The following is a 573,770-nucleotide window of genomic DNA, read 5'->3' on the forward strand; positions in this document are numbered from 1 at the left end:
CTAAGCCCTTTCTTACAAGGCTGTTGTGTGGAGCTGAGATAACATAACCACACTGCCCGCACACATGAGTTGCTCATTCAATTACATTTGTCTGTCATTATAAGTTGATGGCTCTCAAACTTCCGTATGCGTAAGAAATACCTGAGAATGCAAACTGCTAGACCCCAGTCTCAGCGATTCTGATTTGCAGGTACTAGGGTGGGGCCCAGGAAGAGCTAGTTCACAATTTTGCCCAGGTGATTGTGATGCAGGTGGAGTGAGGGTCCCGCTCCAAGAAATAGTCTAAGGAAAGTACACTTAGGGCCACTGATGGCAGAAAGCTTTTATTCCTGAGTCAAAAGCCAGGTTCTAAAACTACAGCCTGCTCCCCGGGCCAGCCAATGCCGGGGCACAGAAGGAAGCTTGTGACCGAGGGGGCTTAGCGCTCACGGCTTGGGCTTAGGACCCATGGTCTCGTCCCAGCCCTTCCGACACGTCCGGATGATCCACTCGTGCTCGTCATCATCTGCAAGAGAGGAAGAGGGAGAGGCGGTCATGCCCTGCGCCGGGAGCCCCCACGCGGGGTCTTGGGGCTGGGGTGCATGTTGGAGGTGGACCTTGCTGACGGAGCCAGGCACAACATGGATGGGCCGCTCTGAGCTGGGCCCGTGCCCACTGTGACATCCACCAACGTCACCCCCGGGACAGCCGGTCGAGGCCTTCGTTTCTTTTCTGGGCTTTCCATTCTGGACGCTTCAGAGAACCTGTGGTTTCCCAGGGGGCTGACACCCTCCGTTTGCCCAGGTCCTTTCGGTGGGGAGAGGAGAGGAGGATCTGGGGGTCCTGTAGGCCCACATGCATTTATCTCCCTTAACTTAATCCTCATGACCACCCGATGGCGGCAAGCCCACCTTTCTGTGGACGGACTAACAGGCTCAGAGGATGAGTCGCTAGTCCACAGCCACAGTGTTGGTACGTGGGAGAGCCCAGAACTTGAGCCCCGGGGCTGTCTGAGTACAAGGCCTGTGCTGTTTTTAAACCTCAGAGAGAGAGAGTTGAGTGGGACACATCCCTTAGTCCACAGCACACTCTCTGTGCCAGGCCCCTCTGAGGGCTGACTCTATTTTCATTTTTCCCCTTTATCCTCCAAAGCCACACCCAGCCTCTCCCCCCACCACGACAGAGACCCATTCCAATGGCGGGATATATACCCCTAAAAATGCACGTAGCTCTGTAAAATGTGTACTGTTGTTTTGTGTGCGAATGTGGTTTCAATTTACATAGATGGCATTGTGCTGTGAATTTCATTGTGCCTCACTTTTTTCACTCAACACTACATTTTCAAGATCTATTCTTGTTGCGACGCGGACATCTAGTTCTTTGCTCCTGACTGCTGCCTAATATTCCATGGTGGGCTTCCGTCATGTTGTACTACCCATCCTCCCAGGGGTGGGCACGCAGGTTGCCTCCACCTCTGGTGACCGGGAATGACGCTGGGACAAACGTTCTTGGGTCCATCCCTTCGTGGATACGTGGGAGAATTTCTCTGGGATTATATTCCAGGAGGAGGGTTACGGAGCCGTGCACAGACTTCATTCCCCAAGACTCCCAGCGAAGCCCATGTTTTTTTCCCCAGCGCCGCAATGCCTGCCTGCGGTCCTTCCCTCGTTCCTGCCTTCCCTCTTCCTGGGGATAAAGAGCCCCGGCCCAAACCCCTGCCCTCGAGCAGCTGTCCTCAGGGCGCAGCACCAGAGTCTCTTGATTCCTACCCTCACCCCCTGCCTAGCTCAGTGTCTCCCTCCCGAGAGGTGGGAGTATGGAATTACTCATCCTCCTTGGGTGCCAAATGGCAGAAGCTAGACATAAAAGACACTCCTTGAGAGCTGAAACGCAGAGGGCCTGAGATATCCTACCCTCCGAACCAGAGGCGCCTGCCAGGAGCCCTTTCCTCTTCTGTGACAGCACCACTCCCCGGCCCAGGGAGACAAGGCTATTGTCAGCCTACTGTGTGCTCTGTAATTTACAAACGTCGATCTGAGTTTTTTGTGAGAGCCCAGTAGGGTACGAAAGATTACCTCCACTTTACAGAGGACGAGCCTTACCTCGTGTCCACGGCCAGCGGAATTTAAGCCAAGGCTCATCAGACCCCAAAGCCTGACTTTTCACCCCAGGGCAGGCCCGACGGTGCCAGAAGGCGAGGCTGCCCCACAGAGCCGGCCTCCTCCGTAACCGCCCCCATTAGTTCTTTGTCTGTGACCTCAGGAGAAAGGCTCTCTGCCTGCACGCTCTGGCCTTTGAGGACTGCCCTCAGCAGCCGGTGGGCCTCAGTTTCCCCGAGGAGGCTGCGGGGGAATCCGCACCTGGCTGTCAACCCCGGGGGGTGGGGGGGGATGGTGGGCGGGGAGAGCGGCGGCACACAAGGAGTTAAGTGCTGGTGAAGCCCACTTTTGCCACACCGAGAGCAGCCTGGTTGATAATTACAGTTCTGAAGTCTCCGGGCTATTCGAATCAGTGCAGCTGCAACCTCTTCAGTGGTAACCCTGAAACCAGACCAACTGGGTTTATTGTGCTGAACCAGTCCTCAGGCCCCTCCCTGATGGTTACAAATTGACAGCAATGGACTTAACAGCCCTCTTCACTACCCCTTTCACTCTCTACCTGGCCGCTCAGTCACCAGTTTGAATGACAGATGCCTCCCCTCCCAGCAGCTGCTCCCCAACCCTCCCCTCCACCTCCCCTGTGCCGCGAGGCGGCTCCCCTGTCCCTGCCACGCCAGGGTGAGACTGCCCAAGCACATTTCATCAATATTTAAAATGGAATTAAACCTGCAGCTTTGATTAATGCCTCCCAGATCCCGGCAGTTGTGATTACTATTTTGCAAATTGCGATTGTTGGAATATGTTAATATGATTGTCTGAGAACATCTTCACCTTCTAGGATAATTTTCCCCCTTTTTCGGCAGGACGAGAGGGGGAGAGGAGGGGAAAAAAAGATGGGGAAAAAAACACCCCGCAAACTCTTTAATCAATTGTAAATTATTACCCTCGGCACAATTGCCGGTGGTTCAGAGGAAGGGGAGGGAGATTTCTGGTTTGGTGCATTTATCTTGAAAACTTTTGGCCCCCACTGGCCCAGTAATTCCACCCTGGGATGTTATGGGAATAATCTGTTTGTCTCGGTACTATTTAGAATCAAGAAAACTGAAATAACCTATGCTTCTAAAAACAAGAGGATGATTACTTTGTTGTATATTCATTCATTTAACAAATAATTTCTAAACACTGACTATGTGCCAGGTATACTGCTAAGTTTGGGGGGCGGGTGGGAGACACCATGTGCCACATGAGAATTTAGCAGCCACTGAAAAAATATGGTTAGGAAGTCTGTATAGCAACATAGGAGGAATGTTTCTGATATTATAATAAGCAAAAAAAAAAGATGGAAGGAGGTAAGAAACAAAATTCCATAGACAGTATAATCTGTGTAAAAATTGTGCACAGAAGAAAAATTAAAAATAATAAATTGAACGTGAATCATGGTCAGCTCTGAGCAGTGGGGCTACAGAGGTTCTTCTGTTTTTGTTATTTCCCAAATCTTTCATTAATGTGTATCTGCAATAGAAAATAAAAATAATCATTGGCTTTTTTCCTACCCTCTAATTTATTGCCTTGGTAATTTCATGCATTTTAGTAAATGAAGCAAAATGTTTCTAGGTTCCTAGAAACACCACTAGGGTTCTTGAATTTCTAAAAAGTAAAAAAATATAGGTAAAAATGCATAAAAGTTGGAGAATAGACAGATCTCCTGCGCAGAAGAATTCCAAACAATTTATGTGGGTAGTCTGCCGTCAAGGAGATGGGGCATAACTCCCTATTCCTTAGATGTGGGCTGCATAGGGATTTCCTCGTAAAAAAGACAGTATAGGAAGGGGGTAAAGAACCAAAAAAAGAGTAACTTTTCAATGGAGAAACCTGACAAACACACCTCATCCAAGTGATCAAGGTCAACATCAGCAGTGATAAGCCCTGTGGATAGTGTATAGCCTTGATATGATGAAAATGGCCCTTACCTCTGTGGTCTTCCTCCCCCAAACCCACAACCCCAGTCAAATCATGTGAAAACCATCAGACAAATTCCAATCAAAGGACATTTTACAAAACACTTGCCCAGTACTCCTCAAAAGTGTCATCGAAAACAAGGAAAGTCTGAGAAACTCTCACAGCCAAGAGGATCCTAAGGTGAAGTGACAACTAAATGTAATGTGGTGTCATGGGTGGGATCCTGGAACAGAAAAGAGACATTAAGGAAAGATGGAGGAAATCTGAATGAAGTATGGGCTTTAGTTATTTTTATTTAGTTAATAAAAATGTATTGATATTAGTTCATTAATTGTGACAGATGCATGGTACAATATAAGATGTTAATAATAGGGACACTGGATGTGGGGTATAGTGGGAACTCTCTGTACTATCTTTTCAATAATTCTGTATATCTGAAATTGTACTAAAATAAAATGTTTATTTTTAAAAATGCCTGAAAATCCAGTGTGCTCTGTAAAAGGTGAGATTATCATGTTCTCCAAGAGGAGTGGAAACCTTTTCACATACCCAACCATCCAAAATAAAGTCCTTCACGCCCTTTCCTCTGTCCTGGGCCCTGCACTTCACAATTTATGATTCTACACAAATATGGAGAACAAACTAGTGGTTACCAGTGGGGAGAGGGAAGGGAGGAGGGGGCCATACAGGGATGGGGGGGGGAAAGGGGTTATTATGGGATTATATGAAATCATATGTATGAAACTTGAAAATTGTAAAGCACTATAGAACTTAAAGAATCTTTCATTCAATAAAAAAATTTATGAGCCTACACTTACTTGCAGATTTCCTTACATAGTTTTCTCTCCCACTGGGCTGTAAACTTAATGCAGAGACTATGTCTGCCTGTTGACCACTGGACCCAGCGTGCCGTAGGCAACCAACAACTGCTTTGCCAGTTGAAGTCTGGAATAAGTCTGTTGCCTTCTGATTTGTCTTTGATTGCTATCAACAAACATTCCTGACACCTATTTCTTGGCATTCATGTCTCATCTCAAATGTCACTTCTCAGTGATCCCTGATATCCGGTGTTCATTTTATCTCCTTCAGGGCGTATGCCTCTTGCTGCAATTTTCTTGTTTATTTACATGTTGTCTGTCTCCCCATCCACACTACAAGCTCCAATGAAACCAGGGCCTTGTCTGCTTCTTCACTGTGGCATCATCAGACCAGTGTCTGGCACACAGGAGTGCTTAGCCCACATCTGTTGAATGAATGAATGAACGATTAAGTCAACAAGCTCAATCCTGTGGCCAGCCCTGTGCCTGGTCCTGGGGGACAGAGGGGACTGAGACCCAGAGGGTTGACCCAGGCACTCTGTGGCTTAATCTATCTGCTCTTGGGGCACAGAGATTTCTTTATTCTGGTTCTCAAGCTTTGGAAGTGACCTCGCTGCTCCCTGCATCCCCTCCCCTGCTGCCCCCAATGAATCTCACCAGTCACTAGGAGAGCTGGGCTTCTTACAGAGAAGAAAAGGAACTTGCAGCAAGAGAGACCCCGAGTCTGACCACAGGCCACCCAACTGAGAAGCTTTCCCTGTGAAGGCTCCCCACTCCTTCGCCTGGACCTTAAGAACTTTCCAGCCTGCCTCCCTCCCCCGCTGTGAAATGCAGCTACCCTGACGTAACACAGTCGCCCACAGGCACGTGTTCAGTGTCCCTGTGCCTTTGTACAAGCTGCTCCAGGGAGCGGGGGACACCCTTCCTTTCAGGACCTGGTTCAGGTGCAGGGCCTCTCAGAGCTCAAGGGAGGCCCAGGGCACTTCCCATTTCTGGACCTTAGTGAATATAAAAGTGAAGAAAGACCTAAACATGAGTATAACAACTGCAATATATTTTAAACATGTACGTTTGACACATTAATTCTTTCAACACAAACAACCCAATGTAACATGGATGAGTTTTTCTAGGATTTCTGTCAAAGAAGTAGAAATACACAGCACATTAAAGATGGTGTGGTCAGGAAGCAGGGCTGCCTGCATGATCATGGTTTCCTTTCAGGCCTATCACAGCCCCAGCTTCAGGCACCTGATGAATGTGTGTCCCCCTGGCCGTCCTCTGCCACCATGGGCCCTGCCTGGATGTCACCTTCCCTGACCCAGGCTGCGGTCATGGTCATGGTCACCATGATCAATTCACTCTTCAGAGCCCGGCGCAGATCCAGCACTTGAAAAGTATTTAATAAGTATATTAAATATACTTATTTAATATGGATGAATGAATAAAGAAATGTAACTTTGGGGACATAAAAGTAATAAGTTTGCTCTGTGGGATTTAGAAAAAGGGGGAAGAATTTCTTCCCCACCCTCAGCCAACGGAGCTGAGAGGGCAAAGCAGACATGCCAAGGGCGGGGCCAAGGCCAAGGGCGGCGCCAAGGCCACCGGCCGCTGTTTCCTTTCCTGTCTCGAGGCCAAGGACCGAGCAGCCCCACCACATGGGGAGGATGGGTTGTCTGGGCTCACACCTGGGCGCGAGCCACGCTCCGGAAGCTCAAAGCCCTGGCTGGCCTGGGGCCCCACGGTGAGGGTGGGAGGGGCAGGCCCGCACAGGCCACCAAGCAGGGCCCAGGTCACGGAGAGTGTCATTCGTGCAGCCTGCAGGTCGGTGCAGTGCTGGCGGAAGAAGAGTCCTGAAAGTCGGACGGCACATGCAACACTGTTGGCTCCCCTGATGGCTGGCAGGGAGGCGGTGTGGCGCAGTTGTTAAGGGCGCGAGCTTTGGAGCTCGGCCGCCACTAGCTCAGAGACCTTGGGCAGATGGCCTCGCACCTCTCTGGGTGTCATTTCCTCATCTGCGGAGGTGCCTGCCTGGAAGGTTTCCTGGGAGGATCAACTGAGGTCATTCCCGAAAAGTGCTTAGCACAGTGCCTGGGGCGCAGGAAATGCCCAAAACCAAAGAAAGCCAGAAGCTGTCTTTGCAAGATGGGACTTAAGGGCCCCTGCGACTGCACAGCATAGGCTGGAGGGAGTTCAGGGTCCTTTGTGAGCCCTGCCGCCATCTTGCTGGGTGATCTTGGACAAGTCACTGCCCCTCTCTGAGCCGGCTCCTTGTCTGTCTAGTGGGTTTAACCAGACCTCCGGCAGAGGGCAGACTGGGGACTGGCAGGGCTGAACGGCCCTAGGTGGGTACCCAGGAAGTGTGAGCTCGGATCATCATTTCGATGGGCCTTTAATTCCCAAACTGGGTACCTTCAAGGGGGTGTTCTTAAGGAACTCAGCAGCCCTGGAACTTCTGGTTCCCTGTGGGGGCGGAGGGAGGCGCTGGGGAGGTGGAGGTCTTTACACAAGGATCAAGAGCCGCAGCTCAACTAGTGCTTTTATTCAGAGTGAGGGGCAGCTTGGGGCAGGCGAGCACAGAGAGGGCAAACGGGCTGATTCAGGTCATCAGGCACCCGCAGGCCAGATGTCGCTAGCTCATGGCACGCCTTTGGGCCAAGCACACCTGCAGCGCCCACCTGGTGTGCGGGAGCCTCGGGTGGGGACAGGGAAAGGGAGGAGACCAGGTGAGTCAAGGTGTCCAGCCTCGAGAGAAGGGATGAGGGTCACACTGGCTGAGCACCCGGGAAGCACAGGGCTCTGTGGAAAGGGGGCACGTCCGTCCTCTTCTCAGTGAGTAAAAGGCGTTGGCCCCAGTCAGGACGAGGAAACCAAGGCTTGGGGTGCGAACCGTCTCCCCACCTCATTCCACCAGCGGGGAGGGGAGGGGCACAGAGTGCTGGTGTGAAGGTCACACTTGATGAGGCTGTGTGTGCATGGGCACAAGTGGGCGTGTTTCCGTCGAAGTGTGGGAATCTACCCAAGTGTGAGCGTGAATGTGTGCAAGCGTGCATCGGTGTGCCGTGAGTGTGTAAGTGGTGAAGAGAGAGTGCGCCCGTATGGGGACCCTCAGCCTGCGTGTGACACGCGGTGTGTGAGCGTCTGAGTCTGTGCGTGTGTGACCAGATGTCAAGGGAGGAGGCGTGCAGCTTGCAGTGACAGCCCGGCGCGCACCCAGAACGCCAGGCCACGCCAGGCTCCAGGGCAGGAGCTCTGCCGTGAGGGCTGCCCTCTCTTCCTGGGGTCGAGGCCAGCGCGCTCTCAGACGGCTCCTGTGTGAACCGTGGCTGGGGCGAGAGGTGCATGGCAAACCTGGCACCCCAGGCTGTGGGCAGGTGCAGTCCCCAAAGCCCGGCCACACCCTCTGTGCAAATGCAGGGGTGAGAGCGGCACCCAATGCCGGGCCATCCCTGTCCCAACTCCTGCAAAGAGGCTTTGAACTTTGCTGGCAGAGGTGTGGCCAGAGGCCAAGGCCACAGCGTCGCCAATATTGACTGACAGGTGGCTGCCCAGGCAGAGCCCACCATCGGGCAGGAAGGGAGGCCCGGGGCTGCTCTTGCTTTCCCTGTAAAGGAGCATCTTCTGGGCTGGGTGGGTGGAGGTCTCCAGGGGGTAGGGGTGGGTGTGGTGAGGCCAGGCTGCTTCACCCACGGGGAACTAGAGGGGCAGGGCCCAGCACCCACAAGCTCGTCAAGGCCTATTCAACTGTAAGAGACATGGGAAAAAATGACTGACTCTGAAACACAGAAAGAGAAACTGCAACACTGAAATTAATAAATGTTATAATTAATGCATAAAGCCTGAATTAATTATTAAATTTAGAAATCAAAACAATGTTATTACACTTGAAATCAATTCGTAGGCTTGGTTTCCTCATTTGTCAAGAATTCTCCAGTGTGTACATGGCTCTCAAGAAATCACAGCCAATTGTTAAAGTCTTGCAGTCACACCATCTACCAAGCAAAGTCTGAAAAATCCTTTCGAAGTTTTAACAGCAAAAAATTACATTTAATATGGGAGCGTGGCTACATTCTGTTTTAATATGTTGAAACCATTGGGTTGAGACCTTCGAGGTCAGACCTAGGGCTGGATCGGGCTGTGACCGGGGGAGGGTGAGTCTGGGCAACGAACATGGTGAGCTGGGATCAGGTCCATGTGCCGGGCACATGCATGTACTTTCCATGCCTGATCTCATGCAATTCTCATACCACCTTTGTTACGTGCACAGTTGGTGTCTCAGGTGGCATTGCAGATGCTCCAGTTGGTGGGTAAAGGGAAAAGTGCCCACGGTCATAATGACCTTTGGGAATCTCTTAGGAAAGCCCCAGACTGGAGAAGGACGTCTCACTAAGTGTCGTACTATTGGGATTCTGACACTATTGGGACAGAGAGTTATTCCTGCTGTTGAGGTCCAGATGCATAGCTGGCCTGTGTTTATGGGCCCTACTGGTAAAAAAAAAAAAATACACATCCTTAAATACTAGCATCAGCCTGTGTGTGGCAAGGTGCTCACACAACAGGAGGTGCACAGGGACGCAGACCAACTGATTCACATCTCCCACACTCACTCCAGAGCAGGTGTGTGCTAAGTAGGGGAGGGTGCAAAGTCACCAACACCATCTATATTGCTATTCTTCTTGTTTCCCTGATTCCCACTTTTATTTTTCAAGCAGTCATAATTGCATTTGTGTTCACTAAAGATGTCTGTGATGCCTGGCCGCTGTACACAGGCAGCGCTGAGAAGCCAAGTGCTGAGGCCAAGGTCACTCGGTCGGCCCTTGCTCTGACCCTCTGCTCCCTTCTGCCTCTGCTCTCCAGCTGCGTGTGGACAATGGACTGACAGGGACGGGCCTGGCACTTGGGCCTGTCCTCCAGGTGGCAGATGCTGGGGGCAGAATTAAGGCTGGGACAGTGGGGATGGCCAGGAGGGATGTTAGGATGTTAAGGACCTACGGAACTCAGACTAGAACTCACTTAATCCTCACAGCAATCTTGCAAAGTCAGTGTTATTATTTTTTAAAGATTTTTTTAAAAAATTAATTAATTTTTGGCTGGGTTGGGTCTCCGCTGCTACACGTGGGTCTTCCTTAGTTGTGTCGAGTGGGGGCCTCTTGTTGCGGTGGCCTCTCTTGTTGAGGAGCACGGGCTCTAGGCGCGCGGGCTTCAGCAGTCACGGCACATGGACTCTGGAGCGCAGGCTCAGCAGTTGTGGCGCTTGGGCTCAGTTGCTCCGCGGCATGTGGGGTCCTCCCAGACCAGGGCTCAGACCCATGTCCCCTGCACTGGCAGACGGACTCCCAACCACTGCACCACCAGGGAAGCCTCAAAGTCAGTGTTATTATCCCGTTTCACAGGGGAGGGCTCTGAGGCTCAGAGAGATGGAGTTATATGTCCCAGCTCACTCAGCTAATAAGGGGGTACAGGCTCATACCCAAGTCTATCTCCAGAGCTGCAGCCCTCAGCCATTACAGACTTCCCTGAAAAATCTTTCTGCAACTACCACGTCTTTACTGTCTGAAGGATTGAAGCTAAGCTCCCTAACCTGGCATTCAAGCCTCTCTCCAGCCCACACTGTGTCCCTCTGCTTTGAATGCCCAGCTCAGACACACTCCTACACACCCATCAAAGCCTACTCTGTCCATCACTGCCTAAGGGAGGCCTTCCTTGACTACTCCTCTGTCTCCCAACACAGTAGTGGGTCTCAGGTGCTCCATCTTGAGTACCCAGGCCCCTGCATCTCTGTGCCTCTGCTCATGTTTTCCTTCCTTTCCAGGCAGCAAAATCCACCTCTCAAACTTTAAAGCCTAGCCAAACACCACCTTTTCCAGAACATCAACTTGACTTGGGACACACTTACCGTTTTCTCTGTGCTCCCCCAGCACACTGTGCTTCTGACTCCTGGCACCAGCAAAGCAGGGCACTCCCGGTTTTTTGGAGAAAGAATCTCATATCTGGGACTTCCCTGGTGGAGCAGTGGTTAAGAATCCGCCTGCCAATGCAGGGGACACGGGTTCGATCCCTGGTCCGGGAAGATCCCACGTGCCGCAGAACGACTAAGCCTATGCGCCACAACTACTGAGCCTGTACTCTGGAGCTCGTGACCCACGACTACTGAACCCACGTGCCCAGAGCCCATGCTCCGTAACAAGAGAAGCCACCGCAATGAGAAGCCCGCACACTGCAATGAAGAGTAGCCCCTGCTCACTGGAACTAGAGAAAGCCCGTGCGCAGCAACGAAGACCCAACCCAGTCACAAATAAATAAATAAAATAAATTTATTTTTAAAAAAAGAATCTCAAATCTGATATTCCACATTAAACATTAATATAAACATCATGGAGAATATAGACTTATGTTGGACTTCCTTCCATGTACTTTTTTTATGGTTTCTGTTATGTTACTTTCTGACCTATATTTTGAGGGGCAGGTTCTCTGCAGGTTCTCTGCAGCCTTTTGAACACTTAGGCTCTAGGCTTCCGTCCAGAGAGTGCCCATCCCGGGTCCTGTGACTGTTTATGCATCTCTCCCCACCCCCGACCCTGCACTGGTTTGGGGAGGTGGCAGGCACTGAGGTGGCCCCCAGGTGAGACCCTGGTATCCGCAGGGGATCAGTGAGGGCCCGCGTCTGGAGGGATCCTAGAGGGTCTGAGGCTCCAGATGAATAAGAAATGCTGAGGATGATGGGAACACATCCAGAACAGTGCCAAAGGCGGGCTAGAGAGATCAGGGGACTGCAGGCCTCCAGCCCAGTTTTGAAATTGGCATTAAAAGCAGGTGGGAGGAGGCCAGAGGGCAGCTTGCCAAGGTCACTCTGGCTCCTCCCTTTGGGGCACGGAGTTAAGGAGGCCCCTGCATCTCGACCAGCACTAGTCCCTGGGATATAAAATAATCCCAACTGTTATCTGTGACAGGCCTTAAGCTCCTCATGGGCTGGGCACTGCTCTCACTGCATCCCCTGCATCATCTCAATAACACTCACCACAATCCTGGAAGGAAGGTCGTAGTTCCACCCCCACTTGTCAGATGAGGAAACCGAAGCTCAGAGAAGTTAAGAGACTAGCTTGAGATCACACAGCCGGCCAATGGCAGAGCCAGGGTCTGAGGGCAGATCTGGCAGAGTCCCTGGGGCCGGCCTGTAACCCTGCCTGCCTCTCCTGGACCTGAGGTTGAGCAGGGCTCTCAGCCAGCTGCCCTGGGTTCCAGCGTGTGGGCTGAGGAAGTGAGATGAGGCTCCTGCCCCCTGGGCTCTGGCCTCGCATCCACTTCTATTAAAGGAGACGAAACAAACCACGGGGTGCTGGCTCGGGTGGACTCCAGCCACGGAAGGGGAAGCTGTATCCTTTGGATGCTTCCAGGAGGCTGCTGTGGGGGGTGGGGGATGTATTGCTGTCAGAGTCCTGTGGGCACAATGGCTGGAAAGGGAATTTCCAGGGCCTTTGGAATTGGAACTGGGAAAAGAGTCAGGCAGGGGGCGGTTCCCGCAGGTCAGGGAGGGGCGCAAGGCAGGGCAGGCTGTCATTCCTAGAGCAAAAGGGCCTTGACGGGCCGATCCCACCCTCTGTAGGGGAGGGGGGTGGCTTCTGGTGTATGTCTCTGGGGAGAAGAAGGTCCACAGCTTTGCCAGACCCTCAGAGAAGTTCCTATCAGTTCACAGTGTGGCCTCTGGTGTCAGACACGCCTGGGTTCAAGTCCCGATTCCTCCCTTTAGTAACTGCTCCTGTCAGTAAGTTCTCTGAGGCTCAGTTTCCCCATCTGCCAAATAGGGATAATGATGCATTCCTCAGGGGGCTGGGATGTGGCGAGTCCCTGGCACAGTAAAGGCATTTGATACTATAATTCCCTTCATACCCCTTTTGCTTAAAGCAGATGCCGGGATCTGTGATCCGTGTGGGCATTTTCTTTGGCAGTTACAAGTGTGATATTATCCCTCCACAAAGCCTTCATTATGGTGCTGCTAACAGTACCGCAGATATGGCAGGCATGGCCCTGCGTGCCAGCCTCCAGGTGATTATAACATTTGGGTAAATTGCCTTTTGTCTTGAGGAGAGATGACAGCGGGAGGGGGCGGGGCAGGAGACTTGCTCGGCCATTTTGCAGAAACCACGGGGGAAGCAGGGTGGGGGGCAGCCTGGGTTTGCCGAAGGAGCCCTGGCTGGCGGTGGGAAGGTGGGTCCTGCCCCGGCCCTAACACAGACAGGCTGTGTGGGGTCCGGCACGTCATCCTCCCTCTCTGGGTCCCAGCTTTCTCACCTGTCAGGTGGAGGCAGAGGCTTCAAGATGAGAAGAGTCTTGGTTTGTTGGTGGCATTGAAAGACTCGCGTTCCTTGGCCAGTTTTTGAGCAATAAAGTGGGCAGAGAACTATCTAGGGAAAAAGAACCACTACTGCCATCTTACACTCCTTGGATATTTTTATGTCTCTGGGCCACAAGGAAGGCCCTTGGTTCTTTCTTTCTTTCACTAATAAACTCCAGCTTCTCATTCAGAACCAGCTCAAATGTCATCTTTACCTCTGAGTCAGCTAGACCTGGATTCAAATTCCAGCCCTGCCACCTATTACCCGGGTAACTTTGGGCAAAGCATTTCACCTCACCTCAGTTTCATCATCTATAAAATGGAAATAATAAAGACAACTATTTCCTAGATAAAAGAAAATAAATTATGTAAAGTGCTCAAACCAGCGCCTGGAACATAGAAAGCACTCAGTAAATGGTGGTTATTATTATTACCCTGCTTTTTCACCTGAAATAAACTATGGCTACCTTTGTATATCAATAGGTCCATTCCTTCACTGCCATTTTAATGGCTGCATTGTATTTTATTGTAAGCCTATATCATATATTATCTTTTACTTGGCCGCACCACGCAGCTCGCAGGACCTTAGTTCCCCGACCAGGGATCGAACCCGGGCCCACGGCAGTGAAAGCACTGAGTCCTAACCACTGGACCGCCAGAGAATTCCCGAGGCTATATCATATATTATTGAATGAGTTCCCTCCTGCTGGACATTTGGGATGTTTTTAGTTTTCAACTGTTTAAATAATACCAGAAAAACTTTAGAAGGCCAAGTGGTCTTTCACTTCTAGCTGCTCACTCTGCAGCTTTGTAAAGTTGGGTGGGGAGCAGATAAACACCAATGTCTGGGAGCTCCATGCCCAGGCCTCTGTGGACAGACAGTCTTGGAGTTGGCTGGGCAAAGTGGAAAGAGGCAAATCTCTGGAGGCAGATGAGCCCAAGTGTGGATCCCAGTTCCTGCCAAATTTTCTGGGGAAATTCTTTAACTTCACCGAACCTCAGTTTCCTCATTTGTCAAACAGGGATCATGCGAATACACCCCTCCCCTGTAGTTGAGTGCCCGGTGCAGGGTCAAGGCTCAGTCAGTGCCACCTGTCACCCCACCCACCCCCCTATCATCTTCATCCTCTCCTGGTGGAGCCAGCTGTCACCTCCAAAAGACTCCGGATCACCCAGGCCAGGTCACTCTTTGGACCCCGATTCACACCCCTGCTTCTTCCCATCGTCCTTTTACCCGAGCATACATTCAAACGAGGGTCGTGATCTTGATTTTAAATTCTGTCTGAAACCTACAGGTTCAAACGCAAAGGGGCCCTCTCTGCAAATAATCACTGGTATGCGATATTTTTAAGAAGCCCAAGCCATTGTTTCTGATTGAAGGAAAGTTGGTGCTATTTTGAAGAGGAGCACGATTAAGCGGTGGCGTTCTCTCTAACCGTTGGGAATTATACGCTGTTTGAAAGATTTGTGAGCTCTAGGACATTTGCCAGATGTGCTTGATTCGACATTTCAGACAACAAAGGGGATAATGTTGGCGGGAATCTTGACAGCATTTCTGATGATCAGGATATTCTTTGAGGATGGTACTGAGACCTTTCGGGGAGGAATTTCAGCTTTTACATAAACTAATTTGGGATGCTCACTCTCTGTCTTCCACAAAGCAAATTTAGTTCATTGTTAGTTGTATATGTTAAAATGGTTACGAGCGTTTTTTCCTTTGAATATTAATAATGTGCCTTTCATCTGAGACACGCGCATGGGGTGTCATTAATTGCAGGGAGGGAGGAAGGCTTAGTGGTGCAGTTATTTTGCAAATGATTCCTGATAGTAACGTTGAGGCAAGCAACAGCTACTCGAAGAGATGTACACACTGCCAGCACGGCTCAGGCGCATCCCTCCTGAGAGGAACGAAAGGGGAGAGTAGGAGGGCTAAGGGTTAGAGTTAATCTCCCAATTTCCCAGTATGTTAAAGGTAACTATCCCAAATGTCTTCCAATGCTTCCCTACTGGCCCACAGTCTGTAAAGGACCCTTTATAAAAAAGGTAGCATCTCATTTGGGGGCTGTGGTGTTCCTGTCTCAAGACTCTCAGATGGACATTTTCATTCATTTAGAGCATCACTGAGCTCCCCCGCTGGTACCAGGAACTGCGCTTGGTGCAGGAGCACCTGTGAATGAGACACAGCCCTGTCTGGGAGCGGAGATGCCGAGTAAAGAATAAGCTAGGACAGGGACTTCCCTGGTGGTGCAGTGGTTAAGAATCCGCCTGCTGATGCAGGGGACACGGGTTCGGGCCCTGGTCCGGGAAGATCCCACATGCTGCGGAGCAACTAAGCCAGTGCGCCACAGCTACTGAGCCTGAGCTCTAGAGCCCGCGAGCCACAAGTACTGAGCCCGTGTGCCACAACTACTGAGCCAGCACTCTAGAGCCCACGAGCCATGACTACTGAGCCCATGTGCCACAGCTACTGAAGCCCGCGCGCCTAGAGCCCGTGCTCTGCAACAACAGGAGCCACCGCGATGAGAAGCCCGCGCACCGCGACGCAGAGTCGTAGCCAAAAATAAATAAATGAATTAAAATATATATACAAAAAGAAAGAATAAGCTAGGACACAAAGTTGGCAAGAAGAAGGAAAAGAAGAGGGTTTGGGCAGAGTTGGGTTCCACTCGACTCTGTTGCCAGCTGTGTGACTGGGAGCAAGTTATTAACCTATTTGAGTCCAGATCTTCTCATTGCAAACTCTGGCTCCTGAAAATTCCCCACTTGGGATGCTGGGAAGAGCAGAGATCAGCAGGTAAGGCACTTAGCGAGGGTCTGGTAAGGAGCCTCCCCAGCTTCGTGACCCTGAGCTGTGGATGGGCAGGTGAAGCTGCATACCATTCTTCCTGGCTTGCAGGTGAACCATGGCCTTCTGTTGTGTGCTGAGCATGGAGAGATGAGGACTGTGATGGGGGGGAGAGAGGGGGAGGGGCATTCTCAGCAGCGGGGGAACATACGATGTGAGGATAGAGCCATGTCGATCGATGGAGGGCAGCTAGTCTGCTTGGGCTGGACCATGGGGTGGGAAGAGACAGGGGGGTGAAAGGTAGACTGGCACTCTGAACCCCGTAATCAAGTCTCCAGACCCCGGAGTTTCAGCAGGATTTCATTTCCCCAGCAAAACCCTGAGGAGGCAGAGAGACCTAGCACGTCCAATCACATGTCCCCTCAGAGCCTTCCCCTCTCTCAAACACCTAGAGAAATCTTAACAAACCCCAGGGCTTACTCTCCTCTCTCTCCCCCAGCCTGAGTCAGTAATCAGTACAGTGATAACAGCCTCAACTACCGATCACCGGACACGTGCCTTGAGCTGTGTGCTGTGCTATGTACTTTGCTTACTTAACTCCATCTTTTCTAACCACAATTCCTCCAGATTAAGTACTACTATAATGCTCATTTTACAGATGAGGAAACAGGCTCCAAGAGGAGACAAGAAGTAAGCTACCCATGGCCACCTAGCTGGCCAGTGGTGGATCCGGGACCAGAGGACAGCCGGATGTGTGTATTCTAGGTCCTGGGCATTTCTCCGCCACACCACGCTGTCTCTCTGACCTCTTCCCGCTCTCAAGCCTCCTGCGGGAGGGAGCTCCTAACTCAGTCTCTGTTTTCTTTTGTGTCTGCTGTATTAATTGCAATATTGCCTACACGGAGTTGCTGTCTTTTATGGTTTTATGGTCCCAACAGAGGCAGCATCAGAGTGGAGTGGAAAGACCACAGGACTTGTAGGAAGATGGGAGTGGGTTAGAATTCCAGCTTCACCATCACCAGTCTGTCATTCCTCACTCCCTGACCTGGATTCCTCATCTCAGGACACACCCATTCCCAGCTCACAGGATGCATGTAGAGTCCCAGGAGATGCAGGGGTCATAAGCTCAAAGGCTTTAAGGGGGGTACCTTAAAGAAATGACAGATGCTGGGAATTCCCTGGCGGTCCAGTGGTTAGGACTCGGTGCTTTCACTGCCTGGGCCGGGGTTCAATCTCTGGTTGGGGAACTAAGATCCTGCAAGGTGCGGCATGGCGTGATCCCCCACCCCTGACCGGGACAAACAATGACAGGTGCTAATGGGGGTCAGACAGCAGGGAGTGGTGGAAACCTGGGCAGTGCTTGCCCCCTGTTGGTGCCCAAACCCATGCCGTTTCAAACAAGGGGCCAGCCAAACAAAAATTCTGGCTCGAGAGCCACTGGTTTGAGATCTCTAATGCTTAAGCTTTACAAACTTGGAGGTGCAGAGAAATACAAACTTGGAGGTGCAGAGAAATATAATGGCTTATATTTATTATTGAAAATAAGTTGTCTATTATGTGCCGGGGACTGAATTTTGTATAATTTGTTGAAGAATCTGAGGGACTTGCAGGCAGGTCCTCTGCCCACCTGCCTGCTTTTCTTTCACAAACGTTGAATCACCTCCAACTTGTGGGACCCGTGTGAGGTGCAGAACACCCAGGGCTGAATCAGACACAGACACACGGTCCCCGCCCTCAAGAAGCTCTCAGTCTAGTGGGGAAGACAGGCAAATAGAGATTCTTCTACTGTCATGGGCTAAGTGCTGTGAGGCTTGTGGGAGCACAGCGGAGGGACATCTCACACAGACAGGATGGAGGGAGGCCGGGGGGCGGGGAGGGAGGGGTTGGTCAGGGAAGGCTGCCTAGAACAATGGTCCTGACCCTTAAGAAGGCTGTGAAATCAATTTAGTGCATAGCAACCATCATTTTAAAAAACGGAATAGAAAATATGGACTTCTCTGGGTGTCCAGTGGTTGAGTCTCCACGGTTCCAATGCAGGGGGTGCGGGTTCGATCCCTGGTTAGGGAACTAAGATCCCACATGCTGCACGTAATACAAAAAAAAACAACAACAAAAAACTGAATAGAAACTATCATAGCACATCTCATGTAAGAATACATACGTGAGTGTGAGTCTGTGTGTGTTCTGGGTCATGATGTAAATCATTCCTGATACGAGCCAAGGTCCAACGGTTTGAGAGCCACAGTTTGAGAGGATTCTTGCCCGCCCTGCTCCCCAAAGCCTAGCGCACTGCAGGCACTCAAAGGCTTCTGGATGAGCGGACGGATGGATTTCAACTCTCGCAATGATCCGGCAGTACGTACTGTCCTTTCCAGTTAAGAAAGGCACACTTGGAAACCCAAGTCTAGCAAACCTGGATCTGTCAAGCGTGCTCACAGCCTAGCAATTTGTAGCTTAGCCGTCCAGGGCTTTCTCTCTGCCCAGGGGGAAAGGAAGCCAGCCCAAGGTGGGTGAGGGGCCGAGGCAGTTCCGAGCGAAAGGCGACCCTTCTGCTGGTGCCCCAGCCTGTGACCTCCTATAAAGCAGCATCCCCGGCTCTGACCCACCCAGGTGGCACGTGCCTCATAATAGCAGTGGCTTAGGCCACTGTGTTTACTCTGGGATGGCCTCAGTCACCCGCCTCAGGCCCACGCGGCCAGCAGTCCTCAGCCTCCAGGATGCCGACAGGAAGCACCGTTTACGGGGCAGATTGGGATGCAGGGGAGAAAGGGCCCCGGGGGAAAACAGAAGATGGACAGAAGGCCACATCAGTCCCTGGAGGGTGAGATGAGTCAAGGGTAATGACGAGGTGGCTACTAACAGAGACCCCTTTTTAGTGGTTTTCAGGACACTCCGAACTGGATCTGCCCTATAGTATCAGGACCAAAATACCCTTCCTCCTCCATCATAGGCTCTCAAGGTTAGAAGTGGCCTAGAAATCATCCAGGTCAACCGTCTCATTTTGCAGATGGAGAGAAAGGGGCCCAGAGAGGGAAGGCACTGGCCCAGCGTCAGCCAGCAGGCAGCCTGGAACCTGGGGACCGTGGCCCTTCAGATGCCCCTCTCTTGCCATCTTGCTGGAAGGATCTCCCATTTCCTATCCTTTGGCCTCTTTTCTAACGTAACAAGAGAAATCTTTCTAATGGACAAATCAGTTACTATTCCACTCGCCTAAAACCCTCCCTTACTCCCCCACAGCCCTCAGGTGAAAAGGCACCTGTGATCTTTCCTCCGGCCCTCTTGGGCCTCCTCTCCTGCTTTTTCCCCTGACGTATTGGTGTCTCACGCTCCTGAGCGACCTGTAGCCTCTTAGATGTGCAGCGCTCTCCCCCATCTCTAATCCTTTGCACATCCTGTTCCCTCTGCCTTTAACACTCTTCCCAACCCTGATGCACTTGCCTGCCCTGATTTAGGTTTCACATTAGATCTTGCTTTGCCCAGAAAACCTCCCTGGCCTGCTGGCCTCCAGGCTTTGGGATCCGCACGAGGTTCTTTTGCAGCAACTCTGAACTGTCACGATCCATTTCACTGTCACTTCCTCTTGCTGCCTGAGAGCCTCTGGGATGCCACTGTCACCTTCATGCCTAACACAGAGCCCGACCCATAGCAACTGGTCAATAAATATTTGTCGCCCAAACAATAATCAGTGTCTGCCCTTCTAAGAATGGCCTTCCCTTCCCCGATGCGGTTTTTTAAAAGACTTAATTTTTTAGAGCAGTTTTAGGTTCACAATAAAATTGAGAGGCAGGTACAGAGATTGCCCATATATTCCCTGCCCCACACATGCACGGTCTCCCCCATTATGAACATCGCCCACCAGATGGTACATTTGTTACCATTAATGAACCTACATGGACACGTCATAATCACCCAAAGTCCTTAGTCGACATTAGGGTTCACTCTTCGTGTTGTATATTCTATGGGTTTGGACAGATGTATAATAACACGTATCCATCATCATAGTAACATCTATAGTATTTTCACTGCCCTAAAATCCTCTGTGCATCCCCAAGATGCATTTTAAAGTTTATCATCAAGCATGGCTTTTGCCCACAGGATTCTGGGAACCACAATTTCTGATTCCCCAGTCACACCATGCATATTCATGCCTCTGTGTCTTTGCCCATGCTGTTCCCTGTGCCTGGAATGCCCTTACCCAACGATCCTGTTTATGAAACCCCTACTCATCCTTTAAGACCCATCACTTAGGGGATTCCCTGGTGGTCCAGTGGTTAGGACTCTGCACTTCCACTGCAGGGGGCACGGGTTTGATCCCTAGTCGGGGAACTAAGATCCCACATGCCATGTGGCGCGGCCAAAAAAAAGACCTATCATTTCTGGGACCTTTTTCCTGACTGACACCCTCCACCCCAGACAGGTGATCAATTCCCCCTCCCCACCCCCACCCCCATTCTCCAGGGCTTCCCCCCACCAGGGCCCACATCACATGATATTGTGATTATATTTTTCTGTATCTGTCTTCTCCACTAGTCTGTGGACCTGCACAGGACCAGCATGTCCTCTCAGTGAGGCAAGACTGGAATACAATTCAAATGTAGAAAACTGAAAATGCATCAGTTGTATTGTACAACAACTGAAGAAAGATTATGCTAACACAGAATTCCCCAAAACACTAGTGCCATAAAAATTCTCCCTGCTGCCCCATCTCCCAACTAATTTTATGGTCAAATAATTTTAGGAAACGCTGTAACTATATCTCTCTGGTAGAGATTCACAGTCCACACTCATTCCTTAATTTATTTTTTTCATATACAGCTAATGAGCGCCTAATACGTGCCTGGGTCTGTGCTTGCTGCTGGAGCTGCAGCAGTGTGCCTGCTTTGAAGAAAAAGTTTTGCTTCCTTTCTCCTGTAACTTTGAACTTTACTGGTTCAGAGGCCTTAGTTCTCAAGGAGAAATGGTCCCACCAAGTGATACCACAATGGTTCGATTGAACTGGAAGTGGAAACAGCCACCTAGCCATTTTCGCACCTTATGCCACTGAAACCACAGGCAAAGGAGGGGAATACATTTCTGGCTGGAGTGAGGGATCTCGACTGCCAGGTGGAAATTGGGCTGCTGTTACTGGGGAAGGGAGACGCTGTATGGAACCCAAGGGGGTTCTCTAGGGCACTTCTTAGTACTTCCACTGCCAATAGTAAAAATGAATGCAAAACTAAACCAACCAACGAAACAACCAAAAAAGGCAGGACCAGTAAGGATTCAGACCCCTCAAGAATGAAGGTTTGGGTCGCCCTACCTGTTAAAAAACCAGACCAACTGAAATGTGAGCAGAAAGCAAATGGAACATGGAATTTATAATAGAAAAAGGAATTCATAAGTATTAACTACAGCCTCACGACCAGTTATAGAAAGAGGACTGTATCAATGATACAGTGTTTCTTCCTTGCTTGTATGTTTATGTATAACGGTATCTATATCATTTATCTATCTACATATTTGCTTTTATTAACTAATTTTTTTTCTCTTCTTTCCTCTTTTCCCCTTAATATTTTATAGGAAGATTCTTGGCAGTGGCGTGTAGGTTGTAGATTAGGCAGGACTGTCAAGGGATAACATCACTCAAAGATGGAGGCGACGTCTACTGGGTTTAAGGTCTCCCCTCTCCGAGGAGGTGGTGAGAGCATCTTTGTATTAGTAGGAAGGACAGTTGCGACTTGTAATACAAAAGAGCACAAATGCGTTATCTCTGCAGCAGAGAAGACTGTGTTTGGATGCCGAGCAGCAAAAAGCAGTTGATGGGGCCAGTTATGAAGCTACTGACGCTCAACTCCAAACCCACCTTTCTGCACTCTGCTTGGCGATGCTGGGACTGGGACCACGTGGAGGACACTTCTCCTTTGCCAGCTGGCCTCCAGTCAGGTGCTTCAAGGCAGACAGAGGGGGAGGGGACACGCTCCTTCCTGTTTTGCTTGCTGTCCTGGTCGGTGTCTCAGCAGTGGCCTTTCACTTCCAGTTTCCAGCCTTCCCCACACTCCTAGAATCGGCGTCATTGTGCTCTCTCTCCAGAGGCCCTCCTGGGCAGTGCCCCCTCCTCACAAGTCTGGGATGCAGCTCCTGGTTGGGGGGGCCTCTATCAATCTACATTCTAATAACCCAATCTCTTGCTTCCCCCCCGCCCCAGTTTTGAGGGGGTAGTTGCTTCCCGCAGTTACTTTCTCTGTCACCTCAATGTCTTCCTTTTGATTTTTCAGCTCTCCAATACTTACTTAACCAATTTCCTGATATTAAATCCTTTGTTTTTCTGACTGGACACTGGACAGGTACAGGTGGAGACAAGACAGACAGAGTCCCTGCTCTCAGGGACCTTACCATTTAGTGGGAGAGGCAGACAGTAAGCAATTCATTACACAAGTGAGTATTTAATTACAGTTGAAATAAGTGCTAGGAAGGAAAACTACAAAGTATACCAGCACCTAAAAGGTCCTGAGAAGCCCTTCAGTAAGTAAAACTGTTTAGTATTACTAACTCAGTATCTCCTTAGTTGATTTGATCAAGAAACTTCATGGGAGCCTATTTATATCCAGCAGAACTAGTGTTCTATATAGTACATTCTGTTAATGGAAGATGAGAAGTCAGAGAAAAGTGCCAAGGACTTGGAATACAAGCATTTGCCATGTCCCCCCAGCAGCACCCAGTGGGCGAGGGGTATCTCAGCTCCAGGATTCAGCCACGACATCAGCTGATGATTCCCTTTGCGCTTATTCCAGCACCACGACGCAACTTTCTGATCATCATTGAATTACTGAGTAAATTTCCCTACAGGGAGTGGAAACCCTCAGCAGCCAACCCAGGCCTTCTGGTCTACCTGGCAGTTTCTTTCTCATTACACAGTAGGGTTTCTTGACCTGGGTCTTTAGGGGAACCATCAACCCCTTAAGACTATATGCAAAATGCATATGTGTGTGTGTGTGTGTGTGTGTGTGTGTGTGTACACATATATATTTGTGTGTGGGCATTTTCCTACGAAGAGGGTCCATAGTTTTGGTTATTCCTAGTGGGACTATGGCTGTAGAAGAGAGAAGGGTTAGGAATCACGGTGTTAAAGGAAAATGTTCTTGTTCTTATTTGTACATTGACCTCTTGCAAGTTTGGTCACTGTAAGTCAGTCCTTCTCAGTCTGATCAGCTTGTGTTCACTCACCAAACTGAGGTTCTGGATCTTCCAAGGTACTCCCCAGGCTGAGGGGCCAGCAGTCATCTTGGACCACATGGCATCACTCACTTTCCAGGCCTTTACCTGTGCTGGTTCCTCTGGCTGGGTCAACTCCGCGTCATTGCTTGGGTCTCGGGTTAGCCATTTCCTTCTTGAATCCTTCTCGGAATTTCCAGTTCTGGATTAGACAGCACTTCTTTGTGCTCCCACAGCACCACTCCCACCTCTCTGGGACCCCATTCCCATCTCCACTACCCCCCACCACCATTTAGGGCCATGTTTTTCCCTTTCATTATGCTTATTCCATGATGCAATTAACCGTTCATAGTACTTGTCTGCTATTTGCCAAACGTAAGCTCCACGAGGAAGGGGTTTGTGGCTAGCTTTGGTGCCCAGACCAAGCAGAGCGTCTAGCATACAGCAGGCACTTACTAGCTGCAGGGAAGCATGCAAAGATAAGTACTTGAATCCTTTCCATGCTACACTTATGTGCTGTCACAGTTAGACCATTAATGTCCTCTGCCCTACTCTGTGACCATGTATAGACTTGTCAGCCATGAGAATTCCGAAGAGTGAAACATTCAGACAATCAATTTTTGTCAACTTTTGGACAATCAATGATTGGCAAAAGCTTCTTTCTCGCTAAATGCATGCATGTGTGCACACGTGTGCACAGACCTACATGTGATCAGACGAGACTGGACACGTTCAGGGTGGTATGGCCATAGACCAAACCTACGTGTGATGAGAGAAGAGAAAACATGTGCCACATACCTGCATTTCTCAGAAAGCGATTCTTATAGTCCTTGACAATCCTCGTGGTTGGGTTATAGAAGCCATCTCCGCAGTCATAACAGCCTGGAGGGATTTTTCTGGGCGGGTCCATATTGGTGAGTTGAGAGATACCTTGAAAGGATATCATGGATCATTAACTCACCACCAAGGCCAAACCCAGTCCCAACCTAAAGTCCACTTTTGGCTGGTTGCTCATGTGACAATCCGGCCCCATTTCTAGACCACACACTCCCTATCAGGGTACACAGCAAAAGTACCACAAACAGGGCCCCAGAGGAACTTCCTGAAAATGGCTCCATGAGTAGGTTCTGGGAAACTAAGTTGCTTGCATTCCTTGGCTCGTGGCCATGCATCCCTCTGACCTTCACTTCCATCATCACATCTCCTCTCCCTCTGCTTTTATCATCACCTCGTCTTCTCTCACTCTGACCCTCTTGCCTCCCTCTTATAATGACCCCTGTGATTACACTGGGCCCACCTAGATAATCCAGGATAATTTCCCCACTTCAAGGTCCTTGACTTAATCACATCTGCAAAGTCCCTTTTGCCATGTAAAGTAAACACATTCATAGGTTCAATGATTAGACATGGACAGCCCCCTATCTTCTTCCCTTGACCCCATCCTCTATTTCTAGGGACACCATGAAAAGGGCACAGGTTCTGGAATCAGAGAGACCCTGAGGATGTGTCAGAGTCGGCCACATAGCTAGAAAGGCATGTCTGGGAGAGGAATGGCATTCAAGGTGTGAGCAAAGGCCACAAGATATGAGCCTTCATGCCTCGCTCAGGAAGCCTTGTGGAACAGGGTGTGTGTAAGGAAAACAGCAGGAAAGAAACGGGTCACGGGGGCAAGGATCAGGTGATGAAGAACCCTGACCCAAGCTACAAAAACAGCTGCCAGGCATTGTGCTAAGTACTTGACTCCTACTATTTCGCTTACTCCTCAGAGCAACCCTGTGGTCCCATTTTACAGATAAGAAAACTGAGGCTCAGAGAGGTCAAATAACTTGCCCAAGGTTAGATACTGAGCTCTGTAGCCTATACGTTAAGCTGCTGATATCAGGGGAGGCGAGGGTCTGGGCACCGCCTCCCAGAACCGGGGACGTTGGAACCACCAGGAGTCGGTGTACCTTTAAGGTCATAACCCCTGTGTGTTGTCTCTCTTGGACGCTGAGGCCTGAGGAAAGGAGATAAGGTTGGAATAAGTAACTTCTCGGTTTCCTTCTACGAGTGGGTCTGTAATTCCCTGTCCTCCGGACTGAGGGCTGGATGCCTGCCGAGCGCAGCACACACTCACAGCTCAGGGTCCCGCACACAGCGGGGCTCTGAGGTTGGCTGGCGATGATAAGCAGGTACGCTATCGGCTGGTGGTTACTGAGGGCACACTCCGCGCCAAGCGCTTTACAGCCAGTTCTCTCCCCGAAGCCTCCTGCCAAAGCCCATCTCATGGATGCCTTGCCCCGGCCCTAACAATGCCTGCTGCCGAGGCGGAGAGGGGGCTTTTGGAGAGGTGAGCAGAGTGCCGAGGGACCTGGGAAGGAAGTGCGTACTTGGGATAAGGCTGCTGAGCCAGGAGCCGCTGGAGGAGAAGGCGTGGCCGCGGGAAGGCTGTGCGCTGCCTCACGCAGCTTTGGCAAAACCTAAGCCTTGTGAGAGCTGAGGGCCTGAGGCCAGGAGCTCTTTGCCTGCAGGCCTCAGCTGGGGTGAAGAGCTCATGACAAAGTCATCGCTAAGCCAGGGGGAGCCATTTACAAGGTTCTCCCGTGGCATCCAGACTGGCAGCTATGTGAAGGCAGAGACTGTGTCCTCGAAGCTCTCGGTCCCCCAGGGCCCAGCCAATGTCTGCCACAGAGCAGGTGCTCAGGGAACGTCTGTGAACAGCATTGCTGTAACTACCCAGAGTGCACCCATCACCTCCTACTGTGACGTCAATATCATTGTCCCTGTTTGATAATAACTCTTTACTGAGCACCTCCTACGTGCCAGGCAATGTGCTAAGCACTGGGGACACACAGAGCCTTTGCTCTCGAGGAGCTCACAGTCAGCTCCTCGTGAGAGACACTCATGACAGAGCTGGGGGAGTGGATCGTGGCTGCTGTGATTTCTCACGGGGAGCGCTTGCCTAGTCTGGGAATTCAGGGAAGGGTCCCAGGAAAGGGGCATTAAGCTAAGACCTGAAGGGTGGGAAGGAGTTATTTGGGTGAAGTGAGAGGGTTAGAGCATTCCAGGCAGAGGGAAAGGCAAGAGCATGGTCTCTTGGAGGAGCAGAGAGAACATCCGAGAAGGGTAGGGAGCGAGGGATGAGGCTGGGGACCTCGCAAGAGCCAGAGCACGCTGGTCATTCTAAGAGTGTGGAACCTCATCTTCAGGGTAGCGGGGCGGCACTGGAGGGCTGGTGGCAATCAGATTCACGGTTTTCAAAGATGAAAGTGACCACAGAGTGGAGAATGGCCCAGAGGGGGTCAAGCGTGGATCTTAGGAGATCAGGTAAAGAAGGGCAGAGGATGGAGGTCTGGAATAGGGCAGCGGCAGAGAGGATGAAGAAACTCAACTTGGCACATAGCGGTACTTGGTAAATATTTGTTTAATGAGCAAATGGATATACTTCAGAGGCAGAATCCGTAGGACTAGGTGATGGATTGCACATGGAGGTATGAGGAGGCGGGATTAGGCTTATCTCGGCTGGGGGTGGGGGGGAGTGACAGTCTCTGGGGGAGCAATCCTTGGGGGAGAGGGGGCTGGTAAGGAAGGTAATGAACTCAGTGCAGATTGAGGGACAACCAAATGTAGGTGTTGGGGAAGCTGGATGCAGGAATCTGAGACTCAGGGATTTTGATTTCAATTTGATTTCAATTAAATGAAGGCTTAAAAGTGAAATCACCTTGTAGGGAGAAGGCACAGAATGATGACAGAAGAGGGTCTAAGCCAGAGAGCCGTGGGGAACCCCAAAATTAATAATCAAGGGGAGGGGAAGCTGCAAAGGAGACGGGATAGAAAGAAAGTGGGAGAGTGAGGTGTCAGGAAAGCAAAGGGAGAGAAGGAGTCTCACCTGGTCAGCTCTCCGATCCAGGTCACAAAGCCAGGCTTTGCACTGACTGACTCCGACCCTGAGCGCCTTCTGGAGGTTTCTGTCCTCAGGGAGGTTGAGCTGCCCAGGCTCATCCAGCTACTGAGTGGGAATGCTAGGACTCCAACCCTGACCTTCCAGCTCTCTGCTCTGTCAACTACACCACATTATCTCATGGTAGGATTTTTTTTTTTTTTTACAGTTTGCAACATCATTTTCCCACATTTGGATATGTCATCTGGGCTGTGCCGAAATCTAGCCTTTTGAGGTTCAGCTGACCTCACCCGAGTCTCAGAAACACAGGATGAGCCCCTTAAGCTGCTAGAATCCAGACTCTAGCCCCGCTGTCGCCCTCTGTGACGGAACTCGATTTTTGCAGGGATATAGCATGAGGCAGGGGACCTCAGAGAGGAAGACATGGGCTCCCATGGGAGCTCTGCCACTGGAAACATGTTTGGACTACGTGGACTCAGCTTCCTCCTCTGTGACATGGAAGGACTAGGAAGGCAGACATGGCAGGGCCATCTGGAGATTCTACGAGACAGGGATTATAGAGGGCCTCACCCGGCACCCGATACACAGAGCACACGCTCCACTGGTGCTGGCCCACGTTGGTGCTACAGCTGATCTGATGAATGACAGCAGCTGAGATGTACTGTGCACCTACTGCGCGTGCAAGACACTGCTGTAAACACTTTACACGAGTGATCTTATTTATGAGACACGTGGGGTAAATGATGCTATTGTCCCATTTTGCAGGGGAAAAACTGAGGCACAGAAAGGTGGAGGCACGGCCCTTGGTCCCCGGCTGGTACAGGCGAGCTGAGATTTGAGGACTGGCCTCTCTGATTCTAGAACCTGGCGCTTCTGCATTCTGTGACCCTGCTCCGTACTCCTCCCCTTTGGGTGGGTTACTTCAGTGGCGCCACAGCCCAGTTATTTAGAACCGTTTTTCACCTTCCTCTCTGTTTGGGTGTGAAGGGAAAGAAGGGTGCCTGGGTACCTGCAGGCTTCAAGCCGTAGCAGATCTCAGTGTAAAACCTCCGATCGTAGGTGTCGCAGTAATGCCAGTGCTCAGCGTCATACTGCAGCCCGTCGGAGAAGGTGTATGTGCCCTGGAAGGTAAGGAGCACACGCACAGGTCTGAGGAGCCCACAGCCCACTTGCCAAGAAGGACGAAAGTCAAGGGAAGGGGTGGCTTTTCCATTGCCGTGGAAAAGAAGTGATAAGTATCACAGCTATCACAGCTGCGGTGATTAGGAGGAGTGGTTAGGAAGTCCTGGCACCCAAAGTATGCAACTCAAAATATGCAATGCTGTATATTTAAGAGGGTTGATTCAATGAAAGTCGGTGAGATAGTACATGAAAAGCATTTGACATAGGGCTGGCATATGGTAAACAGTCAATAAACGTTACTATTATTCTTTTATTCTTATCACGGCTTGAAAGTTCAGAGCCCTCAGTCATGGCTCTTTGTCCAAACATGTACATTCAGCTTTTGCTGCCTTAGTGCTAAAGGAAGCCTCAGGATGTAGACATCGCATTGGCCTGGGCATCAGGAAACATGGGTGGAAATTCCAATACTATTAATTCACTGGGTGACCTTGGGTAAGTCACATCCCCTTCCTGGGGCTTAGATTCTCCAAGCTGTAAAGCGAGGAGTGTTTCTTAACCTTTTTTTAGGTCATGAGCCAGCCCCTGTACACACCCATAATCCCACGAAAGTTACAGATCCTTTCTCTGGAGAAATTATAGTCACATGTACACAGAAGCTTTTGTATATAAATTGGGAGATTTCATTGACTCCCTGAATTCTACTTGTAGCCCACAAATCCCAGGCTAAGAACTGACTTAGATGATTTATCATGATAGTAATGGTGGAGTTAACATTTATTGAGTGCCTACTGTGTGCCAGGTACTGAGCAGAGTGCTCACATATATTGCCTCATTTATTCTCATAACCACCCTAGGAGATGCCTAGTACTCTCATGGCCGGTGGAATCATGGTCCCCCAAAGATGTCCACGTCTAATCATTGAACCTATGAATGTGTTAACTTTACATGGCAAAAGGGACTTTGAAGATGTGATTAAGTCAAGGATCTTGAAGTGGGGAGATTATCCTGGATTATCCAGGTGGGCCCAGTGTAATCACAGGGGTCCTTATAAGAGGGAGGCAAGAGGGTCAGAGTGAGAGAAGACGAGGTGATGATAAAAGCAGAGGGAGAGGAGATGTGATGATGGAAGTGAAGGTCAGAGGGATGCATGGCCACGAGCCAAGGAATGCAGGCAACTTCTAGAAGCTGGAAAAGGCAAGGAAGTGGATCCTCCCACAGAGCCTCCAGAAAGAATGCAGCATTGCTGACCTATTGTAGACTTCTGCTGTCCAGAACCATAAGATAATAAGTTTCTGTTGTTCGAAGGCACTGAGTTTATAGTAATTTGTTACAGCAGCAATATGATACTAATACAACCATTGTTCCAGTTTATAGACAAGAAACATGAGTCTCAGAAAGGGGAGGTCATGGGACCAAGGTCACACAGTTGGTGGCGTAATAGGATTCAAATTCATCATGGCCTGTCCAGGAGCCCTTCTGGATCCAGAGGGAGAGGATTCCAGAGCCCTGAAGATCAAGAGGAGGGAGAAAAGGGCAGCAGAGGGGGAGGGCAGGGTGCGTGTCAGGGGGGCTCTTCCTGTCCGAGGCTTTCCCCTCTGCAGACTCCCTCCCCAGCTGATTACCTTTACAACCAATCCTTTCTCCCAAATGGCATCATATCGGCTCCCACCGGGGAAGTACAAGGTTCCTTGGCCATGAAACATGCCGTCCTTCATTTCCCCAACATACTTTGTTTCGGTAGGGAGGATGTATTCGGCTTCACCCTCCATCCTGTAAGGACAAAGGGAAGTCACTGAGCCCTCATGGCAGCTGGAGGATCAGAGCTGGCGGGTGCAGGAGAGCCAGCAGGAACCTCAGGGTCCTTGGACGTTACTGTCCCAGCAATATTCTGTTCAGAAACAAAATGTTTGTTTCCCTCAAAGCTCAAAAGTAAGAGGGGCTGTGTGTCGAAGGGGATGCAGGGTTTGGTCTATTTGTTCTCCCTCTCTCTCAGGTAGGCACTGTCCTGGAGTTTACACTGCCCCTGGAAGCCCCCCTTGGGAGGCCCAGGGAGGGGAACAATGCGTCCAAAGCCACACAGTAAGCACTGTGAAGCAGAGATGGGGGCCAGGTTTCCTGGTAGCTGATGCTGGGTCTTCCCCCTCCCCCACAACCAGCCTACCCCTGCCCATTGCGCCGTAAGTAGGAAACTGGGAAAAGTGTGAAATTTAGATAGGAAACAGGAATTTGAATCCTACTTCACCATGCTCTAGATGTATCATCTTGGAGACTTTCCTAAATCTCTCTGTTTTCCCTCCTTCCTTTGTTCCCTCCTTTTTTCCAAGAAATATTTACAGAACACCTGCTATATTCCAGGTGCCTTGCTGAGTCTAGTCTGTTGGATACAATACTACAGACACAACAGTGACCAAGGTAGATGCAGTCCTTGTCCTCGGGGAGCTCACAGTTCAGTGGGGGACACAGTTTAGCAGTTATATAATGCGTGGTCAGTGCCATGTAGAAGACAGGCCCCCACCTGAGCACGGGGCAGGGAACCAGCTGGACCACTTACTTCACGTGTGAAATGGCTGAGATTAATGCCCAAGATTAACCCAGATACTGGTAACAGTTTTCCTAGTAAAGGGCCTGACATATAGTGAGTGCTTAAGAAATATGCTTTCATTCATTCCTTCATTCCTTCTCCATTCTTCCCCACTAGCTGGAATTTACCTTTCCTAACTCTGAACTTCTTTGTGGTTTTGTTTGTACCTCCATTGGATGCCTTGCACTTTCTGCATTGCATCGTAATTGTATACCTCATCTCCCCTATTTAATCAAAGCTTCTTGAGAGGAAGACCTTGGTATCCTCAGCTCCTAGAATTATGTTTTTTTAAATAGGTGCTCGTGAACATCTACTAAGTAAGGAACGAAGGAAACAGAAGGGCCAGCGGACTTCCTGAGTGGATGACAGAAGTTGCCGCTGTGACAGAGGCCCCAAGCAGGAGAGCGCTGTGGTTAAGTCACAGCTTCTGAGCCGGGCAGGCCTGGAGTCCAGACCTGGCTCCACCTCTCCATGCCCGTGTGACCTTGTGTGACCTCCACCTTTCTAAGCCTGAGTTCCTCATCTGTAAAATAGGGATAATGATGACACCCCTGCCAAGTTGTTGCGTTAATGGCTATGAAGCTATAATAGAATGCCTGACGTATAGAAGACCTTAAAAACCATTTTGCTTTTACTTTGCTGCAAGACACAGAAGGAAAGAGAACTCCTCTTCTTCTTTTTTATTTCTTAAAATTTTTTTTTTGGCTGCATTGGGTCTTAGTTGTGGCACGTGGGATCTTCGTTGAGGCATGCGAGATCTTTCGTTACTAGCGTGCGGGCTTCTCTCTAGTTGCGGTGTGCGGGCTCCAGGGCGCGTGGGCTCTGTAGTTGTAGCACCCGGTTCCAGAGTGCGTGGGCTCTGTAGTTTGTACCGCACAGGCTCTCTAGTTGAGGCGTGCAGCTCAGTAGTTGTGGCACGCGGGCTTAGTTGCCCCGCGGCACGTGGGATCTTAGTTCCCTGACCAGGAATTGAACCCACGTCCCCTGCGTTGTAAGGCGATTCTTTACCACTGGGCCACCAGGGAAGTCCCTCCTCTTCTTCTTTCCTCTACCTCTTTGCTTGAGATCACATCTGTCATTTCTAAACATAGTCTCCATCTAAGCCCTTCTCTGAGATTTGGCATCTCCCCTCTTATTATTTTTTTTTACTGCAACTTGGACACTATTATTCAGACCACCTACAGACATCTCCAGCCCACCCCAAATAGAACTCATCCTCTCCTCCCCCAAAGCAGCCGAATCTTCCAAGTTCAAAGCCTGGAGGTGGGCTCTGGGCTGGGATTGGAAGCAGTCTCTGAGTGGGACCAGGAGCCAACCAGCTGCCGACTCCTGGCAATGAAATCGCCCAACTTCTAAATTTTTCTCTTTCCTGCAGCCCCACTGCCTCTGCCTTGGCCCGGAGACCTGGTGCCTCTTACCGAGACAGTGGCAATGGGCTCTGACCTGATCTCCCCACCTCCACTCTGCTTCCTTCCGTCCCTCTTTCCATCCTTCCCTTCCTCCTCTCCCTCTCCTTCCCTTCCGTTTTTTCTTTTATTCATTCAAGGTGAAAAGCCTTCATTTTTTGTATGTATTTTTTTGGCCATACCATGCAGCAAGTGGGATCTTAGTTGCCCCACCAGGGATCGAACCCACGCCCCCTGCATGGGAGTGCGGAGTCTTAACCACTGGACCACCAGGGAAGTCCTGAAATGCCTTCATTTTAAATTCAAAGTAAATTAGAAAGAACAAAGAGAGCTACTTTATAATGAAGACATCAATCCTTAACAAGGATATGATGACCATATCTCAAATATTATTCATTCATTCATTCTCTTATTCATTCATGTGGCTAACATTAACTGAGTGTGTGCTAGACAGATGTACTATGAGGAGGGATACAGAGATGAAATAAATTAGATTTCCTAATGCCCAGCACTACCAAGGGTCTAACAGTGGCTCTTCCCACCCACAGAATTGTGCATGGTGTTCAAATCTCTCTAAGTAAGAGCACAGCCCCCCTGTCTAGCTTGGGCTCCCACTCTCCTCCAGGCACATTCTACACTCCACCCAAACTGAACTGCCTGCTCTTTCCCTTATAAGCCCTCTGAGCTATTGCTCATGCTGTTCCCTTTGCCTGGAAGCATTCTTCACCTTGCATCTCCACCCACCTAGATCCTACTCAACCTTCAGGGCCCATTTCAAATATTGTCTCCTCCATGAAGTCTTCCAGGACTGCTCCAACTAGATGCATCCTCTACAGGGGCTCAGCAGCAGGGGTCTATAGTAGAAAGCACATGGGCTCTGAAGTCAGATCTGGTTTTCATCTCTGCTCTGTCAAATGCCAACTAGGTGACTTTGAGCACATTATATAATTACCTTGTGCCTCACTTTTCCCATCCGTATAATGGGGATGATTATATCTATCTCATAGGGTTGCTACGAGGAGGGAAATATTCAAGCAAAGCCACTATCTGAAATTATCTTCTCATTTATCTGTTTGTTGGCAGTATACCAACTAGACGATACGCTTCACAAGAGCAAGAATCTTGACATTTTTAATATTCTTATCCCTATATCTAAGACTGGCATTTAGCAAACACACATATATACGGGTATACATGGAATGGATGTATCTCAGCTCTGCTGTTTATTAGATATGCGTCCTTGAGCAAGTTACTTCACTTCTCTGGATCTCATTTTCCTGAACTGTAAAATGGGAATAAACGTTCCTATCTGAAAGGGTTGTCCTGAAGTTTAAAAGGCATAAAGTTTGTGAACGTGTCTGGTACAAAGTCCTTTGCAGAGGCAAAAAGACCGCCGGCTTTTCCCAGTCACGGATGTTCAAGACATAGTGAATCAAACGAGGTCCTTACCTCCCATCTACAAATTCCCCAATATATTGGCTCCCCGTGTACTCCATGGCGCCTGCCTCTAGCTTCCAGCCGTTGGGAGCCCAGAGTCTCGGTGTTTCCCGCCTCACTATGACAACCAGAAGGGATAGGCGGAACCGAGTGAAGCCCCACCCCCAGGGTCCGCGGAACTTCCTGGCTCTGCGCATGCTCTGTGGCTCGCTGTTGGGCAGAGCAGTGCGCCTGCGTGCCGCCGCTGCGCATGCGCAGACGCTACGTGGCCCACGGCAGTCGGAAGGGGAGTTCAAGGAGACGTGGGCGACGCGGCAGCGGGCACCTCCTCGGGGTCGGGGCTACCGCCGTCATGCCCGGGATAGTGGAGCTGCCCACTCTGGAGGACCTGAAAGTGCAGGAGGTGAGGCTCGTCCGGAGGATAGGCAAGCGGGGCACAGGGCTACAGCTTCCCGGGCCTGGGCCCAGCCCTGCTTGCACTCCGCGGACCCTGGGCCCCGGATCCCCCATCCCCACCCCATGCCCCCAACACTTACACAGGTTGACCCTCGGAGGCCTCCTGGTCAGCTCGGGGAGACCCATCCCTAAGTAGCTCGAGAACTCTCCTCCCCTTCCCCGCAGCAACCTTCGTCTCCTTTACGTGAATAATAGTACTTTTTATTAAGCACCAACCAGGGTCACTTTATTTACTTCATGTCACTTAATACTCAAACTTCCTTGCGAAGTGAGTGTACAACCCCGGGTGCTCCAGTCGAGAGAGAGAGAGAGAGAGAGAGAGAGAGAGAGAGAGAGAGTCACCTTAAAGTAGCATCGTCGGTGCAGAGTGCATTGGAGTGGAGCTAGGAAGCCGCAGAAAAAGGAGATGATATTGGAGAGTGAATTTGCTAACAGCCTGGGAAAGTGTTTGGTAATAGGACATTTAAAGCATTCATTTATTCAAAAACTCTCATTTGAATAATTACCCATACACTGGAAAATAAGAGAGATAGTCCCTGTCCTCATAGAGTTTATAATCTAATAGGGAGACAGAAACATAAAGAGGCAATTACAGTACAGTGTAGTTAGTGCTATGAGAAGTGAAGACCGATAATACTAATTACAGCAGACATGATCAGGCCTTTTCTAGATGTCAGGCAGGTTGCTAATTACAGACATTAATTCATAGGGTCCTTCCAGCAACACTGTAAGGAAGGGTATAATCGATCTCTCCATGTTACAGATAAGGAAACAGGTCCTGAGAGAAGTGATTTGCCCAAGGTCACATGGTAAAGCTGGCATGTGAACCTAGGTCTGATTTTAAAACCCATGCTTTTAAACTACCATATTATGGGGCAAAAGCTCAAAAGAGCGAGAAGGCTTAGCAGAACCTTTTGTATTTTGTGTTTTGCTTTTTGACATGACTCTTTTGTTGGTGGAGAGCAACAGTTGCTGAGCCGGGAGAGGTACCTTGGGCTGAGGCAGGGCTGGAAGCGACTTTCACAAGGCCAGACTGAGCAGTTTGGACTTCATCCTGTAAGTGAGGTGGTGGGGAGAGGTGGAAGATTTTAAGGCAAAAAAAGTGCCAGGACAGGACTGGATAATGAGGCTACACTGGAGGAGAGGGAGGGGACGATGAAAAATTACATGCCAAAAATTATATCCCAGGCCCTGTGTTAAGTGTTTTACCTGCATTATTTCACTTCATCTTATATGCCTGTGAGAATGGCAACTATTATTATATTATTTTAATTATTATAATAAAGTGACATGTACCAAAAGTTGGGGGTGGGGACGTGTGGGTACTGCCAACAGACAGTTTGTTTCTTGCCCGACTGTGAAGCTGGGTTAAGACTTTGAGCTGCTGTGTTTTTCACTGGCGCTTTAATTTGGTTCAGCAGTCATCTGAGGTTCTGCTTCTTGCACGTGTTCTATTTCTGGAATAAACTTGCCTTTAGAGTTCACACAGTTGAATTGAGGAACAGATAATTACATAAATAGCTAAAATACAAAACCAAGTATGATTAAATGCTACAGAAGAGGGGCAGACATGGTTTAAGAAGAGAGGGTAGGATTTGAAGTTGTATCTAAATTCTAGGCCTAACTCTTCGGTTACCTCGATGAGTCACTTTTCCCATTTGCAGACACAGTTATTTTATTTGTAAGTTCTCTGAGGCTATGAAGGGAACAGAGAAAGCACTTCTTGGGTATAATGTAAGACTTGGCTAAATGTCATTTGAAGAATGGCATTTACAGGCAGAGATGGAGAGAAGAACCTTCTAAACAAAGCAGGATCTGAGCAAAGGTAAGCAGGTGAGGCCAAAAATGGGTTCCAGGGAAGTGAGTTCAGTGTCCTAGAGGACAGCCAGCACCTTTTTAAAGTCTGGTGGGTGAGAAGGCCGGAAGGATAGTTGGGATCCGAAGGGTTTGAATACTTAAGTAGAAACTTAGGCCTTATTCTGCTGTTAAGCCTGAATCCTTCAAGGGTTTTGTTGCTAATTTGTTTTAATAACAGTAAAATAAGAATTGTCTTTTAGGACAGCAGCTCTGTGAAGAATGGTTGGAAGAGAGGAATAAGAAAAGCAGGAAACCAATAACTGAGGAAGATATTATTGACCCCCAGCATGATTGGTGACTGTGCTTACAGAGAGGAAAGAATGCATTTATCTAGAATTGATCCGACTTAGCAATGACTTAGATATCAGAGGCAGCAAAGGTTGAGGAATCGGTGTCAGATTTGCAACTTGACAGAACTGGGGAAGCCAGAAGGAGTGGGTTTGAGAAGCAAGTTAAACCCATTTTGGACCTCATTGACCTTCGAGTTATATGACACATGCCTATGGAAAAATAATCAGAAGCTTTGGGCAGGAAAATCCCTGTACACATTAACGATTTTGAGTAAAAATAATGGCCAATATTTATGATGTGCTTCTATGTGCTAGGCACTGTTCTTCATATCTTTAATGTGTGTTAACCCTGACAACAGTTCTATCAACTAAGTACTATCATCCCCCATTTTACATAAATTAAGCAAAATACAAAACCTAGTATAAATTAAGTACTACAAAAAAAAAAGGTGCAGATCTGGTTTAAGGAAGAGAGAACAGGACTAGAAGACTACTCGTAGATTGTGGGACTTTTTCTGCCTCTGTTTCCGCACCTGCAGACCATCTAAACCTGCTGTGCAGTGAGGCTGTTATGGGGACAGATGAGGAAGGGCATTGAAATTCTGTGTTCTTTGAGACAAAGGGAGCTGAATGAATCTGAGAGGGTATTCACAGTAAGCAGCTGTGAAAGGCTGTGGCTTCTGTTGGAACTTGTCAGTATTAGTGAAGAAGCAGGTGAGGGGTGGTGGTGACATCTGAAGTTCTTTGCCTCCTCAGTGATGCAATGGGGAGAGGCCTGATTGGAGGTCACACTTTCTGGTGCTAGTTCTGCACTTGGCACTGACTTGCGGCGCCATCTCGAGCACATTGCTCCTTTTCCTTAGGAAATAAATTCAGTGAGTGGTTCTCAGCCTTGATTTCCCTGTGACAGGGCGCGTGTTTTATGTGCTCAACAACATGGGCATAACCTAGACTGGGATAAGACCTCTACACTTGTGGGGAAGTAAAGCAAAGAAAGCCATAGGCTTTTGGAGGCGTGATAGCTGTGAAGGCATCGGAGTAATTAAATCAGCCATTTAAAGATGTTTTAAGACATTTGACAAGGAAATAAATGCAGCTAACTTAATTTTTTAAATATATTAAGCTTTAAAAAAAGTTTGCGTCTTGATTTTTCAGTCTCCCAGCTCTTTACAGGTAATATAGCAAGCAAACGTGTACCACTCAATTAACGTAAGTAAACTATTATCAAAAACTGGAATACAAAATTTTACAGATTTTTAAATGAGCATATTAGAATTGTCATGGCAAATTTCACTTACATCCTAAATTTACCTTTGCTTTGATAATTAGAACAGTTGTAATATTAGTAGTCATAGTCATAACTTTATTCTTCTCTTCCTATAGTGTGTAGATGAATTATCTCTTCATCTTTCCTTGCCTTTTATCTTATTACAAATATTAATAATTTAACCTAAGCTGTGTGAAATTCCTGAAAAATGAAATTATAAAATTTTTATTGTTATAAAAATAATAATTATAAAATTATTCTCATGTAAAAGTTCTTAATACATATTTGCAGATCAAATCCAGGGGTATCTTAAGGCATAATGCACTAGGACAAACTAGATTTTATTCTAGGTACAATGGGTCAGTTTTAGAAAATCTGTTAATACTCTACATTTATAGATTAATGAAAAAGAAACCTGAAAATTTCAGTCTTTCCTGGTGGAGGAAACAACAGTGCAACAAAGCCATTTATGGTTAGAAAGAAACTTCCCTAATGAGGAACGTCCAACAAGTATATCCCAGACACCAACAGCCAATATCATACCAAACTACTTTAAAGTTTAGAACAAGGCAAGGACGCCTACTGCCATTGCTGTTTGTCTGTATCATCCTGGGAAGTTTTGGTCAGAGCATTAACATAGGGAAAGAGAAGAAGAAGGAAAAAAAGATATAAGTATCAGAGAGGAAGGGAGGCAGTTTTTATTTGTAAATGGAAGCTTCTCTCTTAATCCTCTTGAGTTTCCTATTAGAACTGACAAGAGTTCAGTAGACTATGGCTACAGAGAAGATACAGTGTAAAAACAAGCAGTAACCAACTTGAAAATCTAAGGGAAAAATGTCCCATTTAGATAGTATCCAAAATGTGAGAATACTGAGGAATAAACAAGAAATATGCAAGTTTCCTGTATGAAGGAAACTGTAATTTTGACCAAAGAAAGTGAGAATGAGCTAAATAAATGGAGAGACATACTGTGTTCTGGATGAGAAGGCATCATTCATGTATTCTTAACTCTCTTGTAACTGTTACCTCCCCTGCTGCTGGCACAGAGTGAGTGCTCAACAGCTGCTTGTGCTGGGGCGCCGTTTTGGGTGCTTGGTGGACCATGGTAAACACCACCTTAATTAGTTTAACTTAGGGAGAACGGACATCTTTACAGTAGTCGACCTCTGTTAAAAACAAAATGCTGGGGCTTCCCTGGTGGCGCAGTGGTTGAGAGTCCTCCTGCCGATGCAGGGGACACGGGTTCATGCCCCGGTCCGGGAAGATCCCACATGCCGCAGAGCGGCTGGGCCCGTGAGCCATGGCCGCTGAGCCTGTGCGTCCGGAGCCGCAACGGGAGAGGCCACAACAGTGAGAGGCCTGCGTACCGAAAAAACAAACAAAAAACCCCAAAATGCCTACCCTCTTGGAGCTTACGTTCCAGTGGTCACAGATAGAGTGACCACTGGTGCTAGCTTATCTAAGATGATTAGGGAAAGACTGAGATAAAATGTGAGCAGAGACCCGATAGTGTAACAGTGCCCTTTCCTTCCTAATTTGTTGTATAACTAGACTTAGTACAATTCCAATGGGAGTTATTGGAGCAAGGGTGTTCATCTGTAAGAACAGCCAGAACGGTTTCGAAAGGGATGAATAGTGAGGAGGATGGTCTTCCCAGACAACGAACAGTAATTCAAACATGTGCTATCAGCACAGGAAGAGGTGGTGCAGAAAGGAGGCTACAGGACCCCTGCTGCAGCAGCTGCTAGACAGGCTCTGGACTGTACCGTGAGCTGGCTGTGGCTACACTGTGCTTCTCAAGAAAATGTGCTGGGGTGCAAGTGAGTGAGACTGACACTGTCGTAGGGATGGCTGCCTTGGATACACTCTATAATTTTAAAAAGTTCACAGATTTGGTTCTTTATTATTAATAATAACTTGCTAAGCTAGATGCTCTTACTCATCCCTTCCAGTCTCTAATCTTCTGTGAGTCTGTCATCTTCTGGGAATCTTATATATCCTCCACTGTTACTTTTATTCCTGGAGAGGAGACTTGTCAGTGCTCCTCAGGGTTGGTTCCTCCCCATACATCCCAGAAGCCTCCATCTTCCTTCAGAGCTCCACTTTCTCTCTCATAAAGATCTAAGGATTCCATTCGGGCTGCCATTTCCTTATGTCTAAAATGGGGATGGGGATGGTAATATCAGCCTGATGAGATTATTACGAAGGTGTGGAAAATCATACATGTGAAAACTCTGTGATCTCTGAAGCACCGTAGATCATAAGGGATTATTACAGAGTCCCCTGTCTTTAGTGTTCTTGACAAAGTCAGAACAGGGCTACCTTCATGTTCCCTCTATCTTGACCAGCATGAGGTGAGGTTAAAGAAGTGGTGTCCTGGTACAAATCTGGTCCTTCTCTGTTCCTCTCCCCAGGTGAAAGTCAGTTCTTCTGTGCTGAAAGCTGCGGCCCATCACTACGGAGCTCAGTGCGATAAGCCCAACAAGGAGTTCATGCTCTGCCGGTGGGAAGAGAAGGACCCGAGGCGGTGTTTAGAGGAAAGCAAGCTTGTCAACCAGTGTGCCCTGGACTTCTTTAGGTAAGATCTTTTCACGTCAGTGCCCACTGGTTGCAACATCAAGGTATGTGTATCTCCGTGAACATCCAGCTAATTAAATGGAAGGATAAGTTTACTAATTTTAGTAGGGAATGGAAGGCTTTGCAGTCACGTAGACCAACGTAGAGCACACAATGAAGGAGAGTTCTTTCTGTTCTTTATTACTTGGCACTTTTTTTTTTTTTTTTAAAGTATAGTTGATATACAGTGTTGTGTTGGGACTTCCCTGGTGGTCCAGGGGTTAAGACTCCATGCTTCCAATGCAGGGGGCATGAGTTCCATCCCTGGTCGGGAAGCTAAGATCCCACATGCCATGTGGCCTAAATAAATAAATGAAATTACAATGTGTTAATTTCTGCTGTACAGCAAAGTGATTCAGTTATACACATATATATTCTTTTTCATATTCTTTTCCATTATGGTTTATCACATGATATTAAATATAGTTCCCTGTGCTATACAGTAGGACCTTGTTGTTTGTACATCCTATATATAATAGTTTGCATCTGCTAATCCCAAACTCCCAATCTTTCCCTCCCCCATCCCGCTTGGCAACTATAAGTTGGTTCTCCATATCTGTGAGTCTGTTTCTATTTTGTAGATAAGCTCATTTGTGTCATATTTTAGATTCTACATATAAGTGATATCATATGATATTTGTCTTTCTCTTCCTGACTTACTCAGTATGATAATCTCTAGGTCCATCCATGTAGCTGCAAATGGCATTAGTTTATTCTTTTTTATGGCTGAGTACTATTCCAGTGTGCGTGCGTGCGTGTGTGTGTGTGTGTAGACCACATCTTCTTTATTGATTCCTCTGTCAATGGACATTTAGGTCACTTCCATGTCTTGGCTATTGTAAATAGTGGCAAGTTCTTTAATCTCCATGAACCCCAACTTCCAAATTGTAGAGTAATACCTATCATAAGATTGTTGTGAGAAATTTGAAAAGGCACATAAAAACAGCTTAGCACAGGGCTTGCTTATAGGCATTTACTAGATTGTTATCATTATCATTACTACAGAACACACAGTTATGATGGAAAGGAAAGGTGTTCAGAGTCAAGTGTTGAGGTAGGCCACTGTACTTGATATATAAGTAAAAAAAATCCAAATTATAATTGTGGAAAAATGTTTTAACCATATTAGTCAGAACTCTATTAAAAAGGACAGAAACTCAACTCAGAGGGAATTGGCTCATGTCACTGTAAAGTCCAGAAATAGGACTGGCAGGACTGGATTCAAGGGCTTAAATAATTTCACACCTACTTGGTATCTTTTGGCTTCACCTCTTATCCCCCACCCCCAGTTTCTTAGTCCTGCTTTCTCCGTCAAATTCATTTTCAAAGAGATCCTCTCCTTGCTTTAGCAGCAATGGCCACCAGCCAGTCCAAGCTGCTGTGCTCCTTGCTTAGCAGACCCAGACAAAGAGTGCCACCCAGTAGCATGAGCAGTGGTCCCTGGACTGAGTCTCATTGGCCTGGCTGGTCAACTTCATGTGCATATCTTTGAATCAGTTGTGTTTCAGGAGATAAAATGCTGTGAGTGGTCAGGTCTAAAGTGGGGAGTAGACTTAGATTCATCTAAATCACATTGCCGAGCGATAGGGAGGGGTTGTTCCCCAAAGGAAAATTCGAAGGATGTTCCAGAAGAATAGAGAATGACTGCTGGCTAGGCAAAACCTTACAATGACGCTAGAGGAAACAAAAATTGCTTCACACAATAGCTACTTTCCTTCTTTCTCGCTTCTGCTGTCTTTGTCCACGTGCAGAGATATTTTTGTGCTTAAAGTCATGGTGTGTGTACATTTGAAAATTCATTTTTTCACTTGAAACTATTGGAAACATTCTTTCAAGTTGATCTGTCTTCATGATCATCATTTTTCATGGCTGTGTAATATTCCATCAGTAGATAAACCAGGCATAATTTTGTTATTAAACATCATTATTGATTGTTTTGGATAAATCTGCAGTGATTACGTTTGTGTAGAGATCATTTTCATTTTATAATTAATTCCTTGGCATAAATTTCCCAGCAGTGAGATTATTCTTTAAAAGGTTTTGAACATGATTTATGGCTCTTGAATTACAGTTGGAAGTTGGGCCAGTTTATGCTGTCCTCAGCCTGTATCCTGGTATCCGTCTCCAGCATTGCATATTATTTAAATATTTGATAGGTACAAAGTGGTGTTTTACTCTTGCTTGAATTTGCATTGATTTGATTGCTAATAAGGTGGAATGTGTGTTCCCTTAAAATTTTTTTATTTTCTAAGAGAACTTTGGCAAAGTATTTTTCCTTTGACTCAGAGGGAGCATGTTTAAGTGGGAAATGTTTGGATTTCACAAGCTCCTGAGGTGCTGAACTAGCTTGCTGTAAGCACTAGTAGGTAATTGTCTATTAGTGTGAGTGCCAGGGTAACAGAGCCCAGGACATAGACCTAAGTACCAGAGTGATGGTTTGCAGCCTTTCTTCCGCTGCAGCATATTGGAGGAGTCCAAAACTCCAACTGGACACGGTTGCTCACCACCATCGCGATTCTTAAGTCGAAGCTAGGGGGGTGCAGTTTTGTGTACCGTAGAAATGCAGGTCGTTGAGGCTAGAGGTAACCCAGAAAAGCTCCCGAGGCTTTGACATTCCTTCTTCCTTCCTCTTAACACATCCCATCACCCCCAAGGCTATACTCAAAATAGCTGCAAAGAGGGCTTCCCTGGTGGCGCGGTGGTTGAGAGTCCGCCTGCCGATGCAGGGGACGCGGGTTCGTGCCCCGGTCCGGGAAGATCCCACATGCCGTGGAGCGGCTGGGCCCGTGAGCCATGGCCGCTGAGCCTGCGCGTCCGTCCGGAGCCTGTGCTCCGCAACGGGAGAGGTCACAACAGTGAGAGGCCCGCGTACCGCAAAAAAAAATACCTGCAAAGGTATAAGAAACTGGTGCCCCTTGGTTGCCTCCCAGGAGGGGAACCGAGCAGGAATGGAAAGCCAAGTTTTCTTTATGTATTTCCTTCGGCCACCTCCGAGGTTCTTCCCGAGATGTGTTAAATACGATTCCTGTGTTGAGTGTAGCTAGATTCTTGGAGTGTGACAAGCAAATACTTCATTATTATTCCACCGGGGGAAGGAGGTGCTCCACGCTTCTTCCACTGCCTCAAATATGGCTTTTACATAAAATAACAGTATTTTATTCTCGTTTGACTTTGCATTTATTTGATTACTAGCAAAGCTGAATGGTGAGAGAAGGGGAATTTCGCGAAATAATGGAGGCTTATCCCTTTTATACACAAAAGTTAGTTTTTCTTCAGCCATTTCTGGTTACCACAAAATGAATTATATGCTATGTTGCTTCTTAACAGAGAGCAAATATAATTTAACTTTCTTCCTAATGACAAGGATTAATCTCTGTTTTTGTTCAGTGCCTGAGTAGAATGAAGTCTTTTGAGCTTTGGAGGCGTGCGGGGCAGGTTGCCTCTACACTGATCGACCCAGGATCAGAAGATCCTTGTTAGTTTGTGAATTTGCTTTTTATAGTCTGTCTCCTCCTTTGTCAAGGTCTGTCACCTCTGACTTCTGTCAGCATGCCCATCTCTGAGTGCGCCTCCTTCTCTTCTAAATTTGCGAAGTGGGTAATCTTTAGATTGGATCTAAGAAGAATAAATAGGTCCCAAGTGAGGAGTTCTAAGTGAAATATATATGCTTAGACCACAGTCTTTTGACATTTCTATTCATTTGTTTTTGCTACACAAAGAAATTAGGTCTTATTCCTTAGAAATCTTTTTTTACATATTGTTTCTCAGCCTGAGGCTCTCCAAGTGGTCTTGTAAGTGAGGTAAGCGTATTCCCGTACCTTTCAAAAAGCAAGGCTGTGTGTATGAGGTCTGCACCAAATTTTTCCCCACTTTTTTGTTTTTCATCGTTTTGCAAAGAGCTGCCCCTGATCAAGCCCTCTTTTCCAGGCAGATAAAGCAGCACTGTTCGGAGCCTTTTACAGAATACTGGACCTGCATCGATTACTCCGGCTTGCAGTTATTTCGTCGGTGTCGCAAACAGCAGGCGAAGTTTGACGAGTGTGTGTTGGACAAACTGGGCTGGGTGCGACCCGACCTGGGGGAGCTGTCAAAGGTAACACAGTTTCCTGCTGCTCTCTCCCTCCCTCCCTCCCTCCCTCCCTCCCTCTCTCTCTCTCTCTCTCTCTCTCACACACTCGCTAAGGGTGGGGAAAGGCAGGGGGTGGTCCGGAATGGGTCTTCTGTGAGTACAGATCTGATGTGACAAATCCAGACTGACCAGTCAGCTTCATTAGGGAGTGGTTATACACAGTCCAGAGGGAGTTTATTTAATAGAAGTGTTCCTTTAAATAGCTCGCCCAGCATGTGCAGATTGGTTTTTGATTAATTAGCTAACTCAAGAACAGAAGGGAGTAGATTAGGATAAACAAAATGTTAGGGGCACCGTCAGTTGAAAACATTGAGTTTATTGTGGGGAAATAGGTTTGAGGTGATGCCACATTTTTCAGGAACATACCTGAGATTAAAAAAAAAAAAAAAGTAATGCCTATAGTTTAAAAAGCTTGTTTTTCTGTTCTTTCTCCCATATTTCCTGTCTCAGTTGTGACACCACCATCTGTTGAACCCTCAGAGGGAGAAACCTGAATGTCTTTTTTCTTCACTTAGCACTCTTTCTTCCTTTATCCAGTCCTCAATCCCTGTAGCATCTCCTGGAATATTGGTTTGAATCCTCTCACTGTCCCCCACTTCCTGGACAGGAGTTCTTAACTGGGCTACATGCATTTCTGGGAGGGGAGGATGGATCACTATAGGCGTGATCTGTGTGGAAAATAAGTCAAATATCACTTTCCTTTAAAAAAAAAAAACAACTTTTCAAGGGGACTCCTATTTGCTTGCAAAACAAAGCATCCCCTCCATATCCTGACATGCTACAGCCCTTTGTGATCTGACCCATCCCTGGCTTCTTAAGCACTGTCACCCTCCATGCCCTCTGGGAAGCATAGTAGCAAGGCATGGAGGGAAGAACTCTGGTTTGAATGGAGACTGAGAGTGGATTTGAATGGTAGTTTCCTGACTTAATTGCTGTGGGTCCTTGAGCAAATTTCTTAACATTTCCTATCCTACCCCATTTATAAGATGGGACCAGTCTTAATCCCTGTTTTTCTGTGAGGATTAAGCTACGGAGCCTGTGTGAATCCCCAGCATAGCACCCGGCACATAGGTCCACAGTTAATGTTCGTTCCCTCCCTTTGTGTGTGGCATCTGTGGATAGTTGGTTCTTAAGCTTTCTGCCATAAGTAGAGGAATGGTTAAGCAATTTTTTTGTGTGTGTATCTGGCATATCTTTACTTCGGATATCTTCTTTGCTGCACCAAACAAATTATTTTATTTATTTTTATTTAAAATAAATTTTTATTGGGCTTCCCTGGTGGCGCAGTGGTTGAGAGTCCGCCTGCCAATGCAGGGGACACAGGTTCGTGCCCCAGTCTGGGAGATCCCGCGTGCCGAGGAGCGGCTGGGCCCGTGAGCCATGGCCGCTGAGCCTGTGCTCTGCAACGGGAGAGGCCACAACAGTGAGAGGCCCACGTACCGCAAAAAAAAAAAAAAAATTATTGAAATATAGTTGATTTACAATGTTGTGTTACTTTCAGGTGTACAGTAAAGTGATTCAGAGATATATATATGTGTATATATATACACATATATATATTTTTTACATTCACTTCATTATAGGTTATTACAAGATACTGAGTATAGTTCCTTGTGCTATACAGTAGGTCCTTGTTGGTTATTTATTTTATATATATAGTAGTGTGTATATTTTAATTCCAAATGAACAGATTATTTTCAATAGTTGATAATTCGAAGTTGGAAAGTGGTGGAACTTTTACATAGAATCGAGAAAACTACCGTTTCTCATTTCTGTCTCACGAAAGGAGAATTTACAAATCATGTTGTTAAGAAAGCATTTTTATTCCTGAATCTTTGTAATAACATTTTTAAAAACCTGTAAAAGGAAAACGTACTGTTATCTGAACTCTCTTCAAAAGTGTATTTCTTTAAGAGGATTCTCAGCTTTAGTTATACTTAAGTTCAGTATTCGGTCTCTTTCTAAGAACGGTCATAATTGGCTGGACAAAGCCTCCATTTTAGCGTCATTCACTTGTGCATTCTGGTTCCACTGGCTTGCCCTTCCCTCCTGTTTGCCCCCAGTGAATTCATACTCACTCGTCCAGTCTCAGCTCAGGTGTCAGGTCTGTCTTTGAAGTTTCTGGCTCTCCTAGGCAGGATTGCTCTCTCTCACCCATAATTCCATTGTGCTAATAATATTAATATTGAAAATAACTAACGGAGCACCTGTTCCATACATCAGGTGCTTCATGTATATTACTCTAATAACCCTAGGAGCTACTACTAGCTCCGTTTTACAGATAGGAAATTGAAGGTTAAGTCAGGTGCCCAAGGTGATTTACTTAGTAATTAGTTTGACCACATGCTTCTGCTCCTTTTCTATTTTGAGTGTGGTGCAGAAGAGGAAGTTGCTTTATTGTCCTTTCCCAGTAATTTGTCCTTTAAAGGGGTCCTTTTATTTTTTCTAGATTTATTGCATAGACATCTTGAATTCCTTAAAGGAGCTTCAGATGCCAGCTGGAGGCATTTGGAATACTCTGTCAAGCAGTAAGGAACCATTAGTGATCTCTAATTATAGCAGAGAGATGAGAAAACTGTTTTAAAAGCAAATAAAAAACTATTCTGGACTTGTAGTCAGAAGACTGGGGTTCCAGCTCCAACTCTTGACATTTGCTGTGTCTTGATCTTAGACAAGCCAGCCATCTCTGCTCCTCTTCCATGAACTCGAGATAATTATGCCTCAGAGGGTGGTTATAATAAGAATTATGTGACTGTGTCCATGAAAGCTCTGTTCACAATAGATGGTGTTCGAATTTGTACATCTGGGAAGATTGATCTGGTCACAGTATGTGGAGTGGCTTAGGAGGCCACCAGATAACAAGACTACTGATAACCACGGCCTTCTGTCTTTCTGCCTCTCTGGGCCTGTTTCCTCATCTTTAAAATGAGAACAATTTCTGCTGGGTTTCTGATGGAGACTTCTGTGGGTTTCAGTGGGTGTCAAACGCCGTCCTCCTCTCTCCCCGGGACCCCAGTTGGCTCCCTCTCTCGCCTGGCCCATTGGCTCAGCACCCCCGTCTAGCTTCTGCTCCTTCCGGCCTGGCCTGCAGACGTGAGTAAGTTACTTCCCTGCTCCAGTGGCACCTGTTGCCCTTGGGTTAAAATTCAAGCATCTTTGTGTGTCGTTCATCACCTGGCTTCCATATCTCAGTGTCGAGCATTCTGTGAGAGCACGGGCTTCGGAGCAGGCAGATCTCACTTCAGGTCCATCCACCGTTAGCTGGGGGGTCCCAGTGAACCTGCAGGTTGACCTTCGAGGAGTGTGAGAGTGAACTGGAGTAACGCGCTTGGCGTCACGTCTAACAACAGGACGTGCTTGGTGAGGGGCCGCCTCTCGCTGCGCTCTGCGCGCGGCCCGTGCTTCGGCTGCCCCAAGGCCGCGCCCCTGTCTCGGTGTGCACTGTGGGCTTCCTGGAAGGTCTTTTCCTCTCCAATCTTCCTGGTTGGCTCCTGCTCACCCCTCAAGAGGAAAGTAAACGTTGCCCCCTCAGAGCCAGGCCGAGGACGCGTGGCCGTGCGGAGGAGGCCTTGCTGTCCTAGCGCTCATTCGTCTCTCGGTCACCGTGACCGCTTAGGAAGGCCTGGGTGCTTTTCCGGGCTGACTCCTTCACTGAGGACAGTGTGAATCGTGCTCTCTTCCATACCCCTAACTTCTTCCATGTGGAATGACACAAAGTAGGCCTTCTTCGATGTTTATTCAGGGTAAGTGTGATTTGCTAGGGCTCTATGGATGGGGAGTGACTGAGGCAGCCAGGGTGGAGAGGAGACCGCGGGAGGTGGGTTCATGCTCACAGCTTCTCCACCTGCCCCTCAGCTCTGCTTCTCCTCTTTTACCCGCTGCAGGTCACCAAAGTGAAAACAGATCGGCCTTTACCAGAGAATCCCTATGACTCAAGAGCAAGGCCAGAGCCCAGCCCTGAGACGGAAGGAGATCTGAAGCCCGCCAGACATGGCAGCCGCCTCTTTTTCTGGACCATGTGAAGATGGGTCCATGGCCCACACCCAGTCATGCACCCAGGCAGCGGTGATGAAAACTCTCCTGTAGTTTCGTCAGCCGATAGAGGGCTCTTTCCAGAATCACAGACATTAACAAAAACATTAATTTATGTGACTTGGCAGTTATTCTATACCGTTTCCTGCCCATTAAAAATTTTAAAGGAAACAGTTGTATTTTATTATGTTTTATATAACCTTTTGGCCTTTAAAGATGACTTCCCCTTGCTTTTTGTGCTTGTGGTCCTGCCTGTTCCTTTCTCTTTGCTTCAAGTAGGCATTTGCCAGTGTGGCAGGGGCGCCGTGCGGGGTCACAGGCAAGTGGCTGTGAAGGGAAGGCTTTGTCGCCTGCGGCGGCGCCTCGGGGCCCGCGTGGGCTCACACATTTTGAAGCCTCAACTTTCTTTCTTCCCATCCAACCTCTCCGACAAACAGAGTTCCCTGAAGGTCACACAGGGAAGCATCCAGGGTAGGAGAAGTACAGAAACACGAGCCTCGTGACTCAGGCCGTGGGCGGGGCTCCTGGCGTGGTCTTCTGCAGTCTCGCTCAAAGTTCCTTAAAGAACCAAACTTCCACCACTTCCCCTTGATAGCCTATCCTCAAGCATTATAACCCAGATGTTTTTCCTGATAGACAAGGGAGTTGGAGGCTGAGCTCCCAGCTCCAAAGCCAGGAAGTCGGGAGGTCTGAGTGTCAGTTCCAGCCTTGGGTGTGTTTCTTAACCTCTTGTGAGAGGTTGAATTTGAGGACAAACTAAAGGGAACGTGCTTATCTACCTCCTGGGCAGGTTAAAGCCACAAGTATTTATAAAGCTCTTTGGTTCAAAGCACTGTTATGTCTTTCTTTTCCCTTTCATTCAATTCCTTTTTCACTACTAGGCTATTTCCTCTCCATCTGACTGGGGGTCACTTTACACCTTCTGGTCGTGGCCTTATATTGCATATGACCCTGCGTAAGTCTCAGCTCCCTGGGCCTTGCTTTCCCATTTGCAGAGCCCTGGAAAGCAGAGTTGTATGGAGTCTTTATAAAGGCCTTTCCAACTCCTAGGTACTCGAAGTGGGGAGATTGCAGTGAGGCATTAGTCTGTTGCCCAAAGTGTTAGGACAGAACACAAAGCATTGGAAGATGCGCCTTGCCCCCCACCCAGTTCTGACCCCTCATTTGGGAGCATTTTGGCTAAACCTTACTCGTCTGCAAAAGCTTGCCAGCCACCGTTGCCTTATTCTCCAATTTCAGAAGAAAAAGAATAGATTCTTAAATTTTTAAAACAGCTAAGGCAACACCCGTTAACCCCTTGCGGGCCCAGTCATTGGAAGTCATCCCTGGTGGGGAAAGTACAAGCAGGCCTGCAGATTTGTCCTTATGATAACCTCAGACTATGTGTTGCTTCCTAGGTTCTTTCTGCAAAGGAAGCTGGGACTTGCATCAGTAATAACAAATATTCATTGAGCCCTGTGCCTTGTGCCCAGTGCTTTACATGTGTCAACTCCTTCAATGCTCAGAGCCCTTTGAAAGAGTTTCTGATAAGTCGTTTCACAGGTGGAGGAGCTAACGCCTAGGGAGAGGTTAAGAAGCCCCATTCCTCCTTCCTATATGAAATAGTGGATGTGGGATACAAATGAAAATCGTCTGGTTCCAATGGCCGCATCCTTGTCCTTCAAAGTCATCAGTGGTTCTCAGCCTTGTCTGCACGTTGGAATTACTGGGAGGCCCTGAAATACTGATGTTGGGATCCTACCCCGGAGAGATTCTGATGTAATTTGTCTGCACTATGGCCAGGCCGTGGAGGTTTTGAAAGCTCCCCAGGTTGCTCTAAGGTGGAAACCAAGGTCTAGGGCCCCTGATTGATTGAAGCAGGTCCAAGAGGTTAAGTGCTAGTAGGTACGTGGCTGAGATTTAAACCCAGATATGCCTGATTCCAAAGCCCTTAGTCTTCCTCTGTTCTGATGCATACACATCACCTGAGGTCTTATTAAATGATTCTAAGTCGATAGGTCTGGAGTGACATCTGAGATTTCTAGTAAGTTGGTGGTGCTGATGTTGCTGGTCCATGGACCACACTTTGGGTAATGAGGGAATAAACCACCGTATCTGAGCGCAGGATCTATGATTAATCTATCTGGCTGCAGTGTCTAGCGCCAGGCCCTCCCTGGAAGTTACTTCACTTCTTTAGAATCAGAGCAACAAGTCTTGAACTGTTAATGGCTTCAAATTCGACTCTAGGATGTTTTAACTTTTGCCCAAGTTGGACAGAAGTTCTTGCCTTGCCTCCTCCTTGCTCTGAATTCCTTGAACGAAGAAATTCACTTTGGCTTTCCTGTGTTCTTGATGGAATCACACCACATCATAGCCTTCTAGGACTGAAGAGTCTTAAGTAAAGACAGAATTCCTAAAATCTCTCACCCCAGACGGGTTCACAATTTCAGTAGGTAAAAAGGTCACAGCACAATTTGAAAGCAGTCGGTGCGAAGAATCTCTGAGCAGGGCGTCAAATAATAGAAAGTCTTCCTGCTGGTTTGGCTTAAGAATAATGAGGCTGACTCCTCACATTCCCAAAGGAAAGTTATCTGCCCCCTTTCCTCTGCCAAGCCTGTTCCTGTCTTCCCTATCGGAGGGAATGGCGTCTCCATCCTTCCAGTGTCAAAACATGAGATGCTCCCGTGACTCCTGCGCACTGCTCTCCGTGTTCCAGTCCCACAGCAAGTCCTGTTGAGTTCCTTCTATAACCTTTCACGTCTGTTACTTCCTCTTTTATCTCAACTGTCACTGTCCTAGCCTGGTTTTGTTCCCCTTGCTTGGGTTATTACCACCACTGCCTAACTGGTCTCCCACCGCCATCTCGCCATCCAGACCACGCCCCAACTTGCTGCCGTGCCTCTGCCACTCGAAAACCTTCAGTGGCTCCTGAATGGCTATTAACTAAAGCCCAGATCCTTACCGGCATCCTGACACGCTGTAATCTGCCCTTAGCCTGGCCCATTTCCTGTACCACTATCTGACTCCTTGTCACAGACCCTACAGTCGCCCAAATGCCATCCCTCAAGAGAGTTTTCCAACTTCCAACTCTTCACTAATGCCGCCACCATCCACTTGCTGGGAAACAATCCTGCCCCCATCTCTGCCTCTTGAAAGTCGACCCATCTCTCAAGGCAAACACTAATGCTGTCTTCCCCAGGAAACGTCCCTTCCTACAGCCACAAGTGCTCTTTCCTGCCCCTTTGTTCCCATGACACAGTATGGCATGAGGGTTAAGCACAAGGACTCTGGAGTTGGGCTGTCTGGATCTGAATCCAGGCTCTGTTGTTTCATAGCTGTGTGACCCCAGGCAAGTTACTTAACCTTTCTGTACTTTCTTTTCCTCATCTGTAAAATGGGGGGAACAATGATAGTACCTACATTCTGGGACGGCTCTGAGGATTTAATGAGGTTTACACATGAAATGCTTTGTACAGTGTTGGCAAATGGTAGCAATTGTCACAGCACTCTATTTGAGTAATGCCTGTCATGGCACTGGGTGTTATCTTGTTTCCCCTGGTCTTAGTACTGTAAGATCTGGCCTTCTGTCTTATTTATATGTCTATATTCTAGTGCCCAATACATGAAAGACATCAGAAAATGATTAAACTATACCCCACGTTTATCTTTCTGAAGAACTTCCAACCCCCCTCCTTGCTATAGAGCAACAAACCAACACATTAATTATGTAGAGATAGGAGTAAATCTTTTTTTTTTTTTTTTTTTTGCGGTACGCGGGCCTCTCACTGTTGTGGCCTCTCCCGTTGCGGAGCACAGGCTCCGGACGCGCAGGCTCAGTGGCCGTGGCTCATGGGCCCAGCCGGTCTGCGGCATGTGGGATCTTCCCGGACCGGGGCACGAACCCATGTCCCCTGCATCGGCAGGTGGACTCTCCACCACTGCGCCACCAGGGAAGCCCAGGAGTAAATCTTTGAGATTAAATTGCCCCCTTTGTAGGCATCAGGTCCTAGCTGAAATGCTCTTTGGTATAATCAAAGATGTACTCTCACGCTCTGAACTGGATCAGGGCATACTTCGGCTTTAAATATACCAGTTGCTTCTACCACATAGGAAGTCTCTGTTCGGGGTTGTGACATCTCTTTGTGTCTTGAGCATTTGTCACATGTGTCACGGGTAATTTTACTAAGATACTAAAATTCATAAATGTATTTGCTTAACAAAAATAAATTAGAACAGAGTCAAGAGATGAGGGAGAGGGGACCCCAGACTTCATCTGAGGAGTAGATCTGGGTGGTAGATCTGAGAAACACATGTGGGTTGTCTGGTTCCAAGGCCACACGCTTATTCTTCAGGGTCATTGAATCTTACCCTTGGATGTACATTGGAATCACCTGGAGACCTTTAAATACTGACGTCCAGATCCCACCCCCAGATCTTCCGGTCTCACTGGTGTGCGGTGTGGCACGGGCATACAGATTTTGTAATCATAATATGGCACCTGCTCACTTATGCCCAACCATACTTTCTTCGATGGGAGGGAAGGGGTATTTGCAGCTAGAACCCTGGAAATACATTCATTAATTCTTTAATTCATTCGGCAAATGTCTGACGTCTTGCTTCGTGCTACTTACCATGCTAGGCAGGAATGATGAGCAAGACGGACGGGCCCTGCTGTCATGGGGCTTCCCTTCCAGGGGGGAGGCAATAAACAGGTAAACAGTGTGAAGGGTCAGTGTGACAACGGATAGCTGGAGGGTGAGGGTATACTTAGAAAGAGAGGCCATGGAGGGTCTCTCAGAGGCAGTGGCATTTGAGCTTCCCCCTCAGGGAACAACCAGTTAGAGGGCTGATGGAAGCGTGTCCCAGCCTCAGGGGACCACAGGAGCAAACCCCTGAGGCAGGACAGGGCTCTGTGCGCTTCAGGAACAGTCTGCCCGCAGTGTGGTTTTGTGGGTACCAGCGCAATGCAGTTGCGGCTTCCTACCTCAACCTTTAACATGCCGGGGACAGTCCCTGTCCTCGGTGTCTCCACAGTCTGCTGCAGAAAGTCCACACTCCTCAGCGTGACAGCCGGTCATTCCAGAGTCTGACTCAGAGCTCTCCAGCTTCATCTCCCGCCATCATCCCTGCCACACACTGGATCTGCGCCTTCTCAGACATCTTGCGCCTTTCCTCCTGCTGTGTGCTCTGCCCCAGGGTCCTCCTCCACCTCTCCTCGGTGCACCTTTCCCTCAAGACACAGCTCAAACGTGCCTCCTTGGGGAAGCGTCCCTCAGGTCCCTCCAGAGTGACTCACATCTCCCTCTGTGTCGGGCGCATCTCCTGCACTTCAGCTGCTGTGCTCTTTGGGAGCGAGAAGTCCATCTTGTTTAACACCGCAGCTACCCCTTCAGGCAAATCTCCTGGCAGATTGTCAGTGCCTGATTGCTGAATGAATGGTGCACAGCCATTGGCCTCTCCGAAAGGGAGTAGCCTAGTTAATCCTTAACCGTGTACCCCTCTATGTAGAGTAAACAGGAGGGCATTCTGTATTCCAAGAGAGGCTCAGGGTTCTGCCGCAATGATTAGCGCCACTGGAGAAAGAAGGGAATGCTCTGTTTTTTTGTTTTTATTTTTCAAAAAGAGCCCAGCAATCCCTGTCACAGTGGCAGTAAAAAGTGCCGTCTGTGAACTGAAGGGAGGAAGATCCATAAAAGGTCAGATTAGGCTATGGTAATAAGAATGATAATTGCGTGCCGGTATGCCTTTAATTTGAGGGTTGAAAGCAAATTAAGCAGGATGCCCTTTCTGGAAGCCGTGTTTTAATCAATTCTGCTGCTCTGGTGGAAGAGTTGAAGCTCAAAAGAAAATGATGATAATGTTTCTTTCACTTGCCACCTGAAACTAGGGTATTACGTGAGGTGACAGTAGTTTGAGGTACAGGCTTTATGTGTGTTTTATTGTCTGTGGAACATGCAGTACCTTTATGTTGCTGGGTTCCAAGAAGCTGAGGTTCCCAGTGGTGACCTCAAACCAAAGAACTTTCAAGAAAATCCCTTGGCCTCTTTTCTTCCCTATCAGTGTGATGGGCAGCAAGCTAGTTGGACGAGGTGCCTGCGGTGCCGCTCCCGTGCTATCTCTGACCTTGCTGTGTGATCTTGGCAAAACACTTGCCCCTCTGAGCCAGTTTCTTTAGCTATAAAATGAAGTAACAGACTAAGATGGTATGTGGGCTCTTTTCCATACCAAGAATTACATAAAACGCAGTTTCTCCACTAGCCAATTTGTTGGGGGAGATGATGGCGTTTTGGTGATTTTCTTCAGGTAGATCTAATCCCCTGGGCCGTTCATTCTGGACATATCATTAAAATGAGAAGGGCATTTCAGGCCTTGGTTTTAAATAGATCACCCACTCTGCCTTTCGAAGGACACAATACAGAAGAGATTCCGGGGTTTTGTCATCCACTTCGAAATTGTTTCATGTAGCTTTCTTGTTCATTGAGGCTGAGTTTGTTCAGAGGATTATTAAGAAGGCTTTGATCTTGGGACTTCCCTGGTGGCGCAGTGGTTAAGAATCTGCCTGCCAATGCAGGGGGCACGGCTTCGATCCCTGGTCTGGGAAGATCCCACGTGCTGCGGAGCACCTAAGCCCGTGAGCCACAACTACTGAAGCCCAAGTGTGTAGAGCCCGTGCTCCGCAACAAGAGAAGCCACTGCAATGAGAAGCCAGTGCACCGCAACGAAGAGTAGCCCCCGTTCACCACAACTAGAGAAAGGCTGCGCGCAGCAACGAAGACCCAACGCAGCCATAAACAAATAAATTTATTAAAAAAAAAAAAAAAAGAAGGCTTTGGTCTTAAAAGTTAAAGGAGGAAACCTTTGGAGATCATCTTCTACTTGAACTGCCTTCTGATTGGGCCAAGCCCAGTCTGAAGCCCTCTGCCGTCGTGGGTTCAGGCTGGCTGACAGGGAGGCTGGCTGCGTGGAGGGCCTGGGGGCACAGCTCACCTGTGGAAATAGACAGCAGCACTTGGAGTACGAGAGGGGACCTGAGCATCGGATGCCAAAGGGCAGGACTGGGATCAACAGGGAGCACGGAGTCAAAGAGTGGTTGGGAGACAGACACCCTAATAGAAACCTCTGCAAAATCCGTGAACAGGCAGTTTGCAGAAGAAAACATCAGAATGGCCAATCAACTGTGAAAAGATGTTTAACCTCCCTAGTAGGCAGAACAATGCACATTAAAGCCACAGTGAGATGCCATTTTATTAGCAAAAGTGTAAAAGGTTGATGATGTCAAGAATTGACCCAGGGCTTCCCTGGTGGCGCAGTGGTTAAGAATCCGCCTGCCACTGCAGGGGACATGGGTTTGATCCCTGGTCCGGGAAGATCCCACATGCTGCGGAGCACCTAAGCCTGTGTGCCGCAACTACTGAGCCTGCGCTCTAGAGCCGGTGAGCCACAACTACTGAAGCCCACATGCCTAGAGCCCGTGCTCGGCAACAAGAGAAGCCACCGCAATGAGAAGCCGGCACACCACAACGAAGAGTAGCCCCCGCTCGCCGCAACTAGAGAAAGCCCACACCCAGCAACAGAGACCCAACTCCACCATAAATAAATAAATTAAATTAAATTAAATAAGAATTAAAAAAAAAAAGAAGAATTGATCCAGATGTGGGGAGATGGGTACTGTCCTACTGATCCCGTAGGAGTATAAACTGGTACGTTGATATATTATGCTTGGAGGATCAAAATATAAAGTGTGTGTACTATTCCACACCTGTAAACATTCATACTACAGAAGTGTTGATTCAAGTATTGTAAGATGTATACAAGGATGTTCACTATGGCATTGCTTGTAGAAATGGACAGAGAGAGAGGAACGGCCTACATCAGTAGTAGCAGAGCAGTTGAATGAGATGCGGTAGACCCCCACATTGCAGTCCTGGCAGCCAGTAAAAAGATGAAGAGGCTCTCCATTGGCCCAGGAAGATTGCTCTTTTATCTCTGACAGAAGCAGAATTACAACCTGGGCCTGATGGGCTCCAGAACCCGGAGTCTTTGCTCTCCTCCACTCTGAGCTGTCAGCTTGGTGAATCGGACGATGGGAAATGGAGGTCTGACTAGGGACAGGAGAGAAAATGCAGAGGGAAGTGACTTGCCCAAGGCCACACTGCTCTATGCTTACCTGACAAACAGGATCCCAAAGGCTGCTCTAGAGTCTGGTGACTAACGAGATGGTTCACTCCTAGTGGGACAGAGAGGCACACGTCACTTCTCTGAGAACTGCGGATGACAACAGTGCTTCTCTTCTGGGGTGGTTTCGTTGGTTGGGTGACAAGATGACTGTGCTTCCCCTGGCGCCATGTCGGTGCGCAGTGAACGTGACCCTCTCAAGTTGACAGATGCACCCGGCCGTGGGCTGTGGGGCAAGCTGGACAGGCAGTGGAGCTGAGGTTTCCTAGAACAGGAGGAGGAGGGCTGAGGGAACACAGCGCCCACTGAAACCAGCCCCCTGCGCCGCGTTCCCTGTGAGTCAGCTTTGGGCTAATGGGCGGACGATGACGCTAATGAAAAAGCCATGTTCCTGGACAGAAGCGCCCACCCAGCTCCCAGGCCTGCAGACAGCTTGAACCAGTTGTGTGGCTTTCATCTCCTGCGGAGGAGTCCAGCCTGCTGGTGAACGGGGGACGCCAGGTCTGGGCTCCAACTCAGTGTCAGGTCCAGTGCCGGGAATGGAGCTGGGATGCTGGGCCACCTCCCAGAGCATCAGAATCGGGAGGAGCTTAGAGACCAATTTCCCTTTACCTTACAGATGGGGAAACTGAGGCCTGCAGAAGGGAAGAGCTCAGGGCAAAGTTAGGATGGAGCCTAGACTTCTGATGTCCCCGCCCTGGACTACCTGTGGGGTGGCAACTGGATGCTAAAGAGTTGTGCAGAGCCGGAGGTGTGGACGGCAGAGAGGAAGGGCTCGTAGGCAGGGGCAGCAACGTGAGCGAACACAGGAAGAGATGGGGAGGCCCATGGTGGCAACAGTAGGAACAGGAGCTAACGTCTACTGGGTGTCTGTCTACTCTGCCAGGCACTGTGCCCAATGCTTGACATCTGTTGGCCTATTTATTCCTCATTTGATGCCACAAAATAGGGATTCTTGTTATTGCTATTTACTTTATTTGTTTATTCCTATTTTCCTTTATTTCAGAAGAAACTGGAGCTCAGAAAGGCCACGATGTTGTCCCAGGTCACACAGCCCATCATTGGCAGAACTGGGATTTAAACGTAATTTTGTCTGACTCCAAAACTGTAGGTCTTCACACATGGTACCCAGATAAGGCACACGGAAATGCTTGGCACTCAGTAGGCTTGAAGAATGTGAGTTGACCGTGTCCGGGATTCAGAGCCAAAGTCACATTTTCAAATGCCTACCAAGTACCGAGCACTTCCTGCAGTACTGTCTCGGTACAGTGTATTCGCTGCTACTGCAGCTCCCACTACCATTGTTACCACCTCGTCTGATCTGTGTGCTAGTTCTGCTGGGTGAGCATCGGATCCCCAAGTTTTAGATGGGGAGCTGAGGCCCAGAGAAGTTAGGTGACTGGCCCCAAGAAACACAGCCGGCTGGTGACAGAGTGAGGCATAAGACTCCCAGAGATAAGCATAAAGGATGGCCCGGCCAGGTCTCAGGAGGTGGGGAGGGATGGGGCAGGACCAGGCACAGGGCAGCAGCCCCTTCCTGGCTTCCTGACAGCGCTATTGTTTGAAGCCGGTTCTTGGACATCCAGGAAATGGGCGACATCACTCCCAACAAAGGAGAGGAAGCTGCTTGAATGTTTCAGCTCCACCTCGTGCGCTGGCCCTGGGGCTGGAGGTGGGAGCCTGGCCAAGGCTGCCTGACCCCTCAGCTCAGCCAGGACGCCCAGCCCCCACCCTCGTGTCGGGCAGGCTCCCTCCGCTCTCTGCTAATCCAAATCCAAACCCTTCAAGCCCCGACCAGCAGACCCGCCTGCCTTAGGCGGCATCCCCAGAGCTCCACCAATGCCCCTGAGTCCTGCTGGACGGGACATCTTCCACCACACCCCCTGCGGGATAGGAGTCTGTGCCTTTAATTCTGGGTCCAGGCCTGGCTCTGCCTCACAGGGCCTCAGTTTCCCCATCGTATGGAGGCAGAACTGGTCAGGTAGGGTGTGGTTCACCTCAAAGGGCTCTTTCATCCCTGATGCTCTGGAATTCTGAGTCTAAGCATCTTTCCTGCCTGGATGAGGAGGAAGGGGTGCTGTGGGCAGCACCAGGGGCCCCAGAAAGAGGAGGAAGAGGAGTTCTAGGGAGCAGAGCTGTCACTGAGAGAGGGACGAGGCAGTCGAGAGGATGGGCTTTCTACTGGGCTCTGGAATCAGATGGGCCTGGGTTCAAATGCCAGTTCTGCTACTTCCTGGCTGTGTGACCTTGAGTAAGTCACTCCACCTCTCTGAGCCTCTGTCGCCTCACCCGTGAAATGCACGCAATAAGACCTACTTTGCAGAGTGGTTGTGGGAATAAAACGGGGTCATGGGCGTAAAAGGGGCATGGGGCAAGCGCTTGGTGCCTTTTCCCTCACTTCAGTGACTTCTCTGGCAGGAATGGGAGTGAAATGGAGCAACAGACACTGCAGCCTCCTAATTAAGAAACTCGAGGCCCTGGTGGAGCTGGGAGGACAAAGACGCTGTTCTGTTGCCTGACTTCCTGGAGTGTGTGTGAAGCCAGGCCCCTCGGTTGGTCAGGGAGGTCTGTGCCTGGCATTTGGCAAACTCACTGGTCAGTGTTGCCCAGGGTTGCAAGGTCCCTTGAGCTCGTCTTGCTATAGAATGGAAACCACAGGCTGTATGAGTGGGACGTGCCCTTGGGGTCATCTAGTTCATCTTACAATCTAGAGCACCTGTTAAATGAGGCCCAGAGATGACAAGAGACTCCCTCTCTTCTGAGGTCACAGGGCCAGTCAGCACTGGAACCCAGGCCTCCTGCCTTAGGGTTCTGTCCACTGAGCAGGGTTCTGGGATCAGAGAGGCCTCGCTTTACTCCCCGGCACCAGCCCAGGAGATGAGAGCCGGGCTCTTGTCAGGAAGTAGAGGTAAGGCAGGATCACCTGTTTGTGCTGGCAGAGAAAGGATGGTCCCGGGCCCCATCCCTCCCAGAGAGCCTTTCTGCTGGGAATCCCCAGCATTCCTGACCTGCCCCATCCAGCTGAGCCTGGTGACTTTGACCCTCCGCTCTACCACTCTGACCTCAGGCTCCTCTTCTGTGAAACAGACATTAAAAACCCTCCTCAGGGGCTGCTGTGAACCAACAGATAGGAAGTACCTTGAAAGGCGAGGGGTTGTTTTAGACCTTTAATTTTGATAACAGCATTAGTTGAGCACCTAACATGTGCCATATTATTGCCCCAAACCCCACAGAGACCCTGTAAGGGAGGCATCTCACGGATGAAGAGACAGAGGTGTAGAGAAAGGAAGGATCACATAAGGGACCAGTGGCTTATTTGAGACCAGAATTCCAGTCCCTGCTTCCAGTTCAGGGGAGCTCTTTCTCAAATACTCTCTGTCCCGTCCTGGCAGCCCTGCCACCCTGGGGGTGGGGGAGGGGGGGACAGGAGAAGAGAGGAAGGCAGGTTAGGAGCCCCCTCCCCAGCCTCCCATCGTAGGGAACAAATCTCCAGGAAGCCCAGCGGGTGGCCAGGTCCCAGCACTGATTGCAGAAGATGGCACGAGGGCCGTCGGTTGCCATGGCGACTTCCTGAATTGCAGGGCTTGTTCCCGCTGAGGCTTTGGGAAGTCGAGACATACCTGGGAAGCCCCTGACCCCGCTGGGCCTCTCTGAGGGGGAGGACACATGGGCATGTGGCATGTCTGCTCACATAGAATCCATACATGCACGTGAGCCATGGCAGCAGGCGTGTAGCCGTAGCACACGCACGGGCCTAGGATGCCGAGATCCATGTGTGGCCGACTGCAAACCTTCCTGGCAGTGAGTGGAGCCTCTAGTGATGAGAACGAGCAGAGGAACAGAGAAATCTGGGAAGGATCTCTTGGCAGAGGGAACGACAGGGAGGCTCTAGAGAGCACGCCAGTGAGCGGCTGGAGGAGGGTGAGGTTGGCAGGGCCAGGTCACGTGGGGCTTTGCATGCCTGCTAGGGAGCTTGGACCTTCACCTGGAGGTACTGGGGAGCCAGAGAGGGCTCGGCAGCCAGAAAGTAGCACGGTTGGGCCTGAGATCCCTCCAGCAGCCCATGGAGGATGAGTCAAGGGGGAAGAATAAAGCCAGGGAGAGCAATGTGGAGGCCGATCCTCCTTACTGACTCTATTTTTTTTAAATTAGCATTTATACTTTCTAACACATACCATTTACTTATTTACAACGTCTGTTCTTTACTGTCCGTCTTCCCACTAGGGTGTCAGCTCCCAAGAGCAGAGGGGTTTATCCGCTTTGTTCACTGATGTATATCGAGCACCAAGAAAAGCGCCTGGTACATAGATGCTCAGTAAACACTGGCTGAATGAATGAATGAATGAATGGGGATCTGGACAGGAGGAGTGGCAGACGGATGGAGAGAAGTATAAGAACTCAGAGATGTAAAAGCTAAAAGGGTTGGCTGGGTTAAGGTTGAGTTGGTCAGTTGGTAGCCGTATACCTGAGGCCCCTTCTGAGTTGGTGGGTGTGGCCCATGCAAGTGCTGTTCTAGCTCAGGAACGAGACCGTGGCATGATTCCACATGGGATGCAGGATGCTGGGGCCACAAAAAACTGGAGCACCAGATGGGGAAACTGAGGTAGATCCCACATGCTATGCACTGGCCCGAGAGCCCTGGGAGAGTTAGGGTCACAGTAACTGAACGTCTGGGGTCTGCCCCTGACTCCTCTGGGGCTGGGACCTGCAGCCTCTTCCAGACCACTGCTTCGCAACAGAAATACAACACAGGCCACACGTGTGGGCCACGTATGTCACTTTAAATGTTCTAATAACACGTTCCCAAAGGAAAAGGTGAAGTTGTTTCAATATTTCCACAATATTATCATTTCAACAAGTTTTCAATATAAAAAATATTCATGAGATATTTGATGTTCTTTTCTGGTATAAAGTCTTTGAAAACCGGTGTGTGTTCCGCACTGACAGCGCACCGCAGTTTGGACTAGCCACTTGTCAAGAGCTCAGTAGCCATACGTGGCCAGTGGCTACTGCCTTGGACAGCACAGCTCTAGGTCCTGGAGCCCACCCACTGGAAGTGAGGTTCTGGGTGGGGCTGAGTCTGTAGAGGCACCTCAGGGGACACCAGCTGCTTGGGGCTAGGGCGGGGAGGAGGGAACCACAGAGGTCAATGCCCAGCCTTTTTCTTTTTTTTTTGCGGTACGCGGGCCTCTCACTGTTGTGGCCTCTCCCGTTGAGGAGCACAGGCTCCGGACGCGCAGGCTCAGCAGCCATGGCTCATGGGCCTAGCCGCTCCGCGGCATGTGGGATCTTCCCGGACTGGGGCACGAACCCGTGTCCCCTGCATCGGCAGGCGGACTCTCAACCACTGCGCCACCAGGGAAGCCCTTCCCAGCCTTTATTCTGTTGCTTTCTTTGGGTTCAGCCCTTCTCACTCACTGGCTCACGTGACAGAATTTTATTGAGCACTTACTATATGTGAGGCACTGGGCTAGGTGCCAGGCTAGAATGAGTGAGGCGGGCATGGAGTAGTAAGCTAGGAACACTCCGAGCCCTTTCCCCTGGGCCCGTGTTGCATGGGTCACCTGGATGCAAGTCATAGATGCAAGTCAAGACCCGGGGGGAGGAGGTGGAGGTACAGGTGGTGCCTACAGAGGGACTTCCCCAAGGAAACCCAGGCCTCTGGGCTCTACACCTCCCTGGAGATGTGCTTCCTCTCCCTCCTCCTTGATCCCTCTCCCCCAACCACCTGAGCTCTGATGCCCTGGACCTCGGAACCAGTATTTCCTGATGAACCTGCATTCAGGCCGTCTTCTTTCCTTCTGGGTCATACTTTGTCCAGCAAGCTGGCCAAAGTGATAGTGACTGGTGACCACTGCTGACCTGCTGGCTCCAGAGGCTGGGCTGGGGCCAGCCTGGATGTCCCCAGCCTGAAGGTCCATCTCGTACCCAGGCAGCAGCAGGGATGGACAAGCATTGCTCTTAGTGGGTTCAAGGCTGGACTCCTCCTTTACCAGCTGGTGACCTTGGGGAAGAGACTTTGACCCTCAAGTGTCTTTGGGTTCTGCCTCCATACACGAACAGAGTAGCCTGTCCTCCAGGATGAGACCACACAATGACCCTGAAAACACATGGTCCCAAATAATGGTCACCAGGGCTTTGAGAGGGACGGTTTTTCAAGAAAGACCAACGCGTTTGAGTTTCGCTTAGACACCCTGACTGGGTTGCCTCCAGCAGCTGGGGGCCTGGCAGGGGTTCCACAAGTGAAAGCTCTGAAATGAGTCCGGCATGGGGACTCCGGGGATGAGTCTGGTCCAAGGGGTCTTCTCCTCTGCGCGCTCCTTCACCCTGTCATTTACTGAGCACCAAGTGCCAGGTGGATGCCGAGGAGGTTAAATAGCTCTTCTTTAGAGATGAGGAAACCGAGGCACAGGAAGGCTTGGCGCGTTGCCCGAGGTCTCCCAGCCAGGAAGCCGCAGGGCTGGACTTTAAACCTTGGCCTCCTCATTCAAAGCCACTGCCTCTGGCCACTGCCCAGCACACCGAGGTGCCCATTGGCCGTCCCCGGGAGCCGCTCACGGCAGCTGCCTCACGGAGAGCCCAGGTCCCCACGGACTGGGGTCAGCCCTGCAGCAAGACACACAGGAGCAGGGAGGCTGCAGGGAGGGTGCGGCCGGATCCGCAGGTTGAAGACTGTTCCTCCGGGCTTCCTGACTTCGTGCCTTCCCCGCTGCCCCTTCCCCGGCCGCCTCCCTTCCTGGCCTGGCGCGGGGGTGACCAGTGGGTGGGGTGGTATCCGGGTGCCGGGTCTAGAGCTGTGAAGAGGGTGTCTATGCAGACTGATGGCCTGTCAGTTGGCTGCCGGCACATCCTCAGATTCTTTGTGTGCAGGAGAGGAGGGGGTGGGGGTGGAGTGGCGAGTGGCGGGTGGGACATCTCTGCGGCCTGCTGTCTCTTTTCCATTTCCTGTCCCGGGTCTCTGTTTCTCCATCAATGCAATGCGTCTGTCCAGCTCCGACATGCCGTTACCTATGTAAAGCTGAGCTGATTAGCGCTTTGGACCTGAAATTCTGGAGGCCTTGGGGTTCTCCCGGTGGAGGGAGCAGCAGAGGCTGAGTCTCAGAACTGCCTGAGGGAGGCATTGGGGGCTGAGCAGGTGAACCCCCAGTTCCACAGGGGCTTCCAGGAAGGCAGAAGCTGCCTTCTCCCCGGTCTGGGCACCCTGGCCCACTGTGCAGGGGAAGTGGAGCTGATGGAGGGGTGGCCAGGGAGGAGGGGACAGACAGAAGTTGTCATCTGTCCTGAAAGAAAGAGACCCCACCCTGTGCTTGGGCCACCCCCACACACTATCCTGCCAGGTCACCCGGCCCCAAAGGGCCCATCCACAGACAGACAGACACACACACACACAAGTGTCACACAGCTCTACACACACAGCCTCCCCTCAGCCACACAGCCACACTCAGTCCCTGTCACTTAGCCATCGCTGGGCAGACACACTCAGCTCCACGGTCTCACAGGGAGCCAAGCAACCACGTACACGACCACAGCCCGTCGCACTCATGCAGGTGTGTCTGTGGATGGACCTGTACACACACGCTCATACACACACACACAGACCCAACCGCACAGGCGCGAAGTCACACGCTGACTTGCAGGATCCCGCGTGTCCTGGGGCCCGCAAACCCAGGCGCGTGCAAGTTCATGCAGGCACGCAGGCCCCGCTGTGGGTGAGCCCGGGGCGGTGGCCAGCTCTTTGGAGAAGCGCTTTGAATCCTCAGAGACACAGTGTCACAGGAGCCCACTCTGGGTGGGGCCTGGGGCGATAAGGAGCCTTCTGTGGGCCCCTGATCCCCTCTTTAAAAAAAGGAGCTCAGCGGCCCCTCCCTCGGCACTCCCCAACACCTCCAGCCTCAGCATCCAAAGCACTAGGCATCCTTTCTCTCAACTGACGCCCCATCTTGTTGTGCGGGGTACAGTTACCGGCTCCCCAGGGGAGCAAGCAGAGGCTGGGAGGACAGGATTCGAACCCGGGGCGATGGGCTCCCCAAACCCACGCTCTCCCTCGCCGCCCACTCCCCAATCTGCCGGGCCGGGGACTCCGCAGTGGGCTCCGTGCCCTCAAACTCCAGCACCCTAGGGCCTCCGGGCACAAAGCCACGTGGTGCCGCTCGAGGGGGCGCGCGTGGGAGTGCGTGCGGGGGCCCGCGCCTCCGGCCAAGATGTTCCCTCTCCGCGTGATTGACAGGCTCGAGTGCCGAGAAACAAAATTGTTTATGCGCTAATGAATAAGGCCCTGATTGCAAGATCCTGTTTGGAAAATTATAGTGCGGCGGCGGCGGCGGCGGCGGCCACGGCGGCCCAATTACAGCCCGCGCTGCATATTCATTTCGTGTCTCCTTTGCATCGAGATGAACGGGCGGCCCCGCGCCCTGCAAAGGCGGCGCCAAATTTAGTCCCAGGTTCCGCACTCCTCCGCGCCATTGTCTGCCCCGACCACCTGCCTCCTGCCGGCCTGATTGCCGGCCACGCGCACCCGCCCCGGAGGCACGAGGAGGGAGGCCCAGAAAGTTCGCCCTGCCCCCTCCTCCTTGCACCCCTCTCTCTGTCCTCTCCCTGCCTTCCTCTGTCTCCCCGTCTCTCAGTCTCTCCTCTTCTCTCTTCCCATCTCTATTTCTCTCTCCCTGAGTCTCTGCCTCTCTTCTCTCTTCCTTCGCCGTGCGCCCGACACACTTTCTTGGACTCTGTCTAAGCCTCTAACTCCGTGTGCGCGAATCCCATGGACTTTTTTCAGCCCTGTCACTCTTCCCCCTTCAGCTGCAGAAATTCCCAGGGTTCCTGGGTCCTTGGGAACAATGGGGGCAGTTAGGGGGACCTGTCTGCTCTGTGGAGGCCCTGGAGGTATGAAGTGGAGCCCACTCGGCCTTGGCTTTGAGGATGGGCTGGCTTGGTCAGTCTCCAAAACCGGCCTGCTTGGGAGGAAGGTTCGCCTCTGTGCTGTGTGCTTCCCCCAGAGTATCACCTGCACACGATCTGCAGTCCAGGCACCTAGCCCAGCCAGGCTCTGCTGTCACACCTCAGTGCCTTTGCACATGCTGTTCTCTTGCTGACACACTGTCTTGTCCTCCAAGACCCATCCCAAGTATGGTCCTAAGAAGTCTTCCTTCTCCCCGCCACCCTAGGCAACGGGACAGCTTCCTCCCCTGGGTACCCTCGTTTCCAGGCATGTCCCTCTGTTATAGCAGTGGGCAGGGGTACTCATATGTCATTCTCCAGGTGCCTGACTTGTGAGGCCTGGGGACTGGGGCTGAGTCTTCCTGGTACCCTAGTGCCCAGTTCAGGGCCGACCAAACTAACATACCTCCTCTGTAATATGGACATATAGTCACTCATCCTTGTAGGGTGTTAGCGGGCAGGAGTGGATGTGAGGCTAGGAGGGAGGGCCTGGGGAGCTCTGGGCCCACATGGGCCCCACAGGCCAGGATCCGCTGTGTCTCAAAGCCCTGGGCCTCAAGCCAGCAACAGGCAAGTTTACCCTTCTCACTGACTAGGGTCATTGCCCTTGTTGACAAGTGCCTGAGGCCCAGGTGTGGCCAGTGAGTCTCATGATGATGGTGATGGTGGTGGGGGCTTTTCAGAGGGTGAGGACTGCACAGGGCGAGGCTGTGCTCCTTGCTGTCCTTTCCTGGGGCCCCTGGAGTGACAAACACGCTCTTTTCTGGGGTGGGAATTGGGGGACCCAGATGTGAGCAAAAATGGACAACCGCACACAAACTGGCCTGGACAAACAACCCCCTCAGAGACACACAAAGTAACACACACACACACACACACACACACACACACCCCACACGCACACACACACACACGCACACACACACACACCCCACACGCACACACACACGCACACGCACACACACACACACACACACACACACACACACACACACACCCCCCACACGCGCACACACACTCCCTGAAAAACCCACACCATCTGACACACGGAGATAGGCTGGTCCCAGGGGCCGTGTATGGGGTAGCACCGCCCTCTGGTGGCCATTCTGATAATCTCTCTGTCAGGCCCAGATCGGCTTCCTAGAGCCACAGCTGAGCCATAATCGGGGGCACCCAGACCCAAGGTACTGGGACTCCCAGGGAGGAAAAAGCACTTAAGTGTCCCTGAGGATGAGGGTTTTTTTCAGGTCTGGTTCCCCACCCCTATCCAGGAGCAGAACTTGCTAACATAGGGCCTGTCCAGTGATGGCGAGAGGGAGCGAGTTCCCCATTGTGGGAGGTATACAAGCTGAGCTGGAGCCACCTGCAGATTGGTGGACTTATGGTGGCCCTATGGTGGCCCTAGTGGCAGAGTGGACAACTTTGGAAGTCATCACCAGCTTGGGATGACATGTCCAGCCTTTTCCCACCCTCACCCAGTCTGAACACCCTCCCATTCAGTTATTCAGTAGCCATTAAACTTTGAGAGCTTCTCAGCACCCGGAGCAGCAATGTGAGATCACGGGTGGTGGGACATGAAGTCACAGGGGGTGGCAAGGCCACCTCTTGGGGACCTTCAAGGCCAGTCTTAGGAGCATGGACTTTATTTGGGGGGTATCAGGGATCTGGGGACAGGCTCAGACAAGGAAGCGACACGATCAGATGGGCATGTGAGAGCCAGCTAACGAGAGAGCCAGCTGGGAGGTGGGAGAGCCAGCTGGGAGGTGCAGCGGTGGCCTGGGCCAGGGCAGGGGCGGCAGTGGGGTGGTGAGAAGGATGCGATTCCAGAGCTGTTAAGGAGACTGAATCAATGGGTTTTGGTGAGGGATTGGCCATGGTGGGAGAGAGCCGGAGGAGGTGAGCGTGATGGTGGAGTCACCTTGGTGGTTATCAGTGCTGGGCGGTGGGTTAGGGGAGAGGTGATGAGAACGATTGGGATCTGGGGAGCCCGAGAGCCCAGGTGACATTTGGGGAAGGTATCCAGGAGGCAGTTGGAATCAGGTCTGGTGACATCCTAGGAATTGGAAGGTTATTGACAGCTGGTTTAAAGTAACAAATAGATGAGGTCACGCAGACGGGGCCTTCACCCTACCTCCGTTCGTTAGTCAAAAAGAAGGATGGTAAGTTGTACAACATAACACTTACATGTATTATAAAATTGTCATCATCACCAGATGGATGGGTTCATAGAAACACATTTTCCTCCTGGTCTTCCTTTTATGGCGCTGCTGGTCTGACGGCACCCTGAGGCCATCTGCCTACCTGCCTGCCTGCTAAGTGATCCAGCTCCAAGTCCAGGCAAGAGCTGGGAGGTCGGAGGCTCAGGGAACATCAGGGACAGAGGGGAGCAAGAGGCCCACAAGATCTGAGAGGGAACAGTCTGGGAGGTGGGGGAAAAAGCAGGAGAGTCTCTCTTCATCAGGGCCAAGGAGAGAGAATTCAAGAGAGTGTGATCAGAGAAGGCAAGGGGGTGAGGACTGAGGACGTGCCCCGGACATGGCAGCAGGGCCGTCACGTGGGCACAGGTGCAAACGCTCACTCAGCAACAAAGAGCTGGTCGCCCCTCCAGGGGTCCCTGCCCAAGGGAGCCAGCCTGGGATGGGGAAACTCGAGGGCCCTTTCACCTTGAAGCTCCTCCACACTGAGAAGTAGGGCGTGGATGGTACCCCAGGGCAGGGGTTGAGGGGAGCTGGCCTGGGAGGGAGAAAAGTAGACCAATACATCTATGGACCCATTGCAGGGTGTAGCTGAGTGGCTGAACGCCTGGCGGCAGTCCCTCCTCTGACCACGAGGGGGCAGCATGAGAACAGGTCACGCCTTGGCCCAGCATTCTGCGTCTAAGGACAGCATTTCCAGATCCTGCGGGGTGATCTTGGGCTCCCTGGGTCTCAGTTTCTTTCCCTGCAAAGTGGGGCGGTTGGGCATTACCAGAATGTGAGCGGGACACAGAGTGCTGGCCTGACCGAGCCACGAGAGTGTGCAAGGTCGGCATAGCAAAGACCCACGAGCGTGGGCCTCCCTGCAGGCCACTGTCTTGGTGCCTAGCTGAGCCTCAAGGAACTGCATCTCAGGGGCCACGGCCAGTCAGGCCTGAGCCAGCGGGATGGCACGCACCCACCCAGCTCATGTGCCCACGAGCCGCTCTCACCCAAACCTCAGCCTTCTGCATCTGCTGCTGCTGGAACCAGACCTGCGGGGCTGGGGCCACAGCGGGAGCCCCAAAGAGAGGAGAGAGGCAGGTGCTGGGGTAGGCTCAGGTAGGAGGGGTGTGAGCTAGAGACTATTCAGACCAGAAGTACCTCCTTATCCCTATTCTGATACATCACCCGCCCGTGCGCAGCCTCCCACCTGTCCCTGCACACCTGCGGGGGCAGCCTTGAGTACCTCGAGGGAGCTGAAGCCAACAGTTTATCTGGGCCCTCCAGGATCTGGGGTCCCTGGAGTCTGGGGGCAACGCTGGCCTTGCTGGTGATGGTGGTGCTGGAGTTGTGTCTTTGGGCATCTGTTCCATCCATGGTGGGTCACTGCCTGGTCCTCCAGGTGCGGTGGGTGCCGGTCCTCACTGCTGTGCCGTGGGCTCCGCACACACAGAACAGACCATGTGTACCGACGTGGGGGCAGGGAGGCATGAGCACAGCCCCTCAGGTGGAAGCAAGTGTAAATCGCTTGGCCACACGCGTGCGTGTGCAGACACACACACAGGCCTAGATCAGTGAACATGAAAGTGTGGACATTGGTAGGTCTGTAAAAACCTGGGGGAGGGAGCTTCACCTTTTTCTTGGGCTGGAAGACATGGCGATGGAGGATGTCTTGGACGCCATCTTGGGTGATGTAGACAAATACCTTCAGGTCCAGAGTCATGGCACACGTAGAAGATTCTGGAGGAGGCGGAGGAGGTACAAAGCTTGACCTACACCTGGCAGCCACCAGGCCTGGTGGGAGCTGGGCCTGAGCTCGTCAGGTACCCAAGGGCTGAGGCTGAGCTGGGGCCTCCAGACCTGTGGATGGGGTCATGCAGCATTAGGGCCGAGCCCTCATCCCTTGGCAACTCTGGCCTCTGCAGAGAGATGGGGGATATGAGAAGGGCCAGGCCATGCCCTGGGGTAAGCTTGTGAGGTCCCAGGCTCCCATGCAGGAAATGAACAGCCCCAGCCCCAGTGCAGTGAGGGCAGGAGCCATTAGGGGGTGCCTGAGTTCACCATGGAGTGGGGCCTCCTCGGGACACTAGGGCAGCTGTGACCTGCAGGGAAGCCATCCAGTCCTGCCCTAAACATAGTCCTTGACCAGAGCCAGCCCTGGCCTTGGCCTTGGCCCCCAGAGGTACAAGGAGTCCAGCCAGATCCTGGCCACAGAGAGTTCTAGGAGGGAAGAAACCCAGGCAAAAGACCAGAAGCTTCCCCAGTTCCAAGAAGGGGGCCAAGCTAGCTGTGGCCAGCGTGCTTGGAATGTCCCTTCTCTGGGAACCCACTTTGGGGTGGCGCTTTGCAGCCCATTTCTCATTTGATCCCATCAAACCTCAGGTGAGTACTGGCACTCCCATTTGGGAATTTTAAAAATTGAGATAGAATTCGCCTACTCACCATTTTAAAGTACACAGTTCAGTGCTTTTTAGTGTATCCACAGAGTTGTGCAACTACCACCGCTGTCTAGTTTCAGAACATTTTCATCACCCCGTGAGAAACCCGCTGTCCATAAGTCACTCCCCTTCCCCCAGCCCTTGGCAGTCACTCATCTAACTGTCTTCCGTGGATTTGCCTTTCCAGGACATTTCAGTCCAAGGGGACCATATGACATGTGGTCTTCTGTGTCTGGCTTCTTTCAGTTTTCAAGGTTCTGTGCTTCTGTTTATAAAAGAGGAAACTGTGGCCCGGACAGACAGAGTGACCACCCAAAGTCTCTTGGCAACCAGGAGTCAGGCCCCTATACAGTGTTGCCCTTTTAAGGGCCTCAGCCTGGGGTTTGTGGTGCCAGGAGCTGTGGATAACGGAAGAGCCCACACCCCATCTAAAGGGTGGCATAACTCAGCTGTGACTGTTTCTGCTACCGTGTGTGAGGGAGAATATGGGGTCAGCATTGCCTGACACTAACATTAGCAAACAATGATAAAAACAGTAATAGCTAACAGTTTGAATGCTTCTTTTGTGTCTATGGCTGTTCTTTTATTTATTTATTTATTTTTCACTGCGTTGGGTCTTCGTTGCTGCGCGTGGGCTTTCTCGAGTTGCGGCGAGCGGGGGCTACTCTGTTGTGGTGCACGGGCTTCTCATTGCGGTGGCTTCTCTTTGCTGCGGAGCACGGGCTCTAGACGCACGGGCTTCAGTACGTGTGGCACGTGGGCTCAGTAGTTGTGGCTCAAAGGCTCTAGAGCGCAGGCTCAGTAGTTGTGACGCACGGGCGTCACACGGGCGTGGGATCTTCCTGGACCGGGGCTCAAACCCGTGTCCCCTGCATTGGTAGGCGGATTCTTAACCACTGCGCTGCCAGGGAAGTCCTGCTGTTCTTTTTTTTTTTTTTTTTGCCACACCACATGGCTTGTGGGATCTTAGTTCCCCCACCAGGGCTCTAACTTGGGCCCCAGCAGTGAAAGCGCCAAGTCTTAGGAACCAGGGAATTCCTAGGGTGGTTCTAAAGAAGTGATTTGTAAGCATTTTCTCATGTAGTCTTCATGACAATCCTGAGGCAAGCACTATTATTATCCCCATTATAAAGATGAAGAAACCACAGCACAGAGAGGTTAAGTAATTCAGCCAAGGACACACAGCAAGTTAGTGGCAGAGCTGAGATTGGATTCCACATAGTCTGACTTCACAGATCCTGCTCTTATCACCTGTACAGGTGAACTATCTCTTACAAATTTTCAGAGGAAAGCAGTAAATACAGATTTTAATGTGAAATCTCAACACTTTTAATGTTTCTAAATGTCGCTAACTAGTCACAGCTGTTTTTCAATACTGTACAGGCTGGAAAGTTTGGTTTAACGCAAAGGGAGGGGTGGACACACACCTTTGGCTACTTCCCCAACAGCAGTGCCACCCTGTCCACCTCCTTCCTCCCGACAGTTCTGGCCGAGGCAGGGAGAGCCTGTCACCGGGCATCCTGGGTCCAGCCAAGGGCCACGCTACGGCGGGCCACCCTGCACCTGGCAGCATGACTCCCGGCCAGGCCCTGCCCCTCTCTGAGTCCCCATTTCCCCTCTGCACCCTGGAGAGAGAATGTTCTGTCTCACAGGATTAAGTGTGATAACTCGGCATAGAGTAGCGACTCAGTAACTGTTAGCGGCCTCATAATGAGCTGGAGATGCTGCAGGCCAGCGTTTGGGCTGGAGAGGCTCATCAGGGACAATGATAGCGTTAACTGAGCACTTAGACAATTCCAGACACGGTGCAAAGCACTTTCCACGCATTGCCTCATTCAACCTTAAATCGCCCTGCTGGTTACAAGCCTAGGGTGTTTTGTTTTATTGTGTTTTTTTTTAATCGGAGTATAATTGCTTTACAATGTGTTAGTTTCTGCTGTACAATGAAGTGAATCAGCTGGACGTATACATATATCCCCTCCCTCAAGCCTAGGGTTTTAACCAAGCAGACGTCCTTGAATCTGCCACTTCGTAGCTGTAGGACCTTGGGGCGTTACTCAACTTCTGAATGTCTTTATTTCCTTCCCTGTAAGATGCGGAGAATAACACCCACCCTTAAGGCTGCGGTGAGGATTCAATTAATTAAAACCTAAAACACATAGTAACTTGGAACATATTCAGCGAGCACTTACTGCAAGTTAGCTTCTCTCCTGATCACTATTAATTCCCATTTTTCCGATGGGGAAACTGAGGACAAAGAAAACTAAGGGACTTGTCTAGGGCAGTGGTTCTCAACCAAGGGTCCTTTTACCCTTGAGGGACATTTATCAATATTTGGAGACATTTGTGGTTGTCACGTCTCAGAGGGTGCTACAGGGATGCTGCTAAATGCCGTCCCCGCAACACAGAATTACCCCCGCCGCGAAGGTCAAGAGCGCTGAGGTTGAGAAGCCTTAGCCTGACTAACTCCACTAAGAAGTGACACAATCAGGGTCTGAGCCCAAGCCGGCTGGGGAGGGGGTGGGGGTGGTGCAAGGTAGCCATGACTACCGCGCTCTGCTGCCCCTCAGGGTGTCCCATCTGTGAGTCCTGAGCAACAAGTTGGCTCCAAAAGAAGAAGGTCACGCAGCCCAGTGTCAGGAGCAGAGGCAGGACTGGGTCCCAGGTTTGAGGCCTCCCAGCCCCAGCCTTCCCCCGACAGCCCCTGCCCCTTGCACCAGGAAGCAAGGCTCACGTGATGCATGGGTGGACCCCACTCTCAGCAAACCCCAGCCACTCCAACCTGATCATTTGAAGGGCGATGCTTTGCACAACAAGAGTGGTATCTTGCCTGCAGACCCACCCGTACAACGCCTCTGTAGGGCCTCTGGGGGTGGCTCTGAAGAGGCTGGGATTGCTGCTGGCCGAATAGCAGCCCTGGAGTCCCTGGCTGAGCAGCTGCCAGGGAGAAGATGACTTCGCTCCTCAGGGAGTCTGGGCGAGATGCCCCAGGGAACTGGCACGAAACCTCCATCCTGGGCTGGCTGGCAGGGGGTGGGGGACTGCAGACAGACCCCTGCAGGACCTGGTGGGCTCATCTGCCTGGCACTGAGCCTCTCTGTGCAGCCCCAGAAACGAGGAGCTCCCGGGAGACAGACCAGAAAACAAGGCAGAGGGACTAGGGTCATGCAGAAGGATGGCCAGGCTTTGCGGAGCACAGAGCCAAGGATGACCCATGTTTTGCTGAGGAGAGGCCACTGGAGCTGGGCTTTGAGGGGCAAGAAGTGGCCCGGAAGCAGGAAAGCCAATTAGAAGAGAGAAAAGGCCAAGGCGAGAGTCAGGAGAGGGGAGAGCCGGTCTGGGGACTGTTGGGAGCCCTTCGGAGGCCAGGCAGCTGGGGAGGCCAGAGCCACAGAAGGCCCTCGGTTCCAGGGAGCAGGTGTGGGCTTATCTGAAAGGAGGCGGGGGACCCAGGGCAGGGGTGGGAAGAGGGGAACTGAGTTCAAGTTCATAGGACTTCATAACCCAACTGCACTACTAGGAGTTCACAGGGTATCAGGCACATGGTAGCCACGCAGGAAACGGTCTTATCCAGGAGGGCGTGGCCTCTGTTCTTCCCCAGGCCAGGTCTCCACAGCGGAGGGGTAGGGGTGGGTGTCCACCCTCTACCCAACACCAGAGATGCCACCAGGGCCAGGACTACGGGAGTGGAACATTTCGGAGAAAGTAGTGATTTTTCAATCCTTTAGCTCAGGCAGTCTCTGTTTTTGGTGGAACAGGTGACAAAAAATGAAAGAGGAAGAATGAGAGAGAAACAGAGTCTGAGGCAGAAAAACGACAGATACACACAGAGAGACACAGAGCAAGAGAGAGAGAAGTAGATAGGACCATTGCAAAACATGCAGAGACAGAGAGACGTACACATGGATGCAGAGGGATGTGGGAGGGGGCAGGGCATGGGGACGCAGCAAAAGAGGGGGCAGGGAGATGGAAACGGGGATGGAAAGGGAACCCCAGCAGAGTGAGGCAGAGGAGAATTGCCTGCTGTTGCATCACTACCCCAGCTGAGATGTGAACCGTGCCCAGGATGCGCAGGTCAAGACCGTGCCAGGGCCTTTGCCTGTGAGTGTGTTGGGGGGGGGGGTGGAGGCTGCCCTCTCCTCTCTGTAGAGCTGAGCCAGCTCCTCCCTCTTTATACGTCTCTTCCCCATCAGGGCTCTCTGTGCTCCAGGATGGCCCCGCTGAGATTTGAAGATGGAGATAGCCATTGAGTTCCCCAAATCTCCTCCATCGTGCATTTACTGAGCACCTACTGTTTGCCGGCCACTGTGCCAGCATCGCCTCCCCAAGCCCTCTGAACCACTTTACCGGGAACCTGAGGCTCAGAGAGGTTAGGCTGCTGGCTCAAGGTCACACAGGAAGTATGCCCTGAGATAAAATTCAGATCTACCTGCGATGATCCAAGGATTTTTTTCCCACTGCCCCCTTCATCCTCCAACTCTGTGGTTTTAAAACGCCTGTGCCTCAGAATGTGCTTCAGTTTGTCTCAGTATTTTTAGAAATTTTCTTCCTCCCCCTTCTCCCAGGTTTGGTTGGAAAAGGAAGGGAGCATGGAGGGGGCAGAGATGGGTTCAGAGGGGGTCTCCTCTGCCTCCCAAGTTTCATCTGGATCCTTCCGTGGAAGCCTGGCAGTTCCCCAGGCACCCCTCCCTCCCTCCCCGCAGTCCCCTGGCCTCTTAAGAAGCTGGAGGAACAATTGCTAATCAGCTCCCGAGAGAGCCTGGGGGATAAACGGAGGAGCGCCTGGATTGCTGGCAGCTGGCCGCCTCCCCGCACGGCAGCCCTGGCGCTGGCGCCTCGCTCCCCTTCTCAATTCCAGCTTTGCCTCCTTCTGACTGGTTTTCTCAGGTCTCTTCAGGGTTCTTCCTTGACATGATGAAGCCACAGGGATTGACAGATGTCCCCTGCCTGACATACCCCCTTGCTTCACTCACCTCCTCCCCGGTGAGGCCCTCATAATGCTCATTACGTTTTCATCTCTGAGCCTTTGCACACTCTCCTCCTTCTGCATGGACAGCCCTCCTCTGGCTGGCAAACTCCTACCCACCTTCTAAGATCCAGCTTACACGTCACCTCCTCTAGGAAGCCCTCCTGGGCCTTTCCCGCTCCTCCGAGACAAACTCCCTCCTCTGGGCTCCCATAGCAGCCCACACTGCAATATTCATGGCACAGTCCTTCTCTCCAGTGCCCAAGGCAGGACCTGGCCATGTGGGCAGTCGGTACGGCAGCGTGATGTGTGGGAAGAGCACTGGAAGTGGAGTCCAGTGGGTCTAGTCATGGCTCTGACTCGTAATGGGGCAAATACTAACTTGAGCTGTTTCTCTGACCTGCCTTTTTTTTTTTTATTTGCGGTACGTGGGCGTCTCACTGTTGTGGCCTCTCCCATTGCGGAGCACAGGCTCCGGACACGCAGGCTCAGCGGCCATGGCTCACGGGCCCAGCCGCTCCGCGGCATGTGGGATCTTCCCAGACCGGGGCACAAACCTGCGTCCCCTGCGTTGGCAGGCGGACTCTCAACCACTGCGCCACCGGGAAGCCCTGAGCTGCCTGTATACCTCCCAGTCCTCCTCCTCCAGGTCTCAGCTTCTCTGTTGCTTCCTTGTTCAGACTCCTCTGACCCCTCCCCTCATCTACCCTCCTCATCCCACTAGGAGTGACTCATCCGGTGTCCCTGGGCTCCTCTAGGGCAGTGGCCCTGACTGCGTGGGCACCAGTGCCTCCCCATACGTGGTGCACGATGCATTCATGCATTCATCATGGAATGAATGAATGAATGGATGAGTGACTAGAACCTCAGCCTTCTCATCTGTAAACTGGGGATTGTAGTGATTCTGCCCTCCCATTGGCTAAAATCAAAGTTTGCTTTTCACCAGCTCTCAGTACTCACCTCTCCTGTGACTGTAAGTGTTGACTGAAGGAAACCCAGCTCCCCCGAGGTTGTTCTAACGGGATTCCTGCAGGCCCAACACCCGGAGGCTGTCTTGGAGGAGCAGCCTGAGTGCTGGTGGGGCGGGGCTGGGGATGCAGAGGGGCCAGAAGATTGGTAGAGTCAGGCTGGAGGTATAGACCCAAGAGCCAGACTGGCAGCTCTCCCCTTCACAGCTCCAAACTCCAGACGGAGCCCCAAGTCATAGCTGCCGATGGAGAAAGAGAAGGGTGGACGAGGGCCACGCGAGATCAGCAGAAAGGTTGGACTGTGGCCTGTACACGCTGGTAGAGCAGCTAGTGCCCCCCCCCCCACCCAGGGCATCACAGTGCGGCCCCTCTGTCTCCCGTGTTCTCTCTCCCCCATTAGCCTGTGAGCTCCAGAGCACGGGGTGGGGGGTGGGGCCCAGAGAGTCTGCTCAGCTTGCGACCCCGGCTTCAAGCCCAGCATGCAGTAGGGAGTCAGCACAGCTTACTGAATGAAAGCACGGAAACAAAAGCTGAGAATGACGGACACCTGGAAAGCTGAGTGCCGGTGATGGGCCAGCATCCTTGGGTGGGACGGATGGGTCGGGTGGTAGAGACTGAGCCCTGCTCCTACGTGGGCCCCGGGGTGGCCCCTGGCCCAGGGCTGCTGCCGCCAAGAGGAACTGCATCCTCCCTGCCAAATCTGACCTGGCCCTGATAATACGAGTAGCACATGAAGTGGGAGTCAGGAACCAAGAGTATCCCCGACGGTCAGTATAATACAAATATTAATATGCCACTAAGTCACATGTGCAGGACGCTTTGTGTTTTATTGACATTTCCTCATTTGGTAAGAACTAGTCAAGGTAGGCACGGTTGTTCCCACTTAACAGATGAAGGAACTGAGGCTCTGGGGATAACAGCTGTGATGGTGTAGCCCAGGCCTGTGGTGGCACAGACTTGGCCCCAATCCGGGGGCCCCAATCCTCTTGCCAGGCCTGGGGCTTCCCTTCTCCCTGCTTCTGTGGCAGCTGTGGCCCGGGGCTCAGTCTGGGGTATCGGGTTTTTCTGGGTGGGGCTCTTTCTGCTGAGTTATTCCTGTGGACTCCAGCCAGAGGAGGGCTTGGGGCGGGCCAGGTGGCAGGAGTGGTGGCAGATGTGGCCAGTGGCATCAGACCAACTGAATTTGAACTCAGGCTCCGCTGCTAACTGCGTGAGCCCAGGCAGGTTGTGCAACCCAGGCCGGCTGCAGGCCCCCCATCTGTCTGCTGGGGATGAGAACGGGGTCTCTGCCCTTTACCCAGGCAGCTCCCTCCTCCAGGAACACCCTTCCCACCTTGCCCACCTGGGTGTGAGCTTAGATGCCAGTCCTGCGGGCAGCTTTTCCTGGCCGTCATTTCAGACTGACCCCTCCCTCCCTCCCCGGTGTCCTGGAAATCCGTACTTCCTGTCCTCAGCTCTGTGGGGTTTGCAGTATACCAGGCACCGCGCTGGGCTCGGAGGGTGTGACACAGGGCCCTGTTCCCAGGAGCCTGCTCACACACCTCGGGGAGAGGCTGACATTAAAATGCAAGGTCAAGGGCTTCCCTGGTGATGCGGTTGGGAGTCCGCCTGCCAATGCAGGGGATAGGGGTTCGAGCCCTGTTCCGGGAAGATCTCACATGCCACCGAGCAGCTGGGCCTGTCCGCCACGGCTACTAAGCCTGCACTCTAGAGCCCGCGAGCCGCAGCTGCTGAGCCTGCGCGCCGCAACTGCTGGGGCCTGTGCGCCTAGAGCCCACGATCCGCGACAGGAGAGGCCACCGCGGTGAGAGGCCTACGCGCCTCGGCGAAGAGCGACCCCCGCGCGCAGCGGCGGAGACCCAGTGCAGCCAAAACTAAATAAATAAAATGCGTAAGTTTAAAAAAAGGGGGGAGGAAAAAACTGCAATGTCAAGTGTGACTAGGACGACGAGAGGGCCAGGGTGGGAGCCACTCTGGTGCTCAGGGGCGGCTGCCCCGAGGAGGGGGCTTCTGTGAAGAGGCCTGGAGACAAGTGGATTTGGCCTGAGGAGGAAACTAGGTGTGTCAAGCCCTTGAGGTGAGAGAAAGAGCTCGGCACGTGGGAGGGGCTGCGGCCTTCACGGGGGCTGGAGCAGAGTGAGGACTGAGGACGACGAGGCGGGGGGTGGGGCCAGATGGCCTAGGGTGCGTGGCCACCCTGAGGTGCTCCTGCGGACGTGGGGGTGGCCACGTGAGCTCGGGGTCCTCAACAGTCCTTGCTCAGAAGCCACCTGAGGACTGGAAGCAGGCGGCAGCCCCAGGGCAGGGGCAGCCCCAGGGCAGGGGCAGCTGGGCGTGGACGTGGGTCTGGGGTGCAGCCTTGCCAGCCACCGAGGCCACCGCCATCCAGGTCTGATGGGTCCTGGATGAGACCCCCAGACCTGGCCATCGAGGGCCTCAGCTCAGAGGAAGCCCAGTTCACGCCCTGATCTTGGGAGGGAGGGGCAGTGTTGGCCAGGGTCCTTCTGAAAATGAACCTGAAGCCCGGGATAGCAGGTGGGGCAGAGCTGGTGGGATAGCAGGTGGGGCAGAGCTGGTGGGATAGCAGGTGGGGCAGAGCTGGTGGGATAGCAGGTGGGGCAGAGCTGGCATCTGCAGAGCAGGCTGCAGGGAGATGGCACTAGGCGGAGCCTGGAACGGCTGCCCCGGCCCTGCCCACTCTTTATTTTTGGAGGGTGAGGTGGGTAAGGTCCCTGCTGCCGTGTCACACGGGCCTGCACGGAGGTCCCAGCTGCTCCCGTGACTGGCTCTGAGACACTTGTCAAGTAAGTAGCTTAGCTTTCCTATGGGCAAAACGGGGATGGTCTCAGTGCCCACCTCCCAGGGCTCAAGGGAAGATTCAGTGACGTAGAGCAAGTCAGTCACGTAGTTCGCGCAGCACCTGGCATGTGAGAGGTGCTCACAAACGTCACTTGTCGCTGTGACTCAGACACGGGTCTGCTCTCAGGAGCTCACAGCCTCTCCAGGGGAGGCTGCCCCGCCAGGAATGAGGCTGAGATCAGGGCAGAAGAGGAGATGAGGGTGCACCCTTCTGACTTAGTGGATGCAGACAAAGAGGACGTGCAGGCAGGGTGGGCTTTCTGGAGGTGGCAGACTTGAAGCTCAGCCTTGAAGGACTGATGGGATTTCCACAGGCAGACACTGCTGGACGCATCCCATGAGACCTGAACTGTGATCTCTGGGGGCCGGTGTGGGCGAGAGGATTTGTTTGAGTCCCCAGCCAAGCCCCTCTCCCCTCTGCCCCTCCTGAGCCAACCCCTCCCCAACAGGAAGAAGAGAGAAGGCTTGCCAGGCACAGGGGGCCGCGCGGGGCGGTGCTTGGGGGGCACAGTGCGCCGTGTCCGTGGACATCAAGACAGGGGCGGGTGGTGCAGAGCTGACTGGGAGGCGCCCCAGGTCGCCCCTGTCTGTAGGAGTCAGTGGGGAGGGGCTTCTCCCCTCTGCCCTCAGCCTTCCCCCAGCCCTGGCCCCCCCTCCCCTCCCTCCTGGCTCTTTCAGATCCTCCCTGGCCTGGAGCTGAAGAGGGCTCCGGCAAGTCTCTATTCTTGGGCCTTAACTCTGCTTCTGGGGTCTCACAATCTAATAACAGTGAGTGAAAGCACATAGGTTACTCACTCAGTGAATGGTTATCTTGGTTGTGGCCTCTTGGTAAGAATGCTACCTGGATTATCTGGGTTAATCCTCAACAATTTTCTCAGTCCCATTTTACAGGCAGAAAACTGAGGCTAGAAGATGCGTCTGTCCCCCGCCCCTCGGCGTCCCTTTGGAGGCCGGCAGCCAGTGTTGAAGTCCCCCCACCTCCTCCAGACTCCTCAGCCACACCTGCCTTCCCCTCTCCTCCCATCCTGTCTCCCACGGGCTTTCCCAGCCCACCAGCGCACCCCCCCGCGGCCCCTGGGGTCCCCTCTCTCACCCCCACCACCAAAGGGCTCCACTGGGGGAAGAAACACAGACCAGGAAAAGTTGAAGGCAGGGACAATACTTGGCGACCCCGACGTGCAGGCCTAACGTTGTCGTGACGTAAGTGGAGATTTAGTCTGGGAGACTTCTCGGCTGGCCCTCGTGACAGCCCACACTTAACCCGTCCCAGACCGACTTGCTGTCGTCCCCCAAGCCCGATCCCGTTTCTGGCCCATCTTAGTGAATGACGCCTCCATCCCTGAGTCGGGCAGCCTGGGGACAGCCTGGGAATCACCCCAATTTGCTTTCTCACTCACCTCCCCAGTTTCCTTACAGACATCTCTAGGTCCGCCCCCTTCTCTCTGTCCCCACGGTTCCAAACTATGCCAACACTCGGAACAGTGCCTGGTATGTAGTAGGTGTTCAGTGAAAATTCCCTGAATGAATGAACAGGTTGGGGTCTTGCCAGCTGCCCGCAGACTCTCTCCCTCGAATCCATTCTCCACTCAGCAGCCAAAGTGACGCGTGGGCCACGTCAGCCCAACCCCATCCTGCTCTGGTTCCAAACCCTCAGTGTCCTCCACCCGCCACTGAGTGCAGGATGGTGTTCACTCCCGCCTCCTGGCTCACAAGACCCTGAACAGCTGGCCACGTCCACCTCCCCAGCGCCCTCTCCCCACACTGTGCTGTATATGGAGATGTTCCAGCCGTCACATGGTGTGCGTAGGCAGCCGACAGCGCCAGGCTGTTCCATGCTTTTATCCTGGCACATGCCGAGCCCTCTGGCCGGAAGTCGTCCCAGACTCCACCCTATCTGCCTGGTGAACTACCTGCTTCAGAAGCCGGACCCAGCAATCCCACTACTGGACACATACCCTGAGAAAACCATAATTCAAACAGAGTCATGTACCACAATGTTCATTGCAGCTCTATTTACAATAGCCAGGTCATGGAAGCAACCTAAGTGTCCATCATCGGATGAATGGATAAAGAAGATGTGGCACATATATACAATGGAATATTACTTAGCCATAAAAAGAAATGAAATTGAGTTATTTGTAGTGAGGTGGATGGACCTAGAGTCTGTCACACAGAGTGAAGTAAGTCAGAAAGAGAAAGACAAATACTGTATGCTAACACATATATATGGAATCTAAAAAAAAAAAAATGGTCATGAAGAACCTAGGGGCAAGATGGGAATAAAGACGCAGACCTACTAGAGAATGGACTTGAGGACACGGGGAAGGGGACGGGTAAGCTGGGACAAAGTGAGAGAGTGGTAGTGTATATATGGACATATATACACTACCAAATGTAAAATAGATAGCTAGCGGGAAGCAGTCGCATAGCACAGGGAGATCAGCTCGGTGCTTTGTGACCACCTAGAGGGGTGGGATAGGGAGGGAGACGCAAGAGGGAAGAGATGTGGGGATACATGTATATGTAAAACTGATCCACTTTGTTATAAAGCAGAAACTAACACATCCTTGTAAAGCAATTACACTACAATAAAAACGTTAAATAAATAAAGTTCATCCTGGCGAAAAGGCTCAACGTGACCACCTTGCATGCCTCCCTTGTACAGCGCTTCAAACTCTGCTGTTACATGTGGATGCGCCTGGCCCCTCAACGCACGGGCTGCGTCCCCAGGACCTTGTTTTCTTCATCTGTGTGTGGAAGGAAGGAGTGAAGGAAGTTTCTCAGTGTCAGTGAAACCTGAGGCACAAAGGCAGCCAAGTCCAGGTACCTGAGCAGGCATCCTGTACATTGACCTTGACCACGAGAAGGTCACTCTTCCAGCTATTCGCTGATACATGATAAATGACCCTAAAGCAAAATTGCTTAAAATAATGGCCATTTATTGTTTTTCCTGGTCTGAGGGTTGACCGGGCTCTGCAAAGAAGATCTTCTGCCCCGTGCAGTGTAGCTGAGGTCACTCGGTGGCTGCATTCAGCTGGGAGCGCAGCTGGCGCTGGGGCTTCTCATCCTTGGCGGCCTCTCCACGTGGCCTCTCATCTCTCAACAGGGCATCTTGACAGCATGGCTCTGGCTTCCATCGAGGACCACTCCAGGGTGACCAGTCCTAGCGTGTAAGACCCTCTTAGGGGTCACATCACCCTTTCTAACATTTCATTGGCCAGAGCAGGTCATATGTCCATTACTTGGGCTGCTTCATCGGGGTCATCGATGTAACTGTCCACCACGGTCACGCTTCCTTTTGTAGAAATGGCCCTGAGTACAACTGAGAACAATCTCTACCTGTCAGTTCAAGGCAAGCTGAGTTGGTCGAAGACAGTCTGAAGTGGCTTCTGATCCTCTTGCTTTGAATCTAAGGCTTGGCCAGAGTTGGGGCCTGTCCCATTCACCTAGGCTTGGTTTGCAGGTGAGGCTGTCAGGGAGACACCCAGGCCCAACCTCCGTGTGGAGCATCTCCCTTACCCTTGGGAGCCTGGGTCTTTGAGAACAGCCCCCTCCCATGGGATACCTGTCACTAAAGCCAGTAGAAAATGGAATGATACTCTTTGTTCACTACCAGGATGGAGAACAGAAGGGGGTTCCCCTCAATGGAGGGCTTTGCTGCTTGGAGAGGGCAGGTGAGAAGAATCTTCCCCCTGCTTCTCCACTCCCCATCTGCCCCTTCCTCATTTCACTTTCTCTTTCCCCATTTCTGATTCAGGGACTTAGGCTAAATGACCTTTAAGATCCCTTCCAGCATCCCATGTTTATTCTTCCATCATCACCATCCTTTTGGCATCAGGTTATTCTTTATTTATTGAGTGCCTAGCATGTACCTGGGCACTTTATCTGCCCTCACTTGAAGCCCCTGGAGGCCACTGAGCTACCTGAGTTTCACACACTGTCCTTTAAAGTGTGGTTCTGGGACCAGGGGCTCATCATCCTGGTCCCTATCTGAGGTGGTTCTCATGAGACAGTTCACTAAACATTTCCAGCTGTCCTCCCTTATCACATGGGAGGGCCGCCTGTCTTCTCTGACTCTGATGTTATGCTTACTCTGGTCAATGTGTACGAGCAGAACTGTCACGCATCACTTTCAAGTGAAGCTTTAAAAGCCAGTGTGTTAAGTCACCATGTCCCCTTTCTTCCCACCCATCGTGGTCATAGAAGCACATGGTAGAATGGAGCTTCTGACAGACTATGACCTTGAGTGACTACTATGTCCAGAGCCCCTGCCCTGGATATGTGGTGAGTGAGAAATAGACTTTTCTGTTAAGTCACTGAGATTTGGGGAATGTTTGTTACTGCAGCATAACATAGCCTATGCTGACTGATACCTACACTCAGGTTCAACACAAGAGACCACAGGGCTGCTGCAATCACTTGTCTAGCTCTCATAACCAGCCTTTTTGGAAAACGGCAAAACATCTTTCAAGCTCTTTCAACATCCATTTGATAAATTCCATGGAAGTCAATATGGGTCTTGGTGGTTAATTGGTTATGGAGGGGTGGGGGAAATGGAGGAGCCAGGCTCCAAAAACAGAAGGAAATCCCCTCCCTTAATTCACCCCTAAACCAGCCAGGAGAAGGATTTCTTCTCACATTAGGCCATTTGGGAACATCAGGGATTTATTTTTCCCCTTCCTCTCTCCCACACTCCTTCCTTCCTCCCTCCCACACTCCTTCCTTCTTCCCTCCCTCCATCACTCCCTTCCTTCTTCCCTTCCTTCCTTCCTTCCTTCTTTCCTTCCTTCCCTCCTTCCCTCCCTCCCTCCATTCTTTCTTATTTACTTTCTTTCTTTCTTTTCTTTCACTTTTTTAAAACATTCCTTTCCAAAGTTGGGTTAAGGTGGAATTCTTGGTAGTGTGTTTTTTTTTTTTTCCTAGTAGAACTCCAGTGATACACTTCAACAGGCCCCGCTTCCTGACTGGGGTGAGGCATCTGGATTGCATACAGATGATTGCTTTATAAAATATTTTAAAACCCTGACGGCTCTCCAAAAGAGAAGCCTGTTGTTAGAAGAGTGCAATGGCTTTCAATTTCTCTTGACCTTTAAGGAAAAGTAATTTGAAATGTGGTGTTTATTTTCTGCCTGCACCGAGCACTTGAAGAATGCAAGATGGCATCATGGTGTCAGTTATGTTATTTCCAGCTTAGAGCTGCACAAACCTGGCCGTTATTCTATTACCTGCAGATAGAATCTCCTCTTCTCCAGGGGGCTGACATGAGAGTCCAGCAAGGGAAGCAGGAAGTCCATTCTCTAGGTTTCACGCTGATGGCACAGATGCATGGTGCATGGAGCCGGGACCCCAAGACTCAGCATTTCCACACCATCTTCTTCACCAATTTATTAAAATGTCATACTTTTTATGAGCATCCTGGCCTACCTCCTCACTTGGCATGGGGCAAATGGAAGCCCAGAGGGCACAAGGCCAGGCCAGGGCCTCTCAGTGGGTTAGGACCTACCAGGAGGTGACAGCATGATAGAATGGCGGAATGCAAAGAACTCGGGCTTAGCGCTGGATGCGCTGAACTTTGGACTTCAGCTCTGTCACTTACTCACTATGTGACTGTTGTCTCAGCTTCAGTTCCCTCACCTCTAAAATGGGAACCGTAATGATCATCAACACTCATAGACCACTACGTGCAGGAACTCTATTTCAACTCAGTTTTTACAACTGCACTCTGAGATAGGTCCTATTTTCACCCCACTTTTTTTTTTTTTTTTTTTTTTTTTGCGGTATGCGGGCCTCTCACTGTTGTGGCCTCTCCCGTTGCGGAGCACAGTCTTCGGACGCGCAGGCTCAGCGGCCATGGCTCACGGGCCCAGCCGCTCCACGGCATGTGGGATCTTCCCGGACCGGGGCACGAACCCGTGTCCCCTGCATCGGCAGGCGGACTCTCAACACCTGCGCCACCAGGGAAGCCCCTATTTTCACCCCACTTTTCAGATGAGGAAACTAGAGGCCAGAGGAATTATAAGACTTGCCTGAGGTCACAAAGAAGAACACAAACTCCAACCCAGCCATGTGGGGAAGATTGTACTTTTCTCCCTGGAGAGTTGCTTGGGAGAATTAAAATGCTAGAATAGCAACAGGGCTTGACATACAGGTGTGCTCAGTGAAGAATGGCTATTATTGTCATTCAAAAAGATACCACCTATTTGAGAAACAGTTGACCCAGAACTGCACATGAAGCCTTTTGCTCACTCATTAAGAATGATCACTCCAGGGACTTCAGTGCTCCCAGGAGCTCTATCACACCTTGTCTAAGGAGAGGAGATTTTGGATCTGAGCCTTAAGAATAAACAGCTCACTTAGCAGGCGGGGCCAGTGAGAGGATGCACCAGGCAGAGCGAGCAACATTGGCAAAAGCCTACGAGGTGCAAAAGTGTGTGTGGTTGAAGTAGAGCGGGGTGGGAGCTGCTGGGTGTTATTCAGATGCTTGTTGCCGGGGGACCTCCCCTGCCCCTCCTCCTCCTTCAGCCTCTTCAAAAACCGGACCTCACGCGCCACCTGGTGGCGTCCTCTGATGCTAACAGGGCAGAACCTACCAACGGGAGTAAAAGCTGCCCACAACCCTGTCCCCTGTCCCTTCCTGTCCCTTTCCCCGGAAATGGACTTGCTATAAAAGTGACAGAACAACAATCAAGAAACATTTTTAATTTAAAAATTACATTTTTCCAGTTATCAAAACAATGCATGGTCATTGTAGAAAATTGGGAAAATACAGAAAAGTTTAAAGGAAAATAGTCTCTCTCAATTCCATCACCCAGAGTAACCACTATTAATATACTGGCATATTTGAACCCAGAGATTTTCTCTGCATGTAATTTTCATGTAATCCACATATGCTGAGAATTAGTGTGTACATATATTTAGGTATAAATACCTATACATATATATGGACTCAGTTATGTTTAAACATACGTGGCTTATTTCTGTGAACAAAGGGCTTGGTGTGAGGGGTAGTGTGGGTGTTGGGAGCTGGGTGCTAGTGTCAGATCACCCTGAGTCTGAATCCTGTCTTTGCCTTTACAAACTGTGCGACTCCAGCAAGTGACCTCTCTTCTCTGAGCGGCGATTTCCTTCACCATCTGTAAAGTGTGGCGAATAACGGGATTTATCCCAGGGCCGCTGAGAAGCTTAAATGACACAACGTATGCAAAATGCTTAGTACAGTGCCTGGGACAGAGAGGTTTCTGACTGATATTAGGTTACCACGGAAAGCTTAGTCTGCCTTTCTGATCGTAGCAGAAACCTCTAGAAATGGGATGAATTTCTGGGTCCAAAGGTAGGAAGAGCCTCCAGGTCGATACAGTTTGCCAAAACCAAGAGGGAAAATTTCAACCAAGATCGCATGTCTCCAGCACCACAGCTGTTCTCATTTGTCTCTATCTTCTTCCAGGTCCTGTTTATGCAGAACAGTCTTTAAGCGTTGTGATTACGATGCTTGCACCAGTTCGCTAATGTTATATCACCAGGATACTGTTTATCCTAAGCGGCTAAAGCTGTCATTGACATTTGCTATAATTTGCATATGTATTTTCTTATTATTGAATATCTGAGTTTAATTTTTAATTCGTTCATTCATTCATTCATTCGCTTGCTCATTTATTCATTCGTTTGTTTATTCATCATTAGCAAATTCATTCATTCAAGAAATGGTTATTGAATGCCTACTGTCTACCAGGCACTGACTGGGTGTTGGGATATGGTCAACTAGAACAGGACACTCCTTACTTTTGGCACTTGGACTCTGGTGAGACAGACCGTTATAAGTAAACAAACAAGTAAAACTCTGACTATAAGCTGTGGTGAGTGTGTGAAGGAAAAGGAGAGACCTACTTCTTTATACATTTGTGTATTTTGGGAGGTGGTCCTGGTCCCTGATTCTCACCTGCTCTTTGCTCCGCAACAGCCGTAACTAAGCTCCCCTGTGAGGAGTCCCATGTGGGGTTGGATTTTCCACCAGCACACGTTAGAATTTCCTAAGAAGTCAGAGGTCAGCACAGCATTCGAAGACCTGACAGGGAGCTCCAATGGGCCTCGCCTCCTGCTCACCCTTCCTCTAAGGCTTGTGTTTCCACCGGTCTAGTCTGCTAGAAAAGCCTATGATTATCCCCCCTTTTTTACAGGACTAATAAATTTTATTTTTTTCTTCCAGTTTTACTGAGATATAATTTACATAAGCCGTGTATAAGTTTAAGGTGTGTACAACGTAATGATCCGATTTACATACACCACAAAGTGTTGATCACAGTAAGTTTACTGAACGTCCATCACCCTATATAGGTACAAAATTAAAGAAATAGAAAAAAATTTTTTTCTTGTGATGAGAACTCAGGATTTACCCTCTTAACAACTTTCATATATAACATACAGCGGTGTTAATTATATGTGTCACGTTCAACGTTACATCCGTAGTACTTATTTATCTTATAACTGGAAGTTTGTTATCTTTTGACTGCCTTCATCCAATTTCCCCTCCGCCAAACCCTTTACCTTTCCCCTCGTCCCACCTCTGGTAACCACGAATCTGTCCTCTTTTTCTATGAATTTGTTTGTTTGTTTTTGAAATATAATTGAATTACAACACTATGTTAGTTCCTGGTACACAACTTAGTGGTTTGATATTTCTATACATTTCAAGCTGATCACCATAATTTATCCCCTTCTTAAATTTACTTGTACTGTACCTTTTCCTCACCTCCCTCTCAGTACAGGGCTTCCTTCAGCCCTGGGAGCCTTTGAACCAATCAGCAAAGGTGCTCCTTTCTGGTGGACAAAGCCTCAATGCGTGAGGCTAGGCAGGCAGAGTACAAGTTGGATTTCAGCCCCTTTCAGGCCCCATGGGTCAACTGCATGACTGTACACGCTGCCGTGCCCACAGCCTCTGGAATGACCACCCCACCTACTTTCTTTCTTTCTTTTTTTAAAAATAAATTTATTTATTTATTTTTGGCTGCGTCGGGTTTTTGTTGCTGCACGCAGGCTTTCTCTAGTTGTGGCGAGTGGGGGCTACTCTTCGTTGCGGTGCGCGGGCTTCTCATTGCGGTGGCTTCTCTTGTTGCGGAGCACTGGCTCTAGGCGCACGGGCTTCAGTAGCTGTGGAGCACAGGCTCCACAGTTGTGGCTCGCAGGCTCTAAAGAGCAGGCTCAGTAGCTGTGGCGCATGGGCTTAGTTGCTCCGCGGCATGTGGGATCTTCCCGGACCAGGGCTCAAACCCATGTCCCCTGCATTGGCAGGCAGATTCTTAACCACTGAGCCATCAGGGAAGTTCCCCCACCTACTTTCTATCTAGCTGATTCTTACTCCATCTTGAAGACTCAGTTTATATTCTATCTCTTATATGAAGTTTTATCTAGCTTTATAATTTACAGTAAATCCTCCATTCGTGGAACTCCTAATTTTTCTTCTTACTCTTTGCCTCATTTGACACTTAACTGCATACTGCCTTGTGATTCCTCTCGTTTTCCTCTCTTGTATCATTATTTCATCTGCAGAGTGTGGCAAAGTTCACCACTGTGGGCTGTCACAGCTACTGTCCTCAGTGTGGGGTGCTCTATCCTCCCACCCCCATTCCCCGAAAGAACAAATATGGTTCCCTAAGGTGATAAGGGAAAGCCCTCTCCTTGGGTTGGCTTTAAAAATACATGGCAACCCAAAAGAATGGAGAGCGGGGACTCAAATAGGTATTTGTGTGCTCATGTTCATAGCAGCATCATTCGCAATAGCCAACAGGTGGAAACAACCCAAATGTCCATTGTCAGATGAACTGATACAATGTGGTCCATTCACACCATGGAACGCTATTCTGCCCTACAAAGGAATGAAATTCTGATAATGCTACAACATGGATGAACCATGAAGGCATTAGGCTCAGTGAGTAAGCTAGACACAAAGGGACAAATATTGTATGATTCCACTTCTATGAGGTAATAATCCAATTCATATAGACAGAAAGGAGAACGGGTAGTTCACGGGCTGGGGGAGGGCGGACGGGAGTTAACAGTTTAATGGGTACAGTTTCAGTTTGAGAAGATGGAAAAGTTCAGGAGACGAATGGTGGTGATGGTTGCACAACAATGCGAATGTATTAACGCCATTGAAGGCTATATCTAAAAATGGTTAAAATGATACATTTTATGTTATGTGTATCTTACCATAATTTTTAAAATGACAATATGAAAAGGGTTGGTTAATGTCCTCAACCGCGAATCTGCAGGCTTCTCCACGGCCTCCCTATGCCATTGGGAGCTCCCTGAGAACAGGGAAACGTGTCTCCCCTCTCAGTCTGGGGCTCTCCCAGGACCAGAAAGGGATTTCCTCAAACGGGGAGCTAATCCTTGAGAGTTTGGACTTGTCATGTCCATCATCAGACTGAGATGCTTTCTGATGGTGGAGCTGCCTAGAACGGGTGAGGCTGTGCCTCCTCCAACAGACCGGGAGTTATCCCAGTGAGTGTGTACGGGGTGGAGAAAGTGGGCTTCGTGTTTGAAATTGTTGCCTCTCCGGCCCAGCCCCTGGGCTCACGAGCCCCGCAAGCGCCTAACGGCTTTCTGCCCTCAAGCTCCAACCTCTCCCCTCCAAGTTCCGCGGGCTCAGAACGCCAGCGGGTTGTCCGGCTGGGCGGGCAGAGGCCGCTTCCGCCCTCTTCCAAGATGGCCGCCTCCTCTGCGACAGGCCCGGTCACGTGAGCACCCTCGCCTATGAGGTAGCCGGGGCTGGGTCGGCGATTGTCCCTTCCCGCGCCCCGTCCCGAGTCGGCGACTGCCCTTGTCAACCGGAGCCTGAGAAATCATGGCAACTGGCTCGGGCTGGGAGCGAGTGGCAGCTGCGGCAGCGGCGGCAGTTTGGTCGCGGGCCGGGGCGGCGGAGCGGCGGCGGCGGCGGCGGCAGCAGCACTGGCGCTGGCACCGGCCCTGAGCACCATGCTGCGAGGCAGACCCGAGAGAGAGCTGGCGGCCTGGTGGGAGGCGGAGGCCGTGGCCGCGGCCAAAGCGCATGCGGCGAAGGAACAGGTCCGCGTGGACCCGGGCGCAGCCGGGGAGCCGGAGCGCAAGGCGGGGGAGGAGCAGCCCAAGGAGCCGACCCCGGCGCAGCCCCGCGCGGCCGAGGAGGGCGACGCCCGCGCCCCACCGCGGCCGCCGTCCACGCTGCCCATGTACCAGGCGAAGCCGGTGTCGGCGCAGGGCCTCTACCCGCACGGGAAGTCCAGGAGCAAGAACCGTAGCTGCAAGCGGAGCTCGGACCGGTCCGAGGAGTACTGCTCTCCGCGGCCTGTCACCGTGGACAGCTCCAAGGCCAGGACCTCCCTGGACGCCCTGAAGATAAGCATTCGCCAGCTCAAGTGGAAGGAGGTGAGGCCCGGCCCGGCCGCGTGGGCACAGGGGGGTGGACTGGACGACCTCAGAGGAGACGGACGGCCCAGGCCAGGTCTGAGGGCCGAGCTCCTGCTGTGCGCCACGCTTGTCAGCCGCAAACTGCTCATCCTTCAAAGCCTAGCCCCCAAGTCACTTCCTCAAGACGGCTCTAGACCCCTCCAGGTCAAGTTAGCCACTCCCTCCTCTAGCGCCCCTGCAGCTCCGCTCCAGCTCCATGGTGTCCAGCCATCAGCGCTGGCCTTCCCACATGGTAGATATTTGTTTATATGTCTGCTCCCTCCACCAGTTTTTGAGTCCCCGGAGGCCTGGATCCTCTCTCTGTCTTTCACTTCTTCCTTAAGTTATATTTGTTTAGCATTTACTGGGTGACCCTTGGGGCGGTTGAACCGTTTGTACTTTGGAGGCAGGCAGACTAGGGTCTCAGCACCCTGCCACTTAGCTCTGTGACCTTGAGCAAGTTGCTTCACCTCTTCAGCCTATTTTCTCCTCTGTAAAGTGAGGCTAATAAAACCTATCTCATAGTTTTCTTAGTATTAGAAGACTCGCCGCTTATTGTAGTATAGCCCAAGTGTGCAATAAATGGTAACTAACCTTACCACTACTCCTTTCTCTCTTCCACCATCACTATCACCATCACATCACCATTAGCATCATTGTCATCAGTGTAGGCACTGTGTTTTATGTTTCAAGGCTTGGCTTATAGCAGGTGTCAGGAAGTGGTGGGTGAAAGGGTGAATGAAGGAGTGGGTTATTTGTCCCTGAACTCATTTTAGACCCGGTGGGGGCTGGGATGAAGCACCAGTGACATCCAGAGATATCTGTTGCAGTTGGCGGAGTGGATAAAGCCATTTGACTTTATTTGCAGCACCTAAGGTTATTTAATGTGCTTTTGGGAGTGTCAGGATTGTGGTTTGGGGTAGTCGAATCTGGAGGCTTGGACCCAGATGGTCTGCTGATGGTATAGGATCTGTAGCAGGCAACATGAGGACGCAGGTCCTTAGCCCTGGGTCTTAGTTATAGTAGAAGTTCAGGAATGGTTTAATGAAGTTGGAACATGCAGAGAGGTGGCCACAGAAAGGATTGATGAGGTCAGAGGGTTGATATCGCAACAGAAGGGGTCGTGTGGTTTGGAGGGCAGTCAAGAATCAGGCAGGGCAGACTTCCAAGTAGGGAGGTGTTAGCCATTGCGAAGTCTGATTCCAGGGGTCAGGGCCCCCCAGCCTTGGGGCTTGGGGTTCAGGGGAGGACTTTGATGCCTATGAAACCTGGAGAAAGTGAGGGAGGCTCCCAGTACTAGGTGTCTGGGTTTCGGGACAGGGTCCCAGGTCCAGACCAGAGATATGAGCACCAGAACAATATAAACCTGGAGAGCCTGTCAGTACTATAGTCTTAATGAAGGGAGGATCCAGGAACTGAGACCAGGCCACAGAATTAAAGAAGGCTGATTGGCCCAAGCCTGTGCTTAGCTTAGCCCTGGGGAGGAGAGAGACGCAAAACTGGCCAGATCTCAAGTGATGGAGCCACACAGACTCAGGAATCAGCAATCACACGTGCTGGGCCAACTTCATTCACTCATTCCGTAAGTGTCCATAGTGTCCACTGTGGATACTGGGCCCTGCGAATCAAAGATGCTTAAGATGTAACCCTTGCCTTCAAGGACCTCCAGGTTCAGTAGGAGGTAAGACACAAGTAAAGAAATCATTGCAGTAGTTACAGGGCCTTTGCTACTGCTTCTTGAAATGCTCTTTTCCCAGCTGTTGGCATGGCTTACTCTGTTACTTCAGATCGCTGATCAAATGTCACTTCCTTGAAGAGGCCTTCCCCCAATATCCCTCCACTTGTCTTTATTTTTTTTTTCATAGCACTGAACTCTAGTGACATTATATTTTGTATTGTTTATTGTCTGTTTCCCTCAGTAGAATGTAAGCTCCATGAGGGCAGGGGCCTTTATTTTATTTACTGCCATATCCTCAGGTGCTCGGCACATAGAGGTGTTGATTGGATGAACACCTTATGGAATGAGCGTTTCTCTCTCTTTGTAAAGGCATACATGCTATAGGAGATAGAGGGGGGCCATGTCAGGGCCAGGTGCTGGAGGAGAGAGCCCTGAGCTGAGTTCTGAGTGCTGAGAATGAGTTGGCATTATTTAGGGGTCGTCGACTTTGGCTCCCTGGCCGAGGGAGTGGGATGGACCAAGCAGAGGTGCATTTGGGGCTTCACAGGTAGTTCAGTAGGGCTGAGTCATAGAGTGGGGGGCAGAATGGTGAGAGAGGGGGCAGGAGGGGTGAGCAGGGGTCAGATCATGTGCTACACTGTGGAATGTGGATTTTTTTGGAAGCCTACATGAGCCACTACAGAATCTTAAGCATCTTCTGTTTATCTGCTGTGCTACTTTGGCAAGTGAGTTAAATTCTTTAGGCCTCAGTTTGCCTGTCTGTCAAATGGGGTTGGTCGGTGGTTCCCAGTCTCCTTACCGCTGTAGCCACATAATGGTAATGTGAGTCTGTGTGTGGCCCTTGCACAGGTGAACCCGGTGGGGTGAGCAGTTTACAGGGCGCTACCTGTAACTGCCTCCTCCAGCCCCAGTCCTGCATGTTCTGCTCAGAAAGCATGTTGGCATGTAAGTGGAGATGCTCATTCTAGTATATTTTAAAACATAATTCACTCACAACAAGACTTGACTATTAGACATGTAATTATTTACATAGTCAGGCTTCCCTATTCGTCTGTGAGGTCCCGAGGACAGGAGTGTTGTCTGACTTGTGTCCCTGATGCCCAGCAGATGGCGGGTGATCCATAAATGAATGAATAAATGACTTGCAACAGAGCTCACATCTCATCTTGACACCATAGAATGTGGAGTTTGAAAAGTGCCAGACTGGGTAAACTTTGAAGTTCCTTCCAGCTTTAAACAATGGTCATGGTATTCTTAGTACCTACCACAAAATTGGCTGCATGACAATTAACATATATGTAAACTGGGTACTAACAAAATGTAAGCACAGCCTCCCCAGGCCTCAGTTTCCCCATCTGTTACAGGGGTGCTGTTGGAAAAGGTCACCTCTAGCGCTCAGCACTGATATTCTAGGAGCAGGAAGTCTGCTGGGGGCTGGGTTGCAAGGAACTGAGCTGCAGTGTCCCTTGTATGTCATGCTGTGCTGTCACTGCAGGATTTGGGAGTCCCTAGCTGGCTGGCTTTGGCAGGGGTTGGGCAGCAGCCCAGGCAAGAAATAAGGTTACGAGCACCAACCAGCTCTGAAAGCTCTGTGTCTCCTTTTGCGAGTGAGTGGTGAGGGGCTCCACCATCGGGCTATTCAGCAGGACAGCGCTGAGCCAGCGTGGGACGTTTGCTCAGCTGCAGGGCACAATCTCACTTCTTTCTGCACTTTTCTCTTTTCTGCACACACTTAATGACAGTAACGATAACAGTGATACTGAACAGCAACTGTGATGAAGCCTTCCGCAGCTCTTCCCCCGTGCCAGGCACTCTTCTAAGTGCTTTACATTATAGCCAAGGAGTTGATTCTCCCAACAACCAATAAAGTAAATGCCCTTTTGTCTCCATTTTACGCAGGAGGAAATCGAAGTACACAGAAGTTAACGTATTCAAGGTCCGACAGCTGGTAAGGGGCAGAGCTAGCATTTGAAACAGGTTTCCACTTGAAACCAGCCTCCCATTCTGTGCCCTTCCCACTGCTCCCCGCTGGCTGATACTGGCGGACCCTGGGTCAGGGGTGGCATAGACATGACAAGTCCCTCCTTGCCCTCCAGGGATAGACATGCATACAGAAGATTGCAGTCCAGCCTGGGAGTTGAGTGGGTAGATGGCATTCCATACAGAATAGGAGCAAAGGCAGGGAGACCCGGTTTTATATGCAGGATGGGGTGATGGTGGCTTAGAGAGTGTGTGGAGAGCAGAGAGAGATGAAGAAGGAGCCAGGTTGGAGGACGTCGAAGGCCATGCTGAGAGGTTGGCACTTCTGGCTGAATATAATCTCAGATTCTTGCCATATATAGACCGAGCTTCCCTTGCCCACTCTGTCAGTCTCAAGGGCCCCACACCAACTCTCTGAAATGATTCAGTTGTCAGTTGTAACTCCAGTCAGGTCTAATGCAATGGTGCCCACCATGCTAAATTTGTTTCTCAAAGGACAGTTCACAAATGTTAGCTCTGTAAACTTGTAGGTAAGACGAAAGTTTATTCTAGAAGAGCAAAATCATGTTTACAGAGTCACCGTGAAGTTGCAACGTGAAGAGGGATGGTTCCTGGCTCATAGTAGATGTTCAATAAATATTTACGGAATTGTATGGTCCTCTTCCAATCGTGTGAGCCTCTCTCCCCCTCTCCTGTATATTCTTTTTGCAGTTCTGACACCCTCATTAGAGAAAACCTTAGGGAAAAGACACCATGGAGGATAGATGCCACTGTTGTTGTGAGCTGCCCTCCTTGGAGATGTCGGTTGTGTATTTGTGCGCAGTGGTACCATGGACACCAGCTGACGTGAACGAGGGCACTGAGAGATTTGATAGAGGGACCTTTGTTGATAACAGTTGGCATAAGCCCCATCCCAAGATCTATTACAGTGTGAACTCTTTGTCTGAGAGTGTCCAAATCAAGTGCTGTTTTCTGAAATGTATCCAGCCTTTCTTCAGAACGTATATATATACCTATGCTATCATCCTATTTATAACTTGTACTATGTTAGTTACTGTTTATGAAATACCGTATTATGTGCTAGGCATCGTTCTACGTGCTTTATACTCATTAAAACTTGTGTAAAATGTTTATTATGGATTATTTTATTTAATCCTCGCAGCAACCCTCTGAAGTGGATCCCCTTATCATTTCCAATTTACAGATGAGGAAACTGAGATTGAGAGGAGGTTAGTTCAGGGGTGAGCCCAAGTTCACACAGGTAACAAGGGGCCGAGCCATCCAGGGCCTGTGCTTGTAGCCAGTATGCAATCCTATACTGTCTTCTTTGCTAATCCTTTGCTAAAATCCACCCTGCAAGGAGTTACTCTATTTTCATTATTCCCAGATAACAATTGAAGAAACTGAATTGGGCACAGCAAGTAAGTGGGAGGGTCAGGGTTCAAACAGTCTGTCTTGTTCCCAAGCCCACTTTTCAGTATGTTTTATCATCCTCCACTTCTTAGCCCTCCAATTCCTCATCTGACTCATAACTCTGAAATGGCAGGGGTGTCACTTAGAACCAGGAGGGTGACATTGCAAACAGGACTTAAAGTAAAACACATTGAAACATATCCTGCCTGGCAGAGGGAGCATTTGGTGTCTGCACCTTGCAAATCCTATCTCATCGCTGCCCACGAGGGAGAAGAGATTCTGGTGCATTTGACTTGCCGAGTGGCCTTGCTCCTCTGCAGGATGTGAGCCTGCTGCATGAACTGCTGTGTCTCAGACTCTTTGGGGAAGAAGGCAGATTAGAAAATGAAGAATTGTGTAGTTTAACATTCCTCCCTTTCTTATTTTAATGATAGTCATCGCGAGATTTACTTTCCATTTTTTGAAAACAGCATTACCTTTAGGGACGGTTTATAGCCTACTCCATCAAATGTTCGCCTTCAATAGACACGTTATTTTAACGCCTAGTCCACTAGAATTTTTCCTTTGCAAGTTAAGCTTGTCACACCATAAAAGTCACAATTCACTGCCACTCTTATACAATATATATAATAGCTTCAAGAATCCACACTAATGCCTTAGAGTCCTTTAAAAGACAGTAAATTCCAGGAGCTCATATTCGAGTTCTATAACTACTACAAATAAAAATATGGGTTTTTAAGGTGTTAAAATTGTTAGAGCAGTTTTCTGTGTTATACAAACATGCCCTCTGCTGTAAATAGCCTCGATTTTCTTAGCGTTCTCGATTTTGGTTTTGTATCGGCAGAAGTTGAGTGCAAAAATTCAGTCATACATTTTCTTTTTCTTTTAAATCTGTTCCTTGAAAAGAACATATTGTAAAGGTAATTGGCTACTCTTTTAAGTGGCTTCTCTAGAGTGAAAGTATTGTGTTCCGGAGCTAGCGTGGACTTTGAATTCAGACAGATGAGTTAAAAATCCTTGCCACTGATTACTTGTGTGACCAAGCCAGTTGGGTACCGCATACAGAACCACTCTGAGCGTCGACTTTTCGTCTGTATCGGTGGGCTAGTGATGCCTCTTGCAGAATTCTTGTGAGATTAAATGAGGGGATGTATGTAAATTGCCTTAACCCAGTGCTTTGCACATGGTCTGTATTCAGTTAAGGTTACTTTTCCTTCTGTTGCATAACCATAGACATTGGTTATTTGATCTATATATTTTTTTAAACTAGAAAACAACTAGTATAGAATTTCATCTGCATATATAGGTTACTGGTTAAATAGACATGACCGGCTCATTTGAATCATTTAACCAATACTTTGAGGCCTGCTTTGTGCCGGGCTATATTTGGGTTCTTGGGATACAGCAGATAACAAAAGCACCCAGAGACCTCTGCAGGATAATGGAGAGTTACAGTTACATTTTTTGCATGAATGTCAACGTGATGTAGTTTAGGTTTAAAATTTTTTAAATAACACTGATTTAAAGTTCTTTTCTTTTAAAATCAATTACACTTTTAAGGTTTCACGAGTTTAACTGAATTATTTTAAATTTATTTTATTTTTAAATTTATTTTTGGCTGCATCGGGCCTTCATTGCTGTGCGCAGGCTTTATCTAGTTGTGGCCAGCAGGGGCTACTCTTCGTGGCGGTGCGCGGGCTTCTTATTGCCGTGGCTTCTCGTTGCGGAGCATGGGCTGTAGGCACGCGAGCTTTAGTAGTTGTGGCACGTGGGCTCAGTAGTTGTGGCTCTCGGGCTGTAGAGCGCAGGCTCAGTAGTTGTGGTGCATGGGCTTAGTCGCTCCCTAGCATGTGGGATCTTCCTGGACCAGGGATCGAACCTGTGTCCCCTGCATTGGCAGGTGGATTCTTAACCACTGTGCCACCAGGGAAGCCCCTTAATTGAATTTTTTAAAGCCTCTATTCTGGGCCTGGTGCCTGTCTCATCATACTCTGGTATATTAACTATATATGTCACCATGGGAAACTTATTTTAGCTCTTCAGGTGACATCAGTACTTAACTTTTGTGTTCATAAAACAAATAAGGAGGTTGTTGATGTGAATGTATCCGTTAGCTATATAGACGAGAAGCAGATTCCCTGGGCTGACTCCTTACTTTCATCCGTAAGCAGCCCTCCCCACTGACCCTGCAAAGTCCACGCCAGGCATGGGTTTGAATCTTGGCTCTGTGACCCTGGACAAGTTCCTTTACCTCTCTGAGCCAAAGGTGCCTCATCTCTAAGAATGAGCATAAAAACATGGTAGGCTTGTGAGGATTAATTCTGAAAACGTTTGAAGTGCCCGGTGCTTTAAAGTAAGAATACCTGTTGGTTTGGCTTTCCCTCCGATGAATTTCTATGACATCTTAATTCAGTTTTATAATAGAAAATTGATTGGTGTGAACAGGCAAATAACCTTGCTGTTGCTTTAATCAGTTTGGAGCCCCTGCTTCCCACATGGCTGCTCCTCCGCAGCGCAGTCACTCCCTGAGATCCCGCCACGAAGGCTGTGGTTTTGTCAGAGAGAACGATGGTCTTGTTTCTCTCTTCCAGATGGACTAACATCTCTCCTTCCGCATCACCTCACATCGGGCCCTGCCTTAACAGCTGCCTCGGCTGCCATTTGTGTACATGTTTGTTTCTCTGGGTGTTTTGAAACCGTTTTCTAGTAATTTTTTTGTTTGTTTGTTTTTTGCGGTACGCGGGCTTCTCACTGCTGTGGCCTCTCCCGCTGCGGAGCACAGGCTCCGGACTTGCAGGCTCAGCGGCCATGGCTCACGGGCCCAGCCGCTCCGCGGCATGTGGGATCTTCCCGGACCGGGGCACGAACCCGTGTCCCCTGCATCGGCAGGCGGACTCTCAACCACTGCGCCACCAGGGAAGCCCTTATTTAGTAGTTTTTATAAGTGCTCCCTAAGTCCTGGCAGGCATTGCTGACAGCTCCTTCTGTTCCCCCATCTGCTTCTATGTCACCTGAGAAAAACCTTCGCATCCTTATTGGAGCTGGAAGAATAGGGCGGTTTGTCTCGCGTGCTGTCATCCCTAAGTATAGTGTTACTTTTCAAAGAAGCCCTTCAGTCTCTCTGCCTAGAACTCTTACAAAGGCCAGTTTTCATATTTTGTTCGTTATGGTCACAGGGGGATTTTATTTGTGTCAGAACTGTGGTTATTGGAATTTTAAAAAGCAACAATGTAAAAATTTCTGGACATCTTAGATTATTTGCAAATACCTTTTGTTCAAATTCCAAAAACAATATGTGCTTATGAAAATTTATACAATTCCCAAATATGTAAAATAAAACCCCAAAGTCCCGCTGACCCCCATTTCCTGCCCTTCCCCTCTCCCATTCTCATTCTTCTCTTAGGGTAACCCCAAGATTGCAGTTTGGCATCTATCTTTCCAGATTTTTTTTTTTTTTTCTTATTCCTCTATGTATCAGGACCACTAAATTGTGCTGGAGTATCAGACAACCACAAACTATCAGTGGCTTGCTACAACAAAAGTTTCTTTCTTGCTCCCACCTAGGGGGTAGATGAGATTTGGCATGGGGGTGGGGCGAGAAAGGGCTCCCGCCATCTTGGTTATTCAGAGACCCAGGCTTCCAGCTCAGCACCTGCTTCAGTGAGTCACGGAGAGGAAGGGAACGTGAAACATTCTGCGCTGGCTTTTAAGCCTTCTACCCCGAGGTGATTCTGCTCACAGTTCATTTGTCGAAGCAAGATACATAGCATGGTGAGCTTCAGGGGGGGCTGGGGCATGCAGTCCTACCGTGAGAGTGTAAAGAGGAGAATCAAAACATCCCACTAATGACCACCAACTACACATCATATATAGAGATGCAAGAGATACATATATAGTATAGAAATAGAAATAGAAACAATTTTCATTTTATTTTAAATGCTGACACTGTACAATATATATGGTATTTGGCAAGTTTTTCTTTAGCAATACCTCATGGACATCTTTCTCTGTTAGTACATACGGATTCATTTCATTTTAATAACAACCAAAGAGTCCATTCGATGGATATACCACCATAAAACGTGTTGACAGATGTGTTTCCATATTTTTTGTTTGCTGTTACAAAGAATGGTGCAGTAAACATCACTGTGTACAAATGCTTCTGTAGGATAAATTCCTAGGAATTGTTGGGTCAGAGGATACGTGTACTTTGTATTTTGATAGTTACTGTCAAGTTTGCGCCAGCAGTGTTTGAAAGCGCTCATCCGTGCATATCCTTTCCAATGCTGTGTACTGTTAATCTTCTAAATCTTTGCCAAACTGATAGGTAAAAATATGTGCTTTTAATTTACATTTTTGTAATTGTCATCAGGGTTTGGCTTTTTTTTTTTTGCGGTACGCGGGCCTCTCACTGTCGTGGCCTCTCCCGTTGCGGAGCACAGGCTCCGGACGCGCAGGCTCAGCGGCCATGGCTCACGGGCCCAGCCGCTCCGCGGCACGTGGGATCCTCCCGGACCGGGGCACGAACCCGTGTCCCCTGCATTGGCAGGCGGACTCTCAACACCTGCGCCACCAGGGAAGCCCCTACGGGTTTGGCTTTTTGTATACGATTTTTAGTCATTTGTACTGTTTCATCTGTGAGATGCCTTTTTGTTCATTTATCTTTTGGGCTGTTTACGTTTGCATTCTGTTTGTTTGTGTTTCTCTTATTGGTTTGTAAATATTATGGGTAGTTACTTTTTGTCTCATTTGTGTTGTAAATCTTTTCCCCCCGTTGATATTTAAACATCTAATAATCATTTGCCTTGCATAATCTACATTATAATAATTTAAAACATTTTTTTTCTTGCTACTTACTAAAAGCAATCTTTATTTATTATTGACTTAGCTTAAGAGGGTAGAAGAAACATGCAATTCTGACTTCAGGTAATATTAAACTCCTGGAGAATTAAGAGGCAGTGTGGAGGGCCTTAGAGTCTTACATTTCCAGGAACTAGATATTTTATGTGGAACTGTCACATATATTTATCTAAGTTGACTTTTACGTTGTGCAGTAAGCATGGTAGACCTTGTTATTTCTGTTTTACAGATGTCAGTGTGGTGTGGAGTTAGATGGGGGTATGAATCCCCACCACTATTTGTTCTGTCACACGGGGCATCGTGATACTTGTTTTGTACGCTTGCTGTCCCATTTTAATAACATATGTAACCTGTATTCCAAAGTCAGAATGCACTAAGTATGTGGTCTGTTTCAACTTTCCCACCATTCAAAGGTGTTAAGTGACACACAGCTCAGAACTCGAGGGTGGTGTCCTGGCTCTCAGGCCAGGTCTTGTTACAGCGGATCATACTGTTTTCTCTAAGTAGAGTATGATTTCCTGACCCTTAGAAATAAGACCACTGGAAATTAGTGTTTACTGAAGGCATTCAGTGCAGGACTGGGCTTTGAGCCTGGCCGTTAGTTTTATTTAAAACCACATTTATCACTTATGTAAATAATCCCTGGGGACTTCCCTGGTGGCGCAGTGGTTAAGAATCCGCCTGCCAATGCAGGGGACACAGGTTCGATCCCTGGTCCGGGAAGATCCCACATGCCATGGAGCAACTAAGTCCATGCGCCACAACTACTGAGCCTGCGCTCTAAAGCCCGTGAGCCACAACTACTGAGCCCGTGTGCCACAACTACTGAGCCCACATGCCACAACTACTGAGCCCGTGCGCCTAGAGCCCGTGCTCCACAACAAGAGAAGCCACCGCAATGAGAAGCCGGCGCATCGCATAGAAGAGTAGTCCCCGTTCACCGCAACCACAGAAACCCCGCGTGCAGCAACGAAGACCCAACGCAGCCATAAATAAATAAATAAATAAACACACCTATTAAAAAAATAATAATCCTTGTACATTGTTTAAAATTTTATAAAAAAATAGAAAAACCCATTTTTAATCCCACCACTGAGATGCAATGACTGTTTTTTTAAAGGTTTTAATATTTAATTAAAAACCCAATTAAACAATGAAACGTTATTATTAGTAACTAAAAACAATTCAAACTCCTAAATATTTATAGTGCTTGTTTTGCAGTGGTGGGATTCTCTCTTTTTTTTTTAATCAGTGTATTTTATTTTTAAGTTGAAGTATAATTGATTTACAATATTAATTTCAGGTGTACATCATAATGATTCAGTATTGCAATGACTTTTTATTTTGAAGGATTTCATTTCAGTATTTCTTCTAGGCATACATTTTTATATTTTACAAAGCTGATATAATTTTGTTATATTAATATTAATGCCCACATTATAATTTAAACATTTTTCACACTATACAAATTTTTCATAAATGTCATTTTAATTACTGCAATATATCTCAGTGAAATATTTTTCATTATTTATTTTCATATTATTAAATGTTTAGATTGATTCATCTATGAAAAAAATTTTTGGTTTACTTTTTTCCCTATATTTCACATTGATTTAAGACAACTTTCCAGAAATGAAATAATTAGGTTCAAGGGCATATACATTTTAGGGCTTTGGAATGTATTGCCAAATTGCTTTCCAAAAAAGTTGTAGCAGTTAATATGCAACAGTGTATGAGGGTTCCTGTAAGTGCTTGCTTTTGAAGGATATAATGACAAATATTGGGGAAGAGAGTGAAATAAATGAATCTTCTCTCTGTCTTTACCAAATCTAATTCTAATAATCAGTGCCTAGCTCAGAGCAGGGCATTTTGACATGGCTATTTTGGTGTAGTCATTACATCTACATTACATTTGATAGCCATATCAAAACGTAAGCCACTTTTGAATTTTCAAATAATGTATTCAGGGGACATGTTTGAGTTGCTCCCCATCGTCGACCCTCTCCCTGCATCTGATTCCTTACCCCATCCGTGTTCTTCTATAGATGAGCTAAGACTTAAGCATTTTATGTACAGTTGAGCAAAGAAACTGCTGGAAGTCTCAATAGGTTATTTCTTAGGTTTTTGTCAGAAATACCTCGTATGAAAAAAGGATACATTAAGAGCTGTGTTCAAATGTCATATGCCATCATTAGCCAATAGGGAAGTGAATATCAGCACCACACTGAAATACCACTTTGTACCCACTAGGATGTCTATAATAAAAAAGACAGATAATCTAAGTGTTGGTGAGAATGTGGAGAAATTGGAACCTTCATACTGGTGGGAAAGTAAAATGGTGCAGCCATTTGGAAAACAGTTTGGCAGTTTCTCAAAATGCTAAACACGGAATTACCCCATGCCAGCAATTCACTCCTAGTTATACACCCAAGAGAACTGAAAACATAGGTCTACACAAAAACTTGTACAGTAATGTTTATAGCATCATTATTCACAATAGACAAAAAGTGGGAACAACCAAAGGCGTATCAGCTGAAGGACAAATAAAATGTGGAATATCCATACAGTGGAATAGTATTTGGCCATAAAAAGGAATGAAATACTGGTACATGCGACAACATGGATGAGCCTTAGAAGCGTGTTGTGGGAAAGAAGCCAGGCACAAAAGACCATATGTTATGTGATTCCATTTATATGAACTGTTGAGAATAGGAAAATCTATAAAGACACAAAGTATATTAGTGGCTGCCTAGAGCTGGGGGTGAGGGAGGCTTTTGATGGGAGAAGTGGGGAGTGACTGTTAGTTAGGATTTCTTTTTGGGGTGATAGAAATGTCCTTAAATCAATTGTGTTGATGGTTGCCCAACTCTGTGACTGTACTAAAGAATGTTGAATTGTACAATTTAAATGGGTGAATTGTATGGTCTGTGAATTATACTTCAATAAATCTGTTGAAAAAATGCCATATGCTTATCCAGTTCTCATCATTGAACAGTACTTATCTCCTGGGTAGTGACTGCAAATATGTTTCAGGAACTTAAATCAATCAAGGGCCCCTGTTAATTCTGCATGTTAATTCTGTGTTGCCAGATTGCCTGTCAGTGGTACCTGGGCTCCTTGGACACCTGTGTCTAACAGAATCTTTCCCTGGTGGCATAAAGTCGTGGCAGCTGTAACAGCACTCCAAACTTTCGTCATAAAGAGGGAGTTCTTTTTTTGGTGGGGGTGGAAATTCAAACATTTGCCTGAAGAATAAAGTTAGGGCTTATTATGGAGGCTCCATATGAAGCCCTGCAGTGATGCAGTGCAGCATATGGCAGTTGAAAGTATGGGCTTTGGAGCCACACAGATACGGTTTTGAAACAACACATTGTATAACACTGGGAAAATTTTACTCTGAGCCTCAGTTTCTTTATCTGTAGAATAGGCATAATACAGTCATACCTCATGGAGTTGTTTGTTGCCAGAATAAAAAGGTATAATCATGTAAAGTACTTAGCCTATAAATATCTGGTACGGTTGAATATTTCTAAATTAACATTTGGCCCTAAGCTTCTCTAGACTCACTTCACATATTCCATGCCTTGAACTTTACTGCCAACATCGCACTGCATGTGGTTATCTTGAACCTTCGTGCTGTGCCATTCCTCTTTACCTTTGTTCATATTTTTCCTTCTCCTTACTTAGAATGTCCCCTTCCTTTCTTTGGCTAACTTACACATTCTTCAAGGATCTCAATTTGATTAGTTTTTCCAAAGAAGCAACTTTTGGCTTATTGATCCATCTCCATTGTATCTTTGTTTTCTGTTTCATGGCTTTCTGCTCTTCTTTTCTTCAACTTTTTGAGGTTTATTCTGTTCTTTTTCTGACATTAGGTTGGACGCTTAGCCTATCATCTTTTCTAATAAAAGCATTCAAGACTACAAACTTGTCTCTAGATACTGCTTTAGCTGCACCCACAAGTTTTACTATGTAGCATTAAAAAAGTCACCTTTTAGTTCTACGTATTTTAAATTTTCATGAAAATTTTTTCTTTGACCCATGGGTTATTTGAACTGTGGCTTTTTAGAGTTTCTAAACATATGAGGTTATTTCTACTTATTATTAATTTCTAACTTAACTGCAGTGTGGTTAAAGGATGTTCTTCCTTTTTTAATTCTTTCCTCCCTTCCTCATGCCCTCCATCTTCATTTCGTTTTCCTTTTTTTTTTTGCTTTGTAGCCTAATACATGGTCATGTTCTATGTGTGCTTGAAAAAAGTGTGTATTCTCTAGTTACTGAATGCAATATTTTACATATGTACATTAGATTAACTTGTGGATTGCACTCCACAGATTTTGTAGTCCTAATATTTTTGTCTGATCTATTCATTACTTGAAGAGGTATATTTACATTTCCCTGTATGATTATGGATTTCATATCATTTTACATTGAGTTTTTTCTTTTTCCATTTCACCCTGTACTAGTCTGGAAGTTATACATTTTGTTTTTATTCTTCTACTGGTTATCTTAGAAAATGTAATATGTATATAATTTTGCAAAGTCTAAAGATAGTATCTTCACTCTCCTCTTAACAAGACAAGGATCTTAGGATGCTTTCATTGTGGTTGCATCCCTCCTGACTTATGTGCTTTTCTTGTCCAATATTTTACTTCTATCTTACTTTATCCTTTTTTTTTTAACTTCACAACTTAGACCTTATTTTTATTTTACATAGTCTCGGTGTATTTTAGGTTTACCCACATGTTTACCGTTTTCTTTGTTCATTATTCTATTTTACGACTCAGACCTTCCTTCTGAGATCATTTTCTTTCTCCTGGAGTAATCTTTTAGAAGTTCCTTTAGCAAGGGACTATTTGTAATAGGCTATCAGTTTTTATTTGTCCAAAATTACCTTCATTTTTCCCTCACTCTTGAGAGATAGTGTTGCTGCACGTACATTGCTAAGTTGGTAGTTTTATGATCTCAGCCCTTTGAAGATATGCCACTGTTGGCTCACTTCCATTTTTGCTGTTGAGAAGTCAGCTCTCAGTCTGCTTTTTTCTTTTGCTCGTGAAGTGTCTTCTTCTTTCTGGCCGCCTCTAAAATCCTTTCTTTGTCTTCGATGTCTTCAGTGTCATTATGACTCCCTAGGTGAGGATTTCTTTTTATTTATTCTGCTTGGGATTTGTTGAGATTCTTGTCTCTGAGGTTTTTTATCTTTTACTAATTCTGGAAAATTCTCATCTATTTTCTCTTTCAGTATTATCGGTCACCCAGTCTTTCTCTTCTCTCTTCCTGGAGTAATGAGTTAGGTGTTTGTTGGACCTTTTTTTGATAGTGAGCTCGTGTTCCCTGCAACTTTAATCTCTGATAATTCTTTGAGGTTTGGGCTTAAAGGGAGGATTTTCATCTTTTGCAGATGCTTCAGAGGGCTCTACTACCCCAGAACACTTAAAACTAAAGTTTAGGTCTTAGGCTTTTGAGGTTATTGGCGTAGCTGAATTCTGACTCCAGGCTTGCGTCAAGAAGGTGTTATGACGGTGCTCTGAGGGAGGAGACTCCTCTCCTTCTCTTTCTCCTTCCTGAGCCACGGCCAAGACAAGGCAGATTTTCTTCTAGTTCACCCTCTGAGGGTATGGCTTTGCAGATGGTCTGGCTGGATATGGGAGTTTCCAATGTGATGCTTGCCTTGCCGGCAGACATTCAGGGGCCAGACCACATGCAGAGGTTAGACCATTGCCTATGTACACGGAAAAAGATAATTACACTTACCTTTTAAAAAGTTCACCCCAGCTGCCCTACAGAGAATAGATTAGAGTTCCAGCAGGGAGGCAGAGGCAAGTTTGGATGCTATTGTAGACCCCAGGGGAGAGACGGTGCTGCCTGGGACAGCAAGGTGCTGGGTGGGGAAGGTTATTGATTGAGATGGTCTGTCTCTTCTCCTAAACTATAAGGTATTCAGAGTGGCAAGGAGCTTGTCTTATTCATCTTTGAGTCCTTCATGCCTGGCACAGAGAAGGCATTCAGCAAATGTTAATTGAATTGAACTGTGTAATCAGTAATGGTTCTAGCGCTGTTTTTTTGTGACCGTTTTCTTTAAAGGGAAATGACATAAAGGCATTCCAGGCAGTGAACTCATCCTATTTCTGGCATTGCGAAGCTCAAGCCAGAAATAGAGAGCCAGCTGTTTGTCAGCCCCTGCAAGCCTTAGGTTTCGGCCAGGTTTACTTCCATGATAGCATAGCTTTCTTTAGCCTCTACACTTGTTCCTTTCTTACGGAATCTCAGATTCTATTTGAAACTACCTACGTAAAGCCTTACCATCTTACTGGGCTTTCTCTCTAGGCAGGTTGCAAAGATGTCCGTCTAATGCTATGTTATAACTGTGAAACCTTCTGACTCCTAAGACATTCTTATTGGGAAAAAGTGTTCTGTGTCTAAGGAACAAACGGAGAGGCAAATGGTCCCTGCTGGGTGACAGTTTAATAAGCTTCAGCTGGCCGCTTAGGACTGTTCTAAGAGCGTATGCATTACTGTTCCATTAGAATGTGTAGAAGTATTTCTAGAAAGTACAGTGAAGTAAAGCATACATATATGATTTTAAATTCTGAGGCCTTGAAGATCTTCATTTAAACAAATATATGTTGGGGCTTCCCTGGTGGCGCAGTGGTTGGGAGTCCGCCTGCCGATGCAGGGGACACGGGTTCGTGCCCCGGTCCGGGAGGATCCCACATGCTGCGGAGCGGCTGGGCCCGTGAGCCGTGGCCGCTGGGCCTGCGCGTCCGGAGCCTGTGCTCTACAACGGGAGAGGCCACAACAGTGAGAGGCCCGCATACCGCAAAAAACAACAACAACCAAACAAACAAAACAAACATATGTTGAATGTTTCCTGAGCCCCAAGCCCCATGCAAGGCACTGGCAATAAAGACACAATCAGACACCGTCCCTGTGCTTGAACCAGGATCACTCCTGGCCCATACTGTCCTTTTGTGTGAGTTAGAAAAAGGTGTCCCCTCCTTAAGGAAAAAGATATTAAATTAGTCAATATATTATTTCCATTTCAATGACAAATTTGTTACAGCAAATGGATTATTAAGGACAAATGAATATTAGCTATTACATACTATTTACATGGTATCCTAATGAAGTACTTACTGACTTAGAATTCAGAAATATTCTGCCACAGTAGACAAACATCAGATGATTGAACTACAATATGAAACTTCAGATTTAACTAGTGCACTAATACCAATGAAGGATTTTTTTAAAAGTTGGAAGTAGGGAATTGCCTGGTGGTCCAGTGATTAGGACTCCATGCTTCCACTGCAGGAGGCCTGGGTTCCATCCCTGGTCGGGGAACTAAGATCCTGCATGTGGTGCAGTGTGGCCAAAAAAAAAAATTAAACAGCTGAAAGTAGTCACCAGTTATACTTCAGATGGAAAAGTAGATCTTATTTAGAAATACAGTCTATTTTAGATTTTATTAGATCAGCAAAGTCTTTTGATAATCTGGTTTGTCAAAGGGGAACAATATATATTGTCCTGTTGAAATGAGACACTTGACTACCACAGGCCAGAAAATTCTCATCATAAATATAAAATGGCCCAAACAAAATCATCTGATGATGTTTATTTACCAAGCCCGGATATTTCTGAATTCCTGGTTTAAATCAACAAGTACTTTCATTACAATAATATGTAAATATTATAACTAATATTTGTTATCATGAATAATACATTTGTTGTAGAGTAAAATATATAAAAATAAAATATGAAAAATATTCCAGGTATTAAAGATGCCTGCATGTGCACGGCATCACTGCATCCTTGTGCATGACTTAAAAGCCACACGTGGTGGCCTTGGGAGGCCCAGTCTTGGGGGCGCAGAGATAGCTGATGATTCCAACGCGCAATGCCAAGAGTTAGTTCTATTAGAAGTGTGCACGAAGTGTGCTGGGGGCCAGAGGGAAGCAGGCCAACCGGGAGGTATGGCAAATGCCGGTGCGTGTGAGAGGCACTCAGGTGAGTAAGGTGCATGGTCTTTTGGACATATTTCGGCTGTTGGAAGCCTGTAAGCCTTCTTTCTGGGTTCCTGCTGCATCCTGGAGAAGTGAGATAGCTGAGCCCCAGATTGGTGAGGTGTTTCTATTTTTAGATGGACTGTGTTGCTCTCTCCTCCTGCCGACGTCTTCTGTCTTCAGGTCTCTGCTCTCACAGCATGAATCAGCTCTATTTTATGGCTTGTTAACTTTTCTTTCCTACCAGATTTCAGATTCAGCTCAAGGGCCATATCTGTCTTGTTTATTATTGGCCCCTCACACTCCAGTGCACGATGCCTGGAATACTGTATAATAAGCTTCTGACAGATATTGGCTGAGATGATTTTTTCATTCATTCCTTGAACATTTCCTGAACGCTTATTTTGTGCCATGGACTCCGCTGCGCCCTGGGCGAGCAAAGAAATGACACCCCGTGGGTCTCTCACTCTGGCCACTGTGGCCCAGTGAAGGAAGGGCAGTGTTAAAGGGGGCGTGGGCGCAGCCGGCTCCGATTCAGAGCTGGTGGGGGCCTCTGAGCCAAGTGTGGAAGGCAGAGGGGGTTGAGCAAGGTTTCGGGGTGTGGCATCAGGACAAGTATTCAGACAGGGCCAGCAGGCACGGCAGCATGGTGGTGAGCTACAACACTGGGGACTGCAAACATTCCCTCTGGCTGGAATACAGGATTTGAAGAGAGGAGAGCGAGGGATGCTGTGACCTGAGAGCCCAGTCGTAAAGGTCCTAACTGCATACTGAGAGCTGGGGAGCCACGGGAGGGATTTAAACAGGTGTGTGTGTGTGTGTGTGTGTGTGCGCGCACGTGCACGTGTGTGCGCAGAGAGACGGAGGCAAGAGAGAGGCAGAGAGACGGAGGCCCAGGGGGAAGCCGAAGGCTGTCTTTACCAAAGCAGTGGGGAGAGATCTGTGGGCTACTCACATCTTCAGAGCCTGGGTACCACGCTATTTAATAAAGGCCTCATTGCTTGATGGGCCATTAAGTAACCAATGATATATTTCAACCTCATTGAGGAGGAAGACGCAGAGTAGAATCAAATTCAGACCACGTTGAGATAAAAGAATAAAGAGGCAACTCACATGCCCGACTCTCCTCCTAAGGACAAAGGGAAGGGGACGAGCATCATCCAGGGTCCGCCCCAGGGCCAGGCACTGGTTAGAAGCTTCCGCATTGGTTTTCTTGCTTAGTGCCTGTGGCAGCCCCACGTAGAGACGGTGCCGTGCCTTTTGTAGGGGAGGACCTGGAGTGCTGGGGATGTCGGCCACTCGTAGGTGGCACTGGAATCTCAGCCCTGGTCTGACCTCACCATGCCCGCTCCTCCCATTGCACCTGCCTCCCCGGGCAGGCTTCTCTCCACCAGACAAGCCGTGATTCACTTTTGTGCAAAGGATGAATGGTGTGGAGGTCGGCAGTCTGGGCCCGTGTAGACCTGCACTGCCCGAAGTCGGGAGCTCGTCTGTTTGCCCCCGGCCCTGGCAGACATGGCCGGGGGAGGCTGGCGGGTTCTTGCTGCCCCGAGCAGGGTGTCGCTGGCCTTTGCACCACCCTCCACTGCTCTCCCTTTTGTCTGTCCTTCCCTCTCCTCTGCTTGTCTGGCCCTCCTGGAAGATAGATTTGAATCCACCCCGAGACCTTTGCTGATTAGTAATGAGCAAGTTGACGGAAACTTCCTTGTGATCCCTCCTCAGGGTGTCACATTTAAATGGATGATGGCATCCTGTGCAAGAGACGAAGGGCTGAGGTGCCTCTGGAGGGATGATGGGCCGCGGGGTCGATGTTCTCGCGTTCATAATCCCCACTCACACCCCGGCAGAGCCTTTAAGGCCCTTGTTCTCTCCCTCTGCTACCCCGTGACCTCGCCCTGGCCAGGCCTTCTCCCCGCATCCCACGCCCAGTACTACTCCATCCCAACAGCCCCAGTCAGTTGGATGCCACCACCCTTTGCTCTCACTGGTCTCTCGGCCTGGAATAGCTTTTGTCCCCCCCACTCCCTGCTGGCTGGACATGGAGCCCCACTTCAATGTCCAGTCAATTCCGAGCTCCACTCTGAGACCTCACCCTCCCCGCAGAAGCAGCTGCTGCTTCTTCTGTGTCCTCAGAGCCCTTGGTGTGTCCCTCTGTACAGATTGATTTTCATGGGGGGGAACGATTTGTTTATGGATGCTGAACCCTGAGCAGTTTGAGGACAGAGATAGTGGTGTGTGTGTATGTGGTGTGTGTGTGTGTGTGTGTGTGTGTGTGTGTTTCTCTAGAGCCCAGCCTGGAAGAGCATGAGTGTGCCAGCCTTGGCCTCAGCTGCAGAGGGGCAGAGAGACAGAGTACGTGAGTCCATTCCTATGTCTGTCTTGTTTCTGTCCTTCTGTCTCTTGGCAGGAAAATCTGCTTTTATCTGGAGGTCATGCTGCCAGGCCTTCTGTGGGGTTGTCCTGTAGGGGGCTCTTGCCTCTACCCACCCTTCCCATCGCCAGCCTCCCCTGTCTTCTGTCCCAACACCAGTGAACACTTGGCATGTACCCTTTGCTTTGCAGTGTCTCTGGCTTTGACTCAAATACTCGGGGGGTCTCCCCACTGCACAGACAGGGACTGTCCTAGTCATCTCTGGATCCCCAGCCCCTAGATCAGCGCCTGACACTTGTAGCTGCTCAGTGATGGCTGTGGACACGCCGTGCTCTCAAAGCCCAAAGCACTTGGCTTGTTCTTGGCCTTGGTTTTCTTTATTCACCGTGTGTTTTTGTTAGACTAGGCTAAACTGTTGTGACAAGCAGACTCAAATACGTAGGGGCTCGACAGAATGGCAGCCTATTTCTCGCCCTTGTAACACCTGGGTGGTTATTCAGTTTGGTGGGGTGACATTTGGAGACTCAGGATTCTCCAGCCTGTGGCCCTGCCACCCCGTGGGGTCTCTGCATCAACAGCCAGGTCCCAGGAGAGGAAAGAGCGAGGGGGAGCACACATGTCGCTTCTGCTCACATCCCAGTGGGTGGAACTGGGGCACGTGTCACACTTAACTGTCAGAGGAAACCAGAGCTGGACAGTCGTGGTAAAAGCAGATTTTCTTGGAGAACTATTGCAATTAGGGAAAAGAGTCTTCAGTATGCAACTGGGCTCCATTCCAAATACAGTCGGGACAAGTGGGGACTGGTAGCCAAGGAATTTGATTAGATATTGAGGGAGATCCGATATCAGGGGTGGGGCATTCTTGCTAAACTCCCTTTAGCAGGATTCTTGCTAAAACTGCGATACAGTGATGAACACGGAAGCCCAAAGGTGGAGGCCTAGTTGGGAAGAGGGTTCAGAGGAGCCTGATGGAAGTTCGGTCAAGGAGAGAGTCTTTGTCGCTGCCAGGGAGCTAGCGTTGTGTCCAGGAAGGAGAGGAACTGGATTTTGGTGAACTTCCCGCAGTCTCTGCCACAGTGCCGTGTAGAAAAAGGATGTGGAGTTTGTCAAAACTCCTGGTTCAAATCCAGGTCCGCTCTTTGCTAGCTGTGAGGGTCTGGATGAGTCACTTAACCCGTCCAAACTTTGAGCCTCAGTCTCCTCAGCTGAGTAATGGGGGAGAGTAACCCCACCTTAGAGGATGATGGAGAGAGAATGTAAGAAAGCCCCAGTGGTACATAAAATGTGTCCAATCCATCGTGACTAGTATAACTCTGGTCGTTATTACCATGTATCTCAGTTTTATTGATTGACTAAAAATTTAATCATATGCACATGGCAAAAAATCTGCATAGTATGAAAGTATAAACAGAAAAATATGTCTTTCACTCATCCCACCTTCATTTCCCTTCCTCAGAAACAACCACCATTAGCAGTTTCTTGGTATGTTTCCAGAGATTTGCAAACACAAGCATATGTGTACAAACAGCCTTTTTTATTTACCTGATGCTTTCATATGATACACTCTGTTCTACACCTTGTATTTAACAAAATAACTTAGCTATTGCTTCGTATCAGTATATATTGATTTACTGCATCTTTTTTTTTTTTTTTTTGGCTGCATAACATTCTGTAGTAGGAGTGACCCATCATTTACTTAAGTTCGTGCCACACTGACACTCAGTTAGCTGTTTAGGGGGCTGTTGCCACCATATCCTGGTATATATCAATATGTCTTTGATATATACATATCCTGGTATATGTCAATATGTCTTTGTGCCCTTGTGTGAGAACAGCTGTAGGGTGAAAGTCTAGGATTCGTACGTTGCATTTAATTCTCTTCAAAAATAGGATTTAAAATTTGGAAGGTTTTTCACTTGGGTAACTATTGTGGAAAGAAAGATTAGGAATTAGAGACCTCGCTTGTCATGAGAAGGTGAGATAAAATACATTGTTTCTTTATTTTTAAAAGCTTTACTAATACAGACCCCTGGTCCCTCTTCCCGTGGCGCCTTGGATTCCAGATTTTGCAGCAGGAATATTTGGCCGATTTATAAACCGGTGCAAATCGGCTCTTAGCTTCAGAACGTATTTTCCCACAGAAACGAATTGTCAACCAGCTTTCTGAGCCCCACACTTGTTAGAGAAGTTAGATTCGCCACAGTAGAAACAAAGTCCACTTTGTTTTGTGTGTTTGTTTTTGTGGCTGAGAAGCAAACACTGTGGAGTGCTTTCTGTGTTTGATACTTTCTCATAGATGGCCTTATTTAATGCTTACAGAGCTTTGGGGTGAAAAATATTATCTCTGTTTTCCAGACAAAGAAAGGGATAGGTTCACAGATGTTAGGTAACTCGCCCAAGGTCACGCAGAACCAAGATGTGAGCTCAAGTCTTGATGACTGTACCACTCTGTGGACCTCTCCTTCCTAATTAGGAAATTCAGAACTTTCCTGAATGGCAAAGAAGTTTGAACTGTTGCATAAACATCTGCTGATTAGCAGTGCCTCTTAAAGATGCTGTGGCCTTGCTGAGCTTAGTAGAGAAAGAGGGTCTGTTATGGCCCCAAGTTCGGTATCTGACATGCTTAGAACTTACCTCATTAATCAGGCAACTCTCAGGTGATGGTCCAGTGTCCACTGTCGGCTCTGCTGGTTTCCACCTTTGAATTGTTTCTACCCTCAGTTCTAAGGCAAGATTGCTCTCTGCATGACCCTGGACTCTGGCTCTGTGATTTGTGTCCTTCCCTGGTGTCCTCCCCACACCCTTTATCCAGCTTGTCTTCTTACTGTGTTTTCTGTCTCTTAGCAAAGGAAAGTTATTTAAAGCACTTTCTAAACTGCATGGCATTATTATTTATTTATTTTAAATTTCTATTGAAGTATAGTTGATTTACAATATTGTGTTTGTAGTGTACAGCAAAGTGATTCAGTTATATATATACTTTTCCATATTCTTTTCCATTATGGTTTATTACAGGATATTGAATATAGTTCCCTGTGCTATACAGTAGGACCTTGTTGTTTATCTATATTTAGTATTTTGTACCTGCTAATCCCAAACTTCTAATTTATCCCTCTCCCACCCCCTTTCCCCTTTGGTAACCATAAGTTTGTTTTCTATGTCTGTGAGTCTGTTTCTGATTTGTGAATAAGTTCATTTGTATCGTATTTTAGATTCCACGTACAAGTGACATCCTGTGATACCTGTCTTCCTCTGTCTGACTGACTTCACTTAGCATGATAATCTCTAGATCCATCCATGTTGCTGCAAATGGCATTTGCATGGCATTATTATTACTAATGACCCACAACCCCCATCGTCACCACTTTGCTCCCCTCGTTCTCCAGCCTTCGAGCTGGTGTCACCTCACCCTGAAGTCTGCTCTTGTTTTTGGAACCTTGGTTCAGTTCTCCCAGCTCTCAGGAAATCTATTGCCTATAAACAAAATTAGCACCTCAAAGCTCCCTCCCACCCCCACTTTTTAGAACATGCAGAGAACCACATTAGAATTCAATCTGCATATAGTGGGGCGCCCCGTTTTTCCAACATAGCTTAGAATTAGTGCCTTGTGCCTGTGAATCTCTATTTTATTAATTTAGTATATCTTTATTACCTGTTGTTTCCATATTAGTACAGTCCTTTTCTTGTTGGGCTATAAATCCACCCTTGTTTTATTATTTATTAACAAACACTTAAGGGGCTGATCGAGTCAGACCACCACCTCCATTATCTTACACATTCCTCAGAATAACTCCACAGAGAGGGTGTTATTAGCCCCCTATGCAGTTGGGTAAAATGAAGTTCAGAGAGGTTCATTAACTTGTCCGTGTTTCATCTAGTAAGTGGTAGGCCTGGGATTTGAACCCAAGTGTTTGGATTCTAAATCCATAACCTCTCCCGGATGAAAGCCAAGGCTTGTAGTTTCTTATTATCTTGTTGCTTCAGTTACTCTATTCAACTCCTTAATTAATGATGACTCCAAATTAGCAGAATGTTACTGAGGCTTCTGGTGTGGGAATGGGTCTTGTTTTGACCGCAGTCACAAAATCTATACTGAGAAGACATTACTTAAATCCAGAATGAGAGACGGTGAAAATCCACAGAAAATCCGGAAGAGAGAGGGACCAGTTTTATGTGACTGGCTAACCGATTGACCTCTAGAGGGTTTTTATTTATTTTTTGTCCATTCCTTTGCTTCTTGAAAGGCTAAATTACTTCAAGGAGCTCCACCCAGTTCTTAAAAATGTCCAGGAGGGACTCCCCTGGTGGCGGAGTGGTTAAGAATCCACCTGCCAATTCAGGGGACACAGGTTCGAGCCCTGGTCCGGGAAGATCCCCCATGCCGCGGAGCAACTAAGCCTGTGTGCCACAACTACTGAGCCTGCGCTCTATAGCCCGAGAGAGACAACTACTGAGCCTGTGTGCTGCAACTACTGAAGCCCGCGTGCCTAGAGCCTGTGCTCCGCAACAAGAGAAGCCACCGCAATGAGATGCCCGCGCACCGCAACGAAGAGTAGCCCCCGCTCGCTGCAACTAGAGGAAGCCTGCGCACAGCAACAAAGACCCAACGCAGCCATAAATAAATAAAGAAAAGAAAAGAAAATGTCCAGGAGACTGCAGTTAAGTAAACTCCCAGCGTGTAGGGTTTTAGGTTTTCCAAAGTCTGATATCCCAAACTTGTCTGGTCATAAGAAGCACTGGGGCATTTGTTAAACTTTGATTTCCTGGTAGGGGTAGGACCTAGGGAATCTTTATTTTATTTAACAAGCCCCCTTGGGCCGATTCTTCTGATCAGACTAGCCTGGGAAGCACTGATACCAGCACTGGGAATCAGGTCCTCCCTGTGGGCTGTCCCCTTTAGATTTGAAGCACAGCTGGTCACATTGTATTACAGTAGAAGGAACAGGAATTCTGGAGTCAGAAAGCACAGGAATCAAAACCCCAATCTGACCACTGATAAATTGTGTTATCTCGGGCACATAACTGAATGTTCCCAGCTCGAAATGTCTGCTGCCACTTCCTCTGCCTGGAAACAGGAAATTGTTTCCCTTTCTCTGCCCACCTCTTCTCGACTCCTTTGTTCTCTTATTCTTTTTTTTTTTTTTTTGATCTACACATTTTGTTTATTTATTTATAATTTAATTTTTATTGGAGTATAGTTGATGTACAATGTTGTGTTAGTTTCTGCTGTACAGCAAAGTGAATCAGTTATACATATACGTATATCCACCCTTTTTTAGGTTCTTTTCCCATATAGGTCATTACAGAGTATTGAGTAGGTCCTTATTAGTTATCTGTTTTATATATAGTAGTGTGTATATGTCAATCCCAATGTGCCATTTTATCCCTCCCCCCCTTTCCATAAGTTTGTTTTCTGCACCTGTGACTCTGTTTCTGTTTTGGAAATAAGTTCATTTGTACCATTTTTTTAGATTCCACACATAACTGATATTATATATTTATCTTTGACTTACTTCACTCAGTATGGCAATATCTAGGTCCATCTATGTCTCTGAAAATGGCATTATTTCATTCTTTTTTATGGCTGAGTAATATTCCATTGTATATACGTACCACATCTTCTTTATCCATTCATCTTGTCGATGGACATTTAGGTTGCTTCCATGTCTTGGCTATTGTAAATGGTGCTGCTATGAACATTGGGGTGCATGCAACTGTTTGAATTATGGTTTTCTCTGGATATATGCCTAGGAGCGGGATTGCAGGATCATATGGTAGTTCTATTTGTAGTTTTTTGAGGAATCTCCATACTGTTCTCCATAGTGGCTCTACCAATTCACATTCCCACCAACAGTGCAGGAGGGTTCCCTTTTCTCCACACCCTCTCCAGCATTTACTATTTGTAGATTTTTTTGGTGATGCCCATTTGTCCTCTTATTTTTCAGCTCTCCAGCACATGCCCAGATTCCCCCCATACTGGGTCACTCATAATTATCTTTGTAATCATTTTTAGGTGTCTGGCATTCCCCACTAGACTCTAAGGTTCATGAAAGCAAGAACCGTGACTCGCATGTTTATTACTTGTGAATATTATGTTTAATATTTGTCATTTTATTATTATGACTCTCATGTTTATTGTTGCATACCCAACACCTAGCATAAGGTGGTATGAATGACCTCTGAGCTTTGCTTTCCTCTTCTGTAAAAATGGAAGAATATGATCTATCCATCAGGGTATTGGGAGATTAAAATGAAATAGTGAGCATGAGAGCAACTGGCATACAGTAGGCATCTCATAAATGTTAGTTTTTGCCTTCTTTGGAGAACCCACTTAGGATTACTGTACTGAATAGAATAGATTATAACCAAGGCTTTAAAGCTGTTTGCTTGACACTCTATTCTAAAAAGTTTCTAGTATTCTCATTCTTAAGGTTTTAGCATTTAGTCTTCTTTCCCCACCAAGTCCAAAGGCTCTTCCATCAGACTTTTAACTTTGTTCTGGTGACCTGTTTTGAGGTCTCTAATAATTTTACTTGATTTCCTGTGGGTAGCATATCTTTAAGCTTTCTTTATTCAGTTCAGTGCTGAGAATGAAAATATGATTGTAGATTGAATGAATATTTTAAAAAGATCATGGGTGGTAGAATGGGTTTCAAAGGTAGCTTTATGGAATCTCTTTTCCTGGAATTCTTTAGAAGAGAATAAGAACACTGACTTGTGAAGATTTCTTCTAATCCTTTGGCTGTGAAATCCAGGCTGATATTGTTAGGTGAACCACGTTCAGAGTTTTATTTTTTTCCCTACCAGTTAGGAATAATTTTCAGATGTATGGCTGCCTTTCAGATGTGAAGTACAGGAGAAGGGCTTGCTATTAAGGCTTTCCTCCACACATTGGCAAATGGAAGCTGCCCCAGTGCTAGGATGACCAACTGTTCCAGTTTGCCTGGGAGTAAGGGGGTTCCAGGGGCGCTGGACTTTCAGTTTTAAAATCAGGACAATCCTGGAAAAGCTGGGATGAACTGGTTGGTATCCTACTCAGTGCAGAGGAGCTTGCTGGAGGAATTGGAGTAACAGGGAAGTAAGCATTAGCATGCTTTCCTGTTGTTTAAAAAAATAGAAGAGCCACAAGGAGTTAAAAGTGTCTTTAAAAAAATTTTTTTTAACATCTTTATTGGGGTATAATTGCTTTACAATGGTGTGTTAGTTTCTGCCCCATAACAAAGTGAATCAGTTATACATATACATATGTTCCCATATCTCTTCCCTCTTGCGTCTCCTTCCCTCCCATCCTCCCTATCCCACCCCTCCGGGCAGTCACAAAGCACCGAGCTGATATCCCTGTGACATGCCGCTGCTTCCCACTAGCTATCTACCTTACGTTTGTTAGTGTGTATATGTCCATGACTCTCTCTCGCCCTGTCACAGTTCACCCTTCCCCCTCCCCATATCCTCAAGTCCGTTCTCCAGTAGGCCTGTGTCTTTATTCCTGTCTTACCCGTAGGTTCTTCATGATATATTTTTTTCTTCTTAAATTCCATATATATGTGTTAGCATACGGTATTTGTCTTTTTCTTTCTGACTTACTTCACTGTGTATGACAGACTCTAGGTCTATCCACCTCATTACAAATAGCTCAATTTTGTTTCTTTTTATGGCTGAGTAATATTCCATTGTATATATGTCCCACATCTTCTTTATCCATTCATCCGATGATGGGCACTTAGGTTGTTTCCATCTCCGGGCTATTGTAAATAGAGCTGCAATGAACATTTTGGTACATGACTCTTTTTGAATTTTGGTTTTCTCAGGGTATATGCCCAGTAGTGGGATTGCTGGGTCATATGGTAGTTCTATTTGTAGTTTTTTAAGGAACCTCCATACTGTTCTCCATAGTGGCTGAACCAATTCACATTCCCACCAGCAGTGCAAGAGTGTTCCCTTTTCTCCACACCCTCTCCAGCATTTATTGTTTCTAGATTTTTTGATGATGGCCATTCTGACTGGTGTGAGATGATATCTCATTGTAGTTTTGATTTGCATTTCTCTAATGATTAATGATGTTGAGCATTCTTTCATGTGTTTGTTGGCAGTCTGTATATCTTCTTTGGAGAAATGTCTATTTAGGTCTTCTGCCCATTTTTGGATTGGGTTCTTTGTTTTTTTGTTATTGAACTGCATGAGCTGCTTGTAAATTTTGGAGATTAATCCTTTGTCAGTTGTTTCATTTGCAAATATTTTCTCCCATTCTGAGGGTTGTCTTTTGGTCTTGTTTATGGTTTCCTTTGCTGTGCAAAAGCTTTTAAGTTTCATTAGGTCCCATTTGTTTATTTTTGTTTTTATTTCCATTACTCTAGGAGGTGGGTCAGAAAGGATCTTGCTGTGATTTATGTCATAGAGTGTTCTGCCTATGTTTTCCTCTATGAGTTTGATAGTTTCTGGCCTTACATTTAGCTCTTTAATCCATTTTGAGCTTATTTTTGTATATGGTGTTAGGGAGTGATCTAATCTCATACTTTTACATGTATCTGTCCAGTTTTCCCAGCACCACTTATTGAAGAGGCTGTCCTTTCTCCACTGTACATTCCTGCCACCTTTATCAAAGATAAGGTGTCCATATGTGCGTGGGTTTATCTCTGGGCTTTCTATCCTGTTCCATTGATCTATCTTTCTGTTTTTGTGCCAGTACCATACTGTCTTGATTACTGCAGCTTTGTAGTATAGTCTGAAGTCAGGGAGCCTGATTCCTCCAGCTCCTTTTTTCGTTCTCAAGATTGCTTTGGCTATTCGGGGTCTTTTGTGTTTCCATACAAATTGTGAAATTTTTTGTTCTAGTTCTGTGAAAAATGAAAGTTTTTGAAAATTAATTTAACTTTTAAAGCCACTAAACTAGATATAGGTGGTCTTAAATAATAGTAATATTATAAAGTATTAATATTAATAAGTAATAATATTAATAATAATTTAAAAACTCAGTGACAGTTATTTAGAAACGGGACTTCCCTGGCGGTCCAGTGGTTAAGACTCAACGCTCCCGACGCAGGGGGCGCGGGTTCGATCCCTGGTCAGGGAACTAAGATCCCACATGCCGCGCGGCGTGGCCAAAACATTCTTAAAAATTAAAAAAAAAAGAAAAGACATGAATGGTATTGTATTATAAAACCCAATCTTGTCTTTTCTGCACCTGAATGGCTACCATTTTCTAGTGTTAATCATTTTCACTTATTTTGTGAATAGTTTATCTTTGAAGTATTTTTTCTACTTAAATATCAACAGTAGAACTGATATTATCATTGATGAATCTTGAAAACAGGTCAGTTTTTAAAGAAGGGCCTTAACTCACATAAATGTGAGTTTTATTTAATTCTTATTAAATTTATTTAATTTTATTAAATTTATTAAATTTTATTTAATTCACTTAATTCTCACAAGGTAAAATTTAAAATTATTTTAATGTGTTTATGCCTATCTTATTCCCTAAAAGCATATAAGTAGCTTTCAAAAGTACTTATACATTGTTATAGAAGTACTTATACATTGTTATAAATTTAAAAAAAAATTTAGGTGAAGAAAATCAGGGCAAAGGAACAATAAAACAATAAAAATGGTATAATAAGATGAAATCAGGGAATAGTTAGCATCTAGAAATGCATGATCTAAAGATCTTGCAGTTTTAATGATGGGACAACATCAAAGTTTTAGTTCACAGAACTTTCTGGTTACCAAGGGAAAAAATGTCCGAAATTTTAAGTCATGGTGCCCGTAAGATAAAATAAAAGAGGTTGTTGAAGAGAAGTGCAGCTTTTCCTAACACTGAGAGCTGGGAGAAATTTCCCCAGAGGGCTTTCATAAAGGAGCTCCCATGTGGTTAGCATCCCTCCAACAGCACCCTTTAATCAATACAGTATCAAGGTTTTTATGAGATAGCGCCCCCCAGTGGACTCTGAAGGTATAACAACCAAGTGCCAGTAAGACTGGTTACTACGTTTAATACAGTGGTCCTTCCCTGGGGCTGGGCTTCAGTTTCCTGGCAAGCTTTTCAGCATGCAGATTTCTAGGTCCCAGCCCACCTCTGTTAAATCAACAACTCTTTTGAGAAGGTCCTGGATAATCCTGATAGAGAACCACTTTAGAGTTTTTTTAGAGAGGTAGTCAAAGAGGAAACCCAAAGTCCAATAAATATTTGAAAAAAAATTCAGTTTCACTAGTATAATCATGAAGATGCAAATTAACACAATGATGAGATACTATTTCCCATTGATTAGACTGGCAAACATATTTAGCAGCAACTAGCAGAGGTGAAAATGTGTGTACTCTGTGATCCAGACAGTTCCACTTCTAGAGAAATTCTTGTTCATGTGCACAGAGATGCAATGAGAATGTTTACTGCAGTGTTCTTTGTAATAAGGAAAAATTGGAAAGCACCTGTATTCCATCATTGGTGGGATGCATAAAGCAATTTATGACGTGGGTTGAACTGTGTCTCCCCACTCCCCAAAAGATATGTCCAAGTCCAAACTGGTATCTGTGAATATGACTTATTTGGAAATAGAGTCTTTGAAAATCTAATTAAATTAAGTATCTTGAGATGAGATGATCTCGGATTAATGGGGCCTAAATTCAGTGATGAGCATCCTTATAAGAAACAGAAAAGGAAAAGACACAGAGACACACAGAGTGAAGCCCACGTGAAGACAGAGGCAGGGATTGGAATGACACGTCTGCAAGTCAAGGAACACCAAGCGTTGCCTGCATCCACCAGGAGAGGGAGAGAGGCACGGTACAGCTTCTCTCTCAGCGCCCTCCGCAGGGACCAACACTGCCAGTGCCTTGTTTATGGACTTCTGGCCGCCAGGACTGTAAGAGTATAAATTTCTGTTGTTTTAAGCCATGATGGCCCTAGGAAAATAATAAAATGGAGATCTTCACCCAAACCACAGGGATACCTGGATGAGTTAGAGGTTCTCCCTCAACCAAGAGAACAGAATCCTGGAGCTAATAATCTTCCACTGTGCAGTTGAAGCAGTTTTGTCCTGATTTGAGGCTGAAAGAGCCCTTGGAAACCAACTCCCCCCACTTTAAAGATGAGGATGCCCAGAAAGAAGAAGGGACTTGCCCAAGACCCCAGAGTTCCTAAGGGGCAGAACTTGAATTTGAACCCAGGTCCGTCTGACTCCAAAGCTTGTGTTCTTTCCACTTCAGTTGTATCCAGTCCTCTCACATGGCAGCAAGGGCTAGAGGAGCGAGCCCAGATGCTGGAATTGGAAGACTGCGCTAAGTCTTTGCTCTCCCAGGCCCTAACAGCGTGGCAGGGAGAAGGTTAACTCCTCTAACCTTCAGATCCCTCTTCCCAACAGACAGCGAGACTAACCTTGCTCCCCGAGCAAGGTTACAAACTCTGGATTGTAAGGCTCAAATAGGATAATATATGTGAAAACGTCTTTATTAACTGTAAATCATTATACTATTGATACAAGTAGTAGTTAGTACTGTTATCATCTATTCTAGCCTCAGACTAGGAAAGTGAAACTCAGACAGTGTGAAAGACAGAATCCTAAAATAACCCCCAAGGACCTTCCCACGTGTATAATCCTCTGCCCTTTGAGTGTGGGTGGGACCTGTGTATATGATGAGATATCACTCCCATGATTATGCGACATTATGCTGCAAAAGGGAGATGTCCCTCAGTGGGCCTGACCCAATTAGGCGAGCTCTTTCAAGACAGTTTTCTCTGGCTGGCGGCAGAAGAAGTCCGACAGATGCGATCCGGCTAGTCTGGAAGAAAGTGAACACCACATTCTGAGCTGCCTATGGGGGTCACTATGGCAAAGGACTGTGGCCGTTTCCAGCTGCTGAGTGTGGTTCCCGGCTGACAGGTAGAAGGAGAATGAGGACCTCAGGCCTCCAGTGGCAAGGAGATGAACTCTTCCAGTCAGCGTGGAAGAAGGCCCTGAGCCAAGACAAGAACCACAACCCTGGCCACACCTTGATTTCAGCCTGTGATGACCTGAGCAGAGGACCCCCCCCAAGCCACGGTGGACCTCTGACCCACAGAACTCTGAGCTAATAAATGGCTGTGGTCTGAAGTCACTAGGTTTGTGTTCATTTTTTTGTGCAGCAATAAAAAACTAGTAAGGGAGGTGAAAAGTCTTCCCCTGGGTCATAGATCCATTGAGTGCACATGTCTGTGTATCCCTCCAAGAAACTCTGAACTTCTCTAAGGCGGTAACTATATCTTACTCGTCTGTGGAGTCGGACTGGCTGGGTTGGTCCCTGGCCCTGCCACTCATGAGGTTGAAAATGGAGGCAAATTATTTTACTTCTCTGTTGCATATTCTCCTCATCTGTAAAATGGCTGTGATAACAGTACAAAGCTCCAGGGTTGTAAGGCGTGTTAAATGACTTTGTGAACCGTAGAACTGTGCCTGGACACAGAAAATGCTCAGTGCATGTGGTGGTGGCGGTTTCGTTATATCCAAGCACTTAGCCCAGTAGCTAGCATATAATAGGCACTAAATTAATGTTTGTTGAGTGGGTGAATGAATGAATTCGAATTAGAATCTTGGTCTCTTGATTCTTAATCCTACAATATTTCTACTAATCATTATTCGCAATAGGATACAGATTTTTTCCAAAGCTAATTTTACTGGCCCAGTTTCTTCAGGGTGCACTGGGAAAGCACCAGATTTATAACACTGTGAAAATAGAGAGGTGCTTAAACTGATACCAGAGTGCTTAAAAACCTGCGCTCTGTGGAAGCTGACCGAAAGCTGTGAGTAGGCTGGCTTTGTCTTAATAAACCTTGTCGTTTGATCAGGGTGACATATACTTAATGCAGTTGCCTAATTATCTGGTCATCAGGGAAATACCAGCTGTCATTGCCAACTGAGCTGGGCCATCAATCTGTTCTGAGTTCATTAAGTAAATTAAAAGGTGTGGCTTAAATACTTAAGAAGAGGAATAACAGCTCTCATCTCAAGGAGCTAGTGAAAGCAGGACTTTTTGCCACAGCTACTGGCTGCGTTGAGCTGTGAAAAGTGAGATTTGTAGCTTGACAATACAGCTCAACATAAGAGACAGAAGGAGATGCCAAAATTTGATAAAGGATCCTCATATATCCCCCCATCTCCCATCACATTTAGATTGTTATTGCTGATAATTCCTTTTAAACTTCTAAGCAGTAAGGTGGCCTCTAGCTGTGAACTAGCCCATCACTCTTGAACTGGCCCATGTTGAGGGCTTGCAGGTCCTTTCCCACACCTATGGAGAGACAGACATGTTGATTATTATCAAGCCTTGGGCTGGAGAAATGAATGACCAAAGTCTGCACGCACCTGCTGTATGCTGAGCGGTTTCACATCAAGATTCGTTTTGAGGTTTATAGATTCTGGTTCCATTCAATTCCCCTTCCCACAGTCATGCTCTATTCCTCCTCACTGGACTACATGCCATCCGTTTCTCCAGCATCTATTATGTGCCACTCCTTTCCAGGCACTGGGCTAGGCACCTGGAATTCAGAGATAATTAAGATGTTTTTCTTGCCCTGGAGAGACTTCTAAGCGTGCTCCCTCATGCTCCCATGCCTTTGCACACGGGGCTCCTCCAGCCTAGACTACCTTCCTGGCTTCTGGGCTTGGCAAGTTCCAGCTCATCTTCCAAGTTTTTACCAAACCACAGCTTTCTCCCCAGGAGGATAATTCACACCCCGCTTCATGCTCTCATAGCCCTTCGACCCTCATCTGCTGGAGCATTTGCCACTTTGCACTGTGATTTATTTACAACTTCCAAGGACAGAGGCTGTGCCTTGTTCTTACCTGAATTCCCAGTGCCTGACATCGAGTTGATGCATAAGTTGCACTGATGCTTGAATGAAAGACTAAATTAATAAAAGAGGATAACTATTCCTATGTAAGGTGTGTAGGAGGGTAGAAGTGAGGATGGAGCCATAGAGTAAATGTGCTTTTCTAGTATCTCTTTTGCCAGTAGGGGGAGAGATGTGCTTATAAATATCCCATCATGCAAGCCTTTAGGATCAGCGGTCTGAAAGGCCAAAGAGAGGCTCAGGGTCTTTCTGTGTGACCTCTCAAATTTATAAGGAGCCATTTTACTTCAGGTAAGAGTGGGTATGGGACTTCCGTGGTGACACAGTGGTTAAGAATCCGCCTGCCAATGCAGGGGACACGGGTTTGATCCCTGGTCCGGGAAGATCCCACATGCCTGCGGAGCAACTAAGCCCATGCGCCACAACTTCTGAGCCTGCGCTCTAGAGCCCGCAAACTATAACTACTGAAGCCTGCACGCTCTAGGGCCCGCGTGCCACAACTACTGAGCCTGCGTGCTGCAACTACTGAAGCCCGCACGCCAAGAGCCCGTGCTCTGCAACAAGAGAAGCCACCGCAATGAGAAACCCGCGCACCTCAACGAAGAGTGGCCCCCGCTCGCCGCAACTAGAGAAAGCCCGTGCCTAGCAACGAAGACCCAACGCAGCCAAAAAAAAAAAAGAAAGAAAAGGAAAAAAAACCCCTACAGTGAAACTCATTGGAACTTGTTAAAAAAAAAAAGTGGGTATTACCTTGATTAACTTGAATCATGTGACCATATGGCAGGCTATTTTCTATTTTTCCCTTTACTACTTTGTCATTCCCTCTTTCTTTTTTAGGGCGTATGGGGGAGGAGTGAGGAGTGGTGGTGATTATTTATTCACAGGTTCAAACCTACAGGCAACACAATTCTGCCCTCTCTGAACACATTTCAGTGCAGTTTTGGGGTTGGAGAGTTTAGTTATTTGTTCCCGGTACCCACTGTCCAGGACTGCTAGGAAGAGTCCTCTTCCCTCTCTGCTCCTGGACCTTTGCTTTTCTTTCTCAGCAACCACTCCAAAAACGCACTCAGTCTTTCTTCAGTTCTCTCTTTTGTGACTCACGAATTTGCACCTCCTGCTTTGACTTCTCTCCATTCCCACTCCTGTATTTCTAATCCCTTGTAGGATAGTTCCAATTAGATGTACCGTCATCCGTTCAAGCTCACTACTTCTAAAAGTTAGCTGTTTCTCTCCCAGGTGTGCTCCCACTTTCATTCACTCTATTCCATCAGTGCCCTACCGGGCACTGAAACCAGGAGGTGAGGGTTAGGACAAGCAGGGGCGCCCAGGTGGAAGGTGCTGTGAGTCAGAGTACTTTAGCAGAGGCATTTCAGCACTACGGAGAGCTCCTAGCGGGGCCAACTCCCCGACTCCGACCCCTCCCCTGCACCTTCCCTGCACACAGCCGCCTTCATATACACCTCCTTGTCACTGGAAACTTATGCTTGTTAAAGGAACCTTATTCATTTCTTCCAGGCTTAGTTCTCTGGGGACTGAAGACTTAACGGGGCTGGATTCTGTCCTTGCTCTGTCACTTATTGGATGCACTCCCAGAGACTGAGTTATCTAATTGCTCTGAGCCTCAGTTTCCTCTTCTGTAAAATGGAATGGCAGTATGTCTGCCTATTTGAGAGTGCTGTTGTGAGGGTGAATTGAGATAGCACACATAAAGCATGCAGCACATAATATAAATTCAGTAAATAGTAGTTACAATTTTTATTATTATAGAAATTATCGGTACAATTATATTAATTCTTCTTAGTAACGTGTGATGGTACGACTCAAGGCTCTCAGGGCAGTGGCATGTCTCTGGGAGTTTACAGGCTGGTTTTGTGGGTCAGGAGGAACAAATGAGTTTAGGGGGCAAGTAAGTCCTCTGGGAAACTTCTTTGTCCCTTGGGTACATTATTAAGACAGCAGTGGGTGCTTTAGGGTTAGCCCAAGTCATAGTCAGTTGTTGGAAAAGAAGAGCAGGCCCTTGTAGATTTACAGAATAGGAAATACCCTGTATGTGGCAAACAGGGAAACAGGCCCAAGAGATCCGGTAATGCCCAAGGTGGCTCAGCAAGGTGGTGTCCACAGACAGGAGGACTGGATCTCCAGGCTACCGGCTGCTCTTTGCTAGGTCTTTGCATATGCTGTTGCTTCCTCCCGTGGGAAGTCCTTTCCTTGTCTAGTCTGGCAACTGCTCTCTTTCTCACCAAGAGTCAGCTCTCTGAGCCTCAGTTGCCTGCTCTGTGAAATGGGGATACACTGCTATTCACCAGGTTGTGTGGAGATTAAAAGTGACAGTGTGAGGAAGGGGCTTAGCTCTGGCACAGGCGTATCGTAGATGCTGTGTAAGATGTGGCTGTAGGCATTACAATGATCTGTTCATGGGTCGGACTCAGCCGCTGCACTACGAGCTCCCTGAAGGTAAGGACTGCATCCTTTGTCTTCTTGTTTTCACTCTCCAACTTGGTCTCCTACCACTAACCCTCTGCTCCCATAATGTGGCACCTCTCAGCATCCCCTGAGTGTGTCACCCGGCTCAAAGGCATGACTTGCTTGTATGTTGAATGAATTGATATTTCAGCTAGACGTGGTGCCTTTAGACCAGCTTTCTGGTGGGAGTTGCCACTGTGGAAAGTATTGAACTGGCCTGGGTAGCTGGTCAACTGGGGATGAGCAGCCCTAAGAGCTGTCAGAAGCGACTTTGGGAAAAGTTTGGTATCCCGGGTGGGAGGAAGTGCTGCTGGAATGTGCTGCTGGAATCAGCCGACCTGATTTGCTTTGTTTCCATTCCAGTTAATAAACACATTTGAAGTTTTGGTGTGGAAGAGACTGGGTAGTCTGAGGCCTGGTGGTGAATTGATACCATTTACTCGCAGTGAAGGAGTAGCGAGCAGGGAGATTACTATGGAGAATTTTGCAAAGCATAATGGAGTTAATTTATAATTGTTGTGGGAGCTCTTTTCCATCAGCTGAATTATGATGGGACGGAGGTGGTTATTTTGTTGTTTGTGTCACCCTTTTGAATTGGAAAGTGGAAAAAGAAAATCATGCTAAATTGGTATCTGATCTTTTCAGAGCTATTTGCTAAATAAACTGGAATTTTAATTAAAACTGCAAGCCAAGAAGTAAATCACTTTAGAAGTTTGTGAAGTTTTTCTTTTTCCTTTGCCTAATATAATTACCACTAATTAAGGTTCTTTACGGGTGGGAAATCAGACACCAGAATAAATAACTGGAGGAGGTTGCTATGGGGCAAGGAAATTATGAAAGGGCTAAGGTTGTCATCTCCTCCTGCTAACATGCGCCTTTTTTCTGTGGTTAAGTTGTTTGGTAACCTTTTTTTTTTTTTTTTTGCGGTACGCGGGCCTCTCACTGTCGTGGCCTCTCCCGTTGCGGAGCACAGGCTCCGGACGCGCAGGCTCAGCGGCCATGGCTCACGGGCCCAGCCGCTCCGCGCCATGTGGGATCTTCTCAGACCGGGGCACGAACCCGTGTCCCCTGCATCGGCAGGCGGACTCTCCACCACTGCGCCACCAGGGAAGCCCCATGGTAACCATTTTGATCTCATTAAAAGTATTATGATCAGAAGCAGAAGCAAAGGTGGACGACAGCCCTCACTGCAGCTCCTCCAGCTTTAATTCATGTGAGTCAATTATAATGAATGGATTTAATAAAAAATACAACATGCTTTGGTGATTAACTCAGCGAACAACACATGGCACGCTTACCGGGAGTATCATATTTGCAGTAACAAAGAAGTGAACAGGAAAAGAAACTTCATAGATCACAAGAATTGCTGCTTCCCAGCAGAAGGTTGTTAATTACTTATCCCCTTGCTGTATTTATTGGCTCTATTAGAGGATGAGTAATTATCGTCTTCCCCGGAAACCCACTGGAGCCAGACGGCGCCTCTTTAAAGTAGAAGTCTCCCCAGAGTGCTAGTTATCCCTGCGGGATCCTCTCCAGTCAGAGTCTCCAACAACCAGGAGCGCGGAGTGGGTGAGACAGGAATGTCAGCCCACGCGGGCACAGGACACGGGTCTCCTTCAAAGTGCAGGGGCTGTCAGAGCAGTTCTCCCTCTTAGAAACGCTGACGTGCTCTCACTCCCCCGTGCCTTCCCCCACCCCTACTTCCAGAGCATCCTTTTTCTCTCGGCTGGGTCATCCCCCCACCCCATCCCCTTTCTCCCAGCCTTGGCTCCCTCTCGGGTCTGGCTGCCCTCAGTCTCTCTCCACCTCCCCTCCGTTCTCCCTCCTAGCAGGGTCTGCACAGCCCTGCTTGAGCACTTCCTGGGCTCTCTTCCACCTGCAGAATCGAGTTCAAGCTCCTCAGCCTGCGCTGTGAGCCCCTCACGATCAGTTGGGCCGTGTGGACCTCTCCAGCTCTGTCTCTCTACTGACCCTGGGCTGCGGGCACTCTGCGCTCTCCCAGACGCCCTCCCTGGCACGCACTTCTCTTTCTCTTCATCTCTGCCTGGCAACAACAACAACTTCACACCCAGCTCAAATGGACCCTCCTTGGTTAAACTTCCCTCACCTGGAGCAGGGGCAGTTGCTCCTTCTGGGCTCTGACACAGCACTTTGTCACACAGAACGTGTTTATCTGTTAGCGATCTGCCTCTACCTGCAGGCTGGCTCTGCATTCCTGGAGCTATGTCTGATTCACTGTTGTTTTTCAAGAAGTGGATTTGTGCAGGGCCAGCCTCTGCTTTCTCTACCATCGGGGAAGACTGGGGACTCTTCCTCTCTGCCCTTCTCACCAGGGGACTTAATTAGGTGACGGACAATCTAAGCAGCCTGCTCTCAATATTCTAAACTGGATTAATTTAGCTCCTACTATGTGCCAGGCTGTTCACAAGCATCCTTTCACTTACGGGGTTGTTTTTCGTCTTTACCATACCTCCTGTGAGGGAGGGTTTGCTAGTCCTCTCTCAGGTGATGAAACTAAGGCCCTTGGTAGTTACCAGGCCTGAGATTTGAATCCAGGTTCCTGAACTCGAGTCAAGGAGCTTTTGTGCATGTACAGGCTTTCGCTAGAGTTAGATGCACACAGGAAGGCCTGCGTGGCTCTAAATGCCCCGAGCTAACGTATGCACGTTAACCTTGGGCTAGTCCTAGAGAACACCCCTGTCCACCAGCTCCTTTGGGTAATATCTTACCAGCCAATAGGTATGGGAAAGGGTGATGGGAAAGGATGGAAGAAAAAAAGGAAACTAGCTTTTGAAAAACACCTACTGTGTGCCAGGCATTGTGTGCCAGGCACAGTGCTGAACACATTATTAATCCATCTAATAACCCAATCACATTTGCCATGATTGTTCCCACTGAGGAAACAGGCTTGGAGTTGCCCCACGTGTGGGCTTTCCCCGCAGCCCCATCCAAAGACGCTGCCATCAGGAAGCTGGCAGGTCCCTCACCAGCACGGGGAGGCCTTTTCTCATCAGCCACATTTTCCACTGGCAGGAGGGAGCCTGGAATCTCCCCGTGGCCCCTCAGTTGGGTCTCTTGTCGTCTGTCTGGGAGGAGAGCGATGCTGCTAGCTGGGATGTGAGCAGCAGAGAAGAGGACTGAACTGGTCTCCCTCTCTCAGGCTCAAAAGGGGCTCCCCTTCTTTTGATACGCTCATACTTGGCAAATAGAACCGTGTTCCATCTGGGCACACCCTTCAGGATTTGGTGGGTTTCCACCAGAATTTTCACCATCGGCTTGCTTTCTCGATTGAAGAAAAGAGTGCTAAATTTTCAGTCCGTCCTTGAAGGGCAATTGCTCAGTCCTTTCATTGTCTTAACTGGCCTTCTTTGGACCCTTCTGTGCTCCATTCTTCCTTGAAGTGTTAATCACAACTTATTTTTTAATAGATGTATGTGCTCAGTTGTTTTTCATAGATTAATCCATCTGTCCATCCATCCAGCATAGTGGAGTTGAATGAGCACAATCTTTGAAAATAGACCAACATGGCTTCAGATTCTGGGTTTACCACTTATTAGCAAAGGGATTGTATTTTTTCATGTCAAAATGGAGGCATATCTGTAAGATACCTGGCACATAATTAAGTGCTCAATAAACAGTAAGTATTCATTGTAAGGTTATACGAGTCTTAAATTACTTCATTCTCCGAATGCTTCCTTTCTCTTGGACCCTGTTCTAAAACTGGAATGGTGTATTCATTATCTATTGCTGCGTAACAAAGTTCCCCCAGTTCAGCATCTTACAATAACACACATCTATGTCACACAGTTTCTGAGGGTTAGGAATCTGAGAGTGGCTTAAAGGGGTTCTGGCTCAGAGCCTCTCATGAAGCCGTAATCAAGCTGTCAGCCAGAACCGTAGTCTCTGAAGACTTGACTGAGGCTGAAGGATCCAATTAGCTCGCTCACATGGCTGTTGGCAGGAGGCTTTTTTTGGGCTGCGTTTTGGGTCTTCGTTGCTGCACGCGGGCTTTCTCTAGTTGTGGTCAGTGGGGGCTACTCTTCGTTGTGGAGTGCGGGCTTCTCACTGCAGTGGCCTCTCTTGTTGCGGAGCACGGGCTCCAGTAGTTGTGGCCAGTGGGCTCTAGAGCGCAGGCTTAGTAGTTGTGGCGCATGGGCTTAGTTGCCCCGAGGCATGTGGGATCTTCCCGGACCAGGGCTCGAACCATTGTCCTCTGCACTGGCAGGCGGATTCTTAACCACTGCGCCACCAGGGAAGCCCTGGCAGGAGGCTTTGATTTCTTACCTCTCCCTGGACTTCCTCAAAGTGAGTGATAATGAGAAGGAGAAGAATAGGAGAGAGAGACAGAGAGATAGAGATCGAGAGAGAGAGAGAGAGAGAGAGAGAGAGGGAGAGAGAGAGAGAGAGAGGAGGGCACAGTCTTTGTATAAAGATGCGCTTCGGAAGTGACATTCCCTTACTTCTGCTGTTGCTACTGGTCACATAGATCAAGCCTGTGACGGTGTGGGAGGAGACTACACAGGGTATGAATTCCAGGAGGCAGGGATCAGTGGAGACCATCTTAGAGACTGCTTCCCACCAGTGGGTAGGTTGGGGAGAGGGCAGAAAGAAGAGTAAAATATCTCTACCCTGAAGCATTCTGTTAGGTGGGGAGGCAGTCATGTAAACATAAACACCCTACAAGGCAGCGGCTGGACCACAGGCATCCACAAAGTGCAGAGGAATCTATTAGCTCTGCTTAAGGGCATCGTGGAAGGCTTCCCAAGCACAGGCCCCCCGTGGCGCTGGTGTTCTTATTCGGGAGCTGTCCTACTGATGCTTGATGTTTGGTTGACATCTTTTTTTATTGAAGTTACTCATTGGGGTGATTTCCTTGGACATTAAAAATAATAACTATCCCATATAACAGCAACTGACTGTTGACAAAGTGCGTTCCCAGGCATTACCTCAGTCTACATAACAGCCCAGGGAGGTAGACAGGTTTTATTGTGGCCATTTTCCTCCATCGTAGATGAGCTGCTGAGGCTTAGAGGGGCAAGGTCAGCGTGTCGAGGTCTCTGGGAGGGGTGTGGTGGGTGAGGGACTTGAGCCAGGGTCTTCCTAGTCCAAGCGTGTTGCTCTGGCTGCTACACCTTCCTTGTGTCCCCCTCCCCTGAGTGTTTGGGGCCCCTCATTTTAAAGCAGTAGTTTGGGTCATCTCCCCCCGAAGAAGCTTTACACATATGTTTGCCCATATCAAAGCTTATTTGCCACTTTTATGCCCAATCACTTGACAGGTTTTCTGTTCACGAAGAAGCATTATGAAGAAAATCGTTCCCAAAGTATAGAAACGTGAATTGTGCTTTCATCAGCATTCACTGTGAAATTGCATTTTGCAAAAATCCCTCGGGAGGGTTTGAACTTGCTCTTTGAGCCGTTAGAAGAGTGACCAGCATATCGGTTCCTCAAGCACGAATGTGCTCAAAGGACGTATGCTCAAGTTCTCATTAGAACTTGGCTATTTTGCAAGGTTTTTTCTTTTTTTTTAAGTCCTTCTGGGCCAGAGGGAAAAGGATTTTGGGTCCACACAGCTATATGCACTCGGGGAGGAACTTCCTTTGTGGCACAGATGGTGGCATGTGGGGTGCAGGGTAGGTTAGTTACTATAGTCCATGAGTGACAAATGACCACCGTAGCAATCAGTTCAAGACCAGTTGTGTGCAGTGGTTAAGAGCCTGGGCCTTGGGAACAGACAGACGTGGATTTGCTCCTGACTCTGCCCCTACCAGCTCTGTGTCCTGGGGAGAGTTATTTAATCTCTCCAAATTTTGGTTTCTTCATCTGTAAGTAGGTTAATAGGAAACCCCTTCTCATGAGGTTGTTGTGAGGATTAAATGAGGTAACATATATAAAGAGTTTAACATAGACATGGAAATAATGCGAGACATGGAAATAAGCATTGCCTAAATGCTAACTTTAATGATGATGGTGATGAAAGTGTATTTGAGTAGCTGCTGTTCACAGGTCCATTTATTCAAGTGTTCATTCATGAAACACGCTGCAGGTGTTGCTAACAATGGTGTCTGTGAACAACTAGGGGCTTCAGGGAGTCTTTGAATTCTCCTAAAATCACATGGAAAATTTTGTGCGTTTGTGTGTTTTCCTGGAGAGGATCTCAAAGTGATTCTTGACCTCACAAAGGTTAAAAATAAAGTCTCTGGCTTGGTGTTAGAGACACACAAGTTTAGGAAGGTGTCTTCATTTTCAAAGAGTCCACGAGTGGGAAAGCAGACAGACTGACAGACGAGCTGCTGCTGAATGACCTGTGAAGGGTGTAAGTGATGGAGGCCCCAGAGAAGGGAGAGCTGGTGAGACAGCTTCATGGATGGTCCAGCTGAGTCAGAAGATCCCAGGCGAAAGGAATGGCATGCAGAAACCCAGGCCACAAAACAGAAAAGTGCTGTACGCTTGATGTCAAAAGTAGTCTGGCAGTAACAGTGCAAGTGCCCGAGGTGTCCATGGCCCAACCTGAAGCAAACGGGGTGGCAGAGGGGAGTTTGGGAAGTGTCTTTGAGACCAGGCTTGGAGCTTTGATGTGGGAAGAGTTGTAAGCGAAAGAGTAACATGGTCAGAGCTTTAAAAAAACATCCCTCTGGGTGTTGAGTAGACAGGAAGGGGAGACTTTGCGGGTGCGGGGAGGGGGAGGGTTGAGCAGGAGGCTGGTGTGGTCCTCATCCCAGTGAGAAGGGAGGCCCCGAATTAAGGCACTGGAGATTAAGGAAGGAGAGGAAACTTAAAAATAAATGAGGAGATAACCCAGAGGACTTGCTGACCAGTGGGATACTGGGGAGGAAGAGGGCATCAGAAGGGCTCTCAGGATTATGCTTCTCATTTTCCTTGGGCCTGAAGCCCACTGGATGCCTGGTTAGACATCACTGGGGACCTGAGACAGTATGTCCAGTTGTTGTGGTCCTGGAAATTTGTAGTGTTATGAGGGACGTAAGGGCTACACATGAAATTATAAGCATGGTACGACGTGCTGAAGGGATCAGCAAGGTGATCACTGAGGACTGCAGTGGCTCCGAAGCTCTCCATGTCATCACGTCTAAGTTCCCATCTTGCTTGACCTCCCAGCCACATTCACACTGTTCCCCTTGCCTGTTAGGGCTCGTGCTCGCACTCTCTCTCTGGTCCCTCTTACTCAGTCTGCCCAGCCAGTCATCCTCTTCCCCCAGGACCGACCTACTGTTCCACGGGGCACCGGGGTACAGGCCCGCGTGGGCGGCCTCTGCCTCAGTCTTCAGTCCCGTCCCACACTCCTTTCCTCTCATCTGCTGTGTTCCAGCCGCCTTGACCTTCCTGCAGGGTTTCCAGTGGGCCCCGCTAAGTCCTGTGTCTGGGCTTTCACACGCTTGTTCTCTCTGCCTGGAACACTCTTCCTTCTCACCCTGTACCTGATCTTCCTTCCAACCTCGGCTCTAATAGCCCTTTCCCAGGAGTGAAGTGACCGTTTAATTTGTTGCCCAAACGGATACATTGGCACAATTAATGTTGACACCGGCACAACAGGCATCGGCTGGAGCTGCCCGGGGCTGGCGGACACGTGGTCTCCTGACTCAGGGTGCCCTTCTCTGACTTTCCGGATGTGCTCAGTCCCCTGGACTCTCCTTGCTCTCTGGGCCTCATCTCACAGCCCTCACCGGGCTTTGTAGTGATACACTGGTGTGACTTGGACTCAACCCTTTCTGCCCATGGACTGTGCGCTCCATGAAGACAGACGTGTTCCCATGTGTCTTTGGCACCTGAGACACATTGTGCCACTAAGTAGGTTCCTCACACTTAATGAGTAAAACACTTAATGTTGAACTCAGATTTGTATTGTTCTGTGGCGCATACAAAGCACTTTCATTTCCATTATCTTGTTTGGTCACTGTTACTACCCGGTGGTTTCCTCATCTCCGTGTACCAAGGACACAGAGGTCCTGTTTACTTAAGCTCTCATAGATAGTAAGTGAACAGAGACAAGTCTAGAACTCTCAGGTCTTCTGACCCCAAATCCAGTGCTTTTTCCAAAAGGGTTTGAAGAAGAGAAAAGGAAAGATGATTCCAAGACTTAGAACCCAGGTAACTGGGAGGATGGTGGTGAACCTGAGAAAAATGGGGACTGGGGAATCTTAGAAGCACTTGTCAATTTTCAATTGCCCCGTGAAAATCCACGCAGCATTCCAGGCTCCAGAGAGCTCAGAATAGAGCCGTGAGTGGCCCCTTAGCCTAGGGGGCGGGGTGTAAGCAGAGAGTTTTGTCGTCGCTGTTGTTTTACTGTAAAATATACACAACATAAAATTCACCATCTTAACCGTCTGTAAGTGTACAGTTCAGTGGCGTTAAATACACGTTGCTGTGCAACCGTCACCACCATCCATCTCCAGAACATTTTCATCTTCTCAAACTGAAACCCTGTACACGTTAAACAATAACTCCCCATCTTCCCTCCCCGCAGCCGCTGGAAACCACCATTCTACTTTGTCTTTGTGAATTTGACTACTCCAGTTACCTCACAGAAATGGAATCATACAACATTTGTCCTTTTGTGTTTGGCTTACTTGACTCAGCATAATGTCTTCAGGGTTCATCTATGTTGTAGCGGGTGTTAAAACTTCATTCCTTCTTGAGGCTGAGCGATAGTACAGTGTGTGTATACTCCACGTTTTCTTTACCTATTGATGGATAATCAGTGGACACTTGGGCTGTTTCTACTTTTTGGCTATTGTGAACAATGCTGCCGTGGACATTTGTGTACCAACATCTGTTTGAATCCCTGATTTCAGTTCTTTGGGGTATATACCCAGAAGAGGAATCGCTGGATCATGTGATAATTTTTGTTTTCCGCAGTGGTTTTTAACATTACCAATGCGCAAGGGTTCCAATTTCTCTACATCCTCATCAGCACTTGTTATTTCCTTTTTATTATTATTTTTATAATAGCTTCCTAATGGGTGTGAAGTGGTTTTGATTTGCATTTTCCTAATAATTAGTGATGTTGAGCATCTTTTCATGTGGTTATTAGCCATTTGTATATCTTCTTTGCAGAAATGTCTATTTAAGTCCTTTGCCCATTTTTTTTTTTTTTTTTTTTTTTTTTGCGGTACGCGGGCCTCTCACTGCTGTGGCCTCTCGCGTTGCGGAGCACAGGCTCCGGACGCGCAGGCTCAGCGGCCATGGCTCACGGGCCCAGCCGCTCCGTGGCATGTGGGATCTTCCCGGACCGGGGCATGAACCCGTGTCCCCTGCATCGGCAGGCGGACTCTCAACCATTGCACCACCAGGGAAGACCCTTTTGCCCATTTTTTAACTGGGTTGTTTTTGTTGAGTTGTAGTTTTTAAAATATATTCAGAATATTAATCCCTTATCAGATTTATGATTTTCAAATGTTTTCTCCCATTCCATGGGTTGCCTTTTTATTCTGTTGACAGTGTCCTTCGATGCAAAAATTTTAATTCTGATGAAGTTCAATTTATTTATTTTTTTCTTTTGTTGTCTGTGCTTTTGTTGTCATATCCAAGAAATCATTGCCAAGTCCAATGTCATGAAAATTATCCCCTATATTTTCTTCTAAGGGTTTCATAGTTTTAGCTTTTATGATTAGGTCTTTGACCCACTCTGAGTTAATTTTTGTGTATGGTGTAAGGTAAGGGTCCAACTTCAACTTTTTGTATGTGGATGTCCAACTTTCCCAACACCAATTGTTGAAAAGACTGTCTTTCCCCCATTGAATAGTCTTGTTATCCTTGTTGAAAAATCATTTGACCATATATGTGAGAGTTTACTTCTGGGTTCTCTATCTTATTCCATTGGTCTATATGTCTGTCTTTACATCAGTACCATACTGTTTTTTAGAAGTTATTTTTATCAGTTTTGATTTAGAGATGATTTAGAGATGCTTTAAGTTCACAGCAAAATAGAGCAGAAGGAACAGAGATTTTTTTCCTTTATAATCACTACCCTCACATATGCACTATCAAAAAAACAGTACACTAAAATGGTACATTTGTTAAAATCAATGAACCTACATTGCAGATTCTTATCACCCAAAGTTCATAGTTCATTAGTGTTCACTTTTGGTGGTGTACATTCTCTGGGTTTAGACAAATGTATAATGACATGTATTCACCATTATGGTATCACGTAGAGTAGTTTCACTCCCCTAAAAATCACCTGTGCTTTACCTATTTATTCCTCCCTCTCTCCTAACCCCTGGCAACCACTGATCCTTGTACTGTCTCTGTAGTTTTGCCTTTTCCAGAATGTCATATAATTGGGAACATACAGTATGTAGCCTTTTCAGATGGGCTTCTTTCACTTAATAATACGCATTTAAGATTTCTCCACGTCTTTTCGTGGCTTGATCATTTCTTTTTAGTGCTGAATAAAATTGCATTGTCTGGCTGTTCCACAGTTTATTTATTCATTCACTTACTGAAGGACATCTTGGTTGCCTCCAAGTCTTGGCAGTTACGGATAAAGCTGCTATAAACATTTGCGTGGAGGATTTTTTGTGGACATACGTTTTTAACTAATTTGAGTAAATGCCAAGGAGCACAATTGCTGGATCATATGGTAAGAGTATGTTTAGTTTTGTAAGAAACCGCCAAACTGTCTTCCAAGGTTGCTGCACCATTTTGCATACCACCAGCAATGGACGAAGAGTTCCTGTTGCTCCACATCCTCTTCAGCGCTTGGTGTTGTTAGTGTTTTGGATTTTGGCCATTCTAAGGTGTGTAGTGGTATCTCATTGTTATCTTATGCACTGTTTTGATTACTGTAGCTTTGTTATACGTTTTGGCATCAGGAAGTGTGACATTTCCAAGATTGTTTTGGCTATTTGGGATCCCTTGATATTCCATATGAATTTTAGGATGGATTTTTCTATTTCTGCAAGAAAAAAAAAATGGTCACTGGAATTTTGGTAGGGATTGCGTTGACTCTATATATCACTTTGAGTAGTGTTGACATCTTAATAATAGGAAATCCAATCCTTGAACATGAGATATCTTTCCATTTATGTGTGTCTTTCATTTCTTTCGGCATCATTTTGTAATTTTCAGTGTACAGGTCTTTGCTTCCTTGGTTAATTCCTAAGTATTTTATTCTTTTTGATGCTATTGTAAATTGAATTGTTTTCTTAAATTGAATTGTTTTCTTAATTTCCTTTTTGGACTGTTCATGGTCAATATATAGAAAAATAACTGATTTTTTTGTATTGATTTTGTATCCAGCAATTTTGCTGAATTCATTTATTATTTCTAACAGTTTGTGTGGTTGTGTGTGTGTGTGTGTGTGTGTGTGTGTGTGTGTGATCTTTAGGATTTTCTACATATAAGATCATGTCATCTGCAAACATCATTTTACTTCCTCCTTTCCAATTTGGATGCTTCTTACTTCTTTTTCTTGCCTATTGCTCTGGCTAGAACTTCCAATACTGTGTTGCACAGAAGTGGCAAAAGTGAGTAGCCCTGTCTCATTCCTGATATTAGAGGAAAAGCTTTCAGTTTTTCACCATTGAGCATGATGTTAGCTGTTTAAGCAGTTTTTAAAAAGATCTTAAAAAGACGTGGGATTATGAAGTCCTGGGACCCACTTAAAATTGTGTTTCTCTGTGTTCTCGGTACCTAGCACAGTGCCTGGCACAAAGAAATTACCGAATAAATTGATTTAGAAAAAGATAGTTTCTCAAAACTGAATGAGCTAAGGGCTCTGAATGAAAGGTTGCTTTAGGAATCATTAAAGTGCCAAGAACTGAAAGGAGATCATAAGAGTGATAAGGAGTCCTCAGTAATCCACTGACATGGAGCACGTGTTGCTCCTGCAGTGTGGGCAGCAAAGCCACTTGGATCTTAGTAAACTTTGCGTGGATAGTCTGCTTTTTAGAGGAACCTCCCTGGTTAAGTTATTTTTCCCTCCTCTATATTAGCACTTAATAGATGGAAGTTGTTAATGCTAATAGAGTGTGTACTATATGTCTCACTTTGGCACAGTTTTGAGATAATGTGAATGATTTAAAGGCCTTGAGTCTGTTTGCCTTCATTTTAATTTGGAATCGTTGGAAAGCATTGAGTCACCACCATTTCATTGCTAATGCTGTGTTCTCTCACTGGAACTCAGCCCTCTCAACTTGGAGCAGATAAAAATTCTGATTAACTGTAGTCTTAGGACGGGAAAATTGGATGATTTTGTTTAATGTGTTGACATTTCTCTTCATTTGGACTTTTAACAAGCAGGTTCTAAATATGAAATAACGTGTCCTCACTCTTTTCCCTTAAGGAGGGTCATCTGAGTTACGCATTTTAAAAATACATTGTGTAAGTGCAGAACTTGTGGAGAGGCAGCAAAATGTAGTAGAAAGAGCAGGCCCTTTGGTCTCAGCGAGGGATTTTCTGGTTGCAAGTAATTGAAACCCTATAGTTTGTGCAAAGGAGATGCATTCTATGAGTATGAGGCTGCCTTACAGGATCCAAGGACAGAAGGAACAGCCGGGCTCAGAAGGGTCTGGGCCGAGGACCTAGAAGCCCTGGGAACTGAGACCACTCAGTCTGTGTTGCCAGGGCCACATGGCCTCATCTCTGCTTTTCTCTCTGCACCTGCTCCTTTCTCCTCTCTCAGCAAACTGGCTGCCTTTGCTTCTCTGTCAGGCTGTGCACACGGCCAAGCACAGCTGCCGGGCTCTGGCTTTTGATCACTTCCAGTGCAAGGGCCAGCAGAGGCTGCCGGGCATCTCTGATTTCCATATTCCTGGAAGAGAGAACCTGGTTATCTCATCGTGAGTCAGAGGACCATTCCTGGTTTGTTCATTCATTCATTCAAAAAGTCTTTGTTGAATGCCAGGAACCATTTTAGGCACTGGGGAATATATCCTGCCCTTGTGGACTGTGTGTGTGTATGTGTGTGTGTGTGTGTGTGTGTGTGTGTGTGTATAAGAGACAAAGGAAGAGAGAGAAAGAGATAGAAAGAGATTGTGAAAGCTCGTTCTGGGGGGACTGGTTTGAATGTTGTGGTCTTCAGATAAAGAGAAGTATGGTTTGGAATTCAGCCCTGCATTCAGTTCTTGACTTTTCCCATTTCCAGCTCTGTGCAGCCTTGGGCATGTTACATTACCCCTCTCAGCCCCAGTTTTCTCATCAGTGAAATGGGCATCATGCTTTCTAGGATGGTTATGGGGATTCTAACAAAAGGGTGCCTCTAAGGTCACTAGTACAGTGCCCGCCACGTAGAATCAGAACTCTGCCTCTCAGCGGTTGTGACCCTGAGACAGTTACTTAGCCTGTCTTAATCTGTTTCTTCCCCTGCAACATGGGAAAGAAGGTCAGCAACTTCACATGCTTATTATGAGCATTAAATCATGTGATGTGTGCCAGGCCGCTGGGAGTTTGTACAGAAGAGACCCTCGGTGCCGGAGCTGCGCTTCTTGTTCCCGTCATTCATCACATTTCCCCTCTTTCTTCTAGTTCCCATTTGGCCGACGCTTGCCTTGTGACATCTACTGGCATGGAGTTTCATTTCACGACAGTGACATATTCTCCGGTCTAGTGAACAAGTTTCCAGGTATCCACTGTTATTGTTGGCATTTAAAAACGTTTCCAGGGCTGAGCCTCAGGGTACGCTCTTCGACAAAAACATAACAGTGTTTAGACATCAAACTGAGGGCTCTTAATTGGGAATGGCTGCCTACACGCTGCCTCAGTGCCGTGACCTTGGGAGGCAAGGTGATCAGGACTTAACTCACCAAGGGTTTTAAGACTGGAGGTTCCAAAACGTAAAAAGACAGGCTCTTCCGGTCTAATTCCACCGGCGGAAGAACATGACTTTCACCTTTTGGATTTCAGATATAATATGGGAGCGTCATGAGGGGACTATATTCTCAAAAGGCAAAAAAAAAAAAAAAAAAAAAAAAAATCCATTTGCACTCACCATAGTTTCTGGAACATTTCAATGACTCAGTGAATGTGGACTCAATACGTCTACGTGTGCGGCTTGCCCAGGTAGACCGTGAGGTCCTGGGAGGGGCCGCGCCTCCTACACTTCTGGATGTTCCCACGGCTCCTACAGTCCTTCCAGGCACACCGAGGCCCTCCGTAACTGCTGTCTCACCTACTGATGGCGAATCAGAGGCAGCCCTAGTTTTATGCCCATTGGAGGGAAAGGAGAAAGCAGGACCTTAAAGCAATAAAATGAACCATTTCCCCTACAGAGTTAGTCTGACATTAATAAAAGCTGCATGTTGCACTAAAATAATAAACAAACAAATAAATAAAATAAAATAGACCATTTCAATTTCTATTTAATATGCAGGAGACGGAAAACAGAAGTACTAAAATTCTGGGACAGTATCACAGAAATGGGGTTCGCAGCTTCCATTTTCTTTAAGTATCGTATTTGCAGGTACCATTTTAAAATCGAAATACACCAGTCTCCATACTGGGAATAGGAGCTGCGGACAGCCTCTGCCTTTAACCTGAAGGCATTGTCTAGTGAGACTATTGTCTACTGAGACTGCAAGGGGGGCTTGGTGCCACACAGGTGTCACAGCCAACACTCCGAGACGCCCCTTCACTCCACTCCCAGCCTCCGCCCTATCACATACCTTTCCGTTTTACTATTAATCTCTACCGCCCTCTTCTGCCATGATTACTATTCATTATTTTGAATGGCTCAGTGAAGAGGCTGGTTAAGTTAAGTGGGCATGTGTAGGGAGAAGGGGACATTTGGTTCATCTGGGTATGATCCCAGCCAGAGGGGTCCCACTTATTTTCAGAAGTTTTAACATAACGGGCACACACCATATAGGATACAATAATATATAATTTTTAAAAAGCACACCACCATGAATCCCATCCTCATTGAACAAAACCACAAGGTGAATATTTCTAGAATTTCTCCCAAACCTTACCCATGTTTATGTATGTTTACGTAGTTGCAGCCAGAGTGTAGTTGTTTTCTCTAGTTGTTTCATTTATGCTTATTTTTAAGAGGAGGATCAACTTATTCTTTTTTTTTGGAATTCCATGCCACGTCTTTAAGAAAATACCTCTCACAAAACCCAATAGCCATACGTTATACATGGTTATGCCATGTCCACTAGCGGGTTTTTCAACTAAGCAAACAGACCACCACGGGCCACCTGGCTCAGCTTTACTTACAAGGATACAGGACAGGAAACACAGCTTGCCAGTCAGTCAGTGTCAGACATTTCTTCTCAGTGGCGTCATGGCAAGGGTTCCAGAGCTAGTCTTTGGCTCCGTAAGTGAAAGCTCAGGTGCAAAGAGACAAGATCCACATTGGTGGATGTGGGTCTCCCTTGACTTAGAAACCCTGTAGGAGCCAATAGCTCACATAGCTCCTCCACAGCACAGCTTCCAGGGTCCCCACCAGGGTCATGCTCAGTTACAAGATTCACTACACTCAGGAAAGCCCGGAGCTGTGGCTCCCTACCAGGTATTTATGCAAGATGACAATAAGGGATCACTTTAACCATATGCTTTGTTGTCTAGTCATACAGCTAACTTTCTCCCTTTATTGGTTTCCTGGGGAACAGAGCTAGAAAATTAACCCAAGGTCAGATTGGTTCTTAGAGGAGAAAGTGTTTTGTCAGAGAATAAGGAGCACTCTTGCAGCCAGGGTCCTTGCACAGTTTAATGGGATAGCTATTATTTTCTCTGTCTTGCTGCTCATAAAAGATGACGTTTGATGCCACTAAAAGAGCTTATTGGGATATTGGGAGAACATAATTTGGAAGAGAACAACTCTTTGAATGTGGACAGAGTTCCCAAGACATGAATTATCAAATGAGGCTTCACTGACATGTTCCCTATTTGCTCACGCCTCATCTGGTGGCCGAGAGTCGGAAGGAAGGAGTCGCTATAGCTCTACATTTGGGACGCAAATAGAAATACAGAAAAAAATACACTCAAAGGGCTAGTTTCGTTAAAGGTGATATAAGAATATTCATTCTAAAGAAGCACATTTGCCCCATCTCACGTTCCATGTGCCAGTGACAGGTACGTACAATTTTCCACTTTACTAACAGCAATTAATTAGCTCCAATGACAAAGCAGGCCTGTAGGCAGTGGGCCAGGGCCGCCACACTCTGCCCTGTGAAAGACAGCAATCCTTAGTGATGGGGTGATTCCAGAATGGTCTGTCCTTTGGCCCCATTGGTGTCCACGCTTATCTGCTGTCTGTGATATATCCCATTATTCTGAAGATGCATTTTGTATGCACTGTGTATTACTTAGAGCAAGTTCTAGTGGACGTGCCAGGCAAGGATAAACACTTCACATGCTGAATAAACTGAAAACTTTTGGATACGCATATGGAAGTAATTTATTTTGTTCGTGTCAGCACGTTAGATTTTAGCCACTTTTCTATGGGCAATTTCCTTCAAGATATGTTATTATATCTTAACTGATGAATTAAGACTTTCACTAAAAATAATCTGATTTAGATATGTCTTTGCCTTAAGAAAGCCTAGAACCATCAATTCTCAGCTTCGCAAGCAACAGTTTTTTTTGCTGAGTTTCCGGGCCTGAGATGTATGGCACCACGTGGCGGGTGGTGCCTGAGAGCCCACCCTGAGGAGGGGACTTTGTCAGAGGAGGAGGGGGCTCCAGCGAGGGATCTCTGGGGACAGCCATCTGCCAAGCACTGGTCTGGGCTAGGGATACAAAAACAAGGAGAAAAGCACGTAAAGAGAGAAGGCAAATACAAAATAAAAATAAGCACCATGCCAGAGGGATGCTGTGCGAATGTGGAACAAGGGCACGTGACCTAACCCAGATTTGCTTGGGGGGGCAGGCAGGGCAAGAGATCCTGGAAAAGAGGATTGAATGTGAACTGAGCCTCCAGGGATGGATGGGCCTGTCCCCCTTGCAAATCAAGGGAGCAGATGGGGTGCAAAGGCATGGAAAGCTTTGCACGTTGCTCGTTCAGCAAAGGGCACGTGGCCCATGCTAGTTAGAAAGGGTCAAGTTTGATAGGGCGGTGGAGAGGTGAAAGGCAGGGCCCAAACTTCACCGGGAGCCACTGAGAAATTTCTAAGCTAGAGAGTGACGTGGCCCAGCCTGCAGTTTGGAAAGATCTGCCAGAGGGAATGCATTGGAGGCAGGGGTGCAGGTCGGGGGTTTGGGGTGGAAAGGCTGAGAGAGGAAACAGCTAAGAGGCCACTGCAGTATCCAGGATCTGAAAGTATCAATGTTTGCTTGTTGTTTGGTGGTTTTAATGTGTTTTTGCCAAGAATTATTGTTATAAATGATACTTGGGTTGAATAGCACTCCCAACATAGCTCAGATTGTGTGTTTGATTTGTTTTGTTTTGTCTTAAATTGGGCTAAGTAGGCCTGTGTGGGCAAGCCTGAGATCAGACTCCTGTGTAACACCAATGGGCCGAGACCACCCGAGGCCCTGGGACTCCAGCGAGGCAGACAGAAGAACCCAGGCCCAGAAGCAGTGGCAGGAGGCAAGCTCTTGGGTGAGAAGCTGCAGCCTGAGTTAGGGGCTTTCCCCAACCGACAGGGGAACGGCCACAATAGGGACATCTAGGAACAGACCTTCTTGAGAAGTGCAGGTAGACAGTCAGCCTCAAAAGAACCTGTTAGTATAGCAGGAGCCCAGCCAGTGGGCTCAAGTCACACGAGGACTCCAGCCCTTGCAGGGGAGGCTTAGGGGGAACAGAGGAGGAACATCGGAGACTGCAGGGCAAAGGCGTCGCTGAGGCAGCCACTCAGGCACCAGGAGCTAAGGACCGGTGACCAAACTTTGGGGACAGGCAACAGAGCCTCAGAGAAGTAATTAAAATCCTCCTTATCTAACTGGACTACAAAGAAAGGGTCCAAGCTCCCCAAAGGGGAGCTAATGGTTGGACCTAGAGCTTCTGCCTCAGGTCAGAATGGGTCCCAGAGCCTCGGGCAGGGGTCGCAGGGAGGGGTCACGTGCTGCAGCTGCTTGGAGAAGGTAGACAGAGTGTGGAGCCAGCATGGCCTGACAGTGACCTCCCTCTTTACAGATTTACTCTGGAAGCATATGCCCTGGAGCAGCTGCTCTTGTCCGCATCTTACTGAGAGATGACAGAGCGCACATCTCCCTCTGAGCCCCTGCCAGAGGCAGGGATGCTTGCAGCCACCACATGGGGGCTCGTGAGGGCTCAGAGATGCTTCCCCTGCAGCTTAAAGATGGCGGAGGAACAAAGGCGTCAGTAAAAGTGGATTGAGGGAGGTTGACACTGCTGCCTTCCAGAGACAGGCATTGAGGCAGGGTTCGGGGTGAGCCGTCTACAGCCTGTGGGAAAGGTAGCCAGTGGCTTGAAGGGATGCTTCTTAAGTTGGCTGGGTTTTGTAGAGAACTGTCTGGAGACAGACGCAGATGTAAACTCAGAAACAGATCTGTTAGCCGGCATGGGGGCTGGTGAGCCGCATGACAAAAGGAGCCACTGCGGATTTAAAATGAATACTTACTCCATCTGCTGGACCTTGGTTTTCACAAAGCTTCTCTGGAGCATTCGAACCACGCTCCTGTACTCACAGCACTCCTGTGTGTGTTATGTGAGTCCTTCTGACCCGCCGAGGGATTCCTGAAAGCAAACCTTCTCCTGTCACATGGCCATTAAAGGTCGGACAATACCACAGCACTGTTTGGCCAGGGAGCATCACGTATTTGCTGTAAGGTGCTGTGTTGCACTCAGTTAAGCAGGTTTTTAGTTTAATACTATAACTAAAATGTGAAACACAACTAAAACATTTCCAAAGAAGTTGGAATTTCGTGTACTTTGCGTTCAGCTCCAGTGTTTGTAACTCAAAAATTCTAATCTCATGGGGGAATAAAAGGAAATAGCTCTAATTTTTGGACTCATACTGATTTCTTGGGAAGTTCAGAAAAGTGTCCTCAGTGAGTTTCCTCTAATATCAGAGAAGCCCTGTTAGAGCACAGTTTATTAGTGCCTTTAAAGCTCCTTTATTTCTTTTTTAATCTTCTCTGTCTCCTTCTAAACAAGAACTAACAACCTAGGCACTGACATCTTGAAGTTGCCATCTTTTAGATTTTTATTGCTCTTTTTAATATGCTGAGGGAAGCAAGAAGTAGATTATTAAAGCCTTCATTCTCAGTGTTCACCCTTTGCTTCCTGAACGTAGTTTAGAGAAACCTCATGCATTCTGACTTTGCTCATTTGCAATGCAGTAATTTGGACCTGCCAAGCTGACTTGGAACTTTGTACTTTCTATTAAAAATGACTTTGCTAGCAAATTTCTAGTTATTGATGGAACTGTGTGGCCCCTTTCAGGGTGAAGGCCATTTTTAGTCTCCATTTTTTTGAGCAGTGATATTTGCCTTAAGAAATAAGCATGCTAAAATTTTAAATAATTTTTACCTATTTGCCTAAAATTTGCTAAGATATATACTCCGTTTCTTTTCTTGTCAGCATTTCTAAAGATGTGACAAGGAAAAAAACTACCATTCTTCTAAAATGTTTCGTAAGTGAGACATTTCCATCCCCTCTGGGCAAATTAATGAGATATGATCAATGTCAGTTTCAGTACTCATAACTGAAGAACTCCTACAGATTCCATTTTTTCCCCTTAAACTATAAATTACGCTGTGCTAACCTCTCCACTTCGTGTCCTTATTTCAAGGAGACAGATGTTCTGCTGAAAGGTGTGTATTTTTCTGTTTTATTCCTTTAATACTCATGAAAGATTAAAACAAAGCAACTTAATTAAGCTTCTCATAATGTAACCAGAGTCCACTAGTTAATATTCTCCAGGGTATAAGATGGAAGGAATCCCAGAGGTATGCGTGGTGGCCCAGAATTAGAGCGGATATTAAGTTTCAAGTGCAAGATATAAATTCTTCTCTTTATTTGTTATCTAGGGGCTGACAAAGAGTGGAATAATAAACTAGGTGGAAACTCATTCTTTTAAACTGATGCTTCATTTTTATGAGAAAAAAATATCCATCTATTCCCTCAAGTTTTTCATTAATTTGCTAGGTCTTTCCAAACCATGAATCACTGCTGTGGGGAACCACTCAGACCTTTTTTTAAAATCCTGTCTGGAAAGGTGAATATGTCCGGTGGGTGGTTTTAAAAGTCCCCACTTACGGCTGTTTTATAGCTAGTGGCCCACTGTTGTTAAAACCGCACAACTTCTCTTCTCCCCAGGCATGACGGAGATGGTGCGTAAAATTACTCTGAGCAGAGCAGTGAGAATCATGCAGAATCTCTTTCCTGAGGAGTACAACTTCTACCCTCGCTCGTGGATTCTGCCCGACGAGTTCCAGCTCTTTGTGGCTCAGGTAGGTGGCACTCCGTCCCCATGACCCTTGAATTCTATGATGGTTGCAACTTGGTCCTGGGTCCTGTGTGCTGGGAGCTGGGGCAAGGGGTCCCCAGGAAGCTGAGACTGGTTTAGGGGGTTCCTTAACAGGACACAGCAGGTGTTGCCGCGATCAAGGCAGCTTGCAGAGTTGAACGGGTAGGATGACAGGCAGGTAAACTGAAGAAGTGGGTCCTGACACCAGGAGACAGGCCTGAGGATGGTGTCAGGAGCTAGATCATGGGGTCAGGGCGTCTGCAGAGCCAGGGAGTCAGACCTGGAGCAGAGTGTTGAGTCCACACGCGGACTGGGGCTGTTAGGGTGAATCCCAGAAGTGTGGTCTCCCTGGCATCTCGTGGCGTGAAATGTGGGAGGTTGGGCTCTCATTCAAGACCACTGAGTAGGTCTGACAAACTGAGGGGGAAACCTTCTAAGTGTCCTGCTTTAAATTTGTTCCAGAATCAATTTTCAAATGACCCATTCCATATCCAAACAGTAAACAAAAACAGCTTGAAGTGGTAATTTTGAAAAGGAAGCTCTCTATGGAATGGTAGTCACGTGGGTCTGTACACATTTCTTAAAATTCTTCGAATTATCGACTTGAAATGGGTACGTTTTTTTGTATGCAAATTATGTGCACAGTTAATTAAAAAAAAATAAACAATCAGCTGGTCCCTATACTCGATCTCCCACTTCTGTGGCTTTGCTCACACCACTGTCGCTACGTGGAATAACTTTCTGTCCCATTTCTACAACTGTTTATTTAAGTATTCTGCAAGACTGAGTTTAAATGAGATAGATACCGACTGTGTCTTCAAAATCAGATAAGTTAGAAGAGCATTGCTATCATCCCCAGAAGTTCCTCTGTGCCTTTTTGCCATCATGCCTCACAACCCCCAGCCCAGGCAACTGCTGATCTGCATTCTCATTATAGATTAGTTCTGCCTGTTGAAGAAATTCATATAAATGGAATCATACAGTATGTACTCTCTTGAGTCTTTTTTTTTTTTTTGAGAATTATGTTTTTGAGCTTCATCCATGTTTGTTGTGTCAGTAGTTTGTATTTTTATTGCTGAATAGTGTTCCATTATGAATATACCCTAACTTATTTATCCATTCACCAAAGGATGGGCAACTGGGTTATTTCCAGTTTGAGGTTATTATAAATAAAGCTGCCATGACTATTCATATGCAGGTCATACACCCTTCATCTAGCTTCTCTTAATATTAACATCTTGTATAATTACTGAAACTGGGAAATTAACATTGATATAGTCTTACTAAATAATCTACACACCTTGTTTACATTTTTCCTGTTGTCCTACTAATGACCTTTTTCTGGTACAGCATCCACCCCATGTTCCCTCATTGCCTTTAGTTTTTATTTCTCCTTATTTGGTCTCCTCTGAGCTGTAACATTTCCTCAGTCTGCCTTTGTCTTTCATGACCTTGATTCTTTTGAAGAGTACTGACCCGTTATTTCCTTAAGAGTGTCACTCAACTTGGTTCTGTCTGATTTTTCTCATGATTAAATTCAGATTACACATTTTTGGTAGAATACCACAAAAGTGATGCTGTGACCTTCTCAGTGCAGCATATCAGGAGAGATACACGATGTCAAGATGTCTTAATTCTGGTGATGTTAAGATTGATCCCTTAGTTAAGGTAGTATCTGCTAGGTTTCTCGACTATAAAGTTACTACTTTTCCCTTTGTAATCATTAAGTATCTTATGGGGAGATACTTTGAGACTATGCAGATAGCTTATTTGTCTCATAATTTTTTAAAAAACAGCTTTAACTAAGGTACAGTTAAACTGCAAATATTTAAACTTTGCAGCTTGCTATGTTTTGATATATATATAAAACCCCATAAAACCATCATCACAATGAAGATAATGGACATATCCATCACCCGCAATGTTTCCTCACATCCATTTATAATCCTTTTGTCCCTCTCCTCCCTGCCCTCTACCTTCCACTGCCAGGCAACCGTGGATGTGTTTTCAGTCAAGATCAGTTTGCACTTTCTAGAATTTTATATAAACGGAATCATACAGCAGATACTTTTCTGCGTGTGCTGGGGGTGGGAGGGGTCTGGCTTCTTTCACTCAACATGTTTTGAGATTCATCCGTATTGTTTCATAAATAATTCATTCCTTCTTATTCCTAAGGGGTGTTCCATGAAATGTATTTACCACAGTTTGCTTATACCGTCGATTGCTGCTGGACCTCTGGATTGATTCCAGTGTTTAGCTGTTACAAATAGAGATAATATGAACATTCATGTATAAGTCTTTGCGTGAACATATGTTTTCATTTCTCTGGAGTAAATGCATAGGAATAGAATGTCTGGATCGTATAGTAGGTGTCCATTTAATTTTAAAGAAAGTACCGATCGTTTTCCAAAGTGGGTTGTGCCATTTTGTATTCCCATCAGCAACTATGACCATTCTGGTTCTTCCACATCCTTGCCGACTCTTGGTAACAGTCAGTCTTTTTAATTTTAGCCATTCTGACAGGTGTGTGGTGGCTTCTCATTGGTTTTAATTTGTATTTTCCTAATTATTAATGATGTTGGGCTTCCCTGGTGGCGCAGTGGTTGAGAATCTGCCTGCCAGTGCAGGGGACACGGGTTCGAGCCCTGGGCCGGGAAGATCCCACATGCCGCGGAGCAACTAGGCCTGTGCACCACAACTACTGAAGCCCGCGTGCCACAGCTACTGAAGCCAGCATGCCTAGAGCCCGTGCTCCGCAACAAGAGAAGCCACCACAATGACAAGCCTGTGCACCGCAACGAACTGCAGCTAGAGAAAGCCCACACACAGTAATGGAGACCCAATGCAGCCAAAAATAAATAAATAAATTTATTTTTTAAAAATGGTGTTGAGCGTCTGTTTATGTGCTTATTTGCCATCCAAATATATTCTTTGATGAAATGTCTATTCACATCTTTCACCCATTTAAAAAATTGAGTTATTTTTATTGTTGAGTTTTGAGAGTTCTTTATATATTTTGAACACAAGTATTCATCAGATATACCAACTGCAAATATTTTCTCCCAGTCTGTGCCTTGTCTTTTCATCCTTTCAGCAGTATCTTTTGAAGAGCAAGTTCTAAATTCTGATGGATCAGTTAATTGATTTGTTCTTATATGGATCATGCTTTTGGTGTCATATATCAGGAATCTTTACCTAACCCAAGTTCACAAAGATGTTCTCTTATGTTTTCGTCTCCAAGTTTATAGTTTTAAGTCTAGGTCTATGATTTGTTTTGAGTTAGTTTTTTAATATAATGTGAGGTATGGATTCACTTTTTCTTGTTTGTTTGTTTTACATGAGATATCAAATAGCTTCAGAAATGTTTGATGAGAATACTAACCTTCCCCCCATTGCCTTTGCACTTATGTTGAAAACAGTTGCTCAAACATGTGTTGGGTGTATTTCTGAATTCTCTACTCTATTCTATTGGTATATTTGTCAATGTTGATGCCAATACCTCACTGTCTTTGTTATTACAGCTTTATAAGGAGTCTTGAAATCATGTAGTGAAAGTCCTCCAACTTTGTACTCCTTTTTCAAAGTTGTCTTGGCCATTATAGTCTTTTGATCTGCCTTGTGAATTTTATTTATTTTTATGTTTTTTGAATTTTATTTTATTTATTTTTTTATACAGCAGGTTCTTATTAGTCATCCATTTTATACACATCAGTGTATACATGTCAATCCCAATCGCCCAATTCATCACACCACCACCCCCACGCCCCCACCGCTTTCCCCTCTTGGTGTCCATACGTTTGTTCTCTACATCTGTGTCTCAACCTCTGCCCGGCAAACCGGTTCATCTGTACCATTTTTCTAGGTTCCACATATATGCGTTAATGTACGATGTTTGTTTTTCTCTTTCTGACTAACTTCACTCTGTATGACAGTCTCCAGATCCATCCATGTCTCCACAAATGACCCAATTTCGTTCCTTTTTATGGCTGAGTAATATTCCATTGTATACATGTACCACATCTTCTTTACCCATTCATCTGTCGATGGGCATTTAGGTTTTTTCCATGACCTGGCTCTTGTAAATAGTGCTGCAATGAACATTGGGGTGCATGTGTCTTTTTGAATTATGGTTTTCTCTGGGTATATGCCCAGTAGTGGGATTGCTGGATCATATGGTAATTCTATTTTTAGTTTTTTAAGGAACCTCCATACTGTTCTCCATAGTGGCTGTATCAATTTACATTCCCACCAACAGTGCAAGAGGGTTCCCTTTTCTCCACACCCTCTCCGGCATTTGTTGTTTGTAGATTTTCTGATGATGCCCATTCTAACTGGTGTGAGGTGATACCGCATTGTAGTTTTGATTTGCATTTCTCTAATAATTAGTGATGTTGAGCAGCTTTTCATGTGCTTCTTGGCCATCTGTATGTCTTCTTTGGAGAAATGTCTATTTAGGTCTTCTGCCCATTTTTGCATTGGGTTGTTTGTTTTTTAATATTGAGCTGCATGAGCTGTTTATATATTTTGGAGATTAATCCTTTGTCCGTTGATTCATTTGCAAATATTTTCTCCCATTCTGAGGGTTGTCTTTTCGTCTTGTTTATGGTTTCCTTTGCTGTGCAAAAGCTTTGAAGTTTCATTAGGTCTCATTTGTTTATTTTTCTTTTTATTTCCATTACTCTAGGAGGTGGATCAAAAAAGATCTTGCTGTGATTTATGTCAAGGAGTGTTCTTCCTATGTTTTCCTCTAAGAGTTTTATAGTGTTCGGTCTTACATTTAGGTCTCTAATCCATTTTGAGTTTATTTTTGTGTATGGTGTTAGGGAGTGTTCTAATTTCATTCTTTTACATGTAGCTGTTCAGTTTTCCCAACACCACTTATTGAAGAGGCTGTCTTTTCTCCATTGTATATCCTTGCCTCCTTTGTCATAGATTAGTTGAACATAGGTGCGTGGGTTTATCTCTGGGCTTTCTGTCTTGTTACATTGATCTATGTTTCTGTTTTTGTGCCAGTACCATATTGTCTTGATTACTGTAGCTTTGTAGTATAGTCTGAAGTCAGGGAGTCTGATTCCTCCAGCTCTGTTTTTTTTCCCCTCAAGACTGCTTTGTCTATTCAGGGTCTTTTGTGTCTCCATACAAATTTTAAGATTTTTGTTCTAGTTCTGTAAAAAATGCCATTGGTAACTTGATAGGGATTGCATTGAATCTGTAGATTGCTTTGGGTAGTATAGTCATTTTCACAATATTGATTCTTCCAATCCAAGAACGTGGTATATCTCCCCATCTGTTGGTATCATCTTTGATTTCTTTCATCAGTGTCTTATAGTTTTCTTCATACAGGTCTTTGGTCTCCCTAGGTAGGTTTATTCCTAGGTATTTTATTCTTCTTGTTGCAGTGGTAAATGTGAGTGTTTCCTTAATTTCTCTTTCAGATTTTTCATCATTAGTGTATAGGAATGCAAGAGATTTCTGTGCATTAATTTTGTATCCTGCAACTTCACCAGATTCATTGATTAGCTCTAGCAGTTTTCTGGTGGCATCTTTAGGATTCTCTATGTATAGTATCATGTCACCTGCAAACAGTGACAGTTTTACTTCTTTTCCAATTTGTATTCCTTTTTTTTCTTTTTCTTCTCTGAGTGCTGTGGCTAAAACTTTCAAAACTATGTTGAATAACAGTGGTGAGAGGGGACATCCTTGCCTTGTTCCTGATCTTGGAGGAAATGCTTTCAGTTTTTCACCATTGAGGATGATGTTTGCTGTGGGTTTGTCATATATGGCCTTTATTATGTTAGGTAGGTTTCCTCTATGCCCACTTTCTGGAGAGTTTTTATCATAAACGGGCATTGAATTTTGTCAAAAGCTTTTTCTGCATCTATTGAGATGATCATATGGGTTTTATTCTTCAGTTTGTTAATATGGTGTATCATATTGATTGATTTGCGTATATTGAAGAATTCCATCCCTGGGATAAATCCCACTTGATCATGGTGTATGATCCTTTTAATGTGCTGTTTGATTCTGTTTGCTAGTATTTTGTTGAGAATATTTGCATCTTTATTTGTCAGTGATATTGGTCTGTAATTTTCTTTTTTTGTAGTTTCTTTGTCTGGTTTTGGTATCAGGGTGATGGTGGCCTCATAGAATGAGTTTGGGAGTGTTCCTTCCTCCGCAATTTTTTTGAAGAGTTTGAGAAGGATGGGTGTTAGCTCTTCTCTAAATGTTTGATAGAATTCGCCTGTGAAGCCTTCTGATCCTGGACTTTTGTTTGTTGGAAGATTTTTAATCACAGTTTCAATTTCATTACTTGTGATTGGTCTGTTCATATTTTCTATTCCTTCCTGGATCAGTCTTGGAAGGTTATACCTTTCTAAGAATTTGTCCATTTCTTCCAGGTTGTCCATTTTATTGGCATACAGTTGCTTGCAGTAATCTCTTAGGATGCTTTGTGTTTCTGCAGTGTCTGTTATAACTTTTCCTTTTTCATTTCTAATTTTATTGATTTGAGTCCTCTCCCTCTTTTTCTTGATGAGTGTGGCTAGTGGTTTATCAATTTTGTTTATCTTCTCAAAGAACCAGCTTTTAGTTTTATTGATCTTTCCTATTGTTTTGTTTCTATTTCATTTATTTCTGCTCTGATCTTTATGATTTCTTTCTTTCTGCTAACTTTGGGTTTTGTTTGTTCTTCTTTCTCTAGTTCCTTTAGGTGTAAGGTTAGGCTGTTTATTTGAGATTTTTCTTGTTTCTTGAGGTAGGCTTGTATAGCTATAAACTTCCCTCTTAGAACTGCTTTTGCTGCATCCCATAGGTTTTGGATTGTCGTGTTTTCATTGTCATTTGTCTCTAGGTGTTTTTTGATTTCTTCAGTGATCTCTTGGTTATTTAGTAATGTATTGTTTAGCTTCCATGTGTTTGTGTTTTTTACGTTTTTTTCCCTGTAATTCATTTCTAATCTCAAAGCATTGTGGTTAGAAAAGATGCTTGATATGATTTCAATTTTCTTAAATTTACTGAGGCTTGATTTGTGACCCAAGATGTGATCTATCCTGGAGAATGTTCCGTGCGCACTTGAGAAGAAAATGTAATCTGCTGTTTTTGGATGGAATGTCCTATAAATATCAATTAAATCTATCTTTAAAGCTTCTGTTTCCTTATTTATTTTCATTTTGGATGATCTGTCCATTGGTGTAAGTGAGGTGTTAAAGTCCCCACAATATTGTGTTACTGTTGATTTCCTCTTTTATAGCTGTTAGCAGTTGCCTTATGTATTGAGGTGCTCCTATGTTGGGCGCATATATATTTATAATTGTTATATCTTCTTCTTGGATTGATCCCTTGATCATTATGTAGCGTCCTTCTTTGTCTCTTGTAATACTCTTTATTTTAAAGTCTATTCTGTCTGGTATGAGAATTGCCACTCCAGCTTTCTTTTGATTTCCATTTGCATGGAATATCTTTTTCCATCCCCTCACTTTCAGTCTGTATGTGTCCCTATGTCTGAATTGGGTCTCTTGTAGACAGCATATAGATGGGTCTTGTTTTTGTATCCATTCAGCAAGCCTGTGTCTTTTGGTTGGAGCATTTAATCCATTCACGTTTAAGGTAATTATTGATAGGTATGTTCCTGTGACATTTTCTTAATTGTTTTGGGTTTGTTTTTGTAGGTCCTTTTCTTGTCTTGTGTTTCCCACTTAGAGAAGTTCCTTTAGCATTTGTTGTAGAGCTGGTTTGGTGGTGCTGAATCCTCTTAGCTTTTGCTGGTCTGCAAAGCTTTTGATTTCTCCATGGAATCTGAATGAGATCCTTGCTGGGTAGAGTAATCTTGGTTGTAGATTACTCTACAACCAGTCTTGTAGATTACCAACCAATCTTGGTTGGTTCTTCCCGTTCATCACTTTAAGTATATCATGCCACTCCCTTCTGGCCTGTAGAGTTTCTCCTGAGAAATCAGCTGTTAAACTTATGGGAGTTCGCTTGTATGTTATTTGTCATTTTTCTATTGCTGCTTTCAGTAATTTTTCTTTGTCTTTGATTTTTTCTAATTTGATTACTATGTGTCTCAGGGTGTTTCTCCTTGGGTTTTTCCTGTATGGGACTCGCTGCGCTTCCTGGACTCCAGTGGCTATTTCCTTTCCCACGTTAGGGAAGTTTTCGACTATAATCTCTTCAAATATATTCTCGGGTCCTTTCTCTCTCTCTCGTCTCCTTCTGGGACCCCTATAATGCTAATGTTGTTGAGTTTAATGTTGTCCCAGAGGTCTCTTAGGTTGTCTTCATTTCTTTTCATTCTTTTTTCCCTATTGTGTTCCGCAGCAGTGAATTCCACCATTCTGTCTTCCAGGTCACTTATCCGTTCTTCTGCCTCAGTTATTCTGCTCTTGATTCCTTCTAGTGTATTTTTCATTTTAGTTATTGTATTGTTCATCTCTGTTTGTTTGTTCTTTAATTCTTCTAGGTCTTTGTTAAACGTTTCTTGCATCTTCTCCATCTTTGCCTCTATTATTTTTCCGAGGTCCTGGATCATCTTCACTATCATTATTCTGAATGTTTTTTCTGGAAGCTTGCCTATTTCCACTTCATTTAGTTGTTTTTCTGGGGATTTATCTTGTTCTTTCATCTGACACATAGTCCTCTGCCTTTTCATCTTGTCTATCTTTCTGTGAATGTGGTTTTTGTTCCACAGGCTGCAGGATTGTAGTTCTTTTTGCTTCTGCTGTCTGCCCTCTGGTGGATGAAGCTATCTAGCTATGAGGCTAACTTGTGCAAGTTTCCTGATGGGAAGGACTGGTGGAGGGTAGAGCTGACTGTTGCTATTGTGGGCAGAGCTCAGTAAAACTTTAATCCACTTGACTGCTGATGGGTGGGGCTGGGTTCCCTCCCTGTTGGTTGTTTGGCCTGAGGGGACCCAACACTGAACCCTACCGGGGCTCTTTCGTGGGGCTAATGGCTGACTCTGGGAGGGCTCACGCCAAGGAATACTTCCCAGAACTTCTGCTGCCAGTGTCCTTGTCCTCATGGTGAGGCAGAGCCACCCCCCGCCTCTGCAGGAGACCCTCCAACACTAGCAGTTAGGTCTGGTTCAGTCTCCTATGGGGTCACTGCTCCTTCCCCTTGGTCCCGATGCGCACACTGTTTGTGTGTGCCTTCCAAGAGTGGAGTCTCCGTTTCCCCCAGTCCTGTCGAAGTCCTGCATTCAAATCCCACTAGCCTTCAAAGTCTGATTCTCTTGGAATTCCTCCTCCTGTTGTTGGACCCCCAGGTTGGGAAGCCTGACGTGGGGCTCAGAACCTTCACTCCAGTGGGTGGACTTCTGTGGTATAAGTGTTCTCCAGTTCGTGAGTCACCCACCCAGCAGTTATGGGATTTGATTTTATTGTGATTGCGCCCCTCCTACCCCCTCACTGTGGTTTCTCCTTTGTCTTTGGATGTGGGGTATCTTTTTTGGTGAGTTCAAGTGTCTTCCTGTCGATGACTGTTCAGCAGTTAGTTGTGATTCTGTTGTTCTCGCAAGAGGAAGTGAGAGCACGTCCTTCTACTCTGCCATCTTGAACCAATCTCCTCACTCTATTGTATTTTAAAGAGATTTAAATAACAAGAAGAAAAGAATCATATATGTACTCATGTGGTTACCATTTCCAGTGGTTTTTATTACTTTGTGTAGATTCACGTTTCTGTTTTGTGTAATTTTTCTTTAGCCTAAAGAGTTTCCTTTAGCTTGTGTTAAGGGTCTTTTGGTGATGAATTCTTTCAATGTTTGTATTTATTAAAGTTTATTTTGCCTTTGGTTTTGAAAGATATTTTATCTAGGTATACAATTCTAGGTTGATATATTTTTTTTCTTTCAAATCTTTTAGTTTGTTACTGCTCTGTCTTCTTGCTTGTATTGTTTCTGACAGCAAGTCTGTTGTAGCCGTTATCTTTGATCTTCTGTATATAACATGTCCTTTCTCTCTGGCTGCTTTTAATATTTTCTCTCTATTACTGTTTTTGAATAATTTGATTGTGATGTGTTTTGGCGTAATTTTGTCTATGTTTTTCATGTCTGGGGGTCCTTGAGCTTTTAGATTTGTGGGTTTATAATTTTCATAAAATTTGAAAAATATTTGTCCATGATTTCTTCAGGTATTTTTCTGTCCATCCCACCTCCTCTCATTTGGGGGACACCAATGACACATATATTAGGTCACTTGAAAGTGTCCCACAGTTCACAGTTCACTGATGCTCTGTTCATTTTTTTAAAATTTTGTTTCATTTTAAAGTTTCTGTTGTTTTTGTCTTCATGTTCACTATTTTTTTATTCTTTAATGTCTAATCTGCTGTCTAATCCCATTTAGTCTACTTTTCATCTCACACATTGTAGTTTTTATTTCTAGAAGCTAGATCTGGGTCTTTTAAAATACCTTCCATAGTTCTACTTAGCTTTCTTAATGTATGAAATGCATTATAACAACCGTTTTAATGTCATTGTCTGCTAATTCTAATTTTGTGTCCATTCGGGGTTGGTTTTGATTGATTGGTTTTTCTCTTCATCATGGCTCACGTTTCCTTGCCTCTTTTCATGCCTGGTCATTCTTAGCTGGATGCCAGACTTGGTGAATCTTACTTTATTTAGATGTTGGGTATTTTTGCGTTCCTATGTATATCCTTGAACTTTGCTGTGGGATCCAGTTCAGTTCCATGGAAATAGGTTTGGGGTCTTGTTTTCAAAGTTTGCTAGGCAGGACTGGAGTAGTGCTCCACCTAAGGCTAGTTATTCATCACTCCTGAGTCAAGGATTGTATATGTGCTCTTCCTAATGCTCTGTGCATAATGGTGTTGACCCGTCTCTTGGTGAGAACAGACACTATTCCAGGTTCTGTGTGGCTCCAGGCACTGTTACCTCCAGTCCTTTTGGGTGGCTCTTTCCTTGGCATCAGGTGGTTTCTTCACAAGCATGCACTGATCTGTACTCAGCTAAATATGCAAGGGAGACTCTCTGGATCTCCAGAGTTCTCTCTTTGTGCAAAAGTCTCTCCAGGACTCTTCCCTGAGAACTCTGGCTATCTTAGTCTCCCTTGACTCATAGTTTCATTTCCTCAACTCAGATTGTCCACTGGGCTCCACCGGAGTTCTGCCTCTCTGTGCTACAGCCTGGACTGTCCCACAAGACAGTAAACTGAGACAATCACAGAGCTCACATCATTTGATTCCCATCTCGCAGGAATCACTGTTCTTTGTTGCTCGATGTCCAGTGCCTTGAAAACCATTGTTTAATATACAGTAAGTCCCCTACGTACAAACAAGTTCCATTCCAAGAGCACATTCGTAAGTCCAATTTGTTCGTTAAGTCCAACAAAGTTAGCCTAGGTACCCAACTAGCACAATAGGCTATATAGTACTGTACTGTAATAGGTTTATAATACTTTTCACACAAATAATACATAAAAAACAAACAAAAAACATTTTTAATCTTACAGTATAGTATCCTGAAAAGTACAGTAGTACAGTACAACAGCTGGCATCCAGGGGCTGGCATCGAAGTGAACAGGCAAGAAGAGTTACTGACTGGAGGAGGGAGAGGAGGTGGGAGATGGTAGAGCTGAAGGACCGTCAGCCATAGGAGATGGAGGGCAAGCTGCAATTTCACTCACGCCTGACGCTGATGGCACAGGTTCTGGTTCCTTGCTGGATTCAAATCTATCTACCCTCTTGATAAAAAGATCCAGTGATGTCTGGGCAGTAGCTCTTTTTTTCTCGTCATAGATGACACGGTGGCACTGGATTGCATTCTGAACAGCCGCTGCAACCTTTGTGTACTGTTCTACGTTGGGGTCCTTTGCCTCAAAAACTAACAGTGCCTCCTCACATAAAGAAAACCCCCTTGCCATTTCCTGAGTCGTGAATCTCTTCAGTTCTTCAGTTACTTCTTCTTCCTCTTGTCTCTCTTCGTCCTTTCTCTGGGCCTCCAATTCCATCAGGTCTTCATTAGTAAGCTCCTCGTGTTGCACAGCAAGGAGTTCAGTGAAGTCGTCCTCTTGCAGATCTGGCTCCAGCTTCTTGCTGAGGGTCACCAAGTTGCTAAAAATCTCTTTGGACTCCTCATCCTGGGCAGCTACCATATCTGCACTCGCTGCCTCTCCATTACTTTTACGTTGTGAAGGTTGGCTCTAGCCTTGAACCAATGAAACCAGCCATGGAAGGCGTTAAAAGATGCGCCCTCTGATTCTTTGCCATGTTTCTTCTTCAGGTCTTCATAAAGGCTTTTCGCTTTCTCTTGAATCAGCATTAAGCTGGGTGAAACTCGACGCTGATGCTGGTCCTGCATCTGCACGCTGAGAAGTTTCTCCATCTCCTCCATCAGTTTTCCTTGCTTCTTTGATATGATTGTTGACATCATCAGCACAGCAGACTTCACACGTTCCATGATCTCGTCCTCATTCTTTAGACTAGATTTATGCTGATGGTTGAACAATTCATGTTGTAAGAACAAGCGACATCTACCATCTTTTCGCCTTGCTCCACCCTCTCAATTATTTTCACTTTTGTTTCCATCGTTATCGCTTGGCGCTTCTTAGCAGTACCAGCTACGTCACCGCGGCTTTTACCCTTGCTTTCGGACATCCTGGGCTTGAAATAAAGACACTGTGCTACTGTACCCTATACTGTACTGTACAGTAAAGTACACAAAAGCACAACCACTTGTAGAGGATGCACGCACGTGACAATGTATGCCAGACACGTGAACTAACTTACGTGATTGGACATGTGAACGCATGTTCTCATCTTAGAAAGTTCGCAACTTGAAGGTTTGTATGTAGGGGACTTACTGTATTTTGTCCATTTTTTGGTTGTTTCGCTTGGGAGAAGCTGAAGGTTCTTAGAACTGGAGCGCTCTCTAATATAAAGGGGGATTTCTCTGTTTCTAAAAGAGCACTAATTTGGAATCTGCTGATTCAGGGTCTGGCATAGGCAGAATAAGACTATGAGACCCCACCGTAGCTGTTTGCTGGAGACCCCCGGCCCTGTCACTTATTCCTCACTTACGTCACTGCTGCATAGTATTCCACTGTATGAATGCACCATAACTTTCAAAAGCATTCCCCTATTGATGAACATTTAGGTAATTCTCATATTCTTTTGGTTCAACAAATAACGCTGTAGGGAACACCCTCGTACAGGTATGTTTATACACCTGTGCCAGCATTTCCTTCAGATAGAAATCTCAAAATAGAATTGCTGTATTAAAGGATATGTGCATTTCCATTTGTGACATGTAAAGCCAGACACGAGGATTCAATAACAGCACACTTAATTGTGAGGTTATAGCAGAAGGAAAGAAATCATAAAAATCAGATCAGAAATAAATGAAAAAGAAATGAAGGAAACAATAGCAAAGATCAATGAAACTAAAAGCTGGTTCTTTGAGAAGATAAACAAAATAGATAAACCACTAGCCAGACTTATCAAGAAAAAAAGGGAGAAGACTCAAATCAATAGAATTAGAAATGAAAAAGGAGAGGTAACAACTGACACTGCAGAAATAAAAGAGATCATGAGAGATTACTACAAGCAACTCTATGCCAATAAAATGGACAATCTGGAAGAAATGGACAAATTCTTAGAAATGCACAACCTGCCAAGACTGAATCAGGAAGAAATAGAAAATATGAACAGACCAATCACAAGCACTGAAATTGAAACTGTGATTAAAAATCTTCCAACAAAGAAAAGCCCAGGACCAGATGGCTTCACAGGCGAATTCTATCAAACATTTAGAGAAGAGCTAACACCTATCCTTCTCAAACTCTTCCAAAATATAGCAGAGGAAGGAACACTCCCAAACTCATTCTACGAGGCCACCATCACCTTGATACCAAAACCAGGCAAGGATGTCACAAAGAAAGAAAACTACAAACCAATATCACTGATGAACATAGATGCAAAAATCCTCAACAAAATACTAGCAAACAGAATCCAACAGCACATTAAAAGGATCATACACCATGATCAGGTGGGGTTTGTTCCAGGAATGCAAGGATTCTTCAATATACGCAAATCTATCAATGTGATAAACCATATTAACAAACTGAAGGAGAAAAACCATATGATCATCTCAATAGATGCAGAGAAAGCTTTTGACAAAATTCAACACCCATTTATGATAAAAACCCTGCAGAAAGTAGGCATAGAGGGAACTTTCCTCAACATAATAAAGGCCATATACGACAAGCCCACAGCAAACATCATCCTCAATGGTGAAAAACTGAAAGCATTTCCACTAAGATCAGGAACAAGACAAGGGTGCCCACTCTCACCACTCTTATTCAACATAGTTTTGGAAGTTTTAGCCACAGCAATCAGAGAAGAGAAGGAAATAAAAGGAATACAAATCGGAAAAGAAGAAGTAAAGCTGTCACTGTTTGCAGATGACATGATCCTATACATAGAGAATCCTAAAGATGCTACCAGAAAACTACTAGAGCTGATCAATGAATTTGGTAAAGTAGCAGGATACAAAATTAATGAACAGAAATCTCTGGCATTCCTATATACTAATGATGAAAGATCTGAAAGTGAAATCAAGAAAACACTCCCATTTACCATTGCAACAAAAAGAATAAAATATCTAGGAATAAACCTACCTAAGGAGACAAAAGACCTGTATGCAGAAAACTATAAGACACTGATGAAAGAAATTAAAGATGATACAAATAGATGGAGACATATACCATGTTCTTGGATTGGAAGAATCAACATTGTGAAAATGACTCTACTACCCAAAGCAATCTATAGATTCAATGCAATCCCTATCAAACTACCACTGGCATTTTTCACAGAACTAGAACAAAAAATTTCGCAATTTGTATGGAAACACAAAAGACCCCGAATAGCCAAAGCAATCTTGAGAACAAAAAAAGGAACTGGAGGAATCAGGCTCCCTGACTTCAGACTATACTACAAAGCTACAGTTATCAAGACAGTATGGTACTGGCACAAAAACAGAAAGATAGATCAATGGAACAGGATAGAAAGCCCAGAGATAAACCCATGCACATATGGACACCTTATCTTTGATAAAGGTGGCAGGAATGTACAGTGGAAAAAGGACAGCCTCTTCAATAAATGGTGCTGGGAAAACTGGACAGGTACATGTAAAAGAATGAAATTAGAACACTCCCTAACACCATACACAAAAATAAGCTCAAAATGGATTAAAGACCTAAATATAAGGCCAGAAACTATCAAACTATTAGAGGAAAACATAGGCAGAACACTCTATGACATAAATCACAGCAAGATTCTTTCTGACCCACCCCCTAGAGTAATGGAAATAAAAACAAAAATAAACAAATGGGACCTAATGAAACTTCAAAGCTTTTGCACAGCAAAGGAAACCATAAACAAGACCAAAAGACAACCCTCAGAATGGGAGAAAATATTTGCAAATGAAGCAACTGACAAAGGATTAATCTCCAAAATTTACAAGCAGCTCATGCAGCTCAACAACAAAAAAACAAACAACCCAATCCAAAAATGGGCAGAAGACCTAAATAGACATTTCTCCAAAGAAGATATACAGACTGCCAACAAACACATGAAAGAATGCTCAACATCATTAATCATTAGAGAAATGCAAATCAAAACTACAATGAGATATCATCTCACACCAGTCAGAATGGCCATCATCAATAAATCTAGAAACAATAAATGCTGGAGAGGGTGTGGAGAAAAGGGAACCCTCTTGCACTGCTGGTGGGAATGTGAATTGGTTCAGCCACTATGGAGAACAGTATGGAGGTTCCTTAAAAAACTACAAATAGAACTACCATATGACCCAGCAATCCCACTACTGGGCATATACCCTGAGAAAACCGAAATTCAAAAAGAGTCATGTACCAAAATGTTCATCGCAGCTCTATTTACAATAGCCCGGAGATGGAAACAACCTAAGTGCCCATCATCGGATGAATGGATAAAGAAGATGTGGCACATATATACAATGGAATATTACTCAGCCATAAAAAGAAACGAAATTGAGCTATTTGTAATGAGGTGGATAGACCTAGAGTCTGTCATACACAGTGAAGTAAGTCAGAACGAAAAAGACAAATACAGTATGCTAACACATATATATGGAATTTAAGAAAAAAAAAATGTCATGAAGAACCTAGGGGTAAGGCAGGAATAAAGATGCAGACCTCCTAGAGAACGGACTTGAGGTTATGGGGAGGGGGAAGGGTGAGCTGTGACGGGGCGAGAGAGAGTCATGGACATATACACACTAACAAACGTAGTAAGGTAGATAACTAGAGGGAAGCAGCCGCATGGCACGGGGATATTGGCTCGGTGCTCTGTGACAGCCTGGAGGGGTGGGATAGGGAGGGTGGGAGGGAGGGAGACGCAAGAGGGAAGAGATATGGGAACATATGTATATGTATAACTGATTCACTTTGTTATAAAGCAGAAACTAACACACCATTGTAAAGTAATTATACCCCAATAAAGATGTTAAAAAAAAAAAAAAAAAAAAATTGTGAGGTTAAACGATGTCTTCCCAGTGCCTTGGCAGTGAGCGCTCAGAGGTGTGTGTTTTGGGGGGTGGTGCTCTGGGATTCCTGCCAACAACAGAAAAAGGTGTGAGTAGCTGTAAAACATTCTAAAACCTGACAATATGTGGGTATTTTATTTCTTCCATCAATTAGGATTAAATTTACTTTGTTCAAGAAAGGGGGAGATCCACATCCCTACCCCCCATCCATTTGCAAAACTGGTACCCAAATACAGTCAGCAGGTGGCGCTAGGCAGAAGCAAGCAGGATTCTCAGTGGAAATTTTTGTGAAGTCTAGAGGAGGATGTTGGCTTTCTTTCCAATTTTCGCAGATGGCCATAAAAAAAATTCCTTAGAGTTTATTTTGCATATGGTCTTCCATCTGGGTATTTGAGAAAAGTACAGTCTTGTTATCACAACAGTATTTATTATGGTGAAGGAGTTTGCATTTTGTAGCAGAAGAATTTTTCAGCAAATCAAGCCCAAAACTTGGTCCATGATGGTTTGCAGTTTCTTGGAGGGAACCAGAAAGCATGGGGTCCTTCCATTTTCCTCTCCGGCTTCATCTTCAGTTAGCTTTTATTGATTCAGCTCCTCAAGGCTGAATGAAATGCGTTATTTGCAAAAAACCCCAGAGAACAATGTTCTCCACTGGGTTTAGGAACTTGGAAAATGTGGAGTTCTAAGTGGGTCAGAGTCAAGGCAGAAAGAAAACCTGCAACGTGGAGCTTATATTCCTTGTTCTGATTCCACGCTTGTCAAAGAACCTTCTGGTGAGTAGATTATTTGAATCACTTTCCTTCATATACACAAGATGCTGATATGGCTGGCTTCGGACCACCTGATGGTTTATCCAGAGTGTGAGGTTTGGACCTCTGCACGCCCCTTGTAGAGCCCCTCTGACCTCTGCGGCCTCAGCTCGTACCATTTCCGACCTCTTCCTCTGGTCTCCTTCCATAGTCAACTTTTGTAGGCACTCAGCAGCACCCCAGCCTCTGCCACCTCTGCAATTTGTACATGCCTCTCCCTTTGCCTGGGGCACTTGCTCCCACTTGCAAGGCTGCCTCCTTTCACCTGACCTACTTTGCCAATGCTTCAGAATGCTGCTTACCTTTTACTTTATAAAGCCTCCTCTGCCCCCCATGCCTGAGGGGGTACCTCGTTTTCCTCTCTTTATGGTACTTTCGCCTAGCACACTGCTTAGTGACTACACGTCTAATTATCTTTCTTTCTGCTCTAAGTACCACAAGGGCAGCGAGTGACTGGGTTCATCTTACTTACCTTTGTATTGCTGGTGCCTATCTCAGGGCCTGTACATAGTTGGAACTCAAGTCTATTTGCTCAATTGAATTGCAGATTAGTACGCAGATGCTATGGTTTAAAAACTTCGTCTCTTGTGAGTTTAGTCATCAAAAGTCAGCTTCTCTGCGGCCAAGGGTATCAGCAGGACCCAGCCTGTCACTTTACAGGAGTGCGGGCCAGAGTTGAGCCGTGAGGAACTCACCGAAGCGATGCCAGCCAGGGACAGCTCCGGGTGGTCGGCCGCCAGCCTTTCCCTGTGATGCCCCAAACCCCACCCGCACCGCCACCCAGAGCTCTCAGGCTTCCTCAGCAAGCTCAGGAGCCCATGCAGAAGCCAGAACGCCTCCTGCCGGTGCAGCACGGCATCCTGAGAGGCTGAAGCACTGGCCCAGGGTTGTGAGTAACTAGTAAAAGACGGAAGCGAGGGGACTCCAGCTGTCAGAAGAAGGCAGATGATTCAGGGCCGCTGGCAAAGACTCTGTAGGAGCCATGGCTTCACCTCCCCATCTGCTTCAAGTTTGACTTCCTTTGTTGCCGCAAATAGAACTTCACCTCCTGCTTAGATATGCTGTTCTCGGGCCCCTCTCTTAACAGCTCAGTTTGTTTATTGGAAAACTGATATCATCTGAAACTCAAGATGCTGCTACCCTCTGGACAAGCATCCTTAGGTCCTGTTCATCAGGAAGTCCTTTTAAATAGCCCAAGGGACAACTGGCATCTGTGCAGTGCTTTGCAGTTTACCAAGTGCTTCTGATAGACATGACCTTTTTTTGCTTCTCACTCAATTTGGGGAGGTATCATTACCTCCAATTTACAGATGAGACAATAGAGATCCCGAATTGAAGGTACTTGCCCATGATTATGACATGACTCTACAACTGCTAGCACTCTTAGATCTCTGACTTGGTTCCGTTCACACATTTTCTGAGACCTGCTAAGTGTGCGGGGATACAAAGCAAGTTAGATGTATCCTTGCCCTCATGGAGTTTCTGGTATAGAAGGGTGATCACTCACTGCTTCATTCAGACATTTGTTGGGTCAAGATCCCATTTTCTTCCCACTGCATCATGTTCTTATTCATCACCTTACAGATGAGAGAGCTGAGATTCAGGGGGTTAAGTAACTTGCCCAGAGTTACATGGCTTATAGGTCCGTGTAGCCAGGACTAAGACCCATGTCTTCTGACTCTGCCATAACTTCCTTTAATGCCAGCAAACATTTACTGAGTCTTTTTTATGTGTCCAGCACTGGTGGACTGGAGAGTCAAAGACGAAAGATGGGGTCTCTGCTTAAAAGGGAGAGCCCTGCTTAGCAAAGGAGATGGATGGTATGAGCTGATACAGGCTGCGATGGAATTAAGCACAAGTGCTGTGGGAATCAGAGTAATACATGATGGGGAAGATGGGTGATGGAAAACATCAGGAAAAGCTCCTGTGCAATCAGTTAATGTGGAATGCGACTGGGCCAGAGTCAGGACACCTGGGTTCAAGTCCTGGCTCCCCCTGTTGATTTTTCTTCCCCCCTCCAGCTTTATTGAGATGTAATTGACTATGACATTGGGCCAGTTTAACTGCACAGCACGATGATCTGATCCATGTATGTATTATGAAGTGATAGCCACAGTAAGGGTAGGTATTAGATCCATCACCTCACATAGTCACAATTTTTTTTTGTAGTGAGAACATTTAACATCTACTCTCTTAGCAATTTTCAGGTGTATAATACAGTATTGTTAACTGTAGTCACCACTCTGTACATTAGCTCCCCAGAACTTACTCATCCTATAACTGGAAGTTTGTACCTTTTGACCAACATCTGCCCATTTCCCCCAGCCCCTGGCAACCATCCTTCTACCCTCTGTTTCTATAAGTTCGACTTTTTTTTAGGTTCCACATATATGCGACATCATCCAATATTTGTCTTTCTCACTAGCAAGTGAGAGAATACAGTATTTGTCTTATTTCACTTAACATAATGCCCTCGAGGTCAATCCATGTTGTTGGAACTGGCAGGATTTCCTTCTTTCCTGTGTCTGAATGATATTCCTCTGTGTGTGTGTGTGTGTGTCTGTGTGTGTGTCTGTGTGTGTGTGTGTCTGTGTATGTGTGTCTGTGTGTGTGTGTGTGTGTCTGTGTGTGTGTGTGTGTCTGTGTGTGTGTGTGTCTGTGTGTGTGTGTCTGTGTGTGTGTGTGTGTCTGTGTGTGTGTGTCTGTGTGTGTGTGTGTCTGTGTGTGTCTGTGTGTGTGTGTGTGTGTGTGTGTGTCTGTCTGTGTGTGTGTGTGTGTGTGTGTGTGGAAAACTCTAACTTGGATATATACATGTCACATTTTCTTTATCCATTCATCCACTGATGGACACAAAGGTGGTTTCCACCTGTTGGTTATTGTGAATAATGCTGCAGTGAACATGGGGATGCAGATAACCCTTCAAGATACTGATTTTAATTTATTCAGATATATACCCAGGAGTGGAATAGCTGGATCATATGGTAGTTCTATTCTTAATTTTTTGAGGAACCTCTGTACTATTTTCCATAGTGACTGTATCAATTTACATTCTCACTAATGGTTGTGAGCTGGTATCTCATTGTGGTTTCAATTTGCGTTTCCTTGATGATTAGTGATAGTGAGCCTCTTCTCATATCCCTGTTGGCCATTCGTATGTCCTTTGTTCGGAAAAATGTCTTTTCAAGTCCTCTGCCCATTTTAAAATCGGAATTTTTTTTTTTGCTATTGAGTTCTATGAGTTCCTTATATAATTTGGATATTCACCCCTTATCTGATATATGGTTTGCAGATGTCTTCTCCCATTTCATAGGCTGCCTCTTCATTTTATTATTTCTTTTGCTGTGCAGAAGCTTTTTAGTTTGGTATATTTCCACTTGTTGATTTTTGCTTTTGTTACTTGTGCTTTTGGTGTTATGTCCTGGTACCGCCTCTGGCTCTGGGAACCTGGCCAAGTCATCTGTCCCCTCGCCCCGAGGCTTCAGTGCTTCCTCTGCAGGAGGAAAAGATTGTAGAGCATCACCAGGTCCCTTCCAGTTCTAATCTTTTGTGATTCTGTGAGTTGGCTTTCCTGGACTTCTATAAACTCCCCGCGGGAGTTAACATTCTGCACAAATTTTTGCTGCCAAGGTTTCAGGTGGAGCACAAAGGGCCTTATGTAATCAATCATCTTGCTAATGCCGGGTCAGCATAGCCTGGGGCGTGGGGAAGTGCTGGTAATGAAGGCTGCCCTACAGCTGCATCTGGCCCTGCCCTTCGAGGCTGCCTGAGGCCCGGCACCCAGGGCAGTGACAGTCTCCTCACCTGCACCCACCCCGTCCCAGGAGGCTGACTGAAGCTGTGTCTGCACCTTCCTTCCCGAGTCGTCCTGTGCTGTGGGCAAATGTTGGCTAAGCCAAGACATCCTTGCTGTTGGTTCCCTCCAGAGCGCATTCAGAAAGATCCACGTTTGCCCAGGCTCTTGCACCTCTTGACTGTTTCTTTTGCCGAGGATTCCCTCCCTAAGTTTGTCCACTTGACAAACTGTTTTTTTTTTTTTTTTAATTTATTATTTTTTTTGCGGTACGCGGACCTCTCACTGTCGTGGCCTCTCCCGTAGCGGAGCACAGGCCCCGGACACGCAGGCTCAGCGGCCATGGCTCACGGGCCCAGCCGCTCCGCGGCATGTGGGATCTTCCCGAACCAGGGCACGAACCCACGTCCCCTGCATCGGCAGGCGGACTCTCAACCACTGCGCCACCAGGGAAGCCCCACTTGACAAACTCTTACTGAGTGTTCCTGTGTTAGAGCTGATGTCAACAAATCTGTGAAGATCTTTTCTGACAACTCCTCTCCCCCTCCCTGTCCTGCTCTCCTGCCGCCCTGACCCAGGGACCCCAATTCTATACTCTCTCAATTATAGAACCCCCAAACACAGCATCTTCTATCAGTGTTCCTGGCTGGGAGAGAGTGAGGCAAAGGTTTAGGGTCAGTATAGAACTAGGCTAAAACCCTTCCTTCCTCACTCTCTCAATATGTACCTTGGGCAAGTCAATCACTCTGAGCCTTGGTTTCCTTATCGGTAGCACCATAGTGATGCTATGAGAAGCACACTGTAACCCTCGGTGAATGGACCTTTACTTATCTGCTGTCCCTGTTAGACTGGGGGCCCCGGGCTGGAACCTGGTCACATTCATCTCCATCTACCCGGTGTGCAGCACAGAGAGGACCTGCAGGCCTTTGTCTGATACGAATGAACAATGAAAAAGGTTTGGCGGTCTTAAGATGGAAATTTAAGCTGGAGCTAAGAATGCTTAGACAGAGCATTCTGGGTGTTTCTGGCTTATGGGAAATGTGGAGATGGACTTATTTTAATTTTTAATAAAAATCTAGTCTTGAGACTAATTGTCTCATTATTTGATGATAGATCATTTAGGAGAGGAAAAAAGCTAAGACTTCTCTTTGGCTGAATGGCATTTCAGCCTGACTTAACCTGTTTTTCCCCTTCGATTCCCCACCACCCCTCCTCGCTCCCAAGACAGCCCTATGCATTAATACTTTTTAAGAGTAGATGCTCTATTGTTTAATTTTCTAAACTTCAGTTGGGCCCCAAATACATTTAGTGTTTTGAATCACAGCTGTGTTAATCTTGCTCCTTTGCAGTACTGATTTCCTATTATGTGGAATTTTGAGATGAATGTGATAATTAGAGGGCCATTGCTTTAATGCGCTTTTTCCCCTCTAATGGCACGCTTTATAGAAAGAAAAAAAAAAAGTGATAGAGGTAAACATTTTTCTGGGAGGCTATTCTAAAGGTCAAGAAAACCCTGCTTCCCAAAGCGAGTAAAAGGTCATCTTTCACCCTTCAATTTCTGTCCTTTCATTTCCTTCTGCAGAAGTTCTTGGTGATGTCGCCTCAGTCACTTGAGTTGAGATGTCTAATTTTCTACAGGAAAATGGTGGAGCCAATTTTGACTTCAGTGCCTTTTTCAAAGAGAAATTATGAAAATTGCTCTTGCCTGTCTGTACCTTCTTTCCTCATCTCCAAAGAAATGAAAAAAGATCGCTCCTATTCTTTTGCTCAACTTCCTTTCTGTATAATCGCTCCTTGGAGGAGACCTAATGAAAGGAGAAGCAAAGCAGAGATTCGGACTTAGAAAGGGGTCGTAATTGAATTCTCCGGCCTTGTTAATGAAATCATTCTCTTGTCCTTTCCTGGCACCGAAACATACAGCCCTGCTTCTCCCCTCCTTCTGAAATTGACCCCATATGTTTCCTAGGAGCATTAGAAGAGTAAGATACAAGGATTTCTTTGGCTGGGGTGGATCTAACAGCAGTGTTTCTCCATCCTCTTGGACCTAGTGTCCCCCTTCTATTTTCTTTTAACGTTTTAATTTGATAAAATTTCATACTTACTGAAAATTCATAAGAATAATACAAAGAATTTCTATACATCCTTCACTCAACCCCAAATCTCAACATTTTTCCGCCTTTACTTTCTCTCTCTCTCTCCCCCTCTCCTTTCTGAGAGTAAGTTGCATATATGATACCCCTTTATCCCTAAACGCTTCTGCGTGCCTTTCCTAAAGAAAAGCGCATTTCCTTTCATAACCACAGCGTAATTATCAACATTGTGAAATTAACGTTAATCCGACACTATCGTCTAGTCTAGTCGCATCCAGAATTTATGCAGATTTGGACCATCGTCCCAGTAACGTATAGCACCAGAAAGTCCCACATCACACACTCCATCTAATTGTCATGCCTGTTTAGTCCCCTGGAAGCTGGAAAAGCTTCTTTGTCTCTGTGTGTTTCACGACATAGGCATTTTTGACGAGTACAGGCTAGTTACTGAGTAGACTGCCCCTCAATTTGGGTTTGTCTGGGTCTTCGTCACGATTAGATTCGGGATATGCGTGTTTGGCAGGAATAGTGCAGAAGCAGTGCTTTGTTTTTCACAGGGATATCGTCTCTGGGGGCACATGATGTCAGTGTGTCTTATTACTGGTGATGTTCACTTTAATTATTTGGTTAAGGCGGTGTCTGCCAGATTTCCACTGAAGAATTACCATGTTCCCCTTTCTAATTAATATAAGTATCTTGTGGGAAGATGCTTGAAGACTACCTACTATGCCGTTACTCCTCAAACTTTCACCCTCTAGTTTTAACCTCTGTTAATGATTCCTGCTTGAATCAGTTACTGTGATGTTTGCCAAATGGTGATTATCTAATACCATCGTTCCTTCTGCCCTTGTTAGTGGAGTTTCTTCTGCCTTCCCGTTTATTTATCTCTGTATGCGTGCCTGTTAGTGTAGACTGGGGGATTCTTGTTTGATTCGATGGATTACAATCCTTTACTATCATTATTTATTTCAATGTTCAAAGTACCCAAGATTTGGCCAGTGGAGGCCCGTGTCCTGTTAGCAGTCCCTGGGACTCTTTTGAACACTCTCTTACTTCTGCCCCAGCAAGATGTTCCAGGCTTTTCTTTTCTTTTTTTTTTTTTTTGTCTGGGCTCCACCAATAAACAAAGATTTATTTGGAAATTTCCAAACCTGCCAGAAGTGGCACTTGCCAAGCCCTAGGCCCACCCTCCTTAACAGGCTCCAAAGGACAATAGTCCTCGCCATCTCTCCCCCGCACCTACCCCTGCCCACATGCACCCATGCCTCAGGCCACGCCAGAGAACTAGTGTGCCCTCCCTCTAGGAGGTGTTACCCCCGGGCCCAGGAGCTGGGGTGGCAGCCCTCTGGCCTCTCAGGAGATGATGGCGGCCAGAGCCGCTTGCATAGATTGAGAAAAGAAAATAAGGAAGGAGACACCAAGTAGGGCTCCCTGAAAAACCCCAGCTTACCCCTGTACCAAAAAAAGTGGCTCCCGCATAGAAAAACCTGCTCCACGAATAGTGCAAATACCCAAGAAAGGAAAAAAAAATCAGCAGCAAGGCTGGGCTGGTAGGAATGGCAAAGAACTTTGGTTTGGAAAGGCTAGGAAGAGTATGAGCTGTGCCCCTCTTCCTCGCCCAGCTCCCCTGAGCCAGCGCTGACACTCGCCCCAGCGGGGTCTGTAAACAAGCAAAGCCAGGGGCCCAGGCTTTTCTTGAATTCTCCCTGCCGTAGCCTCAGAATCCTCCAACTCTCCAGGAAGCCCTAGTTTCTTTTGGTGGCGCCGAGTGTGCTCATTCTGCAGGGTTGGCATTCCAGTGTCCTTCTCCTTCTATAAAAAATACTTTGTGACATTATCTTTACTATCCTGAAATGAAATACAATCAACCTACACACATAGCAAACAAACAAACAAACAAATCCACCCTAAATAATTCTCTGAAGGAGAAAATAAAGAAAAGTTCTGTATGTTATATGTTTCAATAAGTAAATACTTTGGTGCTGTTACACTAAAAGATGTGATGCAGTGGCTGAATGCTTGCACCTACCTGTAATGAAGAAATTTGGATGTAAGAAAAGTAAGATGATTTGATTAAACATTATGGGGTCCCCCTCTCTCCCTCTCTCTCTCTCTCTCTCTCTCTCTCTCCATATATATATATATATATATATATATATAAAAATATATAAAAATGTGTATATACACATATATATATTTCTTTATTTTTCACATTTCAAGATATTTTTCATATGGAATCACTGCATGTTGTATGGGTGACTCAGGTACCATAAACCACCATGTCATCAGTCATATGACGCTTCTGAAATATTGAACAACTCTTGACAAAATTCCAGGAAAAAAAGGGCAAAGTATAATTTTCCCTCCGTTTACATGATTGTTGCATCCCTGGAAAATTCTGATGTTCCATTTAAATCATGTGGAAAATTCTTTTTGTTTGCATGTGACATAGAGTTGGGTTCTGGGCTATCTTCATGTTCGCTATAAATAGGTCTTTCACTTCACGACTGCCCAGTGCACTACAGTTGGGCTGCCCCTGCCCACCAAATGCTAACAATACCCTCCATTCACTGTGATAAGCAAACACTCTCCCAGAAATTCCCCAAACCCTCCCTAGATGGCAGTCCCAGCCTCACTGAGAACCATGGATGCATCTATGTGGAACAGACATATTTTCATCTCTCTTGCTTAACAAACACAAATCCTGTTATATTGCTTGAAGGTGTTTAATAGTTAACACTTTCCAGAATTACGTCTAACATGACAGTTTCCCTGATTCCCACCTTACTTTCAGAATGAGGTTGACCCTCATCTGTTCCCCTGCCTGGGTGGGGAAGCAACCTCAGTCACTGTCTTGGGCCGTCAGAGCAAGCACGCAGGGAGGGTGTCGGAAGGAGGGAGGAAGGTCTGTGCCCTCTGAGAGCACAGCCCCATCCTTCTGGCAGTCTCGTCGTAACCCTTGTTCATCAGAGAGTGTGTAGAAAGAATGCTGGTAGCCCTAAGCAGACAGACACCTCCATTGTACAGATGAGGAAACTGAGGCCCAGAGAGGGAAAGAGACTTGGCCAAGTCACAGAGTGAGTCAGAGACACTGATTAGGCCTAGAGTTGAAGTTGGTACCAAAGAACCACAGGGATTGGAAAGGACCTGAGAGAGCATCCAGGCCACACCCCTCTGGGTGAATCCCCTCCGCACCTGGACACGTGATCATCTTCAGAAATGGGCAATTTAATATTTTTCTAGGCGGTTCATTCCACCTTGAGACTGCTCTAAATTTTAAAATATTCCTGAGCGGAGACCTTTCTACGTGTGTCTCATCCTTCCTTCCCTGCCCCTGCTGGATGCAGTTTGCCTCTCTTGGTCCCGTGGAACATGTGTGTTCCCTGTAGACCCTAGGACAGCCTTTCCAAAATTTCAAAATTGTATCCATGTCTCCTGAGCTCTCAGTCTGTGGCATTGAACTTGGCACTGAGATTATTGTGAAAAACACACCTGACATAGTTCTTGTACTTGCATAGCTTTTAGTGTGGTAGGAAGGCAAATACTACACAAGTAGTGACACACGGGGTGAGGCTAAATGATCCCGTTTCTTTTTCCAAAGTGATCTAGTGGAGAAGCTTGGGTTCTGAAGCTGGCCACACTTGCAGTAATACCATCCATAGCTACACCTGTGGCCTTGAATTATTTGTACAGCCTCTACAAAATTCAGACAGTGACTGCCCCGTAGGGCTGTTGGCTGATGAACACAGATAGAGGATTAAATAAGGACGCAGCACAGCACCTGGCACCGGATGCTCAAGAAATGATCATTTCTTCCTCTTGTTCTTTTCCTTCCCAGCGTGTGACGTGTTTGAAGCAGCTTCTAGATATTTAGACAGGGCTTAAAGCTCGGAATAAAATAATTTATCAGAGTAGAGACACTCAGACTTATCTCTGCTGCACTTGACCTTTGTTAGATAACCATGGGATGCTTTCAAAACGATACGGGCAAAACACTAACAAAGAGATCATGCCTATTTGGATTCAAGTTGAAGGCAAAAAAGTAAATGGTCTCGGATTAACTGTTGTATGTTTAATGTTATAATATATATATTGACTCATATCACCGTTGACTAATGTCACCATATCACCGTATCTTATACATTGAAATTACAGTCAGTCCACATTATTAATCTGAGTATATGTGAGCTACTTCAGTGCGTTATTATTTTTAAAGTGTTCCCTGGCCATGCACATCTGGGAAAGGCTGGACTAGAGAGGTTTATTCTGATCTTCATTTGGTGGATGAAGATATTTATGCTGTAGTGTTACAAACCCTACTATTTCTTAGACATATCTCTGTGGACTGTTTAGTTTGTGGGATTGTATCCTGAGATCCTGAAATGCTGTTCTGTCGAGGTTGTAGCATAGCTATCATGACTTTATGGGTCATAGGTGAGGCATCCCCTGGAGAGGCTGGTCTTTCCAACATCAACATCAGGGGATCTGTTGGCCAAGCCTCTGGGGAATCTGGCTGTGCTCCTAGGTCATGGGAAAACACTGTCTTCTGCCATCTGAGGGCACGTGGAAGAGCCCTGTCATGCTGGGATGAGAGTGTCTGTAAACAGAATGAGCTAGTAGCTCATCTCTGTGTTTATTTCCCTTCTGCCCTCTCTGAGTCATTAATAAAGTCTTTTAGAGCCCGGGCGCATCTGGGCTTCAGGGAACTGAGTAGAGTTGGAGCCCATGCTTGGTTCAGAGCATTAAAGGGAATCAAACTCCCCTCCTGTCCTAAGTCTATTGTGGTGGGGACAGTGCCTCGTGAGATAACCCCAAAGGGAAGGTGGATTTGGGGGGAACGGTCGGGCAGCCTGTTCGCACACAGAGAGACGGCCTTCACCGCCCCTCTCTGGTTTATTGAGGAAGCAGGGACGTTTCCTTACAGGTGACCACCGGGGTCAGGAAGGGGACACTAGGCCAGCATTGCCTGTGAGCCATCCACGAGCTTAGCCAAAAGTCCTGTTGTCCAGTGGCCACCTGCTACCATTGAAATAAGGCTGGGAGGGAAACATACTGTTTATTTAAGGAAGAGTGGCTTACAGAGCTGGCCTTCAGGGCACAGTGGGAGTTCCTTTGTAAAACTCAGCCCAGCTGCCTTCCAACCATCAGGCTCACTTAGAATGCCACAGAACTGCATGGTGATCAAAGCCATGTAAAAGTAATTCCTTACATGTCAACACCTTCCTGCTTCTCCTTGAAATTTAAACCAGCAGTTGAAATCCTGGGGCTTGCAGGAGATCTCGTTCTCACTCTCCTGGTGTAAATGATCAGGGCTTCCTGGATAGACACTTGGCTGCCAGGCCACATTCTCAGAGGAGACTAGTTTCTTGGTTTGTCGGTTTCCACCCAGTGCCCTTGTGGCAGAGATCAGAACTGTCACCCCGCAGCGTCAGCAACGCAGTGCTGTCCATGCCCGCCTGGCCAGCTTGAGCCCGCGGACCCGGCGACATTCCATGCCATTGGGACTTAGGGCAGCGAGTGCCCAGGTTCATGCCCCTGGTCCCCGGAGTCACCTCAGACTTCCCTGCCTCCTCCTATCTTGCTGTTGACCCTTCCTGCCTTCCTGGCATTTTGACTCATCACTTCCAGCTGTGTGATTCACAGGTCACCTGACTTCTCGGAACCTCTTATTTGTAACAGTATTAAAAACAATAGCATGCACATACACAAAAGATACTGAAGAATAAAGCAAAAACTAAAAATATTTGGGGCGAAATGGGTGAAGGTGGTCAAAAGGTACAAGCTTCCACTTATAAAATAAACAAGTCTCGGGGATATAAGGTACAGTATGGTGACTGCGGTTAATAATACTGTATTGTATATTTAGAAGTTGCTGAGAGAGTTGATCTTAAAAGTTCTCATCCCAAGGGGAAAAAAAAATTAACTATGTAAGGTGGAAGATGTTAGCTAGACTTATTGCAGTGATCATCTTGCAATATATAAAAATATCAAATCATTATGTTGTACACCTGAAGCTAATATAATGTTATATGTGATTATATTTTAATTTTTAAAAAGCTTATAAATATATAACTTATGTTTAACTAAGAAGTGATAGCTAATGAACTGAAAACCTGGTAGTCCCTGCCCCCCAAAAAAGATAATAAGAGTGAACACTTATGTAGTGCTTAATATATGCCCAGCACCATATTTTAAGAGACCTTTACATACATGAAGTCAGGGGTTCCTAACCCCCAGGCCAAGGACCATTACCGGTCTGTGGTCTGTTAGGAACTGGGCCACACAGCAGGAGGTGAGTGGCGGGCAGGCGAGCAAGCGAAGCTTCATCAGTATTAACAGCCCCTCCCCATCACTCACATTACTGCCTGAGCTCCCCCTCCTGTCAGATCAGCAGCAGCACTAGATTCTCATAGGAGCGTGAACCCTACTGTGAACTGCACATGCGAGGGAAGAGCTGAGGTGGTGATGCTAGCACTGGGGAGTGGCTGCAAATACAGATTATCATTAGCAGAGAGGTTTGACTGCACAGAGACCATAATAAATCAACTGCTTGAAGACTCATATTAACACCCTATCAGGGCTTCCCTGGTGGCGCAGTGGTTGAGAGTCTGCCTGCCAATGCAGGGCACACGGGTTTGTGTCCTGGTCCGGGAAGATCCCATATGCCGTGGAGTGGCTAGGCCCGTGAACCATGGCCGCTGAGCCTGCACGTCAGGAGCCTGTGCTCCGCAATGGGAGAGGCCACAACAGTGAGAGGCCCGTGTACCGCAAAAAACAAAAAACAAAAAAACCCTATCAGTTTAAAGATGATACAAATAGATGGAGAGATATACCATGTTCTTGGATTGGAAGAATCAACACTGTGAAAATGACTCTACTACCCAAAGCAATCTACAGACTCAATGCAATCCCTATCAAAATACCACTGGCATTTTTCACAGAACTAGAACAAAAAATTTCACAATTTGTATGGAAACACGAAAGACCCTGAATAGACAAAGCAATCTTGAGGAAGAAAAACGGAGCTGGAGGAATCAGGCTCCCTGACTTCAGACTATACTACAAAGCTACAGTCATCAAGACAGTATGGTACTGGCACAGAAACAGAAATGTAGATCAATGGAACAGGATAGAAAGCCCAGAGATAAACCCATGCACATATGGTCACCTTATTTTTGATAAAGGAGGCAAGAATATACAGTGGAGGAAAGACAGCCTCTTCAATAAGTGGTGCTGGGAAAACTGGACAGATACATGTAAAAGAATGAAATTAGAACACTCCGTAACACCATACACAAAAATAAACTCAAAATGGGTTAGAGACCTAAATGTAAGGCCAGACACCATCAAACTCTTAGAGGAAAACATAGGCAGAACACTCTATGACATAAATCACAGCACGATCCTTTTTGACCCACCTCCTAGAGGAATGGAAATAAAAACTAAACAAATGGGACCTAATGAAACTTAGAAACTTTTGCACAGCAAAGGAAACCATAAATAAGATGAAAAGACAACGCTCAGAATGGGAGAAAATATTTGCAAATGAAGCAACTGACAAAGGACTAATCTCCAAAATTTACAAGCGGCTCATGCAGCTCAATAACAAAAAACAAACAACCCAATCAAAAAATGGGCAGAAGACCTAAATAGACATTTCTCCAAAGAAGATATACAGATTGCCAACAGACACATGAAAGAATGCTCAACAACATTAATCATTAGAGAAATGCAAATCAAAACCACAATGAGATATCGTCTCACACCGGTCAGAATGGCCATCATCAAAAAATCTAGAAACAATAAATGCTGGAGAGGGTGTGGAGAAAAGGGAACCCTCTTGCACTGCTGGTGGGAATGTGAATTGGTACAGCCACTATGGAGAATTGTATGGAGATTCCTTAAAAAACTACAAATAGAACTACCATATGACCCAGCAATCCCAGTACTGGGCATATACCCTGAGAAAACCATAATTCAAAAAGAGTCATGTACCAAAATGTTCATCGCAGCTCTATTTACAGTAGCCAGGAGATGGAAACAACCTAAGTGTCCATCATTGGATGAATGGGTAAAGAGGATGTGGCACATATATACAATGGAATATTACTCAGCCATAAAAAGAAACGAAATTGAGTTATTTGCAGTGAGGGGATGGACCTAGAGTCTGTCATACAGAGTGAAGTAAGTCAGAAAGAGAAAGACAAATACCGTATGCTAACACATATATATGGAATCTAAGAAAAAAATGTCATGAAGAACCTAGGGTAAGACGGGAATAAAGACACAGACCTACTAGAGAATGGACTTGAGGATATGGGGAGGGGGAAGGGTAAGCTGTGACAAAGTGAGAGAGTGGCGTGGACATATATACACTACCAAGCGTAAAACAGAGAGCTAGTGGGAAGCAGCCGCATAGCACAGGGAGATCAGCTCGGTGCTTTGTGACCACCTAGAGGGGTGGGATAGGGAGGGTGGGAAGGAGATGCAAGAGGGAGGAGACATGGGAACATATGTATATGTATAACTGATTCACTTTGTTACAAAGCAGAAACTAACACACCATTGTAAAGCAATTGTACTCCAATAAAGATGTAAAAAAAAAACAAACCCTATCAGTGAGTGGCAAGTGAAAACAAGCTCAGGGCTCCCACTGATTCTGCATTATGGTGAGTTGTATAATTATTTCATTATGCATTACAATGTAATAAAATAGAAATAAAGTGCACAATAAATGTAATGTGCTTGAATCATCCCGAAAGCACCTCCCCGAACCCTGGTCCGTGGAAAAATTGTCTTCCACGAAAACGGTCCCTATTACCAAAAAGGTTGGGAACTGCTGCATGAACTCATTCAGTCCTCAAGATATCCCCTGTGAGGTAGATATATTATCCCCATCATATCCATGAGGAAACTGAGGCAGAGAACTTAGGTGCTTTGCCCAAGAACACATAGTAAAAACATCTTTTAAAATAAAAAAAAATAGGAAAGAAAAATCAATATCAGTAGATTTCTCAGAGCATAGCTGTGGCGATTAAGTAAAGTAATGAATGTAAGGCATATAGTAGGTGCACATTAATGGTAGTTATTCTATATTATTATTAGTTACATTTTAAAATGTTAAGTGGTGAGCTTTCCTCTTAGAACTGGTACCTGAACCCTGAGAGATGATATGGTTTAGCAGAAAAAGTATAGCCTTTGGGGTTTTGAACCCACACCTGGGTTCAGATTCTGGCCCCCTACGGTACAACCTGTCTGGCCTTAGGGAAGTAACTTACCCTTTAAGTCCCAGTTTCCTCACCTGTGATAGGGTGGCGATAACAGTATTAGGTTGGACCATATGAAATTGCTCATATCCCTACGGCTGTTTTGGACCTATAAAAATAGCAATTTCGTCTGACTCACCCTTTAATGCCTACCTCATAGGGTTGCTTGTAAGGATTGGAAAGCATACGTGGGGACAGCCAGCACAGAGCCGGGATTGCAGTGCTTCAGGTGACTAGGAAGCTCTTCCAGTATTAATAGTTGAGGAACACGAGAGGAGTTGAGGTCGGTACAATGTGTAAAGAAGGAGAAATGGCAGAATTGGGGGACTGGGTGCGGGTGGGTGATGTGGGGGAAGGTAGAAACTAGGGTGACTCCCAGATTTCTGGCCTGGGGACATGGGACTATTTACTGATACAGGGAGCGCAGGAGGAGTAGATGTGAGGAGAGAGACAATGGATTAGTACTGGCCACGTGGAATTTGTGGTGCCTCTGTAGATGTCTAATTACATGGGACTGGAGCCCAAGAGAGAAGTGTGTGCCAGAGACAGAAAACAGGGAGTCAGCTACATCCAGGGCGTATGGAACTGAGGTCCCCAGGCTCAGATGAAATCACCCAAGGTTAGCATTTGAAGTCATGTTTCCTGTGATCCCGGACCAAACACAACAACAATTGAACAAAGTGAGACGGTGAGTCGGGTTCCAACCAGCGTTTGCTGAGTCTCACACCCTCCGGGTTCCCTGCTAGGTGGGGACAGGACCGGGCAGGGAAGTCTAGACATGCGGAAGTCACCTTCCCTGTCCTCGAGGAGTCAGCAGTTAACTCAGCTTCTTTTTTATAGGGTCTCGGAGGGTGGGGGGAAACCTCTGGTTACAAAGTAGAAAAGTGAAAATGCTATGACCCATCTTGTAGGACTGGATCTCGTGGATACATCCTGACACGCCTAGCCCGACCCTTCGCGCTCATCAGTACTGCAAACAGCGATGCTGTTTTAGCCTAAAGAACATCTAGGGGAGTGGGGGAGGACACCTGGTCTGAGTGTTGCAAAACATGACGTTGATCTTCTTGTCTTTTTTTAAAGTTCAATGTAAAGTGTGGCAAGAATGCCAGGGACAGACATAAGGACTGTGGTGCTGGGAAGCAGGATGAAGCTAGGGCTGGTGGTCTGAGGCGCTTTCGGTTATAACGTGGTCGTATGTATTTGGAGGTGTGTGCATTTAGCCCGTTCATTCGCAGGAAGCCCTCAGTATTGGAGAAATGTGTTTAGCTGGAAGGGGGCTTACTCAGCAGTCGAGTGTCGTGTGTTCCAGGTGGGATCAGCTGGGATGCCCTCTGGAATCTCGGTAGGAAACTGTGGGGAAGAGAGGAAGGGGGTGGGGGTGTGAAGCTGGTGATGCCAGGGACTCTGCTGGGGTGACCCACACAGGAGCACAGAAATGTGAGGCTGCCGTCCAAGGGGACCAGCCGACAGCTGAGGGCCAGAGACAGGCCCGGTCACCAAGGGCAGCGCTGTGGCCAGTGCAGGCAGGCGTTCAGACTCCAGCCAAGCAGGTCGGGATGAGCCTCAGTGGGGAATCCGGAGGATGCTCAGGGAACCGAGGCAGAATAATAAAAATGAAGTAAAGTGAAATAATAAAGACTGATACTGTGTTAGGTACAAATGGAAGACATTATTTAATCCTCACGGTACCCATAGGAAGCAGGCCCTGTTCTTCCAGTTTTACAGATAAGGACACTGAATGCAGACAGGTTAAGTAGCTTGGCCAGGGTCGTCCAGCTAGGCCGTGTCTAGGAGACTGGAACCCCTGGCCCCGGTTCTGCTGCCCCCCACAGACACTCAAGCACAGGGACCTGGTGGGGGTGAAGGGCAGCTGCAGCCTGGGGGCCCCCGTGTGCTCGGGGATCCCCAAGGCCCGTAGGCTGCAGCTTCAGGCTCGTCCTCAGCCGGCCTGGTCGGAGCCCACGTGTTCGGGGGTGAGGGGGAGTTGGGGAGTGGGTGGGGGAGGCCAGGCAGTGAGCCGGCTGTCCTCGTGTTCCCACTCTCCTCACTCAGCTCCAGCAATAAGGGGTCGGTGTTGAGGGCAGACCTGAGAGGAAAATGGGCAGTTTCATGAAATGACGGGCTCCTTCCTGTGAAGCAGGGTTTATAGTCCCAGGTGTGTTCTATCCAGAGTGGCTTTCTGATTGCTCACTAATGATGGATAGATTATGGCCCACATAAAGTTGCTGTTCACTAAAAGTGGGATCCATTCATTACTTTACGTGGACAACAGGCTGGGTTTGGGGCGAAGCTGGTGGAGAGGCTCCTCTCTCATCATCAGAAGCGCCGGCCTCCCTAGCAGCCCAGCGATGCCGTGTCTGCCTTCCAGGTAAATCGGAGACCACCTTCAAAAGAAAGGACAGGTGAGCCCAGGGCTGCTGCTTCGGTTCTGCCTTCTAGCTGGGTGACTGCAGGCTTCTGACTTTACACTCTGGGCCTCAGTTTCCTCATTCGCCCCAGAATGGAGATTCGAGGATTAAGTAAGGTGATTTCTCTGGAAAGCAGTGAAATTTATTATAACACCAAACAAATGTGATGTTACTTCGAGAGAGGACTTACTCCCGAGGACTCTTCGAAAGACCTCTTCAGATGCCGAATCCCGAATCCATTAGTGTAGAAAGAACTTTGGGTTGGAAATCTAGAGGTTTTATGTTTCAGGACTGCCTGTGCCAGTAGCAGTGTGGCCCTGGGCACGTCTCCAGTGTGTTTGTAAAGTGTGTGTGTGTGTGTGTGTGTGTGTGTGTGTGTGTGTGTGTGTGATGGTTCCTGGCGTGCAGGCTGGGTGTGAAGGCACAAGGCAGCTCTGGGGCTGTAGAGAAGCCCTCTTCTAACCCTGGGGGCCCCAGCAAAGGCGAGTTGAGCCCTGTCATCTGGCCTGTCACTTTGCTTTCCCACGACTCTCTCTTTCCTCATTCTACCTATTAAACAGAAGTTCAACTGCTTGGAGTTTTCCCAAAGAACATGGTTGTTATGGAAAGATCTCAGACTTTAGACTCTGACCAACTTGGTTTCAAATGATAACTTTATGCTTGTTAGCTGTGTGACGTCGGCCCTGGGACTCCACCTCTCTGAGCCTCTATTTCCTTGCAGGGTTGTTGTGAAGATTCGGTAGCTCATGGCTATAAAGCACAGAACACAGAACATGGATTCTACAAATGGTCGTTTTTCCCTTTCCTCTTTCTCATTAATTTTGTTTCTCCAGGAGAGGTTCGTTTATCTGGCAGTCATTAGTTAGGTATGTACTAACTAACGTCCCTGGGGCTCATAAATGCCATAGTAATCAAGCTTCCTAATAATTTCATTTCAGAAAATGTTCACTGGGCACCCGCTTTTCTGGGAATAGTGAGTAAAATCAGGCTTGGTCTTTATCGTCAAGGAGCTCAGAGTCAAATGGGAGAGAGATAATAACAATGAATAATAATAATAGCCCCACCATATGTTAGCCCTGGCAAGTCACATTCTTTAACTCGTGTGATCCTCACAGCAACCCCACGGCAGAGGCACTGCTCTTACTCCCATTTTGCAGCCGAGCAAACCGAGGCACAGAGAGGTCAGAAAACTGTCGAGGGTTCCACAGCTAGTAAAGGGCAGCAGCGCTGGGCTTCGGAGTCTTAGCTCCCACAATATACTTAAAGGTGCAACTATAATACACCATAGCTGTAGACCTAAAGACACACACGCGGTCACATTACAGTGTGATGGGGATGTTTGCCACGGACGGGTTAAGATGTCACAGCCACGGGAGCACAGAGGACAGACTCGAGGGGCCATTCTGGAGGGTTATGGGCTAGGAAAGGGTTCTCAGTGGGAATCTTTGAGCTGGGCCTTTGGGGCTGAGTCGTGCAGAGGGGTGGGCGGGAGGGGCAGGAAATGAGGCTGCTGAGATGCACCTGAGCTGGGGCGGGACAAGGAAGGAGGGCCTTTTAAGCCGCACTGCCGAGGAGTTGCCCCTGAGTGATGAGCTGTACTTCCTTGGGCATCATTAACGTTATTTCTTTTAAACTGTTCAAGTAAATCCAGGACACTCATCAGTGATAAAACAAACAGGCTTTTTTGGTGGTGGTTGTTTGTTTTGTTTTACCATTTAGGTTTTCTTAATTGGACCTCTTGGAAAGCCAGGGAGTGAGGGAGTGTTTGACAGGTGCAGTGATAGTTACTCCCATGGGGCCCATAGCTCCCCTGCTAAGCACTGGCCTGAGGGTTTTCTTTGGCTACTCTTCCTTCAGTTCACCATATGCACGTCTGAGTTTAATCTCGGAGTCTCAGGCCTGCCAGACAGCGGTTGTTATTTTTGCTAACACGGGGAGAGTCGCCGTTATCAACATTAACCATCTATATGAGTGATTGGACCACACAGTCCTGTTCCAATGAACAGTGAGCGGCTTGAGGGAGGAGGTGACGTAAAATCCTAAACTGGCTTTGTGGCTACAGGTGCTCAATTAGTAGTCAATGAGGTGAGCTGCTCATCTCCCCCCTCCCCCCAACCCCAGACCCGCTCCCCTTCCTGTGTCCCCTAAATCTATAAACGGTACCATCCCCCCCACCCTGCTGACAACCCTCTCTTTCCCCTTCACCTCCATCCAGCCACCAGCTGCCCCCGAATCCACCTCTACCATTTCTGCATCCCAGCCCTGGCGCCACTGCCCAGCTCAGGCCCTCGGGCCTTGGATGGCCCTGTATCTTCCTGCAACTAGTCTCCTCCCTGCCAAACCGTCCTCCTCACGGACGCCAGAGTGATATGGGTGCCGTGTCCCCACTAGTTGCCTACAGATCAAGTACAAACACAAGGTGTCTGGGAAACTTTTCTGCCTGTTCCCGCCTTGCATTCGTTCCCAGGTTCATCTCTCCCTCTCCGTACTTTCCCTGTGTAACCGGGTCCATCACGGAGGCTTCCTCCATCATCCGGGGGCCTGACCACACCAGACCTCTCTCCTTCCTCCTACCCTCCCTGCCGGCGTCCATTCAGGCTCGTCCTCTCTGCCCACCATGTCTACCCAGTCCAGTCCAGTCCAGCCAGAGGGATGTTTCTCCGGAACACATCAAATTGTGTAATTAAGTTCTCAGAACCCTTCCGGGGCTCACCATCACTTCGAGACATTGTCCAAACTCCCCTAAAATGATATTCAAGACCCTTCCTATCAGGCCCTGCGTCCTCCCCAAGCTTGATCTTCTTCCATTGCCCTACTTCACACACATCCCACATTCATTCTAGACATGGGCTCAGGAAACTGAGTGCCTGCATTCAAAACCTGGTTCCACATCCTTTAGGCTGTGTGACCTTTGGCAAGTTACTTAACCTCTCTGGGCCTCTGTTTCCTTATCTGTAAAATAGAGTTGTAGAGGGTTAAATGAGATAATACTTCGAACGGCACCTGCCCCATAGGAAGTCCCCGTTCGTGTGTACTAATGTTGTTTTTGCTGTGGTGATCTGGCCCCTGTAAGTCTCCCGAGTGGGTTTTCCAGGGCGCTTCCCACTCCACTCGCTGGCTGTTCTCCAGCCATCAGAACATATGTGGCTCTCTCCTGCCTTCGCAAAACCGCACCCCGGCAGCACATTACCTGTTCTTCCTTCCCGCCTCACCTGTCCGTCTCCCACCCTGCCCCTTCCTGCCTGGCCCTCGGAAACCTGACTCTAGAGCGCCTCCTTCTCGCCTGCCTCAGAAATCGCCTGGCACCCTGGGAGTAGGAATTTACCTGCACCAGGTGCGAGGCTGCCTTGGCCAAGGCTGGAAGGGGCTGCTCCCTGCCCCCCTGTCCAGCATGTACTTTGTGACATCTGCTTGTCTACCAGAGGCTTGTTTTTGCCGAAGATCTGCTCCCTGTGCCCGTGACACCAAGGGTCTCAGTTGCTAAGATTGGATGCAAATCCACCTGTGTGACAGAGGACTGCTCTAACTGGCTTTGACTTCCCTGGTATTGCAGACATGGTATTTCTTCAGCAATTGTCCTCTTACCCGCCCCTCGCTGCTAATAATGTTTTGTGGCTTGGTATTCGGTGGCTGAATTCCTCTCCTGAAATATTTTAGCTCGCTTCTCCCAGATGCCCAGCTGACTTCCTCAAGTGCCTCATGAATCTCCCATGCAGAGCTCCTATTCGTGTACAGCATCCAATGCGCTGATCCCAGCAGCCCAGTATCAGCCCTCTGCTGACCAGTGTCACTTGCGTGTTTGTAACACAGCCGCCCACTGTGGTGATGTCAAGATAAATCATTGTTCAGAACCTGTTCGCTGGCAGAAGCCAGGGACCTCAGTGTGACCCCCTTTATTGTATAGGTGGGAAAACTTTTTTTTCTCTTTTGAAAAAACAAAGCCCAGGAGGTTAGGTGACTTTCTCACAGTCGCACAGTCAGAAATTACCTGACTAAGTTGGGACTAGAATCCAGATTTTCTGGTTTTCACTTCAGTATTCTTTCGAACTCACCAAAAGCTATTTCTTTTCTTTTTTTAATTAAATTTTTAAAAAACTTACAGTGGTAAAACATGCATAACGTAAAATTTACCATCTTTACCATTTTTAAGTGTACAGTTCAGTAGTGTTAAGTGTATTCATTTTGTTGTACAACCGTAGCCATCATCCGTCTCCGGAACTTCTTCCATCTTCCCAGACTGAAGCTCTACCCATCACACACTCACTCCCCATTCCTCCCTACTCCCCGTCTTTGGTAACCACCATTCCACTTTCTGTCTCTATGAAGTTGACTACTGTGGGTACCTCATACAAGTGGAACCATATAGTATCTGTCCTTTTGTGTGATGGCTTCTTTCACTTAGCGTAATGTTTTCAAGTTTCATGGTAGCGTATGTCAGAATTTCCTTCCTGTTTATAGCTGAATAATACTCAATTGTATGTATGTACCACATTTTGTTTATCCATTCATCTGTCAGTTGACATTTGGGTTTCTCCCACCTTTTGGCTGTTGTCAGTAATGCTGCAATGAACATGGGCGTTCAAATATTTGTTCGCCAGAAGCTATTCCTTATGAAAATATAATTAGAGATACTTGCTGCTACCTACTGTTGCCACTTGTATTTTTTTTTCCTAATGGTAAGTTTGGAAAATACTAAAAAACACACAGTGAAGAATATAAAAGTTGCTAATTTTATGTGGTATATACTTACAGGATTTTATACTCATGTTGCCCATGATTATAAAAGTTTTATACAGACTGAGAGAGAATTTTAACAGGTAGCCCAATCTGTGTATTAGGGAGAACGCTTGAAATATATTTAAGGGACAGACAGCATAAGAACTGAGTGTGACCTTGGCCAACCATGGCATTTTGGAGATGAGTTTATTCAAAGTATGAGCTTACCTTAACAGTAATACAGAGGGAACTTTTTGTGGTGGTGCTTCCTTAAGACTATTTTAACATCTTCTTTAAAAAAAATTTTTGTTGGACTATAGCTGATTTACAATGTTGTGTTAGTTTCAGGTGTACAGCAAAGTGAATCAGTTACATCTATCTATCTATCTATCTATCTATATCTCAACTCTTTTTTTAGATTCTTTCCCCATATAGGTCATTACAGAGTATTGAGTAGATTTCCCTGTGCTACACAGTAGATCCTTATTAGTTATCTGTTTTATATATAGTAGTGTGTATATGTCAGTCCCAATCTCCCAATTTATCCCTCCCCACCCCCTTACCCCCTGGTAACCATAAGTTTGTTTTCTACATCTGTAACTCTATTTCTATTTTGTAGATAAGTTCATTTGTAGCTTTTTTTTTTAGATTCCACGTATAAGTCAGACAGAGAAAGACAAATATCATATTTTAACATCTTAATAGAGTATCTTACTGCTAAGAAGAGTCGAATTTTGAATGGGGGTCTTTCCCAGTCACATTTCTTAAATATCCACTAGAGGGCAGTAAAAGACATAAAAATTTTCAACAGGGCCGATGAGTGCCTGGCAATCAGGTCACTGCATCCTCTTTGCATCTCTCTCAGCTATCCGTGCATACAGTTACAAGATGATGAACTTCCCATCCAAGAGTATGTTTGGGTGAAACTGGCGGTACCGTCAGCTGTAACCCAATTGCAAGTCTTCCTCACATTCAGGCTAACATTAAGGCGTAGAACTTCATTCAACGTGTTGGGCCCAGATTGTATTTTTATTTAATTCACGCTCGTCCAGCGAGTCTCAAATGGAGTGAACGTCAGAATTACCTGTCCTGCTTTTTCCCAAATACACATGCCCAGGTCTCATCCCAGATCTAGAAAATCCGAATTTCTGGGGCTGGGGCCTAGTTATATAGACTGTCTTTAGATTCCGGCCCATGAGGAGGGGTCACCCTTGAGTAAAACCTCAGAGGAAAGTGAATGTGAATTCTGGAATGTTTTTTTTCTCTTTTGAAAATAGAAGTTGCCGAAGGGTCTGGTGGCTTTGGGAACCACATGCAGAACAGCTGTGAAGTCTTCCCATAAATGGTGCCTGTAGTGGACCAAGCCAGGAGCCCAGACAGAGGATCTGGAGTTGGGGCAGGCCTGGCCAACTTAGGATCTGCAGTTACAGTTCCAAGAAGGCCATGCTCCGGGACCAAACTGTGCAGAGTGAGGCCAGAGCTCAGATACTGTCTGCTATATTAAGAGAATCTTTCCTCTAGTATTCAGGGAAAAGAAACCTTTCATTTTACCTCAGCAGAGGTAAAGATGGCACAGAGGACCTGCCGTGAGGTCAAAAAGACTCCAGTTCTCATGCTAACCTTCCCACTAGCCAGTTAGGGAGCCCAAGGCAAGTTATGTCACCTCTCTGAGCCTCAGCTTCCCTGTTTGAATTATTAAGGATTACATACCATTGATCTCTGAGGATCCTTCCGGTTCTAAAAATTCAGTGATTCTATGAGTATTAATAACCTTGATTTGTATGGCTCTCCTCTGGCAAAGAGCCGAAAAAATATTCAGTAATGCAACGAATGACAGAGACTATTGACCACGTAGTTTAATTTATTTAAGGCATATGCACTGAATTCAAAGGAGAAAATATTGCAGCCAATAATATATTGAGCTGTTAGTATCTTCAGCATAGCAAAAGCTTTCCGGAGGGAAAAATTACCCATTAGTGCAAACCTGACGTTTTTTACTTCCTGATCCATAGCTGCCGTTTCTCCAGTACGTGTATGTTTACTGTAAAGGGCCAAACGTATGACTGCTTCGGGTGAATATGAAATAACTACATAAGCATCAAGGTCACTGGCGCAAAGAAGGCTCCGTGGAGGGCCCTGGGAGGCTGGCATTGATCTCCTGTGAAGTTCCATTCTCGAATCCTGCTGACAAGGGGAAACAGTTGGTGTGGACCATTATTAAAGCTTTAAGTGTTTCTCCATTGTTAAAGATCTTTTACAAGCCCGGAGTAACTGATAGTGCCCAAGGAATTGGCAAAAGCTTCACTTAGAAATATAGGCTGGCCAGAGAGATAAGGAAAACCCAGAACACAGTTGTCCTGGGTTGGGCTTACGCAGCAAAGGTGCGTATCCGGTCGAGTCCAGCTCTGGGGCAAGCCGGCACCGCTCTGAGTTAGGGTTCAGAAAGGAAGGAAAGCTCGTTCAGGGGCTCTTTCATACCAGAAGCTGCAGAGAGAGCGGCTCCCTCTTTCAACTTCACCTTTAAATTTCCTCCAGCTCGTCCCCCAGGATAAGCGTCTGGGGCAACTGGGTGTGTGTTGAGTGATGCAGACCCGCAGATCCAGACTTAGCTGCACTGGTCGAGTGCCCAGGGTAATTCTGTGGGTGTCCTGCTGCCCTGGAGCTAGGAGGAGAGCAACTCTTAGGATGACAGAATCCGGTTTCAAAAGGTCTCAACAGATTAAAGGTGGGTGTCCTGCTGACCTGGAGCTAGGAGGAGAGCAAATCTTAGGATGACGGAATCCGGTTTCAAAAGGTCTCAACAGATTAAAGGACTGGCTGAGTCATGATGAACTTAATGAGAGATATAGACGGTAAACTAACAGCTCCCGTGCCGCCCTTCTGTGTAGTGTTGTGTTCCGCCCTGTGCACATTTCAGTCGATTTCCTCTTTACGATGACCCAGGGAGGAAAGATTTTTATATCCCCATTTTTAAAACGAGGAAACTGACACATGGAAGTACAGAGGGGGGCGCAAGCACTTCAGAGCCCTCGATCTCGATTCCAGTCCCAGTTCTGCCCCTCAGTCTACCGGCAACTTACTTCATCTTTGAAAAATAGCACCAGCCAGGCTTTATGGCCGCCTTTCATGTGTCAGGTTCTGTGGGCTTCGCCCTTTGCATTTATCGTCTCATTTAATCCTCAGAGCAATCTTTCTCCTATTTTACAGATGAGGGAGGCACAGATAAGTAACTTGCCCAAGGTCACACAGTAAGTAGCAGGGCCAGGATATGAGCCCAGGCAGTCTGACTCCCAGGCCTGTGCTCTTCACAAGTACGGTACCGTCTCGGTTTCCTGTGCCATGAAAAGGGAACAGCCGTATGTTCTGTGAGGGTTAGAGGAAATAACTTATGTAAAGTGCCTCATGTAGTCGCCACACACGGTCCGCATGATAGATAGTGCTAGGCTGTCATTATCACCATCACTATACCGTCATCGGTTAGATGACTCGCTCAGGGTTAGAGCTAATAACCGGCAAAGACCTGGCATTCAAACCCAGGTCCTGTGACTGAAAATCCGCTGGACTGTGGGGGACAAGATCTGGGGCAGTTTTTAGGTCACTGTCTCAGTGCCTAGTACAGTTTTTACCTCCCTGGTAGGTGTTGAGTGAGTCCTCACATAGGTGGGGCCTGTTTTTTTCACTCATTCACCGAACATTTGACAAGGTCCTGCTGTGTCTCGAGGGACCAGGGAGGACAAGAATACAGTGCTAACCATCCTTTTTCTCCCCCCAGGTTCGAATGGTGAAAGATGGGGACCCCTCCTGGAAGCCCACTTTTATTGTGAAACCTGATAGTGGTTGTCAGGGTGACGGAATCTACCTCATTAAAGACCCCAGTGACATCCGCCTGGCAGGGACCCTCCAGAGCAGGCCGGCGGTGGTCCAGGAGTACGTCTGCAAACCTCTCCTTATCGACAAGCTCAAGTTTGATATCCGTCTGTATGTCCTACTGAAGTCCTTAGAGCCCTTAGAGATTTATATAGCCAAAGACGGACTCTCGCGGTTTTGCACAGAGCCCTACCAGGAGCCTCACCCCAGAAACCTGCACCACATCTTTATGCATTTGACCAACTATTCATTGAACATCCATAGCGGTAATTTTGTCCATTCGGACAGTACCAGCACAGGCAGCAAAAGGACTTTCTCTAGCATTCTTTGTAGGTTGTCTTCCAAGGGTGTTGACATCAAGAAGGTCTGGTCTGATATCATCTCCTTGGTGATTAAGACTGTCATTGCCCTGACTCCAGAGCTCAGAGTGTTCTACCAGTCGGATATCCCCGCAGGGAGGCCGGGGCCCACGTGCTTCCAGGTAACCGTCGCCAATTTCCAGCCTGAACTCTTGACCTTGATGGGGCCTTCGGAGGGCTCCCTGGCCTCGTGTGGGATGAGGGATGGGGTGGGATGGCCAGAGGGATGGAGGGGTTGTTGCTGCCACGGGCTTTGGTGTGAAACCGGGGTCCAACTTCCTGCTTTCTCTTTGCTGGCTGTGTAATCTGGAGCAAGTTACTTCCATTTTCCTACCTGTAAAGTGGAACCAGGAGTACCTCCCTTAAAGGACGCTTGTGAGAGTCAAACGAGATGTATGGAAAACGCAGTGCCTCCCGTTCATTTGTTCATTCTTTCTTCTAGCAATTTTTACCACCTGCTTAGTAGGGGCCAGGCACTGTTCAAGGCAGTAAGTCAGGTCCCTGCTGGCTGATGCAGAGAGTCTGCTATCGTGGGAGACAAATAAGTTAAAAAGCAATTAGTATAAAGTGTCACAAGTGCTAGAATAGAGTAGGAAGTGTACCAGGCGCTGTGAGATTGGGGGACCGTCTAACATTTTCTGAATGGGAGTGAGCGTGGCTGGGAAGACTTCCCAGAAGTAGCAGCAGTTAAGAACCTGGAGTAAGAGTTAGATGGAGCAGGTGAGGCTGGATAGGGCTGGGGAGACGAAGCATCCTAGGGGAGAGATGTTTGCAGCCCTAGAGGTGAGTATGGCTAGAGGGTGGGGTTTGAGGCAGAGATATGGAGGGAGATGAGGAAGATAAGGTGGAAGAGATAGGTAGGAGGTATGTCCTGGAAAGCTACGGGCAGTAGGGGCCACAGGAGGGTGCTAGCCCGGCACCGATACACTCGGGTTTGTGTGTTGCAAAGAACCAACTGGCCGCAGGGTGGAGAGTGGATTCTGGGGAGACTGGGAGCGGGGTGGAGGGGGGAACTGGTGAGCCGACTGCTTTCCTACGAGCAAGAGAGGATGCTGGCTTGGATTGGGAAGGGCTTGGTGGAGTTGGAGAGAATAGATTTGAGAGCCATTGAAGAGGTAGAATGGCCAGACTTGGTGATCGGCTGGGGCTGGGGGGCAGAGGAGAGATGGTGGCAGGGGGGGCGGGGGGAGAACCCAGAACAACTCCCAGGCTTAGGCGCTTGGGTGGATGGAGAGAAGCCACCGATGGGGGACCAGCTTGTAGTGGCAGTGGGGGCAGGAGTTGGACTTGAACTTGCCTTTGAAGGACTTGCGTGACATCCAGGTGGGGAGGTTGGGTGGACATTGGGCATCTGGGCCTGGAGTTCGGGAGAGAGAGATCTGGGCAGGAGAGAGATTGGGAACATCAGCGTTTGGATGGTCACTGAGCCCTGAGCGGCTACAGGGTGAGAAGAGGCCAGGAAGACCCCCATGAGCACTGCCATTCAAGTAAGGGACAGGCAGGGGGAAGGGGGGCAGCAAAGGAGGCCAAGAAGAAGTGGCTTGAGCCATAGAAGGGATGTCAGGAGAGGAAGCAGCCTAAATGCTTGGAGAAGAAGCACGCGGGGGCCAGCCATGGCAAACGCTGCTGAGATGTCGTGTCAGACCCGAACGGAAAGTGTCCATTGCACTTTCTGACCCGTGGGGTGATGGGACAGGGCGATGGTAGAGGACGAAGCCAGTGTGCGGTCGGGGAGGAGATGGGAATGGGGGTGGCGCATTCTTCCAGATCCTTTGGCCATGAAGGTTGTGGCGGGGGACTCGGAGTCCAGGCCCTTGGTAGGCACACAGTTTCCTGCCACCAGATAAATCGGAGTAGGGAACAGACGGTACGAAGGAACACCTCCGGGACCCTCTCCATCCAATCTTTAAAGTTATTTTGTAGCAGTTAGTGTATAAGAAAGAATACATGGAACATGTATGTAAGCTACAAAGCAAAACCACAAAATCGTCATCCCCAGCCCACCTCCCAACCCAAGATCCCCAATTACTGTGCTTCTCCCCCATCCCATTTCTCAGCCCGAGGTAATCATGGTCCTGAATTTTAGGTTTATCATTTCCTTGCTTCAAAAAATCCTTTTAGTATACGTGAATGTGTCCCTAGGCAGTATATTATTTTGCTTTGCTTGTTTTTGAGCTTTATAAAAATACTACGGTCAAGTCCATAGACTTCTGCAACCTTCTCTCCCGCTCTGTGTTGAGGTGGGTCGTTGGTGCTCTTTCATCTGCACTGCTGGGTCTTCCATTGTAAATACACGCACTGCGTTCATCAGTCCTTCCGTCAATGAACATTTGAGTTGTTTCTGGTCCTTTACCTAAGACTGTGGCAGGAGAGAAACGGGTAGCGTGGAAGGGAGGGGAGGCAGTGGGGCAGCGCCTCTGATGGGTGGGGTGTTCCTTCAGCAGGAGAAGAGGAGGCTGGTCCCAAGGTGCGGCCCCAGATCCAGAGAGGTGACCCGGGTGGCTGGACACCCGTCAGCGGGATTTTCAGGCAGGCTGGCAGAAGCCTTTGCAGGGGGAATTCAGGCAGTGATCAGTTCCAGGAAGGGCTAATTGTCACCCAGAGGTCTGTCCTTAGGCACTTGTCTCCAGGTTCTTGTTCCCAGGCAGGGTGTCTAGCTCAGCCATCAGGTAGGTGGTTTAGGGCCTTAGAAAAGGGAAGTGGGCAGAGCTCAGAGGCAGGACCAGAGAAAACAAGTCCTGGCTTGAGCCATCAGAAGGTTAGGGCGAAGGAGAGAGTTGCAACTTGGAGGCACCCAGGCGTCATCCCAGGGGACTGTGTGGTCACATCTGTTCGACAGTGACAGCTATTCCAGGAGTATCATGTGGGCCGGCCTGCGTGGCCAAGCCACAGAGCCCTGGCACAGCGAGGGTGCAGGGTGGAGGGCCAGGGCGGTGGTTTTGCTGCTTGTCTTGCTGTGGACAGGCGGCATGCGGCGGCCATGGGGTGGAACCAGGGGCCCAACTGGAGGGCAGACAGGGAGGGAGCCACTGGTTTGGACAGATCACGTCTAGCAAATGGAACCACGGCCCTGTGGCCGTTTTCCACTGCCTGACCACACTACGTGCTGCCAGGCCTGGGGTCAGGAGAGGAGCACAGGGCCGGAAGTAACCCTCCGGGAGGATCTCGTCCTCTTCCCAGCGGTGGGACCTCGGGCACGTTTCTTCACCACCCTGAGCCTGTTGCTTTCTCTGTGAATCCCCTACACTCACTTCCCTCCCTGCCTTCTTTGGAGGAGTGTGAAGTAATGAAGGCGAAGGTATAAAGCGTTAGATGTTTAAAATCTGTTTTATCGTATATTTCAGATTCATAGTGATTGAGAAAGTAGTATCTTTTTCTCCTTGGATTCCTCTCTTGCTTTCTTTAGTCTTATCACTTGTTAAAACACTTGGTAGTTTGGGTCTCAAGCACCTGAACTGACTTGGAACCCAACGATTTAGGGACAACATATGGTCTGCCATTGCCTTGCTGTGTTAATTTATTTTAGTCACTTCTCTGTGCCTCAGTTTCCTCACCTGCCTCACAGAGTTGTTGTGTGACTCACACAAGATAAAGATGATGAAGTGCTTTGTGAACTCTAATGTTCTGTGCATACATAATGAATTATTTCTTTGTCATGGACGCGCCCCTTTTGCTTGTAGCCTGGGCCTGGCCCGTATTGTAGCATTCCCGGACATACACTCAAAGCCAAGAAAATTACATTTATCTTAAACATGTGACCGTGACCCCTTTCCAATCACAGCCGCAATAACTACTTGGGAAATCGTGATGGCCCAGAGCAGGGGCTGGCGCAGCCAGGCTGTGGGCAGGTTTCCTGGAATCTGTTGCCTAGGAACGTGGCTGCCCTGTCATTCTGGCCCGTCCCCCTGTCATTGCCCAGGCAGCCCCAGCAAGATATCCCCCTGTCAGTCTTCTTGAGGACAGCTCTGTGAGCCTGGCTTAAAGAGCCAGGTCCGTCTGGGCGTAGATGATTCATGTGGCAGAAATGCACGCACAGAGGAAAGGTTTCTAGCTCAGCTTTCACGGACATTCTTTCCCAATTTCATCGCTTGGTTTCTATCTTCCTCTAGCTCCGGGTCCACTACTCTCCTTGGCCGCGATCCTTTCCCTTCAGTGTCGGGAGGAGGCACCTTCCCTAAAGGCTGAGGTGCTTCTCCTTTTCCTTCTTTGCGCTTTTGATCTCCTCCCTCCCCGTCAGCCCCAGACACCCCACGGGAAGGAGGCAAAGGAGCAGCCTGGGGCTCACGCTCCGGCTCGGGTTTCGGGTTTCGTTCTCGGATGTCCCGGGCTTGAGCTAACCCCAGCTCCTCCTTCCAGCAACTCTAGCTGGAGAGCTTGGCACGTTAACCTTTCTCTGCCTCAGTTTCCTTATCTGCAAAGAGAGATAATATTGTATTTGGACCGGCCTCACAGTTGTTGTGAGACTGAATGAGAGAAAGCTGTGTGGAATTCCAGCAGGTAGGAATCCCTTAATGAATGATATTATTATTACATTGTTTGTTATCTGTAACAACAATCGTTCTCAAACTGGTCTGTGAAGAAATGCCTTGAACTTACGGGGAAACCATGAAATATTCACATTTCCAACTTAATGGAACGCCGGTATTCCAAGGACCACAGTTTGAGAAACAAGTCCTGGCACTGGTTGCCTCCCAGCCTGGCCCCAGCCTCGCTTCCCCGTCCTCCCTGAGGCCCGCGAACCCACCGAACAAAATGATTCCTGTCTCCTGGACGTCATTGGTGTTTCCCCCAGTTCTGCCTGTTTGTTCTGTCTTGGCTGCCACGCTCTCTCCTCTTCTCCCTCCTTTTTGAAATTCAGTGCTGACAAGATGGTGCTCAAATCCCACCTTCTCTGTAAAGCCTTCCTTGACCACTTCTGACATTTAAGCTTTTTTCTTCTTCTAGCCGCATTTGCTGGTCACCCACTGAGACAAGCCCTGAGCTAGCTGTGGGCCATGTGGTTCTGGATAAGATGCAGTCTGTCCCTAAGAGGTGCACTGTGTAGTGGGGAGACTGCCACGTGGGAGTAATAAATGCTGTAAGGGGGCAGGTACAGGATGCAGGGAGAGCACAGAAAAGGGGAGCAGTTAACTTTGCCAGTTAACCCAGTCAAGGAAGGCTTCCCGGAGAGGAGATGCTCCAGCTGGAGCTTAAGGCACGGAGAGAATTTGCCAAGCAGAGAACAGTGAGTGACACCACACCCTCCTGGTGTCCCTCCTCTCTCAGCTGCGGCTCCTCAGCCCCTTCTTCTGCGCCTGCCAGTGATGGCGATCCCAGCTCCTCTCCTCGTGTCTACAATCGCTCTCTAAATGATCTCTTCTAGCCCCATGGCTTTAAGTACCAGCTATGTGCTGGTCACTCCTGTATTTGTGTCTCCTGTCTTGACTTCTGCTTGAGTTCCACACTGGTCTATCCAACTGCCCACTTTACTTTTCTACTTGGATTTCTGGTGGGCATCTCACACTTGACATGTCCAAAATCAAACTCTTGATTTCCCTTCCATACTTACTCTCCCACTGTCTTTCCTATTTCAGTAAAGGAATAGCATTCAGTTACTCAGACTAAACCCTGCCCCCGCCCCGGCCCCCCAGTTTTAGTATTTCTTCTTTTCTTCTCCTTCCCACATTTAATCCATAAGCAACTCTTGCAGATATACTTTAAAATGCATCCTAAATGTAACCACTTCTAACCAACTCCCCTGCTGCCATCCCAGTCTAGACAGCCATCACCTTGTACTTGGATCACTGCAGTAGCCTCCTAATTGGTGTTCCTTTTCCCACCCTTGCTGCTTGTAGCCTATTATTCTCACTGTAGCCAAAGTCATTCTTTTAAAACATGTCAGATCAAATTACTTCCCTGTGTAAACTCTCCAGTGGCTTTCTCATTGCACTTAAAATCCTGGCTCCTTACCATGGCCTACAAGGTGCTGCATGATATGTCCCCTGTCATTCTATCTGACCTCATCTCCTATCTCCCTCTTGCTCACTCCTTGCTGTTTATCAGAAGTGGCCTTTGTTCTTGCCATTCCTCCTGCCTGGAAGGCTCTTCCTCAGCTCTTCAAATAACTCATTTGCTCACTTCATTCAGTCCCTGTTCATACGTCACCTGCCAAGTCTTTTGCTTCTGGTCATGATGGAGTAACAAAGACTGGACTTAGCCTTCTTTAGAAAACAACTAGAATAACACACAAAATGGATGAAATAAGTGTTTTCAGATTTTGGACAACACTTAGTTATGCATTGTGATCCCCGAGGAAATGGGGGAAAAAGCCAAGATGTGTCTCCGGTTGCCTCAGCTTTCTGTCTGGAGGCAATCTCCAGAAGATGGGCAAGTGGGGGGGCACCTAAACAGAGCCTTGTGATATCAGTGAATTGAGGAAATGGAGATCAAAGTTCAGGAATGCCGACGTGGTTAGGATTCTGTGGGCAGAATTCTGAAAGGTAGGGACCCAACCAGGAAAAGAGCTCCAGGAACCTGCGTGGGATCCCTGTGCATCTTTGCCAAGTGCTGGGCCATTCATATGTGGAAGGTTAATCCACAGAGCTGTGCAAAGAATGACCAGGGAACTGAGAAGCTGAACTACTTACAGAGCTCACACAGAGCAGGGAGGTGTTCAAGCTCCAAAGTCAGGGTGGAGAGTGCTTGGTGGTTACTGGACACATTCAATGGAGACTCCAGAGAAGTTCTGCCTTAATGGACTGAAGCTTCCCTGGAATGAAGGTTACTCTAGGCCCAACCTAGTAAAGCTTGAATAATAGGCCTTGAAGGTATCAAAATAATCTGCAAATAATTGACTGTCTAAAAACCTAGCACTTTTTAAAAGAAGGCAAAATCCAGACACTGAGCATTAAATGTCCAGCTTCCAATAAAAACCCACTAGATATTCCACAAGGCAGGAAAAGGCAACCCATACCTAAAGAGAAAATCAATAGAAACAGACCCATAAATATTAGAAATAATGAAACTAGTAGGAAAAAGATGTTAAAACAGCTATTACAACTATGTACAAAAATTTAAAGGAAAATATGAGCTTAATGTAGAGAGAAATGGAGCTATTAAAAAAGAACAAAATGGAACTTCTAGGAACCAAATGGAAGAAAATATCTGTAATGAAAATTTCACTGGACAGGATTAATAGCAGATTAGATTCTGTAGAAGAAATGATCAGGGAACTTGAAGACATAGCAATAGAATTTATTCAAAATGAAACAGAGAGAGCAAAGTGACAGGAAAAATAAATGAACAGACCCTGAGAACAGACCCTATGGTACAATATCGATGGTCTAACATATGTGTAATTGGAGTTCCCTGAGCAGAAGAGACAAGGAAGATACAGGAGACTATTTGAAGAAATGGCCACACACACAAACATGTGCGCACACACACCAAGGCTTATCATAATCAAATCAGTGATGATAAGAAAATCTTAAAAGCAGCTAGAGAGACAAATTATGTTTAGAGGAACAAAGAATAACCAACAAGTTCTCATCAGAAACTGTGCAAACCGGAAGAAAATGGGATGACAAATGTCACCTTCTTAGAAAGGCCTTCCCTGACCACCAGACTCTCCCCTCCATCCACTGTATCACACTCTATGTTCTTACGTTGTTTTAATTATTCACTTGCTTGTGGTCTCTCTCCTAGAATGTAAGCTCTAAGAGGGCAGGAGTTAAAACATACCTTGTCTTATTTGCTGTTTGATCCCCAGTGCCTAGAATAGTACCTAGGGTTTGGTAGGTGCTCAGTAAATATTTGATAAATAAAGTTGTCTTTTAAGTAGAAAAGCACAAAGAGAGCAGTAAACCATCCTAGAGCTACCAATAGTTTAGCACAATTAGAGCCCAAGATGTGCAGCAGTGAGTGCAAGAAAATAAAGCTAGAGTCTGAGACAGACTCTGGTCATAGAGGAATTTGCAGGACATGTTCTGGAACTTGGACTTCCTTCTGTGAGCAGGGATTTTTAGGCAGATGAGTGCTAATATTTTATTTGCCTTTATAAAAATTACTCTGGCATCCCCTTGTGCCAGGTCAGTTAGAGGGGCGAGTTTGAGAGCAGGGAAACTAATGGGGAAGGTATTAAAGTAGTCCAGGTGAAAGATGGTGCAGGCTTGATCTAGACTAGGAGGAGCAAGGGATGGGCCAGATCTCGAAATCTCTTTAGAAGGTAGAATGTACAGAGTTGGTGAGCAGCTAGGTGTAAAGGAGGAAGGAGAAATGTTGGCTGACTGCTGCTGGCACAAAGTCCCTCACAGGCTACAGTTATGATGTTGTCCAGACTGCAGTCATGTCAAGGCTACTGGAGAAAGATCCCCTCCCCAGCTCACTCACATGGCTGTTGGCTGGGACATCAGTTCCTTGCCATCTCAGCCTCTCCATAGGACAGGTTACAACATGGCAGCTGGCTTCCCTCAGAGTGAGCAAATGAGAGAATAAGAGAATGCATCCCAAGATGCAAGCCACAGTCTTTTCATAACCTAATACTGGAAGTGATATGCCATCATTTCTGCCCTATTTTGTTTGTTAGAAACAAGTCACTAAGTGCAGCCCACACTCAAAGAGAGGGGATTACACAAGGGTATGAATACCAGGAGATGGTATCATTGGGACCATCTTAGAAGCTGCTGACCACAGATAGTGAGTTTGGATATGTTGAATTTGAGGAGTCTGGGACCTCCCAGTTGGGAATACTCTGGGTGCAGATGGATATGTAGTTCTGGGGCTCAGGAGGGAATCCCCTCTCATTGAAATGTAGTTTGGAGCCTTTGCATGAGTTTACAATTCATGGCTCAGGGCCTTTTCTCCCCAACTTGCTTTGGGAGCCTCTAGAGGTAACGGATGAAGGACAGATATCTTTAAATCCCCAGGGCACCCCTCAAGTAGCAACACATAATTGCTGACTGAATTACTTGGAGGGGTGGAGAGTATCACATAATCGAAAAGTCCTCTTTCTCCATTTGACATTTCCTACTCTGCCACCAAACTGGAGAGAGGTTTTCCCATTTCTGAGCTGCAGGTTTCTAGTCTGCAAATTGGGTGCTAGACTAACTTAGTAGTTTTTTAAATATATATATATGTTTTTCCCCTGGGAACCCCAGGATGTACAAAAAGGTAAAAGTTGGTATGATCCGGCCTCCCCAGTGCTTCCCAAAAAAGGACCTCATTTTGAAAAACTCTGAACCAAATAAATTCCTGATTTTCCACCAGCTCTGATATTCTGGGATCTTATGATAATAGCACCCCTCCTCCTGGTTCTGTGATTCTGCTTCTTGAGATCCATTGGTGCTCCACATTTCCTTGAACTTGTGAAAAAATATAAAGATGACTTTCATTAAATACTTACTATGCGTCAGGTACTGTGCAAGACATTTTACATCACATTAAATTTATTTGCTCCTGTCTCCCCGACTAGAGTGTAAGCTCCATAAGGGCAGGGACTATGTCCAGTCCACTCCTTTATTTCCAGAAGCTAGAGTAGTTTCTGGGACATAGGAGGCAGTCAGTATTTTACGAATGAATGAACTAAGGTAAGTACTATTCCTATTCCCATTTTATAGATGAGGAAACTGGGGCTTAGAACTGTCCAGCTAGTGTGAGACACCAAGCTGGGATTGAAGCCCAAATCTGGCTCCAAAGCATTCCTGTACAAGACCCAACACGTTCAACTACCTGCACCAAAGTTTAGGGTCTGGAAAATATGATGCTACTGCTGTGTGCAGGTCCCTGTGGCTGATAAGGTTTTGCCACTCCCCTTCTCTAGCTTCCCTATAGCTGTGAATGCATAAAACCACTGTGCACTGAGCTGAGAAGAGTCCCCCAGGCTGAGAAAGTACAAGTCCAAACTTCTAATGTAGCGGAAAGTAAGCGTCTATGACTCAGGATGATAAACTGCAGCCCTCCGTTCTCTGTAGCCTCATCAGCATCACGTGTCTCAGGCCAGGTCTGAAGTTAGACTGATGATGTCACCAGAGTCTCTTAAAGGCCTCATCACTCATATCCACTTGTCATATATTATTAAGCGGATCTATAATACATGTAACATTTTCTACTGCATTTCCATTCCTTTCTTCTTATGACCAGGGAAAGAAAAATAGAGTGAGGATGACTTTTCCCAACTTTTCATCCTTATTGCCCTTTACTGAAGACTAACCTCATCTTGAATTACGCACCCCCCCCCCCCCCCCCGCCGCCGAAATGGTCATCCGGGCTCTGATTTCGTTAATAAGGATGAAGCTACAGTTTAATAATTATCATTTAACTAGTGCATATTCTGTATAGACAAGTAAATGGATTTTCCCTCATCTTTTCTTCTTGAGTCCACAGAGGAGGAGATGCAGCTATATCTTTTTTCTTTCCTTTATTCTCCACATTAGTTTTGGGAACTTTGGGAGCTTTCTACCTTGTCACCTCCTAGAGACATAATGAGAGTCCTCCCAAGAAGCTGGTGTCCTTAGAGTCCGTCTGAATCCAATTAGTACCTGCAGTCTCAAGGGTGAGGAGATGTTATCGCAATAAAGGGTTGTTTCAAGCAGCGGCCATGAGATGCCCAGGGTGGGTTACCCTGATCGTGGGGCCTGTGAGGAGCTGAAAGGGGCCAGAAGACAAAGCCTCCCCTGAGGCAGCAGCAGGCGGCTGGCCAGTGATGCTGGACTTAGCGTTGGATGCAGGCTGGCCGCATGGGCGTGTGGGCTGTGCACTCAGCGTCCCACACTCCAAAGGCCTCCACGCTTGGTTTCATGTTCTGTTTCACCGTCATGAAATGGTTCATACTTTTTGAACAACAGACCCTGCATTTTCATCTTGCACCGGGTCCCACAAACTGTGTAGCCGGTTCTGCTTGGGTGTGAAGTCCAGCTCTGTGATTTACTAGAGAGGCAGTCTCAGGAAATCCGCTGGCCTCTCCGAGACTCAGTTTCTGGTTCTGTGAAATGGAGAGCACGATCCCTTCTTCAACTACGCAGGCATGAGGATTAAACGTGATTCTGAATAATTGGTGCATTTTATCATAATTGGTGCCTAGTGGGCGCCTAATAAATATTCCCTTCCTCTTAGGAGGGTCTATCAGAATTACCCAGGGGATTTGTTATTTAAAATACATTTGCCTGCGTTCCACTCTGGAAGTTTCTGACTCATAGGTGTGGGCTGGGGGCGGGCAGTGGTTTTGAAAGGGGTCCTTAAGTGATGCTGATATATACCCGAGGTTAAGAAAGATAGCCTTGGGTTTTGTAGAGATCTAGCTAAGAAGCAACGTAATAGAGGAGAACAGAAGGAGAGGGAGAAATTGATGGACTACTACTGATCCTTAACATAATAAAAAACCTGTTAAAGAAGAAAGAGGTCATCATCTTACCACCGCACTTCAGACGACACCGATGGTGCTGAAGTGAACCATGGGACCTCATCCCATTACCAAGGCCCCTATAAAATTTTCTCCTGTCCATTTGGCCTGACAAGTACATCCAGAGGAAGAGGGCCTGTGGACGAGAGAAGCCAGGGTCAAGGCCCAGGCTGGGGGTGGGGTTGGAATTAATTTTCACCTTGACTCCCCTAATACCATACTCGATTCCTGCAAAGACACTGCAGCTAAAGGGAGTAATTCTGAATTATGTTTATACTGCCCCAGATTTTAGGCTTTGACATTCTTCTCATGAAAAATCTGAAGCCTATACTACTTGAAGTAAATGCAAACCCCAGCATGAGAATCGAACACGAGCAAGAAGTGAGTATTTTGAGTATCTCATTGAATATATTACCATCCAACCGAATGTTCCCACTCTCCTGTTGTTCCCTTGGCTAAATGAGATTCGACGTTCTCAGATTTGCCCAGCAAAGTTCTGTTCAGGCCTACATGATCTCAATTTTGTTGAGCTCTGAACATCATCTATTAATATAAGCTCCACCCGACCTGTGGTAACTTCCCAGCATGCCATTCTCCACTTCTTACGACCTGCAAATGTAGAAGCAACTGAGCCTTTCCATCAGTTTTGACATGAACTAATTAGTTAGCCTCAGGAGATGAACTAATTGAAATTCTACGAATATGATTTAGCCATGTCGACATGCTTGAATCACTAAGATAAATAGTACATTTAACAGTGGTTATCTTTTTCTCCCCCCCCCGTTCCCCCCGCCACTTAAGAATGCATAAAAAAGACTGGAAAGAAATACACCAACGATTAATACTGGGTTTTGTGGGGACTATACGGATTCTTTTAACTTTCTTCCTCTCTGCCATCTTTCCAGTTTTTCTACAACGAGCACGTATCATTTTGATAATGAGAAACACATAGCGCTGTTTTTCCCCTTCATGTATTTTGTTGATTTGTAAAAGGAAACTGACGTTTTTCAGGTAGACTGAGGGAGCCTTTGGAGAATTCTAACAGTACAACCACTGGGGCTTGTGCTGGTGGTCAGTTGGTGCTGAATCACTCTCTCCACTGTAACATGGAATCCTTACCCTTCAAGCTCTCTCCAGGGGTGTTTGAGAATGTCCCCAGCCTTGTCGATGAAGAAGTGAAAGTGGCCGTCATCAGAGACACACTGCGTCTCATGGACCCATTTAAGAAGAAAAGAGAGAGCCAGTAAGTATTTTTTATATCATTTATTTCTATCAACTGTGCTTCCTGCGTCCTAAGCAGGTAAGTTAAGTTCTTAAAACATGTTAACATTGGGAGTGAGGTTTATACGTTAAGCAGTCTAATAAATCGTAGTTTCATCTATGAGTATCAGCCTCCAGATATAGTGACTCGAAGTCAGGTGATGGAGACCTACAACGTGAATCCAACACTTGGGGTTCAGTGGATGAATTTCTAGCCGACGGTTATCTGAGTCTGGAAAGTCTTCTCTAAAAACCCACTGTCCCCCAGTGATAGCATCTCCCCTCACTCACCATTGCCCACCTGGTGCTTCTCTGTGAAATCCTCAAGCACAGGGAGAGAGTACAAAATGCCGGAGGAGAGGGCCACAGGTAACTTGGACGTGGTAAGGATCGCTTCCTTTTAATTTTCTTCATGATGTTTGCATTCTTGCAGTATAAGCTTTTTGTTTCAAAACCTGCAGAACCAATTATTGAACTTGTGGCAGTTCTGTAATATTTACAACAGTTATAATTCTTCTCCATCCTACCCACCCAGTGGATGTTACACTGGGATATCGATGGGAGTATGTGCCCTGCCCCTCCCTCCATGGAATCACCCCTGAAATGAATGACATTTCACTTGGGTATTTTGTTTGCTTTGTTTTGTTACCAAATTCCTGGCTTTCACAAAGTAAGTGTTGAGTGAATATCATTGTGCCTCTTTTAGGCAGAAAAATCAAAGACAAGCAATCCCAACAGCGCTCCTGGTACCCCCGACATATCAGATTGACTCAAACGCTCCCAGACAAGTAAAGCACTTGTCAGCTATGGTTCGCGAACGTGAGGAACGCTGACTTCCCTAAGCAAGCGGTGTTTTGCAGGTTCCTCTACTGCAGCCCCTCACCAGCTGGGCTCAAGCCCACATATTGTTCGAATCACCCTGCAGTAGCGCTTCTCCCCTTGGCCGCACATTAGAACCATCTGGAGAGCTTTCATAAATACCAGTGCAAGCACCCACACATCTAGAGATGCTTTTAATTAGCCTGGGCTGGAGGCCTGGCCACAGAAATAGTTGAGGTTCCCTAGGTGATTCTATCATGCGGCCAAGGTTGAGAGCCACTGCCCTACAGGAAACGTCACTCGGAAGGAGCATTTGGCATATTCTGAGTCAGGCTGGATGGTGCCTGCTCGGCCCAGTTCTCTTCCAGCGCCTTCTTTGCTGTGTGAGGCACAGATCCATTACCAGCAAGACTTGCTGAGGACGCTCACCTGTCATTCACGTGGGCCGATCCTGCCTCCACCGACTAGGGCTTCAGAGTGGTGGCATGTCAGGTCTGCAGAATCCTCAGAGCAGCCCATGGCAGCTGGGTAATGGGTCTACGCATACACGCATGCAGCTGCTGTTTTTAGCCATCCCTAAGGAAAAGCAGTGGACTAATTGCAGTTTGGTCAGATTCATTGTGATATAACTCATTTCTCAAAAATCTACTCTCTAATGGTCATTGATCTCCCCAGTAGAGGTTAGGTCTTGAGAGACCGTATTGCACTGCGGGGAGATTCTGGTGGCTTTCCACGCCAGTGTGGCCCAGGGGCATACTTTTAAAGATGACCTTGACACATTAGCCTTCTGATTCCTTTGGTGGGAACAAGTTCGAAGGCCATTGTGTGGCCTGAGCTTTCTTAACCTCTGCCACCAAAACCAGGAAGAGAGGTAAGGGTACTACTGTATTTTTCACATTAGGTGGCCTCAACACATGATTAACTTTCTTTATCTGGTTCTAGTTGTTTTTCTTCACCAACACCTGGCATTCGGTATGATCCACATGAGCTGCAGATCTAAAACTTAAAAGCAATTTAAATGGACCCAGGACCATTGGGAAGGATGGGAAAGGCATTGTACGACTTATCAAGTCATAAGTAGCAGCACCTCATTTTTAATTTAAAAAGCATCGACTTTGTTTGTTTTTTTTATTGGTAATCAGGAACAGTTAGAGCTTCAAGAACCTGACTTCAATTTTAATAGAAAAACGCTTCCACCTCATCCTTTCCTTACCTACAATAGGAGGGTGTATGTTAATAGCTAAATGTCATTTACTGATATTTTTCCTTAATTATACCATTTTTTTAAAAAAAAAAACCAGCAATGATTGTCCATGAAAGAATTTTGTAATCTGTAAAGTGAATTTTTATGTAAAGAATTATTATTATCATTTTAATAGCTTTACCATACAAAAAGGCTGAAATTATTCTCAACTCTTTTATGTAGAAATGTTTCAGTATAACTTGGAAAAGTACCATATTTGTGCCCACAGATAACGCACAGTGTTGTAGTGCTGAATTGTGTGTTCCAGTCTGGGTCCAGGTCACTCCAACTGCAGGAAGTGATGTCACATGGACTTCTAGGCTGGCAGTTAACTTTAGAAGCTGGAGTTTCTTGTGTTTGAATAGGATCCAACGTAAACAGTTATAAACAAATGGTATCCTAGCCTTCCCCTTCAACTCCTTAGCAAAAGAGGGTCTGATGTGTCCTTCATCAGTTCTTTCCTGAGTACGCTTTGTCAGCAAGACTGTTGAAGTGGGCTTTCACTTTTCCTGCACAGACTAAAGAAAAAAGGTCGATAGATGTCCTGAACTCCTCATATCTCTAAACTGCTCGGGGAAGGTGCAGAGGGGGGCCTTGGAAGGGCACCAGACACGTGTGTCCGTGTGTCATGCATCTTCACACACCCCGGAAGGGCAGGTAGGCTGGGGTCAGTTCTTTGGTGGGACTGAAAGCAGTCCTCATGCCTTCCATGGTGAGAGGAACTCGCAACCCTGCTGAGACCCATCTTGCCGTAGTTGATAGAACTTTCTCTTGAGCTGAAGAGACTGAGATTCAAATCCTGACCTTGCGGACGTACAGAGCTATTCTGAGCCCCAGTATCCTTTTCTATAAAATGGAAATAATGACATTTAAATGAAACAACGTGAAAGACTTTTACTATATAGTAGGGACTTAATAACGCTTGGTTTACTGCTAACAATAAAATTATCTACTAGAATCTGAACAAACAAAAGGTAACGCTTGGTTGCCATGATCTTTTCTGGTATACTTAAAGCAGACTTTCGAGTTTAAAACCGATGACATATCCTAAAACCAAAGCTGTTAGATCACTGTGGACTAGACTTGACAGTGGAGCTGGCTGCCAGTGGAAAGTTTTGTTTCCAAGTAGCATGATGTCACCGGCCCAGGCAAATTTATTTGTTGGGTTAAGAGAAAATACACTTGGCCCCTGAAGGAATAAAATAGCTGTCATATGAGAGCTGTTTTGAACTCTGATGACTTTTTGTAATATCTGCTGACTCTATTGATTTACATACTAGGGTTCTTTGGAGGCACTGCAGGGACAGGGGAAGGGGGAGGCTAAAAGGGGAGGATTCTAGAACCGTCATCTATCTCCACACACACCTATGGAGGTGAAATTCACACAATATAAAATCAGCCATATAAAAGTGGCATCTAGTACATTCATAATGTTGTGCAACCATCACTGCTTTCTAGCTCCAAAACGTTTTGTTACCCCAGAAGGAAGCCCTGTATCCATTAAGCAATCATTCCCCATCCCCGCCTCCACCAGCCTACTTTCTGTCTCTGGATTTCCATATCCTGGATTCTTCATGTAAATGGGGTTTTTTGTGTCTGTCTTCTTTCACTTACCATGTTTTTGAGGTTCACCCATGGGATAGCATGTATCAATATTTTGTTCCTTTTTAATGGCCAACTAATATTCCATTCTATGGACATACCACATTTATTATCCATTTGTCACCTGATGGACATTTGGGTGGAAGTCATTTCTTTTTCAACCAGAGGGGAGCTGGGATGACCTATGTTATGTCTCGGCATTCTAGAGATTTCCTTTGAGAGGAAGGGATCTTTTCTGCTACAAGAAGTTTCTAAAACCTCTGGTTTAATCCAACCCCCTCATTTTATTGATAGAAGCACAGACTGTTAGAATGGGAAGGGACCTTAGAAACCATCATGCCAGTCAGCTCTCTGGTTCAAGAACGTCCCTCCCAAGCATCCCGGGCAGAGGAGAAGCGTGTGTCCTGACAAGGCACTGGACTTGGCATCAGCCAGGTCTGGGTTGAAGTCCTTCATCTCTGATCATTGCACTATGAGCTTGGCCAAGTCGCTTTATTCTCTGATCTCATCTTTGAAATGGGGATCAAGGGATCTCCTTGGCTGGACTCTCACGGGCATCATGTGAAATGACACATATGAGAGACCCTCAGGACATCTGAGAGGATTAGACAAATGCTAATTCTTGGGGTCCCCATGTGGTCCATCAGGCTGCTTTAAAGTTACGCTGATGGTGAAACATAAGTCACCAGCTCCTGAAGGAGCCTATCTGAGTTGTGTACGTAACGATTCTGTCCGTCTGAATCGTACAAGACAAAACTAAAATGAAGAAGGTGGGTCATTTGCTGAAGGAGGAAATCAGGGAAATCAACGGAAAATTTCCTCTATTCTCAAGGTATTTGGGGAGCCCAAGCCTTTCTTTGTAAACACTTCTATCAGAAGCAGAAGTGAATAAATTGCATTCCTCAGTTATTTTAAAAATGAGGTGATTATTCCATCAATTGATGAGTTTTTGGAAGGTCGGCTTACCCCCGGGGGAGCCATTTTACTAGTATTTTGCTCCTCTTCCTGTAGATGTTTCTGGTAACCACCTTCCTTTCTCAGGAATCATAACCCTTTAGGACCCGGAGTAATATAAATAAAGCCGGGGACAGGCTTGGAGTAATCTGAGAGGATGTTCTGGATGCCCCGCAGTGCCTGGGAGCTGGGGGCTAGACTGCTTGCCTCTTATTCAAAAGTGTCCACTTGGAACATGACTTATGTAAAGCACAGAAGCCCCTTTTCCCACAGCACCGGTCCATGGTCCTCTCCCGGTTTCCCTTCCCTCCTACCGCCGTGACAACCAGGTTTATGTGAAGGATGGAGTCAGCCTGCTGGGACAGCTTTGGCCCTAATTCAGAGATATTTGTCCTCTGAAGGCTTCACTGGGAGCTCAGGCTTCACTCTGACCTTGACTCCAAGTGTATCCCTTGGATCTTGTGCCCTGTTCAGAACCAGTACATTAGGTGAATCCTCAAATTAGGTGGATTCTACATAGAATCTAGGATAAAGGCAAAACATTCTAAGAGAACAGAGATCAAGAAATCTCCCAGTGGTTCAGTTTCACCGCTGGGGGCTTATAGTTTGACCAAGGAATGTAACTCTGTCCTGTCCTGAGGAAGAATATCAAAAACACATTAATTAGAGGTCTCCAAGCCCAGATCTCTGCCCCTTAAATTGGCAGTTACGTCCTAGTGAAATACCCTCAACGATAGAGAAGAGGGGTTCCTAAACTATCGAGACTAAACATGCCTCTGTGAATGTAGAACATTATCTTTCCTACTTTCTGGAGTATTCTTCTGGAAACAGGCATTCTTTCAGGAGAATCATCCGACCGCCCCGTGGATGGAATGGCCCATCCACGTGTGCACAGCTGACATTTTGTTGAAATTCTGGGGCTTTGTTGACCCCTCATGATTTCTTTGTGGCAAAACGCTACAGATGAGCACACCCTGACCCCAGGCACCTCTGAAGATTTCACATAAATCAGGAAGGAGTCTGGGTCACAGAGAGATGAATATTCGCATATTCATTTGGTTTTCATTTTACACCATGCCAGCATTACAGATACTGATTATTTAGAGCATTTATTGAGCACTTACTGTGTGCCAGGGAGGAGACTACAGAAGTGAATTAGCTCATAGGCCAGTAATGGAGGCAAGACCCACACATAATATCTACGGGGTAGAAAGTACAAGATGCCCTAGACATAAAGACAAAGTAACAAGGGAAAGATTATTCCCTGATAAGAAGAGTTAAAAAAAAAAAACCAAAAAACTGACAAGGAGGAGTGGCACTGGGCCTGAGGTTTAAAGGATGAGTAATATTCGGAACAGGCGAATGGATGGAAGGATTCCCCAGGTGGAGGACACAAAGGCACGGGGCTCTGTTGGGGAAACGTGAGGAGATGAGTCAGCTGGTGAGACAGGTGCATGAAGTAGATTATTGGAGAGAAGGTGCCAATGGGGACGTAGATGAAGACCCAGAGGCCAGAGGTGGGTGGCCTAGAGTAAATCAAAGCTTGTCTTCAACCTGAGTTGAAAATATGAAGGCCTTCGGGCTGTCTGTGATCCCTAAAATGACACAAAATCTTACATCTATGTGTATTTTTCCTGGAGAGAAGGTCAGAAATTTCATCATATTTTCCAAAAGTTAAGGACCCAACAGCCCTATTATCATTAGAGGCTCCACGGAGCTAAAGCGATTTGCCCGGGGTTGGGGTGTCGCGGCTTCGGGATACATCATACCCGCCGTACCCGGAAGGGCTTCACATTTCAGGTGCCAGTCAGCAAACTAGAAAAATGTGTGCATTTTCACGTAAGAACAGACAGGAAGTGACTAATGGTACGCGCGTTATTTTATGTGCATGAAATAAAACCAGACAGCTCTCTTCCATTCGAAAACGTTTAAGCGTTAAGTCAGAAGTAACCAGTAAAAGCCTCTTCTGCATACAGTTTGTTGAGCAGGAACCATTTCTTAGACTTATGGGGAAGGCGGATTTCCTGAGCTGACGTGAGAGTGTCGTTTCAGGGACCATTACACTGAAGCAGGGCCCCTCCGCCGGTAGGCAGGCCGGTTCGCCCTCTCACCAGGGTGCAGAGCAGATGGGAACTGAGGTGAGCATATGGCCAGTCAGTCGGCATTTTGGGGAAACGGCAGAGCGGAATTCTGCGTGGGCCCTTCCAGAGTTATTCCAGGTAGTGATGGGAGAGCAAATGTGTTTGGAAATTTCCTCATGAGTTGCTCCAGTGAGCCTTAACTGTTCATGTGCTTTTAAATGAGGCGTTGTTAGCTTTTTGGAAGGAGGCATTGCGGTCTGGGCTGAGGATCAAGGTTTTGATACCAGTTCTACTGGGCCTCAGATAAGTCAGTATACTTCCCTGAGCCCAGTTTCCTCATTGGAAAAAAAACAAACAAAAGCAAACAACCTCAAACAAACAAAACAAGAGAAGAAAAGGGAATGATAGTAGCTGCTCTGCGTCTTTCACAAGGGACTGTTTGTTGAGCGCTTACTGTGTACGGCACAGTGGTGTTCACCTTTATCCCCATTTTGTCCTCATAACAGCCATATGCACTAGGTGCTATCACTACTTCTGTTTTAAGAGGAGGATACTGAGGCCTGGAGAGGTTGAGTGACAGGCCCAAGACCACACCAGTTATAAGCAACAGACTGGGATTTAAAGCCAGGTGTGTCTAGCTCTTGCCTTGAGAGAGTGGATGAGAAGGTATTTAGCGCACTAAGGAGACGTGCACACACAAGGCATTATCCTCATCGGGTTGGGTTCATGCCTTTGCCTAAACTTTAAGGCAGGGACTCATCCCTTTAGCTTCAATCACTGAACACGAGTGGGTGCTTATGAGTGATTGATCATCTCCTGTGAGGGCTCTGTGGCCAGCTAGGTGGCCAATTCATATTCAGTAATCTTCAAAACTGTAATGAATAAAATGTAAGCCAGTGTGCAGAGAACACCAGCTTAAAGCAAGGTCTACACGTGCCGCAAGACAGAACAGAACCAGACAGAAAATTATTCGTATGCAATCGTGAGTCCCAGACTGGGAACATGCTAGAAGTTCAGAAGAAGGCAGGCTGAGCCAAGGATGAGGTGGAATCGTAGGAAATTACTGATATTCGATCTTTTTTTAAATTTGACTTACAAGAGTGGCAGTTTCCTATGATTCAACTAGTGGCTGGCCTGGAGTGGTCAAGGCAGCCTTCCTGAAGGAGGTGGAGCCATCATTTGCTTGGGCTTGGTTCAGTGAGGAAAATAGAAATAAGCCTGGGGGAGGAAGGATGGAGGCAGGAAGCCGGGCCAGGGGGTTAGGCAGGGTGGGGGAGGACCGCCAATCATGCTTCCAAAATGGCGCTTGGGGCTGGAGAGGACAGATCCTGCTTCTCTGCTACATGCTTCTTATTAAATTTTTTCTTATTATAAAAGTGATATGTGCTCATTGTAGAAAAAAATGGAAAATACTGAAAACTGTGTAGCATGAAATAAAAATCTCTCTCAAATTCAAGCACCCAGAGCTAATCATTATTAACTTTTTAGTTCATAAAAATGGTATCGTTTTCTGCTGTCTATATTGTTTTGTAGTTGAGGCCATACGATCTGTATAATTTTTGTATGCTGTTTTTATTTTTCTCCATTTTATGCGACAGTAATTTCCCCTTCTTATTAACAGTTCTGTAAACATCATTTTCATCAGTGGCTGGGACTCTGCTTCCGTATTGGTGAATGTTTAGTTGATTTCCAGCATCTTGTGCTTAAAGCTCTGTGTGCTATTTAGAAGTCTGTCTTAGGCTAGAGAGAGCCCATGAGGAAGCAGGACTGGAGATGCACATGTGTTTTTAATGCACAGGAGGGACAGCAGAACGGTGAGCGTAGGGGCCCTGGAGTCGAATGCTTTGGGGTGAATCCTGGTGCTGCCACTTACAGCTGTAAGTGGTACAGAGTTTCCGCCCCTCTCTGTACTTTGGCTTCTTCATCCATAAAAGGGAGTTTGCAGTTGGATGTTTTTAAATCTGCAAAGCAATGAGATGTTCTTAATTTGGAAGGAGAGAAAATGCTGCTTATTCCTAAGGGAGTATCTGTCGTGGGAAATGTCCAATATGAATGTAGTATTTAAACAAGTCAAACAATATATGTAACCTGGGGAGGTTTTTTTATTTGTTTGTTTTGTTTTAAGGAAAAAAATGTGTGAAGGAGGAGGTGGTAAAGTAAGTGGGAATTGATCTCCAACAGCGACAGGTTGATCTTTGCCTGCCAGGATGGATTTTTTTTTTAACATCTTTATTGGAGTATAATTGCTTTACAATGTTGTGTTAGTTTCTGCTGTAAAGCAAAGTGAATCAGCTATATGTATACATATATCCCCACATCCCCGCCCTCTTGTGTCTCCCTCCCACGCCTCTAGGTGGACACAAAACACTGAGCTGATCTCCCTGTGCTATGCAGCTGCTTCCCACTAGCTATCTATTTTACATTTGGTAGTGTATATATGTCCATGCCACTCTCTCACTTCGTTCCAGCTTACTCTTCCCCCTCCCTGTGTCCTCAAGTCCATTCTCTACGTCTGCGTCTCTATTCCTGTCCTGCCCCTAGGTTCTTCAGAACCTTTTTTTTTTGGATTCCATATATATGTGTTAGCATACGGTATTTGTTTTTCTCTTTCTAACTTACTTCACTCTGTATGACAGTCTGTACGTCCAACCGCCTCACTACAAATAACTCAATTTCGCTTCTTTTTATGGCTGAGTCATATTCCATTGTATATATGTGCCATATCTTCTTTATCCATTCATCTGTCGATGGCCACTTAGGTTGCTTCCATGTCCTGGCTATTGTAAGTAGAGCTGCAATGAACATTGTGGTACATGACTCTTTTTGAATTATGGTTTTCTCAGGGTATATGCCCAGTAGTGGGATTGCTGGGTCATATGGTAGTTCTATTTTTAGTTTTTTAAGGAACCTCCATACTGTTCTCCATAGTGTCAGGATGCATTTGATCTCCCTCTAATTATCTGCTAGATTAAAAGAAATGAAAGCTCAAAATCAAAGCTGGTTTTAGTAATCACTTGAAAGCCCCTGGTTATCGCACCAAATGGTGGGCAATATTCTCCAGCTGCTTTCTTTCCTTTCCTTTTTATTCAATTTCCATTTTTTCCCTTTACTTTTTAAGCAGCAGAAGAGCCCTTTGCAGCTTTCATCACAGAGGCTAATGTGAGGGGGGAAGAAGGTGGAATTGGAAGGTTCAGAGTGGTAGGATCCGCCCCCAAGCTCATCCTCCGCTAGGTGCTCACATCACAGCGTGAGAATCAGCGGGGAGCTGGCTGCTCAGTGTGTGCACTCCCTGTCGCCGTGGAGCCTTCGTTTGATTGGAGAGGCTCTCTTTCTTCCTCCAGACTGTCCAGGCCTCTGCGGCTGCTAACACATGCATGAATGAACTCGTGCACACACGCGCGGATGGGCTTGTTATGTGTGGGTCCTGGGCTGGGTCAGGGATGACCGTACATCTCTGTGGGGTGCAGGGTGCCGTGGGAGCACCAGCTCAGCAAGGTGAGCAGGACGGAGGCAGTGAGAGAGGCCTCAGCAGAGAAAATGAGTCCCTTGAGGGCCTGAAGGCAAGACAGAGGAGCCCGGGGCTCTCAAAGCACAGAAAGAACTCCAGCCGGGTTGTTCATACAAGCCACAAGCTGGAGACAATCTAACTGTCCACTAATAGAAAAATGCACTAATCCTGGGTATTCACTCACGGGAAGACTCTGTGTCAATGGGAAATGCGTGAATACTGTTCCTCTGTGCGTTGATATTCAAGTTGAGGAAAAGAAGCAAGTCATGAAAGAATATCTACAGTATGGTCCCAACTCACGACAGGCAAAACTAAACTTTGTTTTATAGAGACGTAACCCTACAAAAACAAGAAGAATGATCAGAGAGTTTAAGATGTTTACTTCCGGACGGGGCTGGAGAGAGGGTGCGGCGAGGGGCACAGGTGGGCAGTTGAGATCCTGGCTGTGTTCTGTTAACCCAGGTGGCGGAGGCACACGTAGGAGAATTATTCTTTAAATGTATGCACCTGTTTTATACACTCTCCTGTATGCGTGGTGTACCACAAATTTACAGGTAAAACAAAGAAGTCCCAGGTGGCAAGATTATAGTGCGTACGCAGGGAGGGTGTCAGGAGACAGGGCCAGGGGCTGCAGGATCTAAGGGCTTAGTCCAGGCATTTTGCTTTTCATCCTAAAAGCAATGGACAACTTTTTTTTTTTATTGATGTGTAGTTGATTTACAATATTGTGTTAGTTTCAGTGGTACAGCGAAGTGATTCGGTTATACGTACGTATACGTATATATCTATATCCTTTTTTTGGATTCTTTTCCATTATAGTTTATTACAAAGGTACTGAATATAGTTCCCTGTGCTATACAGTAAATCCTTGTTGTTATCTGTTTTATATATGGTAGTGTGCATCTGTTAATCCCAACCATGGAAAAGTTTTAAATAGCAGGGTGACATGATGAGATTTATGTTTTCAAAAGATCACTTTGGCTGCAGCGTGAAAACCAAACTGCCAGGGACGATGCGGAGGCAGCTAAGAGGTGTGAGAGAGATGGTGGCTGTGTGGATTAGGTGGCAGTGGTAGGTGGAGAGAAATGTTGTATTCGAGAGGCATTTAGGGACTTCCCTGGTGGCACAGTGGTTAAGAATCCGCCTGCCAATGCAGGGGACACGGGTTTGAGCCCTGGTCCGGGAAGATCCCACATGCCGCGGAGCAGCTAAACCCGTGCACCACAACTACTGAGCCTGCGCTCTAGATCCTGCGAGCCACAACTACTGAGCCTGCGCACCTGGAGCCCGTGCTCTGCAACAAGAGAAGCCACTGCAATGAGAAGCCCGCGCACCGCAATAAAGAGTAGCCCCGCTCGCCACAACTAGAGAAAGCCCGCGTGCAGCAACGAAGACCCAATGCAGCCAAAAAAAAGAGGCATTTAGGAGGATGGGTGGATAGGACTTGGGGATGTGTTGGATGTGAGAGGTGAGGGTGAAGGAGGGGTCAAGAAAGGGGCTGGTTTAGCAACTGGGGGGTGCCAGGGAGCCCTGGGGACGTAGCAGCTTTGAGGGGACGTGATGCAGGGTCATGAGACCTCCAGGTATACTGTTTGCTAGGTAGCTGGGTAAGTGGACTGGGGCCTTACGAGGGGGTGGGGCCGTTATGGGGATAGCTGTTCCCTAGAGTAGACTGGCACATCCACATGGGCACACCCAACAGTTGTCTGTCAGGTGATTTCAATGGCAGCTGTGGTGAAGTGGGGTGAGCCGGGGCAGGAGGTCTGGGTTCAGATCCTGACTCTGCCGGTCTTTCTGACCTTCTTTAACTCTGTTCCCAGCATCCAGCTCACAGAGCTCCGCCCTGCTTGCTGGCTCAGTTGCTGGGCACAGAAACATCCTGTCTTTAAGGCATCTTTTACAGATCATCATGCCGTCTTAATTTACTTTCCAGGTTTTGGAGCCGTGCATGTGCCTTGGTGTCCTTCGCGAGCACTTGGCCCCATGCCCTGGCGGGAAGGGTGATGGAGGAAGTAAGCTTGGGGGAGGGCAGGCAGGGAGGACCTCTCTGCAGCACCTGCTTCATGGGGCCTCCCCAGTCAGCCTCCCCTTCTACTGGTTATCATTGCCATTGTCACCTCCACACCTGTCCAGTGCTCTGCAGCTCACAGAGTTGTTTCAGAGCCAGTGGTGCATGCAAAGTAGGCAGGGTACGAGGCATTACCCCATTTTACAGGCAGGGAAACCAAGACTCAGAGAAACAATGGGACATTCCACAGGCTTGGGGTTCTTGGACTCTACACATGACAAGAGGTTGCCAGTGATGGGAATGTTTGTCTGTTTGTGCAAATCTACCAGCCAAGGCCTCAGATAGGTCGTATTTCTGCACATCATGACTTCTTTAGGTGCCGTAAGGGATTGAGACTGGGATCTGTCCTCAGAAGCCTGATTAGGAAGTAGTTCTGGACACCTTCTGCCGGGAGGAGAGAGTGAAAGAGAATAAAAGAGCCCAGGGGATGGCATTACCATTTTTAGCTTGAAAGGTGGTTATGTGGAGAGGGGATAAACTCTCTGCAGGCCCCAATGGGCAGAACAAGGAAACATGGCTGCAATTTGCAGAGAGATTTAAGCTCAAGTAAAGGAAGGAAAAAGAAAATCACCACCACCTTACTTTGCCTGAAATGATAATGGTTGACTCGTAGTAGTAGTAGTAAGTAGTGAGTTCCACGTAGCTGGAAGTATTCAAGCCAAGACTAAATGGCTGCATGTAGGGAAGGAGCACCAGCTCTGGGATCAAACAGACCCGGGTTCAGTGCCTGGTCGCGTGACCTTGGACAGGTCACCTGAGTCCCAGTTCCCTCATCTGCACAGGGATGCTGGTGCAGGTTCGTTGTGAGGATCCAATAGGGGCCAAAGCAGATCTCTGGGCACACTCATTCTACAAGTACCTCTGGAGTCCCGGAGGTGCATGACGTCTGTTGTCTGGCTTAATCGTCACCAGTTTGCGTGCAGGCCTGTCTCTAACATTTGTGGGGCCTGAGAAAGAGAACACATGGAGGTCCCAACTTCCTGCCAGCCCGCCTCCTCTTCCCATACCTGACTCCATCCACCCCTGCGAGGCATGGGCATCTGAATCACCTGGGGAGTTTGTTAAGGCCCAGATGGCTGAGTCCCAGCCCCAGAGTTTCTGATTCATTTGCATTTCTAGCAGGGTGCCAGGTAATATCAACGCTGCTGGTCCAGGCCCAACACGACACTTTACGAACCACTTGCCTGCCAGTCCCAGGTCTTGGGTCTGTCCCGAACCACTTGAGGACTCAGGGCAGTGGCCCCTCAGCCCCTGCTGGGGTTTGGCACCATGGGGGTGGAGCAGTCAGTAGGACTCTTCCTTATACGAAAGAGATGGACATGCCCCTGGTGAAGGCAGCCACTGGAGGTAATTTGCCAATAACACAGAGACAGGAGCCCCCAACTTAACAACTCTACTCGTAGGTGTCACGTACGTTGCATGCTATCACAGGACTGAGAAAGCCAAACAGGGCCACTTCATAAATGCATGTTTTTATTAATCTGTTTCCCTTCCCTGCCTTTCTGTGCGGGTTTCTCAAGACAAGTAAAATATTAAATGATTGTAAAGTCTAACCTTTAAGGCAAAATCACACCCTTTTAAAACAATGCTTCTCGTGAGGGAAAATGTTGCATTATTCTTTTCTTCTCTTCATTCTCTTCCAGCTCGTTTGCAGGCAAAGTCCTAGATGATTTCTGAATTTTGACTCAGCCTTTCTCTACAAGAGAACAAGTGGTGGGGAAAATTTCTTCTCTAGGCAACAGCAACATTTCTGTCTCATTGGTTTGGTTCTGCACTGTAACGTGACAGCTTGTGGGGCTGCTAATTCGAACTTAGGCCCTTGTAGGAATGCATCGTTCATGAGCAGTAAATTTATCAGGTTGCAGATTTTAGCCATCTAATTATTAAAAATGGGAATGCTTCCTTGCCTCATGAATATCTTAAAATGGAGCAACAGACAAATTGTGTTTCGCTCCCAAATTTCACTGTAGTTTGGAACCACTTCATATTTCAGCCTTTCAGCCTTATCCGATGGCCCCGAAGCCGTGAGCTCGATTTTTCTTCGGGGAATTTGATAGCAGAGTTACTTTGTTCCAAATCATGAAGTCTGAGACTTTTATAGGGAACAGGTTGTCTTAGCATCATTTAGTTTGTCCTTGGATCTATAAATGTCCTTGCATCTATAAATGTCCTTGCTGGAAATAGAACTTGAAGCAATACTTTCTATAAAGCGTATGCAGCGTCGTATAGTGGAAAAGACAAAGGATTCAGGAATCCAGTGGGCCTGGGTTTGAATCCTGAGTCTTCTCTTGCTCTGTGAAATGTAGCGCAGTCACTTCTCAAAGTCTCAATTTCTTCATCTGTAAAATGTGAAATAATAGCAATGACTACTTAACAGGATGACTGTGATCATTAAATGAATTAAAGTACTTAAACACATAGCATAATGACTGGACATGTTAGGTATTCAATAAGTGATAGTTATTTTATAATTATCCTTATTGTTGTTATTCTGTAAAGTGCCTATCACAGTGCTGAGCACGTAGGCATTCAATAAATGGTATTAACATTATCATTATTATAATTCTTACAGGTGCATATAGATTAAAAACACAGTTTTCCACCATGCGAGTTACATGTGTTTTACTTTTTAAGATATTTGAGCCAACAGGAATTTATATAAGTAAATGGACAGCCTAATGAACTTTAGCAAGACTGAGGTAGATCAACGGTGCTCACGTAGTTTAATCAAGATAATCCCTGATGCAAAACGTTTGTTCAATTTGTGCCTCAAAATGAAAGTGGGTTCCATAGATTTTCAGGAACTTCTCTTTGCTGTGCAGGGGTTTGGGAACCTTAAATAAGAACAGTCTTCCCGTGGAAGGGCAGCTCTGACCGTGGGAGATGACCTGGGCTGGTGGTCAAGGTCCTGGGCCTCACTCTGAGCTTGACCTTGGGCAAGTCCCCACACTTCTCTGGGCCGTGGTTCGTTCATCTCTAGAATCTCTGTGGTGTGAGAATGCTGCGCTTCTCTAAGTGCATGTGATTTATTCCCTTTAAAAAGAGGGATATAGAAAAAGGGAGATTTCATCCTTTAAAAACCCTTAGACTCTGACCATCTTACCAGTTGCTTTTAAACCACTAGGTATTAGGTGCCAGATATCTGAGGGTGGCTTAACTGGAAGCTGTGTTTATTATCGGGAGACTGTCAGAAAACACTAAATGTGTTTTTTGACAGTCTCTCACCATCCAGCTACTTGCTTCCAACCAGAATGATTTGCTTTTCCACTGCATTCAGAAGAGACACTTTAGGGCTTCCCTGGTGGCGAAGTGGTTGGGAGTCCGCCTGCCGATGCGGGGGACGCGGGTTCGTGCCCCGGTCCGGGAGGATCCCATGTGCCGTGGAGCGGCTGGGCCCGTGAGCCGTGGCTGCTGAGCCTGCATGTCCAGAGCCTGTTCTCCGCAACAGGAGGGGCCACAACAGTGAGAGGCCCAAGTACCACAAAAAAAAAAAAAAAAAAAAAAAAAAAAGAGACACTTTAGTCCTGGTTACGAACGTTAATTAGTTTGAAGAAGAGGAACAGCATTGTGTTTCTAAAAGTACTTCTGATGCCGAAGGCCATTTTTTGTTGCTGTTATAATCTGGGTGCTTCGTGAGGGTGACAGTACCTGGCTCTGCATTTATTCTTTGCCCAAGTTCAGTTCTAGCATCTTTGAAATTGGGGAACCAGTGCTTATAATCAGGCGGTAGGATGGTGCTCATCTCTGTGCTGAGTTATTGTAGAAGTGGCCCAGTGTCTCCCATGGTTTAAATCTTAAATCTGCCAGTTGTTTGTGGGCAACTTTTCCTCTGGTCTCAGAAGCCTGTTGACGTGGCCTATGATAGCACAACAGTGTGAATGCATGGCATCGGAGAGGTGGACATACAAGTGTCACTGCGGGCCGCAAAACATAAGAAAGGGAAGGCACGCTGGAGTGGGAGACCTGGGTCCTAGTTTGGCTCTGATGTTGACTCGCTTCTCCTCGTGGAGCCTGTGGACGCCAAGGTAATTCAGCGTGGTTCCTCCGCACAGCTCTGTCACCTGGCCTGTCTTCATTCCTTCATCGAGGGTCTTGGGCTTGACTGCTGAGGACCCTTTCTGTTCCAACATTCTGTTGTCTCAATTATTGACAATAACAGTAATAAGTCCCAGGCTTGTTATTTGGGTAGAATTCTGGCAGCAGGTAGATCTCTGGATGAGTTCCAAATTATAGATGGCTCCAAAAAGTGTGCTCAGTTTTTGAGCTTGGTTATTCCCCACATAAGGTTTATTGTTGGCTTTTTCTTTTTCTTTTTTTTTTTTTGGAGGCGGGTCTCCATAAACTGATTCTTGACTCCTTAGTAGTTGAGAAATGCTTTGGATTTTTATTTGTATTGAAGTACGGTTTAATTACGATGTTGTGTTTGTTGCAAGTGTACAGCAAAGTGATTCAGCTATACGTATACTTATTATTTATCAGATTCTTTTCCATTATAGGTTATTACAAGATCCGGAATATAGTTCCCTGCTCTATACAGTAGGTTCTTGGTGGTTTTCTGTTTTACATGTAGTAGTGTGTATCTGTTAATCCCAAACTCCTAATTTATCCCTCCCCTGCCCCTTTCCCCTTTGGTAACCATAAGTTTGTTTTCAAAGTCTGTGAGTCTATTTCTGTTTTGTACTTAAGTTCATTTTTTTAGATTCCACATATGAGTGATACCATATGGTATTTTTCCTTCTCTATCTGACTTACTTCCCTTAGTGTGATAATCTCCAGGTCCATCCATGTTGCTGCAAATGGCATTATTTCATTCCCTTTTATGGCTGAGTAGTATTCCATTGTATACATGTACCACAACTTCTTTATCCATCCATGTGTCAATGGGCATTTAGATTGCTTCCATGTCTTGCCTATTGTAAACAGTGCTGCTATGAACACTGGGGTACATGTATCTTTTCAAATTCGAGTTTTTGTCTTTTCTGGGTATATGCCCAGAAGTGGGATTGCTGGACCATACGGTAACTCTATTTTTAGTTTTTTAAGGAATCTCCATACTGTTCTCCATAGTGGCTGCACCAGTTTACATCCTCACCAACAGTGTAGGAGGGTTCCTTTTGCTCCACACCCTCTCCAGCATTTATTATTTGTAGACTTTTTGATGATGGCCATGAGAAATGCTTTGGTTAATTCTCTATTCCAGGCCCTTCGTGACATTCAAATTGCTTCATGTATTATCTCAGAATTGGTAGGGGCACGGCATTTTCTTGATTTATGGTGTTGTCATTTGAGGTTGGGTTTTCTCTTTCGGTTTGTTTCGCGTTTGAGTTATTTTTGGTGGCGTCACCCCATTCTCCCATTTTTCTCTTCCTTAAACTATGGGTCCTAATCTGAAGCAAAGGAATTACATTCATACAGCAAATAATGTTTTGGGCTGTTTATCGCATACGTGCCGACATTCATGCTGTCTTTTCTTTAGGAAAGAGCTCAGTGTTTTTCCAGGCTTTATCTGTAAAATGAGAATCACAATCATGAGAACCCTTGAAGGAGGCCCAATCAGCAGCCTCCTCTCTACCTAAATTCTGAATTAATTGAGAATAAGACAGAGGAGTAAAGAGTGTAAGGGCCGAAATATCACCTTCATCATGGAAGAGGTGATGTTGAGAATGTGTCTTATGTCCGTGGGCAAGTGAGCCTCCTGATGGCTGAATCCAGAGTGAGACTCATACAGGATTGGGGAGCCAGCCCCAGCCCCTGGTGAGAGCAGCAGAACCGTTCTCCCGAGAGGAAGGGAGGAAGGACTGAGCTGCTTCCACCCGGTTTCTCCTTCCAAATACGAGGCATTTAATTTCCTCAGGGGAGTAGAGCAAGGGTGGGGCAGCAAGAGGCCAAAAGTATTACCCTAAGTCACTCCTGTCACATGGAAGGAAACACCAGGTGTGGGAAAACAGTGCCTCCCCAGCTTCCCTGCCCCCCCCCCCAAATAAAAACAATCACATTGACCTCACAGAAAGCAGAGGAGCAGGGGTGAAAAGAGCAAACTTTGGAGTCTGACAGACCCAGGTTTCCAACCCTAGTTTCCACGGACAGCCTGTGTGATCCTAGAGGAATTCCTCCACCTGGCTCAACCTCACCTGTCAAATAGGAGTGATGCCAGGTCATTGTGAACGTTAAGCCAGACAATTGCACTAGAAGGCCAGGGACGTGATAAGTGCTCAAGAAAAAAATAGGAAGTCAAAAGAGAAGACTTAACCGTCCTGTGTAAGTTATACAATTATATATAGATATAAAAAAGTATTATCGCTGATGGTGGTGGTGTTAGTGTAACACTGAATCCCACTTGCTATGCAACACTTAGTGCTCCCGATTTAGGCTGATTGAAATAGGCTGGGGTACCGGGTGGCTTGTTATGCATCTCTTTTCACTCAGCTCTTACAAAGCAGGCCCACAAGCCAGAAAGAAAGAAGAAATTAAATTAACGAGAAGCTTTCGTGCAGCAGAATGACCATCCCTCTGATTTCAGCTATTTCTGTGGATCCTCCTGGAAGCCGTCATGTAATTCTGTAGCAGCCATTAGAAAGTATTCACTCCTTTTAATTTATGCTGAAAAATCATTAGTGGGAATTTGACACAGGCCTGGAGTGCTCTCAAGCCCATATTCCGCCGTCAGGCTTCGAGGGACAGCTCCCTTTTGCTTCGAGCCCTTGAAGTGCACACGGGAAAAAACCAGGGAGAGTCGGGGAGACTGTTGTAGTTTCACCCTGCTTCCTTCTTTGTCCTTCTCTGTCCTCCTCTGTCATCATCATCCACGTCACATTTATTGAGTGTTACCTGGCCAGCTACTTTCTTGTTTGCTTTTGACTATAACTCTAGGAGGTTTTTATTATCTGCGCTTTACGGGTACTCCGTTTGCCCACCGACTTGGGCAGAGTCGGGATTTGGAGCAGGTGTGGCTCATTCCAGAGCCCATGGTCTCTTCCTCGGAGCCCTTGGTGACAACCTCAAACCTGGAAGGAGGCTTTGGAGAGGCCCTTGCCGCTTCCGCATCATGGACGCTGGGCAGGAGCCAGCAGGGTGCCCTCCTTTTCCTGGCAACTGTTATTGCTAAGATCTAGCTCAGCCTCATTTCTGGTTTTGTTGAAATAGCATTTGTTTTTCTCCCCGGACCAGGGAGCGCTTGAGGAACGTTGTAGGGAGCGTGCTGTCTGGAAGGCCCATGTCGCACCCTCTGTCCTCGGGGCAGGCCCTTTCCTCTGCTCTCGTGGAGAAAGCAAACCCTCTGGCGCCAGGTATGAGGATGAATCATTGTGTTTCATTCAATTCTAAAAGAATTTATGCGCCACTACCCTTTGCCAGGCCCAGGGGTGGGAATGAAACAGTAGCACCCATTTCATGTGGCTGAGTGATGTGGGCAACAGTGGCTGGTGCCCGGGGACCCTCGGGGAGAGCAGCCGGTGTGGTTATCAGTACGGACCAGCTTGGGGCCTTGGGAGCTCCCGGGGCGGTGGGGCCAGGAAGGACACCTGCACATATGATTCCAGCACCGTTTGGTGACAGCAACAGCACAGGGCACAGGCTGAGAAGAGGTTGGCTGGATGGGAAAGGGTGGAGATCAGGCCGGGGAAGGGTCTATAGCTCTGTCAGTTCGGGAAGCCACGCAGCCTGGGGCACGGGAGGCTTGGGGAAGACTGGTGACCATCCTGACTCGTGGGAACGTCCTTTCAGCGGGGGAGCGCATTTATTCAGTAGGGCTCCGGAGGGAAGAGCTAAGACTGACAGAATGTACCAGGAGGCTAGACCTTGGATAAATCTTAGCAAAAGCTTTCTAATAATCAGGGTTTTCTAAAGTGGAACAGGGCGGCTCGGGACCCTGCTCTCTGTCGCGGAAGGGCCCACGCAGAGCCAAGTAAGACAGGATGTAGAGGAGAGGGTCTAGGCTTTGGTGGCAGAGACCCAGATTGGAACTAAACCTGTACACTTGCTGTGTGACCCCAGGCAGGTCCCTTGCCTCGTCTGAATCTCCGTTATGTGCAGTGATCCGATGACAAGTGTGAAAGCGCCCGATGAGCTGTGAAACACTGTGCAAAGTGTTAGCTATGCTCCTGTGGCTTCACGGCAGTTACTGGTGAACATGTCTTACTCGTCTCCTAATGGTGAAATGTGTGTTGATTGAATTCATTCATGTACAAATTATTTCCCCCCTAAAAGCGGCCCTGGAACTTGAATCGGCATCTTGTCCTTAAAGCCTAGTACATAGTAGGCACCAGCTTAAAATGTGTTGAGTGAAGGAATGAAGGAGAGATTAAATATGTTAATTACTGCTACCTATGTGGTCATCGTTGGGCTACGCACGCTACATAAATCTCATTTAATCCTAAGCACAGTCTTGTGAGATGGCCCCAGAAGACACAGTATCCAACTCAGGACTGTAATGGTGATGGTGGCATTGGATGGGAGGCTAGCCTAGCTGGCCTGTGCGTCATTCTCGCCTGTGAGATTCCACATTTCTGGGGCAGCTACCCTCTCGGTGACAGACGTTTAGCCCTATGACCGGGCTGGGCATGTGTCCATTTGGACCCCAGACAGCCCTCAGCTTGCATGATTAGGTCCCACTCTTGCTTCCGTACCATGTTGTCTGCACTAACTTCCTGCAGGCAGTGGGGGACTCAGAAAGCAGTGCCCCACTGACTCCTGGGTGGTCCTGCCGTGTCACCCACTCAGGAATGGTCGAACCCACTCCAAAGGCTGTGGCAGCCCCAGGGGTGCGGATTCTGCAATGCTGAGCATCGTTGTGAGGAGCGGTGGTGGTGCTGCCTCTTCCTAGCTCTACGACGTTGGGCACGTTGCCCTTCAAGCCTCAGTTTCTGTATCTGTAAACCAGGAGGATACCTACCTCATACAGTTCAGGATCATTGTTAAATACTTGTTTAGTCCAGTGCCAGGCAATGGCAGGGCTCAGAGAGTGGCATAGCATCACTGTCATCAAGTGACTGTTCGATTTCTCAGACACGGTAGACATCCCTGGATGATCAGTTGCTACCATATATAATTACTATAACTTGCCGAATTATAGAAACAGACATAAAACCATTTTCTCCATCAGTGGAATACTCAGGTGCACAGTTTGGGGGCAGATATTAAATAAACAAAGACCAGAATTTAAGTCAGCGACAGTTCCCTTCTTGCCAGAAGTATTTCCTTTTCTCAGCACAGGTAGACCTTGGAGATATTGCAGGTTCGGTTCCAGACCACCAAAATAAAGTGAATATCGCAATAAAGTGAGTCACACAAATGCTTTGGTTTCCCAGTGCATATAAAAGTTACCTTTACATTATACTGTAGTCTATTAAGTGTGCAATAGCATTATGTCTTTAAAAACAATGCATATACCTTAATTAAAAATACTTTATTGGGCTTCCCTGGTGGTGCAGTGGTTGAGAGTCCGCCTGCCAAGGCAGGGGACACGGGTTCCTGCCCCGGTCCGGGAGGATCCCACATGCTGCGGAGCGGCTGGGCCCGTGAGGCATGGCTGCTGAGCCTGCACGTCCGGAGCCTGTGCTCCGCAACGGGAGAGGCCACAACGGTGACAGGCCCGCGTACAGCGGGAAAAAAAAAAAAAAGGAGAAAATACTTTATCGCTACACTTTTCTTTTACCTAAGGATTAAATAATTACGTGGGATAGGACTTGACACGTGATCATCGTTCCATAAATGTCTGCTCTAGTACCATGTATGAAACGGACTAGCTCAGTGCCTGGCTGCAAAAGCAGGCACTCAGCGAACAGGAGCTTCCTTTATTCCTTTTCAACTTACAATCTCCTTCATCCTCTACAAGCATCGTATTAGCATAATGAGGCTTTATAACTATTGAGCAGTGCTGATAGAGGAACACGCTGTGAGGGGAAAATGCCGCGCATCTTTGTTCGGTGGGGACCACGTGCAGCTGAGCTCAGCCGTGGTGGCAGGAGACCACGCGGGGGCAGGTAACTTCTGTTGACCCCTCCCGTTATTCCTTAGTAGGAGCCTCCAGTCCAGCGTTCCAATATTGGAAGTCCGCACACCCAGCAGCTGAGGCAGAAACAGGGCTGCTGGATGGATGGCTCGTTTCAGAGAACGTTTCCTGTTGCGCCGTCACTGGCGGATACAGGGAGCACCTTCAGATGCCTGGTTCCGCTTAAATTTTCCTTCCACTACCCCTGAGTCCAGGGCGCCCAGCGCATAGCAGCGTGCAGAATGCATGAGTGCCCAGGTGGCGTCTGAATAAAAATTCCAGATGGATGTTTTCCACACACTTGAGGTTTGTCTCTTCAAACTCAAAAACTTTTTCAATTTTAACTGTTTGTATTTGAAATCCTTACAAAACGCTCACTTCCTGAAATCAAAAGAACATAATTTCACATTTTTCCCCCCTCTTTTCTTGGTGCTTTGGAATTGAGGGGTGCCGTGAACTGGCTCTCAAAAACCAGAATGGAACAAAACTCCCAGTGTTAGCGTTTGCCTATTTCCGTGGTATAAGTATTCCTACAATTACTCGTTTCAAGCTGACGATGGTTTGTGACAACCAGCTTGGAAGATTCCTGAGATCTGAGCTCCCCACTGCAGGGGGCCGCATGGCAGGGAGTGAGGACACAGACCTCAGACCTGGGAGGACCTGGCTTTCATCCTGATTTTTCCCAGTTGACAGCTGGGTTACCCGGGACAGGCTGCCAAACCCGAGTTTCTTCATATGAACTGAGGTGAAAATGACCAACCCAGGGCAATGGTGAGCACTCGACAAGGTGGCATAGGTCACGGGTCCCAAACTCCAGTGCTCTGGGGACCAAGCCGGTGACGTGACCACAGCAGGCTGGCGGGCACTTGGGCAAACACCTAAAAGAGTGGTTCTCAAGCTTGGCTGGGGAACTTACCTGTGCCTGGGCCCCACCTCAGACCAATTAAACCAGAATGTCTGGGGGAGCCAGTAAGTGGAATGTTGTTATAATTTCTAGAAATTCCACAGGGAGATCAATTCCCATGACAGGACTTGCTCATCACAGTGTTAATCGTGGACTACTTTCTGTAAAGGACTTAGACGTTGACTTTTAAAATAATTTCCTCTCCAATTTTACCCTAAATGGAAACATTATACTCAGGGTGAGTTTGGGAAAATTGTAAGTATAGTTTGATAGGGATGGAGGGGGCGGGATGTATAGGAAGCAGAGGGGATGAGGTAGAATGGTTGGCAGTGGTTGGATTATAAAGGGCCTTGAATGCCAGGCCAAGGAGGTTTTGATTTGCCCTGTGGGCAGAGGGGAAGACCCTGCAGACACATCAGGGGAGGGGCAGTCATGAGAGGCATTCATGGTTGGCCCATTGAACAGATCAGCTCAAATCACTCATCCTTCAGAGCGGTCCCCCTGCCACCGCTGCGGCCCCATCTTGTGTTCCTGCCCTTTCTCCACTTGCATAATTTACCTTTAATTATTTCTTTCATGATTTTCACAGTCCAAATGGGCAGGGATGGGCTGATGCAGGGTGGAATTAACTCCTGGGACCTCAGAAGACCTCCTTCGTTCCTCTTATTAACTTGAGTATTTTTCAGAGAAGAGTTTATTAAAAGAGATCATCTGGGGTTTGTTTTCAGCTGCATTTTCCAGAGAGAGCATGGCCAGTGACTGCCCTTGAACCTGCTTCCCATCTACTAGTGTGCGCACTAGTAAAAGCAGGTGTCGCTCAGAGTTTAGGGAGCAACGGTTTCTAATTAGTTGCTTGTTAAACCACAGGCCTCCAGGTCGGGCTGCTAACATTACTAGTTTTTCAATGAGGAAACCCTGATGGTAATTTTTTTTTCACCCTGAACAAAAGCATATCTGGTTCTTTGCTGCCACATTTTTCTGAGATTGTTGTTGTTGTTACTGTTATGTGTTAACTATTACTATTTGTGGCACCAGGGGTGGAGCTGGGTGCTCTGCAAATATTATTGTCTTGTTGAATTCTCACAGGATCTCTGCAGACACTGTTTTCCCAGAAGAGGAAATTCTGGTCTCCAAGAGCTGAGTCACTACCCAAGGTCACACAGCCAGAATGGGTCAACCTCAGCCCTAGGCTGGGCCCTTGGCCATGTTCTTTGCTATAACCTCTTCTCTGTGATGTTGATATCCACTTGCCTGTGTTTCACTGACCATCTTTTATGACATAGGAATGTATATTTTAGTCCCATAGCATCTGGAAAATAATGAGAATAATTTTTAAATGTAGCTGAAAAATATAGTACAGATGTAAATTAAATACCACTGATACTTCCCCTGGACTCTTGTCATTCCATTTGGGTTCATTTAAAGGAACAAATTCATTATTTCCTTACTATAGCAGTGAAGTTCCAAATTCTAAAACTACCCCACGGGCAAGAGTTTAGTTCTTCAGTGATTATTCACGGTGTAACCAGCCTTCCTAGGCTGTATTTATCATTTCATTAATTTGGTCAGAGTTTGTTCCTCCTTCCAGGAAAATGGTAATTGCATAGAGTCACTTTTGACTCAGAACTTCGAAGCATCCCACTAACTTGTTTGGTTTTTTTTTAATCTCTCACTGTTAGCTGTTTACATTTTTATAGTCTAAGGATAGATTTTTTATTCTTTGATCAGACATGAAAAAAGAGATGGGCGGGATTATGGAGTCATTCATTCATTTATTCAACCAACATTTTCTGGAAACCTCCTGTGTGCCGGATGCTTTTCTAGGGGAGGGGCCAGAGCCGAGAAACAGCCCCACGAGGTCCTCTCTCATGGAGCTTGCTTTCCAGAGGAGGGGCAGACATTCAATAAGCACACAAAGAAAAAGCAGAGAAAAAATGCTATCGTGCCACTGAGCATGGTGATGGGATAGCGATGGGGGCAGAGACGTGGTCCTTTCTCTGAGGTGCTCTCTGTGCATGGAGGGAGACAGATGTTTCAACAAATGGATTCAAACTCTGGCTTCTGGGCATTTGTGGGTTTAACATTTACAGTCTTGACTGTTCTTGGGCAATATGGAGATCTGTGAACTGCAGCCATTTGTCATTTTGCTGAGGCGTAAGTTACCTTTTATTGTAAAGGAAAAGGTGTTTGCCTCCTGGTAAAATAATTTGGGCGTCAACAAGTAGGTGAGGTGTGTGTTTGAGGGGAGTGCTGAGACTTTCCTGTGCTCATGGAATCAGTGCACAGAGGTCTTATTTCATTTATGAATTCAGCAAACCTTTAACTTAGTGTCTGTTACCTTCTGTGTACCTAAGAAGGAAAGCTGGGCGGCTCCATCCCTGTCTTTGAGAAAGGAGAGAAGGATGCACAGATACTTATAATACAGTTGGCCCTTGATGGTCACGAGGAACATTTCCAGAGACATTTGTGAATCCTTAAATTGACTACATTTAGACAGAAATGAACCAATTGCTCATTGGTCAGCTGGACCCATTCACTAGTTAAGTGACTCGCTAGTTCACACCTGCCTCGGGGAAAGGGGGATTCAAGGTCATGCAAGGTGCTTTCCCTATGTCATCTCATTTCATCTTGGTGACAGTCGTGTGATCGGGATTCTCATCTCCCGATCTCACACGACCTTACCTGCCAGGCCTTCAGGACTGCCAATGCCAAGGGCCTACCATGATCCATCCTGTGTTCTGTAGCACAGGCATGAAAGGCTGTGGGAACACGAACAGTTCAGATGCTGGGGGTCCTCGGATGCACCTTCTCGAAGGAGAGAGCACTAGACCGGGTCTTGCAGAAGGAGAGGAGCTCGTCAGGCAGAGAAAGAGGAGGTAGCAGGCAGAGGGAGCCGCTGTGCAAAGGCATGAAGTATGAGAGCACGAACTGTGTTCGGGCAAAACAGAGATCTGGAACATGGGCGGGGTGGGAAGTTGGCAGGAGGTGAATTTGGAAAGGAGGGTTGGAAGCAGCCCAGGACAGGCCGGAGCATTTTTGGAGGCAGGGCTGACAGGATTCCTGCTGGCTACGGTGGAGGAGGGAGGGAGAGAAGAATCAAGGATGCTCCGGGTTTTGGCCTGAGCCACTGGGGTGGAGCCTGGGAAGATGGGGTCGCCGATCTGTATTGCACAAATATCTCCTGGGGGACAGTCCTCATGATGTACTGGACAGTGAGGGCTAGAAGGCTGTGGGGCCAGTCGACAGATGAGAAATGAGCGCCCTGACCCAAGCCGTTTGGCAGTGGAGCTGGAGAGAGGGGAATCAACCAGAGACCCTGCCTGGCTTGACTCAGCAGACCGGGACGGGGTCACTGGGATCTGAGTGTGAAGTTGGAGGACTCACTCTTACTGGGGTTGAGAGTGAAATGATTAATTGAGGTCAGGAATGCAGCCGGGAGAATAGATTTCAGTGGAAGGAAAGAAGTCCAGTTTGGAACAGGTTGACTTTTAGTTTAGTTTAGTTTTTGGTTCAATTTGTATTCTTAGTTTTCAAAAAATTTTTATTGGAGTATAGTTGATTTGCAATGTTGTGTTAGTTGGGACAGGTTGACTTTAAGTTACCTGGGGGACTTGCAGTTCGAACAAGTCTAGAGGCTTTTGGAGAGGTGTGACGAGAGGCTTTTTTTTTTTTTTTTTTTTTTTTGCGGTACGTGGGCCTCTCACTGTTGTGGCCTCTCCCATTGCGGAGCACAGGCTCCGGACGCGCAGGCTCAGCGGCCATGGCTCACGGGCCCAGCCACTCCGCGGCATGTGGGATCTTCCCGGACCGGGGCACGAACCCGTGTCCCCTGCATCGGCAGGCAGACCCCCAACCACTGCGCCACCAGGGAAGCCCGTGACGAGAGGCATTTTAACACGGGCTGGGAAGCCAGACCACAGGTGTGCAAATTCCGCTCAGTCAGCTGAGTGGCCAGGACGAGGTACTCAGCCTCAGTTTCCCCTGTGTTTAAAATGGGGGCATTAGCAGCGCCTACACTACAGATTGAGAGGATTGTATGAGAGATACACACATATGAAATTAGCAGGGCGCCTGGCACGCTGTCAGCGCTCAGTAAATGTTGGCTGTTGTCATCCTTGTCATTGTGACTCCCGATTTCATGGCCATCAGTGCATCGGGGGTAGTTGGGGCCATTGCGGAAGATGAGATCCGCCAGGCAGAGCGTGGTGAGCATGAGAGGAGAGGAGAGGGGAAAAAGCAGCCTCTACCTCCATTTCTTGCAGAAGCCGGTGCAAAGGCATGTTCTGGTATCCAGGGCTCACTTTTGTGATGGATGTGACTTGAAAGTTTCTCAAAATCCACTGCAATTTTAGAAGGTAAGGAGTAAGCCACCGTTTGTATCTGGCAATCCTGTGGTCCCCCTTTCACGAGAGCTCTTCTGAGCACACGAGTAAGATAATGACAGGCTCAGCACAGTAAAAATGTTTTAATGCAGAAAAATGAGTGTGAATGTCAGAATCTGAAATGCATTAATTTTCAACATTGTGAGATTAATTGGCTCCCAAATATAGCCTGCTCCTGCCATAATTGGGCTTCTGGGGAGCTTCCAGCTTTCCTGTTACCTTTCGCCAACATTTCTGGGTTCGATGGTGAATCGTGTTTTAAGAAGTTAGTCATCTAATTAAAATTATATTTCCAGTTTATATGAAATAGAAGAAGAAGGAATCATCAAATATTGATATTTTATTGGAGCCTGTTTCATACCTCGTGGTGACACAAAGGGTATCCAGAGAGGAGTAAGATCTCAGGCAGCTTGGGATCTGCAGGTGGAGGTAGCCTGGAAACAATGAAATCAACTCAAGGTGATAAGGGATGATAGTCCAAGCTGCTGTCAGAGCTCAGAGGGGAAAGTGTCTCCCTGTGCCAGGGGAGTCGGGAAGCATCTCCAGAGAAGCTGACATTTGACCGGGGCCTTGAAGGATGTCAGGGAGAAAAGGGGAGGATGCCAATCTAAGCAGAGGCCAGTTAGGAGAGTGTCGCAGTGGTCCAGGGAGAGCCAAGGAGATCTGAATCAGGCACTGACCCTGGGGACTGTTTGGAGAAAGCATTTACCTCTCCTATCATGGCTGATGGGGTGTGGGCACGTGGAGAGGGATAAATCAGGCAAGAGAGAGCAGGTCATGGATCGCAGATGGGTAGAACTCCAAAGGAGGGAGAGATGGGGAACAGAGAGGGATTGAGCATACAATTTCATGGAATTTAGAAATAGGATTTATGACCATCAATCAAACACATATTCGGAAAATCTAACATAGCTGTTACAAGCTCTTCGCTGGTAATCTGGGCTTTGAGACTGGATTAAGTACTTGTTCTGTGTCTTCATTGAAAACCTGAGAATGAGCCGGGTTGTCAGGTCCCAGTAAGGAAGGGAGGCAAGCCAGCCTGCTTGGAAGGGTGCAGGAGGGAAGGCCAGTGTCCCTTCTAGATGGATTACCTTCTCAGGTAGTGAAAGAGATGCACTCACCTCTCGTCCCCACCAGCTCACGCCCCTGCCTCCCTCTGCCCACTGCTCCCTCATCCTCCCCTGTGCTGAGTGAAAGTAGAGCCTGCTCTGATGAACTGCTTTTCAGAGCTGTCGCCACGTCTGCGGGGGGTCTGACCAGCAGCACAGGCTGGGCTGGTCCGAGAAGAGAAGCAGGGGACACCCAGGGGCTGGGCCTAGGGCTGGAGATTGGTCTTGTCTTTTCTGTTACGAAACTAAGAAAATTTTTTTTTATTATGAAATATTTTAAGCATTCAGAAAACAGTAGATATTTATGCACTCCCAAGATTCTGCAGATGTGAACAATGCTGTCTTATCTACTTCGGATCTCTCTTTTTTAAAAAAAGAAATCATTTACAGATACGGCATCCCTTCTCCTCCCCTTCATCCCTGGCCCCAGGAACCGCTGTGTTTTTTTACTTTCACAACGCATGTATGTATTTGTAAACAGTACCTAAGTATGGTTATGTTATCCGTCAGTTTTTATATACATGATATTCTACTTGTATGCTTTGGCAATGAGCCTCTTTGTTCAACATTACGTTTCTGATATTTGTCCAATATGATGACTTTGGATCTATGCTGGATCCATACGGTTCAGCTGCTCCATGATATCTCATTTAATAAACCACAGCTTATCTGTCACTTTCTTATTACTTTATTCTTACTAAGGAGAAGACAGGTTGCTTCTCATCTTTGCTGTTACAAGCAGTGCTGCAGTGAACAGCCCTGCACACGTGCAAGAGTTTCTCAGAGGTTGGCGCCTAGAAGTGGAAAAAGGCACCTTCTTTGTTGCTGGTCATTTTCTAACATCAGACTTTACCTGTTCGGCTTGCTGCTATATCCCTTGTATCAGTACCTGCAGCAGTACCTGGTAAATGGTCAATAAGCATTCATTAAAAGAATGAATATTGACAAATTACTCCCCAAAGTGATGGCACTAACTTACACCCCCGCCCAGTTTGTAGGACTATTTCCATTTCCAACATTCTTTTTCTTAAATTTTCATTTTATCGGAGTGTAGCTGATTACAATGTTGTGTTAGTTTCGGGTGTACAGCAAATTGATTCAGTTATACATATACATGTATTCATTCTTTTTTCAAGATTCTTTTCTCATACAGGTTATCACAGAATATCGAGTAGAGTTACCTGTGCTATGTGGTAGATCCTTGTTGATTATTTATCTTATGTATAGTAGTGTGTGTATGTTCATCCCAAGCTCCTGATTTATCCCTCCCCTCCAAGTTTCCCCTTTGGTAACCATAGGTTTGTTTTTGTTATCTGTTAAGTCTGTTTCTGTTTTATAAATAAGTTCATTTGTATCGTTTTTTAAGATTAGATTCCACATACGAGTGATATCATACGGTATTTGTCTTTCTCTGTCCGACTTCACTTAGTATGATCATCTCTAGGTCCATCCATGTTGCGGCAACTGGCATTATTTGGTTCTTTTTTATGGCTGAGTAATATTCCACTGTATATATGTACCACATCTTCTTTATCCATTCCTCTGTTGATGGACATTTAGGTTGCTTCCACGTGTTGGCTATTGTAAATAGTGCTGCAATGAACACTGGGGTGCATGTATGTTTTCGGATTATGGTTTTCTCTGTATATTTGCCCAGGAGTGGGATTGCTGGATCATATGATAGTTCTATTTTCAGTTTCTTAAGGAACCTCCATACTGTTCTCCATAGTGGCTGCCCCAATTTACATTCCCACCAACAGTGCAAGAGGGTTCCCTTTTCTCTGAACCCTCTCTAGCATTTACTGTTTGTAGACTTTTTGATGATGGCCATTCTGACCGGTGTGAGGTGGTACCTCATTGTAGTTTTGATTTGCATTTCTCTGCTAATTAATGATGTTGAGCATCTTTTCATGTGCTTTTTGGCCATCTGTATGTCTTCTTTGGAGAAATGTCTATTTAGATCTTCTGCCCCATTTCCAACATTCTCGCCAACACTTGGTTATTAAACTTATTAACGTTTGCTGATCTAATACATATTAAATGGTGTCATATTGTTTCAATTTGTATCCCTGTGATCATTAATGAGATTGATGGTCTTTGCATAGATTTGGGGTCATTTGCATTGCTTCCTCTATGAATTACCTATTCATATTCTTTGCCATTTCTGTTTTCTTACTGATTTGTAGAAATGCTTTATTTAGTTTGGATTAAAACCCCTTGATGGTTATATGGGTTATACTTATGCTCACTCAAGCTGTAATGTGTCTTTTACGTTATTTTACTTTGCCTTTTCATAAACAGAAGTTTTTCATTTTATGTAGAAGAATTTATTGGTCTTATTATTTGTTTGCTAAGAATGGTGGTTTTATTCTAATTCCTTTCTAGTCCTAATACTTTTTATTTCTCTTTAAACGTCTTTTTGCTCTAACGATTATGGAAGGCTTGTCTTGCTTCTGATTTTAAAAGGAATGCTTCTAACATTTCACCACTGAGTATGATGTCAGCTGTGGGTTTTGGTAGACATCTTTTATCAGGTTATTTTACACCATCCTTGCAAGCCGACAGTAATCACTGGTAATGAGTGATATGTTGTTTTTTCATCTTTACTGGATTTGTTCCCAGATACTCTCTTTGGTTCTTTCATTAAATTTATTATTTTTTTCTTTCCTAATCATTTTTCTTCCCTTCTGGTTTGGTTTCCTTTGTTTGAAATTTTAATTATTTGAAACATACTTGTTTCAGGATCTTGTGGTTTGCCTTGTCTTTTTTTTCAGGGAGGGCCATCTCTTCATGCTTTTCACGCTGAGTCTGTCTTTTGCTTCCATTGGCTTCCATTTATTAAGCAACTACTAAATGCCAGTAGAGTAGGGTGGGGAAAGGCTGAGTCCCCGGACTCCAGGAATTTGTCACATGGTTCGTGCTCACTGTTTGCAAATCCCTTGCCCAGCAGGGATCCAAGAACCCAGGATTTGGAGTCTGATGGATCTGGATTAAAATTCTGGCTCCATCAAGTACTAACTGTGTACTATTAGCAAGTTGCTTAACATTTTAAAGCACCCAGTTAACTTCTTCTATTGAAGTGAGCTAATAATAGCATCTACTTCATAGAGCGCATCGGAAGGCGTGTGCTATACAGCCCAGAGCACAGCATCTGGCATATAGTGAGAGCCAACCAAAAAGAGCTGTCATCGTTTTATTATCCATGTCCACTTTCCCATTTGATCCGCACAATTGCTTAATGAGATAGATTATTATTACTATTTGACAGATGTTATAGGAGCATGTGGAAATATTGAGTAGAATATTATTAAAATGTTGATTTTTTATTAATATATGTAAAAGAGCTTTGATAAATGTAAAACACCATGCAGATGGAAGGGAATGACATTCTCTGGAATGGTTTAAACCCAAATTCTTATTGGCATATAGAGATGTTGTTACAGGAATTTAAAATCATACAGAAGACCCAGAGGAACAGCCTAGCATGTCTGAAGAGGAGGGAGCAGAGACAGGATTGCAAATTTCACTTAATGATAATATTAGGTGTTACTGCTGTGTTATAAAAAGCCTATAGGATGATGTAAATATTTCAAAAGTATTTGCATATCGTGCCAATTCATTTTAAAATGTATGGTGTACATACGTAGAATGTATGGGAAGGAAACACACTAAGAGTGATGAGCCTTAAGTCATCTATATGTAAGGTTATAGATAATTTTAATTTTTTCTTTAAGTTTTTTTGTATTTTCCACGTTTCTACAATGAGCCTGCTCTGGGAAGGAAAGGGGGGAGCCAGAGCCTGCCTGTCAGACCTGTGTGAGGGCGGCTTGGCTTCAAGTCTCAGAGGACTTGGGGCTGATGGGACCCCTTACTTACTGGCACGTGCGGGAGCTGGGGTCCTTAGAAATGCAGCACCTGGGCCTCGGAAGGCAGGAGAAAAGTAGAATCTTGTCGTCTCTCTTTCTACAACCCAACTAATACTAATGGTCTGGATTATATATCCTCTTGTGAGCCTTTGATGGTTGGGCTGCTCTCCAGCCTCTTACCTTTGGTTCTTCAAGCAGGGAGGGTCTAACTGCGTTGGCCAAACCATCCTTTGTGCAGGTATCTTTTGTTTTTTGGGTTTTCTTAATTTTTAAATTTATTTTTATTTATTTTTTTTAAAGACTTCAAAGAGGCTTTAATCAAAATATTTAGAGGATATATCTTCTCCAGTAATTTTAGAATCACCATTTAAAAACATCTTTCTATGCTTACTTTACCTATTCACAAAGGTAAATAAATTTCTGTAGCTTAATCCAAACTAGTAACTACTGGCATTTTATTTTATTTTATTTTTCTGTTTGTTAACTTGTTTTAGACTTGTTGAGGTTTATTTTTATATCAAAGGATAGTACAAAGTTTACCATACACCATTAACCTAAATACGATAAATTTAACCTTCTAAAAGTGCAATTGCTTGCTCAGAGATAGATCTGCAGATAGTTTTGCCACATAATGCCAAATTGCCCTCCTCAAGGATTCCATCAGATTACAGTCCCACTAACAATGTATGAGAGCACCTATTATCCCAAGCTTTGGGGAACATAACGTATTGCCAGCTGATCTTGAGTTTTGATGCTCTAATAGTTGAGAAATGGATCGCAGTGTAGTTTCATTTGTATTTAACTATTCTGAGTGAACTTGAACATTATCTCATATGTTTAAGGCCTTTCTAAAATCATTTTATATTGTTTTCCATAATTTTTTTCATTTCTCTATCATCTCTCTCGTCTTTTTTCCCCCTCAATTTTAAGAGTTATTTCATATTGTTCTTTTTTTAATTTAATTTAATTTATCTTTTATACAGCAGGTTATTAGCCATCTATTTTTTACATATCACAGTGTATATATGTCAATCCCAATCTCCCACTTCATCCCACTCCCCCCACCACACCCCTGTTTTTGCCACTGGTGTCCATACGTTTGTTCTCTACTTTTGTATGGTAATTCACTCAGTCTCAGCCAGTCACCAATTATACAAGTTACTACCTGAGGCCGCTTTGCTCAGAATAGCCAGTATGGGTCAGTGTACCTGGAGACTTTTGGAGACTTGGTGCTCTGTCCAGGTGTGGGCAGCTGGTTCTCACCCAGCTCTCCCTGGGAGCCAGGCACCATACTCTGTGCATTACAGCCTTGATTTCTTTGAGCGCTTCTCTCAGTTCATCCAGGTACCTAAGCCAGAAACCATGGCGTTTCCCATGAACTCTCAATGAGTCTTCTTGAGTTCGCCTCCTGGAGAGCCCTTAATTCTCATCCAAGTCACCACTCTCTCTAGTTTGGCTAACTCTCAGAGTCTCATAACTTATTTTCCCCTCACCCGATCTTTTCTCCATCCATGTTATTCGGCCCAAGTGATCCTTTCAAAACTCAACTCTAACTGGTTTAGGCTCCTGCTTAAAACCCTTCCCACGGCTTTTCATTTTCTCATGGGCTACAGATAAAACCATTTTAAATGCCTGCCAAGGCTCTGCGTGACCTAGTCTGGACTAGTGCTTCTCAAAGAAGGTCCTGGGAGCCTCAGGGTTCTCCAGGGTCTTTTCAGGATACCCGCAGGGTCAGAACTATTATCTTCATCATAATACCAAGATATTCTTTGCTTTTCATCGTGTTGACTTTTGCAGTGATGGTGTAAAAGCAGTGGCGAGTAAAACTGCTGGTTCCTTAGCACTACTGAAGACAGTGGCACTGAACTATATTTGTCAGTGTGTTCTCCACTGCCTCCTACTTGCTCACAGTTTAAAGCAAATGAACAAAAAAACCAGGATCACTTAAAGTCCTTGATGAAACAGTACACATTATGAACTTAATTATATCTCAGCCCTTGAGTATGCTTCTTTTTAATATTCCATGTGGCAAGATGGCAAGTCAGCTTAAAGCAATTCTGCTGTGCGTGATTGTTTGGGTTACAAGCTGAACTAACCCCTGGTGTCGTGGAGTGATTGGAAGGAACGATCATTTTTCATTGAAGGAACGATCGGCAGACAAACTACAGTTATTCAGATTTGGGCATTTGGCAGACATGTTCTTGAAACTAAAAGAAGTGAGTTTCTCATTTCAAGGAAAACAACCAACAGCATTGGCCGCCAATGATAAAATTAGAATGTTTATGCAAAAAATTAGAATTTTAGAAAACTTGTATCTGCCACCATGAGCTTAACAGCTTTGCAGTATTTAAAGATTTTTTTTTCTGGTGAGATCAGTGGCACTATTAAGGAAGGCAATTTTCTGGTTTCATATAATGAGTGCACAATATTTGGAAGGTCTGTATAAACCAGTATTCTCCAAATGTCCAACGCATGGTGGTGTAAAACTCTGCATAAGCAGAAGATCCACTGGCAGCGTAGGATAGATCAATAGGTTTTCCTGACATGGTATGAAAAATTCATTGATCTGGCTTTGCCTTCCACATTGCGGCTGACCTTTAAGAAAGCGCCACTTGACAAGATTTTGGTGTGTGCCAGGTTCCCTTCATATACTTCAACCCCAAACATATCACAGCAGACGCTGTAGACACAGATAGGAGAATCCAACTATCTTTCATTAAGCCAGACATTGAAGAGATTTGCAAAAAACGTTAACGCAATGCTACTCCTTCACTATGTTTTTGGTGATGTTTTGGAAAAAATATTTTTCACAAAAAAATGTTATTAGCATTAACATGTAGTGAGTTTACTAATTGCTATTTTTAAATGAATAGGTTTTAAAGTTGTCTGTTTTAATTTCTATTATGGTAAATTGATAGATAAAGGACTCCTGAGATCCCAGAATTTGAGACCCACCGATCTAGACCCTAGATCTAGAGATGCAGATCTCTAGCCTCTCCTTACATCATTGCTAATATCCCCTGAGCTCTCTCCAAACTATCTTCTTCCCATCATTTCATCAGTTCCTCCAGCCTGACTCCCTTCTGCCTCCGGGGCCTTTGCACATTCACTTCCTTTTGCCTAAAATGTATCTGTTCCCTATTCTCCAATATTCTCTTATTAACCTCTACTCACACTTACCATCACAGCTCAGGAAGGCCTTCTCTTTCCCTGTAGCCATCGTATCCATTCTGATTCCCTCCCTCCCATAGGCTCCATGTTAATATATTTCGTCTGTGTTCTTTTCCTCTTGCCTTCAGACTTAAATTCTGGTTATGTCCCTCCTTTGTCATTTCCCCTTTGTACCTATTTTAAAAGTACCACCTCCTCAGTTGTCTGTTGTATTCCCGTAATCACCACCTGTCTGATACAAAAGAGAGGAAAAACTAACTGACATTTCAATGCTAAGGGAGCCAACTGATCAATCTTTTCCCTGAGATTTCATACATTTTTAAGAGGGTTCTCACATCCTTCTTTACACGCTCCGGTGTAATTTACTCTGTGGTTTTTTTCAACTCAGGAAGAAAAGCATCTGCATTTTGTCATTAATGAGGCCGATTTTCCTGCCTCTTGTAGTTCCGAATCCCTGAAGTATATGCTTATTTTTTTGTACCTGCCAAAGTTCCCATTTTAATGGTACATCATCTTTTCTCTGAGCTCCAACCCCTTGAAGTGTAAACTCAGACCTCACCTATCTTCAGGATCAGAGGGAATTAGCCTTATTATTCGATTTTTCTTTGCAAAGAAAAAAAAGTGGGTTATCTAGATCTATCAGCCTGCCGTCCTGCTCTGAAAGGTTTGACAAGCTTTTCCTTTTGAACTGCTAAGGAAGCCTTTGTAACAGCCTAGGCTATCGGTGCTGTCGGTGAGGAAGGTCTGGGAATGAGGCTTCTGGAGGCTAATGATGCGGGGCCTCTTCTCCTCCTGGGACCTGGTTTTCCCATTTGTGAAATGAACGGGCTGGATGTTCACTAACGCTCATCCTGCCCTAAGACTGTGTCATCCAAATGCATCCTGAGAACCTGGTGCCCTCCCCGGCTGTGCTTGCAACCGAGGAGGGACACAGGTGCAGGAGAAAACAAGCCCGTGTTTCCAAAGAAGAGTACAGTGTCTTTGGAAACCAAATATTTAAATCTCTGGAAACACTGGGTGCAATATAGAATGATAGTCATTCAGCTGACCCTGAACCACGTGGGCTTGAACTGCGAGGGTCCACTTAGAGGTAGATTTTTTTCAATGGTAAATTCTGCAGTACTGCAGGATCCATGGTGGTTGAATCTGGGGACGTGTAGGAACCTAGTGTATGGAGGACTAACTATAAGTCATACGTGGATTTTCCACTGCTGGGAGTGTGGGCACCCCTAGCCCCCAAGTTGTTCAAGGGTCAACCTCATTACATATGTGTATCTATATATTTTTTATACATACACCTTGTGCCAAGCCCTTTGCTACCGTCCTCCTGGGCCAGGGTGGAGGCAGATGAGGAGAATATGAAGGTCAGGAACTCACAGGGTTGTAGTGGAGACAAATGAATATCCAGTGCACTAGACCCTACGACTCAACGTGCAGGACACAGGCTGTAAGAAAGGAGAGAACAGGAGGCCCTCCGAGTGTGCAGACATCACTGAGAAAAGCTGCACAGGGGGATGGCAAGAGAGGAGCCAGGACTGGCCCCAGAATTTCTGTGCTGAGAGTGCGGTGGCGCCAGTGGAACCCTCTGGAAAACGGGCAGCTGGACCGAGGCATGGGAGAGGTGGCCTAGTCCAACGGGACAAGGCCCTCTAAGAGGATCCTCTGCCGTGTTTCGAGGCCTATTTCCAACGTTTGCCAAATTGTTTACAGTTCACGGACGTTTTAGTTCTGAAGTGGCGGATTGAATATTATAGGCTGGAAAGGCAGGGGTGGGATGGTGTGGGAGCGTGAAACTTGAGAACCTATGACTCCTCCTCCAACAAGAAGTCTAGTAAGAGAGCAGCTAATTTTAACCTTTCAGCCACTTAGCTTCCTCCGTGTCTATTGGGAGAGGTTTGCATGCCCGCGAGGGTCTCCGAGGACATTGGCGGCCTGGTGCTATTAGCATGTGCTCTCTGCCCCCAGCGCATTAGATCATTACCGAGTGCTCTCAGCGTTTGACAAATGGGACAGCTGCTGCTCAGGCGGTTTCTTCGTGAAAGGCTGAGCCAGGTGGAGTGGGAAGATAGCCGGCCTCACCCAACAGGGAAAGCTAAGACTAATCATTAGGTCTTTGAACCTTGCCGTGTTACCAATTAATGGTAGAATAAAGTGAAACCAGCAATTAGATGGATTCCAACCCACTGGCTGGGCTTCCCTCTTTGAGTGCCTCCCGTCTCCTGACTGTGTAAAGCTGAGTACAAATTCAGTTACTTGGAAGAAAGGCAGCGAGGGATTATAACACTTTTAATGTTGATGACTGTCATCCACTGAAAACATTAAATGAGCACTTGCTATGTGCTAGAGTCTGTGCTAGGAGATGGGCATTTATATATAAATTTATCCTCACAACTGCCCTGTGAGGTGTGGATAGCGTAACAGCTCCAGTTTAAAGATGCAAAGATCAAAGCAGAGGGACTTCCCTGGTGGCTTAGTGGTTAAGAATCCGCCTGCCAATGCAGGGGACACGGGTTCAATCCCCGATCCGGGAAGATCCCACGTGCCGCGGAGTAACTAAGCCCACACACCACAACTACTGAGCCTACGTTCTGGAGCCCACGAGCCACAGCTACTGAGCCCATGCACCACAACTGCTGAAGCCCACGTGCCTAGAGCCTGTGCTCCGCAACAAGAGAAGCCACCACAATGAGAAGCCCGCATACCGCAACAAAGAACAGCCCCCACTCGCCACAACTAGGGAGAGCTTGCACACAGCAATGAAGACCCAACGCAGCCATAAACAAACAAATAAATAACTTAAAAAAAAAAGATCAAAGCAGAGAGAAACGTAGTGACTGCCAGGACCACCTGACTGAACGACAGACCTGGGACTTGAACCTAGGCTTGCCGACAACACAGTCAGGCTCTGACTTGCTCCCTGCTGTTCACTGTACACCGGACGCCGTGCTGCTTGTTTATACGCACCCGTCTCCTTTTATCCGCACGCCACCTTGCAGGGTGCAGAGGTGGTATTCATTCTGAATTTACCCATGAGGGGATAGAGGCGAGTTGCTGGCCGGAGCCCACTCGAGGGGGCACAGGCTGAGCCCTTGTCCGCCTCATATAGTTGTCCTTTCCACTCCCTGGCACGTCTTGGCCATGTCCACGCTGGGGTAAGTGGCCTGGGGCCTTGCGGGCTGAGGCGTCCACATCTCAGTATGCCTCTAACCCATGAGCAGGGTTGTGACAGCAGCGACCCGGGAAGTTAGGAGCCCTGGCCCTTCTGATCCTTGGCCCAAGATTCTGCCACTGACGGCCAGCTGGCTGGCCCTGGTCGGCCACTTCCTCTCTCTTCAGCAGGGGGTCCTTGAGGACAAGTGTTCTCTGCTGCTGATTGATGTGGGCTTGAGTTTAATCTCACCACCTGTAAACTTTATCTTTGAGTGGCATGTCTTGAGATGAGATGTGGAACATAGTTTTATAATCCTGTAACTGAGAAAATGAACCAATTTGTGTCTGTACTTCCCCCAGATTATCACTTTGGGCTATTTTCTTAAGTCCTCAAACTATTTGAGTAAAAGAGCTCCTAGGGGCGAAGTATCTTGAAGATCTGAACGCTTTTCTCTCGCCCCTTGAGCCCAGGTACTGCTACTGCACATTTTACCCCACAATCTGGAAATCACAGTGACATGGTGCACCGTGGAGTTTCATCCTGGTCCAGCTAGGACCTCTGCTCACTTCTCTTTTGCCTTGAACTTACTGTGTGGTCAGAGTTGGTTTCCCTGAACCTCAGTTTTCTTAGCGGATGGAATTAGATCAGGAACTCTTCTAGAGCTCCAATTCTGTGATTTCTTATTTCCTGCCTTCCCATTTCTCTCATCTGGGGAATGCAATAGTCCTTGTAAGTGAATTCGTTTCAAAGGACAGGTACACATGCCACTAATCTCCAAAATTCAACGGTTTAGTCCCAGAAAATTTGAAATCTTTTCAAAGGCTTACACACATTTGTTTTCTTAACTACAGTAGATATTAAACATTTTCTTGATGAATTAGGTTCATCATTTTGAACTGAAACCGTAGTTCACTGCCCAAGCCCACCCCCTTATTCAGCAAATGCCTTAAGGAGCAGAGTCCCAGTCACACAGCTGGAGAGGAGCACAGTGTGGGTCCTCAGAGCCTGCCTCGTGCTTCCTGTCCAGAGCACCTTCTTCCTGTCTGTCTCATTCTAATGAATTGTTGCCCTGAGACCTTGTCTGTATTGCACAGGACGAGCTCAGAGAACCCACTAATCAACTGTTAAAGAAAGGAGTGAGTGAATGAGCTTGTAGCACCATAAACCTCTCTGCTTGGTAGCACCAGTGTCTGATTTGAACTTTCTGTGCGGTCCTCCCCCATCACATCTTCCACACGCACTCCTTGGCCAGGAGGGAAGCTACGAATGCCCCTGGCTCTCCTAAAACAAAATGATTGAATTTTATGGAAACTCTCTGCAGTTCTGGGCCCTCTGGGGCTCGCTTCATGTTTGGAGGCTATGTTTTGATAGTTGAAATTGTCTGAAAGTGCATGTTCTACTGAAAATCACAGAGGTTGGGGCTTCCCTGGTGGCGCAGTGGTTGAGAGTCCGCCTGCCGATGCAGGGGACACGGGTTCGTGCCCCGGTCTGGGAGGATCCCACATGCCGCAGAGCAGCTGGGCCTGTGAGCCTTGGCCGCTGAGCCTGTGCGTCCGGAGCCTGTGCTCCGCAATGGGAGAGGCCACAACAGTGAGAGGCCCGTGTACCGCAAAAAAGAAATCACAGAGATTGTCTCTAGTAGGCTAAAGATTTTTTTTTTTTTGTCCAAATGAAAAGACATGAGTCATTTTATACTAGTGTGACAGATGTATGTTGTATGTATATATAAAATTGAATAAAAGTTTTAAAGAGCATCTATCATGACTGCAAAGAAGTAGCATCACATTTTCTGGAAGTTACAGTCCTTACCAGGGAGCGGTTGATCGAGAGTGTTTCTGGAACAGAATTATCGATCTTTCTAAGTCACAGACACCATGTATCCCATGCCCCTCTCTACCCACCCCCCTTCCGTGGTTCTTGATCATCTACTGTGATCCTTGAAGATTGTGGCCCCTGGAGCATCCCCACTGAAATCGCCTGGCTACATATTCGATAATATCGAAGTCTCTTGGTTTGAGGCTAGAAACATGCATTTTAATAAGCTCCTTGGGTGACTTCTTAAGCACACCAAAGTCTTGAGGGTTATCGGCCGCCACAGTGAGATCCAAACCCAGTTCCACGGGGTATACAAGAGCCTCCGTGACCAGGTCTTGCCACCTTCTCCACGTGACCTCCCACCACCTCCCAGTCACCCCGACTGTAGTACCAGATGCTGGTAAATGGCGACCCAGCACTGCAGCTGCTCTTCCTTGTCCTCAGAGCACTCCTGCAACACTGGAGTCAGCTCTGCCCAGCTGACTCCTCAACTTCCATCAAGGTCCTATGCACGACCATAGCCCGCAGAAGTCTTCCCTGCCTTCTCTTAGCTTCAAAAATTGTCCATTTTCTGTGCTCTTGTGACACTATTTTTGCCCCCAAATTATTGGTCTACATATCCTTTCCACCCACAGACAATGAACTTCCTGGGGGCAAGGAAGGGACCTCATACGACTCCAGTGCTGTGCCTGGCCCTTAGCAGGAGCTCCATCAATGCTTTTCTGAGACCTAATGATCTAAAGGGTTGGGTCAGAGTTCAGGGAGAGGCAGTTTGTAGAGGATCATGGTGCTGACATTTGCTGAGCAAAAATTGTCCCTGTGAAGGTCAAATTCCAGGGGGAGGTGTAAAGAGTGACAATAAAAATGACAATAAAAATATCTATTGTCTACCATCTATCTATTATCTATCATCTATATATTATCTATTTATGTACCTATTACCTACCTATTCTCTATCTGTCTATCTGTCTATCTATCCAGCGTCTATCTGGCTATCTATCTGCATAAATAGACACACAGAGCATATGCTCTGTGTCAGACACTGCTGGGAGCTCTCCAAGCACTAGTTCAGTTAATTTCTACCACAGTGCTGTAGGGCGAGGCACTACTGTTTTCTCCATCCGATGGGTGAGGCGGCTGAGGCTCTGGGACATGCTGCGGTGTGCCTAAGTCCAGCTACACTGGTAGGACCCAGAACCTAGTCTGTCTGATCCCAAAGGTGCCGCTCCAGCCTGGAGGAGAAAGAGCCACTGGGGGGAGATGCCAGGCCGCAGGGTGACTGGGCAGGGGGACACCGTCCGCCGACCAGCTCTGAGATGGGACATACGCTGCTTCTCCCCTGGCCCCGAGCATCAGATTCCTGGCCCGTGTGACAGGCGATGGATGCCCCCTCGGAGGGCTTGGTGTGGGGGGAAACTCCTTTCTGTGACACCCTTAGCCTGGCACCTGGTACCCAGCTGACACAGAGTAGACGCTGGCTATTGTTCCCACCGTGGGGTGATGCTGAGAATGAAAGGAATCAATAAACATAGTATTTCCTTAGTAAACTGGATGGCACTGAACAGGAGAAGGGAGGCGTTGTTTTCAGATTCTAAGCCACAGGTAGGCCAGCAGAGACCGAGGGACCCAGTGGAGAGAGCACGTGGACAGCAGTGAGAGTTTCGAAGCATCTGGCTCTCTCTGCCCCACGCCTTCTGCTGGAAATGGGACGGGGGGCAGCACAGGGCCGTTCCTGGCAGTGGACCCCAGACCTGGGCCCTTCTGAAGCTGCTTCACATCTAAAACATCGTGGCTACTTCCTGGCAGGCGTGTGTGAAGGGGAACTTCAAAGTGTGTGTCAGGATCCCCTTATGGTTCTAAAGATTAAAAAAAACTCTCAAGAGACAAAATCACCTCAGAGCCTTCACATGGGTAAACTGATATCTTTTTGAGAGGAACGCAGAACCTGAGAGATTGATATGACAGGATTCTCAGAGCTCCCGTGGCACAAGAGAAATGGGAAGGAAAGATGAATGCTTTATCTTCTGAAGAGCGGCCCGTGCCTTTCATCCGGAGATTAGAGGCCCTGGATGCCAGGCTCCCTCCCCGTAATGGGTGACATCTTCAGCAAAGGACGGGGTTGGAGGAGGGGAGCGGGGAATTCATTCGTTCCACAAGCCCGCCCTGCCCTGAGCAGACGCTGCTCCAGGCCCTGGACTCGGCTCTGTGCGCAGATTCAGAAGACCAGAGCCTGCGGCTGCGGCCCACATGGTCTGGCCCAGAGGCAGCCAGGGAGCCCCCGAAGAGTCTTGGTACAGGAAGCTCTGGGCACCTAGGGAGGAAGCAGCTTGCTCTGCCTGGGAGTGTCCGGAGGGCTTCCCGGAGGAGGCCTCCCTTGAATTTGAAGTATGAGTAGGTGTTTACGAGAGGAAGAGAAGAGGGTGGCCCAGGCAGAGGGGAGGGCAGAGCAGAGGCTCTGAGTCATGAACACGCCTGGCGTGTCCAGAACACGGTGAGGATTGTCGGGATGAGGCAGACAGGGCAGCCAGGAGGCCGGTGAGGCTGGCAGAGAGCTGGACTGTGGGAGGCCCGCCCACCTGGCCTGGGAGCCCGGGCCCCGGGGCTGAGCCCCTGGGCTCCAAGCAGCCAACCTGCACGGAATGACAGAGTCACTTTCTCTGGGTTAAAAATATAGCTTTTTCTAAGCTCCAGCCTTGGGGGAAAACCACGCAGCCTCTTTTGTCACGTTCTTCGGTGCCTCGGTCTTTCCTTCAGAAATGCCACGGTAGAAGATTGGAACTGAAATTCTGCTGGATATATTAGAGATGCAGAAAAAAGAGGCTTTCAGAGATAAGCCAAGCACCCAGGTCTCACTGCGCCTCTCCTGCAGCCGAGCCTGGTCTTCTCATCATAATGAGAGAGAATTCTTATCATAAGACAGGATCCAATATAGTTGGATTAAAACAAGTCGAAAAGAAACAAAATCAATATTTTGCCATTTGTTTCATCGTATAGAACCTCCACACCTGCTTTCAGACACTTTGGTGAGCGCTCCGCCCCTTGTAACACATGACGGTCTCAGGGAGAGTTGGAGGAAATCTCCAGAACGAATTTTAGATGATAAAAGTAGCTGGGCTTGATGATTTTGCCCAGGTTAAAAAAGAAAAAAAAAAAAAAAAGGCTGTTATCCCCACAGGTATTTCGGCGGGAAATTGCCTGGGCCTGTTGTTTCTCTCCTCTTTCTGGAAGCGCCCAATTTCACTCTGACTCCTGCCTTCCCATCAGGGCTCTCCCCAAAGCTATTCCCTCCACCTGCCGTCTTCTGTTTAATTTTCAAACTTCTTGTCCTCCTCTGTAGAACCCTCACCTGTCCCCCCAGCCCCGTGTCTTGATTTGCCAAGGCTTTTTCATTTTCCTCTGAAAGGCTGCTTCTCGGCATCTTCTAACTCTGAATTTACATTATGATGAAAACAAACAAGCCAGCAAACAACACTCAGGGAACTCAGGAAATGGAGAAAAAAACCACAGCTTGGTCTCTGCCCCCCTCCCTGCCCCGCCTTGGAAATCAGCACCATTATGGAGCTGGGAAGGGAGGAAGCATTCTAGGGTCCAATCCAATGACGTCGCTAGGTGCTGAGCACCTGCTACGTGCCAGGCCCTGTGTCCAGTACTGGGAGCCGGAGAGGTGGATACCAACCCCAGCTGGGTTAGGGTTAGGGTTAGGGTTAGAGTTGTCTGGGAAGACTTTGTGCAAAACCAGTCGCTACTCTAGCACGAAAGCAAATGCCACTGAAGGAGGAATTCTCTCACTTAAGGACCAAAACGAGAGTGTCACTTCCCAAGAGCTAAGGGAGGCTGTGTGACCCCGGAAAGAAAGCTCCAGCTGGAGCCAGACAGACCAGGTTGAGCCCCGAGTAGCTAAAGTAACGCTAAAAACAAAATTTTGAAAAAAATGAAAAAACAAAAAACCCCACCTCCAACCCCAACTTCTACCAACAAAGTTACTGCTTCTCTAGACTCTGTCGACTTACGGGTAAGCCTTTAATATCTTCTTGTCATGTACAAGCTCTTTGAACTCTTCCTTTTAAAAAAAAAAAAGTTATTTTATTTATTTATTTTTGGCCGCTTTGGGTCTTCGTTGCTGTGCGCGGGCTTTTCTCTAGTTGCGGTGAGCGGGGGCTACTCTTCATTGCAGTGCGCGGGCTTCTCATTGCAGTGGCTTCTCTTATTGTGGAGCACGGGCTCTAGGTGCATGGTCTAGAGCGCAGGCTCAGTAGTTGTGGCGCACGGGCTTAGTTGCTCTGCGGCATGTGGGATCTTTCCGGGCGTGAACCCGTGTCCCTTGCATTGGCAGGCGGATTCTTAACCGCTGTGCCACCAGGGAAGCCCCCTCTGCTGATTTTTAAGTGACGGTATGGCCTGAGCTTTCCTTCACATCACTATGCCATCCTCCTGATCATTCTTAGTGACTAGATTCTATTCCAGGGGGAAGTTGTACCTCCATTTCCCCTATCACTGGACGCTTATGTGGTGGTCAACTTTATTCTGCTCTGAATAAAACCCAGCTCTGGAATGACTGGGTCCAAGGGAATGCTTATCTTTAAAGATCTTGCTGCAAAGTGTGAGATTTTGCTTTTCCGAAGGGCCGTCACCACTATCTTTGCCACCATTCATGCCTGTGCGTGCCCCCTCCCCTGCAAAGCATTGGGTGCTGCCTTTATAAAACTAGTTGCCGATTTAGGGTGCAGAAGGTCATTAAATATACATGTCTTCGGTTAATGAGTATGAACGTGTTTCCAGGTAACTGTTTATGTTTACTGTTTATATTTTATTTTATGGGACTTGGAAAATTATCTGCCTATATCTCTTGTCCATTTCGCCATTGGGATTTTGAGGTTTGATACAAACACACACACATACGCACTCAGCACAGATATTAACCCTTTGCCCCGAATCCTGAAAACCCTTATTTGGATGTGACCAGGCAGAGGTGATTACAGACCCTACTTGACAAATACACAGCAATGGGTGCCTGTTTGGGGCACTAATTTCTGGAAACCCTCTGGCAGCCCCTGCCATCACCTGTGATAGTGATAGGGAAAGTCACAAACTTGCAGTTAGCATACAAGGTCTTTCTGCTGACTCCAGGGGAACTGAAATGTCCCTGTGGGCTCTATGTCTCCACTGGCCCTAGGCTAGCTTGCTTCCAAGGTGGTTACTGGTCGAATGTAGCATTTTGCAAACTTGAGGACTCCCAGGCCCCAAGAATACTTTCAGGAACTCCAGTGAGAAAGGCCACGTTAAACACTCAACAGTTGAGGTGATTACTTGGCTCCAAGGCTACAGATAACTAGCTTAAGTGCACACAAAGGAAACTGGGGGACAGCAGCATACTCGTTTTACATTTTTTAAAAAGAGTTTCAATAAAATGAAAACAGAAGGGTAAAATCCTTGAGGAGTACTCAGGGATCTTGCAAGAAACGCTGGTCTGAAGGATATTTCCTAAGGATTAGCATTACCCCAGTCAGTACAAATACACAGCTGTTTCCACTCAGCCGGTTACCCTCAGCAGCAGCTGAAGTTTAGAGAGCACGGACTGTCTGCCAGGGTGCTTGCTAAGCTCCTTAAAGGGGTTATCTCAGAATCCTGGAAACACAGACAAAAAGGGCTTAGTGTGTGAGGGTGTCCGGCTTCCCTGGGTTCCTCCGTGAGCTCAGAGACGGCTCTCCAGGGCAGACCGTCAGCCCCTCTTATCCATTTCTCAGCTCTCCTTCCTTCCAACTGAGGAGGCAGCCCTGAACATCTAAAGTTTAGGATTACTCCCTTTACCTGGCCCCAGGCTGTGCTGCAGGACTCTCTACCCTTCTCGTCCATCTGCTTTGCTCCCACTCTCTATTTTTGATCCCCTGTTCCCTCTTTGTCTCACCATCCCCACTCGGAGTGCCTCCTAATTCGATGACTAAAGCTGAAATTCTCAAGGTGCTGAAAAAGTACACAGAAATAAATCAGCAGGTGCTGGAATTCCTCCTAAGGGGGACTCAAACCTGGGGAGGGATTACTGAGGTTTAATTTACACAACAGCTGTGCTTCTGAAAGGGTGTGTAAATCAGTCCAGGGGTAATAGAAAGACACTAGGAAAAAAAATTGTTACTTAGAGGAATCCTACGGCGAGCTCTTTTGTAAAACAAATCTTACTGATCCTTCAAGGTCTGGCTCTGATGTCACCTCTTCCTTGAAGCTCTCTCTGATAATCCCCTCTCTTCCCTACCTGGATTAATTACTCCTTCATACCCAAGTGCCCTTAGGATACCGGTGATGCCTCAACCCAGCACGTGATCCAACGTGCCTTGTGATATAAATAGATCTTGGCACAAAAAAAGGTGTGAAGTGAATGTTTTGTTGAGTCAATGAAAGAAGGAACCAGTGAATTAGACTCAATTCCCTGAAGGAAAGAAGTATATCTGATTTTTTTTTTTTTTTTTTTGCATACAACCAGCAAGGGTCTTCCACTAGGAGCTCCCTCTTCCTGCTCAGCAGATATTTGGATGAGTAAACAACTGAAAACAAATTAGCCTCTCTTAGTTTATCCCTTGTGTAACAACAGAGAGATAACATTTTAAGATTATGAGAAATTTGTTGGCAGAAATCAAAGTAAATCAAAAGCGTGAGCATGCCTTACAGGCAGTTCACATATTCACTGGATGTCCTGTTCTCCTTACCTTCCCCAGGAAAGGGGTCCTGGGCCCTTTGTATTGGGTGAGGGTTTCCTCCTTTGAGAACAGTTCCTCTCCTATGATGGGGCTGCTTACATTCATATCATGCATGAGCCTGAAATGACCATGGTTCTGTTTTGGTGGCATAAACACGGGGGCTATAATCTTAGCTACTGGTCTTTGTGTCACAGCAGACCCACAACAGTTTCCAGAGGGAAATCTTGGCCTTGGCCACAGATCCTCCCTCGGCCCACTCCTGTTGAGATGGGGTGGCCATCTCTTCAAGTACAAGTCTTCTTAGATACATCAACTTAAGAAAAGGATTTCAACCCTACCCTTTGGTTTGATTGACTACGGAAGAAAATAGCTTGGGTCCATATTTGCAAAATAGGCTGCCTACATGCCAGTGATTTGCTGCCTAGTGACGTCCCTAATAGTTTACTAGAAGGATATGGGTCTAGATCAGTGGACCAAGCCAACCCATCAGAAGGCTTTACTCTTGTATATCATCGTTCCACCTGCCTTTCTTGACTCTGCTTTGGTACTTGACCTGCGGTGAGAGACTTTAGAAGAAGCATTGATTTTATTTATTGTTACTTTGTTTATTATTATATATTTATACGTGGGCTCAGTAGTTGTGGACCGCGGGTTTAGTTGCCCCTCAGCATGTGGGATCTTAGTTCCCCGGCCAGGGATCGAACCTGCGTCCCCTGTATTGGAAGGCAGATTCTTTACCACTGGACCGCCAGGGAAGTCCAAGAAGCGTTGATTTTAAATTTACGTTGTATGTGTAAAGGACCTAAAACAGCTCTTGGCACATCGTTCAATAGTATTGAGGTGTCAGCTGGTAATGTTATCGTTGATATCACCATTTGTGTTATTGTTGGGATGTTGTTGAGGACATCATGCCCTACATCACTTGCTGTCTCACCACGGGAGAAATTGCTCTCCAGCATCAGTTCCAGGAAAAGCTGGGCTTTTCCTTGAGCAACTGGTATGTCTTCTGAATTGTAACATCTGTTGTCAAAGTGCATGTTTCAGCTTTTCTGTGTCCCTCTTTCCTTTGGCTATCAGGAAGCTTGGGGCCAAATTTGTGACTACCTCACTCCTGCCAGCACCTGTGCAGACCCTGGAAGCCTGTGTCTCTCTGTGCTTACTTCATCCTTAACCTTATCTTTTGATGCTACCCAGGCTCTTCATCTACCCCTATTTACATGTCGATCCCTATTTAAAGAAAGCATTTTAGGGCTTCCCTCGTGGCACAGTGGTTAAGAATCCGCCTGCCAATGCAGGGGACACGGGTTCGATCCCTGGTCTGGGAAGATCCCACATGCTGTGGAGCAACTACGCCCTTGGGCCACAGCTACTGAGCCTACGCTCTAGAGCCCACGAACCACAACTACTGAGCCCACGTGCCACAACTACTGAAGCCTGTGCACCTAGAGCCCGTGCTCTGCAACAAGAGAAGCCACCACAATGAGAAGCCCGCGCACTGCAACAAAGAGTAGCCCCTGCTTGCTGCAACTAGAGAAAGCCTGAGCACAGCAACGAAGACCCAACGCAGCCAAAAATTAAAATAAATAAACTAAATAAATTTATAAAAAAACAAAAAGAAAGCATTTTATCTATCTATCCACCTGTCTGTCATCTATCCCTGTAAGTCACTCCATAGTCTTTTTTATTATTTATTTATTTATTTATTTTGCGGTACGCAGGCCTCTCACCGTTGTGGCCTCTCCCGTTGCGGAGCACAGGCTCCAGATGTGCAGGCTCAGCGGCCATGGCTCACGGGCCCAGCCACTCCGCGGCATGTGGAATCTTCCCGGACCGGGGCACGAACCCGTGTCCCCTGCATCGGCAGGCAGACTCTCAACCACTGCGCCACCAGGGAAGCCCCATAGTCTTTTTTAAAAAGAACATGTATGTGTTTCTTTTTTTCTAAAACCAATATTTTAAAGTATTTCAAAGGGATGAAGCAACCCAAGTGTCCATCAACCGATGAATAGATTACCAAAATGTGGTATATTCCTACAATGGAATATTATTCAACCTTAAGGAGGAAGGAGATTCTGCAGTATGCTACAACAGGAATGCAACTTGAGGACATTATGCTAAGTAAAATAAGCCAGTCACAAAAGGACAAATACTGTCTGATTCCACTTATAGGAGGTACTTAGAGTCGTCCAAATCTCAGACAGAAAGTAGAATGGTGGTTGCCAGGGGGTTGGGAGGAATAGGGTGTAGAATTTCAGATTTACAAAAGGAAAAGAGTTATGGGGATGGATGGTGGCGATGGCTGCACAACAGTGTGAATGTACTTCGTACCACTGGACTGTACACTTAAAAACCATTAACATGGTAGATGTTATGTGTATTTTCATACAATTTAAAAACCCACAATGTTTTAAAGTATTTCAAAGAGATGAAACTCCTGAAGTTAGAATTGCCATCTTTAAAGTTGTCTAATATTGATTTTATTAAGAAACACAAAAATGGATACTCTTAAATTTATAATGCATTAAATTAGCCCCCCTTTTTCTCCATCATTTGGTCTAACGTCTGACCTTTGTAAAATATTCCAGTTTAATCGACACAATTTTTATTGACACATACCATTTATAGAGGAAAAAGTACATCATTTATAAACGTACTGCTCAATGAATTATCATAAAGTAAACACATTGGGGTAACCAAATCCAGGATGAGACATGGAGCATTGCCAGAACCTGAGCCTTCCCGGACAGGCCCCTCCCAGTCACTACCCACTGCCGCCTCCCCATAGGGAACGGCCATCCTGATTTCTCACCCCCTATGTCCTTTTTGCCTGTCTTTGAACTTTACATATAAATACAGTGGGACAATATAAATTCTTTGGTCTCTGGCCTCTCTCACTCAGCATTACGTTGGTGGTATTCATCTGTGTTGTTGCATGTAGCAGGAATTAATTCATTTTTATTATTGTAAGGAATTATGTTATGTGAATGTACCACAATCTATTTCTACATCGACAGGTTATTTCCAGTGTTGGGCTATTATTTCATGTCCTTTTTGGGAACAAGATGGGTAATAGAAGAAATCAAGTTAAATGAGTGAATGAATGAATGTGTTTTTTAAATTATGCCAAATGATGCCCCTCCACTCCCAGGTGGCTTGGCCCTGGCGCCTGAGGGCCAGGTCCCTTCCCCAGCTGAGCTCCCTGAGAGCATCTCTATTGTCTTCAATGCCATCTGCCCCAGGCCCGGCTTGGGTGGCACCATTTGTTCATTCATTCATTCATTCAACAAATAAATATTAAGCATCTCCCATGTGCATGCGTCGTTTTGGAATCTGGGGATACATCAAGCATGAAAACAGATGATAATTGCTACTCTCGCGGAGCATGTTTCTAGTGGCGTAGACCTTCCCCACCTCCACCCTGGTATTTCCCATCCCTCTGTGACCCGTGTGCAGGGCCCTTCCCTGCAGCAACCGCTCTGTTAGGCCTCGCAGAGTTTCACCCTGCACGTTCAGCCCTCAACCAAGGACGCTCGGAGCACCCCTGCCCCCATCCCATACAAAGACTCGTTCCCCCCCCAGACACCTCAGCTCCCCGGATGCTGATCTCTGCTTCAGCAGCTCAGAGGGGTGCTCTCTGCATCTCTGGCCCGTGGTTTATAAAGTGCCTACAGGCTGAAGACGGGGTACCTGGGCCTCACCTCATGTTTCCCTTTGTTCAAAGATCGCAGGCCTGTACTGCCTGCTGTCCCACGTCTCAAAACACTTCCTCAAAAAATGTGCCTCGTTCCATAGTTGTCTAGGACAGGAGTGTGAGTTTGCTATCACTCTGTCACGGCCCAAAACACAAGTGTTTGCGTATCTTTTTAATGGCCTCATATAATTCCATTACATGGACAGAACTTAATTTTAGTGGATTTTTTAAGTGCCGTTTATCTCCTGTAGAGCAATGAGAAATGTAAGGTTTAGAGATTATCCTCATTCTTGCCCCTGACTCAGGCTTGCTTCACCAGGTTCTGTGGATTGCTTTTCTTTCTTTCTTTTTTTATTGTGGTGAAACATACATAACACAAAATTTGCCATTTTAACGATTTTTCAAGTATACAGTTCAGTGTCGTTAAGTATATTCGCACCGTTGTACAGCCTTCAGTTCTAGGAGATTTTAAAGGTGAGTGTATTTATTTCAGTTCAAATTGACTTCTGGCACACAAGAGAAAGTATTTGTTTGAATAAGTGTGTGGTTGGATCCTGTCCCTGGAAAGAACCTTTCAGAATTTGCTGGAATGCTTTTGGCTACAGGCAACTGAAAACCAAGCTTCATTTGGCAGAAGTAACAAGGAAACGTACTACCTTCCATGAAAAGATGTCAGAAGCTAAAGTAGCTCTGAAGGTGGTTAGCATGGGGCTTCATGGGCACTGAACACCCAGGGGCCTTCCATCCTTTTGTTCGTCCATCTGCAGCCCGGTGGCTTTGTCCTCGGGTTTGTTCCCCTCCTAGTCTCAGCATGGCCGCAGCTGTCTCAGGAATCATATCCCCAAACAGCAGCATCTCAAGACAGGAAAGGGGACTACTCCTATTCATGTGTCTTTAAAGAGTGAAGAAACCTTTCTCAGAAGCCCCCCAGCAGATTTCTCATCACATCCTATTAGCCAGAATCGGGTCACTGTCCCAAGCTTCAACCAATATTGACAAGGGGAATGGACCCGCCTGGGCTCAGCCTCCTCTGAAGCACATGGCCTTGAAGAAGAGCATGGCTACCTAAACAGAATGTGAGTTCTGTTAGGAAAAGGGAAGGGGGGAAATGGATCTTGGATGGGCCGTCAATCATGTCTGCAAGAGCTTCCCAACCCCAAAATAAATCTGCCTAGGTTCCAAGTAAGAGATATTTACCTGGTGAGAAATTAGGTTTGTCCAAATAAAGTAATAAGAATCTTAACTGGTGATTAAGTTTCCTAACAATTTTTCCAACTGTCTGACTGTCATCAGTTACAAATCAAATTCTAACACAGTTAGCCGTCTTCTGGGCTCACATGAGCTCATGATTCCTTCAGCTGGGATGCCATTTCTTCCCTTCTTATTTCTGGCCATCTTTTCAGACTCAGCTCAGAAGGCATTTCCTCCAAAATCCTTCCCTGACCCCCAGAATCAAAATGAAGTTTTCTGTTTTCTGTATTTTCCTTCATTCTGTTTTGTATAACCACTGTCTATCCAGGCTTTTATTTTTCTTTATTTCTGTGTTTTAAAAATTATAAAAGTAATAATAATTTTTCCTTGTAAATAACTTAAACAATATGTGCAGTGCATAAATTGAAAAGGCAAATCTTCCCATTCAGCTTTTCCCTCAATCCCAACCCTACTTTCCAGTGATGACCACTGGAATCAATTTGCTTTTGTCCTTCCAAACTTTTTTTTTTTTTTTTTTTTTTTTTTGCAGTATGCGGGCCTCTCACTGCTGTGGCCTCTTCCGTTGTGGAGCACAGGCTCCGGACAGGCTCAGCAGCCATGGCTCACTGGCCCAGCTGCTCCGCGGCATGTGGGATCTTCCCAGACCAGGGCACGAACCCGTGTCCCCTGCATCGGCAGGCAGACTCTCAACCACTGCGCCACCAGGGAAGCCCCAAACTTTTTAATGTGATATTTAACCTCCATTTAAATTCATTTTGTTATTGCAATTTTTATAAAAGTGGAATCAGGCTATGTATTATAATATGCACGTGTCATTCTATGACTTGTTCTTTTTACCCGTCAATATAGTGAAAACATCTTTAGTATCAGTAAATCCAGATCTAGATATCGTTTCTATGGCCTGAGTGATATTCCAGTTTGGGGGCTTAACATACTTTTTATGACCAATCCCCTGATTATGGGGACTTAAATTATTTCCACTTTTCCACATTTCAAACAGTGCTGCCAGGAACCCCCTTGTGTGTGTGTGTGTGTGTGTGTGTGTGTGTGTGTGTGTGTGTTTATGTCTTTGTCTACAAATAACAAGATTTCTATAGGATAGATTGCTAGAACTGAAATTTCTGTGTCAAAGAATATGTAATTTTTAAACTTTGATAGCTACTGCCAAATTTTATGAGGGTGTTTTGGGACCAGCTGCTGCTGGTATAAGGTTAGTAACTTCTAAGCTATCAGACTTTATAAACCAATAAAATTTAAAAAAAAGACAGATTGTGGGCTTCCCTGGTGGCGCAGTGGTTGAGAGTCCGCCTGCCGATGCAGGGGACACGGGTTCGTGCCCCGGTCTGGGAGGATCCCACGTGCCGCGGAGCGGCTGGGCCCGTGAGCCATGGCCGCTGAGCCTGCGCGACCGGAGCCTGTGCTCTGCAACGGGAGAGGCCACAGCGGTGAGAGGCCCGCGTACCGCAAAAAAAAAAAAAAAAAAAAAAAAAAAAAAAAAAAAAAGACAGATTGTGGAGACAACGTAAAGAAAATAGCCAACATTTTCTTTTTCCGGGTAAGGACATTAAAAAGAAAATTAAGTGCCAATCTTTAGCTTGAACCATGTGAAATGGACATTTTTTTAACACCTTTATTAGAGTATGATTGCTTTACAATGGTGTGTTAGTTGCTGCTGTATAACAAAGTGAATAAGTTATACATATACATACATCCCTATATCTCTTCCCTCTTGCGTCTCCCTCCCACCCTCCCTATCCCACCCTTCTAGGTGGTCACAAAGCACTGAGCTGATCTCCCTGTGCTATGCGGCTGCTTCCCACTAGCTATCTGTTTTACATTTTGTAGTGTATATATGTCCATGCCACTCTCTCAGTCAGTCCCAGCTAACCCTTGCCCCTCCCCGTGTCCTCAGATCCATTCTCTATGTCTGAGTCTTTATTCCTATCCTGCCCCTAGGTTCTTCAGAACCATTTTTTTTTTTTTTTTAGATTCCATATATATGTGTTAGCATACAGTATTTGTTTTTCTCTTTCTGACTTACTTCACTCTGTATGAATGACTCTAGGTCCATCCACCTCACTACAAATAAATCAATTTCATTCTTTTTATGGCTGAGTAATATTCCATTGTATATATGTGCCACATCTTCTTTATCCATTCATCTGTCTATGGTCACTTAGGTTGTTTCCATGTCCTGACTATTGTAAATAATGCTGCAATGAACATTGTGGTACATGACTCTTTTTGAATTTTGGTTTTCTCAGGGTATATACCCAGTAGTGGGATTGCTAGGTCATATGGTAGTTCTATTTTTAGTTTTTTAAGGAACCTCCATACTGTTCTCCATAGTGGCTGTATCAGTTTACATTCCCACCAACAGTGCAAAAGGGTTCCCTTTTCTCCACACCCTCTCCAGCATTTATTGTTCGTACATTTTTTGATGATGGCCATTCTGACTGGTGTGAGGTGGTACCTCATTGTAGTTTTGATTTGCATTTCTCTAATGGTTAGTGATGTTGATCATCCTTTCATGTGTTTGTTGGCAATCTGCATATCTTCTTTGGAGAAATGTCTATTTAGGTCTTCTGCCCATTTTTGGATTGGGTTGTTGTTTTTTTGATATTGAGCTGCATGAGCTGCTTGTATATTTTGGAGAGTAATCCTTTGTCAATTGCTTTGTTTGCAAATATTTTCTCCCATTCTGAGGGTTGTCTTTTTGTCTTGTTTATGATATCCTTTGCTATACAAAAGCTTTTAAGTTTCATTAGGTCCCATTTGTTTATTTTTGTTTTTATTTTGCTTTCTCTAGGAGGTGGGTCAAAAAGGATCTTGCTGTGATTTATGTCATAGAGTGTTCTACCTATGTTTCCTCTAAGAGTTTGATGGTGTCCGGCCTTACATTTCGGTCTTTAATCCATTTTGAGTTTATGTTTGTGTATGGTGTTAGGGAGTGTTCTAATTTCATTCTTTTACATGTAGCTGTCCAGTTTCCCCAGCACCACGTACTGAAGAGGCTGTCTTTTCTCCATTGTATATTCTTGCCTCCTTTATCAGAGATAAGGTGACCATATGTGTGTGGGTTTATCTCTGGGCTTTCTATCCTGTTCCATTGATCTACATTTCTGTCTTTGTGCCAGTACCATACTGTCTTGATGACTGTAACTTTGTAGTATAGTCTGAAGTCAGGGAACCTGATTCCTCCAGCTCCGTTTTTCTTTCTCAAGATTGCTTTGGCTATTCGGGGTCTTTTGTGTTTCCACACAAATTGTGAGATTTTTTGTTCTAGTTCTGTGAAAAATGCCATTGGTAGTTTGATAGGGATTGCATTGAATCTGTAGATTGCTTTGGGTAGTATAGTCATTTTCACAATGTTGATTTTTCCATTCCAGGAACATGGTATATCTCTCTGTTTGTTTGTGTCATCTTTAATTTCTTTCATCAGTGTCTTATAGTTTTCTACATACAGGTCTTTTGTCTCCTTAGGTAGGTTTATTTCTAGGTGTTTTATTCTTTTTGTTGCAGTGGTAAATGGGAGTGTTTCCTTAATTTCTCTTTCAGATTTTTCATCATTAATGTATAGGAATGCAAGAGATTTCTGTGCATTAATTTTGTATCCTGCTACTTTACCAAATTCATTGATTAGCTCTAGTAGTTTTCTGGTAAAATCTTTAGGATTGTCTATGTATACTATCATGTCATCTGCAAAGAGTGACAGTTTTACTTCTTCTTTTCTGATTTGGATTCCTTTTATTTCTTTTTCTTCTCTGATTGCTGTGGCTAAAACTTCCAAAACTATGTTGGATAATAGTGGTGAGAGTGGGAAACCTTGTCTTGTTCCTGATCTTAGTGGAAATGGTTACAGTTTTTCACCATTGAGAACGATGTTTGCTGTGGGTTTGTCACATATGGCCTTTATTATGTTGAGGTAAGTTCCCTCTACACCTACTTTCTGGAGGGTTTTTTATCATAAATGGTGTTGAATTTTGTCGAAAGCTTTTTCTGCATCTATTGAGATGATCATGTGGTTTTTATTCTTCAGTTTGGTGTATCACATTGATTGATTTGTGTATATTGAAGAATCCTTGTATTCCTGGGATAAACCCCACTTGATCATAATGTATGATCCTTTTAACGTGCTGTTGGATTCTGTTTGCTAGTATTTTGTTGGGTTTTTTTCATCTATGTTCATCAGTGATATTGGCCTGTAGTTTTCTTTCTTTGTGACATCTTTGTCTGGTTTTAGTATCAAGGTAATGGTGGCCTCGTAGAATGAGTTTGGGAGTGTTCCTCCCTCTGCTATATTTTGGAAGAGTTTGAGAAGGATGGGTGTTAGCTCTTCTCTAAATGTTTGATAGAATTTGCCTGTGAAGCCATCTTGTCCTGGGCTTTTGTTTGTTGGAAGATTTTTAATCACAGTTTCAAGTTCAGTGCTTGTGATTGGTCTGTTTATATTTTCCGTTTCTTCCTGGTTCAGTCTCGGAAGGTTGTGCTCTTCTAAGAATTTGTCCATTTCTTCCAGGTTGTCCATTTTATTGGCATATAGTTGTTTTTAGTAATTTCTCATGATCCTTTGTATTTCTGCAGTGTCAGTTGTTACTTCTCCTATTTCATTTCTAATTCTGTTGATTTGAGTAAATGGCTATTGGTTTATCAATTTTGTTTATCTTCTCAAAGAACCAGCTTTTAGTTTTATTGATCTTTACTATCATTTCCTTCATTTATTTCTGATCTGATCTTTATGATTTCTTTCCTTCTGCTAACTTTGGGGTTTCTTTGTTCTTCTTTGTCTAATTGCTTTAGGTTAAGGTTAGGATGTTTATTTGAGATTTTTCTGGTTTCTTGCGGTAGGATTGTATTGCTATAAACTTCCCTCTTAGAACTGCTTTTGCTGCATCTCATAGGTTTTGGGTCGTCGTGTTTTCATTGTCATTTGTTTCTAGGTATTTTTTGATTTCCTCTTTGATTTCTTCAGTGATCTCTTGGTTATTAAGTAGTATATTGTTTAGCCTCCATGTGTTTGTATTTTTTACAGATTTTTTCCTGTAATTGATATCTAGTCTCATAGCGTTGTGGTCAGAAAAGATACTTGATATGATTTCAGTTTTCTTATACTTACCAAGGCTTAATTTGTGACCCAATATATGATCTATCCTGGAGAATATTCCATGAGCACTTGAGAAGAAAGTGTATTCTGTTGTTTTTGGACGGAATGTCCTATAAATATCAATTAAGTCCATCTTGTTTAATGTGTCATTTAAAGCTTGTGTTTCCTTATTTATTTTCATTTTGGATGATCTGTCCATTGGTGAAAGTGGTGTGTTAAAGTCCCCTACTATGATTGTGTTACTGTCGATTTCCCCTTTTATGGTTGTTAGCTTTTGCCTTATGTATTGAGGTGCTCCTATGTTGGGTGCATAAATATTTACAATTGTTATATCTTCTTCTTGGATTGATCCCTTGATCATTATGTAGCGTCCTTCTTTGTCTCTTGTAATAGTCTTTATATTAAAGTCTATTCTGTCTGGTATGAGAATTGCCACTCCAGCTTTCTTTTGATTTCCATTTGCATGGAAAATCTTTTCCATCCCCTCGCTTTCAGTCTGTATGTGTCCCTAGGTCTGAAGTGGGTCTCTTGTAGGCAGCATATATATGGGTCTTGTTTTTGTATCCATTCAGCCAGTCTATGTCTTTTGGTTGGAGCATTTAACCCATTTACATTTAAGGTAATTATCAATATGTATGTTCCTATTACCATTTTCTTAATTGTTTTGGGTTTGTAATTGTAGGTCTTTTCCTTCTCTTGTGTTTCTTGCCTAGAGAAGTTCCTTTAGCATTTGTTGTAAAGCTGGTTTGGTGGTGCTGAATTCTCTTAACTTTTGCTTGTCTATAAAGGTTTTAATCTCTCCGTCAAATCTGAATGAGATCCATGCTGGGTAGAGTAATCTTGGCTGTAGGTTTTTCCCTTCCATCACTTTACATATGTCCTGCCACTCCCTTCTGGCTTGCAGAGCTTCTGCTGAAAGATCATCTGTTAACCTTATGGGGATTCCCTTGCATGTTATTTGTTGCTTTTCCCTTACTGCTTTTAATATTTTTTCTTTGTATTTAATTTTTGATAGTTTGATTAATATGTGTCTTGGCGTGTTTCTCCTTGGATTTATCCTGTATGGGACTCTCTGCGCTTCCTGGACTTGATTGACTATTTCCTTTCCCATATTAGGGAAGTTTTCAACTATAATCTCTTCAAATATTTTCTCAGTCCCTTTTCTTTTTCTCTTCTTCTTCTGGGACCCCTGTAATTCGAATGTTGGTGCTTTTAATGTTGTCCCAGAGGTCTCTGAGACTGGACATGGACATTTCTGTATGTCAAAATAGTCTAATATTTGCAATTTCATATGGTTTAACTTAATACCATCGGCATGACTTCATAAAAGAATGGACACACACGCTCACACATTCACACACACACACACACCCCTCATTTATTTTCTCATTTAACCCATCACATGGGTGAACACTTAATCTCATGTCCAGGAATTGCCTGCATAGAATCATTGTCCAGCGGCTCCCTCCCCCAATGGCCACCAGTGTCCATCCAGTCTGTCACAGGAGAGAAGTCTTGGTCACGTGAAGAGCAGCATAGTGGGGTGGGAATGGAGAAGAAACAGCGTCTGTTCCTGTTCTGGGTCCCTTGCACTGGTTTTAAGCAGCTGTGAGGGTGAGGGGTGAAGGGGGTGAGAGGCAGAAGCTGATGAATCTGGGTGAGAAGACCAGTGTGACATTTGGCACAAAGGGGACTACAGGATCTCCCCTAGTCCCCTCCCCATCTCCCCACAGGAGGCCTGGAAGCTTAGGGAGCATCAAGAACCAGACCTCCAGCTCAGCGCTCACGTGACAGCCCAGCCTGGAAGCGAGGTCCCTCCCAGCAGCCTTGTGGGCAGTGGAAGTGGCCCCTGGGAAGCCTGTGCCGGGGAGGAAGCACAGGCGTCTGTGCGTGATGATGAGGGCTTGGCCCGGGTCACGGGTGCTCCTGAGGTCTTCATGGGAAACTCTCTGGAATACCTGGGTGATGTGCTGGGAGGGCCGGAGCAGGGTGGACTCTGGCTCCATTACTGGGCAGGTGGAGGGCTGCTGAGATAGTAAACACATGGGCTTACCATTTTATCTGAAGGTCCTGCCTGTAAGCTAAGCTCCCTGAAGCCACAGTCTGTGTCCTCTTCAACTTTGATTCCACGCCCTGCCCCAGGCCTTGCAGGTAGTAGGTGCTCGGGGAATTTCCTTGTGATGGTCTAGGCCCTATTCTGGGGGTTGGCAAACTGGTGCTGTAAAGGGCCTGATAGAAAATATTTCGGGTTCTGCTGACCATACTGGTTCTGTCTCATCTAGATAATTTGGCCATAGATAATACATTAATGAATAGATGTGGCTGTATTCCAATAAAACTATTTACAAAAACAGATGGCAGGACCTCCCTGGTGGCGCAGTGGCTAAGACTCCATGCTCCCAGTGCAGGGGGCCTGGGTTTGAACCCTGGTCAGGGAACTAGATCCCACATGCATGCCACAACTAAGGAGCCTGCCTGCCACATCTAAGACCCAGTGCAACCAAATAAATAAATAATCAAATATAAAAGAAAACAACAAAAACAGATGGCAGGTTGGTTTTTGACCCAAGGGCCATAGTTTGCCAACTCCTGCCCTATATGTACTGTCAGGGAAAGAACAAGAGCAGCCTGTCTTAGGATCAAATGCTACCTTCGTCCCTTACAACCTGTGTCCCCCAGGTGAGTACCTCACCTTTTTTAGCTTTAGTTTCCTCAAATGCAAAGTGGGGATAATAGTTGCCACCTTCAGGATTGATGTAGAGTTTTTCTGTTTTTTTTTCTTTTGCGGTACGTGGACCTCTCACTGTTGTGGCCTCTCCCGTTGCAGAGCACAGGCTCCGGATGCGCAGGCTCAGCGGCCATGGCTCACGGGCCCAGCCGCTCCGCGGCATGTGGGATCTTCCCAGACCGGGGCACGAACCCGTGTCCCCTACATCGGCAGGCGGACTCTCAACCACTGCGCCACCAGGGAAGCCCTGATGTAGAGTTTTAAGTGAGATAGTGCATGCAAAGCCTGGGCACGGAGGTGGACGAGGGGCTCTAGCACTGCTAGTTTTTTTTAATTGGGGTATAGTTGTTTTACAGTGTTGTGTTAGTTTCTGCTGTACAGCGAAGTGAATCAGTTATATGTATACACGTATCCCCTCTTTTTTGGATTTCCTTCCCATTTAGGTCACCACAGAGCACTGAGTAGAGTCCCCTGTGCTATACAGCAGGTATTCATTAGTTATCTAATATTTTATACATATTAGTGTGTATATGTCAATCCCAATCTCCTAATTCATCCCACCCCACCTTTCCCCCATTGGTGTCCATATGTTTGTTCTCTATGTCTGTGTCTCTATTTCTGCCTTGTAGACAGGTTCATCTGTGCCATTTTTCTAGATTCCACATATATGTGTTAATATACGATATTTGCTTTTCTCTTTCTGACTTAACTTTCTGTATGACAGTCTCTAGGTCCATCCACATCTCTACAAATGACACAATTTCATTGCTTTTTATGGCTGAGTGATATTCCATTGTGTATATGTGCCACATCTTCTTTATCCATTCGTCTGTGGATGGGCATTTAGGTTGCTTCCATGACCCAGCATTGCTTATTTTAACAGAGCACGAAACCGTCCGGAGCCGCACAGCCCAGCTGTCTTTCCCCAGGCCTGTCCAGGGAATAACACCAAAGAGCAGGAGGCAGGATTTTTAAGGGCTGACAGGGTGAAATGCTTAGGACTTTGATTTTATTTCAACACAAGCACTGGGCAGAGACATAAGGTCCCTGGTCCTCCCTACCCACAGCCTTCAGGTGTCAGTTGAGTAGCATCCTGGTTTCTTTACATCCATCGCAAGCAGCTGAAGGTTTCCAAAAACACAGTCCTAGACAGATGTTGAGCCTGTCTGGGGATTAGAAATATCCTTTTCCATTAAGCATAAATTAACTTAATCACCAGGTATGAAAGATAAGCAACATAAACAGCATTCCCTGCAGCTTTCATTAAAGTTAAAATTCTATTTAAAATTTAGCTTGTATTTTCTAGGACCTGAACCCCTTCAAAGAGATAATCTTTGCTGTAAATTTTTACACTGACAGTGTGGCAGAGATGAATGGGCTGGGGACAGTGATGTACTATGTAATTTCACTTTGCCTCCTTGTCTTCTTTTCACCAACGGCTGGATCCGTACATTTTAAAGATATAATTAGGCTCAGTAAGATCTGGTCTTTGACCATTTTCAGAAGCAGACAGACTGATCCCAAAAAAATGAAACTCGGAGTCGAGATGACTAGGAGCAAGGTGCTTCAAATCTTGTTGTTCAGATCCAGACTGTAGAAAGTGCTCCTAGGAGAGAGCAAACAGCAAGAGAGGCATCAACAGTGAGTCACCCAGGGGCTTCCCTGGTGGCTCAGTGGTTAAGAATCCGCCTGCCAACGCAGGCGACCTGGGTTTGAGCCCTAGTCCGGGAAGATCCTGCATGCCGCGGAGCAACTAAGCCCGTGCACCACAACTACTGAGCCTGCTCTCTGGAGCCCATGAGCCACAATTACTGAGCCCACGCGCCACAACTACCGAAGCCTGCACGCCTAGAGCTCGTGCTCCGCAACAAGAGAAGCCACAGCCATGAGAAGCCTACGCACCACGACGAAGAGTAGCCCCCGCTTGCTGCAACTGGAGAAAGCCCGCTCTCAGTAACGAAGACCCAACGCAGCCACAAATAAATAAATAAAATAAATAAATTTATTTTTAAAAAGAGAAAAAGAATGAGTCACCTGGAGACCGGAAAGGGAACCCTCCGTGGCTTGGCCTCTGTTTGTCTGGGGTGGAGAATGGGGACAGTGGCCAGGGTCACTGCATTCCCTAGCAGACTTTGCAGGAGAGACCCCTGTGGGGGAAACCCGGCAGGGTCAGCGTGGTGTTGTAGAGCGAACGTCAGAGGCATACAAACCTGCCTTCAGATCCTGGTTCTTTTTTTCTGACTCTGATCTTGCGCAAGTCTTACATTTCCTCCGAGCCTCAGGTTCCTAATCTGTAAAATGAGGTGAATAATGCCCGCTTCCTAGGATCATTGTGACGGTTGGAGATACCCTTAGTGCATAGAACTCATCACATCCCGGGTACGGCCGAATGCTTCGTATTATTCATACGTTTAAGAAATAGTTGTGGAACATCTGCTGTGGGCCGGATTCGAGACAAAGTGCTGAGGATGTAGAAATACAACCAACACTCTTAGGATGCTCACAGACCCAAGAGGGGATCGAGACAGAGAAACAGGAGAGTCACAACTTAGGGTGACAAGTCCAACAGGGTACAGAGGTGACACAGAAGGGAGTGGCGTACTCTGGAGAAAGTGACATCTGCTAAGTTTTAATGACCTAGAGAGCCTGGCACGGTATATGTGCAGAGAGGGGCATTCTGAGCAGAAGGGATGGCTTATGCAAAGGCAGAGAGGCGCGCAGAGGCATTTCATAGGAGGTTGGAGGCTTATAGACAGAGTGCTTTGTTAGAAGGGGAGGAGGAGAGGGGAGGGCGAGTCATGAGGATGGAGTGTTTCTTGATGTGGGGCATCCTCTGAAGACCTTGATTTGAAGTGCCCTGGATACTCCTCAGCTGGGCCACGGAGGCCCAGCAGGGACCACGTGGTGGCCACCACCCCACCGAGGGTCGTCAAACATCCAGACCAGAAAGTGTCTCTTCCAAAAGGAAGTCCCACTGTTGATTTTAATGGAGTTGCAGATTGGAGAGGAAGCAGGTGGTAGCACCGAAAATGCACTGCGAGAGGAGGCCCAGGCAGCGGGACCCCGATCCCTGGGCTACCTTCCTGCCTACGACCTCACATGAGCCTCCTGGGAGGAGGGGCGCTATGTTTTCTTCAGACGTTTGCTGAGTAAATGCTCAGATGCCCCATCTGACCATCTTTGTCCTGCCTCTCTCGCAGTGCCGCTCTGAGGACCAGGGACAGAACTGGGGTTGAACATACTTGGCAAAGTCTCAGAGTTTATTCAAATATGGGTGTGTGATCATCATCGTTATTGTTAAAAAGAGCTGTACACCAATTAGAACCTGCACCAATGTTGAAAAACCAGTCTCCCCATCCATTAAAAAATGTCTGTATGATTACCACTGACTCTCACTGAACAAAACCCAGCATATGAGGACTTCCCTAGTGGCGCAGTGGTTAAGAATCCGCCTGTCAATACAGGGGACACGGGTTTGAGCCCTGGTCCGGGAAGATCTCACATGACGCGGAACAACTAAGCTGGTGCGTCACAACTACTGAGCTTGTGCTCTAGAGCCCGCGCACCACAACTACTGAAGCCTGCGCACCTAGAGCCCGTGCTGCACAGCAAGAGAAGCCACCACAGTGAGAAGCCTGCACACCGCAATGAAGAGCAGCCCCCGCTCGCTGCAACTAGAGAATGCCCGTGCATGGCAACGAAGACCCAACGCAGCCATAAATAAATAGATAAGAAATGGCAATTTTAAAAAAATAATAATAACAGAGCACTCTCCTTAAAAAAAAAAAAAAAGAAAAAAAAACAACCCAGCATATGCCCTTTAAAAATACAAAGAAATGCAAACCTCATAGTTACCTTTGGTGATTTGCCTTTTGAGTATTGCAAAAATGACTTATTAGTCAAAACAATAATTATATTTAAATTATTAAATATATTTAATTTAAGACTATTAAAGATATCTGGGCTCTTTCCTCTGTAATCTAAAAAATGTTAATTTACAGGGGGAAAAAAAACCATTGAACTTGTACCTACTTACGAAGCAAGCATTATCTTAAAAAAAAAAAGTTTCCCCAAGCATTTTCAACTGTCCCTACAGCTCAAAACATCACTTTCTCTCCAAACCCACAGCCCTTTGTTTTAATGATAAATGTGTTCTAAAGAAAACCGCCGCTGTCCTGGGCTAGAATCAGTGTTCGGTTTGAAGCTGTAATGCTGGTGCACTGTTTTCCAAACTGTTAGACTCAGCTGACAAGGAAGCTGTGAAGGAATTGCAGTTTCTAAAGCACTGCACAAAATACGGGGACGGTTATTGCAGCAGCAGAATGTTAAAGGACTGTTTTGTGGAAGAGTATGTGAAATCAAGCCACGCTGCTCACAGCAGATAAGTAACATACTTTGGCCCAAGTGATAGCTAGATGGTATCAGATGTGCCTCCCGAGAGAGTGTCAGAGTATGAGACTTACCCAAGGTCATGTGCACAGAGCAGATTTGTTTTCCCAGGGACCTATTTCTGGGACTTCTTTAAACTGCTAGCGTTCAGTGTCTGCGGAGGGTAGGAGACCACAGTTCTACGTCCTGGTACTGCACTTGACACTGTATTGTGTGGACCAACTAGTTATCCCCTCTGGGCCTCAGTTTACTTGTCTGTAAGTTGAGTAGTGATTTCTGCCCTGCCTACCTTCCAGCCTCGCTTTGAGGATCCAGTGAGGTAATGGGTGGAAACTGGTGCGTGGAGTCCCAGAAGGGATTGTTAGGGTGTCTTTAGCAGTCCTCCTGACTCCAGAGCCTAACATGCCCCTTTCCCTTCTCCACGGCTCCCGGACATCTCTGTTCTTTGGAAACATCACTGGTTCTGCTTCTGCAGAACTGCCCCAAACCGTCTCATCCCAGGGGGGGCCTCCTTAAGTCCCCAGGAGACAGGGTCAAGAGAATCCCGTTCCAGCTCTGGCTCTGCTCCTTATTGGGTGGTTCTGGGCAAGTCCCTTCCCCTCACTGGGCCTCATTTTCTGGGACCCAAAATGAAGATTTGGCTGAAGTGTCTTCTGAAGTCAGAAACTCTTAAAGTCCCTGAGCACTAACAGTTCAGCTGAAGCTGGCCCTTGTCGCTACAATGAAACCTGGGCTGTTGGAGACCCTTGGGGAAATGAGGCTTTGATTCCTTTATTTTCTGATTGGTCTTGTGTTTAATCCTTTAGGCACCAAACCCTTTCCGTTTTATTGGGAACCTTGGCTTCTTAAATACCTTTCGGTGAATTTGACGTTTTACTGAATGATGATTCTGCAAACTGGTTTCAGATTGTTCTGTGACGCACTGGTTCCCCTGAAGAGTCCTGTGATTCTCGCCTCAGCTTTGGAGAGTTTTTCTACTTCCTCCTCTGTCTTCAGGCTGGCAGCTGTCACTTCATGTACTGCAGATTGCGTGGTCGTGGCGCCCTATCTCATCCCTTCTAATTTGCTGGCTGAAAGGTGCTGTGTGATGGTCTGAAAATCAGATTGCCAACTTTGGTAGAAGTATGGGTCAAGTAAGACTACACGGGTGTGGAGCGAGGCGCCAAGAGGCCCTCCTTTCCCTTACAGACATAAACTTCAGGGCATGACCTTTGAGATCTTGAATCTGGTTCCTCAGAGGGCTTCTCACTTGCCTTCTAGTTCTTGGTAGTGTTCAGAGTAGGTGGAGAAGGGGTTTGGGTGCCTGAGTTCTGACGGGGAGATTTCTCTACTGCCTGGTGTTCTCATGGCAATTAGGCCACATCAGCCCTTACCCCGAATCTCCCCTCTCTCCCCGCTCCATCCCCATCACTCAAGTTCCAGGATTGGGCTCTGTTTGTTTACACATGCAGCTTCCTTTGGGTGGAATCCAGGCTTTCCTCTCTTCCTACCCGCCACCTTGAAGGCTCTACCCAAGTCTTCCACCTCTCAGCTACCTTGTGGGAGCCTCAGGAACCTGCCCTGAGCTCCCAGGGTATCGGAGTGCCCCTTTGTCCCTGTGCGCACCTCTCGATCCACACTCGTGACACATGGACCCAACGCGAGGTCCTCCGTGGCTAAGACTCCCTCGTTCAGCGTTGTATCTACTACCTGGATCGATGCCTGGCACATGTGACGTACTTGAATAGGGTTAGAAGAATGAATGAACAAGAAAACCGATGAATGAATGAATGAATAAGATGCTTGCCTGCCGTGGGCTGAATTTTGTCACCCCCCCCCCAAATGTGTGTGTTGAAATCCTAACCACCAGTAACTCAAAATACGACCTTATTTGGACAATAGGGCATAGGGACATTACAGAGATAATCAAGTTAAAATGAGGTCATTAAGGTGGCCCTAATCCAATATGACTGGCCTCCTTATAAGGAGAGGAAGTTTGCACACAGGCACACACAAAGAGAGAAAATGATGTGAGGACCCAGGGAGTAGACAGCCGTCTACAAGCCAAGGAGAAAAGCCTGGAACCCCAGCTCCTAGGGGACAAGCAACTTCTCTGCTTGTCGGGTCCTCGTGATAGGCATTGTGACTACTTGAAGGAATTGGTGACTGGATGAACAGACAAATGTAGAGAAAGTAGGGAAAACCACCATTGACATAAAAAATGACTTTATTAGTTACGTCAGTATTTTGTGAATTCCCAGCGTGGTACCGTCAAAGTGGGAGATGGATCTCTTTTCTTTGCTCGTGAAACACCAGCACACGGCGGGATCTTTCACAAGTATAAATTCTGCTCATTGAGCTAGGCTGGCAGTTTCTAACCTGGACCCGTGAAAGCCCGAGTGAGTGCCGTTATGATGTCTGTCTGCGTTGGTACCACTCTTAACTGGGTAACTGTCCCTGCCTCACACGTTTTAGAAGAGAGAAACAAAAGGTCTGATAAAATGTCACAACTCGGAGGGGCCATGAGGTCATCCGTTCCAGCCTGCGGATTTTACGGATGGGAAAACTGAGGTCGTTACAGGGGAATGGAATTCCCTGGGACTCATGCTAGTCTGGGAATCTGAGTCATCGGATGCCTGGTCCCCTGCTCACCCTTCCACCCACCAGAAGACGTCTTCTCCTGCCTTCTCTCAAGCAGTCCACGTGCCCTATGCTTGGGTACTAGGCATCCATGTCTAGTCTGCACAGACGGCCCTTTTCTTTGTTCTCCCTCTTCTTCTCCTTCTTTCTCCCTGAGGAGGTAGGTCTCAGTATCCCTGTTCTACAGATGAGAATACAGAACCTCAGGAAGGTTAGGTAACTTACCAGTGTCATAGGATTAACAATCGGCAAAGTGAGGACTTTATCCCCGGCTGTCTCACTCCCAAACTCTCCACCACTCCCTGCTTTTTCTTAATCGATCTTTATCCCTAGGCCTTTGACATTTTATCCCAATTGGGTAGAACATATTTTCAAATATCCATTTGATTAGAAGTAATAAATTCTTCATGGTGAACCAGGGTATGTCTGAGAGTCCATAGAGAAATTTGCAGTAAGATTTAGCAGGTTTCAAAGGTCTGACTTAATCCTTGGAAGGTTACTTCCAAATGGAAATGAGTGAGCAGATGATCTAGATGTGGCCAGGGCTGACTCGTGGTGATTGCTGGAGGGAATCTTGAATGATCTGTGGGAAACTGACTAAAGGTGGTGGTCTCTGGTTAATGGACAACCAGACTATCTCCTGTCCTGTCCTGGTTTTGCAGGCGTACTTTCCCTCATCTGTGGATAACTGTATAATAAGACCACTGAAACCTCTATTTCTTGTTGTTTCGCCATGAGCTCTGGGAAGACAGAAAGAACTTCTTATTTCTCTCTGGATCCCATCACCTAGCACAATCCTACTCTCTGGAACGTACTCCATAAATATCTGTAAAATAACCAGTGAATTTTTCTTTCATTTTGGAACCATGGACATTTTAGAAGAAGTACTCTCTTCTTCTGACCATTGCTCTGAGGACAGCCTGTGGGCCGGCACGCGACCTCCTTCCACTTTCCCTTTTGGATCTGTCCTATACACCAGATTCCTAACGAGGCCCAACCCACGTGCTTACTAGCAAGTTGAACCTCAATCCTCATCCTGTTATGAGTTGATTTCTATGCTAAGTCTTGGGAACCACACCAGCTTTTGCCTTCTAGGAGCTCCCAGCCTAGTGGGAGACTTGACAAATAACTCAAACACAAGAAGACCCAAGTTAGTGTTAAATGAGGCACTGGTGATGAGCTAGGGTAGGAAGCGTGATTAATTCTGCTTGGAGGAATCTGGGGAGGGTTCATGGGGAAGACAGATATTAAGAAAAATTTATTACATAAATGGATTCTGAACAGCTGACATCCCAAGTTCATAATCTACACAGGAAACTCAAAAATAGAGTTCACTCTTTCCAATTTTGGTTGTTTAGGGTGCTGACTCAGACCCAGGTTCATAGCTTTGAGAAGAAGAGTCTAAAAAATAATTAGAGATACAAATCTCAATGACTATTTCCTATTATTGGGAAAGTGACTGTGGGTCACTTGAAAATATTGCTTAATCTCATCACTTCTGGTTTCACATACTCCTATGTGAAATGTTTGTAAACCCATATTTGTGTTGAAATTAATAGAAAAATGTGTCACCCTATTTTACTGTGATCTCAGTAGTTAATTTCAGGGCAAACAAAAGATTATTAGATAAAAAACTTTGCATTGGTGACTATGAATTTATTCTTCAGCAACTTACAAGGTCATAGACTAAAGCCAGATTATATATCAAGGGCCTTAAAAATGTTAATACCTGTTGACTCGCAAATTTCACTTCTGGGTCTTTACACTGAAGATATAATCCAAAATTATAAGAAAAATTCATTGTGTAACTATGTTCTTCCAAGTAGTAAAAAATGAGAAACAATCTAAATATCTATTAGCTTGAGGGATAGTCATGCAGTCGTTCAAGACACCTATAAATCATTTTGATGACACAGCCAAATGCTTACAATAAAACGTTAAATGTAAAAGGAGGCTACAAAACTGTATGTATAGTAGGATTTCAACTATGTGAAAAAATTATATTCATAGAAGAGGACGGGAAGGGAGTTTACCAAAATATTAAAAGTGATCATTTCTGGATAGTGAGATTATGTGTGGGAGTTTTCTTCTCTTACCCACATATTTCTACATTTTTCGTGTCTTTTACAAAGAGATATGGTATTACAACATTGAAACCAGCAATGTTAGAGAGAACCCCAACAAGGTGGACCCCTGGGTAGGAACATACATCAGAGGCCAGCATATTCTGAGGTTGGGGGCCCATGATACAGAGAGTTAGCAGAGCTTTTCAAATGAAAGAGCATGACCAACCAAACTTGGATTCGTTTGGGTCCACGGCTACAGGCCCATGATGGCAAGAGGAGCGTGGAAGGTCAGGCACTGGCAACCAAGCGTAACGACCTCCTGCTTTCATGAGCTCAGGTCATTCATAGCTGGACCCAGATAGCACGAAGGAGTGTGGACAATGGCGCCTGCTGCCCTGGTGGAGGAAGCAGGCAAGGGCTTGGCAGGGGGCCCTGTCAAATGGGCAGGGATAACAGCCAGGGCATCCATCTAGTGGGAAACTAGCAAATGAAACTGACCTCCTCCCTGAGGACGGGGCCAGTAGCTGCTAGAGTTTGAAGTTCTGCTTAAGCATGAAAAGTCCAGGCTTATGGCAGAAAGAAAAACACTGGGGCCCAGGGGACTGAGGGTCCAAGTGCTGGGCCAGGCCTGGCTCAAGGCTGGACAGGGCTGAGCTGGCCGGTGGAGCCTCAGGACTCTGGGACTCTAGCTGTGAGGGGCTGGCTGGTGTGTCTAGTTGAGCAGTTTATCAAATGCATAATAATATATAAGAGGCGAGCAGTTGTCCCTTTGATGATCTTTATGAAATGTGGAAACATTCTTAGTTGTTAGTATCTTCTCCAAAGAGAAAATGTTGTTTCCAAAGGGAGCTCCGCCACGCATGTGGGAATTCAAGCAATTCGTATTTCATTTTCAGACTTCGTGTGTGAAGCTAAGTTGGGTGTGTGTTTTACCCTGTTGGATTTGGTATCCCTGAGCCGTGCTGGAGAAACCTGCAGACCCCTCACTGTTAAGTGACGGGATGGATGTGATTTCATTCAAAGCAGAGAAGAGAAAATGCTCCTCAGTATTTTCTTTAAATACTTTACATTTACCTAATCCTTCCAAGTACACCATGGCATCTGTGCTTCATGAGAGATTTGGGAAGTCTAGACACGGCCAGCCCAGAGAAGTTGGGGATTGCCCTAAGCCAGCCACTGTTTATACCTGGTTTGTGTGTGTGTGTGTGTACAAAATGAGTGTTTTATAACATTTTATAAAAATTAAATATATACATAATCTCGTATTTTATATATACATATACATTTATATATAATATCACTTAATCTTTACAGCAACCTTCCAAGGAAGATATCTATATTTTAAGGGTGAGAAAACAGAGGATCAGAGAGCTAAGTGACTTGCCCAAAGTCACACCGCATCTAAGTGGCAGAGTTGGGATTTGAACCCAACTCAGGTGTTTCTCCCTCTCCCGACGGGCAGAAGAGGGGCCTCGTGCTCCTGCCGTACCGGGGTCTGCGCAGTAACCCTTGCAGGCCCTTCTGGCCTCCTCACTGAAGTCCAGGCACCTGCATCTTTCCCCTCCACATACCCTTCTATGCAACCATTTCCCTCCCCACAGATGAGATGTGTGGGAATCATTAGAAAAAGAGGGTGGGGGGGCTGGGCTCAGTAGTTGTGGCTCGTGGGCTCTGGAGCGCAGGCTCAGTAGTTGTGGCACGCACGCTCAGTAGTTGTGGCTCACAGGCTCTAGAGCGCAGGCTCAGTAGTTGTGGCACACGGGCTTGGTTGCTTCACGGCATGTGGGATCTTCCCAGATGAGGGCTGGAAGCAAAGAAGGACAAGGAAAAGGAGGAAGGTGATGTGGGACAGTGGCTGCTACGGCTGTGACGGAGAAAAGGGTGCTGAGGAACAGTGCAGGGGCTGTGGACACCCTCACATATGTCAAGAGGGTGCCTGGGTGAGGGGGCGAGGGGGTGGGCTCCTCGGCCTGGAGTTAGGAAGTGGGACTGAAGCCCCCAGTGCTAGTAACAGGCAGGAGTGTGAGGGAGGCGTGTTGGAAAATTCCTCTGCATCTGAGCACCTCACCCAAGGCAGGAACATTGCAGGCATTTCACGTTCACAGCTTCCTGTGACTCTGGTAGGATCCAGAAGGCAGAATTCAACAACTCCTGGTTATTCGGTTGGAGGTGACTGAAGCGTTAGGTGGTGGAACACACTCGCCCACACACACATGCACACACACACACACTCACACACACCAGGTAACTGAAGTGTTAGGTGGTGGAACACACTCGCCCACACACACATGCACACACACACACTCACACACACACACTCACACACACACACACACCAGGTAACTGAAGCGTTAGGTGGTGGAACACACTCGCCCACACACACTCACACACACTCGCCCCCCTCACACACACTGACACACACACACACACACACACAAATCAGGCTCCTTGTATACACTGCTTTGCAGCAAAGCCTAACAGATTCCAGGCATCTTGTTCAAAATGTGAGGGAGAAAGATCCCTCACACGAAAATTGTCTAGGGAGCAAAGAGTGACAACTTCTTCTTCCTGAATTTAAGACATAGAAACTTAACATAAGATAGATTATTTAGTCCTCTCTCTTTATTGTTTTCTTTTGATGAACAGAGGACTTTCGTAAAGGCCTTTAATCAGTTTGTTCCCGCCTGTGGTCCCCCTAACTTTTCTTCTCCACCGTGAATTCTCCCATCTTAAAGACTTTAGGAATCTGCCCTTGAGGTTCTGGGAACAAAAAATGTTTCTGTGTCTGTGTCTCAGCACTGACTGCACCCTTTGGGAACTCTCCCCCTGCACCAGATGCGAGCTCCGTGCAGGCAGACACCCTGCCGTGTTGATCTTAGATCCCCTGTGCCCGGTGCACATAGGACGTTCCACGTGCTGACCTGATTGGTGCCAACTTAAGGACGTTTAGTACGTACGGTTTTGTTCAAACCATTTGTGCAGACGTGGACTCCAGGTCCTCACCGTTCTCTCCCCACGGGTGTTTGCAGGCCGGGCCAGGGGAGGCCTTCTGGGACCCCTGGCAGCTGCTCTGTAGAAGTTACCTGTATTTGTCTCATGCAAAACAGCTTGCAAAAACTAGTTCGTTATGCTCTCTGATTTCAGCTTTCCAGATATCTAGATGGACAGAAAACACAGATTCCCTCCAGTTTCTGACAGAACGTCTTCATTGAAGCTTCGGCTTTCGAAGCTCTCCGTAGTCAGGACGTAGCTGGAGTGACCTGCGTCGCCCATACCTGTAGCCATGTCTCCCAGTAGAGTGTGGTCCAGTGGGCACCGGCAGAGGAGTGGGGTAGCAGGAGTCGAGATGGAATCAAAACTATCCCAGCTTCTCCCTTCATGAGTGGGAAGCAACAGGGCAGAGTGGGGAAAAGACAGGTTTTGACGACAGAGAGAGACTTGATCTGAACACCTCTCTTGCCGTTTATCTGCTGTGTGACTTTGGACAAATTCTTTATCCTCTCTAAGTCTTGGGGTCCTTGTCTGTCAAAAGGAGATAATTGTACCCAACTCATAGGATCCTTGTGATAGTTAAAACTAATTTTTTGTAAAAGTATGATGACAGCTATGTTAAACCTTATATACCACACACACGCACAAGTGCGCGTACACGTGGAGATGGATAGAGAGACAGACAGACAGAGGAGAAATCCTGGAAAGAAAACACCTACATGTTAGCAGTGGCTGGCTCTATGTGGGTGGTGAAACAAAGGGTGATTTTTTTTTTCCCTTTCTCTGCTTTTCCGTATCTTTAAATAGTTTTTCCATGAACATATAGTGACTTTATAATTAGAAAAATAGAAAGTAAACTAGGAAGTGTAAAATAGTAAAGAAATAATGTGCCTTAAGTACCAGGCATAAGTTGGCACCCAGTAAATGTTAGCTATTTTTTACTAATTAGTCATCATGCTTAATAATAATAATTAGGAATAATGAGTTCCTCTGGGACCAGAGGTTGTGAATTAGTCTGTTGGTGTCGGCTGATGCCTCACAGTGAAGGGAAGTTCTGGGTTCACTTTCAGCTGGGGCCACCCTTCGCTTGTCTCCCCGATCCTTCTGCCGACACCCTGGGCTCTGGGCTCCACGCTCTTGCCGCGGCTGCATCCCTCCACCCAAACAGCCCAGGCCCAGAGCCCCTGTGCCCGTGACCAAGGGGAGCCCAGAGTCTCCACGGGACTGTCCACGGAGGGGCTCGTCAAAGGAGAGCAGCAGTGTCTGTGGCAGGACGTTGCCATCCCTCTGTTGATGGCAGGTCATTTGTCCAGGGGGACAGCAAGAGTGAGAGGGTCAAGAGTCACATCTATTTCTTCTGTTTGGATAGCAGAGAAGGTCCTTGGTGAAAAAGATTGCCCAGCATCTAAAACTAACTTGATGCTTCTAGTTGGAAGATTATGAAAGTTAAGAGCATGTCCCTCTCTCTTCAGTTATTAGTATAGTGATGAAAATGATCAGGATTGAGCCCAAGTGAGAGTGTTGGACTAAACAATCAAATTCCTCAGGGTCCACTAGGTTCAACCAGAGAGAAATAAAATTCTGTCTTGAGGAAATAGAAAGCGAAATCCCTAACTAGCTGTGTGACTGTGGGCACATCGGTCAACCTCTCTGAACCTGTGTCCTCAGGCATAAAATGAGAGATGGGCACAGTTGGTTCCTGAGGTTCCTGGAAGTTCTCAATTCCATGACATGCTGATTATAAATGCATTTTATAATCACAAGAAAGTGGACTTGGAGCTCATCTCTGCTCAGTGGACCAGCTGCCAAAATGTGATGGGTGAGGCAGGAGAGGACAGGAGTTCTCTCTGGGGCTGACATTTATGGGTGTGGCGCCCAGAGGTGACAAATGATGGCAGGACTTCTGCTGGGGGCTCCGAGAACAATGGCCACAGCAGATCCTGCACAAATCCTTGCCACCCTTGTGCTGAGACGGAGCTGCCAGGGATTAAATGCCCACTGTGTGCCAGGCACTGTGACAGGTGTTACGGTAACGGACGTTATCTCTAATCCTCGGGCACCTGTGGGAGCGGCCTTGCCCAATTTCACAGGTGAAGCAGCTGAGTCTCCAGAGGTTGGCTCCCTTTCCTCGCTAGGTGTTTTCTGTGCACCTACCGCGTGTTTAGGCACGGCAGTTCGAGTCGAGAGAGAACAAGATGATCCTACCCTGATGGGGCAGGCAGTTTAGAAACAGCCACAGACAAGTAAATGGGCGATTATGGTAGAGTGTGAAAAGGGCTTCAGCAGAGGTAGAAGTAGGGTGTCGTGAAGCATGGTGAAGGGTGGGCGGGGGGATGGCATTCCCAGCAGAGGCAACAGCACGTGAAAAGGCCCTGGGCTAGTGGACAGCAGGAGGACATGGTGAGCAGTGTAGTCTGGCTTTAGTTTACATGGGAATATGGTAGGGCGTGGGCTGGAGCAGGACACAGCCAGAGCACAACAGGACTTGACCAGGCTGGGTGGGGGCGGGGTGGTGGTGGTAAACTCTATCCTCTAAGCAGAGAGGGACCAGCCACTGGGGTCAGAGAGGGGCCGGTGCCTTCACGCGCTCGGCCAATATTCGTTGAGCACCTACTCTGTGCCAGGACTGAGGAGTCACTAGCGAGCAAACCATCAAAAATCCCTGGCTTCGAGAAGCTGACATAGTTTATTGGGGTGGGCGGGACGAGAGGAGAGGAGGTGGGCAGTAAACAAAATAAATGAGTAAAGTGTCTATGCCGATAAATGGTGATAAGCGCTGTGGAGGAGAATGAAGCAAGGAAGGGACTTGGGGCGCTGGGGAAGCGTGGGTTACAGCTTTAAGCAGGGTGGTCAGGGAAGGCCTGTCTGAGAAGGGGCCGTTGTCACAAGCACTTGAAGGAAAGGAAGGAGAGAGCCAGGGACAGGCTCAGGGTCTCAGGGGGACACGCTCGGATCTGCAGTTTGGCTGTGAGACGGAGGATGTGTTGGAAGGGAAGGTTGGAAGCAAGGAGACTGGTGAAGGGGCTGATGGAATTCAGGGGACCCACCAACGGGTCACAGGTGATGGCAGCTTGGATTGCAGGGCATAGCAATGGGGTTGGAAAGAGTGGGCGAACCGAGGTGGCAGAGGGACAAGGTTTGGCTACTCAGTGGGGAGGTGAGGGAGAACTGATCTCCTCTCTCTGGCTTCTGTCCCAGGCACTGGGTGGGTGGTGATTCTCTCCTCTGAGTCGGGGACAAAGCTAGAGGCTCAGGTTTGGGGTAGGAGACCCCAAAAGGTGAGCTTCAAAGTAAGTTGCCCACGTACACCATGCACACCCATGTTCATAGCAGCACAATTCACAACAGCCGAAAAGTGGAAGCCACCCAGGCATCCACTGATGAATGGGTAAACCGCATGTGGTCGATACACGCAGCGGAATATCATTCAGCCTTTAAAAGGAAGGAAATTCTGACACAAGCCACGATGCGGAGGGATCTTGAGGACATGGCGCTAAGTGAAATAAGCCAGACACAAAAGGGCAGCTACTGTCCGATTCCACTAATATGAGGTCCCTAGTGGAGTCAGATTCATAGAGACAGAAAGTAGGATGGTGGTTGCCAGGGGCTGGGGGCAATGGGGCGTCAGTGTTTAATGGGCACAGAGTTTTATTACCCATTTCTGGAGATGGACAGTGGTGATGTTTACACAACAGTATGAATGTACTTAATGGCACTGTATCCATAAAAATGGTTAAAATGGTACGTTTTATGTTTACATAAATTTTATGAAAATGTTTGTAAATTTTTTTTTAAGCATTTTGCCCCACATCACACAACTAGGAAGTCCAGCCCACACCTTTGCCTCTCACACCCTTGCCCCTTATCCTGAGCTCTCTGCCTGTAGCTGTTCCCCATCTTCTAGGCTGGCTGGGATCACATGGGAAAGTTCCTTGCATCTCTGAGCCTGTTTGTCCTCAGGAGAGGAAGAACATAGTGTTGTGAGGATTAGATGAGTTCATACGCATCACAGTCCTGGCAGAGAGAAAATTCTCATTACATCTCATTACATATTATTACTGTTCTTATGTCAGAACGCCCTGACTGGTAACAGCACAGACTGGAATCCATGGTTCGGCACTTGTGAGCTGTATGACCTTTTGTTTTTAACTTATTATTATTTGGGCCACGCCGCACAGCATGTGGGATCTTAGTTCCCCGACCAGGGATCGAACCCGAGCCCCCTGCAGTGGGAGCATGAAGTCTTCACCACTGCCCTGCCGGGGAAGTCCCGTGAGCTGGGTGACCTTGTGCAAACGACTTAACCTGCCTGAGCCTCAGTTTCCACCTATAAAGAGGGGCTGATAGTTCCTACCTGGCGGGGAGGAGGGCGACACTAAATCACACCTGGATGTCATAGCCTGTGATAAACAGCAGCTGTTCCTGTGCGGACATGAGATCACAGTTTATGCAAGGAAAAAATTAACAGAGTGACATGACTAGTACATTTAACATTCTTCTCTACCTCCGCACCGTTTTATAGGTAGAAACAGCACCTCCCCTCTGGTAGCTGAGGTGTTCACAGAATCCTGAGATTACACCTTTGTGTTGGCTTCACTAACACATAGTGTCTGATTTGTCTTACAAAGGAGAACCATTCGGCCAAGTCTAAGTAACTGGGCGCCTGCTGTGGGCCTGGCCCCAAGCTGCTGCCGGAGAGCCAGCAGTGAGAAAGATGGGGGGCCCGGCTGCAGAGAGCTAACACTGGCCAAAGGAAGAGCCAGGGATGCTATCACAGCAAACTGTACCAGCAGTTAGGAAACCTGGGTTCTTCCTGACCCCCAAAACCCAAGTGCCAGGAAAACTTGGACAAATCACTTCCCGTATCCAGAACTAAGTCTTTTGTACAGAACGGGGACCTCAAACTTGCCAGTCCCTGACTTGAAGCTATTTCCTTTCTAAATGTGTTGATTCCGTTGCCCCGATGCTCTCTCTGGGAGCAGCCCGCAGGGTATTCGGGGGAGGTTGGACCAGAGTCACTGCCTTCGGTGCTAGACAGACCTGGCCTTGGGAGCTTAGCAGTCAGCCAGGATGGGCTTGAGCTCATGGGTGCCGGGACCCCAGCGGCATGTTGGCGAGGAAGGGGAGGATGCTGGGGCCAAGCGGAGCCTGGGACGCAGAGACCCGGAGCCGGAACTGGAGGCTAAGGCTGCAAGGATTAGGACAGGAGATTCCACAGCCGGGGAGGCTCTGAGCTAACTGGGAGCTGGGCATGGCTTGTGGACAACTTGTGTGTCTGCTGTCGGGGAGCTTCCTGCCTGGAGCATCTTGGGGAGGCTGCTTCACGGCCCACGTTGCCCTTCACCTGTAGGGCTGCGTCCCGGCACTTTCCGAATTGCTGGTCTGCCCTCTGGTCCTCTCTCGATCTCCTGCCACGGCAGGGTCTGCTCATTTCACACGGGATGCTGCACCCGTGCATTCTTATCTCAGGCCAGAATGGAGTCAGATCCGGCCAAGCCGTGTTCAGGGCCTGGGAATCATTGGTATGTGCACCGGCAAAGCGCTTCCTAGTCAGATTCTCAGTAGCAAACCGAAGTCGATTAACGGGGCGGGCGGGGTGGGGGGGAGATAGATGGCAGGTTATCATTCAGCCACGGCTGCCATCCATACGCATGAAGTCAAGGGACCTGACTCCCTTGCAGAATTAAGCATAACTTTTAGAGGGACCAGTTTCTGAGCACTTGCTACCTCCTACCCCCCTCTACCCCCGATCACTTCCCTACAAGCCAGAGCAAATGTGGCTTCAGGTCTGGAGAAGCAGAGGACACCGCTCGGGCCGCCCACGTGCAATCTATGTTCTTGAAGCGTTTGATGGGCTTCTGCCACTTAAGGAATTGGTCACATTTACGAAGTGAGAGAGTGGCATGGACGTATATACACTACCAAACGTAAAGTAGATAGCTAGTGGGAAGCAGCCACATAGCACAGGGAGATCAGCTCGGTGCTTTGTGACCACCTAGAGGGGTGGGATAGGGAGGGTGGGAGGGAGATGCAAGAGGGAGGGGATATGGGGATATATGTATACGTATAGCTGATTCAGTTTGTTATAAAGCAGAAACTAACACACCATTGTAAAGCAATTACACTCCAACAAAGATGTTAAAAAAAAAAAAAAGCAATTGGTCACATTTAGAAATATTCAGCTTCAGTGAACACGTCATGGCTGTGTATAGGAAAAACATACTATTATCTCTAGAGCTCACCTGAAACAACAGGCTTGTTCCTGAAACAGATGTTTTGTAAAACCTGCCATGACAGGCTCATCAGAGCTGGAGATGGGCCAGCGCTGGGTTACTGGCCCCACAAGGGCACAGACATCCCTGCCGGCTTCCTGTCCATCCCCTGCACCTGGGCCAGAGGAGAGGCTCCCCGTGGCTCCTCTTTCTGGCTCTTGGGTTCTAAAGTTAAACATTTTACAAGCTTGATATTATTGTAGACAGAGGCAGCCAGCCAGGTGTGACCTGGGGAGAAGTTTCCAACATAATGACTCAGAATATGTCATTTGGTCCAACTAACATTTATCGAGGGCCTACTATGAACCAGCCACTATTCTAATTGCTTTCAGGTATATTACTTTGCAGTAACTCTCTGAGGTTACCCATTTCAGAGATGAGGAAACTGAGAGCTTGTCTTGGTTTCCTAGGGCTGCTGTAACAAGTTACCACACACGTAGTGGCTTAAAACAACAGAAATGTACTCTCTCACAGTTCTGGAGGCCAGAAGTCTAAAATCCCAAGGTGCCAGCACGGCTGTGCTTCCCTCCTAAGGCTTTAGGAATCTTTTCTTGCTCTTTCCAGGTTCTGGTGGTGTTTCTTGGTTTGTGGCAGCATCACTCCAACCTCTGCCTTTGTCTTCACGTAGCGTCTTCTGTGTGTGTGTCTGTGTCAGGTCTCCCTCTGACTTTCTCTTCTGAGGATACCTGCCACTAGGTTTAGGGCCTACTCTAAATCCAGGATAATCTTGTTGCGGCGAGCGGGGGCTACTCTTCGTTGTGGTGCGCGGGCTTCTCATTGCGGTGGCTTCTCTTGTTGCGGAGCACGGGCTCTAGGGCGCACGGGCTTCAGTAGTTGTGGCACGAGGGCTCAGTAGCTGTGGCGCACGGGCTTAGTTGCTCCCCAGCATGTGGGATCTTCCCTGACCAGGGATCAAACCCGTGTCCCCTGCATTGGCAGGCGGATTCTCAACCACTGCGCCACCAGGGAAGTCCCCAGGATAATCTTGAGATTCTTAACTTGATTACATCTGCAAAAACCCTTTTCCAAATAAGGTCACATTGACAGATTCGAGGGGTTTAGGGCCACCATTCAGCTCGCTATAGACCTCTAGCTATTATCTGGTTGTTTCCTGAAGCCCACACAGCGAGAAAGGGTCGCGTTGGGGAGTAGACCCTGCTGGCTGGCTCTGAGGGGGCCCTCGGTCAGGTCTTCGCCACCCAGACGCTATGAGACAGGCCCCTGTGCTTAAGAAACCTACATCTGGGTGGGAAGGAGCTTTGCGTGTTGGTTACGAGTGAGTCTAGCTGATCCAGATGACCTTGCGCAAATTATGTGACCACTCTCGTGTCTCATACGGAAAGTGTGACGTGTGGAAAATGGGAATCATATTAAGAATAACAAGGACCTCAAAAGATTGCTGCGGTGCGGGGAGATCCAATGAGAGGATCAAATGAGAGGAGGAGATCAGCAAGGTCCCAGGACCCTGATCCCATAGCCTCTGCCAGTAACCACCGTGCTCCATGCTTCCACCTGTAGGACCTCTCCAAATATTTGAATCCGAGCCTCTGAATGGAAAAAGAACAGTGTGTGTTGGGGGGGGCTTCTGTTCAGGTCCCCAGAAACCAGGGTGAGGAAGAGGAGGAAGCCACAGCTGACTTTAGGGTTTTGAGCTTGGTTCACTGGGAGGATGAAGTTGCCAGTAACAACATGGAAACAGCAAGAAGCTGGTTGGGGGTGGGGAGGTGGGAGATGGACTGGGAATAAATTGTCTTGAGCTTGGGGGCCAGGGGGATATCTGGGTAGATCTGACTGGCAGGCGTTGGACTTAGAAGGTGACTTTTAAAAGCTACACAGAGCTTAAGAGTGAAGGAAAGAATTGAACATGTTTGGCAAGTTCAAGTGCTGTCAGAGATTAAGCCTTTTGCCGGTGCGGGGGAGGGGGTGGAGGGCAGAGGGCGAACCAGAAAAGGGAAAATGAACGTTGTGTTCACACGCTTTGGTTCGTGGTCACAGCACCCCATTTTCCGGCCAGCAAAGTGGGCGCGCCGCTTTTTTCTCCCCAAGCTGTTGCTCAGGTTGCATTAGATCATGGATGGGAAATTGCTGCAGAGACTGTGCACCAAACGGTAGCAAGGGGCATCAGGTATGGGCCTCAGCCACGTCTCCCCAGATCCTGAGCACGACAGGAGAGGCACAAGGGCACCCTTCCTACCTCTGTATTGTGGCTGAGGAAGCAGTAACTGCTCGTTCACCAGGTTTGAAGTGGCCTTGATGGTGGACTCTATTCATCGTCACCAAATGAACCATATAATAAAAACTGGAATTTCTCCATTCCCTGGCGAGGGGTGGAAGCTTTCGCCACGATTTTTGTTTTTTGGAAAAGCAAGCAGAGCACTTCTCTCACGAGCCTTGTGGAGCGCTTCTGCTGCGACGGGGTAGGTCACTCAACGTTGCCATGACGACCAAGGAAGAGGCCAGCTCTGACTTCAGCTCTTAGTTTCAGGGAAACTAAGTGACAGACTCTTTTGTTTTCTTTCTTGGGGAAGGGGTGCCCCACAACCTTCCCGTTGGCATGGAAACCTTTCACTCCCACCAGGTGAGGTGGTCACATGGGGAGATTAATTTATTTGAATGGGCATCTGGAGAGACCACTGTGAAAGGAGAAAGCGTCAGGACACGGTGGTTCTGGCCATTATGACATGATAAGCACCCCGCTCCTCGGGGAGGGGTGGTGGGTGGGCACCGTGGCCTCTAGACCCCAGTCTGTGTGTCTCCAAATCGCTGGAACTTTTCAGCTGCCTTTTATCAAGGACCAGTAATTTGTCTGGCATTATACGAGCTGCTTTATATGTGGTGTTACACTTAGTGCTCACTGCAACCCTGTGCATTGGTATTATTGTCACGTTTTGCAAATGAGGAAACTGATGCTCAGAGAGGTTAAGTACCTTCCCCAAGGTCACTCAGCTGGCAAGTGACCGTGTCGGAGCTCAAACCCAGACCTGCTTGCTGCATAATCCCTACAACTCTTGCCATTCTGCCGCCCCGCCTTAACCTTGTACTTGAACTTACACGAGCTCTCCGGAGTCTCTAGAGCCATCAGGGAGACATCGTCTAAAAAACGTACCACGATAACTAAACATTTAATACTTCTGTGAGAAACGCCACTGTAAACTGTCTGGATGCCTGCTTGGGAAATTAGGCAATGACAAGATAAATTAAATACTTTAATGGATGTTGACAACAACTCTATGCTAGGGGAATTCAAATTGCATAAAGAAAAAAGTTAGACTTTCTCTCTGGACCTGATTTCTAATATGCATGCCTAATTTATTAGCCACATTTTTTAAAATCTAATTTTGTTAGGACCAAAGTTCTTGGAGGAAAAAAGTGTTGTGGGTTGGAGGAGGCGGTTAAATCTTCCTGGAGGAGGCTGGGCTTGCTCTGACCCCATGTGCATGATTTTTGAGGGGGGTGTTCGATAAATACACATCGAATGAATGATAACCGCTACCATTGCTTTCTCACTTACTAAGCTCTGGCCAGGATGCTAGCCCCTTGTTTTATGTCCTCCCATTGAATCCCTCCATACCTCTGCGATCGGGGTTCTACTGTCCATCTCCATTTTCCAGAACAGAAACGGAGGCTAAGTGATAGAGCCACTTTCCCAAAGCCATACCCTTAGTAAGGAGTGGAACCAGAAGGACTATTATTCTTTTTTTTTTTTAAACTTGCCAACTATTCTTCCTTCCTTCCTTCCTTCCTTCCTTCCTTCCTTCCTTCCTTCCTTCCTTCCTTCCTTCCTTCTTTCTTTCTTTCTTTCTTTCCTTTCTGTAGTTGTGGCACGTGGGCTCAGTAGTTGTGGCTCACGGGCTTAGTTGCTCCCCAGCACGTGGGATCTTCCCAGACCAGGGCTCAAACCCGTGTCCCCTGCATTGGCAGGCAGATTCTTAACCACTGTGCCACCAGGGAAGTCCTGACTATTATTCTTATTACCATAAATTATTATTGTATTATTACCCTAAAAATGGCTTTATAGAACCTCAAGCTGAAAATGACACCCAGAGGTCACCCTGCCCATTTTCTTCAGGCAAAATTACAGCAAATTCTTCATGTCATTTGTCTTAAAGAATACTGTTCTTACACAGTCATTTATCTGCGTGTCTTTTGTCTGTTTGCTTTTTGCATCACCTATTAGATGTAGAGTACTATGAGGGGAACGAACATGGATGCTATCTTTGGCAGACTCACAGTCTCTGGGAGAAAGAAGCCGCAGACTTAAATAGCCATAATATAAGTTCAGAAGATGACACATTTCACAAGAGAGGTGCAAATGAAGTGCTGTGGGGAATCCAGAAGAGGGTATTTTGGGTAGGAGGGATCAGGGAAGGCTCAGGGCCAGCTGGCATTTGAAGTGAGCTTTGCAGGATGAGTAGGATTGGGGCCTGGCTATTGGTGAGAAGGGGTGAGTGGAACACAAGCACCCAGGCACAGCATGCACCCCTGAAGCATCTCCACGTGTAACTGAGGTCGCCCAGGGAGACTGTGTAGGGCAGGAGGCGGGCCAAGGGCAGAGGCTCAGCACACCGTCTACCACGAAGGGTCCTCAGAGGAGGAAAAGCAGAGGATGGAAAGACACCAGGAGAATGCAGGGGCATAGAAGGAGAGTTTCAGAAAAAGAGTAGCTGACTGCATCGGATGCTATGAAGAAGCCGAATTAGGGGAAGATCAAGGAGGTCCGTGGCAACAAGGAGGTCGGTGGTAACCTTTGAGAGAGCAGCGTGTTCAGAGCAGTAAAAACAGAAGCCAGCCACTCATCCTGAGGCCAGGAGGGGATCAGCACAGAGGGACTTTCTCTAGGTCGTGCCCCACCTGGAGAGGGCTGTGATTACAGTCTCCTAGCGGAGGGCCAGCAGAGAACCCCCCACCCCCACCCTGGGCACTGCCCAACCTCATGCAGGAAGCCTGGAGAGAACAGACTCTTGCGAGTCAGACAGACCCAGGTCACCGTGTAGGGGGTGCGTGACCTTGAGTACGTACTTTATTTTACCTGAGCTCAGCTTCGTCTGATGGACAAGAGCTATCGCTTCTTGAGTGCTTAGGGCATGCTGGGTACGATTCTAAGTGCTCTGCATACATTAGCCCATTTAATCGTCACAACAGTGCTACGATGTAGGTAGAGTTATCGTCCCCATGATACAGATGAAGACACCAAGGCACGAGCAGATTAAGACACTTTCCCAAGGTCATCAGCTAGTTATGGACAGGGCAAGGATTCCAACCCAAGCATGGCTCTGGGATATATGTTAGTATCTCCACCTTAAGGTCTCAGTGTGGCTTAAGCAGGGTAATCAGTACACGGGAGAGCTCCTAGCCCAGAGGAGGCTCAATAAGAATTACTCCCTTTCCCTGACCCACTGCAAATTCAAAGTCAGGCAGCCTGGCCTGAGAGAGGCCTGGGGGACCAACCTCACGAGTCCTCACTCACATTAGTGAAAATGTCATGCAGAATGACACACACAGAATCACCTTGCAGAGTCGGGTGCAAATGCCACGAGCCCCTGGGACAGAGTCCAGTGAGAATTGTTTTGCATTCAACACCCACGCGGCAGGGATTGGCCAGCTGCCGCCCTGCGAATCAGTGACAAGTGAAATTCACAAAGCGAGCAGATTTCATCTGAAGTCTGGAGGAAGGAGTATATTTGACCAGGATATGCCTACTGAATCCCTGACTAAGGGTTCACTGGGTGCACAGTATACAGAAGGGAATTAGGATTACCATAGAAGAGGAACTGGGGTTTGGATGAAATTGAATGCCAAAAAGAATTACAGTCTAGGCAAAGGATGACTTCTGTGCGTGGGTTTCCCCACTTACTGTCTGGCTTCATGCAGCCCTATACTTTGGTGCAGAACTGTGTTCAGGCATTAAAATGCTTTTTGTTGCGGATAGGCTCTGAGGATGTAATTAAAAGGATCCCTTCATTAGCAGAACTGTACAACGCAAGCTCACGTTGGCCTTTTCTGCTAATTTTGGAGGTGGTGAAACAGAGGCTAATCCAACCACTAATTACAACCGTCACACAGACAGTGCCTTGCTGTCGCTCCTAGGAAGTCTTTGTTCTCCCCAAATGTTGACAGTATATTCCCAGTAACTGGGAGAGAAAAACGTGGAAGAAAGATTCATTCTGGCAACCAGAAGGAGGGCTGTGGCAGCATAGGGGTTAAAAATGTGACCTCTGGAGTGAGGCCACTGGATTCCAGTCTGAGTCTTATCCCTGACGCAGCTGACTTAACTTCTCAAAGCGTCAGCATCCTCAGATGTCAACTGGAGTCAATCATTGTGTCTAATTGATAGAATGGACACGGGAACTCACTGAAACAATGACTATTTTCACTACCGGTTATTCTGAACAGTGCCAGGAACTGTGTAGGGGTTATCGTCATAAACAAACAAGAGAGGTGTCACCCTTCCAGGCTTCCAGTCCAGTGAGAGAAACAGGCATCAAACAGACAATTGCACAAATACAAATAACCATATAGGTATAATTGTGACAACGACTCTGAAGAAAAAAATAATGGTGACGGCAATGATGATGACGTACAAAGCCTGGAATGTTATATAGAAAAGCATGGTTGATTGAACTCTGGAAGCTATGGGAAGCTTTTTGGGAAAGGTGATACAGAATCTCAGATTTGAAGGACGAGTGTTTTTCAAGTGGATACTTTGGGAAAGAGCATTTATAAAAAAGAGGGAGGAACGTGGAACGTAGACAACAAGGCAGGCAAAGCAGGCAGCGACCAGACCCGCCAGGCCCCGAGCTCTCTGGCCGAGGGTGAGGCCCTGTCCAGCGGGCCTCGGGCAGCCCGTGCAGGCCAGGCTTGTCATTTGAAAACCGTTCCTCCAGGATCCAGCGAAAAACTAAGCACGAGCCCAGTCATCCACAGAAGGACAGTGGCCAGCTACTTAGTGGGTTTAAACAGGGACTCTGCAGCCCTTCGGGCAAAAAGATTTCTCCTCCATGCCGGCCAGCGTAGTCGGATGCGTCTGAAGCTGCTCATTCGGAATCAGAATTTTGGCCACTCTGGTGTTTTAGCTCAATAGTGGTGTCGGGTTTTTTTGTTTTTTTGTTTTTTTCTTTCTGTTTTCAAGGTTCTGAACTGGAAGTCAGAACTGGGCCTGCCCTTGCTACCACCATCTTTCCCTTGATGCCTCCCCTCAAGCAAGTGGCTCTGCTTTGACGTCCCAGTGTTATTTCAGAAGGAAAATGAGACGAGATGATCGCTAGGCCCTTTCTACTCCTCAGTTTAACTTTTGTTTTATGTGGGGCGCAGCAGATATCCCTCTCTGTGCACGATTCTGTGACATCAGTAATCCTCAGTAGAGAACCAGGGTCTCAGATAAGGGCCAGTTATCCAGGGAGGCCCGAGATAATGAGACTCACTTATTTAGGGGATTTGTTTAGGTTCGGACAAGAGGGTAGGTGCAGTCTTGACCCCGGGCGGCCTGCTGTGAGATTCCCCAGATGGCCCACAGGCAGTGGAAGGAGCAAGAGAACAATACAGTGTCTAGTCACGTGGGCTGGGGGTGGGGCAGAATGCCAAAAAGTGGTTAAAGAAAGCCTGTATTCTCCTGAGTTCCCGGAGGTGTGTGCCGATCTCTCCCACTGAAGCTGGGGACAAGACAGTGAACCCCTCGAGATGATGACACATGGGAGAGGAAGATGCTGGTGATTATAACCAAAGTGGCTAACAGGAATTGGGGCACCATGCTAAGTACCACGTATCCATTTTCTCTGTAATTACATCAGTCCTATAGTTTAGGTACCATTATTATTCCCACTTTATATAAGAGGATACTGAAGCTTTGAGGTTATATGACTTGCCTGAGGTCACCCAGCTGAAGAATACAGAGCTGGGATTCCAGCGGTGACTCTGGACTAACCCCAGAGCCCACGCCCGGGTTCCCCAGGCCGGCGCCTGTGGGGAGGAGCTGTCTGGCAGCATCTCCTCCCACCCTCCCCTGCCTGAGTGACGGTACATTTCACCGTCTCTTACTGCCCGTGCCCAGAGACAAAGAAAGCAAGAGGGACCAGGGCGACTCACGCCGGGCAGAGGGGCAGAGCAGAGAGAGCCCTGTGGGAAAAGAACCCCTTTGGGAGGTCTTGGTTAAACGAGCTGCCGGTTCGTTCATCTGGAAGATGAGAGGGCCGGGCCACATGACCCCTAAAGGCACTTCCGGCTCGGAGAGGGCCGGGCCACATGACCCCTAAAGGCACTTCCGGCTCGGAAATGGCCTGAGTTCTGGGTCTGCGGGAAAGGGGGCCTTAGACTAGGTCTGTATGCTTGTTCTTTTGTTAATTCGTTGCCTGGCCCGATGGGTAGATGTTCGTGCGGCAGATCCAGCCTGGTGGCTCCGGGAATTCATCCCAGGCGGGGGCAGAGACCGAGTCTGCTGCTGCCGCCATTGGGGGCCTCCATGAATTCCCACACATGCGACACGCAGTGCCTCAGTGATCGTGTGGGCCTGAAACCGTAAAACAGAGATTGATTTGTTGGGCAGTGGAAGTGGAACAGCCCCATCCAGATATATCGTCACACTGAGGTCAGTTACAACTCCCCCCCGAGCCAGCAGAATCGTCTGCATGCTCTACACATAGGCTGTGTTTTTGATCCTAAAGAATGCAGCAGTTTTGTGCTGGGCTTAGACTAAGTGCCCTCCCAACCGCTCTCCCTCGTAAGTAGGAGGAGACTCCTCTCCCATTGAAAAGGAGGAGAAAATGAGTTCAGAGAAGTTTCGTAACTACACTGAGTTGTAACATGATGGAGTGGAAAGGACCTGGGCTTTGAACTCAAGCAGATCCTTGTTCAAATCCTCACTCAGCCATTTAATAGCTGAGTGACCTTTGGAAAGTAGCCTAACCTCTCTGAAGCTCATTTGTCAGCAGTAGAATGGAGCCACTTATTATACCTAACTCATAAGGATCATTGCCAGGGTCAAATGAGATGTTACGAGTAACCGACCTGACTCTCAGATATTTAATGCCCGGTAACTCCTCATGTATAGAAGAACCGTAGTGCAGTGGTTAGAAACAAGGACACTGGCACCTGCCTGCCTGGCTCTCTGTCCTGGGTCTACAACCTATTAATTTGTATCTTTGTGCCTTGGTTTCCACATCTGTAAAATGGGAATAATGATAATGCCTGCTTTGTAAGATTTTATCAAGACTAAATGTTTTAAGATGGCAGTTCCTGGCACATAATCAATATCATCACCATTGTGTTTTATTGTTGATGTGACACTGTGCTATGGAAGAAAGTGATTGAGGGAGGTGGAAGCGGCCAGGTGAGCGTTCATAGGAACATTGCACGAAGGGGAGCCAGTGGGAATAGACCCAGCATGGATCTAGGTCTTACAGGGACTAGAGCATCAGCCAGATGCCTCACTAAATCCCTTTCTTCATCACTTTGGAAACACATGCCTCACCCGTCTATCGCCTTCTCTTCAAGAAGTCTATCGCCTTCTCTTCAAACAATATAGCATTGCCATCAAGCAAATGGGGCCCCGTGATGGAAGAGATTTATCAAATGACAGAGCCGGGCTACATGGTAGTTATGTTTATTTTTAGTGACTTTATCCTCCAGCTCTTTTTTTTTTTTTTTTTTTTGCGCTACGTGGGCCTCTCACTGTTGTGGTCTCTCCCGTTGCAGAGCACAGGCTCCGCACACACAGGCTCAGCGGCCATGGCTCATGGGCCCAGCCACTCCGCAGCACGTGGGATCCTCCCAGACCGGGGCACGAACCCGTGTCCCCTGCATCGGCAGGCGGACTCTCAACCACTGCGCCACCAGGGAAGCCCTATCCTCCAGCTCTTTAAATTAGCTGCTGGGCTAACTTAAGGGACTTCTTTGGGGCATTGTTGGCCGTTTCTTCCAGAATGCCAATGTGCCTTTGAAACCCCCAAGGGGCTTGGGGGGGGACATGTCTTGGCCAAACGGCGGGGAAAGGAGCCTGCCTACCTCCCTCCATTTGCCAGGGCCTTCCCGCTGCCCACCAGGTTCTCCTGTCAAGCCACAGGATTGCCCGGGAACATGATCCAGGGCCTTCGCTCCCTTTCACCGAGACCAGTAATTCTTAGACTTCAGCCCGCATCAGAATCCCCACAGGGCTCGCTAAGGCAGAGCTTCTGAGGCCATAGGTCTGGGGTCGGGCCAAGAGTGTGCTTCTCTAACAAGGACTCAGGTGATGCTGCTGCTGCTGACCAGGGACCACGCTTTCAGAATCCCTGAGCTTGAGTGTTCCAGTAGCTTCCTAACATCGTCCACTCCCCCCTCGATCCAGGATACACACTGCTGGCAGATTCATTCATCTTCTCTGAACAGCTGATTTTGCCACTCCTTTCCCCCAAATCGACCACAACCTTGTCATCTCCTACGCTGCCACATCCAAGCTCCCTTGTCCGATACTCAAGATCCTATAAGACCCAGACCCAAGCTGGCTTCCTGGTCATATTCGTACCTGCTCCCCTTCACGTACACGACTAAGACCCAGCAAGCCGACCTACTTCCATGTGCTCCAGGTCCCATCTCTGGGTGCTCACCTGGCCACTCCCACCTGGCTCAGTCATTGTTTATGGATGGGTCTAGTCTTCCCCCCACCGGGTCATGTGCTTCTGGGTAGCTAGGACTGTGTATACCTCACCTGTATAGCCCAGGCCCCTGGGACAGGTAAGTGCTTGAGAAACGGTTCATGAACGAATAAATTATTGAAGGGATGCTTCACTAAAAATGGGAATGATTTCTCTGAGAGAATTCAAGCACCTTCTCTGAAACTGGAACTTGCTGTATCTACCTTCCTATTTTGTTAACTCCCAAGAATATATACATATATAGTTTGTACATCAGAAGAAAAGTCTTTGGTTTGATTTAAATCAAATTGGCACAAGAGCTACATAGTGAGCTAAGCCTTGGGTGTGTAGTGAGACAGTCCGGAGTACAAATTCTGATTCCACCATTGATTTGTGACATTGGGCAAGTATTAAGGTTCTCTGGGCCTCAGGTTCCTAATTTGTAAAATGGGACTAGTTTTTGCCTACCTTGTAGCGTTGTTTTGAGAAACCAGTGAGATCATATATGGATAGTAAGCTGCTTGACACAGAGTGGGTCCCTGATAAATAGTAGTGATTCTTAACAGTAGACTTTCCAGGCAAAATAGTGGTAGGTGGTTTTTCACAGGAGTTTTAATAAAACAAAATTCCATTTTATTTGAAAGACAAGAATAGATAAAACATTCCAGGATTCTTTCCCCTATTTTAATGAATCAAGGACACACCAAATTCAATTTAAGAAAAAATACCCCAAAGGACCCCAAATAAGCTTGATTTATATTTTCTTTACCAGTCACTTCTATTTCATAAGTCTGACTTTTCCGTTAAAATGCTATTAGGTAAAAACAGGACTTTACAGTATTTGTGATAACTTGGATCTCAGTGTGATCATTGGAATTATCTCCAGCAGAATAACCATTTCTCCTTGTTTTATTTCCTCTTATATATCAGCCATATCTTTACTGCCTTCTTCCAGTTGAGTAAAACCACTTCTGCCTGAATTTGTGGTTTTGAGTCCATGAAAATATCTGTGGCTTTGAGGGCCCTTTTCATCCTGAGGTTATTAATTGGGATTCAGGAAGGAAGGGGAATGGTAGTCATCCAGTAAGAAAGGTGAGAGGCTGTCACGGAGAAGAGAAGACAAACCCATCCTGTGAGGCTCTGAGGGTGGGTTGGGATGTGGGCTATGGACACCAGAGGGAGAACAGCCTCTGACGTGCCATGCAGAAAACCTTCCCAGCCTGAGAGGTGCCCTGGAGGTGGTGAGGTCCCCCTCATCAGGTAACCCAAGCTACGGCCACCCCCTTGGATGACCTGCCAGTCAGATGACCCACTGGTGCTAATGTCCTATCTACCTGGGAGTCATTTCTTCTCTAAAATGACATCATTGTGGAAAGGTTAGGAGCTAGATAGAGGTGGTGGTTACACGACATTGTGCATTGCATGCTTTAAAATGGTGAATTTTATGTTACGTACAGTAGACCACAATAAAAGAAAATAGATGACATCGTTGGACAGAATGATCTCCAAGGCTGCTGCTAGCTGTTAACATGTTATGTTTCTGGGAGGGAGCACGTGGCTCAGGGGACTGGCTCCCAGACTCTATTTAGTCAAAGACGAGCCATGTAGACAATATCTGACTGACAGGGAATGGCCAATTAAATTATGGTTCAGGCATTATATGGAATACTATATGTCCATGAGAGATGATGCTCATGAAAACATACTTAATGCCATGGGAAGACACTTACGATATAATGTAAAGTGTAAGGAAAAAGGATTTAAACTACCCATGATGTGATCCTAACTTATAAACATAGATAAAAAATCAAAACATTCGTAGTGTTGATCCCTGAATTGTGGGATTACACATGATGCTGATTCCTTTATACAGTTCTCAGAATGCTTACAAAGACCGTGAATTACTATTGTAATTTTTTAAAAACTATTTAAAAACAAAAAATAAATAACAGTCCTTTGGATTTGGTAACTCCCAGTGTGAACCATGATGTGCTTTGGAATAACAGGGCAGCAAGATGGAAACAGCCCTGGTTAGGAGCACTGATGTGTAATTCCAGTCCAGCCAGGGCAAAGAGCTGCTTCGCCTTGTTGCGCCTCAGTTTCTCCGTCTGGAAGAGGGGTATAAAAATAACAGTGTACTGCACATGTTTTGTGAAGAGCAGATGAGATCCTGAAAGTGGGACGGTTCTGTTGATTGAAGAGTTCTCAGCCCTTTTCTTTGTCATGGAGTGTATTCAAACTGTGTATTTCCAAATCTTTTCTTTAACAAAAACTTAATGAGTGCTTTTGAAGTTAGTGATTGCCACTTATCCAGGAATTTAAGAGCTAATTTCCAGTAACAGTGCTGCTTTTTTTCTCATCTTTCTTCCTGTAACCTTAATGTGAAAACATTTTATTTCATCTGAAGTGTAACCACCTGACTTTTATTTACAGTCTTAAATTCAAGGAGGTGATGATAAAACCAGTTTAGCTGAAGGGAAGTTGCACCCACTCCATCCCACTCCCCCTGGGAATGCAGGGCTTCTCCGGAGGAATAAGGTCCCTCCTCTTTGTAGGAGGGAGCATTTGTTTCCCCGGAACCATCCACATTGTTGAACTTTAGAAGAGGTTTTCCTTTGCGCTTCTCTGGTTCTGCCTGTCCTCGCTTTGAGACCCACTTAGAAGGAACCATGAACAGAACTTACAGGACCTTTTATTCACACAAGGGGGTTCTCTTTCTTGGAGGCTGGCTCCTTGGACCAGCATAAAGAAAAGACCATTTTGGTAGGGCCGTCAAGTATGCTGTTTCTCTCTCGAACCTCTTTCCCGTTTAAACGAGCTTATGGGGTGGGTACAAAGCATCATAACCTTGATGTTTTATTTGAAGCTCACCTTGCTATTAAAAGCAAACTTTCCCAGTTCAATAAATTCAATGAAACATTTCCGAAGAACCTAATATGTGCCAGGTCCTGTGGAAATAGAGTTGAATAAGATGTGGTCCTTGCCTTCAATGAGCTCACAAAACAGTGAGAGGGATTGGCGTGTAAGCAAGTGCAGCGCAGTTGATGAGAGGAGTGAAGAAATCCAAGGGGCAGGAGTGGGACATGAAAGACAGTCTTCAGCACGGTCAAGGGAACAGCTGAGCTGTTCTGAAAGTGGAACAGAAATGTGCCAGGCAGCCAGGGCTGGGAAAGTCTTCAAGGGCTGAGGCAAGCAGGTATGAAGGTACCAAGACAGCCCAGCTTGGTGACTGACAGTGTGCTTGGAAGTGGGAGCTCTGGGGACGAGACCATTTAATAAAGAAAAGAGTAGAAAACGGCCTTGGTATTGAGCTCAGCACCATGGGATGTGGCTCTTCTCTTCCTGGATCTCTTAGCCAGCTGGGCAGTACTTACTGGCCGTTCACACCGCGCTCAGGGTGTTACCAAGTCCAAGCTCGTACTGCTCGCTGCACGACAGGACAATAAATAGACAAGTTGTTGGGGCAAGGAATAGCGCCTTTATTCAGAAAATCAGCAGACTGAGAAGATGGTGGCCTAGCGTCCCAAAGAACCATCTTCCTGGAGTTAGAATTCAGGCTTCTTTTACACTAAAAGGGGAGGGGGTAAAGTCCTGGTTACGTCAGACTCCAGAGGGGATGTGTTCATTTCTTCCTTCCTGCAGCCATTCACAGGTGGGCCTAGTCAGGAGGTTTCCTGTGAGCTAAACAAAGGTATTTTACCTTAACACTCATCACATGGGAGGCAGGGTACCCAGAGACAGCCATTATGTATCATTTAGGCTTACAGGCAACATCCCTTTAGTGATTAACTTGTAGCAAAAGCAAGAGAAAACAAAGGTTAAAGTAAAAGTAACAGATTCAATGTGGAGTCCGATTTGTTGTTCCCTATTACAAGGGTTCTGTCTCTGGAATGGACACACAGGTGGAAAGGGTTACACCTGGCCCCTCATCCGCTATGGGCAGGACGAGACAGGAAAGCAAGGTGAGCTGCAGGTGCAGAGACAGGCCTGAGTGTGGAAGGGGGCTGGGCGTCCAGCAAGCATGGGTCTCTATGTCCAGGCCAGGCCGTGAGTGGGGCGGCAGCAGAGGTCAAGGCCTTGAAGGGTACAGTGTGTCTAAGGCAATGACAAGAAATAAGGAGGGCAGAGAGGGTATCAGGCAGGGCCTTGCGTGCCAGAGGGAGGAGTATGGACTTGATCATGTAGGCACTCAGGAACCACAAAGAACTGTAGGAAGTGCGCATCCCAGCCAGGTCTGCTTTAAAAGGGCACCTCAGGTGCCATGTGGAGGATGGGTCTATGGATGGGAAAGGCCGGAGGTGGGAGACCCCATTGTTAGAGTCCAGGGGAGAGCAGACAAGGCCAGGGCAGGGGGAGAGTGGAGTGGGTTCCAGGGAACATTAAGGATGCTGTGGAGACAGAGGGAGAGGAGGGGTTGGAAACATGCAGATGTTTCCTGCTTGGGTCACTGACAGATGGTGGTGACATTCGAGGAGACAGGGAGTGTGGATTTGGGGTGAGGGGAAATGGTCATGTCGGTGTGAGGTTCCCGCAGGTCACCCTGGAGGGTGAACAGGTGGTAGCTGGATCTGTGTGTCTGGAGGTGAGAAGAACATTCCAGCTGGAGGTGCGTATCTGAGAGTTAGTGGCTGTGAACTTTCTCGAGTATCAGGATAATTTCCGAAGAGAATATCCAGACAGGAATGACAACAGTACGATCATTTTTTTGGTACGAGTTCCAAATAAGAAAATGGTTAAGCTACAAACTCCCGTTGTGCCTGTTCCTAGAATTGGGTGACTGCTGTATCTTTGCACATGGTTCACTGAACTGTCTGTGGCTTCTTGCCAGCCCTCAATGAGATTTTTATATTTCTTAATTATTCAATTACTACCCATAAGTAGGAGTTTGAAATCAAACCCAGACTGCTTCATAATAGAGTATTCTCTTCAGTCATGAGTACGGAAAAGGAAATTGTCCATATTGGGAAGCCAGGATGGTGGAACGGAGGAAGTGTAAGTCTCTGTCCTGGGTTCAAGTTCTGGCTTTGCCACGCCCTAGCCGTGTGAGCTTGGGCAGGTCACTTCTTTGAGGTGAGTTCTCTGGTTTGTACATTAAGAATAGTAATAATACACCCCCCCTGCAGGTTGCTATAAATCTAAAGGAAAGGAGAGTTTGCAAGGGAAAGCAATCTGCGTGCTGCAAAGCCCGCTCTAAATGTTGCTTCTATCATTACCTCCTTGTGTGCTGCAGGTCTCAGCAGCTTGGGAAGCCGTTAGCCTCAAAGGAAGAGCCTTCTGAGAGCGATCTGGCCAGTGCCTCGGCAGGCAGCGCCCATCCCGAAGCCCACCTGCCCTCCATCTGCCTCAAGCAGGTGTTCCCCAAGTATGCAAAGCAGTTCAACTACCTGCGCCTGGTGGACAGGATGGCAAACCTGTTTATCCGGTTCCTGGGTATCAAGGGGACAATGAAGTTGGGACCAACAGGCTTTCGTACCTTCATAAGGTCAGTGAGACCAGCTCCTCTGGCAGGGTGGAGACCAGCCCCACATCTGGCTGGTCCCGTCTCTCTGACTGCGCCTGGGAGAATCTGTGATGCCAGATCACGGCCCCACTTGGGGTTGGATTGGCCCAGCAGCTGGCACTGGGCCTGGCACATAGTAGACTCTAGTTTGTTGAATGAATTAATGAATGTTACGGATGTGACAGTATTCACAACATTATGTTTGTGGTTAGAAAACAGTTCTGCACTACCCTGAGCTAGGTCCTTATTCATATATGAATAATTGCCCCTTGGACTCAGACAGACCTCGTGCTTCTAAAACTGGGGTGATGTTCTCCCAGTGGTACGTGGCTGAGTGCTGAGCTTTTATGAAGCCACAGCAGAGAAACAAGCCACATCTTCCAAAGTGTCAATTCCAGGAGAGAAAAGTTGAATAATTCAGTTGATAAATAATTTAATACATTTGTTCTAATATAAAAATAATGTGGTTATATTATAGAGTATAATACAAAATTTGCATGAATTTTAAAGATAAAACATGAGACAAAGAAATTGTGTTTTTGCCACAGCCTGTGAAATAAGCCATTGCCACTTAATCTCCCAAGATTATTCATTAACTTGCCTCTACCCTCTGGGATACTTTGGGGCAGTACAGGAGCACTTACTAGCTGTGTGACCTTGGGCAAGTTAATGACAGTCTCTGAACCTCAGTGGTCCTATAAAATGGAGATGAAACTATCAATACCCTAGGATTGTATGTTATACACCTCAGAGGAACTACCAGCCAGCATCCCATGTTGCTATTGTTTTTCTCATCATTGGTTTTAATATTTCTATCTGGCAACACAAAGTCAATCTGTTCATAGTTTTTTTCATGAAAGCAAATAATTAGAAGTCTTGAATTGGAAACCATTTGTCATATGCCTTTCTCTAAATGAATTTTATAAATTCTAACTCTAGCGCTCTGATACTCCTGATAGAATGGCATGAAGAAATATCAGCAGGAATTTTTGCCATCTCAGCAAACCTGAAGTCATATTTGCACAGTGATTTTCAGAGGGGCTTTGTGTTAGTTTCAGGGGAAAAGAAAACCCCATGGAAAGAGCACAAGCTTTGGGGTTTGGCTTCAGAGCCAAGCACATTACTTAACAGCTGTGTGGCTTTGGGCAAATTCCTTATCTTCTCTGAGTCTCAGTTCCCTCATCTGTAAAATGGGAATAATCTCTCCCACCTTGCAGGAGTGTTATGAGGTTGGGACGTAATATATCATAAAGCATCTGGCCCACTGCCTAGTTTACGGGAGCTGTTTGTGAAATGGGAGTCTTTTGTTATTATTTCCATGAGGCAGAGGGAATTTTCAAGAAAGTCAACAGGCACATGTTATTTCCCTGAGAAAACTACCTAACATGATACCCTCTGACTCATTTAAGAATTGCATTTGACTTGTAGGAATAGATACCCATCTATAAATGGTTTAAAGAGTAAAATTAATTTTTTTCTCATATAACAGGAAATTTGGCAGTGGGGCTTTGAGGGCTGGTTAATGACCCCACAATGTGATCAACTCCCCAGTTTCTGTCTTTGTGCTTACCCACCCTGAGCATGTGCTTCAAGCTTCAGGGTTGCCTTATGGTCACAAGATGGCTGCTCAAAATCCAGCCATCATGGTCAAGTTCCAGGCAGGAAAAAGGAAGAAGGAAGGAAGAGCAAAAGACATTGGTCAGATGCTTCCTTTTAACTCCTAATACAATTCTACTAAAATGTAAGAGAGAGGGAGAGATTTGAAAAAAAGTTACATGTCACAAGAATCACAATCTCAGTTGCCTCAGGATGGGGTGGGGGGAGGGTGCAGGCAGGAAGGATAAACAAACCAGTGGGTGGGGTCTAGAAGGATGAGGGGGGTGGGGCTGTGGCAAAAAGAAAGGTTGTTGCCGGGCTAGTATTACCAAGGCTTTTGATTTTTCAAGAGAAGCTAGAAATATTGATTTTTATGTAAAATATCAACGCATGTATATACTGAATGTTGGCGATTCAGAAAATAATTCTGGGTTCAATCAAAGCATGGCGGCCCATAGAATCCACCGGTGTGTTACCTCTGGTGTGAGAGGCTGAGGTACATATTAAGAGGACTGGTATGTTCATATACAATCCTGAAAAGAAAATTCCTGAAAAGAATTGAGAGTGGTTCTAGCAAAGAAGATTCTTAAAATGCACTCAGACTGAAACTGGATGATGTGAAAAATATTGCTACAAATCTGCCTCTGTGTGAGAGGGTTTATGATTTTTCCACCCCTTTGTTCTCTATAATTAAGAGTGTTTGCATGAAAAACCCACCTTTGTGACATTAGCGACTATTAGGTCCTGCAGCCTTCATTCCCCACCTGTGGCCGAGTACTGTTAGTGGGAGCGATGGTGACCGTGACAAGTGACAATGTCTTCAGGTAGGGAAGAGGCAGCCGGAGCAGAAGGACCCAGACTGTGAGCCCCTCTCCCCTCCCTCTGTACCCACCCAGCAAGTGTCCTGAGTAATGAAGGATGCAGGAAGAAATGGAGAAAACATTGCACAACTGTTAATAGATTTCTCCTTTTCAAATGTACCCAGACATCCGAACAGCAACTTTGTTGTAAAAGATGATCTTCTCTGCTTTCAGATTTATATCTGAGTGTGTTCCGTCTCACCAGCTAAATTTAACAGCACGTGTTTTCTCTTGCTAACAACCATTCTCTCTCTGCTTTCCACTTCAGTTTAAATTTCGCTTCATTATGAGTTAATAATATTTATGCCATGTGTTAAATCAAACCAAGTGCCCTTCTCTGGGGCACTGTGCCAGAGACATATTTGCTGGCTAGAGACCCTCCCTTCTGAGCTCCCATGCAAACGGCAGAAGTTGAACTTGACTTTCGTCTGTCCTACCCACTCTTTCTCTCCAAGTTCCTTGAAGAGAACTGGAGGGAACAAAATAATAAACATTCCGATTGAATTGATTTTCAGTGACCATCTCTCATAACGTGCTGCATAGATCAGCAGTTTTAGGAGTGAATTATGCTAATGCCAGTCTGGCCGTATTCTATTTTTCTTTTCCACCAAGAAATGAGAAATAATGAACTGTCATCCTCTCGTCTAGAATTAACTCTATCTAACCAGCTTGTCGTGTCATTTCCTCAGGAGGCATATAACAGTAGCACGTATTACCATGAATTAAGCACCTCTTTTCTCTTTTTTTTTTAATTCATAATAATTGCTGAGGTGTGGAGACATCTCTTTCTCTGAGAAACAGAAATTATCTGCTTCTTCAGTGTGGCAGCTTTCTCGAGGGAAATGCATTTTTGTTATTTTCCTTCCATCGGATCCCTAATTTGGGAGGATTTCTATGTAATTCACTAAGAACCCGTTTTCTGAACGTATCCTACATCAGAACTTGACATCAACTGGCACACGCTGCATTTTCCATTTCCACAGCCTGAAGATTAAACGGTTTGCCAGAACCGGGGTTTATTTCTAGAAAATGGGAGGCAGCTTCTCCACACCTCGAGTGTTTGCTTCACGCTGGGCCATTCCGCTTGGAGATCCCCACTCGTGTCCTTTGTGGTTTCTAATCCTGGTCTCCTTCTAAATTAGAGAACGGTTTTCTCTTTTTCCTTTTTTTCCTCCTTCCACTCCCTTTTCTCATAAGGAGATATTAACATGCTTCATAATGGGTAGCTGTGGGGTGTTATTCTCTGAGAGGCAGCATGGAGCGTTAGAATGTTCTGGAATGGAAGTGTCAGGGGCCCTGCCTCCTCCTCTGTCATTAACTCCTCAGTGACTTTGAAAATTCCCCTGTTCTGTGATGATCTCTTTCCAGTAATATCACGAGATTTTTATGCCTGGGATATCAATAGCCTTTAAAAATAGAAACATTATAAACCAAAGTTGTCTTTCCCTCCGCCCGGCAGATGTTTAGAGAGTGGGTTGTTTTTTTTTTTCTTTTTTAAACAAATATTGATTATTTGTTAGTTTTCACCTTACAGAAACCTCACCAGGAAAAATAAGCTTCTTTTCTTTCACAGAGAAGGATGAACACAAAAGAAATTCTATAAATAGGATTTTATGGAGTGGAAAAAGTTGGTTTCTAAATTTCCCATGAGATGTCACTAGTTGTTGAGAGAAAATGGGGATGATAATTTCAAATCTCTCTAATCTTAGGCTCCTAATGAACTTGAATGATTTGTGATTCTCTCCATCCTCTGTGCCCATATTCTTTTGATTCTGAAAACAAAACCAAACCTTTCTTTAAACTGGTTCTGCATCATGGAGGAAGGCTGGGAGCTGTCATATGTGCCAGGCACCGAGCTAGTCCTTAAAATAGCTTTATATGGCGAGTCGCCTTATCCTCATACAAATAAGGAAATTTAGATTGCAGAGAATGTCAGTGACCTGCTCAAGGTCACATAGCAGAGTCAAGATGCAAACTCGTGTGCCTTTGACTCCAAAGCTCATTTTTTCCATGTACGTTTCTAGCCTGTCCTTTCTGCGGAATCTTTCTGGCTTCTCATGTTACCATATTTCTTGGATTTCTCTTCCACTGAAGAATTTATCCTGTCACTCGTCAGTCATTTGAAGAACTGCATCCCAGAGCATAAGGGGAAACTGTTCAAACGATTAAGAGCTACCAAGGCCTCATGTTTTTACCCCAGATTCTGAGATCATTTCTACCCTCCGAGAGCCGTATCCAAGACTGATCCGGATCCCAGCGTCACTCACTGGGCCCAGAATACCACTTACACATAGTGCACACAAAACAAATTCTATACTGAGTGGGCGGATGGATGAAAAGTTCATTCCAAAATCTTAACCCTTGGAGACATTCCCTGTTTGAGCGCATTAAGAATGTTTGGTGACCACGGGGATAAACCTAGGAAAACCTGTCTCCAAGTGACCCTGGTTGTCTTACCCCCCAGCCTTATATCCCAAAGCTTCCCAACAGGGCCTCTCTAGAGGCTCCAGACTTTCTGGGTTACCTGAGACTTTGTCTCTTGAATCTTGGGCTCTTCCTGAAGCTCTGGGCTGGGCCACCTCCCCATTGCTCCCCAAAGTTCCCAAGTCCACTACTCTATCCTCCAGGGGAGGCCTGGATGTGAATCCCAGCGTGTGATCTTGGGCAAGCCATTGTCCCTTCTCTTGAGTCTCAGCTTACCCGTCATTGAAGTGGGCCTAAGAACACCTCCCTCATAAAGTGGTTATAAAGATCCAGAGAGCTCATGGGCAGGAAAGGGCCTGGCATACAGATGGTGCCCAGGAAGTGCCCACAGGATCAAACTTCTTCTAAAGCGTTTCCTGTCTACGGCAGCCAGCACAGACCCCTCCTTCCCCTGCCCCAGCAGCAAATGTTACCATCGACTGTGTTTGCAGGTGTCACTAGGGAGGGAAAGTTACTTTGGGAAAAGGGATAAATGGAGAATCCTCTTTGGTAAATTATGACTCCTACTAAAGGTCTGACACTTCTAATTTCTACCTGTCAGGAAAAAAATAACCATATACCGGTGGTCAGTTTGGTTTCCCTTTTTATACTCCATTAACCCACAGAGCAAGCCAGGTAGCGCTCCTGTCCTGTGGGGAGCAAGTGGTCCAGAGGACATGGATACGATAATGAGAGAAAACCCGTAGCCACTCCTAACGAAGCTTTGGAAATGAACAGTGCAGGCTGTTAGAATATACCTTGGGAGAGACTGGAGCGGGTCCCCAGCAGGACCCAATGGAGATAGCCATCCCAGTGACGGGTGACATGAAAAGCTCTGCATCCGCTGACATGTTGTCACTGAGGCTCGGTGACTGTGTGCTGATGTGCTTTGAAGTCTGCCACTGCGACTTGTGATTGAAATACAGAGCCGGAGCCCAGGAGGAAGCAGGATGTGAATTGATGGCCTGAGGAATACAGGCTGGGAAGAAAGGAAGGGAGGGAGGGAGGGAGGGAGGATGCTGTCATATAAGGAGCACCAGCCTCGTCCAGGCACCGTGCTGGGCACACGTGGGCACGTGTCAGGGGTGTGCATGGGTTTGGAGAGGGGCCTCTGGGATGCGCAAATCCTGCTTGCCAATCAACCCCCGACTTCTCGGGTTCCTAAGGGAGCTATTCACGCAAGGGATGATGACAAATGGGAAACCAAAGAACCACTTTATCATGGCTGGGGCGACGGATGTGGACACACTTGGAAAGTTGAAAGCAGCATGCAGTGTAGTTCAGCCAGACAGCTGGTCCCGAGGTCTAGCTTTCGGGGTTCCCAGGGCAAATCCAGCCTGTCGTGGGACTCGCCTCCCCGGCACGATCTGGTTCAGGAGGGAAGTGCCTCTGGACCAGCTGAGGGCTGCCTACATTCCGAACAGAGAGCCTGAATTCTTTCATCCAGACACTCTGACTAGCAAGCCCCGTTCCTCCAGAATGGACAGGGCCTTCACTGAAAGGTCAGCCTCAGGCAGCCTCTGAAGGGGCCTAGATGGTCGCAGCTCTGAGAGCAAGAGGGCAAGTAGAGAGAGATCGGGAAGGGAACCAATAGTTGTCGTGGCCCAACCAGGTGCCAGGGCCTTGGGATGCCCCGCCTCGTCTCCTCTTCACAACAGCCGTGTGGGCGGGTGTTATTATCTTCGTTTAAGAGACCAGCAAATAGAGGCACCGAAGATTTAAGTAAATGGTCCACAGCCACACTAGCTAGAAAAAGCAGCAGGGCCGGGATTTCAGTCCTGGTCTGTCCGAGGCCCAAATCATGCTCTTTTCAGCGCGCCTGCGCACTTTTGCAGACCACAGTGACTGTAATCAAGACTGCCTGTTTTATAGGTCAGGAAACTGAGGCTCAAGAAGGGGAAATAGTTTAATCAGAGCCATCTGCTTCTAAGTGGTAGAGCCAGGTTCAACTCAAGACTTGCCATCCTAAAGTCCCTCCTCCTCCCAGCCCTTTAGAGCCCTAATGAACCACATTACAGGAACCCACAGGATCTGACCTCAGCTCTTCCATTTTCAGCCTCCTCTCCCATGGTTCCCTGCCATTCACCCTTCTCTAGTTCCAGCTGTGGCGAGGGAGGGCCTTCCAGGCGGGGAACACAGCCCGGGCAAAGGCACAGAAGCCAGACAGGACAGGACGGGTCGGATCTGGCAGTGACGTGGCCTTTCCTGTCTTCTGCAGGAACTGCAAGCTCAGTAGCAGCAGCTTGTCCATGGCCGCCGTGGACATCCTCTACATTGACATCACGAGGAGATGGAACTCCATGACCGTGGACCAGCGGGATTCAGGTACCTGATGACTGGCCTCTGCCGTGTCCTGTGGGAGGACAGAGAGGGATGGGTGGTACATTATCTGTTTCTTCTTGTTAAGGGTCAAGGTGGGGGAAGGAGGAAGGTCATCCTATGGTTACCAAACCAAACTTGGGTCTGTTCGCCTGCGTGTGGTAAAGCCGACCTGCTGACTCGGAGTTGTGGTGAAGGAAAGGGCAGCATTTATTGCAGGGCCAAGCAAGGAGTCCAGGCAGCTCAGAAGGCCCGAGCTCCCCAGTGGCTTTCAGGGAAAGGTTTTTAAAAGCAGGGTGAGGGAGAGGTGTCGCGGGGTGTGTGATCAGCTCGTGGACATTCTTCTGACTGGTTGGTGGTGAGGTCATTGGGAGTCAACATCATCAACCTTCTGGTTCCAGCCCGTCTGGGGTCTACGTGCTTGTGGGCAGCATGCAGTTAACTTCTTCCACCTGGCGGGGGTTTCAGTATCTGCAAAACAGCTCAAAGGACGTGGCTCGGAATGTTATCTATAGCCCTTGAGGAGGACTTTGTTTAATGACTAAATTATTATTATTTTGTTTTGCTTGACTGTTTTCCTTTGTTTCTGCATTTTCTCACTTCTTTGATTAAATTTCTTCTTTGGAACTTGGGGAAGGCCTAGGAAGCTAAAGTTTTTCTACAAACAAAAAGCAGATGGAGGACGGGGTTGGGGGGGGCGGGGGTGGGGGTGGGGCGGTGGAGGGTAGGGTCTGTCCCGGGAGGCTTGCTTACACTATCAGCTCTAGACCTCACTGGAGGGATGGAGCTGAGTTTGAATTCAGGAGCACCGTCCTGACTTCTGCTCCCAAGGCTGTGCCCACCCAAATCCTAATTCCACTGCTGGAATCCTTTGCCTAAAGCTTTGATTCTATTTATGTTGGAAACAGTCACTTATTCGTTGGTAGGTTCATCCCTCGCCACACATTTCCAGGGTATAAGCGGGGCCAGGCCCCGGATAGACCGGAGTGAACAGCACTTGGTTCAGGCCCAGGAGGAACTGGCTCTAGAGTTGGGAGGCAGATGAGAACATAGCAGTAGCTAGTGTGATGCGTGCTAGGATGGAGGGAAGCACAGAGAGGCTGTCAGGAGGCTCAGCAGAGGAGTTCCTGAGCAAGGGGGGCCCAAGGAAGACTTCCTGCAGAAGCTGAGTGGGATCAGCTGAGGGACAGGGTGGCACACGCGCCCCCCTTCAGGGCTGTTTCCCTGGTCTAGGCAGAGACACACGTGAAAGGCTCAGGTCACCCCAAGTAGCCTGGAGGGTCTGCAGCAAGGAGGGAAAGGAGAAGAGGCAGAGACGGGGTTGCAGGAGCTGTCGAGGCCTTGAATGCCACGTGAAAGAGCTTGATCTTGACCCCCTAGATCACGTGGGGCCGGTGAAGGATTCGGTAAGAAGAATCCGCCTTCGGTGGATGAATTTCTGATCTTTTTCCTCCCAGAGGGGGTTTTTCTAAAAAGCCATAATAATAACCATACCTGACATTTGTTCAGCTCATCACAAAATTACAGCGGGCTCTCATGCATATTCCCTCATTAAATGTCTCTGCCGTGAACCAGTGCAGTAGGTATGAACGTTCGCATTTCACAGCCGAGTAAACTGCATCTCAAGGGGGCCACCCTCCACTCGGCTGCCTCCCTGCAAAAAGGACACACAAAGAGGGGGCGCCTCAGGGAGCAGTTTTCTCCTGCGATAGGGTGGCGAGGACCTGAAATCAGGGGGGTTGGGAGACCCAGCTTAGAACTGACAATGCCACTTCCTACGATGTAAGCGCGAGAAGCCGTTTCACCTCGTCCTGCCCATTTCCTCCTCCGTAAAGGGCGCCAGCAGCACCAGCTGTCCGGGGTGCCCTGTGCCAGAGGGTCTGAAAGCCTGTGGGGCCCTCGTGGACAGTTCATCTTATCAGTGGGCTCCCCTTGGGGAGAATCCTGAGCAGGGTGCTCCCCGCCAGATCCTGCCCCACACCCTGGCTCTGCCCTGGGCTCGAGCTCCCTGCCCACAGGGACCAGCAGCCCTTCCTGCGGCTGCCGGGACTTGGGCATCGTCTGCTAAGTGGTTTCACGTTTGATAATGAGGCTTCCAGCTGCCAGTCTTGGGTGTTTCCTACATGCTGAGCACACTGCCCGGCACTTGACACGTGCAGCATGGGCTAGAGTCCTCCCAGAGGTAGACACGATGATCTCTTTCACACGGAGAAGGAAATTGAGGCTCAGAGGCGCGGCTGGTGGGTAAGGCTTTAACGCCAAGCTGCCACCCTCCCCTTCCGGTTGCTTCCTCCTGCTATTGGTCCCAGAGCAAGGTGACCGCCCAGCTCCCTACTGCTCCCCTTTCTTAAATTCAAAAGCAAAACTCAGGGGCTGCTAATACTCACTGATTCGACAAAGCGAGAGCTCCTATCACATCTCCGCCGTCGGAGCTGCCTTCCATCCTTCCCTGGCAACCAGGAGAGGCTGGAGATGGAACCTCTTAGAAGTAGGCAGATGAATTATCGTCTCCAGGACGGAGGGTGCTTATGTGACAGTTGAGCCGCCTGCTTTCTGCTGACGCCTTCAGAAAGTGAAGACGTGTTTGCTCTGTGAGCCGAATGCGGGGCGTCGTTGCGGGAGCCTGTGGAGGGGGCCAGATGAGGGGGCAGGGGTGGCAGTGGAATTATTAAATATTGAAGTTGATCAGGAATAGCAGCAGGAAGCTACTTATCATGTTTTATTGCTTCAAACTAGCATTACCATCTGGCCCCATTGTTAATTCTGAGTAGCTTTTCATGTTTTGTTTGCCTCTTAAATTGCTCCCCAGCAGCGGAATCCACAGGGGCTGCCCACAGTACAGGCTCGGGTGAGGTTTTCTGGGGTCTGCAGCGTCTCTCTGTCTGCTGAGCAAGCTAAGGAGATGAGAAAAATACTTATTTTTAGAACATACAGATGCGCAAATCTGGGGCTGGGGTCTTCCAGGCCTTTCCGCCCTGCCTCAGCCCCTGAGTGTGTGGAATAACAGTCCTTAGTAGTAACTGCAATTTTGAGATCACCTCCGATGTACAAATATCACTGCTAATTCTCACACCAGACCTTCGAGGTGGCTGATCAGATCCCATTTTACAGAGCAGATTCTGAGGTTGCCAAGAGCAAAAGTGACTTGTCTGAAATCCCACAGCCAGTGAGTAGCAGAAGCTGGATTTGCACTCAAGCCTCCTACCTCCTGGCCCAGGACGCTGTCCCCAGTCCAGGGCCACACCGAGCAGGGCTTGTTCATCTGAGTGATGCGGAGGGGATGGGGGCTTGTGAGGCAGGGAGGTGAAAGGTCAATTCACAGAGCACAAGGAAGGCAGAACTGCAGTGGGAGTTGGTGCCTCGTCCACGCACCTGTCTCCCTTCCTCCTTGGAGCTTATACTCCTGTTCTCCTGTTTCCATCACTCCTGAAAGGAAATAATAGCATCCAGGGTGGGGGGTCGTACAGGCAGTGAGGGCTAGGCATTAAAGCCAGGAATGAGAAGGCCGTCTGTGCCCGTGGGCGCAGGGGCCACTGCTGTCTTAGCTGGTGCAGGCCGGGGCCCAGATGCCTCCTGAGAAGCCTGCTCGAGCACCTCTGATTCTCAAGGAGAAGGAGTTTCTGAAGCCAGCCGCGTGCTCAGGACCATTCAGGAAGCTGCTGGATGTCAGAAGAAGTAAAGGCCTGGTCGGAGGTGTGGATCCATGTGAGCTGGGGCAGCTTTTCCTGCCCTAGAGCTGCTGTGGGGCTGGCGAGAAAGAAGTCAGAAGAGGGGCAGAACATGCGCTCTCAGTCTCAAAGGGCACGCACTCACTCGTGCATTCACTCATTCATTCATTCAACAGACGGGTAATGAATGTGTTACCAGGTATTGGGCCCTACTGGAATAAAAAGAAATTATTTTACAGACCCTATTCTCAAGGAAAAAAAATAATAGAGATTATGTACTGGACATTGACTATGGGACAGAAATCAAAGATGCTTGTTATGAATTGCTTCATTTAAGTCTCATGCAGCCCTGTGAGATAAGGCTGGCTATTCCCATTTGACAGATGAGAAAGCTGAGGCTCAAAGGGGTGAACTTAAGCAAGCGTGTCAAGTCTTACAGTGGGGAGCCCGGGATCTGAACCAAGCACGGCCTGCCTTCAGAGCTCATCCTTGGCCCTTCCGTTACACCCAGCGTCTCCAGCCACACAAATGAAAAGCACGTGCAGTTGAAAGTTGTAACGGGGTGGCCAGAGCTCCCATGGGGGAAGCAACAAAGGAGGGAGCCGTGCGGGTGAGGAGAGAGCACAAGCAAAGCACTTAGCGTGGTGGGCGACCCAGAAAAGGCGCTCGCTGCGCATTCTGTATCCCTGAGGGCCTGGCACATCGACCAGGGCACGCAAAAGCATCTCACCTGGTGCCCAGTGAATGTTCGGTGAGCAGACGAACGCCAATATAGAAAATGTCCCCCATCCCCAAAGCAGGGCCTTCTGAGTGTGAGAACCATGGCTTATACGAGCGGTGGTCTATAGGGGTCTCCCTCTGCTTTCCTGTTGTCCAGTGTAAAATGGCAGCCCATTTGAATAAGACCATCACCCCGACCCAAACCCCAGTGTGTCCAAGTGCTGACGCACCTTTCCTTTCTGGAAGCCAGCCCAGACCTTCCTTCTGCCCTAATGAGACTTCGGTACCCACCAAGGGGGTTAACCAGATTCCCGATGCTCAAGGCCCTTATGAACCTTCATTTGACCTGCATGAGGAGACCCTGCTATTGGAGAAGAAAAAGTGGTGTTTAAAAAGACTAGAGAGGAAAAAAAAAAACAGTAAGAAGAAGCATACATATTATGAAATCTAAATCTCAGACCACCCTTTTAAATAGGCCCGTTATTGATTGCTTTTTTAAATTGGACCTCAGGTGCACAGAACTGGGTTAATCATGATCCTGGCTCGGGAGACACTCCATCCTGGTCCAGGCATAGCCTGCTCTATTCAGTTAGCTTTTTGAACTAGTTCCTTTTAGTAATGGAATAAGCATCCCCACGCTCTCGTGACCCAAAGCAAAAGCTGGGACTCGGCGATCACACGCGTTTAGCACGTGGCTCTCCCCCACGCCCAGCCCATTTGCCACCTCTCTCCACCTGAGGAGCCCTCAGCTGCATCCCATGCCCATCGCTCTCTAAATAGACTGTCTTCCTCTCTTAAAATGCCAATGACTACTTAGGAGCGTGGTGGAATTTCGTAATATGCAGTCTCACACTCTGCAGCAGGCCAGTGTAATTGTCAATTGTCATTTAAAAAAAAAAAAAAGATTTCAGTTTCCAATTCTAGAATTTCTAGCAGAGCACAGAAATCTAAAAAAAAAATCTAAAAAAGAATTTCTAGCAGAGCACAGAAATCTGTTTGTGGTATCAGCAAACTTGGGGTGTAGTAGCCCTCTCATTGCCCAGAACCAAACGAAGAAACACAGTTGTCAGTGAAGAGGCAGTTTTGTAAATTGCACTCATGAACACCTCCTTATCATTGAGACTTTGCTTTCTACTCTTCCCAGAGTGGAATTCACTCCTCTGTGGCGAGAGACTAGGAGGGCATCAAGATTAGGCAATAAAAGGCAGTATCGGGCTTCCCTGGTGGCGCAGTGGTTGAGAGTCTGCCTGCCGATGCAGGGGACACGGGTTCGTGCCCCGGTCCGCCATGGTCGCTGAGCCTGCGCGTCCGGAGCCTGTGCTCCGCAACGGGAGGGAGAGGCCACAACAGTGAGAGGCCCGCGTACCGCAAAAAAAAAAAAAGGCAGTATCACTGGCATCATCTGTGAGAGACAAACATTTCACTTGAAAAGGGAACACTTGAGCCCAGCATCTGGTGTCTGGTCCATCTAACCCACAACCGACAGCTCGGGGCTTCAGGACAGCTTTGCTCACTTCACAGCCAGATTTTTTGCTGTTTTAAAATATAAACTAGAGGTCCTCCCAGTAAGCAATGGAAACGTGATTGCAAAGCAAGAAAGAAAATGGACCGGAGAGTCTTTCCCACCCACGTGAGCACACACGCGACACCCACGTATGCGTGTTCGGCCCACACCTTGCTTGCAGAGGAAAAATCAGAGTGGCATAGTGTAATGTCTCCTATGTGCTGTAGGCTCTTTGACCAAAATGAGAAACGTTTCTTCCACTGCTTGAAGAGCTCCTGAGCTACATGCCCGCCTTCGGGGGGCTGCCTCGGTTTGACTGGCAGTATAACCAAAGCCACGGGCTCTGGGATCAGACAAACCTGGCTTCAAATCTGAGACCGGTAAATTGCAAGCTGTGTCGTCTCCGCAGGTTATGTAACTTCCTCTGAGCCTCACATTCATCTTCTGAAAAGGGGAGATAATAACGGCGCCCACTTCATAAGAACATTGATACGGCTGAAATGGGACAAAGCAGAAAGTGCTCAGAGCAGGGTCTGAGTAGGAAATGCTCAGTAAGAAGGGGCTGCTTCTATTGATATCACCTGGCTCTGACTGCACCCCTCTCTCGGGACATGCTTTCTGGGCACCTACTCGTGCCAGGTGCTCTGCAGGTGCTGGGAACAGACAGGAAGAAACGCCTGCCTGGAGACACTTGCAGCCTGTGGGAGGGATGGGATGTGGTGGCAGCGGGCCTTCCCTCGGAGCCGACAGAGTGCCAGGGCCTCCCCTCCTTTCCCTCCAAGATGGCCCTCACCCACCTTTGGCCTGGCTGCCCCATCCTCACTGCCCTGCCCCTTTGTCCTACACAGCACTGTTGGAGGGTTGGCTGGGAAGCGGAACCCATGTGTCCAACTCAAGGAAAGTAGGGGTGGGGGGTGGATACTGTGAAGCTGGGGACCTTTAGCAAGAAATGCAGCACTCCAGCTTCACGGCTGCCGGGCCTGGAGAGTCAGGGCCAGTTTCTCTCCACGTGTGCCACGGTCTCCAAAGACCAGCTGTCCCCTCTCCTCTGCACGTCTGCTCTCACACTGTGGGTGCTCCTGCCTTTGGCTGGCTGCGGCGGCCTCCAGCCCTCCTCCTGCATCACCTCTCAACCCGGGGTCCACCATCAGCCGCCTGCAGTCACTGGTCTCACGACTACAGCTCCAGGGGAGCGAGTGAGAACCCTTCCCCCTGTGCAGCCACCCCTCCGGTCACTAGCCCCACGCTCACTCGTTCCAGCCAAGGTGGCCGGCCACTTTGGAGGACCTCCATCGGGGCCACTTGCCTCTGTCCGAAGCCCTCACCCCTCACACACCCCTGCCCAGGCCCTCCTCGCAAGGCGCCGCCCTCAGGCTGGGCCAGCTCCCCCTTCCCACAGGCTCCAGCAGCATCCAGCGCCGCTCCTCGGCAGCACCGATCACAGTGCGAAGTGAACACTGTGGAACGAGCGTGTGGCATCCGCCCCTTGAGCTAGACTAACCTCCATGACGCCAAGCCGTTCCTGCCTTAACGAAGCCTAGCTCTGTGCCTGGCACATAGTAGGTGCTCAGCAAACGTGTGCGGGATGGACGAGGGACGGGACCCTGACGATCGGCTGACATCTGTGGGTGTCTGAGTCTCGTTACTGTCTCTCACCAAATTTCCTCAGTCGACTTATGCAAATCATCTGCCTCCTCTACTTTCCTCAGCTGGAATGAGCCCCAACTGAAATGTATGTGGTTAACAACGTACTGAAATATTTAAAAGTATTTTTACTTGGAAGGTTTAGCGAAGCCTCACTTATACATATACATGGATGGCCCCCTCCCTCCTCGGTACAGGAGGCGGGTTTCACGCGGTGCCTCGCACCGTGTCTGGCACGAGCGATGTTCTTCAGCCTTGAAATTATCTCAAAGTCAGATGGGCCTCCCTGGATGTGTGCCTACACGCTTACAAAATAGTCAGTGTCAGAATTATTTTTAATAAAAGCAAGCGAGCCAACAGAAATGCCAGCTCGCCCTTCCCGCGCAGACGCTTATCTGGGGCTGCTGCCGTGCAGGCTGCACCTTCTGTAATGAATGTCCCCTCGGGGAGTGTCGCCTGGAGACGTGTGATCACCGCCACAGCCCCTTCATTGGAGCGCCTGATCGTCACCTTCCTGTCCATCACCTCCAGGGCATGGGAACAGGATCTCCGCCGTTGTCTGGTCCTACGCCCCAAAAAAGAGACAAAAGGAAAAAAGATGAATTTTTTTATGCAGCTATTTCCTTTTCTTCATCCCAGATCTTGCAGGAACAGCGGCAGCAGGATGGAAGTTGTGGGAAGAGCATGAGCCATGAACCAGCGAGTCAGCCAGGCTGAGTCTGGTTCCTTGCACCTCCCATCTTGGAGCCCAGGGTCGGGGGTGGGGGCGCTTCAGCTCCAAGAGCCACAGTTTCCTTTAAAACGGGCCAGTGCCATCCACCTTGGGTTGTTGTAAGGCTTTAGTTAGTAAGTGTACCCCCGGCTCTCCTTTTACTTTGTTTTAACCACCATTGTCATTCTTGACACGTGTGCGTGCTTTCAGATTACAAAAGTCTTCCAATCCACTTGTGCACTGAAAGCTCACACTCCCCCTGTGCGTGGTCTTCTTCCCACGACCCCACTCAGGGAGGAGGAAACCGAGGCTCAGAGTGGTAAAGAGGGGTCAGGGACAGAGCAGGAACCGGTCTCTAGCCTCCATCTTGTGCAGCCTCAGGAAGTGACGACACTGATGAGTAAAGATGGAAGGACTACTGCCAATCCCCAAATATCCCCAGGCCGAGGCATCCATAAGGTGGGCGGAGCTGTGTTTGGTAAGACCATCGGGGAGACGTGACCAATGACAGACGCATCCTCCGCAGCCCCTCCCCCCATCTGCTCCTCTGCTACCAAGGAGGCAGGATACAGGGTCACACAGGCTTTACTGCTGCAAAGCTCTGCACTTGACACTCCTCACAGCACCGCTATTTAGAGTTGAGGAAATGAGAATTAGACTGGTTGGGGGCACCTCGCTAGTAAACAGCAGTGCTTGGACAAGGACCCACGTCTCCTAACTAAATCTTCTCCAACATGCTGCCCCTTAATGTGACTGCTGGTGATTGACACAAATATGAGCTACATTTATGGATTTTTAAAAATTAATAGACAATTTTTTTTGGAAAAGTTTTTTTTAATAAATTTATTTATTTATTTATTTTGGGCTGTGTTGCGTCTTCACTGCTGCATGTGGGCTTTCTCTAGTTGTGGTGAGCGGGGCCTTCTCTTGTTGCAGAGCACAGGCTCTAGGTGCGCGGGCTTCAGTAGTTGTGGCACGTGGGCTCAGTAGTTGTGCCTCGCGGACTCTAGAGCGCAGGCTCAGTAGTTGTGGCTCATGGGCTTACTTCTTCTGCAGCATGTGGGATCTTCCCGGACCAGGGCTTGAACCCATGTCCCCTGCATTAGCAGTGGATTCTTAACCACTGAGCCACCAGGGAAACCCCTTTGAAACAGTGTTAGATTTACAGAAAAATTGAGCAGATAGTACAGAGAATTCCCATATGCTCCCCAAACACATACTCTTTCCTCTATAGTATGTTGCATTAGTATACATTTGTTAGTTAATAAACAAATATTAATATATCATTATTAATTAAAGTCCATAGTTTAAAGTTCACTCTGTGTTGTACATCCTATGTGTTTTGACAACTGCATAATGTAATGTATCCAGTACAGTACTATACTATACAGAATGTTCTCACTGCCTAAAAATCCCCTGTGTCCCACCTATTCATCCTCTCCCACCCTGAATCCCTGGCATCCACTGATCTTTTTACTCTCTTCATAGTTTTGCTTTTTTCTGAATGTCATATCGTTGGAATCGTACAGTATGTAGCCTTTTCAGTACTGGCTTCTTTCACTTAGCAATGTGCATTTAAAGGTCCTCCATGTCTTTTTGTGGCTTGATAGCGCATTTCTTTTTATCTGTGAGTAAAAGTCCATTGAACGGATATGCCATGGTTTGTTAATCCATTCACCTATTTAAGGACATTTTTGTTGCGTACAATTTTTGACAGTTATGAATAAAGCTGCTATAAACATTTGTGTGCAGTTTCTTTTTGTGGACATACGTTTTCAAAATGGGCAAATACCTAGGGATGTGATTGCTGGATCATATGGTAAGACTACGTTTAGCTTTTTAAGAAACTGCCAAACTGTCTTTCGAAATGGCTGTACCATTTCACATTCCCACCAGCAACGAATGAGAGTTCCTGTTGCTCCACATCCTTGACAACACTTAGTATTGTCAGTTTTTTTAATTTAGCCATTGTAATAGGTGTGTAGTGGTATACCACATTGTTTTAATTTGAAATTTCCTAAAGGCATACGATGTCGAGCATCTTTTCATATGCTTATTTGCCATTTGTATATCTTCTTTGATGAGATGTCCAGATCTTTGCCCAATTTTTTTTCTTATTGTTGAGTTTTAAGAGTTCTTTGTATATTTTGGATACAAGTCTTTTATCAAGTATGTCTTTTGCAAATATTTTCTCACAGTTTATGTGGCTTATCTTTTCATTCTCTTAACAGTGTCTGTACAGAGCAGAAATTTTTAATTTTAATAAGGTCTAACATCAACTTTTTCTTTCAGGGATTTTGCTTTTGGTGTTGTGTCTAAAACTTCATAGCCAAATCCAAGGTCCGCTAGATTTTCTCCTGTTATCTTCTAAAACTTGTATAGTTTTACATTTTACATTTATGTCCATGATCCATTTTGAGTTAATTTTTGTGAAAGGTGCAAGGTCTGTGTCTAGATTCATTTTTTTTTTCTTTTAAGTATGGATGTCCACTTGTTCCAACACCATTTGTTGAAAAGACTGTCCTTTCTCCATTGAATTTCCTTTGTTCCTTTGTCAAAGATCAGTTGATTATATTTGTGTGAGTCTATTTCTGGGCTCTGTATTCTGTTCCATTGATCTAGTTGTCTGTTCTTTCACTAATACTGTGTTGTTTTGATTACTGTAACTATAGTAAGTTTTGAAGTTGGGTAGTGTCAGTCCTCTATGTTCTTCTTCTTTAGGATTGTGTTGGCTATTCTGGTCTTTTGCCTTTCCCATATAAATTTTAGAATCAGCTGGTCAAATATTCACCAAATAACTTGCTGGGATTTTAATTTGGATTGTGTTGAATCTATAGATTGAGTTGGGAAGAACTACCATCTAAACAATATTGAGTCTTCCTGTCCATGAACATGAAATATCTCTCCATTTATTTAGATCTTTTATTTTTGTCATTCAGGTTTCTTAGTTTTCTTCATATGTATCTTCCATATGTTCCACTATATCTATACCTAAGTATTTTATTTTATTTTACTTGGGTGCTAATATAAATGGTGTTGTGTTTTTAATTTAAAATTCCAAGTGTTCATTGCTGGAATATAGGAAAGCAGTTGACTATTATATAATAACCTTGTACCCTACAATGTCACTATAATCACTTAGTTCCAGAAGTTTGTCAGTTTATTGGGATTTTCTACATTGACAGCCGTGTCATTTGAGAATAAAGGCAGTTTTATTTCTACCTTTCCAATCTTTTGGTATACCTTTTCTATTCTCTTCTTGTCTTGTTTTGTCTTGTCTTATTGAATTAACTAAGACTCCCAGTGCAATGTTGAACAGGAGTGGTGAGAGGGGACATCCTTGTCCTGTTTCCAATATTAGGTGGAAAGCACCTATTTTCTTAGCATTAAATATGAAGTTAGCTGTAGGGTTTTTGTGGCTATTCTTCATCAAATGGACAAAGTTCCCCTCTGTTGCTAGCTTGCATAGAGTTTTAGGGGGTGTTTTTTTTTCTTTTTTATCATGAATGAGTGTTGGATTTTGTCAAATGCCTTTCCTGCACCTATTGACATGATCATATGATTTTTCTTCTTTAGCCTGTTGATGTGATAGATTACATTAAGTGATTTTTGAATGTTGAGGCAGCCTTGCGTATCTGGAATAAATCTCATTGGTTGTGGTGAATAATTCTTCTTATACATTATTGGATTCCACTTGCTAATATTTTGTTGAGGATTTTTGCATCTATGTTTATGAGAGATATTGGTCCGTAGTTTTACCTTTCTAGTAATGCCGTTATCTAGTATTGGGGTAATGTTGACCTCATAAAATGAGTTAGAACATATTCCCTCTGCTTCTGTATTCTGTAAGAGATTGTAGAGAATTGGTATCATTTCTTTCTTAAATGTTTAGTAGAATTTATCAGTGAAACCATCAGGGCCTAGTGTTTACTTTTTTAGAAGGTTATTAATTTAATTTCTTTAATAGATATAAGCCTATTCAGATTAACTGTTTCTCTTTGTGTGAGTTTTGTTGAATTGTGTCTTTCAAGAAATTGGTCCAGGATTTCCCTGGTGGCACAGTGGTTAAGAATCCACCTGCCAATGCAGGGGACATGGGTTCGAGCCCTGGTCTGGGAAGATCCCACATGCCGCGGAGCAACCAAGCCCGTGTGCCACAACTACTGAGCCTGTGCTCTAGAGCCCGCGAGCCACAACTACTGAGCCCACATGCCTAGAGCCCATGCTCCCCAACGAGAGAAGCCACCGCAATGAGAAGTCCATGCATCGCAACAAAGAGCAGCCCCCACTCGCCACAACTTAGAGAAGGCCCACGCGCAGCAATGAAGACCCAACACAGCCAAAAGTAAATTAATTAATTAATTTTTAAAAAAGAGAAATTGAAAACAAAATAAAAAAAGAGAAATTGGTCCATTTCATCTAAGTTATCAAATTTGTGGACACAAAATTATTCATAATATTCCTTTATTATCCTTTTAATGTCTATGGGATCAGTAGTGATAACCCTCTTTCATTTCTGATATTAGTAATTTTAATTACTAATTAGTAGTCTAGTAATCTTCTCTCTTTTTTTCTTGCTTAGCCTGGCTAGAGGTTTATCAGTTTCATTGATCTTTTTATAGAACCAGCTTTTGGCTTAATTGATTTTCTTTATTGCTTTCCTGTTTTTAATTTCATTGATTTGTGCTCTAGTTTTTGTTATTTCTTTTCTTCTGCTTACTCTGGATTTAATTTGCTCTTCTTTTTCCAGTTTCCTAAGATGGGAGTTTAGATAATTGATTTAAGACCTTTCATTTTGTTTAATATATGCATTCAAGGCTCTAAATGTCCCTCTAAACACTACTTTCACTGCCTCCCGCAAAATTCAGTAAGTTCTATTTTCATTTTCACTTAGTTAAAAATATTTTTAAATTTCTCTTGAGACTTATTTTTTGACCCATGTATTGTTTAGACATGTGCTATTTAATCTCCAAATATGTGGAGAATTTTCAGCTGTCTTTCTGTTATTGATCTTTAATTTAATTTCATTGTGGTATGAGAGCATACTTTGTATGGTTTCTATTCTTTTAAATTTGTTAGGTTATGTTTTATGGCTGAGAATATAGTCTATCTTGGTAAATGTTCTGTGTGAACTGAAAATAATGTGTACTCTGCTCTTGTTGAATAAGGTATTTTATACATGTCAATTAGATCCAGTTGATTGATGGTGCTGTTCAGTTAAACTATATCCTTACCAATTTTCTGCCTGCTGGATCTGTCAATTACTGATAGAGGGGTGTTGAAATCTCCAACTATAATAGTGGATTTGTCTATTTCCCCTTGCACTTCTATCTGTTTTACCTCACATATTTTGACACTCTGTTTTTAGCTACATACATGATAAGGATTGTTGTCTTCTTGGAGAATTGACCCCTTTATCATTAAATAATGCCCACCTTTATCCCTGATAGTTTTCTTTGTTCTGCAGTCTGCGTTGTCTGAAATTAATGTTAGCTACTCCAGCTTTTTTTTTTTTTAGTTAGTGTTAGCATGATATATCTTTCTCCATCCCTTTACTTTTTATCTATGCCTTTACGTTTAAATAGGGTTTCTTGTACACAATATATAGTTGGATTTTGCTTTTTTAAATCCACTCTAACAATCTCTGTCTTTTAATTAATATATTTAAACCATTGACATTTAAAGTGATTATTGCTATAGCTGGATTACTATTTACCATGTTAGTAACTGCTTTCCATTTATTTCCCTTGTTCTTTGTTTCTTTTTTATCTTCCCCTCTTTTTCTGCCTTCTCTGGTTTTAATTGAGCATTTTATAAGATTTCATTTTCTCTCTTAATATATCAGTTATACTTCTTCTTTAAAAATCAGTGGTTAGGGCTTCCCTGGTGGCGCAGTGGTTGAGTCCGCCTGCCGATGCAGGGGACATGGGTTCGTGCCCCGGCCCAGGAAGATCCCACATGCCGCAGAGCAGCTAGGCCCGTGAGCCATGGCCGCTGAGCCTGCACGTCCGGAGCCTGTGCTCCGCAACGGGAGAGGCCACAACAGTGGGAGGCCCGCATACCGCAAAAAAAAAAATCAGTGGTTGTCCTAGAGTTTGCAGTGTACTTTTTCTGCTAATAAACCCATTTTCAAATAGTGCTATACAACTTCCCAGAGAGTGCAAGTTCCTTGTAAAAGAGGACTCCCAATTCCTCCCCCCTTCCCTAATAACTGTGCTGTTACTCATTTTACTTATTCCTAAGCTATAATCACCCAACACATTGTTGCTGTTATTACTTTGAACAGTTATCTGTTAGATCAGTTAAGAATAAGAAAAATAAAAAAGATTTATTTTACCTTCATTTATTCCTTTTCTGATGCTCTTCTTTTCTTTATGTAGATCTGAGTTTCTGACCTAGATCATTTTCTTTCTCTCTGAAGAGCTTCTTTGAACATTGTTTGCAAGGCAAGTCTATGGACAACAAATTCCTTCAGTTTTTGTTTGAGAAAGTATTTCTCCTTCACCTTTGAAGGATAATTTCTCTGGATACAGAATTCTAGGTTTATGGGATTTTTCTTTCAACGTTTAAGATATTTCACTCCTCTCTCTTCTTGCATGGTTTCTGATGAGATGCTGGTGTAATTTTTTTCTTATTCCTCTATAGGTAAGGTGTTTTTCCCCTCTGGCATCTGTCAAGGTTTTCTCTGTCTCTGGTTTTCTACAGTTTGAATATGATATGTATAGGTGTTAATTTTTTGGTATTTCTCCTGCTTGTCATTCTCTGAGCTTCTTGGATCTGTGGTTTGGATGTCTCACTAATTTTGGAAAATTCTCAGCCATTATTACTTCAAGTATCTCTTCTGTTCCTTTCTTTTTTCTCCTTCTGGTATTCCCATTGTATTTCAAGCCTTTTGTATTGTCCCACTGTTCCAAGACATTCTCCTTTACTTTATTCTTTTTTAAAAAATTCAATTTATTTATACTAAAAAACAAAAACAGTTCACCCATTTCTCCCCCACCAACCCCCCCACCGTTGGCAACCACCAGTTTGTTTTCTGTTATCTATGAACTTGGGTTGGTTTTTTTAATTTGTTTTTTGTTTTAGATTCCATCTATAAGAGAGATGCACAGTATTTGTCTTTCTCTGTTCTGTCTTATTTCACTTAGCATAATGCCCTTGAGCTCCATCCATGTTGTTGCAAATGGTACAATTTCATTCTCTTTTATTGCTGAATAATAGTCATATTACAATGTCTTTATCCAGTCATCCATCAGAGGACACTTAGGTTGTGTCCATATCTCGGCTATTGTAAATAATGCTGTAATGACCATGGGAGTGCATATATCTTTTCAAGTTAATGTTTTCATTTTCTTCAGATAAATACCCAGAAGTGGAACTGCTGGATCATATTATAGTTCTATTTTTAATCTTTTATGGAGCCTCCATACTGTTTTCCACAATAGCTGCACCATTTTACATTCCCACCAACAGGGCACAAGGATTCCCTTTTCTCCATATTCTTGCCAACACTCATTATTTCTTATCTATTTGACAATAGCCATTCTAATAGGCATGAGGTGCTGTCTCATCGTGGTTTTGATTTGCATTTCCCTGATGATTAATGATGTTGCACATCTTTTCGGATACCTGTTGGCTTCTTTGGACAAATGTCTATTCAGATCTTCTGCCCATTTTTAAATCAGATTGTTTGGAATTTTTTGCCATTGAGTTGTATGAGTTCTTTATATGTTTTGAATATTAGCCCCTTACCAGATATATAATTTGAAGTTATCTTCTCCCATTCAGTAGGTTGCCTTTCCATTTTGTTGGTGGTTTCCTTTGCTGTGCAAAGGAAACTTTTTAATTTGATGTTCATTTCTGCTTTTGGTGTCAGATTAAAAAGCTATAGCCAAGACCTATATCAAGGAACTTACTGCCTATGTTTTCTTCTAGGAGTTTAATGGTTTCAGGTCTTAGTTTCGAGTCTTTAGTTCATTTTGAGTTAATTTTTGTGTATGGTGTTAGATGGTGGTCCAGTTTCATTCTTTTGCATGTGGCTGTCCAATTTTCCCAACACCATTTCTTGAAGAAACTGTCCTTTCCCCATTGTATATTCTCTACTCTTTTGTTGTAAATTAATTGACCATATATGCATGGGTTTATTTCTGGACTCCCTCTTCTGTTCCATTGATCTATGTGTCTGTTTTTATCACAACACCATAGAGTTTTCACTACTATAGCTTTGTAATATAGTTTGAAATCAGGAAGTGTGATGCCCACAGCTTTGTTCTTCTTTCTCAAGATTGCTTTGGCTATTTAGAGTCTTTTTTGGTTCCATACAAATTTTAGGATTGTTTGTTCTATTTCTGTGGAAAATGTCATCGGAATTTTGATACAGATTGCATTGAATCTGTATATTACTTTGAATAGTATGGACATTTTAACAATATTAATTATTCCAATCCATGAGTACAGAATATTTTTGCATTCATTTGTCTTCAATTTCTTTCATTGATACCTTACAGTTTTCAACATATAGATCTTTCAACTCCTTGGTTAAATTTATTCCTGAGTATTTTATTCTTTTTGATGCAATTGTAAATGGGATTGTTTTCCTAATTTCTCTTTCTGATAGTTTGTTATTAGTGTATAGAAAGCAACAGATTGTTGTGTATTGATTTTGTATCCTGTAACTTAACTGAATTCGTTTATTAGTTCTAGCAGTTTTTTGATGGAGTGTTTAGGGTTTTCCATATATAATTTCATATCATCTGCAAATAGTGACAATCTTACTTTTTCCTTTCCAATTTTGATTCCTTTTATTTCTTTTTCTTGCCTAATTGCTCTGGATAGGACTGCCAATACTATGTTGAATTAAATTGGTAAGAGTGGACATCTTTGTCTTGCTCCTGGCCTTAGAGAAAAAGCTTTCAGCTTCTCACCATTGAGTATGACGTTAGCTGAGGGCTTGTCATATATGACCTTTATTCTGTTGAGGTATCTTCTCTCTATACCTGATTTGTTGAGAGTTTCTTTTATCATAAATGGATGTTGCACTTTGTCAAATGCTTTTTCTGCATCTATTGAGATAATCATATGATTTTTATCCTTCATTTTATTAATGTGGTATACAACATTGACTGATTTGCAGATGGTGAGCCATCCTTTGTATTCCTGGAATAAATCTCACTTGATCATAGTGTATGATCCTTTTAATGTATTGTTGAATTCAGTTTGCTAATATTTTGTTGAGGATTTTTGCATCTATGTTCATCAGGGGTATTGGCCTATACTTTTTTTTTCTTGTGGCATCCTTGTCTGATTTTGGTATCAGGATAATGCTGGCCTCATAAAATGAGTTTGGAAGAGTTCCCTCATCTCCTGTTTTTTGGAAGGGTTTGAGAAGATGTTAGCTCTCCCTGAATGTTTGATAGAATTTGCCTGTGAAGCCATCTGGTCCTGGACTTTTGTTTGTTGGAAGGTTTTTGATTACTGATTCAGTCTCCCTACTAGTAATTGGTCTGTTCAGATTATCTATTTCATCTTGACTAAGTCTTGGTAGGTTGTTTCTATGAATTTATCCATTTCTTCTAGGTTGTCCAAAGACACTGTTCCTGGACATTCAGGGTTTTTTTGTTTTTTTATTTTATTTTATTTATTTGTTTATTTATTTATTTTTGGCTGTATGGGGTCCTCGTTGCTGTGCGCGGGCTTTCTCTAGTTGTGGTGGGTGGGGGCTACTCTTCATTGCAGTGCGTGGGCTTCTCATTGTGGTGGCTTCTCTTGCTGCAGAGCACAGGCTCTAGGCATGCGGGCTTCAGTAGTTGTGGCACACGAGCTCTAGTTGTGGCTCGTGGGCTTTAGAGCACAGGCTCAGTAGTTGTGGAGCACAGGCTTTGTTGCTCCGTGGCATGTGGGATCTTCCCAGACCAGGGCTTGAACCCGTGTGCCCTGCATTGGCAGGCAGATTCTTAACCACTGTGCCACAAGAGAAGTCCCTCAGGTTTGTTTTTTTTTTTTTTCATTCGTTTTTCTCTTCTCATTTCAGTTTGGTGCTGAAAGCTCGACCTCTGTGCACTGGTGCTGAACCAAATCTTGGAGACAGAGTTTTGGATGAAGTAGAAAAGAATAGCTTTATTGTTTTGCCAGGCAAAGGGAGATACAGTGGGCTTTTGCCCTGAAAAACTGTGTGTCCCAACCCCCGGGGAATTTGGTGAGGAGTTTTATAGCAATAGTTCAAGGGCAGCATTGCTGATAAGGATCTGTGTGTGTGCAGGGCCTGTATTCCTTTAATCTGGCCTCAGGTGGTCTCCTGATCCTCTCTGAAGAAAACTTCATCAAATAGTTAGCATCTTCCATTTGGTGGGGGTTTTAGTTCTGCAGAAGAGCTTAAATATATTTTTATGTGTATCCCTTGAGGCAGAATGAGGACCCTGCCCCAAGCCTACACTATTGTTTCCTCCTGCTCCTCCCTTGTCTCTGCATCCCCTCCCTTCCCTGATTAACAACTGTTTGAATCTGCCCTTTGGGACTCAGGGAAGGTCATGGAGTCTATTCCCTACAAACAAGAAACAGGGGACAGAAATGCTTCCATGCCCAGGGGCCCCACAGGGTCCTGCTCAGTTTCAAGTTTGTGACATTTCTATTGACGTATCTTCAGGCTTACTGATTCTTTCCTTAGCTATGTCTAGTCTATTTCTGAGCCCATTGAGAGCTTTCTTCATTTCGGTGCTGGTGTTTTTAATTTCTAGCATTTCCTTTTGATTCTTTCTTAGAGTATCCATCTCTCTCCTTACATTGCCCATCTGTTCTTGAATGTTGCCTACTTTTTCCGTCAGAGCCCTTAATATATTAATCATCATTATTTTTAATTCTCTGTCAGATAATTCCAACATCTGTTTCATATCTGAGTCTGATTTTGATGCTTACTTTGTCTCTTCAGACCATGGTTTTTTCTCATCTTTTAGCAGCTGTTGTAATTTTGGGTTGAAAGCTGGACATGATATATCAGGTACTAAGAACTGAGGCAATCAGGCTTTAAGTGTGAGGTTTTATGTTAACCTGGCTGGGAGCTGGGCTGTATTTAATGTTTGCTGCAGCTGTAGGTACCAGAGGCTTCAGTTTCCTTGGTTTTATTTTCAACCCCCAATTGTCTTTGGGTTTCCTTAAACAATCCTTCTTAAATTGTTTTGCACCTCTCGGTTGTATCCACTGTTGTAATATTGGAGCCCTGTTGATGTGGTGGTAATTTGCTGGGGAGAGAAAGCATTTGATAATCTTATGGTTAAATTTCAGTTTCTCAGTGGGCTTGAGTACTTGGACTGTGATGTTCAGAAGTGTTTCTTAGCCTTTTTTTTTTCTTTCCTTATGTGAGAAAGAAGGAAGAGAGAGCCTGGAGTTGTCTTTCCAGGAAAAGAGAGGCTGGAGTTGTCTAATTGCCCTTCCCTCAGGTCAGATAAGCCTCTGGTAAAGCAGTTCCCCTTGAGGGCAGGACTTTGTTATGGAGAACACTCTGGGCGTATTTCAAAATGATTACCTTCCCCTCATCCCTGCCTGAAGCAAGAGGGATTTTTCTCCTAGGTCACCTTAAGAACCTGGTTGGGTTCTGGAGGTAAAGTGTGGGGGACCCCCTAAAACTGAGCCCCCAGGAATTTCTAACTCTCAATCTAGTCCATAGTCAGCCTCCAGCAATTCTTGAATCACCAATTAAGTGTTCCTACCAGTTACTGGCTCTAGCAACTTCTGCTCCCAGTAAGCTGATCTCAGCTGTGATTCTCCATATTCACTTGTCTGTCCAGTTTTTAGGGTGACAGTTTGCCCTGTGACCTTATTTCTCTGACGGATGTCAGAAAAAACATCGATTTCCAGTTTGCTCATCTTTTTTTCTTATTGTGAGGACGGGAGTGATGACTTCCAAGCTCTTTATGTGTCAGAGCTGAAACTGGAAGTCCTCTTTACACATTTGCACTTTTCACACCAACCTGGTTACAGAGAAGAGAGATGGAGCTCAGAGAAGTTAAGTAACGTGCCCAGGGTCACCCAGCTGATGGCTGGTAGAGCCAAAATTCTGTCTTCAGACTCCAATGGTCTTTGAGAAACTGTACCAATGACAAGCATTCCAGAAGTATTTACCATACAGGCCCTTTCAGAGATTTTCCATGGAATTCCTGGGGAAATCTGGGCTTAATCATTTAACCTGAGAGCGAAGTGACAACCTCATGAGCCACTTAATCAGTTCTCTGTCTCTAAGCAAGAAAAGTAACCCAAGACGAAACCTTATCCAGCCCAGAGTCTATCATCTCTCGCTTGGGGCCAACTTCAGTATTCACTGGTAGCATCCTTTAAGGTGTGCTCGTCTTACTGGTGTGGAATCATAGCCTTTAAAACTAGAGAGGGCTTAGAGATCATCTATTCAACCCCCTTGCTTTACAGATGAGGAACACTGAGACCCTGAACTTGCTGCTGTCCATTGGCTTTCTACCTCCGCACTTTGCTCCCTTTCTTAGGTCTTTCTAGGAGTAATTTAGACACATTTCTTTTTGAAATAGTCAGTGCACAGTCACATGATAAAACCTGCACTCTGCTCCATCCTTTGCCCCGTGGGAGAGGGGAGAAGGCAGATACCATGCCCTCGGGCTGCTCTGCATCTCACCGCCAGACTTAGGAGACTTCTAGTGGTCAGGCGCCCTTGACCGCCATCAGTCTTCCCTAAGGTCTGGATAGACCAGTGGTTCTCAACTGGAGGTGATCCCCACCCCCCGCTTTCCCCTGGGGACATTTGGGCATGCCTGGAGACGTTTTTTGTTGTCACAACTGGGGAAGGAAAGAGGGATGTTGCTATTGGCATCTAGTGGGTAGAGGTCAGGGATGCTTTAAACATCCTGTAATGCATAGGACACTCCCCGCTCCGCCAACATAGAATTTTCTGGCCCCAAATCTGAAAAGCGTCAAGGTTGAGAAACCCTGAGGTGGAGTGTGCCGGCTCAGAATCTCCACAATAGCTCTCTGTGTGCTTGAAATGGCCAATTTTCCCTGCAGCTTTCCTAAAAGACAGCTCCTGGGGCGGTGGAAGCACTTACCCGAGCCCCACCACGGTCATATGATGCAGCTGCCAATCAACTCAGGGTGAGGGATAGCAGCCTCTTGGGAAAGGTGCGCTCCCGAAGTGTTCGCTGAGACCTTACATGACTGAGGTGCTTTCTTCTTGGTAGCAGGTGGTTGTCTCCGCCCACACTTCCCCGCTGATCACGTCTGGAGGAGGAGCAAGCCTTATATAAGCTCAGCCTCACGCAACCTTCTGTCATTTTGGCACTCCAGGGCCTGGGGAACCCCCTCCCTCCTGAAGTCTCAAGGGAACGTGGTTCTGTTCTGAACAGGCCTGGCAGGGATGCTTGCCACCTGCAGGATAAAATCTGAGCTCTTTAGCCTGTGAGATGGGCCCGGCCAACCTCCTCTCCATCCTCTGCAACCCCGGCCCCCCATGCCAGACCCGCTCTCCTCCCACACACCCTGTGCAGCAGCCACACACGCTGCTCCGCATGGACCAGACCAACGTGCTTCCTTCCGTGCTTACCTCCCTGCCTGTAACCCCCTTCCCTGACTGCCTGGGCAATGCCCACATGCAAGACCCTCCCTCAGGAAGCTTCCAGGCCCCTCGCCCTGCCAGTCACACTCTCTCCTGTGTTGTTGGTTCTAGGCACGGGCCCCAGCAGGTCTTACCTTACTGGATTATAAGTGCTTGTGTCTGTCTGTGTCCCCTTCCCACCTGCCCCTGGGGATGCTGATGCCCGTGCCTGATTCATATCTGGGGCCCAGGGCCTAGCACAGTGAAACCTTGGTGAACGAATGAGTGAGTGAATGAATGAATGAGGGCTTGGATGGAATGTCACCACTTCTTATTCTCAGAGTGGCCACTTCCAAGACCCCTAATGATCCCCTGTTGACCGCCTGGTTACCTAAAACACAGGGCACACGACCTCAGCTCTACCTCTTCTGCCATGGATGCTGTATGATCTTGAACAAGTCACTTGCCATCTACACTAGGTACACCCAGGGTAACCAGCTGCAACACTGCAGCGTGTCCTAGGCATGGTCTCAAGAAGAGGAGGTGATAGAATCCTAACCAAGTTCAGGACTCTCCCTAATTCTCCATTTGCGGTGGCCCCAACTGGCCCCCAAATGGCACCGTTCCCAAGCGTGAGTACAGTGACAGAAATATTTTCGTGCACTAATAAAATTACCTTCTCTAAAGAAGGCAATTTGCATGTTAATGTTTTGGGTAATTCTGTGCAGCTCCAGTGCCCTCAGGGCTGCAATTTCTCTCTGACAAAGTGACAAAAATAAACTCCCACATAAAAGAGCATTTCTCTTCTCTCTCATTTGTGCTCTAAAGTGACATTCTTAATATAAGTCAAGTTGAAACCCACTTCTCTGTCTTTTTTTTGACACTCATCTGCCTCCCGTCACCTCTCCAAGTGACAGGCCGGCTTCTCAGAGCTCCTCAGAGGGGCCTCCTCTTGAGGACAGGCACCCCACCCCCACCCCCAAGGCTCCTGACTCTGGACTTCTAGAAGGTACAGCCAGTTAACTGGAGGGCAAGGATGGGGAGCAGGGAAGAGGGCTGCATTTGGTGGGGGAGTTAGGGCAGCCTAACTTCCCCTAAATTGCCTATTTTCTGGAAACAAAGAACAACTACAATGGGATGAAGATTCTGAGCCTCTGCCCTCCAGGGCAGCAGACTGTTTATCCGCCAGGGATGGCCTCTCTGATTACCTAAAGATAATAAAGAAAGAAGCTCTTGGGAATTGCCTGGTGGTCCAGTGGTTAGGACTCAGCACTTTCACTGCTGTGGCCCGGGTTCAGTCCCCGGTGGGGGAACTAAGATCCCACAAGGTGCAAGGTGTGGCCAAAAAAAGGAAAGAAAGAGAGAGAGAGAGAAAAAGGAAGGGAGGGAGGGAGGGAGGGAGGAAGGGAGGGAGGGAGAGTGAGAAAGAAAGAAAGGAAGGAAGGAAGGAAGGAAGGAAGGAAGGAAGGAAGGAAGGAAGGAAGAAGGAAAGAAAAAGAAATTCAGATTTATGGGGTTTCTTCCATGTGCCAGGCCGGGCCCCTTACATCTAAATTCTCTCACTGAACCCATCTAAGAGCCACACAGGGTAGGTAGAAAGTGAGGCTCCCGGAAGTGAAGTGAATGAGCCGAGGTCACCTAGCACCACGTAAGAGGCAGCCCACGGATCTGACCTTAGACACGTGTGATGTAAAGCCTGGGTTCCTTCCGCCGTAAGTGGATGCTAAAAGCGTGCTCTTAACATCAATGACCCAAGCAGTGGGAAGGGAGAAGACTGACATTTACCAAACACCTACTGTGTGTCATGCGCTACGCCTATAGATTTCTTTTCTTTTCCTTTTTTAATTAAAAATTTTAAATTAAACAATTTTTACAATTTTAAAGATTACTTTTCATTTACAGTTATTTCAAAACTGGGTATGTTCCCCATGTTGTACAATCCACCCTCGAGCCTATCTTATACCCAATGGTTTGTACCTCTACTCCCCCATCCCTGTATTGCCTCCCCGCCCCGCCCCCACTGGTGACCACTAGTTTGTTCTCTGTATCTGTGAGCCTGCTCCTTTTTTGTTGTACTGTATTCACTCATTTGATGTATTTTTTAGATTCCCCATATAAGTGATATCATGCAGTATTTGTCTTTCTCGATCTGACTTATTTCACTTAGCATAATGCCCTCCAAGTCCATCCATGTTGCTGCAAAAGGCAAAATTTCACTTTTTCATGGCTGAGTAATATTCCATTGTAAATATATACACCACCTCTTCTTTATCCATTCATCCATGGCTTCCGTACCCTTATGCCTATAGATTTCATTCAGTTAGTCAACTGAATGGCTTGTGAGCACCTGCCACCTGCCAGGCCCGGGTGGTGACAGCAGGTGCAGTGACCAGTAGGATAGACCTCCCCCCAGGCCCCATGCCGCGGACAGCACGGTAGCAGACAGGCAGACATTAAACTCAGAAATACAGAAATAAACACGTAATTAAATGTGATCAGTTCTAGGAAATAAGATGACTAAGTTTTTTGTTTGTTTTTTTTTAATTAATTAATTAATTAATTTTTTTTTTGGCTGTGTTGGGTCTTCGTTTCTGTGCGAGGGCTTTCTCTAGTTGCGGCGAGCGGGGGCCACTCTTCATCGCGGTGCGCGTGCCTCTCACTGTCGCGGCCTCTCTTGTTGCGGAGCACAGGCTCCAGACGCGCAGGCTCAGTAGTTGTGGCTCAGGGGCCTAGTTGCTCCGCGTCATGTGGGATCTTCCCAGACCAGGGCTTGAACCCGTGTCCCCTGCATTAGCAGGCAGATTCTCAATCACTGTGCCACCAGGGAAGCCCCAAGATGACTAAGTTTTAAGAAGGTTAGCAGAGAAGACCTAATATATATTAGGAGGTGGGTCAGGGAGGTCTGTCAGGAAAAGTAACACTGGAGCCGAGATCTAAGTGGCAACCAGGGAGGGGCTGAGGGAAAGGGTGTTGCAGCAGAGCGGGGGGTCCGCCGGCTCGAGGGGCAGCCCAGCCGCAGAGGCAGGCAGGGGCTGGATCTTACCTGGTCTTACTGCGTGCTCACAGCACGTCAAGGATGTAGATCTGTTCTGAAGAGCTTAAAGCAGGGAGTGCGCGGCTTGACTCGTGTTTCTAAAAGGTCATTCTGGATGCGGCGTTGGAAGTGGGGAGACCAGTGGGAGGCTGCATGGGGGTCCAGGGGAGCTATGGCCTTGCAGGCTCGGGGGTTGGGGGGATGGTGGGGGTGGGTGCAGGGTGTAAAGTTCTTGGGGTGTTGTGGGGAGGCAGGGACTGTGGGAGAGGAGTTTCAACAGCGGCTCACAGACTTCTGGCAGGAGCAACTAGGAGGGTGGAGACGTCATTTATTTAAATGGTTAGGACATCAGGGAAGCAGGATCAGGAAAGGAAGACCCGGAGATCCATTTCTAACAGGCTCTTTGAGATGCTAATGAGACACCCCAGTGGCAAAAAAGCACTGGGGCCTGGAAAGAGCGATTCGAAGGCATTGATTCACAGAGGATATTTAAAGCCTAGGGAGTGAATGACAAGGCGAGGGGGAAGCTGAGCCCAGGTGGAGAGCCCTGCAGGACTGCAAGACCCAGGAGAGCAGAGCAGAGCCAGCAGAAGACTGGCGAGCCTGAGCCGGGAGTTCCTAGAGAGACCGAGAAAAGCTGGGGAGAGAGTATTCAAGGAGGGAGCTTCCACGTGGACAAATGCAGAGAGCCAGCTAAGAAGAGGGGAAGGGGAGGCGGCCAGCCATTTGATGAGAGCAGCTTGGTGGCGAGGTAGGGGAACAGCCCCCTGAGATGCCAGGGGCGAGGCCGTGGAGACAGTGCCTGGGCCACCATCCCTTTGGGAAGTTTGGCTGGCAAGAAGCAGAGATAGAAAGGTCACTCACGTACGCGATGTCGAGGCAGCCTTTTAATGCAAGACCGGGTGCATTTGCTGGCCAGGGAGCGCGATTCAGGAGAAGGCGAGACCCTGATGATCTTGGGGGCACTGGACACTGATGCCAGCCCACCTCCTGCTCTTCCCTTAGGCTCTGCCACAGTCCTGCCTCTCCCAGGCAATCATCTGCTTCTTCCTTTGCCTTCTAACCCTACCTCCTCCTGGTTCCACCCCCTCTCTCTCCTCCCCACTCCTCCCTCCCTACCATCAGATGAGGGATGAGGGCTTGCTGGACTCTGTATCCACCTGCTGGGTGGTCAGCAAAAGTCTGTGGAAGTGAATTGCTCTGGTTGCCGCCTTGCAGATCCTCTCAGAGCAAGGCCCTCGTGGGGAAGAAGAGTTAGGTTTGCTCTCTGGAAAAGTGGGGTCAGTGGGGAAGTTTTGCATATTTCAGCTCAGAGGCAGAGAGCACGCAGTGAGAATGGGCCTCCTGGGGAGGTGATGAGACCCCGTCACTGGAAGTGGCTACGTGAGGGGCTAGATGACCGCCATCAGCAATGTCAGGGCGGGCACGCTCAGCGCAGCACCTCATGGGGAAACTACCGGAAGCCAGAGACAGTGCCAGAAACCATGCTGTTTCTGCTGACCTGTGACCTGTGGCTCCTTCCCTGCCTCTCCGAGTGAACCTGGGGCCGGGAGGGCAGATTCACAGAGCTGGGCTCGCATCCCCACCGCCACCTCCAGTCTGTGGGGCTCCGGGTGAATGTCTTTACCTCCCTGCACCCCAGAAGCCTGTAGTGTCCAACTAATAAACAGCCCAAGACAAAAGCAAAGCTTCGCTACGTCCCTAAACACAGGTGAAAAACCAAAGGGTGAAATGGGGGTCAGAAATGCACCTGTTTTGAGGATGAGGTGAGAGGCGCCTTAGAGAGAGCTCACTGCGGTGCCTGCTACGTACAACGTGTGTGCTGCGTGCCAACTACTCCTATTACTCCTTCTTGCTGAGTGGTGCTATGATCCTGTAAGGGCCCGGATTGTGTGACCTCTGAAGTCCTTTCCAAGCGAGAAATTGTGACCACTTGCTGAGGGTTGAGTGTTGAACCTCAGAAGGTCCGTTGGAGCCATTAATCCCACAAGAAATGTCTGGAATAGCACCAAGGAGGTGCAGGAAGTGGTCACCAGCCCTGTAGCCTGTCTCCCCAGATGGTGACTCGGGCTTGCATCCTTGTCATGGTGGAATCAGGGGTGACACTGGCTGGGACTGGAGCGGGACCTACCAGCCACTCTGCACCGGCCAGTGGCATGACCTGTGATTAATGAAACGATGGAATAGCTGCTTTCATCTTCGGTTATGTTTGTTATTTGGGTGCCGCGGGCATCTGGGGGCAATGGTTTTTCTCTAAGGCCTATTTATGGTTCATTCCTGACACTTAGTCATTTTTCCATCTAGCCAAGAACAAAGGTGATGGTGACTTGTTGCTGTAATGTTTAGACACAATGACTGTGCATGTGCAACTTCTGTTCCCCAGCCATGGGGAGCGGCAGGAGAAAGGCCATCCCTTCTGTCCCTTAAAGGGTGGGCCTTGAAAGGTTTCCATCTGGTTTGGGGAGAGGTGGTGTCGAGCAGCAGTGGGGGGGCCCAGGCACCACTCCCAACGATGTAACCTTGGGCATGGGAAGTGTGACCTTGGACAAGTGGCAAGTCACTCCTCTCGTCTGCCTCTCTGGGTTGCGCGTTTGGGGAAAATGCAATGTGAGTCCTGGCGGGCAGAGCATCCTCAATAAATGTAGTTTGTGATTCTAATTAGTATCATTTTTAAAACATTCAGAAGCCACCATCCCTCCTAATGCTTCTGGAATCCTGAGAAACGGTCCAGTCCTCTGCCCATTTTACAGAAGGGGAAAGTGAGGCCCGGAGAGGGGGAGTGACTGGCTCAAAGCCACGCTGTGCGGAGGGCACAGACCACGTGAGAATCCAGGTCCTCTAACCCCCCTTTGCAGGATTTTCCCCCCTGTAATCCCAGTCAATCGGTTCATTGATTCCCACAAACGCTTTTTGAAAGCCTGCTCTGTGATGGCTGGAGATGGGGGCGAAGACTCCCCAGCCTCACAACAGCCTAGTGTGGAGACACGCTGTCAGCTATTGCAATAAAAGAAGAAAATGAAACCAGAGTTACGATAGCACTCCAGGCAGCAGGAAGTGAGAGGGCAGACATCAAAGTGGGGAGATGACTGGTATTTTTTAAGCACTGTATTGGGCTTTTTCTGGGTGGTGCCTTGTAAAAGCCACTCTTTACAGATGAATAAACCAAGCCCTCCAGAGGCGAAACGGCTCCCGAAAGACTCGACAGCTAGTACGCGGCGGAGCTGGAACTGAGACCAGCCCATCAGTCACTACTCCACAGAGCCAAAAGCCATCTCACAGGAACTGCCCAGGTTTCATCTCCCGCAGTGGAGCCCTTTGAGACCCCAGCCCCAGGCCTGGAGGGACCGTGGTAATGCCTTCGGGGACCGTGCAGCCGCAGATCAGTAACAGGCTGCAAGGCATCCCCAAAACGGAGAGAAAACAGATCCTTGTGATTAAGCACCTCAGAGTTGGTGCAGCCGTCACATAGCGCTTGTGGGGAACATTCCACTTCACAGATAGGAGCCACTAAACTAATTCGGGTCAAGGTCACTCAACTTGATTTCCTATCAACAATTCCAGACAGGAATCTTGTATACTTAAGTGCTTAAAATTTCCCTATGAGAAAGAAACATCTATTCCAGCTGAGTAATGAGAAAGAGATTAAAGGTTAGGCCGAGAGAAGGAATTGGCGAGTAGCGGTCCTAGCCCAGCACACCAATTTTTGAAATAGAATTACTAGCAAGGAAGCACAGGTATTTTTGAGAGGAAAAAAAAGAAATCTCATATTCAGTCTGGGGTAATATCCCTGGCTGTCGACAATGATTTGGATTTAATTATATCATATGTGCAAACGTGCTCTATAAACTATAAAATAATACATAAATGTCAGATGTTAAGAAAGAACGCGGTGTCGGAAAGAGAACTGTGGGTTTGAGAGTCAGGTAGGGTTTAAATGCTGCCTCGTCCACCTGGGGGGACCTTGACAAACCACTCCGCCTTTCTGGGTCTCAACTATAAGTGGGGAATCCTTGTAATAACGTCCTCTTCTGAACGTTACTCCGAGAACCAGACGAGATAACAGATATTCTTTGGAAATTGGCAAGTGCTCTGCACACGGAAGGTGTTATTCTCGTTTCCATCCATAAGCCCCAGAGTAGATGGTGGGATTACCGGAGAGCAGCCACCAGCACTGTCATTAATTCCTGCGTGCAAGGTCCCCTCCCCGGGCATGGAGGGGAGCGGGCTTGTGGCCAGGAGCCCGTGGGCCCACCCTCACCAGGCTGATTGACAGAATGAGGCCACGGTCTGTCAGGGGCTGCATTCCCAATATGCAGGTGGCAGCCTCCGTGAGAGCCACGTGGATGGCTACACTGAAATGTTTCGAAGGCTGCTTTCTCAAGTGAGATCCGTCAACTCAAATGAAGTTTCAAAAAACACTCAGCAGCTTATCTTCAGGCACAGGGGGCAGGTGGGGAAAGCCTGTTTGCAAAGCCTGGCAGAGGGGACTGCGCCTTCTTGTTGACATCCAGCAGAGATGGGAGGGGGGGCCTCCCTCATTCACTGCAAGGCAGCATCGTTTCTTCCTTCTAAGTGACTGGAAGTAACACCCTGACTTGGCCATCTCTTTGAAGGCTCTTGAAGCAGCAGCAGAGTAAAGAAGTTATGGGAATGGTCCTAGGTCAGCCACCTTACCAGCTATATGACTTTGACAAGTCTCTTGAATATGAAACGGGATTGATGGTAACACTTGGTTCCTGAGATTTCTGAGAGATTCATTCAGTTGAATAACAAAGGCATCCCTTAGCCCAGGGCTTGCACGTAATGAGGGCTCAATGAATATGAAGTGCTACTGTTTCCTTTCATCCCTTTTACTGTAATGGGTCACTGAAGCAATGTTACCAAAGAGACGCTTCCAACTCTGCATCAGAGCTGTGAGGGGTGTTCTGGTAGGGCTGGTGGAGGAGCAGGGAAGAGGGATAGGGTCTCTTACACCTTTCCTAAATAGCTCAAGTCATCTCAGAGACTTGGTAAATGGCAGGTGAGCATCCCAAGTACTGGGTGCGCTGCAGCAGAGCCAAGCTACGGACCAGGGTGCTAGGGACTAAACCCCAATTCATAGGTTGGAACCCTAACCCTCAGTTTGACTGTATTTGGAGATGGGGCCTCTGAGGAAGTAATTAAGGTTAAATGAGGCCATAAGGGTGGGGCCCTGATCCAATAGGACTGGTGTCCTTATAAGAAGAAACACCAGAGAGCTGGCTCGCTCTCTCTGCCATATGAAGGCACAGCAAGAAGGCAGCTGTCTGCAAGCCAGGAAGAGAGCCCTCACCAGAACTGAACCACGCTGGTACTCTGATCTTGGACTTCCTGCCTCCAGAGCTGTGAGAGCTGTCGTTTGAGCCACCCTGGCTATGGTGTTTTGTTATGGTACTTGGCAGCCCAAGCAGATGAAGATGGGGGAGAGAGGTGGACAGTGGGATTGCAGAGGAGAAAGCTTGTTCTGTGCATCCCCAAAGGTCCTTTTTTTTTTGCGGTACACGGGCCTCTCACTGTTGTGGCCTCTCCCGTTGCGGAGCACAGGCTCCGGACGAGCAGGCTCAGCGGCCATGGCTCACGGGCCTAGCCGCTCCGCGGCATGTAGGATCTTCCCGGACTGGGGCATGAACCCGTGTCCCCTGCATCGGCAGGCGGACTCTCAACCACTGCGCCACCAGGGAAACCCCCGCAAAGGTTCTTGATTGCCCAGTGCTATGTTTCTCAAAGGCCATGCTCTTAACTTCTTTACTGCACTGTCTCCTCAAGAGCCCTTCGAGAGGTGGCCAAGAGGGAGTGTTCATTCCCAAGCTTCCTGAGCACCCTCGTGGGTCGAATCCCCAGAGCTGCAGTTACAAGTGCAGTAGCTAGGGCCTCATCACCAACAGACAATCCCCAGGGGACGGGAACAGGAACCTGCATTTCTGGCAAGGTCCCCAGGCAATTTTGTGCATAAAATGTTTGAAAACCACGGGCCTTGAGAGGAAGGCCAGTCCCTCAGCCTGCTGTTAGAGTCCCTTTTTCATGAGGGCTCCTGACTCACCCTCACACCCACATCCACCCCATCGGCAGCCCACAGAGCCACAGGCATGACCCCCAGACTCTATTCAGAACCTCATCATCCCTCACCACCTCCACCACTGCCGTCTGATCTGAGCCACTGTCAGCTCTCGCCTGGACCAGCACAGTTAGCCCCCTAATGGGTCTCCCCGCTTTCTTTCTCATGTGCCCCTGCCACCGTCAATGCGGCAGCCACCTTGACCGTGTCACTTCGAAACTTCCCAGTGGCCACCCGTCTTTCTCAGCAGGAAATTCAAAGTCCCACCTTGGTCTGCAGGGCCCTTGTGGCCTGGCCCGCTAGAACCTTTCAGGTCTAGACTCCATCAGTACAGACAGAGAAGGGCAGGGCCTCGCAGAGGGCAACGGAGCTCTGCCCCCCTTAGCGGTTAAGTGATGACGCTGGAAGAAACCAGGGATGTGCGGTTCCTCAGAAACCAAGAGAGGACGTAATGCAAAGTTGCAACAAGTTCATGCTTTTCCAGCTCCATCATTAGTCTTTTAAAAATAACTGATTGAGTCTGCTTTCAATCAGAGTGTCTTAAAAGGCATTTTTATCCCAAAGTCAAGCTTCTTGCAGTTCGGGGGCAGGCCCTTTTGCAAGCAGGCCCCTTTTTGCAGATGGTCTTTGGCAGTGGAGAAAGAACAGACTGAACTCAGCAGTGGGAGGAGGCGGGGCTGGGACGGGTTCTCCAAGTGGGGTCCTGACCAGCAGCCTCGTTACCACCTGGGGACGTGTTCGAAGTGCAGGTTTTCAGGCCGCACCTCAGACCTTCAGAACTAGGAACTCTGGGGGTGAGGCCGCAGTCTGTATTCCAACAAGCCCTCCAGGGGACTCTCAGCAGAATCAGCGGTGCCTGAGGCCAGGGTTCAAACCCCAGCCCTGCCACTTACCAGTGTGTGACCTGAGGGCAAGTTATTTCATCTCTCTGGGCCTCAGTTTCATCTGCACAATGGGAGTTGTAGTGAGGATCAGAGCACCAGGCGCAGTGTACGGGACCCACGCACGAGTCAGTAATGTCCATTCCCCTTCATCCCCACATACACGAGTCAGTAATGTCCATTCCCCTTCATCCCCACATATATATATATATATATACACGTATATATATAACATACATATATATAATATATATACGTATATATATATAATATACATATATATGTAACATACATATATAATATATATACGTATATATGTAACATACATATATATATTATACATATATATGTATATATGTAACATACATATATACGTATATATATAACATACATATATAATATACATATATATACGTATATATATAACATACGTATATATAATATACATATATACGTATATATGTAACATACATATATAATATACATATATACGTATATATGTAACATACACATATATAATATACATATATATACGTATATATAACATACACGTATATAATATACATATATATACGTATATATGTAACATACATATATAATATACATATATACGTATATATGTAACGTACATATAATATACATATATATACGTATATATGTAACATAAATATATATAATATACATATATACGTATATATATAACATACATATATATAATATACAGATATATAACTTTTATCAAAGTAGAACACATATGCAGAAAGCTTGCATTGTATTTTTTCAAAGTAATGACTTCAAATTCAAATAGTAGCAAAGGGTTCGTAATTCAAAGCAGCTGCCCCTGCATCACCTCTTTCTACTCTAGAATTTCCCATTGCATATTTTTTAATTGCACACGTTTACTATAGAAAATCAGAAAATGTAGACAAGCAAAAAGAAAACCAAGTATAACACGTTAAATCCCATTTCTCATTTTAGAATGTCTTCTTCCAGGTGATATTTAGCCATGTTTTTTCCTCCAGAAAAGGTCTTCATTGTATTTTTTCAGTGCGTTATAACTCTAATCACAGCCTGCCTCCAATTAAGGGAAGGAAACGAGTGTTCGTTGAGAAAGGTGCTCAATTCTCACTATTCAGAGTGTAGCAGCAGCCTGGGTACCACTGGGAAGCTTGTCAGAAATGCAGGGTCTCGGGCCCCACCCCAGAATCTGCATTTTGACAAGATCGTGGTGACATTAAAGCTGGGGAAGGGGGTGTAGACCGCAGAGCTCCTGACGCTTGCAGTCACGAACTGTTCTTCACAGTCCTGGATAAGAGACTCGAGCCAGAATGTAAACGCGTGTGGCTTCCTTTACAAAGAGAAAGACTTGCTACAGAGAACTGCCAGCTGAACTAAGCAATGTGATCGATGAGGAGGGAGATTTCCATTCTAGCCGGAGCTCCTTAGCTTGTCAGGGCCCAGGGACACGCAGCTCCTGGACTCGGCACCCGTCGATCGAGCACACTTGGAGTAGCGGTGCTCTTGAGATCACGCGGTTGGGAAGCTGAGGGCTGGGACTGCACTGGGTTTCTCGGGCTTTAGATCCTGGCCTCTTCACCCTGTGTGTACCAGATCCTCCCACCGACTGTAACACACACACACACACGTGGACGCACAGCCTAGGAGAGCCCTGGCCCAGAGTCGGTGGTTAGGAAACGTCTGTCTCCTGATTGTAGACTGAGGCCTCCATTCCCCTGTGTCTCTGTCCGCACCAGGCCTCTGTTTACATTAAAAGGGTTACTGTCCTCTTTATCAACGCCTGTCAAGACCAAGCAGGGGACGTGCAGAACGTCTGGAGTCAAGAGAAGCCAAGCAAAAAAGCTTTGATGGACTTAGAAGAAGATTAAGAAAAAACAACTTTGCTCAGCTCAAGTTTCCGACGCAAAAAGATCTCTCAGATCCCAAGGTCCATGTCCAGTATTTACAAACTCCAGGCCAGGCTTCTGCCTGCAGTGACAGAGCAGCCAGCTAGCACGTCTGAGCCGGGAAACAAGGCCCCTGGGAAGGTGTGGATTAGTGGAGTGGGGACTGGCCTCATCCAGAATACCGTGTGGCATTTGGTATGCCTTAGAGCCGCCTTCCCCAAGAAGGCCATGGAATCCCATGAATGTGGATCACAGGGTTCATTTTAACGACGACATTGGGAAGACTCAGAACCTTTTTTCATGTAGCACAACATAGCTAAAAGCATTGGGAGTCAGCGTTTGAATTTCCAGGCCACAATTCTCTGGCTCTGTGACCTTAGGGAAGTTACTCGACATCTCTGATGGTTAGTTTCCTCATCTGTAAAATGAGGCATCACAATAATGACCTCGAAAAGGCATGTCTGTGAAGCACCTAGCACCGACTCACTCATGCATTCATTCACTCGTGTAGTCTGTCCCTCTGTACTGAGCGCCTGCTGGGGACCTGGCACCAGGGGGACTGAGGTGAGCTGGAGCCCGCAGTCCAGACGGAAGATAGAGATTGTTAAAGAACCACACCAGTAAGCCCTGAACGAGCCACCAAAGGTGTGACAGAGAAAAGTGCCAGAAGCCTCTACCGGGAGCTGGATGTAATCTGGGGCTCAGGGGAGGTTTAGCTGACTAAGTGATTTTCAGCTGAGATCCCAAGGATGAGTAGGAGTTTATGAGGCAAAGCAGGAGAAGAACATTCCAGGGGCATAATGGGGACTCTTATTAATACCTTCTGGAATACAGTTTTGGGTAGAGAAGGGGTCAGGTATATTTTACTTTTTGAGGTCAAATTTGCATGTACCAAAAGGCACCAATCTTAAGGTAATATAATTTGTGGATTCTGACAAATGCACACACTCACGTAACTGACACCCCTGTGAGGATATAGAACATTGCCATCAGATTGGGCTCATCTTCATACCCCTTTCCCTTATTATTAAAGCAGTGCGATGGGTTTTAATGGGAACATCTGATGGTGGTGCAGAGGGATAAGGCTTTGGGCTAGGTGTAAGTCCCAGCCCCACCGCTGTGTACCCACTGGGCTTTGCCCAGGTCTCTCCACTTCTCTGAGACTCAATTTCCCCATCTGTAAAACAGGGTTCATCGAACCTTCTTCACAGGGTTGCTTAAGGGTTGAATCTGCAAGTGGTTGCAAACACCCAGCTAGACTTTCGCATGGCAGGCAGTGAGTCAGCCCCGTGTCGTTTCCAGAATGAGACAGCGGTGGGGAGAGAGCCTGGTGGCTGGAGTCGGGTCTTCCCAGGGCAGCGTGCCGAGCCACCGCTGCACGCGTGCGCGCGCGCACACACACACACACACACACCACTAACCCCAGTCACCTCTGCACGCGCGCGCACACACACACACCACTAACCCCAGTCACCTCTGCACGTGCACACACACACACCCCACTAACCCCCGTCTCTCACCCACAGGGATGTGTCTGCAGGCCTTCGTGGAGGCTTTCTTTTACCTGGCCCAGAGGAAGTTCAAGATGCTGCCCCTGCACGAGCAGGTAGCCTCGCTGATTGACCTGTGTGAATACCACCTGTCCCTGCTGGACGAGAAGCGCCTGGTGTGTGGCCGGAGCGCCACATCGGGGGGCCGGCCCCCTCACAGTGGCACCCCGCAGGAGGCCACCCCCGCAGCCCAGCTGGCTGAGGGCCATCCCCCGCCCTGCACAAACAGTGCCCTCAAGCTCTCCCATTCCAGACACGCTCTGTCCTGAGGGCCGCTCTGTCCTCCCAGAAGAAGATTGAGCCCTTCCGAGCCCAAGAGACCCCCAGGCTTCCTGCCGGGGGAGAGATGGCAGGATGCTGAGAATTCCCACCTGAGATTCCCCCTAATCGTCGCCATGTTCTGCACTTCCAGAGGCTGCCTGATTCTCAACCGCCCTCCTCCCAGCACCTCTTGGTGGCCCACCTGCTTGCGAGCCATCAGCGGACATATGATATCCAAAACGTGCCAGATGGCCTCTTCTATTCTGGGCTCATGGGAAGCCACCGCCGGGGATAAAACTGCTGTGTTTGGGGAAGGGGGCACCAACAACCCCAAGACGGAGAGCTGCGGAGAAGAAAGAACTTGAGGCAGCCGAGACTGGGGTCTGCTGAGGCCCCGAAGAGAATACAGTTAGAGCCCAGGGACATCATGTGGACTTCCTACCACCCATTCTGTGAAAATGAAGTGGAAATACCCAGCAGGCCTGCGGGACTCACCCACCGCAATCATGTGCTACCTGGGTGCGGTTAACAGACCGACCTCGTTGATTTCATGAGCTTGCCTGTTGCTGCAGTGTCCCATGTGTTATTCATTAAGATATGATTAACTGAGAGGTAACTGAGGAAGGCTGCTGAAGTCTCAGAGCTGGCGGGAGCCTCTGAGATCATTTTGTTTGACCTTGACCCCAAAGCAGGCGTCCCCCCAGTCCCGTGGCCTCTGATTGAAGCTCTCCATGGGTGGGGTGGTCATCAAGTGTGCCCAGAGTGTGCAGGGTGCCCTGGAGGGGAGGAGAGGGCTTCAGAGGGAAGGAAAGTAAGACCTGCGTAAGGACCAGAGCGAGCGGGAGCTTGATGTCAGAAGCCGGGCAAGGGGGAGCCGTGCCCTCCCATCCACGAGACCCTTTCCCTGTCTGCATCCGTGTCCCCAGGCGGCCCCCGCTCAGAGGGGAAGCTTCAGAGGCAGCCAAAGGTAGCATTTTGGAAAATGGCCCCAGGCAAGTCAGGGTCCAGGGCCTGCTGACCACAGGCAGACAAGAGACTGCCCTCGAACGGCCAGGCTATCCAGAGTGTTGTTGGATTTCGGGTTAATGTGGCCCTTTCCAGAGGGTCCTCGTTATAGGACCCTGGGGGCCCTGGATTTAGTTGACCATCAGGCTCTGAGTGAGGAGGATGAAGGGTCTTTGAAGGCACTGATTAGCACGGTGCCTGGCACACAGTAGGGCTCAGAAAATGCTCACAAATGTAGGGCCAGGGAGAAAGTCATTGGTGGCAGAGGTGTGTCCTAGACCAGCACAGACATCTTCCTTCTCCTGCTTTTCTCTTATTTATTTATTTTTTGTGTGTGTGGTACACGAGCCGCTCACTGTTGTGGCCTCTCCCGTTGCGGAGCACAGGCTCCAGACGCGCAGGCTCAGCGGCCATGGCTCACGGGCCCAGCCGCTCCGCGGCATGTGGGATCTTCCCAGACCGGGGCACGAACCCGCGTCCCCTGCATCGGCAGGCGGACTCTCAACCAGTGCGCCACCAGGGAAGCCCTATACCATTTCTTGAAGTTGATTTCCAGAAAGCGTTCACTTGCCAAAACGGGGTGCAATCATCAGTTTCCAAACCAACCAAGCACGCTGAATTTTTTAGAAAAAAAAAAATGTATCGACAGGCTGAATTCCAGCCACATTGTTTGAGGTGATATGTGAACATCAGCTCCCAGGATGAGGACCGTTCTCGCCCCACCCGTTGTGTGTCATCTGGAGGCAGGTTGCTGGGTGGCCCCCCAGGGTCACTGTCTAGAAGGAGTCCCTCCAGGGCAGACAGGGCCTGAGAAGCCCCACGGCCCTCGGTGAGCACTGGGGAGACGAGGCTGCCGTTTTATAGGAGGCCAGTCAGTGACAGAGCGGGCCCTATTTGCTCAATTTCTTTGAACAGGAAGAATGAAGAGGCTGCTCCGTTATTAGAGTGAGTGATAGGAGACTTCCCCCACCGACTCGTGCCTAATAGGAAGTCCCACTGTGTTTATCCCCTTTGGTAATTGCTGCTCGTTTTGTAGGGTGTAATTGAAGTGATTGCAAAAGCAGGTGTTTCCTTCCTCCTGGAAGAGAGGTGCTCCGTGGGGATCTGGATCCCTGAGCTCTGCCCATGGGGTCAGCCCAGCCCTGAGAAGGGCCCTCGGGCTCCATCCCAGCCTCGTCTCCCCCACCCTCTCCTGCCCTTCCTGCCCCTCCTTTTGGTGTTCCCACACAGTCCAGCCACACCGACGCTGTCACTGTTCACTGACTGAGCCCCTGCAGGGCCGGCCCCCAGAGTGGCTTCAATGAATGGATGAGATCAGCTCGGTCCGTTCCAGCTTAGGCTGCGTGCATCCCTGGGCCACTGCCCGCCTCCATCCTTTCTCGCCGTGCCTGCCGTGCCCCTTCTGGTGTACCCGGAAAGCATCCTTCCCCCTTCAGTGCTGGCCTTCCCTGCTCCCCTCCTTCCTGCCTCCCAGGGGATGTGCTTGGCTTCTCTGCTGGTACGGTCAGGAGTTCTGTCCCCGCAGCCTGGTCAGAACGGGGCCTGTAAAGGCAATTTGGATTCGGTGAGTCTGTTGGCGCTGCTGGTCCCAACAGGCCCCTCCCCATGTGCGGGGCAGGGCCCCCTGGAGACAGGCGCCTCCGTCCCCAAACTCCTGGGTCCCTCCTGTATGTCCTCCATCCACTCTCCCAGCTCAGACCCCATCAGCTCTTAGCTGCATTGCATCAGTCTTCTGCCTCTTAAACCCCTCAACCATCTTCTGTCCCTTTCAGCCCAGGGAGGACTCTGAGAAGCGCAGCGGTGACTGCACAGTCCCCCAGTCCAGTCAACCCTCCCTCCTCCCAGTTAAAGCCCAAGCCCCCGACCCGGCATTCAGGTCCCCTCGTGATCCAGTCCCCTCCTGCCTTTCCACCCGAAATCCACGCTCAGCCCCCAGCCCTCAGGAGCAGTCTCTGTGCTCCCAACAGGCCCTTGGTGTCCGTCGTTACCGCTCGGGAGAGAATGTGCCGGTTCCCACCCCCTGGGGAGGGCCACGGGGCCCGGATCTGCTCGGTGCTGTCCCACCTTTGCTGTCCCCTCTGCTGGACCCTCCCTCTGTCCAGTGGAAGCTTACTTATCTTTCAAGGCCCAGCTCAAGTGTCCCCACTGCCATCCCCCCAACAGTGAGCCTCCCCCTCCTTCTACTTGTGAGAACCTGGGAAGTCCTTTGTTATCACACTTGTGCTGTGGTGTCGTGGCGTTCGTTCCCACCAAGCAGTGAGTTCTCTCACGGTCAGGCAGGTGCTGGATTCACGCTGGCCCCTCGGGCACCCACCGAGCCGGGGCCCTGCAGGTGCTGGGACCGTCCAGGGGGCCTGGGCGAGAAGCCTGAGCTGCAACACTGCTGCTCCCCAGCCCCCTGCGGATGCCCTGGCGGTTTAGTTTGTGAACGTGTCCGTGTCCCGGGACCCCAGCAGACAGTGGCTCCTCTGACCCTGGGCAGTCTCTCCGTGTTCCTTCGTGCCCGGGCACTGCTCTGGGCTGCGTCCCCCATGGGCAACCCCGTCTGGGAGACTAAGGGCCACCGGATCGTGCCCGCCACGGCTCCTCCATCGGGCATCCAGCCTGTCTCTCCAGCCCCGCAGCATCTGTGGGGGGTTGGTTAGTTCAGAGCAGATAATCCTGATGTGAATGTAGTCAGTCAGGGTGAGCAGGACCAGGTTGGGGACGAGCCTAGACATCGGAATGGTGTTCCGTCCCTTTCTAGAATCAACTCCCCTTCCCACGTGAGTGTACCATCTGTTGGGCGCTTCACAGTTTGCAAAGTACTTTTATCTCCATCCTCCCAACGACCCCACAAAGGATGAGGGTTCTCATCACTCTCTTTTCATAGCTGGGGGCACTGATGCCCAGGAGGTCAGGTGACTTTCCCAAGGCCTCCCAGCTGGTGAAAGGCAGAGCCCAGCCCCCAACGCCTTGCTCCTTTCTCGGCCCGATAACCGCTCTTGTAACGGCACCTCAACGCTCCTACAGCCCACCAAGGAGAGGGTTTTGGCCCCATTTCACAGACGCAGAAACCCACATCTGAGAGAGGCTGGGTGCTGGCTCAGGTGGTCCTGGGGTTCTGGGGCTTAGCTTGGGGCAGTCCCACCTGCTCTTTCGCACTGAGCTCTATGGGCTCCGGGTTCCTGAGCTGCACCGGAGATGACAGCTCCTCTCTCACTTTGTCTCTGGAAACAGAAGACAAGAGATGGAAAACATAATACACGTGAAAGCATTTTGTAAACCCAAATGCTGCCGGGATGCCGAGTTATCTTCAGACTGGCTTCTGGTTTCCTGCAAAGTGTAAAGGGATGAAGGGAAAAGGTTCCTCCTGGAATGTTCTAATCCATCAGGACAAATGAAGTCAGAACAGTCAGCTCCCCTCCCTCTCCTCCCCGCTTCATCCTCACGTAGCTGAAGACATTCACGGGGTGAAAAATGCTTTCCGCTGCTCCTCTGACACCTGGAATTTGCCTTGTGATTGGCAGAATATTACTCCAAAATAGCTTAATTTTTTTTCATTTCTGGATGAATGCCCTAAACTCTTCGGTCCCAGCCTTGAGAACTGGCTTAACTGGCTGGCATTTGAGCCCCTTCCCTCAAAACTCAGAAATGACGAGATCTCGCTCAGTGGCTGAGAGCTGTCCTTCTCTCCAAGCGAGGCAAACTCACCCTGACTGGTATTTTTGCCAATCTCCTACTGAGTTTGACAGATAGGGGAGAAATTTTCCCATACGGTATATGAATTTCTCCCTCATGAAATATGTTCGATTTTTTTTTTTTTCTGTTCCAGGGGCAAAGGAGCTTTGCAGAACAGGCAACATATTCAATTACCTCCATCTCTAGTAACCGGAAGTCCTGATTTTTCTATAACTAGGAAAACCACACAGCATACTGCTTATACATGCATGTGTGCATACACAAACACACAAACACACACACACACACACACACACACACTGAGCACCATTGAGCTTTGGCATAAAATGGCAAAATTGCTTCTGAGCCTTATTTAGAGAGCAGAGGAAAGAGGGTCTTTGCAGCCCTGGGGTAACATAACACGCTCACCAGGAGGCTCACAAGCAGAACATTTCCTCCGACACGAAGGCATTTGCTAAGGCGGTAGTTTGGGGCCACAGGGACGTTGCCCACCCCTCACCATGTCCCTCCAGCCCCCTCCCAGGCTGCAGAAGCAAGGCAAGGAGCTGGGGGATGAAAAGAGTCAGCAGGAGCATCTCCCTTCAGAACTTCTTGCATCAGAACGGGGAAAATGAGAATCCCAGCAGAGGCCCTGAGCGCTCTGTGAAGAGCGAGTGTCTTTGTCCGGGCCTGTCGCTCTCCAGCTATGTGACCATGGCCATGGACCGGTGATTCCACCCCCTTCCCTCTTCCTCTCCTGCACAGTGGAGATGGGTCGTAACCAATGTAAGGAGCCTGGCACCAGGAAGCGTCTTAATAAATGTCCTTTGAGGAAAGGACCGGTCTCGATATGCTTGAACTAGACAGGTGCCACAGATCACTCCCGCCCACGTGGATGGCCCTGACAGGCCAGGCTCCTCCAGGTCTGGTGGGCGGCCCCACGTGCTTGTCCCTCCTCCCTGCTGCTGCTGGACTGCGGCTTCTGCTTCTTAAAAGCCTTTAAAAATTCTTTATTAAATTTTCATGGCGCATAAAGTCGAGGTTCTGTTACTTGGCCTCAGTTGTCTTGGTAACTTCGTAAAATGCAATAATAAAACGGAGCTGAGTGTCTCTGCACGCAGGCCCCACGTAGAAACGGCTGCAAAGTACTGCAAAGTACCGACGATTTCTTCTGCGTGATAATTAGCGACAGCAGATCCAGCAGGATTGACAGCGCTTGTTCATTTGGGGTCAGCTGGGGAGAAAGGGGATCCTTCCAATTTTTTTCTCCTCTAATGGTTAATGTCTGGCTGGGGAGCTAAATATTGCCTCAGGGAACCTGTGAGATCCTGGAGGAGATGGAGGAAGGAGTTTGGAAAAGCCCCCAACCCTTGATCCACTGGGGACAGTCTCCCTGAGGGAGGGAGTGACGTGCCCCTAGAGCCTGGCCACGTCGTAGAGAGTCTGGCGGCACGCCTGCCCTCGAGGAGAAAGTGGCTCCTTCCAGCTTTGCGTGGGCGGCAGCCACTGCCCACAGCGCCAGGCTGGGTAGGGGTGTGTTGCAAGCTCGGCCCCCATGGGGAGGCTCGGGGCAGGGCAGCTCCCTGGAGAACTTAGTGGTTCGAGCTGCTCCAAAGAGGCCACCTGGTGCTGCTGACACACCTGGCGGCCCTGTCCTGGCGCCAGCCCTGCCCTTGACCCTTTGGGGGTAGCCTATGTCTGCTCTGAACATTTCTCAGCCTGTGGACCAGCCGGTGGAAAGAGAAAGGCAGATGGCCTTGGGTTATAAATAAATGGGATCCCTGCCCCTTGGAAACCACCACCCAATGGCGTCAGAGAGGCGTCGTTTCCCACAGCCCCTCCACAGTGGGGGCCCCTCAGGCAGGCTCTGTCACCCCGGGAGCGCCTTTGTTCTTTGGGCCCCTCGGATTCTCCATTTTGTGAAACATTCAGATCCTACACGTTCTCTGTGCTCCAACTCTGTGCCAGCCTCTTGGTCTTAGACTCCTGTGCCCGCAGGTCATGGCTTGGCCGTGCAGTAAGAGCTGCCACCCTGCTCCCTGCTGAAGAAACCCAGGTTTGTCACCCACGGTCCCCCCACCAGGTGGGGAGGCTGCTCCAGCAGCCTGGGACGTTAGCACTGCCTTGGCCCATGGCAACCAGGCCAGGCATACCTTCCAGGGGTCTTTCCATGGAGCTGCCTCCCACAGAAGCCCTGGGCATCTGGTGGTGCCCCTCAGGGCTCAGACCGCACTCTGTTTTTAACCCAAGCAGCTCCAGCTTTGTCTCTAAGTAATGCACTTTGTTATAACATTCTATCCACGGCCAGAGCATTTCCAACCTGTCAATCTCACACATGGGACACTGGAAGCCCAGAGAGGGCAAGGGCCCTCCCCAAATGCCCATCAAGTTAGGGATGTGAGCTCAGGCCTCCTCAGCGAAGGAATCTGAAGAGCAGAAGCCAGGGCCAGCCTGTAGTTCAGGGTTTTCAACTAGATTCCATGGTGCCCAAGAGCAGCTCAGCTGTTCCGTTTTTGTTTGTTTCTTTCTTCCTTTTCTGTTGTTTTGGTTGTTGTTCTGTCTTATATATTGCGGCTGCATGTAAGGAAATAGCTTCAAACGCCATCATCATCATCATCACTTCCAATTTTCTACCTGTGGCAAAACTGGGGCCCTGGGAGAAGCAACTTGTTTGAAGTCATGACCAGAACAGCCTCCTCCCACCGCCGCCTGAGCCCAGCCATGGCTCCTGGAAGATGTGCGTCGTGCTGGCAACAGCGACCTGTCAGGGCGGGTTCACCCCAGGGCCCGAGGCAGGAGCTGGACCGTCCTCTCTCACCCCCCATAGAATGGTTGTGGGGACCTCGGAGGCCGGTGCTGGGCTCATTTCTCACTTGGCCTCAGTCATCAGGCAGGAGCCATGTGATCTGCTCAGACACTCAACCTCAGTAGCTCCTCCCCAGGCGCTGACATAGCTGTGCTTCGAGCCATTTCCAGGGCCAGTGGCCGTGGCATCAGTGGGTCACTGGGTCTATCACTGACGGTGCTGGAGAAAAATACAGCCCAGACTGGCAGGTCAGAAGTCTGCGGGCACAGCCCTGACGCCAGCTGCAGCAGCCGTTACTTGAAGGCTCATGTCTTAGCTTTAAGGTCCTGTACATATTGCTTTGGGCTCCATATTATGTCCATATTTCAGTCAGGATGCTGACTTACGTGATGCTGAGCTAAACCCCCACATCACAGCAGCTGGACACCCCTGTGGTTTACTTCTGGCCTGTGCAAATCTGACAGGGTCAGGGGGCTCTCCAGGATGACACTCCTCCATGCAGGGTCCCGGCTGCTTCCTGCCTGGCCTCTTTCTCCTCAAGGACGGCTTCCCAGTTGCCTCCAAAAGGAAGAGAAGACTGGAGGACTGCAGAAGTGGGTTGTTCAGGGAGAGGTGACTTCACCTCCACCCACATGCCCTTGGCCAGAATCTGGTCACCTGGCCCCAACCTGAGTGCAGGGGATACTGGGAAATGTGTTCTTCCTGTACATCCAAGTCAAAACAATGAAATGGGACTTGGTGGACACACGTTACCTTTTTGCCTCAATTCATACTTGTTTTACTATAAAAATGCTTCAATCTTCAAATAAAATTTCTGCTCCAAGAAAGTGACTGTGTTTATCTTACAGCTGCACAGAGCATCTCACCCCCACCACATACTCTCCACTTGAGAAGCACAATGTGGTGGGGGCCACATGGGTTTCCTAAGACTCCAGAGTCAGGGGATTCTGGGAATATCTTGTATCTTCCCACTAAGAACTCCAGTCCTGGGCTCTGTGGCTTGGCTGCAGCCCAGCTCCAAGCTCCTTCGGGAGCCTTCCCATCCCCTGGAAAGCCCAGTCCAAAGCAGGTCACTGCAGTTTCCCCTTGAGGATCGGGGCCAGGAGTGGAGAATAGATGAGGAGCCCAGACAGAGTGTGTGCCCTTCCCAGGCTGGAGCAGAGCACACAGCCCAAGGCACTGGCGTCTTCAGGCCTAGAGACAGGTAGTCTGGCCACGCCAGCTCTAGCTATAGGTCTGCTGAGGAGGTCGGCCCTGCACAAAGCAGCCTCAGCGCGGGGAATCGAATGGCATCAGGGCTCCTCCGGTAGCTGGTGGAAGCCGTGTCACAGCACAGGGTGATCTGAATATAACCACATTCCTCATTCACATTCCCTGAGCACATACAACGGCCGGACCGTGCCAGGCACATTGCCTGTGTTAGTTCATTTAGTCTGAGAAGCGTGCTCGGGAAATGGACACTCTTACTATCTCCCCATTTTACAGATGAGGAAACTGAGGTTCAAAACCGAGATGAAGTGACTTGGCTTAGAAAGGCCAAAGCCAGTTTGGGATCCCGGCCTCGTGGAGACGGGATCTCACTCCAGATGGTTCTCCTCTGTGCTGCCGCGATGGGCCCCTCTTGGAAGGGCGGGTGAGTCCCACCAACAGAGGCAGCTGAGAACATGTGGAAGTGGGAGGCTCTGGGGAGACCTTGAGTAGCACCACATCAGCAAACACTTCTCTGAAAAGCCCTGGCATGTAATAAAAAAGGCCTCGCCGTTCTCTGCTTCCTGGAAGGCACCCCAACCCAGCCAGGTTTACAGAACAGGAGGCCTTGGGAATTGCTCGGCTGGGCAGCAAAGTGATGGCGGTGGGGGGGGAACCTAGGAGGCCAGGTTCCCATAACTGGGACAGGAGTGTGCCAGGCAGTGTGGGCAAGGGTGGCCGGTGGTGAAAACGGTGTCCATGTGTGGAGGACCAGCTTTGTCCCAGGCCCCAGAGTCACCCTGGCCATTGGGTGATATCACTACCCTTTCACAGCTGGGGAAACTTAGGTCTGGAGAAGCTTCTCACCTTGCCTAAGGCCGCAGTAGCCTGCCCTCCGCCAGCCCACAGGCCACCAGAGAGACTCTGCAGTGGACAGCAGGGAGAGGGAAGCAGCTGCCCCCGTTACTGCAAGGTCAAAACATCCCAGGACTCCAGCCACCCCTGTGGGAGCCACCAGCGTCACAACATCCAGAACGTCAACCCCGACCCGGGCTCCCGGTCCAGAAATGACACTCTTGTTTCAGCCCTTTCTCTGTGCTCACACGCTGTGTGTCAAGTGGCACCTGACGGGCTGGGGGGGGACAGGAGCCTCCTTACAGCCGACGGGGGCCCTGAGTGCAGGGGCAAAGCGCCCTTGGCTTCCTAGTCAGGAAACGTTCGCACACATTCCACACTCTTGATAAAATATGGAAGGATATTATACGTTTTACAGGGGTTTCCTTTATTGAAAAAAAAGCTTTTAAAGAGTTTTGATTCTTATAATGTATCTGGAAAATTCACGTTCATGGAAATTCATTCCCCGAGGACATGGTAAAATGAGCCTCCGCTGCATGGGAATGACGCTCAGCCACCTGGGCTTCTTGTGGTTGCTGTAATTTTTTTCTTCTTTTTTTTAATGTTGTGTTAGTTTCAGGTGCACAGCAAAGTGATTCAGTTATACACACACACACACACACACACATACATATACACAAATATATCTATTCTTTTTCAGATTCTTTTCCATTACAAGTTATTATAAGATATAAAATATAGTTCCCTGTGCTCTACAGTAGGTCCTTGTTTATTTTATAGATTGTTGTGTGTACCTGTTAATCCCAAACTCCTAATTTATCCCTTCCCCCCACCTTTTCCCCTTTGGTAACCATAAGTTTGTTTTCTGTCTGTGAGTCTATTTCTGTTTTGAAAATAAGTTCATTTGTACCATTTTTTTAGATTCCACATATAAGTGATATTTGTCTTTCTGTGTCTGACTTACTTCACTTAGTATGATAATCTCTAGGTCCATCCATGTTGCTGCAAATGGCATTATTCCATTCTTTTTTATGGCCGAGTAATATTCCATTGTATACATGTACCACATCTTCTTTATCCATTCGTCTGTCGATGGGCATTTACGTTGCTCCTTTGTCTTGGCTCTTGGAAATAGTGCTGCTATGAACACTGGGATGCATGCAACTTTTCAAATTAGAGTTTTCCCCCAATATATGCCCAAGAGTTAGGATTGTTGGATCATATGGTAACTCTATTTTAGTTTCTTACGGAACCTCCATAATGTTCTCTATAGTGGCTGCAATAATTTTTTAAAAATATGCAGTGGAGATACATATATAAATGCCCATATGATATTAATGCATATATATAATGACTAAAACAAATAAAAACAGCTCAAAAAGATGTACAGTGACAAGTAATCTCCCTTTCACCCCTGTGCTTCAATTCTCCAGTCTGTCCCCAGAGGCAGCTATAGTTTCTGGGTTTTGTGTGTTCCTTTCAAAGACAGTCTGTACACGTACATGAATTCTTACATGTGTGTGTATCCACCAACCGGCACTCTACTTTTCACTTAACACTGTTTCTGGGAGGTTGTTGCGTGATATGTTCATGTCAGCTGACCTCAGATTTTTTTTTTTTTTTTTTTTTTTTTTTGCGGTACGCGGGCCTCTCACTGTTGTGGCCTCTCCCGTTGCGGAGCACAGGCTCCGGACGCGCAGGCTCAGCGGCCATGGCTCACGGGCCCAGCCGCTCCGTGGCACGTGGGATCTTCCTGGACCGGGGCACGAACCCGCGTCCCCTGCATCGGCAGGCAGACTCTCAACCACTGCGCCACCAGGGAAGCCCTGGCCTCAGATTTTTAATGGCACCATTGTCATGCCATTATGCGATACACTATAATGACTTAGAATATTTTCGTTTACTTAAATGGCCCCCAATCGATGCATTTAGTTTGTTTCCGGTTTTCTGTTACTACATAAAGTGCCGCAGGGATTTGTACACACATAAAGATGTGTACACACATCTTTATGCACACGTATGAGTACATCCTACAGGTCGAATTACTAGGTCAAAGGGTATATGCATTTTAAATTGCAATCAATATTGCCAAATTGCCCTCCCAAGAGGCCACACCGATTTTCAGTCCCACCAACACTGTGTGAGAGGGCCAGCTCCCCCATCCTCCCCAACGAGGCTCGTTATCAAAACGCTAACCTTTGCCAGTCGGTGGGTGAAAAAAACATGGCAGCATCTCATTACAGATTGAATTTGTTTCTCTTACAAATGAGGTTGAGAAGCTTTCTTCTGTGTTTCAAAGTCATGAGTATTTCCTTTCCTACAAACTGGCTGCTCGTGTTCTTTGCCCATTTTTCGACTGGTCTTTTTCTTGTTGATTTGCAGCATCACTTTGCAGATGAAAAGAATTAGGCTTTTGTCATATTTTTTGGCAAAATATGTGTTCTATACGGGCCATTTTTTGGCAGCCAACTGTCTCTCTACCTCAACAAATTCTCCACAGGCTGCCAGAGTGGTCTTTCGGAAATGCCACTCTGATCATGTCCCCCTCCTCCCGAAAGACACAAAATGGCTTCCTGCCACCTGGATCCAGCTCAGACTCCCCACTTGGTTTGGGGAACCTGCCCATTTAGGGCCCAGCTTTCTCCCGCCCCAACAAAAGGCCCACCACATGCAGCTGTGAGGGTTGTGCACTGTGCAGGGGGCAGTGACACCCAGGGAAGGACCTTGGGGGCATCCCCTGGAGGTGGACAGCGGGGCAGCCCGCCGAGAGGCTGCCTCTTTCTCCGGTGAACCTTAGCTCAGGACTCAGCACACTTTCGACCATTCCTCAAAGCCCCATCTCTTCCATTCCTCCAGGGCTAGGTCCAGGCTCTTCCTTCCGCCCCAGATGCGACCCCTCCCCTGTGGCCTGGTAAGCTTCCTCCTCTGCAAAGCTGACCCCACTTTCACAGGCTGGCTTGGGTCCCCCCGCCCCAGCCTTTGTGTGCCCCTTTAACCCACTGCAAGGTGATTCTCTCTCTAGGGGAGGGCTGTGTGCATTCACTCCTGGATCCCACCCCCGGTCAGAGGAGGTCCTCGGGAAATGTGTGTGGAATGAATAAATGAGGGAATGAGCGAAGGCAGCCTTCTTTTATTTTTAAAAGAACTTTTTAAACTGAGGCAGTATAGTTGATGTACAATATTACTGATATATAAGTTACAGGTGTACGATATAGTGATTCGCAATTTTTAAAGGTTATACTCATTTATAGTTATTGTAAGATGTTAGTTGTATTCCCTGTGTTGTACAATATATCCTTGGAGGTTATTTTATACATCATAGTTTGTACCTCTTAATCCCCTCCCCCTGGATTGCCCCCGCCCCCTCCCCTCCCCATCACCCACCCACTGGTAACCACTAGTTTGGTCTCTGTATCTGCTAGTCTGTGAAGGTGGCCTCCTGACTGCTGAAGCCAGTGCAGGTGAGGAGTGAGGGGTGAAGACCCAGTATCCCCTCAGCCTTCTCAGCCTAATGTAAAGTTGTGCATTTACCCGATAGGCTGTTTTTTTGGTATAAATCTCCATTAAACACTTTGAAAAATGCAAATTAAAAAAAAAGCCCAGCAGACTGGCTCTTCCCAGGTAATTATAGTAGACCCTGCAAGTCTGTACTGAGGCCGTTTTATTTAGTAGGTCTATGGCTCTTCCCAGATTATAAATGAAAGCCCTTCAGGGAGCAGGTTATTCTCCCTCCCCTAAATTCCCCAGGGCGGGGCATTGCAAGAGGACTCAGTGGGCACAAACACCGTTGCCATGGGGCTCGCACAGGGGAGCGGGGGCCCAGGGACCCTTCCTGGTCGATAGGGGCCAGTGGGATGTAGGCTGTAAAGCAGGTCCTTCCTCCTAAACCCCAAACCCTCGCTGGCAGCCCCCATCTGGGCCAGCCCTCCATCCCTCCCCCAGCGGGGAAGGTACCCACGGCTCCCCAGCCCCGCGCCGTCCCCCCGGGGCGCCTGCAGGACTTCCTGCCGTGCCACCCACCTCCACTGCTCAGCTGCCATCAGTCCTTCGCCTGCATCCTGGGGACCTTTAAACACGTGAGTCAGATAACGATCCTCACAGCTGCACTTCCCTGCCTGGCTCCTGTGGCCCCTCTGGATTCCCGTGCCCTGTGCCCTGTGGGGGGTCCGTACCTCTGCCAGGGACCCTGTGACCTGGCTAAGGCCTGCTCAGCTGGCTCACCCCTCTCCCTTTCCTGCCAGCACCGTGCCAACCCTGGGGAGGTGGGGATATGAGCAAAACCAGACATGGCCCTGCCCACCTGATGCTGCGAGATGGATGGGGGTTAACTAAGAGCAGAGAGGAGGCAGCACGGAGGGAGGCCCTGCGCACAGATCCGGCTCAGAGAACGAGGATGGCGTGGGGCAGGGGAGGCTGGCAGAGGGCCAGCCCTGCAGGCAGTGCAGGCCACCCTGAAGATGTCCTCCTTGCCACTGGAGAGTGTTCAGAGGACACTGTGGTCGGGGCTGTGGTTTGACAGACAACTGAGCTTAGGATTGGAGGGTGGACCACGGAGTGGGACGGTGTGCAGGGATCCCGGCGATGGGAAGCTGGCGGCGGCCCCGGTGATAAAGGGCCGTGAGAATTGATGGCGCTCCTCATGACGGTTATTTAATGCCCTCTCCCCTCCCTCCAGGACGGCAGGGCCTTGTCCATCCCACTGGCAGCCCTGGCAGCACCTAGCACACAACTCAGTACATAGTAGGTGGAATGTTCTGGGAATGAATGACAGGTTAGAGAGGGGATAGTAATCAAATAATGGATTTAACAGGTGGGGAAACTGATGCTCTATGTCGTGGAGCAGTGTGTCACCTGGGTGAGCTGGCGACGACCCCGGCACGGGGCAGCCCTGAAAACCCTGTCCCCGCCCACCTTGCTCACAAAGACCTGTTTTCATAACTTGTCATTTCCCTACACGCCCACAGGCAGGGACACACTGCGCCGCTAGATAAATCTGGGCCACTTTTCAGCATCGTTTAACATCCCCGGGAAGGTTGGATCACGTGGCCTCCAGCAGCAGCCCATTAGCTGACAGGCTGAAGCATATCATATTGAATTCCACGGCCCGCGGAGCCCGGGAGACGCCGTGCTGCTCGGAAATCTGCGCTGAGTTATTAGGATGCAATCGTCCTGCGCATTTCCTGTAGTGAACACGTTGCCTCCCTCCTCTTGCCAGGACTGTTTCCCCAAACCTCCAGTGGGAGTGGGAGGACCTTGAACTCACTCCCTGTCTATAGCTTGAAAGGAAGAGGGGATGAGCTGGAAGGGAGATGGTAGCGGGGCAGGGACCAGTGCGGGGGGCTGACTGTGAGTGCTGCTTGCAGAGAGATGGTCTGGAGGCATTGCGCTGGCCTCCTGCCCACCCCCGCAGCCCCCCCAGCCCTCATCCTGTGTCTCCCTGCTCCCCCACCCCCGCCCCTGTGTGCCGTGGCCCTTGGCCACAGCTGCAGCAGGACCTATGGACAGGCCAGCCAGGGACTCAGCCGCTGACGCCCACAGCCTGGCCACGGCACGAGGCATCCGCCTCCGCCCTACCTCCTGGGACCCCACGGGCCTGAGCTTCTGCCTTCGGCATGTGCCACGCACCCTGAGCACTGCCCTGTACAAACTAAACTGGGACACATCACTATATGGTGAGGACACTCAAGATGGCGGCTCTCTTGCTCTGTAGATCCCCTGCTCGACCAGGCCCTGCTTCTCCTACACCCTGTCACACGAGCATCATCACCCCCTCCCCCAGCTAGAGATTGTTCTAGTCCTTAGGCTAGATGGTCGTTAACCCGAAATGCGTGCGGGACGGGCCCCAGCTGCTGGTTTCCCTGGTGACTGATGAGCCAACCTGACGTCAATTGCGCTATAAACGGCAGCCTCCTTCTCCCTCAAGTAGCCAAGATGGCTGCCGTGTCCCGCCTGCTGCCCACGGTGGGGTGTTGCTCCAGGATCCTCTGGTTCGAACGTGCAAGACACTTTATCCATTAACCATCGATGTCTCTGGCTGTTGCCAGGCTCTTTCTTCGGTCTCATGGCTGGACAACTACAAGACTTGCAGGCCTGCGGGGTGCAGCCCAACTGCTGTCGGCCAGGAAGCCGAGGAAACTCCTGTGAACGCCGAGATGTTGGAAGGTAAGGACGCGGGGGGGAGGGGGAACCGCAAACTGTGTGGTGATCGGGGAGGGGCGGGGTGCAGGGGCCGTCCCCTGCACTTGGGGCCCTGCGACAGCTGACCACTGTGAGAGATGTCCTTATCTTCCACTACACTGACGATGCTCTGTTAACCTCGCTCTCCAGTTTAAGAGTAGCAGCCCCGTGCTCCCGGCTCATCTGACTGCACGGGGATGGCTGGTGCGTACAGACGAAATGTACAGACCTGGCTTAGCTATCAAATACTTAGGCGTTCTCTGGTTGGGTAAGACGAGATACCCACACCCTCCACCCCTAAACAGCTACAGACACGGCCTTTAGGGATATTAGCTCAGAGACAGGCCTGTGGCCAGTTACCCGGAAAGGAGTGGTTGAGGCCTGTGGCAATGGCAAAATACTAGGTACCCTGGTGCTCCTGGTCCCAGCTGCAGGGGGGGGCAGAGCTACGTGCAGCCTAGGTGTGTCGTAACAGGTGGAAACCATTACAAAAGGCCTACCCACGTTGTTGAGCAATGCAAAAACCCACCACTGGGGGGTCTAGAACAGCTGTGTGTGACATACGGGACCCCTATGAATATCACTGGTGACCAAGGGACCCGCCCTGAAGTTGAGGAATGGGCCGCTAAGAATGCCACACGCTGCCGTTTTCACCCGCCCTCCAGCCCCAGTGGCGCCGGCCGAACTGAAAGGCTGCTGGGCCAGTTAACCATATAGGGATGGGAACCTGCCCTCAGCTGTGGATCAGCAGGCTAACGCAAGCCCGGAACTATCACTGAGCATCCCAGGAGCCGTCGTCCCAGTGCCTACGCTATGTTAACCAGAGCCAACTAGTCCCCATCCGACTACGGCTCTTGACCACTAAAGGGCCGGCGCCAGCTATGGGCCAGGACAATAACTCACTTCTGCCCTTGCCGTGCGATCTGCCCCCGGGGGGCGCATTATAAGATGGCCCTGGTGATTTGGGTTCCCTGCCCCGTGGGGAACAGGACAGATTTTGCCTGCTGGAGAAAGCAGCATTGCATTAGCCCTGCGGTCGATTGCCATGTGCCTGCTCCGTGGCATGGCACTGCAGGCCAGGGCGATAACCGCAGGCGGGGGTGGTTCTAGCCCAGCATGCTGTCACCGCTCGTATTTTGCTCAGTGGTCGCGATCTCCCCTGTATCGCGCCTGTTAAGCATCTTAGGTCCCTAGTCTGGGCGGAAGGCATCCGGTTACGGACTGGGCAACAACGGCTGCCTCACTGCAAAAGGAGTCTGACTGTTGGGTCTCCAGCGAGATGCCGTTGTCGTCCTGCTCTGGACTCCCATGAAAAATTGACCGGATAAGTGCCTTACCCTTGATACTGGTTAGGTGCTCTGTCTGTATCTCACGTGTGGTATCTGGTTGCAGTGCCCCTCTGCATACCTGACCCCAGGGATATTGCGGAAGAGGGGCGACCCAGATGGTAAGGGTCGCGCAGGGGACGTAGCGGGGGAGTGTGTGGTCAGGCCACTCAAGATGGCGGCTCTCTTGCTCTCTGTACATCCCCTGCTCGACCAGGCCCTGCTTCTCCTACACGCTATCACCTGAGCATCTTTACCCCCTTCCCCAGCTAGTAATTGTTCTAGTCCTTAGGCCAGAACGGCTCCACCTGCTAGTTTCTTAAAGGGAAACAACTGCCCTCGTGATGGTGATGGTCATTAACCAGAGGGGCGTGAGGGATGGGCCCCAGCCGCGGTTTCCCTGGTGACTGATGAGCCAACCTGATGTCAATTCCCCTGTAAATGGCAGCCTCCTTCTCCCCTGAGTAGCCGAGATGGCTGCCATGTCGTACCTGCCATCTGCTGTACACCATGGAGTGTTGCTCCAGGACCCTTTGTTTTGGACGTGTAAGATCCCCTGTCCAATAAACCACTGATGTCTCCGTGGCTGTTTCCAGGCTCTTTCTTTGGTCTTGAGGCTGGACAACTGCAAGGCTTGCAGGCCCGTGGGGTGCAGCCCAACACGTATGCACACCGATATACAGACCACCTGGACAGAACCACGCTCAAACACACACATCCCATCCCAACGTGTAGGCGATATCTACCCACACGGACCCACGCCGCACCCATCACACCTAGTGTCCCTGGCTCTCACACCTACATTTGCACACACGCTTCTACATGCATTTTGAATTTCCAAGCGGCAGATAAACTTTTGTGATTAATTCCTACTTTTATTGCTCTGTGGTCAAGAAATATGACCTTTCCTTTTATGAACCTACTTTGTGCCGAGCATCGTTAGGTGCTAAGTGTACAAAGTTGAATAAACTTGGACCCTACAGCCTAATAACAAAACAAATTCACCTTGACAATCTGATGTGATGCCTGATGCAGCAGAATCACAGCGCTTACATTTTCTCAATATATTTTTCTCTACTTAGGTTGTTTCCTTTTTTGTTTCTATTACCTAAACACTGTTAGACCAAAAACATATTTTCATTGCTGTCCTCATTTGCTTTTCTTGAATTACTAGTTCGAATGGGCATATTCTCCCCTATTTACTGTCCATTTGTATTGCTTCTTTGTGACTTGCCATTTCATATCCTTTGCCTGCTTTTCTGCTAGTATGATTGTTTATTTCTCCAGATTTCCAATTATTTGTCTTTTGCAATACTCTTAGATAATTCTTCAAGCCGAAGTTCTAGTATGGACCACGACTTTGACTTCTAAGCACACGGGTTCTGTTTTTTGCTCTTAGCAATGATATGCTTTAATCCTCAGTTTTTCTCTTCAAAGTCCCTCCTTCTTCTTAGCAGCACGCTCCCATTTGTTGAAGAAGCATCATTTGAGTTACTTCAGCATCATTCAGGCCCTACGGAGAGGCTTCTGCAGACTGGTACGCTAAGGCTTGGTGGACCGTGGAGACCAAAGCAAGACTCACTGCCAGTGGAGACAACAGTCCAGGAAGGAATCTCCCTGGGAATTTGCCCTCCAGGTTGGTATGCTTGTCCGTTCCTCCATACAGGCTGTGCCCGCACCCCCTCCCACTGGGGGCAGGGGTCCGGGAGCAGCTCCCCCTCCCCCTCCTCCGATCGCAGGCGTCACTCAGAACACTTGTTAAACTTCAGATTCCATGGATTTGGCGATATAGATGCAAACTCATGATTTCTAAAATGTGTATATATACGTGCACATGTATATGTGTTTGAATGTCTATATACACACACACACTCTACATTTATTTCCTAGCTCTGTCTGCTGAAAAGGTCAAGAAGGAAGGATATTCTAGCAGCTCTCAGCTCTTGGTCTGTAATTCCATTCCCCAGAGTTCCTCAGAGAAATCACTAATCCCAGAGCTGGGGCAGGGTAGGTACGTGATGAGCCTGGGACATCTCGTGAGGCTAGAAAGTAAGGGAATGTTCAAAAACCACATCGAGGGTGTGTCACAGGACACAGGCACTGGCTTGGAGGGGCTCCCAGTGGCCAAATCTGGGAGTGTTTGAGCACCAAAACAATCAAGTGGAGTAATGAATTATAAGCCCATAAAAACAGACATTTACGAGCCCACACTGATAACAGATAAGCAAATACATAGGAAGAATGGAGGACCTTTGCTACAGTAAAATTCTGAGTCAACCAGTGAAGTGGAAGACATGCTAGAACTGGAAAGCCATGCTTTGCAACCATCCTAGTAAAGACTGGATCACTCAAGAATCATTAAGGGTTGCTGAATCTAGGGGGATGTTTTGGCAATGAGCAGGATATTTGTATGATGTCAGACTGTCTCCCCACAGACTGCATATTAGTTGCAAGCAAGACCAAAAAACAAACCCCAGTAATTATACAGCGGAGAAATTGGACCACACCCTGATCGGGTGATCAAAATTAACATCACCAGGGAGGGATAGACAGGTGTCATGTGCCCCCCGGATGTATTACTCTAAGAAGGACTCAATATATGCTCTCTGCAGTATTTTGGCCAAGAACGAATAACTAGAAACTAGTCACAAGGAAACATCAGACAAATGCAAAACTATTTTTATTTAAAAGGGTGGGTGGGGGTTGGGGGAGGAATGGTTGGTCGTATTCTTCCAATGTCAATGTCATAAAAGATAAAGAACAGGGCTTCCCTGGTGGCGCAGTGGTTGAGAGTCCGCCTGCCGATGCAGGGGACACGGGTTCGTGCCCCGGTTCGGGAAGATCCCACATGCCGCGGAGCGGCTGGGCCCGTGAGCCATGGCCGCTGAGCCTGCGCGTCCGGAGCCTGTGCTCCACATCGGGAGAGGCCACAGCAGTGAGAGGCCCGCGTACCGCAAAAAAAAAAAAAAAAAAAAAAAAGATAACAGTCATAGAAATGTTCCAGATTAAACGAGGCTAAAGAGACACGACAGCCGAATGCAATCTCTGACCCCAGACTGGATCCTGTGCTGGAGGGAAAAAATAGTATAAAAGGATGTTACTGGTTCTACTGAGGATGTTGGAATGTGAATATTAGATGAGAGAAAAGTCTGTAATAGTGTTAAATTGAGGTGGGTAACTATACTGTGATTATGTAAGAGAATATCTCTAATCTTAGTAAATATTCACTGCAGTATTTAGGAGTAAAGGGCTGTGGCATAAGTCACAGAAATAGCAGTAAATGTTCAACATTTATGTTGAATACATGACTGTTTTAATACAAATTCAGTAACAGTGCAGTATAATTGTACTGTTCACGGGAATAAGATCGGGGCTTGGGTGCACTGTGGGGTATGTTCTGGAGACTGGCTCTTTCCCTGGATTGGGGGCTGGTCACCATCCACACTGTGTGTACAGCCTCACCAGTTTGTCCAGATTTGGGGTCTCCTGTCCACCTGCCTCTCCTGCTACCCACAGGCCCACTCTGTTAATAGCTACCAATGGGTGTCTGGGAAAGCAGTTTCAATTTTGTATATTTATTGTGTATTCAGCCACTTTACTGAACCAGGAGCGTTTTTTGGTTGATCCCCAGGGAAATTCTAAGAAGATGACCCTAACTTTTGTCTTTTCTTTCTCAATAGTTTAGTTAGTTTCTTTCCTGCCTTTTTGCCTTGAAACACAGCAGAGTCCTGCATCTAAGTCATTTCTTACCTCATTGGGAATGTCTGTTATGTTTTAAGGATAATGTTGGCTATTGGCTTGAAATATTCTATTTTTCAAATATGTTTTTATTACAAAAGCAAAAGTATGGTCAGAAAAAAGAAACTTAGAAAATACTGATTAAGCACAGAGATGGGAGGGGGGGAATAAAAAGCCATTTATTATCTCTAGGTCAGTGTTTTGTTAACACCTTGGTATATATCCCTAATAATTATTATTTGAAGATTTTATTAGAATAATCATTATTGCTCCCAGAGCAGGTACCATTTATCTATTATGTGTCAGTAACGGTGCTAAGTTTAAGGGTGACAAGCATTATTTCAGCAAATCCTTACAGAACACCTCTCTATAGTGTAGATACTGTTATCCCTACTTTACAGTTAAGGAAATTGAGACTGAGAGGACTTTCCCAATTTACCTAAGATCATAGGCAAATCAACAGCCCTTAAGGCTGAAACCCAGGTCTCCCTTATGCCCGAGCTCTGGCTCTTACATACACTACTATCTCCTAATCCAGACCTCTTTTTGCAAATAGATTTTTTTTTAAAACTAAGCCAGAATCCTTCTGGACATATGATTCTGTTATCAGCTTTTATACCTAATGTATTATTAACATCTTTCAATGTCATTTATTATTCTTCTACAAATATAATGGCTGTGTAGTGTTTTATTATATGGATATGTTTTATTTATTCTTAAATGGCTCCATATCAAAATAAAAACTGGTCGTAAAATATTCAAACAATAACAGGAATATAAAGTAGAACATGCAAGTCCTCCCTTCCACCTGCTGAGCACCATTCCTTTGAGGAAGTTACTATTAATAGTATATGTTTGCTTCCACATAGTTCTTCTATGTAACTTATTATATGTGATGTAATTTATTTAATTTTCTTTAAAGGAATGGGTATACCAATCTACTGCTTGCCTTTCATACATAATACATGATGAACATCATTCCAAATCTATCCATCCTTTTTTAATATTTTTAAAATTGAACTATAATTGATTTACAACACTGTTAATTTTAGGTGTACAGAAAGTGATTCAGTTATTTGTATGTGTGTGTGTATATACAATATGTCTACATTCTTTTTCAGATTCTTTTCCATCATTGGTTATTACAAGATATTCAAGACAGTTGCCTGTGCTATTCAGTAAATATATATATATATATGTATCATCTTTATCCGTTCATCCATTGATGGACACTTAGGTGTCCACTTAGGTGGCTCCCATGTCTTGGTTTTTGTCAATAGTGCTGCTATGAACATTGGGGTGCATGTATCTTTTCTTTTTTTAAAATTTTTGTAGTTGATTTACAGTGATGTGTTAGTTTCAGGTGTACAGCAAAGTGATTCAGTCATACATATAAAATATATATACATATATATAATATTCATTTATTTGTATAATTTCTTTTTCAGATTCTTTTCCGTCATAGATTATTACAAGTTATAGAATATAGTTCCCTGTGCTATACAGTAGGTCCTTGTTGCTTATCTATTTTCTATATAGTAGTGTGTATCTGCTAATCCCAAACTCCTCATTTATCCCTCCCCCACTCCCCTTTCCCCTTTGGTAACCATAGTTAGTTTTCAGTATCTGTGAGTCTATTTCTGTTCTGTAAATGAGTTCATTTGTATCATTTTCTTAGATTCCACATAAAAATCATATCATATATTTGTCTTTCTCTATCTGACTTACTTCACTTAGTATGATAATCTCTAGGTCCATGCATGTTGCTGCAAATGGCATTATTTCATTGTTTTTCACGGCTGAGTAATAGTACATTGTGTATATATACCACATCTTCTTTAACCATTCATATGTTTATGGGCATTTAGGTTGCTTCCATGTCTTGGCTATTGTAAACAGTGCTGCTATGAACATTGGGTGCATGTATCTTGTCGAATTAGAATTTTCGCCTTTTCTGTATATATGCCCAGGAGTGGGATTGCTGGATCATATGATAGTTCTATTTTTAGTTTTCTAAGGAACCTCCATACTGTTCTCCATAGTGGCTGCACCAATTTACACTCCCACCAACAGTGTAGGAGGGTTCCCTTTGCTCCACACCCTCTCCAGCATTTATTATTTGTAGACATTTAAAAAAAAAATTTATTTTTGGCTGTGTTGGGTCTTCATTTCTGTGCGAGGGCTTTCTCTAGTTGCGGCAAGCGGGAGCCACTCTTCATCGCGGTGCGCGGGCCTCCCACTATCGCGGCCTCTCTTGTTACGGAGCACAGGCTCCAGATGCGCAGGCTCAGTAGTTGTGGCTCACAGGCCTAGTTGCTCCGTGGCATGTGGGCTCTTCCCAAACCAGGGCTCGAACCCGTGCCCCCTGCACTGGCAGGCAGATTCTCAACCACTGCACCACCAGGGAAGCCCTGTAGACATTTTTGATGATAGCCATTCTGACCAGTATGAGGTGATATCTCGTAGTTTTGATTTGCATTTCTCTAATAATTAGTGCTGTTGAGCATCTTTTCATGTGTCTGTTGGCCGTCTGTATGTCTTCTTTGGAGAAATGCCTATTTAGGTCTTTTGCCCATTTTTTGATTGGGTTTTTTTTTTTATTATTGAGTTGTATGAGGTGTTTGTATGTATATTTTGGAAATTAATCCCTTGTCAGTTGCATCGTTTGTAAATATTTTCTCCCATTTCCTAGGTTGTCTTTTCATTTTGTTTACAGTTTCCTGTGCTGTTATCCATTCTTTTTAATGGACAAGAATCAAGGAGTCACATTTGGCTCTTGGCTCGAGCAACTGGGAGAATGGCAGAGCCATTTTGGTGGGTTAGAAAATGAAGGGAGGAACAGGTTTTGGGGTCATTTCAAACCTGATGCCAAGTGGACACAGGCCCTGTGAAGGGCTCAGGGAGCAGTGGAGCTGGGTATAAAAGTGTGGGAGTTGGTGAGCAGAGAATGGATGGTATGTAAATCCATGGCAATGGTCCCTGATGCCAAGGAGGAGCCACACCTGGAGAAAGGGTGTGTGCTCTCCTGTTCTCCCCCATCCCCACCTCTCCCTGTTGTCTCTCAACACTGGGTCTGAGTGTCCTCTGATGTGGGCCTGCTTTAGTCACTCACATTGCTGCCAGGTCACTGAAGCTTTGTGCTTTGCATTGTCAAGGGGTGTTCAGAAAAATCACCCAAACTTGGAATTAAGGCAGAAGGAGGCCAGCTTGTCATCCCAACTTGTCATCCCAGTGTCCCACTGGAATATTGTTAAGAGGACCACCCCAGGATTATTCTATCACCTGGGGGAATACATCTTTATTCGACTTGCCATTCACTACGTATGTGTGTACATAGTGTGTGTATTACGTGTTCACTTGTGGATTTTTGGCGCCCCCATTGCTTGTGGTTTTGTAGCCCTGTAGGGCATTAACTAGTCTTGACTGTAGCCAGAGAACAGCACATGATCACCCTGATTAGTCTCAATGTAACCTGACCATTTCTTACCGGGATCTCTCGCTGAGACTCTCCACCAGGAATTTTCAGGAACACCAGACTCTCTGCTCTCCAGAGTCATGGTTCCTATCTCCTCACTTAGGCCCATGTACTCAGCCACTGCTTCCTTCCCCTGGGCTCCTGGCTAACGCCAGCACGGATCCACACAGCTCTGGTATGTTTGGGAATTATGACACTGTGCCCTGGAGGGGCTCTTTTTCCATCCATTGTGCTGGGTTCTTTCATCCTGAACACTTGAGTTCTTCCTTCACCTCTGGAAAATATGCTTTTATGATTCCTTTGATCGCTTTCCCCTTTCCTTTTCTTTTCCCGCCTTTAGGAATTCCCAATAGTTGGATGTTAGATATCCTGGATTTAGCTTCTAGATTTCTTTCCTCTCCCATTTTCTTTTTTTTAAAATTTATTTTATTGAATTACATTTGATTTACAATTTGTATTAATTTCTACTGTACAGCAAAGTGATTCAGTTATACATACAAACATGTATATATACATATATATACATTCTTTTTCATATTCTTTTCCATTGTGGTTTTTTAATGCAGTATTGTCTTTAATTAAGTACAAAGACTTCCGTTCATGTTGCCTAGAGATCATTTTATCCACCGCTCTGTTTGGCCGCCAGTCTCTTGTCTCTCTCCTCAGCACTGGTAAGGTGGATACCCTTTCCATGGGGAAGAGAGATCCACGGTTTGTTGCCTTTGCCAATAACGAAAATGTTGGAGAGCCCGGTGGCAAAGCTGTTGCCATTGGCATCTTTCACATGAACTACATCAAAAGAACCAGGATGTCTCTCCCTGTTGGTGATCACACCAATTCTTCCCAGTTAGCACCTCCAGTCACCATGCACAGGTTACCAGTGTCAAATTTGATGAAATCAGTAATCTTGCCAGTCTCCAAATCAATCTGAATGGTGTCATTCACCTTGATGAGGGGATCAGTGTAGCCAATGGTGAGAGCATCATGGTTCACCAGATGAGGGATTCCTTTTGTCCCCACAAAGATCTTTCTCATTTTGCACAACTTATACTTCGCCTCCTCAGGTGTAATATGATGAGCAGCAAAGCGATCCTTGGTGTCATAGATCAGACAAAAATTCTCTCGTCTTGTCGATGCTGATGACGTCCATAAAACCAGCAGGGTAGGTTATATCAGTGCAGACCTTCCTATCAATCTTAATGAAATGCTGCATGAAGATTTTCTTTAGTTCATCTCCTGTTAGGGCATACTTAAGTCTGTTTCTTAGGAAAATAATTAGTGGGAGACATTCCCTCAGCTCGTGGGGACCGGTAGATGGACGAGGAGCAAACCCACCAGTTGGTTTATCCAGCGTCCAATGCTTTGGAGCTGCTACGCGCTTCAGGTGCTTCTTGGGACCACAAGCCATGGCTGCGCTAGGCATGAAAAGTGCTCCATTGTGGTTTATCACAGGATATTGAATAGAGTTCCCTGTGCTATGCAGTAGGACCTTGTTGTTTATCCATTCTGTATAAAATAGTTTGCATCCCTACCCCAAACTCCCAATCTATCCCTCTCCCACCCCACCCTCCCCCTTGGCAACCACAAGTCTGTTCTCTATGTCTGTGAGTCTGTTTCTGTTTTGTAGATAAGTTCATTCTGTGTCATATTTTAGATTCCACATGAAAGTGATATATGGTATTTGTCTTTCTCTCTCTGACATACTTCACATAGTATGATAATCTCTAGGTCCATACAGTTGCTGCAAATGGCATTATTTCATTCTGTATGGCCGAGTAGTATTCCATCGTATATACGTACCACATCTTTTTTTTTAGTTTAATTTTATTTTTTTATACAACAGGTTCTTATTAGTCATCAATTTTACACACATCAGTGTATACATGTCAATCCCAATCGCCCAATTCATCACACCACCATCCCCACACCCCCGCGGCTTTCCCCCCTTGGTGTCCATATGTTTGTTATCTACATCTGTGTCTCAACTTCTGCCCTGCAAACCAGTTCATCTGTACCGTTTTTCTAGGTTCCACATACATGCGTTAATAAACGATATTTTTCTCTTTCTGACTTACTTCACTCTGTATGACAGTCTCTAGATCCACCCACGTCTCAACAAATGACCCAATTTCATTCCTTTTTATGGCTGAGTAATATCCCATTGTATATATGTACCAAAACTTCTTTATCCATTCGCCTGTCGATGGGCATTTAGGTTGCTTCCATGACCTGGCTATTGTAAATAGTGCTGCAATGAACATTGGGGTGCATGTGTCTTTCTGAATTATGGTTTTCTCTGGGTATATGCCCAGTAGTGGGATTGCTGGATCATACGTGTACCACATCTTTATCCATTCATATGGCTCTTCTGACCAGTGTTAGGTGGTCGCTCACTGTAGTTTTTTCATTTCTCTAATGATTAGTGATGTTAAGCATCTTTGCATGTGCCTGTTGGCCCATCTGTATGTCTTCTTTGGAGAAATGTCTATTCGGGTCTTTTGCCCATTTTTCGATTGGGTTGTTTGTTTTATTGTATTGAGTTGTATGGGCTGTTTGTATATTTTGGAAATTAAGCCCTTGCCAGTTGCATCATTTGCAAATATTTTCTCCCAGTCCATAGGTTGTCTTGTCATTTTGTTTATGGTTTCCTTTGCTGTACAAAAGCTTGTAAGTTTGACTAGGTCGAAGTTTGATCAGCTCACTTCCGGTTCATCTCGCCCTCTGCTAATTTAGTCAATGCTCTTTCATCAACCTCCATCTGCCAAAGCTTTTCGAATTCTCTTACATACTGATATCTCCTCCTACATTAATTCTGCCCTTATGAGCGATCATCTTTTCAGTCCTGTCAGTACAGTGGTGCTTGAAAAGGAAACGAGATAAATGCATGTCATCAGTATACCTTGTTTAACTGGAAGATTATTTCTTTTAAAAACCTAATCCTACTTATGTAATATTTATTTTTTAAACTTTCTGATAGAAGAAAAACTAAGTAAACGTCTTCTAGTGATCTCTAGTTTTATTGCTTCAAGGTACAGAATGTGGGCCAAACTTTTTTTTTTTTTTTTGCGGTACGCGGGCCTCTCACTGGTGTGGCCTCTCCCGTTGCGGAGCACAGGCTCCGGACGCGCAGGCTCAGCGGCCATGGCTCACGGGCCCAGCCGCTCCGCGGCACGTGGGATCTTCCCGGACCGGGGCACGAACCCATGTCCCCTGCATCGGCAGGCGGACTCTCAACCACTGTGCCACCAGGGAAGCCCCCAAACTGTTTCTTTGGCCAGCTTTTTCAGCTTTTCATTTCTTGATACATGCAGTCAGCTTTGGGTGATGTTCTAAGTATACGTGAAAGAAGGTGTGTTCTCTCTAGGGTAAGAGCTTGATGTATCCCTGCTTATTAAACCTTATTAATTATTAAAAACCTCTGGGTTCTTATTGCCTCCTTGATCTATCAGAAGCTAATAACAGTGAGGTGTTAGTCTCAGACGCAACTGTATTTTTGTCGATTTTTTCTTTTGCATTTCCAGCGGTTTTTGCTTTCTACTTGATGCTCCCTAATCCACATATGGAAGTTCATGGTTTTGCACCTTCATTACAAATGCCTGTCAACATGAAATGATTTTTCTGTTCCAGTCGTTGCTATTTCCTTGAATTCTATGTTTACAGGGCATCACCTCAGCAGAGGGACCAGTTTGGGAACCAGGGTCAGTGGTGCGGAAGCACTGAGGTGGCCCACGGGTTTGGCAATGAGGCAGCGGAGGTGGGAAAGGCAAGCCAGGCTACAGAGGGCTGGGGAAGGGGCGGGAGGCCGGAGGCGGAGATGGCAAGTCCCTGCAGGCGGTAAGTACACTTTAAAAAAGGTTGTCTGAAGTGTGGAAAACCCAGCCTGGAGAGCAGGTGGAGACCTGGTATTTTAAATGCTGTGAGGAGGAGGGGCAGGGCCTGGAGAGTTAGGAGTGATGAAAGCAAGGGGCGGCCAGGGGCTGCCTCGGGAAGGAATGGGGGTCCCCTCCTCTCCCGTGGCTGCTTTGGGGAAGGAAGCGAGGTGAGAGCTGGGGCGCCTGGCTGGCGGTGAGCCGGGGTGGGGTAGAGGGTCACTGCCGCCGTCTTCCCGCGGTGGGCTAGGAGGCTGGCTCTTGGAGCAGGGAGAGCATCTGGCTGGGAGGTCCGAGAAGAGTACGGGTCTGGCTGAACCACGGTGGCGAACAGGGCAGGGAGTCCTTGCTGAGAGGGGAGACGGGAACCCACAAGGGCACGGTCTGAAATGGGTTTGTTTTTTTTTTTTCCTGCAGTGCTCACCTGTCCCCTGTGCAGGGTGCAACTGAAGGGGCTCAGGCGCTGGCTTGTTCCCAACAGAGGCCCTGGGTTCAGCCTTGCAGGTGGGTCTGGGCCATGAGTTAGGGCTTCTCAGGTATCAGAGGCTTGGGTTTAAGTCTAGCTCAGCCATGATCTGCTGGTGGCCCTGGACCACCTCCTTCCCTCCTGGAGTAGGATTTCAGGGGCTGGGGAAGCAGAGTCTGGCAGGAGCTGCTGTCTGCTGTAGGGAAATGCAGGGGCCAAGCTCTGGGAGCCTAGAAAGTCCACGCTTGTCAGAGCGAGGGGGAGGGAGAGACCCCAGCCCGGAAGAGGACGGGCAATCCCAGATCACGCAGGGTCTCCCCTACCACAACTGCCACCAGGGTGAACCGAGTGCTGGTAAAGAACAGTATCAGGCCACGATGCAGGAGTCACTCCTGGAAAAGCTCCTGAGACACAGCTGAATGGAGAGGCGAGTCAGGCTTAAAATAGCTAAATAAATCTTTAATATTTCTAATTGCAAATGTACAGAAATTGCACAGCCACAGTCTTAGAACACCAACAACTTTCTCTGTACATTATTACACAGTTAGAGTCACAACCGGAGGGAGGCGCTCCAGCCAAGACGCCAACATTTGCATTTTTTTCCTTTTCACATACTTACAAAAGGGGGGGCAGGGAGGTGGAATGGGGGCTGGGGGCGGCTTGGGGGAGTGTGTAGAAAAGAGGGGCCGTTTCCCTGGACGGTCTGCCTTCCGCAGACGGCCGGGACGGGAGGGGGAGAGGTGTACCCTGGGGCAGATGCTCTGCGGGGTGGGAGTGGGGGTGGGTGCCTGGAGCTCTGGCCCTGGTTCCCCACCCCCATTCGGGGCAGGCGGAAAGAGTCTCCACTTACAGGAAGTTTGACCATTTCCTTCACCCTAAACATAAACGTTAAGCAAAATGTCAGGCCTCCCTGTGTTGGCAGGAGAGGGGAGGGGAGAGCCTTCTCCAGCAGGGCTGGGCCTGGGTCTCCCCGAGCAGGGAATGCCTGCCTTCCTCCTCTCTCAGGGACACGGGTTCAGTGTGACCCAGGCAGGTCGCACGTCCCCACCACCCAGAGAGCACGCTGCACAGCCGACAGACAGATAAAATGCCACGGGCAGGGAAAAACCCCATCACCCAAATCCACAACCTCTGCCTCCTGCCCAGCACTGTTCTCTAGATTAAAAATAAAATAAAAACCGTCGGAGAGCAGCGGTCCCGGGCAGCCCTCGGCAGCACCAGGACTAAAGGACTATGTACAACCATTAGGTGAAATAGTTACATTACAGTCAAACACCAAGAACATTTACAAAAATCGTCAGACTTGCAATTCAGATAAAAATCTGGGAAGAGTCTGTACACTTTTACAGTTTTTGCACTAAGTAAATAAGGCTCTCGGCCTGAGAGCTCCCAACCCAGGCCAGGGGCCGCCAGCACCGGCCACTGCTGGCCTCCTGAGCCCGGCTGTCCAGGCCCTGGGAACTTCCCCCCTGTATTGCTAAGAGGCGCTCAGTCCGAGGTCGCTCAATGAGGCATCGGCGGGGCCGGGGGTGGGGGGGTGAGAGGGAACCAGAGGAGGACGTCACGGGGCCAGGCCCTGCCTGTGTGGCCAGAGGAGTGAGGCAAGGCCTCCGCCCCCATGACCTGCCTTCCTGAGGTCTGTGACCCTTGGGGGTCCTGCCCTCTCCCCACAAGCGGGTCTCTGGGCTAACTGGTTTCACCCCAGGACGGGGCGCAGTGTGGTCCGAGCCCCCCGCCGTGCTCCCCTTCCTGGGGGGCTCTGGGGCAACCTGGGCCCTGGTGGAGCGTCTCCAGCCCCAGCGACAGGAAGGGGTCTCCCCAGCTTCCCACGGCTGAGGCAGACGGGGCGGCTCCTGGCTGCGGGGTGAACGCCCCAGCTCCTGCCTGAGATTCCCCAGGGCCAGGGGTGGGAACAGGGAGGGACGAGAGAGACCCACGCTCCTGCCCACCTGTGTCCCGCAAGGGGGGGCGGGGAGGGCCGATAAGCTACAGAACAGCCTAGAGCTGAGGAAAACCGGCCCCAGCCGCGGGTGAGCACCTCCCTGTCTGCAGCGCCTGGTCCTCGGCTGGGCCTGGGAGGGCTGAGGCAGAGGCCGCCGCACACACGGGGCGGTGCAGGCTGCTGCTGTCTTGGAGAGGGAGCAAGTCTAACATCCTCCAGGGCCGCTATTTCCCATGCAGTGCGCACGCTCAATTTAAAAGGCCCCTGTGTTCCAGCAAGCGAGCAAGCGGGCTTTTGTTTCTAATGCATACTGTGAAAGGAAAAAAAATCACAGTTATCCACCTTCTCAGGGCCTGCGGGCGCTAGACTTTTCTTTAACCATCCATCAGGAAAGCTCAGCCTGTCTCTCAGGGGGAGCACCTGCCGGCCACTCCCTGCAGGGCCACCGTGCCCGGGTACACTAGCTCCGGGAGAGGGGCCGGCACCGCGCAGTGCCACCTGGGCCAGCTCTGCCCAGGTCTTTGTCTTCGGGGAGCCCCAGAGCATCAGCCTGGGCCCACGTGGCAAGTGAGGGAGGTCCTGGATCTTCCCACGGGCGCAAGGGCCCAGAAGAGAGCTGCGGTCCTCGCTGGGTCCACCTGACAGAACAAGTTAGGGAGGGAAGGACGGAGGGCGGGAGCGGGAAGGCGGAGGGTCCGGGGGCAGGTGACTCCTCGGTTCCTCACAGCCGGGAAGGGTCCCCGCGCATGCAGGGACAGGTGCTCGGGGTAGAGATAGGCGGGGGACCCGGCGCTCCGGCAGCTCCGTCCTCCCCCCCGCCCCCCCCCCCCCACCTGCCGACCGCCCCGTCGGCTCCTGGAACTGAGGGGCAGGTCCCACAGGGCAGGGCCTGGCTGCCTGGCAGTCCTGGGGAGGGGAAGCCACGAGAGTAGGCCCCTGGCTCTCCGACCCTCCAGCTCTCCGGGCATTTCCCCCCCTGGGGAGGGGTTGGGGGTACATGCACTCAGCCAGGTCAAGGAGGAAAGGTGACGCACACCAAATTCAACACCCGACAGAAACATTGCGCAGCCCCTGTGCCTGCTCCCCAGCCCGCAGTCTCCCGGGCCTGCACCGAACGCGCTTCTCGGGGAGCGGGCCGCTGTGCCCCGGCGCGCTGCGTCAGTCTCTCGCGGCTCCCTCTGCGGCCGCCTCCTGGACCGCGGCTGGAGGGAGGCGCCAAGCCTCGGCCTCTTGCCCCTGCGCTGGGGCCGCTCCTCCCCAGGCCGAGACCCTGCCCTGGGCCACCATGGTCCTCCCTCCTCGGGCAGGTTAACAACTGCTGCTGTTTCTGAACTCGCCGTTCTCAGTAATCTGCAATTTGGTGGGGTTGGTGGGGGAGATGCCGTTACGGGCTTGCATGCTGTACCTCTCTTTCAGCTGTGTCAGGGCGCTCATGAGGCGGGCGTTGGCAGCATCCAGTGAGGCGATGCGCTTCTCCTGTGGGCAAACAGGGCATCAGCTGGGGTCGCGGAATGGCCTCCTGGGCCAAAGGGGGTCCGTGCCGGAAAGGGATCTCCCTGGAGCTGTGTCCACCTACAAGCAGCGCTGGGAGGGGGAAGGCAGGGGGCCTGGAGGATACCACGTGTGAAGGATGGGAAAGGCACCGAGGTGGCAGTGGTCCTGCTGGGGAGGAGGCGGTCTTGCCATCATGGACCAACACCTCCTTGCGCCCGCCTTCCTCATGTCTCTACCTCATCATCTGCTTCTCACCCAAAGGGAGCAGCCCCAGCAGTGTCGGGCACAAGCTTGTTCACGTGTGTGTGCACTGGCAGGTACAACACAGAGGCCACAGCTACCAGTCAGCCTGTGCAGTTTCCAGACTGAGCAAGCCCTGGGCCTGGAGAGGAAAAGGGCGCAGACCCGGGTGAAGGAGACTGGAGGCCAGTCTCTTAACTGTCTCCCCTCTCAATGCAGTTGGGAAGCCACAGCTCTGAACAAGAGCTCCTTTGCTCCCTCTCTCCCAAGCCTGCTGTCACCCCCAGCCTTTCCCATGCCCCTCCCAACAGTTTCCACTCTTTGGTCAGGAACCCTGGTGAAAGGCAATACCCACCAAGCTGCCCCTGCAGGGGAGGAGCTGCCCCGCCCTTTTCATAGCCTGTCCTAGTGAGCTTGTGGTCCACCGAGACCCTCAAGTCTGACTTCTTGGAGCAGAGATCCTGATCTCCTATCCTCCTTAGCTTCTGCAGTGGGGTATGACTGAGGATGTGAAGAAACCAAAGTCACCCCCTCCTTATCCCAGGTCCTTTGACACCCGTGGCTGACCAAAAGGCCAGAGCCCCACACCTGGGCATCAATGATCTTCTGTTTGGAGTCTACAGCTGCTTGCATCTCCGCGTGGTCCTTCTTCAGCTCCTCCTCCACTGACATCAACCTGTTACCAGAGACAAGGACAGTCAGGCTGGCATTTGAGGGTGCAAGTGAGGAGGTGAGTGCGGGGCCTGGTGGGAACAAACCATCACCCCTGCACAGAGGGGGCATACTAGGAGAGCCCCTCCTTGGGCCATAGACTCACCTCCCACACTTGCCTGGGACCCTCCAGCTGGCCCCCGACAACTGACACAGGCTGAGCCTGCTCCTTCCTTATGCTTCACCCGCCCCAGATTCTGTTCCCAAACCCCCAGAAGTCCCTGGGGCTGCCGCTTTCCTGGTGTTCTTCCAGGAGCCACAGGGGTGGGAGTGGGTGTTAGATCCTCACCACACCCCAGAGCCAGGCAGGTGGTGTAACATCATGAGACCTGTGGTTTGAGTGGGAAACAAAGGCCCTGCGAGGCTCTAGAGCTTTCTCCACCCACCCCGTATTCACTGAGGCTGTGCCGGGCACTCGAGGTCGCAAGGCAGTAGGGACACAGGCAGGGAGAAGGTAACCACGCTCTGCAGTGGGCAGCTTGTGGGCCATGGGGACAGAGAACAGGAAGCGGCTGGCTGTCTTGGGGGTGGGGGTGGACGCACTGAACTGGACAGCTGAAGGACAAGCAAGGCCTGCCGCCTGGGTAATGAGCAGGGAAGACGCGAGGACCACGATCCACAGAAGCTCGGAACTAGGGCCAGCGGGGGCCTGTGGCCAGCTGCTCCTTCCCCGAGACCCTTTCAGGTCTCAGCCTGCTTGTCTCCCACGTACCTGTCAGTCACTGCTGATCACTCCCACCTTCCTACTCTCTTCCTTCAGCTTTCAGACCCCATGCTCTCTGGGTTTGCATCCTAGCTCCCAGGCCACTGCTCTGCAGAGGCCTTGTCCTGTCTGCCCCTAGGCTGTCAGGGCTCCACAGGGCTCTGCCTCCGCGGCCACTCTTCCTGCTCTACCCTCTTCTCAGAGGAGTTCACCTACTGCTTTATTTCCGTCTCTACCCGCACAACTTCTCCAGAGCAGCAGAGCATCTAGCCCCCAGGCGAGCACTTCGTCCATTTCACAGCAGATGCACAGGGAGGTCAATGTGCTGGGGCAGGTACCACAGAGGGCTGTCGTGAAAAGCCAATGGGATCAGGGGTTGAGGAGGAAGGGGTGTGGGTTCACGCCAAGAGGGGAAGTTCCTTGTCATAGGTAGGTACGTCACTGAGCAAAGCCTGTGAGAAGCAGGAGTGGGAGGAATGGAGGAAGGGGGAGAGACTTCTGCTCCCAGCTATGGTGGAATAACAAACAGGCACTGGATTTAACCTCCTGCCCTAAGAAAAAACCAAACTAGAAAACTGGACAAAATATATGAAAACAAAGGTTTCCAGACACTGAAAAGCAGGCAGTGCAGTGCAGTACGGTGACCCCTAAGAGAAGGGAACACACGAAGCGAGCCCCACCCACTGCTGGCAGTGTCCCGGCAAGCAACAGAGGGAAGGGGTCACGTGGAGTCAAGGAGACCCTGGGAGGATGGAAGGGTGGGGGAGCCAAGCTTTTGGGGGGCAGTGCCAGAGAGGAGAAAATGCAGAGAGGACTCTACCTATCTCCTGAGGGGTCCCCTTGGGGCTCTGGCTGAGGACTGCTCTGCACGCTTGTGAGAAAATAGCCGGGCTGGGGCAAGAGCCATTGGAAAGGAATACCCAAAACCACCCCAGGAATAGCTCATGATCCCTCTAGGCAGTGTGGAAAAGCACACTAACACAGGAGGCATCACGTAGAATCCCCAGCAGGAAAGTCCTCGACAGTGAAGCCAGATCAGGCCTAGGCTAAAGCCTGTCCAGGACCCGCCCCAACGAAGTTGAAAAGTGAGCCTCCAAAGAATCAAACCGATCCTTCCAACGTCACTGTGTCCCAGAGCAAAGCCCCCAGATACTGAGAGGAACACAACGCATCCAACAGCTACGTGAAAATCACAGTGTCTGGCATCCAACCCCAAATCATCAAGCACGCAGAGAAGCAGGAAAACAAAACCAACACGTGACCAGGAGGAAAAGCAATAAAAACAGACTCAGAAGATGTCAGATGATAGAATTAGTAGACGAGGACGTTAATACAGCTGTTATAAATATATTCTACACGTTCAAGAAAACAGAGGAACGCGTGAGCATGATGAGAAAAGAAATGGATGGGATTTAAAGAAAACTGAAAACTTAGGGGCAAAAATACGACACCCGAAATGAAAAAATACTGGATAGGATTAACGGCAGATTAGACGCTTAAGAAGAAACGATTAGTGAACTTGAAGACACTGCAACGATCTAAAATAAAACACAGGAAAAAGATGAAAAAAGGGAAACAGCAGAGCATCAGTAAGATGTGGGACAACGTAAAGCAGCCTAATGTATATGCAATTAAAGTCCCAGAAAACAGACTAAGGAGGCGGAACCCCACACCCACAGATTCAAGAGCTCAACAAACCCATGAAGAAAACATGTCAAGGCACTTCATAATCACGTTGCTGGAAATGGATGAGAAAGAAAAAAACTGTAAATCAGCCAGAAGAAAAAGATACTATCAGAGTCCCTGTGATCACAGCCTGGGTAAGGGAAAAACTGGGTCCACTGCTAGTTTCCGTAAACAGCCACACCACGCACATGCTTCTGCTACAACAGTGGAGTTTTAGCATATTAGTTACATAGTTGCGATAGACACCATGTGGCCTGCAAAGTCTAAACACTTATTATCTGCCCCTTTACAGAAGGTTTCTAACCCCTGCCCTAAAGTGACAACAAGATACAGCTAATATGCCAATAAAGGAGATAAAGTGGAACCGTAAAAAATACTCAATCTAAAAGGGGGCAGGAAAAGGAACAAAACAGATGGTACAAATAGAAAACAAGTAGCAAGATAATAAGTTTAAATGTAATTATATTGACAATTACATTAAATGTAAATAGTCTAAACATTCCAATTAAAAGGCAGAAAACTGTCAGATTAGATAAAAAGCAAGAACAATAAGGTGTCTGTAACGGAAACTCACTTTATAATGAGGGACATAATTGGGTTAAAAGTATAAATAGGATGAAAAAGGATATACCAGGCTAATACCAATCAAAAGAAAGTTAGGGCAGCTGTCCTAATATCAAACAAGGTAGATTTCAGAGCAAGGAATATTACAAGGGATAAAGAAGATGATTTTATAATGATAAAGAGATCAGTTCGTCAACAGCACATAACTAGCCTAAATGTGTATGTGTCTAAGAATAGAGCTTCAGTGAACATAAAGTGAAAACCAATAGAAATGAAAAGAGAAACAGATAAATCTGTAATTAGGATTAGAAACTTCATTATCCTTTTCTCAATAACTGATAGAAAACAAGTACAGAGAAAAACCAGTAAGGATATAGAAGACGTGAACAACACTGTCAACCAAATTGACTTAATTGATGTGTACAGCAGGGAGGAAATACCAGGCTTGGCTAGTAGAAATAAATGTGTTACTGAATTCAGGAGAGCGTGCACCTCTCAGAGAATAGATAAGATGAGAATGTGGTTAAATGAAAAGTGTTTCCTCTCTTGGAACCACACACATGAGGTGAGCCAAGAGCAGAGCTGGAAGTTCAGTCAACAGGGGGTTTCCAGTCACCCTGGTTATAGGTCCTCTGCTCATGCTAACCATTTTATAAAGAAGAAACCCACAGGTAAATCAAGCAAGCAATAATTAGAAGCAGAGAAACAGGTGGTCTGAACAGGAGGAATTAAGGAAGGATCTTTACAGTGGACAGAGCATGAGGCCAGGTGGGGGAACATCCCGGTTACTGCACACCTGCTGATCTATCCTGATGACAGGCTCTCGCACCATGTGAACAAACAAGCTGTAAGTCCCCACGGTCTCCTCTTGCGCCTGGCAGTACTGTCATAAGGAAGTAAACTCCACGACTGGGGCCCTGTGGGCTGGTCTGAATGCTACACCCTGACTGTATTCCCCGCTTGCAGACATGCAGGAGGGTGTATCCACTTTATCCGTGGGCAGAGTGGGAGAGAGAAGGGAATCAACACAGAAATAAAGGTGAGCCACCAGTAAGGATGAGAGTCAGCATTAGTCAATGGCCCACCTGGAAATCTTCCTGCATAACCCACAGGCACCTTAAAACTCAACATATCCACAACTGGCATCATCTCTCTCCCGCCCCATCCAAACTGCTCTTCTTCCAAAGGTCCCCATCTCAGTAACTGGCACCATGACACACCTGGATGCTCTTGGTAAAAATCCGGGGCTCATTCTGGCTACTTCTTCCCTCCCACCCTCACCCACTGCATGTAACTGACATTCATTCCTTTTCCTGCCCCGGAATGGACCCTCGCTGTCTTTCCTGGCACCTGCATCCAGCTTCTGAACTCCCCTGTGAGTGCGCAGCAAGAAAACATGACTCCCTACAGAGAGCCCAGGCCCTCTGCGGCTGCCTTGGCCAACCTCACCTTCCGCCATCGACACACACTGCACCGTGTGGGCCCCCCACACTCTGGGCTACCTCCCGCCTCCGGGCCTGTGCCACTGTCCCCACCGCCTCTGACGCTCTTCTCTCTCCACACTCGGCTCACCCTGCGGCTGAGCAGCCCCGCCCTCGGATCCCGGGCCTCCTGGACGGCAGCGGACAGGTCCGCTCCTCGGTGCGCGTGCGGCCAGAAGCGGGCGCAGAGCAGTAACAGGCGGCCGCGCTCACCTGCTGATGATGCCCTTCATCTGGATGTCCTTGTCCTCCTGCTGCCGTCGCAGCCGCTCCTCGCCCTCCTCCAGCCGCGCCTGATACTCCAGCACCAGCTTCTGGGTGGTCTCCTCCTGGCACTTAAACAGGGTCTCATACTCCTCCAGCTTCTTGGTGGACATTCGCAACTTGTCCTGCAGCACTGCCAGGTCCTGCTAGGAGGGCGGCGCGCCACGGGCACAGCACCCAGGACAGAGAGCACAGCCTCGTGAGCCCGGGCAGGGGCACAGGATGGGAGGCAGCCCGGCTCGGAATGCCTCAGGGCCCATCACCATCTATCTCAGTCCTCTTCCCACAGCGGGGAGACGCCCAGGGAGAGGGGGCCAGTGACACTCGATGCCTGGCCCCCATCCGGGGCTCTCCCACCCGCCAGCCCAACCTACAGCTAGGAGGCAGATGAAGACTCAAACCAGACCTCAGAAGTAAAGGTCTTGAGCTTTTCATAATAAAAAAAAGTTATAAACCTCTTGGGTACATTAAGGAGATGACAGTGCTCTGAGAGACGGGGGCTCCACAGGAGGGGACGCTGAGACCCAGAAGGCAAATGACCCAATCACATGGGGAGCACAGTGACTGATGCGGTGAGATCCTAGCCTCCCAGACTCGATTTGACCCTGAAGCCGTGGCAAGTCGCATAGGAAGTCAGGGGAAGAGATTAAAGGCAGTGGTCTAGGGCTTTCTGGATCTGACTCAGCCCAGCACTCTCGGCCTTCAGGGAGGAGGAGGGATGTATAAAGCGGCGAGAGAAGCAGTGAGCTGGGAGGCTGTGCGAGCTGAACAGAGAGCGAGGCAGGGTCAACACCCGAATCAAGGGGCTGGAGAGGTTGGGCGCCGGGTGCTGTGAGAATACAGGGAATGGGGAAGGCAGGAAGGGCCTCTCCTTGAGTCTCGGGCATCGGGAGCCAATTCACTCATCAGCAAAGGACTGCCCAGAGGCCAGGAGGCAGCAAATGTAACTCCTGAAGCAAAGCTGGCCCCAGAGGAGAGCCCAGCTCTGGGAGAAACAGCCCCATCCTAGGTCTCCTGCACGGCTGGTCAGAGTGGGGTCGGGAGGGCCCTCCCTGACAGAGGCAGGACCAGGTATTCAAGGAGCTCAAGGGAACTCCAGGATTTGCCTGCGAGGGTTAATGGCAAAGAAAGAGAGAAACAGCAGCTCACTGGGCCAAGGCACGAGGAAAGAGAACGCTCCAGCTGCAGCCTGCCCCTTGAAATCGCTCAGGCGCTCCTTGTAATTCACAGATGGGAAGGCAGGTAGTCTCAGAAAAGCGCAGAGCCTGGCCCCAGACTCACGCAAGGAGCCTGGGGTGAAGCTGGCCCTCCTTGCTCCCCAGCCAAACTCTGGCTCTTGGAGCACTGTGCCCCATGTCCCCTGGTCCCGTTCACGCAATAATGGTGAAAGCAGGTGGATGCAGTGGACCAAGGGGATGGTGGAGGCGGCGGAATGCAGCATGGACGTGGATCTGATCCCAGGCCAGCGGGAGGGAGAGCGGACACCCCGCCCTGCGTGCCCTCGCCCGAGAGGCTGCTACAGGCTTTCCTGGGGCCGAGAGGGGCGAGGGCACCCACGGTGAGTGGGGGAAGTGGCTGCTGTTCTGGGGGCCCTTGCACTGGTCCTGTGTCAACCTGGGCTTTGGCCTCCAGGAGGAGATGGGGATCGGCCATGGATCCAGGGCAGCTGCCACAATAACTAAAAGAATCGTGGACAACGGAAGCACCCCACTGCTCACCCAAATACTAGATGTACGTTGGGGGTGGGATTTGGATGTTTTAGGACCAATATTTTTCCCCTGGAAAGAAGAAAACATCTCGGTAGCAATCTGACATCACCCCTCCCTGGCTCTCTCTCCCAGACCCTGGTGGAGACGGGGACTGGGGGAAAGCCAGGCCGTGGGCAGGCACAATCCCAGAGCGGAGGGGCCTGGCCGGGGTGCCTCCCTGCTGTCGCCAGGACCCGTGCCTCTGCCTCTTCATGCGTGAGGCTCCCCCCAAGGGTCTCCATGCACCTCTCAGGCACCCCTGACCCCCCAGGTCCTGGATTCTCCTCGAGTCCCAGATGCTCAGAAGCTCGGCTGCCCAGTCACTTAGGGAAGGTGCCTCCTGGGGTCTGGATTCAATACGATTCCTGGGTGGGTCTCACATGCAGCCCATGTAGGAAACCTCAGGTTTAAGCTAAATCCTCCAAATTCCACTGACGGCTGTCCTCACGTGGGACCAGGGGTTGAGAGGGGACTGGCCATGTGTGGGAATTCAGGGCTCGAGGGGAGAGAATTCTGCCAGCCACCTCGGGGAGGCAGCCCGCCCTGCCCCGAGCTGCCAGGGTCCAGCTTTACCTTTTCTGCTTGGCTGAGCTCTTCCTTACTCCTGAGCCTATCCCTGTGGGGGGGGTCTGGGCCCAGGCCCTCGTCTTCTAACAACTGCGCGTTCATGGTCAAGAGCCAGGCGGCCGTGCGGTCCAGGGCATTGGGGCTCACGGGTGAAGGGCCCTGCGATGAAACACAGCTGTGAGGGGCTGGAGAGAGGGGTGGGGGGTGGCCTTGGGTGAGCCCCAGGGACAAGTGGCTCAGAGGGAATCTTTAGCTGACTGGGCACGTCTGAAGCAGCCCCCGGCCCAGGCAACTCCAGGTGGCCTGAAGCAGAGTCGGGAGCCCGGGTGGCCTCCTGAGCGTGGCTCTCTGCCGCCCAAGCGAGAGCGAGTGGACCTGGCCCGGCAGGTCAGTGTCCGGCCCACAGCACATCTGTTACCCTACTGCGTGTACAGCCCTGGAGGTCATCTCAGAGCAGGAGGGGGCCTGGGGGCCACGTCAACCCCTACCCTGGGTCGGGCTTTAACAGGCTTGGAGCTGGACACGGACGGACCCCTCCCTCTTCCTCCTTGACCCCAGCTGTCTCTGAGGAAACTGGCAGAGGGACCCCCGGGCCGCAGTGTCCCTGGTCCACAGGACGCAGGCAGGAGCCGGTGGGGCCGGGGGAGGGGCCGGGGGGTGCACAGGCTGGGGGGATGGGGACGAGTGGGGCATCGTTCAGCATGGGATGGCAGCGGGTGCAGGTGGCGATGACACGGCCAGGAGGAGCAGCGCAACACGGGTTCAGGCCGCCCCCGGCGCCGGCAGTACTGACCTGCTTGTGCACCGCACGAGGCTTCAGCTCGGGGCTGTCGCCCTTGGAGGAGGAGGACTGTTGCCGCAGCCGGGCTCCGGGGCCAGCCCAGTCGGGCGAGGCCGACGCCAGGGTCCCGCTCGAGGGCCGCGGGTACTGCAGGGTGCTCAGCAAGGTGGGTGGCGTCCGGCCGCGGGGCGCGGGAGGCGGCGGCGGGGGTGGGGGCGGCGGCTGGTCGATCCTCCGCTGGGGGCCGGCGCTGTTCTGCCGCGGCCCCGGGGGCTGCCCACCCTTCTCAGTCAGCGACACCTGGCGCCGCGCCAGCTCCCCGGCGGTGCTGCTGAAGCTTCCCAGCTTGGCGGCAGCTGCCAGCTCCTCGCTGTTGCTGTGGGAGCTCAAGGAGCTGTGGCCCTCGGAGCCAGAGTCGCCAAGGCCACGGGGAGACAGCGGCAGGCCGGCCGCCATCTGGTACACAGGGTTCTGGAAGGAGAGCGGCGCCAACAGCTGGGGCCGGCCCGGCGCGCCCTCCGAGGTGCCCGCTGTGCTCGGCGTCTGGCCTGCCCGCCGCACCGTGGCCAGCCCTGCCAGGCTCACTGGGGCCACCCGGGCCGGCCACCCGGCCACCAGCTGAGCTGCAGGTGCCTGCCCGTCGACGGCGAGGGCGTCGGGGCCCGCTGGGGAGCCCGCCTCCCCGTCCAGCGTGCGGGCGTCCTGGAGGTCCACCATGGACAGGCTCTTGCCACCGTTGGCCATCTGAAGATCAGGCTCGTTGGCTTCCGAGTAACTCGAGCTGCGGGCAGGTGAGGGCTGGACCCCGGAGGACCTTGTGACAAAAAACAAGTCCTTGTTTTCGGGGGTTGGAGACGGTAACCGGGTGAAATCTATCAGACTGCAGGGAGACAAGCACACACAGGGAAAGAAGGGGGAAGAGAAGAACTGTGAATGCGGCCAAGGCGGGTCCCAACCGAGAGCCCCCGCCAACCTGCCGCCCACCCGGCGGCCTGAGCCAGGGTGGGGGGAAGGGGAGGGGAGAAGAGGGAAGGCAGGGGAGGGGAGGAGGTGTGGGGGTAGTGAGAGTGGGAGAGTCCCGGGGCCCAGTGGCGCAGCTGCAAAACCAAACCACAGCCCGGGCAGCTGACCCTGGCAGAAGCCACCACGAGGGCGAGGGGCTGACGGCTGCTCCAGCACGGAACCTCTGCACTAGGGACCCGCGCTCCCAGGGTCAGGCCAGGCGGCCTGGCAGGCCCTTTCCCTGCTCAGCTGCATCTTGGGACAGTAGGTTCTGGGGCCTGAAGTGTTCTGGAAAAGCCCTCTGACTAAATCCAAACCCACGACGCAGTGGCTCTCTGCTATCCCAGGGTCCTGCACCGAGAACTAGGGCTTCAAAGCCACGGGGGCTCCCTCTGCCTCTTCCCTCTGCTCCTAGTCACACTGGTAACCAGGTGGGGGCCTGTGCTGAGAGAAGCCTCCACCTGCAGCCTCCTGCTGCCACCCGTCTGACTGGCAGGCGGGGGCTGGCACTTCCGGCAGAAGCAAGGAATCAGAGGAGGCTCCTCCGGGCGTGACTCAGGTGGGGAGGGCCTGCACCTGCCGTGGCAGGCCATACCCTCACCCCCATCCCGGACTCCCAGACTCTCCCTGGCCCCTCCCTGGAAGCCGACTCCTTGGAAGGAGGCACAAAGCCAGGTGGGCTTTGGAGGGAAGAATACGGGGGTGAACAGGGCTCTGAATGGGCTAGAGGCAGCAAGAACTTGGGGGTTCAACATGGGCTTAGAAAGGAGTTGGCTTAGCCTGGGATGGTGAGCAAGTGCCAAGTCCCAGGTGATGGGACTTAGGCAGGGCAGGTAGCGGCCACTCAGGGCCACAGCACTTGTGGGCCGAGAGGAAGTGGACAAGGGCAGCAGGTGGAGCCGGGAGAAACCCAGACGAGCCATGGGCCTGGGCCGTCCTTCCACACGCCCAGGTCAGGTCTCCTGAGAACCCATGTGCCCGGACACCTCTCGAGCCACCACTCGGCTAAGGTGCGTTCCCCACCTGAATCTCTGCTTTGCCTCACTTGGAAGATTGTATGAACGGCCCCTCAAGACTTAGAGGGACCCGAGAAGGGGCATCAAGGTCTCTGCATCTCCCGCCTCCCCCTGGGCCTCCAGTCCCTCGCACCACATCCCCAGGTCCTTGATCTCAACGCCCTCGCCTGCTAAAAGCCTGCTGCTGCCACCATTTCAGAACCAGGGAGCTCCCAACTCTGCTGCTCCAGCCTCATCCTCACTGGCTGGTCCAAGATGGCCCTGGTGGAGGAGGCGAGGGCACAACTGCGCCATAAATAGTTCACTGTAAACGCCAAGGTCCTCATTTTGATGTCATCACTCAGAGGACACTCTGCCTCCCCCCCCACTGTTGTTTTATTTACTGGGCACTCGTCCCAGGGCTGGGGGCTCAGAGCAAGAGCTGGGCCTCAGCACCTCTCTAGTTTCCCAGGCTCCCAGCCTCTAAGCCTTACAGTCACCTGAGCTCCTCCTGAAAACACACACCCTGGAGCGTCACTTCTGGAGATTCTGATTCAGGTCCAGGAAACACATACAACCCAGTGATGTGGAAGTGTTTGGGACCAGTAATTGTTCTTCAACAAAAGATGGGTTGTCTTTCTCCAGGCCTTTATCTGTGCTAGTCCCTCTGCCTAGAACGCCTTTTCCACCAATGGAGGTATTACTTTTTCCTAAGCTCCAAACTATAGCACTACCTCCTCCAAGAAGCCTTTCCTGATTTTTCCCAAACAGAACTTCACTACTTAGGGCCTGAAAAACACACCCGAGTCTCATTCAGCTTGTTTTATAAACGCCAGCGCAGGTACCTTCCACCCCACATGAGACTGCAGGTGGCTGCGCCTTGTCTGAACAGGCACCCCGCAACACCCAGCATGCCCGGCGGCTCTTACCCGGAGACGTCGTTCTCGATCACCATCTTCTGCAGCCCCGCTGAGATGCTGCTGCTGCCAGAGCCGGGCGTAGAGGCCAAGTCGTTGGTCCCCGCAAGCTGCCCACTGCCTGGGGCACTCAGTGCCGTGTGCACGTCCCTCAGGATTCGAGGCAGAGGCCCCAGTTTGGATACGATGCTCTGCAAAAACACAGCAAGAGGCAGGTGTGACCCACTGGGGCTGCCTGTGGAGGCCAAGTGCACTGTAGCCACTGTGTTCAAAACTTCTAAAGAGCCAGTCAGAAATGCAGGCCCGCCCTCCCATGCAGGTCAGATCCGGCAGGTCTGGGATGCGGTAGGGAGCCCAGAAATCGCAAATGACGTTCTTACCAGCTCCCCACATATTTCTGGGACAGGGTGCGAGGCCCACAGGGAGAAACGCTAACCTAGTCCAAGCCTTTCACCCCAGTCTGTCCTACCTCAGTTCCCCCCCAGAGAGGACAGGCCACACGGAATCCCGGACCCTCCCCACCTGCGAGGCTTGGCTCGGGGATGGCTCCCTCCCATGTCATCTACTCCACCGGGTGGGCTGGGCCCTGACCCACTCTGACACCTGAGCCCCAGGGGCAACGGCCCAGGCACCAGGCAGGCACCACCACACGCCTGTCAGGCAGACAGTGGCACCTGGGCTGGCTAAACCTCGCTATCCTGGTTTAGACCGATGGTGCTAAGCGTTCCGGGCTGGGGACGGGGGACTCTGCCTTCCCCTGGCTTATGCCCCAGCTTCCATCTAGGGCTTTGTGCAAAAAGAAAGTGTGAAAACTCGTGTAGTCAACAGAGAAGAGACGTGAGCGGCAAACAGCTCGACTCTCAATCCTGCTGCAACTTCTGTAGCTCCCGCCTGGTTGCGCGGACATGGAAGACGGTGGCAGGGCACAGGCGCTCAGTTAAGTGGTGGCCGTAGACTGAATGGTGTTGGCAGCAGTGGAGGGAGAGAAGCCCTTGGCCCTCATTTCCATTTCTCCCTCCTGGGTCTCTCGGAGCCAAAGGGCAACGGACATAAAGGAGCAGAAATGACTGCAACAGCATGTTTGTAGTTAAAAGCTGGGCCTAATCTGAGCGTCCAGTAAACTAAATGGTGCAGACACATGACAGGACAGTCTGTGCCATTAGAAAGGTCACAGTGGCGGTGTGGCACGTACTGTCGTGAAAAGATGCCGATGACGGAGAAGTGAGAAACGCATGCGGCACTGCACGCAAAGTTCTCACTTTAACAAAAAGGGAAAGGACTTTGCCTGTGTGTGTACTTAACACATGCACAGATGTACCTGGAAGGCTACACACCAGAGCGCCCTAGGTGGTCACCCCTAGGGACCTTCCAGTCCCGGTTCAGCAGGAGCTACTTTTGTAAGATGGTCCCACAGAGCCCTGGAAAGCAGATGTTCTGGAAGTGGATCCTGGCAGGCCCAGCCCTTGCTGCCAAGAACCTGCTCACTGTGCGAGCTGGGGCTGCTTGGGACAGTGGAACCCAGGCCACGGTGGCTGCAGCCATGTCAGAGATGTCTAGGGAATAACCATTTCAACTGATGGCCAAGGGCAATTCTGGAAAGGTTTGCAACTTCCTGCCTGACACGTGGAGGTGTGGAATCTTCAGTCTTCTTTTTCATATCGGTGGCCTTAAAACCCAGAGCAAGGACATTTTCAGAGAAGCAGCTAACCCTGATCACACTTGTCGGAGGCAGGGAGCACACCCTCAGCAGTGGACTCCATCCACTACGCCACAGCCGAAGCCCCTGTACAGAGCGAGCTCCCCTGGGCAGGGGCTGCCGCGGGAACACGGCGCTCCCCACCGAGGAAGTGGGCCCCGAGATCCCCAGCGCTGACAGGGCCTGGGCTGGACCCTTGGGCTCCGGCGCCCGGCAGGGCCGCTGATCTGCACCGCACAGGCGAACCCTCTGAGCCCCTGGCTACTCTGGGAGCTGGAGCGGCCTGAGGCAGCTCTGGTGGCCTTCCGCCCGCCCTCCGCCCATTGCAGCCCGGTGCACAGGCACCTGCTCCAGCTGGCTGACGGCCTCCCAGAGCAGCGAGTGCAGGCTGGAGAGCTCGCGGCCCAGGTCGATGTAGCCCTCGAAGCCGGCCGTGTTGGAGATGGTCTCGGGGTTGGAGATCTCCAGCAGGAAGCGCTGCATGTTGGTCCACTCGTGCTCCAGGAACTGGTTCATGAACGACATGTACTCCTCCTTGCTGCCAAACCTGGAGCCGAGCAGACGGGGTGAGTGCCCTGGGCCCCGCCCAGGAGCCCCCCTTCGCCACTTACTCCCCAGCCAGCCAATCCACTCTGGCTCAGGGCCCTCATGGCTAAGGCTAGAGACCCTTTCTGGGCCTTTTCTCACAGGACCTGGAAGGTTCCGTGGCCCTCACTCCCCATTCGCTGGCAGTCACAATCTCCTTCCTCTTTTCCCCCAAACGGCAATGGCCTGGTGCGTAGGCGACTCTCAATCCATGCCCGGCCAGGTCTCTCTGCTGAGCTTTCAGACACATTCCACCACGGGCATCTCCCCCTTCGTCCTCAGCTTGGCCAGGTCTGCGGTCATCTCCGGCACCCTGAACCTGCGCCCTCCTCCGGGGCTCCCTGCCCCAAGGGGAGACGCCACCACCCAGCAGAGAGCTGCACGAGGAGCCCGGCCGTGGTCAGCTCCCCCCGTGCCTCCCCCACCGCTGGCCAGGCTGCTGACCTTACCTTCTAATCACCCCGTGACCTCGCAGCAGTGCCTCCAGCATCGTCACCTCCCGGGCCCAATACTTCCATCCCTTTGCGGTTACCAGAAGCGTAATTTTGCTCTTCTCCCAGCCTCTCGCCTGCCAGTCCCGCCCCCTCCACCCCCTGGCCCCACTGCTGTCAGGCTGAACTCTGCAGGACTCTCACCCTCTCCCTTGCTCCAAGGCCCTGCCTGGCCTTCAAAAGCCCCTGCTTTCCTCTTGGGTCTCATCTCCCACCTCCCCCAGCCTGGTACTTGCTGACTCAGGGACTGCACAGTGCCTGGTCCCTCCCGGGCCTGTCTGCCCCGGCTGCCCTTCGTCCTGACACGCAGTTGGGGGAGAACGTCTTTTAGGAAGCCTCCTTCTCTCCTCTCCCAAGAAGCGCAGGGCCCTCCTGCGAGTCCGCGTGCCCACGTCCACCCACTCTCTCCCCTGCTGTAGGGCTGTCTCCCGGAGGGCAGGCCGGGCCCAGAGGAGGCCCAGAGGGGGGCTCCATCCACACCTCCTGAGAGCGCCTTGATGACCCAGCCCTTCCGTTTCCACCCACTCCCTCTAAGGTACAGCGAGAACACTGAAGTGCTTCACTAGCAAAGACGTCCTTGGCAGCCTTAGATAAGGACAATCTGAAGCAAGCCGGGTGCCCAACCACAGGGGTCGGCTTCAGGAGACACAGGCCCTTGTCCCTCAAAGGCATATTAGTCACTCATTTCAAAACCAAGCGTATGAATGGTAAGTACATGGGAGAATTCTTATGATAAAATGTTCATTCAAAGAAGCAGAAGGGGGCTTCCCTGGTGGCACAGTGGTTGAGAGTCCGCCTGCCGATGCAGGGGACACGGGTTCGTGCCCCGGTCCGGGAGGATCCCACATGCCGCGGAGCGGCTGGGCCCATGAGCCATGGCCGCTGAGCCTGCGCGTCCAGAGCCTGTGCTCCGCAACAGGAGAGGCCACGACAGTGAGAGGCCCGCGTACCGCCAAAAAAAAAAAAAAAAAAGCAGCAGAAGGAAAAAATAGCTTGTCTTCTCCCCTTTGAAAATTACACGGAAACATACCACAGCGGCATGTACGTTCAGCAGGGGAGCTGGGGTGCGGGGAAGGACTGAGGACAGCAGGGACTGGCCTGCCGCACGGCCCAGCTCTGGGGCGGACCCTGCCGTCGGGGGACGTGGCACTCACTTGGCGAAGTTGGCCAGGTTCTGGGTGACCTTGGCTATGAGGGTGAGTGTGCGGGCGGTGCGGTCATCGGGGTACTCCTGCAGCAGGTTGAAGAGTGAGGGCGACATGATGGCCGGGCAGAGGAAGCGCAGGAACAGGGAGGCGCTGATGAGCCGCTCGCTGATGTCCGGCCGGCCACGGCTGCTGCACTCTTGCCGCCACGAGGCGAACACCTCCTTCAGCTCCCGCGGGAAGACACTGTGCCAGGACACACGAGGGGGGGCCGGCCGTCAGGCAGGGCGCCGGGACCGGAGGGGGCGGAGCAGGGACCCGGTTCTGGGTCCAATGGAACCGAGTTCCAGCCCTGCTCCACGATCAGGGCTGTGTGAGCCGGCACAGGAAGAGCACAGGGCAGGCACAGGAGCAGGGTCGCCCGGGCCACAGTCAGGTGGATCTCTCCCCAAGGGGTTGAGTGGGGTGGGACACAGGCACGGGGGAGCCGGCAGTGAGGGCGAGCTCCCAGAGGGCTTCACCCTCCTCCCCACACGGCAGGCATCAGGGCCTAGGGGAGAGTGAGGAAAACACAGGAGGAACAGACCACCACTCCTTGGTTCCCATCCCTGCCTTTTGAGACTTACTCCCTTCACGCAAATAACGTTATAGAGTTAGAGGTTTTCAGCAGAGCTCGGGGTGATCAAGAAGATGGCTGGATCCTAACCACAGGGTGAGGACACGGCTCTCTACTTTCTCAGTGGGGAGGGAAATGGAGGCAGTGGCCTCCCCAGGCGGACCCGGTGAGTGCAGGCCACGTTCCCGGCACCTGGCTGGGGGCTATCTCCTCTGGGCGTCCCCGCCCCCCCCCGCCACAGGGAGGCCCCACCAGGCCAAGCTTTAAGTGGCCTTCCTATCTTTTCACCCTAGAAGATGGGCGCTCCCTGAAGCCAGAGTCCACCTGGCTCTGTCACTAGCTCAGGGTGCTCTGACCCAGGGCCTGGCCCTCCCTGGGCTTCGGTGTCCTCACTCTCACACTAAGAACAAGGCCTGCCCTGCCAGCTCAGAGCCATCTTAAGGCTGGGACCCCCCCAAGACTTTAAGAGGCTTTGATCAGCTTGAAAAGCTTCTGCCCAACAAGCCCAGCACCCAGCCCGGCAGACTCTGGCAGTGAATGTGGCTGAACCAACAAGGACGTGGCTAGAGAGGAAGTGAGGGCAGGTGACCTTTAGTCCTGGCCTCTGAAGTACCAGGCACAGGACTGGGCAGGGGGCAGGCGCTGAGTGATAACATCTATCAACAGCCTTATTCAGAACGGAGAGGTGCCTCTGGGCCTCTACAAACGCCAGAAAGAGGAAACAGAAAATCATTGTCCGTGGTTATGTTTCCCTGTGTCCCACACCCGGTCCGCCCTGGGAACAGGCGGGCAGAGGGTGAAAACACAGCCTAGCCCAAGGGTGGGAAGTGTGTTCCAGAGCTCAGGCTCTCTGGCTGCCCCTCTTCCCCTGGTGCCAGGGTTCATTTTCAGCTCAGCCCAAGAGGCCAGGCTGGCCCCAGGTGAGCACCCTGTGTAGCCCTGGGCCAGAGGGCCCTGGGCCGGAGGCGCCCACCCCACTGGCTCTGGCCACTCCCTCTGCCCAGATCCAAGGCTGTCGCTCACCTAGCAGGCCCGCCTCTGCCTGTCCTTCGGGAGCAGCAGAACATTCCTGGGCCCTCCTGTATGCCCAGGCCCGAGCTGGTGAGTCTGCCTGCCCCCAGGGCGCTCAGGGTGTGTGCAGGAAACGGACTTGGACCCAGGCACAATCAGGCACTCTGATGGGAGCGGGGCTGTGAGCGAGGGTGCCCAGGAGAGGGGAGCCGACCATATGCGGTGACCTGAAGGAGGGCTGCAGAGGGGAGCCAGATACAGGCCAGGCCGGGAAAGAACATGATCAAAGAAAGGAGGGAGGTATGGATGGGGGTCAGGGGGTGGGAATGGGGTCAGAAGAGCGACCTGGATGGGGACGGGATGCAGGTCCTGAGCTGCAGCAGTGACCGAGGAGGAAACCTTGGCAGCTCCTCCAGTGTGAAAATATACCCACTGCTTGGGGCTGGCGGCACGGTCCCCTGGACAGTGACGAGGCTGTACTCGGCACCAGGTCAGCCGCCACCAGACATCCATGCCTGGGACGCTAGCCTTGCAGCTAGGCTAGCACTCCTCAGCGGCCCCGGGACTGATTCTGGCCCTGACCGCGGTCCTGTACGAGCGGCCGGCTCAGCACACCTCTGCTCCTTTCTGGGGCTGCCAGGAGCCCGCGGACCTCTGTCCCAGTTAAGGCCCAATCCACCTCCTTTGTCCTCTACAGCCCCAGCAGGAGGCCCACACCTGGTGTCCAGGCACCCACACAGGCCCCTGCTGGGCCTGATCACAAGCCTGTGAAGTGAGCACCAGCTCCTACGGACAGGTGAGGAGTCCCAGGTGAAGCCATCCGCCCACCCCAGGTGGGTGCCCGAGCAGGGCCTTGTCAGTCTGGCTCCCTGGGCAGCCCCAGCACCTACAACAGCACCAGCTGGTGCCCACTGTTAAGCATGTGCGATGGGCTGCCAGGTCCGGTCCTCACCACTGCACAAACCACGTCCTGCCTGTACGCTCTGGAACACTGCTTACGTCTGACAGCCCAGAAAGGACCAGGACGGGGGCCTGGCAGCCCAGCGAGACTCAGCGGGGTCAGGCAGAGGGTGGCTTCCAATCCCAGAGCCCCACTCTGAAGCCGTGTGAGGTGCGGGCGTGTCCCCTCTCCTCTCCTTATTAAACCTCAGCTCTCCCGTTCGTGAGTCGGGGAAGATGGACGAGAGCCCCTCACAGAGCTGTCCGGAGGGAACAAAGCCCAGCACTCCGTAGGCACCTGCACAGAAGGATGCAGAAGGACAGGGGAGACGCAGGGGTGGGGGGCCCTGGGCAGCTGAGGCCGAGAAGGGCACGGAGGCAGCACTGACCAGTAGGAGTTGATGATCTTGCAGAAGGCCAGCTCGCAGCACATCTTGAGGTTGCCCTGGTGCTCGGGGAGGTCAGCGGCTGAGCACTTGCTCGGGTCCACTTCACAGTTCTCATCCGATTCATACAGCGCTTTGATGAACTCCCCTGCGGCCAGAGGGCAGGAGGGGGCAGTGAGGACCTGGCGAGCTTGCCCCGCCTCTGCCCTCTGCCCCCGGCCGGCCCACACGCCCTACCCAGTGCGTCCTGCAGGTACTTCTGGCCCACCAGCTTGAGGTACTCCTCGATGGCCTTGGTGGCCAGCGTGTTCTCCCGGAAGATGAGGTGCTCGTCTCCACAGCGGTCCACCTCCGACATCATCAGGTCTGTCAGGAAGTCCTGTGGAGCCAGGTGAGGAGAGTGGACCTGAGCAGACTCGGCAGGTAGGACCCTAGGGTTCCAGACCCACACCCTGGCCAGGAGCCCCTGCTCCTCGAGGCTGCTCCATTGCCAAGCTACTGGTACCCACTGGTGGGGGCTGCCTGGGAGTGAGGGCAGGGCAGCCTGATGAGGGGGGACGTCTAGCCATGGCCACATCAGAGCTGGGCACCGGATCAGGGATGCAAGAGCATGCTGCATGGAGCCATGGGCCCCCGTATCACAGCCGGACCCGCGGAACTCAAATCCCTGCTCAGCCCTGCCCAGGCCTGGTGGGGTGACGGGAGCAGAACTCCCCCACCCAGCGCCATCAGTGTCGAAGAGGACAGATGGGCTGCCCTCTGCCCCTCGCACAAGCAGCTGCCACTGTCCACCCATTACTCTGACGGGGTCTCCCACACCAGACATGGGCTCGTCCTGTGCAGCCTCACAGGCAAGGACGAGAGAGAGGCAGAGGCAGTCCGGCTGCCCTGGAAGGCAGCGAGCCAGTGCTCAGATGGAGAGAGCACCGACCTCGGCCTGGGCGGGAAGGCGGCCCACCAGCCTCTCAGCCCCAGGCGCGGCTTCACGGGCAGACCCCAGGAGGGAGCCTGAGCCCACGCCTTCCCTCCTGACTGCAGGGAGGCTGCACGATGAACCTGCTGCATCACCCAGGTGGAAACTCCTCCCTGGAGCCTGCGCCTCCTCACGCCCACGGCCAGCCTTGTGACTTGGGGGATGGGGGGGAGGGCAGGCAGGAGGCAGGAAGTCGGAGACCCGGAGGAGGGTGACAGTCGGGCCAGGGGCCGCCCTGCACAGAGGCTGCACTGGCCAGTGCGGGCCAGGGCTTCTGGAGCTCTGGAAATTCCTCACTCCGATGGGCACAACTCTGGGCCCCTCTGGAATCACAAGTGGCCCTTGAAATACAGAACCGAACTCTGGGTCCCGGAGACCTGGCTGGCTGGCCAATGGAGAGACAGGAGGGGCTGGGGGGAAGTGGCAGTTGGCCTCTCCGGGGACCACACAGCCTGAGGACCCCTTCCTGACCACAGGGACCTCCAGGGCCCCCTCTCTGAACACACGACAGCAGAGGTAAGTACTGCGTGTACTGCTCTGCTCTTGCCCACAGGGCTTCCTGAACTCCTAGGGCAGGCGCGAGGCCCAGGTGGGGAAGAGGAGGGGCTCTGCTTAGAGCTAGGACCCAACAAGGGGGAAGAGGCACAGAACAGGACAGGGACCTGTCCAAGGCCACACAGCTACCTGGGCCACACTGGGCCCGAGTCTCGTTTCCAGGCCCTGTTCCTCCCCTCGCACTGAGGGGAGGGGGGACGGCAAGGAGAAGGTGCCAGGTGCCCCCTCACATAGCCCTCCCCCGGGACTGCAGGGCCCTCGTCACGTGCTCTCGAGAGGCATCGCACCCATCAGTGCCCAAGAGGTCAGAGTTCGGACAAACGTCACGCCAGCAGCCCGAGTTACTTCCTATCCTTCCACCTACTGCTTTCCCCACCTAAGGGCCCACTGGGAGGCTGCAGCCCTGGCTTCCACCTCCTTCCACAATAAGCACCCTGATTCTTCTGTCTCAGCTGTGAGTATGAGCAAAGGTCCCTTCAGGTCGGAGTCAGACTCCCAGGCCAGCCCAGCCCTCGGGGGCCACGTACTGGAAGAACAGACACAGAGACAGAGAGGATGCTGCTGCAGCCCTGCTGCCTCCCCAGAACTCCCCCCGGAGGCACGGCTTCCATTCACTTAGTTTCTAGCCCCCTTCCCACTGCTAAGCAAGAAATTAAGAGACGGTCCCACATGCAGCCTTGCCCAGGCAGGTCGGAGGCTGGGGGCAGGGGAAGGTGGTCCAACAAGGCGGAGGAACCGAGTGCCGGACCCCAAGGGGCCCATGCCGGGAAAGCGCCCCTCCCTGTTCCTGCGTTGGTCCCACACCATGAGCCCAACAGGCAGGGGCTCTGAAGGGCCCGAAGGAGGCCAGGGCCTTCCGGGAACAGATAGAGGATAAGGGCCCCGATGGAGCACGTGCCCTGGGCTCTGCCTGCGGACCTGAGGCCCGGCCCCGCCCGTGTCTTCCCCAAGCCCAGGCTGAGGGCTCAGGACCTTGACCAGGGCAGTCCCTCACCCCCACCACAGGCCGCAAACCACACCACGTCCAGAGGGCAGAGGCCCAGCTCCCGGGGCCAGCACACACGGCCTCTGCAGTGTGGACGGACCCCACGTCCGGCCCTTCTCCACTGCATCCAAGGGAGGGGGCAGGGTGGAGAGGGGGAGGTGTGCCCTCGAGGCCCACAGAACCACACTCCACTGCGATGGGCAGGTAGGCGTGTGGAGCCTTCCAGAAGGAGCCTACCTGTCTCCAAAGCCAGGTGGGTGGGGCTGAGGTGTGGTCTGGCAGGGGGAGGCAGGTGAAAGGCCTCGAGAGGGGCCCTGCCCCGGCCCTGAAGTAGGGCCTGCTGGAGGGCTTTAGATGAGCTCTGCTCCTGGAGACTCTGGAGCTGGGGACGGCTGTAGCTGTGGCAGGCTGCCTGTCAAACAGACAGCTGCAATAGTGACTGTGTCCCATGTGTGTGAATTGGGAGTGACGGGGGAGTCTGGGGCTCGGACAGCGGCCTGCACCCTGACGGTCACCTGTTGGGATGTGTCCCAAACTCAACACCTCACTGAACGTGTGTGTCTGGGTTGCTGGGACCTGTGTGCCGGCAGAGGTGGGCCTCGTGGCCTGCTCGCCTCGAGCCTCAGGGAGGGGCCAGCCCTCTGGGGCAGTGGGTGAAGTCCCTAAACCCATTTCCTCACTGCAAGGTGTGCTCCGGTCCAGGGGCTCCATCCCCGCCTCTGTGATCAGCTCCAACCATGGCGAAGGAGCACGAAGTCCCCACCCTCCACGATGCATCTCTTGGGTTTCAGAAACTCACCTGGCTGTGACCAGTGCCTCCACCAGAGCTGAAATCCATGACGTGGACGTGGGGACCGGTAGGTAATCCAGCACGTCACCCAGCCCCCCACGGGGCAACATGAGGTGGGGTCCCGCCTGAGGCCCACACACCTACCTTCACCTTGCCCGTGCTCTGCAGGATGTGCACCAGGGCCGATGCCATCTCCTCCTTGGTCTTGGCGCTGAGGATGGGCTCGAGGGCGGCGCAGAGCCCCAGGTAGTGGTTGGTGATGTGCTCGGCAAACTCCTTGTACATCTCCATGGGCAGGATGGTGATGGTCTGGTAGCGCGCCTTGATGCGGATCATGGGCCCGGCGCCCTTGCCGCTCTTGGGGTTGGGCGTCACCACCGGGTACCACTTCTCCACGAACTGCCGCCCGGCCACGGAGGCGGCGGGCAGGCTCACCAGGCCCAGGTAGCTGTTGCGTTCCTTCTTCTTCTTCTTGTCTGTCTCGCGGTACAGGTGGACGGTGACGGTGCGCAGGGGCGGCAGGTTGTGGAACTCGAAGTGCTCGCCCCAAAAGACGTTGTCAGTCTTGAGCTTGCCCGTGGTGCGTGCGTACAGCACGTCGTCCAGGCACAGCTCGCACAGGTACTTCTTCTTGGCAGGCAGGTCCTTGGCCTCGATCACCCACAGCTTCAGGATGTGCTCCACGCGCCGGCTGTTGTCCTGCACACACGCACAGGGGGGCCGCGGTGACTGGGGGCCCAGCCGCCTGCCCATCGCCCAGCCCGTAGCGGGGAAGAGCTCCTGGAGCCTGGAGGGACCGGGCCCCGGGCGAGGGACAGCTCTGGAGTCTGACGGCTGTGGGGCTACGGGGCTGGATCTCTGCTCTACCTCGCCCTAGCTCACTGACCGTGGGCAAGTGACCATCTAAGCCTCAACTCCCTTTTCTTATTCCCTTGGGAATTAAAACCGAGTACAGAGCAAGAAGCTAGCACAATGCCTGGTACACGGCAGCCGCTTATTGGCTCCCCTGTAGTTTGCTGGTCTGCAAAGTCACTTAGAGGTAAGACCATCACTAAGGCCCTTCCTTAGTAATGTCATGGCGACCAGGACTCAGCCCAGGCCAAGCTGGCCAGGGAGGCAGACACAGAAGCAAGCGATGACAGTCAGGGTCCCAGGAACCTTCTGGGAGAAGCCTGGGGGCAGTAGGAACACAGGAGGGCACCAGCCTGGGCCGGCGGCGCTCGCCTGGAGGAGGGAACAGAAAGCGAAGCTGGACTCAAAGGGATGAGCAGGATTCAGCCGGGGTGGGGGAGAGGGTCAAGAGCTCCAGGCAGATGGACACCAGCACCCAAAACCCCAGTGCTCAGTTCTCTGGCCCAGCGTCTTCAGTGTGCAGCTTCGAAGGCTGAGGCCCCCAGCACGGGTCAGCCTCTTTCAGAGCCCAGCACTACGGCCCACTTGGGCCCTGCCTACACGCAGGCTGCCTGCACCCCCAAGCCCAGGCCACACCAGAGACCCCTCCGCCTTCTCCCTCACGTCGGCGTCTGTGCTCTGCTCTGAGTCTAGCCTCCACCCCCCATGCTCTGGGGACAGCGGACACAGGCCCACCTTGTTGGGATGCACTGCTCGCCGCAGGTTCTCCATCCACTTATCCCGCTCGGCCGCTGACCGGCAGGAGAAGCACTTGCTTCCCGACGACGTCGTCACCTGTGGGGGACGGGCAGGACAGCGTCACGGGGAGGGGAAGGCAGCAAGGCGGCGTGATGGAGGACCTCCAGGACTTGGGGGAGTTTCGGCTGCCAGGTCTGACCGCACCTCAGCCCCAGGCAGGAGGCAGAACAACGACCCCCATATTTCTCATTTGCGGGTGGTGCACCGAGACCTGTGGTCCCAGAGCAAGACAGTGACAGGAGGGTGGCCCAGCCCCGTGCCAGCTGGTGCCTGGTCCTGGCTCCTCACCCCTGCCTCGGTGCCCTCTGACCACAGGAAAGCATCTTTCTGAGTCCAACCTCGTTCTCCTGGAGATGGTGGGAGGCAGAGGGCACGGGCCCCCGCATGAGTCAGAGAGCAAGGCTTCACCCAAGTCTCCCTCTAGCGGTGGAGCCACAGGCACCTAGCAGACAACCACGGGTTGGCACGAGGGTCACCTTGGTCCTCAGCGGACACCTGCTGGTGACGCTTCTCTTGCCAAGTGACAGTGACAGCAATGGCGGTCACAGAAGGCTAACCTACTTGGGGCCAGACTAGAGCACTGAGAACTGGGCTGTCTGGGTGTGCTGGGCCCTGGGGTCCTGCCTGGAACCCTTACCCTCCCCTCCCTGTCTGACTCGCCCATCTTCTGGTCTCCTCCGGGTGAGCAAGCCCAGCCCTAGCTGTTCCTGCCCTGTTCCCGCTGTCCCCAGCACGCCGAGGTCTCTACCAGGGAACCAGACGCCTTATCTAGCCATTCACGGGCCTCAGAAGCCACAGCACCCCCTGCTGTGGACCAGTGGGCAGGCACCATCTTCAGCCCGCCCCAGGCAGAGAAGTCGGAGGCCAGAAGGAGCCCAGCTGGGCCAGGAGTCCTGAACCAGAAACGGCACCCAGTGGGCACAGGGTTAGGACAGATGCCAGGCACCACCCTCCTCTTCCCCTGGAGCTGGGGGTGCCAGGAGGTTGCCCTATTAGTCCCAGGGTCGTACCTCTGTCAGAAAGCTCTCCTAATTATGCAAGACTGTTGGGGGCGGGAAGCTTCCCAGAAACAGAGGTGGGAAGAGAACATGAATAATTAGAGAAGCAATTAGGAACTCCCAGCAACACCTGCGACATTAGTTACCCTGGCTCTGGCTTGGCCTCAGGCTTGTAGGCTGACCTTTGACATCGTCTTGCCCTCACTGGGCCTCAGATTCCCCATCTACAGGGAAGCACTGGACAGGTGATCCTCGGTAACAGCCCTGTCACGGCGGGTGGCTGACCCTCTGCTCTCAAACCTTGGGTCACAGAACGCCGGGGCAGGAAAGATTCTGGCTTTCACCACGCAGAGGCAGGGACAGGGCCAGAAGAGGGGACACTCCCCACTGCCCTACAATGCACTGGAGTGGTTTTGCAGGAGGGGTGAGCAGGCCTCGAGACCAGCTCTGGGGCTTGCGCCATTCCACATACGCCTTGAACTCCCTTCCACCCACTTGGACCTCTTGCACTTCCCAGCATGGGGGACAGTGCTGGTCTGTCTCCAAGGAGGCCACAGAGCAGGAATGAAGCCCCCGTCTCCCAGCTCCACTTGGTCTCTTGGGAGGCAAGAGCTATGACAGATCCTGGCCGCTGTCCCAAAGAGCCTGGCCCCTGCAGAGGCCATGCAGCACTCCAGGCGGGCATCTGGAGGAGACCTGGCCTCGCGGGAAGAGGACACCAGTACCCGCCCCGCCCCTGCGGCAGGACCCACCTCGAAGCAGTAGTCCTGGCCCAGGATGCTGCTGTGCACTGGCTTGATGACCACCTCCTCCTCCATGCTGAGGTCCAGCGCCTCCACCGCGCTGCTGGGGCTGAGCAGGGACTCGTGCGAGCGAGACTCCTTCAGCCTCGGCATCAGATGGGACCTGGGGGGAGGGCAGCAGGGTGCGTCAGGTCAGGCCTGCCCTGTCCCCTCCCTTCCCTTCTCCTCCAGGAAGCCTGCCCAGAACCCCCCATTTGGAGGCAATCACTCCCCTCAACTCCCACGGTCCTTTCTGTCGTAAGGCAGAGTTGGGGGGAGGCGACATCATGGTGCTGGAGTCACAGAGACCAGCCAGTCCCTTTGCTCCAAGGCAGGACTCTGGGTAAAGGGCTCAGCCCCTAAGTGGCGGGGGTGGGGGGTGGCCGGCGGGGAGGTAAGGAGTTGAAAGTCAGCACTGGGTGCAGGGTAGGGCTGGACCTGGCTTCTCAGCAGCCCGAGACCCACAGAGAAGAGCGGACCCGACCCAGGCAGCCTTCTGGGGGTCTGGTGCCTTCACCATCCCATCCCCTCTCCTCTGCTCCAGTCCCCATCCAAAACAGAAGCAGTTGCCCTGTTCCAACATTTGTCCAGGACCTCACTGCCGACAGAACCCTTTCTCGTACACCATCCCACTCCGCCCACTGGCCCCAGGCAATGCAGGAGCACCGGGAACTCTGCTGCTCCTTTCTTACAGACCGTGAGGCTCAAAACAGAAGGGATGCAGCCATCTCTGCACGGTGCCCAGGAGCTGAGACTCAGTCAGGGTCCACAGGCTGGGGTTCGGGGGTCAGGCCAGGGTCAGTGGGTCCAGCACAGGCACAAAGAGCACAGGTAGTTCACTCCACCTGATGCCCAAATGGAACCTGGACCAGGACTGGCTCTGACAGACCTGGTCTTGGACCTGGGCCCGCTGCTCACCTACCACGTGGCCCTAGACAAGTCACTTCCCCTCTCTGAGCCTCAGTTTCCTCGGCACTTCACGTGGAAAGCGCCTTAGACGGCATCTGCTCCGGTGCTCGACAGAGTCCACCTCAGAAAGGCAAACGTCCCTTTCCAGAGTCAACAGGACACACAGCAGTGCCCCACTGGGCCCCCTCCCACAGCCGGGGCACAGGAAAAGCCAGAGGACCAGCCAGGCTTGCAAAGACCACCCCGGGAGAGGCTGGGCAGGCCTCGCCCCTACTCACGTCCACAGTCCAAACCCTGGCCTTAGCTCACCCAGACCTCCTTCCCCCAACACCCTCTGCCTTTCAGCTCCTGGCCTCCGGGTCCAAGGCTCAGGCCATCATCTCTCCCTGTCTCGCCAAAGACCCTCTCTCAGGTCAGTGAGGCCTGGCAGGACCACCACAGACCTCCCTGTAGGGCACATACACCCCGTAACCCATTTCCATAACCACCTGTGGTAAGAGGGCCTGAGGTCCACCATGTGTGGACCCAGGAATCCAGAGATGAGCCGAACAGACCCTGCCCAGAGGGCTTCACAGGCTGACAGAGGCCACCCTCTGGCCCCTACACTTCTCCATGGCAACAGCCCTCCCTGACACGCTGTCCTGTGCTAGGCACTGCATGGGAATCAGGGCTGGAACTGGGACCCCAGCTCTTGGGGACCTCACAGCCCAACCCAGGAGACCCAGTTGGGCTCCCCCAGCTGCTCCCCCATGCCCAGCATGAAGCCGGCGCAGAGCAGGGCTCAGATCCCTGGAGCCGAGTCAATGCCCTCAGGCAGGACTCCTGAACGCTCCCAGGGGAGCGGACCAGAGGGAAGCTGTGAGGCAGGCTAAAGCCAGGTTAGAACCCAGCCAAACCTCCCCAGGACGCACTCGAGGCCCGAGGCCACTGGCATGCACAGCTGTGGTGCCTCTGCTCCTCCGGAACCCTCTCTGGGAGACCACACCGCACACAGGCACTGCTGCTGCCACGCCAGGTGCTGACAGGCTTCTCCCGGTGACAAACCCTCCACGTCCTGCTCGAACGGCCCAGCCTCCTCCCCATCACGGCACTGACCAATGTGGTGGCTGGGTCTGCCATCCACTCTGTTGAGATTCCACCCTGGGCCTCCCTCCATACCTCAGTGCAAGGGATGCCCTGCCTCAGTTGCCGGGGAAATCACCCACCTCGGAAGGGCTGAGACCCAGAGCCCCCAGGCCCGCTGTCCAGGGCTGAAAACCCAGCCCACCGATCAAGATCAGGCTGCTTTCTGGCCCAGCCCGGAAAGCCCTGCCAGGTAAGATGCTGGGAGCTGGGGCGGGTGGAGCGGGCACCCAGGAAGTATTCTACATAGGGAGGAGCTGGCAGGCTGCGGCACCGCCTCCTGCCTGGGGCACCTGAACGAGCCGGCTGGGGAGAGGAGAGAGAGGCACACTCAGCAGACAAGGCCTGCCCAGGGAGAGGGGCCTCCGCTCCACAGCCCAGGAGCCCAGCGGGCCCAGGCCAGACCCCAAAGCAGCCAAACCCCGGAACCTGTGGCTGCAGAACCCTCCTCTTCCTTCCCCACCATCCTGCCCACAAGCAGGCCCCAACTGGCCCAGGCCTCACTGGGAAGGTTCCTGACAGAATGGAAGACTACGGGAAGCTCATGGCTAAGGCATTCTGGCCACAGGTGGGCAGCCCTGACCCTCCCCACCTCCCCAGGGATTCTCTAACTGGGAGGACCTGAAGCAGGGGCCGCACCCACCCCTGCAGCCCAAGCTCACTGCGGGGGGCGGGGGGGTGTCCAGGGAGGCCCAGTGGCTACTCCTAGATCTCCCAGGTGCTTCTGGGAGTGGAGTTGAGGGCCAGGCTCTGACCACTGCCCTATGATGGGGCAGGGCTAGTGGGCCTTTGTTCTCTGACACACAGGCAGACGCATATCCTTCTCGCTCAGCCTGGAGTCCACCTGCCCCCAGCTCCCCACAAGGCTCGTGGGGGAGAGAAAGGGGCACCTATTCATCAGGCCCTGACGTGCAGCTCTGGGCCCAGAGGGGAGCTGGTCTGCTGTGACCCTGCAGGGTGGGACCTCCTGGCAGAGGGGACTGCTCCTGTGGCAGTGACTGATAAGATAGATGATGGGCTCAGGGAGGGAAAATGGTCACTTGGTCACTGGACCCAGCAGGCCCACCTCACAGCCTAAGATCCACCTCCTCCAGGAAGCCAGCCAGCCCTGTCCCAGGCCCACAGCACAGCACCCCCTAAAACTCCACCGCAGGGACTCCTGCCCCATCAATCACCCACGGCAGGCCTCGACCCGGCCCGCCTCTGCTCCAGCCAGCATTGATGGGCACTTCCTTTCTCACCTCCAGCTCCTGCCTTCCCAGGCTGGGCCAGAAGCCCGTCCCAGGCCATGCTCCAAGAGGGCGGCGAGCAGGCACGGTGCCCCTACCCAGGAAGCTTGGCAGGCGCCCACCTCCACTTGGCCAGGGACCCAGCTGGTCACTTTCAACTGCACACAACTCTGCCAGGAACACTCATCTACCCATTTCACAGAAAGGTAAGATGGGCTCAGGGAGCAGCAGTCCCTGCATCTGCCCGAGGCCCCCTGCTGGAAGGAGGACACAGGTTGGTCTGGGAGCCCCGCTCATGGCTGCCCTCTGTGGTGTGGAGGTCTGTGCTCTGACGCCATTGTATGCAGGGCCTCTGCTGCCCCGAGGCTGGGGTGGGAGAGAAGCTGGCCCAACACACCCACTGTGTGGCCTCGCCCAGTGCTCAGCTCAGTCTGTGACGGCCCCGCCGGGGACCTCCTGCGTCATCTGGGGACCAGAGCCTCGGTCTTTGGCGAGATGGCACCCAGGAAGACAAAATCCGTCGCGGGGACCTCTGCTCGCGCAGGTTATCCCCACAGCCCAGGTCTGAGCTCCTCCTCACAACCCTGCCAGGGACACCACATTGGGTCAGAGAGGCCACAGAACCAGGTCTCACGGCAGTGCTGTGGGCTCCACGCGCCTGGCCCTCCTTACCTGGGCCAGGCTCGCCCTGGGCTGTGCCTGCAGGAAAGAGCACACACAGAACCTGGCTGAATCCTCACAAGGCTGAGAGGAGGACGCCCACCGGACGCCGGCGAGGCCTGCTTCAGGGAAGGCAGGTGACCGGCTCAGGGTCTCAGCTTCCTCCTGAAGTGACCCGCGCCCCAATCCCCCCAGGGGCCCTTTCCTCATCTGAAAGAGAAAGAAGGACTCTCTGTCTCAAATAGCAATAAATGGTAACACGCACACACGGAAGTGCTGGAGAGAGGGTCTGCGGGGAGAGGCATTCCCCCAGGCGATGGAGTCATGAAGAGGGGGTTTCCCATCAAGACCACATGGGCTCAGCTGCAGCCCTGCTGGCCGGGGTGCATCTGCCTGTCCCACCCGACCCTGGGCTCCTCTTCCCCAGGGGTCACGATTCCCTCAGGCAGGCCTCCAGGCACAGGCATTCCCCTCCACCTAGAAATCCCCTTGTCCTATCCAACCTTCAATACCCAGCATCAGAGCCTCTTCTTCCAGCAAGCCTTCTCAGACTCCCAGGGCAGAGAGCGACCCCAAACCCTAACGTTCATTAGGCTGTGCTGGGAAGGCCTGTCACAGAGCTGTCTCCTTACCAGGAAGGGGGCTCCCCTGGGGAGGGCTGGGTCTGGATCAGCGCTAAGATTCAGAGTTCCTGGATCAAAGCCCCAACACCGCAGGAGCTGAGGTCAGCTAAGCCTGGGGGAGGGGGAGGAGGTCAGCTGGGATGAGGACAATCCTCCCTGGTCCCTCAGACGCTGTTAGTGGGAGAAAGCGCCGGCCTTCGGGGCAGCCGCCTGCTCATGGCCAGTTCCCAAGAGCAGCACCCTGGTGCTTGCCCAGAATCTCCAAGAAACACCCCTGCTCTTGATCTGTCCAGGTATGGGGCGCTCCCTCCATGTCTCCCAAGGTCAGGGGCTCATCCAGCCCTCTGTGGCTGCACCCTCCGCCACAGCCGCATCCTCCCGAGACCGTCCCAGACCCAGCTGATGCTCTAGACCTTCAACAGCGCCCCAGTCACTAGAGGCCCCATGTCCCCTGCAGTCCCCCCTTCCTGACCCGGACCAGCTGTCCAGGTGGCCTTTACCTGCGTCCTCCATGCCATGGAATCCTCACACTTCCTGGGAGGGGGGGTGGTGCCACGATTCTCAGGTCACAGACAGGAGAGCCAAGGCCACAGGGGAGGGAGGCCTGCCCTGACCTCCTCTGCCTCTGAGAGGTCTTGGCCAGGGCCTGGGGGGCAGTGCCCTCCCACCAGATGGGCCCCTCTGCCCAACATGATGTCACTCCTGCCCTCGGCGCTCCCCTCACAGCCTACGGAGAATCAAGTCTCAGTGCTTCACCCTGGGGTTGAGCCCTCCCCGAAACTCCAACCCTGCCACACCACACCCTGGCAAAGGACCTAGACTCTCCTCGCCAGCGGGTCCCAGGCCAGCAGGAACTCCCTCCCTCTGGGGCGACCTCTGCCCAGGCTGTTTCCTGAACCCGTCCCACCCTTCCCTCCACTCTCCGCCCGACAACAGCCTTTTCTGTCAGCGTTCAAAGCCCAGTCCGAATGCTGCCACCATCACACTGTCCCTGGTCTCTCCAGACAGACAAGTGCTCACACCCGGGCCGGGTGGCTGAGCCCCACTCCACACCACTTTCCCACCTGTCTCCTTACCCAGCTCTCATGAGAACCCATCAGGACTGAGGTACCGCACCTCAGAAAGGCCAGGTGTCGTGCCCAAGATCGCACAGGCAGCAAGTGGCCAAGGGGGACTGGAACCCCGTTCAGCAGACTCCAAGCCTAACGCTGTCCGCCCAAGCCTCGCCTTCCCCTCTGCCCACAGGCGGCCACGCAGGGCCACAGCCAGCTGACCTGCTTGCCGTGACCCGCTTCGCTCCAGGTCGCGTGGAAGAGCCGCGGGGCTGGCTGGGGTCGGGCAGCCGTGCCCAGGGCCCAGGAGCCCGGGAAATGTGGGCACGCCACAGGCACGGGCGGAGCCACTGTTGGAGATATAGCCAGGCACCAAGAGCAGCCCACTGTGAGGGCGGAGGGGCAGGAACAACGGGACATTGTCCTGGCTCCTGGGCCACAGCCTTATCTGATAGCCTTCCAGCCAACCCATGAGCTGTTTTTCAACTCCGTCCTTTTTTCTCTTAAAAGGTTAGTGACACAAAAGTTTAGCAAATTCCCTATTATTTCAAGGAGGGAGGAGACCTGAAAATAAAACTTGTGATACTTAAAAAGCTCTATATGACACGGGGAGGATGTTCCCAGCTACGGGTGGGGAGAGTTGAGAGTGGGATTGGATAGCCTGGAAGGTAAGAGGCTCAGAATCTCCTTCCAAACCTCAAGGGGCAGAGGGAGCTGCCAGCCTGCCCCCAGAGGGCAGGGCTGGGACCAGGAGAGGCCAATTCCAGCTCAGTCACACTGTCCCCAAATGGGCCAGCCTGGTTTGGTTTTAGAGGAGCGGGCACTCTGTCTCTGGAGGCATGCAAGCAGGAGCTGGGAGCTCTCTTTTAGACATGTCGAGGAGGCGTTGCCCGCGCTGCTTGGGGGCTGCTGGCATAACAGGCAGGCAGGCAGCGGAGTTAAGCCCCAGGGATAAACACGCAGCCCGCAGCCCACACACATGCCGCTGGGAACGGGCGGGAGGGCAGCAGGCCCTAGCACCAAGGGTGCCCGGCTGTAGGAGCAAATCTAGTCTCCATTCCCTATAAAACACACAACCATGAGTACTTTTAACTCGTGCCATTCTCTAGGACTCAGTTTCCCCATCTCTAAGCAGGGAGAACTGACATGCCTTCCTCCCAGGGCTCCTGAGAGTGTCAACTGAGACAAGGCAAGGAGGTGCTCGGGGGAACAGGGGTCAACGCCAGCGACCACACCAGTCACTCATGCCGGTCCCCATCCTCTTTTGTCTGCTCTAGTCACTGCCTCATGCCAGACACCCCTGTAGGAGCGCGGACACAGCTGTGAACAAGGCCGATTAAGGATTACACACCAGCATCAAGGCTGACGTTTGTAGGGGAGATGACACTCCTGATGTTTGGGGTAACGAGACAGGGATTTTGCAGGCCATTCTCTGTTCCTTTCCCCTGACCACTCAAATCTCTTACCTTCTCCAGGCCTCAGTTTCCCCATCTGCAAACAAACTACATCTAGCCAAATGCTCTGGGATGCCTCCAAAAAGCCCCCCCTAAAAACAAAAACGCAATAAAAAGCCCCTAATTTCTTGAAGTGAAAGGAAGAAAGAGGGTTCTGTGGGTGGGCAGGAGACCCTGCTGAGGGCCCACTTCAGCCCTTCGGCCTGTGACCCCGAGACCTGGCCTCTCACCTGCACGCCTGCGTGGTCTCACGCCACTGCCTACAGCCACAACCAGGCCTGGACGGGGCAGAAATCCCGGACAAGGTTGTTCTCCACGGAGGAGGTGCCCACTTGAGGGCTGGCAGAACCCGTGGACTCTGGAGTCGGTCAGAACATGCCAACCATGTTTCCACCTGTCACAGCCAGGCAGATCCAGGGAGTTGTGCCCACAGCAGAAGAAGCCAGGTCCCGGGGCACAGTCAGGGGGAGGGCGCTGAGCTCCTGAGAATCAGGCAGCATGACACAGACAAGGCAGAGAGCCCCCCCCACCCCCCCAGAACATCCAGCGGAGCCGTCTCCTCCCCAGGCCCGGCCTTGCCCCGCTGGCCTGGGAACCGGCTGCTGAGGCCAGCGCTCACTCCTGGCCCTGCTGGGGTCCCAGGGGAGGGGAGAAGAATGCAGCTGCCTGGTGGCTCCCAGGACCCTGGGGAGACAGAGCCTGTCCTTAAAAGGCAGGGAGGCTGGCCGCCCTGCCTGGGAAGGCTTCCTGGGATGACAGGGCCTAGAGGCCTGGTCCGTCTCGGCCCAGGGCTCTCTCAGTCCAAGGCAGAGGGGCAGATCCCAGCAGTCACTAGAACCAGTGTGAGCCCATCCGCACACTCACACTGAGCCCTGGGCTGGGAGGTGCCCGGTCTCCTGCCTCACCCTATCCCTGGGAGCCTTCCCGACACCGCAGGGCTGAGTTGGAAAAGGAGAGTCCACATGCCGGCAACCAAGACAGGAGGATGGGATGTCTCCTCACGTGCCACGGCTACAGCACAGCCCGAGGCCTGGCTCCAGGGGTGCCCCGTGTATGCTGAACAATCGACACTGCGACAGCTGCTGCTTTCTCACCTGCTGAGCTACTTCAGAGACTGTGACCGAACCCCCAACATGTCAACTCCCCATTAACATAAGGGACCATACACCCAGAATCCCGTCAGCAAAACCTCCTTGCTGCCTGTTGCTTACGTGGGGAGAGGCCAGGGACATGAGGGGGCCGCTTCTGGCCCCTGAGCTGGAGAGGCGCCCCTCAGCATCCTGACCGTCCCCCATCCCCCCCTTTCCAGGATAATTCTGCAGCCCAAGGGAGTGTTCAAAGAACATTCAGAGACACATTTACCTCCCCACATCCCTACATCTTTTTTGGGGGGAGAGGGGAGGGCAAGGGGCACACAGAGAGAGAAGAAACAAAAAACTTTCCATCTATTCCCCCAAGTTATCCCGCAGCCTGAATAATTTCCGGTTTTTAATCAATAGCTGTCAGACTTGTCAAATGACTTTTGGGACCACAAAGGAGTTTTTAAACATTCATAAACCTCAGCAGAAGAGCAAAGTGCCCTGAATTTTAAAAGAAGAGAATCTGAGGAACATTCATTGAATAGGATGAGATTTGGGCAAATCGAAAGCGAGTTGAGGGCCAAGTGCTCCTGCTGCTGCTGAGCGGGGACAGCTCTCCGTCCCTTCCTGGTCCCCAGGAGAAACCGCCGAGCCCAGCCCGGCCGCTCAGGAAGATTAAGGAGAATGACACCCCAAACCCTAAGGTCCCCTCAGCTCCCCCAAGTAAAGCACCCCCAGGCAGGAGCACAGCAGCAGCCCCATCTGGCCCACGGCCCGGCACTCAGCTCCTCCACTAGGAAGACTCTGGAGAACCACCGAGGCCCCGGCCGTGCTGTGCTGTCCCTTCCCTGCGAGCTCAGTCTGTGCCAGTCTCCTCCTCACATGTGTGAACACGGCCCGTGCATCCCCTTGGTCCCACAGATCACACCGCCGAGTGTGGGACTAGCTTCTGACTCGTTCCCCCACCTCCACCCAGGACCATAAATACCAACAGCTGCCTCAGGCCCTGGGGACCCATGACCCAAGTGGGGAAGGATGATGAAATGAAAACAAAGAACAAACTGAAAACCAAGGCTTCCATTCCCCAAGGAAGCAACTTCCCTCTTGCTTATCTAATTCCTCCCAGCTCTCCACCTCTGGGAAGCCCTCCTAGGCTCAGCAGGCCCCTCCAAAGAATGTCATCTTCTCCCCTCTTACCCCTCCATCCCAGACCCAGGTGCCGTGCCAGGTGGTCTTCTGGTGCTGTGCAAGTCGTTCACGTTAGGGTGACAAGGTGATCTGGGGACTGTCCTTCCCCCATCCCTGGGCATTAAGCTTCCTACCTCAACCAAGGGCCAACGTGTCAACACAGCCCCAGCCCCTGGCACCATGCTGGTTGATGACTGGTCTAATGTGGTGAGGCCTCCTTCCTTAAAAACAAACACACGTAAACATAAAGTTCTGTGACTTTGGTCAAATTAAATAACCTGCACGTCTCAGTTTCCTTATCTGTAAAATGGGGAAGACATCACCTTTGGTGCTACAGGTGTAACCTGACACGCAGGGAGCCCTGCCTTACCCTGGGCATTCTGCCCCTTCCCACCTTGCAGCACTTCTCCTTTAAGTAGGCACCTCCACGTCCCCATTTAAGGAGAGACGGGCACCCTAGGTTCTAGCAGCAATGCCCATCTCCTGTCCCGCCACCACTTAGGACAGGGGGGCTCTGTGGCCTCAGGGAGACGAGGCAAAGACACGAAGGGGAAGGGGCATGGGCCAAGGGAGCACAGACCTCGGGTTGGTCTCTCCTGCACCTCAGTTTTCTCACCTGACAAGTGGGCTGCGCTGCCCTCCTCCCAGAGCCTGATGGAGGTCTGATATGCGAACACCCACCCCGCCTGGTTTGAGTTAATCCAGCGCCCCAGTATATAGTTACTGAGTGCCTCCAGCATGCCCGCGCTAAGCCTGGGGGCCTTGGGACCCCAGCTCCCCATCCTCCCAAAGCCTGGTGTCTGGGAGTCCCAGCAGGGCATCAGAGCTCCGCTTCCCAGACCGAAACTCACAGGAGACAGCCAGGAGTGCTCAACAGCAGCAAAAAAGCAGGAGCGGGGCGGGGGGGTGGGGGGTGGGGGGGGGTGGGGGCGGGGGGGGTGGGGGGGCGGGGGGTGGGGGTGGGGGGGTGGGGGGGGGCGGGGGGGGGTTGCTGACAATAAGCCACAGGCTCCCAGGCCGCCAGCAGAGGCAAAAACGCATGTCAAAAGCAGGGCGTGGCTGCCGAGTTCCTCCTGCTCCTAGTGACCCATCCGTGGCTCTCCAGCTCCCGCCTCACCCACAACAGCCCACACACCTGGCACGTGCACCAGGCAGGCCCTGGCTCCGCGGGTTTTTCTTGTTTTTTTTTTTTGCGGTACGCGGGCCTCCCACTGTTGTGGCCTCTCCCGTTGCGGAGCACAGGCTCCGGACGCGCAGGCTCAGCGGCCATGGCTCACGGGCCCAGCCACTCCGCGGCATGTGGGATCTTCCCGGACCGGGACACGAACCCGTGTCCCCTGTATCGGCAGGTGGACTCTCAACCACTGCGCCACCTGGGAAGCCCTGGCTCCGCATTTAGCGGACTCCATTGCTCATGTGGCCCAGCCGCCCAACTACAGTTAAGGAAACATGCCCTGAAGCCGTGAGGAGCTTCCCAAGGCCAGAGAGTGTGCCTGACTCCAAGAGCCCACCCTCTTCCCGCCCCCCCCACCGACTCCAAGAGCCCACCCCCTTCCCCCCTCCCCCTCCCCCTCCCCCGCTGACTCTAGGATAAACTAGCCCTGCCTGTCATTTGCCACCGGCCCACAGGATTCCAACCAGCAACGCCTTAAATACAGCCTCCAAGGTGCGTCCCAACCCAGCCACACTGGGCTGTGCACATACACTCAGAATGTGCCCAGCAGCAAGTGCGCCTTATCCATCAATGCCCAGCTCAAAGACCACCCCTCCGTGCTGCCCACCCCCCACCCCAGAAGAACCGACACCTTCCTCCAGGGTTTCCCCTAAGCACTCCACCCCTGCGAACTGGAGGCTCAGGGAGGGAGGTCCAGCAGCTTGCCCAAGGTCACAGGTCACAGGCACCGGGGCAGGGCTGGAGGCCTGGCATCTGGGCTCCAACTCTAAATTCTGTTCACTGCCTGTCAACGCCTCAGGCTTTCACCAAACCTACAGAGATTGTGTGATTAAATGCACCAACTTTCAAGTAAAAAAATCGTGGGTCACCAGAACTCCACTGAGCCCTGCCTTTGTCACCTGTCTGGAAAATGGTGCGGACACATAGCTGTAGGAGTCTGATCCACCGGCAGCACCCCAGCAGTGGTAGTGAACGTGGGCAGGACTAAGGGACACGGAGACTTGTAAGAAGCCAGGCGCAGGGCTGGCAGTTCACAGCAGCGGCTCATTTGCCCCTCACAACCCCTCCACAGGACAGTGTGTGACAAGCCAAACCCCCGACTTCTCTGGTGATGGGGTACTTCCCCAGTAGAGACTGTCGCATCACAGGGGCCTGGCTCTGGACAACCGTTTCAAACATTTAAGCTGGAGCAAAACATACCCCAGGCTCAGACACACCGCCGGCCTGCAGGCCAACGGATCAGGGACCAGACAGAGGCAGGGAGAAGGAGGGAAACAGAAGAGTCCAGCTGGGACCCGGGGCTGGGGCAGGGATGACACGACCCCCCAAACCCCAGCGCAGCCCCACCCAGGGCAGCCCCGGGCTCGGCGACTCAGAGCAAAGGCCAAGCTCATTTCCCGGTTCGGTTCTCGGTGCAGCCACAGAGACCACCAGGCCTGCTCGTGGAAAGGAGCCACTGACACTGGGTTTCCTCTCTTTCAAACACTAAAAACAGCAACACCACTCCTCGGTTTCTCGCTTTTTGTCGGGCCATCCTAATTGCTTCCACATTCTGGGCCGGTGGTGGACATCCACAGAGAGGCAGAGGCACCATCGCTGGGGAATGACTGAGTCCCTCCCGAAACTGGGCATCCTCTGTGACCGGCCGCTCCCACCCACCTCAGTTCTCCCTGGGCCCAGGAGGCTGGTCAGGGGCTGAGACTGGCAGCCTCCCTCCTGCCTTCTTTCCTGGCCTCCCTCACCCCAACCTCCGCTCAGGCCATCAGGTCACTCACCATCCCTCAGCGCGGCCACCAGGCTCTCCAGGCCCAGGCCAGCCACCCCGCTGCCCGCTGTCCCCCACCGGGCCCAGCCAGTCCGGCCCTGCTCTGGTCTTAGACATACCATTCCAGCCCTGTCCGCTGGGACTGATCATAGCTAGTCAAACAAAGGCTAAGTTCCAACTCTCAGTAATGTGCTTTTAAAGGGCCAGTGTCCCACTTGGGTTGCTGGGGACTTAAAGACACACCTCTCTTTTTCTGTACAGGAAACAAGACAGCAAAAACCCAAAAATCCCTCAAAAGTCATGATCAGATTAGAGGCCTTGGGAAGACTTTAGACAAAACGCACGATAGTAAAAATCCGAATTTCATCTGAAGAACCCCCAAAACCCCCAAACAAGGAGGCTACAGCTCAAGAATAAGAGTGGGAAGGGCAGAGTTTTTAAGCACTCACAACGGGCCGGCACAGCACTCAGCACTTCACAGCAGCATCTCATTACTCCTCACAACCACACCACAAGACAGGCAGCAGCTGGACTCATCTTACGGAGGAGGAAGATGCGGCGGGCAGAGGCTCCTGACTCGCCCAGGACGGCACAGGGCGGCCCCGCCAGGGCCCAGCCACGTGAGGTCAGCCAAAGCCAGGATTCTTCTCCCACCTGCTCCCTCTAGAGGCCCCTCCCGTTCCATATCGACTAGCATCTTGCCTTCAAATACGCAGGTGAGGAGGAGGAATCATTTGTCGCAGGTGCCCAAACACTGGGCTTTCAGTCTAGGCCTCAAAACCTTGTGAGGTGGGTTCTACTCTTTCCCCCTTCTCACAGATGAGAAGATTGGAAATCATGAGGCACAGGAAAGGCAAGGAGAGGGAGGAGAAAAGAGGGGGTCCGCAGCCCCTGCAGGGGTGGGGCATCCAACAGCCAGGCCCTCGTCCCTTCCCAAACAGGCTCTACAGTCAGAGGGGGCAGGTAAGGGAGCCGTCCTTCCAACCTCAGGGTTCAGGCAAGCAGACCAAGGTCCAAAGGAAGGGAAGAGGCGGGGCTGCAGGGATGGGGGCTCTCCTGGGGCCCCTAGGCTCCAAGGGTGGGCAGGGGAGAGGAAAGGAGAGACGTGACGGCCTGGGCCTCAGTACCTGGGCTAGCAAGCCCTGCAAGAAAGATGGGTCACTTCCGGGCACCAGGAGTGGTTGGGCAGCCCATAGGTGCTGTACAGCCATCCTATCAGAAAGGCCAAGGCCAGGCGGAGTCCTCAGACCTCACTCTGCAGGGGCCAGGTCATCCAAGGGTTTACCACCCTCAGTACGCTTCTTTGGAGCCTAGCAGTCAAGTAAGTCTGAAGCCGTGTAGCCTGGTGGTTAAGAACATGAGCTCTGAAGCCAGACTGTTCAAATCTGGACTGTGCCACTTGCGACCTTTTGTTCTTGGACAAGTCATGTCACCTCTCTGGGACTGTTTCGCCCTCTGCAATAATAATAGTACTCAGCCTCACGGGCTTGCTGTGAGGAGTCAATGAGTTACAGAACAAAGCCTGGCTTCCAGTGAGCACTTAATAAAGACCGGCAGGTTTAGCTACGGTGAAGGACGCTGCCCCAGGATATGCTGGGAGACACAAAGTGGGAAACTAGCTTCCTGGGTAGTGACCCTGGGAAAGTCACATCTTTCTCTGGGCCGCAGTCTATTTCTGTAAAGAGGGGGTCCAACTGGGACCCTCGGTGACTACCAGGCAAGACCGCCCTCTAGCATGTCCCAGATGCCCACTGTCCTCCAGAAGCATCCAGGTCATAAGGCCATAAAGGCTGAGAAAGGCTGGGCTGTAGCCTGAATTCTTTGCAACATAAAAACAGCCTGACTCTGGCCCACCCCACCCCCCAGGCTAACTGGGGTCTGCTGGGTAGGGAGAGGGTGCAAGGGCGCAAAACCACATGGCCTGTCAGGAGGCAGCATAAGGCATCACCTCTCCAGGTAGAGCCCAGCCCCACCCAGGCAGCTCTGGACCTCAGTCTCCCCACTCCCTAGTGAGGGGCGGGCCCTCGCCTCCTCAGGTGTCTCCCAGGGGACTTGCTGCAGCTGAGCTGGCTTTCCATATTGCCAAGTTTAGCAGCCGTGCAAGCCCTGCGGCATAAAGAGCCTCCCAGAAGCTGTGGGCTCCCTGGGCCCCAAGAGTCCCCAGAGCTTGATCAAGTTCAAGGTCTGCCTCTTTCCATCTTCCTGGAGCCTAAAGCAACTGGTGTGTGTGCTGGGGGAGGGGGAGGGGGGAAGGGGGAGAGACGAGCACTGGAGGAAACAGGGGCTAGGAGGCAGGAGGCATGCCTTGCAGCCCCAGCAGAGCACATGGCCACTATTCCTGAGGGGCAGTGGGGGACCAGGCCCCTTACACCCACCATCACCTCCTCATCTATAGGGTTAATCAGTCAGTCAGGAGTGGCGTGATTGGGAGGTCTGCGGGGCTGAGTGGCAATTCTTGTTGTGTTCTTTAGCAACTGTGGGACTTTGGGCAAGTTCTTCCACTTTCCTGAAGCTCAGTTTCTTCAGGTACAAAATGAGGAAATACACTATCCTCGGAAGATAACAGGTGTAAAAACACTGGTTAACCAGGTGCAGAGAAAGCATTTAACAAAACCACTGGGGAACCCAAAGACTCAAATATCTGGGTGTCACTCATTCAACAGGAGCATTAGAGCTTAGGCTGTCCCCAACCCTACACTGTCTCCCCAATAAGCCAAACACATTCTAACCCGCACCCCGACCCCACCGCACGGCCAAGCACTGCGGGGAGGTCAAGGTCCCAGCTACCCAAATATTCTGAAATAGACCTCGGACTTCTCCGGAGGCCAAACACACCAAGGAACCTTCCAGAGCAAAGCCACCGGTGCAGACCAAGTCCCGCTCTCAGCTCTGGGAAGGGCGGAAGGGCCCTCTGAGGAAAGCCAGGTGCACAGTGCTCTTCCTTAGGCGCCCCGGACTCAGAGAGATGGGGCAGGGAGTGGGGAGCACAGGGCTGGGTGACTGCAAGAGCGGAAAGCGAGCCCTCCAAGGAGAGAGGGAGACAGAGCTCAGAGAGCTACTGAAGACCACTGCGGGGGGCGGGGGCGCCCAATCCAGCCCTCCCCAGTGCGGATCTCTAGGGATTCCGCTCAGAGGCTCCTGATGCAGGCCCAAGGCAGGGGCCCACTGCTGGTGCACGGGGACCAGGACCCGGGACGTGTGAGCCCTCACCTGACCCTCCTCGGCTTCCCGGATGGGCCGCTCGCCCTGCGCTTCTCAGGCCCTGCCGCCTCCTCTTCTACTCACTTCCTTTCTACTCAACACACCTGGCCTGACCCCAGTGCTCCTCCCAAAGGTCTTCGTGTGACCAAAGCCAACCACAGTTCCTGTCCTCTCCGTACTCAACAGGACAGCTAGTTCCCTCCCTGAAACCCAGGCCACCACCCCCTCTGAGGTGCCTCCCCTCCCTCCCAGGCCACTGCCCTGCTTTCCCAGTACCGCACCACCTTTCCACCAGGTGCTGGAGTTTCTCAGGCTCTGACGTGGGTGCACTCTCCTTCAGTAAAACACTCTCCTTTGGTGATCGCATCCACGCCTTAGCTTTAAGCACCTCCAGGGCTCAAGGCTCCGAAGTTTCTATCCCAGCCCTCCCCTCCTCTGCGCTCCAGACTCACATATCTAAATGCTGACGCCTCACAGAACCTCAAGTCTGAAATGTCCAAAGCGGAGCTTTGTCTCAGCAGCTTAAGCCAGGAGTCTCAGAAGCCAGCCACCCTCCCTTTCCTTGGCCTCCAGAACCCAATCCATCGGCAAATCCTACCGCTACAGCCTCTAAAATCTCACACCTGTCCACGCCTCTTCACCGGCCTTACCCCGCCTCCCCACCCAGGAGTCAGAGGGACTCTTTAGAAAGGCAAATCAGATTATTTAAGTCCTGGGCTAAAAACCCTCCAGTGACTCCCTACAGCAATTTGAATAAATCCGAACTCCTCCCCAGGGAAAGAAGTCCGGAGAGTACTGGCCTACCCTCTGATCTCATCTGGCAATCCCCCTCCCCCAACTGGAAGCCACTGCTTTCCTGCCCTCGGGGACTTTGCACTCACTGCTCCCTCAGTCAGGAGCTCTAGTTCCACCGCCTTCTCGTAAAGGGTGGCTTCAGGAGGCCGGTGGAGCTCAGTCCTCCCCCAGACCTCCCCCGCCCCGGCTACAACAGGTCCTGCCCCACCCCCATTACTCCCCACGGAAACACTTGGCTGTTTCCTTCACATCATCTTGTTCGTTCAGCCAGCAAATATTTCTTAAGTGCAAACAGTGAGGCAGACACTATTTTAGGCACTGGGAATCCAGGTGCTGAACAAAGCAGACAAAAATCCTGACTGATATCACCCCATCTGGAATTACTGATGTGTTTCTCCACTCACTTCTGATTGCCTGTCTCTCCTGCCAGAAGGGAAGCTCTGTTGTCTTTCTGCATCCTAAGGGAGGGTCTGGCAACAACTCAGTAAGTATTTATGAAATAAACATGCAGAAACAAAGAACAGGTCAGCAAGAGAACCAAACCCAGAAAGACACAAGAAGTCAAGAGCCACGCCTTCGCTGCCTTAAAGCAGACGCCTCTCACTACCCCAGGGTCTCAGGTGAGCAGGAAGGCTTCTGTGACACCCCAACCCTCCTAGGGGACAGACTAGATGCACAGTGGCAGCTGGTTAACCGTGGAGAAGAGGCATGACTGCAGGCATGCGCGGTCAGGGAGGGCTCCTAGAGAGGTGAATCTGAACACGGCCAAGCCCCACCCCGCCCCCCAAACCTAGGGAGAGGCAGGAAAACAAATTTGTGTTTTAGAGCTCTGATGTTCTTTGGTCGAGTAGAAAACAAGGAAAAAACCTGGCTCCAAAAAACCCTTTACTTTTTATTAGTGTCTGGATCAATAAAAGTTTTGGGATTAAAGCTTCCCTCCTGCAGTACTAACCGTCAGAGAGACAGCCTAGGATTATTAAATCTGTCTCCAAGAGGCAGCGGCTAGGAGCCCCTGCGGCTTCACCCTGCTCCTCACCTGCGCTGGGAGGCCCAGGCTAAGCGGACAGTAGCCCGAGGGCCCTCGCTGGCTCCTCAGCTTGGGGTCAAAGGCCCCTCCTCACAGCCCACCTTGCCAACCCCACCAGCTCCCTGGGCCTAGATCTCCTTCCCCACAGCTTTGCCTGCCTGCTTCCACCTCCTTGGTCCTCCGCTCACTGGGCTTCTCTCTACCCGGATCCCGAAGACTTGAAGCTCCCGGGAGGGCTGGGCCTGGTTCCCAGGAGGGAGGAGCCAGTTAAGCAACCCGGCCCCCACCTTCCCCCTTCCTTCCAAGCCGGTGGGGGTCTCCCATTCTTCCCCCGAGGCCAACGTGAAAACCAGGCTGCTCGGGAGGGGCTGTGGGGCCTCAACAAGGCCCTGGCCGGAGAGTGGGTGGGCTCCCAGGGCTGGGCCCCCTTGGAGAAACAGCTCCACACCCTCCAGCCTCCACCCACAGCCATCGAGGTGCCCACCCACAGGGCAAGAAGTTTCCTGCACCCCCTTCCCCAGGCAGAGCCACCCACAGACCTTGGCGGTGGGATAGGCCTCTGGGCTGACCCTGGTCTGGGCACCAGGGGCCTGGGAGCCAGATCTGGCTTTCGAGGACGGCCGGGTCTCCACAGAGCAGCTCCTCCGGCCCGGCCCAGGATCTTGCCGAGGTTATCACCGAGGAGTCCGAGGCCACAGAGGCCCATTTCTGAGGATGGCAGGCACCCAGGTGCCTCTCCTGGCCAGATCGGGGGATCTCTCAGTCCAGGCCAGCATCTAAGAGGTGTGACCAGGCAGGTTTCCCCTTCCTGCAAAGCACGTGCTGACTCTGTCTTCCAAGTTGAAATTTCAGAAACGACTTAAAAAACACATCGGTGACAACTCTAGAGGTTTCCGGGTCCTCCACGGAACAAGCGGAAAATTACAGTCTTCCATACAGGTAATCACATGGCACAAACTCCAGGTCCAAGCAGTCTAGAAAGACGCACTTCCAACCACGAGCAGGTCGCCCGCCAAAGGCACCTGGGCGGGGTGCGGGCCCTGGGACCGAGCTCCCGGTCCGGGAGGCTGGAACAAGGCTCGCAGAGGAATCTCAGGCTCCTCCCCAAAGCGCTGACTCCGCCCAGGGTCATAAGCCGCCCGAGTCCCGCCTCCGGGCCTTTGCACCTGCCGTTCCCCCTGCTTGGCCCTGGCTCTAGGCCAAGCTGGTTTCTCCTCTCTCATTCTGCTCTCAGATCAATTGTCGCGCGCGTCCTAGTAGAGGTCGTTCTAACCAAAGGAGTAACTTCCACCGCCACCCCAAGTTATCACTCAACTTCACTTTCCTCATGGTACTGATCTGAAAGCTTGAGCCCCCTCCTCCTCCCACCTGGAGAACGTCCGGGCCTGTTCACCTGGTAGGCCCGGCACACCTCGGGCCAGTGCCTGGCACAAAGTAGGCACTAACAGATGTCCTGATCGAATACTAGTGTCCTTATGGCTGGCCTGAGACAGGCCGGCCAAAGCTAAGTGGGAGCTGGGGTGACCGAAAGACTCGGGGGCGCGCCAAAACCAACTCTCCCGCATCCGGCTCCTGGAGCGTTCCAGGCTCCGACCCCGCGGCGCCGCGCCCCTCACGCTCCAGGCCGGAAGCGGCTGACTCCGCCCCCCGAAGCCCCGCCCCCACCCCACCCCAAGCCGCTGGCCCTGCCTTCCCAGGCCCGGCGGCAGGGGACATTCCGCGGCCAGCTGCCCCCAGCTGCAACCGCTTTACGCCCCAACCCGCCGCTGTGCTCCGGCTGCGGGCGGGGACGAGGCCCGGCCCACTCCCCACTGCCCGCGGAGGACCCGCCGGAGTTCGTCGGGCTCAGAGCAGCAGTCCCGAGGCTCCCACCGCTCCCACCCTCTCGAGGGCCAGTACCCTCCCTCTCCCGCACTTCCATTCGGACATTTAAAAAATGCGAACAGAAACGGAGGTGTAGACAGAGCCGGGGATTTGCCTACTACGGTCACCCGCTCAAACGGGGCTCCCGACTCTCTGCACCGACTCCTTGGAGCTAGACCTTTTGGGAATGGGTTCAAGCTCCCTCTCAGGGCGGTTGTTCTCTTGTATCCGGGGCTGGGCCAGCAGGACAGAGGGGGAAGGTTAACTGCCGGAGGGAAGAGACAAGGGGGTGAGCTGCGCAGGTCTGTGAATGCTACAGGACGACAGGGGCAGTCAGACCCAGGAGCCCAAATGCTGCCCCACCCGCTGGCCTGGGGGGTTCATCCTTGGGTCACCCTGACAGGGCCCTTACTGAACTGAAAATCCCTCTGGGAAAGGCACACCCAGCCACCCTGACATTTTCGCCTGGGGTTACCCGCTTTGCCATCCTTCTTGAAAAGCCACAGCAATGTTTTCCAAGTATTGAGCCTCTACCACACACAGGGAATCACACACCTCCCTTAACAGCCACCACCTGGAGGGGCTAATCAAAGTAGACTGGCTGCTGCATAACTTTCTGGTGCAACTGGAGTATGGAATCCAATCCCTCCATGTAAATATGGATAAACAGGCCGGTGGGAGAACAGCGCCCCTGCCTGGGGTCCTGCCTACTCCATAGCCTCTACACCAGAGGCTCACAAGCCCCAGTTCAGCCCATGGTAATTTCAGCCTGCTCCAGACCCTCAGCAACAACTGAGCTCCTATTAAGTGCCAGACTGTCAGGCACCTACTGTGTGCAGGTAGGTAGCACTCTGGCTGGGGCACCTGCAGGGCTGAGGAAGAGGTCTGACTGTAACCCCACAGCAGCCCCCAACCTGGGAAGTAACTCACTCCGTCCCCTGCTGTGTCCTTCCTTGGGCTCAGCTCTGTTCTGAGCACAGGTGAACCTGACCACAGGTAATCCAACAAAACCTGCCCCCCCTCCATCTGCATCTGCTCACACCCCCAAAGCCCAGAGAACTCTTAGCCAGAGGTGCACTTATGGTGGTGGTTCCCTTCCTTCCGAGGTGAGGTTTCCCCTCGCAGCTTCATCTGGGTCTATCCAATATCTTAATAAAATTTCAAAACAGGGGAGAGGTGAGGCCATAGTCACCAAGGGAGGCCCTAGGGCAGAAGCCCCTTTGGCTCCCAGAGCATCCAAGGCACCTGAGATGGAGGGGACAGAGCCCATCTCCGAGCACTCCTCCAGGGCGCAGGCCCCAAGCAGGCCTCCCACTTGAACTCAATAATAGCAATAAACAGGTAAGGCAGATACTGTAACCACTTTACAAATGAAGAAATCAAGTCTAGAGAAGCTCAATCACTTGCACAAGTTGGCCCAGCCACATCTGAAAGTACAATAGATGTGCCTCGCCCCAGACAGCCGTTTGTACCTATTTACTGGTCCCCTCTTACCTTCCTCTAATTCTAATACCCCCTCCTCCAGGGAGCCTTCCCAGATTTCCCCCAGGCAGGAAGCCACCCCCACTGGTTGATCCACACAGTTCTAATATCTTTCTATAACAAAATAGGCCCCTGTGACAGGACCTCTCCCTCTGCATGACAGCTGTCACAGGAGGGGGGTCACAAGCTAAAAAGAAACGAGCCTGTTATCTGGGGTTCAGAAGATGTACTAACCAGCTATTTGACCTTGAATAAGGTGCTTCCTCCTTACCCTTCTAGCCTCAGCTCAGGGGACTGCATAACCTCTTGCAAGCTGCTTTCAGAGTCATCTTGAATAATATGTGAAAGGGAGTGAGAACACAGTGAGCGTCCTTGGAATTTCAGAAACTGACCCCGTGACTCCTGGTTCCAGTGCCCCCAGTGACCAGGTCTCCCGAATCATTAGGCCCCACCCACCCACTGCACACTCCTCACCTTCACACACACCCCCACCAGCCAGCCACAGGCCCTCTTCAGCTCTTCCCCAGGCATCCCTGCCCCCTCTCATGGCTATGCCTCTGCTCCCACTGACCTCCCCTCCTGCACCCATCTCCAATTCTCATTCACCTTTCAAGGCCCAGCTCAACTGCCCCACCTCAGGGAAGCCTTTCCCAGTGTCCCCAGGCCCAGGAAGTATGTGATCTCTCCCTCTCTTCCTGAATTCCCAGTCCTCCCTCCCTTTCTCCTGGGTCCTGCTGCCTGTCCTGTCAGGCCCTCCTCGGGGTCTATTCATCTCTGGTTCTTCAAGTCCTAGGACTCAGTTAATGTGTGATGGACCTCTTCTCCCAAAAGCTCAGAGCCCAGACGTCTCATGACCTTTCAGATCTGAAGGTGTCTCACCAACTGGGCCAGGCCCTGTGGGAGACTCTAGAACCTACCTTCCTCAAGGAGCTTCCCATTTCCTGGGGTACAAGGGAGCCAGTCCCAAGACTGTCAAGGAGCACTTCCAGGCAATGCTTGTATATCCCCTCGGGGAGAGAGATGCATCCTGGGAGGGAGGACCTTTCTTGTGACCACAGCACTCTCCTTTCCAGAGGCTGTGTAGAGGACAGAGGCCCTTTGTGGCCTTCCCAGAACTGCCTCAGCCAGAGGAGGGCGCTGCTGTAACCCACTGCCTCCATCCAGGTGAGTCTGCAGGCCAGAAGCAGGCACAAGACCGGAGAGGGATGCCCCGCAGAGGACAGTCAGCCCCAGGCCCTGGCTGTTCGTGGACAAGGGCTTTTGAAGAGACCACTGCTGTACTCAGCTGAAGCTGAGAAACAAACTTGGTATTAGACGGAGGGCCAACTCTGGGTAGCGGTTTCAATGTGCCCCAGCTGTTAATTTATGTGAACACATCTATGCTTGTGTGGTTTTATCATCACCAACAAGCAACAAATGTGTCCTGGCACCTGCTATGTGCCAGGCCCAGTGCTAGGTATTTTACATATATTACCTTCTTAATCTTCCAAAGAGCCACAAGCTGTGGGTATCTACAGGCATATTTTACTAAAATGAAGCTGAAGCACAGAGAGGTTGGAAAAGTTGCTCGAGGTCACACAGCTAGTTTCTGGTAGGAGCTGCAATTCCAGGCCCCTCAGGAATCTGGCAGCAGCCTGACTTACTGGCCTGAGCTGCCAGCACTCACCATTCCAGAGCCTCTGTTCTCCCTCCCCACCCCTCAAGTTCCCCACTCCCTTTGTTTTGTGCCATGGGTGGGGGGCGGGTTGGGAGGGTGTTAATGTACATTGTCAGCCTGCAGCCTCCCAACTCCCTCCCCCTCTCCACCTGCTCAGACCCCCCCCCCCCATAGGCCGGCTGGGCTCTGGCCCTCTGGCTGCCTCCCCACACCAGCCTGGCTGCATCTACCCCATCTGCCAGGCCCCCAACCACTGTCTTGTGGTAATGACTTCAGCTGGCAGAGAATCCTAGAAGCTTTCCCCCCCACGGCGACGTTGACACACGTTCACTCAAAAACCGTAATGTTTCCATCAAAGCATTTAGGGGGAGTAAATTCCTACCCATGTGACGCCTCCTGGGAAAAACACAGAGTAAATTTACTCAACAGGCAATGAGACACGGTCAGCACTTCTCTTTCTTGGTTGTCACGGTGCCAAGTCCTGGGCAACAACCCGCGTGGTGTTCCAGGACCTGAGCGCTATCAAGGGGCGAGGGGAGGGGACGGTTCCGGTTCTCGAGCCTGTGACTGCTGCCCTGGCTGCACAGGACGCTGGGTCAGTTTGTGATCAAGACTCCCTCATCCCTAAGCCCCTCCCCAGAGACTCCAGGGCTACTCCCTGAGCTCCCACCAGAGCCCGGCTTCTGTGTCTCTGGCTGGGCCACCTACTGCCCAGGCCCCAAGCCCTGTCGCCACAGCCACTACCCCACCAGGTTTACACCAGGCCAAGGTCACACACGACCCCTGAAGTCACAACTCTGAAAGGTCAGGGAATACAAACCTCCCTGAACCATCCCCTTAACCCTGCCCCAACCCCTGGAACTGGCGATGGGGATGCAGGGGGGAGGCCCTGCCCCACCTCCAGGCTCTAACGCTGCCAAAAGGGGAGGTACAACGCCAGGCACCGGGACCTTGGGTTCCTAACTCATCCCAGCTCCACCACTGGGAACTGGAATAACCGTGAGGCCGGAGCAGCAGAGAAGATGGAGGAAGTGAGGCGAGGCCCACAGGCCACCGCCCTGTCTGCACTTCTCCATGTAAGCAGACAGCAATTCTGCAACAAGACGGCGCTTACGACCCTTCCCATGATCCCCCAGAGCCCCGCTCTTAGAGGTTCCCTGCTTCTAGGGAGTGGAGCGCAAGCGTCTGATTTGATTTTCTCCACGTTTTCTGAGAATCTGTTGCAGCACTGCCGTGTCTGACACTACTGGCCTCCGCTCCGTGATGTGCGTCGGGGGGAGGCATCACTATTCCCATTTTACAGATGGGAAAACAGGCCACCAAGGTTAAACATCCAGTCCAAGGCCACACATCTAGACAGGGAGTGACACCAGGACACAGGCAGGTCAACAAGACACGTGGTCTCTGCCCTCAAGAAGTTGGCAGTCCGGTGGGGGAGGGGTGCGTACAGCCATTAGCGCCAAACAAAAACACACTTACCAGGCCGTGGGCCCCGAGGAAGCTGCTCAAGTATCCAGAGCAGGGCCTGGCCCAACAGAGGACCTAAAATGACGGCAGGAACAGTTCCGGTTTGGGGGTAAGGAATTGGGAAAGGCTTCACGGAGAGGAGGGCATCCCAGTAGAGCCTCCTCCTGAGATCTGGGACCCCCACCAAGCTCTGTCCCTGGCACACCGTGCAAGGGAAGGAGTGTGGACAGACGGGTTAACTGGGGGCAGGACCCTGGCACACTGTGTCACGTTTACATCGTGACTGCCTGGCCCCAGGAGGTGTGTCAAGTTCTTTGCCTCATTTACAAGACAGGGAGACAGAAGTGCAGAGCAGTCAAGTACTCTGCTCCCAGTAACACGACTAGTAAGGTCCCTGTCGTGTCTGGCTCAAGGCCTGCCTTTCCAGCAAGCACTTCATTTCTCTGGGTGTCTGTTTGCTCATCTGTAAGGCACTCCACTGTCAGAATCGCCTCCACTGCAGACTGCAGCTGGGCAGCCTAGGTTTGGAAGGTGGTAGCCATGTGATTCTAGACCCCGCTCCTGCAGCCTGTTGGGTGAACGAGCAGAGGGGGCTCCCCTCCTTCAGAGTCAAGTTTTCCAAGGAACAGCCACCAATAACGGAGTTCTAACTGGTGAGCCTGGTGGCACGGAGCCCAGCAACACAGCCAGTGGGTGCTGCTGTCGCAGGGGAAAGAGCTGAGCACAGCAAATATAGCCGCTGACCCAATTCAGTTCCATTCTGTCTTCCAGAAAATAATTGAGTTTAAATGAATAGGCTTCCCATGTCCCCTCTGGTCTCGGGGAGGGTAGAAAAGGAGAGGGGGAGACAGGAACACTTCCCTGGGTTCACGGTTAGTTATTTTTGAGTCATTAGGCCTGTGAAAGGTTTCCTTCTTGCCTTGGCAGACAGTGGAGTTGGACATGGCTGGGAGGCAGCGAGGTAGAGTGAAAACCACACAAGGTGGACGGTGAGGATGGAGGTTTAAGGCCTAGCTGACAACAGCCTTGTGGAGTGGCCCACTCGGATCCCAGGCTCGTCATCTCTAGAATGCGAACCCTATCCCCCCACACACCCCTCCCAGGATCACTGGGAAGAGCTAGTGCAGGCTAAGCAAACTCGAAGGCCTTCTGGGGAGTAAAAGGAGTCTGAGATGAACTGCAGAGGCTGGTTCTCTGCCCTGCAGGAATACAGTCACAACGCTGCCACATCTGTTTGTTCAAGAAAAGCCAGAAATCCAGAATTTTCTGGTGAATGTTGAAGGTGAATGTTTTGGGAGTGCTTAAATATGGGGCACTGATTTTTTTTTAAAAGCACCAAAAAACACCTTTCACCCTCCCAGACCAAATGAAACCTGCCTGTGGGCTACACATGGCCACGAGCCACCCATGTGCAACCTCTGACTTAGTGACAACACGTGTAAAGCCAGTTAGGACATGCTGGTGTCCTCCCATCTGTTTACTGTCTCATAATTTTCTTTGGCAGTGAGGCCAAGCCCAGCCCTGCTTGAGTGGGAGAGGCGAGGGACACCATCCTCTCAAGACCTCAGGGGAGGCTGAGGGGCCGCTTCCCCGCGCCCCCCGCCCCCCCACACACACACTGTGGGCAGGTAGGTGGGGACGCGGGGCTGGCTTTACCCCAGAAGTTAGAGATCCTGGGTTCGCCTCCTGAACAGCCCTCAATAACCTGTTAGGGTCTCAGCTTCCTCTTCAGCAGAAACGGGGGCGTTTCTGAGAGGACCAAACGAGAAAGATAGAGTGAGCCTGTGTGTCAAGTCTCCCCAGAGAAGGAGTGCCGCGGGGTGGAAGCAGCGCGAGAGTTAGCGAGACCTCGGGTCTCTTCCCCCACTGCCAGCTCGTGGCTGTGTGCGCCCAGGGAAGTTACCTAACCTCTCTGTACCTCAGTTTCATCCTCTATACACAGGAGATAAGAATCTCTGGGACACAGAGCTGTGGTGAAGATTAAATGAGATGATGACTGTCAAGTGCCTGGTAGGATGCCCCACACGTAGCAAGGGGGCAAAAAATGATAGGCATTATTATTATCATCGTTCTTGTTATCTTTAGTGAAAAGCATGCCAGAGAATTCTGACTGGGTGATTACAATAATGTAGCACAGCTTGGCAAACTTGTTGTTAACAGATGAGGCCACCTCTAATTAGCACGATCATTACATATGCAAATGGCGTGGCTGAGATGCTGGAGCTGGGTGTCCTTTGAAGTGTGCTGAATAATCCCCTCCCCTGGCCGCCTGCCCTCCCCAAATCTTGTTTACACTATTAATTTCATTAGCAAACATCTTTTTAATAAAGCAAGACAGAATGCCAAACTAGTATATATACAAATCAAGGAGGTTTAAAACCATTTGACCCCTGCTGCCCACTGTGGGGGGGTGGGGGGGCTCTCTGTGGAGGCCCGCGCCCCACCTGGAATTGTTTCTGGGGGCCCATCCTCAGGCTCCTCGGTCAGCTGAAGACCTCCACTAACTGGCTCCCCTCCGATATGCAGAGCTGGGGAGAGGGGGCTTGGGGGTGTGTTTGGCATGGAGCAGGCACTGTATTGGGGGAGAAGAGATTCATAGCAGCTTTAATATGACTACTGAGTTCCCTAAGAGCCGGGACATAGCATAGCAGGCATATCATCATACCCATTTTACATCTGAGAAAACCCAGTCCCAAAGAGATTTACGGTGTAATTTGCCCAATGTTACATAAATATTAAGTTGCAGAACTGGATTCAAACTTGGGTCAGGCCAGTCTACCACCTCTGGAGTCTGTTCTTCTGGCTCTGCCTTGAAACTGTACTTCGGATCTCCCTGGAGAGGACACAGTAAGTTAATAATCCAAAAGTGATTGCAGAGCCTTCTTACTGAGAGGGACCATCAGAGACTGACCCAGGTTCTGAATTGAAAAACCGGAGGCTCAGAGGTCCTGTATGTCCCCTACATACGAACCTTCGAGGTGCAAACTTTCCAAGATTTGAACGTGCATTTGCATGTGGCATTTGCACGTCCAATCACATAAGTTAGTGCATGTGCCTGGCGTACACTGTCACGTGCGTGCCTCCTCTGCCAAGTGGTTGTGCTTTTGTGTACAGTACTGTATAGCGTATAGTACTACAGTATCTTTATTTCAAGCCCAGGATGTCCGGAAGCAAGCGTAAAGGCAGCAGTGAGGTAGCTGGTGCTGCTGTACTTCTCAAGCTACTGTACTGTTAAGACTAAATATGTTTTAATTTTTTGTGTTTTTTATGTATTATTTGTGTGAAAAGTATTATAAACCTATTACAGTACAGTACTCTATAGCCGATTGTGTTAGTTGAGTACCTAGGCTAACTCTGTTGGACTTACGAACAAACTGGACTTGCGAACACGCTCTCCGAACGGCACTCTTTCGTATGTAGGGAACTTACTGTCATTTGCCCACAGTCCCACAGGCAGAAAGGAGAAGAGCCTAGAACCCAGAGCCTCCGGCCCCAGGGAGGCTGCTTTTACATTGAGATCTTTACACACAAGACAATTCAACAATCGTTCTCCCTCTTAATAGTTGCCCGTCAGTATCTTAACCATGCCTGTATCCCCTGGGTCCAACACAGACCCAAGAAGACAAAAGACGCTCAGGAAATGTTTGCTAAGCTGAACTGTTTTCTTACCACAAAAGACAATGCCGAACAGCTGGGACAGTGAAGGCGTATGACGGAAGATGGGTGGTGCTTAGGGCAAGGGAGAGAGCGGACCATCCTCAGCTTGGGAAGGGCCCCTTTCAAAGCATTTCCCTGCTGGATGTCCGCTCAAGAGGCAGGCAGTTACTTGACCCTCAATATTGAAAGAAATGAAAATATAAGTCTTAACAGATGTGTTAGCCCCTCACATGCCCCTGCCGGCTCAGGCCACCATAATGCCTTTTCTCATTCCTTCTTTCCTTGGCCCCTGAAATTGAGGCTGGGAGAGATGAGTGACTTGCCTGAGGTCTGGGAGCAGTGAAGACTAGGACCCACACTTCTCTGCTCCTTCAACCAGGCTCTCCCCACCTCCACCTGCTGGCTCTCCCATCACCCCTCCCAACTCCCCACCTGTGGCTCTTAGGAACCTAAGGGAGCCTTGATAATGACGGTGAACATAATCACCCTCCCCCGGCCCCTACCCCACGGCCACCTCTGCCACAGCTAAGCAGACTGGGCACCTCCTACGTGTGGACACTCTGCTAAGCCCTTCCCCTTAAAAACCAATAACCCTCACACATACCCTGGGAAGCAGGTACAACGAGTGTCCCATTAATAGAGATGGAGAGTGAAGTTCGGACAAGTTAAGCAACGTGCTCAAGGCTCTGGAGCTGGATTCAGGCAGGCAGTCTCACTCAGGGGCCTGTTCCATATGGTGGGGCCCGGGGAACCCCCAAATGGGGAGCTGGCGGGGGTCCCCCCACCTCCATGTCCTGGCTGGGAGTGTGACACAGTGTATTCCCACTCACAGCACTACATCCTGCCAGGGGTCATTCAACCCCTCGCCCTGCCTCCAGACAAGCTTGTAAATGAGCCTGCAGTGGGGATGGGCTTCGGGGACTGAGGTTCAGCTGCCCAAGCCCAGACAACGTTCTTCAGAGACCCCCCTAAGGCCCCGCCCTCACTGCCTCCTGGCGGGGTAGGGGCTGGGGCTCCTGGCAGTATGGGGGAGGGGGCAAGGAGCCCCTCCCCCTTGAAGAGAAAGGCAAAAGGGGGCCAGGCCCTCAACCGCCAGCTTGTTCCTCCTCCTTCCAGGCCCCCTCCCACAGGCAGGGAGCTGCCTCGAAATCAGGCCCCGGCTCCTCTTCAAATCCTTCCTGCTCCCAGGCACCTCCAGGATCGAGTCCTGCCTTCCCGCCATCTTCCACTCTATCCCCTGCCACCCCCCAGGCCGACGCACATCCCACGTGGCCAGCGACACATGCCGCCAGGCCCACCAGCAAGCCCTTCCCTCCTCTCCCCAAGGAAGCCCGCCACCAGCCTTCACTTCCGCCCTGTGGCCCAACCACCAGCTCTGAGGAGCGTCCCTGAGCCCCAGGGGGGCTCTCACTCCCTTCCCTGTCCACCCACAGCCCCTCTGCAGTAGGGTCTGTTCACCTCCTCCTCCAGCAGGCGTCCCTGAGGGCAGAGACTGGGTGTGACCGCCCTGCCCGCAGCGCAGTGTGTGCCCAGGCTCCTAGAATTTGCTGCACTGGGTGGGCCAGGGTCCGTGAGCCCAGATCTAAGGGTGACCACTGAAAGGGGAGTCTCTTGGAGGCAGACCTGACCACAAGCCCCCCGATCAGGTCAGGCCAGGGCCCACCAGCCGGCTCTCCCAACCCCATTCATTAGGGGAATATGGACGGTGCCAGGCCCAATCTTTCCACGGACGCTGCATGATGGCTGTGTTGAGAATCACAGGAGATGAAGTCATTGCTCCCAGAAACAGGCTGATTAAGAAGACATGACGACAACGCAAACAGCAAGGCTGGACACACACACACACAGACACACACACACACAGACACACACACACTCTCTCTCTCTCTCTCTCTCTCTCTCTCTCTCTCTGTCTCTCTGTCTCTGTCTCACCGTGTGTTTCTCCACCCTGGGAAGCCGGGCCAGGCCTGAGCTCCTCTTGGAAGCAGAGATCATGCCAGGAACCAGAGCCAGCGCAGGGAGCCTGGACTTGGGCCACACACTGGTCCTGGGAGCTGTGGTGCCCCACGGCACTCTCCTCAGGGACTCCCTGGCTGGGGCGCCCTGTCCTGACCTGCACTGAAGTCCCCGACCTGCCCCCGGGCCCTCTCAGACCCTCCAGTTCCTTTTCTCACTCCCTCCTCGGCTCCACCCCTCATCTCTTCCCGGGGTCTTCCCATACGCCCCCTTTTTGGCCCCTCACAACTCTGTCCTCTCCTGCGGGCACGCCTGACTAGATTCTGAGGAGGTGGGAGCTTCTACTGGCTAAGACAGGGCTCTGGGCTACAGACACTGGGCAACAGTCCCAAACAGGAGCCAGGGCTGGGGGCTTGAGGCTTCCGGGCCAGGAGTTTCAACAAGCCCAAGTCTCTTGCTGCAGCTGTGTGACCGTGAACTAGTCAGTCCACCTCTCTGAGCTTATCTTCCTCATCTATAAAAGGCAAATAGCAAAGCACCTAGGTCACGGAGTAAGACTAAATGAAACGTGTTGATTTGTTCATTCACCAACCTTGTGTCAGGCCCTGTTCTAAGGGCTGGAGACACACTGGGGAACAGAACAGCAATGCCCTGCTCCCCTGGGGCCTACAGCCTAGCGTGGGAGAATCACACAAATGTGTACGATCGTATCAGGGGAACTCAAGTACTAAGAGGGAACTCACAGGAGGGGAGGGTCCAGGCTAGAGGGGAGGAGGCGGCTGGGTTTGACAGTGTGGCTGGATGAAGTGGGGGCAGGCCACAGACATCTGGGCAAAGAGTGACCCAGGGAGAGGGAACAACAGCAAAGATCCAGGGCTGGGGGCCTGCAGGGGTGCAGGGCGGGGACGAGGCAGGAGGTAAGATCAGCAAGGCAGGCAGGAGCTGCCCATGCGGGGCCAGGGGAAGGGCGAGGCGCCCGCGGGGTGTACTGTTTAAAGACTGCGCTGGCAGACGGCAGACTGAAGGGGAGCGAGGTCAGAGGTGGAGACCAGCCTAGGGGTCGGCCTCAGGTCCAGGTGGGAGGTGACAGAGGCCTGGACTTGGTGGTGGTATGTGAGGCGCTCGGCACGTGCCTGTCACAAAGTGAATCCTCAGTGTTCGTTCCTCTTGTCCCTGGCCTCGTCACCATCAACACCCTCGTCACCCCTCACACTGGCCAGGGTTCCGCTGGTCCCAAAGCTGAGGGGCTGTCAGGCAGACCCCAGCAGAGCCCTGTGGGGCGGGCAGGGCTCCTCACCCCGTTTTACGGGTGACCAAGCTCCTTGCTTGAGGTCTCCAGAGCAATGACAGGCGGGGCCAGCACTCTTGCCCTCCCCCGCCCCACCCAGGGCCCGTCCTCACAGGCTGCGTCCCAATCCACACAGGCCTCCCCTGGGGAAAACACTAGACTCCGCACAACAACAGCGCCCATGTTTGCATGTCACAGATTTCCGAGTTCTTTCCTGTCTACGTTCTCACTTGCTGAGAGGGAGGTACTTCAGGCCCCTCCACGTGAGGTTCTAGGGCTGAGAAAGCACCCTGGAATCTTAGCTTTCTGAGCCCAGGCAAACACTCCCTGAGGGCCGGGTTCCAGGGCCTCTGCACGGCGGCCTGCCCAGCCCAAGAGAGCCCCAGGAAGAGACATGCACGCACCTCTCCACCCCAGGCTGTTACCACAGCTGACTCCTGTCCCTGTCCCCAGGGCCGGGCACAGGTGAGCAAAAACAGAAAACTCAATCCCAAAGGTCCCCTGGGGAGTCCTGTCTGCAAGAGAAGCCTGGAGTCAGCCAGCCAGCAGGCCTCCTTCCCTCTCTCACCCACCACCTCTGAGTTTGGGCGAAGCTGCTAGGAAACGACCATCCCTCTCCCCTCCCCACCGTGGAGCCACCAGGAGAGCCACGCTGCCCCCAGAGCTGTGGGGACAGGGATGGGACGAAGGGAGTGAGCTGGGAGGGAGGGGGTCTGCGGAACCTGGGGAGCAGCCAGCCTTCCTCCGCTCCCCTCTCTACTGGCCAAGGCGGTAAGACTGATAAGCTCTACAGCACGCTCTCAAGCACAGAGACGTCGATAAGGTTTTATAAGCCACAGAAAAAGCCCCGCGAGCCACGGTCAGCAGTGGTTTGGGAGAGGGGTCTGGGGTGGCAGTGGTGTGGAAGGAGAGAGGGCACTTTTGCTTCACACTCCTCCATGATGGCTGGAATTTGGTACTCTGCGCCTGTGTTTTTAACCACCTTTACGTTAAAAAGAAGACTTTAAAGTAAAGTGAAGTGAACGAGAAGGCATTTGGCGAGGAACCTGGCACGCGCTGGCACCTGTTCCTCTGGAAGGCACGTGCCTGCCTCACACCTCTTTTCTTCCTCGCGGGTCTCGCCCAAGCCAGCTGCCGCCAGCCGCCCTGCATGCCCAGAGGGGACACAGCCAGGCTGGGAGGTGGGAGGGCTGGACACTGGCCACCAACCCCCCCCCGCTTCAGACACACACGTGTGGGGATCGCAGGGTCACCGCCCCTCATCCCTGACCGCCCCACCCCCTCTGCTGCCTTGCTCGCCTCAGCACAGGCCCCGGGGGTGGACCCTGCCACTGTCCATGTCCGGCTACTCCCTCAGCCCCCGGCCACGCTGGGCTTCCATCATGCGTGTGTCTCTGGCCCTGCACACAGCAGGTGCTCGATGAGAGCTTGCTGGACGAATCGCTGGTGAGCAGTTGGAAAGAAACTCAAAAATGGATATGGGGGGAGTGGCCGACAGGGGGGAGAAGCAGAAAAGTTACGCTTGAACAGGAAGACACCCAGAGAGGCTTTGGCCAGAGCAGTTCAAACTCTCAGAAGAATGCAGGACCCCTGCAGGGGGGCGGGGGGGGGTGAGCCCCCTTCGGGACGTTTAGACCTTCCTGTAGACCTTCCTGTGCCCGAAGGAGCTGCAGAGCCAGCAGGAGAACAAATGCAAAGGACTGGGGGAGGTCACAGCCTCACGGACACACCGGCAGATGGGCAGCCCCCCAAAAGCTGTGTAGTTACACCTTTGCTAAAGGTCAGGATACCCTGTGTCCCAGGGCTTTCTCTAAAATACTTATGACCCTTCTTCCCTGACCAAAGCCTCTCATTCGCTGTGACAGTGCCGGGCAGAAGCACCGGGCCAGAGGCAGGCGACACAGCTGAGCAGGTTCACGGTAGCCCGGGTCAGGCCCGCCATGTATCTGTTCGTCCAGGGCAGCCCTCAGCCAGGCATGCCGGGCTTCCACCACCGCGCGTGGCCCCATCCGTCCTGCCGCTCCAGTCCCCTCTGCTCCAGTCCCAACGGTCCTAAAAAATGGTCCTGCAGATTCCTGCAGCCACACCTCTGCCCAGGTGGCTTCCCCCCAGGAGGCCATGCCTACTCCCCACTGCCCATCTGGATTTTATCCAACCTTTAGGATAAAGATTTCTAACTAAAGAATACTTGGTCGACACTCATGTTTTGTTTAGCCCACACAGTGTTTGACATTTTTAAGTTTTGAATCAACTGCCAACATTTAAAGATGTGAAATTTCAAAATGTTACCCAAAACCCTCTAGACTTCTGGCTTTTCTTATAAGTCCAAAGGCCCAGTGCCATGGCGCAGGGGCTGCTGCCTCCTCAGCAGGACACACCCGCTCCAGACTGCTGGCATCCACCACATCTGCACCAGCTTCAGCCGGGGGTTCCCGCGCGGCAGCCTGCAGGACAGGGGCAGGGCCCACCACACATCTCCCAGGGACGTGCCCAGCACCTGGAGGCACACAGTAGGGGCTTGCTTACTGTGCGTGGAATCATGAACAGAGAGGCACTGCCTCGGCCTCACCCTGCCCGGACCCCCTGACTGCTGTCGGCCTCCCTGCGGGACCCAAGCTAGGACAGAACGGTGCTCCTCGGTCCTGGGTCCCCCTCCCACAGCTGGGCACACCTGCAGTGGGACACTGGGGCTGCAACAAGATCCTCATATCAATATCTGATCTTTGCTTCAGAAGCCGTGTCTTCTAGAACCCAGCCAAAGGAAGAGTAGAGCTCCTAGCATCTCCCCGCCTTCAATCAAAGTGGCAGGATTCCAAGCTGGCCCACAGACACTGATCCCCAGGACTTTTATTAAACTGAAAAGGAGAAATTCGGCAGCAGGAACTAACAAAGCCAGGCGTCCTCGATGCCCGCCTGCAGGAGGCCTGCCCCCCTTTGAAGCAGGTAGCCAGCTCTTCCCTTTTTCTGGGTTTTCAAGGTCAGAGTCACATTGGCAGCAAGTGCTCTCTTTGTTCTCCTGCCTCTGACTTACCCCAAACACAGTCACTGTCCCCAACAACCAGGTCCTCAGCAGTGGCAAAGGACGGTCTTGCTCCTGCTGGGGGCGGCGGGGGGGGGAGCAGTGAGAGCCAGCCAGGCACTGGCCGTGTCCACTGGGGCCCTGCTTCCCGGGAAACGGCATCTCTGTGGGCCTGGCTTCCCTGCCAGCTTGGGAGCACCCTCTCTGATCCACAGTGCCATGCTCGATAGAGGCTGATGCGAGAGGAACAGCTGACGGCCCCCAGAGTGTGCTCCCAGCCTGGGGAGCGGGCACCCACCAGGAGAATGGGCTCGTCCGAGCTCTGCCCCTCGCTGGCTGATGCTGTGACCTCAGGCTACCTGCTTCCTCTCTCTGAGCTCTGGTTTCCTCATTTGGAAAACGGGGAAATAAAATACCTGATCCCGAACAACTGCCCTCCTAGTGGGACCCAGAGGAGCTTATGAATCACAAGGTGCCATGCCGAAGTTCATTACCCCAGCGCCCGGCACAGCACCCAGCACAAAGTCGGTGCTCAAGGCATCGTTCGTGGTGCAGACGTTTATTGGGCCCCTGCACCGCTCCAGGATGCATGCAAGGTACCTGGGCCCAGGACGAAGGCCTGCCTGTGCATGGGAGGGCTACCCTTCAATGGGGCCCGCAGACAACTGTCATGCCATGAAAACTGCCAGGAAATAAGGATCGGGATGCCGTGAGACCCACGGGGGCGGGGTCCCGGTCTCCTTGAGGTGGGGTGAGAGACCCAGGTCTTACAAGAGCGCCACCTCGTGGCTGCCAGGCCACAGAGGCCAAAGTTGAGGGCGGCCCAGCTCTAGGCTGCCTGGCACTCTGCCCACTTCCCAACAGCCTAGCTTAAACAGAGCTGCCAGGTGTGGTGAGCAACCCAATTCTCCCGTGTGCATGCACACATCAGTGCCGTGCACACCCGGACACGTGTGCCAGGGAACTAACGGTGACACAGTACCTACGTGGGCCAGACCCCGTGCCATGCCTTTTACGTACACTCTCTTAGTGGCCCCCAACACCTGCTAGGGGAGTGGTTAAAATAATACAGACTCATGGACCCCACCCCCAGAGAGGTGATGCCGCCCCATCCCCAAAAGGCAGCGCTCATCAGAGCCTGGAGAGTCGCAGCGCCTGAGGTCCCCATTATGGCTGTGCCCCTTACCAGCCTGTGAAACCTGGGTCAAGTTCACCAAACCTCTCAGCACACAGTCTCCCCATCTCTCAGGTCCCTGTGAGCATTACGAGACAAAGCACCTGGTGCAGACGGAATGCTCATCCTCACGCCCATCCTCCGCCTAATCCACACCCCCCAACACACACACACACACACGCACGCACACACGCGCGCGCACGGCCAGGACCCAGCTCGCGCCCAGCTCACCTCTCTGTCTCCTCCGCTCCTTCCCTGCTGCTTCTGCTCCTCTGAACTGCTTCCCACTCCCCTAATGCTCCAAGCCCTTTCACCTCCCAGGGCAGCCCCAGGTCCCAAGAGGACACGAAGGTTCTAGGCCTTGAGCACTGGGCTCACTCAAGGGGCTGCCTAACTGCCCTTCTCCCCTCTTTGACATCTGATGAACGCGTCCTCTTTCAAGCCTCAGCTCCTGCCGCTTCAATGAAGCCCTCCCTGATTCCTTGAGAACAGACCCAACTCCTGTCCAGCCCCTGGCGGAGAAGTGCAGAGAGAAGGGAGCAAAGCCTCCAACTCCGTGCTTGCCCCTGGGTGCACTCCTTCCTCACTCCTGGCGTCAGCTTCCCTGCCTGTGAAGGGATCTCTGAGACGTCTCATTCTAAGCCCCCAGAATGAGCTCGCTCACAGGCTCTATCTGGGGGTGGGGAGAGCATCTCCAGGTTCACCCCAAGGTTGTGGAAGGCTGGGAAGGAGCTAGACTCAGCCTTGTTCTCCGCGGGAGGACAGGACAAGTACAGTTCAAGAGACCCCAGGCAGCGTCCTCAAGAGGCCTCGCTTGCAACTGGGGGGAGCAGACCCAATAACGAAGCACAGAGGACGCGGAGCAAAGGGAGGTCCACCTGGGACTGGGGGAAGGGGATCAGGGCAGGCTTCAGGCAGAAGCAGCTAAGGCTTGAAAGACAGGACCAAAGTAAGAAAGAGCAGGGGGTAGAGGAGGATTCCAGACCAAGGGAACATGAGACGGAAACCATGACACAGTGATGGCGAATGTATCTCACTGCTACTCCGCATGTCTCAAGGCGCTTGGCTCAGCATTTAGCTACAAGTCTCATTTATTCCTCTCAACCACCTTCGAGATAGGAATTGCTAATATCTCTGTTTCACAGAGTTAAGCAAGTTCCCCAAAGTCACAGTACTGTGGAGTGGTGGAGCTGGGATGCGAACCCAGGCATCCGCCCGCCACGTCTGAGTCAACAGGGGTGACCAGTGGGGATGCAGGGAGGATGAGGGTCTGGGGACTCCCGAAAGGCTTGTTAAGACCTCAAAGTCGGGCTCTGTCTTCCTTGCAGCCTGCTCCTGAATGGCACCCAACCCAGGCCAGGGTTGTTGGTGAAGCCCCTTGAGGGTGACCCACCCACACGTGGAGGCGCGCGAGCCACACAGAGTCCGAGGACCCCAGCCATGCACTTCCTTTGCACCATCGGCCTCAAGGATGCAGGGAGCTGCTGCTAATGAGTGAGCGAGCTGCGGAGCGGGGGAGGAGCTGGGAGCTGCAGCCAGTCAGAAGCCGCGCCTGTCAGCGGCCACCCCGACAGGCTGGCTCCGAGCTGTTGCCAGGGCAGCCCGGAGAGTCTGCCTTCACAGGCAGAGTGATTGAGAACCAGCTGCTCTCTCCTGGGCCACCAGCTCGGCCAGCCAGGGGCTCCCCATCCAGTGCCTGGCCCTTCCAAAGCCTCAGCACAAAATGTCAGGGGCCCCGGAGGGAGGGCCACCGGCATGGAAAGCCGTCAAGACAGAAGGCGTGGGCACGCCCTCACATGATGGAGACAAGCCCTTTGTCACAACAGTCCTAAACAGGACCAGGGCTGGGGGCTTGAGGCTTCTGGGCCAGGAGTTTCAACAACCCGGGGCCATCTTGTAGGACGCTCACCACTAAGTGGTCCCTGCCCCTCCACTGAGGACCCTGCAGCAGCAGGTGACCCACGGGCCTGGAGGGGAAGGGTAGAGAAGGAAGGTGATGGCGGGGGTGGAGCTGAGCGGGAGCAGTACGGGGAAGGCGGCACCCTGCCCGGCTGCTCACCAGGCCTCCTCGCAGCATTTAGCATGGCTGCCACCGGCGGGATCAGAATAACTCTGCATGGGGAGGAGGACCGCGCTGGAGAGGCAATGTGCCGGTCAGTTCTGCGCACCCAGTGTGCTGCGAAGCAGGATATCGGCCATGCTAGAGCACATTCAGGGGGATGACTGATGTGTGACAAACACACGAGTGAAACTTCAGTGAATCTACCCCAGGGCAGACTCGCAGGGCCCCTAATCAGGACTCCGACGTGCCAGGGGGAGCTACAACAAGCCCATTAAATGGTTTTCTGTACAACTGCACCAGATGGATGCAGTGTTCCTCTCATTTAGAAGTGTTTTTCCCCTAGTGTGATGAGTGGCTTCAAATGTGACCACTGCTAAGAAGCCCACAGGGCATGGCCATGCTGTCTGTACCTGCTCTGAGATACAGGCAAGCTCAGCAAACCAGCCCTTCACAGGCAGCCTCTTGCGGTCCAGAACCCTGTTTGCCCCCGAGTCCCACCACTCAGTGGACGACCCTGGCCCCCAGGCCAATGAGAAAGTTGGCAGTTCCTGCCACGGGAACACTGGCATCACTGGGGAGTGAAACTCAGGTGCAAGGTGCTTCTCCAGGGCAGAAGGACAAAGCGGGGGGCTCACGAGAGGCCACGGGGCTGTCCTTCTGAGATGAGAGCCGGCTGAAATGTGTGTGCTTAGGGCGGGGCACAGTATGCGACTCACCTTCACTGAAACTCTCTTCCTGGTAGTCGCTGGGGGCAAAAGAGACAGAGTCCCACCCACTGCCAACCATTAAAGGCTACAGAGATTTACCCACGGAACCCGCTGGCTAAGCGGCCACCTGGACTTAGGAGAGAGAGACAGCAGGGATGGCCAATCGGAAATGTGTGCTTGATGAAACACCAGGCTGGCTGTTGATCCCCTGGGTTCCCCACATGGGCCAAAGACCACGGTGGGAGCCACGGAAGCAAGCTCAGAGGTCAGCCCGCTGGCTCCCTGCAAATAACAGAGCACCGTGAAAACAAACAGGCGCCCATGGTGCCCAAGGTGGGGCAGAAGTCGAGGGAGCTAAGGTCTGGAATCCATCCATGGCCCAGGCAGGAGAAAAGGATGGGACAAGCTTTGACCTGGCTCCTTCTGCTTCACAGCGGCCTGGGCCTGGGTTGGCCTGAGTCTGCCACCGTGGAGGGACAGGGACTGCCTACAAGGAGATCCAAGATTTGGTACCCAGGGTCAGGGCCATCACGGTGACCCCGAAACACCACCAGGAGTGGGTCTGGTCTGCCTGGCTTTCTCTCTGCGGGAGGGACTGGCTCCCTGAGAAGCAGGAGCAATATCAGAAAGGAGATCTCGAGGCACCGACCCCAGGAAGCCACTGGTGTCTCCCCCTGGCAGCACACTGGGCTGCTGGATCCCCTCCATACCTTCAGGGCCAGCCCCGGGCCTAGCCGGAACCCCGCAGTAGATGCCCTGCTGTTTAGCTGAAGAACTCAGCAGACTTCTTTTGGAAGTGGGATCTGAGCAGGACAGAGAGCCCTGGCTGGGGCTCTTCAACCAGACCAAATAAACACTCAGCCTCTCGCCAGGGGGGCTGCAGTTTAAATTTGGAGAGGGCAGGGAAGAGCCAATCCGAGCTGAGTTTGGGCTGAACTGGCTCTCAGCCAACAGCAGTAGGCACGCACCCCAGACTGAGCTTCGTCTGAGTCTCCCGCCCACCGGCTCCCCAAGCTGGAACAGGCAGTGGTACGTCCAGCCCCAAGGTTATCCTACAGCGTGACAACCCAGCACCCTCGCCACCAACGTCCCCCAGAGGCATGGGACCCTTCCAGAGAGGGAAGAATCCAGAGCTGCTAGCTGGACGTCTCAATACTTGAGTGGGTCTCAGAATCACCGTGTCCCTCCACGGTGGCAGACTCACGCCAACCTGGGCCCAGGCAGACGTGAAGCAGGTGGAGCCAGGTCAAGGCTCCTCGGTACCCAGGGTCAGAGCTGCCACGGTGACCCTGAAACACCACCATGACTACAGATTCTGGGGCCAGTCCTAGGTCTGTGACTCGGACTCTCCTAGGTGGGGCTCTGGAATCTTTCTGCCTGGCACCATGATGCTCAGCGGTATCCAGGAGCCAAGAGAAGGTAAGGTGGCCGCTGATGCCTCCCAAAGCCCCCTTCCCAGAGCCCACAAGGCATGTGTGGTCTCTCCCTATCTGCTGCTGCCACTTCCTAAAACCCTGGGGAGTTACAGAGGCCCGGGTCTAAGTCCAGACTCAGCCATTTAACAGCTCTATGACCTTGTGTTGGTCTCTTAACCATCTTCAGCTTCAGATTCCTCACTTGCAAATGAGAAAATGTCTGTTTCCTAGGACTGCTGGGAGGCCCTCTTTTAGCCCCCTCGCTCCCAGACCCACTGGATCTGCACAAGCTCTTCCGTCTGCCCAGAAGGCTCTTCCCTGCGAGCTCAGCCCACCCCTCTCCTCCTCGGGGATGCCATCCCCACCACCCTGACGGATCAAACCCTCCAGTTCCGGGCTCTCGGTGCCTTCAGGACACACGCTTCCACTGCAATCACACACTGACCTGTGGGGCAGTTTCACGGCAGGAGGGGCCGGGGCTGGTTTTGCCTGCTCCCCCGAGCCTGGCACACAGCGGGCCCTAACTGAACGGTATCCACTCTCCCCAGCACCAGGCCATCAGAGCTCCCTGTCTCGTCCCTGGCTCCAGCCTTGACCACTCAGAAACGCCCACTTCCAGCCCCTCCGATACTCCCGTCAGCGCCCTGCCCTGGACGGGCCCTCTCACACCATCCGGCACCTCTGGAGCCTCACACCACCACCAGCTGCTTCCTGGGACTGGGCCCTACGTGGCTCTCAGATTTCTCGTAGTAACGCCCTCTTGGAGTTTCAAAAGCAAACCAAGTCATTTGCCAACTATTTTCTCCCATTAATTTCACAATGCATTTGCTATTTTCCCTCCATAATGACTCATTTAGCAGCAACAGAGCAATTAGGCAGACCACAGAATATTGATTTTCTAAGTGGGAGAAGTGTCCGCACAAATGTCTCCCTATGCCTGTCTCAGGCTGTCTCCCGCTACCTGATGGGGTAAACCTGAGGGGGGCTGAGCCGAATCTGCTGGCAGGATTCTGGGGTCCCCAACAGAAGCTCAAAAGCATGGTGTGCGCATGTGTGTGAGAGTGTGTGTACATGAGATGACACGATGAAATTATCATGTGACATACATGACCCCATGGAGACCTCAGAACCCTAGGAGGCAGGCACCATTATCACACCCATTTTAAAGATGACGAAACAGAGGTTCAGAGATTAGGTGACTTGTCCTAGATCACAGAGGAAGTTAGGGAGCCGGATCCAGACCTAGGTCTGTGTGTCGGCAGGGCACAACTCTGTTCATCGGGGCGCCCTTGTGTGGCTTGCTCTCCATGGGACATGGGGGATGTGACATTGGGGGCAACGCAGTCCTTGCCATAGTGTGACCCAAGGAGACTCCTGAGACATGAAACAGTTGGCCTAGGTCTTGAGGTTGCACACCTCAGCCTCAGCGCAGCCTCCAAGCCTGCCCGCTGTAAACAGGTCCACCCCAGGCTGCCCCTGGCCATCGGCTCTTGAAAAGGCCCGGAGAAAGACATAATGGCAGCACCCCCTGCCCTCCTCCTCCTCCACCCCCTGGCCACCACCACCAGCCCAGGCAAGTGCCTGCCCAGCTGGTGGGGCACTTCAAACATCCCCTGCCTGTAAAAAGAGAGGGCAGAAGAAAAGAGAGTCAGGAATGGTTTGATGAGTGGAGCATCTATGATATCTGCGAATGGCTCCCAAACCAGGCCCCACTGCTGAGAGGATCCTATCAAACAAGAGCTTAGCTTTCCTCCTACCTCCCGCTCCCAGAAACTCACTCGAGGCAAGCTGGGATGGGGGCTGTAGGGGCAACAGGTGCCCAAGTTCCTAGGGACCAACGCTAGCCTAACCCAGGGAGCAAACCAGCTTCTTGATGGCCAAGGGAAAGAGCTGAAGGTCCAGCTATCAGACATGGGTTTAAATACCAGCTCTGCCACCATCTATGTGGCTTTGGGTGGAATAATGACCTTCTCTGAGCCTCAGTTGCCTTATCTGTAAAAGGAATAACGGCTGCTCTGACACCTCCTTAGCTGTTACGAGGGCCAAGCAGTAAATGATAAAGTGCTACATAGGGACTTACCTGGTGGCACAGCGGTTAAGAATCCGCCCGCCAATGCAGGGGAAACAGGTTGAATCCCTGGTCCGGGAAGATCCCACATGCCACAGAGCAACTAAGCCTGTGCACCACAACTACTGAGCCTGTGCTCCAGAGCCCGTGAGCCACAACTACTGAGCCCACGTGCTGCAACTACTGAAGCCCGCGCGCCTAGAGCCCGTGCTCCGCAACAAGAGAGGCCACCACAGTGGGAAGCCCGCGCACTGCAATGAAGAGTAGCCCCCGCTCGCAGCAACGAAGACCCAACGCAGCCAAAATAAATAAACAGATTTATTAAAAAATAAATAAATAAAGCGCTACATAAATGTTGGCTAGCGAAGCTCAACAAAAGGGAAGGTTTCTAAGAGCTGGCACTGCCCAGCAATGGGATGGCATCTCCCCATTACTGGCAATGTGCAAGCAGACCCTGGATTGTCCATGGTTATGGGAAGCAGAGCATCCTATATACCTCCTGTATACCCAGATGCACATTAGCATAGCAAAGGCTCCCAGGAGTCAAGCACTGAAGAAATTTACTTGCTTTGCTTCCCTGACCTGTTTGTTGGACTATGGAATCCCCTCATCACAAATGCCCATTAACATCTGCAAGGATGTGGTGTTCCATGGAACCGGGCCTGAGAAATTCTCCTACGGGCGCTTTGGACAATGACCAGGGGACATAGGGAAGAAAGCAAGGCCTTTCGAGTACAACCCTCATTGGAAAGACTATAGGACCTTTCCCAATGTCAAGTACAAGTCAGGAGCAGACCCAGTCCTCAACCTCCCTTTCTAGCATGACAGGGAGACAAATCCATTTGCCCAGAGAGAAAATTCACTTCAACGAAACAACGTAAAAAGGGACTTAGAAACCTCAAACGGGAGTCACTCTCAGGCTATCCCTGACCTTAACAAGCCAAGAAACTTGGAGGAATTGAAGAAGAAGAAAGGCCTCAAGCATAAATGCCTCCCCCTTCCCTGCTCTTGCCTGAAAATTCACCATGACTGCCCTTACCCTCTGGGTCAGCAGGGCCTCGTCCAGGCTACCTGAAAGCGGGCTAAGACTCCACAATCGTTGACCATATTTCAGAGTGGAAGAGTTTGCGGGGCCACAGGAAGCGGGAGCCTGCAGAATCCCAGATCCCCTGTGTGTCCAGACCCCATCTGTGGATCCTGGAAGAAGGCGGCAGGCACGCCCGGCCCCGCCCACAGTGCTGCTGTGGCGCTGCATGGACACACCCCCTCCACCCCAGTGCCCGTCCTCTCTCTGGGAGGCTCCACGCCAGGCAAGGCCGACGAATCCCGGAACCACGGGCTCCCTGGAAGAGCTCCGGCAAACCCATCCATAATGGTGCAGACTTTGCTCCCAGCAAGGACAGAGCTTTATTAATTATTCAGGGAACAGTGCAATTATGCAAATCAGTGGGCAGCCTCTGCCCAACTGCTGTCTTCTGCAGGAGTCTGGGGGGAGGGGGTGCCCAGAGCCCAAGCGGCCGAGTACAAGAAGGGAGCCACCCAGCCCGTGAAAGGCGGAAGAAACCCCCCACGTTCTGGGCCCACAGAGGGCTCTGACCAGAGCCAGGCCCCATCCCACACACAGAAGAGCTAGGAGCTGCTTTGAGGAAAGATTTTGAAAACCTGGGGATGCCTTTTCCAAAAAAAGAAAATACCCCCAAAGCTACTGCTAGGCCAGCAATGCCATCATTCAAGGCTTGCTCCTGTAGGCCCTAAAGGCATGGAATACTTCCAAAGTTCCCTCTTTAAAAGTACGCTTCTAAGGAGAGGTAACAACTCAGATTAGCGTTTACCCAAGAATGCTCTGCGGAATACTACTGCTCTCGGGGTGGGGGACAGGAAACCCTGGATTAAACAAGGTGAAACTGGTTTCTTTACTGCAGGACCTCTCAGGGCCTAGAGTGAGGATGCCCATGCCACCTGCAGAGCAGAACATCTAGTCTCACCTCCAGGAACCAGGAACCGAGTTTGATAAACTCTGGACAGATTGCTCACAAAATCCCCTGCCAGGCCCATCATCCCTTGACTCTGAAATCCCGCGGTGTAGGTTTTCACTACTCTCATAAACAGCCATCATCAAAAATGTGAACTTCACGCGCGCAGGGCAGCTAGACACGGCCACCTCGGGCAGGCTGGCAGGGCGGTCAGAAGGCCCGCCCGTGGCCCTGCCGCCACCCCCTCCCCGAGGCCTGGCAATTGTGCAGGTGCCCAGCACCATCTCAGGTCCACAGAGGGCTGGGTCGGCTGGGAGCCTGGCTGCACGATCGGCAACCCCCTCAGCCAGTCTAGCCGGAGGTCTCGGCGCCAGACTCACCTGTCTACCCACACGTGCGGAGCAAAGGCTGGGCTGGGAGGCCCTGCCCGCCAGCATCACTGCTTTCCCTTCATCCACCTGGGCAGTGATGCGAGTGACCTCGACGTGCTGACCTGGGGAGGAAGGCTGGTGAGCCCACCCGTGACCTCTGCCACCGACCCCACCTCACCCAAGATCGTAAGTCAACAGATCCAAATGCAGCCACGGCTCATTAGCTCTGCCAGGAGGACAAGAGAGGTAGGGGCCCAAGGAGGAGGACACTTGTAATCACTGAGTAACTGCCAATGCGGGGGCAGGCCCCGAGCCGGCCCTACCCTCACAGCCTGGGGACCCCAGCCACTGAGACCAGGAGGATAGGCCCGCCTCCACTGCCACACACCCCCACACCCCCTCAGGACTTCGGCACCCATAGTAGCCTCCTTCAGAGCTCGGGGTGGCCCCAGGACGCTCCCCCAGCCCCCTCTGGTGGCTGTCATGTTCTTTCATGTGGGAGACAGTAAAACACTCTGGAAACATCTAGGTGCAAATCCCGTCTATGCCACCCACCTACTGTCGGATAGGGACAAGTGGCTTTTACCTGTCGGAGCCTCCGTTTCTCATCTGTAAAACAGGGAGAGGGCAGCACTGAGCAGTAGTTAACAGCACAGACTTGGGAGCCAGGCTCCTTGAGCTCGAATCCCACCTCTGCCATTCCAGCTGTGCAATTCACATTTCCTGGTTGAAAACCAGGGATAACAACAGAGTGCAGCACGCGGGCTGTTGTGAGGATGGAGTGAGTTCCTCTCTGTGAAGGGCTGAGAGCAGGCCTGGCCCACAGGATCTGTCCATCATGTTAACTATCATACTGGAGAGGGCCTTGGCTTTGAGTCCAAAGAGACCTAGATTCTCAATCCATCACAAGGGTAATCCCCGATAAGTGATTTTACCCCTGAGGCCAGTTTCAGCACCTGTAAAATGGAGGGAGGATAAAACAAGGGCAGTCAAGAGGATTAGCGATGACGTACAGACGGTGCACAGTGCCTGGCACACAGCAGATGCTCCGTAAACGGCAGGTAGGTTAGTGATGATACTACTGACTGAGCAGGTCATCTGGAACAGAGACCACGAGAATAGGGGTTGATGGCAGGGCCTTAGATAATAGAGCCAGTCCACCTGGGTTTGGATCCTACCTACGAGCCGTGTGACTTGGGCAAGTGGCTCAGTCTCTGTGGGCCTCAATTTTCCTCTCTGTAAAAGTGAGGAGAGTAATATCGTTCAGAGCGCTGGTGTAAGGATGACGTGAGAAAATGCAGGAAAGGAGCCCGGCCCACCAAAGGTGGCCACGCAGGGTAGGGGCTGGTGGGTGGTGGTGATATCGCAGCACTCAGAGAAGCTCGCCATGAAGAGTGCAGAGACGAAAGGCATCCTGTCCCACCTGCTACCATGGCTCCAGCCCACGTCACCTCCAGGGACCTCACGACCTGAAGGCGGTGCAGCAAAGGCCGGGAAAGACAGGACGCTACCCTGTGCTAGGTACCTCCCCTCCAGGAATCCCAGAGTTCTGGGCACTGAGATATTAGTCTTTGTTTTGCTTTGTTGAGATGGAGAAACTGAGGCTCAAAGAGAAGCAGTCAGTCGAGCTCCGGGTGGCTGACTCCAGCACACCTGCTGACCTCCCGGCAGCTGGCAGAGCAGGGGATGGGGCTGGAAGGCAGTCATGGGTTCAAATTCCAGCTCCATGGCCCACAGGCCCAGATTTCCCCTGCCCCACCCTCCCCCATCTTTCTCTCCCAATCTCAGCGGGCATCTGGCCTCCTCCGTTGGGGATACAGCCTAGGCCACCTGGCCTCTCCCAGGGGCCTCTGCACAGCCAGCCACTCTCATCCCTGAGCCGAGACTCTCCAGGCTGTGCTTAAAGAGCTCCACTCCCAGGTGGGGGCCAAGCGCACCTGGTCCAGGCCTGAAACATTGGCTAGTCCTGTCCTATGGGCTTTGACTCAGTGGACCTGGGCTTGAATCACATTACTGCCACTCACTTGATACTGGTGACCCCAGAGAGGAGTGACTACACCTCTCTGAACCACCTGTAACTGGGAAGTCGGCAAGAGGAACGGGCCTCAGTGGCTCAGGTGGGCCAAGCACTGGACCTGGAGCTAGGAGACAAGTCCCAACTCCAACTCTGCCCCTTCACCTCTCTGAGCCTCCCCCATCTTGCCTGGAGAACACAGACCATAGTCATAAATGCCCTAATTGCTCCAGGCGCCCTTAGGAGATCTAGAGCACCAGTGTGAAAGTGCTTTTAACAGCGGGGAGCCCTGGGCAAGCACAGGCGGGGGGTGCTCCTGGCACTCCTGTAGGAGGGGGAAGGTTAGTTCAAAAGACATCACAACCTTAATAAGAAAGGGCACGGCATGCTAATGGGAAGATTCTAGGTCTCAACCAGGGAATGGATCGCCTAGGCATGGGGTTCCCCCGAGTGTGACTTTGGGCCAGTCATGTTCCCCTCTTGGAGTTTCAGTTTCTACATCTGTGAAATGAGAAACAAAAAACCCTCTTACTGTGAGGAATCAATAAGAACATAGCAGTGCCTAGGCAAGCTGCGGGCATACATCTGGGACACGGTCCTGCCCTCTGCAAAAGGAACAGACTTTGGGCAGTGGTTCTCACACTTTGGGGAAACATGATTACTCCACCAGAGTCTAATTCTGAAGGTCTAGGGTGGGGCCCAAGAATCTACATTTTATCAGGGGTCCTGCCTGGGGTGGGCTGGTCAGTCCTGCTCAGGGGCCAGGCCTTCAGCATCCAAGACAAGAGTGGGGTTTTATCAGAGCCAATTCTGGGACTGAGTTTCCTGATGAAATCTGGGGAAGATGGAAAGGGGGAAAGAAGGGTAGTAGGAGTAGAGGGGTGGGGCTGTGAACAACCTATTAATCAATTTCCTCCCCAGCCAGGAAACAGTAATTGCTGGGCGCACACATCCTTCACATGCTAACAGTCTGCAGCTGCAACAGGAAGCTTCCACTGCGAATGTCAACAAGACAGCATGAAATTAACTTCCCCCTAGTCAGTGGGCACAGGGAGATGCTGCACTAACTCACTGCCCTCAGTATGAAAACTCCCCAGGACAATGTCGCATCAAATTAGAGCCTGTGCTACCACGGCGGCATCTGTATTTCTACCCGAAGTGCTCTTTTACAACCAGGCCCTGCAAACAAGGGCTGGGAGAAAGAAAGGTCAGGGCTAGCCGAGGCAGGCGACCGTCCCGGGGTTAACTGGGCCCTGGCCAGAGCCAGCCGGGACCCCTCAGCTCCCCTATGGGGGCTGCCCACCAGAAAAGGGAGGCAGCAGATCACCGTGACAAGCAGTAACTCACCCCTCAGAGCACCTGCTGTGGGGAAAAGTGCAAACCCAACCTTCTATCTGGGCCAATTCCTGGCCCGCCAACCCCCCCGGAGAGACGGGGAGACAGACTTGTGGCTCTTCCGAGTTAGCAGTGCAGCAGGCCCAGGAGGCAGGTTCCTGCGCTCCAGCCTGGCCTGTGGCAGTCCAGGTACAAGTGGCAGCAGGAGGAGCGGCAGGAGGTGGGGCGACAAAGCCCTGCTCAGGCGCCTTTGGGAGAATGCAAAGACGTCCTGGAGGCTGCCCTCGGGCCCCTCCCCTCCTGGCAGTTAATCACCAGGCAGACCCCCAGTGCCTCCCCAAAGCACAAAGTGCTGTGTTCGGGCCTCCCAGCAGCCCGCCCCAGGCCGCCATCAGCCGCGGCCTTCAAGGGGACAACCCCAGGGGTCAGGTGCACGCAGGCTTCCTGAGCGGATGCGAGTGGGGGTATCTGGGGAACGCCCTATTCTTGGCACACCCCCAGGATCAGGCTTGACCTCCAACCTTGGGGTGACCTCTTACCTTCCCCAGGAAGGCACAAAGTATTCCCAGATAGGCTGCCAGGGACCCTGCAGGCGGGATCCCGTCTCCCTCTCCTTCCCCTGGGTCCTCACCGCACCACCTACCTGGCTCAGAGGGGACCTCTGGTGCACAACTGGTGGCTTCCACAGGGACCTGGCTTCCAGTTGCCAAGGAAAGTTCTTACATGTGCACGCGCTGGGGCCTGTGCTGTGGCCTGTAGGCAGGACCTGGGGGGCCGCCCAGGCTGTGCCCCCCAGGATGTGTGAGATGCCGTGTGCCCACCCACAGAGCACGGAGATTCCCTCAGTAACACAGGCCACCCTTCCTGGTGCCCCCAGCTGGGAGGGGCAACTTCCGCATCATTCCTATCACAGTCATCTCCTCTGGGCTTTCAGCCTGTCCTCTGAGGGGGGTGGGCAGGATCACAGGCGACTCTACACTGAGCACCGTGATCATGAGGGAGAGCACGCCCCTGGTGGAGAGCTGGTCCTCTGAGAAGCTGCCTCAAACTCTGGAATTGGGAGGAGGGGTCCCATAGGCAGCAGCCCGAGGGCCGCTAGAGGGGAAGCAAAGGGGTTAGTTTCACTGTAGAGTGGCTGGTGACTGTCCTGTCCATAGCCCAGGCCTCAGGCATGTCGCCCGGCTGCTCTGGGGCGTCAGAGGGTGGGGGTAGGAGTGGTACAGCCTCACGCCAATCCGGGCTTGCTCTCCGCGCAGCCACTTGCATACCCCACCCAGGCTGGGAATGCGGCCCAAGCCACCCCTTGCAGGCAGGCGCAGGCAGATGGACTGTCGGCCAGGAGACCCAGCATTAGCAAGGGGCGCTTTTCCACTCACCGGCACCAAGGCACACAGGAGGGTGGGTGGGGGAGGAGCTAAGTGGGCCCTGACACCTGCGAAGGAGTCACACGCCAGCCGTGGGAGCTGGGTGTTTTCCTTCCTGCCTTTTCGGTCTCCCTATGATCTCCAGCTCGCTTCTGTGGCCCTCTCAAATAGCCATTAATTAGAGCCTGGTAATTAACTTTCTGGTTCAAGTAATATTTTGCAAAGGAATTCCATTAAAGAGTCAATTTGCATATCCTCAGACATGGGACCTGGAAATAAGCAGGGTTACTCTGGGAGAATGTGCAAGGCCTCACCCACAGCACCCCTCAGGCCTGGCACCCAGGCCTGCGCTCTGCAGGCACCTACAGGCACGAGGGCATTCAGAGGGCGGCTGTGCTGATGGCCCGGGGATATGCTGAGCCCTGGGAGGCTCTTCCCAAGAAGGCAGGCGGTCTGTTCACAGAACTGGCCAGCTCGGTGGCCACACGCCCAGACAGCAACTGCACACACGCACACAGATGCGCACATGTGAGAGCGCACACACAGAACATGCCACGCACACGGCGAAACAGGATGTATGTAAACACACACGCACATGCCGGTAGACACGTACACATAAGAAAACAGACACAGTAAGAACGGTAGCCAGCACTCATTGAGCGCTTAGAATGAACCGTATGTCCATATTCGACCTACAAATACAGCCACTTCATGTGGTCCAGCCCTACATGAAGCGCCAGGCCCCGTTCCAAACGCTTTACATGCGATTATTCACCTCAGATGCACAAGGACACTTAATATACGACGCGCACACACCTTCACGAGGGCAGGTGCGTACCTGTAAGACATACAAAACCACGCACTCGTGGAGGTACACATGCCTACAGACACTTGTACAAAAAAAGGCTTCTCTAGCTTTTAAAACCCCAGGCTGGGGCTGATCACATTCTCACTAGCTAATTTCCACCGTTCCTAAAAATATTGCCCAGCTCAGATCTCTGGAAGATACACGAGGGAGCTGCAGATCTAAAAGGAGGGCGATAAAAATGAGAAAGCAAAAATAAATTGGTTCTTCTCCAAGTCTGGGTCATGTTCTGTGGCTTTCCCCTCCCTCTGGAGATGAGGCTCAGAATCATGTGCTCGTTAGTGGGGCTCCAGTCAGCCCTGCCCCAAAGGTGCCCATGGGGATCCAAGTACAATGCTGCAGCTGGGTCGGGACGTGGTCATGAGGCCTGGCTTCTGTAAGGGTCCCACCACCACGCCTTTGACCATGTGCCTCAGTTTCCCTGAGTCTAACAGTCCCTTCACCACCTACCTATTCTGCATGGTGAAAGACCTTTCAAGGTGCTGTGTAAACGCCAGGCCTCCTTATGATAATTATCGGATTAAGAATTAAATCTGATTCCCTTATGGCGAGGAGAGCAGGGGAGGGGGGAGTTGGGAAGCATTCCTTGCAGGTAATTAATGAATTGCCGGCCATACCGCTTGGAAGACAGAGACCCATTTAACAAAGATCCACCTACGTGAGGCCTCTCAGAGCTGAGGAAGGCCAAACAGGGCAACTAAGACTCCTGCAAGGGACTTGCCAGAACGTTCAGAAGGCAAAGGACACGAACAGACAAGACTCAAAAGCAGCAGCACTACTGGCCCTTAAACTCAGGAAAACAGCGTTCAATCACTAACAAGCAAGAAATGCAAACAACAAAGCAATGCCATTTTTCTGCCTATACAAATGACGAAGACTGTGTTAATGACGACACCCAATGTTGTTAAAGGTCTAAGGAAACAGGTGAGCACCCTCAAAAATCACTGGGGGGGTGTAACTTACTACAGGCTCTCCATGGGAGGCATTTTTATCAAAAACCTGAAACTCTTCATATTCTTCGACCTAGTAATTCTAAGACTTTACCTCATGAGATCAATCACAGATGTAGATAAATGATGCATACTCAAGGATTAAATACCAGCACCATTTTTAATAAAGAAAAAATAGACATAACCTAAATGCCTAAATTACTAAAAACAAGTAAGGCCTGAACATCAGATGGAACAGTAAACTTTACAAGTCAATTTTTAAAACACATATAGTAGAGGTTTGCTTTCCCAGGTGTAGACAAGAACCAGGGTCATTCCACTTGGCTATTTCTTGCATTCAAAGTAGTAATGATCCTCTGTGCAGCCCCTTTCACCTTACGAGGGACAGCAACATCGAGTATTATTTCTCGAACTCAGAATAACACTGCATGATTGCGTGTTATTATTCCCACACTGCAGATGAGAAAACTGGGGCTTACCAAGATGAGGGGCCTGTTCGCCACCAATATTAACTACCACTTACTGAAAACCTAAAACACACCTGTCTAACCGCTCTCGCGTGTTATAACTTATTTAATAAAATTTTAGAAACATTTAAGAAACGTGTAAGACCCAGTGTGAGTTGCTAAGGAAACAGTACTGAACAGGACAGACATTTTCTATTAAACACATGCTGAATATATTAATATCATTTCCAACGACACTATTATCATCAGACCCATTTTGCCAATGTGCAAACTGAGGCTCAGAAAGGTTAAGTGACTTGCCCCAGGAATGCCTGGCTTCAAATCCAAAGATCACATACTTCCCATTATTCGCAGAGACTAAGATGCCCAATCATCTCAACATCACCCAAGGGAAGGCAGAGAAGGACCAGGCTCTCCCTGTCTACAGCAGGGGAGGGAGAGAGCGGAGAAAACCCAGGCCTGGGTGCCCAGCCCTTCCTGCACCTACTGTCAACAGAAAACAGATTCTGTCTTCCATTTTTTCCTGTTCCTCATCAAGCTTCCTCTCCTCCCACCAAGGAATGCCTCACCCAAAGGGGGAGAATTGATTCCTGCCTACTCAGGGCCGGGTGAGCCCCCGGTGAAAGCCCCCTCCCTCCACTTCCAAATTATCTCCCTCCCCAGTCTTACACTACCTGGAATCCTACCATTAGTAACTTTCAGGTGTGGGAACTCCAGGCAACACACATACTCCCTGTAAGGGAAATCAATCTCTCACTCCACACATATCAGCCTTGGGTAACTGCACCTGGGTTGCCCGCCTGTGTGGAGGGCCAGAGTCACCCAGATACAGTATCAGCGAGAAAAAAAAATGAGGAAAGCACAGTATTGCCAGCTGACCCTCCTAGGTACTCAGCAACATTAATAAATAAATGAGTGACTTGGAAATTATCTTCTGGGAAGGCAGAAGCACCACATCCGAGATCGCTTTTACCCACATTAATACCGTCTTGTAAATGAAGCAGGAACATTTCCAGCCTGCAAAACAAAAGTGCTTTTGCCAGCACACCTTTCACCTGGAAAGCCTCCGAGCGGCATTCATTTCTGTCATCCACGGGAAATGATTACCTGTCCTTGGTGCTTATTTCCAAAACCTCCAAAGGAGAAATGAGCGTTGAGGGGTCCAGTGATCTTGGAGACCGACTGGGAACCTCCCCCAGGCTGTTTTCAGAGAAGTAAGTACAAAGGCTCAACCTGTCCTGTGGCCCTCGGGGACCCCAGAGCCCAGTTGTGCCCACCAAGCCCTGGCTGGCTTGACCCCAGCCTCATAACCAGGCATCAGCCCTCTCCCCGCATCAGCCAACTTCAGCGTCTCCACACCTGGGGCAGACTCCTTTCCCAAGGAGCTGAAAGATCCCAGAACGGAGCTAACTGGATGAGAGAATCCAGAGGAGAGAATCCCGGCACACACAAAAAAAAAAGCTCCCAGATGAGAGAATCCCAGCGCAAAAAGAAAATAACGTCCCCAGCACAGAGAGCATGCAACAAAGCCGCTTCAGCAGCCATAAAGCAGACAGATTCATCCAGAGTCAGAACCCAAGTGGCCGCCCCCGAGTTCCCTGTGCTCCTTCTCCCCATGAGGCGGCCACGGGGGCTCACATCTGCCACCCTAGAGGCCCCCAGCCCCCTTCCCGTGCCCATCTCCTCAGTGAGGCCGCTGTCTCTGCACTTGCCCCCTTCCCAGGGAGAGGCACGGCAGCCCAGCGGGGTCCCATGAGCCAAGCCAAAGGCAGCCGTTCTGTCTTCCCAGCCTTCAGCAGCACCACCACCCCACGGCAGAGCGGGGGGAGGCGCCTCTCCACTCACCCAGCGTTGACCGTGAGCTTGGGGGTGGGGGTGGGGGTCGCCAGAGTTGGCTTGACTCACTCAGCTCCAAACAGGGCGAATCCAGGGACTGCCCCAGGGAAACACCTGCCCAGCCATCCCACCAGCAGCCGCTAAATCTACTTGTCGGCGAAGCAGCACACCAGGAGACCCCAGTCCGAGTAAAGCCCGCTGCCGCTCCAAGGCTGGACAGGAGGGCTTCAAACTCAGTCTCTCTGCCTGTCCGTGGGAAGTCTGGGCTCCCTTCCTGGGCCAGAGAAGCCACCAAGCCAGATTTTGTTTATCGAAAATTAATAAGACAATTCCACACCACTGTCAGTGACGTTCTGCTCCAACCGCTACCATTTACCACCGCTTCTAGAAACAGACTTGTAGTCTTACTCCCTACCCAACCCCATCCGTGCCCCTCCGGCATGTGGCAAAGCTGACCCGAGGCCAAGCTGGGCAGGACCTGCTCCAGGTCATCTCAGCCGGGCCCTGACCTCCGGCCAGGGCTGCCAGCCGAGCGCTCGCCGGCATCTCCGTGCAGGCTTCCGGCTGGAGGGAGGTAAACATGGCATGCATGCTGTCTGCCCCCAGGAGGGCAGGCACACTCAGAGGCCGGACCGCCTGCCGTCTCTCCTGTTCCCCAGACACCCACACATGCACACAAAACTGGGTACGTACACGAGGCCCTGAATGCGGGTGCAGAGGGTCCTGACCCCCACCAAGGAAAGCGCAGAGAAGGGCATGTTCCTGGGGAAGAAAGCCAGAGGAAGGGGCCGGGCGGAGGGAGGAAGGCAGCAAACCGGGTGGCCTGCCGCCCAGACAATAACAAAGATGGGAACCGAGATTTTCAAAGACGCAGTGGCTGCACCCAGCGCTGAGCTCTGGCCTGGCTAAATCTTCCTGCCAGGGCACGCCTGGTCCCCTGGGGCACCACGGCCATCAGAAAAAGGCTGAGGGTCCTGCCTCGGGCTGGGCTTGGCAGCTGGGGCAGCAAACCAGCTGCAGGCAGCGGGGAGGATGCATTAGAGAGAGCAGCTCCGGGCTGATGAAAATTAAAGGTCTAGTAATTCTCCTGGAGAGTGGAAAGAGTACTCTTCGGGAAGATGCTAGGGGTCAGTTAAACAGTCACTCAACCTTGGGCAGGAGTTGGGCTATAACTTGTACTCCTCTGCCTGCTGGAACCAAGGGGGAGGGGAGAGAGATTTTCATTCTACCTGTGCCTCCCTCACAGGGAGTGCCAACTCACCAATCATACACAGGGGCACAGCCCTATGAAGGAAGGCAGATGCCAGGGGCCTGAGATGCTGGGGCTGAATGCCGAAAAGGTTCCTTGCAGCCTGCCCGTTCTTTCTTTCACCCCCACTTAGCTGAGCAGGAACACGTTCTAACTGGCACCAGAATCCACCACCATGCTGTGCCCAAGCAGAAAGGTGCTGGGGCTGGCACGGCTCAAGGAGGGGGGCACCTGGGCCCCAAGAGGCTGTGTCTGCCGGGTGTCCCCGCAAGCGGACAGGAGGGCTTGCCCTTGCGAGGTGAAGCCGGCTCCTTGCCAGTGACTCCTGGCGGGCTGAGCCACCTCCTCTCTCTCCTCCTCTGCCCCACAAGCCACCTCCCCTTGGAATTTCCACACCTGCTCCTGGCTTGCCCAGGAAAAGGAAACAGGGAATAGGAGACACCCCTGGGAGTGGAGAGGTGAGGGAGGGAAGCAGCTGCCCAGGGCTGGAAAGGATGAGGCCCTTATTCCTTGGCCTCAGGCACTGCCCGCTCTGCTCACCCCAGCCCCCAGCGGAGCACGCGCCCTACTTACAGCAGATGTGCCCCCTAAGCGGCCCAGCCCCCTGTTCCTCCCCTCCAGATGTTCACCCTTTTCGTCACCGCTGGGTTTCCGCAAAACCCAGCCGAAATGCCTTTTGTATCGGACACTCAAGGGCTCCAGAGGCAGGGGATGGATCCTGGGGTGGAGGCGCCACTTCTGTCCCCAGCTCCGGGCACTGTACCGCCCGGGAAACAATGCCCACCTCGGCGAGGCGAGGCAGGACTTCTCGGCGAGGGCACTTCCCTCCCGGCCTCGCCCCGAGGCTCGGGCGCCCGGTCCTCACCCCTGGGGGAGTGAGAAGGGTCCTCCCGTCGCGCCCCGCCCCCGTCCGAGATGGCCCCACAAGTTGCCGGAGGGCGGCGTGGGGTGCCCTCGCGCTTTCGGCGCGCCCCAGCCCGGCTCTCGCTTTGTCCCCGCGCCCTCCGGGGCGCATCCCGGGGCGGCGGCGCGCGGAGGCCGGGCCGGCGGCGACGGCGGGCTCACCTCTCATTGTCCGCGGCGGAGGCGGAGGCGGCGGCGGCGGCGGCGGCGGCGCTCCGGAACCCCGGCAGGATGTGGCGGAAGCTGTGGTTGCGGTCCAGCTTGGGCTGGCTCTTGGTGCGCTTGATGGAGCCCTTGAGGCGGCGGCTGAGGAAGCCCTGCGCGCGGGGCGACAAGAGGGGGGAAGGGAGGCGGGGTTAGCGCGGCGGCGGCGGGCCCGGGACCCGCGCGGAACCCGCGCCCTGGCTCGGGCGGCCGTGCGGCCGAGGGCGGGCGCGGGCTCGGGCTGGCCCCTGCACCTCGCGGCCCGCGCCGCCCGCCCGCCGACCGAGCGCCGACGGCCCGGCCCGCGCAGCGCGGCCCAGCCCACCCCGCGCCGCCAGCCAGCCAGCCAGCCAGCCACGTCGCCCCCGCCCCCTAAGCCGCTGTTGCCATGGCGACGCCGAGCCGAGCCGCGCCGGCCGCTACCGAGGACGCCCGAGCCCCCCCGGGCGCGGGGGCGGGGAAGCCCCCGGGGGCTGAGGGGGCGGGGCTGCAGAGGGGCGGGGACCCTCGGGGGGCCACCGCGGCAGCAGCCTCCTCAACTCTTACAGTAACAAGGTCACACACCGCCACCCACCTGGAGGAGTCCACGCCCCCCTCCCGGTCCTGGATTGCCAAAGCGCCTTCCTCCACCCGCGAGGTCGATGTTCTCAGCCCGGGTAGTACAGATGGGGGAAACTAAGGCTCTGCGAGCAGGCGTCCGGTCCTCTGGGGAATGACCGGCTAGCGCAGCTCCTGGTAGTACCCTGGACCCCTAACTTGTGCGTCTTTCCTTTCGCAGGTGACTGTCACAGGCCCTCGGGGTGGAGCCCTTTGCCTGGAACCGTTGTACCCCAGCAGGGGCAACCACCTTGGGGGCAGGGTGACCTAGTATCTAGCTCAAGGAGAGGCCGAGGGGCTGAAGGGTTTGCCGAGTACCCCCACTGCGTGCTTCAAGATTTGGAGCCAGGTCTGAGGGAAGGCTGGATCTTCCCTAGAGAGACTGCTGCCTGCTGGCCCATTCATGACCCATGGCGGGTAGGGGTCCATTCCCGGGAGGAGTATGACAGACCTCAGCGGGGCCTCCCCATTAGGCCATTCATGCATCTATCAGACTGCGCTGGACTCTGAGACCGGAACCTAAGCTGAGTCCAGCCCCCAGAGCTCCAGGTCTAATGGAAGAGACAGGGAGGAGACAGCGTTCAGTACAGCAGGTTGAACCAGTCTACCCTGGGGTAGATTTGGGGGCTCAAGGGGCCACAGCCTGGGGTGTTCTGGACTTGGTACCCTCAGGCAGTTGGAGGGAGAGGAAAACTGCAGGAAGAGTGATTCCCTGTGGGTAGAGTTGTCGGAGAGGGATTCTGGGGACTCACCCACCCCAGCCTCAATTCCAGGTGATATAAGGATAGAAGGGAATGAGATATTAACTCATTTTAGAGTTAATGTCGTTCACAATCTGAACACCATATTTCATCCGTCACACAATAAAGGGTAGGCTTGGTGGCCCTCTCTGCTCTGGGGGGAGAGTTGGACATTTGCTGTAGTCTACGCCCTTACTGGATCTGTCCATCTCTATGGCCCTGGCACCCAAGACTGATGAGAGCAAATGTTGGTTGTACCCATCATCTCATGTCACCCACACAAACAGAAATGACAGAAAAACATCCCTTTCTGCAAATGAAGAAACCTTGCAAGGACACACAGCTCTCAGACCTGCCTAATGTCAGAGCTTTTCCCATAGGACCCCCCTCTTCTGCCCACCCTCTTCAAGCTTTCCCTTTTCCCATCTTTCTGCCCCTACTTTTTCCTCCCCCTCAATCTCGCCCATCCATAGAAGGCTTATCCCTGTGGCCACCTGTCAGAATTCTGCACATCCTTCAAGGCCCTTCTTCAGGCCTTCCCAGGCAGTGGAATCCAAATGCCTCTCACCTCTACAGCTTGGTGTTACTCTAATCAGTTGCAGTTTAACAATTATCTCTTAGGGGTTAGGGACTACAGGAGGGACCCTCTTCCAGAGTGGTGACCCACAGACAGGACGAGGCCTAATGCAGAGGGACCACAAATGGTGGTGGGCCAGGGGGACAGCAGGCTCTCTGGGAGACACAGCATGAAGGCAGGGACCTGCACCCTTGAATAAGCTCTGGGCTCTCCCAACCTTGGCCTCTTGGCAGCTGTTGGGGGAGGAGGGATGCGCCTGGCTAACTTGGATGGGTTCTTCTCTCGCAGGTGTGGTTGTCAAGCAAGTTCCCCCAATGGGCTTGTACTTTTTATTGGTTTTTATTTTCTACACTGATTAAAATTTCACAATTTTTTACACTCTTGTGGTACAAAGAACCACAAAGCAGGTTTCACAATTTACGGAGCTCATTATGTAGCAATATGGACAGCTTTATCCTAATCCTGAGTTTAAAAAAAAAGTTTTCTTCCTTCTAAGAGGTTGAGTGGGACAGTATCCCTTCGTCTTCCCCACTCCCACCATCAAGGCTACACTTAATGCTCCTCTGATAAGCATTACCTGTAAGCATCCTTGAAGCCTACTCTGAATGTACCTCCCCAAACTGACCATGACCTTGGGGACTCAAACTCTCTATAATATCATTCATTCACCGTTTGTCAAGAGCCTACCATGTGCTAGGCATAGTGACCAAGACTGACATGAACACTATGAAGTGAGCAGTGTACAGAATAACAAAAGGACAGGGAGCTCACCTGTCCCCCACCTCACCACACATATCCACCATGGAGGACCTTATGTCCCCCAGAGGACCCAGCTCAGGGCTCTACATATGGCAGGCTTAACAAACGCTCATTATCCCAGAAAGCCACAGCTGGAAGGGGACTCAGATCCAAAAGACTGTATTACAAGGGTGAATAATGCCCAGACAGGGGAAGGTCTTTCCCAAGGTCACACGGCAAGGTTAATCAAAGACCCCAGACTCCAGTTCCCTGCCCTGCTTAGCCTCACAGCTTGCTTACTGACCTCCTTCTTGGGGTAAAGGGACAAGGGTGGCTCCTCGCCCAGCCCTGGATGAAGGGAGACGAGCCTTTTCTCCTGTCCCTTCACAGGCAGGTCCCAGGACATGATTTCTGGAGGCAGCTGCAGCCCTGAACTCAGGAAGAGGGAATGACTGGCCTTCAAGTCAGAAAATCTTGTTCTAGACCCAAGTCGACCTTTAGTGAGGGGCAGTGGGCAAATGACGTCCCTTCTTTCAGTAAAACAGGGCTCTCGAGGCTCACTGCCGTGGACCCCACTGACAGCCCAGTGGCTGAGAGCTGGGAGCCAGAGGCAAACAAATGGGGCTCAAATCCAGCTCCATAGACCCCTGGCGGTGAGACGGTAGGCAAGGTCCCTCACCTCTCTGTGAACTGGGTGGGGGCTGCAGTGAGGATTAAGTAGGACAGACAAAGCCCTGGATCCCCTCCCCTTCCACACCCCCAGGGCCTGACTTTATCCACCTTCTCCAGGAGGCCCTGACTACATACTCCAGCCCAGCTGATCACACTCCTCAGGCCAGCTGAAGTCCTCTCACACTGCTTGTGTTCAAATCTTAGTTCAGATAAACTGTGGGAAAATTACTGGACCTCTCTGAGCCTCAGTGTCCCTATCTGTAAAATGGGTTAAGGATGATACCTTCTCTATAGGGTTGTGGGAAGGATTAAATGAGGTAGGCCATCCCCAGTAAAACGGTAAATACTAAGCAACTAAACACAGTAGTTGCCAGCTTTATTATTATTATTACCGAGGTTGGCTCCGATATAGCCACCAATTTTTGCCCCAAGGAGGTATGTGACCACCACAGGTGGGAGTCTGTCTGGGCTCTCGGAGGAGCTTGAAAGCAAAGTGGCGGTGGGGACAGGGCTGGTGTCATGCCTAGTGAATGAATGAATGTGCTTGCAAAAATTATCCTGGAGCCACAGAATATCACTCGGTTTGGTAGTTTTGAACTCTTTTAAACAAGCACTTCTCTTCTAAAGCAACCTCCCAGAGACTCCGGAGGTTCAAAGTGCTCGGGCGGGTGGAGCCGCACAGGTGGAGGCCTCCGCTTTCATTCACTGGCGCCGGGTCTGATGGCTAAAGCTCAGCAAGGCGCCTGCACAGTCCGCGGGGAACAAGCCTGCCCCCTCCCCAGATGGCGCGCTGTGTCTCTGCTAACACAGCCCCATTCCCCTGCGCTTCTCAGGCAGCTGTGCCACTGTGCTTAGGTCAACTAAGGCCCCAGGGACTTTTGCACGAGGCTGCTGCCTGGTGTCACCACCCCCAGCCCTTTGGTGACAGGGTGTGGACAGCCCTTGTAGCCTCTGCCCACGTCCGTGACAGCTCACTGCCCGTGCAGATGTCCTCCCTCCCAGCTAATCCATGTCAATGGTCCAAGCCCCTTGGGCTTCCATCCATGTCAATGACCAAAGTGCAAGAAAAGTCCCGAGCGGAGGACAGAGGCCCATGGGGTCTCTGGCTTGCAGGACCCGAGTTGTCGGCTGCTCCCCCATCCCTATTCTCTGTCCCCACGCTGACCCCGGTCTCCAGGAAGTGCTGGGAAGCTTTCTCAAAGGCCTTTCAGAATTCCAGACTCGTGATTTCTCCATTCACCATTTCAATCCATTCCATGTGATGACGATGCTGATAAATTACCAATTTCCAGGCTCCTGCTCTGCCAGGTCGCTCTGCCCGGGGCACTCACGGAACACATCCGGAGCCCGAGCAGAGGGGTTGCCTAGGAGGACCCGATGCCTCTTATCAGGAATCCTCGTGAGGACATGTGCTTCAGAAAGATGTTTGTGGTTTTCAAGTGGGGAGACAGAGGCTCAGAGAATGTAAGCTGGGACTGTGGTAGAGCTGGGACTGTAACCAGGAGAGTTCTAGCCCCTGAGCAGGCAGGGCAGGGATCCTCTTACACATGCACACACGCTACACACACACACACACACACACACACACACACACACACGTGTCAAAGGCCAGAACGGAAGTGACTGTTCAGCCCCTCCTCCCCATGCCCCAGGTACCATGCTGGGCCTGGGGGAGAGAAGAAAGAAGGGAAGGTGGGCTTCTCCCTGAGTGCAGGGCTGTCACCTGGGGCTCACAGGTGAGGACCTGGCGGCTCAGGGAGGGGAGACTTGCCCAGTCCCATCCTCACGTATGCATCACTCCCCATCCAGGAGGCAGCATTTGGGGGGCCATGGGCTTGTATTCCAGCAACACCACTTGGGCACCTGGGAGTCACGTGTCACCACTGGTCTCACCTGAGTGAGACCACCTTCTCACCTGAGTGTAAAGCACTTGGCACCAAGCAAGGCACATAGTAGGTGCTCTACCAGCCCCGACCCCATCATCTGTTTGGTTCTGCACCCTCGATTCTGCTTTCATCACCTTCTCCCTTTTAACAAACCAACTCTGGGTCACTGCAGACGGGTGGGTGGGCCTGACCTGCGACAGTGCTCAGGGTGAAGGTAGAACCCCATGGCCCTCCCTCGGCCCCGGACCAGCTTCTCCTTGGTGGCCGTTTCTAAGGCCTGCACCCAAATAGATACCCTTCCAAGAAGGAGGCTCTTTTAACAGGCATGTCTCTCAATTTCTTTCTGAGGCTCTGTGCAAATGCCAAAAGCACACCTAAATAAACAGGAAAGGGAGGGGAAGATCCCATCCAGATACCACCGCCTCTCTCAGCCCCAGGAGAGGAGAGCTGCCGGGCTCAGAGGCTGGCAGGAAGACCTGACACCTTGGCAGGCTGGTAGGGACACCTCACTCCACCCTGGCAGAGGCTCCAGGAAGGGGCTGGAGATGGTGAGGAGTCCTATGTTATTCTAAGATAGCAGCGTGAGAGCTGGGAGTGCCCAGAGCCGGCAGCCAGGCCAATGCCCACATGATACAGATAAGGCACCCGAGGCCCAGAGGGCAGGGGGACTTCCCCAGAGTCACTGAGCAGGGCAGTGGCAGACCCATGGCAGATCCTAGGTCCCCTTTCTCCTTGCCCGGTGCTCTTTGCAATGCCAGAATGCTTCCAGAACCTCCCAGGCTCCCCATGTTTCCTCTTTCCGGGCCTCAGTCTTCCCATCTGTACTCTGAGGGCCTGGGTTGGGTGATCACCAAGCTCCTTTCCAGTGCTGGTATTTGATGATTCTCTAAAGCTAGAGCAGCTGCCTTTCACAGCTGGGCTCTCCCACGCATGGCACTAACAGTACCAGCAATTTCTGGGGCTTTGCTCGAGTCCTTCAGATGCACAACTCCTCCTGCCCTCTTCCCCTATCCTGGGGCTCTACCCTCAGCAAGCTGCCAGGCCTCCCTGGCCTCCTCCCCTGGGAGCTACACACCACCAAAGCGGGTCCCAGTTGGGAAATAACTCAGTAACGGTGGAATGTCAGACACTGTGACAGGTAAAAGGTGGGAGGAATTTTAAGCCAGGATCAAGTTGGTGCCTTCCCAGTGGCCACCTACTCACAGGCCACCCTAAGTGCACAGAACCCTCACTAAGCCCATGACGGCGCTCCTTTGAACATAAGACCTCCACACTCCACCTTACCCGGAGAAGGTAGCCGGACTCCTCAGATCACACAAAGAGAACCAACTCACTGGCCGTGAGGGAGGGGGCTGAAGCCTGACACTCAAGGATCACTCTTGCATTAAAATATTGCCCGGATAGCTACACCCACACATATTCACATGGAGAAGTACCCAGGGAGAGAAACACACCCAGGTTCAAGGACATGGATGGGGCACATGTGGGGGAGGGACATGGCCACAAAGAAATGCGTGTATAAACATAACAGGTCTCCCTAGCACCACCAGATACACACACCTAAACACACAGGTGCACACTGACCAGCGCACACACAAATACACACATACACAACCATGAAACCCACAGATAAACATACAAATATACTGAGACAGGCTCACAGATTTACACATATATTCAACAATCATCAGGTACTCACAGAGTTATGCTGACACCCAGGCCAGACACACCGGCCCACACGTGCTCACGTTCACAGCCACGGCAGGAAGGGAGAGTGGCCGGGTAAGCTCAAAGACCCACAAGCCCACATCTTGGGCCGCGGGGGAGAAAACGGCTCCATGTTGCTGCCGCCACAATTTCACCTGCTCCGCAGGCAGGGCCTCACTTTGTGCCAGTCTCTGAGGACGACATACTTGCTTCTCTCACACCCTGAAAACTGTCTTCACAGCTCCCTAAATGTGTGGTTTCTGGGTGCCTTGAGGCCTGGCAGGTTGCTCTGCAGGGCCTCACCCCTACCCAGAACTGGAGACCCCTGCCCCGAACATCTCTCCTTCTGCCCATCACCGCACCTGAAACACCACCATTTGACACACCTCTTTAGGTCCTAGGATTACCTTGACGTCTAGGAATCCCTGGGTAAGATGCAAATACCTTTCCTCCCCCTCCCCCAAGAGGCATGGTAGTAGAGGGTTCCACCACTTAATGACTGTGGGCCTTAGGCCAGTGCCCTAACTGTCCGAGCCTGTTTCCTCTTCTATAGAAGGGGGACTACAGTAGCTACCTCACAGACTGTAGTAACGAGTCAGTGAGATCATGCATGGAAAGAACCTAGCCTATTTCCCGGCACACAGTAAAAATATTAGCTACTGTCATCATCACTGTCATCGTCATTGTTTTTATTGCTCAGACTTTGCTCGGTCACCAGGGGACAGCCCAGCCATTAGCCAGGAGGAAACAGAAGGCAGCAGCTTACAGAAGCAACTTCTAGGACCCAAAGCTCCTGTGATGGAGAAGGGGGCTGGTCAGTGGCTCACGCAGGGCGTGTTTCCTGAGCCTCGCCATGTGCTGAGCCCCAAGAAGCGCCAGCTCTCTGCCTTCAGGGGTCCCGTGGTCCAGCTGGAGAGGCGGCCCAGGCCGTTCCGAGGCACCTGTGGGAGCGCCTCGCTGCTTTGGCTGTCCCCAACCCTGTCACCCTTCCCTGTTCGTTCTCCGAGAGCATCCAGAGGGACACTTGGAAAACCAGACGAGACCCTGCCGTGGACCAGCTCCACCCCTGGGCTCCTGGGATGAAGGCCTAGCTCCTTGGCGAGGCCTAAGGCCCCTCATGATCTCCCTCCTGGGCTCCAGCCCCAGTGGCTTCAGCGGCACTTTGGAACTGCCAGCTCCTCCTGCCACAGGGCCTTGGCCCAGGCTACTGCCGCTGCCTAGAACAGAGTCCCCCTTTGCCCAGCGGGCCCTGCACACCCTTTAGTCTCTCTTCAGTCTTCTCCTCAGGGGCCTCCCAGATGCCCTCGGATTGGGCCATATCTCCCTGCAGACCTATCACAGTTGTAGTTGTACATGCATTTGTTTCATGCCTTCCTCCCCCACAGGACTGTGGGGGCCATTGCGGCCTGGGTCTCCAGTGCTGGACACCTGGCAGGCATTCCGTAAATACTTCCTAAATGAATAAACAAAGAAAAAAGAAAAAGGAGAAAGGCAGAGAATGTGCTCTGGGAGGCCTTTTAAGGGATTCCACTTGGGGTCAATCTGGGTGGACTTGCTGGAGGAGGCAGCTTTTGAAGGCATAATAGAAACACTGAAGGTGAGGCAGCAGGTGGGCTTGCTGAGATCATGTGGGGCAGGGCAGCCGTACAGGGATATTCCAGGCAGAATCACAGCACAGGCAAAGATTGAAGAGGTAGGACAGCAGCGGGTCTGGCTGACCTGGAGGGCCCCGGAGTGATCACAGGTCCCACCGAGCTCCAAGTTACACACCCGAGCCCAGGCTCATGACACGGGACATACAACCCCCTCCCCAAAGCAGAGGACACCCAGGTCAAGGGGGCCCATTAGAAACCCTGAGAGTCTAGAGCAGGGAGGAGGGGTCACGCAGTTGGGAAGCAGGTGGGGGCGTGAAGGTGGGAGGGGGAAATGAGGACAACAGAGAGACCCTCCTGGTACCTGCCAGTGCCCAGGACTGAGTGGCATCAGTTAACAGAAATCAAACACTCATTCCTAAGGTCTCGAGCAGGGATGTGATAACCCAGAGCAGCCAAGGAGTGACTCACTCCCAACAATCCTCTGGCTGGCCAATGCTTGCCTTACCTCGGAAGCCCACCCCAGAGGTCAGGATGGGCACACACACTTCATCAGCTCTTTAAGCCCTCAGCCAGTCCTGACCTCGGGGCAGGGAGTCCAGCATGAGGGCCACATGGCTGGGGGAAAACCAACTCCATCAGGGAGCCACACCCCTGCAGCAGGCTCTTACTGTCTCCTTCTGCCTCCCTCCAGGCCCTGTCACTGAGGCCCCGGCACCAGGCCAGTCTTCCCAGGGTGACTCACTGCTTATCCCCCATCAGAACAACCCTGTCCTATGCTCTGTGCACTCTGCGTGAACGAACACTCTCACCAGAGGCTGCCTGGCAGGAGTGGCAAGAAAACCATGCATAGACTCAAGAAATCTGGGTTCAAAACCTAGCTCTGCTATTAATAATAATGAGAACTATTCCAACGCGTTAATAAGAGCAAGCCAGATGTATTTATTAAGCTCTGTCTAAGCTTCAGGCACTGGATTAGAGCTTTACATGACTTAACCTTGTTAAATTCTCAGAACCCAATGTGCAGAGGAGAAAATGGAAGTTCAGAGACATTAAGCTACTTGCACAAGGCCACACAGCCAGGAAGTGGCAGAGCTGGGTTCAACCCAGGTGGTCTGCACCAGAGCCCAAGACCTTCCATAATTCCACTACTGCACTATGAGGCTGTGAGCAAGCACCTTAGCCTCTCTGTGACTCAGTTTCCCCATCCGTACAATGAGAGGATTGGTCTAGATGATCTCTAACTCCCTTTCCAGCTTGGGCATGCCATCCTTCCCCTCCTTGGTGACCCATTTGCCGGTGACAACAAGGGGACCTTCTGGAGACAAAAGCTTGCCTGAAGGAAGGGTGCTAACGGTGGGACTTCAGGCCCTGTGCTGGGCCACAGGGAGCTTCTGCTGGGTCAGACTGCGCCACCCTGCCCTCCCAGGCACTTAGCTGGGTGGGGATAGCCCCAGAGCATCAAGGCGGGGAAGAGGAGCTATCCCATCTCTCCCTGGACCAGGAGCCACCAGGGAACACCAGGACCCCAGGGTGCTCCAGCCCCAGAGACCAGTGAACGCTAGCGGCAGGGAGAGGGGAGAGGTGGGCGGCAGCTCCATAAATCCACTTGAGTGAGCAGTGCTCTTAAAAGCCCTTTTCACTGCAGGATACAAAACGCACCGTTTGGGGAGAGGATTTTATAGGCTATTTCTCCTCCTGGGTTGATTTACCGTCTGCAAGCCAGGCTCACCTGGGCGTCCTGCCCCTGAGGGATCATGGGGTGGAGGCAAGGTCAATTTCAAGGCAAGACAGCGGTGGTCTGGGTGACTTGTGCTGACCTCCTCCCACGGGGGTGCCCACTCCGCCTCAGAGATGCAGTGGGCTCTCAAGAGGAAGGAGGTGGAAACACACCACCTCTCCTCACCCCGCCCTCACTCACTGGATGTATTCACTCCCTGCGTCTCTCACATACCTTCACCCCACAAACCCCTCGGGTGCCTGCGACAGGTGAGGCCCTGCCCCAGTGCCTGGGGCTCAGAAATCAGAAACAGTCACCTTGAGAAAGTCACCACGTCCGGTTAAGTCACAGCGTCTAAGTTCTGGAGCCTGTGGGGAGGGGAAGTCTGCAGGCGTCTGTGGCGGAGCACAGGGGAGGGAAGGAGCTCTCGAGGAACGGAAATGGGGAGGAAGTGTGGGCAGAAGGACCAGCCTATACGGATGCCGGGACAGGCCTGGGGGCCTCGATGCCAGCAGGGGAGCTGGATTCCACTCCCTGGCAGCCATCGAAGGCACCGGAGCGGGGCAGTAACAATCATGGCTCATTTTAGATGGTCTTTAAGCAATTCCATGGGAAAAGTTACTCATCCCCACGCAGGGCCTTGTGTCGGAAACAGATGCCATTGCTGCCGCCTCCAAAGAGGGCCTCCTGGCTTTGGAAACAATTCCCACCCGAAGATTCGGATGTAATTATGTCCGCGACCCAACCCAAATGCCACTGGATGTGACAGAGGCTATCACTGCATTTTCATATGGGGGTGGGGTGGGAACAAAGGCCTCTGAGCCCTGCCCCTCACACCCAGTTTCCTGGGTCCCCTAGGAGAGGGGAAGGCCTACAGGGGCCACACAGGGTGGGGTGGGAAGAGGGAAGCAGGTCCCTCCCACGCAGGGTGTCTGCCCTGCACAGGCAGCTTCTGACCTGTGAGGGCCAGGCCAGCTGAAGGCAGGGGCAGAACAAGATGAGGCGGAGTGCCAGCTCTGTCCCCGATTGGCTGTGTGGCCTGGAACAACCTCCCCTCTCAGGGCCTCAGTGTTCTCATCTATAAAATGGAAAGAATAACAACACTGGCCGGCAGAGACTGAGCTGCGTGTTGTGGGCCAGGCTCTGTGAGACCTTCACTATCTAGGCTCTCGAGCTGAGTGAGCTTCAGCAAGTTCTTCACTCTCCGTCTGCCTTGGTTTTTTCACTTTTAACAAAGTGGGATTTGTGTTATCTGCCTCATGGTATCATGAGATGCTACCCAGTGAGGGCTCAGGAGAGGGCCTGACCCAGCGGACTGTGTAAAACAGGTTTTATGACTGCCCCACCCCTGCCTCCTTGTGCCCTCATGCAGACAGCAAGGAGCTGGCAGAGCCTGGATTCGAACCCAGGTCAGCCAGACTTCGTCAGAGGACAACCGTGATGGAGGGTATATTGGTCCAGCCTGGCGACCGCGGTGCAGAGACAGTGCCAGCCTACACACTGGGCCCCTCAACCCCCTTCCTCCTGCTGGAAGCCTGCCTCGGCTCCAGATCTTGCCCCCCTCCATGTCCCTGATGAGGGTCCCCTTTCAGAGGTCCCCCAGCTCCCTGGTCAACCCGGCCCAGTCAGCTCAGCCAACAGTGCCAGGCCCAGCGGCCTACAGGCGCTCCTGATGTGAGCTGTTCCCTCTACCCGGCAGTGGGCTCTGCAGCCTGTGTAGCTGGACCCCCATGGCCCCAAGGTCGGGGTGGGGGGCACACAAACCCCTGGGATCTCCACTCTCCTCTGGGAGCTGCCGCCCAGGCAGTCACTTGCTGCCCTCTGCTGCCCCCACCTGGGCAGAAACCACCCTGCACGGACACCTCCAACCTCCATCTGTACTCACCACCTGGGAACTTGGTCTCTGGTCTCTTAGGGATCCCTTCACCCCCTCTAGGCCTTCTGGTATCAGAGCCCGGTGTCAGAGCCAAGCCCTAGGAGCTCTGTCAGGGGCAATGTCATTTGGGGCAGCAGGAGGAGGGGTGCGGTAGGGAGGACCCGAGGCTCTGGGGAAAGGGTGGGGTAGGGTGAGCCCCGTCCACCAGAAAGAGGGGCAGGGCGTGAACACTGGCTGAATGCCAGGCACTGAGCCCTCACAGCCGGCCTGTGAGCGAGGGACTCCTGTGCCCATTTACAGATGGGAAAAAGAGAGGCTCAGAGTTGAGGACCTTGCCTGAGGGATCCCACAGAGGGGAGCCATGGGGCTAAGATTCAAATCCTGCCCCATCCCAGGTAGACCTATGAGAAGAGCCAGTACTGTATCCCCAGGACCCAGGGAGGTGTGAAGAGAGGAAGAAAGACCCCCAAACAGTATCCCACCTGCCAGTATCCCACCGTGACTCCAACTTCCAACGGATAAGGTTCCTTTCGTGCAAGGAACCTATGACACAGGGATCAGGGAGTCAGCCACTGACACCTTAGTGGGGACTAGTTTATCCAACTCCTTGCCGCCCAACAGGCTTGAGTGCAGGGCCTTATAGGGGTGTCCTAGAGGTACCTCTGCAGGACACGGGGGGCAGAGACGGGTGGTTGAGGGTGCAGAGGCTGTCCTTGCTCCCCCCTCCATCCTCCCACCCAAGCTCCTCGAGCCAAGCTGGCATCTCCCGAAACGAGGCAGGAGGTTCCAGGTCTCCTTGAATTGGCTCCTCCCTCCACCACCGCCCTCACGGACACCTACAAAGACATTCTAAGCTCAGACGTTGAGGGCGGGGACAGGGTCCCGACAACCTGCTTGAGAAAAGCAGTTCGCTTGCTCTCCATCCCTCATCCCCCACCCTGGTCCTGGTCCCTGCCCACTTAAGGAGCTCCAGACTCTCCCAGCCGGGTCAGGTATGCTGCTCTGAAGGACACACTGCACTCCAGGTCTGCTCCGGCCAGCTCTGGCCCACCCTCAGCTCCCTCTCTGGGGACTCCATACCCCTGCTAATTCAGGCTCCGATCCCGTTGGCTCTACATGCTGCCATGGGTCTCCTGTCACTCATATGCCGTTTCCCATCTCCTGGCCTTCACAGGGGCTGTCCTGGCTGCCTGTGCTTTCCCCTTACCTGCCTGGAAATGACTTTGTCAAGGCCCAGCTAAACCCGCCGTATTTTTGCAGGTAGAACCTACGTTTTAATGCTATTTGTGTCAGTGCCCCACACAGGCCCCGAAACATAGTTGGTGCTGATTAAAAATGTACTAAAAGAAAGAAAAAAGGAAGGCAGAGAAGCGAGGGAGGAAAGTAAGTTAGTTCACACCCACAATAGGACTCGTTGACCAGAGCTTGACTTCCACCTCTGCCGCTCACAGGCTGGGGGACCCCAGGCCAGTTCCTTCTCCCTGAGTCTTGCTTTCCTAATCTGTAAAACTAAGCTGATGAAACCACCTTCATGTTTATTAATGGGGCAGGCAGCCTCCCAACCCTACCAAATACCACAGCCTGCCCTCAGTCCCAGGCCTCAGATGCTGGCCTGGCCTCAACTCAGGAGGCGCCAAATAGCCCCTGGCCCCATGCTCCCGCCCTGCAGACCGTTCTGGCCAGCCCTGACCACCCTGGGTTGTCTGCGACCATGTTCCCATCTCCTACTTTCCTGCTGCAGGAAAGGGGGCCTCTCCCCACAGAAGGCAGACACAGACCAAATGGACACAGACCAAAATGATAGTAATTTGCCTTTTGGGTTTAAACAGTTTAATAACAATTAGGCTCCACGAAAGGCAGGGGAGGAGGAGGGCTGAGGGTCCGGGGCAAGCTCTCCCCACCAGCCCTCTCATCTGCAGAAAAATGGCCAGACACTGGGCCAGGAGACTCCGGCTCAGGAGACTCAACAGAGCAAGGGACATCAGCCTCACAGGCAAATTCCTGGTACTACGAGGAGGAAACTGGGGCATCCAATCTGGGGTCCAGCAGGGCATCCAATCTGGGGTCCAGCAGGGCACCCAATCTGAGGTCCAGCACTCCTGCCTGCCAGTCTGCCACACTGCACGACTGACATCTCTCCACCAGTCTGTGGGCCACAGACATAGATGTGTCCCATGTAAATGTGCATTTGGGATGGGCAGTAGAAGCCTGGAGTGGTAGAGGGAGGCCCAGCAGGTATTCCAGGCAAATCTACCTTCTCTGGGCCTCAGTTTCCCCATCTGTGCAGTGACAGAGCAGGCTCATGTGATCTGGAAGTCTGACCAGCTTTTCTGTCCACCATCCCCATGCCCAACAGGAGTCCCCTTAGCCGACAAGGGCTACTAATGGGGGCAGAGAGGCAGACCAGGAGGTGGCAGTGTGCTGATGAGACATCAGGGGCCTCTGTGGGTAGTTGGACCCACACATGTCCATTCCCTTCAGTCCCCTCCTCCCAGGAAGCATGATGGGGGTGGGGAGAAGGACTCAGCTGCAGGGAAATGAGGGCAGGAGGGAGCAAGGCATAAGGAGCACAGGACAGCAATGGAGAGACCTGGGCTCAATTCCAGGCCCTGCTCCGGACATGCTGTGTGACCTTGGGAAAGGACCCTGCCCTCTCTGAGCCTCAGTCCCTCCTCTGGAGAAGGAAGGTTTAGACCAGTTAATTTCCAACAGCCTTTCCACAGTGGTGTTGAGGCGGTCACCCACAGTCCTGCATTGTTGTGGTCATGTACCTGTTTCTGTGTATGTGAGAGAGAAAGAAAGACAGCTGAAATGTGGGGAGGGTTTGGGGAAGCCACAGGAGCAGGAAGAGGGGTGAGCAGCTGGGGAAACCTATGGTCCACATCCCAGAGATCTCCTGCCCACTCCACTCTCACTCATCATCCCCTCTGACTCCTATGTCCTGTAGCGGAAAGCCCAAAGGCCTCACCCACTCACTTTTCTGTCTAGCCTCCTCTCCATCATGTCTTCAACTCATTCAACATCATATCTAATCACACAGGGCCATTGGCTTGTTCCTATTTTGTTAGATCCCACTCTAACTGGAATACTCTTCTCCCTTTGTTCCTGACAAACTCCTACACATCCCTCAAAGCCCAGCCCCAAAGATCCTCCTCTAGGAATTTTTCCCTACCCTCACCAGTGAGAGGTAACTGTCCCTTGTTCTGGGTTCTCACAGCACCCCAGGCACACCTCCGTCACAGCTTCAGGACCACCTAGGGTGCACACAATTGAGCATCCAGTAAAAGTGGGTGGTTGAAAGGAACTGAGACCCGCTTCTAGAAGCATCTGCAATCAACTGGTACTGAGTTTATCTGCAGCATCCACCAGCCCCCTGGGCCTTCCCCTCCCTGACACTTCTCCTTCTCCAACTCGCAAAAAATAGCCCTGAGACCTAATTTCAGCTAAACCTTCAAACACAACTCTTCACTTTCAACTTCCTGAGGAAGAATCAATTGGCTGTCAAGTTTCCCAGAGCCTCTGCCACCTCCCACACCCAGACCCTGACAGCTCTCCTCAAGGTCGATGGGAGGGGCCAGGAGCAGAGGAAGGAGGGAGGAAGCCCACACCAGGGGAGGTTGGGTCTGGGGAGGGCGGCGGGCTGAGGGTACTGGTAACAGTCACCATCTCCTCAACTCCCAAATCAGACTGTGAATTCCTCGAACACGGGGTGGCAGGTGAGAGGGGGCAGCCTGCTGCTGCTAAGGGTTCCTGGGCTTCAAGAAGAGGGATGGGTCCATGCAGAGCCCCTGGACCCAGCCTGACAGTTTGTGCAGATCCAGGCCCCCAGCTCGCTGCCTGCCTGCCTCCCCTACCTCTGACCCTCTCTCGCTTCCAGGATTCCCTGCTGGCTGCAGAGAAGACAGACATGGGTTCGAATCTCAGCCTCGCCATCTCTTTGGAGCCCAAGAGCTGAAGGCCGGAGATGGGCGGAAGGTCCCCTTGGTCGCCTGCTCTCAGCTCCTTCCCCATCCTGCCCTCATCCAGGGCCCCCCACAGCTTTCAGGGTGCACCCACTAGGCCTGCTAGCACCCAGTGGCCCCGAGGAACCACTCCCCCACCCCCAACTCCACCTGTAGGTAGAAGGAAGTTGTGCCAGGTAGGCAAAAGTTTCCATATCTTGTCCAGGTCACAAAGCTGGCATGAGGCTCAGCCCCAGGTCTGTGGACTTTATGGCTCATTCCCTTAAACCGCATCAAAGTGTTTAAGCGCCTACTGTATGCTCAAAACTCGAAGTCACTGCCCCCCTTTTACAGAAGGGTAAACTGAGGCTCTCCCAGGGTCCCATGGTCTCCAAGAGGCAGAGGTGGGAGCAGCACTGAGCCCGATGCCCTGTGGGGTGACTGCGGTCCCAGGCTGACTCACAAAAGGGGTAAAGGCCGCATGTGAGGGTGCAAACAGCCCAGACTCAGAAGCCCTCCCAGCTGAGTGGCGACCTGGTCAAGTCTGGCCCCTCCTGGGCCTCAGTCTGCATGAAGGAGGTGGATAGAGTGAGTCCTACAGACCCCGACGGGGATTCTCCATTAAACTACATCACTGCCAAGGGGCACCGCTGTAAGAGGTGGTGACATCTCATCACCCTGGTTTGAAATGGAGGCGAAGACGACAGTTATTCAAGTACATCCTGTGACATCTCCCCTGCCTCCTCCAGGCAAAACCATGTTCCCTGCGTTCCTTCAGGGGGTACACAGAGCAGCAGTCAGCGAGCGCGTGAGGATCTGGCTCGTAGGAGCACACGGGGGCAAGTGCAAGTTCAGGCTGCAGGGGAGAGGGTGTGCTCCTGGTCCTGCACAGGGTCCGTGTCAAGCCTGTCCCTAAGGCCCAGGTCAGGCGCACATCTGACCTTCCCCCAAGCACCCGGTCCTCGCCCTCCACCCCGACCCTCCCCAGATCTTTACTGTCCTGGAGCCAAAAGAGGAAATGCAATTCAGATGATAATGGTGGATTTCATGGGGTAAGCATCTACCATGGGTCAGACCTGGGCTGGTGTGTACACACAAAGGTCCACCAAGTCCTTCAAGGAAGGGCAGTCATTCCCTGCCCTTTACTGGTGAGCACACATGGCTCAGACAGGTTGAGTGACTAATGAGGTCACACAGGTCATGCAAGAGCCGGGATTTGAACCCAGATCCCCACCTCTGAGCTCTCTAGTCCCCCCCCAGCTCTGAGCACCGGCCCAGGATAGAAATTCGACTCACGCCCCTTTCCTTAACTGCCGCACACAGAAAAGGACAAGGTGCCGAGCAAAAGGACACAAAAAATAAATGTCCGGCCATCCTAGTGTCCATGCCAGGCTCTGTCACTCAAGAGCTGTGTGACACCAGGCAAATAACTTCACCTCTCTGAGCCTCAGTTCCCTCATCTGTGACTGGTAGACACTAATGGTACCTCCCTCAGGGTTGCTGTGAGAAGTGGGTAAAATGACGGCTGAACACACTTTCCATCCTGCAGACCCTAATCTCACGGGACTGTGAGTCGGGGGCCTGGTGGCTCAGAAGGCTGGCTCTGGCTCTGGCTCTGAGCCACAGGTGGTTTCCATACCAGGAAACATAGTGAAGACGACACTACAGAAAAAAAGCCAAGCCTAGCTGACAATTAAAGAACTGCAAATTATAGCAACCTCGAGGTGTGATGGTACACCTATTAGAGCAGCAAAAGAAAGGGAAGCGGGTAAAAAGTGATGCTGAGGGGGTTCTGGGAGGGTGTGGGGGAAGGGTCCCCCTCCTCTGGTTCCAGTCCAGCCAGAGGGGTGCAGCATGCTCCTGCGCTGGGGGTGCAACACGCTCAGGTCAGGGAGACCTGAGTCCAAATCTTGGCTCCACCATTATGAGCACTTGGAGCTCGGGTGAGGGACATCACCTCCCTGGGCCTCAGTTTTCTCATCTGTAAAATGGGGTGATAAAAGTATCAGTTTCAGGGTTGTCTCAAGGTTTAAAAGAGATCGAATAGGCAAGACCGTGAACATAGTACAGGGGGCTACACTATGATTAGTCATCGTTCCCTAAGGCATCCTGAAGGCTCAGCCCTGGTGCCTGTGGCCCTGGGGGTCCAGGAAGGGCAGGACTTGGCCTCTGCGCCAGCTGATTCGATCAGGGTGTCTCAGGTGCCAGCCTCCTGATCCTCCCCACAGCTGGAGACCATCTCCCAAGGGCCTTGGTCTCACCCAGGGAGGTGATCAGGAATCCTTCCTCAGCACAGGTGTCCTTCTCCTTCTCACTGCCTGGAGGCTGACCTGACCCAGAGCCTAGGGCTCAGGACTACCTCTTTCATGAGCTTGTTAAAAATGCAGATACCCAGGCTCTGCCCCTGGCCCACTGCACTGAAATCTTGAGGGGACCCAAGGTTCTTATTTTGAGAGCATTTTTATGACACACAAAAAGCAGGAGAATCAGTGGCCCTGGGGAAAGCCCCGTCCCCTTAGCTGAGGACTTGAGGCGCCACCTGACCCGGACCTGGCCCATCTTCCCAGGCTCACCTCCTACCCTGACCTCCAGATCCCTCATGTCCAGTCCCACCAAGCTTGTCACCATTCCACACACATCAATTTCTAGTGTGCTTCCATGCCAGCCTTCATGTTTTTGCAACTGCTGTTCCCCTTACCTGGAACTCCCTCTCCGTCGCTGCCTGCCCAATTCCTAAGGGACCCTTCAAGACCCAGCTCAAAGGTGTTCCCAGGGAGCACCTTTCCCAGCCCACTCTCACCTCACCTGGAACCCCCATATCACACTGTATGGCAACAGCCAAGCCTGTGCCCCCTCTATTCCCTCCATCAAAACCTTCTTTCCGGGCTTCCCAGGTGGCGCAGTGGTTGGGAGTCCACCTGCCGATGCAGGGGACACGGGTTCGTGCCCCGGTCCGGGAAGATCCCACATGCCGCGGAGCGGCTGGGCCCGTGAGCCATGGCCGCTGAGCCTGCGCGTCCGGAGCCTGTGCTCCGCAGTGGGAGAGGCCACAGCAGTGAGAGGCCTGCATACCACAAAAAAAAAAAAACCCAGAAAAACCCTTCTTTCCCCGGAGCCCCAGAGGGCTAGCTCTTTATCCCTTGGACTCCAGCTCAACTATCACTTCTCAACCACACCACCGCAAGGAAGCTCTCCTGGTTTTCCCTATCAGTCTACTTTTCTCCTTCACGGCACATAACTCCAACACAAGAACGTCAGCCCATAAGGTCAAGGGCTTCATCCACCTGGTACTCTCTTGGCCAGCTCCTCCCACTTAGACCCAGTGCAAAGAAAGGTACCTGGCACACAGCAGGCACGCCATAAAAAATGGTTGAATGAATGAATGGATGAACGAATGATCAAATAGCCCCCTCCCCTACAGACTGTGAGCTCCCAGGGGAAGAGAACATGTCCACTTCTCCAGCAGCTGGCAGAGCATGGACAGAGGGGCACATGGTAACATGCACATGGGGGCAGTAAAGGGACGTAGAACAGCAGGTGCGTGGAAGGATGGTGGGGACACAGGGGGACACAGAGAGTCAGATATTAAGGCTCACTGGATTCTGTTTCCATTAAGTCATTTAGGTTTGAAATAAAAGAATGTGCGCTGGTGGGACTACTAATAATCAGTAGCTAAGATATATATACTGTCCTTTGCTGGTTCTAAGACATCATCAGTTGTAAGATACAGCATTATTTTATGTGCCACCAAGAAAGAAGACACAGCAATTAAATTATGACACACCACGGGCTGTAATATGGGAGACATTAAAATGTGGAAACAAAAAGGGTGCATTCCAAGGAAGCGTGGCATGTGTGCGCACACGTGAGGGTGCGTTTATCCGACCTAACACTAGCCTCTTTCTTCCCAGGCCAGCTCAGCTCTGGGCCCCATGGCCTGCAGAGCTGTCTGTCCTCTGTCTGGCCCCTCCCTCGCAAGAAGGGGCCCCCACGTGGCCCCCTGGGATGGGGCTGAGCCACAGAGAGGGGAGCAGCTGAGCGATCGGATACCTAGAACAAGGGAGGCTGGATGCTCTCCCGGTCCGTGAGGCTCCAGGAATGGGGGCCGCGGGGTCGCAGAGCAGCACCCCAGGCCAGGTGGCGATGGTGACGCAGAGATAGTTACCGTGACCCGGAACGGCGTAGCAGCTGAAGCCTCCATGCTGGGGCTCTTCTCTGAGAGGCTGCCCGGCAGGCTGCGCCGGGAGCCCGGCCTTTCTTGGGGCGACTCTGTCAACAGAGGGAGAGAGAGGGTGAGCGTGGACAATCTAAGCCACCCAGTCAGGCCCTCCTGTCATTCCCGTCCAGGCCAGGACGACACACAACTGGTCCCCATAAAATGGTCCAACCATTGTGGAAAACAGATAGCGGTTCCCCAAAAAGTTAAAGACAGAGTGGCCACATGACGCAGCAATTCCACTCCTATACCCCAAAGAACTGAAAACAGGGACACAGAGAAATACTTGTATGCAAATGTCCATGGCAACATTATTCAAAATAGCCGAAAAGGTAGAAGCAACCCAAGTGCCCATCAACAAGATGAATGGATAAACACAGTGTGGTAGCCGCATACAATGGAAGGTAATTCCATCATTAAAAGAATGAAAGTTCTGATACATGCTGCAATCTGGATGAACCTTGAAAACATGCTGAGTGACAAAAGCCAGACACAAAAGGACGAATATTGTATAATTCCACTTGTACGAAGTACCCAGAACAGGCAAATTCATAGAGACAGAAAGGTTACCGGGGCTGGGGACAGGGGAGCTTGGGGAGTTACTGCTTGATTGTACAGGGTTTCTATTTGGAGTGATGGGAAAGATTTAGAAATGGACAGCGGTGATAGTCGCACAACTTTGTAAATGTACATAATACCACTGAGTTGTACACTTAAAAATGATTAAAATGGTAAATTTCATGTATATATTTCGTATATATTTACAACTTTTTTTTAAAAAAAGGTCTCCTAAAACCCGCACTTCAAGGCGCACATCTTGTGATGTGTGACAATGAGCTCCCCGTTACTGGAGGTATACAAGCAGTCCCTTCAAACACGAGACTCTATGATTTCTAGCTTCCAGTTGGAACTGTCTCTCCCTGAGGCTTTAAACTTGAGAATAGTGCAAGGGCCAGGCAGGTAATGGAGGAAAGGGGAGCAGCGGCCAGCTGCTCGGCTCCAGCCGATTATTTCAGCATAGCAACGGGGGGCTCAGTGCAGCCAAAGCTTCCCGCGGTTCAGGAGGACCTGGAAATCTGGGGTGGGGGGGCGTTTAATATGAAATATTCTGATTTTTAAATGGCGACCGCTCATTCTAAACTCTTAGCCCCGGCCTGAGCACGCCCACTTAAACAGCCAGGTCAGTCCGCTGGCCGCTTTCCCCCGGCTCCCTGACGCCGGGCTCGGCACTGGCTGCCTCTTTTCTAGTGCTTGGGCTTTGGCTCCCACAGAGGCCCCCCTTCCTGCTGGTCCCAGCCTGACCCATCCAGCACGCCCTGGAGGAAACCCTTGGTTACCTCCTCCGCCCCCAGCTCTCAGCCCCTCAGGGCTCCTGTAGCAAAGGCCAGGCCAGGGTAGCCTAGCTACGCTCTCATTCTGCACAGTGTGTGCGCGCGCGCGCGTGGGTGTCCTCTGCTTGACGGTGGAGTAGCCTATCTACGCTCTCATTTTGCACAGTGTGTGTGTGTGTGTGTGTGTGTGTGTGTGTGTGTCCTCTGCTTGACGGTGGAACTCCTAATGCCCGCGCCTAAGCCGGCTGCATCTCCACACCCCCAGCGCCCTGCACGGAGGCTGGTGTGTGTCGGGTGCTTGGGAAAGACCTGTTGACTCAGAAGAAGAAAAAGGACGGGAAAAAGGACGGGGTGGAGATTTCCCTGGTACCTGCGAACACACTGGGGTGCAGAGTCAGAGGCGCATACCCAGAACACACACACACGCTTGCCTCCATGTAGACACTCGAATGCGCACCCACTCGGATCCATCCCCAGATACACGTGCACGAGTGGATGTGTGGACACGTGCACACACACAGGACAGACGAGGAGCAGGTTTTCCCAGAAGGCAGATCGGGCTACTGGGGGGCCGCGCTACACTTTCCGGTCCATTCTCTCCGTGCAGTCGGCTTGCACAGGGGTCCTCATAAGTGTGGAAGGACAGAGCTGAGCCCCTCATCCCACTAGGGCAGGCCAGTGCCGAGCCCTGGCCGGTGGGCAAGCAGGCAAAGCCACTTTGGGACTGGAGGAAGTGGGCCACCGGAGGGGATGGGTTCAGGCCTACCAGGCAGCCCTGGGGCCACCCCTTCCAGAAAAGCTTCCTCTTCAGCCCAGTGACTGCCCTGTCTTAGCGCCTCTCTGCTTCCCTCGTGGCGCTTCCTACTTAGAACCTTCCTCACTCCGCTCCCCCTCTACGGTGTCTGCTAGTCACACCATAGGGAAGACCCACTCTTTTTGGAGATTTCCCCAGGAAATCTCTTCCTGCACCCCCCAGTCTGCCTTCATCTCGCCCCCACCCCCAGTATCCCCCGTCACCTCCACCTGGGGGTCCTCCATAACTAACCACTGTGTCCCACCCATGTGTGCGACACTGCCCTCAGCCTCCAGAAGCCTCTCAGGAACTACCCCGTCTCCCTGACACACACACACACCTGGCCACAGCTTCACTGCCCCTTCCTGGGCAGGTGTGCCCTCACACCTCTAGGCAAGAGACACACAGAGGCACCTGGCAGGACACAAGGAGCCCAGCGAGGCTGCTTCTTCTCTAAGATCAAGACTGATGTTCCGGGCTTCCCTGGTGGTGCAGTGGTTGAGAGTCCGCCTGCCAATGCAGGGACACGGGTTCGTGCCCCGGTCCGGGAAGATCCCACATGCCGCGGAGCAGCTGGGCCCGTGAGCCATGGCCGCTGAGCCTGCGCGTCCGGAGCCTACGCGTCCGGAGCCTGTGCTCCGCAACGGGAAAGGCCACAACAGTGAGAGGCCCGCGTACCACCAAAAAAAAAAAAAAAAAGACTGATGTTCCAGGGCTTCCCTGGTGGCGCAGTGGTTGAGAATCAGCCTGCCAGTGCAGCGGACATGGGTTCGAGCCCTGGTCTGGGAAGATCCCACATGCCGCGGAGCAACTAAGCCCTTGCACCACAACTACTGAGCCTGCGCGTCTGGAGCCTGTGCTCTGCAACAAGACAGGCCGCGACAGTGAGAGGCCCCCGCTCGCGCAACTAGAGAAAGCCCTCGCACAGAAACGAAGACCCAACACAGCCAAAAATAATAAATAAATAATTTTTAAAAAATAAAAAAGACTGATGTTCCCTCAGCCTGTACAGATCACGGCCATTGCCTGCTGGGTCTGAGCAAGAGGCGCTCAGAGGCTGTGTGGTCCAACCACCATTTTATAGATGAGGAAGCTGAGACTAGAGGAAAGGAACTTATCCACTAGCTCCTAACCCAGTAGATAAATAGCAAAGACCCTCGTGGGTGCTCCCAAAGTAGCCGTAAACTTCAATTCAGACACCCTGGGGAGCATCTCTAACCACTTCCAGTTTGGCACTGCACAATGCAAATTGATTTTTGCTCAAATAAACTCAAGATTAAAAAAAAAAAAAAAAGCCCAGGCTACACCCTATCTGCATCAGAAGGCAGAAACCCAGCAGGGGGGCTGCAGGGCAGGATGGCTGGGGTAGGAGTCCACTCTTCCTCCTGCACACCAGAGGAAGAGGAATCTAGGCACCTTTCCGGACAGCTTCCGCTTAGCCCCAGTTCCATTCTCCATCCTTCTCCACCCCGCCTCCTGCCCCAGGGTGTAGACCACCAACCCGGCTTCTGGGTCCTCCGGCTTCCATGGGGTTTGGCCAGTGGGGAGCCTTGGCAGGAGATCAGGGGAGGGAGGAGAGTCACCTGGGTCAGCTGCCTCTCTCCACCAAAGCTCCCGACTACCACGGACTGCCATCAGGTCCCCTGCGCTCTCACCTCCCAGCAGCCACGCTCCCCTCCCCTCCTACCAGCCTCGGTGGACCAGCCCCAGCTGCCAGTAGCTCTGGGGTCCTGCACTCCTCTTCATGGCTCCCCACACCCGCCCACACCTCAAATCATCCTCGTGTAAGTGCCAACTGCTTCCTGCTGGACCCCCACGGATCCACCAGGCGGGATCTTGGCTGCCTGAGAACCAGGCCCCACTCATGGAGCTGGCGGGACCCCGTTTACATATGGATGGGAAGCTGTGACATGCCTGGGGATCACACTGAACCACAGGGGCAGAGTCTGGGCTCGGTCAGGCTCCCTTCTGAGCCTACATGCCAAACAGCTCCCCCTAGAAGCCAGCAGCCAACACAAGCTCCAAACACAAAGTTAGTAATAATAACCACAGGGTTCCCCGGGGTACGGACCAGTGTTTCTCTACCTTTTATTCATTCCCCCTAAGGAGTCTTTTTCATTTCCTAGTTTCCCCTCAACAAAATTCTAAAACCATAGATATACAGTAAGTATCTTTTTGTCCTAGATGTATATCAGGCTTTACACAGAAAAAGAGTGAGACTTTTTCACCTCCCCTTCCTAGAATCAATTTTTTTTGTCCACTTAGGGGCAATATTGGCCGCATTGACACACTTCAAATATCATCCCCACCTCACAACTTAGACAGCTATGGGGAGCTCCATTTTCCAGATGAGTAAATTGAGGTTCTAAGAGGGAAAAGTGACTTCCTCTAAAGTTCCCCCAGGTAAGAAGCAAGAGTATATGCTGAAACTGTTCCCCCCAAACCCACACTTAGAGGGGCTCAGAGAAGGCAGAGGATGCCTGGAGCATGGGGTAGGGGGCGCAACACCAGGCTGGGACCAGGAGACTCGACTTAACCTTGACTCTGCTGTGTGACTCCAGGCCAGCCCCTTTCCATCCCCGGGCTCATGACTTATCATCAATCCAGTGAGTCAGGAAGTAAGAGCAGTGACTGTCTCTATTCCCCACCACCTAAAAAAAAGGAAATGGAAAAAGAAAACCGCTCTTTATTTTACAAAGGCAAAGAAGACGGCAAGCTGGCCCCCTGAGTTCTATCTCTGCCTCTAAAAACACAGCTGCCTTTGCCTTTGACTTAGTAGCAAGTCTTTTCTAATTTGAGGAAGCAGACACTGGGATGCTTGGGCTCATGCCCCGCACCGAGCTCTAAGCAACACAACCGGTACTAGCAGGACCCCAGAGAAGTTGAGTGAGTTTGCTAACATCTTGCAGGATGAAGGTGGCATCCCCAGGGACAGACCCCAGGAAGGGCGAACCGGCCGACCTCCGAGTCTCCCCCAGACCTCGGAGCACTGGTTCAGGCGTCTTCCCTCCGCTCAGACTCACTGTGTGACCTCCACATGACCTCTCGGGCTTCCAGTCTACAAAATTAGGTCATAGGACCAGCTGATCCTGCATCCCCTTTCCAGCAGGAGGTCAAGAGTCTCTGTTTCACCACGCAGACCAGGCTGCCTTCCTATTCTTGGAAGCCATAGTCGGAGAAACGCATTTTAACCTTCATGTGTTTGCAAAAAAATAAATAAAATTGGTTTCATTCAAATGCTGCTGGCTTGGTTGCCATGGATACCTCCTAATCATGAAGGATGACTGTTACTTGTTCCCATGGAAACACGGAGGCCTGAGGAACATCCTGTAATTTCAGACAAGACACCAAATTTCAGTTGTCGGGTTGCACCGCCCAGATCTTACTGCTTAAAAACAGGTCGAGGCGGCAACCTCTGATACTGGCAGCAGGAGAAAAGAAGTCAGTTCTATAGAAAGAGGAGGTGCAAGGCAGGGGTGGATGTGTGTGCAGGACCTCAACAGTGATCAGGAAGATGCAAATTAAGACTACCAGATGTCATTTCACACCTTTCAGGGAGGCAAAAATGAAAAAGAACAATGACCCCAAACGTTGACAGGGATGTGGGAAAGTCTTTCTTCACTGCTGGTGGAAAGAAAAGAATTTGAGAACAATTAGAAAAGAGCTAGTTGAAACTGACACACACACACACACACACACATATACTCTAAGACAGGAAATTCCCCTCCTACATGTCCAGTCTAGAAAAATGCTTCAGACTTGCACATGGAGATCTGCACAGAGACGTCAACTGCAGCACTGTTTGTAGTAGCAGAATGTGGGAAGCAACCTAAATGTCCACCAACAGGGGAATGGATGCCCCAGTGGATGACTCCTTGGGGCAGTCATTCGGTGGAATAGGGTAGGACTCCAGGGGGCAATGTCCACGGACCCCTACAAAGGACCCAGTTCTATAAGATCAGCATGAATCAAACTCAGAAATAAGAGGTTGAGTGAAAAAAGTACATTGCAAAAGGAAACAGAGTGCAATCCACTTATACTTTTTTTTTTTTAACAAGAATGTTCACAACAGCTTTATTTGTAATAGCCAAAAACTGGAAATAATCAAAACGTCCTTCAGTAGGTGAATGGTTAAACTGTGGTACATCCACAGTGTGTGAGGCAGAATAATGTTCCCTCCAGAGAAGTCTACCCTAATTCCCAGAACCTGTGAAGATATTTTATATGGTAAAAAAAACTCTGCAAATGTGATTAAGGTTAAGGACTTTGAGATGCAAGTGTATCCTGGATTTCCAGGTGGGGATAATCTTAAATGTGCAAGAGGAAATCAAAAGGATGGCTCTGAGGGATTCAATGATGCAAGAAGAGACAAGAGAGATTCTAAGCATGAGAGGAATGATGGAAGAATGGGGTCACGAGCCAAGAAACGTGGGTGACCTCTATTTAGAAACTGGGAACATCCCTCAGCTGACAGCCAGCAAGAAGATAGGAACCTCAGTCCTACAACCACAGGGAACTGAATTCTGCCAACAAGGAATGGGCAATGAAATGGAGTTTTCCCGAGAGCCTTCAGAAAGCAATGCAGCCTACTAATACTTTGATCTTAGTCCCTCAAGACCCACACCAGACTTCTGACCTACAGAACTGTAAGATGACAAATCTGTGTTGTTAAAGCTAAGTTTTTTTTGTTTTGTTTTCGTTTTAATTTATTTTTGGCTGCATTGAGTCTTTGTTGCTGCGCGCAGGCTTTCTCTAGTTGCGGCGAGCAGGGTCTACTCTTTGTTGTGCTGCACTGGCTTCTCACTGCGGTGGCTTCTCTTGTTGCAGAGCATGGGCTCTAGGCACGCAGGCTTCAGTAACTGTGACATGCAGGCTCAGTAGTTGTGGTGCACGGGCTTAGTTGCTCCGTGGCGTGTGGGACCTTCCCGGTCCAGGGATAGAACCTATGTCCCCTGCATTGACAGGCGGATTTTTAACCGCTGCGCCACCAGGGAAGTCCAAAGCTGCTAAGTTTTAACTTGCTATGGCAGCAATAGGAAACTAATACACATGCCATGGAATACTACTCTGCAAAGAAAAAGGAATGCACTATTGAAATACACAACAACTTGGATGATCTCCAGGGCAACGTGCTTGGTGCAAAAAGCCAATGTCACAAGGTCACATGGTGCATGATCCCATTTATATGGCATTCTCAAAGCGGTAAAGTCATGGAGATGCAAAACCAATTGGTGGTTGCCAGGAGTTAGGGATGGTGGGGGGGCAGGTAGGTGGGTGTAACCATAAAAGGGCAGCACAAGAGGGAGATCTTTATGGTGACAGAATAGTCTTGTGTCTTGATTGCAGTGGTGGTTACACGAATTTACACATGTGCTGAAATGGCACAGAGTTATACACACGCATCGGACCGATGTGCACAAAAGATGAGAGAGGAAGGAGGAAAGCAGACACTGACATCCAGAAGCTGACCTGGCATTCACAGCTCTGCCATGTTATTCTCCTTTTGGACATAAACAACCTCACAGGATACCAACCTCAGACAAGGCTACCATGATAAAATGAGGCAAAACAAGTCCACTTTATCATTTTGTCTAAACCACTGACAAAAGCCAGGTCACTGCGCCACCCACAAAATACCAAAAATCTCCCCACCTTGGCGAAAATGAGTGTCTGCTGCTTCTTTACCGAAGACAGCTTTATCCTTGTGCTGCCTCTTCTCCCTGGAGATAAGATTTGAGACACCCCATCACAGAATTGCCCCTGCTTTCTGAGAGCAGCCAATCAAGAGTGAACCCCACTTCCTTAGACGTCCCCCAAATCACCCAACCAAAGCCCAAATCCTAGAGTAGGTTCTCTCTACCACACTCTGAGATGTCCCGTGGCTCCCCACAGTGTGTGTTCTCCATCACTGCCCTAAGTAATAAACCCAACTTGTTCAGCTGGAGGTGTGTTCCTGGTGGGTCTTTGGCTGGAGGGCACTGTACTGGTTACATGAGATGTAACTATCAGGGGAAACTGGGTGAAGGATGCACGGAAGCCTCTCTGTACTGGTTTTGCAACTGCCTACATATCTGTAAAAATTTCAGAATGAAAAGTTAATAAATAGCCTATTTGAAATACATGGAATCATATCTGTGTGTAAACAATTGAGATTTTCCATCCCGAGAAACTGACTGCAGAAATGTATTCATATCCAGGGTTCCCTGAGTAGAGAGAATGGCCAGCAATCTAGAGGCAAGAGGCACAGAAATAGAAACACCCCTGCAAAGGCTTGCCATGGGCTCTTTAGAATGAAATACATTTGCTGTCGACATGATTAAACTAATATGATGTTTTACTTTCTGTTTGTAAGTGTGTGCTCTTACATAGAAAAATATCATGAACAGTACTCAAAAACTTGGTATCAGAGATACTCTTTGGAGAATAGGATGGGCTACGGGTGGGACCCGTACCACTTGCTGAATGAAGAATAATTCAGCCTTCCCAAAACTAATAGTAAAATAGAAATAGGTGGTATGATGATTCAGTGCCAAATTGTACCCTCTGAATACGTCTGAATAGGAAAACGGAAAAGGAGCAAGAGAAAAAACAAAATCAGAAAACAAAACAAATGATATTGAAATCAACAGCAGCCCAAATGACCAGTTAGAGAAAGTGGATCAGGAAAGTCCAAAAATTAGATTTAGAAACAAACTCGTGGGTGAGGGAACGAAATTCCCCAAGCGTAAAGCTGCCAATGAACTGATGTCCCAACTTCCCCTCCCCCGCTACTGCAGGAGTGGCCGGATGAACTGCAGGAAAAGCCAAAGGTAAGATCACCATGGCAGCAGGTCAAGGAACCTTCAGAGTGTTAGAACTTTTCAGACAGGGCCGTCCAGCTGATGCCACTGTGTATCTGTGTGCGTGTGTGTGTGTGTGTGTGAAGCACATCTGTACTGTTCTTATCTGCTCTTAACAGTTAGCCAAATGAAGAGTGAGTTTGCCAAAACAGTGCACCGATATGTTGGTAGGTCTCCTACACACACTTTTTCCAGTTCAGACTTTGGCCATCCATCTTTCTTTTTTATTTTATTTATTTATTTTTGGCTGCATTGGGTCTTTGGTGCTGCGCATGGGCTTTCTCCAGTTGCGGCGGGCGGGGGCTACTCTTCGTTGTGGTGCACGACTTCTCATTGCCGTGGCTTCTCTTGTTGCAGAGCACAGGCTCTAGTCGGGCGGGCTTCAGTAGTTGTGGCACGTGGGCTCAGTAGTTGTGGCGTGCAGGCTCAGTAGTTGTGGAGCACGCACTTATTTGCTCCACGGCATGTGGGATCTTCTCGGACCAGGGCTCGAACCCGTGTCCCCTGCGTCGGCAGGCATATTCTTTACCACTGCGCCACCAGGGAAGTCCCCCATCCATCTTTGGAAGAGGGAGGAGACATGGTTCTTAGAGGTTATTAAACCTTACCTGCCTGTGGTAGGCAGAATAATGGCCCCCAAAGAGCCCATCCTGATCCTAGAACCCATGAATATGTTAACTTCAATGTCAAAAGGGACTTCAAAGACGTGATTAATGATCTCGAGATGGGGAGATTATTTTAGATTACCTGGGAGGGTCCAATGTAATCACAAGAGTCCTTATAAGAGAGAGACAGGAGCATCAGAGAAGACAGGGAAGGCGATGTGGTGATGGAAGCAGAGGTGGGAGTGAGGTGGGGCCATGGGTCAAGGCAGCTTCTAGAAGCTGCAAGAGGCAAGGAAACTGATTCTCCCCTAGAGCCCCCAGGGAGAATGCAGTCCTGCCGACACCTTGGCTGTAACCCAGAGAAACTGATTTCAGACTTCTGACCCTGAGAACTGTAAGATAAGTCTCTGTGTTCTAAGACACGAAATTTGCAGTAGTTTGTTCCAGTAGCAATAGGAAGCCAATACACCCACTGATCAAGGTTCAACTTATTCTAGTAAAAATGGAGGGGTAGTGACATCACACCATTGGCTGACCCAGGACTGTGGACTCTCAAGGTCCCTTTTCCAAATCGATGGCTGCCTTAAAAGGAGAAAAGCTTCCTTTTGGAAACATAATATTCATGACCCTACCTAATGTAAACTTCTTTCTTTCTCTACAATGCACTTGTTATCAATCAACATATGTAAAAGGGTTTGAAAACCACGAAAGTATACGGTACCTTTCTTGGTTATTTTATAATGTAGTTTACAGATGTTTTCACATCTGTAGGTAGAGAATATTTCTCTTTGGATGGTCACTCCACATGCTGTGCGTTTATCCTCAGCACAGATACTAAATACATTATTAAAACTTCTTTAGGGTATATAAGCTCCAACAACAGCACTCCAGAGAGAATCATGATTATCAAACCCTAAATATTCAGGTATAGAACTAAATTCACTCTATTTTTCATTTCATTCAGAAAATATAAATGATTTCTTTTTACCCCAAAATTCCACCTCAGGACTTAGTGTTTGTTCAAAAAGTATATTATTTATTTTTTTTTGGTGTGAGAGCTGGAATTAGCGCTTTATTTTTTAAAATGACAATAGAAAAGTACCTTTAAACAGTTTATAAAAGCATAATAGACTGTGTAGAAGTTGCTCTGTTTTCCTATTCAATTAGAACAACGTGGCTATACAACAGTCTTATAGTTTTCCAACAACTTAAAATAGGCATAAAGTTTTAAGTGTGTACATACTGATTTTTTATATATAACTTTAAAACCCTCTTTACCTTTCTGTATTTGACAGCTTGGAATTCAAATTTTAAATTATCTCTAAATAACAAGGTCCTACTGTATAGCACAGGGAACTAAGTTCAATATCATGCAATAAACCATAATGGAAAAGAATATGAAAAAGAATAAATATATATGTATAACTGAATCACTTTGCTGTACAGCAGAAACTAACAGAACATTGTAAATCAACTATACTTCAATAAATAAATAAATAATCTCCAAGTTTCTAATTTAATGATTTAATACTAAAGCAAACTGAATTTCAGCTCTTTGTGTAATTTTTTAGCTTGAGGAACAGTTGACGCATAGATTGTACATTAGGTCCTATAAGGAACATGAAGCTATAATTTGACAAAACAAAAGAGCTGATTGTTTTACGTTCTACAAAAACACCTGTGACTGCCCTAGGAACTTGGAGGGAAAGAAAATTGATGCAAACATGAAGTTCATGCTACCGGCCATGAGTCATAGTGTCCTTTGTCTCTGACCCACGAGTCTCGTGTCTTCTGCCGGCACCCGGGAAACTCTCCCAGGCTAGGTTGCTAGTCAGCAAGTAGGGTAAGCTCTCCACCCTTCATAGTTATTAACAAAGAGTATCAAAAATACTTAGGAATAAATTTAACAAAACAAGTACAAGGCTAATAACTTTAAAAATATTGCTGAGAGACATTAAAGAAAATCTAAATAAACAGAAAGATACACCGCTTTGAAGGACTGGGAAGACTGTCTTGTAAAGATGGCATCTCTCCCCAAACTGATCTATAGATTCAATGCAATTCTAGTCAAAATCCTACAGGCGTTTGAAAGACACTGGCAGGCTCAATTTTACATTTAGATGGCAAAGCAAAGGATCTAAAAGAGCCAACCAATCTGGAGAAAGCAGAAACAGGTTGGGGGATTTATATTACTTGGTTTCAAGACATACTTTATAGTCTTGAAATGTAACTAAAGTCATCAAGATAGCATGATATTAGCAAAAGGATAGACATATAGATCAATGGAACAGAATAAAGAGTCCAGAAATAGTCCCACATATATGTGGTCGATCGATTTTTCGAAAAAAGTACAAAGATAAATTGGTGGTGGAAAAGATCGTTTTTTCAACAAATTTAGCAGCAGAACAACTGGATATTTGTATGTAATAAAATGGACCACCAGGAAATGCGGAGAAACAGATCTAAGAGAGACGGGGACTGCACGGTATGTGTATATTTATCTTCACGCTGACTCCTAAAGTAGGAAACATCAGCTCCAACTTTAACAGGAAGAAACTGAAGTTCAGAAACATCAACTGAAAGGACCACAACCACTCGGCTAAGCAACGCAGAAGGCAGGATTCGAGCCTGGCGAGCTCTGAATCGAAGGGCTGCCCCAGGATGGGAAGCGCCTCCATGGAGAGATAAGTGAGAGGACAACAGGTCCCAAGTCCCCCGGAAGGCTGAGTGTCCTCCCTGCCCTTGGCCTCTCTCTACATCTCCAGGTGCCATCCCAGCCCCGCTACACGGCAGAAAGGGATAAGGGATGCCTCATTCGACTGCATATTTTGGTCCCCTGATGTTGGGTGTGGGGAAGGGAGAAGTTTGGAACCTATGGAACTGCGATAACCTGCTATCTCTCAAAAGGAATCAAGTTGTCTTTAAGTTCAGGACATGGTTCAGAGTCAGTGGAGGTTGCCCACTGTTTCGGGGGTGGGGTCTGCTGGGAGAGAGGCATGGAAATGACTGTGGAGGGCTGCAGTCCAGGGCACCTCCCCGCCCTGGGAATCCTCAACATAGAGCATTTGGTGGGGGCACAAGAACGCCTCAGAGGGGACGTGGAGGGGTCAGGCTCCTGGTTCTCAGAAGGTGGGAGGGAAGCGCTGAGAAGACGTGCCTCCCAGCTATGTCTCAGGATTCTGGGTAGGGCCTCCCAAAAGGACAGCACTAGTGTTCACCCCTTAGTCCCTGGTTGGCCTCATGAATAACAGTCCAGTGTAAGCGTTGCAAACTTTCAGCATCTATAGACACTGTCACCAGCTCTTCTCTAAGCCCCTCTACTTGAGTCCCTTAACAATTGCCTTTGGGACTTTCCTGGTGGCGCAGTGGTTAAGAATCCGCCTGCCGATGCAGGGGACACGGGTTCGAGCCCTGGTCCGGGAAGATCCCACATGCCGCGAAGCAACTAAGCCCGTGCGCCACAGCTACTGAGCCTGCGCTCTAGACCCCGCGAGCCACAACTACTGAGCCCGCACGCCTAGAGCCCATGCTCCGCAGCAAAGAGAAGCCACCGCAATGAGAAGCCCACGCACCGCAACAACGAGCAGCCCCCGCTCGCCGCAACTAGAGAAAGCCCATGCGCAGCAACGAAGACCCAACGCAGCCAAAAATTTTGTTAAATCTTTAAAAAACAAACAATTGCCTTTGACCATCCATACTTCCTATTCCTCATCCTGACATATACCTCACTTTCAAAGAATCCCCAGCCTTCCCAAAAGTCTGGGTTTCCCGGTCACTCCAAGGATTAATTACCTGGCCTGAAGGGTTCTCTAGTCCCTGAGTCCCTTTTTGCTCCTTTGCTTTCTGAGGATTTCTAGGAAATTTAGCCTGAAGTGTGACCTTCTCCATTTTTCCTCCTGAGTTTTCTCCTGTGACTCTGTAGCCCCGGGGCCTATTCCAGGCCCGGCAGAGAGCTGCCATTTATCTGTGCTGCTGGAATTCGGGATATAAGGAGGTCCTAGCGTGGAGACATGCGTTTGCTCTTCTCCACCGTGTGCCATTTCCCTGTACCCACTTTTGAAACCCACAATGCACCACTACACATTTTGAAGCATTTGCAAATGTAGTAAAAGTACACGTGGGCAGGACATGCCCCGCCTTCAGGAGGCTGGTTATCCCCGGGGAGAGCGTAGGAGGCTTTAGCTGTATCTCAGGGGTCAGCACATTTTTTTCATAAAGGGCCAGAGAGCAAATATTCTAGGTTTGTCTCAACTACTGAACCCTGTCAAGGTAACATGTAAACAGCCACAGACAATACGAATAAGTGGGGCTGTGTTCCAAAAGCTTTACTTATAGACACGGAAAATTTGAATTTCCCGTCATTTTCACGTTATAAAACATTATTCCTCTTTTGATTTTGTTTCAACCCTTGAAAAATGTAAATGCTATTCTTAGCTCGCATACAAAAACAGGCGGTGGGCTATATGAAAACAGGTGGGATTTGGCCTGTGAGCTGTACTTTGCCGACCCCCTGCTGTACCTGAATCATTTTATTTCTAAGAAAAAGAAAAAGAAAAAATGAAGAAAAGAGAAGCAGTCATGGCAATGTTAACGTTTGCTAAATCTGAGAGGTGAGTACCTGGGTGTCTGTAATGTTATTTTCTACACTTTTTATACTTTCAAATATTTTAGAATTTTCAAAATCTTCAAGAAGGGAAGAAGCCTGGAAATCACCTTCCAGATGCTCCCAGAGCTTATCACTGGGGGCTAGAATTAAAGGTTATTTTTTATTTTCTTCTCTTGCATAATGAATATTTATTACTTTATTACTTTTGTAATCCTAGGGGTTGGGGGAGAAGGGGAAAAACACTAACATAAACGTTATATTCTTTAAAAAAAAGAGGAGATGGAGTGATTTGGCCCATAGCAGGTGGTCTCCCCTGGGGACCACCAGTGACCCAGGAGCCTCTTCCATAACATCCCCATGAAGGGCTGCCCCAGCGCCCAGCACCCCTGCTCCCCACTCCTTAAACTGGCCCCTCCCTCTGCAGATGGCTCTCCCTCTGCGGGTGGGACCGGAGGGCTGCACCCCTGGTTTTCTGAAGCCCAAGGTCCTGTCCCAGGAGGGCTCAGAGGCTGCCGCTGATGCCGTGGAAGGGCCCTCAGGGCCCCAACCTGCTTGCTGCTAACATGTAGCTCTGAACAGCTCCCTAGACACCAGGGGGAACAGTGACCACACAGTTAATGGGAAACCCAGGCTTCCCTCAGACCTCCATAGCCACCCAGCTTCTCCAGCAATGTCCAGTTCTGCCCGCCACCCTCACCCCTCAACCATTTGACCTCCTGCAGCCTCTAGTACCTTTCCACCACTTTTCCTGAAGCTACTCCCCAAAGGCACCCCCTGCCCAGTCTGGTGCCCCCCTCCCGCCCCTGCAGCATCAAGAGTCAGAGCAGGCCTATCAGCCATGCCCACAGCTCTGCTGCCCCCTCACCCCAAACCCTCCCCACTTGCCTGGGCCTATCCCATCACCAGCTCCCACCCCTCTCGCTGTGAGGACGACCCCTGACCTCTCTCTCTCCCTGCTCAAACCCACTGCCTCTTGCAACAGGATGGCCAACATAGTCACCTGTGATCACTGATACCCACTCTCTCTGCTCCCCGGACCACATCAGTCTAGCTTTCTGGTTGCTTAAAATCATTTTCCTAAATTGCAGTTCTGGTAAGTACAGTGAGAATGAAACATCCTGAACTCTGCCACTCAGTAGCTGGGTGACGTTGAGGAGGTCAATTAACCAGTCTGAGCCTCAGTTTTCTCATCTGCAAAATGGAGCTGATACAATTATCTGTGAGAATGAGGACTTAATGAAATGATGCACGCAAAGGACTTAGAAAGGCGCCTACACTGTGTTAAGTGCTCAGAAAATGGAAGTCGGTGCTATTATAATGACTGCTATTTTCAAAATTCTCCCTTTGGTTCCGTGTGGCCTGCCAGGGGGAGTTCCAACCTCGTGGCTCGCCATCCAAGGCCCTGCTTACCCTTCCAGTCACACCATCTGCCAACCCGCTTACGGGACTACCTTCCCCATAAGCCCGGCTCCCTGGGGGTGGGGGCTGACTGTATCCTCCACGGCAGCCCCTGGCACAGGGCTTGCAAACAGTAGGTGGCTCACTAAAGCTCTGCTGCTCTGAACAAGTACAAGTGACACTTGTAGCAGCCTCTGGGGGACGGGAATGCCAAGGAGCCATCTGGATGGCTCCGATCCCCACAAGCATCACATTTTATTTCTAGATCAGCCCTAATAGAGCTGCAATTAACCCCTCAGGCTTTGGATGAACAGATAATGACAATCACCCCGCCTATAATGATACCCTATGTTGTTTCACATCTACTTGTTCAAAGTGCTTCTGAGCCCAGAGATGTTTAGTGACTTGCCTGAGGTCACCAGCATTTATGGTGCAGTCAGAAGGACTCCCGCCCTGGCCACACACCTGACCCAAACTCAGTCCCCAGGATAGAGGGATAAATGGATAGAAAACCGCTTTTCCAGAAGACTATCCCAGATTGCCAATTTATTGGTTTCCAACCTTTAAACCCAAGTTCTACAGTCCCCAAGCCAAGCAGGACACCAAAAGGAGCCCCATCCCTGGCTGCCTGGCTCCCTCTAGCCCCACTCTCTTCCCCTCCCCTCTGCTCCCTCATCCACCGGAGGCTTAAGGAGAGCGGGCTGAGCCTCACAGCAGCCACATCGTCCTCCCTGTGCTCTGCCTTTTCCATTTCACAGCCGTGTCAACACATCACCCCTAAGGGCCAAGAAAAAAGAAGTAACACAGCCCAGATGCCGACAGTGCTATCCTGTCTGTCGGGGAGAAGAGAGGAGGGAAATAAAAGCTAACAAGACTTCCAAAAGCAAAATCCCCAAACCTCCTCTCGGGTACCTGGCAGCTGTCAAGGTCAACACAGGAACCTGGTGGAGGGGGGGAAACCCATCCCCGATAAAACCCAGGCAGCTGTGGAGTCTGAGAGTCACAGACCAAGCAGGGCTGCATTTCCAAGGGCGTGCTAGGCACCCTCACGGGCTCATCTTTCCTACTAACGTACAGGTGGTCTGTCTAGACTGTGAAACCAAGCCTGTCTTTTCTGAGTACTGAGTCTACTCTTTTTATTTTTTTATTAGTATTATTTGGAGGGCTATTGCGTTTCCCCTCCCTTCCTTATTTATGCAATCAGAGGAAATCACAGCACAGACAGCCACTTCCAAACTCAAGGCCACATGGGCCAATTTCAGATGGATAATTAAATATTGAACAAATGCTGAAATGTCTCTACAGGATCGGGATGGCTAAAAATAACTACCCTGCCACTCCACGCGTGCGGGCATCTCGGCTGTTCCCTCTCAAATCCCTCCTCCCAGCAACTGTCAAACACAACCTTCCCAGGGAACGGCGGGTGGGGGGCGGAGGAGGGCTGGGAACCGATTCCCCAAACACCTACTTAACAGAAAACAAAACTTCAGCTCCCAGCAAGCTCCTAACGTTCCTGACCAGGAAATACTCTCCCTTTCCTGACATTTAACCAAGTGGCCTCGAGAGGAAGGTGCAGGGGAAATATCACAGCCATTGCTTTTCTTTTAAAAATAGTCAAGAGGCTGCGTGTCATTTCGAAGCAAAACACGTAAGCGGTCGGGGATGTGAGCACATTTGTATCAAGTTACACAGGAATTCAACCCCTATTCCCTCCCGCCAAGAAGACCCAGCAAGGAGCCCAGCTGCCTCAGTGTCCCGATCTGGGCTAACATTAGGAAAAGCAACAAACAAAATCAACACCAAAATAGGATGCAAAGGGCTGTGGATTCCAGACCTGGATCTCTCCTTACCTCGGGGATACCTCGGGAAAGTGGCCTTGGTTCTCTGGGCTTCAGTTTCTCCAATTGTCAAGGGGAACAGTTAGCTCCCAGGGCCACACAGGTCAATCCCTCCAACCTCTCCCCATCAGCAGCTGAGCAAAGCAGGCTCCGGACCTGTCCCTGTGCCACCAGGTTTCAGGAGTACAGAATGCAACGGGGCAGAGAAAGAGCGCCCAGGAATCAGAGCTCCAGACCTGACCCTTGGGAGCGCGCTTCTAAGCGTGAGCTTGCGAGTACGGTGGCCTCGGGTTGAACCTTGCCTCTTCCTCCACACCCTGAGCTCAGTTTCCTCACCTGGCAAAGGGAAGTGAGGGTAATGACCCCTACCTCCTAGGAGGGTTGGAAAGGTGAAAGGAGATACGAGATAGTCAGGTGAAGCTCTTGACACAGGGCCTGGCACACAGTCAGCTGGGTAAAAGGAAGCGGGTAGCTTCCTTGTTATTAAATGTGACGAGGATGCGCCAGAAACACAAAGACCAAGAAGCTGACATTCCAGCAGATGAACTTGGGCCTCCGGCCTCCCTCAAGGACCTACACAGCTCTGGGAAGTGGGCCTCAAGCTGTCTGCTGGTCTCCAGGGACCTCACAACACGGGATGCTGAACCCTCAGCACAAAGGAACTTGGTGGAAAAACAGGGCTGAGTCTGTAAGACCTGTGACCTGCCCAGGGAAAGGAGGACATGGCTGGTAGGCATGAATGGGAGCAGGATACAAGGGTGGGGGCCGGGGGAGAGCCCGGGCCTGAGGGATGGTCTGAGTCATCCCAGGCAGACAGAGGGCTCAACGAGCAGGATGGACCCTCCCCACGTCAGATGCCAGTGGGGTCATTCCCCTGCCTCTCTCCTGAATTACGGTCAGGATTGTGGAAGCGGATGGCTGTGAACGCTCATAGAGCTGCTGACTGTGCAAATCAGATAGAAGGAGGAGGTGGCCTTATCAAAGGCAAGGCCTAACCTCAGAAGGACCCGCCTGCCCACGGGATAGCGAGGTGGTGCGTTCGCAAGCCCAGGATGTGGAGTAGGGCGGAGCTGGGCTCCACCGTTCCTTAGCTGCGTGACGTTGGACAAGGCTCCCACTCTCTGGGACACAGTTTCCTCACCTCTAAAATGAGAATTATGCCAGTATCCATCTCCAGCATTGTTGTGAGCATTAAATCAGGCAAATACAGAGTTAAGCTCACTGCCAACACTGAGCAGGCATTCGGCAAACAGAAGTCATTTGAACTTTATTACACGTCGTGGGAAGGAGTGAAGGTCCACTACCTGAGTTATGTAAAGTTATGTAAAGGCCCAAAGGAGAGATGGTGTCTCAGCAGGAACAGAGGAGGAAACAAGGCAGAAAAAAGTATATGTACAATTTCAGAGGTCTCAGCCTTGGGCTCTTGGAAGGACATTTAAAGACTGGGGGGACCACAAGGTATGACCAGCCCCCACCCTCAGGGCCGTTCTCAGGCTTGTCCAGCCCCTGGGGCCCCAAGATGCTGCCCAGGGGCCTCTCAGTGGGTCTCCCTGAAGCCAGGGTCCCCATGGAGAGGTCCCAGTGCCCGCCCTTCCCTATGGTGGCACCCAGGCCCCTCCCTAGCCATCGCTCCCAGTCAGGAAGCAGCCATGGCAAATCAGCGCCCTCCCCAACCATGCTGCTCTCTTCCTGGGGGCCAGAAGCCCTGGGTTCCATACCCCGCTCTGTGAAGGTGGCCCCTCTGTGCCTCAGTGCCCCCCCCACCGCTGGACGTCAGGGGTTAGATCACTCAGTTGCCAACTTCGAAGTCCTGGGAGGTGACCCCCACCTCAGGAGGTCAGCCCTAGTCTTCCTGGGCACCTCCTGCCCAGGACATTCCTCAGGGGATGCTGGAACGCTCCTGGGAGCCCCCTCCTGAGGCCCCTCACAGACTCCAGCATACCTCGGAAGGAAAGACACCCAGGTGGAGGGGAGTGGGACCACACAGCAGCCACGACACAGGGCCACGCAATGGGGTATGTGTGGGCGTGGAGAAGGAACTGACCATCTAAGGAGAAAACACAGGCCAAGTCTGCAGCGCCCAGGCAGGGCCTGGCATGTGCCTGGACCCCAGGAAAAACTCAGATGAAAACACGAAGAAAAGAATCAAAACCTCCCCTGAGTACAGGGATGGGCATTCCAAGAGGTCTCCCAACATGGGAGGCAGCAGGACAGGATTAGCCCCAATTGACAGATGGGGAAACTGAGGCCCTGGGATGTGCCAGAATCGCATAACCAGCTCATGATCGAGCTGGGACTAGAGTCCGTTTCCCACTAACCACTGCCCGGTACCCCCAAAAGGGCTCTGTGCCCCAGGGCAGCTCAGCAAGCCAGCCTCCCCAACCAACTGGGGGCTTGCCAAGAGCTGGGAGCCTATGCAATTCATCCCCATGTGCCCCTATGCCCAGCACGTAGTAGGTGCTCAAGACGTGTTTGCTAGTTGAATGAATGGGTGGACTTCATCCAGGGCAAGAAGAAAACTTGTATTTCCCCAGCAGCCCTGGGGGTACAGGTAGGTCAGACAGACAGACAAAGCTTTTCTTGACCTTGGTGGGGGCAGGTGGGGAGGTACCCTGGCTGGTGAGGACCCCATCAAATTCATGGGCCACGCCCAGCCTTCAAGCGGACCCAGGGGCACAAGGCGCAACCCAAAATGGCCAGATGATGCTTGCCATGCAAACGTCACTGTTCCCACCCTGCCTCTGGCCATCGTCAAACTTCGTGCCCCCCTCTACCAACAACAGATTCGCTCTGCCCGTTCTTCAGATGGAGAACTCAGGGCGCAGAGAAGGGAAGAGGCTTGCTTACTGCCCTGCTTTGGTCACACCTGGGGGACTGCAGACACTGTCCCTCACTGGCGGCCCCACCAGGGACAGGCTTAGTCTGGAGTCTGCAGCGAGCCCCCTCCCACCACTCCAGAGGGACAGTAGGGGCGGTGGGCAGGGAGCTTCCTCAGAGAGGTGGCAGTCTGGTCACAACCCTCTCCCTGGCTGGGCCAGCTGCGCGTCCCCACCACCAGCCAATTCTTCCCTGCGCTTTCCTGTTTCTGAACAAACACATGCCTGCGTTCTCGGTCATTGTCCTTCCCTGCTTGTGGCAGAGGCCAGAATGGGTGTGGAGCAAGGGCCCAATCAGGGCTGGGATGCTGGGTACCACCACCTCCTTGGGGATCTGATGATGTCACCCTCATGGGACCAAGCCCCACTGCAGATGGGGAGACTGAGGCGTGAGGTCAGAAGGCTCCCCCAGCATGAGTTACCACCTGGGGGGCGGGGGTGTGCTGCCCTCAGGAGGAGGGGCAGCCCCGGAGGCAGAGTCAGGGATCTGGGAGTTTAGTGGAGGAAGGTCAGTGATGCTCTAGCTGCCCCCAACCCGGGTACCTCCACCTCTCACCCTGCCAGGCAGCTCCCAGCCCCCACCCATGACTCCCCATCACTCAAGGGCCTTTATCAGGCCCAAACTACTGCTCCCCGCTATTCCCTTCCACCAACCCAGGCCCTCTGCCACCCCGGGATGAACTCTGCCCACACACCCAAGAGGTTTTCCAACTCCCTGTCTTTGCACAGCTGCTGCTCTGTCCAGAGTAAGGACATCCATAGCTCACACCCAACTGTGGCCCAAGTCCCAGGCAGCGCGGGCTTGCACCTTTCCATGCCTTTGCTCTCAGTCTTTAAACAACCCTGCCATCACCACCCCCATTTACCAGACAAGGCCACTGAGGCTTGGAGAGGTAACTGGCCAAAGGGTGCCTTTGTGCAGAGCGGGGGCTTGAACTCAGATCTGATTCAACCACTCCCTCTGCCAAAGGAAACTCTACCCATCTGGTGAGCCCAGTCCAAATGTCACCTACTCTGTGAAGCTCTCCCTGATTTCCCCAGATGTAACTTCTGTTCAGGGACAGTCTCCTCCCCCCTCCCTGCAGGCTGGGTGCTCCTTTGAGGCTGGGACACAAAGCAGTGACTCCTGCACAGGCGAGCCTGGGAGCTGGGGCTCAGGCGATGGCCAGACGTGTATTGATTGTCTCTGGCCCAGTGAGCTGAGCAGGAGGGGGACTTCGGGTCCTCTCTGTGCCCACAGGGATGGAGCTGGGCTGAGGTGAAGAGCGAAGGGAAGGTCACACAGGGCATCGAGCAGGGGTGGGGTGAGTACCGGAGGACTCATGGTGACCTGAGCTTAACTGGCCATCTGTACAGCTCCCATTTCTCACAGCCTGAACCCATTTCCTCACGGAATCTTCCATGTATCAATACTACTAGCCCCCTTTTACAGCTCAAGAAACTGAGACTCAGAAAAGGGAAAAGACTTGCCCAAAGTCACAGTGCTTGAGCCCAGATCTCTGATCGCCCAGGCCAAGCCTGGAGGGAGGCAGTAGCCAGAGGCCTTTTCAAGGAAGGCAAGGGGGAGGAGATCATAGGCCTTGGGAGACCCTTAAAGACTGAACTCCCAGCACACACATGTGTGCATTCCCAACCTCAGCTTGAACCCTCCCACGAACAGGGAACTCACTACTCCAGGAACTCACCACTTCCTGAGGAAGCCCTGTACATTGTTGTTCAGCCCTGACTGTGGGAAAAGTCTTCCCCATTCTGGGAGAAGCAAATGAACGTATACTGCCTGCCTGCCTCACTTATCCCCAAACTGACGAGAAAACTGAGGTTCAGGGGCAACTACAGGCCCCAGGCCACACAACCAGTGCCCGGAGGGGTATTTGACCAGATTCCAAGCACGGATTTGCTCAAACCCCTCTGGGTCAGGCTGGGCACCCGGCCAGCCTTCCAGATTCCAAAGATAACCTGATGGTGTAAACTCAGCCCAGGTGCCCACTAGGTACTCCCAAGCCCCCTCCTCCCTCCCACCCACGGGCGCGTCAGTGGGCCTGAGCCTTTGCCAGGGACTCCAGCCTCCCCAGGGCCCCTTCGAAGCCCTCCTCCTTCCAGGGGGCCTCCCCCCACCTCCTACCCAGTCATGGAAGGAAGTCCCGGCCCCCACCCAGCCCCCTGGATCACACGCCTTTCCAGCTGTGGATCCTGTTACTGGAAAAAGAAAATGCTGCTCGCACCTCCCCCTCCGGGTCCTGCCTCCTGGCCTTGAAAAGAGAGAAACTCATTTCAAAGGAGGTGGCGCCCACCCACTCAGAGACGTCCTGGACAGATGTTACCCGCCACCACTCCGGTGGAGCCAAGGACCCCGGGATAGGACCCCCTGAGGTCCACCCACGTGCCCCTCCACCCAAGAGGCGGGGGAGTCCACTTAAGTCCCAGAGGAGCGAAGAGGGAGTTGGGGGGAGGTAAGCTGAGAGGCCAGGGCAGTGCAGGCAAGGGGAGGAAAGCCAGGTCGCTCAGGGTGATGATGCCCCCGCTGCTGAGTAAACTGAGGCACGGTGGTCAAAAGTGAGAGGGGGAAGAAAGAAGCTGAACTGCGATCTCCCCTTTGCCTGCCCTTGGCAAGAGGAGACACCGGAGCCTCAGTTTCCCCACCAGGGTGGAGGCTGAGGAGAAGCTGGGGGAGTGGGAAACAAGCAGACACAGTTCCGGGCAACCAGAAGGGGCGGCTGAGAGGGTCCGGGGTAAATAGACAGCAGGAGGACCCAGGGTCGCGGGCATCCCGGGGCATCAGGCGGTGATCCGGCGCTAGGGAGCGCCTGGGGTCAGGGGTCAGGGGTCGGGGTGGCGCCTACCCCTGGCGGGCCGGGTCCGGCTGCGGGAGCGGCTCCTCTGTCGCTGCAGCCGGGGCCGCCTCAGCAGCCGGTAGTAGTAGGAGGGCCTCCCGGTGCTCTTCCTGGCGCCGCCCGCGGACATGCTGCCGCCCGCCGGGCACCGGGCCGGGCCTGGGCGCGCTCACACGGGCCCCATCGCCCGCTCCGGCCGGCCCGGCGGGCGTCCTCGCGTTCTCCCGCGTGCCGCTGCGGCCGCCGCCGAGGCCGAGGCTGCCCCACAAAGTCGCGCAAACTCCTCCTCCTCCTCCCGCCCTCCCCGGAGCAGCCGGCCCCGCCGCGGGGGCCGGGGACCGGGAGGCCGGACTGGCACGGGCCCGGAAAGTCAGTGCGGGAGAAATCCCGGCCTGGAGCCGGCCAGGCCAGGCGGGCCGGAGTGCCCGGGACCCCAGGCAGGTCCCCAGGACGGCCACCGCCCTCCGCCCCGCGCCTGAGAGCCCGAGCTCCGGGCGCACGCGGCGTCCCACCCCGCCGGCGGGTATAGACAGTGCACACCCGCGTGTGGGCGCTCCCTGGCACTGGGCAGGGCGCAGGCAAGGCGACCAGGAGGGCACCGTGCTTCCGAACCGGGAACCCTCGATTAGGGTCCGAATGAGGCCGGTTTCCGCCCCAAGCTCACTGGGCTGCGTGTGGATCCGCAAACACACCGTCCAGCACGCCCCCCGCCCCGGCAGGTAGAAAGACTTCTCTTTCACGCAGGATACTCGCCTGTGCTTTAAAAATCGTCCCGTTTGATACGCATGTTACTTTTATATATTTACAATTAGGGTGTATATTTCAAGCCCAGAAAAAGTAGAGAGAACATAGTGAACACCTATGTATCCCTCAGGTCTTCGCCAAATCAGAACTTTCTGCCCTTTTGATCTAAACCCTCCCCCAAATGAAACACCTCAGATGCTGTGAGGTCTCCCTCCCGCTGGGCATTTACAGCAGTTCTAGCAGGGCTGCGGGCAGGACAGTACTCTCCCCACTGTAGGGAGAGGAAACCGAGGCTAGAGAAGGGAGGGTGCCAGCTCCCTCTATTGCATCCTGCTGAAAGCTTTCTCCGAGTCATGCACCCCCCCACCCCAGCTCAAGAACCATCCATGGCTCCCAGAGTCCAAAAGCCCCAAGTCCAGAGAATCTTCTTTGGTATTTGAGACTCCAGCGATGTATCCTCAATCAAACTACCTCCCAGCCTCACCTCCACTCCCCCGCCCCCCTACTTCTCACTCCTCTTTACTCTACTCCCAGCAGGGACTGGCCTCCTACTGACTGTTCTCTGCCTGGCCAAAGTCTGTTGCTCTAGAGCCCACCTCCTCCAGCCTTCCCTGACCACCCTGGCCATTGGCTGTGGTATCTCTCTCTACCCGCCAGCCTCTGCAGCGGCATTTATTTTTTAAATTATTCTGACAACCACCTGCCTCAGTTCCATCCCTTCAAGTACAGAAGGGGAAACTGAGGCCCTGACAGGAGGTCTGACTTGCCTCAGCGGCACAGGCAAAGGGTCTTAGCCAGGGCTCTGACAAGTAGTCTTAAGGATGTGTTGGTGGGAGAGTCACGTGTGGGTCCTGAGGGAGTCTGGATGTCCTCCTCCAGCACAGCTGAAAAGGTGCGGCCCTGGAGGGGGCGGGGCAGTCGGCAAGAATCCAGACCAGGTTTTGCACCTCACAAAGGGGACCCCCCTCCCTTGCTCCCTCAGCCAGAGGGGAGGGCCCCCAGGTCAGAAGCCTGGATCACAGCTGGAAGCCAGGCGCCTTCCCAGGACTAGGGGGGAGGGGCAGGAGGGGTATTGCTCCTTCAAACCCAGTCTGGGTTGTCAGAAGCTATCAACTCCCCTGGCCCCTCTCCCCAGAGCTCTGGCCAATCCCTGGGGAAGATGGAAAACCACAGGGCCTGCAAGGACCCCATTAGTCTCCTTTGGGTTAAGCACTGCTCTAGCTCATTTTCAGTAGCAGACATCACCAGGAGGCCCTTTTACAAGTGCAGAGGCCCCTGGGAAAAGTAGTACCCAATTCCTCCATCCAGAGGCAACCTGTGGGCCCTCTTAGCGAGCCTCCTCCAGAACACAGGAACCCAGTTCAGAGCCTCCCCGTTCAGCTGGGGCTCCCGCAGCCACCTACCCACACCTTGGCACTTCCAGAAAGAATAACCTCCGAAGCCAGGCCCACCAGTTTTGGGGGGAGGAGGACTCCCAGGAAGTCCAGCTCAGGGTGGGGACACGAATCCTGTTCCCAGGGCCTGGACTTCACGTGGCCCAGTTTCTTCCCCAAAGCAGGAACTCCCTGATTGGCCAGGTCCTAGCCTTCCATGAAGGAGACGAGACACTGATCAAGTGATCGAGCTGATTAAGGCTGGGACAAGTGGTCTTGGCCTGAGGCCCCCAACTAGCAGATTTAGGTGAGTGTGTGTAGAGGGAAGGGAAAGCAGCCAGGACCTCAGCACCTCACCTGTAAACACAGTTGGCTTCCAGAGGCCTGGCATAGACTCTGTTTATGCTTGGGATTCTCAAGTCGTTCTCTGTGCCTCAGTTTCCCCGCCTACAAGAAGTTACAGACTCCCTAACCTATCTGCCTTGTGGAGGGAGGGTCAGCTAATGAAGAGGAAGAAGCTTTTGCATTTCTGGCCTTCGGATGGGGTGGGCATTGCCAATCACCCAAGCTGAACATCTCCACGGTACCAGCTGGAGGACTGAGTAGGAAAGGGACAGGGTGGGAGGTAGGAGAGGAGGTCCAGGACCCCTGGGATGGGCAGGCAGACAAAGGCTGCTCCCTGCACACCCAGCAGAGCATCTGGAATCAATCCCGCTGTGGAGCAAGCCACCCACCTCCTCCCGCTGCCCCTGTGGCCTCCTCCCTTCAAACAGAAGCAGCCCCCCTTCTGGAAACTGCCTCGGCTGGAGGAGGGGCACCTGAAAATGTCCCCCACCCCACCCCGACCACTTCCTGCAACAGACCCCTTCAAGGGCCAGGCCCTGCTGACCTGTGAACCCCGGGCCCTGCAGGGAGGGTAGTCCCATCAGTGGTCTTGTTCTCCCACCTCAGTTTTGCCTCCAGAGGGTCTCCTGAATAGGCCCAGCTCCCACCTCCCCTACCTCCATGCCCCTCAGCCTTCAAATGGCCCCAGCTCATTAAACGTGCCTATTTCTGAGGTTCCTCCAAGACTCTTGATTCGGTGGGTCTGGATGGGGCCTGGAAATATGCCTGTTTAGCAAGTACCAGGCAGGGGGCTGGGGACTAGCTAAATCAGATCCCACCCGACCCCACCACCACCTTCAGTGTCCCTCAAAAGCCCCCAAAGGTGAACTCCCAGAATACCGAAAAGGACCAAACTCTGTCACAAAGCAGCCAGCCCACTCCATGCACCCTGATCTATCTGCTCTCAGCCCCCTAAGCCTCCAGCCTCTGCCCTGATGGCCAGATGGCTGCCATGACGCTTTTCCTCTGCACCCACCTGGTGAATCCCTTACCCCTCAGGACCCAGCTCAAACATCACCTCTTTAAAGAAGCCTTAGCCCCCAACAGAGCCACCCCCCATCCCTGCCACACACGACCAGTTAGATTTGAACGATGAGGACACAGGAGAAGACCAGAGAGGGATGGACCCAAAGAATCTCCCTGCAGGCAGAGGACCATTGGCTTCGAGGTCTGGAGGAGAATTACACCCTGTTGGGCTGGAAGTCCAGGTAAACCGGAGGCCAGGCCAGGGCTGGGTCAGGAGGGGTCAGATGCAGGGAGGGGACCAGCCCGGTGCAGTCTCACATCTGTTAGGTTTACAGTCAGTGAGGAAGGAGCAAAAAAAGCATATAGTCAGAATTACCCTTGAAAAGCCGTAAATTGCCCATCCAGGACAGTGTTTCCTCCAGTGTAAAGTCAGATCACCCATTTCTTCAGCTTCGCGCGAAGCAGAAGGGCCTGACCTTTCCAGAAGGGCCATTGTTGTGCAGGAGGAAAACAACAGCAATAATGAACATTATCTAACACATGACTCCACTCAGGGAGGAGAGATGCTCACGCCTGGAGGGGACCACAGAGTCCAAGACCTCTAACATAGGAAGGTTATAAGTTTGGCCTCGAAAAGGCTGTCAGAGGGTGAAGTTTGGATTTAATAGCAATAAACTGTGTTCAGGATTTACTGTCTGCATTATCTATGCACATTATCTCATTTAACGTATGAGGCAGATGGTCACCACCTTCATTTTACAGAAAATATTGGCGGCACAGAGAGGGTAAGTAATTTCCCTAAGGTCACACTGCTTGCACTAGGAGTCAGGATTTGAACTCAGGCAGGCTGGAAAGAGCAAAGGTCTTAAGACTGAGCAGGACTTAATGCAGAGATGGAGGAGGGGCAACAGCCTGGAACTTCCCTTAAAAGCCAGCTTTGACAAGGAACAGGAGGAGGCGAGAAGGGAAGGAGTCCTGACAGGGGAAACACCGGAGCCCACCAGGCTCCACACAATGGGTGTCTGGAGGGCTCAGACCTGTCAGGTTTCCTGTCGGGACGAGGCTGGGCAGTGGCGACCAGGGGAAGTCCCCAGCTAGGCAGTCCTGCACACATCCGCCTCCCAGGCTGGTCTCAAGCTTTGAGTCGCTGGAGCCCTGGGCAGGGTGTGGGTGGGAGTGCTGCGGGACATTCACGGTTAAGGTCATGGGCCTCTGCCATGGGAGGTGGCCTGTCTGGCAGGCAATGACGGCTTCCTGTGTCCACTGTTCGTCCGGGAATGAGGTTGGACCACGTATAGGACCTTCATTCAGATGGGGCGGGCTGGAGCGGGGGATCTCCGACATGGCGGAAGGTGGAGACAAGCCCGAGAGGTCAAGCTCGAGTGCTCGAGGCCCAACTAGGTGTCCACCACCCCCACCAGCCCCTGGACTTCCTAAAGCCATCAACAAATTTAATGACATCCTTCACAGAAAATGGCCCACTCAGGGCGGCGATGATCCCGGGCTTAGCGGGCCCTGCCCCTCTTAACACAGGCAGAACTAGCGAAGCAATCAGGCGTGGACATTGGAACACACACAGACAGAGCCTCGGGGAATGCGAGTGTTTTTTTGAAATCAAGTCACCCGAAACTGGGCTAAGGGTGAACCCTCGGGAGAGGCAGGGCTCTAATAGGGTGGAAGGCCAGTGGGTGGGGTCATTGTTTCTTTGGGCACTGCGTAACTCAAAGAAAGCCCTTGCCATCTCTGGGCCTGAGGTTTCACATGTTAAATAAAGACGAGTTATCTCTGCCCAACTCACCTCCATGGATCCCATCAGGATCTAGAAACTTCCTCCAGTCCCAAACCACCACCTCCTGCCCTCCAGAAGCCCAGAGAAGAGGATATATCTCCCTCATACATGACAACAGCCCGTCATTAAAATCCTGGAAGGTCAGGTTTAGAAGGAAACTTCAGAGCAGGTGATGGAAGCTGGGGCCCTATAGGACAGCCACTTGGCCAGAGGAGCCCGCCTAATTCATCGCAAGCCGGGGTCTGGCATCAATTCTCCAAACATGGGGGGTCTGATTGCCCCTCCCACCCCAGCAGTCAGGGTGGAGCAACAACACTCCCCGCAGATGGGGCGGTGAGGCCACGGGAGGGAGGGACTCCCCCGAGGTCACACATGAGAGTTGGGGGTCAGTCCACCTCGGGACTGAAAGAGATGCCAAGACCCCCTTTCCCTCTCAGTTACCTGGACCACCCCTCCCAGATGCCTGATGCGTTCTGGCCACAGGTGCCCTGCCTTCCACTCCCACTGCCCCAAAGCTCAGGGCTCCAATCCTGTGGCTGGGAGAGGCAGGGATCCACTCTCCAGGCTGAGCCCCAGACCCCCCTTCTTACCCCCACCCTAGCAGCCGGCATTTCAGCCCAGATGGCCTGGCCTGGAGCGACTCTCTCTGCGTACTTCCTCTCCTGCCCTGACCCAGAAACACTGCCAAGCTCCAGGTGGGCCCACAGCTCCTCTTTCTCCCAGCCCAGCCTGGGGCCGAGGCTCCAGGTCTCCAGCCTCCTTCCTCCCCTTCCAGCTGATGGGGCCAGACAGCTCCACACCCACTGGGCGACAGGAGGGGGTGGCATATGGTCCCAGGGTGAGGTCAGAGAGCCCCCTCCCTTCCCAGGCAGACCTTCCTGGTCATCTGTGAACCACTTCGTGGTTGGCACTGGCCTGGGTTCTGGGGGGAGGGGTCTCGCTCCACCCCTACAGATTCCACTGAAGGGGACAGATGAACCAGCCCAGTAGCCAGCTCCTAGGAAGCTTCCATCTTGGCAGGGAGCTGAAAGAGTATGGGATTTGGAATGAGGAATCAGCACTTCTTGGCTGCGTGACCTCAGCTTACTACCTTTACCTCTCTGTGCCTCTTGTTTCCTCAACTATGGAGTGGGCATGATGATACTTACACTTTGTAAGGTTGTGGAAGGTCAGATAGCATAGTGAGTCAAAGCCTTGTGGACAAACTGGCTCACATCTGCCCCCTCCAGCCTATTTATTTCCTCACGAATCTGTGGGCTCCTTGAGAGCAGAACAGCCAGAGCTGGTCAGCACAGTTACTGGCCCAGAGCAGGCTCTCAGTAAGACTGACTGGGAGAGATAGTGGCAGTGTTTGGGAAAAGTGGCTGAGTCCATCTGATCTGGAGTCAGCACTGAGGGAATTTGGAGGAGGGAGAAATCCTGGAAGACTGCCTGGAGGAAGAGTCATTGGTACTGAGCTAGAAGGCTAAGTAGGAGTTGACTGAGTAGAGAGCAGAGGAGGAACAGGCAGCATGAGCAAAGACCCAAAGACGGAAACCAGCAAGGCATATACTGGGGGCAGCATATAAAACTGTGAGGCTGGAACAGAGGATGAGGAGAGGGACTGGGGAGCAGGCTATATGGGGTATGTAAGGGTGAGATCAGGGAGAAGAGATGGGGAGATAGATCCAAGTAGGGGTGAGGCCCAGACAGCCCCTCCAAAGGGGAGAAGTAAAGTGGTAATGAGGGAACCCTGGCCAAGGAGGCAGAGGATCAGGGCTCCAGGCCTAGCTCTGCTGCTGTGTGGCTGCGTGACTTTGAATAAGTCACAGCCCTCTCTGATCCTCACTCTGCAACTGAAAGGAGAGGCTGGCTCCATGAGGCAGGCCTGCAGGGGTGGGGCTAGGCTAGATGCCCATGAACTACAGTGAGAGCATTCAGAGTTTCCTCGCAGGTTTCTTGAGGAACCACTGGCTAAGATGGTTATAGATGAGACTGGATACCCTTCTAATCCTTGAAGGTGACACACATGGCCCCACCTCAGGGCCTTTGCATATTCTGTTCTTCTACCTCACACACTTACCCCAGACCTTCAGATGTCAGCTCCTTCCTTCCATTCAGGCCTCAGCTCAAATATCACATCCTCTGAGGCCTCCCTGGCCACCTTATCTCACGTACCTCTGCCCCAATCCCCACACCCTATCCCACTGCCCTGTTTTATTTTCTTCTACTTATCGCTTCCTGAAACTATCTTATCTGTGCATTCTGCTGTTCACTAATTGTCTTCCCCCAAACTTTAATGAGGGCAGGGGCCTTGTTAGTCCTGTCCCAGGCATGTCCCTAGTGTGCACAGCAGCACTCAATAAACATTTGATGAATGAGGTGAATGAAGGGAGCTGGGCTCAAAGCCCCCCTTCTTTTTTTTTTTTTTTTTGCGGTACGCGGGCCTCTCACTGTTGTGGCCCCTCCCGTTGCGGAGCACAGGCTCTGGACGCGCAGGCTCAGCGGCCATGGCTCACGGGCCCAGCCGCTCCATGGCATGTGGGATCTTCCCGGACCAGGGCACGAACCCATGTACCCTGCATCGGTAGGCGGACTCTCAACCACTGCGCCACCAGGGAAGCCCCCCCCCTTCTTTTTTAAAGAAGGGAACCAGGGGCAAGGGACTTCACCTCTCTGGGCCTGGGTTTCCTCCATGTGACATGTGGACAACGAGCTACAGTTTACTTTCAAGCAGCAGCCTGGGGCTGGTCGGGAGGTCAGGATGTAAGTCCTGACTCTATGCAAGAGCTGGCGCAGAAGAAATGAATGGATGAATAAATGCCTTTGCTTTGCTGTGTGCCTTTGAGCAAGTCCCCTCCTGTTCATAGGCCCAGCTTCCCCTCCTAGAAAATGGAGTTGCCTGGGTGGTCTTTCAGGACCCCTGGGCACTGACACTCAGAGCTTCTGTGCCCAGTCTGGAACACACATGGGAGCCACAGCAGGTGTTAGAGGAGGGGCAGGCTATGCCAGTGCCATGGTTCTCGCACTTGCACTTACTGGCTTTTCCTGGAGATCCCACCCAGCCCATAGCTGGCATCCTGAGGCTTGTAGGTGAGAATTAAATGTAGCTTCTGCAACCTGTCACCCCTCAACTCCCCTTGAGACTGAGAACAATGCCAGCCCTGCCCCCACCGTAGGAACACCATTTTGTCTGGAAATTCCACCACGGGGGAGGAGGAAGGGCTGGGGCCCTAGAATTTTTGTGCCTGCTCAAACAGGAAGTAGCTGAAAGTTTGGGGCCAAGGAAAACAAGTTCAAGGTCATCCTGGAAATCAGCCCCTGTTCCCCCTATGGTTAGGGACTTGCCCCTTTCCCCAGGTGGGGCTCTCCTGGTAATTAATGATTAGCAAAGTGTGGAGCGGGGATGGTCCAGGACCACAGGCAAAGGCCTAAGAGAAGGCGAAATTCATCCAGCCTCATCTGGCATACCCTGGATGACAGGGAGCTCACTACTGAACTGGCCCCCTGTCCTCAGAAAGTCTGAAAGTGAAGATGCCTTCCCACAACTAGGACTTGCAGGAGACCTTTAGGAATCTAGTGGTCATCCTACTGTCTACTCATGGCTCAGAGGGCTTATGACTTGCCCAGGGTAACCCAGACACCCCCAGCTACTCCCTCAGTTTCCAGCAGCAAATGAAGCTGTTACAGGGACAAGTAAGGAGGAGCCAGCAGGAGAGCTGGCGCCAGAGTCTGGGCTTCAGCCCCACCCCACATCCCTGCTGGCTAAAATGCCAGGGCTTGGGGGGGGCGGTGACCTCTGGCTGGCCTTTATTAGAAAGCCCAGAGGACATGGGAAGGGGCCCTGCGTTGATCCCAGTCCCACTGAGGGCCCTAGGGAAGCAGCCTGGGTTACAGAGTCCTTAACACAGCCCCTCTGACACCTCGGCCTTCTCTTGCCCTGTAGCCCCTGCCCCAGGAAACTGCAAGGCAGCTTCAGAATTTTCTGGGCCTGCTCTCTCTGACTTCATGTTTCTTGTGTCCTCCTGGTGCCCCGTCTCTCGTACCCACCCCCTTACACGGCCTCCTGTGCATGTACAGACCTGCCTTCCCCCTCAAGCCCTTTGGTGGGCTCCTTCCACGCCCTACCGGGCCAGGCCCACAGAGCAGCCTGGAGCCCTCGGGAGATGCTGGCCGGTGCTGCCCCCTGCCGGTCTGCAGAGCTCTGGGAAAAAGCCTTCTTGGCCCTGGCAGGACCGACCATGAGGAGGCCCAGCCTAGGACTCCCAAGGCTCTGGGGATGCGCCCCCCCGAGGACCCCAGAGTGGCCTGGCACAGGGTCCCAGTCTGCTGAGTGACTTAGACAAGTCTTGCCCACCCCCTCTCTGCCCTGTTCCCAGCGGTGCAAAGCGGGTGGAGCAGAACCTCAGTTCTCAGACTTCAAGCCACTTCAGTCCCCTGAGGAGCATGTTAAAATGCAGATGCCCAGGCCCACCAGGGAGAGTCTGGTTTAGCTGGCCTGGGAAGAACCCAGGAATCTGCATTTTAACCAGCAGTGGTTGGGCCCACACTGGCCTACATACTGCTCTCTCTCAGGGCCCCCGGCTCTACATGGAGGCTTCCGGGAGTCTAGCCCCTGACAGGGTTACCAGCCTTTTACAACTGCAGCCTCTTGCCTTTCTCAGCACCTGTGTGTGGCAAGCAGGCAGGGGTTCCCAGTCTCACAGTACAGATGGGCAAACTGAGGTTCAGAAAAGAGGCTAGTTTGGCCCCGTCCCATGATGAAACTCCCTGCTTCCACCTCCCTCTCTGGGCCCCCCAAACGCGGTCTAGATTCTGGGGCCCAGAAGGTCAGTTCAGGCCAGGCAGCAGCCCTGACTGGCCCCCTTTGTCCTGGTCTCTGTGCCCTCTGACCTTGCCGGGTCCTGGGCTGATTAAAATATCCCCTTACAGCCCCGATAGGCCTGGTGTCTTCTTACAGGCTGGAAGGGACGCAGTCCCATCGGAGGCATCACTGCCAGCTTGGCCGTCCTCAGGAGCTGGATACTGCCGGCATAATGAGATCAGAGAGCCTTCGCGCAAAGTGTCTGCAAAGACCGGCCTGGAGAAACCGAGGCCCAGAGAGGGGAGAGCCTTGCCTAAGGTCACACAGGACACAGTTATTAACCCCATTATAGTCACTTACTCTCTGCCGGGCCATATTAATTCAGCAAGTCTTTATCCCAATCCTAAGAGGTGGACATTGTTACTCTCCCATTTTACAGGCATAGAAAACTGCCAGGACTCGATCTCATGCAGCTTGGCCCTTGATGATGACCCTGTGCTGCCACAAATGGTCTCCCCTTACCTGTCCTCAGGTAATTCACCTGCTAGCCCCTTTTCAGACACCAAGAAGCCAGAGCCATTTGTAAAAAAAGGTGACTGTAGCAGTAAGGCCAGGGCCTTGGCTTCCAGTCCCAGCGGGTGGGGGGTGGGGGGGCAGCATGGTCAGTGGGTGCTGCCCCAGGCCCCTCCCCGACCTCACCTCTCAGCACTCCCTACACCTACCCCTCCTCAGCCGCACGGGTCCCGGCCTCCCACCACTTCTCTCCTTCGTGGCTTTGCTCCTACCGTTCCCACGCCCAGGACACAGGACAGGGGGCAGGCTTCCCCGGCTCCCAGCCCCACTGTGAAGTGGGTTATTGCTAGCTCCAAATTCTAGCTTGAGTCTGTCCACCTCTCTCCTCTTCACCGTCACTACCTGCATCCAGGTCACTGCCACCTCTAGCTTTGGGGACTCCCACAGCCCCTAACTGGTCCCCCCAGATCCTCTCTGGCCCTCCTGAGTCTATTTTCCACAAAGCAGCCCGAGTGAGCATTTTCAAAGCTGCCCTCTCTCCCAGCCACCTTGGCCTTCCTGGCCTTTGGACACTCTGTCTGGCTCATTCACCCCTCCCATGGCTCCCCCTTCCCCCCTGCCCCCATCCTGGCTGTCCTGAGCCACCTGGTCTACTCAGAGTCGGGACTCACTCTTCCCTTCCAGAGAACGCATCCCTCTTCCCTCTCCAAACTCGCTGCTTCCTGAGTCATTTTCTCCGGGCCCCTGCACCTTTCCTCCAGGGAGCCCATCGCATCGTGCCATGACATCTATTTTTTGATGAGTCATCTCACATCTGTCTCTCCTGGCACATTGCTCCCCCGAGGGTCAGGTCCCGTCTGCCTGGCTCACCGTCATGACCCCAGTGCCCCGGCCGGCTCTGACACATGGTCATTGTCAATCAAGGGGAGGGGGAGGGCGTCATCGGCGTTGGAGCCCCCAGACCTCTGGGCCTCAGTATACCATGACGCTCCAGGGCTCACAGCAAAATGGGGACAATGGCCTCCGGCCCCGCCCCAAACAAGTCACAGCTCAGGACTTAATTCTCCTCCCCAGTAGGTTTTGCGTTTTCATTCTGTGATTTATAGCCCATTCAATAAATTTCCCCCATTATCTTTCACGTGTAGCATGCTGCCTTTCTGCCATTTAATAATGCAGTTGGCTCGCCAGGCCTCTCCCCGGAGAAATCGAAGGCTTGGCTCCGATGCGGGAGCAGGCCCACAAGGCCGCCAGGGATTCCGGGGGCTCCTTTTCAGACCCAAACCTTGAGCAGGTCTGAGCCTCACACTCAGGGCTAACTGGGCAGGGGCCCAACTCCTCCCCCCTCCCTCCTCCCCTGTGGCAGGGAAGCTTGGCAGCGAGAATGAAGGCTCAGATGTCCGGGGCCCACTGGGACCCTAGTGGCCAGTTTTAGGGCTAAGTAGGAGACTGGTGCTTCCCCCAACCAGCCTCAGTGGTTTCCAGAAGCTCCACAGCCATGATCTTAATCTCCCTCTCCGACTCCCCAGGCAAGACAGGAACCCATCAGACCCGCTTCACACATGAAGAAACTTCTCTGAAATACAGGGAGACTGCAGCCCAGCCTTGCCTACCCCACTGGGTGCTTGCCAGGTTCAGACGCGGCCAGCGGAGATTTCTGAGGGTAGCCTCTGTGCTGGCGCTGTACCCAGGGCTTGACTTGAACTGTCTCACCCACAACAAACTTTAGAAGCAGAAGGTAGTATTATGCCTATCTTATGGATGGGGAAATCAAGCCTCAGAAAGAAGCAACTTCCCTGGGGTTATTCGGGAAGAAAATGGCAGTGCCCCGGAGGAATTGCTCCTGGAGTGAGGGATGAGAAGGGTCTAGAGGCTCCAGGGAGCACACAGCTCCAGCCAGAGCTACCCACCAAAAACACAAAGCGGCAGAGAGGCAGGGAGAGCTCAGGGCCACAAGGTCCAACAGCTCAGGGGGTGTGATTCTACCCCTGGGCGTCCTCAGCTGTGTGACTGGGGCAAAATCCCTTAACCTCTCTGGGCCTCATCTCCCCCATCTGTAGGATATGAATACCGTCCTCCCAGGACTGTCACGGGACTTGCATGAGGCAACACGTGGGAAGGTGCCTTGTAAACTGTCCGGTCCTGGGCCGCGTCACATTTGCATGTTAGGACAGTGGCATGAGACATCATGCAAAGATCTGCAGAAAACCCTTGGGATCCTCTAGGCAAAGTGTAACCGGCAGCTCTGAACCATGCAGGGATGTGGCCACACAACACAGGCTCCTTCTCAGGCCACAAGATGCTTACGTCACTCTGGTACCAGGCACCTCCCACCCAGACTTGGGAGAAACTGGGCGGCACTGCCCGGCTGGCTGGGGTGTGTTGGGCAGGGGGGCGCTCCAGGCTAGCCCGGGCCAGGCCTGCCCCCGCCATCCCCTTCCCCAGCCCTCAGCTACTAGGTCTGCTTTCCTCCTCCCTCTTGCTCCTGGAAGTTTCTGCTTCCACTTGAGAGTTTCCGTGGCAACCACCTCTCTTCCTTTGATTGTTTTCCTCTCCTCAGTCACTTCACCCTCTTAACAAGCAAGTTCCTCTCTTCTTTCCGCTAAAGGGAGGATCACAGTGGGTTGGGGCAGGAGGTCTGGCCAGGAGAAAGAGAGCAGAGAGGGACGGGGCTGGGAAGGGAGAGGTGACCCCTGGGGTGCAGCCAGGGCGCTGGTGCAGCCACGGTTTGCCCTCGCGTGACCTCGGGGTCTGAGACTGCCCACAGGGTCCTCCACAGGGGGCTTCCTTAAAGGTGGCTCTCCTGCTCGGAGGGCGAGCCTGGCTCTGCAGGGGAGGCTGAGGGCGCACAGTCGAGGCTTTTCAAGGTGGCTGGGCCTCAATCTGCTTCCCACTGTCTTGTCTTCACTCACAGATGCCCCGCATTTGGACGGCCTCCACACCCAGGCCCCACGCTGCTTCGGCGCGCCCTTCCTTTCGCGGGGCCCGGCTCCAAAGTACCCCCCACCCCAGTAAGGCCCCGCCCTCCCAGCACCCCCAGCCCATCAGTCAGAGCTTCTCTCCTCCGCTGTGTCCATCCTAACCCTTCTCCCAGGCAGCCTTCTGCCCTGCAAGGCAGGGCACCTGGACAGCAAAGCCAATGTCCCCCTGGCTCCATCTCCAAGCAGGTCCACAGGAGGCCGCGCTGAACCTACGGCCAGAGAGACCGGGGCTTCAGGCTGGGGTCCACCCCCAGCTAGCTACGGGCCCTTCACAAGTTTGCTCCAGAACTTGATGTTCCCTGTGGTCAAACATGGATGGAATTCACTTCCTCCCAGGCCGCTGGAGGCTGAAATGAGTTTTGTGGGTCTGAAAGAGCTTGGAAAATTCTGAAGAGTTGCACCAAGTCCAGGATTATTTTTAGACACTGAATTAGTGCCGTCCAATGAATAGCCCAGAGGCCTCCTTGACCCCGCGGCTCTCGCGGCTCTCCCTCTTCACCTGCCCACCTCCCGAGGCAGGTACTGCGTACGCACTACAGTCAACGGCCAGCAGCTTCCCTCACACACACACACACACACACACACACACACACACACACGCGCGCGCGCGCGCGCGCACACACACACACACACACACACACACAGCAGCGGCAGGTTGGCTGAGGGGGCCTCTGAGGCCCCAGTCAGCAGGGAGCCCACGTGCTGGGGGCAGGGCTGGGGCAGGAGGCAACACCCGAAGGGGCTCCCCAGCCGAGCAGGCTGTCCACCGCCTTCCCCTGTTCCACTACCTGCTTCCTTTCCACGCCCGCCCCTGAGGCTGGACCACCAGGACCCTTCCCTCATGGGCTGGGAGGCTCCCCCCGTAGTACCCGCCAGAAGCGCTCTCCCCAGAGAAAGGTCCCCTCCTCCCCTTCCCCCGGGGCCCCCCTCCTTTCTCTGGTGCTGACAGAGCACTTCACCCCCACTGCCCGCCCAGCCTCAGACCTACACGTCACCCCTTACAAGCTGCTCACAGAGGCTGCGCCTGCCCAGGCTTGTGCTAGGATGGGGCTGGTTTCCATGCGCAAGGGGACGCCTGGGGCCACGGTGGCTCTGGGAGGGGTTCATGTGTACACTTGAGGGCCATTTCTCCTCCCTCCAAAGACCTGCAGAATCAGAGGGATTTGAGCAGGCTCAGAGGAAAAGGAATAAAGAGTGTGAAATGTCAGACCCAAGTGGGTAAAGACAGGCCCAGCTGTGGCCAGCCAGGGACTCTCTTCTGCTTCCCCTTCTGTCTCCGATCTGCTCCCAGTTCAAGAGTCCAGATTCCCACAACTGACATTGGGAAACCAGGCCATTCAGCTCCCACACTGGGGTGCATGGGGGACACATCCCAGGAGCTGGCATTCGAAAACCCATGCAAGTACTGGCACGGTCCTGGGAGGGACACTGTGTGGGCCCAAGGGGGCTCCGACACAGTCCCTGTCCTCAGGGAGCCGACAGTCTGGTGGGACACGTGACCTCCCACAGGGACCCACCGACAAGGAACCAAGGCAGAGGAAGCATGAGGAAGGGAGTACTAATTCTGACTGACAGGGCAGGGAGAAATCAAGGAAGGCTTCACGGAGGAGGTAGCATCTGGGCCAGGCCTTTGAGAAGGATTCCAACAGGTAGATGGTGTTGGGGAAGGGAGGGAACCCACTGAGGTTTAGCGGCAGCCTGGGAACCACAGAGAGACTTAACTTGGCTTCCCTTTTCCAAATGCCACGTGGTTTGACCATGGCGAGGGCTAAGAGGATGCTGGCCCTGTGTGGAATTAACTGGGCCTCTTAGGCCAGGCAGGCGGTAAGTCCCCCATGATGGCCCAGAAAGAGGCACTTTCCAGGCTGGTTCCTGAGACCAGAGCCTAGAGCAATGTCTGTTCTGGTCACTGGTGTCATGGGGCAATGGCCCAAGAGTGCAGAATGGGGCGGGGACGTAGAACCTGCCGGGTCTTAAAAGCCCTAAAGAAAAGAGTCTCCTCGAGTTCCCTGAGCAGCCCATTCCGGGATTTCACACCGCCCCGCGGTCAGCCAGGAAGTTCTTCCCCTATCTAACCTACATCTCTCTTGCTGAAATGTACACCCACCTTGCTGGGGAGACACAGGATTCACAAAGCACAGAGGCTGAAATGCCTCACCAGCCACTCCGTCTGCGGCCAAGGTGGGAGCGGGGGTGGGTCAGTGGGCACAGCTCTGACAAGAGAGGACAGGGCCCCGTTTGTGTGCAAAATTAATCTACAGGCCTGAGGAGGGCCAAGCGAGTGGGAACGTCCTCTCCCTGGGCCTCGGAAGCTTCCCTGACCCAATTTAGAAGCCGCGTTTATTGTGTTGCTCATGTCAAACCTTCCCAATGAAGTCTCTGTTCCCAGCGTGCTCATGAATTTTCCGGGGCTTTAACAGCGTACAATCTGAGAACGATTCATTAAGAAGATTAACCCCTCCCCCCAAATATGCTTCCGCGTGCTCTACAAAACGGGGCAAACTTATTCTCCGGCATCAGCAGGCTCCCACTGCCCGGAGCAGCGCGATCACTCAGAGGGGTGAAAGCTAGGCCCCCTCGGCCCGGGAGGGAGGGAAGCCATGTGGGCAGTGGGAGACACCATGAGGGTCCAGGGTGAGCGTGGGAAGGTGCGAATGGAATGCCAGGACCCCAAGGCTCAGCCGCCGAGCGAGCAGGGTCCGTGTTCCAAGACCCCGTCTTCCTCCCTCGCCAGCTTTACCCAGGGCATCCCTGCTTGGGGTGGGGGGTGGGAGGGCTGGGGTCCTGGGCTCCCAGCTGAATGCTGGTCTAGAGACTTCTGCTCTGGAACTTGGAAACAAAGAGGGGCTCCTAATGTCACTCCCTGAGCACCCCTCTCTTTTGCCACATCTTCCCGACACTGGGACCTCCCAGACGGAAGGAACTCTGGTCAGATGCCACCAGAGGTGTCAGAAATAAACGCAATTTGTGCTTGATCCTTCCTGAAAGACTACACTTGAGGCGCCAGCGCAGGCCTTGCTGAGGGACAGCTGGACAGAGGAGGTGAAGACAGGAGAAGGGGCAGCTGCCCCAGCTCTTTGGAACAACAGGGAAGGTGGCACCAGGCCCAGGCTGGGGGATGGACCTGGTCTCTCAGATGCCGCCACACCGGCCCGGCCTCCGTGAGGATCTGAAACCTCAGACTTCGCCTCTCTTCTCCCTGCAGCCCCTCCCATCCAGCGGGTCCCCAAGAGGATGATAAAAAGTCATAGCGACGGCACGCCCACCACTCCCTCTGTGCCTGGCACTGTGCTGAGTTTTAAACACATTTCACGGTCAGAACAACCCTGCCAGGCCGGTGGGATTATCACCGCAAGTCTCAGATGAGGAAATGAACCTTAGAGGGTGTAATCGACGTGGCCGAGGCCACGCAGCTAATAACCGACAGAACCAGGATTCTAGACTTCAGACTCTAGCGCCTGAGGTCTCAGGGACCTTCCACTCCCCTCATCCCACAGCGGGGACGACTCCCTGCTCTGTCCCCATGAGGACCCTCAGTCTGGGCTCTGTTCAGGTCTCCACATCCCCCATCAGAGGACCGCCCAGTCGCCTCACTGGCCACGCAGCCCCCAAACTGACAGATGGGCCCCCATCCCCGTCCCCTCCCATCGTCCCTCCACCAGCAGCCAAAGGGACTGTCCTGGACTGCACACCTGACCACGTCTCTCCACTGAAAACTTCACCGAGGCTCCCTGGGCCGACAGCATGGGCACGAGCTTCCTTGCCTTGCACTCAGGGCCCCCAAACCATCCCTCTGCTCTCTGTCCCACCATCTCCCTCCTCCATGCTCACGTGTACCCAGGCTTGCGGTCTCCATGCCTGGGCTCCTGCTGGCTTTTCCCCATGTCTCTTACTTCAAAATTCTCAAGGCTCAAGTCCAATACCACCTTCTCCACATAGCCACCCTGGGATCAGGCCCCACAGCAGAAGTGACTTCTCCCTCCTCTGAACCCCGACAGCACAGGGTCTCCTGGGCCCCTGGTACAGCCAGTTTAGGTGCAGGTCTTGCTCCCCGCCCCCTACCCCCAAGGAGCCCAGGAGCTCCTGGAGGGCAAGGTCTTCCCTCACCAGGGGCTCTTTCCCCACCCCACCCCCATGCAAGGCCCAGCACACAGCTGGGTACACGTTGCAGGCTGGTTCAGTGCAGACGAGTCCCCTTGGCAACAGGACACCTTGACCAGTGAGTTGGGGGGAGGCCAGAGCAGCCTGGGTACCCAAGCCTGTGAGCCCTTCACCTTTTCCAGTGCCGTGGACTCCTATGGCCTCTGGCAAAGCCTAAGACCCCCTTCTCAGAAAAATGTTTTTAAATGCATAAAATAAAATATCAAGGATTACAAAGGAAACCAATTACATGGAAATATGATTATCAAAATATTATTAAAAATTATTAGCAGTATGTTTGCTTCTTTATTAATGCCTTAAATAACAAGGTACCCTTCTAAGAGCTACTATAATTTTGAAGTAGGAGGAAAAAAAGCATTATTCAAGATACCCACAAAACTATACTATGACATGGTAGCTCCTGTGTTTCTATGATTTCTACAAAATCACAGAACAGCTAATGCCACTGTGGTTCATCACCTACATTTGTAATGAAAGAATTACAATTTGGAATTGTAATTAGAGGTTAGCAAAAAAGGTGGGATTTTATTTTTCCTGTCCAAGTTCATGGACACTCCAGATTCCACCCAGAGACTCCTGGGGTCCCTGGTTAGAAAAGAACCCATGGCTTAGAGGCAAGGGCTGAAGGGGAAAGAGCAAGGTTCGTCCTGGAGCCCCGATTCTGCTGTGCGCTGTCCTGAGAGTCCCTGACGTTTTCAGAGCTCCGTCTCCACCCACCTGCGTGGTCAGATCACCATGGAGGAACCAAGCCCTGTGCTCACTGTCTGCTTGTTCTGGCTTATCCTGAAGCCCCTCAGTGGGGTAGGCTTGGCAGAGCTCCTGGAGAATGACCTCTTGGAGCCGCTGTGCCCCAGACAGCCTAGCCCAGGGCCTCAGGGCCCCTGGCCGCCTCCCAGGGAACTTGTTTTATGTCCCCAAAGAGCAGGGCTGACAGGCGATAAATCGCCAAGGAAGGCTGGAGTGGGCTCAGACTATCTGCCTGGCGCCCGCCCAGCCACACTGCTGTACCCACCACCAACCTCCGTGGGGATGAAAGCACCATTAATTACCCGGGAAGAAAGGGCGCCATGACAACGCGCCCAATGGCTGCTCGGAGATCATCTCTGGCCACATTTTCTGAGTGCAGCGCCAAGCCTGGGGGCTGCTGTCAATCCTCCCCTCCCTCTGTCACCTCCTCTCCTCCTGGGATCTCCCAGGGCCATCTTTCAGCCTGGGTCCTGCCCTCAAAGACTCCTGACCTACCCACCAAAGACTCATGAATGGATTGCTTTTTGCAGACAGGGCCCCCAAACAGTGCTCCCCAAGGTGGTGTGGGACCCGAGAAGGCAAGGGGGTCAACTCTGTCACCTCTGTCGCCTTCACCAGCACGAGCCCATCACCGATTCCTAGGGACTCCACTCGGGAAGTCTCTGGCCTCACCCAGACCTCGCTGCCAGCTCTAGTCATCATCCCACGCCCAGGTGATTGATTCACCTGCATGCTACCCCATACCAGTTATCCTGTGCAGCTCTGTGCCAACCACTGTCCAGGCAAGAGCTCAGACGATCCTACTGCCAGCCCTGTGAGTGAGGCACTATTATTATCCCATTTTACAGGCAAGGTAACTAAGGCTCAGAGAGGTTAAGTGATGGTACAAGGAGTCACAACTGGAAACTGACAGAGCCAGAGTTTGAGCTCTAGTCTGTCTGGCTCCAAATACCCCTTTATCAGCTCTCCAGCCTCCGAGTGGTCCCCTCATTCTCTCTAAAGAGTCTCTCTTAAGGAGGTTTGCCAGGCCCCTCCACACACCCTTCCCTCCCTTTCCTGCCTCTGCCCAGGGGCTCCCTCAGAGACCAGACACTTGTCTCCCTGCCCTGCTGGCCCCATACCACCTCCTCCAGGAAGCCTCCCCTGATTGCAGAGCCAGAAGCCTTCCAGTCCTCCCAGCCCTTAGCAGAAGCCACCAGAATTGACCACTAGTATCACCTGTGGGTAGGGGCGAAATGAGTCTTTTCCCTCATCACTTGCACCACCATACTCTCAGCCAGACCCAGACACACCACAGGGGCTCTTCCAAGAGGAAAGATGAGGAAAGTCATGCTGGTAGATGAATGAGTGAGCTCCTGGCTCGATGCTCCTGCCAACCTCCCACCAGAGGCAGGTCTGTTCATCCGCAGACAGGGGTGGCTGCCCCAGGATCACTGGAATGGGGGCCCACCTGACCAGTCAACCAGTATGGCTAAGGGGAGTAGGAATTGGCATCGCAGCAACTCCCTGAGCAGAGGGGAGCCCTGGGCCAAAGGAACAAAGTCAGCAGATGCCCTGGACCCGCACATTGCTCAAGAAGAACCTAGAGAAGGGCCAGACCCAAGTTCAAGGCCAAGGAAGAACCATGACTTCTGCTCTGAGCTCACAGAGGGAAAAACATCTGTGCCATTCCCAGCAACAACCACTTTCTCTAGACAGAAGCGACACTGGCACCTGAGCCTGATGCGGTCCACAAAGGATGCTCCCTGAAACACCCCAGGGGTCCTCAGACACCTGCAGAGGGGGCCTAAATCAACCATCTCACCCTAGACTGAAGAATGTTCTATGCAGCACATAGAAACAGTGAGGTGGAGGTCCATGTCCTAACTAGGAAAACCTCTCCAAAATATCTTAGTGAAAAAAGCAATTTGCAGAATGATAGATGATTTTTTTTTAATTGTTGAACAGAATCATAGATTTCTTCCATGAATACATATGTATAAATGAGAGCTCAAAAGAGCACTGAGAAAAACGCACTCCAAAGGCCCCCACTTCCAGCTGGGTCCCGCCCCATAAAGCCCACCCAAACTCTACCGGAGCCCTAGCCCAGCCCCACTGCTCATGCAGGAGAAGCTCGTGACCACATCACTTCTCACCCATGATGGGCAGGAGTATAAATGACCCCAACCTTTGCGGAGGGCGCCTTGGCAAAGTGTATCAAAAATTAAAATCCATAAAATATTCATTTTAAATTCATGTAATCTTTCTCCATCCTATTCCCCAGATAAACTCTCACAAGAACAGATGTACAAGGATGTTTCCGTACCCCTGTTTGCAGCAGGAAGAAAAACTCCTGAAAACCACATCCATGTCCATCGTGGGGGGCCTGGCGGAATCAATTACGGTCCCCTCCGGAAGATGGAATTCTGTGCCGCTCTCTTGCAGCGGGAAGCAGAGATGCATGTGCAGACATGGGGTGCTGCAGGGTGAAGGTGCAGGATACATGGGACAACCCCCTGGATGTACACATCCATGGAGGCACGGAAGCAGGTTCCTGTGTACTCTTCCAAAAATAAACAGTGGTTACTCTGGGGAGTGTGCGTGTGTGTGTGTGTGTGTGTGTGTGTGTGTGTGTGTGTGTGTTGAGTGGGGGGCAAGCAAGGGGAGAGGTTTAGTTTTCACACTTTATCCCCTTCTGGAATGATTTTATTTTAAATCATGGAATAGGCTGTTCTTATGTATTAGAAAACAGATCCTGGTGTGAGATGTTGATAGCGGAGGAGGTCGTGTGTGTGGGAGCAGAGAATACGGGACTCTCTCTACTTCCCGCTCAATTTTGCTGTGAACCTCAAACTGCTCTAAAAAATAAAGTCAATTTTAAAAGGAGAATTAGAGATTAAAAGCCTTTAGACATTTGAAAACACACAGAACTTTGTCCTCCCAAGTCACGGCTGCTCCAAGTTGTATCTCCCTGTACCTTCCTCACTCTCCAGCAAGTCCTAAGCTCCAGCCTGGCTCCCACGTGGGGAGGGGCCGGAAGGTGGACCCGCCCAATTAAAGCTCAAACTGGGGAGGCCTGTTGAGGTCCCACCTCTGAACTTCGGCTCACACTACTCCCTCTGCTTAGAACGCCTCTGTGCTTTCACTGTGCAGGTTCAAATAACATCCTGCTTGAAAGCCCATTCCAGGCACCTTCACCCTGAGATGCAGACTTTCTGAGGGCAGTCTGTGTCCCCAATATCTCCTTGCAGCCTCCAGGGCTGGCCAGTGCCTGGCACGGAGCTCAAAAGCCCCAACCACTGTCTGGACATCTCTCCGGGGCCACTCATTTTGCCTTGAATTATGACTCTGCCTTCCCTTAGCAGCAGGGAGCTCCCCAGAGGGGCTCCCAGGGCCACACTCGCGATACCTGCCCAGCCCTATAGCTCATCCAGCTCAGGCATCTCAAGGGCTAATGCCAGTGGGAGCCAGGAAGGGAAGAGAAGGAGGGAAGCAGGCCAGCCAGACTCAGAGAAGTACTCACGGGACTTCCCCGGTGGCACAGTGGTTAAGAATCCACCTGCCAGTGCAGGGGACACGGGGTCGAGCCCTGGTCCGCAAAGATCCCACATGCCATGGAGCAACTAAACTGAGCCTGCGCTCTAGAGCCCGCGAGCCACAGCTACTGAGCCCATGTGCTGTAACTACTGAGCCCGCGTGCCTAGAGCCCGTGCTCCACAACAAGAGAAGCCACCGCAATGAGAAGCCCGTGCATAGCAATGAGTAGCCCCCAATCGCCACAACTGGAGAAAGCCTGCACGCAGCAACAAAGACCCAACGCAGCCAAAAATTAATTAGTTAATTAATTAATTAATTAATTTTTAAAAAGGAGTACTCACGCCCCAGCCCACAGCGAGGCTACTGGAAAGCAGGTCTACAACGGCCGGATGATCTGATTCAAGAGTAGCTACCAGATTTTAATTTTTGAAAACCTCCTGACTATTATACGTAAGCAACTCGTGCACATTTTAAAACAAACACCATACAGGTCATATCGAATAGGGCTGCATATGCCGGATTCGGGCCAGTCCGCCTGTCTCCAGTAGCCTCGGGGAGCAACAGCGCAGAATTCAGAGCAGCCACAATGAAAAAAGAAGAAAAAAAGGCAAAAAAACCAAACAACCAACCCTCCTTGATCCTGCCATCCTGTCAGCCCAAACAGCCCCAGAGCCCACACCCGTGCCTCAGCACCGAGGGGGCTCAGGGACCAGCCACCCTGGAGGCAGCCCAGTTGCCTCTGTAGCCACCCGCTGTGTGACCCAGAGCAAATGACTGCACCTCTCTGAGCGTCTGCTTCCTCCTCTGCAAAATAGGGGGGAAAATATAACAGTACCTGTCTCCCAGGGTGTTGTATGGCTACTGAGCTGTCCAGGGACCTGGGAAAGGGCCATAGCCTGTAAGGGTTCATCCGTATCGTGACCAGCAGGGACAGTTAAGCCTAGAGGAGGTGAGGGACACAGCCACATCACAGAGGGGCTGGGTGGCAAAGCCGGGGCCCCCTCTCCCTCGGCCCCCACCCATGCCCTTGGTGGGGCAGGAAATGATAAGCCTCGGGGCCGCCCAGGAAGGCCTGTCACAGAGGCACACTCTTCTCCAAACCCACTAGGTCCCCAAATGACAGAAATTAACATTCGTGGGGCGCTTACTACATGGCTGGCACCATGTGAAATCCTCCAAATGAGCTCCTATCATTTCACTTTCTCAGCAATCCCGGCAGGTAGTTATTACCACTTCCCCATTTTACAGAGGAGTAAACCGGGGCTCAGACAAGTGACCTGACTTGTCCAAGGTCACCTAGTGAGCGGTACAGCCTGGACTCGGCTGTAGACAGTCTATTCCAGCGCTCTCAGCGGCCACCCCAGACCGCTCCTAAGGTGCCTTCCTTCTCTTTTCCTCAAACCCTGTGATTCCTCCAGTGTGCCAGGTGCTGACCGAGTCCTGGGGCCGCCAGGAACAGGACTCCAGCTCCAGGCAGGCTGGCTAGGGCTGGGGCACAGGGGCAGGGAGCCACGGACTCGGCTTGGAAGAGCTGCTTCAGGGAGGATGGGGCTCTGAGGTAAGCAGGGGGCTGGCTGCACCAGGAGGGAACCCCCAAGCTTTGAGGCTGGAGGCTGGGACTCCGGTCCAGACAAAACCAGCCAACCTGGCTTGGCCCCAGGCAGGGGAGAGAACCGCCAACAGTTTCTCTCTTGAGAGAATTTGCAAATGTGGAAGGAATAGAAAAAGCCGAACAGTGTGGAGGTGAAAAAAACTCCAAGCCTTAAGGCTGACAACCTACCCTTGGGGTCCTCCAGCCCCCAAGAAGAGGAGGCCTCTTGCCCTGGGTGAAGCTCCACTGGCCTGACACCACCACCCTCGAGGTCATATTTGGAGGTGGTCACTCAGGCCTAGGGTGACTTATGGGCCAACATGTGTTCCCCTAAAATTCACACGTTGAAGCCCCGACCCCCAGTACCTCAGAATGTAACTGTTTGGAAATAAAGTCTTTAAAGAGGTGATTAAGTTAAAACGAGGCCATCGAGGTGGGGCCTATAGTCCAATCTGACTGGTGTCCTTACAAGAAGAAACTGGATACACAAAAGGACTCCAGGGGCCCACGTGTACAGAGGACAACCAGGTGAACAGGCAGGAAGAGGGTAGCGACCTGCAAGCCAAGGAGAACAGGCCTCAAAGGAAACTATCCCTGCCGACACCTTGATCCTGGACTTCTAGCTTCCAGACAATGAGAAAATAAATTTCTATTGTTTAAGCCACCCTGTCTGTGTTTTGTTTTTTGCGATACGCGGGCCTCTCACTGTTGTGGCCTCTCCCGTTGCGGAGCACAGGCTCCGGACGCACAGGCTCAGCGGCCATGGCTCACGGGCCCAGCCACTCCGCAGTATGTGGGATCCTCCCGGACCGGGGCACGAACCCGTGTCCCCTGCATCGGCAGGCAGACTCTCAACCACTGCACCACCAGGGAAGCCCCACCTGTGGTATTTTTTATGGCAGCCCTAGTGGGGTCCAGCCATGCTGTTGGAACAAGGCCCCTGGCCTGGCCATCTGGAGCTGACCTCAGGCGTGTCAAGTCAATCTCCTCTGCAAAGACGGGGCGAGAGGAGCTGTGGTCACAAGCTTAACAGGGACAGCGTGAAGCTCAGGTGAGGCCGAGAGCAGCCAGGTGGGGAGTGGCAGCCCACCTGCCCGGCAGCCCCTGTGCCCTCCCCCACACACTGTCCTTAGGAATGCACCTGCCTGGACTCCTTCTAAAGACTGTGAACATTAAAAAGCATCTGGACCTCGAAAATCACAGTCCTCCAGGAATGGACACTTGGGCAGGGGCAGGGTGTCAGTTCATCCTGGTCTCCCTGCAACTATAGTGGTTTTAAAACTGAAAGTCCCATGTCCTGGGAAATCCCTCCCCCCGCCGCCAGTCCTGGGCATATCGAGACGGCTGGTCACCCTAGCCAAGGGTCTGCCTCTCTTGAGGCCTCCATTTACCCATCCATGCGTTCATCTGACAAATATTTACTGAGGACCTACTATGTACCAGAAACAGCCAAATGCTAATGGCGAAAAGCCAGACAGAGAGCCTGTCCTCCTGGGCTTTCTGTCCTGTGAAACAAACGAAAACAAGCATTCAAAAAACTATCAATACACACACACGCACGCACGCACACGTATGCACACATGGAAGTTAAGACTGTAATGCACGCTAGAGAGGAAAAAACAAGTATTGAGGCAGAGACTAACAGATCGCGGGAAAGGTCACCCTCGATGAGACACGTGGTCCCGGAGGAAGGTCATTTCAGGTGAGAGCTGAAGTGGGACATTCCAAGGAGGAGAGGGGACCAGAGGTGGACAAAACCAAAGGAAAGACCAGCGAGGTTGAAGAGTGGTGAGAACGGGGAAGGGGAGGTGAGCCGGGACAGGCCAGCCAGACGTCAGGGCCAAGGGCAGGTTACACGTGGCTCCCAGAGCGGCGGGAAGTGAGAGCAACTTGAACCAATCTACCTTAAATTTAAAAAAACCACACGCACTCTAGTGACTAAGTAAAGAACAGACTGTAGGAGAGCAAACAAAGGCGCGAGTCCGGTTAGAAGCATCCTGCAATCACCCAGAAGAGAGGACGGCAGCCTGGGTCTGGATCAAACTGGGGAACCGGGACTACGGACGGATCATGGTTCTTTCCCATTACCCATCTGATCTTCCTCTTCAGTTCAGCAGCCACTGTCTTCGTCCCAAGAAGACCCCTGGGAATCGGTCAGTCAAAGCCCAGGGGCCTTGGCAATGGGACTTACCCCGCCCCCCCTCCCCACACACACCCCACGGTACCTGTCACTTTCTCAGTCAACCCTGTCCCGAGCTGGCTTGGAATCAATCTCGTCCCCGGGGTCAAGTGACTGTGAGCTTTCCTCCCCCCTGGGGGTGGGGCTGGGGCCCTGGTGGTACTTTGAAGCTATTAACAATTGACATCTGTTACTTATTAGTTCGTCCACCTCTGTTTTGCTTTCACTCACACCACTGCTCAATCCACCGGCAGCCTCGGCTCTGAGAAGTGGAAATATTACCTCCCAACAGAGAGATGGGCAAGCAGAGGCCCCTCGCACTCTGGGGAGGGAGTGACTCCATCAGACCTGGGTTTAGAAAGGTCCCCTGGAGGTGGGGTGCAGGGGGAAGCAGGAGGCAGTGGCTGGGGCATCGCCTAGTGGACAGTGGGGGCAGGGATGGAGGTAGGAACCAGTGGCCAAGGGAACTACTGGTCTTTCACGAAGGAGGAGGGAGGGAAAGGAGGGGAGGCACCAGGCAGGGCTTCCCCAGCCCGGGTGGCCTGGCCAGCGCAGCCTTCACCTGAAAGCAGGAAGTCGGGGCTGGGGGAGGGGTGGTTAGGGGTGGGAGGAAGTGGTTTTAGTGGAAGGAACAGGATTTCCATGTTAGACCAGTTGATGTGCCTTCAGAACATCTGGTAAAAATCACTTCTCCATCTGGAACTCTGGAGGGAGGATTAGAGCGAGAGACTTACCGTCGGGATTGGAAGTAGTCCAGGTTCGGGGGTAGCTGACACCCTGAGCGTGAATGGGGTTCCCAGGTCAGAGGAGGGTAGCCAGGGTAGGACCCTCCGAGGGTCAGAAGGCATCTACATGCAAAGGGCCAGGAGGTGCAGTGTCTGGGAAGGCAAGAGTCGGGCAGCTGGAGGCTGGTACCCACCGTGGGAAGGCTGGCTGAGGCCCCGAACAGTAATGATATTATAATCATCAAAGATCCCATGTATCAGGACTTCCCTGGCAGTCCAGTGGTTAAGACGGGTTCGATCCCTGGTCGGGGAACTAAGACCCCACATGCCATATGGCGTGGCAAAGAGAAAAAAAAAAAAAAAGATCCCATGTAGAGTTTCCTTCATGTGCCAGGTCTTGAACTAGGGATGTGATCATCTATCTCAATGACACCTGCATAAATCCTTTGGGGGATGGTACTGTTATCCCATTTTACAGATGGGAAAGTCAGCAAAGAGTGGTATAGTCACCCAGCTGGTCTTGAACCCAATCGGACTCTAGATCTCACACATACTTTTAACCACTGTACGGGGTCGGGGGGAGGGTCAGCGTTTGCTGACTGGTCAGTGGCGGCTATTGTCATTGGGGAAGGGGTTCCTAGGGGCCAGAAGGTGACCAGGTAGGGGCAGACAACTGTTCTTCCAGCTGGGAAGAGTGGGAGGGCGGCTCCGGCAACTTCCTCTAGCAGCTGGCCGCGGCAGCCACAGTAGGAGCCGCCCATCTGAGCGGAAGGACCTGGAAGGCTGCAGCGGGGGGCCAGAGGCGGGAAGGACCTTTAGTTCTTGTTCTCTAGGATCCAAACTTGGAAAACAATGACCGCTAAAAACGATTTGATGACTAAAATCTTTGACGGTTGCTAAGTTTAGCACCCAGGGTGGGGTAGGCACAGTGACGTACAACGTGCAAATCTTGACTTCCACCACCAGCCCGATGTCCTATCCGGGTCCCCTGTTTAACTCCTCTGTCTCCACACTTTCAAATAATAACTTGCAACCCAAATAGGGCTTAGAGATCAATGAGACACACATTCAGTATCCCATTAGTACCTAGCACCTAAGCTAGTAAGGGCAATGTTTAACCCAAAGAAATCAACCACTAATGGTGGAATTTCAGGCACCAGAGGCGGTTTACAGGAGCTCCTAAAATCATACCAGTTCTCAACCCGGTAAACAGTGATAAACACTAAGCACTCAAACTAAAACAGTGCCTGGCAGATGGTAGGCGCTCAATAAGTATGTGCCCCTGCAGGCAGGAGCCGTGCAGCTCACTGATGCCACAGTCAGAGGACAAGAAGGCCTCCCTGGAGCCTCAGAGTGCCAGGAACCACAGCCTCCAACCATCACCCCTCATCATGTCCTATCTCATTACAATTTACCTGTCGGTTCCGTAGGACAGTATTATGTATGGCCAGAAAGGGCTTCCAAGCACACGTATTTGGTCTTTTGAAGTTTGGAGGAGTCTTTCGACATTATTTAGTTTCAACCCAGTTGTTTTCAAACCTTAAAAGCCCCTATAGGGTTTCCCTGGTGGCGCAGTGGTTGAGAGTCCGCCTGCCGATGCAGGGGACGCAGGTTCGTGCCCCAGTCCAGGAAGATCCCACGTGCTGCGGAGCGGCTGGGCCCGTGAGCCATGGCCGCTGAGCCTGCGCGTCCGGAGCCTGTGCTCCGCAATGGGAGAGGCCACAACAGTGAGGGGCCCGCGTACCGCCAAAAAAAAAAAAACAAACAAAAAAGCACCTATAACACCAAAACCCAGACCCAACAAGGGATGGCACCCGGGCCCTCAGAGCACATGCAGACCCTGCCTCTCCCAGCGAGGCGCAGATCCCTTTCACTAATCAATTATGCCGCTCTTTCCTGCTGAGCCAAGCTGTGGCTTCGGACCCTTCTCAGGGCCCAGGGTCTGCTTGGTTTTGTTCTAGGATATGATGTGCCTCCAATGTAAATTCCTTCTTTGGAGGAAAAAAAAAAAGTGTCTACAAAAATCCATTGAATTTACCAGCCATTCATGACATGTGCATCGTGTCTCTGGGCTTTCTGTTGTTTTTGCCTGTGTTTGCTCCCTCTTTTTCTGGGGCCAGTGCCCCAATCTTCCCTGGGGACCCACTTCCTCCACTCCCACTGCAGTGGAGAAACAGAGCTTAGAACTGGGTGGAGTGAGAGGAGAGAAACACATATCACGGCCTAACTCATTCAGTTACGGTATTGCACTTCCTTGGGTTCTGTGGATATGTGAGCCCATAACACCCCTCTAAATTTGGCCAGTTTGATGGGATCTTTGCCTCTCATGCCTGAAAGACCCCTAGCTGACCACACACACACACACACACCAAGCTGGGCACTGAGGGGTGATTCCAGGGTGACAAAGGGTCCCTGTCCTTCAGGAGTTTCCCAGTCTAACAGATGGTTACACAGACTCAAGGAACCAGTCATAGAACCAACTCCAACTAAGATGGTGATGGAACAAGAGAAACCACTCTCCCCTCAAAGGGCTCATCCCCTCCTCCGATGGGCTGATGCTAAGCCTCCCAACCCCCCCACTACAGCCCCCAGGGGTCCTGGACCTGGAGTCAGGAGACTGGGAGTCCGGTGGGAGCTTGGACAGGTCACCCTGGGCCTCGACTTCCTCATCTGTAAAATGGGGAGGAAAATGCCATGTGACCCCCAGGCAGGGAGTTGCAGTGTCCAGGTCTCACGGAGGGAGCGGGGGAGGGCAGTGGTTAAGACAAAGGACAGGCCACCTCTGGGGCTGGACCCTCCTTCTCCCTGGGTGAGGGAGGGGTGGGGGGGTGGAGAGATTCCACTGAAGCCCCTGTACCATGCTGCCCCCGGCCCCCGCCCATATAAGCTCCAGGTGAGAAACCTGAGGAAACTTGTAACCCAGGCTTTCCCTTCCGCGTCTAGAACACTCACTCATTTGAAATCGGGCCTTTTCTGGGCATTTGCTGGGGGCCGTTCCTGGGAGGAAATGCCCACACTTGCCTTTTTATCCACTGAGCAGGTAAACCTCCCAGTCCCGCGCTGAGATCCTCCCTTCATGCCCTTCCCAGCATCCCACTAAGCAGGCACCCTGACCTGCCCTCCCCTCCCAGGGGACAGCAGTGCCCCAGGCAGCAGGGTCCAGGGCCAGCACTTCAGGCTGCCCAGAGGGACGGGCAGGCCGATTCACAGCAGCTGCTCTCCTTCAAGGCTCTCCTAGGAGTCGCCACTTTCTCCCTGGCCCTCCGGGAGGCCACATGACAACAGCCAGGGTCAGGGTCAGGCTGGGGCCAATGGCCAGGACTAAACGCCCAAGGTGAGGGCTGACCAAACCCATCAGATCTGACACTTGCCTTTCAGCTCTTCTTTTTCCTACAGTAAACCTGCCCCAGTTCCACAGTCAAGTGAGCTCTCGTGCCACCCGTGCACTGTCAGTATGAGAGGGGACCAATTCAAAGGCAAGAACTGTATCATCTACCACACCACCCTCACCACCACCGGCAGCGCCGCTGGCTGCCCACAACACCCTTGAAAACACATTCGTGGGCATCCCCCTGCCTCTGCACCGGCACCCTCTCCTAAAACAATATTCAGCAGCTCTGAATCACCAAAAGCAATTACTCCAAGAAGGAATTTAGGCAGACAGGCACTAGAATAAAGACAGTAGATAATTCCCACTGTCAGGTAACTGCTCCCCTGAGAATTTCCCATAATAAAAGAGGAATCAGAAAGAGAGCATTTTTTTCCCCAGAAAGGAAGGGGAGACTGTGCATCGATAAACAGAAGGCTCTTCTCTTCTCTGCTGCCTCTTCTCCCCTCCCTCAGCTGTGCCCCCGCGGGACCAGAGCACTGTGGGGTCATGGAACCCATGGGGATCGCTGGGGGAGGCAGGTGGGGCCGAGTTCCGGGGTCCCAGGCGCTGGGGACAGTGCTGGGTTCACAGAGGACATTTGACTCTCGTGTCCTTCCTTGGGCAGAGATGCGGACTGCGCCAGGGCTCCTGTTACACACAGGCTCAGGGATGCATGATTTGGCAGTTAACCTCTGTTTCATGTGTCCATCTCATTCCCTCAACAAGGCCAAATGCTCTTTGAGAGCAGGTCACAGCCAGCCCTTCCTTGCCCCTGGCCCTGAACACCCACATAAAGGACCTGCCACTTAATCCAGGAGTTGATGGAGACACACACAGGTTTACCTGGGGCCAGTTACTTGGTTTCCTTGACTGTCAAATGGGGAGATACCATCAAACTACTATATAGATGTCTACAACACTACATCCCCCAAGAAGGTCACAAAGCTTTGTCAATAGTTATTCCAGGAAGAAAGTGTCCTAAGGTCAGAGGTTTGAAGAGTTCTGGGGCAAACAAAGTTCGACAGATTTCTGAATTGCAGAACTTCTCAGAGCCTTTAAAATTGCCACTGTGGGTTGGTACTGTACAAATGGGCATCAAGTATGCAGCCTTTCCCAAAACTCCTTTTTTACAAAGTATCCTCCAGACTGCCATTCCATGGGACATACCTGGGCCAACAATAGTTGCAGACAAAAGGCCTAACAAGGATATAATAAGGCATTTAAGGGGGACTGGCTGGTGGGGTGGGAGCTCTAGGAACATTTCACGGAGGGCACAGTGCTTGAGATACGTTCTGAAGGAACAAGGAAGGGCAAAGACAGGGACATTCCAAATAGAGGGGACTGGCCAGCAGGAGCCCAGAGGTGGGAGAAGCCTGGGCATGCTGGTTCTGGTTGTTATCTGGACAGAATGAGGTAAAACAAATGGGGAGGGTCTTGGGGTAAAGAACACAGTAAGGGATTTTTTAAGATCCTTAAATAAAAACAATGGCTTACTTGTCTGAGTACTTACCGTGTGCTGGCATACGTGTAGAACAATTCTTACAATTCCTATGAAGCAGGATCTATTATACCCCCCTCACTTCAGAGCCAAGGACAAGTTAAATGACTATGCCAATTTATGCAGCTACTGAGTGGCAGGGCAAGGACTGGAAGCCCCCAGGACATCAAGTTCAGAACCCATGCCCTTGGGAATTCCCTGGCGGTCCAGTGGTTAAGACTCGGCGCTTTCCCTGCTGGGGCCCAGGTTCAATCCCTGGTGAGGGAACTAAGATGCTGCAAGCCACAAGGTGCGGCCAAAAGAAGAAAAAGAACCCATGCCCTTAACCACAGCACTTCTCCGCCCCAGAGCCACGAGGGGCAGGGCAGAACCGAACCCCACCAACACCAGCAACGTGTTTAGAGTCAGGGATTCCTTGCCATGTGACACCTTCTCCCTACGCCTTGGTTTTGATTTATACTCCATCGGCCAGTCCTCCCCAAGTATGTACACAGGTCGTTAGTTCTGAATACTTAAAAAGAAGTCTTATCAACCATCCTTCCGGGAACGGGCAAGAAGGTGCCCAAACAGCATGCTGGCACCCAAAGAAACAGCGGCCAAACCATCAACATCCTCAACAAGATGTATGTTTCCCGAGCACGTGGCTGCAGCTTGATTTATGGGGCCCATTAAGCTAGTCTAAGAGGGAGCAGACCTCTGAAGGCGGGAAGGCGTTGTCATCTTCATCATCAGATATTTCAATAATCATCTCAATCACAGAAAAGAAGGCACCGGCCATTTCCTGCGCTTGCAAAGGAAAGGAAGTGAAATTGTTTGCCTCCATTCAATTAGGTAATTAACTAGACAATGCAAAGAGAAATTCCAGCAAGGATATAAATACTTAAAATCCCTGCACTAGTTAGTGAGGAGGATGTCAACAACAGGATCTCTGGCGGAGGGGAGGCGAGGGCAAAGAGGTGTGTCCCAAGCTAAAAACAACAGCAGGCAGGCAGCAGTTTTTAATGACAGGCACTTACCCGGAGCCAGCTCTGTGATAAGCACTTTACCTGCATTACCTCACCGACACCTCAAAACAACTCGGTGACGTGGTCACTATTATCCTCGTATGACACATGGGAAAACTGAGGCACAGGCAGTGAAATGACTTGCCTGAGGGCACACGATGGAAGTGACAAACTGAGCTCTGATTTCAAACCCAAATCTTCATCCATACCCTTCCCCTGCCTTTTTAATGGCGTGCCCAAGATAAAGGGGCTCTAGGGATGTACAGGTCTAAAGGGGGAAACTGAGCTAGGATTGGACATCACCCTCCCCTCCTCCCCAAGTGTCCTGACTGCCAGGCTTGGGGCCTCCCAGCTGACCGGGCTGCAGGGCTGCCACAGAGACCCAGGCAAGCTTGGGAGAAGTGATTTTGCAATCCTGTCTGCAGAAACCAGGGCAGCCGCCTCCAGCACCACTTCCTCCAGGAAGCCCCCCTGATATGTCACCCTCCCCACACCAACCTGTGGCCTCTCCAAGACTGGGCATGCTTTCTCCCTAGGAGTGGACCCCGGAGGTTCACAGGAGGGAGGGGGGAGCCGAACCTCACATTGGTTTGAATCTCTCCACCCACCCCCTTCACCCAGCAGGGCTGCTTCAGCATACACTCACCTCAGCAACTTAACCAGCAAAAACAAGCTCTAGTGTAATGTGAATGCTGTGCATTTCCAGCATCTTAAAGAAATCTCATCTTAAAGAAATCTCTTCCTCTATCATACCTTTTCTCTATTCATCCCTGTAGCTCACTGAAAACCCACATTCAAAAACCTTTTTGTTTGGTGGATTTGAGTCACCCTGTATCTTTACAAGAAAAAATAAATAAGTGATTCATATAGTCTCTTTATATCAGACTTTTCCATACCCAAAACTGCCTTCCCAGAGGCAGTAAGTTTGGAAAGGGCATTGGCCAGAGTATCCCAAGACCAATGTAAAGCTGACTGAGAAGGCCCTCAGTAACAATAATGCAAATAGTGAGAAGTAAGAACAAAATCACTAGCATTTGTTACGTGTTTACAAGGCACAGACACTGTACCGTGTTCCCTGGCTCCATGTCTAGTTTTAGCCTAACAACAACCCTAGCAGATAAGGATTATTATTATTCCAAATTGACAGATGAGAACACTGAGGATCAGAGAAGTGAGGTAACTTTGTCCAAGGCCACAGAGCTGGTAGGTGGAGCAGCTAGGACTCCAATCCAGGTCTGTTTAATGGACCCCAAACTAGCCCCTACCCTTAGCCTCTCCAAAATACCAGGCCCCTCTGCGGTGGGAACAAGCTGCTTGCCTCTTTCCCCACCTCCCACCCCAAGCCCAGGATTCAGCAGCCAACAACAGACCCCTGTTCCAAATCTGAATCAACACAGTATTGGTCACTCCACTCAAAGGGAAATGACCCCAGCAACCATCCTGCCTTAAAGGCACCTTCCGGGAGGGGAAGGGGGGGGCAGGGGAGGATAGGAAAGGAATTAACATCAAAAAAGCCAACAGTTACAGGGGTTGGAAAGAGACAGGCCAGGAATGGCTTAATGTGCCCTTTCCTCCTGGAGCTTGGATACAGCCGTACCTGCCCTCCTCTGTTCCCCATCTCTGACTGCTCGTGGCCAGTGCTGGACGGGGAATATGGGGGATGATGTCAATCTAGGATTCCTCATTCACCCCTTTCCTGCTCCTTACTTGCTTAATCACACCTAATTTCTTGGTATTTATGCTTCCACAATCCCACAGGAATTAGCCCAGCAGCTGGAGGGCAGAGAAGCACAGTGACTGACACCTCGAGCTGTGGAGTGGGGAAGATTTTCATTCAAACTCTACCTCTGCCCTGTCCAAGCTGGGTGACCTCCTCTCTGGGCCTCAGCTTCCTCATCTGCAAAATGGAGATGATAACAGGACCTCGCAGGTCTGTTGTGAGAATCAAAGGGGCTGATCCTGGGAAAGTCTTGAGCCCAGATCCTGGCTCATGGGAAGTACTCAGAAAGTGTGAGCTGCCAGGAATGATTTTTACAGCCCAGGGAGGTCCTGCCTCTTGCACAGAGCCAGGATGAGACAGAACAAACGCTAAAACCAGGTTCAAGCTGTCTCGACACAGAGCCACTCTCCTGGAATCTGTGAGACGGCAGAGTCCAGGAGCTTGTCATGGCCCAGCAGCTTCCAGGTCCACAGTTCACAGGCCAAGTACAAAGTCCCAACCCACAGGTTTGTTTTTCTTATACAGACACACACACACACACACACACACACACAATCGACAAGTGGCTCAGAGTGAAAGTTCCCAAACCTTGGCATCCTCCCCCATCCCGAGGTGAGTAGTGATCTCATCCCTGTGACTAAGACAACGCCAAGAGCCCTCGCCGGGAACCCGCAGGCTTGGCGCTGCTGGCTCCCAGCCCCAGGAGGGGCCAAGGCTGCAGAACCAGGATTCACACAGAGCTGGGAATCCCTGCGCTTGGAGCTCAGAAGCAGAGTGGCTCTGAAAAGCACAACAGTGTTGCAGCCAAAGCCCAAGACAGGGCTGGAGATCGGGTCTGAGTCCCAGCAAACCCAGGCCTCTGTCTGCCCAACTCTAAAATGGGCGGACGACAGATTTTCAACGGTCTGAGAGATCTGGTTTATCTCCCATCCTGCCCACCAGGGTCTCCCCCTATCTGGGGAAAGAGCAAAGAGCTAATAAAGGTATGGTTTAGAGGACAAAGGGCACTAAAATGTGTGGAAGGAGAGCCTGGTGGTCTGGGAGCTTGCCAGGGGCAAGGAGGCACTAGCGCAGCCTGTAAAAGTTTCAATGAATCAGGCCAGGAGAGAAGAGCCTTCCCTCAACTTCAGCCACCGCCTCCTCCCTCTCCTTTAATTCCTCCAACCACGGCAAGGACAGATAGACGGACAACCAGGAGACCCTAGATTGGAAACAGGAAGAAGCAGAGAAACCCAGATATAGACTTTGCTCCAGAACCCAGAGGCAGCAGAAAATGAGAGTCTCCCTCCTCTACAGTACAGGTTCCAGAAGGAGATGTGGGGAGGGACAGGGTGTCTTCTGAGGATTTAAATAAAAATCTGCTCTACCGGGACTTCCTTGGTGGTCCAGTGGTTAAGACTCCACGCTTCCATTGCAGGGGGTACGGATTCCATCCCCGGTCTGGGGAACTAAGATCCCAGATGCCGCGTGGCACAGCCAAAAAAAAAAAAAAATCCCCGCCCCCTCCCCGCCCCACCCCCCCACCCCGCCCCGGCAAAAAAAATCTGCTCTACCAAACACCATAACAAGACACCCATAGCAAAGCCGGGGGAGCACGCCATCACACGGCACTTTTGATAAAGCATTAACTGCTGCGCTCTGGAATCCTCAATGGCTCCCCGTTCGTTGCCTACAGTATCATGTTCACGCGCCTTATTATGACATTCAAGGGGTCCGACTTGGGGTCTCGATGGTACTTCTGTGCTTCACTCTCATCACTACCCCCACCTCCCCACACACTCCCGCTCCAGCACGTACAGCCTCCCACTGCCCCCCAAGCCCTGGGGCCTTGATCCAGCCTGTGTCTTCCTTGCTGCTGCTTCGCTTAGTAATCTACCGCTATTGTTTCAATCAACCCCCTTCCCTCCTGTAGCCTGTGGACTTTAGACTTTAACTGGGCTCCTCGCAGGGGCCCAGGGAACAGACCTAGGTTCTGCCACCAAATACAGAGCACAGCCTCAAGCAGAAACTGGGCGCATGCCGCCACATGCTCCTTCATAAAATGGGCAGCCCGACCTCCACCCACGTCAGCGGCTCAAGCCACTCGAGTGAGATAATGGAGCCGAAGGGCCCTGAGCAGCCTCAAGTCTGACACAGACCCGAGGGATTAGGATGCCTATTTTTAACTCCCCACATCCTGGCTGAAAAGCAAATCCCTCACACACCCTGCAGATCCCTATCAGGGGGCCAGCGGAGCCTTTTGGGAATTCTCTCCTCGCGGAAGCAGCGCCAGCTTTGATGGATGGGAAAGGCTCCGAGATCGCGGCTCCATCCAGAGCCAGCTTCCATTATGTCTGGCTGGGTCCTCACTGCTCCCGTCAGACAGCCATTTCCTGGTGGACTCAGCTGTCACATATTCTCCAGCCAGCGACAGTCAGACAGGGTCACCAAAGATGCTGAGAAGGACCATCACTCATTTACTTATTCATTTACCTCCATGCTCCCTCCCCTCCCCCTCTGAGGAGGTGCGACCTACGGTGGCCCAGAGGAGTCAACCCTGAGGCACCTGTGCTAAGATGCTCGGTCCAGGGGCAGAGGCAGGGGTGGAGACAGGTAAACTGAGAAAACAAAAGCGAGCAGGACATTCAGTAACAAGGGCAGCACGGGAGGTGACAGGACTTCAAGGGCCCCTGCCAGCCTCTAATCGGGCAAGGGACTTGGGCAGCATCTGAACCTAAACCCAGACTATCATCGATCTCACTTCTCTGCCTCCAGCATTCCTTGAACCTTACTCCAAGATGGGTCTTCAACAGCCACCGTGACCTACAAGGAGATGGGAGCTCCCTCCTTGGGGATAGAGAGCTCCTCCCCGGTCACCTGGCCCAGCTGTGTGGGTGTTGACTAAAGCCTGTTCTCCTTGGTCCCTCCTCGCCCACCTGCTACTGCCTGAGTTCACTCTCAGCAAATGATACTAGCGGGGAAAATGACCCCAACACAAGAGCCTCATTCTGAATGGGGAGCCGTCACGATGGAGAGCCTCTTCCTGGTTCAAAAGCCCTCGCTGAACACAGGGACAGACAGTTTCCCTGGAGATTCTGACTGCAAAGAACTGCGCATCCCTAGAAAAGTCAAGGGAATCCCTGGGTGCCTCTGGGGCCATGTCTCTGGGCCCCCAACACAATCCGCATGACCTTGCAGACCCTTTGTAAATACTTTACAAACTCTCTTCTGAATTCTAGAGAATCAGATGAATCTTGGCTCTGCTGCTTTGAGACCTGAAGTACAGCCTGCAGGCAGGGGAGCTGACAAGGTACCCTTTTCAGACCTGGTTCCAGGCCTCTCTGTCTTTGATGCCACAAAGCCAGAACAGACTTTCTCACATAGCAAGAATGAGCCAAAGGAGGCAGAAAGTCTTTCTGAAAACCAAAGCCATCCCTCCGTGCATCCCTTGGCTGGAGCTAGCTTAACCCAGAGCCCAGACAGACAGGACCCCCACCTGTTTGCGTGGGGAAGCGGGGTGCAGGCAAAAAGCTCTGAGCCAGGAGCATAAAAACCAAGCCCGATTGCAAGCCAGTCCAACTCTACAAGGCTTTACGAGCGTTTACTAGACCAAGGAAGGCCCTCGCCAGGCCCCACCCACTCCGTGGGCACCGAGATGAGAGATAAAGCCAGGCCTTGCCCTCAAGAAGTTCAGAATCCATCTCTGGAGATGCACAAGCTGATGACAAAGTGTGAAGCAAGGGAGTTGGTAAGAGCTACAAACCAGAACCGCACAGGGGGATGTCTCCCCCTTAGCGATGAGACTAGCAGAAGTGACATTTGTGCCAGTCCCGGAGGGGCAGTTAGAATTGGGCAATGAAGCAGTGGTTGAGAGAGAACATACAGGAGTCACAGTTGGAGCTTGAAGAACAGAGAGAGAAGAGGCAGGCAGGGAAGTGGGAGGAGGCCTGGGGCCCTGATGGCCAGGCCAGAGAGCATGGGTTTGATCCCGTGGGAGGGTGACAGGGAGCCCCACCCCCAGGGAGGGGAAAGGAGGCATGATGGACGGGGAGCTGAGGGCAGGTGGCTGGCAGAGGCCGCGGTTGACAAGGGCCTGCTTTACGAAGCCAGGCTGCTGGGAGCCCGCCCTGGGCATGGAGAACAGGCCACTGGAAGCCCCCAGTCCTGACACAGACTCCAGTTGGGAGGGGTTGGATTCAAGGAAGGCTGGGGACGCCCCATGGAGAGACATGCAGTGGCTCAGGAGGGAGATGAGAGACTATGACATTCTCTTGGGCTCTCGGCCAGGGTTGTCCTGGGCTGAGAGAGGGGCTCTACTGGGGCCCCAGCTCCCCCTCAGCTCCCATCCACACTCCCAGTCATTCCCACCATCACCCTCCTGCAGTGTTCAGAGTAATCCACCTCACTCTGCCCCGGGCACCCTCCTGCTGCCCCCCCACTGCACCCCAGCTCCCCAAGGGCCCCGGACACTGAGCCCACAAACGCCCTTCCAACTGGTTTCATAACCAGCCCCAGGGCAGCACTTAGCTCTCCAACCCCACCCACAACTCACCCATGCCCCGAGCCCATCATGGAACCCCACGCCCTGCCCCCGGAAATGCAAAAAAACAAAAAAGGTAACCTGTGTATGTCAAGGTTGGAAGGAATCTCAGAGATCTAACCAAACACCCCCCACCCTTTCTAGACAAGGAAACTAAAGTTTTAAGGGATGACCAGCCCTGCCCAGGATCACACAGCCCAGTGGTGGCCCAGTCAGAACCCAGGTCTTCCAGCATCCGGGCGAGGACTCTGGCACCAAAGCCACGACCAGGTGGGGCAGAAAACAATGAGGTGTGGGAGGCAGCACGAAAAAGACCTGTGCTTATTGTCAAGGGGCCTGGGTTCAAGTTCTGACTTTACCATCTCCCCCATGCACCCAGATGGTAGAGCTTTGGACGTGTCACTGTAGCTTCCTGGACTCCAATGACCTCTTCCGTAGAATGGATGTTTACTAATTCGGTGCTTTCAGGAGATCAAACAGGATAAAGGTGAAACAAGTGCTCTGTGTACAGCAGGGCTAGGAGGTTGGGACTGGGACCCAGCCGAGGCCAGTGCAGGCGATCCCCGTACCCCACACCCCTCCTGGCACCAGCCCTACCCAGCCAGCCGCAGCTCAGCTGTTTCTCTAGAGCTGCCCACGGACCAGCAGAGCAGCCCTCCAGGGAAAGGATGCATTTCCACTGGATTTAAAACACCAATGCAGGGCTTCCCTGGTGGCACAGTGGTTAAGAATCCCCTGTCAATGCAGGGGACACGGGTTCGAGGTCTGGTTTAGGAAGATCCCACATGCCGCGGAGCAACCAAGCCCGTGCGCCACAACTACTGAGCCTGTGATCTAGAGCCCGCGAGCCACAACTACTGAGCCCACGAGCCACAACTACTGAAGCCCGCATGCCTAGAGCCCGTGCTCCACAGCAAGAGAAGCCCGTGCACCGCAACGAAGAGTAGCCCCTGCTCACAACAACTAGAGAAAGGCCGTGCACAGCAACGAAAACCCAACGCAACTAAAAAATAAATAAATAAATATATTTTAAAAAAAAAAACACCAATGCACACACGGCAGACCTACCCCACTCCCCTCCCCAAGAAGCTGGAGCACAGCACTTCCTGTCTGGGAGATCAGAGGCCATCATGGGGCCGTGGAGGAGGAAGGGGTGTGTGTGGAGGGGAGTCCTGCCCACCTGTCCGGGGTCCCCATCACCTGTGCTGAGAAATCTCAGCACCAGAGCTTCATCCAAGGTGCACCAGTGCTTCTAGAAAGCAGAGGCCAGATGTCTGGGGAGATGGGGGTGGGGGGAGGGGTGACGAGTAGGGCCATGCACATCCACTGTGGCAGGAGAGGCCTCACCAGGGCACTCTGTCTTCCTAGGGCCTGCCCCATAATGCGTGACATCCACCCAGGAGCCTTCCACAGCCCATCACAGACAGCAGTCACCCCGTATACTGGGGGTATAACATCTTGTCCCAGGAAGGGAAAGTAACCAGTTCAAAAGAGTGAAGCCAAGGGCTTCCCTGGTGGCGCAGTGGTTGGGAATCCGCCTGCTAATTCAAGGGACACGGGTTCGAGCCCTGCCGGGAAGATCCCACATGCCGCGAGCAACTAAGCCCATGTGCCACAACTACTGAGCCTGTGTTCTAGAGTCCGCGAGCCACAGCTACTGAGCCAGTGTACTACAACTACTGAAGCCCACGCGCTCTAGGGCCCACGCTCTGCAACAAGAGAAGCCACCGCAATGAGAAACCCACGCACCACAACGAAGTGTAGCTCCCGCTCACCGCAACTAGAGAAAGTCTGTGCGCAGCAACAAAGACCCAGAGCAGCCAATAAATAAACAAGACTTGAATTCAGATCTCCTGGAACCCACATGCCACATTCTTTCCCTAAGCATACCTTGGGGCTGTGGTTCTCAGACTGTGCTGTGCGTGAGAATGGTCTGGGGAGTTTTAAAAAGTGCAGATTCCTAGGTCTGGAGTAGAGGCGAAAGATCTGCATTTTAATAGGGGCGCCAGGTAATTGTGAGAAAAGCACTGCCAGCAAACACCACAGACTGAGACACACACACACACACACACACACACACACACACACACACACACACAGTGTGTGGGCACAGTGGACACGCATGCCAGCACAGGACAGAAGTAACGATAAAGGCAGATGCTAGCTTTGGGACGCAGCCTAGCTCCTTATGTGTTGTATGACCTTGGGTACGTCTCTTAACCTCTCTAAACCTGTTTCTTCATATGTAAAATGAGGATAAGAAAAGATTCCACCTCATGGCGCTGCCTTAAGGCTGCACAGAAATAGTATCTGTACAAGCTCTCAGTACAGGACCTGGCATATAATAAACACTCAATAAATGGTGCTGTGATCATTGCCAGGCTCAGTTCAGTGTGTTGAACGCCTCAGGGAAGGAACAGAATGCCAGGCATCAGGGGACCACAGTGAATAATTGAGCCAATAAGAGATGCCTGAAGGGTTGTACTAGAACCAGTGGGTAGAAGTAACAGGGACACAGATTTCTACTCCAAACAGGAAGAATTTTTTAACAGACTGGAGTTGCCCAATCATGAAACCAGCTGCCTAGTGGGCTGCCACTCAAGGATCCCAGCAAAAAAGATTAGATGCTCTCCAGGTGGAGATGCAGCTTCGGGGAAGGAAGAATAGGGATGGGGTAGCTAGATGATCTTGAAGGTGACTTTGGCCAGGTTCTACAGGTCAGCCCCTCTCCCTATCGTGCTGGTTAATTAGTGCACTTGCACTTCCCTGATATTTGCAACCATAACCACCAGGCATCCAAATGGGATGGGAAGAGATCAGTGGTAGACAGAAGGCCTTATATCTTCCGAATAATTCATGACAAGGAGGGGGATGGATGGGGCTGTCTTAAATCGGAGGCTTACAAACCCAGTGAAATCACATGCCTTGGAGAGTATGTGCATCTGCCTACTTTTCTCAGAAAGGCTGGTTAAGAGGGGCTGGTCCACACCAACTTTTGAGAGGAGAGGAAACTGAGTCACAAAGGGCCTGGGTCCCTCAGGCAGCAAGAAGGCCCAAGCTCCAGGATGCAGACGGGCAGCCCAAGGCTGTTGTCCTATGAGCCAGATGCTTTCCATGCCTAACCTCACAAAAGCCTCACCACATCCCCCTGGGGTGGGAACTTTGAGCTCAGAGAGGTTAGGAAACCTGTCCAAGGACACACAGCTAATGAACAGCAGGGCTGGGTTTTTCTGGGCTCCAAAGCCTGTGTTTAGTATGCTTTTAACTCTCAGGTGTACCGTCTTAGGTCAAGAAAACAGAAAGGCATTTGGCTTTGACATTGAGGGGAAATAAAGATGATCATGAAAAAGGATGATCCTCATACCACAAACCTGTGACAAGCTACCTGCCTATCCACCCTCAATCAAAATTAATTACCCCCCTAAGTAGCAAAAGAGGGCAGGAGAGGAGAGGCGCAGTTTCCATATGACTCAAGCCAGACAGCTCAAAAGAATAGACCGTTCAGAAACAAGAAAAGCCCACGGTGTTCCTACGAGGCTGGGGACTGGCACCTAGATGGCTTTGGTCCCTGTTCCCACTCTGCTTGCTCAAGATGTTTTCTGGAGGGTAGGGTTCCAGGCAGCCCAGGAAACAGAAGAGAGATCTCACTTCAATAACCCCGCCCCCCTGAAAATTGAGGAGTGGCTACTGGTCGAACAAAACAACACCCAAAACTTGGGTGCCCCGGGGTGCCTGGCTCTGGCCACAGAGGAGTGGCTGCCCAAACATCAACCTCCAGGAGTAGATGAGGAAGGTCCGAGGTTTGGGGAGACAACTTGGAATTGTTAGGGTTGGGAGGCTGCAGAAAGCCCCCAGCCAACCCCCACCGGCTGCTAGCCCCAGCTGGGGCTGCCTTCCTTGTAACACCGCGCGGTTCTCTCCCAAGGACCCAGCTGTCTAGAGAGGCGCCCAGGGAAGTTTAAAGGGTCAACGCACCACGCAAAGATCCTCGCAGCATAGGGGGCTGCAGGGTAGAAGAGGGGTGGGTAAAGCAAAGTCGCAGCCCACTCCTCAGTCAGGCACCACTATACCACCCATCAGGGTCCCCAGGTCCCCTCGAACCCCGGATCCCTCTAGGACCCCCGCAAGACCCCGAGGCCCCCTCATACGGACTCGCGGGGGCCTAGCTCTTACCTCTACTCGCCAGCCTGGCCGCTGGGCTCTGCCATCCCAAAGGCACCGGAGCCCGAGCAGCACAGGGCCAGAGTCACGAGGCTGCGAGGTCGCGGGGCGCACGAAAGTTTCAGTAGCGCCAGCCAGGCGCAGCGGAGCGGAGCCGGCCAGGCAGGCGCTGGACCCCGCCAGGCAGGCGGCGGACCCCGCAGTAGCGCGCTCTGGCCGGCTCCGCGCCTCCGCCTGCGCCGCGGTGCTTGGGCTCCCGGGCTCCCCCGGCCACTCTGCCAGCCCAGCCCCGCCAATCGCAGGCCCCGGCACCCGCAGCTCCGCCCGCTGGGTCCGGACAGAGAGGAGGCGGGGAGGGGAGGGGAGGGAGCGCACCTGTTTGGCCAGTCGACCCCACTACTACCCGCGCCGGCCGGACTGGGCAGCGCAGATCCCCTCGGTTCGCGGCACAGGCTCCTGGTCCCCTCTTTTGCCCCGGATCTGGGCCGGTCCACACGCCCACTCCCCTTCCCCGGCTCAGCTAGCTTGCTGAGCCCCTCTGTGTGGCCGGACTGCGCTCTTTTCCCGGGATTTCAAAGGTAAAATCCCAGCTTTAGCCCAGGGACTATGCAGATACCAGACTGAGGAGTGGGCTGCGACTCACCCCTCTTCCACTCCACACTCTCCTCTCCCGCAAGGATCTTCGCGCGTCCGGTGACCTCTTAAACTTTGCTGTGCGTCTCCCCTTGATCTCCACCCGCGGGGGCCGTGGGCTGATGCTAGGTCCAGAGCTCCGGGAGAGGACGGCGGTGGCGGGGGGGGGGGAGTCTGGGGGGCGTCACAGGGAGGGCACCTCCAGCCCTTCCATCAACAAATTCTCCACCCCATCTGGGTTCGGGCAAACATCTCCAGAATGCTTGCGATCCGTTTCAGCAGGTTCCCCTACTTCTCTTGGGGTCACAGTCAAAATTAAAGCTGGACGATTTTACTGTCCCATAATCCAGATAGGAAGACTGAGGCCAAGGGGAGGCAAAGGCTTCTCAAAAGAGGTGGCGAGACTGCGACTTTTTGCGAACCAAAGATGAGCTTGCAGAGAGCGCCTGACTCTTCTCCCCAAGCCCTGCTTGGGTTCCGACGCCGGCGTTCACCTTCCTTCGGCCCCGCCCCCCCGCCACGGACCCAGGGTGGGGAAGGAGAAAGAGGCGCCAGCAAGTGCCTGGGAAAAGCGAGAGGCGCGCCGGCTGCGGCCCGGCCTTACCTCGGCAGTAAAGCGTGTCCTCGCAGAGCGCGCCGGCGGGAAGCCCCAGCAGCGGCAGGGAGGCCCAAGCGAGCGCGCGGGAGGCCGCGCCGCGGGCTCCCATGCCGGACGGCCTCGGCCGCTCCTCGGCCCGCGGGCCTTCCACCCTCCGCGGCACTTGTGGGGACCACGCTGTGCCCGCGGCCTCGGTCTCGGTTTCGGGGGTGGGACGTGGGCCAGGCCCGGGGTGGGGACTCCCGGTGGGGTGGGACTGTCGCGGCCGGCTCCTGGCGAGCGTAGGTCGTGCTGGGCAGGACGCTATTTTTAGCAAGAGCTGCTCTCCCAGTTGGACGGACAGAACCAGTTAATTCGACAGTTCATGAAAGGCCTGCACTGGGAGCTCCCCGGAACGGCAGCCGCAGCGCTGCTGAAAGCTGATCCTTCGCATTCCTGCCTCGGGAGGCGGGAGGGCGGGAGGAAGCCTCTAATTCCTGAGGGAAGCCGGCATCCTCTCAAGGCAGCTCCTGGGTTCCAAGGGCACGCCCAGGACAGGGCTCTCTAGATGGACTCTGAAACCCGCGGGTTTTCCTCCTCCTGACCCCAGGCCTCAGACTTCCCACAAAATGTCCACCCGAGGTCCCACTCTCCCTACTGGTCTCCAGTACTGGGAAGAGCTCCCCAGAAGTGGGATGTGGCACACACACTTCACTCAGGATCTACTTGCTGAAAGAAGGAAGGAAAAGTGAAAATTCTGCACCAGAAAAGCTGGAGGATCAGGTAGAGGTCTTCAGAGCCTAGGCAAAATGGGATGGACGGAAAGGTGGCTTCGAAATGCTACAAGAACACCTTCTGTCTGTGTGACCTTGGCAAATCACCTCACCTCTGTGCCTCAGTTTCCTCTTCTGCATAAGGGAGTCTCAGGAGCCCAAGAGACTGAGTGTGAGAAAGTCTTTGCAAACAAAAGCATGACATGGATGTTCATGTAATGAGTGATGAGAGGGACACAAGGATGAATAAGACATGGATATGCTCTCAGGAAGCCACTAGCTCTTCTAATTCAAGGAGGTGCTAAGAGCCTAAAAAGGTACAACTTGACCGTATATTAGCCCAAGGATAGATAAATAGGCCAATGGGCTAGAACAGAGGCTGCAAAAATAGACCCACACATATATGGAAACTTCATACGCGGCAGAGGTGGTGCTGCAGGCCACTGGGGAAAGGGTGGACTTTTCTATAAATGTTCTTTTATGGAGCAATCGGATGTCCATGTTGAAAAAAAATGAGATGGAATCTCTACCTCACACCACGCATAAAACAAAATCAATTCCAGGTGGATTCAAGAAACTTAAATGCAAAAACTTTTTAATAGGGAAAGGTTTCTTAAAGACACAAAAGGCTTTTGAGCTTAAAGACTCAAACTATCAAGAAAAAGACTGATACATTTCATTAAAGAACATAACTCCTGTTTATCAAAAGAAGACATTTGGAACATGATATCCCAAACATACAAAGATCTACAAATCAATTTTCAAAAGAAAACTGGATCAAAAATATGAACAGGGGGGCTTCCCTGGTGGCGCAGTGGTTGAGAGTCCGCCTGCCGATGCAGGGGACACAGGTTCGTGCCCCGGTCCGGGAAGATCCCATGTGCCGCGGAGCGCCTGGGCCCGGCCCGTGAGCCATGGCCGCTGAGCCTGCGCGTCAGGAGCCTGTGCTCTGCAACGGGAGAGGCCACGACAGTGAGAGGCCCGCGTACCGCAAAAAAAATTTAAAAAAGAAATAAAAAATATGAAGTCAATTCCAAGAAGGGGAAACATGAATGTCCAATAAACATATCAAAAGAGATTCAGCCTCACTCTTAGTCAGGGAAATGCAAAATAAAGCCAGAGGGGAGTGCATTTCACACCTGTGAGATTGGCAGAAAGCAAAGGGGAGGAGGGCAGAAAGTGCTGATGAAGGTGTAGGGCACAGAGAACTCTCACACGCTGCTGGTGGAGGAGAAATGGTACCGCCACTCTGGAGGACAATTTGACAGCATCTAGAAACGACGCACACACGCCAGTGACCCAGAGACTTGGCTTCTGGGATAAGTCTAGAGAACTTCTTGCTCATTGCAACCTCGTTATCCTAGTAAAGAATCTAAAACAGCCTCAATGTTTGTCAGCGGATGAAATGCATAAACAAATTGTGGATAGGGCAGTGAAAATCTATACTGCAGTGAAAATGACTAGAGATTCCTTATGAATCATTAGTGGGGGGATGGGGAGTAAGTCGCAGAAGATCAAATGGTATGATATCATTCATGTAGATTTCTAAAACATGCAAAACAAAATGATACCCTATATTGCTAGGAATGCACATATGTGGTAAAAGTGTAAGGAAACTTAGAGGAATGATAAAGAAATACACCATTCAGGAATTGTTTACTTCTGGGGGGAGAGGGAGATGTGAAGGATGATGGGAAAGGGTTTCCCTTAGATTGGTAAGGTTTTATTTCTTGACCTGAGTGGGAAGTACGTAAGTGTTTGACTTTTCAGAACATTTTTAAGGGTACAGAGCAAGCATGATGGTATAAAATATAAAGTCCCATAAAATCCACTCCTGCTCTGAACGTCAATGTCCTTATTTGAACGATGCAGTCATCGTATCTGTGAAGTGCTCAGCACAAAGCCTGACTCATGGTGAGGTTCTCAGTAAACCTTAAGAACACGAGTAGCCTGCTCCCCAGTCTCCACTGGGGCCCTTCATACCCTAGTCCCAGCCAGGTGAGAGTCCCCCACCAGAGCACCGTCATGCAACCAGGTCTCCCAAACCCCCAACATCTGACATGCCTTCATAAACGGTTCACTCTTCCTGGAATGCCCAGTCCTCACCCGCTCTGCTGGACCAAGACCTGTTTCTCCTATTACGGTCCAGCTCTGGCCCTGTGAGGTCTTCATCAACTCTCCCGGGCAGTGGGTTCCCACGGCACCCACCCACCGCACTATCCTTGTTTATCACATTGCGGATTGTTGCACCTGGGTACGATCCGTCTCCTCCTTGAGCTGACTGCGAACTCCTCCAGGTCACTAACCTTGTCTGAGCTACCACTGCAGCTCCACCACCCAGCCTCAGGAAGGTTTGGTGAATGAATAAAGTGGGTAACTGGATCCAGATACTCAGAAACAAAAGAGGTCACGTCAGACTCTCAAAAGGAAAGCAATCCTGCTATATGGATTGGCTGCTTGGTCTTCATGGAGTGTTCTTGGAAGGTAATGTGACCTTTGGGTCAGAGAGACCTGGGTTCACATCTGGGCTGCGCCACTGGCCAGCTGTGTGACCTAGGGCGTGCTGTCACATCCCTCTGAGCTCAGTTTCTGTGTCTGCACAACCAGGACGTGACCAGGGCTGATTGCCAGGGGGTCTTGCAAGGATTCAGTGAGATAACAGAGGCAAAATGCATGGCCCCATTCTTGGAACAGGTAGCAATTATGTGAATATTGACCAAGAGGAAGATGATTTCAGGGGAGGGCGGAAGGAACCCAAGTGGGTTACTATGAAAGTTGTGCGGTTGGTGAAAGAAATGCCAGGGTGGGGTGTTGTCCAGTTCTGAACAAAAGCATGCACCTGGAGGCTGGCCCAGACTCTTCTGGAACAGTCAGAAGTGTGCTCCGGGTCGGTGCTTCTCGTGGTCCTTCCTCCTGTCCTTTGTCCTACCTCTGGGTATGGGGCTGCACAGCACTTCAGGGCCACAGACCCTCCTCCCTGTCCCCCCACATTCACTCTGGCCCCCTCCAATCTGTTTTCACACGTAGCCCAGGGATCCCAATCTGGACCCGTCTTTTCCTTGCCAACTTCCATCTGTAGGGGCGACAGACCCTGTGGCACCATCCCCAGGGACGCGTCCGAGGTGATTTACCAAATGCGTCTGCGCTCTGTATGCAAAACCCACATATGTCCACTGTCGGGAGCTTCCACCAAGGCAAAGTACAGGCTGGCAAATTGCTTATAGTCCAGACTCTGCAAGATGAGTTGGCCGGTGTCGCACGTTGTACAAGCAAACATATATGAAGTCGACAGGGCTATGTGGTCACCGGAAAAGAACAATACTGGGCGCTTCATGGGTTCGGATGAGATTTTCTGAACTAATGAGCCAATCCTCTTTGATCCAGATCGCACTGGACAATCTAATGTTATCCTGGTGACATGGACGTTAGCCACTGTTGGCGCTTTGTCCCATGAAAACGGGCATGCAAGGCAGGAATCCCGTCCAGCTTAAGGTCGGCCATCTCAGTGCTTCTCAGGAAGGTCACTGATGACCTCCTTGGTGGTAACACCAAAGGACACCCGTGCACCTTCATGTCACCTGGCTTCTTGGCCATACTTCACCCCTGGAAAATCTCTGGTGCCTTCTATCTCACCATCCTCTCCCAGTTTTTCTCCTAGTTCTTTGGTCACGTTGCCCTCTCCTTGGCTACCTCATTTTACTCTATCGGGCTACAAAAGCTGGAGTTTGAGATTGTCTGCATCCCTTTTATCCTTCCAGACTCTCTCTGTGGGCAACTTCAACTGCATCCAGACCCATGGCTTCAATTGCTGTCCTTGTGCTGGTGATTCCCCAATGGTTATTTCCAGGCTGGTCCAGACACTGGCTGTCATCTTTTGCCTGAACTTCAATAAAGCACTGAGCTGGCTCTCTGCAGCCACCTGGGCCCTCTCCCCGTTGCCCCCTGTCCACGGGTCCTCCTTGTGGGGTTTTCAAACCTCAGATCCAATCCTATTCCCTCTACCCCTACTGGAAAGCTTTCAGTGGTTTCTTGTTACCTTCATGTGGCCTACCAGACCCTGGGTGGTCTGACCCCTGCCCACCCCTCCAGCCTCCTTCCTTGCCATCTCCCCTCTCCCCTCTCTGCCTTCAGCCCCCCAGCCAGCTTCCAGGTCCCCAAATATGCAACGCTCCTTCCCATTACACAGCCTTTCCACACGAGACTCCCCTCTCTGGACCACTTTCCTCTGTCCCCTCCCATCCTTGCCTCAGTTACTTCTTCCCCTGGCAGCTTCAATGCCACGTCCTTAGGGAAGCCTTTTCGGGTTTTGCACGCTACACATCCAGGGTGTTTACTGAAGTTGGCGACTGTACCTTTACTGTGTGACCACCAGATGAGCGTGTTGCCCTCCCAGGTCTGGACGTCCCTGAGCACAGGGATCACGCCCGGTTTCATCCATTGTTGTATCTGTCCCCACCCCCAGCAAACGCCTTAGCCCATAGCAGGTGCTCCATGGATGTTTGTCGATTGAATGAGCGAATCCGAGTCTGCTCGCACACCTCCAGTGCTGGGCTCTGTTCATCATTGTTGGACACTGTCCGTTGCCAGAAGTTTCTACATCTCTGCACATTGATACGTACACAAGTGCGGGGTGCTTTGCCAGGTGCTCCGCGTGTTCTCTCGCTTAATGCTCACAGCCACGTCTGCGCATGCTCAGAGAGTTCAAGCAACTGGCGGAACATCACATGGCACGCGAATACAGAGCCTGTCCTCAAACCCGCGTCTGTTTGGCTGCAAATCCTGGACTCTATAGCCTATAAGGCCACACCACCGTTTTATAGTCGTACAAACTAATCAATGACTTAATCGCTTCTTCGGGCGGTGGGCCCTCACCCGATGATGGAAGTGAGATTCAAAACCACAGCGACTGAGGTATCATAGAACGAACACCCAGGCCCACAGGCACCCCCGGGCAGGGGTGACATGAGAGGAGGGGGAGGGAAGGGAGCAGAGTGAATCTCCGATCCAGTGTGTGCAGGACCCTGAGGGTCACGGAGGATAAACAGTAAAACGTGTAAACCTCACTTCCAGCTCAGAGGTGGCTGAGAATCAATTACGCAGAGAGAATGCAGCTGCGCTCAGACACTGTGAGTTACACTGGGCAGGACGATGCTCCGGTTCCCAGGACAGGCCTCTCTGAGGAGCCACAGCCCAGCCTGACTTTAATCAGTCCCCGATGCTTCGATGCTGCCTTTATAGCTTCTCTCACACTACCACCACCCCTACCCCCCGCCAGGTGCCCTCGGCTTCCCTGAGTGCCAGAGTCCATGTCCCTGGGACTCCCTCTGTGCCAGGCTCTGGACTTGGTGCTAGGGGCACAGATAAACAGAACAGTGGGCCGCTCACGTGTGCAGACGGAGACATGAGGAACGACACTGCCCGGGGCCCGTGGAGCACCCCTGGGCGCCAACCCCGTGCGCTCCTGACGGAGGCTGCTGGGTGGCTTTGGGGTCCCTGATGCCAGCCTTGTGGGCCAGAGGGGCACCTCCAGGAAAGTCATCCGAGGAGATGATTTCTGAGTGTGTCTCGAAGGGGCAGAGAGAAGTTAGCCAGGCGGAGAGGAAACAGCCCCTTCCAAAGCATGACAGCGTGAAACAGCCCAGCCCAGCGTGCTCGGGGATTCCGATCAAGCAGCTGGGAGACAGGGGGCAGGAGGAAAAGGGAGCTGGGCCAGGAGGAGCCCCGAATGCCATGCCCAGGAGCGGGGACTTCCGGCAAGCTCCTGGGAGGTCTTAAGTGAGGGAGGGACAGCCAAAGCTTGAGTTTTACAAAAATCCCTTTATCTGGAAGAAGAAGATGGGCTCGTTTGTTTGTTTTTCTTTTTGCCACACCATGTGGCTTGTGGGATCTTAGTTCCCCGACCAGGGATCGAACCCGCGCCCTCTACGTTGGAAGCTTGGAGTCTTAACCGCTGGACCGCCGGGGAAATGCCTTTTTTTCTTTTTCCTTGAAGGTGGGTTTAAAGGGCACAGACTGGAGGCTACGAAGCGCACAGTCAGAGGAGGGGGATGACTGTGAGTGAGGAAGGGGGACAGACAGCTCTTCGGAGGGACTTGGCTGGAAGGAAGACGAGAGATTGGGTGGTCGCCTGAGGGGAATGCTTTGGGTTGGGGTGGGGTTGGACGCTGTGATTTGCAGCCCACATCCCCGCTTCCAGAATAGAGGACTCACTCCCCAGATGTGGGAAGGCTGCTGCAAGATGGCCCCCAGCTCTCAGCCCTCTTTGGGGGTGTCCTCTGCGGAAGTAAGCCACCATACTGGAGGTGACACCACCTTCCTGGGTGTCCTTCCCTCCTGCCTAGTCTGGAGAACCCACCCTGTGCCTGGGAGAACTTGCTGGGTGTGCCTGGTGGGAATGACCCAGGAGAGAGTGTGACCTTGAAGGGGTCAATGAGAGAGGTAAGCCACTCTCTAGGGAGCAGGCAAGGTCTTAGGAGCAGCGGAGAGGCCGGCCCCTCCTGAGACGGAAGCAGAAATTGGAGGCAATTTGGGGTGGGGAGGGCGTCAGGATCTAGAGAGAGTCCTGGCCTTAACTTATGCAGCCAGAAGTAAGGTTCGCTGCTGAGAGGAAAGCTACGTAGTAGAACAATTACCTAAGAAAGTAACAACGGTAGTGTGAGATAAATGTTGCCACAGCAGTAGTCAGGAGTGCAGGGCCTCAAAGGGTGGATAGGAGTTCGCCAGGCTGCGTGCCCAGTGGGGAAAGTCATACCAGGAAGAGGAAACAGCTGGTGCCCAGAACCCAGCTGGGGATGCTATGGGAGGCTGGGGTAGGATTGCCAGATGAAATACAAGATAGCCAATTAAATGTAACTTTCAAATAAACAATGAATAATTTTTTAGTCTGTGTCCTATGCTATATTGGGGACATACTTATACTAAAAAATTGTACGTTATTTACCTCATCCCCTTCTGGCCCCCTCCCTGCCAGCAGCCTACTAAGGGGTCCCCCATACTGTGGCCCAGGCACTGCTCAGATTCCATCTTATCCCTCCCTTGCTCAAACACCTGCAGTGGCTCCCCATTGTCCAAACCCTCAACTGGTCATTTGAAGCTCTCTATTGTCTGATCTTCAGCCACTCTCCCAACCTCATCTCCCATCCTTGAACACCCCCAGCCCTTTCATCTCCCACCTCTGGGATTTTTGCTCAGCTGTTTCCTCTGTCTACAATTCCCTCCCCCATGTCCATGCTTCCAGGAAGCCCCCCAGATCCCTATGGGTGAATGGAAGTGGTCATCTCCTTTGATCAGTAGCAGTAGCACCTTGGGTGAGTCATTGCTCATCTCTGAGCTTCCGTTTCCTTGTCTCTAAAATGAGGACAATACTGCCTTTCTTAGGTGTCTGACGGGACAAGAGACCATGTTCAGAAGACACCAGACACACTCTTGAATGTTGCCCATGTCTAGATCAGTGCCAGGCACCCAGTGGGCACAGAGGCACGTCTGCTGAATTGAATTGACACAAAGGTCCTGAGCTTTCATTGTTTAACTTGGAATTATCATGCCCACCAGTGGAACTTAGACAAAGTCAATTTCTTATATGAAGATGATCTGAAAAGAGATAAATAATGAAGCCACTGCAATTCTGATTGTATAATGGGTTTCCCTCCCAGTCGACAAGGAACCAAACCAGCTCCCCAAGAAAGGACCCGTTTTGGAACCAAGCATGGCGCCCAGCCTCTCCAGCTCACAGCGGGTAATATTCGCCACACATGTTTCTGTCTCAAGCCCTCCCAATCCCAGACCACAATAGGTGATTTCCTATAGCCATTAGCATAATTAGCTGACTGTGACGCTACAGAGATGCGATTAGATGAGCCTGTGGTTTTTGCAGTTATTTGTCTCAAGTGAGTCACCTGAAGTTCATCTGCCATCAGGATTCATGGCTGCGTTCTGTAATCGCAGGGAATTATTTTGCTAATAACAGAGGTCCCTTGATCTAATTTCATTTTAATGCCAGGAGGTACCCTCCCAGAATAATCCGCTCCACGGCAATTCCAATTTCCAGGTTTGTTACGTTCTGGAGAGAAGACTCAATTCAAGGAGGCTGAAGTTACTTCTTTATCACCCAAAGTCATCTAGGGGTGAAATGGAATCCTGCCTCTGCGTGCTTGCAGAAAAATGCGGGGAGAGGTCCAGAGATAGGGAGCCGGGGAGAGAGGGTGGCTCCCAGCCAAGAGGAACCACGGGAAGACCTCACTTATGGATGAGGACAGGTCTGAATTAGGACCACAAGGCATTCCCTGGGAGAACCCGAATTTTCCTTGCATTCATTATCTCATTCGCTCTTTTATCCCATTTCTGGGACCTCTCTGCAAGACCTATGCTGTTATTTGAGTACAAATATCGATAACAAACCCTTAGGCAGCCCTGTTCTAGGTGCTTTACACGTAGTAACTCATTACGTCCCGTGAGGCAGATGGGTGCTACTATTATTCCCATTCTATGGATGGGAAAGCTGAGGCAGAGAGGTTACGAAACTTGCCTCAAGTCACCCCGCTAGTAAGGGACGTAACTGGGATTTGAACCTTAGACTGTGAACTTCCTCAAGTTCACGTACAAGGAAGAATCTGAGCCCACCAGGAATTGTTCAACCCCTGCTCTGTGCTCTCCTTTTTACCCCTCACAACAACTCTGGCACGGGGGTGTTGTGAGTCCCATTTTGTTGAGGAAGAAACTGAGTCTCAAGAGGGGGTTGATTTGGCAAGGTCAACACAGGAAGTGCAAGAGCTGGGGCTTGAACCTGAGATTCTGATTCTATACCTGGTGCTACTCTGGCTAAAGTCAGGACGTCACGGTGTCTTTGAACAGCTCCAAAAGCAGGTTGGGTATAATGTAATTACAGTAAGTGCACAGTGACCAGCCACCCAGCTCTGCTCTTTCCTTCCCACTTTGGGGCAGTTCCTCGTGCCAGAAATCAAGTGTCCTTTGCTGTCACCCCATGTTACCAAAGCCTACTTCCAGATTCCTACTCATTCATTCATACGTTTATGCTTTCAGGAGAGGGCCCTGCAGTTCAGCGCGAAGGGCCAGGAGGTTGACATGGCTCTGCCACCCCATTCCTCTCTAAGCCCTGCTCTTCTTATCTGTTCAAGAAGGAGGAGTGTTCTTTGTAAACTGATTGAGACACAGAGCCGTCATTTCAAATGAAAAAGTTCAGGCAAACCCAGAGTTTACATCAAGTGAAAGCAGAGCTGTGTTAGGGGAGGTGGGGGTCTCTCCTATATGTCAACCTCTGGGCATCTCCTCTGACCCAACTGGAAAACCACTGGCCTGGACGGAGTGTCTTGGTTCTTGAGGTTCTTAGAACCAAGGAATCTGGGATCCCCTGATGGCGGGTGATACCCAAAATGCTGGGTGGGCAGCAAAATGCCCTCCTGACAGCCCCCCCACCCCCTGAACACCTGTCCTGCCTTGTTGGTGGCATCAGGGGACAAATCTGAAAGGGGCCTGTCAGCAAGGCCAGGCTGTGCCCAAGCCCCTGGCCCTGGGGGAAGTTTTCCAGGAGTCTCAATGCAGAGAAATGTTGCCTGCTTCTCCCCACAGGCCTGTGGAGTCAGTCTGTCCTGGTACATTGGCCAGAGGACAGGCTACTCCTCTCACCCAGGCTCTGCCCATTTGTTTTCTCTCTCATCCTCTCCCTTTTCTAAAAACATAGTTTTTTTTGTTTTTTTTTTTAATCCCTCCCCCACTCCCTCCTTCTTTCAACAAATGCTCACTAGTCACCAGTTTTCTGTTCTAGGCCTGATGCTTCAGGGGGAATGGGCCGACTTCACACACAGAGAGACAGCTGCATCCTGGAGGGATTGGTGCCACCAGTGCCCCAGGCACTCACTCACTCACTGGAGCTGGGAAGGCTTCCTGGAGGCAGTGGTGACCAAAGGGGCACTAATGCATGAATAGGAGATAGCCCAGTTTGGGGGCCATTGCCGATGGGGAGGAGACGGACATTCCAGGCTCAGAAGAGAGGTGGAGTTGGGAGCCGTGGCAGGTGGGATGAGATAGTATCCTTGAAGCGCTGTCCAAGGGCTGTGGACTTGATCCTGAGGGTCACGGGGAGTCAGTGGCAGGTTTAAGCAGGCCAGATGGGGAGGCTGGACATGCATTTTAGAAGCTCCTCTGGCTGCACACAGCTGGGGGTAAGGAGACGGTGAAATGGGGCTTCCTTTCCTGTCCCTTGTCGCCTCCCCACCCCTGTCCTCCCTCAACACGCAGCCGGGCTCCCCGCCGGAGACGCAGCCTGTGGACAGCAGAGAAGAGAGGCATTGGCCTGTCCCGACCCTGGCCTGGGCCCCAGCCAGGAGGGCAGCCCTTGACCCCTTCACCCCCAGGACCAAGGGTCAGGATGAGTTCAGAACTCCATCCCCACCAGCTGGGAGGCTTTGATTTGGGGGTGGGGCTCTGAAAAGGGCCTGTTTGTGAATCCGAGCTAAAGTGGGGTAGCTTCCCCACCCCCTCCCCTCCCAGCACCTTCTCTCCAGATCCTGGCTCTGACAAGCCCCTGCCCCGCCGAGCAGCCCCACTTGGCCCGGATCAGGGCCCCTCCTCCACACCGGGGCGGGCAGGGGGAGGTTTCATCCCGAAACACAAGCCCTTTTGTTCCGCCACCCCGCTCGTCTCTCAGCCCTGAAGCGCGTTGGCGGAGGTTTTCCTGGCACTCAGGGAGCCCCAGGTCAGCTGAAGGATGAGGCTTGGCGCGGACGGTGAGAGGCTGGGAACCGGGGCTGGAGGACAGGCGAGTGCTGACTGCAGCTTTGGGCCCCGTCCCTCCCGTTTCTCGGCTCCTGCCTACTCTGGGACAGTCGTTCTTAATCGGGGGCAATTTATCCCGCAGGGAACATTTTGCAATGTCTGGAGACGTTTTTGGTTGTCACGACTTGGGCTGGGGGTGGGGGGCGGATATGGTACTGGCATCTGGTGGGTAGAGGCAGGGATACCGCTAAACACCCTCTGACGCACAGGTCGGTCGGTCCCCACGACAGAGTTATCCACCCCACACGTCAGTAGTGCCAAGGTTGAGAAACCCCGCCTGAGGGAACAGCCCCCTCACTCTGTGTCCTCAGCCGTGACTCAGCCTTCCTTCAGGCCGGTCACCCCCAAGTTTCAGGCTGGGAGACTTGGGACACGCATTCCCACCTCTGCACCCTTGCTCAGGCTGTTTCCCTTGCTGGGGCGCCCTCCCTGCTGCCCTCCACTTATCTAAATCTCATTTCTCTCCACCCCCTCCTACCTGTTGGGACCCTCCCCTGCTGCCTGCACCCTCCCCCGCTGCCCCCTCCCAGAAGCCATCTCTGACTCCCTGATACCAATTCCTCCCTTCCCTGTTCAGCCACTGCCAGCTTGGGCCCTCAGTTCGCACATCTATGCAATGAACTGGCCCGGTGAACAGAGAACCCAGGCCCTTCCCGCCTCTTCCTGGCGCAGGACTAGGCAACCTGGGACGCTCAGTGCAGACTGACAGTGGCCCAGAGTGGGATGCACGCTGGCTTTGGAGCCAGCAAGACCAGGGTTCAAATCCTGCTCTACCATTTCCTTGCAGTGTGACCAGGGGCCAATTGCCAAACGTCGCTCTGCCTCAGTTTCCCCCTCTGTAAGATGAGTGAAAGCTCTATGAGCTGTGCGCTTTCCCTTCCCTCCCCTTGTTCCCTGTCTGGCTGGTTTACCTCATTAAGGTGCCCCCCATCTCTGGCCAGTCTCAGATTCAGAACCATCTACTATTGGGGCCGAGAGGAAGAGGATCAGAGTGTCCCTCATACTTCTCCCTAGAAGCTCAGCTTGCACTGCTCGGGCTGCTGAGGACCCTGGGGAAGGGAGACCTCTGAAACTGGAGGTTCAAAAATCCAGAGGCGGGCTTCCCTGGTGGCGCAGTGGTTGAGAGTCCGCCTGCCGATGCAGGGGACACGGGTTCGTGCCCCGGTCCGGGAAGATCCCACATGCCGCGGAGCGGCTGGGCCCGTGAGCCATGGCCGCTGAGCCTGCGCATCCGGAGCCTGTGCTCCGCAACGGGAGAGGCCACAACAGTGAGAGGCCCTCGTACCGCAAAACAAACAAACAAACAAACAAAAAACCCAGAGGCTGGGCGGGCCCAGGTGAGCAGTGGCGCAGGAATGCTGCTGCCCTCTTGGCTTCCGGCCTTCTTGGCATCTCTCCCTCTATGCGCTCTTTCCAGCTTCCCAGCCCCCTCCTGTAGGCTTCCCCTACTGGGGCTGTCACCTCCCCAGGTAGACAGCCACACAGACTTAGCTGAGCTGGCTCAGGCGAGGGGCACTGTGTTGAGTAGAGGTGTGGTTTGGGGTCTTAGGAATTCAGGGGAGACAGCACAACTGCATCCCTCCCCTGCTTGGACCTATTCATGGCTCCCTGGATGCAGGATGGAAACCAAGCCCCTGAGCCTGGAACCCCTAAGCTCTCCAGGCTCCTCCCCTACCTCCTCCCATCTGGATTTTGGGGTCCAGCCTCACTGAATCACTCCAAGTTTCCAGTAGACCCATCCCTAGCCTGCTAACTACCTCCTTCTGCAGGCCAAGCCCTGGTTACCTTTAAGCTCAGCACATCCCCTGCACACCACCCCCCAGGCCTCCCTGCCCTGGGCTGTCATTGTAGCTTTGGGCCCCTGTCCTGAGCTTTGCCCTGAGGACAGACACCCAGCCTTGTCCTTCCCTGGGCCTCCAGTGCCTGGCAGACAGCTAGCCTGGAGGAAGTGCTCAACATGAATTAAAAGAAGTGAACGTAGGCAGGGAAAAAAGACACCCCGGCCCCCCACCCCCGCCAGTACCCTCCTCCCCCAATTCCAGTGGCTGTCCCTTAGAATCACCTGGTGGGGGTGGGGTGGGGGGAAGGGAGGGGAGGAATTTAATATTCCAATGCCCAGTCCCCCTCTAGACTAACTGAATTCAAATCTCTAGGGCTGAGGCTGGGGTGAGGGTTAGAACTCTCTGGAGGACTGAGATCACACCATGTCCCCTCCCCCCCCCCCCCCCGCAAGTGAGCTGACTCTTGGGGGAGGCTTCCAATGCTCTTTGATCCCCACTGTGTGTTGCACTGATCAGAGAAGCTCTTTACTGCTCGCATCGGGTCATTCATTCAACAAGCATCAGCAAGAAGTGCTGAGGCACGAAGACAGGCGGACACCCGGGTGTGACGGGGAGCACAGGAGGATGAGGGTGCTGGGAGCACTTGTTAGAGAGTCCCCTGGTCTGGGGTGGGGACTGGAGGCAGAGGGTGAGGCAGGAGGCCCAGGGTGGGGCTGGCAGCCGGGCCGGGGTGTGGGGTGTGAAGTAAGCCGCATGTGGGCAGGGGTGAGATGGAGACCGCAGATGTGAGGAAGGGGCGGGGGATGTGGAAGGAGAGGGAGTCATGCTTGGGCATCTGGGTGGCTTGGCTAGAGGAGGAGGAAAAGCAGCCTGCCCGGAAGAGTGAGAAGGGACAAGGATGGGGGGGAGGGGCGTGAGGGTCCCATGCTTGCCGGTAGTGAGAGATTCCAACAATGACAAATGCAATAATAATAATCACAGTAATAACCACCAATGTCAACTGAGGGCTAGCTCTGCCTGAAAGGGTCTCAGGACTGTTTTTTAAGCATTAACTGTTTACTCCTCCTAGTAACTTGTGAGACAAGGGCTAGCGTAATCATCCCATCTCACAGACGGGAAAACTGAGGCTGGGGGAAGTTACATAATTTTCCCAGAGCCACATACTCCCTGGTAAGTGGCAGGGATCTGATGTAGGTGGGCTGCCAGTCCAGGGACCCTGGTCTGAGCCACCCACTCCCAGCCCACCCCACCAGGGCCTCTCAGCCTGGAAGAGCAGGGAGCCTGCGCCTGACATCCCGCATTCAGCAGTCAGGGCTCCTCTGGTGGCCTTGGCCAGAGCAGTCTGGGGCAGGGGGTGGTGCCGAGGAGCACGTGGACAGTGAGGGACCCGGGCTGTCCTGAGGGAGCTTGGCTGTGAAGGAGCAGGGAGGCTGGGTGCGCTGAGGGGGTGAGATGTGGAAGAGATGGAATGGCAGGCTCTTTGAAGGAGGAGAAGCGGCCGGTGGAGGGGCTGAGCAGGGCGGGGAGGGGGGTCCCCAGGCAGGCGGAGGGCGGGGGATGCAGACCCCAGAGCCACCTGGCCTCAGCGGGGAGCTGAGGGAAGGAGGCAGAGCTGAAGCCCCAACACCAGTGGACCTGGAGGGGCCTGGAGAGCCTTCGGGAGCTGGAGCCTCACTCCTCTCGCTGCCCCCAAGTCTGTGCAGCTGAATGGGGTGTGGGGGAGCTCTGCGGGAGGGGAGGGGGCACGGCTGGAGCAGGCAGGCCCAGCGGGAGGGAGGCAGAGAGACAGAGACAGAGATTCAGCAATACTCGAGCAGCGGGCACCGTCCATTCCCCCAAGCTGTCGGAGGCCCAGTCTGGGAGAGGAGCCCCAGAAGGTGGGCAGAGACACCCCGACTGGGCCCACCACAGAGCTGGCCAAAGGAAAGACTGAAGGGTCTCAGAGCCGGAACCCTCCTAGGCGCCTGGCTTCCAGGCCATGAAGTTGGCACAGACGCTTGGTCAAGGACAGTCTCACCAGGAGAGAAGGGTCTCTACTGTCCCTCGCAGGCCGGTGGGGGAGGGGTGTGGAGACCAGGTACCAGGAGGGAAACCAGGGACAGACCTGGGACAGCCCCAGGAGGCTCCCGAGTCAGACCCTGAACTTGGCAGCCTGGGCTTTGGGAGGCCAGAGCCCACCCTCCCTCCAGACTTGTCTGGCCATCTCCTGGTTCAACCTCACACTGTGTTCCAGGTCCCCTCCCTCCGCTGCCCTCGTTCTCCATGCCGAACATTCCACCATTAGTAAAGGCGGGGGAGGCCATTTATCTGAAATTTGGGTCAAGGGAGAGTCCTGGGCAGAGGCGGGTTGGCGGCTAGGGGACAGGCACCCCAGCCATTTCAGGACCTGTGGTCCCCTGAGCTGGCTCTTCCGGAGCACAGCCTCCCTCATTCTGGTGCCGAGTCTGTGGTACCCCTCACCCTCACGAGCTCGCTCACAGACAAGATGGAGACCCACCTGCTGGCGCTCCATCCCACTGGCGAGGCGCTCGTGCCCTCAGCACGAGTTCATGTCACGTACACACACATGCCCATGCACAGAGGCGCGCTGCGATGTAGGTCACCGGCTGGAGTGCCTCAGGCCTGGGGTTGTGAGGACCGAGCCATCCGGGCGGACACTTCCAGATTGGACAGAAATGCACCCCTCCCTGCGTCTGCGTCCCGCCCTGCTCGCCTGTGTCAATCTGACCCGAAGCCTCTCTAGGCTTCTGTTTGGTTTTCCCAGAATCCCCTGGCTGAGACTGCGGAACCTGACTCCATCCAGGGGAGGGGCATCTTCTCAGCGTGTGGATCCTTGTGCAGGGCTTCGTGGGGTCTACAGAAGACACAGGGGTGTGGCCCCAACTTGAAGGCTTCCCAGGCGTAGCCCGTGAGACGGCCTAGGACTAGAGGTGGTGATGACCAGGAGGGCACCGTCAAGGAGAGAATAGAGCGGCCTCAGCCGGTGGTCAGGGCTGGCTTCCTAGGGGAGGTGGCAGGACCTTGGCTGGGGAGGTGAGTAAAGGTTTCAAAAAGTCTAGGAAAGGGAATGGTACTGATGCAGCTGGGAAGGTCTAAGATGCTTCCATCCTCCACCCTGGAATTGGAGCCTCTCTGGAGGTCACATCTGGAATGACCATCACTGACTCTTCTACAGAAAACCACTCGATGGCCCTGCAGGCCCTTCAGACACAGCAAGCCCAGAACATCACTCCCCCTCCCACCCAGAAAATGCTCTTCCACCCATGTCCCCCTCTCAGTGTGGACACCAACAGTCCTGCCACACAGGCCAGAGACCAGGTCACACTGACTTCTTCCTCAGCCCACCCGCTCAGCCTCCAACTTTTCAATCTGGCACATGGAGCAGCTCACAGTCCAGAGGTGAAGACAGGCAGGGAAGCAAATGCACTGTACTCATTGGCGTGTGGCAGGCTAGCTGGAAACCCAGGGTGCCTGGGAGCTCAAAAAAGGTAGTCAGGGAAGGCTTCCTGGAGGAGGTGACACCCAAGCTGAGACTGCAGGCTGAGCAGGAGTGGCCAGGGTGGGAGAGGAGTAGTGGAGAGAGCTGAGATGGGAGAGTATTCCAGGCAGGGGGGATTAGCAAGTGCAAAGTTGAGGATGGCACATTCAAGACAGAGATTAATTGGTCGTGCTGGGATAGAGAGAAAGAAGGGGTGTGCTGGAGATAAGCGCAGAGGTGTCATCCAGGAGTCAGATGGTGGACTGCCTTGACACCGTGGTAACAAGTTTAGACTCTATCCTGCTGCATTGGGGTGCCCTGTGGGACTTTAAGATGCCTGAGAGTGGCCCCTTTAGCTGCACACAGAGGATGAGTTTGGGGGATGGGCGAAGACAGGGATCCCCAAGAGGGCGCAAGGTAGCTGTCTAGCGGTCCAAGGTGGGGCGTGGCCTGAGGTGGGGGCTGGGAGATGGAGAGTCAGGGCACAGCTCAGGACCAGTTAGGAACTAGAATGGCCCTTGAGTGGTTCTGGTTCCTCCTCTCTCAGGTCCCCATCTTCTCATCGTGTAATGGGGGATGGGCAGGAGGACCCCCAAAGACCCTCTCCCTTGGGTCTCCTCACACTTGGGGCCATTTTCTGTTTGCTCCAGTCTCCCCAGGCTTCTGAGGTGACCTCTTGGGAGGAACCCCCTCTGGGAGGGGCACAGCTCTAGCTTCCAAAGGCCTGGGGTGTAGTCAGCAGCCCAGGGCACATCCACCCAGTAGAAGGAACGAGCTGGGCAGCGGGAACAAAGGGCTGGACTCGGAGTGCCCAGTGGTTGGCCCAGGGAGGCCAGCCAGTGAGAAGGTGCTGAGACCCACTGGGCCTCATGGAAAAGGCCCACCAGCCTTCTTGGCATAAGGGGGACCAGAGCAGTGGTCCAGGAGCCTGGGTGTGAGTTAGGCCCCATCACTCACAGGACTGAGATTTGGGTTAGTGACCTCACCTCCTTGTGCCTCAGTTTCTTCATCTATAAAATGGGGATTAAACATGCCAGGAAATACATCAGGTGGTAGGAAAGCTTAGGGGAACCGGGCCCTGCTGCTGAGTGATTCAACAAAGATCGGCAACTAGGTACCACAAGGTAACCTCAAGGGAGGGGCTGGCTCCAGGCAGCCACCGTCCAGGACAATATAAGAAGAAATGATCTGGGAGGTGGCTACTGCTGTCCCCAGTCCTCCAATGAGAGGCGCAGAGAGACATGTGGCCCAGACCCCGGGGAGATGCAGCAGGATGGAAGCCCAGGCCCGTGCAGGAGGACAAGGGTGAAATGCCTTTTCTTCCTGAGTTCGCTGCTCCCTCCTCCTCCCACCAGGAGCCCCTCTCCTTGAGCTTCCTCCTGCTGTGCTGGGGGCACTGCAAGCACAGGGGCCACCCTCCCATCTTCCCCAGGCCTCACTCCCCAGCCTTCTTGTGCAGCCAGCTGCTCTGGCTTGGGAACATCCATGATTTAAGCCCCTCCCCGTCCGGCCTCATTGTTCTTTATTGACTCTTCTCCCTGATTTCACCTCATCCCAGAGTCCCGTGGGGCAAGAATTGGGGGCTCCACCCCTCATCCACCTGCCCAGCTGAGGAAGTTCAGAGGCCCAGGCAAGGCCAGCCAGCAGGACTGAGGCTCTCCTGGGCACAGGGAAAGGCTGGGGGTCAGGATACGCAAGGGGCAGCCGAGGGTGGGCAGAAGCGCAGGCGTCTGAGAGTCCTGGGTTTGAATCATGGGTGGCCCCACTAGCTGTGGTCTTGGGCCCTTCTAAGCCTCAACTGTCTCAGCTGAGCAATGGGGCCATTCCTTCCTCTGTGAAGAGCCCACAACTCCATGTGGAACACTTAGCACACAGCTGGGCACGTAGTAAGAGCTCAGTAAGTGGGGTCCCTGCTCTGCCTCTCTGGCCTGATTCCTTCACCTGTGAACTGACCTAAAGTGGGGCTGTGGCCTTTCCTGTTCCTTCCGTCCCCAGAGGCCCAGCCAGCTGGTCCACAGCAAAGTCCTAGAGTAAGATGGAAGGAATCTGGAATTGGCATCCCTTCCCCACCCCAGGTAGGCCGGGCGTCCACGATTACCTCCATTTCACAGATGGGGAAACTGAGATTTGCTGTTGAGTTAGCTCAGCAGCAGAGAGAAGAGGAGGCCCCAGGCTCTTGGCCCTGAGGAGGCAGCGGAGGCCTGATCCATCCACACAGCACAGCCTCAGAGAAGGGCCTAGTGGGCACTGGTTCAGAGCTTGGGCTCCAGATGGGACAAACCGACATAACCCTCAGCTCTGCCATTCGCTCCCTGTGTGACTTTGGGTGAGTCACCCAGCCTCTCTGAACTTGTTTCCTCATCTTGAACATGAGAATGACAACGCCAGCCTTACAGGGTGGGGGAAAGGGGAAGCGAGATGATGAATGTGAGGCACGTGGCCGGCCAAATAGTTGCTGTTTTTTTCTATTTGTTATTTTTTCTACGGTTATTTTCTATTTGTTACCAGCTGAGGCAAGCCGCTTATGACATCTTCAGCTTCCCCCTCTCACGGGGGAAGGGCCAGGGAGTGGTGACATCAGGCCCCCTGACAGCTTCCAGCCCAAAATAGCCCTTTCTTTAGACTGACCCTCTCCCGTTACAGCGGCTTCTGCACTCACTGTCCCCAGCTGACATGACGTCACTGTCAGTCGTGGCTCCTGCCCTGTCGTGCTTGTCTCCTGAACGGCTCCAACAGACACTCCTAGCAAGACAGGATCTCAGGCGGCAGCTTTGGTGCAGGGACAGCTCTCGGAAAGTGCAGCAAAATGAAGCCCCCGGGCTCTGTCGCAACCTGGGTTAAATCACTGACCTCTCTGTAAGGTCTTGGTGTCACTTACTTTCCCTGAGCCTCAGTTTCCTCATCTGGAAAATGGAGCTATAACAGCAGCCTAGCAAGTTTGTTGAGGATTCAAGTAGGCAGAGTGTGGGGCCTGGCCTGGAGTAGGTGCTCAGTAAATAGTACTGGTTCTTTTACATGCAGCACCTGGAAGTTTACAAAATCACCTCATCTGCCTCCCTATAGGGCCCCCAGCTGGAGCTCATGTCCTGTGCTGGTATCATGGGAAGAAACTGAAGGCTCTGAGCTGCTGGTTCTGCCCCCAGGGTTTCCAAAGCAACCAGCCCCTTCCGGAGCTTTTATCCTGGTCGTCTGTCTGAGCCCAGCTCCCTCACCCAAGAATCATGAACTCCCCCCAACAGGTGTCCAGCCTCCCATAGTTGTATCTCATCACTCCTCTGGAGACCCCAGCCAACCCGGCAAGCAGGCAGGCAGGACTGAGGCTGCCCATTTGTCAGACAAAGAAGCTGAGTCTGAACAAGGAGCAGGGACTTGGTCCAGGCCACCTGATGGCTGAGGGAGCCGGGCTGAGGCTCAGGCCACAGGGAGGGAAGACGGTGCCAAGTGCTGAGTCGGATTTAGAATCTTAGATGGTCAGAGCTGGAGCATTCAGGGGTGTGGAGTGCAGTACCCTCATCGGACAGCTCAGGAAACAGAAGTCCAGGGAGGAGGGGGATGCCTGAGGGCACGAGTAAGTTAAGGGCGGGATCCAGCTGGTGCCGCTCACCATTCACTCATTCATTCATTCATCCAATGAGTGTGTATCGAGCATCTCCTCAGGGCCAGGCACCGTGCAGGACCCTAGAGATACAGCAGCAAACAAGACACAGCCCCTACTCGCAAGGATCTCAGGGTCTCGAGTGGGAGTCAGGTCAGCGAGCCGTTGATCATCTTGTCCCCTCCCTCGCAATCACAGGCACACAGGAAGGAAGTGATTCTCTGGGCTGGCCTTTCCGTGCGGCTCTGAAGAGCCCATGCCAGAGGGGGTCAGTCAGATCTTGTCTGGCCCTCGCCCCAATTTACTTACACGTGGGGAAACTGAAGCCCCTCCACGAAGGGCTCTGCTGGGGTTAGTGCACAGTCTCCAAGCTCCCTCCTCCTTGCCTTCCTGCCTGTGAACGTTGTGTAAAAGAAAGCCCTGCTCCTGTGTTTGCCACTCCCCCCAGCTGTGGTCTGAGCCCTCGCTGGCCTTGCTCTAAGGGTCCCTCATCTCAGGACCCCCTATGGGGCTCCACTCAGCCCTGTCTGCTAAGATGCCCTGAATGTGCTGGAGGCCTCCAGAACATCAGTGTCAGTGGCTGGGGACGTAGCCAAACTCCTTTCATCCCCTGAACACCTGATGAATGGAATTAGAGCTCAGGATATCCACCCGACGGAAGGGAGTCTTGCCCTGCTTGAAGCAGGGACGGGGGGCCCAGAGCCCCAACCCCAGCTGTGCTTCTCCCAACCCTGGGCCCCCTAAGGAGCTCAGCTTGCCAACACCTGACCAGAAGCTTCACCCTCAATGGAAGTTTCTCCAGCCTCCGTGCCTTTGCACCTGCTGTTCTCTCTGCCTGGAATGCCTTTCCTCACCTCCTTGGCTAGGCCAACCGAATCGTCCACTCACTCATTCTCAAGTATTTGTTGGATGCTTACTACAGGCCAGGCAGAGGGCTATGCTCTGGGGATAACGGCTGTCAGGGAGCTTAGAGATTAGTGGGGGACACAGAGGTTAAACACATACACATACCATAATGTGTAGTGCAACTAGGAACAGGTCCTATAAAGGAGAAGAGAGAGTAGAAGAGTGGGATCTAATTTGATGCATTGGGGGAACATGATCTAGGGAAAGCTTCTCTGAGCGAGTGACTTTCAGTGGAGACTGGGAGGAGGTAGAATTAGCTCCGCGGAGACTGAGAGGAAGAGGCAAGGAAACCCCATGTGTGAAGGCCCTGGGCTGATAACTAGCTTGCTGAGTGTGAGGAAGGTCAGATCACTGTGGCTGGAGCCTATAGAGTGAGGGGGTGAAGACAGAAGATCATGGAGGGAGGCAGAAGATGCTGACCTTGGTGATAGGACCGTGTGACTAACAGGTAGCGGGAGGGGTCCAAGAGAAGGAAACAGAAAAAGAGACAGAATAGATGGGAGAAAATCAGGATAGTGGCCTATAGCCCAGAAGCCAGCTGAAGAAATTGTTTCAGAAAAGAGAGAGTCATCCTCTTCTTCGGTGGAGGAGTCACCTCCTCCGGGAAGCCTTCCTGGACTCCACATGCGGGGTTAGGGGTTCCACGGGGCCCTGGCCTTCCGCATCAGAGAGAACTTACCTCTCTCTCCCAGACTAGCCTGGGAGTGTCAGAAAGGCAGAGACAAGGTTTGATTTACCTCTCCAACCACAAAATTTAGTCCAGGACGTGAAAGTAGTATTTGTTAGATGAACAAATGCAGGACCTGGGCTTAGAGAGGAAGTGACTCTGAGGCCACAGTTGTCCCTTTTCCAGGATGGCCCCTTCAGCGTGGGAACATTCCCAAGGACTTCCTGGGCTCTCCTCCATTCCTGCCTGCCCCTTTCCTAAGGAACGCTCTCCTGTCCCTTGTCCTCTTCCTCTCAGTTTCCAGGCTCCTCACTGCCTGACCAGCTTCCAGAAGGCCAGCCACAGGGCAAGACAAGGATCTGATGGTGCATGGGCCCTTCAGTTAGGGGGCAAGCAGCCTCTGTTTCCGGGGCCCCTGGGCTTACCCTGCCCCAAGCCTGCCACTAGCAAACCCAGGGGACAGCAGGTTGGGACTGTGGGTTCCCTAGAGACCACTGGGTGCCAGGTGGGGAGATGGAGCCCCGGGGGATCTGGAGCCTTGCTTGGCTCTGGGTTGGTCCCCCAGACAAGGGTCTGTGCCCTCCGTGGGGTAGCGTCCCCGTGCCAAGCTTCAGGTAAACATCTCTGGAGACCAGCAGGCCTGTCGCACACCCCAGACTGTCTGCCCCCATCTCCCCCCGCCAGGAACTCATCACTCTGAACCCAGTATCATTTGTCTGTCTCCTATTGGAGGCTGGGAGCTCTTCCAGGGCCAGGGCCTCCGTCTCCCTTTTCTCCCCTCCCTCTCTCTCTTTCCTCCCAACATTCACTAAACACAAACTGTTTCTTAGGCTTGAGTTCTTTATTCCAGCATCCCTGACCCTGACACAGAGCCTGGCACGTGGGGGTCACTCGGCGTGCGTCCACTGGCCACCCGACCGTCCAAAGACGCCCGGCCAGCAGGCTGCCAAGCTCCCCCGAGGGGTGCAGCTCCAAACGTGGCAAAGGGCCCCTCTCCCTGGAAAGAGCTGAAGCTGGCAGGAGGGAGGTAATTTGGCCTTGAATCTGTGCCCAGCGGCCAGGCCTGGCTGCGGTGGGGCTTGGGGGTCCAGAGGGAGAAGGAAACAGTTTTCTTAGCAGGGATCATGGTCCCAGGAGGGTCTGGGCCCCCAAAAGGCGGATCCAAGCTGGGGTGAGGCCTCCCTTGACTAGCCCTCCTCTCTGAGGCCAAAAGGGCCCTCTCCCTACTGAGCCCTAAAACCTGCTGGCCCCCCAGGGCCCCCCCCCCAGTCCCTCCTGCCCTCCTGCCTCTCTCCTTTGCACAACACAGAGATGGCCAGAGCGCCCCAGGTGTCCTAGCCAAAGGTGCACAGCCTGGCTGGGCTGAGCAATGGGGTCTTAGTTCCCTGCACCCCTGGAGCCCCAAGCCTGCAGAAACTGCCCCGGCCGAGCCATTCCGAGCCTTACACGTCCCTGCCGTGGGCTCCAGACAAGTTGCTCTGTCCCAAGCAACTTTTCCCTAACAATCCGCCCGGGCTTCGCAGGGAGACTGCGTCAGGCGCAGCTCCCTGGTGGCAGCCCCTGGGGCCCTGCAAAGCGGGGAGTGCTTACAGCTGGGCTTTAATTACAGACTGCGCTCCTGTTGCCTGGTCCATCTATATTTATCTGCAGGATCTAACTAATCAAACTCCCCACGGCACCCGGCAGGCCTGGGGACAGCGAGTGAGGCAGACAGGCAGGGGGGCTGCAAACTTCCTTTCCTTCTTGTCCGGGAGCAAAACAGAAGCCGCCGAAACTCGCTCTCCCTCCCCCGACCCTGCCAGTGCCCGGTCCAAGGGGCTGCCCAGGCCCCGCTCCTGGAGCCCTTCAACTCTGTGCCATAATTCCCGGCACCCATGACCCCCAGGTCCCAAGACCAGGCAGTGCCCATCTTCCTCCCCGCTTTAACTCGGATTCCGGCAGCCAACGGAGAAAAGTCTGCCTGAGCAGCGGCTGAATCCCCAACTCTGCCACTTTGCCGGCGCTTGTCTTACCGAAGGAGTCGTCTTGGTCCAGGAGGGAGTCGGGCTCCATGGCGTGTGCGCCCCCAGCCCCTGGCCCCGCCTGATTTATGAACCGAGGCTGTCTCCATGAGCGTCTGGGTTTCTCCTTTTGTATTCCATCTGGCGGCTTTTCCAACTAGATGACTGGGTATTCCTGCAAGCAGGCCCCTTTCCAGCCCTCGCCTTCATACAGTACATTTAAAGTAGCAGTAACCTCTTTTTCCTCCCCCCGCAGCCTGGCTGGAAACATTAGAAGGGACCGAGGCAGCGAGATGTCTAAAATAGGAAGACGCCGGGACGATTGGCCTGGCTGCCTGCGACGCTGGCTGTGGGGATCTGGCCCCGCTGTGCAGATGGAAAAGCTAAGAGGTAAGGCTGAGCCTGGGCTGAGCATCTGGAAGCTGGCTCTGGGGCCCAGGCGTCTGCGGGAAGTGGGGAGACTGACCCACCCGTGGGAGGGCATGCGGGGTCCGCTCTGTTCACTGCCCAGCGCCCAAACCCCAGGGGCTTCTCCCAGGCTTTGCTGGAACCTCCCACTCAAATCTGTTCTACAGACATTTCCTGCGGTGTGGGGGATGCAGAAATTGACTCATCCATCCATTCAGTCAGACACTAAAAATTTTTCTGGAACATCTACTCGGCGCCAGACACCGTGCCAGGTGCTGGGTTTGCAGTGGGGAGCGAGTGGCGGTGTCTGGTCTCTTGGAGCTCACAGGTAAACAGGTGAGTGCAGCGCAGTGTGTGTGGTAGGTGCTGTGGGAGCATAAAGAAGGGCTGGCTCACCTGGATGGGGGAGGTGGTCAGGGAAGGCTTCCTGGAGGAATGGGCCCCTAAGCTGGGGCCTTATGGATGAGTAGGAGCTAGCCAGGTGACAAAGGAGGGAGTGTGCCAGGTGGAGGGAGTGGCCTGCGCAGAAGCTTCGAATTGAGAGGGTACTTGGGGTGTTCAGTGACCCCCAAATAAGTTCCGGCTGGTTGGAGCTGCGGTCACGGCACAGGTGGGGCAGAGAGACAGAACCGTGGGGAGAAGCAGTGGCAGGTCAGGCAGGGTCTCATGGGGGTACGGTTCTCAGGTTTGACCCAGGGGCTGACCCACGGGAGTGACACATTCCCGGCTGTTCTTTAGAAAGGCCTCTCTGGCTACTGTGTAAGAGGGCGGACGCTCGGGCAGGACTGGACTGGGGAGGCTGTCAAGTCCCCAGGGGAGAGGGACACGTGGCCTCTGCAGGAACAGCTAGGATAACGCTGGGTACCACTCACTAAGTGGCCACCAGAGCCGGGCACCATTCCGAGCATTTCCCACATGGTCTCAATCACTCCTCAGTGACCCCTCTGGCAGAAACCCTGCCTGTCCTGTTTTGCAGATGAGGGCAAGACTGCTTAGAGAGGGGAAGTGGCTTGTTCCAGGCTTGTGAGTGGCCTCCAGACCAGGCCTGGACCCCAGAGAGGTCACACCCTTGGTGCTGGGGATGGGGGGGTGGGCAGTGCTGGGGGAAGACAAAGATGCAGTAATTCAATGCACATCAGACCCAGAATACAGAACAGGGCCCCCGGGCTTGCAGGAGAGGGAGTGTATCTTTTGGGCCCAATCAGAGGAGGCTGCCTGGGTGAGGAGGCAACTGAACTGGACAAAGAGAGAAGAGCAGGATCTGGATGGATGAGCAGGGGTAGGTGCAGCCATCCCAGGCAGAGGGAATGGCACAGGTAAAGGCACGGAGGCAGGAAGACAGCATGCAATGGGAACGACAGACGGCTGGGAGGAGGTCAGGGCAGATGAGCTGATGGGGCTGGGGCAACAGCACCTGGAGTGAAGGCCTGGGAGTGCGGCTTTGGTGCAGGGAGCTCCGGGCAGCCTCAGAAGCCCTCTACTCCAGAGAATGGGCTGCATTCCAATGGATGCCTGGGTATCCCTGCAAAGGCCCCTTCCCAGGATGCTCCTTAGCTCTCTGCACTTACAGCAGGAGAAAACTTTCTGCTCCCCACAAAATCACTGGAACATTAGAAGCTGAGCCTCCGTGACCAGATTTCTGAAGACATGGATCTGCAGCTGAGGCAGAGGGGACATCAAGAGGACAGAGATGGGGGAATTCCCTGGTGGTCCAGTGGTTAGGATTACGCGGTTCCACTGTAAGGGGCACAGGTTCGATAACCAGTTGGGGAAACTAAGATGCTGCATACCTTGGGGTGCAGCCCAAAAAAAAAAATCGAGTATCTCTCGATAAAAAAATTTTTTAAAAATGAGGAGGGGACTTCCCTGGTGGCACAGTGGTTAAGAATCCGCCTGCCAATGCAGGGGACACAGGTTCGAGCCCTGGTCCGGGAAGATCCCACATGCTGCGGAGCAACTAAGCCCGTGCACCACAACTACTAAGCCTGCGTTCTAGAGCCCGCAAGCCACAACTACTGAGCACATGTGCCACAACTACCGAAGCCCGCACGCCTAGAGCCCATGCACCGCAACAAAGAAAAGCCACCGCAGTGAGAAGCCCGCGCACCGCAACGAAAGAGTAGCCCCCGCTCGCCGCAACTAGAGAAAGGCTGTGCACAGCAACGAAGACCCAACACGGCCAAAAATAAATTTAAAAAAAAAAAATGAGGAGGGAGATGGGAGACAGACAGATAAGCCAGGAGGCTGGCAGGAGGGCCCAGGCCAGGGGTGGCAGGGAGGGAAATACCCACCTGGCCCCCTTCCCAGCGACCCACTGCTGCCCAGCTGCTCCCAGAGCAGCCAGTGGCTGCTGACGTGGTTGGCCCAGCCTGACAGAGTGGGCCCTCCTCTGTCACCCTTCACCACCCGTCCTTGGATGACAGATCCCAGCTCCCAGCCTCCCGCTGCCTTAATTACAGGGAGGTCAGGCCCTACCCAGGCAGCTGCAGGCACGAGGCTCCCTGGATCTCTGATTCAGTGGGTGTGGAGGGCAGGCTGCAGCGGGGCGGGGGGCATCTGGGAGTGGTGGATCGGGCCCCTGGACCACCAGTCAACAGGTGAGTTCAGGTCCAGTTACACCACCACCACTTCCCCAGCTCTCTGGGACCCCAGGGGCTCTGGGAGTTCCAGGATTCCAGGAGCTATGGGGGCCCATGTGCACACAGGCACTGTGGTCCTTTTCTAGTTATAGTGTGATGGGGCTCCTCTCCAGAACACAGACCAACGTGGGCTTGCGTCCACTTTGGAGCATCCTGGCTGCTTTCTCAGGTGAGGACAGACAAGCCTGCCTGGGTCCAAATCCCAGCTCCCCATTTACCAGCTGGGTGACCCTTGGCAAGTGACTTTACTTCTCAGTGCCCCAGTTTCCTCATCTGTAATCAGAAGGAGAGTCCCTGGAGGGCTGCTGGGAGAATTAGTGAGCTAATATGGGTAGAGCTTAGAACAGGGCCAGAGGAAGCGCTCCGTAAAGCTAAAATCGAGAGCCCTCAGCCCTCAGCACAGCCTTCCAGGCCCTCCTGCGTGGTCTGGGCCCCCTCATCTCATCTCCCTTCCCCCCCACCCCCCCACCCCACCCCACCCCACCCCACCCCGCCCCCGCGCCCCAGACCTATTGGCGTTTTCTTTGAACTGCCTCTCAGACTCTTACCCCAGGGCCTGGCCATTTCCTCTGCTTGGAGTGAGTCCCCCAAATCTTCACCCACTTCTGTGTTCAGGTCTCCGACCACCTCTCTGAGATATCATGCCCCCTGCTGCTCCCCTCACCCCACCCCTGGCTTTAGTTTTCTTCCCGGCCCTTTGGACAGCTATCACCTGACATGATATTATATATTTATTTGCCTGTTATCTGCCAGCCCCTGCTTTCATGCAAGCTCAGTGCTGTACCCCCAGCACTCGTCAGAACGGTCCCCAACTGGTCCAACTGAAGCGGACCCCCAATAAACGCATGTGGAATGAAACCCCCAATAAACGCATGTGGAATGAAATACCTGTGGAAGGAGTGTTAGCCGTAGCTGTTATTTCCCCTACTGCCTCTGCCTTGATACGTTGGCACAGCACCCAGGAGCTCTCACTGAGTTCCAGGGCCTCTCACGTCCAGACAGTCCTGCGTCTTCATGCTTACCTGCTTGGACTGGGTTCTCCTTTCTCATTAAGGGCTGGACCCCCAGGGCCAGCTGGCAGGAGGGAAACCAGAGGGTCTTCAACTTGGGAGTGGGCTTGGGCTGTACTGTGAGCCTGGTACCCTGTCTGCTTCTCGCACCAACTTTCCCCAGAAGTTTTCTGAGTCCATTTCACAGATGGGAAAACTGAGAGGCTACACTGAGTCCGTGAGAAGCGGCAGAGCTGGGGTTTGAGACCTTGTCTGCCTGATGGGAAGGCCCTACTGGTGCCACCGTAGCACCCAGCAGGGCCTCCCAGCCGAAGAGGAAAGGAGCATGGCTGGGTAGAGGTGACAGGGAGGCTCGGAGGCGGGAGAGAACTGACAGACCAGCCTTGGGTCTGCTCCCCGGTGGTCCCACCTTACATCCTGGGCCCTTCCAAGCATCTGTCCTTCACCATCTCCTATGTTTAAGGTGAGGGTCGCTTGGCTTTTTTGGCTCAAAGGCCGCGAAACTGAGGGCTGATACCTTTCAATAAGTTCTGAGCTAGCCGGCAGGGGCCAAGGGCACATTACAGGCCGGTGCTGTCACTGGCTCCACGGGGGAAGGAGGGTCTCCTTCTGATGACAGCAGCCCCCTCCCCACGCCCCACCTCCACGTGCGTTCCCGTGCCCTACCTCCCAGGGGATCCTAACTGCATCGTCCTGGGGAAAGCAGGACTCAGAGAAAGCAAACGCTCATAACCTCCCAGCCAGGAAGCGGCAGGAGCAAGGCCTAGACTGTGTGGCCCTGGCACCGCGCTGCTGGGCCGGATTCGAAATTTGAGTCCTTCGTGGCGCTGCTGGGAAGGTTAAGTCACTTGCCCCCAGTGGTCACACAGTGGATTCCAAGGCCCGGACTCTCAACCACAATGCGCTGTAGGCTTCTCATCCTGCAAATGTGAAGCCGAATCATCATTAAAGAACCTCAGACCTTTCCAGGAAGGGAAGCAAGCTCTAAATAAATGCCGGCAGTTAGGGGATTTCCAGGGCCAAGGGGATGGCAGGGATGGTGGCCCGGGGTCCTCAAAGTTCCTGACATCATCGATTTTGTGATGAGCTATGGGGCTCCACGTGGGACATCCTGGCTGCTGGGTCCCAGGGCCCTGCCTTGGGTTCTGGGAGACCCTGGAGACACGGGCACGCCCTGCCTTCCGGCAGCAGGGATGAGGCAGGCTGGCATGATGTGAGGGGGCTCTTCAGCAGCTGGCAGGGATAATGCTCTCCATCTGCCTCCTCCCCTAGCCCCCAGAGCTTGGCCTTGGCCTTGGCCTTGGTGGTGCCCAAGTGCCTGGTCATCGCCCCAAGAGAATCCCAGGCTTCCCAGAGCCCCAGGTTGGAGGCTCATCCAGCTCATCGCCCCCCGCCCGCCCCAAACAGGGCAGGAATCTTCTCCATGACATCCTTGCTCCAAACTCCGCTTGCTTACCTCTCAGAACGGGGAACTCCCTCCTTCCCAGGAAGTCAGTTGCCTCTGATTCCAAGTAAGGTCCTTCCTCAATGGAGGCATGCTGTGTCTTCCTGTGCTGCTCCTGGCTCTTTTCTCTGTGGCCAGAGAGTGACTCTGCCTTGGGGGAAGCCTCTGGGACCATCAGAACCCCTCACATGAGCTCAGCCCTCTGCACTACACCTGATCTGCACCCCTCCTCATGCTTCCTGGCTAGTTTTCAGGTTTCGTGGTGAGTCAGGAAAAAACCCAAAAAGCCTGGAAGTGTTTTACCAACACAGCGTGATGGTAGTCATGCAATTCAGCAAACTTCAGCCAGAGACTCTGCCAAACGCTGGAGACACAGAAATGAATCAGAGTCCCTGCTCGGGAGGGTCCACTAGGATGGGGGGAGGGAGGGCAGGGAGGGACGCCCAAGGCACCAGCCAGGAGGGGATGGGTCAGCCCCACTGGTCACATGGGGGGTTGGAGACCATCTTTTAGGATGGCTAGTTTTCCAGCAGGTAGACAAGAGGAGGGACAGAGAGAGAGCATGTAGGGTAGAGGGACCTGAGGAAGCAAAGGCCAAGTAGTGGGACCCCATAACTGACTGATTTGCTTGGGATAGAAGGTACCATGTATCAGGAGTTAGCAAACTTTTTCTGTGAAGGACCAGATGGTCAATATTTTTGGCTTTGCGGGCCACATAGCCTCCATTGTAACTACTCAGTCCTGCCATTGCAGCTCCGAAGCAGCCCTGGACAATACATCAATGACGAGCGCGGCCATGTTCCAACCACAGCTTTATTTGTTGACCCTGAAATTTGAATTTCATAGGATTTTCTTGTGTCGTGAAATAGTACCCTGCGTTTGATTATTTCCCAGCCATTTAAAAATGTAAAAAGCATTCTTAGCCTGCAGGCGGTTCAAAAACAGATGATGGGCTGGATTTGGCCCACAGGCTGTAGTGTGTCAACCCCTGCTGTACGGGTTTGGGAAAGCTGGGAGACTGGGCTTGAAAGTTGGGTAGAGGGCCTTGAATGCCAGGGTGAGGCTCTTTTTTTTTTTTTGATTAGAGCCTGATGATAGATCCCACGCCCACCACCCTGGCTGATGAACTCACCACTAACCCGTCAACACCCCCTCCACCCAACCCAGCTGCCATCAGACCATCGCCTGCCATCGAGAAGCTAGAAAAACGTGTGTTTAGATCAAGCGCTAAAACATTCACAGGGTCAACCGTCCAGTTACAGAGGAATACAAACTTACTGTTAAGAGTCGATACAGAAGTATATAGACTAATAAGGAAACTTCCCCTCCAATCCCACTCTGTACCCCACGGATGACCGTGGTGAGGAGGTGGGTGAGTGTGAATCCAATCCCCTTCCTACGCACATGGACACACGGACACACACAGAGTATATGCTTATTCACACCACACATGGCTCATCCTATGATGCTCTGTGACGTGCTCTTGGCACTTAGCAATTCAATCCTGAATCTTCCCATCTCACCACGTGGCTCCACCCTCTTTGATTTTTGTACTGGCCACCAATTCCTGTGTGGTGTGCTGTGCCCCCATCACCCAGCGGCCCCTACGGAGGGGCATCCAGGCTGGCCCCTGTTTTACATGATTACAAGCACACACATCTGTTTCTGTGCACCAATGCTAGTATTTTTGTTGGACACATTTTCAGAAGCAGAATTGCTGTGTCAAAAGCCATGAGAACAGACAGAGAAAGACAAATATCATATGATATCGCTTATATGTGGAATCTAAAAAAAATGATACAAATGAACTTAAATACAAAATGGACCCACAGGCATAGAAAACAAACTTACGGTTACCAAAGCGGGAAGGGAGGGGGGATAAATTAGGAGTTTGGGATTAACATATACACACTACTATATATAAAACAGATAAACAACAAGGACCTACTGTATAGCACATGGAACTACACTCAATAGTTTTTAATAACCTATAACGGAAAAGAATCTGAAAAAGAAAAAAATATATATACATATATATGTATAACTGAATCACTATGCCATACACCTAACATAACATGGTAAATCAACTATACTTCAATAAAAAAAATAAAATTTTATTTTATTTTATGAGCATGAAAACTTAAAATTTGGGTTAGTGTGGCATACTGGAGCAGTTTCTCCTCACTGCTGGTAGTAAGCACTGCACATTCTCTGGGGCTTGGGGAAGTCCTACAGGCGCCTGTCAAGATCTGGGACCTCAGCATCTCAGGTGCTCCAGAATGACGCTAGAGCTCAGATGTCTCCAGGTGGACAGACCTGCCTTTTCCTGCAGAGTCAGACCCAGGACAATACTACATCAACATCTTGGTCCATCCCTCTATCCACCTATCCACATAGCCATCTACCCATACATGCATCCACCCACCCATCCATCCACCCATCCATCCATCCATCCATCCCTTAATCACCCATCCGTCCATCCATCCATCCATCACTCACCCATTCAGCCACCCATCCACCCATCTATCATTCACCCATCCATCCACCCACCTACCCATCCTCCATCCACCCACCCACCCACCCACCTACGCTTCCACCCACCCATCCATCCATGCTTTCAGTATTTGTTGAACACTGATGATGGCTTGAGCGCTCTGGCATTGGTGGTGAATACAATCACATTCCTGCCTTCTTAGTCTTCACTGTCTGGTGAAAGAGGGTCTACCCATGCCAGATACTGAGAATACAGCAGGGAACACAAGAGGAAAAAAATCCCTGCTTTCCAGGATTTACGTTCTAGTGGAGGAGACAGATAATAAACACAGAAGCAGACAGGATAGGTGGGTGATGATAAGGGCTACTGAGGAAGATAAGGCAGAGTGAGGGGCTCTAGAGCAATGAGGGAGGGAGCTGTGCAGATATGGGGGGTAGGAGTGTCAAAGGCAGAGGGAGCCGCCGGTGCAAAGGCTCCGAGGTGGGAATAGCCAGAGAGGCCAGCATTGGGGTCGTGGGAGAGCAGGTCAGCTCTGGGAGGTCTTGTAGGCAGGGGAAGGCGTGGCTGTTACTCTGAGTGAGGAGGGGCCTGTGGAAGGTCTGGGGCAGAGGGGCTGGCTGCTGAGTTGGGAATAGACTGAAAAGGCCCAGGGCTAAAGCATGGACCAGGGTCAGGAGGCCACCGAACTTGACCCCACAAGAGGTCTTGGACAAGGCAGTTGAGTGGAGGTGATGGCAGGGCTGGGGAGGGGTGTACTTGAAGGTAGCCGCGGGCTTGCCCCATGGATGGGATGTGGACTGATCAAAAGGAATGAAGGACGACACCGCGATTTTTGGCCTCATGAACCAGAAGAATGGGGACGATGGAAGAGGAGCAGGTGGAGGAAGGAGTCTGAACCAAGAACTTGATCTGAACGAGGTGAGTTGGAGGCGTGCCTTAGCCATCAGTGGAGAGGTGAGGGGCAGCTTACGGGGCGGAGCCTGGAGTCGGGGGCGGGTCCAGGCTGGAGACGGAAACACGGGGCTGGCAGCGTGCAGTGGGATTGAAAGCCTGATGCCAGCCCCAAAGGAGAGAGGAGATGGATTAGAAAAGAGGTCTGGGGGCCCACTCCCAGCATTAGAGGGCAGGGAGATGCGGAAGAACCTGTCAGGAGAACTGAGAAGCAGCGGCCAGCGATCAGAGAGGGGAGGAGGGCGGGGACCCGGCAGCCAAGGGGAGGAGGGCTTTGGGCCACAAGGGCCGGAGGTGATGCTGAACAGCGAGTGAGCTGGGGACACAGCACTACCGGCTTTGGCAACACGGTGCGACCTGGGCAGAAATGGGTTAGGGAGGGTGGGAGGGAGGGAGACGCAAGAGGGAGGAGATATGGGAACATATGTATATGTATAACTGATTCACTTTGTTAGAAAGCAGAAACTAACACACCATTGTAAAGCAATTATACCCCAATAAAGATGTTAAAATAAATAAATAAATAATAAAAAAAAGAAATGGGGGAAGCCCAGGTTACCGTGGCAGCCCCAAGGAAGGGCACTGGACCAGGGAGGGCTTCCTGGAGGAAGGAGTGTCTAAGCGGGAGCCTGAGGGACACATGACTCGTTCATCAGGTAGCAAGGCCAGGAGGAGAGAACAGTCACAGCTTGTTTGGGGAACTGAAAATAAGTCTGGCTGTAATATGGGGTGCGGGAGGGGTGGGGGCAGATGGCGAGGGGGTGTTATCCTCACAGGACCCTAGAGAGGTCGACAAGGCAGATGGTGGGGTCTTGATTAGAGACCAGGCTTTGGTGATTA

General features: G+C 50.3%; 4 protein-coding genes, 1 long non-coding RNA gene and 1 pseudogene across 15 annotated transcripts; 2 read left to right on the top strand and 4 right to left on the bottom strand.

Annotated features, from left to right (window-relative positions):
• Positions 1-310: 310 nt before the first annotated feature.
• On the bottom strand, positions 311-33,690 carry MORN5 (MORN repeat containing 5). The gene is made up of 5 exons (XM_060013314.1): positions 33,599-33,690; positions 29,785-29,932; positions 28,050-28,161; positions 23,959-24,090; positions 311-505 (listed from the first exon to the last, which is right to left on the bottom strand). The coding sequence occupies exons 1-5, from the start codon at positions 33,643-33,645 to the stop codon at positions 426-428; spliced, it is 519 nt and encodes a 172-aa protein (XP_059869297.1). The 5' UTR covers positions 33,646-33,690; the 3' UTR covers positions 311-425.
• Positions 33,691-33,834: 144 nt separating this feature from the next.
• NDUFA8 (NADH:ubiquinone oxidoreductase subunit A8) lies at positions 33,835-48,404 on the top strand. The gene is made up of 4 exons (XM_060014201.1): positions 33,835-33,989; positions 39,871-40,034; positions 44,000-44,165; positions 48,086-48,404. The coding sequence occupies exons 1-4, from the start codon at positions 33,837-33,839 to the stop codon at positions 48,221-48,223; spliced, it is 621 nt and encodes a 206-aa protein (XP_059870184.1). The 5' UTR covers positions 33,835-33,836; the 3' UTR covers positions 48,224-48,404.
• Positions 48,405-89,527: 41,123 nt separating this feature from the next.
• TTLL11 (tubulin tyrosine ligase like 11) lies at positions 89,528-359,620 on the top strand. Of its 4 annotated transcripts, XM_060014202.1 has the most exons (10): positions 89,528-90,129; positions 140,217-140,313; positions 146,917-147,050; positions 190,450-191,025; positions 202,563-202,658; positions 203,405-203,520; positions 297,794-298,045; positions 305,201-305,307; positions 356,357-356,474; positions 359,269-359,620. In XM_060014202.1, exons 1-10 carry the CDS (start codon positions 89,701-89,703, stop codon positions 359,618-359,620), a joined length of 2,277 nt encoding a protein of 758 aa, XP_059870185.1. In that variant the 5' UTR covers positions 89,528-89,700. The 4 variants fall into 4 exon arrangements, with proteins under 4 accessions (XP_059870185.1, XP_059870186.1, XP_059870187.1 ...); XM_060014203.1 differs by lacking the exons at positions 356,357-356,474; positions 359,269-359,620 and adding an exon at positions 340,514-341,989; XM_060014204.1 differs by lacking the exons at positions 202,563-202,658; positions 356,357-356,474; positions 359,269-359,620 and adding an exon at positions 340,514-341,989.
• Positions 359,621-365,646: 6,026 nt separating this feature from the next.
• On the bottom strand, positions 365,647-366,435 carry LOC132426524 (small ribosomal subunit protein eS4, X isoform-like; annotated as a pseudogene).
• Positions 366,436-369,628: 3,193 nt separating this feature from the next.
• DAB2IP (DAB2 interacting protein) lies at positions 369,629-564,103 on the bottom strand. 8 transcript variants are annotated; one of them, XM_060014211.1, is made up of 17 exons: positions 496,072-496,380; positions 472,895-472,998; positions 452,642-452,796; positions 398,030-398,183; positions 396,217-396,315; positions 394,774-395,328; positions 391,564-391,705; positions 391,330-391,474; positions 388,384-388,620; positions 386,499-386,700; positions 384,470-384,648; positions 381,556-382,423; positions 380,769-380,921; positions 378,397-378,593; positions 373,627-373,714; positions 372,710-372,780; positions 369,633-371,614 (listed from the first exon to the last, which is right to left on the bottom strand). In XM_060014211.1, exons 1-17 carry the CDS (start codon positions 496,190-496,192, stop codon positions 371,605-371,607), a joined length of 3,480 nt encoding a protein of 1,159 aa, XP_059870194.1. In that variant the 5' UTR covers positions 496,193-496,380; the 3' UTR covers positions 369,633-371,604. The 8 variants fall into 8 exon arrangements, with proteins under 8 accessions (XP_059870193.1, XP_059870196.1, XP_059870195.1 ...); XM_060014210.1 differs by lacking the exon at positions 496,072-496,380 and adding an exon at positions 563,997-564,103 and having other exon boundaries at positions 369,629-372,780; XM_060014213.1 differs by lacking the exon at positions 496,072-496,380 and adding an exon at positions 539,427-539,507 and having other exon boundaries at positions 369,629-372,780.
• On the bottom strand, positions 441,574-445,525 carry LOC132427099 (uncharacterized). The gene is made up of 3 exons (XR_009519805.1): positions 445,489-445,525; positions 442,083-442,452; positions 441,574-441,618 (listed from the first exon to the last, which is right to left on the bottom strand). It is a non-coding gene; the product is annotated as an uncharacterized lncRNA (long non-coding RNA).
• Positions 564,104-573,770: the final 9,667 nt, after the last annotated feature.

This window comes from Delphinus delphis, chromosome 6 (genome assembly GCF_949987515.2).
Source record: "Delphinus delphis chromosome 6, mDelDel1.2, whole genome shotgun sequence".
NCBI lineage: Eukaryota > Metazoa > Chordata > Mammalia > Artiodactyla > Delphinidae > Delphinus > Delphinus delphis.

Coding starts and splice junctions, on each gene's coding strand:
- MORN5 (XM_060013314.1), bottom strand. CDS start 33,645: ATGGAGTACACGGGGAGCCAATATATTGGGGAATTTGTAGATGGGAG. Junction 29,933..33,598: donor GGGGAATTTGTAGATGGGAG/GTAAGGACCTCG, acceptor TTGTCCTTACAG/GATGGAGGGTGAAGCCGAAT. Junction 24,091..28,049: donor CTACGGCTTGAAGCCTGCAG/GTACCCAGGCAC, acceptor TATCCTTTCAAG/GTATCTCTCAACTCACCAAT.
- NDUFA8 (XM_060014201.1), top strand. CDS start 33,837: ATGCGCAGACGCTACGTGGCCCACGGCAGTCGGAAGGGGAGTTCAAGG. Junction 40,035..43,999: donor TGTGCCCTGGACTTCTTTAG/GTAAGATCTTTT, acceptor CCTCTTTTCCAG/GCAGATAAAGCAGCACTGTT. Junction 44,166..48,085: donor ACCTGGGGGAGCTGTCAAAG/GTAACACAGTTT, acceptor TACCCGCTGCAG/GTCACCAAAGTGAAAACAGA.
- TTLL11 (XM_060014202.1), top strand. CDS start 89,701: ATGCTGCGAGGCAGACCCGAGAGAGAGCTGGCGGCCTGGTGGGAGGCG. Junction 203,521..297,793: donor AAGAAGAAAAGAGAGAGCCA/GTAAGTATTTTT, acceptor TGTGTGCTGCAG/GTCTCAGCAGCTTGGGAAGC. Junction 298,046..305,200: donor GGCTTTCGTACCTTCATAAG/GTCAGTGAGACC, acceptor TGTCTTCTGCAG/GAACTGCAAGCTCAGTAGCA.
- DAB2IP (XM_060014206.1), bottom strand. CDS start 496,192: ATGTCCGCGGGCGGCGCCAGGAAGAGCACCGGGAGGCCCTCCTACTAC. Junction 395,329..396,216: donor GAGCAGTGCATCCCAACAAG/GTGGGCCTGTGT, acceptor GCGTGTGTGCAG/GACAACAGCCGGCGCGTGGA. Junction 384,649..386,498: donor CCGTCAGCCAGCTGGAGCAG/GTGCCTGTGCAC, acceptor GTGTTTTTGCAG/AGCATCGTATCCAAACTGGG.